The 576,716-nt window shown below is 45.3% G+C and overlaps 2 protein-coding genes across 4 annotated transcripts; one reads left to right on the top strand and one right to left on the bottom strand.

The window, feature by feature from the left end:
• Positions 1-114,208: 114,208 nt before the first annotated feature.
• On the bottom strand, positions 114,209-390,728 carry ATPSCKMT (ATP synthase c subunit lysine N-methyltransferase). 3 transcript variants are annotated; one of them, XM_040431691.1, is made up of 5 exons: positions 390,308-390,728; positions 293,824-294,116; positions 269,824-269,961; positions 119,802-119,852; positions 114,209-115,258 (listed from the first exon to the last, which is right to left on the bottom strand). In XM_040431691.1, the coding sequence occupies exons 2-5, from the start codon at positions 294,103-294,105 to the stop codon at positions 115,067-115,069; spliced, it is 663 nt and encodes a 220-aa protein (XP_040287625.1). In that variant the 5' UTR covers positions 294,106-294,116; positions 390,308-390,728; the 3' UTR covers positions 114,209-115,066. The 3 variants fall into 3 exon arrangements, with proteins under 3 accessions (XP_040287625.1, XP_040287626.1, XP_040287627.1); XM_040431692.1 differs by lacking the exon at positions 119,802-119,852; XM_040431693.1 differs by lacking the exon at positions 269,824-269,961.
• Positions 390,729-390,837: 109 nt separating this feature from the next.
• CCT5 (chaperonin containing TCP1 subunit 5) lies at positions 390,838-538,561 on the top strand. Its single transcript, XM_040431690.1, has 11 exons — positions 390,838-391,026; positions 412,047-412,107; positions 430,209-430,373; positions 434,066-434,264; positions 457,248-457,440; positions 467,714-467,863; positions 486,142-486,261; positions 490,695-490,880; positions 508,182-508,319; positions 519,495-519,675; positions 538,303-538,561. Exons 1-11 carry the CDS (start codon positions 390,922-390,924, stop codon positions 538,428-538,430), a joined length of 1,626 nt encoding a protein of 541 aa, XP_040287624.1. The 5' UTR covers positions 390,838-390,921; the 3' UTR covers positions 538,431-538,561.
• The last annotated feature ends 38,155 nt before the right edge of the window (positions 538,562-576,716 follow it).

Genomic DNA, 576,716 nt, shown 5'->3' with positions numbered 1-576,716 from the left:
ATATATGCACAACTGCATGTGGGTTTGAAGCACCTCCTGCTAATGCCAACCTGTCTTCTTAGTTTGTATATATAGATTTCTGGAGGTGTATAAACTCCTATTTAAATGTGCCTGTTTTCCATCTACAGGCCACATTTAGGTACACCTGTGAGGCCTGGGACATATCAGCAAGTCTTGAGTGGGACTCACAGACTCCTCCCTCCTCCGATTGCAAGCATGGCCACATGCTGGAGGTAACTGGTGAGTTGTTTGTGAGTCGGCCTTATGCTCCTGTAATTTGCCCACTGGCTCCTGGTATCGCCCATACGGCTCAGGTAGGAGAGTGTAGGGTCCCGGGCTACTTGAGAAACCTTGTCGCGGTGTCCGGGCTTAGACATGTTCTACACCGTAGGACATGTTGACTAATCTCTCAATTTTAAAATCAGTTTGAGGATTTAGTATTACTGCAGAGTGCACCTGTGTTTGTTATTGTTTTGTTATATTGTTATATTAATTATTACATCCGCACTTGTTACCTTGTGTAGGATGTCTATTGTGGTACTTGTGGTTCGCCGCGGGCATCCTCCATTGTATGCATTTTGCTGGGGATCGCCATTAGCAACGGGCCACAAGTGCAGGATTTGCTCCCCTATATATATGCACAACTGCATGTGGGTTTGAAGCACCTCCTGCTAATGCCAACCTGTCTTCTTAGTTTGTATAGCACATTCAACTATGTAAAGAACAAAGTATTTCAGAAGAATATTTAATTAATTCAGATCTAGGATGTGTTATTTTTGTGTTCCCTTTATTTTTTTGAGCAGTGTATATCTAGTACAGTATACAGTTCTAAACACAATACTAACAATATAAACATTATATAACTGTTCTAAATACCTTTTTTTGGCCTCTTGTTCCCATAAAACTCAGCTCTCAGTGGAGTGAATGTCTCTTCAGCTCCTGTCTCTGGTGAATACTGATTCTAGCAGCAGGAGCCTGGGGAATTCCCAGACAGGCTGTGTGTGAGGCTGGCTGTGATTGGTGAAAACTTTTGCTGTGTGAGAAGCTGGCTGTGATTGGCCTAGATAATACATTTGCGGCCTTTGTTGCATTTGTGACAGTGAAATACAAACTTTAAATACTGCAATTATTTACTGGGTTGAAAAAACTAAATTTTTTTGCAAGACCCTACATCTGGCGCCTTTGTTGCATTTGTCACAATGAAATAAAAGCTTTAAATACTTCAATTATATTTTGGTTTTTAAAAAATAATAATAATACATTTGCGGCCTTTGCTGCATTTCTGACAGTCCAATTCAAGCGTTAGATACTGCTGTTATATTCTGGTTTTAAAAAAACACCCATTTTGGGCAAGATTTTGGGCAAGATAATACATTTGCGGCCTTTATTGCATTTGTGACAGTCCAATACAAGCGATAGATACTGCTGTTCTATTCTGGCTATAAAAAAAACACAGATTTTGGGCAAGATGATACATTTGCTGCCTTTGTTGCATTCATCACAGTAAAATACAAGCTTTAAATACTGCAATTATATACTGGCTTTTAAAAAAAACACAATATTTTTTGCAAGACCCTACATCTGGGACCTTTGTTGCATTTATCACAGTGAAATATACAAGCTTAAAATACTGCAATTATATACTGGGTTTTAAAAAAACACCAATTTTTTAAAAGACCCTACATCTGGGGCCTTTGCTACATTTGTCACAGTGAAATACAAGCTTTAAATACTGCAATTATATTTTGGTTTTAAAAAAACACTCATTTTGGGCAAAATAATACATTTGCGGCCTTTGCTGGATTTCTGACAGTCCAGTACAAGCGTTAGATACTGCTGTTATATTCTGGTTTTAAAAAAAACACCCATTTTGGGTAAAATAATACATTTTCGGCCTTTGTTGCATTTGTGACAGTGAAATACAAATTTGAAATGCTGCAATTATATACTGGGTGGAAAAAAACACCCATTTTTTGCAAGACCATACATCTGGGGCCTTTGTTGCATTTATCACAGTGAAATACAAGCAAATACTGCAATTTTATACTGGGTTAAAAAAAACACCCTTTATATGACATCCAAAACATGATGTCACTGTAAATAACTCTGCTTTTGTCTCTAAAACATAAACATAGGAACTGTATTAAGGTTATTAGCAGGTTTAGCTATATACACATATAAGCTATATTAGCAACCTAGGACAGGTCTTAGCTGGCCAGCTACAGAGGGGACGATGGGGAAAAAATGAAATATACAAAAAAAAATTATAATATGTAGAACTAAATTAAATTTTATTATACCAACTAAACTGAGACAGACCCTAACTAACACAAGACACAGAAAACCTAAGACTCTAAATTTTTATTTTTAACAGACGCAGACACTAACTAAAACACAGAGACTAAAAGACTTTTTTTTTTTTTTTTTTTTTTTTCAAATAGGCGCAAATAAACTAAACACAGAAAATCTAAGATTAAAACTTTTTTATTTTTTTTAACAGACGCAGACACAGAGACTAAAATACTTTTTTCTGTGTTTTTTTACAAAGAGAACGAGAAAAACTACAGTAAACAGAGAAAACCTAAAAAACCTAAGACTAAAAACCTTTTTTTTTTCTTTTCTAAGCAGACGCAGACACCAACTAAAACAGGACTAAACACCGAAAACCTAAGACTCTAAAGCTTTTTTGTTTTTAACAGACGCAGACACTAACTAAAACACAGACTAAAATCTTTTTTTTTTTTTTTAAGAGAACGAGAAAAACTACAGTAAACACAGAAAAACTAAGACTAAAAACCTTTTTTTGTTTTTGTAGTTTTTTTTTCTAAGCAGACGCAGACACTAACTAAAACACAGAGACTAAAAGACATTTGTTTTCTTTTTGTTTTTTTTTCACAGAGGACTCAAAAAAATTAACTAAACACAGAAAACCTAAGACTCTAAAGCTTTTTTTCTTTTTTCTTTTTTTTTTAACAGACGCAGACACTAACTAAAACACAGAGACTAAAATATATTTTTTCTTTTTTTTTAAGAGAACGAGAAAAACTACAGTAAACACAGAAAACCTAAGACTCTCAAGTTTTTTGTTTTTTTTTAACAGATGCAGACACTAACTAAAACACAGAGACTAAAATATATACAGGGAGTGCAGAATTATTAGGCAAGTTGTATTTTTGAGGATTAATTTTATTATTGAACAACAACCATGTTTTCAATGAACCCAAAAAACTCATTAATATCAAAGCTGAATATTTTTGGAAGTAGTTTTTAGTTTGTTTTTAGTTTTAGCTATTTTAGGGGGATATCTGTGTGTGCAGGTGACTATTACTGTGCATAATTATTAGGCAACTTAACAAAAAACAAATATATACACATTTCAATTATTTATTTTTACCAGTGAAACCAATATAACATCTCAACATTCACAAATATACATTTCTGACATTCAAAAACAAAACAAAAACAAATCAGTGACCAATATAGCCACCTTTCTTTGCAAGGACACTCAAAAGCCTGCCATCCATGGATTCTGTCACTGTTTTGATCTGTTCACCATCAACATTGCGTGCAGCAGCAACCACAGCCTCCCAGACACTGTTCAGAGAGGTGTACTGTTTTCCCTCCTTGTAAATCTCACATTTGATGATGGACCACAGGTTCTCAATGGGGTTCAGATCAGGTGAACAAGGAGGCCATGTCATTAGATTTTCTTCTTTTATACCCTTTTTTGCCAGCCACGCTGTGGAGTACTTGGACGCGTGTGATGGAGCATTGTCCTGCATGAAAATCATGTTTTTCTTGAAGGATGCAGACTTCTTCCTGTACCACTGCTTGAAGAAGGTGTCTTCCAGAAACTGGCAGTAGGACTGGGAGTTGAGCTTGACTCCATCCTCAACCCGAAAAGGCCCCACAAGCTCATCTTTGATGATACCAGCCCAAACCAGTACTCCACCTCCACCTTGCTGGCGTCTGAGTCGGACTGGAGCTCTCTGCCCTTTACCAATCCAGCCACGGGCCCATCCATCTGGCCCATCAAGACTCACTCTCATTTCATCAGTCCATAAAACCTTAGAAAAATCAGTCTTGAGATATTTCTTGGCCCAGTCTTGACGTTTCAGCTTGTGTGTCTTGTTCAGTGGTGGTCGTCTTTCAGCCTTTCTTACCTTGGCCATGTCTCTGAGTATTGCACACCTTGTGCTTTTGGGCACTCCAGTGATGTTGCAGCTCTGAAATATGGCCAAACTGGTGGCAAGTGGCATCTTGGCAGCTGCACGCTTGACTTTTCTCAGTTCATGGGCAGTTATTTTGCGCCTTGGTTTTTCCACACGCTTCTTGCGACCCTGTTGACTATTTTGAATGAAACGCTTGATTGTTCGATGATCACGCTTCAGAAGCTTTGCAATTTTAAGAGTGCTGCATCCCTCTGCAAGATATCTCACTATTTTTGACTTTTCTGAGCCTGTCAAGTCCTTCTTTTGACCCATTTTGCCAAAGGAAAGGAAGTTGCCTAATAATTATGCACACCTAATATAGGGTGTTGATGTCATTAGACCACACCCCTTCTCATTACAGAGATGCACATCACCTAATATGCTTAATTGGTAGTAGGCTTTCGAGCCTATACAGCTTGGAGTAAGACAACATGCATAAAGAGGATGATGTGGTCAAAATACTAATTTGCCTAATAATTCTGCACGCAGTGTATTTTCTTATTTTTTTTCTCAAACAGCTGATCGGCGGGGGTCCCGGGTGTCGGACCCACGCTGGTCAGATGCTGATGATCTATAACTGCAGAACCCCTTTAAGAGAGATCGGGCCACCAAAGTACAACAATTATGGTCTCAAATAGAGGCTTTGGAACTTTCACATAAACAGTCTGGACCCAAGGACCCTTACTGAACTCAGCACGGCTAGGGAACAACTTCAGAGGATTCTCACAGAATCCACACAGAAAAATGCTGAACGATTCCGCAGTTATCTATTCGAAAATTCTAATAAACCTGGGAAAGCCCTAGCAAGATTTATACACCATCGACAGCAAGCGAGGTATATATATACATATACAAATGTACAATGTTTAAGTTTTTGAGATGTTATGTTTCTTAGGCTACTTTCACACCTGCGTTCGGGTGTCCGCTTGTGAGCTCCGTTTGAAGGGGCTCACAAGCGGCCTCGAATGCATCCGTACTGCCCTAATGCATTCTGAGTGGATGCGGATCCGCTCAGAATGCATCAGTCTGGCAGCGTTCAGCCTCCGTTCCACTCAGCAAGCGGACACCTGAACGCTGCTTGCAGCGTTCGGGTGTCCGCCTGGCCGTGCGGAGGCAAGCGGATCCGTCCAGACTTACAATGGAAGTCAATGGGGATGGATCCGTTTGAAGATGGCACCATATGGCTCAATCTTCAAACGGATCCGTCCCCCATTGACTTTCAATGTAAAGTCTGGACGGATCCGTTCAGGCTACTTTCACACTTAGAAAATTTTTTAAACTAAACTTTTGGTAACGTTCAAGTATAAGACCTACACATGTTTCGGCCAAACTCAGCAGGACAGGCAGCAGCAGCAGCTTCTAAATGTGCAGCAGGAATGTGTTCCTAGGAATGTAACCCCAACAGACCTGGGCAACAACAAAACTAAACGAAGACACCTCTAACCGCAGCAGGTTACAAGTTTTCAGCAGAAATGTGTTCCCAGGAATGGACCCCCCACCAGACCCGAGCAATACCAAAATTAGAATAAAACTTGTTACAGTAGTAAGTTCATTGTGTAAAGCAGTAATGTGATAACATGGATAGTGAATGTCAAATTTTTTGTTTAAATGATTTAAGGTAAAGCTATTTTACCTTCTGAAAGCACAATCTAAATGAGTAACAAATAAGAAATTCATTCTGACCACACCCTTCTGCTCTCAGTTTCCTTATCAGGTATATCTAGTCTGTAGCAGAACACTGCGTTAATGCAGCCTGCCTCACCGTGTGCTGATTCCTCTGAGCCAGAGGACGGCAGGAGTGGCAGGGTTTAGCAGCGGCTCTGTCGTCCTCCTCTTGTCTGTGAGGAGGCATGTGTACCGCCGGTCGACCCACCCATACACGATCGTCGCTGCACACACTCTGCACTGAGGACATTGGCACGACCCCGCCGTTTTCACCCGTCAAAGCCCAGAAGCCAGTGAAGAACTTGCTTGCCTTGGGCCGGGTGTAGAAGTGTCCCCTGCTCTGATGCCAGGGTTAGTTCCCATTCCCCTCGGTCATGCCTCTGTCACTGTCCCCATCTACTGGTGGGGTCCTCGGCGGCTGCCTCCAGTACGCAGCCTGGTTCATCTATCGCAGTTCATGCTGCCGAATAAGGCTTTAGCTGTGACGCTTGGCTATACATGGGGGGGTAGTGTCACACAGCCCGGAGCAGACTTCACCAGGGAGGGTCTGACAGGCACAGGGGAGTACCTACACTGTCATACAGCAGACCGTAGTTTGTAGGACTGATGAATGTCAGTCTGTCCACGGAGTCAGTGGACAGACGGGTCCGCTTGTCAGTGACCACCCCACCTGCTGCACTGAATATCCGCTCAGACAGTATGCTGAAGGGGGGGCAAGACAGTAACTCCAGCTCATACTGAGCGAGCTCACGACAGGTGTCCAGCCTAGCAACCCAGTACTCCATGGGGTCGTCAGTGCTCATGCTGTCGGAAGCACCAACTGACCCCATGTAGTCTGTCACCATGCGGGCCAGTCGCTGGTGGTGACTTATGCTGCTGGTACTGGGTCGCGCAGACTGGTAGAACAGCCTCATCTCACCCATAAGGTCACCTGCTCGGCTGGTGCTGCTGGGGCCAGCCACCTGCAGGGTGAAATGGGCGGGGAGAACTGGAGCGTGAGGCCGAGGGTTTGCATGCTCCAGTCGGTTGATCAGACAGGCCCGCAGTTGATCCATCCAGGCCTGTCTCCGGCTGGCTGGGATGAACTGCTCCAGTTTCCCCTTGCAGCGAGGGTATAAAAGGGTGGCCAACCAATTATCATCCCTCCCCTTAATTTTCCTGATCCGGGGGTCCCTGCTGAGGCATCGCAGCATATGGGCAGCCATGGGGAATGGAACAGCCCGCTGTGACTCTTCATGGCTGCCCGTGACCATGACCTCTTCATTCTCCTGCTGCTGCTGCTGCTGCTGCTCCCGGTCCCAGACTCCTGGACGTTGACAATTTCTTCCTCCTCTTCGTCCTGGTGGAGCATTGCTGCCTCTTCTTGCTCCACCAAGGCACTCTCCCCAGCCTCGAGCAGGCGATCTAGTGTCCTGTCCAGCAGGGGGGTGCAGGGGTTATGTGGCTGACACCACCCGCACCAGTTGGAAGGGATTTCACTGGGGTATTTACAGCCTCCTCCTCCTCATCCCCCATCCCTTCCAAAAGGTCCTGCCCAGCCAGAGGACTAAACTGCAATTCCACCTCCTGCATTGCCTCCCCCAAGATGTCCCTCTCAATGTCACTGTCTTCGAACATGAGCGGGGAACATTCTTGGGGGCTGGTCCTACAGGAGGCGGAGTGCTGCTGCTGCTGGGAGCTGGGGCAGAGGACTCCGTGGCACTGGAATCTGCCACGAGAGCCACCACAGCTTCTGCATCTTGCGAAGCAATGGGACGGCTGCTAAGCCCGAAAAAATTCACGGATAAGGTGGACGTCCCTAACACTAGCACCCGCCTGTCCGTGGAGAGAGGAGTGGCCCTGTGCTGGCAGCAGTCCAGCACCGGAACCAATTCCCCTAGTTCCCCTACCACGACCGCGGCTGCCTGCATGGCCCGGTACACTCATGCTGTTTATATTGTTATATAATACCCCCCCCCAAAAAAAAAATATTAATAAAAAGTGATTTTGGTAATACTTTATTGGGGAGGGTGTGGCAGGCGCAGCACTATGGAGTGCCTTTTGCGCTGTGGCATTAGAAGAACTTTGATATCTCTGACTTTTAGTCTAACCAGACTGTCTATTACTCGGTAATTCCTCTAGCGCCGTTCCATGGAAACACCAAATGCATCAAATAACTTCTATATTAACTTCAACTTTTCTTCATATATAACACTGCCGCCTCCGCAGCAGATAGTCCATGTACAAAATACGTGTTGAAAAGATATCACAAAATGGTGGATATATTTCTCTCTTGAGTATTTGTACTCTCACTTTAAGTTATTTAAGCACTTTATGATCTCTTTGAGAGGTATATCTGAGATTTAACTAATAGTTCTACTTGCAGTATGCAGTTAGCAGTGACTATTTGCAGATTGGTTGAGTATGATCTGGTATGGTTGCTATTTGTATGGTTTGTTAAGTAGTTCACAGTTTGCAACTGTAGCTTGCAATTGTGGTTTGCAATTGTAGTTTGATTTGGTGGAACTGTAAGTAAACACATATATACACTGCTCAAAAAAAATAAAGGGAACACTTAAACAACACAATGTAACTCCAAGTCAATCACACTTCTGTGAAATCAAACTTTCCACTTAGGAAGCAACACTGAGTGACAGTCAATTTCACATGCTGTTGTGCAAATGGGATAGACAACAGGTGGAAATTATAGGCAGTTAGCAAGACGCCCCCAATAAAGGAGTGGTTCTGCAGGTGGTAACCACAGACCACTTCTCAGTTCCTATGCTTCCTGGCTGATGTTTTGGTCACTTTTGAATGCTGGCGGTGCTTTCACTCTAGTGGTAGCATGAGACGGAGTCTACAACCCACAAAAGTGGCTCAGGTAGTGCAGCTTATCCAGGATGGCACATCAATGCGAGCTGTGGCAAGAAGGTTTGCTGTGTCTGTCAGCGTAGTGTCCAGAGCATGGAGGCGCTACCAGGAGACAGGCCAGTACATCAGGAGACGTGGCGGAGGCCGTAGGAGGGCAACAACCCAGCAGCAGGACCGCTACCTCCGCCTTTGTGCAAGGAGGAACAGGAGGAGCACTGCCAGAGCCCTGCAAAATGACCTCCAGCAGGCCACAAATGTGCATGTGTCTGCTCAAACGGTCAGAAACAGACTCCATGAGGGTGATATGAGGGCCCGACGTCCACAGGTGGGGGTTGTGCTTACAGCCCAACACCGTGCAGGACGTTTGGCATTTGCCAGAGAACACCAAGATTGGCAAATTCGCCACTGGCGCCCTGTGCTCTTCACAGATGAAAGCAGGTTCACACTGAGCACATGTGACAGACGTGACAGAGTCTGGAGCCGCCGTGGAGAACGTTCTGCTGCCTGCAACATCCTCCAGCATGACCGGTTTGGCATTGGGATCACAGTAGTACCATCATTCTAAAATATAACTTTTATTAATAGCGTATAAGAAGACAAAACACCCTTATAATTAATATTTAAGAAAAATACAAAAGAAAATTAGAATAGTGGACTCTGGGGTCAGATGGAGGTCCCTAGTGCAGGGTATCTGCAGTATGGTAGGTAGATGTTAATGGGACCTAATGGGAAAATATCCCTAGTTCTAACCCTGGTGTTAGTAGAGCCCTGCCTAGATACGGAATAGCCGCCCCGATAGGGGCGATCCCGTTTCTCGTACCTCCTGGTGTCCCTGGTTAACCCCTAGCAGGGAGTGGATACCTATTCCAGGGGTGGGACCCTGAAGAAATGCCAGAGCTAGTCTACACAATAGAAAAAAATAATAAAGTGATTATTGTGAATGCCCAATGTGGATATACAGACAGAACCATACAAATATATGTGAAATATAATAATATCAATTGTCCAATAAGGTCCCTACGCGTTTCGCCTGGTTGGTGTCAGGCTCATCAGGGGACATACATGGCAAAAGAGTGCCTATCACCGAGAATAATCACCTAAATAAAACAAATATTTCTATAGACATCCAGATTGAGTCAGATAGTATTTTTCTCTCTTTAATGATAGTTTGAGAGATATGGGCACATATGGAGAAGAAATACCTATAGTGCACAATGCTAGTCAATCCCTAGATGAAGTCAATGTAGTTACCGTACCAGAGATCATTAACTAAATATAGAATGATCCAAGATGATCCAGAACCATTCATGTGTCTAGTACAGTAAATATCGGCCCGTCTTTTATATACCAATTAATATATTCGAGGTATATCACCAGCACCTAAGAGGATAGTCAGATTCTACCCAATTGGTGTAAAACAAACCACAGGTTAAGCCAATAAAGTATGCTGAAGATAGCACTACCACCCCCCCAATAGTGTGGGTGGTTTAATGTTCATTCGATTAGCCCATATGCACTAGCATCATTTACATGCAGCAACCATGGTCAGTATTAGCTGATAAGATATAGTTAGGGCGATACTTGCGTGCCCGTGCATGGCTAGTTGCGTGGCCCAGTGGTGATATTGCGGGAATAGGGATGCCGAAGTTGATGGCGGCGTCTCGGGCCCCAGATCCTACACATGGCTGTCCAATCGACAGGTGGGCACGTTTAAGTGCGGCAAATGTAAAGCCTGCACTTTTATATCTCCAGGCAAAACCTTTTCTAACAGCCAGGGAGACCACGTCTACCACACCCGTGGTTTCGCCAACTGTAACACTTCTGGAGTGGTATATATGGCTCAATGTGACTGTGGACTGAAATATATTGGTAAAACGAAGAGGGCTTTCAAAAAACGGATCCTTGAACATATTGGCGATATTCGCAATAAAAGGGATAAACCAATTTCAAGACATGTATGGTATAGACATGCTGGATCTGTCAATACCATACACTTCTCTATGATTGAGGCAATTAAAATGTCTAAAAGGGGCGGGGACTTAGACAAACTATTGAAACAAAAGGAATCTAGGTGGATCTTTAGATTGGACACCGCTACACCAGCGGGTCTAAATGAATCCATAGATTTTGCGTGCTTTATTTAAGACGTCCTATTCTATTATGTCTGAGGATCATCATATCCTTTATATCATTATGTTTATCAAATATTGGGGGTAGTCGTTCTGACAATGGACCCCAACTGTATATTTGCCAACCACCCTTATATTGCTTAAATTACCTATCTATTCGGCACTGATTTATTAATTGATTAATGTGGTAGACCAGAATAGTTGCACATTCAACAATCCCAGTGGGTGTTTCATTATAATATCCTATTATATGACCATAGATTTAATGCAATGGGATATGCTTAAATAGTACCTATTAAGTAATCCTACTATCTTTTTCCGGTTCCGTTTTTATCTATTCTTGTTGGGACTTGCCATGTAATCGGATCTACATCATGTTCACATGACCGGCCGGAACTTAGAATCATCCGACCGGGGTCACCCACACAGCGGGAACGTCTGACGTCAGACGCGACACACCATTACCGGCTGGTCACGTGTCCACGTCTCTGGCGTCTGACGTCAGACGCTACTCTGGCATCTACATCAGTCACGGCTCCGGCGTCTGACGTCAGACGCGACCTGGGCATTCACATCAGGTGATCCTATCACGTGACGCCATACCCGGAAATAGCAATGCTTTAAGAGGCAGCAACGCCGGTAAGATTGTGCCGCCTACCTACCGGACACAACTAGGATCTGGGGCCCGAGACGCCGCCATCAACTTCGGCATCCCTATTCCCGCAATATCACCACTGGGCCACGCAACTAGCCATGCACGGGCACGCAAGTATCGCCCTAACTATATCTTATCAGCTAATACTGACCATGGTTGCTGCATGTAAATGATGCTAGTGCATATGGGCTAATCGAATGAACATTAAACCACCCACACTATTGGGGGGGTGGTAGTGCTATCTTCAGCATACTTTATTGGCTTAACCTGTGGTTTGTTTTACACCAATTGGGTAGAATCTGACTATCCTCTTAGGTGCTGGTGATATACCTCGAATATATTAATTGGTATATAAAAGACGGGCCGATATTTACTGTACTAGACACATGAATGGTTCTGGATCATCTTGGATCATTCTATATTTAGTTAATGATCTCTGGTACGGTAACTACATTGACTTCATCTAGGGATTGACTAGCATTGTGCACTATAGGTATTTCTTCTCCATATGTGCCCATATCTCTCAAACTATCATTAAAGAGAGAAAAATACTATCTGACTCAATCTGGATGTCTATAGAAATATTTGTTTTATTTAGGTGATTATTCTCGGTGATAGGCACTCTTTTGCCATGTATGTCCCCTGATGAGCCTGACACCAACCAGGCGAAACGCGTAGGGACCTTATTGGACAATTGATATTATTATATTTCACATATATTTGTATGGTTCTGTCTGTATATCCACATTGGGCATTCACAATAATCACTTTATTATTTTTTTCTATTGTGTAGACTAGCTCTGGCATTTCTTCAGGGTCCCACCCCTGGAATAGGTATCCACTCCCTGCTAGGGGTTAACCAGGGACACCAGGAGGTACGAGAAACGGGATCGCCCCTATCGGGGCGGCTATTCCGTATCTAGGCAGGGCTCTACTAACACCAGGGTTAGAACTAGGGATATTTTCCCATTAGGTCCCATTAACATCTACCTACCATACTGCAGATACCCTGCACTAGGGACCTCCATCTGACCCCAGAGTCCACTATTCTAATTTTCTTTTGTATTTTTCTTAAATATTAATTATAAGGGTGTTTTGTCTTCTTATACGCTATTAATAAAAGTTATATTTTAGAATGATGGTACTACTGTGATCCCTTGTTCTTTTGACCACATTCTACCATACGATTCCTTGAACAGGAATATGTTCTATCTGTGATTAAAAACGGTTTGGCATTGGGTCAGTAATGGTGTGGGGTGGCATTTCTTTGGAGGGCCGCACAGCCCTCCATGTGCTCGCCAGAGGTAGCCTGACTGCCATTAGGTACCAAGATGAGATCCTCAGACCCCTTGTGAGACCATATGCTGGTGCGGTTGGCCCTGGGTTCCTCCTAATGCAAGACAATGATAGACCTCATGTGGCTGGAGTGTGTCAGCAGTTCCTGCAAGATGAAGGCATTGATGCTATGGACTGGCCCGCCCGTTCCCCAGACCTGAATCCAATTGAGCACATCTGGGACATCATGTCTCGCTCTATCCACCAACGTCACGTTGCACCACAGACTGTCCAGGAGTTGGCAGATGCTTTAGTCCAGGTCTGGGAGGAGATCCCTCAGGAGACCGTCCGCCACCTCACCAGGAGCATGCACAGGCGTTGTAGGGAGGTCATACAGGCCCGTGGAGGCCACACACACTACTGAGCCTCATTTTGACTTCTTTTAAGGACATTACATCAAAGTTGGATCAGCCTGTAGTGTGTTTTTCCACTTTAATTTTGAGTGTGACTCCAAATCCAGACCTCCATGGGTTGAAAAATTTGATTTCCATTTTTTAATTTTTGTGTGATTTTGTTGTCAGCACATTCAACTATGTAAAGAACAAAGTATTTCAGAAGAATATTTAATTAATTCAGATCTAGGATGTGTTATTTTTGTGTTCCCTTTATTTTTTTGAGCAGTGTATATCTAGTACAGTATACAGTTCTAAACACAATACTAACAATATGAACATTATATAACTGTTCTAAATACCTTTTTTTGGCCTCTTGTTCCCATAAAACTCAGCTCTCAGTGGAGTGAATGTCTTTTCAGCTCCTGTCTCTGGTGAATACTGATTCTAGCAGCAGGAGCCTGGGGAATTCCCAGACAGGCTGTGTGTGAGGCTGGCTGTGATTAGTGAAAACTTTTGCTGTGTGAGAAGCTGGCTGTGATTGGCCTAGATAATACATTTGCGGCCTTTGTTGCATTTGCGACAGTGAAATACAAACTTTAAATACTGCAATTATTTACTGGGTTGAAAAAACTAAATTTTTTTGCAAGACCCTACATCTGGCGCCTTTGTTGCATTTGTCACAGTGAAATACAAGCTTTAAATACTGCAATTATATACTGGGTTGAAAAAAACACCCATTTTTTGCAAGTCCCTACATCTGGGGACTTTGTTGCATTTGTCACAGTGAAATACAAGCTTTAAATACTGCAATTATATACTGGTTTTTAAAAAAAACAACCATTTGTTGCAAGACCCTACATCTGGGGCCTTTGCTGCATTTGTCACAGTGAAATTCAATCTTTAAATACTGCAATTATATACTGGGTTTAAAAAAAACACCAATTTGTTGCAAGACCCTACATCTGGGGCCTTTGTTGCATTTGTCACAGTGAAATACAAGCTTTAAATACTGCAATTATATACTGGGTTTAAAAAAAAACACAAATTTGTTGCAAGACCCTACATCTGGGGCCTTTGCTGCCTTTGTCACAATGAAATAAAAGCTTTAAATACTTCAATTATATTTTGGTTTTTAAAAAATAATAATAATACATTTGCGGCCTTTGCTGCATTTCTGACAGTCCAATTCAAGCGTTAGATACTGCTGTTATATTCTGGTTTTAAAAAAACACCCATTTTGGGCAAGATTTTGGGCAAGATAATACATTTGCGGCCTTTGTTGCATTTGTGACAGTCCAATACAAGCGATAGATACTGCTGTTCTATTCTGGCTATAAAAAAAAACACCGATCTTTGGCAAGATGATACATTTGCTGCCTTTGTTGCATTAATCACAGTAAAATACAAGCTTTAAATACTGCAATTATATACTGGCTTTTAAAAAAAACACAATATTTTTTGCAAGACCCTACATCTGGGACCTTTGTTGCATTTATCACAGTGAAATATACAAGCTTAAAATACTGCAATTATATACTGGGTTTTAAAAAAACACCAATTTTTTAAACGACCCTACATCTGGGGCCTTTGCTACATTTGTCACAGTGAAATACAAGCTTTAAATACTGCAATTATATTTTGGTTTTAAAAAAACACTCATTTTGGGCAAAATAATACATTTGCGGCCTTTGCTGGATTTCTGACAGTCCAGTACAAGCGTTAGATACTGCTGTTATATTCTGGTTTTAAAAAAACACCCATTTTGGGCAAAATAATACATTTTCGGCCTTTGTTGCATTTGTGACAGTGAAATACAAATTTGAAATGCTGCAATTATATACTGGGTGGAAAAAAAACACCCATTTTTTGCAAGACCATACATCTGGGGCCTTTGTTGCATTTATCACAGTGAAATACAAGCAAATACTGCAATTTTATACTGGGTTAAAAAAAACACCCTTTATATGACATCCAAAACATGATGTCACTGTAAATAACTCTGCTTTTGTCTCTAAAACATAAACATAGGAACTGTATTAAGGTTATTAGCAGGTTTAGCTATATACACATATAAGCTATATTAGCAACCTAGGACAGGTCTTAGCTGGCCAGCTACAGAGGGGACGATGGGGAAAAAATGAAATATACAAAAAAAAATTATAATATGTAGAACTAAATTAAATTTTATTATACCAACTAAACTGAGACAGACCCTAACTAACTAACACAAGACACAGAAAACCTAAGACTCTAAATTTTTATTTTTAACAGACGCAGACACTAACTAAAAAACACAGAGACTAGAAGACGTTTTGTTTTTTTGTTTTGTTTTTTTCAAAGAGGCGCAAATAAACTAAACACAGAAAATCTAAGATTAAAACTTTTTTATTTTTTTTTACCGACGCAGACACAGAGACTAAAATACTTTTTTCTGTGTTTTTTTACAAAGAGAACGAGAAAAACTACAGTAAACAGAGAAAACCTAAAAAACCTAAGACTAAAAACCTTTTTTTTTTCTTTTCTAAGTAGACGCAGACACCAACTAAAACAGGACTAAACACCGAAAACCTAAGACTCTAAAGCTTTTTTTATTTTTTATTTTTTTTTAACAGACGCAGACACTAACTAAAACACAGAGACTAAAATATTTTTTTGCTTTTTATTTAAGAGAACGAGAAAAACTACAGTAAACACAGAAAACCTAAGACTAAAGTTTTTTTTTTTTTTTTAACAGATGCAGACACTAACTAAAACACAGAGACTAAAATATATACAGGGAGTGCAGAATTATTAGGCAAGTTGTATTTTTGAGGATTAATTTTATTATTGAACAACAACCATGTTCTCAATGAACCCAAAAAACTCATTAATATCAAAGCTGAATATTTTTGGAAGTAGTTTTTAGTTTGTATTTTTGGGGGGATATCTGTGTGTGCAGGTGACTATTACTGTGCATAATTATTAGGCAACTTAACAAAAAACAAATATATACCCATTTCAATTATTTATTTTTACCAGTGAAACCAATATAACATCTCATCATTCACAAATCATCAAATCTCACATTTGATGATGGACCACAGGTTCTCAATGGGGTTCAGATCAGGTGAACAAGGAGGCCATGTCATTAGATTTTCTTCTTTTATACCCTTTCTTGCCAGCCACGCTGTGGAGTACTTGGACGCGTGTGATGGAGCATTGTCCTGCATGAAAATCATGTTTTTCTTGAAGGATGCAGACTTCTTCCTGTACCACTGCTTGAAGAAGGTGTCTTCCAGAAACTGGCAGTAGGACTGGGAGTTGAGCTTGACTCCATCCTCAACCCGAAAAGGCCCCACAAGCTCATCTTTGATGATACCAGCCCAAACCAGTACTCCACCTCCACCTTGCTGGCGTCTGAGTCGGACTGGAGCTCTCTGCCCTTTACCAATCCAGCCACGGGCCCATCCATCTGGCCCATCAAGACTCACTCTCATTTCATCAGTCTATAAAACCTTAGAAAAATCAGTCTTGAGATATTTCTTGGCCCAGTCTTGACGTTTCAGCTTGTGTGTCTTGTTCAGTGGTGGTCGTCTTTCAGCCTTTCTTACCTTGGCCATGTCTCTGAGTATTGCACACCTTGTGCTTTTGGGCACTCCAGTGATGTTGCAGCTCTGAAATATGGCCAAACTGGTGGCAAGTGGCATCTTGGCAGCAGCACGCTTGACTTTTCTCAGTTCATGGGCAGTTATTTTGCGCCTTGGTTTTTCCACACGCTTCTTGCGACCCTGTTGACTATTTTGAATGAAACGCTTGATTGTTCAATGATCACGCTTCAGAAGCTTTGCAATTTTAAGAGTGCTGCATCCCTCTGCAAGATATCTCACTATTTTTGACTTTTCTGAGCCTGTCAAGTCCTTCTTTTGACCCATTTTGCCAAAGGAAAGGAAGTTGCCTAATAATTATGCACACCTAATATAGGGTGTTGATGTCATTAGACCACACCCCTTCTCATTACAGAGATGCACATCACCTAATATGCTTAATTGGTAGTAGGCTTTCGAGCCTATACAGCTTGGAGTAAGACAACATGCATAAAGAGGATGATGTGGTCAAAATACTCATTTGCCTAATAATTCTGCACGCAGTGTATTTTCTTATTTTTTTTTCTCAAACAGCTGATCGGCGGGGGTCCCGGGTGTCGGACCCACGCTGGTCAGATGCTGATGATCTATAACTGCAGAACCCCTTTAAGAGAGAACGGGCCACCAAAGTACAACAATTATGGTCTCAAATAGAGGCTTTGGAACTTTCACATAAACAGTCTGGACCCAAGGACCCTTACTGAACTCAGCACGGCTAGGGAACAACTTCAGAGGATTCTCACAGAAACCACACAGAAAAATGCTGAACGATTCTGCAGTTATCTATTCAAAAATTCTAATAAACCTGGGAAAGCCCTAGCAAGATTTATACACCATCGACAGCAAGCGAGGTATATATATACATATACAAATGTACAATGTTTAAGTTTTTGAGATGTTATGTTTCTTAGGCTACTTTCACACCTGCGTTCGGGTGTCCGCTTGTGAGCTCCGTTTGAAGGGGCTCACAAGCGGCCTCGAACGCATCCGTACTGCCCTAATGCATTCTGAATGGATGCGGATCCGCTCAGAATGCATCAGTCTTGCAGCGTTCAGCCTCCGTTCCACTCAGCAAGCGGACACCTAAACGCTGCTTGCAGCGTTCGGGTGTCCGCCTGGCCGTGCGGAGGCAAGCGGATCCGTCCAGACTTACAATGGAAGTCAATGGGGATGGATCCGTTTGAAGATGACACCATATGGCTCAATCTTCAAACGGATCCGTCCCCCATTGACTTTCAATGTAAAGTCTGGACGGATCCATTCAGGCTACTTTCACACTTAGAAATTTTTTTAAACTATAACGCAGACGGATCCGTTCTGAACGGATCCAAACGTCTGCATTATAGGAGCGGATCCGTCTGAGCAGACATCAGACGGACCCGCTCTGAACGGTAGTGTGAAAGTAGCCTACGTTCCTAAAACAGGACTGGAGGTAGAGGGGATGATCCCTCTTTTAAAAGGCAGTTCTGGTTCCTGTTTCCTGTACTGAGGAGGTGGAGGCAGTCTCTCCAGGGATGCTGTCATAGGCTCAAAGAAAAACGATTACCGGTAAGTGTAATCCAATATTTTTGTGCACATGGAAAAAACAGCAGGTCTGCCATAGTTTTTTTTATTTCATATTTTGAAAATAACATAACTTTATTTTGTAGGTCGATTAGATTAAGGTGACACCCAATAGATTGTTTATTACTTCTTTGTGCAATAAAAACACTTGAAAAGTAAATTTTCAGTCACGGTATCCAAGACCCATGACATTTCTATTATTGTTGGTAGAGGCAGTCTTGGGGTACATACAACTTTTTTATCACATTTTATTCCGTTCTTTGGGAGGCGGGTTAAAAAAATTCAATTCTGGCGCCTTTTTTTCTAGGTTTCTTTGCGGCATTTGTTATGTATATGGGATAAATAACATGATAGTTTGCATTATTATGGGTGCAGCACTAACAATTATTATTATTATATTTTATATATTTTCAGTGTTGCCCCAAAATAAAGGTCTTTCTGAGGAAAAATAAATATATTTTTTACTTTATGAAGCACCTGAACTTTTTTTTTTTTCAGTCCTAGTAGGAGACCTTTGCTCACTCTGCAACTGCCATGCCCTCTGCACTTTGATTTATAGGGTCAGGCAGTGAAAATATTATGCCTGGCCATGTCAATTAAAGTACAGAGGGCGAGGAAGTTGCAGAGAAAGTGGAGCCTCTAGGTGTAATGCCCCCATTGCTCCTAGATGCTCTCTTGCATATATTAAAACATGGATGGACGGACCGCCCATAGGTTTGGGGGCGGGTGCTGCCCATCCCATGCCTGCAAATATATTACCAAGTTACGGATATCACTGTTGATATTGGAATAGGGTGTTTTGGTAGGATGCACTCCATATGAGTGTATTTCTGCCCATTACTGATACCAATGGGAATCATTGTAAAATCACATGGGTAGAATTAATTATGAATATGAACTCTTATATATATGAGGCTAATGTATAAATATTGTTATAAATGTGTGTTGGGCTATATATACTGAGATATACAAATGGTACCTGAGACTCATATGGCTCCTTTGCTATTGCACTTATATTCACTATTGCACTTATATTTGGTATTCATTTGTAGATGTATTATTATGTTTTTATATCTAGATTTACCGGTATATATTTATGTATGTATTCATCATTATTTTCGCTATGTATATATGCGATTAACTCGGCTCCATCTCCCGACTTATACCTCTTCCCCCTTTATGCTGCTATTAGCGATGTACTGTAGTATGCATTTGCATGCTGTATGTGCAAGTCTGGATCATTCTAACCCTTCTTTTAGACATTTCAGATGTAGTATTTTCGGAGCTATAGATGTTTCATGTTTTTAGAATATATGTATTGTTTTTGAAGATTAGGGATATACATCATATACATTGTATATATACATTGAATGTGATCATAAGAAACAATTGAGCATACAGGGAGTGCAGGATTATTAGGCAAATGAGTATTTTGACCACATCATCCTCTTTATGCATGTTGTCTTACTCCAAGCTGTATAGGCTCGAAAGCCTACTACCAATTAAGCATATTAGGTGATGCGCATCTCTGTAATGAGAAGGGGTGTGGTCTAATGACATCAACACCCTATATTAGGTGTGCATAATTATTAGGCAACTTCCTTTCCTTTGGCAAAATGGGTCAAAAGAAGGACTTGACAGGCTCAGAAAAGTCAAAAATAGTGAGATATCTTGCAGAGGGATGCAGCACTCTTAAAATTGCAAAGCTTCTGAAGCGTGATCAACGAACAATCAAGCGTTTCATTCAAAATAGTCAACAGGGTCGCAAGAAGCGTGTGGAAGAACCAAGGCGCAAAATAACTGCCCATGAACTGAGAAAAGTCAAGCGTGCAGCTGCCAAGATGCCACTTGCCACCAGTTTGGCCATATTTCAGAGCTGCAACATCACTGGAGTGCCCAAAAGCACAAGGTGTGCAATACTCAGAGACATGGCCAAGGTAAGAAAGGCTGAAAGACGACCACCACTGAACAAGACACACAAGCTGAAACGTCAAGACTGGGCCAAGAAATATCTCAAGGCTGATTTTTCTAAGGTTTTATGGACTGATGAAAGGAGAGTGAGTCTTGATGGGCCCGTGGCTGGATTGGTAAAGGGCAGAGAGCTCCAGTCTGACTCAGATGCCAGCAAGGTGGAGGTGGAGTACTGGTTTGGGCTGGTATCATCAAAGATGAGCTTGTGGGGCCTTTTCGGGTTGAGGATGGAGTCAAGCTCAACTCCCAGTCCTACTGCCAGTTTCTGGAAGACATCTTCTTCAAGCAGTGGTACAGGAAGAAGTCTGCATCCTTCAAGAAAAACATGATTTTCATGCAGGACAATGCTCCATCACATGCATCCAAGTACTCCACAGCGTGGCTGGCAAGAAAGGGTATAAAAGAAGAAAATCTAATGACATGGCCTCCTTGTTCATCTGATCTGAACCCCATTGAGAACCTGTGGTCCATCATCAAATGTGAGATTTACAAGGAGGGAAAACAGTACACCTCTCTGAACAGTGTCTGGGAGGCTGTGGTTGCTGCTGCACGCAATGTTGATGGTGAACAGATCAAAACAGTGACAGAATCCATGGATGGCAGGCTTTTGAGTGTCCTTGCAAAGAAAGGTGGCTATATTGGTCACTGATTTGTTTTTGTTTTGTTTTTGAATGTCAGAAATGTATATTTGTGAATGTTGAGATGTTATATTGGTTTCACTGGTAAAAATAAATAATTGAAATGGGTATATATTTGTTTTTTGTTAAGTTGCCTAATAATTATGCACAGTAATAGTCACCTGCACACACAGATATCCCCCTAAAATAGCTAAAACTAAAAACAAACTAAAAACTACTTCCAAAAATATTCAGCTTTGATATTAATGAGTTTTTTGGGTTCATTGAGAACATGGTTGTTGTTCAATAATAAAATTAATCCTCAAAAATACAACTTGCCTAATAATTCTGCACTCCCTGTATTGGAAATACAGGTACCAAGGCCAATAATACCCAAATATATACCTAGCAACGGTAGTTCCACTCCGGTGCGCATCACGAGGCAGAGGTGGGTGGACTTGCGCCGTTCCGTCATGCGCGTCTCCGGTGACGTCAGACGTTTGCTGCCCTTACTGGAGCTGCACGATCGGAAGGCGGAAGTCCCATTATAACCCTGCCGGCTGGCCATTGCGATGCGCCGTATATGGAGTGAACATGAAGATAGACCATGTGACCAGTAGGTAACTAGCCATTGGCCATTAGATAGTTTAAAAACCTCCAACACAAGAAATTAGCCATTCCTCCTGAAGAAGCAAACGCGAAACGCGCGTAGAAGGACACGTTACATAGCGACAGCTCATTCACTCAGCCTATCAGGGTAAGATAGATCCAGACTTGTTTAGTACGCTCTCTCATGTTATGTTGGGGAATGTTGGCGCACATCTGACTATTGATAGTCGGACCTATGCTAGTCTTTGTTGCACGTCATACTCGCTCCATATACTGTGGACTTCATATTAGATACCTATATCCCCTGCATATAGGGTGCTGAGTTCTAGGTCATTCACTTATATGCTATATGTGATTCTATGAGATTGTATGAGCTGCCGGTACTGGCACTTTATTGGTTTCCACATGTTTGTACATGTGTATTGACGCAACACGAGCACAAAACATGGGTCCAACACAGATGCCTTCAGCTGCCAAGCACACATGCAACAGGTCAGCTAGTTTCTAGCCTCTGCTGACAGATGCCCTTTAACAGTTACAGGACAGACAGCCTATTAGATCCTACCTCTGGAAGGCTTTGTAGATTGCATTCCCAGATAACTGTCACAGCCAGACAGCTGAGAAGCTCTGACAGGAGCCTTTCAGATCCTCCTCCTTGAATTTCTTTGTTTTGGTTGAGTTCCTCATCTCGTTAGTCTATCTCAGCTGTCATGCAGTTGGACTGATTGCTGCCCTTTAAGTTCCTCCCCAGAATGCAGTAGTGTGCGGCTTATACAACTTCCTGGAGTGTGTGTGCATGCTGTTCCTAGTTCACAGTCCCCAGTCGTCTGCAAGATAAGTGCTGTTTATGTATTTATGATTTTCTGTTTTCTGGATCCAGGTGACCCTGACTCCCTCCGTGTCTGTGTAGGGAGCCGGTGGTCGTATCCCCTCACTATTGTAGGGTCTTCAGGTGTAAGATAGTCGAGGTACGTGGATATGCGCCCATCCACCTTTGGGGTGGTCGCATAGGCTGAGCAATAAGGGAGAGCGGCAGGTCTCATGCAGGGGTCTCCCTTTTGTTCCTTAGTTGTGGATCCAGTGAGTCATTGTTTATATTGTATTGTCTTGTTTCCTGTACACCATCCGTGACATTATAAGCCGCCAAAACCGTCTCAAGCATGGATCCGGTTTCACTTTTGGCTGAACGCCTCCAGGGTCTTTCATTGGAGGTAGCTGATCTCCGTAGGATTTTTTCTCAGTTTCAAGTGACGGGTTCAGCTTGCGTTCATGGAGTTTGTGCTGAGCCTAAGATCTCGCTCCCAGATACGTTCTCTGGGGGTAGTGAGAATTTTGTGCGTTTTAAAGAGACTTGCAAACTCCATTTTCGCCTTCTTCCCCATTCCTCTGGTGATGAAGAACGGAGGGTGGGGATCATTGTATCGCTGCTCAGGGGTAACGCTCAGTCTTGGGCCTTTTCGCTACCGGAGGGGGCACGGCCCCTCCGCTCAGTGGATGAATTCTTTTTAGCCCTGGGTCAGATATATGATGATCCGGATCGTATTGCTCTGGCTGAGTCTAAACTACGTCTGTTATGCCAGGGTAAACAATTCGCAGAGATATACTGCTCAGAATTTCGGAGATGGGCAGCTGATACTGGTTGGAATGATGCTGCACTCCGAAGTCAATTTTGCCAGGTTCTTTCAGAGGGATTGAAAGATGCATTTGCCTTTCATGAGAGGCCAATCTCCCTGGACTCTGCTATGTCTCAGGCCGTTCGTATTGACAGGCGTCTTAGTGAGAGAGGAGAGATCTCTCCTTCCTGTCATACTCAGTCCCGGGACAGTGCAGCGGTCTCATTCTGTGCGCAGGGGTCTCAGTCACTGTCAGCCCCTTCTGAGCAGGAACCCATGCAGCTGGGGTTGATTGCCTCAGACAATAGAAGATTCAGCCCGCATGGGAGGGTTTGTTTTTGTTGTGGAGGTATAAATCATTTGGCAAATGTTTGTCCCTCTAGGAGATTCAGGCAGTTTTCTGGGAGTAATAAAGAGACAAAAAGGAAAAAATCTTTAAAAAATGTTCCGTCTGTTACTATTGGCAGGGTTGAGGCGGAAATTGAAGGTTTTCCGTTTGCTTGTAGTTCCCGTTTTGTCCTACCTGCTAGGGTGGCGCTAGAGAGCAAGAGCATTTTTTGTGAGATTTTTGTGGATAGTGGAGCAGCTGTCAATCTCATTGATAATCAATTTGCAATAACTCATGGTTTCCAGGTATGCACTTTGGGAAAGGATATTCCTGTTTTTGCTATTGATTCCGCTCCACTTTCTCAGAAATCATTAAAGGGCATAGTTCACAATATCCGTTTAATTGTGAGTGATGCTCATGTTGAGGATGTGTCATGTTTCGTCCTTAGCGGTTTGCCTACTCCTCTAGTGTTGGGACTACCCTGGCTCACTAAACATAACCCCACCATTGATTGGCAAGCGAGGCAAATAAATGGTTGGAGTGACTTTTGCAGAGAGAATTGCCTCATAACATCTGTTTCTGAGGTTTCTACTAAGACTGTACCACCTTTCCTCTCTGAATTTTCGGATGTCTTCTCTGAGAGTGGAGTTCAGGATTTGCCTCCGCACAGGGAGTATGATTGCCCTATTAATCTCATCCCAGGCGCCAAGCTGCCTAAATCTCGTTTATACAATCTCTCCCAACCTGAGAGGGTCGCTATGCGTGCTTATATCTCTGAGAGTCTGAGAAAAGGACACATACGACCCTCGAAGTCACCTGTTGCCGCTGGCTTTTTCTTTGTTAAGAAAAAAGATGGTTCTTTAAGACCTTGTCTGGATTTCAGGGAGCTGAACAGTATCACTATTCGTGATCCTTATCCGCTTCCTCTGATCCCGGACCTGTTTAACCAGGTTGTTGGGGCTAAAGTCTTTTCCAAATTAGACCTAAGAGGGGCATACAACCTGGTCAGGGTCAGAGAAGGAGACGAATGGAAGACGGCTTTCAATACCCCTGAGGGCCATTTTGAGAATTTGGTTATGCCTTTTGGTTTGATGAATGCCCCAGCCGTTTTTCAGCATTTCGTGAACAGCATTTTTTATCATTTAATGGGAAAATTTGTATTAGTGTATTTGGATGACATTTTGATTTTTTCTCCTGATTTCAAGACTCATAAGGAACACTTACGTCAGGTCTTGCTCATTCTGCGGGAGAATAAATTATACGCAAAACTGGAAAAATGTGTGTTTGCAGTTCCAGAAATTCAATTTCTGGGGTTTCTTCTCTCCGCTTCTGGTTTTCGCATGGACCACGAGAAGGTCCGCGCTGTGCTTGAGTGGGAGCTTCCTGAGAATCAGAAGGCGCTGATGCGTTTTTTGGGCTTTGCCAATTATTACAGGAAATTTATTTTGAATTATTCCTCTGTTGTTAAACCACTCACTGATATGACCAGAAAGGGGGTAGATTTTTCTTCCTGGTCGGTAGAGGCGCGTAAGGCCTTTTCTAATATCAAGGAGAGTTTTGCTTCCGCTCCCATCCTGGTACAACCTGATATTTCCTTACCCTTCATAGTTGAGGTTGATGCTTCTGAGGTAGGGGTGGGTGCGGTCTTGTCTCAGGGTTCCTCTCCTGCCAAATGGCAACCGTGTGCCTTTTTCTCAAAGAAACTCTCCTCCGCAGAGAGAAATTATGATGTGGGAGATAGGGAATTGTTGGCCATCAAGTTGGCTTTTGAGGAATGGCGCCATTGGCTAGAGGGAGCCAGACACCCTATTACCGTGTTTACTGACCATAAAAATCTGGCCTACTTGGAGTCAGCCAAGCGTCTGAACCCGAGACAGGCCAGATGGTCTTTGTTCTTTTCAAGGTTTAATTTTGTTGTCACGTTCCGCCCTGGGGTTAAGAATGTGAAGGCAGATGCCCTGTCACGTTTTCCGGGAGGTGGGAATTTTGAAGACCCGGGTCCCATTTTGGCTGAAGGTGTGGTGGTCTCTGCTCTTTTTCCTGAATTGGAGGCAGAGGTGCAGGCAGAAGCTCCTGATCTTTGTCCTCCTGGGAGGTTGTTTGTGCCTCTCGCTTTGAGACACAAGATTTTTAAAGAACACCACGATACGGTCCTTGCTGGGCACCCGGGGGCAAGAGCCACACTGGATCTCATCGCTCGGAGATTCTGGTGGCCTGCGCTTCGTAAGTCGGTTAAGGGTTTTGTGGCAGCTTGCGAGACCTGCGCTCGTGCCAAAGTCCCTCATTCACGGCCATCAGGTCCTCTCCTCCCTTTGCCCATTCCTTCCCGTCCTTGGACACATCTGTCCATGGACTTCATAACGGACTTGCCTCGTTCCTCGGGGAAGACTGTGATTCTGGTGGTGGTGGACCGTTTTAGCAAAATGGTGCATTTTATCCCTTTTCCTGGTTTGCCCAATGCTAAGACGCTGGCGCAGGCATTTATTGACCACATTGTCAAATTGCATGGTATTCCTTCAGACATAGTCTCTGATAGGGGCACGCAGTTTGTTTCCAGATTCTGGAAGGCTTTCTGTTCTCGCTTGGGGGTTCGGTTGTCATTCTCTTCTGCTTTCCACCCGCAGTCGAATGGCCAGACGGAGCGCGTCAATCAGAATCTGGAGACATATCTGCGCTGTTTTGTGGTGGAGAATCAGGAGGATTGGTGTTCTTTTTTGTCCCTTGCTGAGTTTGCTTTAAATAACCGTCGTCAGGAGTCCTCTGATAAGTCACCATTTTTTGGTGCATATGGGTTTCATCCGCAGTTTGGGACTTTCTCGGGAGAGGGGTCTTCTGGTTTACCTGATGAGGACAGATTCTCCTCGTCTTTGTCATCTATTTGGCAAAAGATTCAGGATAATCTAAAGAGCATGAGTGAGAGATATAAGCGTGTGGCAGATAAGAGACGTGTGCCTGGTCCGGACCTGAATGTTGGTGATCTGGTGTGGTTGTCTACCAAGAATATCAAATTGAAGGTTCCCTCCTGGAAGTTGGGTCCTAGGTTTATTGGGCCTTACAAGATCCTGTCTGTCAACAATCCTGTTGCCTACCGTCTTGATCTTCCTCAGACTTGGAAGATCCATAATGTTTTTCATAAGTCCTTATTGAAACCTTATGTTCAACCTATTGTACCCTCGCCTTTGCCTCCTCCTCCGATTATGGTTGATGGAAATCTTGCATTTCAGGTCTCTAGGATTGTGGATTCTCGTCTTGTCCGCAGTTCCCTCCAGTACCTCGTTCATTGGGAGGGTTATGGTCCTGAGGAGAGGATGTGGGTCCCAGTGAAGGACATTAAGGCCTCTCGTCTCATCAGGGCTTTCCATAGGTCCCATCCTGAGAAGGTGGGCTCTGAGTGTCCAGGAGGGAGGGAGGGGTACTGTCACAGCCAGACAGCTGAGAAGCTCTGACAGGAGCCTTTCAGATCCTCCTCCTTGAATTTCTTTGTTTTGGTTGAGTTCCTCATCTCGTTAGTCTATCTCAGCTGTCATGCAGTTGGAGTGATTGCTGCCCTTTAAGTTCCTCCCCAGAATGCAGTAGTGTGCGGCTTATACAACTTCCTGGAGTGTGTGTGCATGCTGTTCCTAGTTCTCAGTCCACAGTCCCCAGTCGTCTGCAAGATAAGTGCTGTTTATGTATTTATGATTTTCTGTTTTCTGGATCCAGGTGACCCTGACTCCCTCCGTGTCTGTGTAGGGAGCCGGTGGTCGTATCCCCTCACTATTGTAGGGTCTTCAGGTGTAAGATAGTCGAGGCACGTGGATATGCGCCCATCCACCTTTGGGGTGGTCGCATAGGCTGAGCAATAAGGGAGAGCGGCAGGTCTCATGCAGGGGTCTCCCTTTTGTTCCTTAGTTGTGGATCCAGTGAGTCATTGTTTATATTGTATTGTCTTGTTTCCTGTACACCATCCGTGACAATAACATTGTACAGATATCTGTAATAGTGCCAGCCCATGTTCACATGCTGCAGTGCTCCTGGTTTCTGGTGGCTTGGATCTGCCCGCCTCTTTTTTTTCCTTGCCGACAGGTAGCTCTGTTCCTCCACACAGCCTGCTTCCTGCTCGCCAGACAATGTCTGACAACCCTGGGGTACTTAAGACGCTTTCCTCTATGGGAAGGTACCTGAGCAATAGGTTATATTCGGCTTGTGTCCTGAAAAGGTGTGCTGTTCTATGGTCATCTGCCCATGTACTGAATTCTGCATGTGTCCCACATTTGAACCTTTGCTGTTTGACTTCACCTTTGCCTGATCTCATCCCCTGAGCTGTCTGTCCCTGACTACATTTTTGCCTGATCCCTCAGTGCCTGTGGGTCACCAGTGACTTAAACAGAAATAACTCCAAGAGGTAGCGGCCTGGTGGTTCCCCTGCAGAAAAGTCCAGATACCTGTACAGGGGTTAAGGGATAAACACCTAAAGGGGCCACTAAGACAATTCCCTTAGGAGTAGCCCCAAGCAAAATCTATTTAAATGACACAGCAGATCCACATCTGCTTCATAACACTAACAGCAGCCACAGCAGCCCTTGGCACCCTGCGATTGTGCAGCTCTTGGTCAATGGGACTTGTCAATAAAGCAATTCTCAGAGGAGTGATGTTTTTAAAGAAGGATAGTCCAGGGTCCCTAGTGATAAAGATACCTAAATATTTAAAATGATTGACCACTAGAAGCTTATAGTAGATCTCAGACTAGTTAACCTTGTAGAGTGACAGCAAGGCAGATTTGGACCAGTTGATTTGTAACCTGGAAAAGGTAACCTGGACAACCCCTTTGTACCTCATACATCCAATGACATCTCCACTGATGTAGATATTCTCTTTCCTCATTTTCTCCTTTCAGACCAGACAGCCATGGTGTTTAACAAACAGACATCTTAGTTCCCTACTTTTCCATCATCTTCCCCACCTTCTCAAAACCCCATCCTGCCCCCCAATACTATCCTGCAGAAACAATCCCCCTGAAAATACTGGTACCACACAGTGCGCTAGTACAATATAAGCCCCTTATATTTCTTATCAGACCCCCATATAAAACCCCAGATGAGACCCCCCATCTCAGACCAGACCTCCATGTCAGACCCCAGTTTTAGACCTCAGATCAGACCCCCATTAGACCTCCAGACTAGAGATGTCGCGAACATAAAATTTTCCGTTTGCGAACGGGCGAACCGCCATTGACTTCAATAGGCGGGTGAATTTTAAAACCCACAGGGACTCTTTCTAGCCACAGTAGTGATGGAAAAGTTGTTTCAAGGGGACTAACACCTGGACTGTGGCATGCCGGAGGGGGATCCATGGCAAAACTCCCATGGAAAATTACATAGTTGACGCAGAGTTGGATTTTAATCCATAAAGGGCATAAATCATCTAAGAATGCAAAAAATTTTTGAACAACGTGGTTTAAAACATCCAGTGTGTGTATACGATCAGGTATGATGTTGTATCGATCAGGTAGTGTAAGGGTTACGCCCGCTTCACAGACATTGACAGACCAAACTCCCCTTTTAATTCACCGCAAACAACCGCAAACAGTCCATTTGCCCAACCACAAACTCCCCATTTGCACAAGGTTGGATACCAAGCTAGCCATGTCCCGTTGATGTCATTGAAGGTTTCTTCCTCCACCCAGCCATGTACAACACAAAGGGTCCCCGAAAGGTGAATTGAATAGATTTTTCAAACGGGGAGCTGGTTAAAAAAAACACTGGCTCCCTCCCCTTTGATTGAATCCACGGTCACTGCATCTGCGCCGTGCAATTTACTCTTACACCCGATATGAGTGGTATTTTCTGTAGTTCTCTTCTCATCAGTTTAATCCCTGTTACGTCCCCAATCTGGGGTCCATTTATTGAATAGATTTTTCGAACGGGGAGATGGTTAAAAAAACGCTGGCTCCCTCCAATTTGTTTGAATCCACGGTCACTGCGTCTGCACTGTGCAATTTACTGTCACACCCGATATGAGTGGTATTTTCTGTAGTTCTCTTCTCCTCAGTTTAATCCCTGTTACGTCCCCAATCTGGGGTCCATTTATTGAATGGATTTTTTGAATGGGGAGATGGTTAAAAAAACGCTGGCTCCCTCCCCTTTGTTTGAATCCACGGTCACTGCGTCTGCACCGTGCAATTTACTCTCACACCCGATATGAGTGGTATTTTCTGTAGTTCTCTTCTCATCAGTTTAATCCCTGTTACGTCCCCAATCTGGGGTCCATTTATTGAATTGATTTTTCGAACAGGGAGATGGTTAAAAAAAACGCTGGCTCCCTCCCCTTTGTTTGAATCCATGGTCACTGCGTCGTGCAATTTACTGTCACACCCGATATGAGTGGTATTTTCTGTAGTTCTCTTCTCATCAGTTTAATCCCTGTTACGTCCCAAATCTGGGGTCCATTTATTGAATAGATTTTTCAAACGGGGAGATGGTTAAAAAAAACGCTGGCTCCATCCTCTTTGTTTTAATCCACGGTCACTGCGTCTGCGCCGTGCAATTTACTGTCACACCCGATATGAGTGGTATTTTCTGTAGTACTATTCTCATCAGTTAAATCCCTGTTACGTCCCATATCAGGGATTGCCTTTTGTGAAAAAAATTTAGGCCGGGTACCTTCGACTGCCTTCACAGTGACAGACCAATCTCTGATACACCAAACTGAATTGATTTTAGGAACCGGGAGATGGAAAAAGCAGCTTGGTCGGTCCTCTTACTCCCAAGTTGGGGCACTGCGCGTGCACGGAGCAATGTGCTGTGACACCCTATATGAGTGGTGTCTTTACTAGTACTATTCTTATCAGTTTAATCCCTGTTACGTCCCCTATCCGGGGACGTGTGTCGAATTGATTAAGGCCCCTTTCACACGAGCGAGTATTCCGCGCGGATGCGATGCGGGAGGTGAACGCATTGCATCCGCACTGAATACCGACCCATTCATTTCTATGGGGCTGTGCACACGAGCAGTGATTTTCACGCATCACTTTTGCGTTGCGTGAAAATCGCAGCATGCTCCTCTTTGTGCGTTTTTCACGTAACGCAGGCCCCATAGAAATGAATGGGGTTGCGTGAAAATCGCAAGCATCCGCAAGCAAGTGTTGAATTCCAACGTGTCGGGCTGTCGCAAATCAAGCGCCTCACTGGCATGTTGTTTCGGTGCTGAATTTCTGAAAAGTGCGCCATGGCCGTGTAGGAACGCCTGAAATGGCCACACACCTTCCTGGCCTGCTTGATGACGTCCTGTAAGCCTGGGTACTTAGACACAAAGCGTTGTACGATGAGATTCAACACATGTGCCATGCACGGCACATGTGACAACTTGCCCAAATTCAATGCCGCCATCAAATTGCTTCCATTGTCACACACCACTTTGCCGATCTCCAGTTGGTGCGGGGTCAGCCACTGACCCACCTGTGCGTTCAGGGCGGACAGGAGTGCTGGTCCCGTGTGGCTCTCTGATTTCAGGCAAGTCAACCCCAAGACAGCGTGACACTGTCGTATCCGGGATGTGGAATAGCCCCTGGGGAGCTGGGGGGATTCAGTTGATGTGCAGCCAGACGCCGCAGCAGAAGAGGACTCAGCCGAGGAGGTTATCGAAGAGGATGGAGTAGGAGGAGTAGAGGAGGTGGCAGTAGGCCTGCCTGCAAGTCGTGGCGGTGTCACCAACTCCGCTGCAGAGCCACGCATTCCATGCTTGACAGCCGTCAGCAGGTTGACCCAATGCGCAGTGTCCTTTTCAATCACTGAGTAGAGGTACCTTCCACTGTGGTGTCCCAATAGCGACAAATTTTTTCAAGGCCTCAAACTCCACCAGTTGGTATGGTAAAAGCTGGCGGGCTAAGAGTTCTGTCAAGCCAGCTGTCAGATGCCGGGAAAGGGGGTGACTCTGTGACATTGGCTTCTTACGCTCAAACATTTCCTTTACAGACTCCTGACTGTGGGCAGATGAGATGGAACTGCTGAAGGTGAGAGGCGGAGTGGCGGGTAGTTGAGAGGGGACAAGGAGGACAGCAGTGGTTGACGTGGCTAAAGATGCTGGACCAGGAGGAGGATGGTGGCTTTGAGTTTGTGTGCTGCTTGTACTCATGTGTTGATCCCATAGGCATTTGTGATGTGTGATCATGTGCCTTCGCAAAGCAGTTGTACCTAGGTTGGTGTTGGACTTCCCACGACTCAGTTTCTTTTGGCACAGGTTGCAAATGGCATTGCTGTTATCAGAGGCAGACACACAAAAAAAATGCCACACTGCTGAGCTTTGCAATGACGGCATTCTGGTGGTGGCAACAGCATGCGTTGATTGGCGTGCTGTCTGGCTGACCCCGGATGCTGATACATGCTGTCTGACTGTGCCACTAGCTCCTTGCGACGACCTCCCCCTGCTTCCAACTCGTCTCCTCCTTCTCTCTGTCTCCCCTTCTGAACTTTCCCCCTCTTCTTCTTCTCTTCGAGCAGGCACCCACGTGGCATCCACGGACACATCGTCATCATCAACCACTTCACTTGTATCTGACACCTCAGCAAAGGAAGCAGCAGCGGGTACAACATCATCATCACACTGTACGTCCATGTGTGTAATGCTGCCTGACTGAGACATATCCCTGTTATCTACATCCTCTGGCAATAATGGTTGCGCATTACTAATTTCATCCAACTGATGTGTAAATAACTCCTCTGACGGATCAAGTGAAGCGGCTGTGGTGGCTGTGGTGGTGGTGGCGGCGGGCGGGAGAGTGGTAACTTGAGAGCAGGTGACCAAAGCTGAGCTGGAGGAGGATGGTGCGTCAAGGTTCTAACGGAAGCTGTTGAAGATTGGGTGTCCTGTGTAAGCCAGTCAACTATGTTCTCCGAATTTTTCGGGTTCAGGGTACGTGGCCTCTGAACACTGGGCATTATTCCAGGGCCAGTGACAATCACAGCACCACGACCACGACGGCCCCTGTGGGGTGGCCTGCCTCTGCCTGTCATTTTTTTTTTGATAAGTGGTAGGTACTATGCGTGCAAGGTACTGTGCCACCCTATATAAGTGGTGGGCAGTGGGCACAGTACAGTCTGTGTGGGCCTGACACACACTGGCTTGCAACTGCGATTATATCACAGTGAAAAAATAATTTGACTTTTTTTTTATCTGCAAGGTATTGTGACACCCTGTAACGGTATGAGTGGTAGCCTAGCCAGTGGCCACAGTACAGTCTGTGGGCCAGACAGTCACTCACTGGCTTGCAACTGCTATTATATCACAGAGAAATAATAAATTGCATTTTTTTTATCTGCAAGGTATTGTCTGTGACACCCTGTATGAATGGTGTGCACACAGTACTGTCTGTGGGCCAGACAGTCACTCACTGGATTGCAACTGCGATTATATCACAGAGAAATAATAAATAGAATTTTTTTCATCTGCAAGGTATTGTCTGTGACACCCTGTATGAATGGTGTGCACACAGTACTGTCTGTGGGCCAAACAGTCACTCACTGGCTTGCAACTGCTATTATATGACAGAGAAATAATAAATAGAATTTTTTTTATCTGCAAGGTATTGTCTGTGACACCCTGTATGAATGGTGTGCACACAGTACTGTCTGTGGGCCAGACAGTCACTCACTGGCTTGCAACTGCTATTATATCACAGAGAAATAATAAATTGAATTTTTTTTATCTGCAAGGTATTGTCTGTGACACCCTGTAAGAATGGTGTGCACACAGTACTGTCTGTGACTGTGACTGAGCCTGCAGCCTCTCACACACGGGCAGGCAACTGCAATATATATATATATATATATATATATATATATATATATAGCAGACTGATGTACCAGCCCTGAAAAGGGCTTTTTGGGGTGCTGTCAGGACGCTGTCCTTACAGCAGATGAACACTGCCCTAGCTAACGCTTTCCCTATTAAATCATCATCATCAGCAGCACTGTCCCTCCTCTCACTAAGAATGCAGCTTCTGAATGAATCTAAAATGGATGCTGTCCAGGAGGTGGGAGGGTCTGGGAGGGAGTGTCTTCTGCTGATTGGCTGGAATGTGTCTGCAGACTGTGAGGTACAGGGTCAAAGTTTACTCAATGATGATGTATAGGGGGCGGACCGAACATCGCATATGTTCGCCCGCCGCGGCGATCGCGAACAAGCTATGTTCGCCGGGAACTGTTCGCCCGCGAATAGTTCGGGAGATCACTACTCCAGACCCCCAATCAGACCCCAGTTAGATCTCCAGACCCCCATTAGACCTCTCAGATTCCCCATATCAGCAATCAGATCAGACTTCAAGATAAATTATCTTACCTCCCCTGCTCCACCGCCACTCTCCCAGTCTCCCTGGCTCTCTTCTCTTCTCAGGGCCCACACTGCAGTGTCAGGTAAAAGTGCACTCTGTAGGCAGCCAGGACACAGTTGTGAGAGCCCCGGAAAGAGCGAGCACTACCCTTTCTCCTGCATACTAGTGAGCACTTCCATTATGGAAGAGCTCACTAGTATTCCCTTTATAAAATGCACTGCTTCTTATAAAGGGAAATAAACAGTACCACTGGCAAGGGGGGCCCTCTGGCTTAGAGGCCCGGTAGCAATTGCGACCGCTGCGACCCTTTTAGCCATAGTGCTGCCTTACCCGCCCATTAGAGCAGATGATGTCACCAGCCTTACTGCTAGGTGGAAGCCTTCGCCTAGCAGTCCCCATGGAGAGCCCGATACGTCACCAGATCTCCAAAAAATGCCTTTTTCCTGCGTGATTCAGCACAGGGCAAAGGAGAGATTAGGATTAAAGATGAGTGAATCCAAGTTGACAAAGTGGGATTTGGTCCGAATTCCAGGAAAAATTTGATTAGAGATGAGCGAATCGAAGTTGACTAAGTTGAATTCGATCCTAATTTCAGGAAACATTTGATTTGAATTTCCTTTTGCTTCATGGTAACGAATCATATTTTTTCCTAAAATGGCTGCTGCACATGTTATGGCTGCCATTTTCCAGTGTACTTAGTGCAGGGAGAGATGTGACAGGCGCTCGGGACAGTATTTAGGAAAGACTTTATTCAGAAAAAAACAAAAAAAGATTGAGCAGTTCAGAGAAAGATTATTCATGGTGTAGGGAAAGGATAGGGAGTAGTGATGATCGAGCACCAAAGTATTCGGGTGTTCGGCCCGAACACATTGCTATATTCGTGTGCTCGGCAAAGCACCCGAGTAGAATGGAAGTCAATGGGAGACAATCAGGCACCCCCTGCTCTGAAGAGGGGAGGGTGCCTGGTCCATTGGAAAAGGTCAGAAAATGACAGAAACACCACCGAAATTGATCGGGAACACCATGGGGACAATGTCTGGATGCATCTTGGACTCCCAGGTCGATGCTGGGAACCATGCTGTCCGAGTTGTACGCCACTTATACAGACTGACAAAAATACGCACAAAACCCCCCCAAAAAATCTATTTTACAGAAAAAATTGTTTGGAAACATTCTTTCCTGTATATTCAATTATATATAAAGTGCAAATGCTGCAAAAAATTACAAGCAAGAGGCACTCCAAAATATCACATACAGGAGGGCCTCATCCACATTGTGGTACAATTGTTCAGGTAGTGGGACTCCTAGCCTATGCACTAAGTGAAAGGGCTGCCAAAAATTACAAGGAATCGGCACTCCAAAACAACCTTTGTTACACATAAAAGAGGGCATCATACACACCCTTGAAAAATTATGATTGATGACATGCTGGTGACCCTGAAAAACATTTGGAGCAAGGGCCTGCTGGTCTGACCAACTAAAGCCTTAGGGGCGAGGGCCTGCTGCCGCATTGGTGACTCTAGATAACCTCTGGGCAATTGCATGTCTCCGTGACGGCGACGATCCATTTGGATGTCTGTCCTATCAACTTTCGATGTTCTTTTCTGCGCCTATCATGGTGATCACAGGTAACGAGGAATCAGGGTTCGATGCCAGAGAGGGAGCTAGAGAAAGGGATACCACATCCAAGAGAGATCAATGGCTGAGATCTGATTGGCTGTTGTTGCCTTGCCCCTTTTTTTCCTAATTGTGAACCACCCAGAGAGGGTGGGTCAAGTTATTAAAGCAGAAACATCCAAGGAAGGCAGCAGACGCGCGGCAATTACCCACTCCCGACTCGGGGAGGTAGTGACGATAAGTAACAATACAGGACTCTTCAGATGCCCTGTTATTGGAATGAGTAATACAAAATTACAGGGAATGTCACTGCAGTATTTTGGATGAAACGTTATACAGGAGAGGCCCTGCTGCCCCTTTGTTGACTCTAGATAACTTCTGCCTGATTGCACGTCCCCGTGACGTCCACGATCCATTTGGATATCTTTCCTATCAGCTTTCGATGTTCTTTTATGCGCCTAACTTGGTGACCACCGGTAACAGGGAATCATTGTTCGATTTTGGAGAGGGAGCCTGATAAACGGCTATGGCTACTACTTCAAAGCAAGGCAGCATGAGTTGCGGGCCTGCAGGTGAGCTGACCCAGTAAAAGATATGAATTGCGGGCCCGAAGGTGATCTGAACCTGTAAAAGATTTTAGGTTCGGGCCTGCTGGTGAGCTGACCCTGTAAAACATTAAATGCGAGGGCCTGCAGCTGAGCTGACCCTGTAAAAGATTTCAGTCGCGGGCCTGCACGTGAGCTGACCCAGTAAAAAATTTGAGTTGCGGGCCTGCAGGTGAGCTGACCCAGTAAAAGATTTTAGGTGTGGACCTGCTGGTGAGCTGAGGTGGAACCGACAAACCCAACTTGATTTTGATGGCTGCATTAATCTGCAGGTGACCGTGATACAGCTCCACAGATTGCTTAGAAAGATGCAGATGGAAAAAATCTGTGACCTTAGTCTTTTATCCAGACTCAGTCATTGTGCCACTATGCCATCTCCACACCATGTCACCTTGCCACTCATTTTTATCACCAAGCTGCTGCAGCTTAAAAGGGCTTAAAGTGATCACCAGGCCCACAATGTAATTATGGTTTTGTAATCGATAAACCCAACTTGCTTTTGTGGGCTGCATCAGTGGCGTAGCTAGAAATGACTGGGCCGCACAGCAAATTTTTTAATGGGGCTCCATCCCACAGTAATTTGTTAGCGACCCCTTCCTTTCATGCCACCCCCATTCCTGTGGCTAGTAAAAATCGCTCTCTCAGACCAGGGCCGGCAGCTGTTCCATCCATTTTATACACTGTCTACAGTCCCTGACAAAAGTCTTGTCGCTTCTCTATTTTGTAGAAACTCCTGCTATTAACCTGACTTTTAATTAATCAATTGGTGTTAGAAATATCTCATATGAAAAGCTAAAGCCCTCCCAAATGATGTTTAATGCACTGAAATAAATTAGTTTCACTGAAAAAAGTTCATTTAATCAAGACAGAAAGGTCAAATTTTAGCAAGACAAAAGTTTTGTCGCCTATACAGAAATTGAACAACTTTACTGCAAATCCAAAAATATGTCAGCAAATTAAGTAGTGGTCAGCGATGGACTGGCCATCGGGAGTACCGGGAGAATCCCGGTGGGCCGATCGAATTATGGGCCGGCCAGGGCCGCCATCAGGGGGGTAAAGCTCCAGTAACAGCAGGCAGTGTGGGGGCGGCGCTCACTCACTGACGTCACACGCCTGCTCCTCCCACTAGGCGGCGCAGGCGCGTGACGTCAGTGAGTGAGCGCTGCCGCCCGCACTTGTTACTGGAGGCTGGAGGCGGGAGCTGAATGTAAGGTAGTAAAGAGATGAGCGCTGTGTTAAAATTAAAGTTACTGTCTGCAGCCTGCAGGATACCGATTTATTAATGTATACTACTGTGAGTGGCGGGGAGGGGGATCTATGGATGATGGCACTGTTATAGGGAGGGGGATCCGTGGATGGCACTGTTATGGGGGGGGTCTGTCATGTGGATGACACTTATGGGGGGGGGGTCTGTGGATGACACTTATGGGGGGGATCTGTGGATGGCACCATTATGGAGGGGGATCTGTGGATGACACTGTTATGGAGGGGATCTGTGGATGACACTGTTATGGGGGGATCTGTGGATGACACTATTATGGGGGGATCTGTGGATGACTGTTATGGGGGGGATCTGTGGATGGCACTGTTATGGAGGGTATCTGTGAATGGCACTGTTATGGAGGGGTATCTGTGGATGACACATAGCATAAGATGCTATATACGGTATGTGTCATCCACAGATCCCCCTCTATAACAGTGCCATCCACAGATCCACCCATAACAGTGCCATCCACAGATCCCCTCCATAACAGTGCCATCCACAGATCCTCTCCATAACAGTGCCATCCACAGATCCCCTCCATAACAGTGCCATCCACAGATCCCCTTCATAACAGTGCCATCCACAGATCCCCTCCATAAAAGTGCCATTTGTGTTTGGGAAAAATAAAGTGGGCCGGTCTGGCTGAAGTCCAGGGCCACTTTATTGTCCCAGTCCATCTCTGGTAGTGGTGCTGTGAGATCCAAATTTAATATCTTGTATGACTTGCATGAGCTTGAAGGACAGAATCCATGCAGTTTGGCAAGGATTCATACAATGTATTGATGAAGTCATCAGGAATAGCAAAGAAATCTTGCATGCCTCCCATAGTTCATCAATATTCTTTGGTTTCGTCTTCCATGCTTCCTCTTTCATCCTACACCACATATGCTGAAAAGATGTTCATGTCTGGTGACTGGGCTGGCTAATCCTGGAGCATCTTGATCTTCTTCGCCTTAAGGAACTTTGATGTGGTGATGGAAGTATGCGATGGAGCACCATCCTGCTGCAGAATTTGGCCTTTTTTATGGTTGGGAATAGGGCTGCACGATATATCGAAAAAATAATCGAATTGTGATAATCGCCAAATGCGATATGGCGATTTGGCCGACCCGAAAATGCGGCGATTATATATGAAGGGGCCCCGCGCACATAACTGGCTTTGTGTGTAAAGTATTTTACTACTGTCTGAAACAATCTCTCTCCTATTGATAAAATGGCCAGCCTCTGTACTCACTTTCACTATGAATGCACTGCAGCGAGTGGCAGCGAGCGAGCCGGCCGGCGTGTGACTGATGTCACTTAGTCACGCTCCTGCTTCCAGAATTAAGTGGGAGGAGCGTGATAGTGACGTCAGTCACACGCCGGCCAGCCCGCTAGATAGCTACCGTGCATTCATAGTGAAAATGAGTACAGAAGCTGGCCATTTTATCAATAAGAGAGAGATTGTTTCAGACAGTAGTAAAATACTTTACACACAAAGCCAGTTATGTGCGCAGTTTAGGACACATGAGGGGACACATAGGGCCATGAGGGGGACCAGCATAAGATGCTATATGTGTGTCTTATGCTGGCCCCCCTCATGGCCCTATGTGTCATAGCACACATCCCCTATAACAGCGTCATCCACAGATCCTCCATAACACTGTCCTCCACAGATCTCCCATAACAGTGTCCTCCACAGATCCCCCATAACAGTGTCCTCCACAGATCACCCATAACGGTGTCCTCCACAGATCCCCTATAACGGTGTCCTCCACAGATCCCCCATAACGGTGTCCTCCACAGATCCCCCATAACAGTGTCCTCCACAGATCCCCCATAACAGTGTCCTCCACAGATCCCCCACATAACAGCGTCATCCACAGATCCCCCACATAACAGCGTCATCCACAGATCCCCCACATAACAGCGTCATCCACAGATCCCCCACATAACAGCGTCATCCACAGATCTCCCACATAACAGCGTCATTCACAGATCTCCCACATAACAGCGTCATCCACAGATCCCCCACATAACAGCGTCATCCACAGATCCCCCACATAACAGCGTCATCCACAGATCCCCCACATAACAGCGTCATCCACAGATCCCCCACATAACAGCGTCATCCACAGATCCCCCACATAACAGCGTCATCCACAGATCCCCCACATAAAAGCGTCATCCACAGATCCCCCACATAACAGCGTCATCCACAGATCCCCCACATAACAGCGTCATCCACAGATCCCCCACATAACAGCGTCTTCCACAGATCCCCCACATAACAGCGTCCTCCACAGTTCCTCCACATAACAGCGTCCTCCACAGATCCCCCACATAACAGCGCTCTCCACAGATCCCCCACATAACAGCGCCATCCACAGATCTCCAACATAACAGCGCCATCCACAGATCCCCCATAACAGTGCATCATCCACAGATCCCCCATAACAGTGCCATCCACAGATCCCCCATAACTATGTCATACCCAGCCGCGTCAGCGGCTCATATGGGAAAATCCAAGCAAATAGATCGCATATCGTTATCGCAATTTTTAGGGCCCTAATCGCAATCGCACAAAATTCCCATATCGTGCAGCCCTAGTTGGGAATATAAGAGGTAGCTAAGATTTCTTGGTATTTTAGACTATTGATGTTGCCTTCCACCCTGCAGATCCCTTGCACACCCTCATACTGGATGTAACCCCCAGATCATTATTTTGCCTCCACCAAACTTCACTGTTTTCTGGGTAAATCTCGGCTCCATGCGGGTTCCAGTAGGTCTCCTGCAATATTTGCGGTGACTGTGGTGTAATTCAACAGAAGATTCATCTGAAAAATCCACCTTCTGCCACTTTTCCAGCGTCAATTTTTTTAGCAGGCTGTGGCCCTTGGCAAATGCCACACGGTTTTTCAATTGTCTTTTGTTTAGTGCTGGCTTATGGGCACTGATTCGACCATGGAGGCCATTTCGAGACAGAATCTGACAAACTGTTCTGGTTGATAATCAACACTTTAGTCTCCGGGTGAATCTTAGGCAGGGGCGGACTGACCGGTCGGGCACTTCGGACATGGTCCGAGGGCCCGGCCGGGATGGGGGCCCGCCGCAGAATAACATAATGTGTTATGCCCAGCGCCCCGATTCCGAATGTTATGCTGGCCTGGTAATGTTGGTAATGGCAGCGGGGCCCGGTGCACTCACTGTATTCTATCGCACCGTGCCCCGCTCACTGTAATACTAATTTTCATATGTGAACAAGAGAAATCCTCTGCGATCCTCTCCATCTCTGTACTCACAGACTCAGTAGCAGACAGGCCGGGCGGCAGCGTAACTCACTGACGTCACGCGCCTGCTCCGCCTGCTTCATTCATAAAGTGGGAGGAGCAGGCGCGTGACGTCAGTGAGTTGCGCTGCCGCCCGGCCTGCCTGCTACGGGAGTTTGTGAGTACAGAGAGGGAGAGGATCGCAGATGATTTCTCTTGTTTAATGCCTATAGTATTGCCTACATTAATGCCTCAATATTACAGTGAGCGGGCCCGGTGTAATAGAATTCAGTGACTGCACCGGGCCCCGCTGCCATTAAAACACCAGATGCCGGCCCCCAGACCCTGTATTGGGGGTCATTCACTCACAGGGACACTGTTATGAGGAGATCTGTGGATGACACATATATAGCATAAGGTGCTATATATGTGTCACCCACAGTGCCAATCACAGAGCCCCCACAACAGTGCCATCCACAGAGCCCCCACAACAGTGCCATCCACAGAGCCCCCATATTTTTTATTTGGCTATTCCCCACCCCTCTTGTAATTGTTCCGCTACTTGTGGGCTGCGCGGGCATGAGTTCAGTCACTTCGGTGCGCAATCCCGTCCTGCAGCGCGTGATAACTACTGTGAAGGGCCTAGCCGTCTGGGCAACCCCACAGATCATCCCCCCACCCACCTTGTACTTGTTCCACTGATCTGCTACTTGCGGGCCATGTCCGAAGTGCCCGACCGGTCAGTCCGCCCCTGCCTAAGATTCACCCGGAGACTAAAGTGTTGATTATCAAGAGGCTGAAGACCAGATCCACTGCTGATGTGGCAGACACCTTCAATGTGTCTCAGCGTCAAGTTCAGAGGATAAAAAAAAGATTTGAAGAGACTGGAGACGTTTTGGACAAGGCCAGGTCAGGCCGACCCCGCAAGACAACTGCTCCAGAGGACCGTTTGTTGGCTCGAAAATCCAAGGCCAGCTCATTTTCCACTGCAGCAGAGCTCCACGAGACCTGGTCACCTGAAGTCCCTGTGTCAACCAGAACAGTTTGTCGGATTCTGTCTCGAAATGGCCTCCATGGTCGAATCAGTGCCCATAAGCCAGCACTAAACAAAAGACAATTGAAAAACCGTGTGGCATTTGCCAAGGGCCACAGCCTGCTAAAAAAATTGACGCTGGAAAAGTGGCAGAAGGTGGATTTTTCAGATGAATCTTCTGTTGAATTACACCACAGTCACCGCAAATATTGCAGAAGACCTACTGGAACCCGCATGGAGCATGAGTTCAGTCACTTCAGTGCGCAATTCCATCCTGCGGCGCGTGATCCCGTGAGACCAGTGACCTACAGCGGGTGGGGGGATGATCTGTGGGGTTGCCCAGTCAGCTAGGCCCTTCACAGTAGTTATTAACCCCTTTCAGCAGTCCCCCATTTACTGAAGGGGGGACTGCTGAAAGGGATTAATAACTACTGTGAAGGGCCTCCCTCCCCCCTTCACAGTAGTTATGCCCAGATATGTGCCCCCTTCACAGTAGTTATGCCCAGATATGTGCCCCCTTCACAGTAGTTATGCCCAGATATGTGCCCCCTTCACAGTAGTTATGCCCAGATATGTGCTCCCTTCACAGTAGTTATTCTCCCTCCAACCTCCAAATAACCATCATCCACTGTCCAACAGGCCCTTCTACTGTCTTTTATGACTACTTACATAGCTTCTACAATCCCTCTCTGGATTACAGGCCAGCCAGCCAGGCCCAAAGCCTGCCAGCCGCAGCCAGCAAGCCCACAGCCTGCCAGCCAGCAACCGTAATTGAGGTAAGAGGAGCCAACTTGGCCTAGGTATCAGCGAGCTATGTTGTTTTGCTATATTGTGAATAGGAACCAGAGTGTTGGAGAGACCCCCCCTCCAGGTCCCATTAGACTCCATTGTAGTCTCTAATGGGAGGGGATTCTTTCGAACAAACTCTCTAAAGGACACTGAGATAGCCTCTGCTAGAAAGACCCCTCTCCATGGCCCATTAGCCCTCAATTGTAGTCTATACTGGGGCCTGGAGGGGACTGTTTCTAACAGAAGCTCACTAATGGACGCTGAGATTAGATCACCCCATATGAAAGCATTGAATCAATGCTTTCCTATGCGGAAAAATCTCACCCTGGAGGTCATCATGCAGAGTGTGAGGACGTCCAGCGTCAGATACCAGACCAAAGGTCTGTTTTAATCCAGGAAGCCCTCAGGTGGCTGCCAGCCACTAGAGGCTGACTTATTGCTTGAACGTAAACAATGCAGTTTCAATATTGCTGCTCGATTTGCAAAAGGGACACTGTACCCAGACCACTTCAATGAGCTGAAGTGGTCTGGGTGCCTTTTGTGTCACTTTAACTTTGAAATCTTATTAAAGATTGTGTAGGGTGTGGCTGGAGGCGGGGCATGGAGGTGGGACAAGGGTGGGGCTTGCAGCAGAACATGGGTGGGGCCTGTAAGGGGGCCCTTGATTTATTTTGCCCGGGGGCCCTGAGGGTTCTCAGTCCGCCCCTGATCTTAGGCATGTTTGCAGAGGTCTAGTTGCAGTTGATGTGAAGGTCTAGTGTACTGGGGTTCTTTTTATACACACCTGAGACCTAATTGATCCATTATTAGTCACAGGTGAAGCTCATATGACAAGGCGACCACACTTATGTCTTGGCAAAAATTGACTCAATGGGCTTTACCAAGCTGTGAATATTAGAATACTTTTTGTCAGTTTCGTTTTGCACTGAAGCATTATTACAAAAGCTGTTGGGATTAAAATGACCCATTTCTTGTAACAAAATCTTAATTAAAAATATATTTTAGCGGCACTTCAGGTAAATTTTTACACAAGCGACAAGACTTTTGTCAGGGACTGTATACTGTCACTGTATATAATTTCATTGTGTAATACTGTTGAGGGGGCCCTGACAAAATCCTTTAGTCCTCCTCCTGGATGGGCCCCTTCTGGGTCAAGGCCCCAAAGCTGCAGCTTCCCCTATAACTACGGCCCTGGTCTGCATTCATTAATCTGCAGGTGACCGTGATACAGCTCCACATATTGTTTAGAAAGATGCAGATGGAAACAATCTGTGGCCTGTCTTTTATCCAGACTCTGTCATTGTGCCACTATGTGGCCTCGTCATGCTGCCATGCTGCTGCTGATGCAGCTTAAAAGGGCTTAAAGTGATCACATGGCCCACAATCTAATTAAGGTTTTACGCACAAAACCAAAGTAAAAAATCTATTTTATAGGAAAAATTTATTGAAATCATTCTTTCCTGTATATTTACTTGTATATAATGTGCAAGTGCTGCCAAAAAGAGGCACTCCGATACAACCTGTATATCACATAAAAGAGGGCCTCATTCACATTGAGTTGCAGGACTGCAGGTGAGCTGACCCTGTAAAAGATTTTAGGTTTGGGCCTGCAGGTGAGCTGACCCTTTAAAAGATTTGAGTTGCTGGCTTGCAGGTGAGTGGACCTGGTAAAAATTAGATGTGAGGCCCTGCTGGTGAGCGGACCCTGTAAAAAATTAGATGTAAGGGACTGCTGGTGAGCGGACCCTCTAAAAAATTAGATGTGAAGGCCTGCTGGTGAGTGGACCCTCTAAAAAATTGGATGTGAGTGCCTGCTTGTGAGTGGACCCTCTAAAAAATTAGATGTGAGGGCCTGCTGGTGAGTGGACCGTCTAAAAAAATTTGATCTGAGGCCCTGCTGGTGAGAAGACCCTCTAAAAAATTATATTCAAAGGCCATATATGCGAGGGCATTATATGTGACGAATAAGCAATGCATGTTGATATGACATAGGAGGAGGAGGAGGAGGAGAAAAGGAAGATTCAACCATATACCCTTGTTTGTGGTGGAAGGGGTGCATGGAAATACAGTCTATTAACTACATTAAAAATAACACATGTAAAGTGCCTTTATGTTCATCAGCATTCCTCTGGTGGAGTCGAGAAGTCATGGTCAATACATGACTTGTTCATTTTTATATGAGTCAACCTGTCAGCATTTTCAGTTGACAGTCGGATACGCTTATCTGTTATAATGCCACCAGCAGCACTAAATACACGCTCAGACAAAACGCTGGCGGCAGGGTAGGCCAGCACCTCCAAAGTGTAGAGCGCCAGTTCGTGCCACGTGTCCAGCTTGGACACCCAGTAGTTGTAAGGCACTGAGGGATCATTGAGGACGCTGACACGGTCTGCCATGTACTGCTTCACCATAGTAACATAGTATATAAGGCCGAAAAAAGACATTTGTCCATCCAGTTCGGCCTGTTATCCTGCAAGTTGTTCCAGAGAAAGGCAAAAAAAAATCTGTGAGGTAGAAGCCAATTTTCCCCACTTAAGGGGGGAAAATTCCTTCCCAACTCCAATCAGGCAATCAGAATAACTCCCTGGATCAACGACCCCTCTCTAGTAGCTATAGCATGTAATATTATTACACTCCATAAATTCATCCAAGCCCCTCTTTTATTGTACTCACGATCACCACCTCCTCAGGCAGAGAGTTCCATAGTCTCACTGCTCTTACCGTAAAGAATCCTTTTCTATGTTTGTGTACAAACCTTCTTTTCTCCAGACGCAGAGGGTGTCCTCTCATCACAGTCACAGTCCTGGAGATAAATAGATGGGAGAGATCTCTGTACTGTCCCCTGATATATTTATACATAGTAATTAGATGTCCCCTCAGTCGTCTTTTTTGTAAAGTAAATAACCCTAATGTTGATAATCTTTCAGGGTACTGTAGTTGCCCCATTCCAGTTATTACTTTAGTTGCCCTCCTCTGAACCCTCTCCAGCTCTGCTATGTCTGCCTTGTTCATAGGAGCCCAGAACTGTACACAGTACTCCATGTGTGGTCTGACTATTGATGTGGAAAGTGGTAGGACTATGTTCTCATCACAGATATCTATGCCCCTTTTGATGCAACCCATTACAGCCAGGTCCATAAATATTGGGACATCAACACAATTCTAACATTTTTGGCTCTATACACCACCACAATGGATTTGGAATGAAACAAACGTAATGGGACAATTGGCTTCTCGGCTGTTCCATGGCCAGGTGTGTGTTATTCCCTCATTATCTCAATTACAATGAGCAGAAAAAAGGTCCAGAGTTCATTTCAAGTGTGTTATTTGCATTTGGAATGCATTTGGAGTTGCTGTCAACTCTCAAGATGAGATGCAAAGAGCTGTCACTATCAGTGAAGCAAGCCATTATTAGGCTGAAAAAACAAAACAAACAATTCAGAGAGATAGCAAAAACATTAGGTGTGGCCAAAACAACTGTTTGGAACATTCTTAAAAAGAAGGAATGCATCGGTGAGCTCAGCAACACCAAAAGACCCGGAAGACTACGGAAAACAACTGTGGTGGATGACCGAAGAATTCTTTCCCTGGTCAAGAACACTCTCCAGGAGGTAGGTGTATGTGTGTCAAAGTCAACAATCAAGAGAAGACTTCACCAGAGTGAATACAGTGGGTTCACCACAAGATGTAAACCATTGGTGAGCCTCAAAAACAGGAAGGCCAGATTAGAGTTTGCCAAACGACATCTTAAAAAACCTTCACAGTTCTGGAACAACATCCTATGGACAGATGAGACCAAGATCAACCTGTACCAGAGTGATGGGAAGAGAAGAGTATGGAGAAGAAAAGGAACTGCTCATGATACTAAGCATACCACCTCATCAGTGAAGCATGGTGGTGGTAGTGTCATGGTGTTGGCATGTATGGCTGCCAATGGAACTGGTTCTCTTGTATTTATTGATGATGTGACTGCTGACAAAAGCAGCAAGATGAATTCTGAAGTGTTTCGGGCAATATTATTTGCTCATATTCAACCAAATGCTTCAGAACTCATTGGACGGCGCTTCGCAGTGCAGATGGACAATGACTAGAGTTGAGCGAACACCTGGATGTTCGGGTTCGAGAAGTTCGGCCGAACATCCCGTAAATGTTCGGGTTCGGGATCCGAACCCGAACCGAACTTCGTCCCGAACCCGAACCCCATTGAAGTCAATGGGGACCCGAACTTTTGGGCACTAAAAAGGCTGTAAAACAGCCCAGGAAAGAGCTAGAGGGCTGCAAAAGGCAGCAACATGTAGGTAAATCCCCTGCAAACAAATGTGGATAGGGAAATTAATTCAAATAAAAATTTAAAAAATAAAAATGAACCAATATCAATTGGACAGAGGTCCCATAGCAGAGAATCTGGCTTCACGTCAGCAGAGAATCAGTCTCTTCATGCCATAGCAAAGAATCTGGCTTCATGTCAGCACAGAATCAGTCTCTTCATGCCATAGCAGAGAATCTGGCTTCATGTCAGCACAGAATCAGTCTTCATGTCATAGCAGAGAATCAGGCTTCACGTCACCCACCACTGGAACAGGCCACTGTCACACATTTAGGCCCCGGCACCCAGACAGAGGAGAGCGGTCCCGTAACAGAGAATCTGGCCTTATGTCAGCGCAGAATCTGTCTTCATGTCATAGCAGAGAATCAGGCTTCACGTCACCCACCACTGGAACAGGCCACTGTCACACATTTAGGCCTCGGCACCCAGACAGAGGAGAGCGGTCCCGTAACAGAGAATCTGGCCTTATGTCAGCGCAGAATCTGTCTTCATGTCATAGCAGAGAATCAGGCTTCACGTCACCCACCACTGGAACAGGCCACTGTCACACATTTAGGCCCCGGCACCCAGACAGAGGAGAGCGGTCCCGTAACACAGAATCTGGCCTTATGTCAGCGCAGAATCTGTCTTCATGTCATAGCAGAGAATCAGGCTTCACGTCACCCACCACTGGAACAGGCCACTGTCACACATTTAGGCCCCGGCACCCAGGCAGAGGAGAGAGGTCCCGTAACAGAGAATCTGGCCTTATGTCAGCGCAGAATCTGTATTCATGTCATAGCAGAGAATCAGGCTTCACGTCACCCACCACTGGAACAGGCCACTGTCACACATTTAGGCCCCGGCACCCAGACAGAGGAGAGCGGTCCTGTAACAGAGAATCTGGCCTTATGTCAGCGCAGAATCTGTCTTCATGTCATGGCAGAGAATCAGGCTTCACGTCACCCACCACTGGAACAGGCCACTGTCACACATTTAGGCCCAGGCACCCAGGCAGAGGAGAGAGGTCCCGTAACAGAGAATCTGGCCTTATGTCAGCGCAGAATCTGTCTTCATGTCATAGCAGAGAATCAGGCTTCACGTCACCCACCACTGGAACAGGCCACTGTCACACATTTAGGCCCAGGCACCCAGGCAGAGGAGAGAGGTCCCGTAACAGAGAATCTGGCCTTATGTCAGCGCAGAATCTGTATTCATGTCATAGCAGAGAATCAGGCTTCACGTCACCCACCACTGGAACAGGCCACTGTCACACATTTAGGCCCCGGCACCCAGACAGAGGAGAGCGGTCCCGTAACAGAGAATCTGGCCTTATGTCAGCGCAGAATCTGTCTTCATGTCATAGCAGAGAATCAGGCTTCACGTCACCCACCACTGGAACAGGCCACTGTCACACATTTAGGCCCCGGCACCCAGACAGAGGAGAGCGGTCCCGTAACAGAGAATCTGGCCTTATGTCAGCGCAGAATCTGTCTTCATGTCATAGCAGAGAATCAGGCTTCACGTCACCCACCACTGGAACAGGCCACTGTCACACATTTAGGCCCCAGCACCCAGACAGAGGAGAGGTTCATTCAACTTTGGGTTGCCCCGCAATATAATGGTAAAATGAAATTAAAAATAGTATTGAATGAGGAAGTGCCCTGGAGTTGAATAATATATTGTTAAGGGGAGGTAGTTAATATCTAATCTGCACAAAGGATGGACAGGTCCTGTGGGATCCATGCCTGGTTCATTTTTATGAACGTCAGCTTGTCCACATTGGCTGTAGACAGGCGGCTACGTTTGTCTGTAATGACGCCCCCTGCCGTGCTGAATACACGTTCAGACAAAACGCTGGCCGCCGGGCAGGCCAGCACCTCCAAGGCATAAAAGGCTAGCTCTGGCCACGCGGACAATTTGGAGACCCAGAAGTTGAATGGGGCCGAACCATCAGTCAGTACGTGGAGGGGTGTGCACAGGTACTGTTCCACCATGTTAGTGAAATGTTGCCTCCTGCTAACACGTTCCGTATCAGGTGGTGGTGCACTTAGCTGTGGCGTGTTGACAAAACTTTTCCACATCTCTGCCATGCTAACCCTGCCCTCAGAGGAGCTGGGCGTGACACAGCTGCGTTGGCGACCTCTTGCTCCTCCTCTGCCTTCGCCTTGGGCTTCCACTGGTTCCCCTGTGACATTTGGGAATGCTCTCAGTAGCGCGTCTACCAACGTGTGCTTGTACTCGCGCATCTTCCTATCACGCTCCAGTGTAGGAAGTAAGGTGGGCACATTGTCTTTGTACCGGGGATCCAGCAGGGTGGCAACCCAGTAGTCCGCACACGTTAAAATGTGGGCAACTCTGCTGTCGTTGTGCAGGCACTGCAGCATGTAGTCGCTCATGTGTGCCAGGCTGCCCAGAGGTAAGGACAAGCTGTCCTCTGTGGGAGGCGTATCGTCATCGTCCTGTGTTTCCCCCCAGCCACGCACCAGTGATGGGCCCGAGCTGCTTTGGGTGCCACCCCGCTGTGAACATGCTTCATCCTCATCCTCCTCCACCTCCTCCTCATCCTCGTCCTCCTCGTCCTCCAGTAGTGGGCCCTGTCTGGCCACATTTGTACCTGGCCTCTGGTGTTGCAAAAAACCTCCCTCTGAGTCACTTCGAAGAGACTGGCCTGAAAGTGCTAAAAATGACCCCTCTTCCTCCTCTTCCTCCTGGGCCACCTCCTCTTCCATCATCGCCCTAAGTGTTTTCTCAAGGAGACATAGAAGTGGTATTGTAACGCTGATAACGGCGTCATCGCCACTGGCCATGTTGGTGGAGTACTCGAAACAGCGCAACAGGGCACACAGGTCTCGCATGGAGGCCCAGTCATTGGTGGTGAAGTGGGTCTGATCCACAGTTCGACTGACCCGTGCGTGCTGCAGCTGAAACTCCACTATGGCCTGCTGCTGCTCGCACAGTCTGTCCAGCATATGCAAGGTGGAGTTCCACCTGGTGGGCACGTCGCATATGAGGCGGTGAGCGGGAAGGCCGAAGTTACGCTGTAGGGCAGACAGGCGAGCAGCGGCAGGGTGTGAACGCCGGAAGCGCGAACAGACGACCCGCACTTTATGCAGCAGCTCTGACATGTCGGGGTAGTTGCGAATGAACTTCTGCACCACCAAATTCAGCACATGTGCCAGGCAAGGGATGTGCGTCAAACCGGCTAGTCCCAGAGCTGCAACGAGATTTCGCCCATTATCGCACACCACCAGGCAGGGTTTGAGGCTCACCGGCAGCAACCACTCGTCGGTCTGTTGTTCTATACCCCGCCACAACTCCTGTGCGGTGTGGGGCCTGTCCCCCAAACATATGAGTTTCAGAATGGCCTGCTGACGTTTACCCCATGCTGTGCTGAAGTTGGTGGTGAAGGTGTGTGGCTGACTGGATGAGCAGGTGGAAGAAGAGGAGGAGGAAGCTGAGTAGGAGGAAGAGGAGGAGACAGGAGGCAAAGAATGTTGCCCTGCGATCCTTGGCGGCGGAAGGACGTGCGCCAAACAGCTCTCCGCCTGGGGCCCAGCCGCCACTACATTTACCCAGTGTGCAGTTAGGGAGATATAGCGTCCCTGGCCGTGCTTACTGGTCCACGTATCTGTGGTTAGGTGGACCTTGCCACAGATGGCGTTGCGCAGTGCACACTAGATTTTATCGGACACTTGTTTGTGCAGGGAAGGCACGGCTCTCTTGGAGAAGTAGTGGCGGCTGGGAACAACATACTGTGGGACAGCAAGTGACATGAGCTGTTTGAAGCTGTGTGTGTCCACCAGCCTAAATGACAGCATTTCATAGGCCAGTAGTTTAGAAATGCTGGCATTCAGGGCCAGGGATCGAGGGTGGCTAGGTGGGAATTTACGCTTTCTCTCAAATGTTTGTGAGATGGAGAGCTGAACGCTGCCGTGTGACATGGTTGAGATGCTTGGTGACGCAGGTGGTGGTGTTGGTGGTACATCCCATGTTTGCTGGGCGGCAGGTGCCAACGTTCCTCCAGAGGCGGAGGAAGAGGCCGAGGCGGCGGCAGCAGCAGCAGAAGAGGCCGAGGCGGCGGCAGCAGCAGAAGAGGCCGAGGCGGCAGCAGCAGAAGAGGTAGCAGGGGGAGCCTGAGTGACTTCCTTGTTTTTAAGGTGTTTACTCCACTGCAGTTCATGCTTTGCATGCAGGTGCCTGGTCATGCAGGTTGTGCTAAGGTTCAGAACGTTAATGCCTCGCTTCAGGCTCTGATGGCACAGCGTGCAAACCACTCGGGTCTTGTCGTCAGCACATTGTTTGAAGAAGTGCCATGCCAGGGAACTCCTTGAAGCTGCCTTTGGGGTGCTCGGTCCCAGATGGCGGCGGTCAGTAGCAGGCGGAGTCTCTTGGCGGCGGGTGTTCTGATTTTGCCCACTGCTCCCTCTTTTGCTACGCTGTTGGCTCGGTCTCACCACTGCCTCTTCCTCCGAACTGTGAAAGTCAGTGGCACGACCTTCATTCCATGTGGGGTCTAGGACCTCATCGTCCCCTGCATCGTCTTCCACCCAGTCTTGATCCCTGACCTCCTGTTCAGTCTGCACACTGCAGAAAGACGCAGCAGTTGGCACCTGTGTTTCGTCATCATCAGAGACGTGCTGAGGTGGTATTCCCATGTCCTCATCATCAGGAAAAATAAGTGGTTGTGCGTTAGTGCATTCTATCTCTTCCACCCCTGGGGAAGGGCTAGGAGGATGCACTTGGGAAACCCTGGCAGCAGAGTCTTCAAACAGCATAAGAGACTGCTGCATAACTTGAGGCTCAGACAGTTTCCCTGATATGCATGGGGGTGATGTGACAGACCGATGGGCTTGGTTTTCATGCGCCATCTGTGCGCTTTCTGCAGAAGACTGGGTGGGAGATAATGTGAACGTGCTGGATCCAATGTCGGCCACCCAATTGACTAATGCGTGTACCTGCTCAGGCCTTACCATCCTTAGAACGGCATTGGGCCCCACCAAATATCGCTGTAAATTCTGCTGGCTACTGGGACCTGAGGTAGTTGGTTCACTAGGACGTGTGGCTGTGGCAGAACGGCCACGTCCTCTCCCAGCACCAGAGGGTCCACTAACACCACCACGACCATGTCCACGTCCGCGTCCCTTATTAGATGTTTTCCTCATTGTTCCCGTTCACCACAATTTTGAGAATGGCAAATTTGGGAATGCTTTTTCAACCCAGAACAAAAAGTCTGCTTTTACGGTCACTACAAATAACTTGACCAGCTAAAACAGTGCAGATTTGGTTGAATAGAGATGTGAGACCTGTTTTTTTTTTGAGCTGTGTGACAGGTATAGGTTTAATCACAGAATGACACTTCTATCAGCACGCTAGCGTGTGTCTTAGGTTTTTCTGAATGACACTATCAATACCTTCAATGTAAGATTTTCTTTTTGGGATAGATTTCAAGTAGGCCTCAAATACCAGAAACTAGTTATTTTGAGAATGGGAAATTTGGGAATGCTTTTTCAACCCAGAACAAAAAGTCTGCTTTTACGGTCACTACAAATAACTTGACCAGCAAAAACAGTGCAGATTTGGTTGAATAGAGATGTGAGACCTGTTTTTTTTTGCGCTGTGTGACAGGTATAGGTTTAATCACAGAATGACACTTCTATCAGCACGCTAGCGTGTGTCTTAGGTTTTTCTGAATGACACTATCAATACCTTCAATGTAAGATTTTCTTTTTGGGATAGAATTCAAGTAGGCCTCAAATACCAGAAACTAGTTATTTTGAGAATGGGAAATTTGGGAATGCTTTTTCAACCCAGAACAAAAAGTCTGCTTTTACGGTCACTACAAATAACTTGACCAGCAAAAACAGTGCAGATTTGGTTGAATAGAGATGTGAGACCTGTTTTTTTTTGCGCTGTGTGACAGGTATAGGTTTAATCACAGAATGACACTTCTATCAGCACGCTAGCGTGTGTCTTAGGTTTTTCTGAATGACACTATCAATACCTTCAATGTAAGATTTTCTTTTTGGGATAGATTTCAAGTAGGCCTCAAATACCAGAAACTAGTTATTTTGAGAATGGGAAATTTGGGAATGCTTTTTCAACCCAGAACAAAAAGTCTGCTTTTACGGTCACTACAAATAACTTGACCAGCAAAAACAGTGCAGATTTGGTTGAATAGAGATGTGAGACCTGTTTTTTTTTTGCGCTGTGTGACAGGTATAGGTTTAATCACAGAATGACACTTCTATCAGCACGCTAGCGTGTGTCTTAGGTTTTTCTGAATGACACTATCAATACCTTCAATGTAAGATTATCTTTTTGGGATAGATTTCAAGTAGGCCTCAAATACCAGAAACTAGTTATTTTGAGAATGGGAAATTTGGGAATGCTTTTTCAACCCAGAACAAAAAGTCTGCTTTTACGGTCACTACAAATAACTTGACCAGCAAAAACAGTGCAGATTTGGTTGAATAGAGATGTGAGACCTGTTTTTTTTTGCGCTGTGTGACAGGTATAGGTTTAATCACAGAATGACACTTCTATCAGCACGCTAGCGTGTGTCTTAGGTTTTTCTGAATGACACTATCAATACCTTCAATGTAAGATTTTCTTTTTGGGATAGATTTCAAGTAGGCCTCAAATACCAGAAACTAGTTATTTTGAGAATGGGAAATTTGGGAATGCTTTTTCAACCCAGAACAAAAAGTCTGCTTTTACGGTCACTACAAATAACTTGACCAGCAAAAACAGTGCAGATTTGGTTGAATAGAAATGTGAGACCTGTTTTTTTTTTTGCGCTGTGTGACAGGTATAGGTTTAATCACAGAATGACACTTCTATCAGCACGCTAGCGTGTGTCTTAGGTTTTTCTGAATGACACTATCAATACCTTCAATGTAAGATTTTCTTTTTGGGATAGATTTCAAGTAGGCCTCAAATACCAGAAACTAGTTATTTTGAGAATGGGAAATTTGGGAATGCTTTTTCAACCCAGAACAAAAAGTCTGCTTTTACGGTCACTACAAATAACTTGACCAGCTAAAACAGTGCAGATTTGGTTGAATAGAGATGTGAGACCTGTTTTTTTTTTGCGCTGTGTGACAGGTATAGGTTTAATCACAGAATGACACTTCTATCAGCACGCTAGCGTGTGTCTTAGGTTTTTCTGAATGACACTATCAATACCTTCAATGTAAGATTTTCTTTTTGGGATAGATTTCAAGTAGGCCTCAAATACCAGAAACTAGTTATTTTGAGAATGGGAAATTTGGGAATGCTTTTTCAACCCAGAACAAAAAGTCTGCTTTTACGGTCACTACAAATAACTTGACCAGCAAAAACAGTGCAGATTTGGTTGAATAGAGATGTGAGACCTGTTTTTTTTTTGCGCTGTGTGACAGGTATAGGTTTAATCACAGAATGACACTTCTATCAGCACGCTAGCGTGTGTCTTAGGTTTTTCTGAATGACACTATCAATACCTTCAATGTAAGATTTTCTTTTTGGGATAGATTTCAAGTAGGCCTCAAATACCAGAAACTAGTTATTTTGAGAATGGGAAATTTGGGAATGCTTTTTCAACCCAGAACAAAAAGTCTGCTTTTACGGTCACTACAAATAACTTGACCAGCAAAAACAGTGCAGATTTGGTTGAATAGAGATGTGAGACCTGTTTTTTTTTGCGCTGTGTGACAGGTATAGGTTTAATCACAGAATGACACTTCTATCAGCACGCTAGCGTGTGTCTTAGGTTTTTCTGAATGACACTATCAATACCTTCAATGTAAGATTTTCTTTTTGGGATAGATTTCAAGTAGGCCTCAAATACCAGAAACTAGTTATTTTGAGAATGGGAAATTTGGGAATGCTTTTTCAACCCAGAACAAAAAGTCTGCTTTTACGGTCACTACAAATAACTTGACCAGCAAAAACAGTGCAGATTTGGTTGAATAGAAATGTGAGACCTGTTTTTTTTTTTGCGCTGTGTGACAGGTATAGGTTTAATCACAGAATGACACTTCTATCAGCACGCTAGCGTGTGTCTTAGGTTTTTCTGAATGACACTATCAATACCTTCAATGTAAGATTTTCTTTTTGGGATAGATTTCAAGTAGGCCTCAAATACCAGAAACTAGTTATTTTGAGAATGGGAAATTTGGGAATGCTTTTTCAACCCAGAACAAAAAGTCTGCTTTTACGGTCACTACAAATAACTTGACCAGCTAAAACAGTGCAGATTTGGTTGAATAGAGATGTGAGACCTGTTTTTTTTTGCGCTGTGTGACAGGTATAGGTTTAATCACAGAATGACACTTCTATCAGCACGCTAGCGTGTGTCTTAGGTTTTTCTGAATGACACTATCAATACCTTCAATGTAAGATTTTCTTTTTGGGATAGATTTCAAGTAGGCCTCAAATACCAGAAACTAGTTATTTTGAGAATGGGAAATTTGGGAATGCTTTTTCAACCCAGAACAAAAAGTCTGCTTTTACGGTCACTACAAATAACTTGACCAGCAAAAACAGTGCAGATTTGGTTGAATAGAGATGTGAGACCTGTTTTTTTTTGCGCTGTGTGACAGGTATAGGTTTAATCACAGAATGACACTTCTATCAGCACGCTAGCGTGTGTCTTAGGTTTTTCTGAATGACACTATCAATACCTTCAATGTAAGATTTTCTTTTTGGGATAGATTTCAAGTAGGCCTCAAATACCAGAAACTAGTTATTTTGAGAATGGGAAATTTGGGAATGCTTTTTCAACCCAGAACAAAAAGTCTGCTTTTACGGTCACTACAAATAACTTGACCAGCTAAAACAGTGCAGATTTGGTTGAATAGAGATGTGAGACCTGTTTTTTTTTGCGCTGTGTGACAGGTATAGGTTTAATCACAGAATGACACTTCTATCAGCACGCTAGCGTGTGTCTTAGGTTTTTCTGAATGACACTATCAATACCTTCAATGTAAGATTTTCTTTTTGGGATAGATTTCAAGTAGGCCTCAAATACCAGAAACTAGTTATTTTGAGATTGGGAAATTTGGGAATGCTTTTTCAACCCAGAAAAAAAAGTGTGCTTTTACAGTCAATACAAATAACTTGACCACCTAAAACAGTACAGATTTGGTTGAATAGAAATGTCAGGTCTATTTTTTAGGCGCTGGGTGACAGGCTCAACTTGCCCCTGATGTAATATATGGCCAAAAAATAACCACACTGTTCATGGTTAAATGCACTTGGGTGACACAGGCTCAGCCTGCACCAGATGTAGTATATGGCCAAAAAATAATCAGACTGTTGATGGTTAAATGCACTTGGGTGACACAGGCTCAGCCTGCACCAGATGTAGTATATGGCCAAAAAATAATCAGACTGTTGATGGTTAAATGCACTTGGGTGACACAGGCTCAGCCTGCAGCTGATGTAGGATATAGCACAAAATAACCACACTATCGATGGTTAAATACACTTGGGTGACACAGGCTCAGCCTGCAGCTGATGTAGTATATGGCCAAAAATTAATCAGACTGTTGATGGTTAAATGCACTTGGGTGACACAGGCTCAGCCTGCACCAGATGTAGTATATGGCCAAAAAATAATCAGACTGTTGATGGTTAAATGCACTTGGGTGACACAGGCTCAGCCTGCACCAGATGTAGTATATGGCCAAAAAATAATCAGACTGTTGATGGTTAAATGCACTTGGGTGACACAGGCTCAGCCTGCAGCTGATGTAGGATATAGCACAAAATAACCACACTATCGATGGTTAAATACACTTGGGTGACACAGGCTCAGCCTGCAGCTGATGTAGTATATGGCCAAAAATTAATCAGACTGTTGATGGTTAAATGCACTTGGGTGACACAGGCTCAGCCTGCAGCTGATGTAGTATATGGCCAAAAAATAACCAGACTGTTGATGGTTAAATGCACTTTGGTGACACAGGCTCAGCCTGCAGCTGATGTAGGATATAGCACAAAATAACCACACTATCGATGGTTAAATACACTTGGTGATAGCTCGTGCTGGCGCACCACAAGTCACAAAATGGCCGCCGATCACCCCAGAAAAAAAGTGATCTAAAAACGCTCTGGGCAGCCTCAAAAAAGTGAGCAAGTCAATAATAGCACTTCAATGATCCACAGCTGCAGATCGATCACAGAATGAAGTCTTTTGGAGGAGTTAATCTGCCTAATCTCGCCCTAACGTCGCAGCTGCAACCTCTCCCTATACTGATCATAGCAGAGTGACGTGCGGCGCTACGTGACTCCAGCTTAAATAGAGGATGGGTCATATGGTGCACTGGCCAATTACAGCCATGCCAATAGTAGGCATGGCTGTGATGGCCTCTTGGGCCAAGTAGTATGACGCTTGTTGATTGGCTGCTTTGCAGCCTTTCAAAAAGCGCCAAGAAAGCGCCGAACACCGAACCCGAACCCGGACTTTTACGAAAATGTTCGGGTTCGGGTCCGTGTCACGGACACCCCAAAATTCGGTACGAACCCGAACTATACAGTTCGGGTTCGCTCATCCCTAACAATGACCCAAAGAATAATGCAAAAGCATCCAAAGAGTTTTTTAAGGGAAAGAAGTGGAATGTTATGCAATGGCCAAGTCAATCACCTGATCTGAATCCGATTGAGCATGCATTTCACTTGCTAAAGACAAAACTGAAGGGAAAATGCCCCAAGAACAAGCAGGAACTGACAGTTGCAGTAGAGGCCTGGTAGAGCATCAGCAGGGATGAAACCCAGCGTCTGGTGATGTCTATGCGTTCCAGACTTCAGGCTGTAATTGACTGCAAAGGATTTGCAACCAAGTATTAAAAAGTGAAAGTTTGATTTATGATTATTATTATGTCCCATTACTTTTGGTCCCTTAACAAGTGGGATGCACATATTCAAACTGTTGTAATTTCTACACCGTTCAACTGATTTGAATGTATATATGCTCAAATTAAAGATGACAGTCAGCAGTTAAAGCACATATTGTTTGTTTCATTTCAAATCCATTGTGGTGGTGTATAGAGGCCAAAATTTTAGAATTGTGTTGATGTCCCAATATTTATGGACCTGACTGTATACCTGAGTTAGTCTGTCAATGATTGTCAAAAGATCTGTAACTACCTCATAATAACAGCTTTCATTAATGTCCCCTGTCCCTTTCCACTACTCCCTTAAAAGACAGTTGCTATGGCTTGTCTGTCTCTGGCTAAGAAGACCGGAAGATGGAGGGGCGGTCCTTCACACTGCATGCCTGCATTAGGTTTCAGAGTGATGAGACATGTCTCTTAGTAACTCAATCTGATTGGCTGGCATGGAGCTGCTGGCTACAGCAAGAGGGAAAGCAGTTTTGGCCTCAGAGAACTTGCAGAGGAGGTCCTCATATTGTAAATGTTTAAACAGCCATAACTAAGGGAAAAACTCAAGGAAAACAGTGGTATGTGAAGAAACTAAAGATTGCTTTATGCATATTGCTGCTGCAGCAGTAACATATTCTAAAGTAGATTTTTTTAATGAAAACATGACAGTTACACTTTAACAGTCAGCTCCAATACAGACCTAGACTGGCTTATGCTTTGCTGCCATCTACTGACCAAAGTGAGATGTTGCAGGAATTATGCAGTTCACAACATAACAGAATTGCCCCCAACCTTACACCTCTACAGTTGCCTGCAGAAGATATGTAAATCACTACTCTGGGTCTTAAATGTGCATGTGCTCTTTTACTCCTAAACCATGTTGTATACTTAGGAAAAAGATTATTGATACAGACCCATTCAACTTGAATGGGTCCGTGATATGTCCGCACCACAAAAAAATTGAGCATGTTCTATTTTTTTGCGGTGTAGAGGCACAGACCGAAATACCACGGAAGCGCTCCGTACTGCTTCCGTGGCCCTCTGCTCCATATCTTCCGGACCCAAGTGAGTGGGTCCACATCCGTGATACGGTGTGTACACGGCCAGTACCCGTATATTGCGGACTAGGCGTTGGCAGGCTGCAATATGGGCACAGCCGACACAAATTTGTGTGAATCAGCCCTTATAATAAGAGGGCTTGCTTTTTACACTTTCAAATTCAAAAATGAATCATCTGCTATGAATTCTTTTTTTGCAAAACACCTGTTGGGTCAAAATGCTTACTTCTTGGGAATTTCTTTTTTATTTAAAGGGAACCTGTCACCAGGATTTTGTGTATAGAGCTGAGGACATCTAGCACATCCGCAATACCCAGTCCCCATGTGTGCTTTTATTGTATAAAAAAACGATTTGATACATATGCAAATTAACCTGAGATGAGTCCTGTCCCTGACTCATCTCATTGCGGATGTGCTAGCGGCCATCTAACAACCCATGTCCTCAGCTCTATACACAAAATCCTGGAGACATGTTCCCTTTAACCTCAGAGCCTATGCAGTTGTCGACCAGTTCTGTATAAATCACGAAACTAGGCCTCGAGTGCACATGGTGCTTTTTCTCTTCTGAACCCTGCAGTGTGCCCAAATAGCAGTATACAACCACATATAGGGTGTTTCTGTATACAGAAGAAAATGGGTAACAAATTGTAGGGTGAATTTTCTCCTGTTATCCCTTGTGAAAATGAAAAAAAACATCTGAAGTTCTATAAACGGCACTCGCCACAGCCCTCAATACATTTCTTGAAGAGCTTATGTAACGGGGTTCCGAAGGTGCACTCGGTCCCCCATTGCCCGCAGAACTGTTGCTTAGCTTTGGGAATGAGGATCTGTGTTTGACCTCATTCCCAGGGCGGCTTTACTGCTGGGTGGCTCCCTGCTCCTAAGTCTGCCTTGAGCGCCGAGCTGATCACTCGGTGCTCGACTGGTTGGTCTGTCGGTCATGTGACGCTGGCCACGTCACATGACCCTCACTCCCCACTATAAATACAGGCAGCCTGCTAGCCACAGGTTGCCTGTTAATTTCTAGGTTCCTGGCTATTTGTTGGACTACTGAATACTCACCTGATTCCGTTCCATGACGATCCTTTTGCCTACTCCTCCTGTACTGCGCATCCGTCCTGGTATTGTGACCTCGGCTCCCACCTGACTACTCTCTTAGGACTCCTCTTGTACTTCTCTACTCTCCTGGGATTTGACCCCGGCTTCTCCTGACCATTCTTTGCTTAACCCTTTGTACTGCGTAGCTCTCTTGGTTCTGACCCGATCCGTTCATGTTCCGTATTTTGTCTTGTCTGTCTTCCCTGCACGTATCCTAAGTTAGGGACTGTCGTCTAGTTGTCCCCTGTCATCAGGACTCGTGAGGCAAGTAGGCAGGGCCAGGGGTGAGGGTGGAGCGCAGTGGTCACTATCCTTCCCCTTCTGTGTGTGTGGACGTGACCGTTACAGCTTAGTTTCCAAAATGGAGTCCCTTTTTGGGTGTTTCCACTCTAGGGGTTACTTCAAGGTCTCTTCAAATGTGACATACCACCCAAAACCTCTCCAGCAAACTCTGCCCTCCAAAAACCATATGGTGCTTCTCCCTTTCTGAGCCCTGCTGTGTGCACATACAGCAGTTTAGGACCACATATGGGAACATGCAGAATCAGGATAATAAATATTATAGTTTATTTTGCTGTTAACCGTTGCAGTGTTACAGGAAAAATTGGACTGAAATGGAAAATCTGCAAGAAAATAAAAATTTGAAATTTCACCTCCATTTTCCTTTAATTCTTGTGGAACATGCAAAGGGTTAACAAGGTTTGTAAAACCAGTTTTGAACAATTTTAGTTGTGTAGTTTCTATAATTCTGGTTTTCATGCTCCGATGCTCTCCCGTGCCTTGCGCTGTATCGCGCAGTGCAAGGGCTTTTTTGTTTATAGTTTCCCATTGCTAGGCGGAGGCTTCTGCCGTGCAGTGTTCCTGGTGATGTCAGTATAAACAATCTGCATGGAGAGCCCCAACCAAAGAGACATGGTCAAAAATGTGTCTCCTTGTCGGCCACCCGCGATTTGGACGTTCTCCTTAACATTTGCACATTAACATCAGGAGTTTTTACCATCTAGATACAGGAAACCCTTCTTTAAGCAGGCTAAAGTTTAATTTACACACTGCATATATTATGATTGCCAAATTAGCAATATATGATTATTTTCCTTATCAGCCATTACTTTATAATGTGTGGCATGCAAAGTTATTGCTGGTTTTATTATAAAGAAACTTTTATTGACATGTAAAGGGGAAGAGTGGTTGGGTGTTCATGCATGTATCCAATAGGATAAAGTTATTAATGCTACACATCCAATCAGGAAGTGTTAATGCTCCAGGATGGCAGCAAATAAAACTTTAAACGAGTTGTCTCACTTCAGCAACTAATAGACAAAGTAGTAGACAAAGTTAATAAAAGGCAGTTTCTAATGTTAGGGGCCCCCCAGAGTGCATAGCTTGGAGGACACATGGCAGCACCTTTCCTTTGGGCATTCTTTAGTTGTGGCTCATGCCATCCTAGAAGCTGTCTTACATATAGAACTGGCGCTGGATGCGCCGAAGTTATGTAGTGGCCTGCGCCTCTTCATTACTTCGGCTGAACCACCGCAAGCTATGGGCCTTTTGTCTAAAACACCGGTCTTAATAAATGTGCCCCATGAGTTCTATGTGCGGGAATATCTTCTAGGTACAGCTATTCTTCAAAGAGCAAGAACAAAGAGGACAAGGGTAAAACAGACAGTAATTTGTGAGACACCAAAAAAGAGAAATAGGGCTAGCACAAATGGTAGTAAATATAAGCTTTATTATAGTCTCTACACGAGACAGAATACGATAAAATACAGATAAAAGACAATATCGTGGTGGATAGAAAACACACTGGACGACATGGGACACCACTGATAACTCAATATATAAAGGCTGGAAAAATCACGTAGTATATACATAACCCCAAATAGGTATCTAGTACATATGACCAGCCAAAGCTATGAGAACAGAGTACAAATCAGATACAGTACAAAGAAGTATAAAGTGCATAGTGCAAATCTAACAGAGTACATAGGTCTATTATACTAAACTGTCCACTAGAGAGCCATAAAATAAATACCTGAGTGGTGAACCAGAAAAGCCCCTCAGTAATTTGTGGTTGGGGTAGTTTATTGAAAGTTCTGTATTTCTAACCTAAAACACTAAACACTTGATGGCTTGTGCAAGATAATCCAAGAAGAAAAAAAGACTGCCGCACGTCAGGATAAAATCCAATCCATTCTAATAATACTTTACTGGGGCGGTGCTGCTGCATCATGCTATTTTTAATGTTTGTTTTTTTAAATAAAAGAATTGGATTTTTAAACTGACCGAAAGCCATTTTTTCTACTTGAATTATTTTTTAAGGTAGCTATAATTTTGAAATGTATTTATTTTACCTTTATTCCTCCTGTCTTTTGTTCTGAGCTGTGGTCACATGACTATGTCCATGCAGTTCATTCTATGATGTTATGTGCATGGCTATGTCAAAGCAATAACAGGGGCAGTGTCTATGTAACCAACTGTGTGGAAGAGTGCTATAAACTAGCTGGGCAATGCTGGAGCTGTGGCAGAGAAAGAAGTGCATCATGGTTGGATATAGCAACGGAAGTGCTACATACAGGATGTAAAAAGAGTAATTTGTTTAAATGGTGCAAATTGGGCAGGAGAGTCCAACTTGAGAAAAGTATGGGGAGGATGAAAATTAGGTAAGCAACTACCTGAGCATATCTGTTAAAATCCACAGAAAAAAAACATCTACAGTGGATCTGACATCATTTTATGCTACTCTATTGTTGGCTGCCATGTATAAATGCAAATACACAACAGCCCATCAGTATATGGTGAGAGAAAAGATGAGAGCACCACCTTCATTAATACAGTATGGCTCTATTAGCAAGATGTCACAACAATGTTTGTTCTGTTTGGGTTACTATTAGAGGTCTGTTCCCAATAATCAGGGCAGCATACTATGATAACAGATCCTCTTTAACCACCTCCGGAACACCTTATATTTATAAATATAAAACAGACAGTAATTTGTGCTGGTCCTTTTGGTCGGTTGGTTCCAGCAGAGGAGCAGACATCACAGTGAGTACACACCAAACACTTCACTTAGCCCCAGATCACCCCCCATCACCCCAATTAACCCCTTGATCACCCCTGTCAATCACTAGTGAAAGGGAAAAAAGTGATCAGTGTAAACTGTCACTTTTTTTTTTCCACTGGTATTGACTGTTAGGTTTTAGGATAGTTTAGGCCCCTTGGTTAGGTAGTTAGCGATCGTTTAGCGCCCAGCCCACCGCACCACAGTCACTGATTCGCTGATTAGCGTATCGCTAATCAGCATTTGTACTTTTATAGTATCTGTAAGTGATCAAAACTGATCACAGTCAGATCTATAATAGTATTAGTGTCACCTTAGTTCACCCTCCACCCAAAACGCAGTGTTTGCCCGATCAGGCCTGATCGGTCGCCCACACGTGCGTTCACCCACGCCCGCCCCGCCGCAGTGACAAAACATATAATTTTTTTTGATCACTGCACAATCACTTTACAAGCGCTGCGGCGATAAAAAAATCAGTTTTGATATTTTTTATCAATCGCAGCGGACTCCGGTACTTCGCTAGCCTCCCATTTGTAAGACAGGCTTGCTTTTTTTCTTGGGTAGTCTCAGGGAATACTCCTAAATGTAGTAGTCCAAATGTCAAACAGGGGGTATTCTTCTGAAGAGGCCTACAGGCTTCTGACCCAGTCGGATGAGGAATGGGAACCCTCATCTGACGAATCTAGCGGGTCAGAATATGAACCTGTAGAAAGCAGTGGCAGTCTGACCCAAAGTTCGGACGAGGAGGTTGAGGTCCCTGATAGCACCAGGCGTACCCGGCCCCTTGTTGCTAGACCACAGGTTGTGCAGGATCCGCTTCAAGGGCAGCAGAGTGGGGCTGGCGCTGTCGGATTACGTGGTGAGGCATACACCAGCAGCGCAGCCCTCCCTGGACCTAGTACCAGCACTGCCGTACAACATGGTGAAGTGGCGAGCACCAGAAGGGCAGTTGAAGCTGGTACGGTGGCACGTGCAATAGTTACCCCGTCGCAGCCACCGCACAGACAGGCCCGTAGAGCCCCTAGAGTCCCTGAGGTGCTGGCAAACCCTGATTGGCAGTACCCAACTTCAGCCGCACCTGTAGTTCCCCCTTTCACCGCCCAGTCTGGAGTTCGGGTTGAGACAGCTCAGATCGGTTCGGCACTGGGATTTTTTGAGCTGTTCTTGACTGCGGAGCTCTTGGACTTAGTCGTGGCAGAAACAAATCGGTATGCCACTCAATTTATAGCCACCAACCCGGGAAGCTATTATGCCCAGCCTTTCTTGTGGAAACCAGTCCAAGTTTCCAAATTAAAAAAATTTCTGGGCCTTCTCCTCAACATGGGTCTAACCAAAAAGCATGAATTGCGGTCATATTGGTCCACGAACCCAATTCATCACATGCCCATGTTCTCTGCTGCTATGTCCAGGGCACGGTTTGAGGCCATCCTGCGTTTCCTGCACTTTAACGACAACACCACCTCCCGTCCCAGAGGCCACCCAGCTTTTGACCGGCTCCACAAAATTCGGCCCCTCATAGACCACTTCAACAACAAATTTGCAGATTTGTATACCCCTGAGCAAAATATCTGCGTAGACGAGTCCCTTATACATTTTACCGGGCGCCTTGGCTTCAAACAATACATCCCAAGCAATATGGGGTCAAATTGTGTAAGCTCTGTGAAAGGGCCACAGGCTATACCCACAAATTTCGGATCTATGAGGGTAAAGATCAGACCCTGGAGCCGGTCGGTTCCCCTGACTACCTGGGGAGCAGTGGGAAGACAGTCTGGGACTTGGTGTCACCCTTATTTGGCAAGGGGTACCATCTTTATGTGGACAATTTTTACACAAGTGTGCCCCTCTTCAGGCATTTGTTCCTAGAACAGATTGGCTGCTGTGGCACCGTGCGACCTAGTCGCCGGGGCTTCCTCCAACGGCTCGTTACCACCCGTCTTGCAAGGGGGGAGAGGGCTGCCTTGTGTAACGAAGAACTGCTCGCGGTGAAATGGAGAGACAAGCGTGACGTTTACATGCTCTCCTCCATTCACGTAGACACGACAATACAAATTGAACGGGCAACCAATGTCATTGAAAAGCCCCTCTCAGTCCACGACTATAATTCGCTCATGGGAGGGGTGGACTTCAATGACCAGATGTTGGCTCCTTATTTAGTTTCCCGACGCACCAGACGCTGGTATAAGAAGGTGTCTGTATATTTGATTCAATTGGCGATGTACAATAGTTTTGTTCTCTACAGTAAGGCTGGGGGAACAGGATCCTTCCTCAAATTTCAGGAAGAGATCATCGCGAACCTCCTGTATCCAGGAGGTTCCGTGGCCCCAACCACCAGTGTAGTGAGCCGTCTACACGAGCGACATTTCCCCAATGTCGTTGCTGGTACCTCAACCCAACCGTCACCCCGAAAAAGATGTCGTGTCTGTAGCAGGAGTGGAATAAGGCGTGACGCCCGCTATTTCTGTCCTGACTGCCCTGACGACCCTGCCCTATGCTTAGGGGAGTGTTTCCGGAAGTACCACACACAGGTACACTTACCATAGGGATTGCATCTCACAGGACAGGCACACAGGGCTATTAGGGCCCTTTCACTCACAGCTGCTGCAAACCTCTCCTTTCACCTGGGACAAAGTGCATAATGTACTTCGCCACATCTTTGGGCGATTTGCGCTTTGCACATTGTCCCATGGGGAAGGAGAGGTTTGTCCTATAAATGTAAAAAAAAAAAACAACGGTAAGCAAAAAAGTTAACGTTCTGTTCAAAAAGTTAAATAAAGTTTATATGTTCCGTTCAAATGTTATTATAAAGTTAATAAATTTATTGCGTTGCAGCCTGTTTTTTTCTTTTTTTTTACCTTCCAGGTGGACCAACCGATCGACTAGCTGCAGCGCTGATGTGCATTCTGACAGAAGCATTGCGCTGCTGTCAGATTACACAAAAGTCGGTGTATGCGGCGCTGCAAGACGAGATTTCTCCTCTGCAGTAAAAGATACGTTTGCCAAGGCATATGAGCTGAGGGGGCGGCGGTGTTCATATGCTTTGGCAAACACTTTGTATATAAAAAATCCCCGCAATGATTTATTCATCCACATCGATTGATGTGAATGGAGAAATCGGGTTTGCCAGGGCATACGGGCTAAGTGGGTATGGATGTTGGGCGGAGCTCCTATGTCCTGGCAGACGCCTTTCCCCTCCTTTTTTTTTTTTGGCAGAGATTTTTTCATCCACATTGATCGATGCGAATGAAGAAATCTGTGCCGTTCATTTTTTCTTTCAGCCCAGAGGCTGAACGAAAAAAAAATATCTCATTACCCGTATGCTCAATATAAGGAGAATAGCAGAAACTCCTAATGCTGGCCATACATGTAATGATTGTGGAAACCCTCAAATGCCAGGGCAGTGCAAACACCCCACAAATGACCCCATTTTGGAAAGAAGACACCCCAAGGTATTTGCTGAGGGGCATATTGAGTCCATGAAAGATTGAAATTTTTGTCCCAAGTTAGCGGAAAAAGAGAGAAAAATAAAAATAAAAATAAATTTCCGCTAACTTGTCGCAAAAAAAAAAAATTCTATGAACTCGCCATGCCCCTCATTGAATACCTTGGGGTGTCTTCTTTCCAAAATAGGGTCACATGTGGGGTATTTATACTGCCCTGGCATTTTAGGGGCCCTAAAGCGTGAAAAGAAGTCTGGAATCCAAATGTCTAAAAATGCCCTCCTAAAAGGAATGTGGGCCCCTTTGCGCATCTAGGCTGCAAAAAGGTGTCACACATGTGGTATCGCTGTACTCAGGAGAAGTTGGGGAATGTGTTTTGGGGTGTCATTTTACATATACCCATGCTGGGTGAGATAAATATCTTGGTCAAATGCCAACTTTGTATAAAAAAATGGGAAAAGTTGTCTTTTGCCAAGATATTTCTCTCACCCAGCATGGGTATATGTAAAAATACACCCCAAAACACATTGCCCTACTTCTTCTGAGTACTGCGATACCAGATGTGTGACACTTTTTTGCAGCCTAGGTGGGCAAATGGGCCCACATTCCAAAGAGCACCTTTCGGATTTCACAGGGCATTTTTTACACATTTTGATTTCAAACTACTTCTCACACATTAGGGCCCCTAGAATGCAAGGGCAGTATAACTACCCCACAAATGACCCCATTTTGGAAAGAAGACACCCCAAGGTATTCCGTGAGGGGCATGGCGAGTTCCTAGAATTTTTTATTTTTTGTCACAAGTTAGCGGAAAATGATGATTTTTTTTTTATTTTTTTAATTTTTTTCCTTACAAAGTCTCATATTCCACTAACTTGTGACAAAAAATAAAACTTCCATGAACTCACTATGCCCATCAAGAAATACCTTGGGGTGTCTTCTTTCCAAAATGGGGTCACTTGTGGGGTAGTTATACTGCCCTGGCATTCTAGGGGCCCTAATGTGTGAGAAGTAGTTTGAAATAGAAATGTGTAAAAAATGCCCTGTGAAATCCGAAAGGTGCTCTTTGGAATGTGGGCCCAATTGCCCACCTAGGCTGCAAAAAAGTGTCACACATCTGGTATCGCCGTACTCAGGAGAAGTTGGGCAATGTGTTTTGGGGTGTCATTTTACATATACCCATGCTAGGTAAAAGAAATATCTTGGCAAAAGACAACTTTTCCCATTTTTTTATACAAAGTTGGCATTAGACCAAGATATTTCTCTCACCCAGCATGGGTATATGTAAAATGACACCCCAAAACACATTGCCCAACTTCTCCTGAGTACGGTGATACCAGATGTGTGACACTTTTTTGCAGCCTAGGTGGGCAAAAAATCTGTAAATTTCGATTAATAACAAAAAAGTAAAAATGTCAGCAGCAATGAAATACCACCAAATGAAAGCTCTATTAGTGAGAAGAAAAGGAGGTAAAATTCATTTGGGTGGTAAGTTGCATGAGCAATAAACGGTGAAAGTAGTGTAGTGCAGAAGTGTAAAAAGTGGCCTGGTCATTAAGGGTGTTTAAGCTAGGGGAGCTGAGGTGGTTAAGTTGGTCATGGAAATACATACAGTAAAGGTAAAGTATTATTAGAATTATGATTTATTTATTGTGGTATGAGCTTATGTCGTGATTCGACAACAAATAATAGTGTGGTACCATGTTAACCTGAAAAAGCTATATTGTGTCAAATAATTTTGCCTCACAAAAGACAAAAGTATTAGTGGAGAGGCTAACAAAAATATACATTTGCAATGTTTCTGAGCACAGGTAAATTTACAAGTTATGTATGGCTGTGCAGTGAGGAGGAACAGGGGCCTTGGGGCTGGAGCGGTGCCCAGCAGTGGAGCCCCCAGGGATCAGACATTTAACCTCTTCAGGACACATGACGTACCGGTACGTCATGTTGTCCTGGTACTTAAGGACACATGACGTACCTGTACGCTATGTATGGTTCCGATCACCGCCGCGCGGTGATCGGAACCCGGTGCCTGCTCAAATCATTGAGCAGGCACCTTGGGTGGATGCGCTGGGGGGTCCTGTGACCCCCCCCCCCCATGTCTGCGATCGCAGCAAACCACAGGTCAATTCAGACCTGCGGTTTGCTGCGCTTTCTGCAATTTCTGATCCCCTTGGTCCCTGATCGCGGGGATCAGAAACTTTAAAATGCCGAAAATATTAATTTTTCACCCCTGCATGATTATTATACCGGCGGGTGGTGCAGGGGGGGGTTGCAGGCGGTGCGGCAGGCGGGATCGCGATCCCCCGCCTCCTCTTGAATATTCATTGGTGTCCAGTGGTTATACCAGAGTGTCAGCACATTGCTGACACTCTGGTATAAACAGCTGACATCTGTGCTGCGATGTCAGCCGTTTAACCCTTTCCATACCGCGGTCCGTACGGACCATTGTATGGAAAGGGTTAACAGTCAGGGAGCTTCCTCCCTCTCCCATCAGGGGGCTGCTGTGCCTTTGCAGCCCCCAGACAGGATGTGGTGACAGAGGGAGGGAGCTCCCCTCCTTCCCCTTTTGCTCAGCTGTGGCAGACGAGGAAGGTTCCCATGGCAACAGGACGCCTTCTCAGGCATCCTGCTGTCCATGGTGCTGAACAGATCTGTGCTAAAGGCATAGATCTGTTCAGACAAAGTGTAAGTAAAATACAGTACAATACACTATATAGTGTACTGTACTGTATTATACAGACATCAGACCCACTGGATCTTCAAGAACCAAGTGGCTTTGGGTCAAAAAAAAGTAAAGAAAAGTGAAAAAAAAAGTTAAAATCAAAAAACACATTTATCACGGTTTAAAAATGAAAAAAAAAAAAATTCCCTACACATGTTTGATATCACCGCGTCCGTAACGACCTGATCTATAAAACGGTCATGTTACTTTACCCGAATGATGAACGCCATAAAAATAAAAAATAATTTTTTTTTGCCCACCTTACTTCCCAAAAAAGGTAATTAAAGTGATCAAAAAAGTCGTATGTACGCCAAAATAGTACCAATAAAACAGTCACCTCATCCCGCAAAAAATGAGACCCTACTGTCATGGTCTTACCTGCTTGCTGCTCTCCTTCGTTTGACATGTGCTGGCGGCCATCTTGGTTTCTGGGTTTCTTGTAGCCTTCCACCCTGCGGCTCCTCCTTCCCCTGGGAGGAGCTGGATGCCTAGCTCATATATATAGGAGGTCTGTGGCTTCAGTTCCTTGCTTGGTCCTCTTGTGTTCACATGCTTCTAAGACTGCTGCTGCTTCTGGTTCCTGATCCTGGCTTCGTCTGACTACCCTGCTGGTTCCTGATCCTGGCTTCGTCTGACTACCCTGCTGGTTCCTGATCCTGGCTTCGTCTGACTACCCTGCTGGTTCCTGATCCTGGCTTCGTCTGACTACCCTTCTGGTTCCTGACCTCTGGCTTCGCAAAGACTCTGCTCGGTTTCACCATCCGTTTGGACTTTTGCTTTACAGCTTTATTTTCAATAAAGCCTTCTTATTTTCACTTATCTCTTGTTGTACGTCTGGTTCATGGTTCCGTGACATTAGGACCAAGCCATGAATTCTGACGGTACAGGGCCATCCTCGCTACCCACGCTGGTTGCCAGACTTGATCAGCAGGATCACCTGTTGGGTCGGTTCGCTGTGGCGTTGCAAACCCTGCTTGAACGCACGGCTCATTTCGCTCCCGTTGCCGATGGGTCGGTTGTCGCTCCTGGGCTCGCTCCTACTGCCGCTCCGGTTGTTGCGCCAGAGTCTACCCCGACACCTGTTGTTGCGCCTGCGGTGTTTCGGGGTATGACCGGTTCTGCCCCTCTTCCACAGCGCTTTGGGGGAGAGCCAACTCAGTGCCGAGGTTTCCTTAACCAGGTGGGCATTTATTTCGAGTTGCTGCCACATGCCTTTCCTACTGAGAGATCAAAGGTGGGCTTCTTGATCTCGCTGCTCTCGGACAAGGCCTTGGCCTGGGCCAGCCCTTTATGGGAGAACAACAATCCGGTGGTTGCCGAGTTTTCCGGTTTTGTTGCTTCTCTTCGGAAGGTATTCGAGGTGCCGGCTCGTGCTGCCTCTGCTGCGAAGCTCCTTATGTCCATCAGACAGGGTTCACGATCCGTAGCTGAATACGCCATTGAGTTTCGTACCCTGGCAGCAGAGGTGGGCTGGAATAATGAGGCTCTGGTCGCTGCTTTCTCTCATGGTCTCTCGGATGCCTTGAAGGATGAGGTTGCAGCTAAGGACCTACCAGTTGAGCTCGAGTCTCTTATTTCTTTCCTGATTTTGATTGACATAAGACTCAGGGAGAGACCTTCCTTTAAGGAGAACCTGCGGAGGTCTTCTAACAGATTGGTGCCTACGTTTGCTGTCCCACCCGTGCCTCCCTCTCCTCCCACGCCTCCTGGGGATGACTTGTCTGGGGGTGAACCCATGCAGCTGGGGTTTGCTCGCCTGTCCGAGGGGGAGAGGGCACTCCGGAGACGCGAGGGCCGATGCATGTACTGTGGTCTCGGTGGGCATTTTCGGTTGGCATGTCCGAACCGTCCGGGAAACGCTCGTACCCTGAGATCCTGTCGGGGGCAGATCTTGGGTGGAGTCTCCTCGTCCTCGGTTTCCCGTGTTGACAAACCACTGATCACTGTTGTCCTCTCCTGGGTCGGGGGCTCGGTGACGACCCAGGCGTTGGTGGACTCTGGTGCTGGTGGTTTGTTCATTGATAGTGTGTTCGCTGCCGCCAATTCCATTCCTCTGCAGGCTCGAGGTTCCCCACTGGCTCTTGAGGCGATAGACGGCAGACCCCTTCTGCCGCCACACGTGACTCATGAGACCCTTCCAGTGGGGATAGCCATTGGTGCCGTTCACAGAGAGTCGGTCTGCCTCCAGGTTATTTCGTCTCCACACTACTCGGTGGTCTTGGGGTACCCCTGGCTCCAGAAGCATAATCCGACTTTCGATTGGAGATCGGTCGAGATCCTCTCGTGGTCACCGCAGTGTGGGGCTAGTTGCATCCATGGGTCTGTCAAGTTGCTGTGTACTTCCTCGGACTCTCTGTTGCCTCCTGAATACGAGGAGTACCGGGATGTATTCGATAAGGTGCGCGCGGTTGCCCTACCTCCGCACCGCCCATACGATTGTGCCATAGAGTTACAATCTGGTGCCGTTCCTCCTCGTGGCAAAGTCTATCCACTGTCGGTAGCGGAGAATGAGGCCATGGAGGAGTACGTGAGGGAGGCGCTTTCACGCGGACACATTCGCAAATCTTCGTCCCCGGCAGGGGCTGGATTTTTCTTTGTGAAAAAGAAGGGCGGTGAGTTGAGGCCTTGCATCGATTACAGGGGTCTCAATCGCATCACGATCAAGAACGCTTACCCGATACCCTTGATTTCCGAGCTGTTCGATCGCCTTAAAGGGGCCACGGTCTTTACCAAACTCGACCTGAGGGCGGCATATAACCTGGTAAGGATCAAGGCGGGCGATGAGTGGAAGACCGCGTTTAACACCAGGACCGGTCATTACGAATCCTTGGTTATGCCCTTTGGGTTGTGCAATGCGCCCGCAGTCTTTCAGGAATTCATCAACGATGTTTTCCGTGACCTGTTGCAGCAGTGTGTGGTAGTCTATTTGGATGACATCTTGGTATATTCTGAATCCATGGAGGCCCACATTCTGGATGTCAGACGAGTGTTGCAACGGTTACGAGAGAACAAGCTGTTCGGTAAGCTTGAGAAATGCGAATTTCACCGATCCCAGGTAACCTTCTTAGGTTACATAATTTCCGCTGAGGGGTTCTCCATGGATCCTGAGAAGGTTTCGGCTGTCTTACAGTGGCCCCAGCCCAGTGGTCTTCGTTCCCTGCAGCGCTTTTTGGGCTTCGCCAATTATTATCGGAAGTTCATCAGGGACTTTTCCATGCTGGCCAAGCCTCTCACGGATCTGACCAGGAAGGGCAGTAATTCCCAGGTCTGGCCGCTCGAGGCCATCCGAGCTTTTGAGGCCCTAAAGTCCGCCTTTGTGTCGGCTCCGATTCTGTCGCATCCCAACCCTGGGTTGCCCTTTGTCCTCGAGGTGGACGCGTCTGAGACGGGAGTAGGCGCCCTTCTGTCTCAGCGTGGAACACCAGAGGGTCCTCTGCTTCCTTGTGGGTTTTACTCCCGGAAACTGTCTTCCGCGGAGTGCAACTATCAGATTGGTGACAGGGAGTTATTGGCCATCGTGCAGGCCCTTAAAGAATGGAGGCACTTGCTCGAGGGTTCGGTGGTTCCGGTTCTCATCCTGACGGACCACAAGAATCTGACCTACCTTTCTGAGGCCAAGAGATTGACACCACGTCAGGCCAGATGGGCTCTGTTCTTGTCACGTTTTAATTACGTGGTCTCCTACCTACCCGGTTCCAAGAACATCAGGGCGGATGCCTTATCACGGCAGTACTCCGAGCTGTCCAGGGAGGAGTCGATTCCGACTTCGGTCATACCTCCGAATCAGATCCTGGCCGCCATTCGCACCAGCCTGACCTCTCCCCTGGGTGAGCAGATTTTGGCGGCTCAATCTGGTGCTCCCTCTGGGAGACCCAACGGCAGATGTTTTGTGCCTGAGGAGTTGCACACTCGGTTGTTGCGAACCTACCTTAACTCCAATACCGCGGGGCATCCTGGAAAGAATCAGCTGTCCTGGGCTGTTTCACGTCTGTTCTGGTGGCCTTCCCTACGTTCCGACATCGCCGCATATGTAGCGGCATGCTCCGTTTGTGCCCAGAGTAAGTCCCCTCGGCACCTTCCGTTGGGCCTTCTGCAACCCATAGCCACCGGGGAGCGCCCATGGTCACACCTGGGGATGGATTTCATTGTGGACCTCCCTGCATCCCGAGGCCATACGGTCATTCTCATGATTGTGGATCGGTTTTCCAAAATGTGCCACTGTGTTCCTCTCAAGAAGTTACCCTCTGCACAAGAGTTGGCCACGATTTTTGCCAGGGAGGTCTTCCGGTTGCACGGTTTGCCTAAGGAGATTGTGTCGGATCGGGGGAGTCAGTTTGTGTCCAGGTTCTGGCGCGCCTTTTGCTCCCAGTTGGGGATTCATCTCTCCTTCTCCTCGGCCTACCACCCTCAGTCCAATGGGGCCGCAGAACGATCCAATCAGGCCTTGGAGCAATTCCTTCGTTGCTATGTCTCCGATCACCAAGACAATTGGGTTGACCTCCTGCCTTGGGCTGAGTTTGCCAGGAACACGGCGGTGAACTCTTCCTCTGGGACGTCTCCCTTCATGGCCAATTATGGGTTCCAACCTGCCGTATTACCGGAGGTATTCTCTCCCCAGGATATTCCGGCTGTGGAGGATCACCTTTCCGTCCTACGTGCTTCTTGGGTACAGATCCAGAAGTCCCTTGAGGTCTCTGCGCAGCGCCAGAGACTCCAGGCTGATCGCAGACGAGCGCCTGCTCCTTCCTACCAGGTCGGATACCGTGTATGGTTGTCCACCCGCAACCTCAACCTTCGAGTGCCCACTCCCAAGCTGGCGCCTCGCTTTGTTGGTCCCTTCCGAGTGCTTCGCAGGGTAAACCCGGTAGCCTATGCCCTTGCGCTTCCTCCTGACATGCGGATCTCCAACGTGTTTCATGTCTCCCTGTTGAAGCCACTGGTGTGTAATCGTTTCACTTCCTCGGTTCCTCGGCCTCGTCCGGTCCAAGTGGGCAATCGTGAGGAATATGAGGTGAGCAATATCCTGGACTCACGCCTGGTCCGCGGTCGGTTGCAGTTTTTGGTCCATTGGCGTGGTTATGGTCCAGAGGAGCGTTCCTGGGTTCCCTCCGCAGATGTCCATGCTCCTGCCTTGCTCCGAGCCTTCCACGCACGCTTCCCTCAGAAACCGTTTTGTGCTCCGCGGAGGAGGGGCCCTTGAGGGGGAGGTACTGTCATGGTCTTACCTGCTTGCTGCTCTCCTTCGTTTGACATGTGCTGGCGGCCATCTTGGTTTCTGGGTTTCTTGTAGCCTTCCACCCTGCGGCTCCTCCTTCCCCTGGGAGGAGCTGGATGCCTAGCTCATATATATAGGAGGTCTGTGGCTTCAGTTCCTTGCTTGGTCCTCTTGTGTTCACATGCTTCTAAGACTGCTGCTGCTTCTGGTTCCTGATCCTGGCTTCGTCTGACTACCCTGCTGGTTCCTGATCCTGGCTTCGTCTGACTACCCTGCTGGTTCCTGATCCTGGCTTCGTCTGACAACCCTGCTGGTTCCTGATCCTGGCTTCGTCTGACTACCCTTCTGGTTCCTGACCTCTGGCTTCGCAAAGACTCTGCTCGGTTTCACCATCCGTTTGGACTTTTGCTTTACAGCTTTATTTTCAATAAAGCCTTCTTATTTTCACTTATCTCTTGTTGTACGTCTGGTTCATGGTTCCGTGACACCTACCTAAGATAATCGCTCAAAAACTGAAAAAAAGCTTTTTTTTTCTTGCATCACAAAAAGTGTAATAGCAAACGATCAAAAAGTCATACGCACCCCAAAATAGTGCCAATCAAACCGTCATCTCATCCCGCAAAAATCATACCCTATCCAAGATATTTGCCCAAAAAATGAAAAAACTATGGCTCTCAGACTTTTAGTGGAGACACTAAAACATGATTTTATTTGTTTCAAAAATGAAATCATTGTGTAAAACTTACATAAATAGAAAAAGAGTATACATATTAGGTATCGCCGCGTCCGTGACAACCTGCTCTATAAAAATATTACATGATCTAACCTGTCAGATGAATGTTGAAAATAACAAAAAATAAAAACTGTGCCAAAACAGCTATTTCTTGTTACCTTGCCTCACAAAAAGTGTAATATAGAGCAACCAAAAATCATATGAACCCTAAACTAGTACCAACAATACTGCCACCCTATCCCGTAGTTTCTAAAATGGGGTCACTTTTTTGGAGTTTCTACTCTAGGGGTGCATCAGGGGGGCTTCAAATGGGACATGGTGTAAAAAAAAAACAGTCCAGCAAAATCTGCCTTCCAAAAACCATACGGTGCACCTTTCCCTCGACGTCCTACTGTGTGCTCGTACAGTAGTTTACGACCACATATGGGATGTTTCTGCAAACTACAGAATCAGGCAATAAATATAGCATTTTGTTTGGCTGTTAACCATTGCTTTGTTACTGGAAAAAATGGATTAAAATGGAAAATTTGCCAAAAAATCGAAATTCTGAAATTTTATCACCATTTGCCATTAACTCTTGTGGAACACCTAAAGGGTTAACGACGTTTGTAAAATCAGTTTTGAATACCTTAAGGGGTGTAGTTTCTAGAATGGGGTCATTTTCAGGTGATTTCTATTATGTAAGCATCACAAAATGACTTCAGACCTGAACTGGTCCCTAAAAAGTGGGTTTTTGAAAATTTCAGAAAAATTTCAAGATTTGCTTCTAAACTTCTAAGCCTTGTAACATCCCCCAAAAATAAAATATCATTCCCAAATTGATCCAAACATAAAGTAGACATATGGGGAATGTAAAGTAATAACTATTTTTGTAGGTATTACTATGTATTATAGAAGTAGAGAAATTGAAACTTGGAAATTTGCAATTTGTTTTACAAATTTTGGGTAAATTTGGTATTTTTTATAAATAAAAATTATTATTTTTTACTTCATTTTACCAGTGTCATGAAGTACAATATGTGACGAAAAAACAATCTCAGAATGGCCTGGATAAGTCAAAGCGTTTTAAAGTTATCAGCACTTAAAGTGACACTGGTCAGATTTGCAAGAAATGGCCTGGTCCTTAAGGTGAAATATGGCTGTGTCCTAAAGGGGTTAATCACCTATTCTGTGGAAAAGTGATAAACCTCCATTCTGAGACATCCACTTTAGGTAACACTCAGAATCAGGGTTGTCACTATACTAGAATTTAGACTTCGACACCCAGTGTAGTATCACGATTCTGTATACTTTGCCCCAAAAAAACACTGTTTCACCAATAAAACTGTGCTTCCATTAAAAATTTGACTTGCAAATGTGCATGGCCATTAACAATCAGATTGCCATTGACATATACAGTACCCTTTAGGAAACAGCAGCTGGACGTGGTGGGAGTACCTCCAACAGCTTGAGCTTCTTTGAAATGGAAGAACTATCTGTCCTTGGAGGAGACAACCCAGAGTAAGGGAGCTGGAAGTACCACTCTTCTATAGAAGGCAATGTACTCCCCACCCTTCTATAGAAGGCAATGTAGGTATGTATAGTGTACTATATAGGAGATGCAATGGTTACAGCTGGATGTAACATTACTACCACCACCATTCGAGCTGCTCTTAGCAGGAATATCAAATAACCACAGAAGACGAGACTATTTCAATGTCATCTGAGAGTTCCTCCCTTCTATGCAGGGCATATACTCATTATATATAAAATACTTTATAGGAAACAACAACCTGAGCAGCTTTCAGTGGTAGTAACAGTGGTTTTGTGACAATCATTTCAGAGTGAATCACAAAAATGTATTGTATTGATTGTAATTTTTGTGCCATTTTTTGTAATTACAAAAAAATATATACTTCTGCTTTTATCTATAAAAAATAGAACAATTATACAATGTACTGATACATACACTGGCAATCAAAATTATAGAACAATTTATGAACACTTGATTTTTTCAGAAATAATGTCATCTACATTGATCACCATTTGAAGGATTCTTTGTAAGGGGTTCACAATGCCATTAGAACAGTGTTTTCCAAAATAACCAAAGTATATCAACATAAAATCTTTATTTTTCAAAAAACGTGATGATCATAATTAGAGAACAGCAATGACTGTAGCACAGAGAAAGATTCTAACAAAATTTTCTGAAGGTTACAACAGTCACCAATCAGTAGGAAGTGTACAGACCCTTGCTTTGAATGACTTAAAGGGAGTCTGTCACCAGCATTTCACTTTTTTAACCCTTCCCACAGCTCCCTAGCATGCTTACAGTTAATAAAAACGTTACCTCTGGCATTAATCCTGGACTTATAGAACCCTCAAAAACGATCTTTATAAGATATGCAAATGAGGGCTCGCAAGTGCCCAGGGCGGCGTTACTCTCTTAGGTACCCTGCTTGCTCAGCCTTCTCATTGCGTCCCCCCGCCCCTTCCTACCCTCTGCCCGCCCATCCTTTCCCTCTGACCGCCTTTGTAGTAACGTATTATGCTGCCGATATCCCGCGCCGGTGCACTCATTCCTGGCCCGCCGCAAACTAACCCTACTACTTACTAGTACTACTATTTTGTTGCGGTCGGCGGGCGGCCGCCGTCTGACTAACAGCGCTGAGTGAAAGCGCACGCACGGCCTGAAAGAGTGAGGAGGGGGCGGGGCCCGCAGCCTCTCTGAGCTCCGCTGCCTGTCCTGTCTAGACTCTGCAGTGGCTGCTGGAGCGTGCCGCAGGCTCGCAGCTGCCGCACAGGCACGTCTTCACATGACGTTGCCACTGAGCTCCGCCCCCAGAGAGAAGGAGCAACGAGCGAGCACGGCGCATCAAGGGTCAAGGGCCTGCCTGCCTGTCACAGTCACTCCCTGAGCCAAGTTCGGTTCCAACTTCCAAGTTTCCTATTCCAACAGTCACAGAAGTAATGTTATTACAGGTATTTATATTTGGTACAAAGAAAAAGAAAGATAACAACAAGTGGATGGATCATGGTGGATCCCATGTCTGCCACTGGCCCATGAGATGGTCTGGAGTGGGAGAAATGTGCCGGGGGGGAAGATGGGGAGAGATGTGCTGCTGCCAGCCCACTGGCCCATGGATTGGAGTGGGAGAAATGTGCCATGGGCGGGGGGGGGGGGGGGGGGGGCGACAGAAGGAGAGATGTGCTGCTGCCATATGGCACTGGCCCATGGAGGGGAGAAATGTGCCATGGGGCTGGGAAGAGAGATGTGCTGCTGCCAAGTGCCACTGGCCCATGGAGTGGGAGAAATGGGGGGGGGGAGGGGAGAGAGATGTGCTGCTGCCAACAGTGCCAAGTGCACTGCCACTGGCCCATGGAGTGGTAGAAATGTGCTATGTGGGGGGGGGGGGGGGGGAAGAGAGATGTGCTGCTGCCACTGGCCCATGGAGGGGGATAAATGTGCCATTCAGGGGGGGGGGGTGGAGGGGGGGAAGTGTGCTGCCATGATGGAGGGGGGGAGAAATAATGTGACGCGAAGGGGGTGATGTAAAAAGAAGGGGGTGACGTGACATGGAAGGGGAGAAATGTGACATTAAGGCCGGGGCCCGGGGGGGCATCATTGGGGGCACATTATTAGATTGCACTATGGGGTCACTTCTTACTGGCACATTATTGGGGGGGCACTATGGGGCACTTCTTGCCAACACATTATTGGTGGGCACTATAGGGGCATCTACTGAGGACGAGGCTACAAAGAAGTGTTATGTTATATGGAGGGCTCTGTACAGTAGTATTTTATACTGGGACACATTATGGTGGGTACTATGGGGAAGGGGGAGAGGAATACTATGGGGTCATCTACGGGGGGCACTAAGAAGGGGTATTTTATGCTTGTAAATTATGGGGACACTGAGGGCATCTACTGGGGCACTATATATGGGGCATTTTATACTGGTACATTATGGGGGCACTAGGAGGAAGGGGGGAGAGGAGCACTATGCAGCATTTACTGGGGGCACTATATAGGGGTATTTTATACTGGTATTATGGTGGCACTATGGGAACATTAGCTCAACTTGGGGCATTACAAGTGGGTATTTTTTGAACTGTCACATTATAAGGAGAATTCGTTCTACTGGGGGGGCATTATGATGGGCTTTATTACTCCCACATGGTATGACCACCTAGTAGCAGCACCAGCCTCTCCCTGCTCTGCTATCCCTCTGCCCCTTCTCCAAATCCTTATTATGAAATCTTTCTCATTAGGATAAAACCCATCAGCTCCACGAGCCCCCGGCCAAGTGTGGAAGTGGCGTCCGAGATCCCCAAGGGCCAAGTCAAGTAATTGTAAGTTTTCATGTAAAATATATTTATGTTATACACATATAGCCTACACTGTGCCACACAATATGCAGTTTCTTCTGTATGAACGTCCACAAATTAAATCTCCAAACTGATTGATAAACCAGATGTGTGGGCCAGCCACGATTAAATCTATTATTGTTTTTATTGATGAGAGTACTCCCTGAGTGTTAGGTGTGGGGTGACCAGGCGGTATATGAAGGTGCAATACTGGTATTATATGGACAGCAGATATGGCATCCTCTGGGCAGTACTGTCTATGGTCAATTCATCCTTAACAAGCACCCTGACTGCCACCTGCTTGGCTATCAGTGAGTGACAGTCAGTCAGTGTCACAGTGTGACTACTGAGTCACTCCCTGACCCTGAGTGTTAGGTGTGGGGTGAGTCACTGATAGCCAAGCAGCAGGCAGTGAAGTGCCATGAGAGCCAGGCCAAGCAGGTGGCAGTCAGGGTGCTGGTGAAGGATGACCATAGACAGTACTGCCCAGAGGATGCCATCTCTGCTGTCCATATACCAGGCAGTCGGTAATACTGGTGGTAGGCCTGGTATTCTGCAGACCATCTGCTTGTAAGTTACATATGACAAAAGCCTTGAAGCGTTCAGGTACAGAACACAACATTTCATTTGTTGGTGACAAAATGCAAATTAACATATTGCTGAATGCTGAGACTATAACAAAGGGTGCAAAAATAATATAGAATTAATAGACATTCAAGTGAAATAAGAAGAATTCCTATTTTAAAGTTTAGTCCCTGTACACAAACGGGGTTCCGTTCCACCCTCTTATATCTGCAGTTAGGCTTCATACACGTGCCCGTTTCAATGTCAATAAAATTATGCCCCCCCCTGGAAAAATTTCTGCGGACGCCCATGTTTCTTGACCATAACTTTGTCACCAAGGATTTTCCAGAGGTTTTCTATTGGGTTTAGATCAGGATTCTGGGCTGACCATTTCATTGTTTTAATGTTTTCAGTTGCAAGGAACTGCTTTACCCGTTTTGCTGTGTGACAGGGGGCATTGTCCTGCATGAAAATTGCTGGCTGATTGAGTAATGAACGCAAGGAAGGATCCATGTGTTGTTGAAGAAGGTTCTGGTACACACTTGCATTTACTCTGCCATGTAGCTGTATGAGAGGTCCTTCCTCCTCCACCTTTTACTGACTTCTTTACACACTTTGGGTTTAGTCTTACCCCAGTTTGTCAACGAACATAATGTTTCCCATCAGACCCAAATAAGTTAAACTTGCTTTCATCATTAAAATGAACTCTGGACCACTTCTCCTCTGTCCACACAACATGCTCCTCAGCAAAGGTGAGTCTAGCCTTTTGATTCTTTCTGCTAATGAGAGGTTTGGTCACTGCAGAGTGGGCTTTCAGTCCAAATGCTCTTAAACGTGGAGACCCTGTATGACGAGACAGATCCTTACCCTGTTCAGTGCTGAACTAGTGAGCAATTCAAGCTGCAGTGTTGAAACAATTACCCATGGAGATTCTCCGCATTATTCTGCCCTCTCTTGCATTTGTCTTTCGAGGGCGACCAGCCTTCTTGGGGGACTTGAACGAGTTTGTGATGTTGTAAAGATGCAATATGCTAGAAATCACAGATTTGGAACGACCAACTTCTCTTGCTATGGCTGAGATGGTCACCCCTTTGGCCTTCATCTGGACAACCTGCTGCCGGAATGTTTCAGTCACTTTGGAACGGCACACCATTTTGTCAGTCAGTGGAAACTAGAAACTTAGGCTACTTTCACACTCGCGTTTGGTGCGGATCCGTTCAGATAATACAACCGTCTGCATCCGTTCAGAACGGATCCATTTGTAATATCTTTAACATAGCCAAGACGGATCCGTCTTGAACACCATTAAAAGTCAATGGAGGATGGATCCGTTTTCTATTGTGCCAGATTGTGTCATAGAAAACTGATCCGTCCCCATTGACTTACATTGTGTGTCAGAAAGGATCCGTTTGGCTCAGTTTCATCAGACAGACACCAAAACGCTGCAAGCATCGTTTTGGTGTCCGCCACCAAAGTGGAATGAAGATGGAACGGAGGCAAACGGATGCATTTTGAGTTGATGCTTTTCCATTCAGAATGCATTAGGGCAAAACTGATCCACTTTGGACCGCTTGTGAGAGCCCTGAAAGGATCTCACAAATAGAAAGCCAAAATGCCAGTGTGAAAGTAGCCTTAGGCTGCTAGTTAAATAGGGTTTGTCAGATCATTAAGGAAATTAGCACCAGTTGCCAGATTAACACTAGTAATGAGCAGCAGGGGCAATATTCGAATTTGCGATATATCACAAATATTTAGGCGCATATTCGCCAAATATTTGTGATATTATTTTTGATTGTGCTATTATGCGCATACACACGCACTATTAGCTACATAAGTGATGAAAATGGTTGGCAGCAACTTTCGAGATAGTGAGGAAGAACTCGTGATCACGGTAAGTAATTGTACATTACAGCACTGTTTTAGATTAAAATTCCATACATGTCATAACATTAGCTTTATATGCAGATAGAGTTTTTCAAAGTATTCGAGATCGCGCAAATCGCCACTATTGATTCGAATATTTTAGCGCAATACATACAACTTCACCTTTAATCAGGTCTGACAATATAATACTGATTGTTTAACTTAGTATTGTTGGGACATCACAGCACTATTTCTTTAGCATGTATGTATGGACAGCAGAGAAATCTCTCTCACATGCACATTTATTTTACTGCCACACACTATAACCTGTACTATCTAACACTAACTATATGGATTATATATTTCAGCTAACTATCTCTATAACCTACACTACACACTGCACTGGACCCTATCAGCTATTCATCTACACAATTCCCTGATACTAGCTAACACTAACTATCAGGATTATTTATATGCGATTTGGAATGTAATTTGAAATAGCACAGCATTCAAGCTCCTCTCTCTCTCTCACATGAAACTACACAAAATGGCTGCTCGGGAGTGTCTTAATTTATATAGTGAAGGGGTAGGCAACTTTTCTATTGGTTCCTAGGGATGTTGCTAAGCTGTGACAAAGTCTTCTCATTTGTCTACAAGCTAGAAGAAGGGAGGGATGATCACCAGGTTTTCCCGTGTAAAAAAAACAAAAAAAAAACGAATATTCATCATTACGAATATATAGCACTATATTCTAAATATTCATGAATTCTTGAAGTGCCGATATTCACGATAAAAATTCGTAATACGAATATTCGCGCTCAACACTAATTAACACCAATAACTTGCAGGTATTTGAAAGTGTTCTCTAATGCCTCATGCACACTACCGTTGTGTGCATCCGTGGCCGTTGTGCCGTTTTCCGTTTTTTTTCGCGGACCCATTGACTTTCAATGGGTCCGTGGAAAAATCGGAAAATGCACCATTTTGCAGCCGAGACCGTGATCCGTGTATCCTGTCCGTCAGAAAAATATGACCTGTCCTATTTTTTTGAGGGACAACGGTTCACGGACCCATTCAAGTCAATGGGTCCGTGAAAGAACACGGATGCACACAAGATTGGCATCCGTGTCCATGATCCGTGGCCGTAGGTTACTTTAATACAGACGGATCCGAAGATCCGTCTGTATAAAAGCTTTTTCAGAGCTGAGTTTTCACTTCGTGAAAACTCAGATCCGACAGTATATTCTAACACAGAGGCGTTCCCATGGTGATGGGGACGCTTCAGGTTAGAATATACTAAAAGAACTGTGTACATGACTGCCCCCTGCTGCCTGGCAGGTGATGCCAGGCAGCAGGGGGCAGCCCCCCCCTGTAGTTAACACATTGGTGGCCAGTGCGGCCGCCCCCCCCCTCCCCTGTAGTTAACTCATTGGTGGCCAGTGGGCCCCCCTCCCTCCCCTGCAGTTAACTACAGGGGAGGGAGGGGGGGGCCACTGGACAACAAAGAGTTAACTCGTTGGTGGCCAGTGGGCCCCCCTCCCTCCCCTGTAGATAACTCGTTGGTGGCCAGTGGTCCCCCCCTCCCTCCCCTGTAGTTAACTCATTGGTGGCCAGTGGGCCCTCTCCCATCCCTCCCCCTCCTAATTAAAATCTCCCCCCCTGCGATGTCTGCGTCCGGCCGGGAGCTCCTCCTACTGGTAAGTGACAGGTCTGTGCGGCGCATTGCTTAATGACCTGTCACTTACCAGTAGGAGGAGCTCCCAGCCGGACGCAGACATCGCAGCTCGCAGGTAAGTATAATGCTTCTACAAATTGCTAAGTAACCATGGCAACCGGGACTGCAGTAGCGTCCTAGTTGCCATGGTTACCGATCGGAGCCCCAGCGATTAAACTGGGACTCCGATCGGTACTCTCCGCTGCCACCAATGATAGGGGGGGAGATTTTAATTAGGAGGGGGAGGGAGGGGAGAGGGCCTACTGGCCACCAACGAGTTAACTACAGGGGAGGGAGGGGGGCCCACTGGCCACCAATGAGTTAACTACAGGGGAGGGAGGGGGGGCCACTGGACAACAAAGAGTTAACTACAGGGGAGGGAGGGGGGCCCACTGGCCACCAATGAGTTAACTACAGGGGAGGGACGGGGGGCCGGCCGCACTGGCCACCAATGTGTTAACTACAGGGGGGGGCTGCCCCCTGCTGCCTGGCAGCACCTGCCAGGCAGCAGGGGGCAGTCATGTACACAGTTCTTTTAGTATATTCTAACCTGAAGCATCCCCATCACCATGGGAACGCCTCTGTGTTAGAATATACTGTCGGATTTGAGTTTCACGATCTAACTCATATCCGACAGTATATTCTAACATAGAGGCGTTCCCATGGTGATGGGGACGCTTCAAGTTAAAATATACCATCGGATTGGAGAAAACTCCGATCCTATGGTATATTAACTCCTGACTTTACATTGAAAGTCAATAGGGGATGGATCCGTTTGAAATTGCACCATATTGTGTCAACGTCAAACGGATCCGTCCCCATTGACTTGCATTGTAATTCAGGACGGAACCGTTTGGCTCTGCACGGCCAGGCGGACACCAAAACGACTTTTTTTTCATGTCCGGGGATCCTCCAAAAATCAAGGAAGACCCACGGACGAAAAAACGGTCACGGATCACGAAAAAAATGGAACCCGTTTTTGCGGACCGCAAAAAAATACGGTCGTGTGCATGAGGCCTAATTTTGATCAGTGCTCTTTTTCAATTATCTCATTTACATGTTTATTCTGTGCTTTACAATAAATACAATTTATGAAAATCTTGAAATACTGATATTTTACTCATGTTAGGATATATTCACATAAGACTACAGTATGACCTTGACATTTTGGAAATTGTGTGTTGTTCTCTGATTTTGATCACCACTGTATATAGAGCTATAACTGTAGATGTCAGTACAGTTTTATTTTATTTTATTCAGACCTCAGAACAGAACCCAATATGCATAGGATCCCTATTCAGACCTTAGATTAGAAGCCAATGTGCACAAGACCCCTATTCAGATCTCAGATCAGAGCCCAATTTTCATAGGAACCCTATTCAGACCCCCATATGAATTAGATAGCCGTGCAGACAAAAATAAATAAAAAATAACATAAAAAATCAACTTACCTCTCCTGCTCTGCCGCAGCTCCTCACATCCAGCGCTCTTCCAGCCGCGTGCTGTGCTGTGACCCGACATGCATAGCGTGAGGTTATAGAGCACCACTCCTGCTGTGTACAGTTGCAGTACAGTGAGCAACCAATAAAGACCAGGAATTGGTAAGTACAGAACCCGGGGAGCGCTGCATTCACTGCTTCCCCTTCCTCTTTTACTAATTACATAACGGAAATTCAGTAGTATTCGCTCCATAAGACGCAATGAGATTCCCCCCCATTTTGGGGACAAAAAAAATGTGTGTTTTATAGGGCAAAAAATACAAACCGGATTACAAAAAGTTGGGACACTATACAAATCGTGAATAAAAACTGAATGCAATGATGTGGAGGTGCCAACTTCTAATATTTTATTCAGAATAGAACATAAATCACGGAACAAAAGTTTAAACTGAGAAAATGTACCATTTTAAGGGAAAAATATGTTGAATCAGAATTTCATGGTGTCAACAAATCCCCAAAAAGTTGGGACAAGGCCATTTTCACCACTGTGTGGCATCTCCCCTTCTTCTTACAACACTCAACAGACGTCTGGGGACTGAGGAGACCAGTTTCTCAAGTTTAGAAATAGGAATGCTCTCCCATTCTTGTCTAATACAGGCCTCTAACTGTTCAATCGTCTTGGGCCTTCTTTGTTGCATCTTCCTCTTTTTGATGTGCCAAATGTTCTCTATAGATGAAAGATCTGGACTGCAGACTGGCCATTTCAGTACCCGGATCCTTCTCCTACGCAGCCATGATGTTGTGATTGATGCAGAATGTGGTCTGGCATTATCTTGTTGAAAAATGCAGGGTCTTCCCTGAAAGAGATGACGTCTGGATGGGAGCATATGTTGTTCTAGAACCTGAATATATTTTTCTGCATTGATGGTGCCTTTCCAGACGTGCAAGCTGCCCATGCCACACGCACTCATGCAACCCCTTACCATCAGAGATGCAGGCTTCTGAACTGAGCGTTGATAACAACTTGGGTTGTCCTTGTCCTCTTTGGTCTGGATGACATGGTGTCCCAGATTTCCAAAAAGAACTTAGAATCGTGACTCTTCTGACCACAGAACAGTATTCCATTTTGCCAAACTCCATTTTAAATGATCCCTGGCCCAGTGAAAACGCCTGAGCTTGTGGATCTTGCTTAGAAATGGCTTCTTCTTTGCACTGTAGCGTTTCAGCTGGCAACGGCGGATAGCACGGTGGATTGTGTTCACTGACAATGGTTTCTGGAAGTATTGCTGAGCCCATTCTGTGATTTCCTTTACAGTAGCATTCCTGTTTTTGGTGCAGTGTCGTTTAAGAGCCCGGAGATCACGGGCATCCAGTATGGTTTTACGGCCTTGACCCTTACGCACAGAGATTGTTCCAGATTCTCTGAATCTTCGGATGATGTTATGCACAGTTGATGATGATAGATGCAAAGTCTTTGCAATTTTTCGCTGGGTAACACCATTCTGATATTGCTCCACTATCTTTCTGCGCAACATTGTGGGAATTGGTGATCCTCTACCCATCTTGGCTTCTGAGAGACACTGCCACTCTGAGAAGCTCTTTTTATACCCAATCATGTTGCCAATTGACCTAATTAGTGTTAATTGGTCTTCCAGCTCTTCGTTATGCTCAAATTTACTTTTTCCAGCCTCTTATTGCTACTTGTCCCAACTTTTTGGGGATTTGTTGACACCGTGAAAATTGGAATCAACGTATTTTTCCTTTAAAATGATACATTTACTCGGATTAAACGTTTGATCTGTCATCTACGTTCTATTACAAATAAAATATTGACATTTGCCATCTCCACATCATTGCATTCAGTTTTTATTCACAATTTGTTTAGTGTCCCAACTTTTTTGGAATCCGGTTTGTACTGTACATTATGCATGTAAGAGAAATCACGGTATTCAGTAATAGCAAATCCTTCCAATAGCAACAGTGTATCCTGTGGCTCACTGATAGAGTTTCTACCTTCCATACAGCAGGTCTTGGGTTTGAGAGCTGGCAGAGACAATCCAAAAGAAGAGTCAGAATAAAAGTTAAAGGGAACCTGTCATGTTGAACATGGTGTTTGAGCTGTAGGCAGTATTCTCCAATAATGATGAGCCATAATTGTGTGCGAAAAAATACCGTACCTGACAACACCAAACAATCAAACACACACATGTAGTGTAAATTCATAATTTATTAATTTAGTTTAATACAAAAAGACAATAACAGACATGATTAAAAAATTGCAGCAATACCTGAGATGCCATAACAAAGGCATTTACCCCCAGGTTAAAGTTCATCCGTTCACATATGAACAGTAACACATACGGGTAAAAATCATAATACAGTGACTCCAATGATCAATAATAACCAGCACTCACATATACCTGTGTGAAGTTGTCACCCCATGTTCTTAAATTCCAAAAAGAAATACACCATTCGTTTGTGCTGCGTTTGTGCCGCAATAATGAGCGTTTATGCCGGTTCGGTTCCTGAGATATTGCGCGTTAGATTTTTATGAAGCCCCGCCCACTTTCCACCCCATGTTCTTAAATGTCAAAAAGAAATACACCATTCGTTTGTGCTGCGTTTGTGCTGGTTTGTGCTGCAAAAATGAACGTTTGCGCCGCTTTGGTTTCCGAGATATTGCGCGCTTTATTTGCTGAAACCCCGCCCACTTTCCACCCCATGTTTTTAAATTTCAAAAAGAAATACACCATTCGTTTGTGCTGCGTTTATGCTGGTTTGTGCCGCAAAAATGAACGTTTGCGCCACTTTGGTTTCCGAGATATTGCGCGCTTGATTTGCTGAAACCCCGCCCACTTTCCACCCCATGTTTTTAAATTTCAAAAAGAAATACACCATTCGTTTGTGCTGCGTTTATGCTGGTTTGTGCCGCAAAAATGAACGTTTGCGCCACTTTGGTTTCCGAGATATTGCGCGCTTGATTTGCTGAAACCCCGCCCACTTTCCACCTCATGTTTTTAAATTTCAAAAAGAAATACACCATTCGTTTGTGCTTCGTTTGTGCTGCGTTTGTGCTGGTTTGTGCCACAAAAATTAACGTTTGCGCCGCTTTGGTTTCCAAGATATTGCGCGCTTGATTTGCTGAAACCCCGCCCACTTTCCACCCCATGTTTTTAAATTTCTAAAAAAATACACCATTCGTTTGTGCTGCAAAAATTTACGTTTGCGCCGCTTTAGTTTCCGAGATATTGAGCGCTTGATTTGATGAAACCCCTCCCACTTTCCACCCCATGCTCTTAAATTTCAAAAATAAATACACCATTCGTGTAGGTTTAGGATAAGTTTGCGAACACCCGTCCCCCCCCCACACACGCACACCAAATAAAGTTTATCACGCACACACACACTCCCCTATGGCCCACCGGATGTTCTCGGCTGAGGAGGCATAAGCCCAGCTTGCCTCCGAGTCCGAGAGCCCCAGTGAGGACGAGGATGACCCCACTTTCCTTTTGTTATCTGCGTCCTCCTCATCATCTAGCGATGATGATGAGACCCCAAGGCGGCGGAGACACCGCCAGGCGGAGCGAGGGGACCGCCATGCTAGGGACCCTGTGGCCCACACTAGTACGAGAAGCTCTGGGGCTCGTACTAGTTTTTCGGCCCACCAGTTAAGTCCACCGGAGCCCCCTACCAGTGAACTTGTCTGGTACACCCCAGAGCATTTTGAGCCCGTGATTCCTGATTTTGTAGGCCAACCAGGAATCCAGATTTCCACAGTGGGCTTCACTACTTTTTTTCAGTGACCACTTCGTGAATCTGATGTTGGAGCAGACGAACCTGTACGCCCAACAGTTCATTGCTCAACACCCGGGCTCCTTTTTGGCTAGGCCCGGTGGCTGGACTCTGGTCTGTGCAGCCAAGATGAGGACGTTTTGGGGCCTCGTGCTGCATATGGGCATAGTCAAGAAACCTAGTGTCAGGCATTACTGGAGTGGGGACGTCCTCTACTAGACCCCACTTTACAGTACGGCCATGACACGTACCCGGTTTGAGGCCATCTGGAAATGCCTGCATTATGCAGATAATGCAGCATTTCCCCCCCCAAGGTGATCTTGCCCATGACCGCCTGTACAAAAGCTGTACAAACTTTGCGAGAGTACCTCAGGGTACTCTTACAAGTTTTGTGTGTACGAGGGGCGAGATTCCCGTATTCAACCCCCAGAATGTCCCCCCACTCTGGGTGTTAGCGGGAAACTTGATTGGGACCTTATGCACCCACTGCTAGATAAGGGTTACCACCTGTACGTGGTTACCACCTGTACGTGGGATTGTTCCAGTCCCTCGCCACCAGATCCACGTCCGCTTGTGGCACCGTGCGGAAAAATCAACGCAGCCTACCTACCCACCCCCTCCAGGTACCTATCCCCAGGGGTGCGACCCGTGCCCTTACCAGAGGAAACCTGTTGCTGGTCAGATATAAGGAAAAGAGGGATGTCCTTGTATTGTCCACAATTCACAGTAATGGCATCACCCCTGTCCCTGTGCGAGGTACTGTGGCAACGGTCCTCAAGCCCGATTGCATCGTCGACTGCAATCGGTATATGGGAGGAGTTTATCTATCTGATCAAGTCCTCAAGCCATATAACGCCATGCGCAAAACCCGGGCATGGTACAAAAAAGTTGCGGTCTGCTTGGTGCAGGTTGCCTTGTACAACTATTTTGTGCTGTCCCGGAGCGCTGGCAACACAAGGACATTCCTTCAGTTCTATGAGGCAGTCCTCAAGGACCTGATCTTTTCTGACCGGGAAAGAGCAGGCCGGAGTACCTCGGGAACTGGAGGCGCCCGGATCGTCCCTGGCCAACACTTTCCAGGTGTGGTCCCCCATACTGGAAATAAGGGACGGACCCAAAAAAGGTGCAGAGTGTATCACAGGAAGGGGATACGGAAGGACACCACTACTAAGTGTGACACGTGCCCCGATCATCCGGGCCTTGGCATTATTGGTTGCTTCAGGGAGTACCACACTTCCATGGAGTACTAAAATTATGTTCCCCTTCCCCAATTTAGCCATTGCTTGTGCCCCCAAAAAAGTTGTGGGGGGTCTAGGGTCAGGGTTAAAAACATGGGGTGGAAAGTGGGCGGGGTTTCAGCAAATCAAGCATGCAATATCTCGGAAACCAAAGCGGCGCAAACGTTTATTTTTGCGGCACAAACCAGCACAAACGAATGGTATATTTATTTTTGAAATTTTAACCACTTAAGGACCACAGGTTTATACCCCCCTAGTGACCAGGCCCTTTTTTCCAAATCGGCACTCCACAACTTTAGCGGTTTATTGCTCGGTCATGCAACTTACCACCCAAATAAATTTTACCTCCTTTTCTTCTCACTAATAGTGCTTTCATTTGGTGGTATTTCATTGCTGCTGACATTTTTACGTTTTTTTGTTATTAATCGAAATTTAACAAAATTTTTGCAAAAAAAATGATATTTTTTACTTTCAGTTGTAAATTTTTTTTTTTTAAAAGACATATATATATAAATTTTTCTCTTAATTTATTGTTCTACATTTCTCTGATAAAAAAAAAATGTTTGGGGGAAAAAAAATGGTTTGGGTAAAAGTTATAGCGTTTACAAACTATTGTACAAAAATGTGAATCTCCGCTTTTTGTAGCAGCTCTGACTTTCTGAGCACCTGTCATGTTTCCTGAGGTTCTACAATGCCCAGACAGTAGAAAAACCCCACAAATGACCCAATTTCAGAAAGTAGACACCCTAAGGTATTCGCTGATGGGCATAATGAGTTCATAGAACTTTTTATTTTTTGTCACAAGTTAGCGGAAAATTATGATTTATTTTTTTTCTTACAAAGTCTCATATTCCACTAACTTGTGACAAAAAATAAAAACTTCCATGAACTCACTATGCCCATCATGACATACCTTGGGGTGTCTTCTTTCCAAAATGGGGTCACTTGTGGGGTAGTTATACTGCCCTGGCATTTTAGGGGCCCAAATGCGTGCGAAGTAGTTTGAAATCAAAATGTGTAAAAAATGGCCTGTGAAATCCGAAAGGTGCTCTTTGGAATATGGGCCCCTTTGCCCACCTAGGCTGCAAAAAAGTGTCACACATGTGGTTTCGCCGTACTCAGGAAAAGTTGGGGAATGTGTTTTGGGGTGTCATTTTACATATACCCATGCTGGGTGAGATAAATATCTTGGTCAAATGCCAACTTTGTATAAAAAAATGGGAAAAGTTGTCTTTTGCCAAGATATTTTTCTCACCCAGCATGGGTATATGTAAAAAGACACCCCAAAACACATTCCCCAACTTCTCCTAAGTACGGCGATACCACATGTGTGACACTTTTTTGCAGCCTAGGTGGGCAAAGGGGCCCACATTCCAAAGAGCACCTTTCGGATTTCACAGGCCATTTTTTACACATTTTACTTCGCACGCATTTGGGCCCCTAAAATGCCAGGGCAGTATAACTACCCCACAAGTGACCACATTTTGGAAAGAAGACACCCCAAGGTATTTTATGATGGGCATAGTGAGTTCATGGAAGTTTTTATTTTTTGTCACAAGTTAGTGGAATATGAGACTTTGTAAGAAAAAAAAATAAAATCATCATTTTCCGCTAACTTGTGACAAAAAATAAAAAATTCTAGGAACTCGCCATGCCCCTCACGGAATACCTTGGGGTCTCTTCTTTCCAAAATGGGGTCACTTGTGGGGTAGTTATACTGCCCTGGCATTTTAGGGGCCCTAAAGCGTGCAAAGTAGTTTGAAATCAAAATGTGTAAAAAATGCCCTGTGAAATCCGAAAGGTGCTCTTTGGAATGTGGGCCCATTTGCCCACCTTGGCTGCAAAAAAGTGTCACACATGAGGTATTGCCGTACTCAGAAGAAGTTGGGCAATGTGTTTTGGGGTGTCTTTTTACATATACCCATGCTGGGTGAGAGAAATATCTTGGCAAAAGACAACTTTTCCCATTTTTTTATACAAAGTTGGCATTTGACCAAGATATTTATCTCACCCAGCATGGGTATATGTAAAATGACACCCCAAAACACATTCCCCAACTTCTCCTGAGTACGGCGATACCACATGTGTGACACTTTTTTGCAGCCTAGATGCGCAAAGGGGCCCACATTCCTTTTAGGAGGGCATTTTTAGACATTTGGATCCCAGACTTCTTCGCACGCTTTAGGGCCCCTAAAATGCCAGGGCAGTATAAATACCCCACATGTGACCCCATTTTGGAAAGAAGACACCCCAAGGTATTCAATGAGGGGCATGGCGAGTTCATAGAATTTTTTTTATTTTGGCACAAGTTAGCGGAAATTTTTTATTTTTATTTTTTTCTCACAAAGTCTCCCTTTCCGCTAACGGGACAAAAATTTCAATCTTTCATGGACTCAATATGCCCCTCAGCGAATACCTTGGGGTGTCTTCTTTCCAAAATGGGGTCATTTGTGGGGTGTTTGTACTGCCCTGGCATTTGAGGGTCTCCGCAGTCATTACATGTATGGCTAGCATTAGGAGTTTCTGCTATTCTCTTTATATTGAGCATACGGGTAATGAGATTTTTTTTTTTCGTTCAGCCTCTGGGCTGAAAGAAAAAATGAACGGCACAGATTTCTTCATTCGCATCGATCAATGTGGATGAAAAAATCTCTGCCAAAAAAAAAAAAGGAGGGGAAAGGCGTCTGCCAGGACATAGGAGCTCCGCCCAACATCCATACCCACTTAGCTCGTATGCCCTGGCAAACCAGATTTCTCCATTCACATCAATCGTTGTGGATGAATAAATCATTGCCGGGATTTTATTTTTATTTTTTTATATATACAAAGTGTTTGCCAAAGCATATGAACACCGCCGCCTCCTCAGCTCATATGCCTCGGCAAACGTATCTTTTACTGCAGAGGAGAAATCTCGTCTTGCAGCGCCGCATACACCGACTTTTGTGTAATCTGACAGCAGCGCAATGCTTCTGTCAGAATGCACATCAGTGCTGCAGCTGCTTGATCGCTTGGTCCACCTAGAAGGTAAAAAAAAAAAACAGGCCGCAACGCAATAAATTTATTAACATTAACTTTAGAGAACATTAACTTTTATAAACTTTTGAAACATAACAATAACTTTTTTGCTTACCGGTGATTTTTTTTTTTTTTACCTTTATAGGACAAACCTCTCCTTCCCCCTGGGCAAATCGCCCAGAGATGTGGCGAAGTACATTATGCACTTTGTCCCAGGTGAAAGGAGAGGTTTGTGGCAGCTCTGTGTGAAAGGGCCCTAAGACCCCTATGTGCCTGTCCTGTGTACGCAATCCCTATGCTAATAGTGTACCTGAGTGTGGAACTTGTGGAAACACTCCCCTATGCATAGGGCAGGCTGGTCAGGACAGTCAGGACAAAAAAAGGTGGTGTCACGCCTTATTCCACCCCTGCTACAGACACGACATCTTTTTCTTGGGGAACGTTGAGTTGGGGTACCAGGATAGACAGACGGGAAGTGTCTGCCATGTAGCCGGCTCACTACATCAGGGCCTTGGGGCACGGACCCTCCTGGATACAGGATTTCCGAAATTATCTCTTCCTGGAATTTTAGGAAGGATCCTGTTCTCCCAGCCTTACTGTAGAGAACAAAACTATTATACATCGCCAATTGAATTAAATAAACAGACACCTTCTTATACCAGCGTCTGGTGCGTTGGGAAACTAAATAGGGAGCCAGCATCTAGTCATTGAAGTCCACCCCTCCCATGTGAAGGTTATAGTCGTGGACAGAGAGGGGTTTCACAATGACTCCAGTTGCCCTTTCAATTTGTACAGTCGTGTCTGCGTGAATGGTGGACAGAAGGTAAACGTCCCTCTTGTCCCTCCACTTCACCGCGAGCAGTTCTTGGTTACACAAGGCAGCCCTCTCCCCCCATACAAGTCAGGTACTAACGAGCCGTTGGGGGAAGCCCCGGCGACTAGGTCGCGCGGTGCCACAGCATTGAATTCCGACTAGATGTAAGTGCCGAAAGAGGGCCACGCTTGAGTAAAAATTGTAAACGTATAAGTGGTACCCCTTGCGGAGTAAGGGTGACACCAAGTCCCAGACAATCTTGCCACTGCTCCCCAGGTAGTCAGGACATCCGACCGGCTCCAGTTTTGAGTCTTTTCCCTTAGAGACCCTAAAACGATATGTATAGCCTGTGGCCCTTTCACAGAGCTTGCTGGGGATGTACTGTTTTATGCCAAGGTGCCCGGTAAAATGTACTAGGGACTCGTCTATGCAGATGTTTTGATTAGGGGTATACGCATCTGCAAATCTGGATGACAAATGGTCTATGAGGGGCCGAATTTTGTGGAGCCGGTCATAAGCAGGGTGGCCTCTTGGATGACAGGTGCTATTGTCAGCAAAATGCATAAAGCACATGATGACCTCAAAACGTGCCCTAGACATTGCAGCAGAGAACATGGGCATGTAATGTATTGGGTCTTTAGACCCATGCTGAGGATAAGGCCCAAAAAAAAATGTAAACTCGGAAACTGTGACTGGTTTCCACCGGAAAGGCTGGGCATAGTAGCTTTCCGGATTGGCGGTAATAAACTGTGTGGCGTAGCGGTTGGTTTCTGCCACAACTAGGTCATAGAGATCCGCGGTGAAGAACAGCTCAAAAAACTGAAGGGCCGATCCTAAATGAGCCGTCTCCACGCGAACTCCAGACTGGGCGGTGAAAGGGGGCAATACGGGTGCGGCGGAATCAGGGGATTGACAATTAGGATTTGCCAGCACCTCTGGGAGACTAGGGGTTCTACGGGCCTGTGAACGCGGTGGCTACGATGGGGGAGTTATTGCACGTGCCACCGTACCAGCTGGAACTGCCCTTCTGGTGCTCGCCACTTCACCAGGGAATACGGCAGTGCTGGTAGAAGGTCCAGGGTGTGCTGCGCTGCTGGTGTATGCCGCTTCATAAACAAGATCAGCGCTAGCACCACTCTGCTGCAAATGAGGATCATCATGCGGGGTAGGCAGAACACTGACATGGGATCGGGTACGCCTGACCGTAGCAGGGACCTCTATCTCGTCATCTTCGCTAGCGGTTAGAGTGCCACTGCTGTCTACAGGTTCATATTCTGAACCACTGGATTCAGCGGATGAGGCGTCCCCATCGCTTTCATCCATCACGGCCAGAATCCTGTAGGCCTCTTCAGCGGAATACCCCTTGTTTGACATTTTGGGTTCACTAAATTTAGGGGGTATTCCTCTGAGACTACCCGGGAAAAAGAGCAAACCTACCTAGTAAAAAGGAGTGCTTGCGAAGTAAAGCTGCGATCGCTAATAAAGATCCAAAAAGCTCAAAAGTGATCTTTATAGCGGCGCAGCGATTTTACAGTGTTTTTGCAGTGATCAGAAAAAATAAATTCTGTCACTGCGGTGGGGCGGACTGAATGCAAGTGTGCGCACAAGATCAGGCCTGATCAGGCGAACACTGCGTTTTGTAGAGCCTAAGGTGACCCTAATGTACTTATATAGATCTGAATGCGATCAGTCTTGATCACTTACAGATACTATATAGTACTAGTGCTGATTAGCGACAGCGATGACGCTAATCAGCGACTAATCAGTGACTGCGGCGCGGTGGGCTGGGCGCTAAACTACCTAGCAAGTAGCTAACTACCTGGCAGGGATGAGGGACCCTTACAGGGGGGGGGTAATCAATGACAGGGGGGTGGACAAGGGGGTGATCAGGGTGATGAGGGAGTCTAATATGGGTGATCAGGTGCTAAATAAGGGGTTAATAAATGACAGGGTAGTGTGTAATGTGTAGTGTGGTGATTTGGTGCTACTTACAGAGCTGCCTGTGTCCTTTGGTGGTCGATCCACGCAAAAGGGACCACCAGAGGACCAGGTAGCAGTTATATCAGACGCTATTTTCAAAATAGCGTCTGATATACCGATTTCATTGGTCGATTCAAAAATCCACAGCCTGCCAGCCAATGATCGCGGCCGGCAGGCTGTAGATGAACTTGTGCACTACGCGATCCTGTGAACGAGCGCTCCTGTGTGCGCACGTTCACAGGAAATCTCGGCTCACGCGAGATGACGCCAATCGCCGTTAGTGTGACCTGGGAGCGCCGCAGCAATGACGCCTTTCGGCGTTAGTGTGACGGGAGGTGGTTAAAACATGGGGTGGAAAGTGTGCAGGGTTTCAGCAAATCAAGCGCGCGGCGCAAATGTTTATTTTTGCAGCACAAACCAGCACAAATGAATGGTGTATTTCTTTTTGAAATTTAAAAACATGGGGTGGAAAGTGGGCTGGGTTTCAGCAAATCAAGCGCGCAATATCTCGGAAACCAAAGCGGCCCAAACGTTCATTTTTGCGGCACAAACGCAGCACAAATGAATGGTGTATTTCTTTTAGAAATTTAAAAACATGGGGTGGAAAGTGGGCGGGGCTTCATAAAAATCTAACGCGCAATATCTCAGGAACAGAACCGGCACAAACGTTCATTTTTGCAGCACAAACCAGCACAAACGCAGCACAAACGAATGGTATATTTATTTTTGAAATTTTAAAACATGGGGTGGAAAGTGGGCGGGGTTTCAGCAAATCAAGCGTGCAATATCTCGTAAACCAAAGCGGTGCAAACGTTGATTTTTGCGGCACAAACCAGCACAAACGCAGCACAAACGAATGGTGTATTTCTTTTTGAAATTTAAAAACATGGGGTGGAAAGTGGGCGGGGTTTCAGCAAATCAAGCGCGCAATATCTCGGAAACCAAAGCGGCGCAAACGTTCATTTTTGCGGCACAAACGCAGCACAAACGAATGGTGTATTTCTTTTTGAAATGTAAAAACATAGTGTGGAAAGTGGGCGGGGTTTCAGCAAATCAAGCGCGCAATATCTCGGAAACCAAAGCGGCGCAGACGTTTATTTTTGCAGCACAAACCAGCACAAACGCATGGTGTATTTATTTTTGAAATTTAAAAACATGGGGTGGAAAGTGGGCGGGGCTTCATAAAAATCTAACGCGCAATATCTCAGGAACTGAACCGGCACAAACGTTGATTTTTGCAGCACAAACCAGCACAAACGCAGCACAAACGAATGGTGTATTTCTTTTTAAAATTTAAGAACATGGGGTGCCAACTTCACACAGGTGACATAATGAACCATATACTACCATAATCCATCTGAAATTAGAATGAATCCCCCAGTATTCACAGGAGTCCAAAAGACTAGCATTATTAGTTTTACGGCATCCAAGTTTTTAGAGAACAGGACTCAGCACTTCATTATCAAGAACACTTCTGTCTACTGATCATCATCCAGGGCCCAAAATACCTAAGTATAGACTGCAGATGGGTATCTAGAAATAAACATCAAAAATGGTTAAATAGATAGTCACAACCATATTATTCCTGGTAAAAACATTTAAATTGACATAAAAATACTACTGTTACAAATCGCAGGTTCCGACCCAGGCCAGAGGGTCACCACGAAGCACAGAAAGCACTCAATACATATGTACATACTGATTCCTAAAGGAATGGAGCAAAGCTATTATTCTCATTAAGGCCGAACGGTGTCACCGTATTGAGGGTGAAAATCCACTTAGTCTCCTTTTGACCCAATAACTTCTTCCAATTTCTTCCTCTAGAAGAGACAAAAACCCGGTCAATCCCCATAAATCGCAGTAGGGATCCCTCAGACTGGTGTCTCTCCTTAAAATGTCTCGTCAAGGACTGCAGTTGTCTCTGCCCAATAGATTACACCAACCGTGGTGCATGTAATTGGGTACGTGACTCTATATTCTCTGTCACGTGCAGAATTCCAGAAACCATTGGCCCTATCCATATTTGCACAGGCTACGCATTTTCCACATTCTTTGCTGCCCCAGGGGATGCCCTTTGTGCCAAAAAGCCCCTGCTCCTTCCAAGTATAGTGGCTTTGTACTAAACGGTCTCTAAGATTTTTAGCCCTCTGGTATGTAATTGACGGGCGTAAGTGGATTATCTGTTGTAATTCGGGATCCATTCTCAGTATTTCTCAATATTTAGCCAGAGCGGAACATACCTCTTTCCACTTTGTATTAAATCCTGTGATAAACCTTATCTTCTCAGAATCCTGTCTCCTTCTTTCTTTATGCAGGAGATAGCGTCTTTGTGATGTCCTTGCTCTTCAATATGCCCACTCCACACACCGTACTCCATACCCTCTCTGTTGGAATCTATGAAGCAAGTCTTCCGCCTGGATGTGACGATGTTGCATGCAGAAGTGCATTAATGGAAGTTTCTTTTCTGTATAGATCTGTAGCAATATATCCCTCTGAATCCACCCGGCCACATCCAAGAACTCTATATCCATTCGGCCGACCCAGATTCGTGATATACAAGAAGAATTCTGTGGCTTTTATTCCATACTGATGTTTTATGGTAGAATAGAGTGATTCCACATCACACGTGGCTATCAACATGTCAGGTTCCAAATGGATATCTTTTACCTTTTTTAAAACATCCATAGTATCTTTGAGATATGAAGGAAGGTCCTCCACCAGTGGATGTAAATAATGCTCCACATAATTACAGATGACGTCATTCAGGCCATTAACTCCTGAGACTATGGGTCTCCCAGGTGGGTTCAGCAGATCTTTATGCACCTTTTCCTCTTGTTCCTCCAATAATGCCGTAAGTGTGGCCAATGCATCCTGTTCAAATCGAGTGGTAAAATTGGGGTCCAATCTGCTGCTAAAAAGTTTTTAAAAAATGAGTCGTCTGGCAAAAAGATGTAAATATTTAACTGTAGTTGTTGACTACCCTCCTGGCGTCTCTTGCCTACAGGTAGCTGTCCATCACCCATCTTCCATTTATTAAAACGTTTGGGGTATTATCTCCGGAGTCCCTGTCCAGATGTGCTAATTTCCTCACTTGTTGACATGACTGAGGAAATTGACGTGGAGCATGATCTGCCCTCATATGTATAATTCCTTCAACGATATACCTTGCTGTTTTCTTGATACTGTAAATCTCGTTGGAATTTCTAAGGCTACTTTCACACTTGCGTTCGGAGCGGATCCGTCTGATGTTTCATCAGACGGATCCGCTCCGATAATGCAGACGTTCACATCCGTTCAGAACGGATGCGTCTGCATTAAAACTTAGAAAATTTTCTAAGTGTGAAAGTTGTCTGAGCGGATCCGTTCAGACTTTACATTGAAAGTCAATGGGGAACGGATCCGCTTGAAGATTGAGCCATATAGTGTCATCTTCAAGCGGATCCGTCCCCATTGACTTACATTGTAAGTGTGGACGGATCCGCTCGCCTCCGCACGGCCAGGCGGACACCCGAACGCTGCAAGCAGCGTTCAGGTGTCCGCTCACTGAGCGGAGCGGAGGCTGAACGCTGGCAGGCGGATGCATTCTCAGTGGATCCGCCTCCACTGAGAATGCATTGGGGCCAGACGGATGCGTTCGGGGCCGCTCGTGAGCCCCTTCAAACGGTGCGCACGAGCGGACACCCGAACGCTAGTGTGAAAGTAGCCTTACACTTCACGGTTTTAATTTGCCTCTCCCACACCAGGAAGGCATCATCCAACTCCTTTTTGAAGATCTCCAATTCCATGGTTGTGAATTTCTGAGAGAGTTGTTCCTCCAATATAGTGATGTCACCCTCCAACTGAGACATATTTGTTTGTATTTGACTCAATAATAAGATACATAAGGACAACCGAACAAGAACCACAGGCCGCCTCCCATTTTCCACAAAAGTCCTCATCTTCCCTTCAGGACGTATTTTTCTAAAGTGGCTTTATTCCACCATAGTTTCATCCTTCTGTGCAATGTATTTTTAAGTTGTGCCTTCAGCTCACCAGTGCTCCTCGCCTGCCACGGCACCTCCAATAAAAACGAAAAAAGAAAAATTGTAGCTGCACAACGAAAAATGGGGGTAAATACCGTTCCTTATTGTGGTGGTGGCCGTCGTGTCAGAAGTCAGTCTCAGACTTCGCCAACTTCAGATGCACTTGTAAATGAAACCGCAGCACTCTCCAGTCTTGATTCTTTCAAAGGTTTATTCACCAATAGTGATGTCGCGAACATAAAATTTTCAGTTCGCGAACAGCGAACGCGAGCTTCCGCAAATGTTCGCGAACTGGCGAACCGGGCGAACCGCCATAGACTTCAATAGACAGGCGAATTTTAAAACCCACAGGGACTTTTTCTGGCCACAATAGTGATGAGAAAGTTGTTTCAAGGGGTCTAACACCTGGACTGTGGCATGCCGGAGGGGGATCTATGGCAAAACTCCCATGGAAAATTACGTAGTGGACGCAGAGTCGGGTTTTAATCCATAAAGGGCATAAATCAACTAACATTCCTAAATTGTTTGGAATAACGTGCTTTAAAACATCCAGTGTGTGTATACGATCAGGTATGATGTTGGCACTGGCAGTGGGCACACTACAGTCAGTGGAAGAGGGCCTGACACACTGACTGGCAGCAGGCAAGCAACTGAATTTAGACTACTGTCTAAAAATTAAATGCCTTATTTATCGGCAAGCTACTGTGCCACCCGGTATCAGTGGTTGGCACTGGCAGTGGGCACACTACAGTCAGTGGAAGCGGGCCTGACACACACTGGCAGCAGGCAAGCAACTGAAATTACACTAAAGTGTAAAAATTAAATGCCTTATTTATCGGCAAGCTACTGTGCCACCCGGTATGAGTGGTTGGCACTGGCAGTGGGCACACTACAGTCAGTGGAAGCGGGCCTGACACACACTGGCAGCAGGCAAGCAACTGAAATTACACTAAAGTGTAAAAATTAAATGCCTTATTTATCGGCAAGCTACTGTGCCACCCGGTATGAGTGGTTGGCACTGGCAGTGGGCACACTACAGTCAGTGGAAGAGGGCCTGACACACACTGGCAGCAGGCAAGCAACTGAATTTACACTACTGTCTAAAAATTAAATGCCTTATTTATCGGCAAGCTACTGTGCCACCCGGTATCAGTGGTTGGCACTGGCAGTGGGCACACTACAGTCAGTGGAAGCGGGCCTGACACACACTGGCAGCAGGCAAGCAACTGAATTTAGACTACTGTCTAAAAATTAAATGCCTTATTTATCGGCAAGCTACTGTGCCACCCGGTATCAGTGGTTGGCACTGGCAGTGGGCACACTACAGTCAGTTGAAGTCGGCCTGACACACACTAGCAGCAGGCAAGCAGCTGAAATTACACTAAAGTGTAAAAATTAAATGCCTTTTTTATGCAAAGTCCTGTGCCAGCCGGTATGAGTGGTGGGCACTGGCAGTGGGCACACTACAGTCAGTGGAAGTCAGCCTGACACACACTGGCAGGCAACTAACCTTAGATTAAAGTGTAAAAATTAAGTGCCTATTTTTTAAGCAAAGTCCTGTGCCACTCGGGATGACAGGGGTGGGCACTGGCAGTGGGCACACTACAGTCAGTTGAAGTCAGCCTGACACACACTGGCAGGCAACTAACCTTAGATTAAAGTGTAAAAATGAAGTGCCTTTTTTTTAAGCAAAGTCCTGTGCCACACGGGATGACAGGGGTGGGCACTGGCAGTGGGCACACTACAGTCAGTTGAAGTCGGCCTGACACACACTAGCAGCAGGCAAGCAGCTGAAATTACACTAAAGTGTAAAAATTAAATGCCTTTTTTATGCAAAGTCCTGTGCCAGCCGGTATGAGTGGTGGGCACTGGCAGTGGGCACACTACAGTCAGTGGAAGTCAGCCTGACACACACTGGCAGGCAACTAACCTTAGATTAAAGTGTAAAAATTAAGTGCCTATTTTTTAAGCAAAGTCCTGTGCCACTCGGGATGACAGGGGTGGGCACTGGCAGTGGGCACACTACAGTCAGTTGAAGTCAGCCTGACACACACTGGCAGGCAACTAACCTTAGATTAAAGTGTAAAAATGAAGTGCCTTTTTTTTAAGCAAAGTCCTGTGCCACACGGGATGACAGGGGTGGGCACTGGCAGTGGGCACACTACAGTCAGTTGAAGTCAGCCTGACACACACTGGCAGGCAACTAACCTTAGATTAAAGTGTAAAAATGAAGTGCCTTTTTTTTAAGCAAAGTCCTGTGCCACACGGGATGACAGGGGTGGGCACTGGCAGTGGGCACACTACAGTCAGTTGAAGTCGGCCTGACACACACTAGCAGCAGGCAAGCAGCTGAAATTACACTAAAGTGTAAAAATTAAATGCCTTTTTTATGCAAAGTCCTGTGCCAGCCGGTATGAGTGGTGGGCACTGGCAGTGGGCACACTACAGTCAGTGGAAGTCAGCCTGACACACACTGGCAGGCAACTAACCTTAGATTAAAGTGTAAAAATTAAGTGCCTATTTTTTAAGCAAAGTCCTGTGCCACTCGGGATGACAGGGGTGGGCACTGGCAGTGGGCACACTACAGTCAGTTGAAGTCAGCCTGACACACACTGGCAGGCAACTAACCTTAGATTAAAGTGTAAAAATGAAGTGCCTTTTTTTTAAGCAAAGTCCTGTGCCACACGGGATGACAGGGGTGGGCACTGGCAGTGGGCACACTACAGTCAGTTGAAGTCGGCCTGACACACTAGCAGCAGGCAAGCAGCTGAAATTACACTAAAGTGTAAAAATTAAATGCCTTTTTTATGCAAAGTCCTGTGCCAGCCGGTATGAGTGGTGGGCACTGGCAGTGGGCACACTACAGTCAGTGGAAGTCAGCCTGACACACACTGGCAGGCAACTAACCTTAGATTAAAGTGTAAAAATTAAGTGCCTTTTTTTAAGCAAAGTCCTGTGCCACACGGAATGACAGGGGTGAGCACTGGCAGTGGGCACACTACAGTCTGTGGGCCTGCAGCTCCTCACACACAGGCAGGCCAGGCAACTGCAATATGTATATAAAGGAAAAAAAAAAAGCAGACTAATGTTGCAGCCCTAAAAAGGGCTTTTTGGGGTGCTGTCAGGACGCTGTCCTTACAGCAGAGATCAGATGAGTCTTTCAGGACTGGAGTGGACACTGAATTCACTAGCCTAGCTATCGATTTCCCAATTAAATCAGCAGCAGTTACAGTCTCCCTCCTCTCACTAAGACTGCAGCTTCAGAATGAATCTAAAATGGATGCTGTGCAGGAGGTGGGAGGGTCTGGGAGGGAGGGTATGCTGCTGATTGGCTGGAATGTGTCTGCTGACTGTGAGGTACAGGGTCAAAGTTTGCTCAATGATGATGTATAGGGGGCGGACCGAACATCGCATGTGTTCGCCCGGCAGAGGCGAACGCGAACAAGCTATGTTCGCCGGGAACTGTTCGCCGTCGGATAGTTCGGGCCATCTCTATTCACCAACACTTAGCTGCGTTTCAACCTGTGTGGTCTTTATCAAGCAACTAACAATGTGAACAGAGCTGAATACATATACCCTTCCAAGAAGGTCACATGACCCAATCAATTATGCTAATAAAAACTTGCATATTCAAAAAAGTGCACCACCCCTTTCAGTGTTCCCCCTGTTATTGGGATTATACAACTTCTAGTGTCAATCATCTTATTATATAATACATTTAAGAACATACTTACTGCTGTACATAATGTAGACCTGGGGAGGACATCACTCAAGAGACCACACACTATTAGCTTATCTCACTAGGTTTCACGCTCCGTTCTGCATTCCTCTGTATCTAATGCGCTTGCGCGCCCCCATCAATGACGACAACTTCGGGCACCCGCGGAGGACACCCCCCCAGAAGCGTACCATGTAAACCAGACGCTAGGGGTGGGCGATATGGCCTAAAATCTATATTGCGATATAATTTTAAGCATGTGCGATATGCGATATATATTGCGATATATTGTTTTCTATATTTGGGGGGGGCGTGTTTAAACTTTTTTTTACTTTTTATTTAATAACTATTAGTCTCCTTAAGGGCTAGAACGTAGAACCCTTGTCATATTCACCCTAACAGAGCTCTATTAGGGTGAATAGGACTTTACACTCTCCCTGCTGCCCTGTGCTTTGTGCACACAACAGCAGGGAGCTGATCCCCCTCCCCTAAATGGTGCCATCCACAGACCCCCCCCCCCCCCCCCCCCTAAACGGTGCCATCCACAGATCCCCCCCTCCCCTATCTCACTAGGTTTCACGCTCCGTTCTGCATTCCTCTGTATCTAATGCGCTTGCGCGCCCCCATCAATGACGACAACTTCGGGCACCCGCGGAGGACACCCCCCCAGAAGCGTACCATGTAAACCAGACGCTAGGGGTGGGCGATATGGCCTAAAATCTATATTGCGATATAATTTTAAGCATGTGCGATATGCGATATATATTGCGATATATTGTTTTCTATATTTGGGGGGGCGTGTTTAAACTTTTTTTTACTTTTTATTTAATAACTATTAGTCTCCTTAAGGGCTAGAACGTAGAACCCTTGTCATATTCACCCTAACAGAGCTCTATTAGGGTGAATAGGACTTTACACTCTCCCTGCTGCCCTGTGCTTTGTGCACACAACAGCAGGGAGCTGATCCCCCTCCCCTAAATGGTGCCATCCACAGATCCCCCCCCCCCTAAACGGTGCCATCCACAGATCCCCCCCTCCCCTAAACAGTGCCATCCACAGATCCCCCCCTCCCCTAAACAGTGCCATCCACAGATCCCCCCCTCCCCTAAACGGTGCCATCCACAGACACCCCCCCTGCCCTAAACGGTGCCATCCACAGATCCCCCCCCTCCCCTAAACGGTGCCATCCACAGATCCCCCCCCTCCCCTAAACTGTGCCATCCACAGATCCCCCCCCTCCCCTAAACTGTGCCATCCACAGATCCCCCCCCCTCCCCTAAACGGTGCCATCCACAGATCCCCCCCCTCCCCTAAACGGTGCCATCCACAGACACCCCCCCTGCCCTAAACGGTGCCATCCACAGATCCCCCCCCTGCCCTAAACGGTGCCATCCACAGATCCCCCCCCCTCCCCTAAACGGTGCCATCCACAGATCCCCCCCCCCCTCCCCTAAACGGTGCCATCCACAGATCCCACAAATCAAATTGGCTTCTCAGGAGATATATATGTTAAAGGCATCTCATTCAGTAGTACTGCCTATATATGCCTTTAACATATATATCTCCTGAGAAGCCAATTTGATTCTAAAGGGTTAATTTAATTCATCCTGTAATCTAAACTCTGTGTCATCTGTCCCTTCTCTTATCTCTCTGCTCCTTATCACTGCTGCAACAAGAGCCGACAGCCTCAGTGTAACCTGTTCTACAGTCTGACTCACGGCTCTTCTAACTCAATGAATCGAATGAGTCACTAACTGAGTCGGATCTTTAGGTTCTTTTGACTCATTCCATTCATTTAGACTCCCTGACCCTGCACTACTCCGAGGACTCGAGTCAGAGCTGCTACTGTGCTGTGCTGGCCTCGCCCCCTCAGCTCTGGTCGGTGATTGGTTGGTGGGCGGAGAGGGGTGGGGCTGGCAGAAGCCAGCTTCCACTCTAAGATCATATTACTGACTCCTCCCAGTCCCTCCCTCAGGCTCCTGCTGCCAGCGTGAGGTGGTGAGCTGAGCGTCTCTGTCTGCAGTGTCTGTGTGCTGGGACTGAGAGCCGATTCAAACAGATCGGATTATTCAAGTGAATCGACTCCTCCGGTTCACTGAACTGAATCGATTCAAATGAACGATTCGTTCATGAACGGGACATCACTAGTTACCGGAGCTAAGACCTAGTAAGGTATACAGTAAAGAGATCACCAATTAATAAAGTTAAAGTTACTGATTAGTTTTTAAATGTTCTACTGTCAGCGGCGTGGCCCTGTATGTTCTAACCCCCAGGCAAGCGTCCCTGTCACCATGGGAACGCCTGGGGGTTAGAATATACCATCGGATTTGAGTTTTCACACGCTCACTGAGATCGTGAAAACTCAATGATTTACTGTCAGTCCCTCCCCTCCTCCTCTTTTGTCATTGGTGGTCAGCGGCAGCCGCGCACAGTGGGGAGGGAGGGACTCTCTCCTTCTCCACTGTGCCGGCTCAGGATCATATCGCGGTCCGGCGATATAGGCGATATGCTCAAAATCCATATCGTGGCACAAATTTATATCGCATATCGCCTATATCGTCTATATCGCCCACCCCTACCAGACGCCTCACATCCATGCCTCTCCATGCGTACTCTGCGCCTGCGCGCCCGACACACGTTGCTGCAGGATCTGACGTCAGGCCCCTCGCTACTGCGCGGTGTGTCCCCGCCATGGTAACCCTGTAAACAACCCTCTTTAGAGTGTGCCGCTACGGCACTTCTCTCAATATATCATGCACAATCAGGGCTGCACATTCTATTAAGTTCCATATGGAGTCCTCACTCCGCCGCATTTTTTCAAGGTCTGCTCGTATCCATCACCACACCAACAGGAGCAAACATGTCTGTAATCAATAGGATTCATAAGGGTCGATTAAATAAGCTAGGTAGACTAGGTGTCCGCTACTCGTCCATGATTTAAGGATAGAGTGCCTAGTCATATTTGACTGAGATTAGCCTCATGGTTAGTTATTAAGGGCTCATATACTCTTTCTACTGGGAGGGCCCATCCCCAACCTCGATCATGAGGGGTCATCAACCGCCGCTGATCAAGAGTGGGTCATCACCCTCCCTCGCAGATCCACTATGGTGATCCCTCGGGTGGCACGTCTCCCTCCATCATGTTATGGGGTTAATGCGCACATCCTGGGGTACCCAACAAACAATTCAAGGAGGGTGTATCCTCCTTTTAAGAGGAACGCCCCCTCCTCTAATCCAATCACTACATTCCTGTCCTGTCGGGTGGTAAGGTCCCCGGGCTACCCTCCTTAAACCCAACCCAGCTAGGTCATCCCATTCAAATCAACCCCTATTTAGAATATAAACCATATGGGTGCTCAGTTTATAACTGTGCAACTCAAATTGCCAATCGTGGAACAAGCAATGGAAACCATATGGAAAGATCTAATGAAACATAGCCAGATCATATATTTGCTCCCCCTATAGGGCGAATGAACTAACAGACCCAGGAAATTAAATGCTAAAGGTAGCTACCATATTACTTTCTTGTGTCAGGTCTCTCCTCAGTATATGTCCCCAGGTCCCATCAGTAACGCAGATTTCTGTAAAAAAGAGATAAAAAATATAAATATATTAATCTCAGCCTTATAGGTTGGGTACAAACTTAATTAAAATACATCAAATTCATGGGTAAGATACTGTATTCATTAACAAATGAGGTGAGGACTAGAAACCGTACAGTTTAGTAGAGTGGACCAATCTTAAACTGCCTGTTGAGGCCTTTGGGTTCGAGTGTCTGTAATTCGTAGATCCACCTCAACTCCAACCTTTTTAAAAAAAATTCTCTGTCACCCCCTCTCCTTTGGGGAGGGACTCCATCTATCACTCGGAACCGGAGTTGTGAGATGTTATGCTTAAGTTTTAGGAAATGCTCCGGGACCGGTAACTCTGTCCTAGAAGTATCAGTCTCTTTTACACCTGAGAGTAATTTCCGTATGTGATAGCGGTGCTGATTCAATCTATTTCTAAATTCCTGGGTCGTTTTTCCCACATAGAAGAGACCACATGGACATAGAAGCACATAAATCACATATTCTGATCTACACGTGTAATAGTTCCTGATTTGATATTTCTTCCCTGTCCGGGGATGTGTAAAGGAACTCCCCTTTAAAATTCCATTACAATTACAACATCCCAGGCAGGGAAAGAAGCCCTTTTTCTGAATCTTAGGCAGACTAAGCTGTTTAGTATCTGCATGTATTAACCTGTCACCTACATTTCCTGGCCTTCTGTATGACATAAGGGGAGTAGTATGAAATGCCTCAATGTCAGGAAATGACTCTGCAAGTATGTGCCAATTGTTCTTAAGGATATGTGGGATATGTGTTTTTTACTCTTTAATAGTTCTTCTCTTTTTAACTCATTAACCCTCCGTCTATGTCTGTGTACCATAACTCTTGGGTAACCCCGATCATAGAACCTGTTACACATCTCACTTAATCTAATGTCAAGTTTATCCATGTCCGTTACTATCCGTTTCACCGTAAGTAACTGACTATAGGGTAGTGATTCTTTCATGAATTCAGGGTGGTCACTTTTAAATAGTAACATGTTGTTCCTATCCGTGGGTTTTACAAACAAATCTGTCTGCAATTTACCCTCTACACAATGCACTGTCATATCCAAGAACTGCAAACTAGTCTGAGAATACACTGCCATGAACTGTAGTTCTACATGGATTATATTAATGTATCTCTGGAACTCAAGTAGACCTTCAAGAGTTCCCGTCCAGACAAAAAATATGTTGTCTATATACCTCATCCAGCCTTTCACCGAAGTAAAGTGGCTGGATGGGTATATAAAGCACTCCTCAAATCTACTCATGTAGATATTTGCATACGTGGGGGCCACATTGGACCCCATTGCGGTCCCACGCTGCTGTATATAATAAGTATCCTCAAAGAGAAAATAGTTGCAGGTAAGGACGATCTCCAATAGCGAAAGAACAAATCTCGCAATCTCTGGTTTAATCTTATCCCTAGAGAGGGTCCATTCAACTGAATCCAATCCCTTGGTGTGGTCAATACTCGTATAGAGACTGACCACATCAAAGGAAACAAGATACTGTCCTTCTTCAACCTGTAGTGTTTGTAGTTTATTAAGGAAATCCGTTGTATCTTTCACATAAGACCTTGCTGACATGGCATAGTCCCTAAGGTATTTGTTGAGAAAAGTGGCTGCGGGTGAAAGAACAGAGTCAATCCCAGAGACTATGGGACGCCCTGGTGGATCAATCAAGTTTTTGTGTATTTTTGGCAGTATGTACAGTAATGGTGTTACTGGCTTTTCTACTAGTAGGTATTCATGTAGCTTATCATCTATCAAGTCTGAGGCGTAGGCATCATCTGTTAACAGTTTCAGTCTCCTCTTAATAGCGAATTTGGGGTCAGCATCTAATGGTCGATATACTTCTCTGTCACCCAATTGTCGTTGTATCTCCGCTATATACTTAACTGTATCCATTATAACCGTAGCCCCCCCTAAGTATATAGCGGAGATACAACGACAATTGGGTGACAGAGAAGTATATCGACCATTAGATGCTGACCCCAAATTCGCTATTAAGAGGAGACTGAAACTGTTAACAGATGATGCCTACGCATCAGACTTGATTGATGATAAGCTACATGAATACCTACTAGTAGAAAAGCCAGTAACACTATTACTGTACATACTGTCAAAAATACACAAAAGCTTGATTGATCCACCAGGGCGTCCCATAGTCTCTGGGATTGACTCTGTTCTTTCACCCTCAGCCACTTTTCTCGACAAATACCTTAGGGACTATGCCATGTCAGCAAGGTCTTATGTGAAAGATACAACGGATTTCCTTAATAAACTACAAACACTACAGGTTGAAGAAGGACAGTATCTTGTTTCCTTTGATGTGGTCAGTCTCTATACGAGTATTGACCACACCAAGGGATTGGATTCAGTTGAATGGAACCTCTCTAGGGATGAGATTAAACCAGAGATTGTGAGATTTGTTCTTTCCTTATTGGAGATTGTCCTTACCTGCAACTATTTTCTCTTTGAGGATACTTATTATATACAGCAGCGTGGGACCGCAATGGGGTCCAATGTGGCCCCCACGTATGCAAATATCTACATGAGTAGATTTAAGGAGTGCTTTATATACCCATCCAGCCACTTTACTTCGGTGAAAGGCTGGATGAGGTATATAGACAACATATTTTTTGTCTGGACTGGAACTCTTGAAGGTCTACTTGAGTTCCAGAGATACATTAATACAATCCATGTAGAACTACAGTTCACGGCAGTGTATTCTCAGACTAGTTTGCAGTTCTTGGATACGACAGTGCATTGTGTAGAGGGTAAAATGCAGACAGATTTGTTTGTAAAACCCACGGACAGGAACAACATGTTACTATTTGAAAGTGACCACCCTGAATTCATGAAAGAATCACTACCCTATAGTCAGTTACTTACGGTGAAACGGATAGTAACGGACATGGATAAACTTGACATTAGATTAAGTGAGATGTGTAACAGGTTCTATGATCGGGGTTACCCAAGAGCTATGGTACAGAGACATAGACGGAGGGTTAATGAGTTAAAAAGAGAAGAACTATTAAAGAGTAAAAAACAACGCGAGGAGAACCAGAGGGTACCATTTGTGTCAACCTACACAGCATGTAGCAAGCAAATAGCACATATCCTTAAGAACAATTGGCACATACTTGCAGAGTCATTTCCTGACATTGAGGCATTTCATACTACTCCCCTTATGTCATACAGAAGGCCACGAAATGTAGGTGACAGGTTAATACATGCAGATACTAAACAGCTTAGTCTGCCTAAGATTCAGAGAAAGGGCTTCTTTCCCTGCCTGGGATGTTGTAATTGTAATGGAATTTTAAAGGGGAGTTCCTTTACACATCCCCGGAAAGGGAAGAAATATCAAATCAGGGACTATTACACGTGTAGATCAGAATATGTGATTTATGTGCTTCAATGTCCATGTGGTCTCTTCTATGTGGGAGAAACGACCCAAGAATTTAGAAATAGATTGAATCAGCACCGCTATCACATACGGAAATTACTCTCAGGTGTAAAAGAGACTGATACTTCTAGGACAGAGTTACCGGTCCCGGACCATTTCCTAAAACTTAAGCATAACATCTCACAACTCCGGTTCCGAGTGATAGATGGAGTCCCTCCCCAAAGGAGAGGGGGTGACAGAGAAAAATTGTTAAAAAGGTTGGAGTTGAGGTGGATCTACGAATTACAGACACTCGAACCCAAAGGCCTCAACAGGCAGTTTAAGATAGGTCCACTCTACTAAACTGTACGGTTTCTAGTCCTCACCTCATTTGTTAATGAATACAGTATCTTACCCATGAATTGGATGTATTTTAATTAAGTTTGTACCCAACCTATAAGGCTGAGATTAATATATTTATATTTTTTATCTCTTTTTTACAGAAATCTGCGTTACTGATGGGACCTGGGGACATATACTGAGGAGAGACCTGACACAAGAAAGTAATATGGTAGCTACCTTTAGCATTTAGTTTAATTTCCTGGGTCTGTTAGTTCATTCGCCCTATAGGGGGAGCAAATATATGATCTGGCTATGTTTCATTAGATCTTTCCATATGGTTTCCATTGCTTGTTCCACGATTGGGAATTTGAGTTGCACAGTTATAAACTGAGCACCCATATGGTTTATATTCTAAATAGGGGTTGATTTGAATGGGATGACCTGGCTGGGTTGGGTTTAAGGAGGGTAGCCCGGGGACCTTACCACCCGACAGGACAGGAATGTAGTGATTGGATTAGAGGAGGGGCGTTCCTCTTAAAAGGAGGATACGCCCTCCTTGAATTGTTTGTTGGGTACCCCAGGATGTGCGCATCGACCCCATGATGGAGGGAGACGTGCCACCCGAGGGATCACCATAGTGGATCTGCGAGGGAGGGTGATGACTCACTCTTGATCAGCGGCGGTTGATGACCCCTCATGATCGAGGTTGGGGATGCACTCCCTCCCCAGTAGAAAGAGTATATGAGCCCTTAATAACTAACCATGAGGCTAATCTCAGTCAAATATGACTAGGCACTCTATCCTTAAAGGGACACTGACAGGCCCAATAAGCATAATTAGCTATATATATATGCATGCACAGGTCTTCTGTGTATTAAAAACATATAAGTCTAACCCCTGTCCACCTTATGAATACTACAAACTGATGTTTTATAACCTGATGTGATCGCTCGTCTTTCTGCCCAAGGGGCGGTGTTTCAGCTTCACTTCTGCCCAGCCAGCCCCAACCGCCGTTTTGAAAAGCCGCCTAGCTCATCAATATTCACTTCACTGGGCGGCTTTTGCTGTCCCCGATGTCTTTGAGAGCAGCGCTCTGAAGCGCTGCCCAGAAGATTGCCCGGCGCAGGCGCAGAACTGAGAGGCTGAAGCGGCATCAAAGAAGCAGAGGGGACGCAGGCGCGATGTGATCCCGGCGAGTGAGTGTGCCGGGCGCATGCGCAGAATCTGAAAGTGAGTCCGATGCCCATAGCTTTCTATTGGGCGAGCGCTCAAAGACATCGGGGACAGCAGAAGCCGCCCAGCAAAGTGAATATTGATGAGCTGGGCGGCGCTTCAAAGCGGCGGTTGTGGCTGGCTGGGCAGAAGTGAAGCTGAAACGCCGCCCCTTGGGCAGAAAGACGAGCGATCACATCAGATTATAAAACATCAGTTTGCAGTATTCATAAGGTAGACAGGGGTTATACTTATATGTTTTTAATACACATTAGAAGACCTGTGCATGCATGTATACAGCTAATTATGCTTATTGGGCCTGTCAGTGTCCCTTTAAATCATGGACGAGTAGCGGACACCTAGTCTACCTAGCTTATTTAATCGACCCTTATGAATCCTATTGATTACAGACATGTTTGCTCCTGCTGGTGTGGTGATGGATATGAGCAGACCTTGAAAAAATGCGGCGGAGTGAGGACTCCATATGGAACTTAATAGAATGTGCAGCTCTGATTGTGCATGATATATTGAGAGAAGTGCCATGGCGGCACACTCTAAAGAGGGTTGTTTACAGGGTTACCATGGCGCAGGGCGGGGACACACCGCGCAGTAGCGAGGGGCCTGACGTCAGATCCTGCAGCTACGTGTGTCGGGCGCGCAGGCGCAGAGTACGCATGGAGAGGCATGGATGTGAGGCGTCTGGTTTCCATGGTACGCTTCTGGGGGGGGGTGTCCTCCGCGGGCGCCCAAAGTTGTCATCCTAGATGGTGGCGCGCAAGCGCTTTAGATGCAGAGGAACGCCGAACGGAGCGTGGAACCTAGTGAGATAAGCTAATAGTGTGTGGTCTCCTGAGTGATGTCCTCCCCAGGTCTACATTATGTACCGCAGTAAGTATGTTCTTAAATGTATTATATAATAAGATGATTGACACTAGAAGTTGTATAATCCCCATAACAGGGGGAACACTGAAAGGGGTGGTGCACTATTTTGAATATGCAAGTGTTTATTACCATAATTGATTGGGTCATGTGACCTTCTTGGAAGGGTATATGTATTCAGCTCTGTTCACATTGTTAGTTGCTTGATAAAGACCAGACAGGTCGAAACGTCGCTTAAGGCTAGGTTCACACCTGAGCGTTTTACACAGCGTTCCTACGAGCTGTAAAACGCTCAACAGGCATGGCTCTCACCTGAGCGTTTTACAGCGCGTACGAACGCGCTGTAAAACGCCCTACGCCCCAAGAAGTACAGGAGCTTCTTTGGGGCGTATTGTCACGCGTAACACCTCTGTTTTTCATTGTACGCCTCTGTGGTTAATAGCAAGAACGGCGTTTCCAAAATACAAAAACGCCCCAAAATACGCCTCAAAAACCCCCGATAAAAACGCCTGTAAACAGCGCTTATCGAATACACTCAGGTGTGAACCCTAAGTGTTGGTGAATAAACCTTTGAAAGAATCAAGACTGGAGAGTGCTGCGGTTTCATTTACAAGTGCACCTCCAATAAAAACAGCATCCACCTGGGATAACCACGATTGATCAATTAATGAATTAATTGTAAGCTAAGACTTTAGACTGTTCGGATGGGGTATAAATAGGGGTATAAATAAAAAGTGGAAAGGATACCTGGCCACCCCCCCCCCCAAGAAGAAGCGTCAGCGAAACGCACGTCGGGGTTGGTGTTCCCCTCCAGGTCCTCGGTCTGTATGTGATTTTTCCTGCTTATTCTATTGTTGATTAGTGTTACTTTCATGACATTGCATTGTATATGTAGTAGCGACCTCATACCCAATTGGGAGATACTGCATTGATTTCACCTTTTATACTTTAGGTTGCCTCTCTAATACATTTTGCAGTGCCATGGGCAGGACTAGGGTTATATATGTGAGTGCTGGTTATTATTGATCATTGGAGTCACTGTATTATGATTTTTACCCGTATGTGTTACTGTTCATATGTGACCGGGTGAACTTTAACCTGGGGATGGATGCCTTTGTCATGACATCTCAGGTATTGCTGCTAATTTTGAATCATGTCTATTATTGTATTAAACTGCATTAATAAATTATGAATTCATACTATATGTGTGTGTTTTATTGTGTGCTGTAGGCAGTTTGTTATAGAGCAGGTGATGCTGAGCAGATTGATATATCATTTTAATAACCTGTATTTCATTCATTTAAATTCCTGCTCATTCTTTGGAGACAATGAGGTGGTCCTATCAGTGATTGACAGCCAACCCTTTGACTGTGTATACAGAGATAGCAGTCAATCACCGATAGGACCACCTCCTTGACTTCCAAACTCACAATGAGCAGGAATTTAAATGAATAACTTGCATGTTATACTGAATCTTTTCCCATAAAACTATATGCCAATCTGCTCAGTACCTCCTGCTCTATAACATGGTTCCTGTAGCCTACATTACATTTTCATTGTGACAGGTTCCCTTTAAATATAAAAGGTTATCCTCAAGCATTGTCAGAATACTGAAGGGACCCTCCTCCAAGGCATCCCCTTTTATCCCCCAAAAAATGTCACCTATAATTGTTTTCTGCCAGTTAAAGTCAGATAGTGACATATATCCGTTGTTTCTAATCTGTTTGTAATTTTTGATTGTACATTTTTTTATTCTGTTTCCTGAACATGACTATGGGGACCAGCAATGTTGCCTGAGCTGATGTTAACAGCATTTAGAGATATGATTTAAAGCAGCCATACCGGGCCATAGACACAGTGTTCTGACGAGGATCATTGACTGCTATGGTAGAGTTTACTAGGCATACTGTGACCTGTGCAGAGGTCATTGTACAAGGAAAGAGACGATAAACTGGATAAGCTGTGGGCATCACCTATTGTGAATGGTGGATGCTGTGTTATCAATAGATAGGTGATATCTGTCATTGTAATCTTGCCTGTGATAAGGATATGACTACTGAAAAGTGGCATCTATTATTGGGCTTAGTGGCCAGTGCGAAATCTGCAGGATTTTAGGAGTATTTTAAAATATAGATTGCAACATGGAAAAATGAAAAATAACCAAAATTCTTTAAAAATATGTTTAACATAAAAACTTGTTTTAACCAATGGGTCATTTTCTGATGACACATTCCTATTAATTTTGTTAAATTGATGGTGTGTTTAACTGTTCAGGTCCTCTTCAGTTTTTGAATTCACCCAGCAATCCGGTAATACTGCTTTCGTTCAATTTCTTCATGTCATAAACCCACACTGTGTCTATTCCTTGTCCTGAAATATGGTCTGGGATCCAACGTGGAAAAGGAAAACGGCAAGCAATAACTCTTGCAGTGAGAGATAACTCCATTTTAAGTTTTTCTTCCAGCTTTGGCATCTAAAGGCACAGAACAACAAATCAGGATTACAATTTTTCTTCAAATTAAATTAAAAGAATTAGCCAAATGCATAAAAAAAAAAACACCAAATCACTTTTTTTTTATTATCAGCAGTTTAAATAATTTGAAGTGTTTTCCCAAAATACTTATTAAGGCAGCAGAGTTCAGTTTACTTGGTATAGATCACCATTCTTTGGGTCACCTGCATAAATATTTGTAAAAATGTTGTCTTTTGTTGCCACCAATGGAAATAGGTCCATGTCCAGCTGTACTGATCTGAATATAAAAAGCATTTATGTCAATTATGTCTGTAGGAAGTGGGGTTTGAACAATTGTAAGGAGTCTTTACAACTGTATTTAAAAAAAAAATCCAAATACTTTAGATTGCTATTGTCACGGGGCGCAAAGGCGCACTCGGTCTCCCATCAGCCGCAGACCTGCTGCTTAGCTTCGGGAGCGAGGGTCTGTGTTTGGACTCGTTCCCAGGGCGGCTTTGCTAGCTGGGAGGCTCCCTGCTCCTAGGTCTGCCTTGAGCGCCGAGCTGATCACTCGGTGCTCGACTTGTCTGTCTGTCGGTCATGTGATGCTGGCCACGTCACATGACCCTCAGACCCCACTATAAATACAGGCAGCCTGCAGGCCACAGGTTGCCTGTTTATTCTAGATTCCTGGCTATTTGTTGGACTACTGAATACTCACCTGATCCTGTTCCCTGACGATCCTTTGCCTGCTCCTCCTGTACTGCGCGGCCCTCCTGGTATTGGGACCTCGGCTCCCACCTGACTACTCTTTGTGGACTCCTCTGGTACTTCTCTACTCTCCTGGTATTTGACCCTGGCTTCTCCTGACCATTCTTTGCTTAATCCTTTGTACTGCGTAGCTCTCTTGGTTCTGACCCGGTCCGTTCACGTTCCATATTTTGTCTTGTCTGTCTTCCCTGCACGTATCCTAAGTAAGGGACTGTCGTCCAGTTGTCCCCTGTCATCAGGACTCGTGAGGGTGGAGCGCAGTGGTCACTATCCTTCCCCCTGTGTGTGTGTGTGGACGTGACCGTTACAGCTATGGAGTTGTGCAAACAAATAACTGTATGTTTACTTATTATAAAATAAAAAATACTGGGTACTTAAAAATGTCAAGTTTTAAAATATTATTTATTAATGAAAATTTGAAATCATAGCACACAAAAAGAGTTTAAGAGGAAATAGGGGGAACTTGGTAAATACAAGGTTAATGAGGCTGTCAGTTCTACTGACACATCTGTTTTATAAACACCTGCATTCCCCATGAAAAAGACAACTCTAGAGCATCTTTTCTTAGAACTCTACGACTATGTATTTTGCGGTCTGCGGATGATGTCTGTGTGGCATCCGTTTATTTGTGGACCGACTGACTTTAATGGGTCCGACCAGTGTACTGATTTCTACCTGATTCCTAGATTTGACCCATCGATGCCTGACCTGACCTCCATTTGATCTATGTTCTGACCCTTAGCTGCCTGTCCTGACCACAGACTGTTTAATGGATCACACAGACTCTGCCTATCCTGACTTCGGCTAGTTCCCGACTACAGTTTTGCCTGATCCCTCGGTCCTCCACACCGATGTCCTTTGACTTGAACAGAGACTAGTCCAAGAGGTGGTGGCCTAGCGGTTCTCTAGCAGCAGAGTTCAGATCCCTGCACAGGGTAAAGACTAGGGACAGTTATTACTGTCCCGATATATTTTATAACAGCTTCCTCTGCCTCCCTGTATTGCCAGTAGCATGCGCTTACCACTCATACAGGCATAGCTCCTGGCGGCTGGTTCATTACACAGCACGGCAGAAGTAGGGTTCTGCACTTTGTTTTAACTGATGGGGTTCTGCACTTTGTTTTAACTGATGATCTATCCTCTGGATAGATCATCAGCTTCTGATCGGCCGGGGTCCGACACCCGGGACCCCCACCGATCAGCTGTTTGAGAAAGCAGCGGCGCTACAGCAGCGCCGCAACCTTATCACTGTTTACCGCCGGCCCACTGACGTCACGACTAGTATCAACTAGCGTGGGCGGGGCTAAGCTCTGTTGACTTGAATGGAGCTTAGCCACGCCCACGCTAGTTGATACTAGTCGTGACGTCAGTGGGCTGGCGGTAAACAGTGAGAAGGCTGCGGCGCTATGGAGCACCGCTGCCTTCTCAAACAGCTGATCGGCGGTGGTCCCGGGTGTCGGACCCCGGTCGATCAGAAGCTGATGATCTATCCAGAGAATAGATCATCTGTTAAAATAAAGTGCAGAACCCCTTTAATATATATTTCATCTAGTTAGAACTGAGAATTTTGTTTAAATTAGGGAGACCCTGGCAGACTGGAATACTGCAGGCCCTGGAAAGAAATGTTTTTGGTGAGAAATACTCGTAAAGTTTCCCATGAACACACCAGTTCTTAATCAAATTGCTTACTTCCTTAAAGGGGTATTCCGGTTACCACAAATATAACTTATGTTTTAGACTAAGTCATCATCAATAATTACCTAATATAATGTAAATTTCACATATTTACCGTTCAGTTATAAAAGTAGTTTTCTTCCTCTGCTAGCCACTGTGTTTCCTCATAAATTACCATGGCATCGACCTGTAGTTCTGAGCCTTTGTTAGGTTGAGCATGCTCAGTGTGTTGCTATCAATTCTCTAGCTAAATGTCTTGTGAAACAAAGGTTAGTGTGGTGGTGATTACTGAGTAGAGGGGGAGTGACTGGCTGCCTGATATACAGTCCAATCAATAATCATCAACACTCACAGCAGGAAAGCTAGGGATTGTAGTCTTTGAAGTTTTGTGAGGGAAGATCAGGCGCCATGATACCCTCAGTGTGTTACAGGCTCACACAGGAGCTAGACAAATGGATTGCAAGGTAGATTGAAACTCTGGTTATATGTATAGGTATGGATTCTGGTTGGGTCACAGCTTGCAGCCTTAATGCAGTTTTTCAAAAATAATTTTGAGCCATAGTGTAAAGAATATAATCTATTATTTTGATCCATTTGACTGCTATTTGGCATTGACAGTTAAAAAAGGTTTTTCAAGATCAAAAAAACTTGGCCAGTGGGAGGACTTGGCATAAACCAATACTCATCTGTTAAATCTACTGTCATTCTAGTGTTCCCATCTCCCCACGTGAATACTGCAGTCAATCACTAGCATCAGCAGTGTAAGGGTACGGCTACACAGTGATTTTGGGCGTAACACGTGTCCTGCCCATGTCTCGCTAGGGCTGCAACAGAAATGAATGGGGTCGCAAAGCGGCTCTCACATTTGCTGTGACTGTAATACGTGAATTAGAAAGAAAATCAAGCAGTGTTGGATTTTTTGTGATTCGCGTGCCATGGTCGTGGCCGAGTCGTGCTGTAACCCCATTAATTCCTATGGCAGCCATGCTACATTGGCAGCTGTTGCTGCCAAAATTGCCATCTCGCAGAACCCTAAAGCATGAAACATGTCTGGCGCAGTCACATGAGTAAACAGTTATACCATTGCTGCAGATAATTAAACAAAGACGAGCAAAGACACTGATGGCGGTGCTGGAAAAGTTGGGGTGAGTATTGGTTCTTTTGTATTTATGGTAATCAGCCGAGACACTCCTCCAACAGCAGGGAAGAAGGACCCACCCCTGCTTGAGTAATGACAGTCAGCAGAAATGGAACAGGAAGCCAAGGACACTGAACAGCTGATCCCTCCTCTCTCTGTCATTCTCACAAGAAGCTGTCAACCTATGTGGTGGGAACAGATTGGCCAGGAACTGGGGGGAAGGAGCATGGGATGAAACTAGAAGAAGGGGAGGAGCCAGAGTGAAACATGGATAAAGAAGAAAAGACAGCGAAGAAAGGAAAAATAAGCAAAGAATCAAAAAGTTGAAAAAAAGAAGGAAAAATGAGCATAGGGGGACATTAATCAAAGCTCCATGAACTGAAAGCCGACTGGCGGCAGTGGAGGAATGAGCCCAGGAGATTGTGTTAGATGAGTTCCCTTATCCATTTTCCCAACATCAGTGGCCTGAAGGATACAAAATTAATTCCTTTAAGGTGGAGCATGAAGTCTTCAAGCCCAAATCTGCAAGGTAAACTAAGGCTAGTTTCACTCTTGCAATAGTGAGATTGGGCATGCCGTTCAGTGAAACAGTTTTCGTCCGGCTGATTCTCAGCATGTTTGCTGGGTTGCGGCGAGATCTCCGCCAGTCCCTATTATAGGTTAATAGGGCCAGACAGGAATGCAGTGTCCTCTGGAATGCTGGATCCAGAGAGAACAGCCTGCTGGATCTCATAACGCTAGTGTGAATCTAGCCTTAGTACTTACTCCTCCATTGTGCTGCTATCATTGCTGCACTCACACATGTTGCAGGATCTTCCGCTTGGTCCCGACCAGATGTGTGCCCTTCTCTTCCTGGTAGTAAATGCGGCTGAACAGGAAGAGAAGGGCACATATCTAGTCATTCTTCTTCTACAGGATAGAAGACAGACTAGATTTTCTAAACAGCTCTAAGAACCCTTTAAAAAAAAAAAGATTACTTACCATCTCTGGTACTCCAAAGATGACAATATTTGTATACTGTGAAAAACTGACCTACAAAAAATAAAAATAAATAATAATTATAGATAAACAATCTTTATTGAGTAGAATATTAATGAAAGCTTTAAACGGGTTGTGTCACCTCAGACTTTGATGGCATATCACTAGGATATGCCATCAAAAACTCCTGTATTCCTCTGCAATGTCATGGTGAGGCTGCTTCCATATTGCACATGATGTGGGAATGCAGTACCGTTAAGTTGCAATAGTACTGGAAGGAGGTACTTGGTGTTATAAAACAAGCATTTCAAACATCTATTCCTTTAGACGAGGGGTGGGGTACCTTTTTACTGCCGAGGGGCATTTGGATATTTGTAACATCGTTTGTGGGCCATCCAAAATTCTCAACTTAAAATTTTTTGCTATATTTGGTCTAACATATAATTGACTTAAGTTAAATAAACTGCGGTTCAATTAAAAAATCTAGAGCGCTGTATTTTTGCAGCACAAAATAGTGCATGCGCTATATATTACATATAGTACAGGCGCCATTTTGACCACACATAGCAGTCTAATTTTTAAGTTCAGAATGTTATGTGTTTAGTTCTTTATTTGGCATTTTTGGCAGCCAAGCTAAACCCAGGGGGGTACAGAAAGGGGCTCACTCAGTTCTCACTCTCCCTGCCTCTTCCTTCGCAACTGTCCCTGCCTTTGTACCTTTCTCAGCCTCAGAGCTGCACCCCCACCTCCATTAGCCTCCTATCAGATCTCCCAGCCTACATCAGCCTCAGATCACACTCCCATCAGACCTCCCAGTGTCACGCTCTAATGTGGGAGGGAAACCCCACACCGAACATAGGAGGGAAAGGGGAAAGGAAAGAAGATGGACACCTCCTAGTGAGAACCCTAACCAAAGCCCTGACTGACTACCAGTATGAACAGACACCAAAGGTAGTTCATACACAGGAATACCTAAGTCCTTTCTAACCCTAAAGGACCCTGGTACTAATGACAGGAATGAGACAACCTGTTCCTCCAAAAGGAAGGATGAACAGGAGTCTCCAAGAGGCCTAATACAAAACAACAAGCAAATGCAACACACAGAAAAGTCAAAATAAAATACAAAACGGAAAGGTAACACTTAATTTACAAGAAGCTATGGCAGCACCAGGAACTCAGCCGAGATCCAAACACCAGCTATACACAGGTCCAACTGAAGCTATAAACCACACAGAATTGTGGGAGAAACAACTATAAACAGGGAAAGTTAAATGATCACAATAGCAACACCTGGAAGTAAAGGGTAGGCCAGTACCAGAAACAACACAGACGCCTATTGATCCACAAGGTAAACATGTCAAATCAAATCATGTGTTGCCAGTCTCAAAGATCTTCTGTCACTCAATGTCGCGGGGACGTCCGTATGTCTCGGTACGTCCGTGACACCCAGCCTCAGATCAGACCCCCATAAGACGAACCCCAGCCTCAGATCAGACCCCCTTCCTCAGACTCCCAAGCCTCCTATCAGACCTCCCAGCCTACATCAGCCTCAGACAAAACTCCCATCAGACCTCCCAGCCTCAGACCAGACCCCCATAAGATCCTCCTTAGCCTCAGATCAGACACCCATCAGACCCCTCAGCATCAGATCAGGCACCCAGCCTCAGATCAGACCCCTCAGCCTCAGATCAGACTCCCATCAGACCCCCCCAGCCTCAGATCAAACTCCCCATCAGACCCCCAGCCTCAGATCAGACCCCTCATAAGACCCTCCTTAGCCTCAGATCAGCCCCCACGCAAACCCCCCCAGCCTCAGATCAGACACCCATCAGACCCCCCAGCATCAGATCAGACACCCATCAGACCCCCCAGCCTCAGATTAGACTCCCATCAGACCCCCCCAGCCTCACATAAGAACCCGAAGCCTCAGATCAGCCTCAGACAAAACTTCCATCAGACCCCCAAGCCTCAGATCAGACTCCCATCAGACCTCCCAGCCTCAGAGCCCCATAAGACCCTCCTTAGCCTCAGATCAGCCTCCAATCAGACCTCCCAGCCTACATCAGCCTCAGATCAAACTCCCATCAGACCTCCCAACCTCCCCTCCATAAGACCCTCCTTAACCTCCCATCAGACACCCATCAAACCCCAAACACCAGATCAGACCCCCAGCCTCAGATCAGACTCCCATCAGACCCCCCCAGCCTCAGATCAGACTCCCCATCAGACCCCCAGCCTCAGATCAGACCCCCATAAGACCCACTAGCATCAGATCAGACACCCATCAGACCCCCCAGCCTCAGATCAAACTCCCATCAGACCTCCCAGCCTCCGATCATGCCCCCATAAGACCCTCCTTAAACTCAGATCAGCCCCCATTAGATCCCCCAGCCTCAGATCAGACACCCATCAAACCGCCAGCATCTGATCACTCATGAGACCTTCCAGCCTCAGATCAGACTCCCATCAAACCCCCACCCTCATATCAGACCCCCATAGGATCCTTCTTAGCCTCAGATCAGGCCCCCCAGCATCAGATCAGACACCCCAGCCTCAGATCAGACTCCCATCAGACCTCCCTAGAGTCAGATCAGAACCCCATCAGACCCCCAGCCTCAGATCAGACTCCCATCAGACTCTCCAGCCTCAGATCAGACTCCCATCCTACCCTACTCAGCCTTAGATCAAGCCCCCATCAGACACTCCCCAGCCTCAGATCAGGCCCCTATCAGACCCTCCCCACCCATCATTAGCCTCAGATCAGCCCCTATCAGACCTCCAGCATCCAATCAGACGTCAGATCAGATGTTTAAAAACTAAATAAACTTACCTCTCCAGCTCCAGAGGGCGCTGCCACTCGGCAGTTTCACTTACCTTCCCTGGTCTTCTTCCCGCTGCACTGTACTGTGACCTGACAGCGCACAGCGTCAGGTCATAGTGCTAGTGCACGTCTACATTCACTACGTCCTGACACTTTACGTATCAGGACATAGAGTGGGGCAGGAAGAAGACCAGGAAAGATGAGGAATGGAAGCGGTCATTAGCATTTTCATTGTGTTCTGGAAAGGACAGGGGCCACATAAGATGATACCCACATATGGCCCACGAAGGTTCCCCACCCCTGCTTTACACCCAAGAGTGTGCATTCTGTGGAATACTCAGCAGAAGTGGTGTGTGACCAATCTAAATATACAAACCGGATTCCAAAAAAGTTGGGACACTAAACAAATTGTGAATAAAAACTGAATGCAATGATGTGGAGATGGCAAATGTCAATATTTTATTTGTAATAGAACATAGATGACAGATCAAACGTTTAATCCGAGTAAATGAATCATTTTAAAGGAAAAATACGTTGATTCCAATTTTCACGGTGTCAACAAATCCCAAAAAAGTTGGGACAAGTAGCAATAAGAGGCTGGAAAAAGTAAATTTGAGCATAACGAAGATCTGGAAGACCAATTAACACTAATTAGGTCAATTGGCAACATGATTGGGTATAAAAAGAGCTTCTCAGAATGGCAGTGTCTCTCAGAAGCCAAGATGGGTAGAGGATCACCAATTCCCACAATGTTGCGCAGAAAGATAGTGGAGCAATATCAGAAAGGTGTTACCCAGCGAAAAATTGCAAAGACTTTGCATCTATCATCATCAACTGTGCATAACATCATCCGAAGATTCAGAGAATCTGGAACAATCTCTGTGCGTAAGGGTCAAGGCCGTAAAACCATACTGGATGCCCGTGATCTCCGGCCCCTTAAACGACACTGCACCACAAACAGGAATGCTACTGTAAAGGAAATCACAGAATGGGCTCAGGAATACTTCCAGAAACCATTGTCAGTGAACACAATCCACCGTGCCATCCACCGTTGCCAGCTGAAACTCTACAGTGCAAAGAAGAAGCCATTTCTAAGCAAGATCCAAAAGCTCAGGCGTTTTCACTGGGCCAGGGATCATTTAAAATGGAGTGTGGCAAAATGGAAGACTGTTCTGTGGTCAGACGAGTCACGATTCAAAGTTCTTTTTGGAAATCTGGGACGCCATGTCATCTGGACCAAAGAGGACAAGGACAACCCAAGAAGCCTGCATCTCTGATGGTATGGGGTTGCATGAGTGCGTGTGGCATGGGCAGCTTGCATGTCTGGAAAGGCACCATCAATGCAGAAAAATATATTCAGGTTCTAGAACAACATATGCTTCCATCCAGACGTCATCTCTTTCAGGGAAGACCCTGCATTTTTCAACAAGATAATGCCAGATCTGCAGTCCAGATCTTTCACCTATAGAGAACATTTGGCGCATCATAAACAGGAAGGTGCAACAAAGAAGGCCCAAGACGATTGAACAGTTAGAGGCCTGTATTAGACAAGAATGGGAGAGCATTCCTATTTCTAAACTTGAGAAACTGGTCTCCTCGGTCCCCAGACGTCTGTTGAGTGTTGTAAGAAGAAGAGGAGATGCCACACAGTGGTGAAAATGGCCTTGTCCCAACTTTTTGGGGATTTGTTGACACCATGAAATTCTGATTCAACATATTTTTCCCTTAAAATGGTACATTTTCTCAGTTTAAACTTTTGTTCCATGATTTATGTTCTATTCTGAATAAAATATTAGAAGTTGGCACCTCCACATCATTGCATTCAGTTTTTATTCACGATTTGTATAGTGTCCCAACTTTTTTGGAATCCGGTTTGTACAAAGAATGCTGTTCCAGGCTGGTAAACTAATTACTGGCTGGTGGATCCATGCCCTTCCAAATTTGAGGTCTTATGGAGTGCATGGTTGAGGGCAGCAGCACTTCCTTCTCAACAGCTGCTTAGTTCTTGCTTACAATCTTAATATCAGGTAGGCTGCTCTTTGAAGAGTGTAGACATGGATGGGGTGCTATTGGTCTCTAACTAAAACAGGAAGGAAAAGGGTGGTTGATTGCAGTGAATAAACCTGTCTCGCATAAGGGTATTGGCATATTATGAAATTGGGGTATCTCTAGTATGCCACACATTGTTACTTGAATTTCAGCTGAAAAACAAAAGTGGGAGATTTATCATCTCCTTTGCTCCAAAAGTGGCTTTAAAATGTTGCAAGGTGTGTGTGACTTTTTAAATGCAACTTCTTGAAAAAAGTCGAGAGTATCGCTTTTTCTGCCACCCTCGCCACTTTTCCAAAAGGGGGTGCGGCAAGGGTCATGGTCAACAGCAGAGGCAAGTTTATCTTCATTTACGCTAGTTTTCTGGTACAAATGAAGCCAGAAATCTACAGCAGCTCTCGTAGATTCCTGTTTAGGCGCAAGGATTGCTGGAGGATGCGCCTATTTTATGATGAGGCCTTGTCATAAATTTGTTGCATCCTCAAACAGTGGACTTATCAGGACCAGTGTAGAAAGTGACTGTCTTGATAAATCCAACCCTAAGGATTTACCTGTGCTTTTCTTTCCACGGAGGGGGAGTTGTTCTTATGGGATTGGGATTTATATCTGTAGGTTATTTTTCTTTATGTATGTTTTTATCTTTTTAATAAATCTTTAATAAAAATATCTGATAGCTTTGGGTCCCACCTCCAAGACCTGCACCTACCTCCAGAACTGGCCCCCGAAAGTGAAGTAGATCACACCGTGCATGCATGGTGTGCTCTCCATTAATTTCTACAGGAGTTTGGAAAATAGCAGAGTAAGGCTTCATGCACACAACCGTTGCCGTATTGCGGCCTGCATACAGCGGACCTGAATACATGGGCACTGGCCATGTGCCCCCCGCATCACGAATGCGGACCCATTCACTTAAATGGGTCCGCAATCCGGGAGATGCGGTGTGGAACGGAAGCAAGGATCGGAACCCCACGGAAGCATTACAGAGTGCTTCCGTGGTGTTTCTGTCTGTGCCTCTGCACCGCAAAAAAATAGAACATGTTCTATTTTTTTACTGTGCGGATGGATCACGGACCCATTCAAGTTCAATGGGTCCCGATCCATCCTGGCCGCCGCACCGATAATTCCCGTGCATTGGGGATCGCAAATTGCAATTGTGCGGAATGGCCGCACAACGGCCGCGTGCATGAGGCCTAAGAGTACTTGGCTATTTTTGGAAGTCCCATAGAAATTATGGAGAGGGCACTGTGCAGGCACGGCCATCGCTCAATTAACTTCTATAGGACTGCTGCAGATAGCCAAGCCAGCGCTTGGCTATTCTTGGCAGTACCATAACAATGAATAGAGGGCAGCCACGAATAAGCGGCTCCTCTCCACTCACTTTGGGGGTCCCGTTCTGGAGATAGGTGCAGGTCCCAGAGGTGGAGCCCACACCTATCTGACATTGGTGGCATAACCATGAGATATGTCACCAGTGTCTAAGAGGAGACGACCCATTTAACTATACAAGTTAACAAAAGGCAGCTAAAAAAAAAAAGAAAATCCTGTATAGACACAAAAGGATAGCAGTTTATTTAAAGTACTAACATAGGGTTCACACTTAAAATCCTAAACATAATTCTATATTTTGAATAATATATAATAAACCAATAATAAAACATATGGAGGATCAAACCATAAAAGATAAAAACAGAGAAACATATGCTTAGTATTGCCCACTTATCTAAAGTTTAAAAGCCAAAAACTTGGCAGCTTTTATAGCTCCTTATACTCCTCACATTCCTTTTACTTCCTGCCTTCCAGGAGTCTAAACTTTTCTATTTTTCCATGCACATTGCTGTATGAGTGCTTAATTTTTGTAGGACAAGTTGTACTTTCTAATGCCACCATTTTATATTGCACACAATGTAATGGGAGGCTGAAAAAATTCCAAATAGAGTGAAAATTGATGAAAACGCAATTCCGCCAAAGTTTTATGGGTTTCATTTTACGGCGTTTCTTATGCAGTAAGACAAACCTGTAACCTTCATTCTTCATTCTATATCAATACAACATTTATATAGTTTTTCTTGTGTTTTAATACGTTAAAAAAAACATAGTAACATAGTATATAACCTAGTATATAAGACCGAAAAAAGACATTTGTCCATCCAGTTCGGCCTGTTATCCTACAAGTTGATCCAGAGCAAGGCAAAAAAAACTGAGGTAGAAGCCAATTTTCCCCACTTAAAGGGGTTATCCCATCATAATGATCACTGTTAAATCTGTTAATGATTTGACAGTGATCATTTTTGTAAATATACTAGATTAACAAATTCCCACCGTTTAGGATAAAATTCATCCCCACTTACCTTATTGTTGTGACTCTGTCTCCCCTAGTTACGGCCACCGCTCTTCTCCAGAATCCTGATGGCCGCGCTTGCGCAGAAGACTCCTTCTTTTCTCCTGGCCGGGCCGCTCGCTGTCCTGAACGCGCATGCTGCCGTGCATGCGCGACGGTGACTTCTTCCCGGCCAGAATAGTACAGAGCTGCGAACGCGCAGAAATAAGTCACCATGGCGCATGCGCGGCGGCGTGCGCGTTCAGTCCAGCGCGCGGCCCGGCCGGGAGAAGACTTCAATCAAGATGAAGCCCGCCCCCAGCCAGAATCCAGGAAGTGAACGGCGCGGTGGCAGCAGGTAAGTATAAAAAGGCGAAGTGGGATAACCCCTTTAACCACTTCAGCCCCCATAGCTTAAACACCAGGCCACTTTTTACACTTCTGACCTACCCTACTTTCACCGTTTATTGCTCTGTCATGCAACTTACCACCCAAATGAATTTTACCTCCTTTTCTTCTCACTAATAGAGCTTTCATTTGGTGGTATTTCATTGCTGCTGACATTTTTACTTTTTTTGTTATTAATCGAAATTTAAAGATTTTTTTGCAAAAAAATGAAATTTTTCACTTTCAGTTGTAAAATTTTGCAAAAAAAAACGACATCCATATATAAATTTTGCTCTAAATTTATTGTTCTACATGTCTTTGATAAAAAAAAAATGTTTGGGTAAAAAAAAAAAATGGTTTGGGTAAAAGTTATAGCGTTTACAAACTATGGTACAAAAATGTGAATTTCCGCTTTTTGAAGCAGCTCTGACTTTTTGAGCACCTGTCATGTTTCCTGAGGTTCTACAATGCCCAAACAGTACAAACACCCCACAAATGACCCCATTTCGGAAAGTAGACACCCTAAGGTATTCGCTGATGGGCATAGTGAGTTCATAGAACTTTTTATTTTTTGTCACAAGTTAGTGGAAAATTATGATTTTTTTTTTGATTTTTTTTTCTTACAAAGTCTCATATTCCACTAACTTGTGACAAAAAATAAAAACTTCTATGAACTCACTATGCCCATCAGCGAATACCTTGGGGTGTCTTCTTTCCAAAATGGGGTCACTTGTGGGGTAGTTATACTGCCCTGGCATTCTAGGGGCCCAAATGTGTGGTAAGTAGTTTGAAATCAAAATGTGTAAAAAATGACCGGTGAAATCCGAAAGGTGCTCTTTGGAATGTGGGCCCCTTTGCCCACCTAGGCTGCAAAAAAGTGCCACACATGTGGTATCGCCGTACTCAGGAGAAGTTGGGGAATGTGTTTTGGGGTGTCATTTTACATATACCCATGCTGGGTGAGATAAATATCTTGGTCAAATGCCAACTTTGTATAAAAAAATGGGAAAAGTTGTCTTTTGCCAAGATATTTCTCTCACCCAGCATGGGTATATGTAAAATGACACCCCAAAACACATTCCCCAACTTCTCCTGAGTACAGTGATACCACATGTGTGACACTTTTTTGCAGCCTAGGTGCGCAAAGGGGCCCACATTCCAAAGAGCACCTTTCGGATTTCACCGGCCATTTTTTACAGATTTTGATTTCAAACCACTTCTCACGCATTCGGCCCCTAAAATGCCAGGGCAGTATAACTACCCCACAAGTGACCCCATTTTGAAAAGAAGACACCCCAAGGTATTTCGTGATGGGCATAGTGAGTTCATGGAAGTTTTTATTTTTTGTCACAAGTTAGTGGAATATGAGACTTTGTAAGGAAAAAAAAAAAAAAAAAAAAAATCATCATTTTCCCGCCACCTTGTGACAAAAAATATAAAATTCTAGGAACTCGCCATGCCCCTCACGGAATACCTTGGGGTGTCTTCTTTCCAAAATGGGGTCACTTGTGGGGTAGTTATACTGCCCTGGCATTTTCCAGGGGCCCTAATGTGTGGTAAGTAGGTAAATGACCTGTGAAATCCTAAAGGTGCTCTTTGGAATGTGGGCCCCTTTGCCCACCTAGGCTGCAAAAAAGTGTCACACATGTGGTATCGCCGTATTCAGGAGGAGTTGGGCAATGTGTTTTGGGGTGTCTTTTTACATATACTCATGCTGGGTGAGAGAAATATCTCGGCAAAAGACAACTTTTCCCATTTTTTTATACAAAGTTGGCATTTGACCAAGATATTTATCTCACCCAGCATGGGTATATGTAAAATGACACCCCAAAACACATTGCCCAACTTCTCCTGAGTACGGTAATACCAGATGTGTGACACTTTTTTGCAGCCTAGATGCGCAAAGGGGCCCACATTCCTTTTATGAGGGCATTTTTAGACATTTGGATCCCAGACTTCTTCTCACGCTTTAGGGCCCCTAAAATGCCAGGGCAGTATAAATACCCCACATGTGACCCCATTTTGGGAAGAAGACACCCCAAGGTATTCAATGAGGGGCATGGCGAGTTCATAGAATTTATTTTTTTTTTGGCACAAGTTAGCGGAAATTGATTTTATTTATTTTTTTCTCACAAAGTCTCCCTTTCCGCTAACTTGGGACAAAAATTTCAATCTTTCATGGACTCAATATGCCCCTCACGGAATACCTGGGGGTGTCTTCTTTCCGAAATGGGGTCACATGTGGGGTATTTATACTGCCCTGGCATTCTAGGGGCCCTAAAGCGTGAGAAGAAGTCTGGAATATAAATGTCTAAAAATTTTTACGCATTTGTATTCCGTGAGGGGTATGGTGAGTTCATGTGAGATTTAATTTTTTGACACAAGTTAGTGGAATATGAGACTTTGTAAGAAAAAAATAATAATTTCCGCTAACTTGGGCCAAAAAAATGTCTGAATGGAGCCTTACAGGGGGGTGATCATTGACAGGGGGGTGATCAATGACAGGGGGGTGATCAATGACAGGGGGGGGGATCAGGGAGTCTATATGGGGTGATCACCCCCCTGTCATTGATCACCCCCCTATAAGGCTCCATTCAGATGTCCGTATGTGTTTTGCGGATCCGATACATGTATCCGTGGATCCGTAAAAATCATACGGACATCTGAATGCAGCCTGACAGGGGGGGTGATCAATGACAGGGGGGGTGATCAATGACAGGGGGGTGATCAGGGAGTCTATATGGGGTGATCACCCCCCCTGGAAGGCTCCAGGGAGACGCCTGTATGTGTTTTGCGGATCCGATCCATCTATCAGTGGATCCGTAAAAATCATGCGGACATCTGAATGGAGCTTTACAGGGGGGTAATCAATGACAGGGGGGTGATCAGGGAGTCTATATGGGGTGATCACCACAGTCATTGATCACGCCCCTGTAAGGCTCCATTCAGACGTCCGTATGCGTTTTGCGGATCCGATCCATCTATCAGTGGATCCGTAAAAATCATGCGGACGTCTGAATGGAGTTTTACAGGGGGGTGATCAATGACAGGGGGGTAATCAATGACAGGGGGGTGATCAGGGAGTCTATATGGGGTGATCACCACAGTCATTGATCACGCCCCTGTAAGGCTCCATTCAGATGTCCGTATGCGTTTTGCAGATCCGATCCATCTATCAGTGGATCCGTAAAAATCATGCAGACATCTGAATGGAGCTTTACAGGGGGGTGATCAATGACAGGGGGGTAATCAATGACAGGGGGGTGATCAGGGAGTCTATATGGGGTAATCACCACAGTCATTGATCACGCCCCTGTAAGGCTCCATTCAGACGTCCGTATGCGTTTTGCGGATCCGATCCATCTATCAGTGGATCCGTAAAAATCATGCGGACATCTGAATGGAGCTTTACAGGGGGGTGATCAATGACAGGGGGGTAATCAATGACAGGGGGGTGATCAGGGAGTCTATATGGGGTGATCAGGGGCTAATAAGGGGTTAATAAGTGACGGGGGGGTGTAGTGTAGTGGTGTTTGGTGCTACTTTACTGAGCTACCTGTGTCCTCTGGTGGTCGATCCAAACAAAAGGGACCACCAGAGGACCAGGTAGCAGGTATATTAGACGCTGTTATCAAAACAGCGTCTAATATACCTGTTAGGGGTTAAAAAAATTACATCTCCAGCCTGCCAGTGAACGATCGCCGCTGGCAGGCTGGAGATCCACTCGCTTACCTCCCGATCCTGTGAACGCGCGCGCCTGTATTCGCGCGTTCACAGGAAATCTCGCGTCTCGCGAGATGACGCATATATGCGTGACTCTGCGCAGGGCTGCCGCCTCCAGAACGCGATCCTGCGTTAGGCGGTCCGGAGGCGGTTAAGGGGGTGAAAAATTCCTTCCCGACTCCAATCAGGCAACCAAAATATCTCCCTGGATTAACGACCCATCTCTAGTGGCTATAGCATGTAATATTATTACACTCCAGAAATACATCCAGGCCCCTCTTAAATTCTTTTAGTGAACTCATCATCACCACCTCCTCAGGCAGAGAGATCCATAGTCTCACTGCTCTTACCATAAAGAATCCTCTTCTATGTTTGTGTACAAACCTTCTTTCCTCCAGACGCAGAGGGTGTCCCCTAGTCACATTCCTGGGGATAAATAGATGATGGGAGAGATCTCTGTACTGACCCCTGATATATTTATACATAGTTATTAGATAACCCCTCAGTCGTCTTTTTTCTAACGTGAGTAACCCTAATGTTGATAATCTTTCAGGGTACTGTAGTCCTCCCATTCCAGATATTACTTTAGTTGCCCTCCTCTGAACCCTCTCCAGCTCTGCTATGTCTGCCTTGTTCACAAGAGCCCAGACCTGTACACAGTACTCCATGTGTTGTCTGACTAGTGATTTGTAAAGTGGTAGGACTATGTTCTCATCACGGGCATCTATGCCCCTTTTGATGCAACCCATTATCTTATTGTCATTGGCAGCAGCTGCCTGACACTGTTACAGCTTAGTTTGCTGTTCACTAAAATTCCTAGGTCCTTTTCCTTGTCAGTGTTACCCAGTGTTTTACCATTTAGTATGTACGGGTGACTTGCATTATTCCTTCCTATGTGCATAACCTAACATCTGTCAGTGTTAAACCTCATCTGCCACTTCTCTGCCCAAGCCTCTAATCTATCTAGATCCCTCTGTAGTAGTATACTGTCCTCTTCCGTGTTATATACTTTACACAGTTTAGTGTCATCTGCAAAAATTTATATTTTACTGTGCAAGCCTTCTACAAGATCATTAATAAATATATTGAAGAGAATAGGACCCAATACTGACCCCTTAGGTACTCCCCTAGTGACAGTGACCCAATCTGAGTGTGTACCATTAATAACTACTCTCTGTTTTCTATTACTGAGCCAGTTACTTACCACATACAGACATTTTCTCCCAGTCCGAGCATTCTCATTTTATATACTAACCTTTTATGTGGTACAGTGTCAAATGCTTTGGAGAAGTCCAGATATATGACATCCATTGATTCACCACTGTCAAGTCTAGAACTTACCTCCTCATAGAAACTGATTAAATTAGTTTGACATGACTGATCCCTCATGAAGCTATGCTGATATGGCGTTATTTGCTTATTTTCATTGACGTACTCCAAGATAGCATCTCTTAGAAAACCTTCAAACAGTTTACCCACAGCAGATGTTAAACTTACCGGCCTATAGTTTCTGGCCTTTGTTTTTGGACCCTTTTTGAATATTGTCACCACATTTGCTATGCACCAATCCTGTGGAACACTCCCTGTCAGTATAGAGTCTGCAAATATTAGAAATAAGGGTCTGGCAATGACATTACTTAATTCTCTTAGGATACAGGGGTGTATGCCATCCGGTCCTGGTGATTTGTCTATTTTGATCTTTTTAAGACGCTGCTGTACTTCTTTCTGGGTCAGACAGGGCACTTTTAATGGGAATTAACTTTTTCATCCTGCATTTCATCTGACAGTTTTTTTTCATCAGTGAATACAGTGTAGAAAAAAATATTTAATAGTTTTGCTTTCTCCTCATCGCTCTCTGCAACTCCCCCCTCATTACTCTGTAAAGGGCAGACACCTTCAAATTTATACTTTTTACCATTTATAGAATTGAAGAACATTTTAGGGTTAGTTTTGCTCTCTCTTGGTCTCTAGTTTGGCTGCTTTTATTTGTTTTTTACATATTCTATTTTTTTCCTTCCTAGTTTTTCAGTGCTTCCTAGCTACCCTCCTGTTTTAGTGATTTAAATGCCTTTTTTTGTCATTTATTGCTTTCTTTACAGTTCTATTTATCCACATTGGTTTCTTCTTGTTCCTTAACCTTTTATTCCCATTTTTATTCTGTAGAGGGAAGTCAGGTGGGCGTATATGTGATAAGCAAATGTATATTTGCTGTGTTTGTATGAGGGGAGGCGGGGTTTAGCGTTTATAAGGCTGCCTTCCCCCCTCTATCCTCACCAGCGTCAGCTCGTTTGCGGCTGGTGGTGCACGTCTGCGTCACTTCCTGGTATCGGTACATCGTTTCACAAGCAGCAGCAAGTTCGGAGTTCATTGGCTTTTTTCTACCCTACTACTTCTGCTAGATAGCGGTAAGATCGGGGCTGTATGGCCAGCGCACAGGGGAGAGAGAACGGGGGTGTTCAGCATGCGATCATACTAACCTTCTGCTGTTTTCATTGTCGGCGTCTCTCTGCTCTGTTGTGCTGCTCTGCTGGCTAAACTGTACTTGCACGCCATCTACTGGTCAAAGTCAGTAGTGCTACTATACAAATCCTTATAGCATTAGTATTCGTGGTTTACTTAAATTAAATGTGTATTTGTACTGTTAGTTAGGATAATTATTATTAGGCAGTCACATGGGGTCAGGCGTATATGTGTAGGTGTGTCTATATGTATATATATATATATATATATATATATATATATATAAAAAAAAAAAAAAAAGGGGGGATATATTTTAGTACTTATAGCACTACTGTGATTTTCCTAGATATACGGTTTGTTATCTGGCGTATAAGGATTTCTGCGATTAGAAGCAGCTGAGTTTATCTGACGCGCAGGAATCCGGGGCATGTAAGCTACGATTTATCTTAGACTAGGGTAGGTTGAGGTTATAGCCAGTAGTAGCTAACACTCTGTTTATGTATTCGGTCTTATAGCTGTTTTTGGCATCCACAAGCAGACAACTTCAGGTATAGTATTGTGGTAGTCTGCCACAACTCATGCAAAAAAAAAAAAAAAAGACACGTGTATATGTAATGTTTTCAGCATATAGCTTTACATAGGACTTGAATATGTCTGATAGGTCCGCAATTATGTTATAGCCTGTCACAACTACAGGCAACGATTCGATACGTCTGTCACGACTACAGACTCATTAAGTCCTGTCACGACTACAGGCAACGATTCGATACGTCTGTCACGACTACAGACTCGTTAAGTCCTGTCACGACTACAGGCAACGATTCGATACGTCTGTCACGACCATAGACTCATTAAGTCCTGTCACGACTACAGGCAACGATTCGATACGTCTGTCACGACTACAGACTCATTAAGTCCTGTCACGACTACAGGCAACGATTCGATACGTCTGTCACGACTACAGACTCATTAAGTCCTGTCACGACTACAGGCAACGATTCGATACGCCTGTCACGACTACAGACAGGTTCAGGTCCTGTCCTCACTACAGTTACGAATTGCATGCCTCACGTTACTATCTGGGTCAGCCGATACTCGCTGGGTGCTTCACAATAAGTTCTATGGTATCCACATTCAGGTTCGGCCATCGGGTGGTTGTAGGGTGAATTGTGTGCTGGCTACGAGTCACGTGTGTGGATACGAGGGTTCTTAGCACGTCTTGGCTCAGGTGAATTCAGGTGGTGGATTTCTGTTCTACATTAACCATGTCATGTTTTAGTTAAAGATGTCTCAAGAATCTGTGGTGGGCGACACGTCATCTTCCCATGCAAGCGTGGCATCAGATTCAGCGAGAGACTCCAGGCAGTCGTTAAGATCATGGACAGTGCCCAAGTTGATGGCAGAGCTGACCAAAAGAGGCATCCCATTCCCAGCCTCCGCAAGGAAGGTGGAACTTTTTCGATTGCTGTCTTCGGATCCGGCGGGCCAGAGTCAGGAGACGGTTTCCATGGCTACGATCCAGACCTCGCTCACCCAGTTGCACGCGGTCATCAACTCTATGGCATCATCTATGTCGGACTTTCAAAGTAGATTAGAGTCGGTCGAAGCTGGCAATACAGCTACTCGGTTGATGGCACAGAGTGCGGCGGGGTCTTCTAATTCCCGCAATAGTATAACTGGTGGGTCAGGTCTAACACCCTCTATAGCACCTTCCCATTTTATTCCTGCTAACATTAGGCAGGATATAATTGATGGCAAGGATGTTAATTTAGCATCCTTGCTAATAGCAGCACATGAGGCACCGGACAACAAAACCATAGTCTGTGGTGAGGTTTCGGTTGTGCTCAGGTCCAAAGATGTGCGGTTGAGCAGGAAACTCAGCATCCCAGAGTTTGTTTTAGCTTTCAGCTTATATAGGGATGTTGTTTGTTCAACTAATCCTGAGCGCAGGGAGGAGTTAGACCTGTATATGTACAAGGTGGTGGATTTTGCTTATAAGTATGGTGGGTCAGCCTTTTACGACTATCACCGTTCCTTCTCAGCAAAAGCTGCAGCGGCGTTGGCTCAATTCCAACATACGGTAGATTGGTCTAATATTGATACGGAATTATTCTGTAGACACTTTGCCGGTCTCAAAGCCTCAGCCTGCTCCAAATGCAATTCATACTCGCATATGACGGACTGGTGCTCAGTCGGTGATAACCCAGCTCTGTCACAGGCGAGTAGTACTCCTGGTCCGTCAGTCAGTAAGGCTACTTCGGGGGTAGACAAGTTGGGGCGACCCATCAAGTATTTGGGCAGATCCCAAATCTGTAATAATTTCAATTTCGCTGTCTGTCATTTCAACCAATGTAGGCTATTGCATTTATGTGCCATATGTTTTAGAGCCCATCCCCGGGCATCTTGCCCACAAAGAAACCAGGAACCGGCATGACTAGGCATGGTGAATGTCAGCCTCCTTCAGTCCTTGTTAGGTTCGCATCCAGATACCAACTGGGTGCGTTTCATCATTAAGGGTTTGTCAGCAGGTTTCCATACAGGTTTACTGGCTCTTCCTCAGACCAGCTATGAATGTAGGAACCTACTGTCAGCCTCGAAGGATCCCGAAGCAGTTTCTCAGCTCATTCAGGCCGAGCTCAATAAGGGGTATCTCATTGGGCCATTTGATCAACCTCCCTTTGATTGTTGGAGGATTAATCCAGTTGGTGTAGTGACTGGCAAATTTAGCAATAAAAAGAGACTAATCTATGACCTGTCAGCTCCACATTCTGTACCGGTACCTAGCCTTAACTCATTTCAGAGGAATTTTCTATGAAATATGCATCCATTGATGAAGCTATCCAGGTTATTCTCAGTCTGGGTAGGGGAGCTTGGCTATCTAAGGCCGACATTACTGATGCCTTTAAGTTGCTCCCTGTCCAACCAGAGTTGTGGCAATGGTATGGGATTAAGTGGTCAAATAAGTACTACTTCGCTAACAAATTGACCTTTGGTTCTAAATCTAGCCCCTGGATTTTTAACCAGTTTGCCATAGCCCTGCATTGGATACTCCAAGATTTGTTCTGGGTCAATCACGTAATTCACTATCTGGATGACTTTCTGTTAATAGAATCCCCGAACCATGCTCCTCAGGACCTGCAGGTGCTGCAAGCGATGTTTGCAGATCTCAGGGTCCCCGTTGCCCCACACAAGGTGGAAGGTCCTGATACTACCATCACCTTTCTCGGCATTTGCCTAAACACCGTTAATATGGAAGCTAGTCTCCCGCAGGACAAATTGATTAGAGTTAAGGAAGCAGTTCATAGGTTAGCACGCGTCAGGACTGTCACCAAAGCAGATCTCCAGTCACTGCTTGGTATGCTTAACTTCGCTACACGCATTATTCCACAAGGCAGATCATTTATCGCTAGACTGTTGAAGCTCTTGAAACATGCTCACGATCAAGATAGCCTGGTAGTCATAGATCAGAATGCGATGGCAGATTTAGTTATGTGGGATGAGTTCCTGTCACAGTGGAATGGCATATCGTTATTTGTTCCGTCAGTTTCAAGTGAATCTCCAGTAGTTCATACGGATGCCTCATCCTTAGTAGGCTTTGCAGCTATTTTGGGTCATAGGTGGATGGCAGATCAATGGCCAGCGGAGGTGGTCAGGTTGGAGGGCTTCACCAGGTGTTCCTCATTATTCGAGATATACCCGCTGGTGGCGGCAGCTCGGGTGTGGGGTCCACTATGGAGGAATCAGTCAGTGCTCTTCCTGACAGATAATGAGGCCTTAGTAGAGATACTCACTAAGGGTAGATCAGCCTCTGCTCAGATTATGTCATTTGTGAGGAGACTCGTTTGGTTATCACTTCATTATAATTTCCATATTATATGTGATCACATTAAGGGGCAAGCTAACGTAGCGGCGGATGCTTTATCTAGGGGTAACCTGTCGCTCTTCTTTCAGGTCTCTCCACAGGCAGACCACACACCGGCAACCATTCCCGAGTTCAACCAATTGGTGATGGACTAGCGGCTCACCTTGCCACTGCTAGGTCTCTTATGACTAGATCACTGTCCGATAACACCCTGAGGATGTATAAGAAAGCTTGGGCGTCATTCTGTAACTTTAAGAGAACGCACTCGTCAGGTGGAGCAGGATATATATCTTATCTACTGGCATTTGGTGCATTTTGCCACTCACACCTGAAGCTGTCTTACAGTACTATTAAGTCATATCTGGCCGGTATACAACATCATTTGTATTTGAAGCATCCTCATCTACCATCATTGTTTTCTGCGCATCCTATCAGAATGTTACTGAGGGGTATACAGAAAGGCTCTGCTGTCACCCGTCCTTCCCGGCAGCCATTTACGGGGAAGATGTTCAGGTCCTTATCTGATATGTTGCAAGGATATCCTTTTGGTGTATATACTAGCTTACTGATAAAGACAACCATGTATCTGGCTTTCTATGGTTTCCTCAGACCAGGCGAATTCACCTGCGCCGCGAGCTGTAAAAATTATCTGAGGAAGAGTCAGCTCTCTTGGGACGGGTCTTGTTACATTCTTACGCTAACCTCTACAAAGACGACACGCCCAGGACAGCTGACTAAAGTTAAATACTTTCCTACTGGTAATAAATGGTGTCCTGTGAAAGCCATTCGAGAGTGGTTACAGTTTATTAAAGAAACCCCGGTTGAGGCACCTCTCCTTAGGTTAGGTTCTGCTCCTTTGAGTTGCACAAATTTCCTCAAGTTTATCCGTATTTTGTTGAGGAACATTGGTGTCGACCCCAGCTCGATTACGGGGCATTCTATGCGCATCGGGGCGGCCTCCGCTGCATCTAAGCACAATGTCCCGGTACATGTAATTAAGAAGCTAGGCAGGTGGAAGTCGGCTTGTTATGCCCGGTATATACCAAACCCGTAGGTTGAAATGTCTAGTGCCTTCAGTAATCTAGTTTTGTAATTATAAATAAATATATGACATTTAACCTATGTTTGTGATTTTTGGCCCCTTTAGCCTACCCTCCGTACAGCAGTCTCGGCACACCTCTACTGCTTTAGAAGTAGGTAGGTAGGTCTCACACGCATAGACGACCCGAATACAAGTGATAAGCAAATGTATATTTGCTGTGTTTGTATCAGGGGAGGCGGGGTTTAGCGTTTATAAGGCTGCCTTCCCCCCTCTATCCTCACCAGCGTCAGCTCGTTTGCCCCACCCTCCCAATCCCATTATTACAACAACTCTATGGGGGTGGGCCCCTTTAGCCTACCCTCCGTACAGCAGTCTCGGCACACCTCTACTGCTTTAGAAGTAGGTAGGTAGGTCTCACACGCATAGACGACCCGAATACAAATATAAGTATCTGCCCCTTCATTGATATGTGTATGTATGTATACTGTATATATGGGCCCCTTTATATGTCCAATAGGGATATATATTCCCTGTATGGCCATGTATATGTTGGCCCTGTATGGCAAGTGGGGACATATGTATGTCCCATGTATGTAATGCCCCAGTATATGTGAGGATGTATATATAGATATGTGTGTATGCCCCTGTATTTGCACACATGTCTATATATACACTTGTATGTGGACTGCTCATTCATAGGTTTTATATGTAGGTATATGTATATGTGTGTGTATATATATATATATATATATATATATATTATTTTTTTTTATAGATGTGACCCAAACATCTATGGATATATATATATGTTTATAATGCGGCCAGTATTCCCCCCCAATCGTGGTACCCCCCCGCCCCCCAGCTGAGGAGAGACCGACAACTGGACAATTATGTCCAGTTTCGGTCACTTCAAAGGACAGAGGATCAATAAAGATCCTCTGCCCTTTGAAAACATCTCCGGCAGTGCCGGAGATGTTATGCATGACAGGGACAGGAGAACAAAGAGCTTCCCTGGCCCTGTATGCCGTTTTCCTCCGGCGCTGTAATTACAGCACCAGCGGTATGCGATATCTCCACAGGCGGGAGGATCAAAGGATTCCCCCACCTGGAAACGCACACTAGGACGCGCTGGCTGGCGCGGTGACGTCATATCGCCGCACCAGCCCACGTGGACCTGGCTGCAGGCGCAGGAAAACAGGAGCGAGCGCCGCAGTGTTTAAATACCCCAGCGGCACTGCGCTCAAGCAGTTACACCCACCTCCCAGAAGACCCCCAGAAGAGAGCGCAAGAGCGATGCGCTGCGCTAGAGGGTCCCGACCGGCACCTGTCTCCAGCAAGCTGCGCTGAGCCAGAAGTGAAAGCGCAGCCAGGGCTCAGGAAGATTCACCCAGACCAGAGGATTTGAACCCTGAGCAGCCCAGAGGAGGAGAGCAGGAGGACGGAGCAGCCAGAGGGATGGAGCAGGAGGAAGTTGAACCTGCAGATAATCCCCAGGATGACGAGCAACCCCTGGAGATGGCTGAGTAACCTCCCCTGTATCCCTCCATAGCAGTCCCCTGCTCACCCTTTATTAACCCTTGCCCTGCAGTCAAGTGTTAACCCCTTCTTGGGTTAACTCCTGCTGCCCTGCCCCCAGTCCCCTGCTCCTTACCCTGCATTATGCCTGCCCTGCAGAGCATTCCCTGCCCTGCAGAGAATTAACCGCTGCAATTCTTGCACCCCAGTTCCCTGTTTGCAGCCCCAGCATTAACCCCTGCTGCCCTGAACCCCAGCATTCAGGACACCATTAACCCCTGAACCCTTGCTTGGCTGATCACCTCCCTTGCTGGGCTGTATTTACCCCTATTTAACCCCTGCAGCAGTAACCCCTTCAATGCTGCTGCCTTGTACCCCTACAGCAGTGTGTTAACCCCTTCACTGATGCTCCATCCAGAAGCCCTTGCATTGTTAACCCTTTCCTGGGTTACCCCTGCCGAGTTAACCCTTGCACTAACCTGTAACCCACGGCTACATCCCTGTCTATATCCCTAGCCTGCAAGTATTAAACCTTGCAGTGCCACTATTTGTGTTTTACCCCTTGTACCCCGTAGGGACAGTGAGTATTTTTAGTTATACTAGGATTGTGTTTATTATAGTGCTATTACTGTACTGTGGTGTGTGCATCTATATGTGTATATACACTCACCTAAAGAATTATTAGGAACACCTGTTCTATTTCTCATTAATGCAATTATCTAGTCAACCAATCACATGGCAGTTGCTTCATTGCATTTAGGGGTGTGGTCCTGGTCAAGACAATCTCCTGAACTCCAAACTGAATGTCAGAATGGGAAAGAAAGGTGATTTAAGCAATTTTGAGCGTGGCATGGTTGTTGGTGCCAGACGGGCCGGTCTGAGTATTTCACAATCTGCTCAGTTACTGGGATTTTCACGCACAACCATTTCTAGGGTTTACAAAGAATGGTGTGAAAAGGGAAAAACATCCAGTATGCGGCAGTCCTGTGGGCAAAAATGCCTTGTGGATGCTAGAGGTCAGAGGCGAATGGGCCGACTGATTCAAGCTGATAGAAAAGCAACGTTGACTGACATAACCACTCGTTACAACCGAGGTATGCAGCAAAGCATTTGTGAAGCCACAACACGCACAACCTTGAGGCGGATGGGCTACAACAGCAGAAGACCCCACCGGGTACCACTCATCTCCACTACAAATAGGAAAAAGAGGCTACAATTTGCACGAGCTCACCAAAATTGGACTGTTGAAGACTGGAAAAATGTTGCCTGGTCTGATGAGTCTTGATTTCTGTTGAGACATTCAAATGGTAGAGTCCGAATTTGGCGTAAACAGAATGAGAACATGTATCCATCCTCTGATGGCTACTTCCAGCAGGATAATGCACCATGTCACAATGCTCGAATAATTTCAAATTGGTTTCTTGAACATGACAATGAGTTCACTGTACTAAAATGGCCCCCACAGTCACCAGATCTTAACCCAATAGAGCATCTTTGGGATGTGGAGGAACGGGAGCATCGTGCCCTGGATGTCCATCCCTCAAATCTCCATCAACTGCAAGATGCTATCCTATCAATATGGGCCAACATTTCTAAAGAATGCTATCAGCACCTTGTTGAATCAATGCCACGTAGAATTAAGGCAGTTCTGAAGGCAAAAGGGGGTCCAACACCGTATTAGTATGGTGTTCCTAATAATTCTTTAGGTGAGTGTATGTTTATAAACCATTGATATATAAATATAGATATAGTTGTAATAGACTGTATTTGTATTGTGTAATAAATATTTCTTTGTTCATAACATACAGTGTATAGTGTTTTTAGTGACCGCCGTAGTATAGTAGTAGTAAGTCGCACGTAGTTCAGTGTAGTGCAAAGGCAACAGAGGTAGCTAGTTAGCTAGACAATTAGCTAATTAACAGAGTTAGTTATATTTAAGGTATAAATAGGCGGAGTCATCAATAGACGACTCATGCCTATTTATGAATATTAATTATTGAGATTACCCTAAATTTCAATAATTAATATCTCCCTTAACACTCTCACAATTAGATTTTAGGATGCTTTTAAAAATATCCTATTTTGTGGCTGTATTTTTTATTTTTGAGGACTTTGTCCCAGTTAGTTAGGCCTATGGCCTCTCTTAGTTGGCTAAATTTAGCTTTTTTGAAGTTTGCTATTTTTGTTCTTCCCTGAAGAAACACTATTTTGAATGATAATTGGAAGGTTATTACTTTATGGTCAATATTTCCCATGTGCCCCCCAACCTGCACATCTGTTGTTCTGTCAGGTCTATTGGTTATTACAAAGTCCAGTATAGCTGTCCCTCTAGTCGGGCCCTGAACCAGTTGGAAAAGGTAATTGTCTTTGGTTATTGCCAAGAACCTGTTTCCTTTATGAGATATACAAGTTTCAGTTTCCCAGTCTATATCTGGGTAGTTGAAGTCCCCCATAATAACCATCTCATTATGATTTGCTGCCTCGTCTATCTCGTTTAGTATTAGGTTTTCTGTGGACTCTGGTATATTAGGTGGTTTATAATAAACTCCTATTAGTAATTTATTATTGTTTTTGCCTCCATGTATTTCAACCCACAGAGACTCCACATGTTCATGTCCCTCATTTATATCTTCTCGGACTGTGGGCTTTAGACAGGACTTTACTTAAAGGCAGACCCCTCCCCCTCTCTGGTTTTGGCGATCCTTTCTAAACAGACAGTAATTCTGTACATTAACTGCCCAGCCATAGCTATCTTCCAGCCATGTCTCAGTTATTCCCACTATGTCATAGTCCTCCTCACACATCACTAATTCCAGTTCACCAGGTTTATTATTCAGGCTTCTAGCATTAGTATACATACTGTAGGGATCAGCTCAAACAGTGACTTCAGGTGTCATTTAGGTGTCATTTAAACAATAGTCTTTTATTTTGTTCAACACAGACTTAACAAATGCTCGCTTATTTCAGCGGGTAAACACAAAGATACACAGTCCATATGAAATGGTACAACTCACAGTCCTCTGTAGTTCCAGAGTTCCACCACCCGCTTGAGAGGGGGGAAAAGAGTAGGCATCGGCAGGCTTATCCACAGAAACACACCACACAGCTTTACTCCCAGTCTGTTACACTTCCAGACTAGGAACCACACCCCCAGCTCTCCTGGGATTCCTGGCTTTAATAGGCCAGCCAACACCTGGCCTGGTTACGTGGGAGTAGTCATCCCACCCTGCTCTTTGACTACTCCAATGAAACCCGGCCCGGATCAGCTGCAGCTAGCTGCTAAACTACTTCTAGCAACTCTCAGTAACCTAGGGTTACTGACAAAACATTACCGGTTCATTTCACTGAGGCCAGGCACCTCGGTGACGCGTATCTATCATCTATTATGGCACCTTGTGCTTTCTCACATATCCCCCCCCTCTGTCCAAAGCCGGGGGATTGGACATCTTTAGCCCCCAGCCTGTGTACCCTTGACAGGGCGTCAGCATTCCCTTGCATCTTGCCTGGCCTGTGTTCTACTGAGAAGGAGAAATCTTGAAGTGCAAGGAACCAGCAGGTAACTCTGGCATTATTCCCCCTCTTCTCTCGCATCCACCTTAGGGGAGCATGGTCTGACACTAACCTAAACCTCCTAGTAAATAGTACCTAAGGGAGTCTATTGCCCATTTTATGGCCAGACACTCTTTCTCAACGATGGCATAATTCCTTTCTGCTGGGGACAGTTTTTTACTCAGGTACATCACTGGGTGCTCTTCTCCATTCACTACCTGAGACATGACTGCACCCAGACCCACATTGGAGGCATCGGTCTGGACCACAAACTCACAGAAGAAATCTGGGGCTATCAACACTGGTTGCTTACACAAGGCCTATTTAAGCTCTTGAAAGGCCCTTTCCGCTTCTGGGGACCACCTCACCATAGCAGACTTTGTGCCCTTTGTCAGGTCAGTCAGGGGAACCGCTATTTCTGCGAACCTGGGGACAAACCGCCTATAGTAGCCCACAATACCCAGAAATGCCTTGATCTGCTTCTTAGTTAGTGGACGGGGCCAATTCTAAATGGCTTCTACCTTGTTAAGCTGGGGTTTAATCTCCCCTCTCCCCACTACGTAGCCCAGGTATCTCCCTACTCTCCTGCTGCCTTTCTTGTGTGGCAGATGGTACCGGTAGCATTTCGGAAAATACTACCTTTGAGGTCCTTGCCCTAAGCTTTTGACCTAAATCCCTAAAATCATTTTTAAGGACGCTCCACCTGCCTCTAACTTTGTCATTGGTTCCGATATGGCACATTTGGCTGGGTTTATTGTAAACCCTGCCTTCCTTAGAGCATCAAGGACGACCTGAACTTTTCTGAGTTGGCTTTCCCAATCGCGACTAAAAATGACAATGTAATCTAAGTACGCCGCGGCATACTCCTTATGGGGCCGTAGTACTTGGTCCATAGCCCTCTGGAAGGTGGCAGGGGCCCCCTGCAAGCCAAACGGCATTCTTACATACTGAAAAGACCCCTCAGGTATAGAGAACGCAGTCTTCTCCTTAACCTCTTGCGACAGTAGGATCTGCCAGTATCCTTTAGTGAGATCTAAGGTGCTAATATACCTTGCGGGGCCTAGCCGTTCGACCAGCTCATCTACCCTGGGCATAGGGTAAGTATCAACCGTGGACACTTCATTAAGCATGCGGTAGTCATTGCAGAATCTCCACTCCCCATTTGGTTTTGGCACTAACACTATGGGACTGACCAGCCACTTTTAGACCTTTCAATCACCCCTAACTCCATCATCCTCCTAACCTCTTTGGAAATCACGTCCCGGCGGGCTTCAGGGATCCTATAGGGTTTTAAGTTCACCCTCACTTGGGAATCTGTGAGGATCTCATGTACTATCACATTGGTACAGCCAGGGGTTTCTGTGAAGTGATCCGTATTCCTCTGCAGCAGTTCCCTAGACTGTTGTTTTTGGGAGGGGGATAGGGTCTCGCCATCCTCTCTTGCATCTGTGCTACATGCTCTACTACACTTTTGTAGGGAGTGGCCTCACTTTCCCACGTTTCCTTTGCCACATCCAAGAGACCTCTGGGGTGTCTGCCATATAGTAATTCAAAGGGTGAAAAACCTGTGGAGGACTGGGGCACTTCTCTAATAGAGAACAGTAGGTATGGTAACAGACAATCCCAGTCCCGCCCTTCCTTCTCTACCACCTTCCTCAGCATGGCCTTTAGGGTCTGAGGATGGTATATGGAGGTTCGCAGCTGAGTGACTCTTAAAACTTTCCACAGTTTCCTCATCACTTTTGACAAACGGGGTCCCCTGATCTGTAAGAATCTCTTTGGGAATACCCGTTCGGGAGAAGACATGGAACAGCTCCCGGGCAATATTTTTGGATGTGGGGTTCCGTAGGGGAACAGCCTCGGGGTACCTGGTAGCGTAATCAGTGATTACGAGGATGTACTGATGCCCCCTAGCAGACTTCACCAATGGGCCTACCAGGTCCATTGCTATCATTTCAAAGGGGACCTCAATGATTGGTAAGGGGACGAGAGGGCTACGGAAGTGTGCTAGCGGGGAAGTGACCTGACAAACTGGACACGATTGACAGAATTCCCTAATCTCTCGGTAACACCCCGGCCAATAAAATCGTTGTAGGACCCTCTCAAGTGTTTTATCTGCACCCAGGTGACCACCTAACACATGGGAATGGGCCATGTCCATAACCATACATTGATATGGTCCTGGGACTAGTAGCTGCTCTATCACTTCGTCCCGTATCTTGGTCACCCGGTATAATAGGTCCTGATTCAGGGCTAAGTGTGGAAACCGTTGGTCGGCCCCGGGCTCTTGCGGAACCCCATTAAGGACCTCTACATTCTCTAGTGTCCCTTTTAAGGTCAAATCTCGAAGTTGGGCCGTACCAAACTTTCTCTGGGATACCTCCAAGTCAAGGACATTTTCCTCTGTGGTATCCTCTTCCTCATTGTCTCCTAGCAGGGCAGTCAGAGGAAACTCCTGGGTATGGGTTCGGGCATCCCCCTGGCCTTGACACGACCCTCTCGAGTAGGCTTGGCTCCTAGTCTCTGACTAACGGAGTCCTTCCGGGCCCCCCAATATGTTGATTTCAGGTTCCCTGGACCGCCCAGGGACTTCTCCATGACATGAAATATCTCCACTAGTCCCACCAGGTCATCTGCTGTCTGGGGGTCACCCTGTGTAACCCAGCACTGAATGGGGTGAGGAAGGGAGTGCATGTACCGGTCCATGACTACACACTCCACCATTTCAGCAGGGGAGCAAACCTCTGGCTGCAACCACTTTTGAACCAGATGTAGTAAGTCAAATAGCTGGGACCTCGGAGGTTTGTCCAGGCTATAGGTCCAGTACTGTACCCTTTGGGCTCGCACTGCCAAAGTAACACCCAGCCGTGCCAGGATCTCGGCTTTTAATGTGGGGTACTCTTTAGCGTCCTGCAGGGCAAGATCATAATAGGCCTTTTGGGACTCCCCAGTTAAATACGGGGCCAGGACTTCAGCCCACTGATCCGGTAGTAGCTTTTCCCGGTCAGCCACCCGCTCGAACACCGTGAGGAAAGCCTCGACGTCATCCTCCAGGGTCATCTTTTGTAAAGCTTCCCTTACAGTCCCCCTGACACAATGACCATCATTCGGAGTCGGAGGAGTTGAACTCTCCCGGGTGCGAATGGCGTCGGTCAGAACGGCCATCTACTGGATGAGCAGCTTGTTGGTCTCTTGCTGGGCTTGCATGGTGTCCGTATGTGCTTTCTGTTGCTGCAAGTTTGCCTGCACCAGGTGCTTAATCACTTCCTCTATGGCAGCTGGTGTGGGTTGGCTCTGTGTTGCAGCTTTGACCCAGGACATGTAATTCGACCGCAGGTTTATGCCCGCATCCGACACCACTTGTGGGGATCAGCTCAAACAGTGACTTCAGGTGTCATTTAAACAATAGTCTTTTATTTTGTTCAACACAGACTTAACAAATGCTCGCTTACTTCAGCGGGTAAACACAAAGAAACATAGTCCATATGAAATGGTACAACTCACAGTCCTCTTTAGTTCCAGAGTTCCACCACCCGCTGGAGAGGGGGGAAAAGAGTAGGCAACAGCAGGCTTATCCACAGAAACACACCACACAGCTTTACTCCCAGTCTGTTACACTTCCAGACTAGGAACCACACCCCCAGCTCACCTGGGATTCCTGTCTTTAATAGGCCAGCCAACACCTGGCCTGGGTACGTGGGAGTAGTCATCCCACCCTGCTCTTTGACTACTCCAATGAAACCCGGCCCGGATCAGCTGCAGCTAGCAACTGTCAGTAACCTAGGGTTACTGACAAAACATTACCGGTTCATTTCACTGAGGCCAGGCACCGCGGTGACACGTATCTATCATCTACTATGGCACCTTGTGCCTTCTCATAATACATTTAAGAGGTGTATGTATATTTTTTACCCTACACCTTTCCTTCTGAACTGTTCTAGTCCCTCCATCCATCCCTCCCCCAATCCCATTACCTTGCCCCTGGTCTCTATCTGCACTATCTTTCCATCCTATAATGCAATTACCCATCCCCCAGTCCTTAGTTTAAACACTCCTCCAACCTTCTAGCCATCTTCTCCCCCAACACAGCTGCCCCTTCCCCATTGTGGTGCAGCCCATCCCTACGATAGAGCCTGTAACCAAGAGAGAAGTTGGCCCAGTTCTCCAGGAACCCAAACCCCTCCTTCCTACCCCAGTTCTTGAGCCACTTGTTAACCTCCCTACTCTCCTGCTGCCTTTCTTGTGTGGCACATGGTACCGGTAGTATTTCGGAAAATACTACCTTTGAGGTCCTTGCCCTAAGCTTTTGACCTAAATCCCTAAAATCATTTTTAAGGACGCTCCACCTGCCTCTAACTTTGTCATTGGTTCCGGTATGGACCATGACTGCTGGATCTTCTCCAGCCCCTCTTAGAAATCTTTCAACCCGATCCGCGATGTGTCGCACTTAAGCGCCAGGAAGACAACACACCATTCGACGATCCTGGTCCTTGTGACAGATTGCCCTATTTTTGCATTTTTCATTTTCTTTTCCGTTACGGGATAAATAGGTTTATATTTCAACAGTACAGTAGTTTTTGGATGTAGCGGTGCAAATGATCTTTATTTTTTATTACTTTTTTTCCCACTCATTTTAAGTCCCCTTAGGGGACGTGAACATGCGGTCATGAGATCACTTTTTCCATAGACTGCAATAAATTACCATTGTAGCCTATGGATCATTCAATATGTCATAGGCAGGACTCCGTAGCAACTATTGGTGGTGGAGTGGACGCTATTTTTAAAAAACAGACTTCTACCGTACATGTACGGCAGATATCCCTAAGGTATTAAAACTGTGTAGCAAGCTTAGTGAGTCCTGCAGTTTAATTTAGAGCACCTGAGACAATTAAGCCCTCCCCTTAATAAGGTGCACAACAAAAGAAAAAAGTGGTGTCATTTACGATCAGAAATACGCCTATATTAGGCGTAGTTTTGCTGCAGATTGCAGTGCAAAGGCTATTTGTGGCGCAATCTGTGACTATTTGTGCCACAATCTGTGACCCTATGACGGATCTTAATACCGGAAAATATGAACACTAGTGTGAAAGTAGCCTTAGATGTAGAAAATAGTCAAAATGTAAGCCAGCAGGTAAGATGGCTTACATTTAGACTGGCGCTGGATACGCCAAAGTAATGTAGAGGCGTATCCACCGCCAGTGCAGGGGCTTATTAGAAATGGCGTCTAAAACGCAGGTCTTAATAAATGACCCCAAATTTTTTAAATTGTGTAAGAAGTTCTACTCAGAATCTGCACAAAATAAAAGAACCTTGCTATATCCTAAAAACAACCACACAACCAGTCCACATAAGCACTCTCAGCACCAACAACACTGCTTTTTTAATACCACTTATTCAGCAGCCACTTAGTCCAGTCCTCTTCTTATAACTGTCTTATAAACATTCATTCCTTGCAGTCTACTATCTCGGGAAGACAGGGATATTGGACTGCATAGTACTGTACGCTCTCCGATACTTGCAACTGAGCTAACTAGATAATCAACTGGTATTGCTACCTCTCAATACATTAACGGTACCTGCCACTAGAAGTTTGCTATGAAACCATGCTCGTGATGGCACAACAATTTGATTTCCTATTGAAACTATAAAAAAAAGTGTAAAAAATAATATTTTTAAAAATCTAAAAAAATCTAAAAATTCAAATCACTCCCTTTCCCCAAAATGCAAATAGAAATATGTAAACAATAAAATAAAATAAAAAATTTATCATCATTGGCAAAATATTTTTCCCATACGGCAAACAGTGAAACGGAAAAAAAAAGTCAAAATGGCCAATTTGCTGTTTTTTAGCCGCTTCACCTTCCACAAAGAAATGTAATAAAAAGTGATCAAAAAAATCACACACCCCAAAATGGTATCACTGAAAATTACAGATCGCTCCGCAAAAAAATAGCCCTCACACAGCTCCGTACACATAACTAAAAAAAAGTTAGTCAGGTCACAATTTGGCGATGAAAATAAAAAATATATTTTCCAAAGTTTTTTTTTTTTTTTTCCAGTAAGAAAAACGATACATATGTGGTAGCACCGTAATTATACTAACCTGGAGAATAAAAGTAACAGGTCAGTTTTACTGCATAGGAAATGGTGTAAAAAAAAAAAAATACAGTACAGTCAGGTCCATAAATATTGGGACATTGACACAATTCTAAAAATTTTGGCTCTATACACCACCACAATGGATTTGAAATGAAACGAACAAGATGTGCTTTAACTGCAGACTGTCAGCTTTAATTTGAGGATATTTACATCCAAATCAGGTGAACGGTGTAGAAATTACAACCGTTTGCATACGCGCCTCTAACTTGTTAAGGGACCAAAAGTAATGGGACATAATCATAAATCTAACTTTTTAATACTTGGTTGCAAATCCTTTGCATTTAATTACAGCCTAAAGTCTGGAACGCATAGACATCACTAAACGTTGGTTTTCATCCCTGGTGATGCTCTGCCAGGCCTCTACTGCAACTGTCTTCAGTTCTTGCTTGTTCATGGGGCATTTTCCCTTCAGTTTTGTCTTCAGCAAGTGAAATGCATGCTCAATCGGATTCAGGTCAGGTGATTGATTGGCCATTGCATAACATTCCACTTCTTCCCCTTAAAAAACTCTTTGGTTGCTTTTGCAGTATATGCTTTGGATCATTGTCCATCTGCACTGTGAAGCTCCGTCCAATGAGTTCTGAAGCATTTGGCTGAATATGAGCAGATAATATTGCCCGAAACACTTCAGAATTCATCCTGCTGCTTTTGTCAGCAGTCACATCATCAATAAATATAAGAGAACCAGTTCCATTGGCAGCCATACATGCCCACGCCATGACACTACCACCACCATGCTTCACTGATGAGGTGGTATGCTTAGGATCATGAGCAGTTCGTTTCCTCCTCCATACTCTTCTCTTCCCATCACTCTGGTACAAGTTGATCTTGGTCTCATCTGTCCATAGGATTTTATTCCAGAACTGTGAAGGCTTTTTTAGATGTCGTTTGGCAAACTCTAATCTGGCCTTCCCGTTTTTGAGGCTCACCAATGGTTTACATCTTGTGGTAAACCCTCTGTATTCACTCTGGTGAAGTCTTCTCTTAATTGTTGACTTTGACACACATACACCTACCTCCTGTTGAGTGTTCTTAATCTGGCCAACTGTTGTGAAGGGTGTTTTCTTCACCAGGGAAAGAATTCTTCGGTCATCCACCACAGTTGTTTTCTGTGGTCTTCCGTGTCTTTTGGTGTTGCTGAGCTCACCGGTGCATTCCTTCTTTTTAAGAATGTTCCAAACAGTTGTTTTGGCCACACCTAATGTTTTTGCTCTCTCTCTGATGAGTTTGTTTTGTTTTTTCAGCCTAATGAAGGCTTGCTTCACTGATAGTGACAGCTCTTTGGATCTCATCTTGAGAGTTGACAGCAAAAGATTGCAAATGCAAATAGCACACTTGAAAAGAACTCTGGACCTTTTATCTGCTCATTGTAATTGGGATAATGAGGGAATAACACACCTGGCCATGGAACATCTGAGAAGCCAATATTCCCATTACTTTTGGTCCCTTAACAAGTGGGAGGCACATATGCATACTGTTGTAATTCCTACACCGTTCACCTGATCTGGATGTAAATACCCTCAAATTTAAAGCTGACAGTCTGCAGTTAAAGCACATCTTGTTCGTTTCATTTCAAATCCCTTGTGGTGGTGTATAGAGCCAAAAATGTTAGAATTGTGTCGATGTCCCAATATTTATGGACCTGACTTTATATGGTTCCATTAGAAAGTCCCACAAAAAACAAGCCTTCATACGGCTATGTGGATAAAAACATAAAAAAGTTATGGCTTTGAGAGAGCTGGAAGTAAAAAACGAAAAAATTAGAGAATTTCCTGGTCATTAAAGGGTTAATATAGCAAATAATAGAAGCTAACATGAAAATTGATGCAGTATTATAAATTAGGTTGTATACTAGTGGGAAAGTCACAGCAGTATCCTTGGTCATCCCAATAAGGAATGCAAAGTATATCTACTAATAACAAAAAGAGCATTACAAGTGTAGTAGTTAGCACTAAGAAACCTACGTGATCTAACTAGTACAGGCCTTACAGTAGTTTGCTTAAATGTATGGCATAAAGATGGTGGTGGCATGTATCTGTGAGAGCACCAAACATTCTGTAGGAAGGTATCACTGCCTACACAGACGGTTACAAGGAAGTACTATTGGTTGCTGAACAGGAATTTAAGTGGTGGCCATTTTCTGCATTTGGCAGGGATGTTCTGAGTCTCTCTTGGATTTTCATTATTATATCAATTCATGTATTGATACTATTGGGGTCATTTATCAAACTGGTGTAAATTAGAACTGGCTTAGTTGCCCATAGCAAAAAATCTGATTCCATCTTTCATTTTTGACAGCCTATTTGGAAAATGAAAGGTGAAATTTAAGCCAGTTCTACTTTACACCAGTTTGATAAATTACCCCATATTTCTTTTTCTTTAGAATATAGCCATGACAGTATTGCCTTCAACACTCTTACCTTTCATATCTTTTGAAAACCGACAGACAGCAACAGTTTATTGAGGTATGACAGTGCACATCCACCCTCCCTTTTCATTTCACTAACATGCTCACTACCCATCCGAGTTAAAAGAATAGTTTCTGATCCATACACATGTAAACAGAGACTCTAAGTAATGGCCAAGTTCATATTATGAGGCTTTTCCTGAACCACTCCTACACGATCATGAGATAGCTTACTGACACATACTCCTAAAAATATATCCACTAACTGCACGGTTTGCAAGAAATTTACATCTTGAATCATGAGCATCCTGAGCTCTTCAGTGTCAAACCTATGATGGTCTATTGGAGGTCGATAAATCTGAGAGATTACCTAGTCAGGCCGAGATTGGTCCACTAAAACATACAACACAGGCTACCACAATCAACAACCCCAAATATGGCACATTTCCCTGTCTTAATTGTGCTCAGTGTGGAAATGTTACAAAAGGCCCCACCTTCAATCTTCCCACCACAGGCAAAAAAAATCTACATTAGAGGCCACTTTTCCTGCCATAGTCATTATGTCATCTATTTGATCAAATGCTTATGTGGTATGGGATATGTAGGTGAAACCACCCAGAAAATTAAAGACTTCATCTCACAGCACAAATCAAATATCTTGACCAAATAGAAAGATGCGCCCCTGGTCAAATATTTCACTACAGTCAACTTCGTGGAGAAGACTGCATTCAAATACTACACAGCAAGGAAATGGGATGGAGTAAAATACTCTACACACTATAGGCCAGAACAAAGAATATTGCTACAGTTGAAATTAGACAACTGCATTGATTGTCACCCGTTATTATTGGTGTTCTATTTGATTGGGCAACTATTTATCTTCTCCTTCTTCATCACAACAGGACCATATTGGCCTAGTACCGGGAGCATCAATCTCCCGAGAAGCAGTAAGAGTTATTATGGTGTGTTTTCTCTGTGTATATTATACTTCTGTCATACTGTACATGTAGAGTGCAACTAATTTGTATTATGTTTGCATATAATTAAACTAACTGGCACAGTAACAATCTGCAGCTAATGCATCAAAAAAGCCATAGGTGCACGTGATGAGAACATAGCCCTGCCACTTTACAAATCACTAGTCAGACCACACATGGAGTACTGTGTACAATTCTGGGCTCCTGTGAACAAGGCAGACATAACAGCAGAGCTGGAGAGGGTTCAGATAAGGACAATTAAAGTAATAACTGGAATTAGTGGACTACAGTACCCAGAAAGATTATCAAAATCAGGGTTATTCACTTTAGAAAGAAGATGACTAAGGGGCGATCTAATAACCATGTATTAATATATCAGGGGTCAGTACCAGTGGCGTAGGGATCGCCATAGCAACCATAGCAGTGGCTATGGGGCCCTACGCCACTGGGGGCCCGTCCGGACCACATTCAGTTTTTTTTTTTTTATTAACACACACAGACACTACACACAGGCGGCCAGGCAGTGGCGTAACTACCGGGGAAGCAGCTGCTTCGGGGCCCGGCGCCCCGGCAGCGTGTGTGACAGTTTATTTTCAAGTTAGTTAAATATCAATTCTTGTCTTAATGTTCAGGGCCCCTTCACAGCAGCGGCTGACCAGGCCCCCTCGCTAATGTGATCTAATCTTACTGTATCCTAAGGTCTCCTGATGTGTCTGGGATTCAAACCCACAACCTCCAATGTATCAGTGTATCAGAGGCAAAGCATTTACCCACACAGCCATAAAGGAGGCATTGCAACTGATTGAAAAAATATGAGACTTCTACTGTTATAGCTGGCTAAGTGTACATCTATACACATGACAGCTGCCCCAACACACCCAGCACTGCTATATCTCTATATGACAGCTGTCCCAGCACACTCAGCTCTGCTATATCTCTATATATGAGCAGCTGTCATGTGTATAGATGTACACTTAGCCAGCTATAACAGTAGAAGTCTCATATTTTTTCAGTCAGCAGCAAGGCAGCTCTTATGGTCTTGTGGTTAGGTGCTTTGCCTCTGATACAGAAGGTCGTGGGTTCGAATCCCAGCAGAAACTTTTCTGAAATACAAGCACTGACTCCATATATGGACATACAGGGCGGGACACAGGAAGAGGCTGCATCGCATCGCTGACATGGAGGTAAGTAGAAGTGTTTATTATTATTTTTTTAATACCCGACTGTTACTGCCATGGGGGGAGCGGGGGGCACTTGATACTGGCACATGGGGGGAGGGGGGTTGGCACCTGATACTGGCACCTGATACTGGCACATGGGTGGGGGAGAGGCACCTGATACTGGCACATGGGTGGGGGAGAGGCACCTGATACTGGCACATGGGGGGGAGAGGGGTTGGCACCTGATACTGGCACCTGGGGGGGTTGGCACCTGATACTGGCACATGGGGGGGAGAGGGGTTGGCACCTGATACTGGCACCTGGGGGGGTTGGCACCTGATACTGGCACATGGGGGGGGGTTTGGCACCTGATACTGGCACATGGGGGGGGGAGAGAGGCACCTGATACTGGCACATGGGGGGGAGGGAGAGAGGCACTTGATACTGGCACTTTTTTTGTGGGGGGGAGATGGCACTATGATACTGGGACATGGGGGGGTGGGGAGGAGAGAGGCACTTGATACTGACACCTGGGGGGAGTTGGCACCTGATACTGGCACATGGGGGGGGGGAGAGAGGCACCTGATACTGGCACCTGGGGGGGAGGGGGGTTGGCACCTGATACTGGCACCTGGGGGGGGGGGGAGAGAGGCACCTGATACTGGCACATGGGGGGGGGAGAGGGGTTGGCACCTGATACTGGCATATGGGGGGGGGGGGGGAGGGGGAGAGGCACTTGATACTGGCACTTTTTTTTGTGGGGGGGAGATGGCACTATGATACTGGGACATGGGGGGGAGGAGAGAGGCACTTGATACTGGCATGTGGGGGGGGGTTGGCACTTGGTACTGGCACATGGGTGGGTTTGGCACTATGATACTGGCACATGGGGGGGAGAGAGGCACTTGATACTGGCACTTTTTTTTGGGGGGGAGATGGCACTATAATACTGGGACATGGGGGGAAGAGAGAGGCACTTGATACTGGCACATGGGGGGGTTTGGCACTATGATACTGGCACATGGGGGGTGGGAAGTAGAGGGGCACTTGATACTGGCACATTGGGGGGGGGAGATGGCACTATGATACTGGGACATGTGGGGGGGAGGAGATAGGCACTTGATAATGGCACATGATGGGGGGGCATCTATGGGGACACTTACTGGCACTATATTGGGGGGCATTATGGGGGACACTAGGCCGGCAGCCTATCAGAGGCCGGACACTGAGGGGCATCTACTGGGGCACTATATATGGGGCATTTTATACTGGTACATTATGGGGGCACTAGCAGGAAGGGGGGAGAGGAGCACTATGGGGGAATTTACAGACCCCCCTCCCTCCCCAGTTTTAATTTCATTGGTGGCCAGTGCGGTCCGGGGGCCCCCCCTCCCTCTATTGTAATATCATTGGTGGCCAGTGTGCGGCCTCCCCCTCCCTCCCTTTATTGTATTATCATTGGTGGCCAGTGTGTGGCCCCCTCGGCCCCCCTCCCTCTATTGTATTATCATTGGTGGCCAGTGTGCGCCCCCCCCCGCCCCCCCCTCTATTGTATTAATATCATTGGTGGCCAGTGTGCGGCCTCCCCTCTCCCCCCCCCCCCATCATTGGTGGCAGCGGAGAGTTCCGATCGGAGTCCCAGTTTAATCGCTCTGGGGCTCCGATCGGTAACCATGGCAACCAGGACGCTACTGCAGGCCTGGTTGCCATGGTTACTTAGCAATATTACAATATTAGAAGCATCTTACTTACCTGCTGCGCTGTCTGTGACCGGCCGGGAGCTCCTCCTACTGGTAAGTGACAGATCATTAAGCAATGACCGCCGCACAGACCTGTCACTTACCAGTAGGAGGAGCTCCTGGCCGGTCACAGACAGCGCAGCAGGTAAGTATGATGCTTCTAATATTGTAATATTGCTAAGTAACCATGGCAACCAGGCCTGCAGTAGCGTCCTGGTTGCCATGGTTACCAATCGGAGCCCCAGCGATTAAACTGGGACTCCGATCGGAACTCTCCGCTGCCACCAAAGATCGGGGGGGGGGGGGGGGGGGCGCAACTGGCCACCAATGATAATACAATAAAGGGGAGGGGGGGGCGGGGGAGGCCGCACACTGGCCACCAATGATATTACAATAGAGGGAGGGAGGGGGGGGTGGGGGGGCCACACACTGGCCACCAATGATAATACAATAAAGGGAGGGAGGGGGGGCCGGGGGTGGGGCCGCACACTGGCCACCAATGATATTCAAACTGGGGAGGGAGGGGGGTCTGCCCCCTGCTGCCTGGCAGCCCCTGATCTCTTACAGGGGGCTATGATATGCACAATTAACCCCTCAGGTGCAGCACCTGAGGGGTTAATTGTGCGGATCACAGCCCCCTGTAAGAGATCGGGTGCTGCCAGGCAGCATGGGGTAGTCATGTACACAGTTCGTAGTATATTCTAACTAGAAGCGTCCCCATCACTATGGGAACGCCTCTGTGTTAGAATATACTGTCGGATATGAGTTTCACGATCTAACTCATATCCGACAGTATATTCTAACATAGAGGCGTTCCCATGGTGATGGGGACGCTTCAAGTTAAAATATACCATCGGATTGGAGAAAACTCTGATCCGATGGTATAATAGGGACTCCTGACTTTACATTGAAAGTCAACGGGGGACGGATCCGTTTGAAATTGCACCATATTGTGTCAACGTCAAACGGATCCGTCCCCATTGACTTGCATTGTAATTCAGGACGGATCCGTTTGGCTTCGCACGGCCAGGCGGACACCAAAATGACTTTTTTTTCATGTCCGTGGATCCTCCAAAAATCAAGGAAGACCCACGGACGAAAAAACGGTCACGAATGGTAACACTGACATGGAAAAGGATCTAGGAATTTTAATAAACAGCAAACTAAGCAGCAAAAACCAGTGTCAGGCAGCTGCTGCCAAGGCCAACAAGATAATGGGTTGCATCAGAAGGGGCATAGATTCCCGTGATATGAACATAGTCCTACCACTTTACAAATCGCTAGTCAGACCACACATGGAGTACTGTGTACAGTTCTGGGCTCCTGTAAACAAGGCAGACATAGCAGAGCTGGAGAGGGTTCAGAGGAGGGCAACTAAAGTAATAACTGGAATGGGGCAACTACAGTACCCTGAAAGATTATCAAAATTAGGGTTATTCACTTTAGAAAAAAGACGACTGAGGGGAGATCTAATTAATATGTATAAATATATCAGGGGTCAGTACAGAGATCTATCCCATCAGCTATTTATCCCCAGGACTGTGACTGTGACGAGGGGACATCCTCTGCGTCTGGAGGAAAGAAGGTTTGTACACAAACATAGAAGAGGATTCTTTACGGTAAGAGCAGTGAGACTATGGAACTCTCTGCCTGAGGAGGTGGTGATGGTGAGTACAATAAAGGAATTCAAGAGGGGCCTGGACGTATTTCTGGAGCTTAATAATATTACAGGCTATAGCTACTAGAGAGGGGTCGTTGATCCAGGGAGTTATTCTGATTGCATGATTAGAGTCGGGAAGGAATTTTTTATTCCCCTAAAGTGGAGAAAATTGGCTTCTACCTCACAGGGTTTTTTGCCTTCCTCTGGATCAACTTGCAGGATAACAGGCCGAACTGGATGGACAAATGTCTTTTTTCAGCCTTATGTACTATGTTACTATGAATCACGGAACAACGGAACCCCGTTTTGCGGACCGTGAAAAAATATGGTTGTGTGCATGAGGCCTAAAGCACAACATCAGCTCCGCCGAGCCCCCGGCCAAGTATTGAAGTGGTGTCCGAGATCCCCAAGGGTCAAGTAACTGTAAGTTTTCATATGAAATATGTTTATGTTATACACATATAGCATCCACTGTGCCACACAATATATAGTATACCGCTACACTGTGCCAAAGGAGTGGGGTTTACACAGGAGGAGGGAGGTGCGAAGCGCGCTGGAGGGGCCCTTACAAATATTTGCTGTGGGGCCCAGTCACTTCTAGTTACGCCCCTGGTCAGTACAGAGATCTCTCCCATCATTTATTTATTCCCAGGACTGTGACGAAGGGACATCCTCTGCGTCTGGAGGAAAGAAGGTTTCTACACAAACATAGAAGAGAATTCTTTGTGGTAAGAGCAGTGAGACTATGGAACTCTCTGCCAGAAAAGTTGGTGATGGTGAATTCACTAAAAGAGTTCAAGAGGGGCCTTATAGTTATAGTTATTAGATTTCTGGAGAAGCTCCTTTACGGTGTCAGTAAATGCAACACAATATATTTCAGCAGTTTCCAATGTACTGCAACTTTGCTTTCAAGCCTTACTAGGAACCCTAAACCCATTCCAAATTGTTGATTCCCACGAGACTCCTTAAAGGGAGTCTGTCAGCTACTTTAAGCATTTTAGACTGCTTATATCATGACATAGCACAGTTGACCAACATAAAAATAGTACCTGTAGTGTTTCTTTCACTTGTCCACAAATGGAAAATAAACACTTTATAACAATATGCAAATTAGGGCCTGCAAGTGCCCAGATAACCGCTCCCCTTGGATTCCTTTGGCATGCCCTGCTCTCCTTATTCATCCTCCTCCTCTGGTTCAGATCTCACGTGAGCCATGGTCACCACCGGGCCTGAGCAAGCACACTGTTAACATCAGTGCCTCTTCCCATAGTGGGCAGATCTAAACCAGAGGAGGATGAATAAGGAGAGGACGGCGGGCCAGACGAATCCAAGGGGAGTGGTTGTCTGGGCAAATCAGAGAGAGTCTTGGGCACTTGCAGCCAGTGTCGAACTGGGGGGCCTAGGACCCACCAGTGGAATTGATTTTGGGGGCCCACCCTAAAGCTGGAGATATTACTTGTTAATTTTTCAGTCTCACGTACATGAATGTATGCATTTTAGCACACAATACAGTATGCTAAAAAGAACAGTATTGTGCACTGCACTATATCAAATTGTTTCTCATTAAGCAACTCATATAGTTCACAACTGTGTCTGTTATTTACAGTCAGTAGTTTGGACAGCAGCCACACGTGGACATTCCATGTCCTAGATGAACCACCCAATCCCCCAGCCAGCCTAAACAATATCCAAAGTGAAGGAAATGTTTCCTGCATATTCAAAAGGATAAGTTTATTGAAGTGATCGCAGTAGTGCCACGGCTCCCTCACAGCTCACCAAATACAGCGCCGTACATTGTATGTGAGCCGCGCCTAGGCCACTTGATCAATGAACTTGATGTCACATGGCCTAGGAAAAGCACAGAGAAGGGTACAGCTCTCACAGGAGCACCTGTGCTTTCTCAAACAGCTGATCGGCAGTGGTCCTGGGTGTCAGACCCCCACCGATCAGATACTGATGACCTATCCACAGGATATGCCATCAGTTATAATATCTCAAAAAAACTCTTCAAATATACGGTACATTGTGAGTTGGATATTTAAAGATGGCGCCCACTCGCAAGCGCAGCAGGTGCTATAGCCACTAAGTGCTTGCTGTTTTACACAGCAGACATCGAGGGCTAATGTATGCAATTGACAATAACGTCAGTCACACACTTTCAACTCCTAAGATGCCATAATCAAATGTGACTACAACATCTGGGAGCTCAAAAACCTAGTGGGAATCGGGGTACCCAGATAGTGCCTGGTCCCTAGGCCACTCCTCCGGTGAGCCCTGCTGGACCGTGACCCGGCACAGCCATTCTTGGTCCCAGATCACCTACTCGAGGTCTGAGTCCGAGGGAGGCAGTGCCACTTGCTCCCTGAGAGCGTTCAGGCTGGCATCAGCCACTAACATCACCTGAAACCCCTGACCGCACGTGGCCAGAATAGACGAGACTGCCACATCCTCTGTCAGGTCCCCGGGACCTGTCTCCGGGCCTCCATCTGACAGGGCAGCCACTTGGTCGGAAGGGGGAAAGCCAAGTCGCCAGTCCAGATGGACTAAGCTGGCCCTCTGACATCCCGGTTGTGGAGGAATCCTGCACTGAAGCTTTACCTGGGAGCCCTATCTCTCCTGGGACAGCCCTGACATAATTTTCATCCTCCTCCATCGTCTACCCCCTGCTTGTCCCCTCAATAGCCACACCTGAGGACAACAGGTCCCATCATGCTTGCTGGCCACATCCTGGGGCCTGAGCACAGCTGGCGTGAATGACCCCCTCCCCGTTGAGGGGAGAGGCACACATTACATTCCCCCAATGACCCCCATATCCCCATCAACAGGCATGTTATGAACAATAACAGTATCAACAGGGGTGGACATGACATCACATTCTGGGGGATCGGACCTCAGGATGTCAGCGGCCACATACTTAGACACAAGCTGCCCCAGGTCCGTCCGCAGATAAAAAACTGGCAGGGATATTTGCGGATACCCCCACCTCCCTTACTCCTCGATCAACCCCCCTGTCCAAATAGACCTTAGCGACGGGCAGCACCGGTTCTACTCCATCCGATCCCGGAGACAGTAAGGGATCTCCCGGGCAATAAATCATGGGGTGCCACCAGTTCAGGCTGTACCAGTGTCATCTCAGCGCCGGTGTGTCTAAGTCCCATGGTCACGGCCTGGCCCACGGTGACCGGTTGAACATTGTCAAGGGACCTCCCACAACCCCCACCCACACCCACACACACACAACACAGTGGACGGTTTCTGGGTTGATGACTGGGACGGGTCCCTCAGGCGCTGTGGAGACGTGGCCTTGAAGTGTCCTGGCTGTTTACACAAGTGGCAAAGTCGGTGTTCCCCCACCGACGTGGAAAGTGAAGCTGGGGCGGGTGCCCACTTGGGCCTTAGGGAAGAGTGTGTCTTACACCCTCTCCAGCCGACAGGTTTCCGGGCCTCTGAAGTTCTGTTGTTGGTGTATTCATCAGCCAGGGTTGCTGTTGCGGAGGCCCCCTTTCGCTTCCGGTCACGGAGGTACTGCTGGAGATCCTCCAGGCAATTCCACAAGAACTGTTCTGTGGCAACAAGCTCCTTCAGCTGCTGGACGGTGGTGAGCTCCAATCCTGTGGTTTCCAAGGCCCGCATGTGATCGGCCCAGCTCTGGGTAGAACCCCGCTGCAAATTCCTGGGCTTTTTCTAGTACGACTCAGGGGTTAAGTTATACTGCCTGACCAGAGCCTGTTTGGTGTCCTCATAGCTCAGAATGGTCTCGCTGGGCAGGTACCCAAAGATTTCAAGAGCTTTGCTTTTCTCCTGAGCCGTGGCGAGATGAATATGACCAACTGGTCCTCTGGCAGCTGGTACTGATGGCAGGCTGTCTCAAATGCCAACAAAAAGGTGTCCAGGTCCCCATCCTTGTCCAGTAGAGGAAAGTCCTCTGCCCGCAGTTTGGGAATCCGGACCTCTGGAGACTGGCATCGGGCTGGAGAGGGCTGCTGGAATTTGAGCTTCAGCTGGAGCATTTGTAGCTGGTGCTCACACCTGCAGCTCAGAGGCTGCCTGGTCTCCGGCCTGGAGACGGTCCAGGGCAGCGTGTAGGAGAGCAGCTGAGCCTGCCAGGCTGGGAGGATGGGCAGGTGGAGTGAGGACCACCGCGGACCTCACCTCCGGCAACTGGCTCCTTGGGGAACTTTGGCTGTGCTCCCCATTACCTTGAATAAAGTTGCCTTCTACCTCCTCTCGGCCCCCTATCTGGACCGCGTCCTCCCCGCCATCATTCATAGCCTAGGCCATCTCCTTAACCTTGCTTCATGTGTAACTGCCCATCATTGCCACGGATGGTCACTGACACAGACTGCCACCTGATGCACACACACCTTACTGTATTTGCACTCAGACTGTCTAGTGTTGAGCTGATCTTAAGACTCCAGCGGCAAAAGCTACCACTGGTCGTCTTTAGTGTCTGGGAGTATGGGACTCACACACACTAGTATCTCAATCCCACTTTGCTGCCACCAATATGTGACGAATACCACGCCTCGAATACCAGATTAACCACATGCGCCATGCAGGGCGCATGGCTCAGCACTCCTTGACGCAGCGCCTACACCATGTTCTTCCCGTTGTCGGTGACCATGAGTCCGAACTTAAGTTGCCGAGGAGACAGCCAGGATTCAATTTCTTGATGGAGGACGCAAAGCAGTTCCTCCCCTGTGTAACTGTTCGTCCAGGCAAACTAGGTGCAGAACAGTGTGACACCGCTGTGCCCTGCACATGTGATATGCTGGAGGACCACTCCAAATTGTGCTTGCAATGGAGGCTGAGGACGAGGTGGAGGATGAGGAGGCAGTGGAGGACATTGGCGCAGGACCCACAGTTGAGACCATGGAGGCGGCAGTGCCATCACCTGGCCAAGTTGCTGGTGTGGCTGGGCAGGAACCACATTTACACAGTGGGTCGTAAAGGACATGCAAAAGGACGTAAAAGATATTGCAAGGGGAAAAATTTCGTTCAGTAGAATTTGATAAAACGCTATTTTTATAATATGTAAATTACCTTGCTACCAGCAAGTAGGGCGGCTACTTGCTGGTAGCAGCCGCATCCTCCGATCCTAATGACGCCCCCTCCGCATTGTGATTGACAGGGCCAGGGAACGGAATCGTTCTCTGCTGGCCCTGCCTGTTTTCATTCAATATCTGGCGCCTGCGCCGCGGCCGTACCTATCTTCAATCTGCGCAGGCGCACTGAGAGGCGGCCACTCACTCGGCCGCTCCATCCTCAATGCGCCTGCGCTGATGACGTCACATCTACACCCGGCGCAGGCGCATTGAGGAGCGAGCGGCCGAGTGAGTGGCCGCCTCTCAGTGCGCCTGCGCAGATTGAAGATAGGTACGGCCGCGGCGCAGGCGCCAGATATTGAATGAAAACAGGCAGGGCCAGCAGAGAACGATTCCGTTCCCTGGCCCTGTCAATCACAATGCGGAGGGGGCGTCATTAGGATCGGAGGATGCGGCTGCTACCAGCAAGTAGCCGCCCTACTTGCTGGTAGCAAGGTAATTTACATATTATAAAAATAGCGTTTTATCAAATTCTACTGAACAAAAATTATTATTTTACTTATGTATGCAGAGATCGCAGTGTAGGGATTATTATTAAACAAAAAAATAAAAAACGGTTTAGTGGGCTGACAGAAGCCCTTTAACTATGACCTTCACAGCAGCCTGCCTTTTAACAGTGACCTCCACAGCAATCCCCCTTTTTTAGTGACCTCCACAGTACCCTGTCTCGTTAACAGTGATTTGCACAATAACCCGCCCCCTTAACAGTGACCTCCACAGAGCTCTGTTCCCTTAAAATGTGACCTCCACAACACCCCCTCCCTTAACAATGACCTCTACAGCACCCTGCCCCTTAACACTGACCTCCATGGTAGGTCGTCCACTTAACATTGACCTCCACCGTTCCGTGACCCCTTAACAGTGACCTCCACAGCAGCCCGCCCCTTTAGCAGTGACCTCCACAGCAGCCCGCCCCTTTAACAGTGACCTCCACAGCGGCTGCCCCTTTATTCCGTGACCTCCACAGTACCCCATCTTCTTATCAGTGATTTCCACAACACCCTGCCCCCTTAACAGTGGCCTCTACAGCAATCTGCCCCTTAACACTGACCACCATAGCGGACCGTTCCCCTTAACTGTGACCTCCATAGCAGCCTGCCTCTAGGGTGGCCAGAGGTCCGGTTTTTGGCTGGACAGTCCAGCTTTTATACTCCCTGTCCTCCTCCTGGCGCAGGGCCTGGACGGACACAGGGATGTACTTTGAACAGCTCACTCTCAGACAGCAGCACTGTGCTGTCTGAGCGTGAGCTGCAGGGAGAAATGTCACCCACCCTCCTGACAGAAGTTGATTTTTACCTTTGATTTTTCAATCTCCCTCAGAGTGGGAGGGGGCATGGCCTAACCTGACCGGGGGGGTGGCTTAACTGAACTGGGGGCGTGGTTTTTAAATCCATCTTTTGAGGGTGGCCTGAATGGCCACCCTACCTGCCCTCTTAACTGAGACCTCCACAGCATTCTGCTCCCTTAACAGTGTCATCCACAGCATCCTGCCCCTTTAAAGCTGACCTACAGCAGTGAAGAAAAATGGCTGGGTTGTTATGGAAACAAGGTGTAAAACTGTGTGCATGTGGAGACTAAGGGCCTGCGAGCTTCTATTGGCTGATAAGGGACATGTGACCGTGTGTATAGCAGTTGGAATATGAAGAGAAAGACCTGCAGGCTTCTATTGGCTAATGCATTTTTGGGGAATATCTCAGAAATGGTACTTCCTAGAGAGCTGAGACCCGGTCTAAAACCTTCCCAGATACCTGATGTAGGGTTGGGCAATAAACTGGTATTAACAATATACCGCGGTATTAAGAAACAGCGATATGGCGATATTGCCATTTCTTAATTACCGCTGTATTTTAGTGATGTCATAGGGGCAGTCGCACGTCACAGTGCTGAATGCCTCTAAAACGTCCGGCACACATTACAGCCGGCACAGTGGAGAAGGAGAGAGTCCCTCCCCACTGTGATCCGACTGCCGCTGTGCCACCAATGAGAAGGTAATAGTGAGGAGGAGGGGAGGGGCTGTGGCCGCTGCGCCACCAATGAGAATTACACTCAATTCAAATATAGACTGTGGCGCCGGCCGTATCACATACCCAGCACTCGGTCTCAATGACAGGAAGCAGCGATCCCGTTAACCCAAGGTAATTTACCCCTCAAATGCGGCACCTGAGGGGTTAATTGGCATGGTTCGGTGGGATCCCTGTCATTGAGGCCGAGTGCCGGCTGTGTGATATGGCTGGCACCCGCAGTTTGTATTATTAGGTTAATTAAATTCATTGGTGGCGCAGTGCGTCCCCCCCATACCGCCATATTATAAATTATAATCATTGGTAGCGCAGTGCACCCAAGCCCCCCAGTATTATAATCATTGGTGGCAGTGGCCACAGGGTCCCCTCCCCTCTTCATTGGTGGTGCAGTGGCAGCTTCTGATCGGAGCCCCAGCAGTGAAATCTCAGGGCTCCAATCGGTTATCATGGCAGCCAGGATGCTACTGAAGCCATCCATGGCTGCCATGGTAATCTCCGTGCTGCCGTGTGCACAAAGCACAGGGCAGCAGGGACAGTGTGAGACCCTATGCACCCTAATAGATCTCTATTAGGGTGAATAGGACAAGGGATGAAAAGATCCCAGGTTTTAGCCCCTAAGGGGGCTAATAGTTATTAAATAAAAAAAGTTAAAAAAAAGTAAAAAAATTAAATTAAATTACAATTTTAAATCACCCCCTTTCCAAATTTACATAAAAAATATAAACAATTAAAGAAAAACTAATTAGGTATCGCCACGTCCGAAAAAGTCCAAACTATTACAGTATTGAGAAATATCTCCTATGTGGTGAAAGCCGTAACAGAAAAAAAATGTAAAAAACCACACTATTCTCCATTTTTTTAGTCTCCCTCTCCCCTAAAAAATAGGATAGGACTGTTCTATTATGGGCCGCACGTTCCATAAATTGCAGAATGCGCACTTTTTTTTGGCATTGAATTTTTCGTTTGCGTGGTATCGAGTATTGCATTACTTTTTTATGGGACCAATATTGAATCAAAATGTTGGTATTGTGACAACCCTAGTCACGGGGGTATAAGTCCTTTAGGTCACAAAGAAATGGCATCTATTGGCTGTAAACCCCCAGAGCCAGGAGACTGGCGCTGGATAAGTCGCTGCACTCTGGGGACTGCTGCACAGAGAGACCGGCGCTGGATAACAGTCGCTGCACTCTGGTGGCTGCTGCACAGACAGGCCGGGGCTGAGAACAGTCACTGCGCTCTGGGGGCTGCGGTAATATGGCTGCAGTGTGTAGGGACTAAGAACCATATGGGAAGCGCCAGTCTTTAGTAAATGACCCCCAATGTTTTATTTGACTGAAAGGAAGGTGACCTTCCTGACAATGTGCACACTCTAAACTACCCACTTATCAGAGTTTTCCGCTAGGATGTCCCATTTTCTATTAGAGCGATGAAGATGGCTGATCACTGCTATCTCCAGCACTCCCATAGAGAACGAATGGAGCAGCAGGGGGCCCGGCCGCTCCATCAGATTTGGGGGGGGGGGGGGGGCGGTGACCCCGTTCTTGGTGGGCAACTAAGAGATATTACTGCATGGGGGCATCAAGGAGCAAGGAGACATTATAATGTATGGGGGCAACAAGGAAACACGAGTACATGTTTTGAGTGTTTTTTTTTCTCTAAATGGGCATTTATCGCGATAATTTTCTATATATCGTTATCGTGGGAATATTTTTGATATCGCCCAACCGTATCCTGATGTACCTGTGTGCCAAATTTCGTGATTGTAAATGCGACGGTTCAGATTCCTTTAGCGGACACACACACATACACTCAGCTTTATATATTAGACTAGTAGAAGGACCCGGCTTCGCACGGGTATATTTCACCTATTTCATTTAATATTTGTAATGTGTCGTTAAAAGATAGACAGTATCCCCCATAACAGTGACCTCCACAGCCCCCACCCCTTAACACTGACCCCCCAAAGTGCCCCACCTCCCTAAAATGGGACCTTCACAGCAGCCCACCCCCTTAACTTTGACCTTCACAGCAGCCTGCCCCTTTAACAGTGAGTTCCGCAGCACTCCACCCCCTTGACAGTGACCTCCACAGGGACCCGCCCCCTTAACAGTAACATCTACAGCACCCGTCCCTTAACACTGACCATAGGTTACAGTCCCCTTAACTGTGACCTCCACCATTCCCGGACCCCTTAACAGAGACCTTCACAGCGGCTGCTCCTTTAACAGTGACTGCCACAGTACCCCGCTCCCTTAACAGTGACCTCCACTGTACCCTAGGACCTAAGCGTGGCTTCTATGCACCTAAAATGGGACCTTCACAGTATATTCTAACACAGAGGCGTTCCCATAGTGATGGGGACGCTTCAAGTTAGAATATACTAAGAACTGTGTACATGACTGCCCCCTGCTGCCTGGCAGCACCTGATCTCTTACAGGGGGCTATGATACGCACAATTAACCCCTCAGGTGCGGCACCTGAGGGGTTAATTGTGCGGGTCACAGCCCCATGTAAGAGATCAGGTGCTGCCAGGCAGCAGGGGGCAGTCATGTACACAGTTCTTAGTATATTCTAACTTGAAGCGTCCCCATCACTATGGGAACGCCTCTGTGTTAGAATATACTGTCGGATCTGAGTTTTCACGAAGTGAAAATTCAGATCTGAAAAAGCTTTTATGCAGACGGATCTGCGATCTGTCTGTGTGAAAGTAGCCTACGGACACGGACGCGGATGACAATCTTGTGTGCATCCGTGTTTTTTCACGGACCCATTGACTTGAATGGGTCCGTGAACCGTTGTCCGTCAAAAAAATAGAACAGGTCATATTTTTTTGACGGACAGGAAACACGGATCACGGACGCGGATGAACAACGATGCATTTTCCGAGTTTTCAACGGACCCATTGAAAGTCCATGGGTCCGCAGAAAATCACGGAAAACGGAACAACGGACACGGATGCACACAACGGTCGTGTGCATGAGGCCTAAGAAAAAAATAAAAACTTTAAAAAAAATCTACATTTTCTTTGCATTGCCATATTCTGACAGCCATAATTTTTTTATATTTCAGTCTACAGAGCTGTATAAGGCTTGTTTTTTGTGTAACGAACTATATTTTTTAATTAGTCAATGGCAGATCTTACACTATAGGCAGGGTGTTGAAGGGTGCACTTATCTGTTTGGGAAGCCAAACCCAAACACTCAAAGTTTAGGTAATATAAATGAATAAATAGGATAGGCACTCCTCCTTCTGGTACACATGCAAGATATACAAATTTTATTAAGAGAATTTTTTTTTTTTAATTAAAAACACAATGATATTAAAAAAATAAAAAAACATAATTCATTTTTAGATAATCAACCCCACAATTAGATACAATACAATATACCAATTGACATACACTCACCTAAATAATTATTAGGAACACCATACTAATACGGTGTTGGACCCCCTTTTGCCTTCAGAACTGCCTTAATTCTACGTGGCATTGATTCAACAAGGTGCTGATAGCATTCTTTAGAAATGTTGGCCCATATTGATAGGATAGCATCTTGCAGTTGATGGAGATTTGAGGGATGCACATCCAGGGCACGAAGCTCCCGTTCCACCACATCCCAAAGATGCTCTATTGGGTTGAGATCTGGTGACTGTGGGGGCCATTTTAGTACAGTGAACTCATTGTCATGTTCAAGAAACCAATTTGAAATGATTCGAGCTTTGTGACATGGTGCATTATTCTGCTGGAAGTAGCCATCAGAGGATGGATACATGTTCTCATTCTGTTTACGCCAAATTCGGACTCTACCATTTGAATGTCTCAACAGAAATCGAGACTCATCAGACCAGGCAACATTTTTCCAGTCTTCAACAGTCCAATTTTGGTGAGCTCGTGCAAATTGTAGCCTCTTTTTCCTATTTGTAGTGGAGATGAGTGGTACCCGGTGGGGTCTTCTGCTGTTGTAGCCCATCCGCCTCAAGGTTGTGCGTGTTGTGGCTTCACAAATGCTTTGCTGCATACCTCGGTTGTAACGAGTGATTATTTCAGTCAACGTTGCTCTTCTATCAGCTTGAATCAGTCGGCCCTTTCTCCTCTGACCTCTAGCATCCACAAAGCATTTTTTGCCCACAGGACTGCCGCATACTGGATGTTTTTCCCTTTTCACACCATTCTTTGTAAACCCTAGAAATGGTTGTGCGTGAAAATCCCAGTAACGGAGCAGATTGTGAAATACTCAGACCGGCCCGTCTGGCACCAACAACCATGCCACGCTCAAAATTGCTTAAATCACCTTTCTTTCCCATTCTGACATTCAGTTTGGAGTTCAGGAGATTGTCTTGACCAGGACCACCCCCCTAAATGCATTGAAGCAACTGCCATGTGATTGGTTGACTAGATAATTGCATTAATGAGAAATAGAACAGGTGTTCCTAATAATTCTTTAGGTGAGTGCATATAGCCCAAAGAAACAAATCACAATAGTATACACATGATCAGTGGTGATGTAGTTAATAATCAGACTCCATGATTGTCTGTTCCACACTCCATATATAGAAATAGATAAATAAAAGTCCTGAGAAGAGCGCTTAATGTATAGAGTTAATAAATGTCTTGGGAAAAGGTCTCAATGTCTTGAGGCTGAAGCGATACAAGAAAAGTAATAAATGTTGAGCTCCACTATCTTAGTTCATCATTGGTAATAAATGTTGAGCTCCATTACCTCAGTTCATCATTGATAAGCAACAGAGTGATGAACGCTATTGGTAAATTGTAGACAAAGCAGTACTGCTTGTTATAGCAACTAACTACAGTATAGGAGGCTTGTGGGGCTGTGCACTCACCCCTGCCTTTGTGTATCGTCTTTGAATGTGGTTGCAAGCGATATCAATGGTGTTCAATGTTCAGCTCTCAGCGTTCTGCTGTGTAGACACGTGTCAGACCACGTGTTTCTTTCTTGTCAAGTAGATACTTTGTTTCAAAGGTGAATACTGCGGCGCTCCAGAAGCCAATTGCTTGAAAGGAAAAATAACTTTCTTTAGATGAATGTCGACATTCCAGCAACCTCTATATTCATGTGACATATAGCGCCAGACGCGTTTCGGAGCTACGGCTCCTTCTTCAGTGGCTGTATGTCACATCAAACACTTGGCTTATTTATACAGTTTTTTCATTTACAAAATCAGAACTGGAATCATTAATCCAATCAACACACCTAAAACACGTACATGGATCAAAAGACTATTCCAAACTTCCATACTCTTTCTCTGTGTATTGTATTTTCCTATAGCATTCATATAAAACATTATGTAGATCCAAATCATGCATCAAAATGTTATTTTTTATACTTTTTTCATATCTGCGGAATTAATGAGTTTTTTTCAGCGATTTCTAACTTATATGTGTGTTTTTTTAGGGACATATTCCTTTCATTGCTGCCATTATATTGGGTTGAAAATAATTTAAAAAAAAGGGTAAAAAAGTTTAAAAAAGGGGGAGCAAGGAAAAGAAGTGAGAAAAAACATAGAAATCTGTATAAAGCATATTTTATTCATAGCATATTTAGTTCAATCCTTTAACACCCGTATACAGAGTCACATTAATAATTCCTAATGTACCCTCAACATAATCAGCCTTTTTATATATTAATTTTTATGTCTGCATTTTCATGTATTTATTCTCTTACATACGAGTATGAGTCTTTAGGGTTATTTTTCTATTTCTTTACATTACTCAATGATATACTTGAACCATTTATATAGCTACATGTACTTTGTCCACTGATCCCCGCTATTTATATAGCTACGCGTACTTTGTCCACTGATCCCCTCTATTTATATAGCTACACGTACTTTGTCCACTGATCCCCTCTATTTTTATATATGTAAAGCTACATTGAGAAAATGGCACTCAACTCAATAAAATACATTAATATATATGTAAATAGACATTCTCAACATCCTAACGATGAAAGAGGTAGGAGCCTAGACCCAAGGGGAGATTGGGGTGCTGGTAAATGTGACAGCCGGACCCCAATGTCCCATCGGACCCGGGCCCAAACCCCCTCATTCCAAAAAAAACTAAAAGCTCCATATCAGCAATAAGTCCTTTTGGGATTAATATTTCAAAATCAAAAATCCTCCTAGATTCAGCCTGTAACATACTCGCAATGTGGTTGCCACCTCTCCAATTCCGTTGAACACTCTCTATAGACATAAACCAAAGACCTCTAGGGTGTTTATTATTTTTTGGTAACAAGGTCCCTATTGTTTTATCTTTAAACTATGTATTTGCTGGTTTATTAGAGCTAGGCATGTTTACCTGAGTTAGTCTGTCTAAGATGGTCAAAACATCTGTAATTACCTTATAATAACAGCTTTCATTAATGTCCTCTGTCCATTTCCACTGCTCCCTTAAAAGACAGTTGCTATGGCTTGCCTGTCTCTGGCTAAGAAGACAGGAAGACGGAGGGGCAGTCCTTCACAATGCATGCCTGCATTAGGCTTCAGGCTGGGTTCACACCTGAGCGTATCCGATAAGCGCTGTTTACAGGCGTTTTTATCGGGCGTCTTTGAGGCGTATTTTGGGGCGCGCTATTGACCACAGAGGCGTACAATGAAAAACACAGAGGTGTTACGCGTGACAATACGCCACAAAGAAGCTTCTTGGGGCGTAGGGCGTTTTAAAGCGCGTTTGTAAGCGCTGTAAAACGCTCAGGTGAGAACCATGTTCATAGGGAAACTGGTTTTTGCCTGTTGAGCGTTTTACAGCGTGTAGGAACACGCTGTAAAACGCTCAGGTGTGAACCTAGCCTGAGAGTGAGGAGGCGTGTCTCTCAGTAATCCAATCTGATTGGCTGGCAGAAAGCTGCTGGCTACAGCAAGTGTGTATAGGAAGTGAGGGAAAGAAGTTTTGACCTCAGAGAACTGGCAGAGGAGCCATCTTCAGAAGGACCTCATATTGTAAATGTCTAAACAGCCGTAACTAAGGGAAATCCTCAAAGAAAACAGTGGTATGTGAAGAAACTAAAGACTGCTTTATGCATAATGCTGCTGCAGCAGTAACATATGCTAAAAAATATTTTTTGGATGAAAACCCTTTAAGTAGATAGTGCCAATGTTTTTTTTATTATTTTCTCCAGTACTTTATATTGGGAATTAAATGGAAGAATAACCCTCATTTTTTCGTCTGTTCATTTTTTTTTGGAACAAAAAATTAAACTCCATTTTCCTAACCCTTTCTAAGGACGTATGTATTACATTCTGTTATTAATCATTATTTACAAATTCACTAGTCATGTATTTTGCTTCTTCCTCAAATTGCGTATCCAAACTACAGGGTTTTTATTTTATTTTTCCTGTTACGGCGCTCACCACATAGGAAATTTTTTTGATATTTTAATAGTTTGGACTTTTCAGACGTTGCAATATGTAATATGTTTATTTATTTATTTATTGTTTATATATTTTATATGAAAATTGGGAAAGGGGGTGATTTATAGTTAATAGTTAGGTGTTTTTTTTTTTTTTTACTTTTTATTTAATAAATATTTCCCCCCTTAGGGGCTAGAACCTGGGATCTTTTCATCCCTTGTCCTATTCACCCTGATAGAGCTCTATTAGGGTGAATAGGACTTCACACTCTCCCTGCTGTCCTGTGCATAGTACACACAGCAGCAGGGAGCTTACCATGGCAGCCAGGGCTTCTGTAGCATCCTGGCAACCGATCGGAGCCCCAGGATTACACTGCTGGGGCTCCGATCAGAAGCTGCCACTGCCACCAATGAGGAGGAGGGAAGAGGGGACCCTGTGGCCACTGCCACCAATGATTTTAATACTGGAGGGTGCACTGCACCACCAATGATAATTAACCTTTAATACAGATAGCCGACACCCGACCTCTGACAGAGAGCTGCGATCAGCGCAAGTTAACCCCTCAGATGCCGCACCCACCTCCTGTATCTGTAAGAGGACCTTTCATGGGTCCATACTTTATTAACTAAGTAGCAGGACATGTAGAGCGGCGCCCAGGGATCTCCCTGCACTTACTATTATATCTGGGTGCCACTCCGTTCGCCCCCGCTGTGGCCTCCATTACCGTCTCCCACACTGTATGCTAATTACTACTATCGGAACACCAGGGAGGAGACATCTCCCTGGGCGTTGCTTCTCCCTGGCTGTAGTGCTGTCCAATCGCAACGCAGAGCATCACAGCCAGGGAGAAGGAATGCCCAGGGAGAGAAGCTGATGTCTCCTCCCTGGTGTTCCGATAGTAGTTTAAAGAATATCATAATAAAGACCCTATGGGTCTTTCGTTTATGGATATAGAGAGTGTTCAACGGAATTGGAGAGGTGGCAACCATATTGCGAGTATGTCACGGGCTGAATCTAGAAGGGTTTTTGATTTTGAAACATTAATCCCACAAGGACTTAATGCTGATATGGAGCTTTTTGTTTTTTTGGAATGACGGGGTTTGGGCTCAGGTCCAATGGGACATTGGGGTCCAGCTGTCACATTTACCAGCACCCCAATCTCCCCTTGGGTCTGGGCTCCTACCCCTTTCATCGTTAGGATGTTGAGAATATCTATTTACATATATATTAATGTATTTTATTGAGTTGATTGCCAATTTTCTCAATGTAGCTTTACAGATATAGAGGGGATCAGTGGACAAAGTACATGTAGCTATATAAATGGATCGAGTATATCATTGAGATTTTTTTTTTTAAACCTAATATAATAAGTGAAAGTCATGTAAACAAAAATGAAAAATAACCCTAAAAACTCATATGTAAGAGAATAAATAGATGAAAATGCAGACTAGTCACAGGTGCATATCCATCAAGCAAATATTTCTCAGATCTATTGTTTGCATGTGAAATGTTTGCAGCCATTTTTTTTATCAACCATGTTTGCTTGATAGATACGCATGCACTTGTGACTATGAATATGCTAGTCTAAATTTTCTTGCAGTATACATTGAGGGTAGCGCCTCTTTTAGACAGAGCATAAATGTATAAATGTAGCTGGTTCCTACACTGCCCTGAAAATTGTAGGCTTAGGTAAATCCAAGAGAGGCGGTATATTAGTCTTAGGTATCCATCTGAGGAAGGCACCTTGATGCCTGGTAGATCGGCCTGACACAAATTTGATAAAAAAATGTGCGCAAAGAGATTCTATTTTTACATTTATAGTAGGTATGATACCACTTTAATTTAGAATGATCCCCATTTCTCTATTGTTTGTATGTGAAATGTTGTGCAGCCATTTTTTTTTATCAACCATGTTTGCTTGGTGGATATGCACATGTGAATATGGATATAAATGTGCTAGTCTAAATTTTCTTGTAGTATATATTGAGGGTAGCGTCTCTTTTAGACTGAGCAACGCCCATCTGCCTGGGGCTTCTGAGCAGAGTATACATGTAGCTGGTATCTACACTGCCCTGGAAATTGTAGGCTTAGAGAGGCGGTATATTGTAGTCCAAGAGAGGCAGTATATTAGTCTTAGGTACCCATCTGCAGAAGCCACCTTGACGCCTGGTAGATGAGCCCGACACATGTTTGATCAAAAATGTGCGCAAAGAGCTTCTATTTTTCAATTTATAGTAGGTATAATACCACTTTAATTTAGAATGATCCCTATTTATCAGCTCTATTGTTTGTATGTGAAATGTTATGTTGAAGGTACATTAGGAATTATTAATGTGGCTCTGTATACGAGTGTTAAAGGATTGAACTAAATATGCTATGAATAGAATATGCTTTATACAGATTTTTATGTTTTTTCCCACTTCTTTTCCTTGCTCCCCCGCCCCCTTTTTAAAACTTTTTTAACAATTTTTGGGTATATAATATAATGGGTATTTTTATATGTGACTATATACAATGGTGGGCAGCAATAAAAGGAATATGTCCCTAAAAAAATGCATGTATAAGTTAGAAAACACAGAAAAAACGCATCAATACCGCAGTATAGAAATAACATTTTGATGCATGATTTGGATCTACATGTTTTATATGAATGATATAGAAAAATACAATACACAGAGAAAGAGTATGGAAATGTGGACTAGAGTCTTTTGATCCATGTAGGTGTGTTGATTGGATTAATGATTCCGGTCCTGATTTTGTAAATGAAAAAACGGTATAAATAAGCCAAGTATTTGATGTGACATACAGCCACTGAAGAAGGAGCTGGAGCTCCGAAACATGTATGGCGTTCTATGTCACATGAATACAGAGGTTGCTGGAATGTCGACATTCATCTAAGGAAAGTTATTTTTCCTTTGAAGCAATTGGCTTCTGAAGGGCCGCAGTATTCACCTTTGAAAGTGAGTATCTACTTGACGAGCGGCAGGAGAAAGAAACACATGGCCTGACAGAACGCTGAGAGCCGAACACTGAGCACCATTGATATAGCTTGCAACCACATTCAAATACGATACACAAAGGCAGGGGTGAGTGCACAGCCCCACAAGCCTCCTATAGTTGGTTGCTATAACAAGCAGTACTGCTTTATCTACAATTTACAAATAGCATTCGTTACTCTGTTGCTTATCAATGATGAACTGAGTTAATGGAGCTCAACATTTATTGCCAATGAGGAACTGAGGTAGTGGAGCTCAACATTTATTAGCTTTCTTGTATCGCTTAAGCCTCAAGATATTGAGCGCTTTTCCCAAGACATTTATTTATCTCTATACATTGAGCGCTCTTCTCAGGACTTTTATTTATCTATTTCTATATATGGAGTGTGGAACAGACAACCATGGAGTCTGATTATTAACTAGATCGCCACCGATCATGTGTATACTATTGTAATTTGTTTATTTGGGCTATACATGTCAAGCGTTAATTGTATTGTATTTAATTGTGGGCTTGATTATCTAAAAATGAATTACGGTATGTTTTGTAATCTTTTTAATATCATTGTGTTTTTAATTTAATTTTTTTATTTGTCTGAATAAAATTTGTAAATCTTGCATACGTACTAGAAGGAGGAGTGCCTATCTTATTTATTCATTTATATTACCAGAACTGTATTTTTTTATTGGTATAATAATTGGTATTTTTGTGGTATGTACATCTTTTTGATCACTGTTATAAAAATTTTTGGGGGGAAGAAGATTTTTTCAGACGTGCCGCTACCTAATATGTTTATTTTTTACATATTTTTATATGTAAAAGTGGGAAAGGGGGTTGGTTATTTAAACTTTTAATATATATATATATATATATATATATATATATTTTTTTTTTTTTTACTTTTTTTTTCTTAAACTATTAGACCCCTTAGGGGCCTAGTACATGGGATCTTTTGATCCCCTCTCCTATTCACCCTAACAGATCTCTATTAGGGTGAATAGCATTTCTTCACTTTCCATTCTGAGCTATGCCTCGGGCAGCTCAGTATAGAGATTGCCATGGCAGGCCAGGATCGCTTCAGCAGCGTCCAGGCTGTCATGGAAAGCGGTCAGAGCCCCGCAATTTCACTGCGGAGAACTGACAAAGCATCTTATGGGTGGACAGAAGGACTGTTTCTCTATGTATTTTTATGTGGAGCCTCAATGTCAGTCTCATAGGAATGAATAGAGAAGTAACTTACTTAGTGTCCTGTGTCAGTTGGAGAGGCAAAATGCTATGGATCAGTAGGGAGGTCATAACTTACAAATACAATCACCGATAAGAAGATTACTTTCACTACTGTTTACATCATGTCAGTAACGTCATACTGTCAGTTTACATTATAAGTGAGTAAAATAAAATAAATACATTTTAAACAATCGTTCACTTTTTGATGACACATTTCCTTTTCTTTTTGAGGAAGGGATTAATTGTCGCAGGTGCTACAAATTAAACTGCATGACTCTATAAGCTTGCTGGTCTAATTATCTTCTTGCATGAAGTGGGAGATAAAATTCCTAAGTACCTTACTTTACTTTCCCATTATTGACTGTTGTAACTGGGATAATGACAAGCAGGAATGGAGGTTTTCTTTAGTGCACGCATGTATACACAACCAGACCAGAAGATCTCCAGTGATTACTGTGTGACAAATGTGAGCATGTTGCCCATCTGGAAACTTGCATTAGACATCTGGAAGAGCAAAATAAAACATTGAGGGTGATTGACAATCTTGGGAGGAGCATGCTGCTCCCTGAGCAAGCATTTAGTGGGGTAGCAACGTAAGCTGGAGATAAGGGTCAGGAGGAGCATGTAAGTAGATGGGTTAATGTAGTTAAGGGGAGTAGAAAGGGGTCCAATAAAAGTATTACTTCTCCTTTTATTGAGCTCCGAAGCAAAACTTCAAAGTTGAATAATGATGCCAGAGTGTCAGTCTCAGTCGGGACAAGAGTGCAGCTAGTAGTTAGGCGGATGGTAGTGCTGGTAGGGCTAGATAGATAGTAGTTATAGAGGATTCTCTAATCAAGAAGATGGATAGAATAATCAGTCTCCAAGACGGCCTCAACCAAATGGTTTGCTGTCTCCCTGATGCCAGGTTCAGCATGTTATGGATTGAATGGATAAAGTACTCAGATGGGCTGGTGATGACCCAGTTGATGTGGTCCATGTTGGAACCAATGACAGGATACATAGTAGGTGATAGGTCCTTAGAAATCATTGTAAAGCACTAGGTTCAAGGCTTAATGAGCAACTAAACCTTTAATGAAAGACCAAAGGGGCAGATGCGCTGCTTAGAGCATTCTGCCCTTCAGCTTTCTTTGGTTTTTGGAGCGTAAGCAGTATGGATCCACAAATCCATACACAATGTAGTTGTGCAAAATTTTGCAACTTTTAGGGGGCTTTTAGGCACCACTTGCCACCTTTCAAAGTAGAAAGTGGTGTTGGACTGGCATAGGTGATGCATAAGTATAAAAAGACGAAGGATAGGTTGGGAGCAGCAGGCTTGTAGTGACAGCTTACTGAAACCAACTATCTCTGTTGTCCTAATATTAGAGCCAATACACTGTTACTTCGCTGTTTTTTTATATGCTGTTTTTTCAAATATAGTAATAATACAGCTGATGGGATTCAAGGTTTAAGTCCCAAATATTATTAACAACACCCTGTGCATAAAGTACATGAGACGGAGCATAAAAGGTGCCCAGGGAAGACCAAAGTATATGCACCGGATAGAGATAACAGTTCAAAGGTCATCCAAATGAATTCATGTACCGTAGATATAAAAACAAAAATTGATATAAGTATCTTGACCACATTTACTCACTTCACGAGGGGGTGGTTAACTGGATAAGCTCAAGACACCAGTAAACCTTGATAAGCCCCCCAGCCAGGATCGCCTATCAGATGTGCAGAAGGATGAAGGCAGCCAGCATCAGTCAGGGCATCTATTCAAACTTCTTTTATTTGAAATTCAATAATCCGGCTCAACGCATTTCAGGACCATAGGGTCCCTTCATCAGGAGAAGCTTTACATAAAAACATATAGACATAAAAACATATGCACAGACAGTATGTGTATATATATATATATATATATATATATATATGTATATAAAACAAGGAATGTGGGCAGCACCACTATCTGTGTAGTTCAGTCGGAGTACCAGCAGCTGAGTAGGCGATCCACCTCCAAACAATGTAAAATAAATGAAATCCGCAGCACGTCCAAGTAGTGAAGAAGTAAAGAAGCTTTAATCACCAAGCATGCGACGTCAATCCTCTCAATGGGATTTTTCCCATTGAGAAAAATCTGCTTGAGAAAAATCCCATTGAGAGGATTGAAACGTTGCATGCTTGGTGATTAAAGCTTCTTTACTTCTTCACTACTTGGACGTGCTGCGGATTTCATTTATTTTATATATATATATATATATATATATATATATATATATATACACACTGCTCAAAAAAATAAAGGGAACACAAAAATAACACATCCTAGATCTGAATTAATTAAATATTCTTCTGAAATACTTTGTTCTTTACATAGTTGAATGTGCTGACAACAAAATCACACAAAAATTAAAAAATGGAAATCAAATTTTTCAACCCATGGAGGTCTGGATTTGGAGTCACACTCAAAATTAAAGTGGAAAAACACACTACAGGCTGATCCAACTTTGATGTAATGTCCTTAAAACAAGTCAAAATGAGGCTCAGTAGTGTGTGTGGCCTCCACGGGCCTGTATGACCTCCCTACAACGCCTGTGCATGCTCCTGGTGAGGTGGCGGACGGTCTCCTGAGGGATCTCCTCCCAGACCTGGACTAAAGCATCTGCCAACTCCTGGACAGTCTGTGGTGCAACGTGACGTTGGTGGATAGAGCGAGACATGATGTCCCAGATGTGCTCAATTGGATTCAGGTCTGGGGAACGGGCGGGCCAGTCCATAGCATCAATGCCTTCATCTTGCAGGAACTGCTGACACACTCCAGCCACATGAGGTCTAGCATTGTCTTGCATTAGGAGGAACCCAGGGCCAACCGCACCAGCATATGGTCTCACAAGGGGTCTGAGGATCTCATCTTGGTACCTAATGGCAGTCAGGCTACCTCTGGCGAGCACATGGAGGGCTGTGCGGCCCTCCAAAGAAATGCCACCCCACACCATTACTGACCCAATGCCAAACCGGTCATGCTGGAGGATGTTGCAGGCAGCAGAACGTTCTCCACGGCGGCTCCAGACTCTGTCACGTGCTCAGTGTGAACCTGCTTTCATCTGTGAAGAGCACAGGGCGCCAGTGGTGAATTTGCCAATCTTGGTGTTCTCTGGCAAATGCCAAACGTCCTGCACGGTGTTGGGCTGTAAGCACAACCCCACCTGTGGACGTCGGGCCCTCATATCACCCTTTGAGCAGACACATGCACATTTGTGGCCTGCTGGAGGTCATTTTGCAGGGCTCTGGCAGTGCTCCTCCTGTTCCTCCTTGCACAAAGGCGGAGGTAGCGGTCCTGCTGCTGGGTTGTTGCCCTCCTACGGCCTCCTCCATGTCTCCTGATGTACTGGCCTGTCTCCTGGTAGTGCCTCCATGCTCTGGACACTACGCTGACAGACACAGCAAACCTTCTTGCCACAGCTCGCATTGATGTGCCATCCTGGATAAGCTGCACTACCTGAGCCACTTGTGTGGGTTGTAGACTCCGTCTCATGCTACCACTAGAGGGAAAGCACCGCCAGCATTCAAAAGTGACCAAAACATCAGCCAGGAAGCATAGGAACTGAGAAGTGGTCTGTGCTCACCACCTGCAGAACCACTTCTTTATTGGGGGTGTCTTGCTAATTGCCTATAATTTCCACCTGTTGTCTATTCTATTTGCACAACAGCATGTGAAATTGATTGTCACTCAGTGTTGCTTCCTAAGTGGACAGTTTGATTTCACAGAAGTGTGTTTGACTTGGAGTTACATTGTGTTGTTTAAGTGTTCCCTTTATTTTTTTGAGCAGTGTATAATAAACGTATTAATCTGTTCACAACAATCTTATAAATGTATTACCTCATATTCTCTGTTTAGACCCCTTGGATGCAGCGTATCTAAGGTGTGTATCCAAAAGGCCTCTCTTCTAAGGAGAAGTCTTTTGATATCACCTCCTCTTCTAGGTCTCTTTATTTGTTCCAACACTTGAAACCGCAATTGTGCGACTGTGTGTTTAAATTTTTCAAAATGATATGGGACCGGTAACATACGTTTTTTTGTCCTTATGTCGGATTTATGCTTACTAATACGATCCCTCACTGCCTGCATTGTCTCGCCCACATACAAAAGGCCACAAGGACATTTAATAAGGTATATTACGTTTGCTGAGTCACAGGTAAAAAAAACTTTTACTCCAAAGCTTTTCCCAGTATGTGGATGGTGAGATGAAGGGCCTTTGATTATATGAGAGCACTGTAGACAATGCAGGCAGGGGGAAGTACCCATCCGTGGCGTGGATATCCGTTGCTGTTTCAATATGGCTTTAGTACTACCTAAATCTGCTTTCACTATTTTGTCACGATAACTAGGATTCTTTTTATTACAAATAAGAGTTTTTTTTTTTAATTCCTCAACCTGCGGATATGATTTATTCAACAAATGCCAATGTTTCCTGACAATATTGTCAATGCCCACATTAAATGGATGGTGTTTATGTATCAAAGCTATTCTAGACATATTGGCCCCATCTTTTGGTGTCATATCAACTTGTATCCCTTCCCTAGCTTCATTCAGAACAGTCAGCGGATAACCACGTTCCATGAATCTTTCTGTCATTTCTGCTATTCTTATATTTTGCGTAATAGGGTCTGAGACTATTCGTTTTACCCTTTGATATTGCGATCTAGGGATCGCTTTTTTTAGGGACACAGGGTGGGCACTCTTAAAATGGAGAATACTATTTCTATCAGTATCCATGCGATAAATATCAGTGGACAAATGACCACCAGGGTCCTTAACGACCATAGTGTCTAGGAAACTCACCATATTGGTGTCAGTGGTAACTGTAAACTGCAAACCGTCAATAGCAGAATTGAGATATTCCATGAAACTGGATAGGGTCTCACGCGGCCCCGCCCATATGCAAAAAATGTCATCGACAAATCTTTTCCAAATAATATTTTTTTTTTGAAATAATTCATTATTGTATACATTATTTTCTTCAAATGTCGACATAAATATATTTGCATAGGGCGGAGCCATGTTCGACCCCATCGCGGTACCACGCCTCTGTAGGTAAAATGTATCCATGAATAAGAAATAATTTTCATACAGGACAAGATGTAATAAATCAAGAAAAATTTCTTATTCTAATGTCGTATAATTGGTCCCATTCAATATGGTTGAAACAGCTTGTATACCCTCCTGATGACTAATGGAGGTATACAAACTGACAACCATCAATGGTCACCAGGAGGCTATCAGGGGGAACTGGACCTATTTCAGCGATATTTTTGAGAAAGAGTGGTGTATTTTTTGCATATGGGCGGGGCCGCGTGAGACCCTATCCAGTTTCATGGAATATCTCAATTCTGCTGTTGATGGTTTGCAGTTTACAGTTACCACTGACACCAATATGGTGAGTTTCCTAGACACTATGGTCGTTAAGGACCCTGGTGGTCATTTGTCCACTGATATTTATCGCAAGGATACTGATAGAAATAGTATTCTCCATTTTAAGAGTGCCCACCCTGTGTCCCTAAAAAAAGCGATCCCTAGATCGCAATATCAAAGGGTAAAACGAATAGTCTCAGACCCTATTACGCAAAATATAAGAATAGCAGAAATGACAGATTCTTGGAACGTGGTTATCCACTGACTGTTCTGAATGAAGCTAGGGAAGGGATACAAGTTGATATGACACCAAAAGATGGGGCCAATATGTCTAGAATAGCTTTGATACATAAACACCATCCATTTAATGTGGGCATTGACAATATTGTCAGGAAACATTGGCATTTGTTGAATAAATCATATCCGCAGGTTGAGGAATAAAAAAAAAAAACCCTCTTATTTGTAATAAAAAGAATCCTAGTTATCGTGACAAAATAGTACAAGCAGATTTAGGTAGTACTAAAGCCATATTGAAACAGCAACGGATATCCACGCCACGGATGGGTACTTCCCCCTGCCTGCATTGTCTACAGTGCTCTCATATAATCAAAGGCCCTTCATTTCACCATCCACATACTGGGAAAAGCTTTGGAGTAAAAGTTTTTTTTACCTGTGACTCAGCAAACGTAATATACCTTATTAAATGTCCTTGTGGCCTTTTGTATGTGGGCGAGACAATGCAGGCAGTGAGGGATCGTATTAGTAAGCATAAATCCGACATAAGGACAAAAAAACGTATGTTACCGGTCCCATATCATTTTGAAAAATTTAAACACACAGTCGCACAATTGCGGTTTCAAGTGTTGGAACAAATAAAGAGACCTAGAAGAGGAGGTGATATCAAAAGACTTCTCCTTAGAAGAGAGGCCTTTTGGATACACACCTTAGATACGCTACATCCAAGGGGTCTAAACAGAGACTATGAGGTCATACATTTATAAGATTGTTGTGAACAGATTAATACGTTTATTATAGATGATTGATATACACTTTCATGCACTTTTCTCTAGACCTCAGCCTTATGATGGAAATATGAATAAATATGAACATTTAGATTCTTCAATAAGGTAGAATATAAATTTCAGTTATATGTTACTTTGTCTCACCTTGTTTAATCAGTTTGATTGATCATTAATTGAATACCACACATTAGAATGGGTGGAGACGTCCCTAGATGGGCGGTACTATATGTTATATATAGCTTGATTTTTCTGTTTTGGATGTATCTGTTGAGAAAGGCTTGTATGCCGAAACCGGTCCTGGTTGTAGGACATTCTACTTTGAGAAAATAAAAAGAGGCTTATTCACAAAGACACAGCAGCTGGGATTCCTTTATCTTTGCGTTGTTTGTTAGACGCAGGTCTGAGGAAGGGCGGGAGGCGCGCTCACAGGCGAGAACCTCGGTGTGCGTGCCATGCTGGAACGCACAAAACCGTCAGAGGGCATATCCGGAAGTAAGGCGCTCCAGCCCGAGACGCACGAATCGCCTGCGCGCATGCCCGGAAGCCTCGGTCAGGGAGGCCTTCATTCTAGATTAGTGCATAAATCCAGAAGTGGGGTTATGTGGACCGCAACCCGGGTGATGGGCCTAGGCTGTCAGATATCTCACAAGATCCCTTCTTGAAGAATTCAGGATATGTCCACCTGGGGCCCTGAAAAAATGTGTATTAATATATATATATATATAAAAATAATTAAACATTAATGTGTGCCAAAAGATGTTAACTGGTGTTTAAGACCAGTAAGAAACATTTGTAAACAGAATAATATAATAGTATAAGTTTGTAGAGGGTAACATCTAAAGTGAACAAGAAAATATATACAGTTGCAAGAAAAAGTATGTGAACCCTTTGGAATGATATGGATTTCTGCACAAATTGGTCATAAAATGTGATCTGATCTTCATTTAAGTCACAACAAAAGACAATCACAGTCTGCTTAAACTAATAACACACAAAGAATTAAATGTTACCATGTTTTTATTGAACACACCATGTAAACATTCACAGTGCAGGTGTAAAAAGTATGTGAACCCTTGGATTTAATAACTGGTTGAACCTCCTTTGGCAGCAATAACTTCAACCAAACGTTTTCTGTAGTTGCAGATCAGACATGCACAACGGTCAGGAGTAATTCTTGACCATTCCTTTTTACAGAACTGTTTCAGTTCAGCAATATTCTTGGGATGTCTGGTGTGATTCGCTTAATTGAGGTCATGCCACAGCATCTCAATCGGGTTGAGGTCAGGACTCTGACTGGGCCACTCCAGAAGGCGTATTTTCTTCTGTTTAAGCCATTCTGTTGTTGATTTACTTTTATGCTTTGGGTCGTTGTCTTGTTGCAACACCCATCTTCTTATGAGCTTCAGCTGGTGGACAGATGGCCTTAAGTTCTTTTGCAAAATGTCTTGATAAACTTGGGAATTCATTTTTCCTTCGATAATAGCAATCCGTCCGGGCCCTGACGGGATCAGATCACATCACATTTTATGACCAATTTGTGCAGAAATCCATATCATTCCAAAGGGTTCACATACTTTTTCTTGCAACTGTATATATGAGGAAAAAACCCCCCAAAAAAACATATATATATATATATATTTACATACACACTCACCTAAAGAATTATTAGGAACACCTGTGTTATTTCTCATTAATGCAATTATCTAGTCAACCAATCACATGGCAGTTGCTTCAATGCATTTAGGGGTGTGGTCCTGGTCAAGACAATCTCCTGAACTCCAAACTGAATTTCAGAATGGGAAAGAAAGGTGATTTAAGCAATTTTGAGAGTGGCATGGTTGTTGGTGCCAGACGGGCCGGTCTGAGTATTTCACAATCTGCTCAGTTACTGGGATTTTCACGCACAATCATTTCTAGGGTTTGCAAAGAATGGTGTGAAAAGGGAAAAACATCCAGTATGCGGCAGTCCTGTGGGCAAAAATGCCTTGTGGATGCTAGAGGTCAGAGGAGAATGGGCCGACTGATTCAAGCTGATAGAAGAGAAATGTTGACTGAAATAACCACTCGTTACAACCGAGGTATGCAGCAAAGCATTTGTGAAGCCACAACACGCACAACCTTGAGGCAGATGGGCTACAACAGCAGAAGACCCCACCGGGTACCACTCATCTCCACTACAAATAGGAAAAAGAGGCTACAATTTGCACGAGCTCACCAAAATTGGACTGTTGAAGACTGAAAAAATGTTGCCTGGTCTGATGAGTCTCGATTTCTGTTGAGACATTCAAATGGTAGAGTCCGAATTTGGCGTAAACAGAATGAGAACATGTATCCATCCTCTGATGGCTACTTCCAGCAGGATAATGCACCATGTCACAAAGCTCGAATCATTTCAAATTGGTTTCTTGAACATGACAATGAGTTCACTGTACTAAAATGGCCCCCACAGTCACCAGATCTCAACCCAATAGAGCATCTTTGGGATGTGGTGGAACGGGAGCTTCGTGCCCTGGATGTGCATCCCTCAAATCTCCATCAAATGCAAGATGCTATCCTATCAATATGGGCCAACATTTCTAAAGAATGCTATCAGCACCTTGTTGAATCAATGCCACGTAGAATTAAGGCAGTTCTGAAGGCAAAAGGGGGTCCAACACCGTATTAGTATGGTGTTCCTAATAATTCTTTAGGTGAGTGTATATATATATATATAGAAGAAAAATGGCGGCATTGGCTATTGATAAGTAAAATAGGGTGCACGTTCCTAGGGAATAGACTTCTTACCCCGCAATAAAATCCAGAAAATGGACGGCACTCCAATTAGATGAAAAAAAATTGATTTCTTTATTCACCGGATGGTTGAATAAAGGAATCACATTTTTTTCATCTAATTGGAGTGCCGTCCATTTTCTGGATTATATATATATATATATATATATATATATATATATATATATATTTGTGGTCAGGGCGACGGCCCCTGGACGTATGAACTAGAGCTAACCTCTTGCTGGTTAATGCCGGGAGCCCGTAACGAGGATAGGCCTAAAAGGGGGCCTTACCCTTAAGGAAGAGCTAAGAAAAGGGGAGGGAGGGGTACCTGGCTGCACGTCCCGTCCCTTGAACTTCGTGGGGTTTACATAGCCAAGGGGCGTGGCCTCTGCCCCTCCCACAAATACAGGCTGCACGGCAGCCTTACCTACTTGTGGTCAGGTCGACGGCCCCTGGACGTAGGAACTAGAGCTAACCTCTGGCTGGTTAATGCCGGGAGCCCGTAACGAGGATAGGCCTAAAAGGGGCCAAAAAGGAGACACAACCATACTGTCAAACACCTTATTGCACCATTACAGGGCAAGTGAACCGAAAGCAGTACGGATCTCCGATTGAGGATTTGGAACATATCTGGAAAGAAACACGACGACCTCCAACGCCCCATGCACCTGATAACATGAGGAGGTATCTGGTGCCTAGACGCCGCAGAGGCCGCCCCAATACGAAAGGAGTGGCCTGAGATGGCCTTCGGGTTCTGACCTAACCCCGCCACTAAAGAGCGCACGTGTGACATGAACTGGGGTGTGGACAACGGCCCTCCCTTGAAGTGAAGTAGAGGACTAACAGCTGCCGCCGCCTGCAGCCCCACAGACGATTGTTGCAGCACCTTGAACGGCACCACTCGTGCGAGGGGTAAAACGTCACCAGGGTTGGAGGCCCTGTTTGAGCGGTCTTGGTAGACGGAATGCTCAGTACGAAAAGGTCGCGATGCCAGGTCAAATGCTGCTTCTGGAGATGACGGCCGTTCCGGACGGAAGAGGTGAATTCCCCCGCCGAAGGACCCGTAAAACCCTAGGTAAAGGATGGCTTTAATGATGGTGCTAACCAAGGGCCAAAAAGGATCACCATCCAGAGCCAAGGACAATTGCCTAAACACGGAGCCGGACATGGGTTGACGGACCACCGGCCCACTTGCACCGGCTTTCTCAATGCCCCGAAGCGTGGCCTTGATGGCCTGCGATGTAAATGATCGGACGTGTGACAAGATTGACGAGTAAGACCCCTTGGACGTACTTAAACAGGACACCATGCCACCGGGGCGGCAGACGTGACAAAGCCTGAACACTTCAAGCAGACGTGCAACAAGAGAGACGAGTATGACAACCTGGACGTTCCAGGCAGGACCACGTGCCACTGGGGTGGCTGACGTGACACCGCCCGAACGCTACAAGCATACGTGCAACAAGAGAGACGAGTATGACAACCTGGACGTTCCAGGCAGGACCACGTGCCACCGGGGTGGCTGACGTAACACTGCCCGCACGTTTCAAGCAGACGTGCAACAAGAGAGACGAATAAGACAACCTGGACGTTCCAGGCAGGACCACGTGCCACCGGCGTGGCGGACATAATATTGCCTGAACGCTTCAAGCAGACGTGCCACAAGAGAGACGAGTATGACAACCTGGACGTTCCAGGCAGGACCACGTGCCACCGGAGTGGCTGACATAACATTGCCTGAACGTTTCAAGCAGACGTGCAACAAGAGAGACGAGTATGACAACCTGGACGTTCCAGGCAGGACCACGTGCCACCGGAGTGGCTGACATAACATTGCCTGAACGTTTCAAGCAGACGTGCAACAAGAGAGACGAGTATGACAACCTGGACGTTCCAGGCAGGACCACGTGCCACCGGCGTGGTGGACATAATATCGCCTGAACGCTTCAAGCAGACATGCCACAAGAGAGACGAGTATGACAACCTGGACGTTCCAGGCAGGACCACGTGCCACCGGAGTGGCTGACATAACATTGCCTGACCGCTTCAAGCAGACGTACAACAATAGACAAAAAAATGACAACCTGGACGTTCCAGGCAGAATCACGTGTCACTGGGGCGGCTGACAGAATATTGCCTGAACGCTTCAAGCAGACGAGCAACAACAGAGACGAGTATGACAACCTGGACGTTCCAGGCGGGACAACATGCCACTGGAGCGGCGGACGTAACATGACTTGAAAGCACCAAGCCGACGTATAACAACATTGTTGAGTATGCCACCGAAAAAACCCCGGCTGGACAACCTCCCCCGTGGGTGGTAGACGTGAGAACGTGCCTGAGTGATACCGGCCCCATACGTAGCGACCTGGACATACAAACCCTGTGGGGACCAGGCCTGCCACCCTGCCACTGACAGCAGACGCGATGGTGAATCTCACCTGGTTATGGAATTTGATGAAAATGGAACAGATACCGTACCGGAGGCCCGTACCACTGACCGAGGTGGAGGCCTTGTTTATGGAAGGCCGAAGGCACTGAGACCCCCAACGTGCTGCCGTATAAACAAAGAACAATGTATGAAAATCTTAATGCACTGGGAATATTACCGACCTGGTTGTATCAGGCCGTGAAGCCTGCCCCTAAGGGTAAAAGACAACATGGCCTACATGCGTAAGGGCACACAATGATGAGGACTGACGAGCCAACAAACCAGGATGACATGCCCCCCCCGGGGGTGCTGCTAGGTCATGCATGCTGCTATGGGCGGATGTGTGCCAAGACTGGTGAAAAAGACCCCTTGGACATACTTAGACAGGACACCATGCCCCCGGGGCGGCAGACGCGACATTGCCTGAACGCTTCAGACAGACGTGCAACAAGAAAGACGAGTAAGACAACCTGGATGTACCAGGCAGGACCACGTGCCACCGGGGTGGCTGACATACTTTTGCCTGAACGCTTCAAGCAGACATGCCACAAGAGAAGAGTATGACAACCTGGACGTTCCAGGCAGGACCACGTGTCACCGGAGTGACAAACATAATAACGCCTGAACGCTTCAAGCGGACGTACCACATGAGATGAACAAATGACACCCTGGATGTTCCAGGCAGGACCACGTGCCACTGGCGTGGCAGACGTAACATTGCCTGAACGCTTCAAGCAGACGTGCAACAGGAGACGAATATGACAACCTGGACATTCCAGGCAGGACCACGTGCCACCGGCGTGGCAGACATACTTTTGCCTGAACGCTTCAAGCAGACATGCCACAAGAGACGAGAATGACACCCTGGACGTTCCATGCAGGACCACGTGCCACAGTGTGGCGGACGTAACATTGCCTGAACGCTTCAAGCAGACGTACCACAATAGACAAAGTGACAACCTGGAGTTCCAGGCAGGACCAAGTGCCACCGGAGTGGCGGACGCAACATTGCCTGAACGCTTCAAGCAGATGTACCACAATAGACAAAGTGACAACCTGGACGTTCCAGGCAGAATCATGTGCCACCGGGGTGGCTGACAGAACACCGCCTGAACGCTTCAAGCAGATGAGCAACGAGAGGGACGAGTATGACAACCTGGACGTGCCAAATGGGACAACATGCCACCAGTGCGGCGGACATGACATATGGGAGACGTGTGAACGCGCCTGCGGCCAAACCCACCGTGACACATAACATACCCGTATGCAAATCAGAACGTACCACCTACTGTAAGTAAAGGAATCCTTGGAATGGCGTGAAGCGTCAGATAACCGACCAGAAGCAGCCACTGAAATATGATGATGCATAACAACAATGTAAAGGTATGGAGAATCCGACAAATAATTTTTAATTTTTTTTTAACAGGGCCAGCCCAGCTTTCCCGCCGGAGCCACAGGCCTGCCACAGAACGCAGGCAACTGCTGCTCCAGCACGGAGAGCCCAACAAGTCACCAACACCGGCTGACTAATGGCATTAAATGCTAGAACCCACCGGATACCTGTTGGATCCAGTTAAAAGCATTCAAATGGGACCACAAGGCAACTCCGGTAATGTGCTCCTCCGCCCAACAGACCACCGGAGTTGTGCAGGCGATAAGGACATGGCCTCAGGTACAACTATGTAGGCATGATGTAACTGTCACATATTTAGCCACCAATCTGATGTGTGTATCTGGGACAGAGTGAGAAATGGAGGACAACAGAATGCTCCCCAATGAAAACCAGCAACGTGCCTGATGATGTGCACGTGCTGGTGACCATGTGCCTCTGATAACATGCCCGCAGATCCCCCCGGCTGCAGGCGGGGTTCCCATGTACGGCGCGAGCGCTACCAGGGGCGGAGCCGCCAAGCGTGCCTAGCAACCGACACACGCGGCCGCCCCCGGAACACACGCCCGCACGCGATCGGCCTGCGCCGCCCGGCCTGCCTCGTGGAAGCGAGCAGGGCCACGGCACTCCCCCCAACGTGCCTGCGCCGCCCCCGTACCGAGGTAAGGACCTGATCAGCCGTGCGCCGCCCCCCGCACCGGGGTAAGGACCCGACCCGTCGTGCGGCCACCACCGCTACCGATGACCGGCATCGGATTCCCTGCTTACCTGGACGAAACGAGACGAGCCGAAATGCCGACCAAATACTTACCCAGACCGAGGCCTAAAGGAGCAGGAACCAGACGTTAACCGGAAGTACCAGGTACCTGGCTGCACGTCCCGTCCCTTGAACTTCGTGGGGTTTACATAGCCAAGGGGCGTGGCCTCTGCCCCTCCCACAAATACAGGCTGCACGGCAGCCTTGTCTACATATATAGGCGAGAAAAATTCCACAGCACCTCCAAGGCGTAAAATAGTATTAAACTTTATTCACCAGATCCGCAACGTTTCGATCCGCTTCCTGGGATCTTTCTCAAGCAGTGACAACATTTGCTAGTGCAACGTGCATATTTATACAGCTTCACAACATTAATCAATCAAAATGCTGATTACATCAATCAAAGGAATATCACAAAATGTACATCAAAATACATCATATATCTATATATATAGTGACCAAAGTGTTAATATGAATAACAATAGACGTGCTATGGGCATCATTGCCAAATAAAGAAATCATAAGTACATATACAAATGTATAATCATCCTAATTGTAAATTCACACATCTGTGGATAACTTCCTAATCACATATTTGGTACAGGTGTACCTTAAAAACAAACACGATAAGGAAGGTCCTAGAGCGGGCGATGGAGGTGGTCCACATGGATTTCGGCGTGCAGGTCAATCAACTGCGCATGTCGCAGGACCTTTTGAAACCTTCCAATCACGTGATCGTGTGTCCGATCTTGTGATGGTGGCTCCTATGTTTATTATGCGGACACCTGTGTGGTCCGACGTCATGTACGCATTCATGCTAGTAAACAAAGTCAGATGTCATGCACTCCAAAGACTTGTGGAGCGCACGCATCACCATGGCAATCCGACGTCCAATCACATGAGAGCAACTGCCCGAGCATACATCATGACTCCAAGTCCAAGCTGCACACAGTAAAATGTATGACCTCTTGCGGAGCAGGCAATAATGCGCATCGGGATCAAATCTGAGCTTGAGAGGTACATGGTGATGTCATAAAATATAGTGAGTGTCACTAGCGGCTGTAACGCCTCTTGCCTAACGTATAGATCTGTTGGGAATCTGAATCCACAGTTATCAATGTCCCTACAGAGTACAACTGACATCTTCATGATCACTGTACTATCGGCTGATCATAGTAAAAAGAGTATATAGTAGAAATCTTATTAATGATTCCCCTAGTCATACGAGGAGTCCAACTAGTATATCATGTGCTGGTTACACACGATCCTAAGTCAGAGCACCATCCCTGTCAGGAGACCGCCATTCCTAGATGTCAAACCTGATCAGTAGGAGGTACCATCCTCTAGATTACGGGGAAAATCACCCTAGTATATTAAATGGAATTAATTGTATCACCAACCTATCATCTCAGAATCGATCACCGATGTCACAGAATAAACCATGTATCCAACAGTGGCCATATAAGTCAGAAGACTCTCATAATGCTGCGTGCCCGACGGGAGCCACCATGCTGCCACAAACAGTCACCCCCATGTAAGTGATGTATAACAAAACAGACCATTGTCATGGCCCACAGGCAAAAAATAGATATATAAAGAAAGTAAAAATAAAACATAGTAATCAACAAAAACAATAAAATATTCTGCTGTTACAGATGTATACTGTTTATGTTATTGTTCCAACGCCATATCAATCCCGTAGACCCACATTCCACCGCTCTCTCTTCACAAGCGGGCCATTTCCTCATCGCGTGACTGCAAAAAATGAGAATAAATGTTAAAATCACCCTGTTGTTCAACAGGGGGCACTAACAAAAGCACCCAACAACCAAAAATCTGACGTCGGATTGCCATGGTGATGCGTGCGCTCCACAAGTCTTTGGAGCGCATGACATCTGACTTTGTTTACTACCGTGAATGCGTACATGGACGCGTGCATTCCACGTGACGGTGGAGCGCATGACGTCGGACCACACAGGTGTCCGCATAATTAACATAGGAGCCACCATCACGTGATCGGACACACGATCACGTAATTGGAAGGTTTAAAAAGGTCCTGCGACATGCGCAGTTGATTAACCTGCACGCCGAAATCCATGTGGACCACCTCCATCGCCCGCTCTAGGACCTCCCTCATCGTGTTTGTTTTTATGGTACACCTGCACCAAATATGTGATTAGGAAGTTATCCACAGATGTGTGAATTTACAATTAGGATGATTATACATTCGTATATGTACTTATGATTTCTTTATTTGGCAATGATGCCCATAGCACGTCTATTGTTATTCATATTAACACTTTAGTCACGATATATATAGATATATGATGTATTTTGATGTACATTTTTGTGATATTCCTTTGATTGATGTAATCAGCATTTTGATTGATTAATGTTGTGAAGCTGTATAAATATGCACATTGCACTAGCAAATGTTGTCACTGCTTGAGAAAGATCCCAGGAAGCGGATCGAAACGTTGCGGGTCTGGTGAATAAAGTTTGATACTATTTTACGCCTTGGAGGTGCCGTGGAATTTTTCTCGCCTAGTATCTGAAGGGGGATCGCCTTCACAGCCGCTGGCACTCCGCCTGTACTTGATATACAGCTGTGCTGCCCAACCTTTATAATATATATATATATATATACACACACACTCACCTAAAGAATTATTAGGAACACCATACTAATACGGTGTTGGACCCCCTTTTGCCTTCAGAACTGCCTTAATTCTACGTGGCATTGATTCAACAAGGTGCTGATAGCATTCTTTAGAAATGTTGGCCCATATTGATAGGATAGCATCTTGCAGTTGAAGCACGAAGCTCCCGTTCCACCACATCCCAAAGATGATCTATTGGGTTGAGATCTGGTGACTGTGGGGGCCATTTTAGTACAGTGAACTCATTGTCATGTTCAAGAAACCAATTTGAAATGATTCAAGCTTTGTGACATGGTGCATTATCCTGCTGGAAGTAGCCATCAGAGGATGGATACATGTTCTCATTCTGTTTATGCCAAATTTGGACTCTACCATTTGAATGTCTCAACAGAAATCGAAACTCATCAGACCAGGCAACGGTGAGCTCGTGCAAATTGTAGCCTCTTTTTCCTATTTGTAGTGGAGATGAGTGGTACCCGGTGGGGTCTTCTGCTGTTGTAGCCCATCCGCCTCAAGGTTGTGCGTGTTGTGGCTTCACAAATGCTTTGCTGCATACCTCGGTTGTAACGAGTGGTTATTTCAGTCAACGTTGCTCTTCTATCAGCTTGAATCAGTCGGCCCATTCTCCTCTGACCTCTAGCATCCACAAGGCATTTTTGCCCACAGGACTGCCGCATACTGGATGTTTTTTTCCTTTTCACACCATTCTTTGTAAACCCTAGAAATGGTTGTGCGTGAAAATCACAGTAACTGAGCAGATTGTGAAATACTCAGACCGGCCCGTCTGGCACCAACAACCATGCCACGCTCAAAATTGCTTAAATCACCTTTCTTTCCCATTCTGACATTCAGTTTGGAGTTCAGGAGATTGTCTTGACCAGGACCACCCCCCTAAATGCATTGAAGCAACTGCCATGTGATTGATTGACTAGATAATTGCATTAATGAGAAATAGAACAGGTGTTCCTAATAATTCTTTAGGTGAGTGTATGTGTGTATTTAAAATTATAGTCATAAGCTAGATAAAATTCTAAAGATAGATATAATAATAATTGGTGGATAAAAACCTGAAAAGAGTACTAATAGGGATGACCTAGAGTATAAATGTACATACCGTACAATATAATCACGGCTATAAAAATTTTATAAAAAAATAAAAAATAATTTTTTTTTTTTAAATAGTATAAAAAAAAAAGGGAGAAGTGAGCAAGAGAGTAGAGCGAAATGCATATATATATATATATATATATATATATATATATATATATATATATATTCGGGTCCTACACGGCCAGTTCTTGTGCTCATATGTTGTAACGAGTTGTAAAAAGGCGGTGTATTGACCTGGGTTTAAAGTTAGCCTGGATGTTAATATGTCAGAGCGCACTGTATGACAAAAATGTTTACATAAAGTATAGTAATGTATAAATATATACATACATATGTACATAAATAAATAAATATATAAATATACAGATGCATATAAATAGATGCATATAACCTATAAAGTAAAAATGCATCTTTAAAAGAGTATGTTTTTTTTAAAATGAAAAATGGATTAAAAGTTCTCCATTCTTCAGTAATTTGAATGTTCTCCGGCTCAGGAATGGTGTATGGGCAGTAGATGATCATTTCATACTTTGATATTTTAACTACCACGAAGGAGTATCGGAGCTGCTAGGGAATATAACAATATATAGAATATTCAATAATTAACATATTCCAACATTTCGTCAGGCTGTAGGGTGTAAGAGTATTCATGGTAAATCCAAAACATCTCCTTCCGACATAGTTGTTGGAAGGAGGATAGAATTTGTTCGAGCGGAATTACTTTGAGGTCTTGGGGGTTTCCCTCATATCTTAGTGAAAAATAACGAGATACGCTGTGGGTCATGATCTTTCTATTGATGTTGGACCGATGCTCGATCATCCGTTCCCTGAGAGCCTGTGTAGCGCGTCCCACTTGATAAAGGTTGCAGGGACATTGTAATAAGTATATTACATTTTTGTTTCCTCATGTCATATGTTGTTGAAATTGTATTCTTCCTATGGCGTGTGGTAGTTGAACTTCTCCCTGAGCTGTGGTGATCATCTGACAGCATTTACATTTCCATGTACCACATTTGAAGGAGCCCTTTGCCTCTAATGTGCTTTTGGGGTTATGTTCTGATTTCAAGGCATTTTTGGGGGCCAAAATGTTTTTAAGTGTGACAGCTCTACAAAAAGTTAATTTCAGCTGTCTTGGTAAGTCCTTGCCCAAAATGGGATCTTTTAGTAGTATTGACCAATGTTTAGATAGGATGTGTCTGATTGTTTTATGGTTGCGATTGTATCTTGTGATGAGGCCTGGTTTAAAAGTGTCCTGCGTAGTTTTTTTTAGATTTTGGTTGGAGACTCTGTTTTTGGTTTATTTGTAAAATTCTATTTTTTGATTCGTTAATGAGCTGCGTGGGGTATCCTTTGTCTGAGAACCTTGTGCCGAGGATGTCCATTTGTTTTTTCATGATGTCATTATTCGTGCAGTTACGTCTGATTCTTTTCATCTGGCTAAATGATATCTTTGTTTTCCATCTATGATAGTGGCAGCTCCTAAAATCTAGAAAACTGTTCGCATCAACATTTTTTAAATGAGTGCTAGAAGAAATCATATTATGGGTGCTATCTAGGTGGAGATCTAAAAAAACTGCTTCTTTCGGGTTAGACTCTATGGTAAAATGTAGGTTCCAATCGTTGCTGTTTAATGAATTTATATATGTTCCTAAATGATCTCTATTCCCCTGCCAAATGAAGATGATATCATCAATATATCTTTTATAGAAAGGAATATGGGGGTGGGTGAGCAGGCCCATATGGCTTTCAAAGGAACCCATTACTAGGTTTGCGTATGCCGGCGCAAACTTGGTTCCCATGACCGTCTCCTTTAATTGAATGTAGAATGTATCATTATAGGAGAAGTAATTATGGCGTAAGATGAAATCGATAGATTTAAGGATAAAATCTTTCTGTGTCAGGGGTATAGTTGTATCCATATCTAGGAATTCTTTAGTGACTTTCAGCCCTATTGTATGCACTATGTTGCTATATAGTGACGTTACATCTAGAGTGGCCCAGATATAATCATCTTGCCAGACTACACTTTCTAGATTTTGGATCAGATGTGCTGAATCTCTTAGATAGGAAGGTAATGTGGTTAGCTATCTCTGGAGAATGCCATCAATGTATTCCGAAAAGTTGAAGGTCAAGGAATCTATGCCGGAGATTATAGGTCTTCCGGGTGGGTTTATTAAAGACTTATGGATTTTGGGCAAAAAATAAAACCATGCGGTAGCGGGATGTGGTATTTTCAGATAGTTTCTTTCTTTTTTTTTTTTATCAAGGACCCCTGAATGGAATCCCTGATCTATTAGTTCATTGAGTTGGTTTTTGAACTCTTTGGTGGGGTTAGTTGGCAAGGGGTTTATAATATTCTGTATCTGAGAGAATTCTCAGAGCTTCTTTCTCATAATAGCTAGTATCCAGGATCACTATCCCACCGCCTTTGTCTGTGTTTTTTATCACTATATTCTTGTTTTGTTTAAGGTTTTTTAAAGCTTTTTTTAGGGCAGGATTGAGGTTATCAGATTCAGGTTCAAATAATATTGATTTCCTCTTTTTACTGGGGAGAGGGTTTTCTTGATCTACGGTAGAGAATGTTTATTTAAAGTCTTCTAAAACCATGTTATAATAACTCTCTGTCAGGGCCCCTACTTTCTAAAGGATAGAAGGACGACTTATTTTTTATTGGGGGTTTTATGATACTTATTGTATCTGAGATTTTTTGAGATTCGTCACATTGTGTAAGTGAAGTGAGGGATTCAGAGCTTTCTGTTGTAATGTTGTCTGGATGTGGGTTATTGGTATCCAAAGAATTTTTAGCCAGAGAGTTTTTCATGCTAAAGTGACGCTGGAGTGTTAGTCTCTTCATGAACTGGTTCAAATGCACAAATAGCTCAAAAAGGTCTGGTTTGTTGGTTGGGCAAAACGACAGGCCCCTACTCAACAATTTTATCTCATTATCTTTTAATATATAACTTGATAGATTAAATATGCCTTTTATCTTTCAGTTTGTTCATATCTGATTCTTGTGGGGGGGGGGGGAGATCTTTGATTTGTGTTTTTTGTTTGTGGGTGTTCCCTTTGCGACCCCCTTTACATCCTCTGTAGTGGGGTTTGGTCTTTTTCTTGGGTTTGGAATTGGGCTGTAAAAGTTGGTTATTTTCAATGGCTCTAGGGGTTTTGGGGAAATCCGTAGAGACGGCCCTGGTGTGGAAATCAGTGTGTGCAGAATCTGTATGCTTGATAAGTTGGACCGAGGTGGAGGTGGTGTGGCTAAGGGTGAGTGCCCCTGATGTCCTAACTTGCTGAACGAAGTGATATGTTCTAGAAGTGGACTCTCTGAAGGGGGGGGGGGGGTTAATTCTAAAAAATGATGATCCAGGCTCGGACAGGATGATGTAACAGAGTGGGTGGTGATGTTTAGTAAAGAGGTATCTTGGTCTTGTGTGGGTTGGGGTGAATGGGTAGTGATATTTGATAAAGATCTGACTTCTGGTGAGCCTTCTTTGATACTTAATTCAAGAAGACTAGTGATACTGATGTTTTCTGAAATAGATTGAAATGGTAAATTGATCATATTTGGAGCTATTGGTTTAGTGGGGATTGGTGGTCTTGGTTTGTCTGGAGTTGTCAAGGGTCTAGTTCTATTTGTTGACGCAGGTATAGTGTAAATGGAAATGTCCGTGTCAGTTAAAGTTTTCTTCTGATCAGGGTAGATTTGGCACATTGGTAGTGCAGGGCTCTGTGATTTGGGGCACTCTGATACATGGGATGGTTTTGTTGGCAGGCACGGATCACCCAAAGTGTTGCTAGGTGTCTTTCTAGTGATGGTTGGGATTATATTTACTATTGTAGATAGTTCTATCTTTCCTACTGTTGGTAATTTTTTGGGGAGTTTTTTTGGGGGGTGCCTTGACGGCTTGAGCGTAGGTGGTTAGTTTATTCGTACTAGGTTTGAATTGTCTTCCCACTAGTGAGGGTGAGGGACTAGATCTTCTTGTAATAATGAAGGTGGAAGTGGGATCCCTCCTATGTGGAAGAACCTGAGAATTATTGTTTTTTGGTTTATTTTCTCAGAAGGTATGTTTTTTTCCCCAGGCTCTAATTAAGTCTCTTAGTAGCTTACTGAAGTTCGATCTGACTTGGTTGTATTTGAATCTTCTAAAGTGGTCCCTCTGGTTGACCAATATTGGACCTTTTTCGGAGAGAGTGATGTTGGTCTTTGAAAGTAGTTTGATTTTGCCCTCCAGAAGTAGACCTGTTTTTTTTTTTTACGTTTTTCTATGAGCGTTTTCATAAACAATTTAAAGCAGTTGTCACTGATGTGTAACCACTCATTATAAAAAATAGTCTCAGACCTTTTGGAATGAGGTCTAATACTAGATAAATATTAAGAAATAAACAGTCTACTTCATTGTGAATATGGTCTTTGATATCGTTAGTGATGTTACTTTTAATAGGATTGTCAAGATTTTCCATGGGAGTGTCTTTTGTGTTCACCCAAGTATTCGGTTTGGTGGGGAAGCAAAACAGGCTGGTTTTGAGAGCTCCATTGATATAATCAGGAATATAACACGAGTTTGCGTGTCGCGTGTTTGATTTAAGTGTGTGTTTGTATAAGTGTGCGACTTTAGATTAAGTGACTTCAGATTCATGGACTTCAGTGGGGGACTGCAGTAAATCAGTTTCTTATTACTGCACTATATTGTATTTTTCGCTTTCTTGCATAATCCCCATCTAGTATGTGTTCCAAAATTGATAGCGCATACCAGTGCACATCTTGTCTGATGTATGCAGTCCTCTAACAGCCATTTGAGTGTGCATATATTTGTTCAAAATGTGAGCAAATTACCGTTTGGAATCACAAATTGAGTATCTAAACGGGCGAGTTTCAATACTGAGAGGCGTTGACAATTTGGAAAAGAGTTTGCTGCTTACTGAGCAAGCACTCTATGGGGTAGATGAGGGGTAGGGTGAAAGCAAGGAGGCTGAGGAAAGTGAGGTAGCTAGCTGGGTAACAGTTAGAAAGCTAAGTTTGCACGGTTGGCAGATGAGGGGGATGTCGGTTCAAGGGCAGCACTGCTGCAGCCGGACACTTCCTCTGCCAGTCAGGGGAATGGCAGCTCCAGTAAGCAGGGGACCAGGAGAGCAGGGCAGGCCAGACAGGTACTGGTAGTGGGAGACTCTATTATTAGGGGTACAGAAAAGGCAATCTGTCACAAACACTGTGATCGCCGAACAGTGTGTTGTCTTCCTGGCGCTAGAGTTCGACATATCGTGGATCGGGTTGACAGATTACTGGGAGGTGCTGGAGAAGATCCAGCGGTCATGGTCAATATCAGAGAGAAATTCTATGGCACACCAATTTTGACTGATATTACAGTGTAGTTTTATTCATTTTTTTTAACACTTTGTGTCACATTACATCCAATATTATTTTAAGGCATAGCATGCGATTATGTACAGTGGTCCCGACGTTTCGGTCAATAATTACCGTTATAAGGGGATCTGCAATCCATGCGCCTAGGAGAGAAGGGATGTGTACATGGATTGCAGATCCCCTGATAACGGTAATTAGTGACCAAAATGTCGGGACCACTGTACATAATCGCATGATATGCCTTGAAATAATATTGGATGTAATGTGACACAAAGTGTTCAAAAAAAGAATGAATAAAACTGCACTGTAATATCAGTCAAAATTGGTGTGCCATAGAATTTCTCTCAGATATCCACTTATCCCTCTGTGAGCACCCACCCTCAAAAAAGGTGTGCAGATCTCAATAACCAAAGAATGGTCAATATCGGAACCAATGACAAAGTTAGAGGAAGGTGGAGAGTCCTTAAAATTTAGGTCAAAAGCTTACCACACCACAAATGTAGTGTTTTCTGAAATACTGCCTGTACCACGAGCCACACAAAAAAGGCAGCGGGAGCTTAGGGAGGTTAACAAGTGGCTCAAGAACTGGTGTAGGAAGGAGGGGTTTGGGTTCCTGGAGAACTGGGCCGACTTATCTCTCGGCTAAAGGATCTATCACAGGGATGGCCTGCACCTCAATGGGGAAGGGGCAGCTGTGATGGGAGAGAAGATGGCTAGAAGGTTTGGAGGAGTGTTTAAACTAGGGACTGGGCGGGGGGGGGTAATTACGTTATAGGATGGGAAGATAGTGCAGATAGAGACCGGGGGCAAGGTAGTGAGACTGGGGGAGGAATGGAAGGAGGGACTAGAACAGTTCAGAAGGAAAGGTGTAGGGTAAAAAATATACATAAACCTCTTAATTGTATGTATACTAATGCCAGAAGCCTGACTAATAAAATTAGTGAACTGGAATTAGTGATGTGTGAGGAGGACTATGACATAGTTGGTATAACTGAGACATGGCTGGATGATAACTATGACTGGGCAGTCAATGTACAAGGTTACAGTCTGTTTAGAAAGGATCGTCAAAACCGGAGAGGGGTCTGCCTTTATCTAAAGTCCTGTCTAAAGCCCACAGTCCGAGAAGATATAAGTGAGGGACATGAACAAGTGGAGTCACTGTGGGTTGAAATACATGTAGGCAAAAATAATAATAAATTACTAATAGGAGTTTATTATAAACCACCTAATATACCAGAGTCCACAGAAAATCTATTACTAAACGAGATAGACGAGGCAGCAAATCATAATGAGGTGGTTATTATGGGGGACTTCAACTACCCAGATATAGACTGGGAAACTGAAAGCTGTACATCTCATAAAGGAAACAGGTTCTTGGCAATAACCAAAGACAATTACCTTACCCAACTGGTTCAGGACCCGACTAGAGGGACGGCCATACTGGACTTATGGTTAGTATTAACCAATAGACCTGACAGAACAACAGATGTGCAGGTCGTGGGACACCTGGGAAATAGTGACCATAAAGTAATAACCTTTCAATTATCCTTCAAACGAGCATTTCTACCAGGGAGGAAAAAAAATACCAAACTTCAAAAAAGCTAAATTTAGCCAACTAAGAGAGACCATAGGCCTAACTAATTGGGACAAAGTCCTCAAAAATAAAGATACCGCCACAAAATGGGATATTTTTAAAAGCATCCTGAAATCTAATTGTGAGAGGTACAAACCGGATTCCAAAAAAGTTGGGACACTATACAAATCGTGAATAAAAACTGAATGCAATGATGTGGAGGTGCCAACTTCTAATATTTTATTTAGAATAGAACATAAATCACGGAACAAAAGTTTAAACTGAGAAAATGTACCATTTTAAGGGAAAAATATGTTGAATCAGAATTTCATGGTGTCAACAAATCCCCAAAAAGTTGGGACAAGGCCATTTTCACCACTGTGTGGCATCTCCCCTTCTTCTTACAACACTCAAAAGACGTCTGGGGACCGAGGAGACCAGTTTCTCAAGTTTAGAAATAGGAATGCTCTCCCATTCTTGTCTAATACAGGCCTCTAACTGTTCAATCGTCTTGGGCCTTCTTTGTTGCACCTTGCTCTTTATGATGCGCCAAATGTTCTCTATAGGTGAAAGATCTGGACTGCAGACTGGCCATTTCAGTACCCGCATCCTTCTCCTACGCAGCCATGATTTTGTGATTGATGCAGAATGTGGTCTGGCATTATCTTGTTGAAAAATGCAGGGTCTTCTCTGAAAGAGATGACGTCTGGATGGGAGCATATGTTGTTCTAGAACCTGAATATATTTTTCTGCATTGATGGTGCCTTTCCAGACATGCAAGCTGCCCATGCCGCACGCACTCATGCAACCCCATACCATCAGAGATGCAGGCTTCTGAACTGAGCGTTGATAACAACTTGGGTTGTCCTTGTCCTCTTTGGTCCAGATGACATGGCGTCCCAGATTTCCAAAAAGAACTTCGAATCGTGACTCGTCTGACCACAGAACAGTCTTCCATTTTGCCACACTCCATTTTAAATGATCCCTGGCCCAGTGAAAACGCCTGAGCTTGTGGATCTTGCTTAGAAATGGCTTCTTCTTTGCACTGTAGAATTTCAGCTGGCAACCGCGGATGGCACGGTGGATTGTGTTCACTGACAATGGTTTCTGGAAGTATTCCTGAGCCCATTCTGTGATTTCCTTTACAGTAGCATTCCTGTTTGTGGTGCAGTGTCGTTTAAGGCCCGGAGATCACGGGCATCCAGTATGGTTTTACGGCCTTGACCCTTACGCACAGAGATTGTTCCAGATTCTCTGAATCTTCGGATGATGTTATGCACAGTTGATGATGATAGATGCAAAGTCTTTGCAATTTTTCGCTGGGTAACACCTTTCTATTGCTCCACTATCTTTCTGCGCAACATTGTGGGAATTGGTGATCCTCTACCCATCTTGGCTTCTGAGAGACACTGCCACTCTGAGAAGCTCTTTTTATACCCAATCATGTTGCCAATTGACCTAATTAGTGTTAATTGGTCTTCCAGCTCTTCGTTATGCTCAAATTTACTTTTTCCAGCCTCTTATTGCTACTTGTCCCAACTTTTTTGGGATTTGTTGACACCGTGAAATTTTGAATCAACGTATTTTTCCTTTAAAATTATACATTTACTCGGATTAAACGTTTGATCTGTCATCTACGTTCTATTACAAATAAAATATTGACATTTGCCATCTCCACATCATTGCATTCTGTTTTTATTCACAATTTGTTTAGTGTCCCAACTTTTTTGGAATCCGGTTTGTACATACCTTATAGGAATAAAGGGTTAAGAAACAAGAAGAAACCAATGTGGATAAATATAACTGTAAAGAAAGCAATAAATGACAAAAAGAAAGCATTTAAATCACTAAAACAGGAGGGTAGTGAGGAAGCACTGAAAAACTATAAAGGAAAAAAAATGAATATGTAAAAAACAAATAAAAGCCGCCAAACTAGAGACCGAGAGATTAATTGCCAAAGAGAGCAAAACTAACCCTAAAATGTTTTTCAATTAAGGTGTCGGCCCCCTACAGAGCAATGAGGGGTAAGTTGCAGAGAGCGACGAAGAGAAAGCAAAGCTATTGAATATTTTTTTCTCCACTGTATTCACTGAGGAAAATAAACTGTCAGATGAAATGCAGAATGTAAAAGTAAATTCCCAATTAAAAGTGACCTAGGAAGAAGTACAACAGCGACTTAAAAATATTAAAATAGACAAATCGCCAGGACCAGATGGCATACACCCCCGTATCCTAAGAGAATTAAGTAATGTCATAGCCAGACCTTTATTTCAGAAATTTACAGACTCTATACTGACAGGGAGTGTTCCACGGGATTGGCACATAGCAAATGTGGTGCCAATATTCAAAAATGGTGCAAAAACTGACCCCGGAAATTATAGGTTTAACATCTGTTGTGGGAAAACTGTTTGAAGGTTTTCTAAGAGATGCTATCTTGGAGGATCTCAATGAAAACAAGCAAATAACATCATATCAGCATGGCTTCATGATGGATCGGTCATGTCAAACTAATTTAATCAGTTTTTTATGAGGAGGTAAGTTCTAGACTTGACAGTGGTGAATCAATAGTATTTGACACTGTACCACATAAAAGGTTAGTATATAAAGTGAGAATGCTCAGACTGGGAGAAAATGTCTGTATGTGGGTAAGTAACTGGCTCAATGATAGAAAACAGAGGGTGGTTATTAATGGTACACACTCAGATTGGGTCACTGTCACTAGTGGAGTACCTCAGGGGTCAGTATTGGGCCCTATTCCATCAATATATTTATTAATGATCTTGAAGTGACTGAAGAGATGATGCCCAGAGAGTTGAGGTCCATAACTCCTATTCTAAATGGTCCGCGATGGGTGGTGTACCCCAAGGTTCTGTGCTGCACCCACTATTATTTAACTTATTTATGTGTTTATTTTTATGTTTCTATTTTTGCAGATGGCACCAAGTTGCACTGTACTAATTAACTGGTTTGACTTTGGGTTACTCCTGATGTGAAATTGTCACAATGCCCCTAGACCAAGTGAAAAAGGCTTGCCAGCTCCACACTTCAGTGGCTGCTCTCTCCCACTGAATCTTCCGATAATGGAGACCAGAACAAAGATTCCAGGTAGAGAAAAAAAAGGGGATAACAGTGAGCTACTAGCAGGGAAAGAATTTATTAATCCGTTCCCGACACATGACGTAATAGTATGTCATGGCGGCAGGTGACTTGTCGTATTTTGGCGTACTAATACGTCATGGTGATCAGGCAGGTACCGGAGTGGTGTTCACCCGATCACTGCAGGGGCCAGGCAGTCCCCGATAGATGGGCCCCTGCTTAATCCGTCGGGATTGCTGTAAAGGCCGATGCTGGCGGATTAACCTGCTGTGGCAGGGACCCAATGGGTGAGAAGGCAGCCCGATGCCTTGCAGAGGCTGCCCAATGCCTTGCAAGGCATTGGGACCTACCATCTGCGGGGCCGATGAGATTTAGTCCCAGGCTGGGTCTCCAAGGCAACCTGTTAGTGCATTACAGATGTATTGTAATGCATTGCAGAGGGGATCAGACTCCCAAAAGTTGAGGTCCCAGAATGGGACAGAAATAGAGTTTAAAAATAAAAGTCAAAAAATAAAGTTTCTAGTAAAAAAAGAAAATAATGCCCCTTTCCTCTGATTTTATAATAAAAAAAAAACATAAAAAAAGAAAAAACACACATATTAGGTATCGCCGCATCCGTAACGACCCGATCTATAAATATATCACATGATACACCCCGTCCGATAAACACAGTTTCATCACCTTACATCACAAAAAGTGCAACACCAAGCGATTAAAAAGGCGTATGCCCCTAAAATGGTACCAATGAAACAGTCACCTCATTCCGCAAAAAATGAGGCCCTACATAAGATAATCACCCAAAAAATATAAATAAATATAGCTCCCAGAATATGGGGACACTAAAACATCTTTTTTTTTTTGTTTCAAAAATGCTATTGTGTTATAAGTGTGTGAAATAAAAAAATAAATGAGACATATTAGGTATCGCCGCATCCATAACAACAAGCTCTATAAAAATATCACTTGACCTAACCCCTCAGATGAACACCGTAAAAAAAACTGCCAAAAAAGCAATTTTTTGTCACCTAACATCACAAAAAGTGCAACACCAAGCGATCAAAAAGGCGTATGCCCCCCAAAATAGTACCAACCAAACCGTCACCTCATTCCCACAAAAGATAAGATCCTACCTAAGACAATCGGCCAAAAAATAAAAAAGCTACGGCTCTCAGACTATGGAGACACTAAAACATCATTTTTTTGGTTTAAAAAATGCTATTATTGTGCAAAACTAAAAAAATAAATAAGAAAAAGTATACATATTAGGTATTGCCACATCCTTGATGACCTGCTCTATAAAAATATCACATGACCTAACCCCTTAGGTAAAAGCTGTAAAAATAAATAAATAAAAACTGCCAAAACAACCAATTTTTTTGTCACCTTGCCCCATAAAGTGTAATAATGAATGATCAAAAAATTGTGACCAAAATTGGTGCGAATAAAAACTCTTTCTGCAAAAAACAAGCCCCTACACAAGACGATCGCCAGAAAAATAAAAAAATATTGTGTTCAGAAAATGAAGACACAAAAACATACCGTATTTTTCGTTTTATAAGATGCACTTTTCCCCCCTCCAAAATTATAAAATGAATGTGACGCAAATTAGGTGGCTCAGGAGCTCTCACTAACAGCTCCTGAGCCTGCCATTAAAGTATTGGGCGGGCTGGTCGCCTCACTGAAGGCTTCTGCCGCCAGCCCGCGCTTCCTTAGCAAGACCGCCCGATGCGCACCTGGGACCAGAGCCCGCAGCTACAGTAAGTGAAAACGTTTCCCCCCCGACTCCTCCTCCAGCCGCCAGCCTGCGCGTCCGGTGCGCACACGGGACCCGCAGCTCCAGTAACTGAAAACGTATTCCCCCTGTCCCCTCCCTCCAGCTCACGCGTTCCATGCGCACCTGGGACCGGAGCCCGCAGCTTTAGTAAGTATACACTTCTTCCTCTGTCCCCTCCTCCAGCTGCTGTTGGGGGACCCCTGGGGCACCCCAGCACTGACCTGAGCTCCAGGATCCGGGGTGCACTTCTCGGCCATGTGCTGGATGCCTGTCATACTGTGCGCTCCAGCTCCTCTGTTATTGTGCCTGCCAGCCCTGCTGCTCTCTGCTTATAAACCACCCATGTACTGCAGTGTACGAGTGGATTCCTATGGATGAGGGGGGTTATAGTCATATTTAATATAAACACTGTCCAGGGACTGTTCTGTAATTGTGATGTGTTTATATTAAATATGACTATAACCCCCCTCATCCATAGGAATCCTCCCATGTACTGCAGTATATGAGTGGATTCCTATGGATGAGGAGGGTTAGGCCTCATGCACACGACCGTTTTTTTTTTTAGGTCCGCAAAAACGGGTTCCGTATTTCCGTGATCCGTGTCCGTTTTTTCTTCCGTGGGTCTTTCTTGATTTTTGGAGGATCCACGGACATGAAGGAAAAAGTCGTTTTGGTGTCCGCCTGGCCGTGCGGAGCCAAACGGATCAGTCCTGACTTACAATGCAAGTCAATGGGGGCGGATCCGTTTGACGTTGACACAATATGGTGCAATTGCAAACGGATCCGTCCCCCATTGACTTTCAATGTAAAGTCAGGAGTCCCTATTATACCATCGGATCTGAGTTTTCTCCAATCCGATGGTATATTTTAACTTGAAGCGTCCCCATCACCATGGGAACGCCTCTATGTTAGAATATACCATCGGATTTGAGTTAGATCGTGAAAACTCATATCCGACAGTATATTCTAAGACAGAGGCGTTCCCATAGTGATGGGGACGCTTCAAGTTAGAATATACTAAGAACTTTGTACATGACTGCCCCCTGCTGCCTGGCAGCACCCGATCTCTTACAGGGCGCTGTGATCCGCACAATTAACCCCTCAGGTGCCGCACCTGAGGGGTTAATTGTGCGTATCATAGCCCCCTGTAAGAGATCAGGTGCTGCCAGGCAGGAGGGGGCACACCCTCCTCCCTCCCCAGTTTTAAATTCATTAGTGGCCAGTCCGGCCCCCCCTCCCTCCCCTGTATTACTGTACATTCATTGGTGGCCAGTGTGCCCCCCCTCCCTCCCCTGTATTACTGTACATTCATTGGTGGCCAGTGTGCCCCCCTCCCTCCCCCTCCTAATTAAAATCCCCCCCCCATCATTGGTGGCAGCGGAGAGTTCCGATCAGAGTCTCAGTTTAATCGCTGGGGCTCCGATCGGTAACCATGGCAACCAGGACGCTACTGCAGTCCTGGTTGCCATGGTTACTTAGCAATTTTAGAAGCATTATACTTACCTTCGCTGTCTGTGAGCGGCCGGGCGCTCCTCCTACTGGTAAGTGAAAGGTCTGTGCGGCGCATTGCTTATAGCACAGACCTGTCACTTACCAGTAGGAGGAGCGCCCAGCCGGTCACAGACATCGCAGGTAAGTATAATGCTTCTAAAAATTGCAGTAGCGTCCTGGTTGCCATGGTTACCGATCGGAGCCCCAGCGATTAAACTGGGACTCCGATCGGAACTCTCCGCTGCCACCAATGATTGGGGGGGGGGTTTAATTAGGAGGGGGAGGAAGGGGGGGCACACTGGCCACCAATGAATGTACAGTAATACAGGGAGGGAGGGGGGGCACACTGGCCACCAATGAATGTACAGTAATACAGGGGAGGGAGGGGGAGCCGCACTGGCCACCAATGAATGTACAGTAATACAGGGGAGGGAGGGGAGGCACACTGGCCACCAATGAATTTAAAACTGGGGAGGGAGGGGGGTGTGCCCCCTCCTGCCTGGCAGCACCTGATCTCTTACAGGGGTCTATGATACGCACAATTAACCCCTCAGGTGCGGCACCTGAGGGGTTAATTGTGCGGATCACAGCCCCCTGTAAGAGATCGGGTGCTGCCAGGCAGCAGTCATGTACACAGTTCTTAGTATATTCTAACTTGAAGCATCCCCATCACTATGGGAAAGCCTCTGTGTTAGAATATACTGTCAGATCTGAGTTTTCACGAAGTGAAAACTCAGCTCTGAAAAAGCTTTTATGCGATCCGTCTGTGTGAAAGTAGCCTATTGCTACGGATCACGGACACGGATGCCAATCTTGTGTGCATCCGTGTTTTTTCACGGACCCATTGACTTGAATGGGTCTGCGAACCGTTGTCCGTCAAAAAAATAGGACAGGGCATATTTTTTTGACGGACAGGAAACACGGATTACGGCCGCGGATGAACAACGGTGCATTTTCCGAGTTTTCAACTGACCCATTGAAAGTCAATGGGTCTGCAGAAAATCACGGAAAACTGAACAACGGCCACGGATGCACACACTAGGCCTAATAGTCATATTTTATATAAACACATGCCAATTACAGAACAGTTCCTGGATAGTGTTTATATTTAATCTGACTATAACTCCCCTCATCTCTGAGAATACACCAATGTACAGTACCTACAGTACATCAGTGTATTCTTTAGGATGATGGGTGTTATAATCACATAAGTGTCATCCACAGATCCCTCATAACAGTGCATCATCCACAGGTCCCCCATGACAGTGGCATCCACAGATCCCCATAATAGTGTCATCCACAGATCCCTCATGACAGTGGCATCCAGATCTCCATAATAGTGGCATCCATAGATCTCCATAATAGTGTCATCCACAGATCTCCTCCATAACAGTGTCATCCACAGATTCCCCATAATAGTGTCATCCACAGATCCCCATAATAGTGTCATCCACAGATCCCCATAAGTGTGTCATCCACAGATCCCCCATAAGTGTGTCATCCACAGATCCCCCATAAGTGTGTCATCCACAGATCCCCCATAATAGTGTCATCCACAGATCTCCCATAAGTATGTCATCCACAGATCCTACATAAGTGTATTATCCACAGATCTCCCCCATAACAAAACCTAGGTGCGTCTTATCATCAGGTGCGTCTTATAAAGTGAAAAATACGTTAATTTCCCCCCAAAAATGCTTTGTTATATAAAACCGAAACAAAAAAATAGACCTATTTGATATCATCGCGTTAGTAACAACCTGCTCTATAAAAATAGTACATGATCTAACCTGTCAGATGAATTTTGTAAAAAAAAAAAAAAAAAAAAAACGGTGCCAAAACATTTTTGGGTTACCTTGCCTCACAAAAAACTTAATATAGAGCGATTAAAAATCCTATGTACCCCCAGATAGTACCAATAAAACTGTCACCTTATCCCGTAGTTTCCAAAATGGGGTCACTTTTTGGGAGCTTCTACTGTAGGGAGGCTTCAAATGGGACATGGTGTCTAAAAACCAGTCCAGCAAAACCTGCCTTCCAAAAACTATACGGCGCTCCTTTCCTTCTGTGCCCTGTCATGTGCCCTTACATCAGTTTACAACCACATATGGGGTGTTTCTGTAAACCGCAGAATCAGGGTAATAAATATTGAGATTTGTTTGGCTGTTCAATGGGAGTAATGACTGGGATATAACAATACCAGGGTTCTCTCTATACAGGGAAGACAGAGAAGGCAAGAAGGGGGGGGAGGGGTGGCCCTGTATGTGAAAGATAGCATGAAATCTAATTTGATAGAAGTTAGCGAGACCAATTTAGAGTCCGTTTAGGTTACCTTGCAGCTTGATAATCATAAGGTAACTCGTGTAGGTGTGATATATAGACCACCTAGCCAAGTCAAAGAATTAGAGGATCTAATAGTTGAGGAAATAGCTAAAATGACATTGAAGGGAGAAGTTATCATTATGGGAGACTTTAATCTTCCTGATGTAAACTGGAAAACCAAAATAGCTAGTTCTGCCAGTAGTACAGATATTCTAAATTCCCTACTGGGATTATCTCTACAGCAAGTAGCTGAGGAGCCAACCCGGAAGGGGGCCATTTTAGATTTAGTATTCACAAATGGGAATTTGGTATCTGATATTACTGTAGGGGAAAGCTTGGGATCTAGTGATCACCAGTCAGTGTGGTTTACTATAAGTACAGTGACTGAGTAACACCACACAAAAAAAAAAGTTTTAGATTTTAGAAAAACAGACTTTTCTAAAATTAGATTAGTGGTATACGAGTCCCTATCAGATTGGAACAGTTTCAATGGAGTCCAGCAGAAATGGGACTACTTAAATGTGGCACTATTGAAGGCAACAGCAAATTGCATTAGGCTTGCCAGTAAAAGTAAAAAAAAAGGAAGAGACCACTGTGGTACTCAGCAGAAGTGGCCAAAATCATTTAAAACAAAAAGATAGCATTTAGTAATTATAAAAAAAAAAGAACGAGGATGACAGGCAAATTAATAAGATTAGGCAGAGAGAGGCCAAACAAGTTATAAGAGCTTCTAAAGCACAGGCAGAAGAGAAATTAGCTCAGTCAGTGAGAAAAGGCGATAAGACATTCTTCAGATACATAAATGAAAAAAGGAAACTAAAACAAGGAATTACCAAATTAAAAACAAAAGAAGGAAGGTATATGGAAGAAGATAAAGAACTAGCTGACTGCCTCAATGAATACTTTTGTTCAGTTTTTACAAAGGAAAATGAAGGAAAAGGACCTCAGTTAGGAAAGAAGACTAATGAATCTTTTGATGCATGTGTCTTAACAGAGGAAGAGGTTCTAAGTCAGCTGTCTAAAATTAATACAAATAAGTCACAGGGGCCTGATGGGATACACCCAAAGCTATTAAAAGAGCTCAACGGCGAACTAGCAAAACCATTAACAGATTTATTTAACCAATCACTGGTAACAGGAGTCGTCTCAGAAGATTTGAAATTGGCAAATGTTGTGCCCATTCACAAGGAAGGTAGTAGGCAGGAATTGGGCAACTATAGGCCAGTAAGCCTGACATCAATAGTGGGGAAATTAATGGAAACCATACTTAAGGAGAGGATTGTGGAACATCTAAAATCCCATAGATTGAAAAATGAAAAACAGCATGGGTTTACTTCAGGGAGATCATGTCAAACTAATCTTATTGATTTTTTTGATTGGGTGACTAAAAGAATAGATGGCGGAGGTGCAGTAGACATTGCATATCTGGACTTTAGTAAGGCTTTTGATACTGTCCCACATATAAGGCTTATCAATAAATTGCAGTCTTTGGGCTTGGACTCCCATATTGTTGAATGGATTAGGCAGTGGCTGAGGGACAGACAACAGAGGGTTGGAGTCAATGGAGTATATTCAGACCATGGTGTTGTTACCAGTGGTGTACCTCAGGGATCTGTTCTGGGACCCATATTGTTTAATATCTTTATCAGCGAAATTGCAGAAGGCCTCGATGGTAAGGTGTGTCTTTTTGCTGATGACACAAAGATTTGTAACAGGGTTGATGTTCCTGGAGGGATACACCAAATGGAAAAGTATTTAGGAAAACTAGAGGAATGGTCAAAAATCTGGCAACTAAAATTTAATGTTGATAAGTGCAAGATAATGCACCTGGGGCGTAAAAACCCAAGAGCAGAATATAAAATCAGTGATACAGTCCTAACCTCAGTATCTGAGGAAAGAGATTTAGGGGTCATTGTTTCAGAAGACTTAAAGGTAGGCAGACAATGTCATAGAGCAGCAGGAAATGCTAGCAGAATGCTTGGGTGTATAGGGAGAGGCATTACCAGTAGAAAGAGGGAGGTGCTCATGCCGCTCTACAGAGTACTAGTAAGACCTCATTTGGAGTATTGTGCGCAGTACTGGAGACCATATCTCCAGAAGGATATTGATACTTTGGAGAGAGTTCAGAGAAGAGCTACTAAACTAGTACATGAATTGCAGGATAAAACTTACCAGGAAAGATTAAAGGACCTTAACATGTATAGCTTGGAAGAAAGACGAGACAGAGGGGATATGATAGAAACTTTTAAATACATAAAGGGAATCAACAAGGTAAAAGAGGAGGGAATATTTAAAAGAAGAAAAACTGCTACAAGAGAACATAGTTTTAAATTAGAGGGGCAAAGGTTTAAAAGTAATATCAGGAAGTATTACTTTACTTAGAGAGTAGTGGATGCATGGAATACCCTTCCTGCAGAAGTGGTAGCTGCAACTACAGTGAAGGAGTTTAAGCATGCATGGGATAGGCAGAAGGCCATCCTTCATATAAGATAGGGCCAAGGGCTATTCATAGTATTCAGTATATTGGGCAGACTATATGGGCCAAATTGTTCTTATCTGCCGACACATTCTATGTTTATATGTTTCTATGTTAACCCTTGATGTGCTAAAGAAAAAATTTGATTAAAATGGAAAATCTGCCAAAAAAGTGAAATTTAGAAATTTCATCTCTATTTCCTTTAATTCTTGTGGAATAGATATAGATAAAGGGTTAACAAAGTTTGTAAAATCTGTTTTGAATAACTTGAGGGGTGTAGTTTCTACAATGGGGTCATTTATGGGGTGTTTCTACTATGTAAGTCCCACAGAGTGACTTAAGACCTGAACTGGTCCTTAAAAAGTGGGTTATGGAAATTCTCTTAAAAATTTTAAGAATTGCTCCTAAAATTCTAAGCCTTCTAACGTCCTAAAAAAATAAAATGACATTTACAAAATGATGCCAACATAAAGTAGGCATATGGGAAATGTTAAGTAATAAATATTTTATGAGGTATCACTTTCTGTTTTAAAAGCAGAGAAATAAAAATTTTGAAAATTGCGAATTTCTTAAAATTTTGGGTAAATTTGGGATTTTTTCATAAATAAAGGTGAAATATATTGACTCAAATTTATGACTGTCATGAAGTACAATGTGTCATGAGAAAATCTCAGAATGACTTGAATAAGTAAAAGTGTTCCAAAGTTATTACCACATAAAGTGGCACGTCAGATTTGCAAAAAATGGCCTGGGCAGGAAGGTGAAAACTGGCCCGGGGTAGAAGGGGTTAAAAGTCAATAAAAAAAGGTAAAACGTTTTAAAGGGGGCCCCCCTTCTTTATCAGACCTATGGACAGGGCACACAGGGTGTATTAGGGTACTTTCACACTAGTGTTTTTGTTTTCCGGTATTGAGTTCCGTCACAGGAGCTCAATAACGGAAAAAAACTCAGTTTTATCCTAATGCATTCTGAAAGGAGAGTAATCCGTTCAGTATGCATCAGGATGTCTTCAGTTAAGTCACTGTACGGTGTTTGGACGGAGAAAATACTGCAGCATGCTGCAGTTTTTTCTCCGTCCAAAATTCCAGAACACTTGCCGGAATGCCGGATCTGGCATTAGTTTCCATTGATATGTATTAATGCTGGATCTGTTAAAAAGTGTTCTGGAAATTGCCGCATTGACGGATCCAGATTTCCAGTCTGCGCCTGCGCCGGGATATAGGAGGAACTGGTGGTGCAGCTTCCTGTTTGTCTCTTTGCTCCAGCCTGCGAGGGAGAAGTCAGCACGCCATTGAAGGTGAGTACAAAGTTTTTTTTGTTTCAACAATAGAAAAATAAAGTAGAAGCAGCTTCAGATGAGCTGTATGTTATTAGTATATAGTGGATGCTAGGAGTAGTAGTCCTAGGTACTGCTACTTCTAGGATCCACTATGTACTTAGACTACCTGCAGTCCCTGTGTACTTTTGCATAGGGACTGCAGTTGGTATCAGTACATTTTGGATGATGAGTAGTATATATCGTGGATGCTAGGAGTAGTAGTCCATGGTACTACTACTCCTAGCATCCACTATGTACTTATAGTACCTGCAGTCACTGTGTACTTTTGCATAGGGACCGCAAGTAGTATAAGTAGATGCTAGGAGTAGTAGTCCTAGGTTCTGCTACTCCTAGCATCCACTATGTACTTATACCACCCTGCAGTCCCTATGCAAAAGTACACAGGGACTGCTGGTAGTATAAGTACATAGTGGATGACAGGAGTATAGTCTTGGGTACAAGATTATGTCTACCTTTTAGTCCAAAAATGACAAATAAGTAATATTTTCGTGGGTCTGTTGTCTTCTGTAAAGAGCAAATATTAATTAGTTTTTTTCTATAGGCACATCTTCTTCAAGTGAGGCCGGGAGCTCTCCTCCTCAACGACGTCGCTGACATGATACGGTATGTCAAGTTGGGTAGCATTCCCAACTGTAATTTTGTGTAATTATTCTAATTTATTTTTTTATACATTTTATTCTGAGTCATCATCTCTGGAGGAGGTGTGGAGGACAGCAAATGGTAGGTGCTTAATTTTTTATTAAATAATTGTAAAAAAAAAATTTACAGCCTCTCAGAGAGGTTGTAGAGCCAGAGGACGTCGTGGAGAACGCGGCGGTCGGGGTCATGTGAGTATTATAATTTTAAAAGTTAAAACATTGTTAATTTCATTTTATTTTTCTAGGGTCTCCACCAGAACGGAGGAGGAGGACGTCAGCGTTTTTTTTAATTGACAATGACCTCCTCATCCATATGGTGGAAGAAGGAACACCGTTGAGGGACCACACCGACCGCCGCCATGCAGACCATCATGCCACCCGGCTCCTCTGGCACGAGATCTGTGAGGCCATTGTGCCAAATTGGGACGACCTCGGAGATAGTCAACGGGACGAGTGCCATAAGTATACAGTATTTCATTTGTAGATAGCATACACGTATGTTTTATTGCGCAAAAGTGGTTTACCGTCTATTTGATGTGGGTCAATGCCACCGATAGTTTAACACCATTTTTTTTTTTTATGGTTGTTGTGGCAGGTGCAATTATATAGTAAACCATTTTTGATGTCAACAAATTATGTATTCGAAAGACTAATCAATTTTTATGCTTTACTTTTTTATTTTTCATTTTGTTCCAGGGTCAACAATTATTGTTCGGTGGCGGTCAATCAGGGACCGCTACAATAAGGACTTCAACAAGGAAGTTCGGGGCCCGAGTGGTTCTGGAGGAACCTGCAGGCAGCCATATCGCTATGCTGCCGCCTTGAGGTTCTTATACAGATTATGAATTATGTTCTCCAATGTATGTATGTGTATGGCCCTGGCAGACTGTCATTTGGCACTCTGTCTGGGACATCCACATAGTATTTTGTGGAGTAGAGATGAGCAAAGCGTGCTTCAGATTATACATCTGAAGTTGCTTTCCAAAAAAATATCATACTGTACATAGACACTTCTCTGTACACTCATAGAATGTATGGGCTCTATCTATGTACAGTATTTGTATGACATTTTTTTGTAATGCAAGTTCCTATGTAGCATCCCAAGTCGCTTTGCTCAACTCTATCCATTTGATCCCCACCAAAATAGAATTGCTAATTTTATAAATTTTTTCTTTGCTTTTAAAGAACAGCAAGCAGTAGTCGGGCGCCCGAAGTTCCCCAAGAGGCGGTCCCTGAAGAGTCGTCCACCGCGGGTCCCTCTCGTCAAGCTCAAGCAACTGGTCAGGACCTCAATGTTCCACTACCTGTGCCTCTGGCGAGGCAACGATGGCCACTTTAGCACCACTCTTTGAGGCCCTCATCCGTCGGCATATGTCAGGTATGATCCGTCAGGCGGAATAGATCTCACAAGGCTCGTTTACGAGTTCTTGATGGGATTCACAAATAGAGTTGCCGCTTTTGAGAATATTTTGTGACGTCTGCAGGTGGGGGCAGTGTTGACATCGCAAATGAGTCCGGTGCATCACTATTTGAGATCGTTGCTCCCCGTGATGGAACAGTTCACGCCCGACCAGCTGTTTGAGGCCAGAAGACAAGTGGACTGCGTCTTGTGGCAAGTGCAACACCAATGCGTCTTGTGGCAAGTATTTTTCGCTCTTCCAGCGTGGGGAGATTTCTGTGGACAATGAGTAGTGTGTAGAGGAGAGGCCTGACACAATCTCCCACCAGTGCTGGTGGAGCGACACAAGTATTTGTCACACCTCCAGCATGGGGAGATTCGGTGGACATGGAGTAGTGTGCAGAGGAGACGACTGACACAATCTCCCAGCTCTGGTGAATCAATAGATGCAACAAGATTCAATGTATGCTTTTCAAAAAAGTTTAATAAACAAATTTCAAGATCAATAAACCCGACTATACCCACCCACATAACCACGCAACTAAACAGCATCAATACTATATTAAAATTAGATTAATAAAAAAAAATCATAAAAAAAAAAATCTGTTAAATTATTCGGTCCTGCCAGTCCACTCTTCATGCATCGGAGCAGAAATACTCAGGAAAGGACTCTCTTATCATTGAAACTGCTACACTTGTCCGCGGTCCAAAGATTTGAATACTGGCCATCTCGCTGTCCTCAGGTATCTGCTCGACATTTTGGGGTTCTTTAACCACTTCAGCCCACCTACCTTAAACACCCTTAATGACCAGGCCACTTTTTACACTTCTGCACTACACTACTTTCACCGTTTATTGCTCGGTCATGCAACTTACCACCCAAATGAATTTTACCTCCTTTTCTTCTCACTAATAGAGCTTTCATTTGGTGGTATTTCATTGCTGCTGACATTTTTACTTTTTTTGTTATTAATCGAAATTTAACGATTTTTTTGCAAAAAAATGACATTTTTCACTTTCAGTTGTAAAATTTTGCAAAAAAAAACGACATCCATATATAAATTTTTCTCTAAATTTATTGTTCTACATGTCTTTGATAAAAAAAAAATGTTTGGGAGAAAAAAAAATGGTTTGGGTAAAAGTTATAGCGTTTACAAACTATGGTACAAAAATGTGAATTTCCGCTTTTTGAAGCAGCTCTGACTTTTTGAGCACCTGTCATGTTTCCTGAGGTTCTACAATGTCCAGACAGTGCAAACACACCACAAATGACCCCATTTCGGAAAGTAGACACCTTAAGGTATTCGCTGATGGGCATAGTGAGTTCATAGAACTTTTTATTTTTTGTCACAAGTTAGCAGAAAATGATGATTTTTTTTTTCTTACAAAGTCTCATATTCCACTAACTTGTGACAAAAAATAAAAACTTCCATGAACTCACTATGCCCATCACGAAATACCTTGGGGTGTCTTCTTTCCAAAATGGGGTCACTTGTGGGGTAGTTATACTGCCCTGGCATTTTAGGGGCCCAAATGCGTGCAAAGTAGTTTGAAATCAAAATCTGTAAAAAATGGCCGGTGAAATCCGAAAGGTGCTCTTTGGAATGTGGGCCCCTTTGCCCACCTAGGCTGCAAAAAAGTGTCACACATGTGGTATTGCCGTACTCAGGAGAAGTTGGGCAATGTTTTTTGGGGTGTCATTTTACATATACCCATGCTGGGTGAGAGAAATATCTTGGCAAAAGACAACTTTTCCCATTTTTTTATACAAAGTTGGCATTTGACCAAGATATTTATCTCACCCAGCATGGGTATATGTAAAATGACACCCCAAAACACATTGCCCATCTTCTCCTGAGTAAGGGGATACCAGATGTGTGACACTTTTTTGCAGCCTAGGAGGGCAAAGGGGCCCACATTCCAAAGAGCACCTTTAGGATTCCACAGGTCATTTTTTACACATTTTGATTTCAAACTACTTACCACACATTAGGGCCCCTAGAATGCCAGGGCAGTATAACTACCCCACAAGTGACCCCATTTTAAAAAGAAGACACCCCAAGGTATTCCGTGAGGGGCATGGCGAGTTCCTAGAATTTTTTATTTTTTATCACAAGTTAGCGGAAAATGATGATTTATTTTTTATTTTTTCTTACAAAGTCTCATATTCCACTAACTTGTGACAAAAAATAAAAACTTCCATGAACTCACTATGCCCATCACGAAATACCTGGGGGTGTCTTCTTTCCAAAATGGGGTCACTTGTGGGGTAGTTATACTGCCCTGGCATTTTAGGGGCCCAAATGCGTGAGAAGTAGTTTGAAATCAAAATCTGTAAAAAATGGCCGGTGAAATCCGAAAGGTGCTCTTTGGAATGTGGGCCCCTTTGCCCACCTAGGCTGCAAAAAAGTGTCACACATCTGGTATCCCCGTACTCAGGAGAAGTTGGGCAATCAAATTAGAGGGGCAAAGGTTTAAAAGTAATATAAGGAAGTATTACTTTACTGAGAGAGTAGTGGATGCATGGAATAGCCTTCCTGCAGAAGTGGTAGCTGCAAATACAGTGAAGGGGTTTAAGCATGCATGGGATAGGCATAAGGCCATACTTCATATAAGATAGGGCCGGGGGCTATCCATAGTATTCAGTATATTGGGCAGACTAGATGGGCCAAATGGTTCTTATCTGCCGACACATTCTATGTTTCTATGTTAATGTGTTTTGGGGTGTCATTTTACATATACCCATGCTGGGTGAGAGAAATATCTCGGTCAAATGCCAACTTTGTATAAAAAAATGGGAAAAGTTGTCTTTTGCCAAGATATTTCTCTCACCCAGCATGGGTATATGTAAAATGACACCCCAAAACACATTGCCCAACTTCTCCTGAGTACGGGGATACCAGATGTGTGACACTTTTTTGCAGCCTAGGTGGGCAAAGGGGCCCACATTCCAAAGAGCACCTTTCGGATTTCACCGGCCATTTTTTACAGATTTTGATTTCAAACCACTTCTCACGCATTCGGCCCCTAAAATGCCAGGGCAGTATAACTACCCCACAAGTGACCCCATTTCGGAAAGAAGACACCCCAAGGTATTTCGTGATGGCCATAGTGAGTTCATGGAAGTTTTTATTTTTTGTCACAAGTTAGTGGAATATGAGACTTTGTAAGAAAAAAAAAAAATCATCATTATCCGCTAACTTGTGACAAAAAAAAAAAAATTCTAGGAACTCGCCATGCCCCTCACGGAATACCTTGGGGTGTCTTCTTTCCAAAATGGGGTCACTTGTGGGGTAGTTATACTGCCCTGGCATTTTAGGGGCCCTAATGTGTGGTAAGTAGGTAAATGACCTGTGAAATCCGAAAGGTGCTCTTTGGAATGTGGGCCCCTTTGCCCACCTAGGCTGCAAAAAAGTGTCACACATGTGGTATCACCGTATTCACGAGAAGTTGGGCAATGTGTTTTGGGGTGTCTTTTTACATATACTCATGCTGGGTGAGAGAAATATCTCGGCAAAAGACAACTTTTCCCATTTTTTTTATACAAAGTTGGCATTTGACGAAGATATTTATCTCACCCAGCATGGGTATATGTAAAATGACACCCCAAAACACATTGCCCAACTTCTCCTGAGTACGGCGATACGGAGTACGGAGATGTGTGACACTTTTTTGCAGCCTAGATGCGCAAAGGGGCCCACATTCCTTTTATGAGGGCATTTTTAGACATTTGGATCCCAGACTTCTTCTCACGCTTTAGGGCCCCTAAAATGCCAGGGCAGTATAAATACCCCACATGTGACCCCATTTTGGAAAGAAGACACCCCAAGGTATTCAATGAGGGGCATGGCGAATTCATAGAATTTTTTAATTTTTTGGCACAAGTTAGCGGAAATTGATATATATATTTTTTTTCTCACAAAGTCTCCCTTTCCGCTAACTTGGGACAAAAATTTCAATCTTTCATGGACTCAATATGCCCCTCAGCGAATACCTTGGGGTGTCTTCTCTCCGAAATGGGGTCACATGTGGGGTATTTATACTGCCCTGGCATTCTAGGGGCCCTAAAGCGTGAGAAGAAGTCTGGAATATAAATGTCTAAAAATTTTTACGCATTTGGATTCCGTGAGGGGTATGGTGAGTTCATGTGAGATTTTATTTTTTGACACAAGTTAGTGGAATATGAGACTTTGTAAGAAAAAAAAAATAATTTCCGCTAACTTGGGCCCAAAAAATGTCTGAATGGAGCCTTACAGGGGGGTGATCAATGACAGGGGGGTGATCAATGACAGGGGGGTGATCAGGGAGTCTATATGGGATGATCACCCCCCTGTCATTGATCACCCCCCTATAAGGCTCCATTCAGATGTCCATATGTGTTTTGCGGATCCGATCCATGTATCAGTGGATCCGTAAAAAACATACGGACATCTGAATGCAGCCTTACAGGGGGGTGATCAATGACAGGGGGGTGATCAATGACAGGGGAGTGATTAGGGAGTCTATATGGGGTGATCACCCCCCTGTCATTGATCACCCCCCTGTAAGGCTCCATTCAGACGTCCGTATGTGTTTTGCGGATCCGATCCATGTATCAGTGGATCCGTAAAAATCATACGGACGTCTGAATGGAGCCTTACAAGGGGGTGATCAATGACAGGGGAGTGATCAATGACAGGGGGGTGATCAGGGAGTCTATATGGGGTGATCACCCCCTGTCATTGATCACCCCCTATAAGGCTCCATTCAGATGTCCGTATGTGTTTTGCGGATCCGATCCATGTATCCGTGGATCCGTAAAAAACATACGGACATCTGAATGCAGCCTTACAGGGGGGTGATCAATGGCAGGGGGGTGATCAATGACAGGGGGGTGATCAGGGAGTCTATATGGGGTGATCACCCCCCTGTCATTGATCACCCCCCTGTAAGGCTCCATTCAGACGTCCGTATGTGTTTTGCGGATCCGATCCATGTATCAGTGGATCCGTAAAAATCATACGGACGTCTGAATGGAGCCTTACAAGGGGGTGATCAATGACAGGGGGGTGATCAATGACAGGGGGGTGATCAGGGAGTCTATATGGGGTGATCACCCCCGTCATTGATCACCTCCCTATAAGGCTCCATTCAGATGTCCGTATGTGATTTGCGGATCCGATCCATGTATCCGTAAAAAAAATATACGGACATCTGAATGCAGCCTTACAGGGGGGTGATCAATGACAGGGGGGTGATCAATGACAGGGGGGTGATCAGGGAGTCTATATGGGTCGGATCCGCAAAACACATACAAACATCTGAATGGAGCCTTACAGGGGGGTGATCACCCCATATAGACTCCCTGATCACCCCCCTGTCATTGATCACCCCCTTGTAAGGCTCCATTCAGACGTCCGTATGTGTTTTGCAGATCCGATCCATGTATCAGTGGATCCGTAAAAATCATACGGACGTCTGAATGGAGCCTTACAAGGGGGTGATCAATGACAGGGGGGTGATCAATGACAGGGGGGTGATCAGGGAGTCTATATGGGGTGATCACCCCCGTCATTGATCACCCCCCTATAAGGCTCCATTCAGATGTCCGTATGTGATTTGCGGATCCGATCCATGTATCCGTAAAAAAAATATACGGACATCTGAATGCAGCCTTACAGGGGGGTGATTAATGACAGGGGGGTGATCAGGGAGTCTATATGGGTCGGATCCGCAAAACACATACAGACGTCTGAATGGAGCCTTACAGGGGGGTGATCACCCCATATAGACTCCCTGATCACCCCCCTGTCATTGATCACCCCCCTGTAAGGCTCCATTCAGACGTCCGTATGTGTTTTGCGGATCCGATCCATGTATCAGTGGATCCGTAAAAATCATACGGACGTCTGAATGGAGCCTTACAAGGGGGTGATCAATGACAGGGGGGTGATCAGGGAGTCTATATGGGGTGATCACCCCCCTGTAAGGCTCCATTCAGACGTCTGTATGTGTTTTGCGGATCCGATCCATGTATCCGTGGATCCGTAAAAAACATACGGACATCTGAATGCAGCATTACAGGGGGGTGATCAATGACAGGGGGGTGATCAGGGAGTCTATATGGGGTGATTATCCCCGTCATTGATCACCCCCCTGTAAGGCTCCATTCAGACGTCCGTATGTGTTTTGCGGATCCGATCCATGTATCAGTGGATCCGTAAAAATCATACGGACGTCTGAATGGAGCTTTACAGGGGGGTGATCAATGACAGGGGGGTGATCAGGGAGTCTATATGGGGTTATCAGGGGTTAATAAGGGGTTAATAAGTGACAGGGGAAGGGTGTAGTGTAGTGTGGTGCTACTTATTACTGAGCTACCTGTGTCCTCTGGTGGTCGATCCAAACAAAAGGGACCACCAGAGGACCAGGTAGCAGGTATATAAGACGCTGTTATCAAAACAGCGTCTAATATACCTGTTAGGGGTTAAAAAAATCGCATCTCCAGCCTGCCAGCGAACGATCGCCGCTGGCAGGCTGGAGATCCACTCGCTTACCTTCCGTTCCTGTGAACGCGCGCGCCTGTGTGCGCGCGTTCACAGGAAATCTCGCCTCTCGCGAGATGACGCATATATGCGTGACTCTGCGCAGGGCTGCCGCCTCCGGAACGCGATCCTGCGTTAGGCGGTCCGGAGGCGGTTAAAGAGGACCTTTCACTACAATAAAAAATCTAAACTAGGCATACAGACATGGAGAGCGGCGCCCAGGGATCTCCCTGCACTTACTATTATCCCTGGGCGCCGCTCCGTTCTCCCGGTATAGGCTCCGGTATCTTCATATGTTCAGCTCAACTGGGTGGAGCCTGCCGGCGCCTCCTTCTCCCAGGCTGGAGTGCTGGCCAATCGCAGCGCCCAGCTCATAGCCTGAGAGAAAAAAAAACCTCTCAGGCTATTTTCTAAATTTCAATTTCTCTGCTTTTAAAACAGAAAGTGATACCTCATAAAATATTTATTACTTAACATTCCCCATATGTCTACTTTATGTTGGCATCATTTTGGAAATGTCATTTTATAGGACGTTAGAAGGCTTAGAAAGTTAGAAGCAATTCTTCAAATTTTTAAGAAAATTGCCAAAAACCACTTTTTAAGGACAAGTTCAGGTCTAAAGTCACTTTGTGGGGCCTACATAGTGGATACCCCCTAAATGACCCCATTGTAGAAACTACACCCCTCAAGATACTTAAAACCGATTTTACAAACTTTGTTAACCCTTTAGGTGTTCCACAAGAATTAAAGGAAAATGGAGATAACATTTTTAAATTTCACTTTTTGGGCAGATTTTCCATTTGAATCCAATTTTTTCTTTAACACATCGATGGTTAACAGCCAAACAAAACTCAATATTTATTACCCAGATTCTGCGGTTTACAGAAACACCCCCCAAATGTGGTCATAAACTGCTGTATGGGCACACGGCAGGGCGCAGAAGAAAAGGAACTCCACATGGTTTTTAAATGCCATGTCCCATTTGAAGCCCCCCTGATGCACCCTTACAGTAGAAACTCCCAAGAAGTGATCCCATTTTGGAAACTAGGGGATAAGGTGCCAGTTTTATTGGTACTATTTTTGGGTACATATGATTTTTTGATCATTCATTACAACACTTTATGGGGCAAGGTGACCAAAAAATTGGTTGTTTTAGCACAGTTTTTATTTATATATTTTTACAGCGTTCACCTGAGGGGGTCGGTCAAGTGACATTTTTATAGAGCAGATTGTTACGGATGTGGCGATACCTAATATGTATACTTTTTCTTATTTATTAAAGTTTTACACAATAATAGCATTTTTGAAACAAAAAAATTATGTTTTAATGTGTCCATGTTCTGAGAGCTATAGTTTTTTTATTTTTTGAGAGATTTTCTTATGTAGGGGCTCATTTTTTGCGGGATGAGGTGACTGTTTTATTGGTACCATTTTGTGGGACATACGCCTTTTTGATCACTTGGTGTTGCACTTTTTGGGATGTAAGGTGCCAAAAATTGCTTGTTTTGACAGTTTTTTTTGTTTGTTTGTTTTTTACGGTATTCACCCGAGGGGTTAGGTCATGTGATATTTTTATAGAGCTGGTTTTTACGGACGCGGCAATACCTAATATGTATACTTTTTTTTTTTTATTTCACTTTAACACAATAATAGCATTTTTAAAACCAAAAAAATTATGTTTTAGTTTCTCCATGTTCTAAGAGCTATAGTTTTTTGAGAGATTTTCTTATGTAGGGGTTCATTTTTTGCGGGATGAGGTGACGGTTTTATTGGTACCATTTTGTGGGACATACGCCTCTTTGATCACTTGGTGTTGCACTTTTTGTGATGTAAGGTGACAAAAATGGCTTTTTTTGACAGTTTTTTTTTTTTATGGTGTTTATTGCAGTGGGTCGATTATGTGATATATTTATAGAGCCGACCATCACGGACGCGGCAATACCAAATATGTCTATTTTATTTTATTTTTTCTATTTTTAACATTTTTTTTTTTACATGTGAAACCTTTTTTTAATTTTATTTTTTTTAACACTTTATTTTTTTATTTTACACTTTTCGTCCCCCATAAGGTCATACAAGACCTCTGGGGGACATTTACGTCACTTTTTCTTTTTTTTTTTTCACTGTTGATTTCTCCAGTAACTGGGCCTGACATAGTAGCCCCAGTTACAGGAGAAATGCACCCCCTAGAGAGGCTGTACAGCGCAATACAGCGCTGTACAGCCGCAGTGCAGGGCTGATCGATGTCTGTGAAAGACCTCACACAGCTCCTGCACTCTCCGGTCCCGGCGGTCACATAACCGCCAGGCTGGAACAGGAAGCGCATAGCGCTTCCTGCTCTGCATACACAGCGCTCGGTGAGCGCTGTGTATGCAGTGATCCAGAAGGCAGGGACACCTGGGCACTGTCCCTGCCTTCCCTCTGGGTTGCCCTGCTGTCACTGACAGCGGACAACCCGATCAGCAGCAGCACGATTAGCGTGCAGCTGCAGTTTCTGAACGGACGTTCTGGAATGTCCATTCAGAAATAGAGAACCACCTCCCGGATGTTTATAGTCTATGGGCGGACGGGAGGTGGTTAAATATGCGTTTCGTTTGATTTAATCTGCAGCTGGAATACGGTTTAATAAGATTGCCACTCATTTGAAAGGCCTTATCAGCAACCAACACAAATGGCATGGGTGGAGCATCTGTACCTGGTAGTGGTTGAGGTGGTGGGAAATCAAATTGTCTATTATACAGCCTTTGCCCCATGTAAGAATTTTTAAATACCATGGAATCATTTGTTCTTCCATAAGGCCAGACATCGATGGCCACAAAACGGTATTGAGCATCAGCAATGGCCATTAGTATGATTAAGAAATATTTTTTGTAGTTAAAATACTCAGAACCAGTGCCTTGGGGCTTGATAATACGCATATGTTTCCCGTCTTCTGCCCCAATACAGTTGGGAAACTGGCACACCTCCCAATATTTTTAAGCAATTTCAGTCCACTTTTGCCTACTTGGATGTGGGATAAATTCAGCATGCAACTGCACACACAAAACACGGCACGTATCCTTAACAATAATGGAAACGGTGGATATTCCAAGGTGAAACTGGTAATGGAGGGACGTAAAACTATCTGCTGTAGCCAGAAATCTATCAGAAGAAAAAAAAAAAAGGAAAATAAAACTTATCAATTATGTAAAAAACATTACCAAAAAAAAAAAGGAAGCTAGATAAATTGGACGGACTTGTTTGGGACATTAAACTGGACATACCACTGTTAAATGGTTTCATTTGTTCTGTTGTCATTTTCACAGCGCAAAATAAATTTTTTAGGAATCTAGTGATGTAACGGGCTCTACATGGAAAACGATAGATGCTTCTGACTAGAATTGCTCACAGTGCTGTCAACGTCTCTAATGGTCGAGCTATAGTTAAAATCGTGACCATTGAAGCCGTTGAAGTCAAAGTGAACAATACTAATGCAGAGCCTACATAGCCCTTGTCCTGCGCAATCAAGAGCTGCGCTCAATAGAGTACTGTTTAAAAAAGGAAATTTTCCTAACATGGGGTTGGGAAATATATTTCACCTTTGACCAGAAAAAGCAACTTGAAATAATTATACAAAAATAAAATAGCAATATATTAAATTTATTAAAAAATTTACCTTATGGTAAGCATTAGTCGTTCTGCTGGGGAAACACTGCAACGGAAAGTGGTGTCCTGTCTTTCGATGTGATGTGACACCCTTTGTAACAGATTGTCAAAACTTTCTACGCTCATCCGTAAGTAGTTCTGAAACTTGTCCGAATAATTCCACACTTCTGGAAACAGAACTTTAACCCCTTAGTGACCACCCATACGTGTTTTTACGGCGGTCACTAAGGGGCCTTAGGCTGGGCCGCCGCGTTTTTACGGTGGCCCAGTCTAAGCGCTGCACGGCTCCCCCGTGCAGCGGGGAGCGCTGACCTGGCTCTCACATGAGAGCCGGGTCCCTGCTCTAACAGCCCGGACTGGCAGGCGTGCCGATCCGGGCTGTTTAACCCTTTACATGCCGGGCGCAATGGCGCCCGCTGCATGTAAAGTGGTGACAGAGGGAGCGGTCTCCCTCTGTCTCCCATCAGCACCCAAAAAATGCGATCGCGGGGTGCTGATGTGTTGGGAAGCTTACCTTGCTTCCGATCAGGGCCCCGAGCCTGTCTTCCGTTACCTCCAGCAGGCTGTGCCTCTCTGGCGCAGCCTGCTGGTCAATGTTTGAATAGCATTGCTATTGAAATGCAATGCATTATAGAGATAATGCATTACATTTTAAAAGCAATCAAAATACTGTATATTATAGTCCCCTTGTGGTCTTGTGAAGTGGCAATGCAAAATCATTTTTTTGGTAATAAAAGGGGTTTTATCGCAAAAAAAGTAGTAAAACGTAAACACAATTATAAGTATTTAGTATCATTGTAATCGTACTGACCCAGAGAAAAAAGATATTATGTTATTTGTACCCAAAAATGAACGCCATAAAATTTATAATGTAAAAACGCAGTGGCAGTATTGCTATTTTTCCCCATCTCCTTCCCAGAAAGAGTTAATAAAAGTTAATCAGAAAGTTATGTGTACCCCAAAATGGCGCCATTAAAAACTACAATTTGTCCCGTAAAAAACAAGCCCTCATAAAGCTATATAGACGAAAAAATACAAAAGTTATAGCTCTTGGAACGAGACCATGAAAAAAGGAAGAAAAACGCTTGGTCATAAAGGCCCAAACAGGCTTGGTCACTAAGGGGTTAAAAGCTTCCCATCTTATTCTTGCAGATGTAATCGGATGCACCAAATAGCGACGGCGCCATCTGGCTCTAAGACGTCTTCTCCAGCGGGAAACAAGGATTAGAGCCTGAAATCCGAAGCGAATGTGGACCGGCGTCATCTTTGCTAGCTTCTGAGGGAGCATCTGTGGGTTAAGCGACCTTCGGTTGTCTTTTATAGCCACTGTAAAATTTGCATACTAAATTGTTTGTTTTTGATCATTGAAAATTTTTATATTTGAAAACGGATGAAACGAATCCGTGATGTCAACGGATCCGTTAGACGGATCCGACAAAAAATGATCTACGTTTACATCTGGTTTGCCAGATCCGGCATCAGACTAACGGATCCGGGGGATGAAAAACGATACGTTTGTATGCGGTTTGAAGGATCCGGCAGGCATTTCCGGCAACGGAACTGCCTGTCGGAATCCTCTGCCGCAAGTGTGAAAGTACCCTAAGTTATACATATGATACAGAAAGTAAAAATAATACAGGAAATAAAAACAAATCAAGTATCTTATACTTCAGTGGCGCAAAAACATAATTCATTTGTACATAACTGTCATAGTGACCAAAAACGGACTGCAATGTATATGAATATACTAAAAAATTTAAGACAAATATCCAAAAATGTACAAACTATATGATATATGGATAATTGAAACATTAAAAGGGTTTTGCAGTTTTTTTAAACTGATGATCTATCCTCTGGATAGATCATCAGCATCTGATCGGAGGGGGTCCGACACCCGGGCCCCCTGCCAATCAGCTGTTTGAGAAAGCAGCGGCGCTGGCAGTAGCGCCGCGGCCTTCTCGCTGTTTACCGCAGGCCCAGTGACGTCACGACTAGTATCAATGGCCTAGGCGGGGCTAAGCTCTGTTCCCTTGAATGGAGCTTAGCCCCGCCCAGGCCATTGATACTAGTCGTGACATCACTGGGCCTGCAGTAAACGGCAAGAAGGCCGCGGCACTACTGCTAGCGCCACTGCCTTCTCAAACAGCTGATTGGCAGGGTTCCCGGTTGTCGGACCTCCGCTGATCAGCTGCTGATGATCTATCCTCTGGATAGATCATCAGTTTAAAAAAACTGCAGAACCCATTTAAGTGATATAATAGTGCATGCAACAAGGGACACCTAGGTTATCAATAGGAGTTAAAAACAAGAAAAGAAAAAAGAAAAGAAAGAACCTGTCACAGCCTATGGTGTGTTTAGTGACACTTTCCTTCACTTGTGGTTGCCCGTGGCAACGTGTGGTGTTGTGTGCATGTGGTGGCAGTGTCTCGGCCTTCTGGCTGATCCCCAGGACATGGTTGCCACGCATGCCGTTGCCGGCGGTAACAGGTGGAGTGTGTGCTTGTTTGTGCTTTTCCCCTTTATGTAGCTTCCATCCCTTGCCTGGTATTGGAAGGGTTAATTCTCTTCCTAGTGTGTGAACACTGGGTGTGTCTCTGTGTGGGTGTGGCTACTTGGGGCTATTTAGCTCCTGCTGGATGCCAGTAGCTGAGGGGTACTCCAGCCATGGTGTTTGCTGGAGTCATCCTCCTGGTATTATACCATCTATTCAGTGAGGGCCACCCTTGTGGTCATAAGTTATGTTAGACATTATTGTCATTGTATTGTTATATGTCTAGTGGTGTCTTTATCTTTATTGCAGCTTATGGTCCTGGGTTCCTGTGTGATGTGTGGTGTGGGCTGTGTCCGTTTGTGTTCTTGTGGACAGCAGCACTCGTGCATGGGTTCCAGGCTGTGTGTCTGTGGCAGGTACGTGTGATACTAGTTTACTTACCTGCCATTGCCATATGCTGTACATGTGCCCCTTTCCTTGCAGCTTGGCCAGTGAGACTCCTGTTCGTCCGTGATGTGGAGGAACAGGTCGTCTTACTCTGCTCCTAGTCCAGGGCCACCCTGAGGGCTAGTAGCGATATTAGGTTCCCGAGTATGAGCCCTCCTACCATCAGGGTTGGATCATACGGCTAGGAGACAGGGTCAGAATTAGGGATGTGACCTGCTCCCTGATTCCTGTTCTGGCCTAGCAGCTATCTTTCATATTGACATCCCACGGATTAGAGTTACCCCCACTCTGATCCGTGACAGAAACATAAGAGAACAAAAAACATTTTTGGCTCTATACACCACCACAATGGATTTGAAATGAAACAAACAAGATGTGCTTTAACTGCAGACTGTCAGCTTTAATTTGAGGGTATTTACATCCAAATCACGTGAACGGTGTAGGAATTACAACAGTTTGCATATGTGCCTCCCACTTGCTAAAGAGGACCTTTCACTTGTAAAAACTATGTGAACTAAGTATGCTGCCATGTAGAGCGGCGCCCGGGAATCTCACTGCACTTACTATTATCCCCGGGTGCCGCTCCGTTTTCCCGTTATGCCCTCCGGTACCTTTGCTCCTTAAGTTATAGTAGGCGGGTCTTCCCTTGTCCTGTGGGCGTCTCCTTCTCCTAGGCTGCAGCGCTGGCCAATCGCAGCGCACAGCTCACAGCCTGGGAGTTTTTTTTCTCCCAGGCTGTGAGCTGTGCGCTGCGATTTGCCAGCGCTACAGCCTAGGAGAAGGAGACGCCCACAGGACAAGGGAAGACCCGCCTACTATAACTTAAGGAGCAAAGGTATCGGAGGGCATAACGGGAGAACGGAGCGGCGCCCGGGGATAATAGTAAGTGCAGTGAGATCCCCGGGCGCCGCTCTACATGGCAGCATACTTAATTCACATAGTTTTTACAAGTGAAAGGTCCTCTTTAAGGGACCAAAAGTAATGGGACATAATAAAAATTATAAATCAAACTTTCACTTTTTAATACTTGGTTGCAAATCCTTTGCCTTCAATTACAGCCTGAAGTCTGGAACGCATAGACATCACCAGGCGCTCTGCCAGGCCTCTACTGCAACTGTCTTCAGTTCCTGCTTGTTCTTGGGGCATTTTCCCCTCAGTTTTGTCTTCAGCGAGTGAAATGCATGCTCAATCGGATTCAGGTCAGGTGATTAACTTGGCCATTGCATAACATTCCACTTCTTTCCCTTAAACTCTTTGGTTGCTTTTGCAGTATGCTTTGGGTCATTGTCCATCTGCACTGTGAAGTGCCGCCCAATGAGTTCTGAAGCATTTGGCTGAATATGAGCAGATAATACTGCCCGAAACACTTCAGAATTCATCCTGCTGCTTTTGTCAGCAGTCACATCATCAATAAATACAAGAGAACCAGTTCCATTGGCAGCCATACATGCCCACGCCATGACACTACCACCACCATGCTTCACTGATGAGGTGGTATGCTTAGGATCATGAGCAGTTCCTTTCCTTCTCCATACTCTTTTCTTCCCATCACTCTGGTATAAGTTGATCTTGGTCTCATCTGTCCATAGGATGTTGTTCCAGAACTGTGAAGGCTTTGTAAGATGTCGTTTGGCAAACTCTAATCTGGCCTTCCTGTTTTTGAGGCTCACCAATGGTTTACATCTTGTGGTGAACCCTCTGTATTCACTCTAGTGAAGTCTTCTCTTGATTGTTGACTTTGAAACACATACACCTACCTCCTGGAGAGTGTTCCTGATCTGGCCAACTGTTGTGAAGGGTGTTTTCTTCAACAGGTAAATAATTCTTCGTCATCCACCACAGTTGTTTTCCGTGGTCTATGGGTCTTTTGGTGTTGCTGAGCTCACCGATGCGTTCCTTCTTTTTAAGAATGTTACAAACAGTTGTTTTGGCCACGCCTAATGTTTTTGCCATCTCTTTGATGGGTTTGTTTTGTTTTTTCAGCCTAATGATGGCTTGCTTCACTGATAGTGACAGCTCTTTGGATCTCATCTTGAGAGTTGATAGCAACAGATTCCAATGCAAATGAAATCTGGACCCTTTATCTGCTCATTGTAATTGGGATAATGAGGGAATAACACACACCTAGCTATGGACCAGCTGAGAAGCCAATTGTACCATTACTTTTGGTCATTTATCAAGTGGGAGGCACATATGCAAACTGTTGTAATTCTTACACCGTTCACCTGATTTGAATGTAAATACCCTCAAATTAAAGCTGACAGTCTGCAGTTAAAGCACATCTTGTTCACTTCATTTCAAATCAATTGTTGTGGTGTATAGAGCCAAAAATGTTAGAATTGCGTTGATGTCCCAATACTTATGGACCTGACTGTATATACACAGACACATTATACAATAATAACAACTAGTTCCTTTTAACATTATTATTAGAGATGAGAGAATTGAAGCTGGCGAATTGATTTGCACCGAAGCCAAATTTCCTCACGCTTCATGGTAACAAATCAAATTTTTTCCTAAAATGGCTGCTGCACGTGTTAAGACATGGAGCAAAGATCTCTGGGAACGAGGGATAACCCACAATACCATGCATGCAGCCAATCAGCAGCCAGCCAGCCCTATAAATAGCCTCAGCCATCTTGGATTCTGCCATTTTCCAGTGTGCTTAGTGCAAGGAATGACGTCAGCAGGCGCTAGGGACAGTACTAGGAAAGACTTCATTGTGCTGAAAAAATTATTTACAAGTTCAGGGAAAGATTATTCAAGGTGTAGGGAAAGGATGGGGAGGCATCATCCACGCTATAAAAGGATAACAGGGTGCAATAGGAGAGTGTATAGTCTGGGTAATAGGAGCGATTACTCTTACACCTTGCTGCACTAATTGAGAATCCTAATTGCAGTTATACTGCTGCTTTTAGGTTGTTTGCACTATATGATACATCACTAATTCCAGCAAACCTTGCTTGTGATTGGGGTGCAAGTTCATTTTCAAGTACTTTTTTTTGGGGGGTGTATTAATAGAAAAAAAAAAAAGGAAAAAATATATGTCATAATTGCGGTTCAGCTGTGAAGTTATAAAAAGGAAATATGTGTATAAAAAGGAAATATACTAAGTCCCATTAGCCGTTCTGCAGTGAATTGTGATTGTTATGTTTCTTTTTTTTGTGGTGTAGTAATAGGAAAAAGAATATGTCTTAATTGTCGTTCTACGGTGAATTGTGATAATTAACTTAAATTATTTATTTTTCATTAATCTGAAAAAATATATACTGTATGTCTTAATTGCCGTTCAGCATTGAAGTTACATTGTACTACAGCCTTTTTTTGGGGGGTATTATTTTAATTTAATTATTTTATTATACAGTATGTTAGACAGACAGGTGACAGGAGAGGACGGCAACAGCAGTGGCCAAAATGTTTCTGTTGCAGGCAACAGAAGAAGGAGGGGGGGGGGGTGGCAGCAGCAGTCGCAGCGAAAGGCCTGATCTCCTGGTGTCATCTAGCGGTTGTGTCTTGACCAGTGGTGATTGAATGGTTGACTCGGTCGCAAGTGACATCAGACACCCCCAGCCAAGAGTTAGTGAGTTCCTCTGACCCAACGCTTAATTGGCATGGCTCGGGAGCAGACCCTGTGCCCCTACCTGTCCTGAACCTTTCTATGTCATTTTCAGTTCCTTCAGCACGAGAAGAATTATATACCGAAGGCTCGGCTCCACTTTTTAGCGAGGACGAGCTACTAGAGGAGAGTCAGCAGCTACTGCCCAGCCAAGATCTGGAGGAGACATCCGCCGCTTTCTCTAGTAGGCGGGCAAGTAGTGATGATGTGTGTGCTGTCCGCATTTTTTGCGGACCCATTGAAATGAATGGGTCCGCATCTTATCCACAAAAAAAAAAACATGTGCATGTAGCCTTACAGGTCAATGTTAGCGTCAAGAAGAAGCCCACTCCTTTTACACTGTTGTCAGCTTATTCCACACAGATGTCAACAGAACCTGTTCTATTAAACGCCTATACAAGTAGAGCCCCCCGTCAGAGTGGAGAGGGTGTCAGCAGTAAGTTTGTGTTGATGTCACTGATTATTTTGCCCTTCTTCTGATCCGACAGAACAATAACCCCCAAAAAACAGATCCTGTCTGTGGAGAAAACGAGATGCAGAACAGCGTGACACCGCCGTGCCCTGCACATGTGGTATGCTGGAGGGGCACTGTGAATTGTCTCTGCAGTGAAGGCTGAGGACACGGTGGAGGATGAGGAGGCAGAGGCGGATATTGTCGCAGGACCAATGGCGTGACAACGTGGAGGTGGAAGTGGCGTCACCTGGCCAAGTTGCTGGTGTGGCTGTGCAGGAACAACATTTACCCAGTGGGCCGTAAAGGACATGTATTGTCCCTGACCGTAGTGACAGCTCCACACGTCGGCGCTGCTGTGCACTTTGGCAGACACCATACGTGTGCTGGTACTACCTTTTTGGCAAAGAAATGACGGATTGGGACTCTCCACCTCGGCTTGGCACAAGCCAACAGTTCTCTGAAAGGTGCAGAGTCCACCACTTGGAAAGGGAGGGACTGCAGCATCAGCAACTTGAACAGGAGCACATTCAGCTTCTGCGCCGTTGGATGAGTGCACAGATACTGTTGTCTCTTGGCAATCGCTTCGGTGATCGACGGAATGAGTGACGAGGAGTAGGAGGACGAGGAGCAGGAGCATCAGATGATGGGAAAGACAGACAGCTCCCTTCGGCTGAGGTGGTGGAGCCTTGACTGCCGGAAATCGGCTGCGTGGCACTGGGTGATGCAGCGGTTGCTGCGGCAGGCTGGACCACCACATCGGAGCCACGGTTCTCCCAGGCCACTTTATGGTGATGCTGCATATGTTGATGCAGAGCCGTGGTGCCAACATTGGCACCCTGGCCATGCTTCACCTTCTGCCAACAGATTCTAAGTATGGCCATGTTCACCACCTCCGGCGGCTTAACAAAAAACTGCCACACCGCCGAGTAGGTAATTTTACCCCAACACTACGCACTGACTGACTGCTACCACCGCTGCCTCCCTGAACCCGTGCACCGCAGAGTAGGTGATTTTACCCCCAACACTATACACTGACTGACTGCTACCAGCGCTGCCTCTGTGAACCCGTGCACCACTACTTCCAGGGCAGGCAGGCGGGTGGTCTACCCCGGGCACGCTTGGCTACCGAACTCCCACTGCTGCCACCCTGCTGACTCCTGGCCATGCTAGTGACTTGCTGGCTCCGCCGCTGCTTCGTCAAAGGGGGTCAAAATGTGATGACGTAGGTTTGCTACGTCACTCCTCCCTCCGACCGTTCTATCCCTCCGCACTATGCAAGACACAAGCCTCTATCTGAACCGCAAGATGCCCCCACCTCTTGGCCCTTTGCGCTCTGCTGGACCGGACTCTCGGCGGATGCCCTGCGTTTATCCGCCTTGTCTGGCGGTGTCTGCTCGCTCGCATACGGCGCGGTCGCCCTCCTTCTGATGTTTCTGTCTCTGCTGCTTCCTTCCGGCCCCCTCCTTGGATCTTCGGTGTCGGCTGGGACCTGGTTTTGAAGTTTATAGTATTGTAACGGGGTTCCGAAGGTGCACTTGGTCCCCCATTTCCCGCAGACCTGTTGCTTAGCTTTGGGAATGAGGATCTGTGCTTGACCTCATTCCCAGTGCAGCTTTGCAGGCTGGGTGGCTCCCTGCTCCTAGTCTGCCTTGAGCGCCGAGCTGATCACTCGGTGCTCGACTGGTTGGTCTGTCGGTCATGTGACGCTGGCCACGTCACATGACCCTCACTCCCCACTATAAATACAGGCAGCCTGCTGGTCACAGGTTGCCTGGTAATTTCTAGGTTCCTGGCTATTTGTTGGACTACTGAATACTTACCTGATCCTGTTCCCTGACGATCCTCTTCCTGCTCCTCCTGTACTGCGCATCCATCCTGGTATTGTGACCTCGGCTCCCACCTGACTACTCTCTTAGGACTCCTCTTGTACTTCGCTACTCTCCTGGTATTTGACCCCGGCTTCTCCTGACCATTCTTTGCTTAATCCGTTGTACTGCGTAGCTCTCTTGGTTCTGACCCGGTCCGTTCATGTTCCGTATTTTGTCTTGTCTGTCTTCCCTGCACATATCCTAAGTTAGGGACTGCCGTCCAGTTGTCCCCTGTCATCAGGACTCGTGAGGCAAGTAGGCAGGGCCAGGGGTGAGGGTGGAGCGCAGTGGTCACTACCCTTCCCCCTGTGTGTGTGTGGACGTGACCGTTACAAGTATCGAATATATGTTGCTTCGTGTCTGTCACTACCAGAGCTTTGGGACGTTCTCACAGCTCTGTTTCTCCACCCCTGTGATGATGTCACTACTAGAGCTTGGAGGAGTTCTCACTGCTCTGTTTCTCCGCCCCTGTGATGAAGTCTTTACTTTCTGTTTCCTTCCTCCCAGCTGTTCCTCCTGCGTTTGATTTCCCTGCCTATAAATCACCCCTCCTCCTATTGTAGGGCGTGGATTATATTTCTCATTTCAGTTGTAGCTCTTGCTTGAGTATCTTCACTTGTAGCTATCAGTTCCCTGAACCTGTGTTCTGCTGCAGCAAGCACTCCGGATATTGCCAGCTGTCCTTGGATCCGTCTTCTCTGCGGCTGCAGCTCCTTCAGCTAAGTGTGCAGACATTGTTGTGTACCTGGTTATTTTCTGACTGGATCTGAGGTGGCCACGGTTCCCTCCATATACTGAGCAGGGCACCGGTGGCCGTGCCCCTTCCACTATTGTAGGGGTTACAGTGGTCATCAGTCTTAGGTACGCGGGCATGCCTCGTTCCGCCATTTGGATCCGGGCATGTGCTTTAGCAGCATAGGGAGAGCTTTGAGGGTCTGACAGGGGTCACCCTTTATCCTCCCTCGTTTGGGTCCGGTCAGTAGCTCTTTTTACTGTGCATACTCTTGTTGCTCACATACAGCCGTGACATTATAATCCACCAAAACCGTCCTTTTTTGACATGGATCCGCTTTCTGGCCTGGTTGACCGCATGCAGGGTCTTTCTTTGGAAGTAGCGGATCTCCGTCAATCTATGTCTCAGCTTCAAGCATTGGGCTCTGCTCCGGCTCATGGAGTCTGTTGCGAGCCAAAGGTCTCACTTCCAGAAACGTTCTCCGGGGGCAGTGAGAATTTTGTTCGCTTCAGAGAGGCATGCAAACTCCATTTTTGCTTGTGTCCCCACTCCTCTGGTAAGGAGGAGCAGAGGGTGAGGATTGTCATCTCCCTGCACAGGGGTAATGCTCAGACTTGGGCTTTTTCGCTGCCATCAGGGGATCCCTCCCTTCGATCCGTGGAAAGATTTTTTGTGGCCCTGGGGCAGATATATGATGACCCGGATCGTGTTGCTCTGGCCGAATCTAACTTACGTGTTTTATGCCAGAACAAACTGTCTGCGGAGCTTTATTGTTCTGAATTTTGGAGATGGGCAGCTGATTCAGGTTGGAATGATGCTGCACTCCGGAGTCAGTTCTATCATGGTCTCTCAGAGAGATTGAAAGATGCGTTTGCTTTCCATGAGAGACCAACGTCCTTAGAGTCTGCCATGTTATTGGCGGTATGCCTTGACAGGCGTCTAAGAGAAAGAAACAAGACCTCTCTGTCCAGCCATTGTCAGTCTAGGGGCAATGGTGCGGACTCATTCAGTGTGCAGGGGCCTCATCCTGTCTCGCTCCCCTCTGAGGAGGAGCCCATGCAGCTAGGTCGACTTGCCCCTGATAAAAGAGGATTTAGTCCTCAGAGTATGGTGTGTTTTTGTTGTGGGGGCATAGGTCATTTGGCAAATGTTTGTCCGTCTAGGAGATTCTTGAACTGTACTAAGAGCGATAATAAGAGAAAAACCTCAAAAGGTAAATCATCAAATTCTGCTTCATCTGCTACTTTGGGCAAAGTTGATGTAGGAATTGATGCTTTTCCTCTGACCTGCAGTTCCCGTTTTCTCCTGTCTGCCAGGGTGGCGCTAGAGAGCAAAGTCATTTCTTGTGAGATTTTTGTCGATAGTGGAGCGGCCGTCAATCTTATTGACACTCAATTTGTAGCCATGCATGGTTTTCAGGTTTGCACATTAGAAAAGGATATACCTGTTTTTGCTATTGACTCCGCTCCACTCTCACAGAGATCTCTGAAGGGCATTGTTCGCAATATCCGGCTAGCTGTAGGTGACACTCATGTGGAGGATATATCTTGTTTTGTCCTTAACGGATTGCCTTCTCCTCTAGTTTTGGGGTTACCCTGGCTCACTAGACATAACCCCACTATTGATTGGCAAGGAAGGCAAATAAATGAGTGGAGTGACTTTTGTAGAGAGAATTGTCTCATAGCGACTTTTTCAGAGGTGTCTACTAAAACTGTGCTATCATTTCTCTCTGATTTCTCGGACGTGTTTTCCGAGAGTGGTGTTCAGGAGCTACCTCCTCACCGGGAGTTTGACTGTCCCATTAACCTCATTCCCGGCGCCAAGCTGCCAAAAGCACGCCTCTACAATCTCTCACAACCGGAAAGAATCGCAATGCGAACTTATATCTCCGAGAGTCTCGATAAGGGGCATATTCGTCCCTCAAAGTCACCTGTGGCCGCGGGTTTTTTTTTTGTTAAAAAAAAAGATGGCTCTCTGAGACCTTGCCTAGATTTTAGGGAGCTGAACCGTATCACGATTCGCGATCCCTATCCCCTTCCTCTGATCCCGAACCTCTTTAACCAAATTGTTGGGGCCAAGGTGTTTTCCAAATTGGATTTGAGAGGCGCGTACAACCTGGTCAGGGTCAGAGAGGGGGATGAATGGAAAACGGCCTTTAATACCCCTAACGGGCATTTCGAGAATCTCGTTATGCCTTTCGGCCTGATGAATGCTCCGGCCGTCTTTCAGCATTTTGTTAATAGTATTTTCTACCATTTAATGGGGAAATTTGTATTGGTGTATCTTGATGATATTTTGATTGTTTCCCCTGATGTTCAGACCCATCAGGATCATCTTTTTCAGGTTCTGCAGATTCTGCAGGAAAATAAATTGTACGCCAAGCTGGAGAAATGTCTTTTTATGGTATCGGAGATTAAATTTCTGGGTTTTCTCCTCTCTGCTTCTGGTTTTCGCATGGATCCGGAGAAGGTCCGTGCTGTACTTGAGTGGGAGCTTCCTGAGAATCAGAAGGCATTGATGCGCTTTCTGGGTTTTGCGAACTATTACAGAAAGTTCATTTTGAATTATTCCTCTGTTGTCAAACCCCTTACTGACATGACAAAAAAGGGGGTGGATTTTTCCTCTTGGTCGGAGGAGGCGCTTGCAGCCTTTTCTAAGATTAAAGAGAGTTTTGCGTCTGCTCCCGTCTTGGTGCATCCCGATGTTTCCTTACCTTTTATTGTTGAGGTGGATGCTTCCGAGGTGGGTGTGGGTGCAGTTTTGTCCCAGGGCCCTTCTCCTGCCAAATGGCGACCCTGTGCCTTTTTCTCTAAAAAACTCTCCCCGGCAGAGAGAAACTATGATGTGGGAGATAGGGAGTTGTTGGCCATCAAGTTGGTTTTCGAGGAATGGCGCCATTGGTTGGAGGGGGCCAGGCACCCTATCACCGTTTTTACCGACCATAAGAATCTGGCATACTTGGAGTCGGCCAGGCGTATGAATCCGAGACAGGCCAGATGGTCTCTGTTCTTCTCCAGATTCAATTTTGTCGTTACATTCCGACCTGGGATCAAAAATGTGAAGGCTGATGCTCTCTCTCGCTGTTTTCCGGGAGGAGGAAACTCCGAGGACCCGGGTCCCATTTTGGCAGAGGGGGTAGTTGTTTCTGCTCTATATTCCGATTTGGAGGCCGAGGTCCAGGCTGCCCAGACTGAGGCACCTGCCCGTTGTCCTTCTGGGAAGTTGTTCGTGCCTCCTGAGCTACGTCACAAACTCTTCAAGGAGCATCATGATACGGTTCTTGCTGGTCACCCCGGGAGTAGAGCCACGGTAGATCTCATTGCTCAGAGATTTTGGTGGCCGGCTCTTCGTAAGTCGGTGGAGGGTTTTGTGGCTGCTTGTGAGACGTGCGCTCGCGCTAAGGTCCCTCGTTCACGGCCTTCAGGTTCCCTTCTCCCGTTACCCATACCTTCCCGTCCTTGGACACACCTGTCCATGGACTTTATCACGGATCTTCCTCGTTCCTCGGGGAAGTCGGTGATCCTGGTGGTGGTGGACCGTTTTAGCAAGATGGCTCATTTCGTACCTTTCCCTGGTTTACCCAATGCTAAAACGTTGGCGCAAGCTTTTGTCGACCATATTGTTAAATTGCACGGCATTCCCTCTGATATTGTTTCCGATAGAGGCACGCAGTTTGTGTCCAGGTTCTGGAAGGCTTTCTGTTCTCGCCTGGGGGTTCGGCTGTCCTTCTCTTCTGCTTTTCACCCGCAGTCGAATGGTCAGACTGAGCGCCTCAATCAGAATCTGGAGACATATTTGCGCTGTTTTGTGGCAGAGAACCAGGAGGATTGGTGTTCATTTCTCCCTCTTGCTGAGTTTGCTCTGAACAACCGTCGTCAGGAATCTTCTGATAAGTCACCATTCTTTGGTGCATATGGGTTCCATCCGCAGTTTGGGACATTCTCGGGAGGGGCTCTTTCTGGTTTACCTGAGGAGGAGAGATTTTCCTCGTCTTTGTCTACCATTTGGCAAAAGATTCAGAGTAATCTTAAAAAGATGAGTGAGAAGTATAAGCGTGTGGCTGATAAGAGACGTGTGCCTGGTCCGGACCTGAATGTGGGTGATCTGGTGTGGTTGTCTACAAGAAATATTAAACTGAAGGTTCCCTCCTGGAAATTGGGTCCCAAGTTTATTGGGCCTTATAAAATCTTGTCAGTCATCAATCCTGTTGCCTTCCGTCTTGATCTTCCACGGGTTTGGAAGATACATAATGTATTTCACAGATCTCTCTTAAAACCATATGTCCAGCCCACGGTACCCTCCTCTTTGCCTCCTCCTCCGATTTTGGTTGATGGCAATCTGGAGTTTGAGGTTTCCAGAATTGTGGACTCTCGCATTGTCCGCGGTTCTCTTCAGTACCTCGTTCATTGGAAGGGTTATGGTCCTGAGGAGAGGATGTGGGTTCCGGTGTCGGACATTAAAGCCACTCGCCTCATCAGGGCATTTCATAGGGCTCATCCTGAGAAGGTGGGTCCTGGGTGTCCGGAGTCCACCCGTAGAGGGGGGGGTACTGTCACTACCAGAGCTTTGGGACGTTCTCACAGCTCTGTTTCTCCACCCCTGTGATGATGTCACTACTAGAGCTTGGAGGAGTTCTCACTGCTCTGTTTCTCCGCCCCTGTGATGAAGTCTTTACTTTCTGTTTCCTTCCTCCCAGCTGTTCCTCCTGCGTTTGATTTCCCTGCCTTTAAATCACCCCTCCTCCTATTGTAGGGCGTGGATTATATTTCTCATTTCAGTTGTAGCTCTTGCTTGAGTATCTTCACTTGTAGCTATCAGTTCACTGAACCTGTGTTCTGCTGCAGCAAGCACTCCGGATATTGCCAGCTGTCCTTGGATCCGTCTTCTCTGCGGCTGCAGCTCCTTCAGCTAAGTGTGCAGACATTGTTGTGTACCTGGTTATTCTCTGACTGGATCTGAGGTGGCCACGGTTCCCTCCATATACTGAGCAGGGCACCGGTGGCCGTGCCCCCTCCACTATTGTAGGGGTTACAGTGGTCATCAGTCTTAGGTACGCGGGCATGCCTCGTTCCGCCATTTGGATCCGGGCATGTGCTTTAGCAGCATAGGGAGAGCTTTGAGGGTCTGACAGGGGTCACCCTTTATCCTCCCTAGTTTGGGTCCGGTCAGTAGCTCTTTTTACTGTGCATACTCTTGTTGCTCACATACAGCCGTGACAGTGTCCTCCTCTGCCTCCATGTTTGACCCCTCCTCCCCCATGCCTTGTGTAATCGTTTTCTCGATCTCTCCGCTTCGTCTACTCATTTATAGGGAATATGGGACAGAAGGTTAAAATTTCTCAACTTTATAAAGTGCTGCTTAAAACACGATTTAATAATACACGTTCTCTGGGACAAAAGGCTAGGCAAATTGATTGTCTGGGAATTTCCCTCGAAGATTCGGATAATATATTGGCGAATTTAAGTTTAGTTTCTTATTATTTTAATCACATTTTGGTTCAATTTAATATTTTGCACCGGATCGCTATCACACCTTTATGGCTTAATAAATGTGGTTTAAGGGATACTTCTAATTGTCCATAGGGTAATTTTTCTGGGGCAGGTCACTTGCATATGTTTTGGTCATGTATTGAGTTGAAACAATATTGGGGGGCAATTTATAATTTTATTATCCGGGAATTGAAAGTTGAGATTCCATTTACGGTGGAATGTTGGGTACTGAGTGATTCTTTTGATTAAAATAATGTTCTTGGCAAGACTTTTGATTGCTAGGGTTTGGTTTTATCGAAATACTTCAAATATTACTTCATGGGTTAACCTGGTTAACGAAATTAAGAGATATGAAAACATTCTATATAAGCAGAGAAATACTGAGGAAAAATGGACTAAAATTTGGGGAGAATGGAAGTTTTAAGGTTTTCCTGCCTACACTCCCTCATTATCCCCCTTTTTTCGCTTATTGATGTGGGGGGGGGGGGGGGAGAGACGCATCACAAGGGAGAGGGTTGTGTCACGGGCCGGAGACCAGTGCAAGCCCCTGGGACGTCAGCCATGACCAAAATACTGCAAAAAAAGAGCCCAATGTACTGCATCGCGCAGCGGGTCCGAACACACTGCGCCACTGACTAGAAATACTCTGAAGGACATAACTAAGCAACTACCCAGATTTGACTAAAGCCTCAGATGGTGAGGATAGGCTTGACCATTGGTAGTTGCCAAGGGCGACTCCAGAGCATAAACCAGTCAGTGGCAGCAGAAACCGGCAACCAGAAGTTAACTAAAAGGTACCAGCAGTACATTGCGCAACAGGCAAGGCATAGCATGGCAAGGGAAGACCGGAGGCGATGGTGGACATAGACATAATGGACAGGTGACAGGCATAAACGGGCTTAGGACATAAGGCAAAATACAGAAACATTAATGCAGTACAAGGAAATACCAAACAGACCTATGGACAGACAGGAACATGGATCAGACGCAGATACACTCTGCTAGGCGCAGGACAGATACAGGTACAGAAACATGCATGAAGGACCCCAAGGGTCAGTAGCAAAGGGTACAGAACAGAAACAGGCAGGGCAAAACAAGGCAGGGCAGAGCATGACATAGCAAAAATACCAAGGAAGACTGACCACGAGGCTCCACGCTCACAGGCTGAAAAAGCCAGCTAACGAGCGCACCTGCCAGGAACACTCCCACAGAGCATCACAGGGGAATTAACTCTCATAGGTTCAAACAGGAGGTTCACAGGCAGGTCAGGGGTAAATAGAAACTGCAGCAACGAAAGCTGCAGTACAGGATGTTGCGACTAGCAACCATCCTTCAATACCTGCAGGGAGCCCTATCTGTCAAAGGCATACACGCAACCACAGGCAGGAACACCAAAGATACCGCCACCAGCACCCAGCCCCTAGCAACCAGCCTGCACGGAGACACCCGCAGCCAGTACGCCAAGGGACGTGCAGCCAGCCTAAACGGCAAACCACGTCATGGTGAACCGCTGTGTGACAGGTTGGTCGGGTTTATTAGGGGAAAAAGAATATAATAATGTTTTGTTTTTGGTGAATTGTATTATTTAAATTTCTAAAAAAATAAAAAATAAAAAGATGATTAGCATATCACACAGAGTGAAAAGAGCAGGATTCCTCAGCAGTGAAGAGTATTTCAGGAGAGGAGTGTGCTGATCTTGTTGAAGAGTTACAAGGTGGAAAGAGCAGGGTCCCCAGCAGCACAGAGTATTTCAGGACTGTGCCAGTTGTGTTGGAAAGGAGAGACAGGATTAATGGTTTTTAAAAAGCTTAAAATCAACGTTGAAAAATATATGGCATCAGAGGTGTCCGAAGACGCCATCAAGATAGGACGGGTACGCCATCCAGGGCAGATTGTATATGTGGGCGACATACAGAATATAACCAGGAAACAGACTGAAGAATGGGGACAATTCAATCTCATAATTGGCGGCAGTCCTTATAATGACTTATCTGTGGTTAACCCGCATCGGAAAGGCCTTTATGGGGGCAACGGTCAACAGTTTTTGGGCTTTCCACGATTACTCAATAAAGTGTTGCCTAAGACAGGAGAGAATCGGCCAGTCTTCTGGTTATTCAAGAACATGGTTGCGATGGAGAAAGCATTCCAAAAAACAATTTCTCTCCACCTGGAGACGAATCCTGTCAAGATTGATGCAAGTGCGGTATCAGCTGCTCATCGAGCCAGATACTTCTGGGGGAACCTGGCTGGCATGAACAGGCCTCTAGTAGCTACAGACAATGAGAAGTCAAAGCTTCAAGAATGCTTGGAGCCCGGAAAAGTCGCGAAGTTCATCAAGATTCAAACCATAACTACCAGTCCCTGGTCTCTTCGTCAGGGAAAACATCACGAGTTCCCAGTCATCATGGATGGGAAGGAGGACATCCTGTGGTGCAAGGAGATGGAGAGGGTCTTCGGATTCCCCCTGCACTATATGGACGTCTCAGAAATGAACCTGTCATGATACTAGTGGAATACTGCTGGAATCTAATGGCAGGGACAAGGCCTGTACACAGGAAGCACCAGAGTCTTGAACAGGAGGTTGCATAGAAACATAGAATGTGTCGGCAGATAAGAACCATTTGGCCCATCTAGTCTGCCCAATATACTGAATACTATGGATAGCCCCCGGCCCTATCTTATATGAAGGATGGCCTTATGCCTATCCCATGCATGCTTAAACCCCTTCACTGTATTTGCAGCTACCACTTCTGCAGGAAGGCTATTCCATGCATCCACTACTCTCTCAGTAAAGTAATACTTCCTTATATTACTTTTAAACCTTTGCCCCTCTAATTTAAAACTGTGTCCTCTTGTGGTAGTTTTTCTTCTTTTAAATATGCTCTCTTCCTTTACCGAGTTGATTCCCTTTATGTATTTAAAAGTTTCTATCATTTTAAAAGTTTCTATCATATTTAAAAGTTTCTATCAGTTTCTATCAGTTTCTATCTTGCAGGACTAAAGGATGAAGCAGAGCCAGGCAGGCAGAGCCGTTACCAGTAGCAATGGTGCAGAATCAAAGGAAGCAGCAGAGCCAGACAGGCGGAGCGGTTACCGGTAGCAACGGTGCAGGACTGAAGGCAGGGCAGAGAACTATCGTCTCCTGTGCCCCGCCGCTGTGTTCAACTGCAGAGCTGCGGCGGCGGGTCTAGTCGCAAATAGCAACAAGACTAAAAAGTCTTGTCGCCATTTGTAAATTCTAAGTCACATTGGCGACCATTTTGGTCGCCATCTGGAGCCCTGAGCAGGAAATATATTTTTTCTTTTTCCACTAATACACACCACAAAGCTTTAGAACAGATAAATAATTGCTGAGCGGCAAATATATATTTTCTTTTTCCGCTAATACATGCCACAAAAGGCTTTACAACAGATACCGTATTTGTTGCCCTATAAGACACACCAGCCCATAAGACGCACCTAGGTTTTTGAGGAGGAAAATAAGAAAAAAAATATTTTGAACCAAAAGGTGTGCTTTTGGTGGGCTTTGAACTAATGGTAGCCTGTAAATGACACTATTATGGGGGTCTGGGGCTGACACTGTTATGAGCATCTGTGGATGGCACTGTTATAGGGGGTCTGTGGATGGCACTGTTATGGGGGTCTGTGGATGGCACTGTTATGAGCGTCTGTGGATGGCACTGTTATGGGGGTCTGTGGCTGACACTTTTATGAGCGTCTGTAGATGGCACTGTTATGGGGGTCTGTGGCTGACACTGTTATGGGGGTCTGTGGCTGACACTGTTATGGGGCGTCTGTGAATGGCATTGTTATGGGGACGTCTATGAATGGCATTGTTATGGGGGTATCTGTGGATGGCATGACACTGCTATGGGGGGGGGGGGGGATCTGTGGATGACAGATAAATAGCATCTTATGCTATTTGACATCCACAGATCCCCCCATAACAGTGTCAGCTACTGTGAATACAGGGGGTGGGGGCTGGCATCTACACTAGTTTTTAAATGGCAGCGGGGGCCCAGTGCAGTCATTCTATTGCACCGGGCCCCGCTCACTGTACTAATCGTATCTACTGTAACTGCAGGCAGACAATGTTTAACTATAGATATGTTCGATCCAGCAGCCTGTACTTCGATCATAGCAGGCTGGAGGCTGGGCGGGCGGGCACTAGCAGCGTAACTCACTACGTCACGTGCCTGCGCCACCTTCTTCATTCATAAAGTAGGCGGAGCAGGCAAGTGACATAGGAAGTTACGCAGCCAGTGCCCGCCCGCCCAGCCTTCTGCCTCCAGCCTGCTATGATCGTAAGTACAGGCTGCTGGATCGAACATATCTATAGTTAAACATTGCCTGCCTGCAGATACAGTAGATACGATTAGTACAGTGAGCGGGGCCCGATGCAATAGAATACAGTGACTGCACCGGGCCCCACTGCCATTACAAAACTAGAGGCCGGGCCCCAGCCCCTCCTCCCTCCTCGCTGATACACACGCCGGCTGGTCTGTGCAGCATGCGGTCGGCGGTGTATAAGTGTAAAAACGGCAGCATTTGCCCCATAAGACGCACTGCCATTTTCCTCCCACTTTTGGGGGGAAAAGGTGCGTCTTATAGGGCGAAAAATAAGGTAATTGCACTGCTGAGCGGCAAATATATTTTTTATTTTTCCACTAATACATGCCACAAAAGGCTTTACAACAGATAACTGCACCGCTGAGCGGCAAATATATTTTTTCTTTTTCCACTAATACACGCCACAAAAGGCTTTACAACAGATAACTGCACCGCTGAGCGGCAAATATATTTTTTCTTTTTCCACTAATACATGGAAAAAAAGGGCTTTAGAACAGATATCTGCACCGCTGAGCGGAAAATATATATTTTCTTTTTCCACTAATACATGCCACAAAAGGTTTTAGAACAGATAACTGCAACGCTGAGCGGCAAATATATTTTACTTTTGCCACTAATACACAACACAAAGGGCTGTAATTTTAGCACTTCACCACACAGCGGCTAATAAGTCCTTTTTTCCCCACTAATACAAGCCGAAAAATGCTTTAGAACATATAACTGCACCGCACAAGGGCAAATAAGACATATAAATATTTTCTTGTAAAAAACCCTGCTAATGCCTGTATCAAACAGCACTTGCACCCTAATAAGAATGGTTTGCTGGAATTACAGAGCTGTATAATGGCAATTTGGATCCCCATTCAGTGCAGCAAGGTGTAATCGGATTGTTCCTTTTACCCAGACTGTAACCTCCCCTACTGAACCTTGTTCAACATAAATGTTGCGGAATGATTCCTCCGTATTGTTTCCCTACACCTTGAATAATCTTTCCCTGCACTTGTAAATGTTTTTTTTTCTAACACTGTCCCTAGCGCCTGCAGAAATCTCTCCCTGCACCAAGAACACTGGTAAATGGCAGAATCTAAGATGGCTGCCACTATTTTTAGGGCTGTGACATCACAGGGCTGGCTGGCTGCTTATTGGATGCATGCATGGTATTATGAGTGATCTCTCCTTCCCAGAGTTCCTTGCTCGATGTTCTCACACGTGCAGCAGCCATTTTAGGAAAAAATGCAATTCGTTACTACGAAGTGTGAGGAAATTCGGCTTCTTTGGGAATCGAATTTTTGATGAAATTCGCATTGAATTCCAGCTTCGATTTGCTCATCTCTAGTCAGCAGGGTGGCGGCAGTGGGAGGTCGGGAGCCAAACGTGCCTGGGCTAGACCACCCGTTTCGCAGGAGTCTACTTGCCTGGAATGTAGCGAGGCAGCGGTAGAAGGCAGTCAGCGCGGAGTGTTGGGAGGAAAATGTCATACTCGGTGGTGTGGCATTTTTTTTTTAGGCCACCGGAGAAGGTTACATAGTTCATACAGTTAAAAAAAGACATAAGTCCATCAAGTTCAACCAAGAGATAGGTGGGGATGCGAATCCCAGAAGGAAATTAAACTAAGGGTACTTTCAAACTTGCGGCAGAGGATTCCGGCAGGCAGATCCGGCAATCCAGACACAAACCGTCTCTCCAGTGTCATCTGGAAAAACTGATCTGGTATAAATGTTTTTTGCATTTTTAAAGGTCTGCGCATGCGGTTCCGTTTTGCCGAAACACTTAATGCCGGATCCGGCACTAATACACTTCAATGTAAATTAATGCCGGATCCGGCATTCCGGCAAGTGTTCAGTATTTTTGGCCGGACATAAAACTGCAGCATGCTGTGGCATTTTCTCCGTCCAAAAAACGTAAGAGGGATTTAACTGATGCATCCTGAATGGAATACTCTCCATTCAGAATGCATTAGGATAAAACTGATGAGTTTTTTTCCGGTATTGAGCTCATGTGACGGAACTCAATATCGGAAAACAAAAACATTAGTGTGAAAGTACCCTAAGATTTCTACATATTTTCATAAGCATTAATGTTGTTTACGAAATGAGGTAATTCAGTGGCTCACTGACTGTGCAATGTGGATAGAGGTGCTCATACACCGGTACACCTAGAAACCGTGTAGACAATAAATTGGAAAAAAGTACAAACCGGATTCCAAAAAAGTTGGGACACTAAACAAATTGTGAATAAAAACTGAATGCAATGATGTGGAGATGGCAAATGTCAATATTTTATTTGTAATAGAACGTAGATGACAGATCAAACGTTTAATCCGAGTAAATGTATCATTTTAAAGGAAAAATACGTTGATTCCAATTTTCACGGTGTCAACAAATCCCCAAAAAGTTGGGACAAGTAGCAATAAGAGGCTGGAAAAAGTAAATTTGAGCATAACAAAGAGCTGGAAGACCAATTAACACTAATTAGGTCAATTGGCAACATGATTGGGTATAAAAAGAGCTTCTCAGAGTGGCAGTGTCTCTCAGAAGCCAAGATGGGTAGAGGATCACCAATTCCCACAATGTTACGCAGAAAGATAGTGGAGCAATATCACAAAGGTGTTACCCAGCGAAAAATTGCAAAGACTTTGCATCTATCCTCATCAACTGTGCATAACATCATCCGAAGATTCAGAGAATCTGTAACAATCTCTGTGCGTAAGGGTCAAGGCCGTAAAACCATACTGGATGCCCGTGATCTCCCTTAAACGACACTGCACCACAAACAGGAATGCTACTGTAAAGGAAATCACAGAATGGGCTCAGGAATACTTCCAGAAACCATTGTCAGTGAACACAATCCACCGTGCCATCCACCGTTGCCAGCTAAAACTGTACAGTGCAAAGAAGAAGCCATTTCTAAGCAAGATCCACAAGCTCAGGCGTTTTCACTGGGCCAGGGATCATTTAAAATGGAGTGTGGCAAAATGGAAGACTGTTCTGTGGTCAGACGAGTCACGATTCAAAGTTCTTTTTGGAAATCTGGGACGCCATGTCATCCGGACCAAAGAGGACAAGGACAACCCAAGTTGTTATCAACGCTCAGTTCAGAAGCCTGCATCTCTGATGGTATGGGGTTGCATGAGTGCGTGTGGCATGGGCAGCTTGCATGTCTGGAAAGGCACCATCAATGCAGAAAAATATATTCAGGTTCTAGAACAACATATGCTCCCATCCAGACGTCATCTCTTTCAGGGAAGACCCTGCATTTTTCAACAAGATAAAGCCAGACCGCATTCTGCATCAATCACAACATCATGGCTGCGTAGGAGAAGGATCCGGGTACTGAAATGACCAGTCTGCAGTCCAGATCTTTCACCTATAGAGAACATTTGGCGCATCATAAAGAGGAAGGCGCAACAAAGAAGGCCCAAGACGATTGAACAGTTAGAGGCCTGTATTAGACAAGAATGGGAGAGCATTCCTATTTCTAAACTTGAGAAACTGGTCTCCTCGGTCCCCAGACGTCTGTTGAGTGTTGTAAGAAGGGGAAATGCCACACAGTGGTGAAAATGGCCTTGAAGAAGTTTCTCTCTTTTAAGGAGAATTGCAAACTTTACTTCCGTTTGCGCCCCGTGTCCTCTGGCCCCGAGAGTCAACGCGTGGGCATTATCATTTCCCGACTACAGGGTGATCCCCAGGACTGGGCGTTCTCTTTACCTGCTGGCGCCAGTTGTTTATCTTCTGTGGAGGGGTTCTTTCAGGCCCTAGGTACCCTCTATGATGAACCAGACAGGGCTCTAGTAGCCGAGACGGCTCTAAAGGCACTGGTTCAGGTCAATCTACCTGCGGATTTGTTGACACCATGAAATTCTGATTCAACATATTTTTCCCTTAAAATGGTACATTTTCTCAGTTTAAACTTTTGTTCCGTGATTTATGTTCTATTCTGAATAAAATATTAGAAGTTGGCACCTCCACATCATTGCATTTAGTTTTTATTCACGATTTGTATAGTGTCCCAACTTTTTTGGAATCCGGTTTGTAGTTGTGATGGCACTCTCTCATTTGGTATAAACTGAAATAGGTTGTTATGTTTGAAAACGTATTTATTTATACTTTTGGTATAAAAACAATTTGATAGACTGGTTGAATGATTTTATAGTTGATATCCAGGTGTTATGAGCAGGCTGGATATATATATTACTGTAGCTGGGTAAATATAATGGCTGAGTACACAAGGATATAAAGAATACAGTCGTGTATATCCGGTTTGGAGAACTGTCTTGGTATAGATACCAAGAACTAAAGTGCTGTATGCAGGCTGAATACATTAAAGTGCTATATGAACTGGATGTACAAAAGTGCTAGATGTGGGCTGGGTACAATAAATGCTGGGTCAGCTATAATGTAAAAGTGCTGTGTGCAAGCTGGATACACTAAAGTGCTAGTGCAAGCTGGATACACTAAAGTGCTAGTTGTAGGCTGAATACACTAAAGTGCTAGTGCAAGCTGGATACACTTAAGTGCTGGTGCACGATGGATACACTAAAGTGCTAGTGCGAGCTGAATACACTAAAGTGCTAGTGCGAGCTGTATACACTAAAGTGCTAGTTGTAGGCTGGATACACTAAAGTGCTATATATAAACTGTATGTATTAGAATGCTAGATGCAAGCTAAATACACTTGGGTGCTGCAAATAAGTAAATGTGATAAGTGCTAAATGCAGGCTGGGTACATGGCTATAAATATGCTGAATATAATCAGTGCTGTGGGCAAATAAGATATATAAGGTGTTCAGTGTACGCTGAATACATGTAAAGGCTACTTTCACACTAGCGTCGGGGCTCCGCTTGTGAGCTCCGTTTAGAAGGGTCTCACAAGCGGCCCCGAACGCATCCGTACTGCCCTAATGCATTCTGAGTGGATGCGGATCCGCTCAGAATGCATCAGTCTGGCAGCGTTCAGCCTCCACTCCGCTCAGCAAGCGGACACCTGAACGCTGCTTGCTGCGTTCGGGTGTCCGCCTGGCCGTGCGGAGGCAAACGGATCCGTCCAGACTTACAATGTAAGTCAATGGGACGGATCCGTTTGAATTTGACACTATATGGCTCAATTTTCAAACGGATCCGTCCCCCATTGACTTTCAATGTAAAGTCTGGACGGATCCGTCTGAAGCTACTTTCACACTTAGAATTTTTTTTTCAATATAATGCAGACGGATCCGTTCTGAATGGATCCAAACGTCTGCATTATAGGAGAGGATCCGTCTGGGCAGACCCCAGACGGATCCGCTCTGAACGCTAGTGTGAAAGTAGCCTAATATAGTAAAGCTGGATATAAAAGTAAACAATAATATCTAAAAATATACAATACCATATATACTATACCATACATGCTTAAACTCCTTCACTGTATTTGCAGCTACCACTTCTGCAGGAAGGCTATTCCATGCATCCACTACTCTCTCAGTAAAGTAATACTTCCTGATATTACTTTTAAACCTTTGCCCCTCTAATTTAAAACTATGTCCTCTTGTAGCAGTTTTTCTTCTTTTAAATATTCTCTCCTCTTTTACCTTGTTGATTCCCTTTATGTCTTTAAAAATTTCTATCATATCCCCTCTGTCTCGTCTTTCTTCCAAGAGATACATGTTAAGGTCCTTTAATGTTTCCTGGTAAGTTTTATCCTGCAATCCATGTACTAGTTTAGTAGCTCTTCTCTGAACTCTCTCCAAAGTATATATATCCTTCTGGAGATATGGTCTCCAGTACTGAGCACAATACTCCAAATGAGGTCTCACTAGTGCTCTGTAGAGCGGCATGAGCACCTCCCTCTTTCTACTGGTAATACCTCTCCCTATACACCCAAGCGTTCTGCTAGCATTTCCTGCTGCTCTATGACATTGTCTGCCTACCTTTAAGTCTTCTGTAATAATGACAGAAAAAAAAAAATATATATATATAATTATATTTTCATCCGCACAATGCTCTGTTTTGTGTAGGATGCCTTTGTGGTGCATGTGGACCACGCCGGCATCCTCCATTGTATGCATTTTTTGCTGGGGATGGTCGTTTGCTGCGGTTCACATGCGGTGGGACTGCTCCCCCAATGAGAAACACGATACAGTGTTTGGGGTTTGAGCAGTTCCCCCATATTTGCCACTGTATTTCTGTAATTTGGTTTTCTATGTATTGAATGTGCCTTTACCTGGCATTTAACCATTCTTTTGCACCTGGTAACCTCCGTTCACACGGTCTGATATGGGTGTGGCTTACAGTCTTGCTTTATACACATTGCATTAGTTGTCCTGCTATGCGGTTGTGTGGAAGCTTGGCTGTGAGCTGGATTTCATCACCTTCAGACCGTGTTCACACCATAGTTAGCGTAGTGGTAGGACCCTTGCCATGCTGAGAGACCGTGATGTGGTGCATGATGGGCTCCGATATGTTCCTGACAGGAATATATTGGCAAAAGTCTCAGCTTTTAATATCTGCTTGTATGACTAGCTAGTATAGTCAGTGGCATATCCGTTTGGTGCATTTTTTTCTGTGATTTATATAATTATATTTTCATCCGCACAATGCTCCGTTTTGTGTAGGATGCCTTTGTGATGCATGTGGACCGCGCCGGCATCCTCCATTGTACGCATTTTTTGCTGGGGATGGTCGTTTGCTGTGGCCACATGCAGTGGGACTGCTCCCCCAATGAGAAACACGCTACAGTGTTTGGGATTTGAGCAGTTCCCCCATATTTGGCACTATATTTCTGTGATTTTGTTCTGTAATAATGACCTTTAAATCCCTTTCCTCAGATACTGAGGTTAGGACTGTATCACTGATTTTATATTCTGCTCTTGGGTTTTTACGCCCATTGGGTTTTTAAGTCGCAGCCAAACCCCAAATTTTTAACCTCAATTTGGTCAACAATGGGATCAAGTTAAGCTGTAAAAAAATCTTCAATCTAGGGGGATATAATCCAACCCAGATATTGAAAGAAATCAGAGACATTTAACTTACTCAGGAGTCCCTCATTGGAGGATACAAAAGTATCCACTGGCATAAGAGTTTTTGACCAATTTATAGCTAGGCCTGAGACCTTACCAAAGGAGTTAACTATTTGGATGAGTCTTCGAATAGTTGTATTGGTATGATCTATAAAAAACAGAACATCATCCGCATATAGAGATATACGATCCTCTATCCCTAAAGTTACAAACCTTTTTATTTTAGTATCTTGTCTAACCGCCAAGGCTAAGGGCTCAATATAAATATTAAATAACAATGGGGATAATAGTGTCCCTATTCAAAGTAAAATTAGATGTCAAACTCCCATTAATGTTCAGTCTCTCCAAAGGAGATCTATATAACAGTTTAATCATATCTATAAACTCATCTCCAAATCCCATCCTGCCCAAAACCTTCCAGAGGAATCTCCACTCCACCCTGTCGAAGGCCTTAGAGGCATCCAGAGACAGGATGGAGCGAGAAATCCCCCCAGGCGACTGAATATTTGTAAATAGGCGATGTAAGTTATGATGGGTACCCTTATTTGGAATAAACCCATTCTGTTCAGGGTGTATAATTGAAGGGATAAACTTAGAGAGCCTTGTAGCCAGAATCCTTGAGAGAAGCTTCACATCCGTGTTCAATAACGATATAGGGTCAACATGACCCCAAATCTAGGGGGTCCTTATCTTTTTTCAGAATTAAAATTATTACAGCTTCTGTCATTGACTCCGGTAGACTTCCATCCTCCAATGACTCATCAGAAAACCTTCCACAGCCTAGGAAGAATAACTTCCCTATATTTACGGTAAAATTCATATGGAAACCCATCTAATCCAGGGGAGGAGTTACCAGAGCATGCTTTAATTGCCGCTTCCAGTTCCTGTATAGAAAAATCCACCTCAAGCGAATCCCCAGTAATGGCTGGAAAAGAGAGAGCGTCCAAATAGGAATCCATCATTTCATCCGTAATAATACTATCTGCTTTATATAGGTCTGCACAGGGTTAAAAAAAATACCCTTTATAAGGTCCAGATCATTAACTATTTTACCCTCTGGTAAACGGATGTTGCCTATCTGTTTTTTATTATCCTGTTTAGAAATCACGCTCGAAAGCAATTTTCCCAGACGCCCTGATTCAATAAAATATTTTTGACAATACAATAACTTCTGTTGGGCCTTCTCCAGCAAAAAATCTGAATAAGCTTGACTAGCCTTCTGCATGTTTTTCTATTTTCCTTTGACTTATTCCTAGAAAAGGAATGTGTAGCTGATAACACTGCTTCTTTTAAAGTCTTCTCATTAAAGGGTTTCTGTCATGGGAAAAATCGTTATGTAGCTGACTGACATTAGCGATGTGCTAATGTCAGCAGTACATACCGGTATGTGTGTTAACTTCCTGCCTGCGGCCGTTATATTAAAAAACAGACTTTTATAATATGCTAATGAAGCCTCTAGGTGCTATGAGGGCGATGCTGCAGCACCTAGAGGCTCGGTCTACTTACCTTTTGGAACGCCCGGGTCAACTTCTCCGCATCGTCCTCATAATCTCGCGCCGGCGCAGTGAGTGAAGGACGCTCGGCTGCTGCCAGCTTCCTGGCAGCAGCCGAGCATCCTTCACTCACTGCGCCGAATACTAAACGGGACGGCGCAGGCGCAGGATTTTAAGGATGATGCGGAGAAGAAGGACATCAATCAAGTGGACCTGGGCGTGCCAAAAGGTATGTAGACAGAGCCTCTAGGTGCTGCAGCAACGCCCTCATAGCACCTAGAGGCTTCATTAGCATATTATAAAAATCCGTTTTTTTAATAGAACGGCGGCAGGCAGGGAGTTAACACACATACCGTTATGTACTGCTGACATTAGCACATTGCTAATGTCAGTCAGCTACATAACGATTTTTCCCATGACAGAAACCCTTTAATATCATATCCTTTCCTTAGGTTAACAATATTGCTTGCAAAAATCCCCCTCATGAATGCCTTAAACGCATCCCAAACTACCTGGATTTTAGCTGAATTATAGTTAGTATCCCAAAAAAACACAATCTCCTGTTGTATTAGTTCATGATTCTCCATTAGGGACAACCAGTGGGGGTTTAGTCTAAATAGGGGTTTCACCCTATCTTCATCATGGGCCATACATAGCTCAAGAGACAGAGGTACATGGTCCGACAGAGCCCTTGCCTTATATCTCATCTGTTTAACATATCTCATATATTTTTCATTTATTAAGGTCAGATCTATCCTAGACATAGAATTTCCAGATTTGCTTATACATGAGTAGGCTCTTCTCCCCTGTCCTAACCATCACCAAAACCAAATTGCTGGCAAAAACGTGCCAAGGGAGACCCTTGAGAATTTGTATGGCCACCTCCCCATAGAGATCCTGTCTGTAATAGAATTAATAACGCAGTAAAAATCCCCAATAACTAATGTGGGGCATTTAGGCCATTGTTCCATAAAAGTTAACAAGGAGTTAAGCACATTTAACCCCTTCAGGACCCAGCCATTTTTCACCATAAGGACCAGGCCATTTGTCACTTTATGGTGTCACTTTATGGTGATAACTTTAAAACGCTTTTTACTAATCCAGGCCATTCTGAGATTGTTTTCTCGTCACATATTGTACTTCATGACACTGATAAAATTGAGTAAAAAATAAATAATTATTATTTATAAAAAAAAAGCCACATTTACCAAAAATTAGCAAATTTGCAAATTTCAATTTCTCTACTTTTATAATAGATAGTAATACCTCTAAAAATGGTTATTACTTTACATTCCCCATATGTCTACTTCATGTATGGATCATTTTGTGAATGCCAACGTTAGAAGGCTTAGAAGTTTAGAAGCAAATCTTGAAATTTTTCAGAAAATTTCCAAAACCCACTTTTTAAAGGACCAGTTCAGGTCTGAAGTCACTTTGTGAGGCTTACATAATAGAAACCACCCAAAAATGACCCCATTTTAGAAAATACACCCCTCAAGGTATTCAAAACGGATTTTACAAACTTTGTTAACCCTTTAGGTGTTACACAAGAATTTCACTTTTTTGGCAGATTTTCCATTTTAATCCATTTTGTTCAGTTACAAAGCAAGGGTTAACAGCCAAACAAAACTCAATATTTATGGCCCTGATTCTGTAGTTACAGAAACACCTCCTACATAAACTGCTATACGGCCACACGGTATTGCACAGAAGGAAAGGAACGCCATACGGTTTTTGGAAGGCAGATTTTGCTGGACTGGTTTTTTGACACCATGTCCCATTTGAAGACCCCTTGATGCACCCCTAGAGTAGAAACTCCAAAAAAGTGACCTCATTTTGGAAACTACGGGATAAGGTGGCAGTTTTGTTAGGGTACATATGATTTTTGGTGGCTCTATATTACACTTTTTGTGAGACAAGGTAACAAGAAATAGCTGTTTTGGCACAGTTTTTATTTTTTGTTATTTACAACATTCATTTGACAGATTAGATCATGTGGTATGTTTATAGAGCAGGTTGTTACGGACGCGACAATACCAAATATGACTACTTTCTTTGGTTGTTTGTTTCAGTTTTACATAATAAAGCATTTAAAAAAAAAAAAAAAAAGATTTTTTTAGTGTCTCCACATTCTGAAAGCCGTAGTTTTATTTATTCTTTGGGTGACTGTCTTGTATAGGGGCTCATTTTTTTCGGGCATGAGATGACGGTTTGATTGGTACTATTATAGGGTGTGTATGACTTTTTGATCGCTTGCTATTACACTTTTTGTGATGTAAGGCTACAAAAAAACTACCTTTTTTTTACACCGTTTTTATTTTATTTATTTTTTACGGTATTCACATGTGATATTTTTATAAGGCAGGTTATTACGGACGTGGCGATACCTAATATGTCTACTTTTTTTTATTTATGTAAGTTTTACACAATGATTTCATTTTTGAAACAAAAAAAAAAATCATGTTTTAGTGTCTCCATAGTCTGAGAGCCATAGTTTTTTCAGTTTTTGGGCGATTATCTTAAGTAGGGTATGATTTTTGCGGGATGAGATGATGGTTTGATTGGCACTATTTTGGGGTGCATATGACTTTTTGATCGCTTGCTATTACACTTTTTGTGATGTAAGGTGACAAAAAATGGCTTTTTTTACACCGTTTTTTTTACGATGATCACCTCAGGGATTAGGTCATGTGATATTTTTATAGAGCAGGTTCTTACGGACGTGGCAAAACCTAATATGTATACTTTTTTTATTTACTTAAGTTTTACACAAAACCAGCATTTAAAAAAAAACTGAATGTTTTAGTGTCTCCATATTCTGAGCCATAGTTTTTTTTATTTTTTGGGTGATTGTCTTAGGTAGGGGATCTGTGGATGACGGACACTTATGGGGGGATCTGTGGATGACGGACACTTATGGGGGGATCTGTGGATGACGGACACATATGGGGGGATCTGTGGATGACGGACACTTATGGGGGGATCTGTGGATGACGGACACTTATGGGGGGGGATCTGTGGCTGGCACTGTTATATATGTGCCATCCACAGACCCCCCACCCCATAACAGTGCCATCCACAGTGCCCCCCCAGCCCATAACAGTGCCATCCACAGACCCCCACCCCTTAACTGTGCCATCCACAGATTCCGTGTGCCCGCCGCCGCCGTTTAAAGTTATTAAACATGCCCCCCTCACTCCTAATAGTACCGTATATCCGAATTTCTTCTGTATAAAGCTGGCAGGCGGGCCGGGCGGCCGGCGCGTCCCTCAGTGACCACACTTGCCTGCGCCGCCTGCTTCATTCATAAAGCAGGCGGCGCAGGCACGTGACATCACTGAGGGACGCGCCGGCCGCCCGGCCTGCCTGCCGGCATTATACAGAAGAAATTCGCACACCCCAAAGGCCGGCCCTGAACGAGCCCCCCTTTACGGAGCCTGGCGCCCCCCACTATTTGAGAAGCACTGGTACCGGTATACGGACGTGGCGATACCTAATATGTCTACTTTTCTTTTTTTTTCCTATTTTTACTCTATTTGGGGAAAATGACATTTAGTTTTTTTTACTTGAAACTTAAAATTTTTGAGGGGAGAAAACTTTATTTTTTCAACTTTGTTTTCACTTTATTTTTTGTCCCACTTTGGGACTTCAACTTTTGGGAGTCTGCTCTCCTTTACAATGCATTCCAATACTTCTGTATTGGAATGCATTGGATGTATGTGTAATACAGTGTGTATTACACATACAGCTTCTTGCCTATGAGATCCAGGTGGCTGGATCTCACAGGCTCTCCACCGGAAAGCAGCCCTGATGCCTAAGGAAGGCATCGGGCTGCTTTCCATGCCATTGGGTCCCTGTCACAGAGCTTGGGGACCCGATGGCAGCTCCGAGTCCCGTGAGGACATCGCATGTGCTGTGGTCAGCGCTGACCGCGGCACATCAAAAGTTAATGCGCCGGCATCAGTGATTTCACCGATGCCGGCGCATGCAGCAGGGGTCTGGTTATCAGTGACTGCCGAACCCCTGCCGCAGATCGGATGGGCGCAGCTCATGCGCCCGCACTATCACAGTGCCGTACATGTACTGCGCTGGTCATTAAGTCACGGATATCTGCGCCGTACTATGGGTTAAGGAAAAAGGAGGTGGAATGTAAACAAAGGCTAAAATACATAGTTTCCCAGCAAGTTTCCAATAGAGAAAAACTAATCTTCCTTGCTTGTCAACAGAGGATGCCTCGCAGACAAAATCAATCGCCCTTTGAATAAAAACTGTCACTCCTCTAGAATAACTAGTAAAGGTGGAATGATACGTCTGCACAGCCCATCCCCTGCCGAACCGCGAGGGAGGTCTCCTCAGTAAAATGAGTTTCAAACAAACAATTGCTGCTAAATGTCTCTGCACATGATCAAACACCACTTGTCTCTTTAACCCCTTAAGGACTTAGGACGTATCGGTACGGCATGGTTCCCGAGTCCTTAACCACCTCAGCCCCCAGTGCTTAAACACCCTGAAAGACCAGGCCACTTTTTACACTTCTGACCTACACTACTTTCACCGTTTATTGCTCGGTCATGCAACTTACCACCCAAATGAATTTTACCTCCTTTTCTTCTCACTAATAGAGCTTTCATTTGGTGGTATTTCATTGCTGCTGACATTTTTACTTTTTTTGTTATTAATCGAAATTTAACGATTTTTTTGCAAAAAAATGACATTTTTCACTTTCAGTTGTAAAATTTTGCAAAAAAAACGAGATCCATATATAAATTTTGCTCTCAATTTATTGTTCTACATGTCTTTGATAAAAAAAAAATGGTTTGGGTAAAAGTTATAGCGTTTACAAACTATGGTACAAAAATGTGAATTTCCGCTTTTTGAAGCAGCTCTGACTTTCTGAGCACCTGTCATGTTTCCTGAGGTTCTACAATGCCCAGACAGTACAAACACCCCACAAATGACCCCATTTCGGAAAGTACACACCCTAAGGTATTCGCTGATGGGCATAGTGAGTTCATAGAACTTTTTATTTTTTGTCACAAGTTAGCGGAAAATGATGATTTTTTTTTTTTTCTTACAAAGTCTCATATTCCACTAACTTGTGACAAAAAATAAAAAGTTCTATGAACTCACTATGCCCATCACGAAATACCTTGGGGTCTCTTCTTGCAAAATGGGGTCACTTGTGGGGTAGTTATACTGCCCTGGCATTCTAGGGGCCCAAATGTGTGGTAAGGAGTTTGAAATCAAATTCTGTAAAAAATGACCAGTGAAATCCGAAAGGTGCTCTTTGGAATATGGGCCCCTTTGCCCACCTAGGCTGCAAAAAAGTGTCACACATCTGGTATCTCTGTATTCAGGAGAAGTTGAGGAATGTGTTTTGGGGTGTCTTTTTACATATACCCATGCTGGGTGAGATAAATATCTTGGTCAAATGCCAACTTTGTATAAAAAAATGGGAAAAGTTGTCTTTTGCCAAGATATTTCTCTCACCCAGCATGGGTATATGTAAAATGACACCCCAAAACACATTCCCCAACTTCTCCTGAGTACGGAGATACCAGATGTGTGACACTTTTTTGCAGCCTAGGTGGGCAAAGGGGCCCATATTCCAAAGAGCACCTTTCGGATTTCACTGGTCATTTTTTACAGAATTTGATTTCAAACTCCTTACCACACATTTGGGCCCCTAGAATGCCAGGGCAGTATAACTACCCCACAAGTGACCCCATTTTGGAAAGAAGAGACCCCAAGGTATTTGCTGATGGGCATAGTGAGTTCATAGAACTTTTTATTTTTTGTCACAAGTTAGTGGAATATGAGACTTTGTATGAAAAAAAAAAAAAAAAATCATCATTTTTCACTAACTTGTGACAAAAAATAAAAAATTCTAGGAACTCGCCATGCCCCTCACGGAATACCTTGGGGTGTCTTCTTTCCAAAATGGGGTCACTTGTGGGGTAGTTATACTGCCCTGGCATTTTCCAGGGGCCCTAATGTGTGGTAAGTAGGTAAATGACCTGTGAAATCCTAAAGGTGCTCTTTGGAATATGGGCCCCTTTGCCCACCTAGGCTGCAAAAAAGTGTCACACATGTGGTATCGCCGTATTCAGGAGAAGTTGGGGAATGTGTTTTGGGGTGTCATTTTACATATACCCATGCTGGGTGAGAGAAATATCTTGGCAAAAGACAACTTTTCCCATTTTTTTATACAAAGTTGGCATTTGACCAAGATATTTCTCTCACCCAGCATGGGTATATGTAAAATGACACCCCAAAACACATTCCCCAACTTCTCCTGAGTACAGCGATACCAGATGTGTGACACTTTTTTGCAGCCTAGATGCGCAAAGGTGCCCAAATTCCTTTTAGGAGGGCATTTTTAGACATTTGGATACCAGACTTCTTCTCACGCTTTGGGGCCCCTAGAATGCCAGGGCAGTATAAATACCCAACATGTGACCCCATTTTGGAAAGAAGACACCCCAAGGTATTCAATGAGGGGCATGGCGAGTTCATAGAAATTTTTTTTTTTTGGCACAAGTTAGCGGAAATTGATATTTTTTATTATTTTCTCACAAAGTCTCCCGTTCCGCTAACTTGGGACAAAAATTTCAATCTTTCATGCACTCAATATGCCCCTCACAAGATACCTGGGGGTGTCTTCTTTCCGAAATGGGGTCACATGTGGGGTATTTATACTGCCCTGGCATTCTAGGGGCCCTAAAGCGTGAGAAGAAGTCTGGAATATAAATGTCTAAAAACTTTTACACATTTGGATTACGTGAGGGGTATGGTGAGTTCATGTGAGATTTTATTTTTTGACACAAGTTAGTGGAATATGAGACTTTGCAAGAAAAAAAAAAAATAATTCCGCTAACTTGGGCCAAAAAAATGTCTGAATGGAGCCTTACAGAGGGGGATCAATGACAGGGGGGTGATCAATGACAGGGGGAGTGATCAATGACAGGGGTGGTGATCAATGACAGGGGGGTGATCAGAGAGTCTATATGGGGTGATCACCCCCCTGTCATTGATCACCCCCCTGTAAGGCTCCATTCAGATGTCCGTATGTGTTTTGCGGATCCGATCCATGTATCCGTAAAAATCATACGGACATCTGAATGCAGCATGACAGGGGGGGGTGATCAATGACAGGGGGGGTGATCAATGACAGGGGGGTGATCAGGGAGTCTATATGGGGTGATAACCACAGTCATTGATCACGCCCCTGTAAGGCTTCATTCAGACGTCCGTATGCGTTTTGCGGATCCGATCCATCTATCAGTGGATCCGTAAAAATCATGCGGACATCTGAATGGAGCTTTACAGGGGGTTGATCAATGACAGGGGTGTAATCAATGACAGGGGGGTGATCAGGGAGTCTATATGGGGTGATAACCACAGTCATTGATCACGCCCCTGTAAGGCTTAATTCAGACGTCCGTATGCGTTTTGCGGATCCGATCCATCTATCAGTGGATCCGTAAAAATCATGCGGGCATCTGAATGGAGCTTTACAGGGGGTTGATCAATGACAGGGGTGTAATCAATGACAGGGGGGTGATCAGGGAGTCTATATGGGGTGATCACCACAGTCATTGATCACGCCCCTGTAAGGCTTCATTCAGACGTCCGTATACGTTTTTGCGGATCCGATCCATCTATCAGTGGATCCGTAAAAATCATGCGGACATCTGAATCGAGCTTTACAGGGGGTTGATCAATGACAGGGGTGTAATCAATGACAGGGGGGTGATCAGGGAGTCTATATGGGGTGATCACCACAGTCATTGATCACGCCCCTGTAAGGCTTCATTCAGACGTCCGTATACGTTTTTGCGGATCCGATCCATCTATCAGTGGATCCGTAAAAATCATGCGGACATCTGAATCGAGCTTTACAGGGGGTTGATCAATGACAGGGGTGTAATCAATGACAGGGGGGTGATCAGGGAGTCTATATGGGGTGATAACCACAGTCATTGATCACGCCCCTGTAAGGCTTCATTCAGACGTCCGTATGCGTTTTGCGGATCCGATCCATCTATCAGTGGATCCGTAAAAATCATGCGGACATCTGAATGGAGCTTTACAGGGGGTTGATCAATGACAGGGGTGTAATCAATGACAGGGGGGTGATCAGGGAGTCTATATGGGGTGATAACCACAGTCATTGATCACGCCCCTATAAGGCTTCATTCAGACGTCCGTATGCGTTTTGCGGATCCGATCCATCTATCAGTGGATCCGTAAAAATCATGCGGACATCTGAATGGAGCTTTACAGGGGGTTGATCAATGACAGGGGTGTAATCAATGACAGGGGGGTGATCAGGAAGTCTATATGGGGTGATCAGGGGCTAATAAGGGGTTAATAAGTGACGGGGGGGGGGGGTGTAGTGTAGTGTAGTGGTGCTTGGTGCTACTTTACTGAGCTACCTGTGTCCTCTGGTGGTCGATCCAAACAAAGGGGACCACCAGAGGACCAGGTAGCAGGTATATTAGACGCTGTTATCAAAACAGCGTCTAATATACCTGTTAGGGGTTAAAAAAAACACATCTCCAGCCTGCCAGCGAACGATCGCCGCTGGCAGGCTGGAGATCAACTCTCTTACCTTCCGTTCCTGTGAGCGCGCGCGCCTGTGTGCGCGCGTTCACAGGAAGTCTCGGCTCACGCGAGATGACGCGTATATGCGTGACTCTGCGCAGGGCTGCCACCTCCGGAACGCGAATCTGCGTTAGGCGGTCCGGAGGGGGTTAAGGACCCATGACGTACCGGTACGTCATGTGTATTTCCGATCACTGCCACCCGGATTAGACCCCCAAAGGATTAGACCCCCAAAAGTTCAAGTCCCAAAGTAGGACAAAAAATAAAGTGAAAAAAAAGTTGAAAAAAGAAAGTTTTCCCCCTAAAAAATTTAAAGTTTCAAATAAAGTAAAAAAAAAAGGTAAACAATAGGAAAAAAAAAAGTATACATATTAGGTATCGCCGCGTCAGTATCGACTGGCTCTATAAACATATCACATGACCTAACCCCTCAGATGAACACCGTAAAAAATAAAAACTGTGCTAAATAAACCATTTTTTTGTCACCTTACATCACAAAAAGTACAACACCAAGCGATCAAAAAGGCGTTTGCCCACCAAAATATTACCAATCTAACCATCACCTCATCCCGCAGAAAATGAGCCCCTACCTAAGATAATCGCCCAAAAACTGAAAAAACTATGGCTCTCAGAATATGAAGACACTAAAACATGATATTTTTTTTGTTTCAAAAATGATATTATTGTGTAAAACTTACATAAATAAAAAAAAAAGTATACATATTCGGTATCGCTGCGTCCGTATCGACCGGCTCTATAAAAATATAACATGACCTAACCCCTCAGATGAACACCGTAAAAAATTTAAAATAAAAACTGTGCTAAATAAACCATTTTTTGTCACCTTACATCACAAAAAATGTAATAGCAAGCGATCAAAAAGTCACACGCATCCCAAAATAGTGCCAATAAAACAGTCATCTCATCACGCAAAAATCATACCCTACCCAAGGTAATCGCCCAAAAACTGAAAAAATTATGGCTCTCAGACTATGGAAACACTAAAACATGATTTTATTTGCTTCAAAAAAGAAATCATTGTGTAAAACTTACATAAATAAAAAAAGTATACATATTAGGTATCGCCGCATCCGTATCAACCTGGTCTATAAAAATATCACATGATCTAACCTGTCAGATAAATGTTGTAAATAACTAAAAATAAAAACGGTGCTATTTCTTGTTATCTTGCCTCACAAAAAGTGTAATATAGAGCAACCAAAAATCATATGTAACCTAAACTAGAACCAACAATACTGCCACCCTATCCCGTAGTTTTCTAAAATGGGGCCACTTTTTTGGAGTTTCTACTATAGGAGTGCATCAGGGGGGCTTGAAATGGGACATGGTGTCAAAAAAAACAGTCCAGCAAAATTTGCTTTCCAAAAACCGTATGGCATTCTTTTCCTTCTGTTAACCCTTGCTTTGTTACTGGGAAAAATGGATTAAAATGGAAAATCTGCCAAAAAAGTGAAATTTTGAAATGGTATCTCTATTTTCCATTAATTCTTGTGGAACACCTAAAGGGTTAACAAAGTTTGTAAAATCAATTTTGAATACCTTGAGGGGTGTCGTTTTTTAGATGGGGTCACTTTTATGGAGTTTCTACTCTAGGGGTGCATCAGGGGGCTTCAAATGGGACATGGTGTAAAAAAAAACAGTCCAGCAAAACCTGCCTTCCAAAAACCGTATGGCATTCCTTTCCTTCTGCGCCCTGCCGTGTGCCCGTACAGTGGTTTACGACCACATATGGGGTGTTTCTGTAAACTACTGAATCTGGGCCATAAATATTGAGTTTGGTTTGGCTGTTAACCCTTGCTTTGTAACAAAAAAAAAAATTATTAAAATGGAAAATCTGCCAAAAAAGTGCAATTTTGAAATTGTATCTCTATTTTCCATTAATTCTTGTGGAACACCTAAAGGGTTAACAAAGTTAGTAAAATCAGTTTTGAATACTTTGAAGGGTGTAGTTTATAGAATGGGGTCATTTTTGGCTGGTTTCTATTATGTAAGCCTCGCAAAGTGACTTCAGACTGGTCCCTAAAAATTGGGTTTTTGAAAATTTCTGAAAAATTTCAAGATTTGCTTCTAAACTTCTAAGCCTTGTAACATCCCAAAAAATAAAATATCATTCCCAAAATGATCCAAAGATGAAGTAGACATATGGGGAATGTAAAGTAATAACTATTTTTGTAGGTATTACTATGTATTATAGAAGTAGAGAAATTGAAACTTTTTTAATTTTTGGGTAAATTTGGTATTTTTTTATAAATAAAAAAGATTTTTTTTTACTTAATTTTACTAGTGTCATGAAGTACAATATGTGATGAAAAAACAATCTCAGAATGGCCTGGATAAGTCAAAGCGTTTTAAAGTTATCACCACTTAAAGTGAAACTGGTCAGATTTGCAAAAAATGGCCGGGTCTTTAAGGCAAAATAGGGTCCTTAAGGGGTTAATTTGTCCCCCATACCCCGAACATTCCAGGTTAAAATTCTAACTGACATGGGGTCTATTAATAAAACTCCCTAACTAAGGAGATTTTCAATAATAGTGTCCCCAACCCCCCATCCTATGAGATGCATCGCAACCCTCCCCAATAAACAAATCCCCCCCCCCCAATCCACTTGATCCAGCACATTCTGCCACAAATCTCTCAACCAAGACCATCCCTCCCCCTCTCACTACCACATAACCCGGCTATTACTAGCAATCAGAAAAGGAAAATGAAGCTAATCAGATATTATTCCGGTCAAGCAAGTTCATGGCGAGATCCGGAATATATAAAAAAAAATGAGTCCCATCCTTAAAAATGTTCCCATCCGAAGTTTCGCTGGATAAACAAATCAGTACTTAATATCCTTTTCCTGTAAACGTTTTTTAACCGCAGCGAAAGTATGTCTCTTCTTGAATCTCCTTGGAAAAATCAGGAAAAAAAGCCAATTTATTCCCCATTGTATAGAATAAAAGAGCACTCCCTTGCCCTTCTCAATAACATATCTCTGTCTCAAGAGACTAATATCTTCACCAGAAGGATCCGTGACTGCCTTCCAGGAATTGGTTTACCTCCAGAGACCCGGTGTGCCCTTTCCACTAAAACAATGGAGAAAAATGCTCTCCTCCAAACCGGGATTCTCACGTTACATCTCCTTGACCTGTCCTCCAGGTCTACAACTTTTTTCCTAGGAATGTTAAGATCCGCCTTTAAAGTGGTGATTTAAATTTTTGATGTTTTAAGTTCATTCTGTAAAGCGCTAATGGACTTTTCTACGGCACTGACTCTATCCTAATTCTTCGGTACATCATCCCTTATCAGGGCTACATCAGACTGCATAGACCCAAGCTGCGTTGACATATCAAATATTAGATCCATTTATTTATTTTTAACTGCCAGCAATATTTATTTTAGAGGGGAAGATTCAACATTAGTTCCTCCACACTCTCCATCCCCTCAACTTGGGGGTATTCATTCAATGTTTCCTCCATTGTAGTTGCAGAATTATTATTTCTTTTAAAGTTAGTATCCTGCAGCCCTTTTTGTCCTGGTCTTGTATTAATCTTTGGAGAATTCAAAAACGGATCAATTTTTGCTGATTCCACTGATTTTTTGGCTGTCTTCACCCCAGAAAAGTCCGCTGAGCACCTATTTTGCTTAGGGCCCATTTTGGATTTTTTATTCCTTTTCCTTTTGTTTTCCTCCTCCTTCTTATGTATTTTTATTTCTTGCTTTCCTCTCCCACCCTTCTTGCTCTTTTTCCCCCCCTTCTTTCTTCCTTAACTTTATTTCTTCCTTTCTTCTCCCTCTTTTCTTGGTGTTTTTTTTATTTTTTCCTTTCTTTCTTTCTCTCCTGCCTCCTCTCCCCCCCCCCTTTTCTTCACTATTCGATTTTTCCTTGTTTCCTAGTTCATTGGCTTATGCTTATTCCATTATAAAAAATGCCTACAGCACAGAAGCACCACAGAAACCTAAACCAAAAAAGAAAAGGTCTTACCAGCCTCCTTGTAATCGGTCAGCAAGAGGCGGAAGCTCGCGAAGACGCAGCAGACAGAGCAGGGAGAAGAAGCCGGCAGAGGAAATCCACGTGGAAGTCAAGCAGGATTAAAAGAGTCACAATCGGAATGCAGGCAGTAGTATAATATATAAAGTCCGGGGGATATAATTAGGTAGAGGGTGGGAGGCCAAAGGAAGCCTTGGGGCTAATAAAGTAAGGAGGAATTCTACAGACTCCAAGTTCAATTAGGGTAAGTCAGGTCGGGAGGAAACTTCTCACCGAGATAGCAGTGAGGAGTAGGGAAGCTTTTTTAGGCTCACCGACCGTCTGGGGTTCTACAGTACCAGCAAAGTGAATATTTCAAAATATTTTGTGCTATGGAAAAAATGTGCAACAGAATTGACTTGAACTGTGACCTTGTGCAGGCCGGCATGGTGACGTCATACGTCACCAAGAAATATTTGAGATCTGCACACCCTAGATGGTGGGTGCTCGTAGAGGACAGACGTCGGTAGATTCACTTGAAAAATCCACGGCACACCAAATACGTTTCATCAATTATTCATTTTTAATTCATAGTAGGTTTTTACATCAATTCAATGTTCCATCTGCTCTGGAGGTGGCAGAGCAGACCCTGCACATCCAAGCCACAGATCCCTTGATAAAGGTCGACACCGACCGAAACGTTGGGGTTGTACTGCTTAACTAAAAATAGTGCTTATATAATTGCTCTGGATGGAACATTGAATTGATGTAAAAACCTACTATGAATTAAAAATGAATAATTGATGAAACGTATTTGGTGTGCCGTGGATTTTTCAAGTGGGTCATACGTCACCAAGCATGGGATTTCGGCCGAGATCTTCAATCAAGATGGAGGCTGGAGGCCTGTTGCGAGCAAATGGAGGCGGTAAGTATGATTTTTTAATTTTTTTACACTATTTCAGGTTAAATCGATTCACTGACACGAAGCACGAGGAAATTCAGCTTTGAGGAGAATCAAATTTATCTAGAAATTCGGATCTAATTCCTCTTCGTGGGATTCGATACGCTCATCTCTAGCTACTATGCTTCAACTTTAGAAATAACAATATAATGAATGGGGGATGACGTTTTGTTTTGGTTACTGTCGGAGGAATGAATGTTGGGGGATGGTTGCTCTCTAAAGGAAACACTAATATTTTGTCAACTTTTCTTCCAATATCTGCATGGAGTTACTGAATGATTCTAGAAATAATTAAAGTGTGGAGGCAGACTCAATATGGGCCAAATTTAAATTATCAGTTCAGTTGTAAAGACATCGTACATTTTAGCCATATTTTTCCAGATTATCCTTTTCAGGGATGGTTTAACCAAGGCATTAAATCACTAGCCGTTGTGTTCACTAATGTTTATACTCCTATGGGGAGTTAAAATCTAAGTTTAATCAAAAAATGTTCAAATTTTCTAGTGTATTTTCAGATTGGAAGTGATATCTGTAGGTTCAACATCTGTGATAAATATTAATAATTACTAATACAGGTTAGTAAACAGGTTCTTTCTACTATTTGTGGTAAGTTGATTTCCAACATGGCTAATTCTATAAATGAGGAAATGGGAACAGGATTTGAACCACAAGTATACTTTATAGGACTGGCAAAGAGCCATAATGTGGTCTGTCTAAACATCTACTGTATTAACCACATTGAAACTTAGAGGAAAATCTTCCAGCTGGAAAGGTATTTTTAATCTTTAATAAATATATATTTTTTAATCCCCTTATGTTTCAATAACTTATACTATTGACCGGAATACTACTATATATAGTGTATGGTGCTTTTACCAGCGTCCTATTACAACCTACCAGAGGCAGGGTGTAATAAGAGTTTTAACATAGTAGACCTAGAGGCCTTCACAAGGAGCCCCCTTCCTTTGTCTAACCACTAAGATGCCCCAAACACAAGTGACTGCAACATCTGATGTGTTAAAGGGCCAGGATTGCATATGACACCAGCAGTATAACAGACACGCAACATTTATTGAGCCTGAGTCTATAAACTCCTCGCACATTGGTGAAGTACAATCACATAAAGGTTGCTAACCAGTTAAAAATCTGTACCAATGTTTCAACAAATTTTGCATAAATCAATAGTTCAGGTGAAAATAAGAAAATCTGTAATATACTGGATCAGTCACTTCTCCCAGTTTTCTCATAAACAAACATTCACCCTGAATTCTCCTCTAAATCCGCCTTGAGAGACCAAGACTGCCAAACCACTAAGGGTATAATCACAAGTGGCATATATGCTGCAGATTTTCTGTTAACAATTTGTGTTCTACAGTACCAGCAAAGTGAATATTTCAAAATATTTTGTGCTATGGAAAAAATGTGCAACAGAATTGACTTGAACTGTGACCTTGTGCAGGATTTAAAGTCACAGCATGCCTCAGTAACCATGTGCTATGCCAGGATTAGCTGAGCGGAGCGGGCTTCTGCCTGTGCCCGCTTCGCTAAACTAAAAGTCCTGCATATAAACCTGCTCTGCTAATCCTGGCATAGCACATGGTTACAAGGTACCCATGTTCTATGCCAGCATTTAGTAAACCTTGGTGTTGGGGTGGGAACAGGCAGGAGCAGCCATGTCTGCTCCTGTCTGTACTGCGTTCTCTGTGGCCCCATTCATGAGAAGTCAGCGGTATGGAGAAAAGAGAATTTAAAGCGCAGAGGGGAAGGTGCACTTTAGGGAGGGAGAACTCTATAAAAAATGAAAAATCCATTAATAAAGTATATTACAAAAAGTATTATTAGGGCATTTGGGACATTTTACAAAAACCTTAATTAAAAGTTTAGTTACTTTTTACGTCTCATGGACTCCAATGGTAATGCATTGGAATGTCTAAGAGAAGCAATCTGATGATTGCTTGTTCAAGTTCCCCAGGAGAACTATAAAAAAGTATAAAAAAAAATAATGTTTTAAGATTATACATTTTTTTTATAAATATTTTAAAAAAATTGCCCCCCAAATCAAAATAACAATAGAAAAACAATAAAATAAATAAACATCATGGGAATCGCCCCTTGCAATTAAAATACAAAAATATTGATCATAAAGTCATACACATAACACAACCCAAAATGGTATGAGTGAGCCCTAAAACAGCTCCGTACACATAACTACAAAATAAAGTTATAGGGGTCAGAATATGGCAATAAGAAGAAAATATATTTTTCAAGGTTTTTATTTTTTTCAGTAAGGAGAACTATATTGTAGAAGAACACTGTAAAAACAAAACTCATAAATTCTAACACTCCTTTTGGAATTTTCTTCTAGCTCCCCATTACATTGTATGCAATATTATATGGTGCCATTAGAAAGTATCATTTGTCCAGCAAAAAACAAGCCCTCTTAGAGCTATGTGGTCAGAAAAATAAAAAAAGTTATGGCCCCGGAAAGGCACAAATGCTCCCTAAATAATCCTGTCCCGAAATCTATGCTGCTTGCAATGGGATTCCATGTTGCCGTTAATACAGCAAACAAATCCATTTAAACAAGTGACATGGGGCTAATTTGAGGCAGTTCAAACTGCAGATCCACAGCTAAAGTCTGTGGTTCTGCCTTGGACCCCTGTCACAAATTCCACATCAGATTTTTTTTATGTGACTTAATTGTTGTGTGAACCTTTCCCCATTCTGCAATTGGAGGGTCAAATAACTGCACATTCTATTTGCAAGATACGTTAAGATATGCAAACAGTATTTAAAACAAAAAATTTTTTTTTTTTTAATACCTTCCATAAATCAGATATATGAAATTTAGCATTTTGATGTACACCTTCTCTCCATGCTCTGTATCTTGAATACCACACAAGCCAAGGATTTAGTTCATAGCCAACAGCCTGGAACCCTGTCTTTGCAGCAGATATTACCTTAAAAATATATCGTTATATTGTAAGTTACGTTACATGAAAAGGTAAATGAAAAAACACATATCTGTTTCTAGACATATTAGGCTGCTCTCACATTAGCGCTAATGACTTCTCTCATTCTGCTCCATTATAGAAGTACAGTCGTGGCCAAAAGTTTTGAGAATGACACAAATATTAGTTTTCACTAAGTTTGCTGCTAAACTGATTTTAGATCTTTGTTTCAGTTGTTTTTGTGATGTAGTGAAATATAATTACACACACTTCATACGTTTCAAAGGCTTTTATCGACAATTACATGACATTTATGCAAGAGTCAGTATTTGCAGTGTTGGCCCTTCTTTTTCAGGACCTCTGCAATTCGACTGGGCATGCTCTCAATCAACTTCTGGGCCAATTCCTGACTGATAGCAACCCATTCTTTCATGATCACTTCTTGGAGTTTGTCAGAATTAGTGGGTTTTTGTTTGTCCACCCGCCTCTTGAGGATTGACCACAAGTTCTCAATGGGATTAAGATCTGGGGAGTTTCCAGGCCATGGACCCAAAATGTCAACGTTTTGGTCCCCGAGCCACCTAGTTATCACATTTGCCTTAAGGCACAGTGCTCCATCGTGCTGGAAAATGCATTGTTCTTCACCAAACTGTTGTTAGATTGTTGGAAGAAGTTGCTGTTGGAGGGTGTTTTGGTACCATTCTTTATTCATGGCTGTGTTTTTGGGCAAAATTGTGAGTGAGCCCACTCCCTTGGATGAGAAGCAACCCCACACATGAATGGTCTCAGGATGCTTTACTGTTGGCATGACACAGGACTGATGGTAGCGCTCACCTTTTCTTCTCTGGACAATCCTTTTTCCAGATGCCCCAAACAATTGGAAAGAGGCTTCATCGGAGAATATGACTTTGCCCCAGTCCTCAGCAGTCCATTTACCAAACTTTCTGCAGAAGATCAATCTGTCCCTGATGGTTTTTTTTTGAGAGAAGTGGCTTCTTTGCTGCCCTTCTTGACACCATAGCCATCTTCCAAAAGTCTTCGCCTCACTGTGTGTGCAGATGCGCTCACACCTGCCTGCTGCCATTCCTGAGCAAGCTCTGCACTGGTGGCACTCCGATCCCGCAGCTGAATCCTCTTTAGGAGACGATTGCTGGACTTTCTTGAACGCCCTGAAGCCTTCTTAACAAGAATTGAACCTCTTTCCTTGAAGTTCTTGATGATCCTATAAATTGTTGATTGAGGTGCAATCTTAGTAGCCACAATATCCTTGCCTGTGAAGCCATTTTTATGCAACGCAATGATGGCTGCACACGTTTCTTTGCAGGTCACCATGATTAACAATGGGAGAACAATGATTTCAAGCATCACCCTCCTTTTAACATGTCAAGTCTGCCATTTTAACCCAATCAGCCTGACATAATGATCTCCAGCCTTGTGCTTGTCAACATTCTCACCTGAGTTAACAAGACGATTACTGAAATGATCTCAGCAGGTCCTTTAATGACAGCAATGAAATGCAGTGGAAAGGTTTTTTTGGGATTAAGTTAATTTTCATGGCAAAGAAGGACTATGCAATTCATCTGATCACTCTTCATAACATTCTGGAGTATATGCAAATTGCTATTATAAAAACTTAAGCAGCAACTTTTCCAATTTCCAATATTTATGTAATTCTCAACTTTTGGCCACGACTGTAGAATGAAAATAAACAGAGTGCTGGATCCAGCACATACCATAGCTGAAACTAACAGTGCAAGACAAACCCTATGGACATTAATATGGTTCATCAGGTTTCTGTTTGCGAGTCATTTTATCAAACAAAATAGTCCTTTATGCCCAGAACTATTTTATCCAATATTTTTTATTAAATCTGCCAAATCTCTCAAAACCATATTCCAACACTGCAGAAAATAAAATGTGCACATTTAAATGGAATGTTCTACCAAAATGTTTTCAGCCAGTTAAAAACAGATAGTGACATCTTTTTTTCTAATCTGTTCTTATTTTCTGATTAAAGACTTAAAAAAAAAAAAAATCTATTTCCTAAACATGATTATGAGGGCTGCTATCTTGCCTAAGCTGCTGTTTACAGCATTTAGAGATATGCTTTGCAGCAGTCATGGTAGGCCATAGACACAATGGACAGGAGGGGACCACAATGACTTTTAAGCATGCTCTGTGACCTGTGCAGGGGTTAGGAGGGAGTAGATAAACTGTCAGACTCACCTATTGTGTATGGTGGATCCTGTCTTATCTATGTATATATCTATCTAAACTGGCAAGCAAAAATGTGGGCACCCCTGGTCAAAATGACTGTTACAGTGAACAGTTAAGCAAGTTGAAGATGAAGTGATCTCCAAAAGGCATAAAGTTAAAGATGATACATTCCCTTTGCATTTTAAGCAAAAAACATTTTTTATCTTCACCTTTTACATTTTCAAAATAACAATAAAGGAAAAGGGCCCAAGCCAAAGTTTGGGCACCCTGCACGGTTTGTACTTAGTAGCAACCCATTTGGCAAGTATCACAGCTTGTAAAAGTTTTTTGTAGCCAGCCAAGAATCTTTCACTTCTTGATTTGAAGAATTTTTTTCCATTCTTCCTTGCAACAGTCTTCCAGTTCTGTGAGATTCCTAGGCCATCTTGCATGCACTGCTATTTTGAGATCTATCCATGAGACACAGCTCAGCAAGCAGAGTGTTGGAATCCTATTCACCTAAATAGATCTCTATTAGGGTGATTAGGACAAGGGATCAAATGATCCTAGGTTATATCCTCTTAAGGGGGCTAATAGTTATTAAACAAAAAGTTAAGAAAGAAGTTAAAAAAATAAAAATTAAAGTTTAAATGTGAACAAGGCTCCTGGTCCAGATGGATTACACCCAAGAGTGCTTAAAGAGCTCAGTTCAGTCATTGCTGTGCCCCTGTTTATAATTTTTAAAGATTCTCTAGGTACTGGTACAGTGCCAAGTAATTGGCACAAGGCAAACGTGGTGCCCATATTCAAAAAAGGATCAAGGTCCTTCACAGGTAATTATAGACCAGTTCAACTTCTGTTGTGTGAAAAATGTTTGAAGGACTCTTAAGGGACTATATACAGGAGTATATGACTGTAAATAATATTCTAAGTGATAACCAGCATGGGTTTACCAAGGACAGAAGTTGTCAGACTAACCTGATTAGTTTTTATGAGGAGGTCAGTAGTAGCCTGGACAGAGGGGCGTCTGTGGATGTAGTGTTTCTGGAATTTGCAAAGGCTTTTGATACTGTCCCTCATAGACGCTTAACCACCTCCCAACCGCCTAACGCACGGATGCGTCCTGAAGGCGGTCGATTCATTCCTCCTGGACGCATCCGTGCGTCATCTCGCGAGACGCGAGATTTCGGTCAGAGCCGGCCTGCGCATGCGCATCGCGGGCCGGCAAAAGTTAAAGAAGTATTTCGTCAGCAACCTGCCAGCCAATGATAGTCACTGGCAGGTTGCTGATTTTTAAAAAATCGAATCAGAAGCCATCTAATACCTTATATTGATAAATAAAAGGTGTTAAATGGCTTGTCTGCTCCTCTGCTGGTCCTTTTCGTCGGTTGGTTCCAGCAGAGGAGCAGACATCACTGTGAGTACCCACCAAACACTGCACTTAGCCCCAGATCACCCTCCATCACCCCCATCATCCCAATTAACCCCTTGATCGCCCCCTGTCAATCACCTAGTGAAAGGGAAAAAAGTGATCAGTGTAAACTGTCACTTTTTTTTCCCACTGGTATTGACTGATAGGTTTTAGGTTAGTTTAGGCCCCTTGGTTAGGTAGTTAGCGTCAGTTAGCGCCCAGCCCACCGCACCGCAGTCACTGATTCGCTGATTAGCGTATCGCTAATCAGCATTTGTACTTTTATAGCATCTGTAAGTGATCAAAACTGATCACAGTCAGATCTATAATTGTATTAGTGTCACCTTAGCTCGCCCTCCACCCAAAACGCAGTGTTTGCCCGATCAGACCTGATCGGTCGCCCACACGTGCGTTCACCCACGCCCGCCCCACAACTAAGTCCACAACTTTGTCACCGCAGTGACAAAAAAAAATTTTTTTTTGATCACTGCACAATCACTTTCCAAGCTCTGCGGCGATAAAAAAATCTGTTTTGATATTTTTTATCAATCGCAGCGGCCTCCAGTACTTCGCTAGCCTTTCATTTGTAAGACAGGCTTGCTTTTTTTCTTGGGTAGTCTCAGGGAATACCCCTAAATTTAGTAGTCCAAATGTCAAACAGGGGGTAATCTTCTGAAGAGGCCTACAGGATTCTGACCCAGTCGGATGAGTAATGGGAACCCTCATCTGATGAATCTAGCGGGTCAGAATATGAACCTGTAGAAAGCAGTGGCAGTCTGACCCAAAGTTCGGACGAGGAGGTTGAGGTCCCTGATAGCAGCAGGCGTACCCGGCCCCGTGTCGCTAGACCACAGGTTGTGCAGGATCCGTTTCAAGGGCAGCAGAGTGGGGCTGGCGCTGTCGGATTACGTGGTGAGGCATACCCCAGCAGCGCAGCCCATCCTGGACCTAGTACCAGCACTGCCGTACAACATGGTGAAGTGGCGAGCACCAGAAGGGCAGTTGAAGCTGGTACGGTGGCACGTGCAATAGTTCCCCCGTCGCAGCCACCGCAAAGACAGGCCCGTAGAGCCCCTAGAGTCCCTGAGGTGCTGGCAAACCCTGATTGGCAGTCACCAACTTCAGCCGCACCTGTAGTTCCCCCTTTCACCGCCCAGTCTGGAGTTCGGGTTGAGACAGCTCAGATCGGTTCGGCCTGGGATTTTTTGAGCTGTTCTTGACTGCGGAGCTCTTGGACTTAGTAACAAATCTAACAAATTAGAAACAAATCGGTATGCCACTCAATTTATAGCCGCCAACCCGGGAAGCCAACCCGGGAAGCTTTTATGCCCAGCCTTTCCGGTGGAAACCAGTGGAAACCAGTCCAAGTTTCCGAAATTCAAATTTTTCTGGGCCTTCTCCTGTTCAGGAGAAGGCCCAGAAAAATTTTAATTTCGGAAACTTGGACTGGTTTCCTAACTAAAAAAGCATGAATTGCGGTCATATTGGTCCACGAACCCGATTCATCACATGCCCATGTTCTCTGCTGCTATGTCCAGGACACGTTTTGAGACCATCCTGCGTTTCCTGCACTTTAGCGACAACAGCACCTCTCGTCCCAGAGGCCACCCAGCTTTTGACCGGCTCCACAAAATTCGGCCCCTCATAGACCACTTCAACAACAAATTTGCAGATTTGTATACCCCTGAGCAAAACATCTGCATAGACGAGTCCCATTTTACCGGGCGCCTTGGCTTCAAACAATACATCCCAAGCAAGCGCGCCCGGTATGGGGTCAAATTGTATAAGCTCTGTGAAAGGGCCACAGGCTATACCCACAAATTTCGGATCTATGAGGGAAAAGATCAGACCCTGGAGCCGGTCGGTTGCCCTGACTACCTGGGGAGCAGTGGGAAGACAGTCTGGGACTTGGTGTCACCCTTATTTGGCAAGGAGTACCATCTTTATGTGGACAATTTCTACACAAGTGTGCCCCTCTTCAGGCATTTGTTCCTAGAACAGATTGGCTGCTGTGGCACCATGCGACCTAGTCGCCGAAGCTTCCCCCAAACGGCTCGTTACCACCCGTCTTGCAAGGGGGGAGAGGGCTGCCTTGTGTAACCAAGAACTGCTCGCGGTGAAATGGAGAGACAAGCGTGACGTTTACATGCTCTCCTCCATTCACGCAGACACGACAATACAAATAGAACGGGCAACCCGTGTCATTGAAAAGCCCCTCTCAGTCCACGACTATAATGCGCTCATGGGAGGGGTGGAATTCAATGACCAGAAGTTGGCTCCTTATTTAGTTTCCCGACGCATCAGACGCTGGTATAAGAAGGTGTCTGTATATTTGATTCAATTGGCTGCCTATAATAGTTTTGTTCTCTACAGTAAGGCTGGGAGAACAGGATCCTTCCTCAAATTTCAGGAAGAGATCATCGAGAACCTCCTGTATCCAGATGGTTCCGTGGCCCCATCCACCAGTGTAGTGAGCCGTCTACACGAGCGACATTTCCCCAATGTCGTTGCTGGTACCTCAACCCAACCGTCACCCCGAAAAAGATGTTGTGTCTGTAGCAGGAGTGGAATAAGGCGTGACACCCGCTATTTCTGTCCTGACTGCCCTGACCACCCTGCCCTATACTTAGGGGAGTGTTTCCGGAAGTACCACACACAGGTTCACTTAGCATAGGGATTGCATCTCATAGGACAGGCACACAGGGCTATTAGGGCCCTTTTACTCACAGCTGCTGCAAACCTCTCCTTTCACATGGGATAAAGTGCATAATGTACTTTGCCACATCTTTGGGCGATTTGCGCTTTGCACATTGTCCCATGGGGAAGGAGAGGTTTGTTCTATAAAGGTAAAAAAAAAAAAAATTACCGGTAAGCAAAAAAGTTAACGTTCAGTTGAAAAAGTTAAAGTTTATATGTTCCGTTCAAATTTTATTATAAAGTTAATAAATTTATTGCGTTGCAGCCTGGTTTTTTCTTTTTTGTTTTGATTTTTTTACCTTCCAGGTGGACCAACCGATCGACTAGCTGCAGCACTGATGTGCATTCTGACAGAAGCATTGCGCTGCTGTCAGATTACACAAAAGTCAGTGTATGCGGCGCTGCAAGACGAGATTTCTCCTCTGCAGTAAAAGATACGTTTGCCGAGGCATATGAGCTGAGGAGGTGGCGGTGTTCATATACTTTGGCAAACACTTTGTATATATAAAAAAAAAAATCCCAGCAATGATTTATTCATCCACATCGATTGATGTGAATGGAGAAATCTGGTTTGCCAGGGCATACGAGCTAAGTGGGTATGGATGTTGGGTGAAGCTCCTATGTCCTGGCAGACGCCTTTCCCCTCCATTTTTTTTTTTGGCAGAGATTTTTTCATCCACATTGATCGATGCGAATGAAGAAAACTGTGCCGTTCATTTTTTCTTTCAGCCCAGAGGCTGAACGAAAAAAAAAAATCTCATTACCCGTATGCTCAATATAAGGAGAATAGCAGAAATTCCTAATGCTGGCCATACATGTAATGATTGCGGAGACCCTCAAATGCCAGGGCAGTACAAACACCCCACAAATGACCCCATTTCGGAAAGAAGACACCCCAAGGTATTTGCTGAGGGGCATATTGAGTCCATGAAAGATTGAAATTTTTGTCCCAAGTCAGCGGAAAGGGAGACTTTGTGAGAAAAAACAAAAAAAAAATCAATTTCCGCTAACTTGTGGCAAAAAAAAAAAAATTCTATGAACTCGCCATGCCCCTCATTGAATACCTTAGGGTGTCTTCTTTCCAAAATGGGGTCACATGTGGGGTATTTATACTGCCCTGGAATTTTAGGGGCCCTAAAGCGTGAGAAGAAGTCTGGGATCCAAATGTCTAAAAATGCCCTCCTAAAAGGAATTTGGGCCCCTTTGCGCATCTAGGCTGCAAAAAAGTGTCACACATCTGGTATCGCCGTACTCAGGAGAAGTTGGGGAATGTGTTTTGGGGTGTCATTTTACATATACCCATGCTGGGTGAGATAAATATCTTGGTCAAATGCCAACTTTGTATAAAAAAATGGGAAAAGTTGTCTTTTGCCAAGATATTTCTCTCACCCAGCATGGGTATATGTAAAATGACACCCCAAAACACATTGCCCAACTTCTCCTGAGTATGGAGATACCACATGTGTGACACTTTTTTGCAGTCTAGGTGGGCAAAGGGGCCCACATTCCAAAGAGCACCTTTCGGATTTCATTGCTTTTTGAAGCAGCTCTGACTTTCTGAGCACCTGTCATGTTTCCTGAGGTTCTACAATGCCCAGACAGTAGAAAACCCCCACAAATGACCCCATTTCGGAAAATAGACACCCTAAGGTATTCGCTGATGGGCATAGTGAGTTCATAGAACTTTTTATTTTTTGGCACAAGTTAGCGGAAAACGATGTTTTTTATTTTTTTTCCTTACAAAGTCTCATATTCCACTAACTTGTGACAAAAAATAAAAACTTTCATGAACTCACTATGCCCATCACGAAATACCTTGGGGTGTCTTCTTTCCAAAATGGGGTCACTTGTGGGGTAGTTATACTGCCCTGGCATTTTAGGGGCCCTAATGGGTGAGAACTAGTTTGAAATCAAAATGTGTAAAAAATGCCCTGTGAAATCCTAAAGGTGCTCTTTGGAATGTGGGCCCCTTTGCCCACCTAGGCTGCAAAAAAGTGTCACACATGTGGTATCGCCGTACTCAGGAGAAGTTGGGCAATGTGTTTTGGGGTGTCTTTTTACATATACCCATGATGGGTGAGATAAATATATCGGTCAAATGCCAACTTTGTATAAAAAAATCTGAAAAGTTGTCTTTTAGAGAGATATTTCTCTCACCCAGCATGGGTATATGTAAAAAGACACCCCAAAACACATTGCCCAACTTCTCCTGAGTACGGCGATACCACATGTGTGACACTTTTTTGCAGCTTAGGTGGGCAAAGGGGCCCACATTCCAAAGAGCACCTTTAGGGCTCATTCAGACGGCTGTATGCTATCCGCAAAAACGCGGATCCGTTTTTTTGCGGATTAGATGCTGACCCATTCACTTCTATGGGGCCCTTTTCTATTCCACGGTTCCGCAAAACAAATGAAACATGTCCTATACTTGTCCGTGAAAATCAGGACATGGCCCCATTGAAGTCTATGGGTCTGCAAAAATACTAAATGCTATCCGTTTTTTTGCGGATCCGTTATTTTGCGGATAGCATTCAGTATTTTTGCGGACAGCATACGGCCGTCTGAATGAGCCCTTAGGATTTCACAGGGCATTTTTTACACATTTTGATTTCAAACTACTTCTCACGCATTAGGGCCCCTAAAATGCCAAGGCAGTATAACTACCCCACAAGTGACCCCATTTTGGAAATAAGACACTCCAAGGTATTTTGTGATGGGCATCGTGAGTTTATGGAATTTTTTATTTTTTGTCACAAGTTAGTGGAATATGAGACTTTGTAAGAAAAAAAAAAATCATTATTTTCCGCTAACTTGTGACAAAAAATAAAAAATTTAAGGAAATCGCCATGCTCCTCACGGAATACCTTGGGGTGTCTTCTTTCCAAAATGGGGTCACATGTGAGGTAGTTATACTGCCCTGGCATTTTAGGGGCCCTAATGCGTGAGAAGTAGTTTGAAATCAAAATGTGTAAAAAATGCCCTGTGAAATTACTTCTCAAGCATTAGGGCCCCTAAAATGCCAGGGCAGTATAACTACCTCACAAGTGACCCCATCTTCGAAAGAAGACACACCAAGGTATTCCGTGAGGAGCATGGCGAGTTCCTAGAATTTTTTATTTTTTGTCACAAGTTAGCGGAAAATAATGATTTTTTTTTTTCTTACAAAGTCTCATATTCCACTAACTTGTGACAAAAAATAAAAAATTCCATGAACTCACTATGCCCATCACGAAAAAATGCCCTGTGAAATCCTAAAGGTGCTCTTTGGAATGTGGGCCCCTTTGCCCACATAGGCTGCAAAAAAGTGTCACACATGTGGTATCGCTGTACTCAGGAGAAGTTGGGGAATGTGTTTTGGGGTGACTTTCTACATATACCCATGCTGGGTGAGAGAAATATCTCTCTAAAAGACAACTTTTCAGATTTTTTTATACAAATTTGGCATTTGACCGATATATTTATCTCACCCAGCATGGGTATATGTAAAAAGACACCCCAAAACACATTGCCCAAATTCTCCTGAGTACGGCGATACCACATGTGTGACACTTTTTTGCAGCCTAGGTGCACAAAGGGGCCCAAATTCCTTTTAGGAGGGCATTTTTAGACATTTGGATTCCAGACTTCTTCTCACGCTTTAGGGCCCCTAAAATGCCAGGGCAGTATAAATACCCCACATGTGACCACATTTTGGAAAGAAGACACCCCAAGGTATTCCGTGAGGGGCATGGCGAGTTCATAGAAGATTTTTTTTTTGGCACAAGTTAGCGGAAATTTTATTTTATTTTTTCTCACAAAGTCTCCCTTTCCGCTAACTTGTGACAAAAAGTTCAATCTTTCATGGACTCAATATGCCCCTCAGCAAATACCTTGGGGTGTCTTCTTTTCGAAATGGGGTCATTTGTGGGGTGTGTTTACTGTTCTGGCATTTTGGGCAAGGCTAAATTGTGAGCAACCCTGTAAAGCCTAAAGGTACTCGTCGGACTTTCGGCCCCTTTATGCACCTAGGCTGCAAAAAAGTGTCACACATGTGGTATCGCCGTACTCAGGAGAAGTAGGGCAATGTGTTTTGGGGTGTATTTTTACATATACCCATGCTGGGTGAGAGAAATATCTCTATAAATGACAACTTTTAATTTTTTTTATACAAAGTTGTCAATTTACAGAGAAATTCCTCTCACCCAGCATGGGTATATGTACAAATACACCCCAAAACACATTGCCCTACTTCTCCTGAGTACGGCGATACCACATGTGTGACACTTTTTTGCAGCCTAGGTGCGCAAAGGGGCCCAAATTCCAATGAGAATCTTTACGATTTCACAGGGCATTTTTTACACATTTGGATTCCAAACTACTTCTCACGCTTTAGGTCCCCTAAAATAGCAGGGCAGTATAAATACTCCACAAGTGACCCCATTTTGGAAAGAAGACACCCCAAGGTATTCCGTGAGGGGCATGGCGCGTTCCTAGAATATATTTTTTTGGCACAAGTTAGCGGAAAATTATATATTTTTTTCCTCTTACAAAGTCTTCCTTTCCGCTAACTTGTGACAAAAAGTTCAATCTTTCATGGACTCAATATGCCCCTCACGAAATACCTTGGGGTGTCTTCTTTCCGAAATGGGGTCACTTGTGGGGTAGTTATACTGCCCTGTCCTTTTAGGGGCCCTAATGCGTGAGAAGTAGTTTGAAATCAAAATGTGTAAAAAATGCCCTGTGAAATTACTTCTCAAGCATTAGGGCCCCTAAAATGCCAGGGCAGTATAACTACCTCACAAGTGACCCCATCTTCGAAAGAAGACACACCAAGGTATTCCGTGAGGAGCATGGCGAGTTCCTAGAATTTTTTATTTTTTGTCACAAGTTAGCGGAAAATAATGATTTTTTTTTTTCTTACAAAGTCTCATATTCCACTAACTTGTGACAAAAAAAAAAAAATCTTCTATGAACTCGCCATGCCCCTCAAAAGTGATCTTTTTATAGCGCCGCAGCGATTTTACGGTGTTTTTGCAGTTATCAGAAAAAAAAATATTCTGTCACTGCGGTGGGGCGGACTGAACGCAAGTGTGCGCACAAGATCAGGCCTGATCGGGCGAACACAGCGTTTTTTGTAGAGCCTATAGAACATGTCCTATTCTTGTCCGCAATTGCGGACAAGAAAAGGCATTTTCTATATAGTTCTGGCAATGTGCGGATCCGCAAAATGCGGAAAGCACATTGCCGGTGTCCGTGTTTTGCGGATCCGCGGTGTCCGTGTTTTGCGGATCCGTGGATCCGCAAAACACATACGGACGTCTGAATGGAGCCTTACAGGGGGGTGATCAGGGAGTCTAATATGGGGTGATCACCCCCCTGTCATTGATCACCCCCCTATCAGGCTCCATTCAGACGTCCGTATGTGTTTGGTGAATCCGTGGATCCGCAAAACACATACGGACGTCTGAATGGAGCCTTACAGGGGGGTGATCAATGACAGGGGGGTGATCAGGGAGTCTATATGGGGTGATCAGGGGTTAATAAGTGACAGGGCTGCCTGAGTCCTCTGGTGGTCGATCCAAGCAAAAGGGACCACCAGAGGACCAGGTAGCAGGTATATTAGACGCTGTTATCAAAACAGCGTCTAATATACCTTTAAGGGGTTAAAAAAATCGGATCTCCAGCCTGCCAGCGAATGATCGCCGCTGGCAGGCTGCAGATCCACTCGATTACCTGCAGTTCCTGTGAACGCGCGCGCCTGCGTGCGTTCACAGGAAATCTCGTGTCTCGCGAGATGACGCGCCGGCGCGTCCATTCGGAATAACAGGGCCGCCGCAAAGACGCAATCCTGTGTATGGCGGTCCTGTAGTGGTTAATAGGTAAAGTAAGGTCTATAGGATTGGAAAGTATAGTTTGTAATTGGATTAAAACTGGCTGAAGGACCGTGTCCAGAGAGTTGTGGTGAATGATTCCTATTCAGAATGGGCCCAGAATATAAGTGGTGTACCCCAAAGTTCATTGCTGGGCCCTTTATTATTTAATTTATTTATTAATGATATTGAGGAGGGGATTAATAGCACCATATCTACAGTGGGATGCTAAAGTTTGGGCAACCTTGTTAATCGTCATGATTTTCCTGTATAAATCGTTGGTTGTTACGATAAAAAATGTCAGTTAAATATATCATATAGGAGACACACACAGTGATATTTGACAAGTGAAATGAAATTTATTGGATTTACAGAAAGTGTGCTAAAATTGTTTAAACAAAATTAGGCAGGTGCATAAATTTGGGCACTATTGTCATTTTATTGATTCCAAAACCTTTAGAACTAATTATTGGAACTCAAATTGGCTTGGTAAGCTCAGTGACCCCTTACCAGGGCCTGGCCGACACAGATGCTGGGGAGGCTCCAGCCTCAGGGCGCAGCCTGGGGTGGGCGGAAAAACAAACCTCTTTTTTTTTTTTTTTATCACTTACTTGCTGCCGGGCGCCCTCCCCTCCCCTCCCCTCCCCAGCCAGTGTTCACTCTAAGCTGCGCTTGTAGATAGGAGCAGGAGGCTGCTGATTGGCCAGTATCAGCTAGCTGCCCTGCCATTGGTCCATCCTTTCACACCCCCTTCTCTCTGGTGCTGAACACAGCAGGAGGGTGTGAACTTTGAAGACAGGAAGCCTGCGTTCTCACAGTGGATCATGTGACCATGAAGGAGCATGTGACCAGTGACGTCACAGACCTCCTTCTAACAAATTCATTCTAGCATCTACCCAGCATGTATGGCAGGACTCTGCTGAGCAAAGACCATGTGCCCAGGTGAGGTGACCACAGAAGTGCCCTGGCATCTGTCTGCTGCTGGAAGCTCAATGTGGAGCTTTATGAATGTAAAAACTAATACCCAAGAGGCTAAACAAAACCCTGCTTGTCTGCTTCTGACCCTAATTTTAACACATAACGTTCATTTGATTGCAATTTACTCTAACACCTAAAGGGATTTTTTTTAAAGCCTGCTCTTTCTCTAGAAGATGACCTTATGCTGATAGTAGTGTTAATAGAGTCTCAAAGGTCTGTAAAAATAGGGTAACTGCTTTTATAGACCCTTGAGACTCTATTAACACTACTATAAACATAAGGTCACCTAGAAAAAGAGCAAGTTTTTTAAATTACCTTTTTCCTTTAGGTGTTAAAACATAACTTATTTGATTGCTTGAACACCTAAAGGAAATCAAATTAAAAACCTGCTGTTTCTCAAGATGACCTTATGTTGATAGCAGTGGTAATAGAGTCTGAAAGGTCTATAGAAGCAGTTACCCTATTTTTACAGACCTTTGAGGCTCTATTAACACTACTATCAGCATAAGGTCATCTTCTAGAGAAACAGCAGGCTTTAAAAAAAAATCCCTTTAGGTGTTAGAGTAAATTGCAATCAAATATATATATTTCTTTAGGTGTTAGAGCAATCAAATGGAGGGGGAGAAATGTGACATGGGTGAGGATGGGGTTACATGATGGGCCGGAGACAATGACTGTAGTCTGTCTGTGCCATGGACGGGGAGAAATATGACATGGAGGGCTGATGGCTGACATGGGGGTCTGATCTGAGGCATTGGGGCTGTGCTTGTGAGCTGGGGTCTGATGGCTGGTCTGACCTGAGGTGGAATGAAAAGTATTGTTTCCTATTATCCTCCTTTAAAACCTAGGTGCGTCTTATGGGACGAACCTACATTTTGGCGCACCCCCCCCCCCCCTTCCCCCAGGTGAGCTGAAGGGGGAGGGGGGGTCGGGGGCGCCAAAATGTAGGTTTGCTTGTGTTGGTAAAAAACCTTGCACCGGCCCTGGGCGCAGGCAAGGGGGGGGGGGGGGGGGGGGGGGGGCGCACTTGGGCAGCTCAGCCTCTGTTGGTGGTGGACCTTGTCCCAGCCCTGCCCCTGACCTACATACACAGGTGAATCCAATTATGAGAAAGAGTATTTAAGGGGGTCAATTGTAAGTTTCCTTCCTCTTTTAATTTTCTCTGAAGAGTAGCAACATGGGGTCTCAAAACAACTCTCAAATGACCTGAAGACAAAGATTGTTCACCATCATGGTTTAGGGGAAGGATACAGAAAGCTGTCCCAGAGATTTCAGCTGTCTGTTTCCACAGTTAGGAACATATTGAGGAAATGGAAGACCACAGGCTCAGTTCAAGTTAAGGCTCGAAGTGGCAGACCAAGAAAAATCTCGGATAGACAGACGCGACGAATGGTGAGAACAGTCAGAGTCAACCCACAGACTAGCACCAAAGACCTACAACATCATCTTGCTGCAGATGGAGTCACTGTGCATCGTTCAACCATTCGGCGCACTTTACACAAGGAGATGCTGTATGCGAGAGTGATGCAGAGGAAGCCTTTTCACCGCCCACAGCACAAAAAGTGCCGCTTGAGGTGGGCTAAAGCACATTTGGACAAGCCAGCTTCATTTTGGAATAAGATGCTGTGGACTGATGAAACTAAAATTTAGTTATTTGGCCATAACAAGGGGCGTTATGCATGGAGGAAAAAGAACACAGCATTCCAAGAAAAACACCTGCTACCTACAGTAAAATATGGTGGTGGTTCCATCATGCTGTGGGGCTGTGTGGCCAGTACAGGGACTGGGATTCTTGTCAAAGTTGAGGGACGCATGGATTCCACTCAGTATCAGCAGATTCTGGAGACCAATGTCCAGGAATCAGTGACAAAGCTGAAGCTGCGCCGGGGCTGGATCTTTCAACAAGACAACGACCCTAAACACTGTTCAAAATCCACTAAGGCATTTATGCAGAGGAACAAGTACAACGTTCTGGAATGGCCATCTCAGTGCCCAGACCTGAATATAATTGAAAATCTGTGGTGTGACTTAAAGAGAGCTGTTCATGCTCGGAAGCCATCAAACCTGAATGAACTAAAGATGTTTTGTAAAGAGGAATGGTCCAAAATACCTTCAACCAGAATCCAGACTCTCATTGGAACCTACAGGAAGCGTTTAGAGGCTGTAATTTCTGCAAAAGGAGGATCTACTAAATATTGATTTCATTTCTTTTTTGTGGTGCCCAAATTTATGCACCTGCCTAATTTTGTTTAAACAATTATAGCACACTTTCTGTAAATCCAATAAACTTCATTTCACTTCTCAAATATCACTGTGTGTCTCCTATATGATATACAGTACAGACCAAAAGTTTGGACACACCTTCTCATTCAAAGAGTTTTCTTTATTTTCATGACTATGAAGGCATCAAAACTATGAATTAACACATGTGGAATTATATACATAACAAACAAGTGTGAAACAACTGAAAATATGTCATATTCTAGGTTCTTCAAAGTAGCCACCTTTTACTTTGATTACTGCTTTGCACACTCTTGGCATTCTCTTGATGAGCTTCAAGAGATAGTCACCTGAAATGGTCTTCCAACAGTCTTGAAGGAGTTCCCAGAGATGCTTAGCACTTGTTGGCCCTTTTGCCTTCACTCTGCGGTCCAGCTCACCCCAAACCATCTCGATTGGGTTCAGGTCCGGTGACTGTGGAGGCCAGGTCATCTGGCGCAGCACCCCATCACTCTCCTTCATGGTCAAATAGCCCTTACTTTCAAAGTTTTCCCAATTTTTCGGCTGACTGACTGACCTTCATTTCTTAAAGTAATGATGGCCACTCGTTTTTCTTTACTTAGCTGCTTTTTTCTTGCCTATAATACAAATTCTAACAGTCTATTCAGTAGGACTATCAGCTGTGTATCCACCTGACTTCTCCTCAATGCAACTGATGGTCCCAACCCCATTTATAAGGCAAGAAATCCCACTTATTAAACCTGACAGGGCACACCTGTGAAGTGAAAACCATTTCAGGTGACTACCTCTTGAAGCTCATCAAGAGAATGCCAAGAGTGTGCAAAGCAGTAATCAAAGCAAAAGGTGGCTACTTTGAAGAACCTAGAATATGACATATTTTCAGTTGTTTCACACTTGTTTGTTATGTATATAATTCCACATGTGTTAATTCATAGTTTTGATGCCTTCAGTGTGAATCTACAATTTTCAGTCATGAAAATAAAGAAAACTCTTTGAATGAGAAGGTGTGTCCAAATTTTGGTCTGTACTGTATTTAACTGACATTTTTTATCGTAACAACCAACGATTTATACAGGAAAATCATGACGATTAACAAGGTTGCCCAAACTTTCGCATCCCACTGTATTTTTGCAGATGACACTAAGCTGTGTAGAACTGTGCAGTCTATGGAAGATGTCCATAAACTACAAGCTGACTTTAACACTCTGAGTGATTGGGCATCAACTTGGCAAATGAGGTTCAATGTGGACAAATGTAAAGTTATGCATCTTTGTAGTAATAATCTTTTTGCTTCATATGTCCTAGGTGATGTAGCACTGGGAGAGTCACTTATAGAGAAGGATTTGGGTGTCCTTGTGGATGGTAGATTAAATTACAGCACACAATGTCAATCAGCTGCTTCTAAGGCCACCAGGATATTGTCATGCATTAAACGAGGCATGGACTCACGGGGCAGGGATGTAATAGTACCACTTTACAAAGCGTTGGTGTGGCCTCATCTGGAATATGCAGTCCAGTTCTGGGCACCAGTCCATAAAAAGGACGCTCTGCAGCTGGAAAAAGTACAGAGGAGAGCGACTAAACTGATAAGTCTACTTTCACACTCGCGTTTTAGCTTTCCGTTTGTGAGATCCGTTCAGGGCTCTCACAAGCGGTCCAAAACGGATAAGTTTGCATTCGAATGCATTCTGAATGGAAAAGGATCCGCTCAGAATGCATCAGTTTGCATCAGTTCAGTCTCCATTCCGCTTTGGAGACAGACACCAAAACGCTGCTTGCAGACGGATCCGTCCTGGCACACAATGTAAGTCAATGGGGATGGATCCGTTTTCACTGATACAATCTGGCACAATAGAAAACGGATCCGTCCTCCATTGACTTTCAATGGTGTTCAAGACGGATCCGTCTTTGCTATGTTAAAGATACTACAAACGGATACGTTCTGAACGGATGCAGACGTTGTATTATCTGAACGGATACGTCCATGACAGATCCGTACAAAATGCGAGGGTGAAAGTAGCCTTAGTTATGAATAAAGATTAAAAGAATTGAATTTATTTAGTCTTGAGAAGAGATGTCTAAGGGGGGACATGATTAACCTATACAAATATATAAATGGGCCATTCAAAAAATACGGTGAAAAGCTGTTCCATGTAAAATGCCCTCAAAAGACAAGCGGACACTGCCTCCGATTGGAGAGGAAAAAGTTCAGTCTCCGGAAGCGTCAAAGCTTCTTTACTCTAAGAACTGCGAAGCTGTGGAATAGACTTCCTCAGGACGTGGTCACAGCAGGAACAGTAGACAGTTTCAAAAAGGGTTTAGACGAATTCTTAAAAGTAAAAAACATTAATGCTTATGAAAACATGTAGAAATCTGAGTCTCAATTCCTTTTGGGATTCGCATCCCCACCTATCCCTTGGTTGAACTTGATGGACGTATGTCTTTTTTCAACCGTATTAGGGTACTTTCACACTAGCGTTTTTCCTTTGCGGCATAGAGTTCAGTCACAGGGGCTCTATACCAGAACTGAACTGATCAGTTTTATCCCCATGCATTCTGAATGGAGAGTAAGGGCTCTTTCACACCTGCGTTCTTTTCTTCCGGCATAGAGTTCCGTCGTCGGGGCTCTATGCCGGAAGAATCCTGATCAGGATTATCCCCATGCATTCTGAAAGGAGTGAAATCCATTCAGGTTGCATCAGGATGTCTTCAGTTCCGGAACGGAACGTTTTTTGGCCGGAGAAAATACCGCAGCATGCTGCGCTTTTTGCTCCGGCCAAAAATCCGGAACACTTGCCGCAAGGCCGGATCCGGAATTAATGCCCATTGAAAGGCATTGATCCGGCCTTAAGCTAAACGTCGTTTCGGCGCATTACCGGAGCCGACATTTAGCTTTTTCTGAATGGTTACCATGGCTGCCGGGACGCTAAAGTCCTGGCAGCCATGGTAAAGTGTAGCGGGGAGTGGGGGAGCAGCATACTCACCGTCCGTGCGGCTCCCGGGGCGCTCCAGAGTGACGTCAGGGCGCCCCAAGCGCATGGATCACGTGATCGCATTGGACACGTCATTCATGCGCATGGGGCGTTCTGACGTCATTCTGGAGCGCCCCGGGAGCCGCACGGACTGTAAGTATACTGCTCCCCCGCTCCCCGCTCCTACTATGGCAACCAGTATTTTAATAGCGTCCTGGCTGCCATAGTAACACTGAAAGCATTTTGAAGACGGTTCCGTCTTCAAATGCTTTCAGTACACTTGCGTTTTTCCGGATCCGGAGTGTAATTCCGGCAAGTGGAGTACATGCCAGATCCGGACAATGCAAGTGTGAAAGAGGCCTAATCCGTTCAGGATGCATCAGGATGTCTTCAGTTCAGTCGTTTTGACTGATCAGGCAAAAGATAAAACCATAGCATGCTACGGTTTTATCTCCGGCGGAAAAAAAATGAAGACTTGCTTGAATGCCGGCATTTTTCCCCGTAGGAATGTATTAGTGCCGGATCTGGCATTCAAAATACCGGAATGCCGGATCCATCCTTTCGGCCTGCGCATGCGCAGAAAGGTAAAAATGTGAAAAAAAAATACAAGACGGATCCGTCTGTCTGCATGACAAGCGGAGAGACGGATCAGTTCTAGCAATGCATTTGTGAAAGTATCCTTAAAGAGGACCTTTCACCAGAGGAAAGCCTCTAAACTAACTATACAGAAGTGTAGAGCGGCGCCCAGGGATCCCGCTGCACTTACTTTTATCCCCGGGCGCCGCTCCGTTCGCCCGGTATAGCCTCCGGTATTTAAGTAGTTAGGCTCCACCCAGTTTAGCCTGCCGTGGTCTCCTTCTCCTATGCTGTAGCGCTGCCATTGGCCAGCGCTACAGCATAGGAGAAGAAGACGCCGGCAGGATCAAGTGGGTGGAGCCTAACTACTTACATACCGGAGGCTATACCGGGCGAACGGAGCGGCGCCCGGGGATAAAAGTAAGTGCAGCGGGATCCCTGGGCGCCGCTCTACACTTCTGTGTTGTTAGTTTAGAGGCTTTCCTCTGGTGAAAGGTCCTCTTTAACTATGTAACTCACCCCCTTTCCCAAATGTATATATAAACAATAACAAAAAAAAAACATATTAGGTATCGTCACATCCAAAAATGTCAGAACTATTAAAATATTTTTAAAAAATTTCCTGTGCAGTGAATAAAAATTAAAAACATGCAATTCGCCACTTTTTTTTGCCCCCCCCAAAATATATAATAACAGTGATCAAAAAGTGGTACATACCACACAAATGGTACCAATAAAAACTACAGTTCGTTCTGCAAAAAACAAGTTCTCATACAGCTCTGTAGACTGAAATATAAAAAAGTTATGGCAGATTTTTTTTCAAAGTTTTTTTTAAAGTAATTAAAATAAAAACTATACAATTGGTATTGTCGTAATTGTAGTGAGCTGCAGAATAATGATGTCATGTGATTTTTTTTTAGCGCACAGTGAACTCCATGATGTCAAAACCCCAAAAACATTTTACCCCACAAATCATTTTTTCACCATTTTCCAATACAAAACATCGTAAATTTAATGGTGGCATTATAAAAAGCATCTTCTCCCGCAAAAAATTTGCCTTAGGCCACTTTCACACGACCGTTTTTTTTTTTCCGTTTTGCGGGCCGTTTTTTGCGTTCCGTATACGGTCCGTATACGGAACCATTCATTTCAATGGTTCCGCAAAAAAAACCGGAATGTACTCCGTATGCATTCCGTTTCCATATTTCCGTTCCGTTAAAAGATAGAACATGTCCTATTATTGCCCGCAAATCACGTTCCGTGGCTCCAGTCAAGTCAATGGGTCCGCAAAAAAAACTGAACACATACGGAAATGCATCAGTATGTCTTCCGTATCCGTTCCGTTTTTTGCGGAGCCATCTATTGAAAATGTTATGCCCAGCCCAATTTTTTCTATGAAATTACTGTATACTGTATATGCCATACGGAAAAACGGAACGGAAACAAAAAACGGAACAACGGATCCGTTTAAAACGGACTGCAAAACACTGAAAAAGCCATACGGTCGTGTGAAAGAGGCCTTAATATGGCTATGTGAATGAAAAAATAAAGTTATGGCTATTGGAACGTGGGGAGGAAATATAAAAAATAGTCCCGGTCTTTAAGAGGTTAAAATCTAAAGGGAATGTGTCATCCCTAACTTTATGCCTTTTGGAGATCACTTCAACTTGACTTGACTTGTACAATACTACAGACCAAGAAGTGGTGCATATTATTAGGCCTAGTGGCCAGTGTGAAAACTTTTAGGATTTTTTTTTTTTCTTAATATAGTGATATGGAAAATGAAAAATATTGGCAACAACAATTTTTAACCCCTTAATAACCAGCCTGTTTTGGGCTTTAGTGACCAAGCAATTTTTTTCATCATCGCCTTTTTCATTTTTTTTAAACTGTCAATGTTCCATTGAAAAGCGCTTTTTCATTGTAAAAAAGAATATTTTTATTGGACTTTTTAAATATTTTTTTACCATTTAATAGTTTCAAAAGGGGACTATTATAGGAGACCTTTTATTGCTTCTAAAGTACAATACACTATTTCTATAGTGTATTGTATATTAAAATAGTGCTATACTGACATTGACTAAACAAGCGCAGCCTGCTGGAAAACACTGGAAACAGATCTGAGGCCTACACTAGGTCTTGTCCTGCCTTCACTAGCATTGGCACCTTGTGACCTCACTTGTGGGGTGCTGATGGTATACAGAGCGAGTCCGCTCCCTGTTACCGTTCACATGCGGCGAACGCCATTGTCCTCGCCATGTAAGGGGTTAAACAGCCTGGATCGGCACTCATGCGGGTCTGGCTGTTAGATCACGAGCGAGGCTCTAATGTGAGAGCTGATTCCCCGCTCTCCACTGTACGGGAGACCCATGTAGTGCTTAGACTGGTCTGTCATGAAAAGGCTTATTGGTGGTCACTAAGGGTTAAAACATGTTTAATATAAAAACTTGAAATAAATAGGTCATTTTCCGATTACACATTCCCTTTAAAGGCTGCAGATTTTCAAGGAAATGGTAGTGGATTTTAGTGGTGGGTGAAATACAAAGGCAAATCTGAAAATCTATATGTGTGTAGTGCAGATTTAGGCCTCATGCACACGACCGTATTTTTTTGCGGTCCGCAAAAACGGGTTCCGTTTTTCCGTGATCCGTGACCGTTTTTTCGTCCGTGGGTCTTCATTGATTTTTGGAGGATCCACGTGCGGAGCCAAACGGATCCGTCCTGAATTACAATGCAAGTCAATGAGGACTGATCCGTTTGACGTTGACACAATATGGTGCAATTTCAAACGGATTCGTCCCCCATTGACTTTCAATGTAAAGTCAGGAGTTAATATACCATAGGATCAGAGTTTTCTCCAATCCGATGGTATATTGTAACTTGAAGCGTCCCCATCACCATGGGAACGCCTCTATGTTAGAATATACTGTCGGATATGAGTTAGATCGTGAAACTCAAATCCGACAGTATATTCTAACACAGAGGCGTTCCCATGGTGATGGAGACGCTTCAGGTTAGAATAAACTAAAAGAACTGTGTACATGACTACCCCCTGCTGAACCCCCCCCCCTGTTTTTAACTCATTGGTGGCCAGTGCGACCGCCCCCCCCCCCTCCCTCCCCTGTAGTTAACTCATTGGTGGCCAGTGAGCCCCCCTCCCTCCCCTGTAGTTAACTCTTTGTTGTCCAGTGCGGCCGGCCCCCCCTCCCTCCCCTGTAGTTAACTCGTTGGTGGCCAGTGGGCCCTCCCCCCTCCCTCCGCCTCCTAATTAAAATCTCCCCCCTATCATTGGTGGCAGTGGAGAGTACCAATCGAAGTCCCAGTTTAATCGCTGGGGCTCCGATCGGTAACCATGGCAACCAGGACGCTACTGCAGTCCCGTTTGCCATGGTTACTTAGCAATTTGTAGAAGCATTATACTTACCTGCGAGCTGCGATGTCTGTGTCCGGCCGGGAGCTCCTCCTACTGGTAAGTGACAGGTCTGTGCGGCGCATTGCTTAATGACCTGTCACTTACCAGTAGGAGGAGCTCCCGGCCGGACAAGACATCGCAGCTCGCAGGTAAGTCTAATGCTTCTACAAATTGCTAAGTAACCATGGCAACCGGGACTGCAGTAGCGTCCTGGTTGCCATGGTTACCGATCGGAGCCCCAGCGATTAAACTGGGACTCCGATCGGTACTCTCCGCTGCCACCAATGATAGGGGGGGAGATTTTAATTAGGAGGGGGAGGGAGGGGGGAGGGCCCACTGGCCACCAACGAGTTAACTACAGGGGAGGGAGGGGGGGCCGGCCGCACTGGACAACAAAGAGTTAACTACAGGGGAGGGAGGGGGGCCCACTGGCCACCAACGAGTTAACTACAGGGGAGGGAGGGGGGCCGGCCGCACTGGACAACAAAGAGTTAACTACAGGGGAAGGAGGGGGGCCCACTGGCCACCAATGAGTTAACTACAGGGGAGGGAGGGGGGCCAGCCGCACTGGACAACAAAGAGTTAACTACAGGGGAGGGAGGGGGGCCCACTGGCCACCAATGTGTTAACTACAGGGGGGGGGCTGCCCCCTGCTGCCTGGCAGCACCTGCCAGGCAGCAGGGGGCAGTCATGTACACAGTTCTTTTAGTATATTCTAACCTGAAGCGTCCCCATCACCATGGGAACGCCTCTGTGTTAGAATATACTGTCGGATCTGAGTTTTCACGAAGTAAAAACTCAGCTCTGAAAAAGCTTTTATGCAGACGGATCTTCGGATCCGTCTGTATGAAAGTAACCTATGGCCACGGATCACGGACACGGATGCCAATCTTGTGTGCATCCGTGTTCTTTCACGGACCCATTGACGTGAATGGGTCCGTGAACCGTTGTCCGTCAAAAAAATAGGACAGGTCATATTTTTTTGACGGACAGGATACACGGATCACGGTCTCGGCTGCAAAACGGTGCATTTACCGATTTTTCCACGGACCCATTGAAAGTCAATGGGTCCGCAAAAAAAAAACTGAAAACGGCACAACGGCCACGGATGCACACAACGGTCGTGTGCATGAGGCCTTAACAGCAGATTACCTGTGGATTTCTCTGCGGCAACTCTGACTAAAAAGACAGAAATAAGTATACCAAAATATATTTAGCCCCTCTAGCATAACTTATTAACTTAACAAATGAGCTCTATGAGAAACTCAGCTTTTAAATAACATTTAACATATTTTTCATAAGTATTCTATATTAAAAAATAAATAAAAAAAGATGATTGCGGTCATTTATCAAACTGGTAAAAGATACAACTGGCTTAGTTGCCCATAGCAACCAGATTTCACCTTTCATTTTGACAGCTCCTTTGGAAAATGAAAGGTGGAATCTGATTGGTTGCTATGGGCAACAAAGCCACTTCTACTTTATACCAGTTTGATAAATGACCCCAGATGTTTACACTTTCACAAAAGTTGAACTTACAATACGTCCATCACCGCTCCCAATGTCAACGACAGTTCCGCTTCTAAACTGAAGCATTTTCAAGACATTTTCCACCTGAGTTTCTGATGCAGGCACATAAGGAAGACAAATTTTTCTCAAAGCAGGTAACACAAATGGGGTAGCCACAGCATATAAAGTCAATAATGTGCCTCCCACAAAACCAGTTGCAACCAGTCCCCATCTTTTAGGTTTTTGATTTTCGCTATTGGAATTCAAACTGAGCTCTTCTGAAATACTACCACTTGAAATGAAATGAGGCATCACTGGAAAATCTATAAAATGAGACAATAAACAACTGTTAATGACAATACAGTTATACTGAATGCCTCAGTTCTCAACTAATCATAGTTGTTAAAAATAAAATCAGTTTTTTGTAAGGCTACTTTCACACTTGCGGGAGCAGGGCCCGGCAGGCTGTTCCTGCAGGGGAACAGCCTGCCGGATCCGTGCTAACGCTAGCCCAACATGCCGTCGGAAGTCGGCTCCGGCCCCATTCACTATAATGGCCGAGAGCGGCCGGACAAAAACTACAGTACGCTGTGGTTTTCGTCCGGCCTCCTCTTGGCTTGTTTGCTGTGCTGCAGCTGGACCTCCGGCCTGCCCCTATTATAGTGAATGTCCTCACATGCCCATGTGAATAAAATAAGTAAAAAGTTAACTGCACCTCAACAGCGATGTCTTCAATACACCATAAACAAGTGTGCTCTCATTTTAGAACGTTAAAATATTTAATTTATACAGTGGTGCTTTTTCTTTTCAGATGTGTGTAGATCAAACATAGGGGCACATTTATCAAGACCGGTGGCAATTCAGCTGCCACTCTGCACCCCAAAACTCAATCACCTGAGGGCCAACCTTCAAGATGAGTGGGATGCCTTGCCTCAGCAGGCAATAAGTCGACTTGTCAACAGCATGAGACGTTGTTGTCAAGCTGTAATTGATGCTCAAAGCCACATGACAAGTTATTGACACATTGACATTTTTGTGGGGGTATACAAAATTGTTTGAGATGAGGAAATCACAATTGTATGCTTCTACTTAACCACCTCCGGACCGCTGTACGCACAGACGCGTCCTGGAGGTGGTTGATTCATTCCGAGTGGACGCGCCGGCGCGTCCTCTCGCGAGACGCGAGATTTCCTGTGAACGCGCGCACACAGGCGCGCGCGTTCGCAGGATCGGAAGGTAAGCGAGTGGATCTCCAGCCTGCCAGCGGCGATCGTTCGCTGGCAGGCTGGAGATGTGATTTTTTTAACCCCTAACAGGTATATTAGACGCTGTTTTGATAACAGCGTCTAATATACCTGCTACCTGGTCCTCTGGTGGTCCCCTTTGTTTGGATCGACCACCAGAGGACACAGGTAGCTCAGTAATATGTTGCACCAAGCACCACTACACTACACCCCCCCCCCCTGTCACTTATTAACCCCTTATTCACCCTTGATCACCCCTGATCACCCCATATAGACTCCCTGATCACCCCCCTGTCATTGATTACCCCCCTGTCATTGATTACCCCCCTGTAAAGCTCTATTCAGACGTCCGCATGATTTTTACGGATCCACTGATAGATGGATCGGATCCGCAAAACGCATACGGACGTCTGAATGGAGCATTACAGGGGCGTGATCAATGACTGGGGTGATCACCCCATATAGACTCCCTGATCACCCCCCTGTCATTGATTACCCCCCTGTCATTGATTACCCCCCTGTAAAGCTCCATTCAGATGTCCGCATGATTTTTACGGATCCACTGATAGATGGATCGGATCCGCAAAACGCATACGGACGTCTGAATGGAGCCTTACAGGGGCGTGATCAATGACTGTGGTGATCACCCCATATAGACTCCCTGATCACCCCCCTGTCATTGATTACCCCCCTGTAAAGCTCCATTCAGACGTCCGCATGATTTTTACGGATCCACTGATAGATGGATCAGATCCGCAAAACGCATACGGACGTCTGAATGGAGCCTTACAGGGGCGTGATCAATGACTGTGGTGATCACCCCATATAGACTCCCTGATCACCCCCCTGTCATTGATTACTCCCTGTCATTGATCACCCCCCTGTAAAGCTCCATTCAGACGTCCGCATGATTTTTACGGATCCACTGATAGATGGATCGGATCCGCAAAACGCATATGGACGTCTGAATGGAGCCTTACAGGGGCGTGATCAATGACTGTGGTGATCACCCCATATAGACTCCCTGATCACCCCCCTGTCATTGATTACCCCCCTGTAAAGCTCCATTCAGACGTCCGCATGATTTTTACGGATCCACTGATCGATGGATCGGATCCGCAAAACGCATACGGACGTCTGAATGGAGCCTTACAGGGGCGTGATCAATGACTGTGGTGATCACCCCATATAGACTCCCTGATCACCCCCCTGTCATTGATTACCCCCTGTCATTGATCACCCCCCTGTAAAGCTCCATTCAGACGTCCGCATGATTTTTACGGATCCACTGATAGATGGATCGGATCCGCAAAACGCATATGGACGTCTGAATGGAGCCTTACAGGGGCGTGATCAATGACTGTGGTGATCACCCCATATAGACTCCCTGATCACCCCCCTGTCATTGATTACCCCCCTGTCATTGATCACCCCTCTGTAAAGCTCCATTCAGATGTCCGCATGATTTTTACGGATCCACTGATAGATGGATCGGATCCGCAAAACGCATACGGACGTCTGAATGGAGCCTTACAGGGGCGTGATCAATGACTGTGGTGATCACCCCATATAGACTCCCTGATCACCCCCCTGTCATTGATTACCCCCCTGTCATTGATTACCCCCCTGTAAAGCTCCATTCAGACGTCCGCATGATTTTTACGGATCCACTGATAGATGGATCGGATCCGCAAAACGCATACGGACGTCTGAATGGAGCCTTACAGGGGCGTGATCAATGACTGTGGTGATCACCCCATATAGACTCCCTGATCACCCCCCCTGTCATTGATTACCCCCCTGTCATTGATCACCCCCCTGTAAAGCTCCATTCAGACGTCCGCATGATTTTTACGGATCCACTGATAGATGGATCGGATCCGCAAAACACATACAGGCGTCTCCCTGGAGCCTTCCAGGGGGGTGATCACCCCATATAGACTCCCTGATCACCCCCCTGTCATTGATCACCCCCCCTGTCATTGATCACCCCCCCTGTCATTGATCACCCCCCCTGTCAGGCTGCATTCAGATGTCCGTATGATTTTTACGGATCCACGGATACATGGATCGGATCCGCAAAACACATACGGACATCTGAATGGAGCCTTATAGGGGGGTGATCAATGACAGGGGGGTGATCACCCCATATAGACTCCCTGATCACCCCCCTGTCATTGATCACCCCCCTGTAAGGCTCCATTCAGACATTTTTTTGGCCCAAGTTAGCGGAAATTATTTTTTTTTTCTTACAAAGTCTCATATTCCACTAACTTGTGTCAAAAAATAAAATCTCACATGAACTCACCATACCCCTCACGGAATCCCATTTTTTTATACAAAGTTGGCATTTGACCAAGATATTTATCTCACCCAGCATGGGTATATGTAAAATGACACCCCAAAACACATTCCCCAACTTCTCCTGAGTACGGCGATACCACATGTGTGGCACTTTTTTGCAGCCTAGGTGAGCAAAGGGGCCCATATTCCAAAGAGCACCTTTCGGATTTCACTGGTCATTTTTTACAGAATTTGATTTCAAACTCCTTACCACACATTTGGGCCCCTAGAATGCCAGGGCAGTATAACTACCCCACAAGTGACCCCATTTTGGAAAGAAGACACCCCAAGGTATTCGCTGATGGGCATAGTGAGTTCATGGAAGTTTTCATTTTTTGTCACAAGTTAGTGAAATATGAGACTTTGTAAGAAAAAAAAAAAAAAAAAATCATCATTTTCCACTAACTTGTGACAAAAAATAAAAAATTCTAGGAACTCGCCATGCCCCTCACGGAATACCTTGGGGTGTCTTCTTTCCAAAATGGGGTCACTTGTGGGGTAGTTTTACTGCCCTGGCATTCTAGGGGCCCAAATGTGTGGTAAGGAGTTTGAAATCAAATTCTGTAAAAAATGACCTGTGAAATCCGAAAGGTGCTCTTTGGAATGTGAGCCCCTTTGCCCACCTAAGCTGCAAAAAAGTGTCACACATCTGGTATCTCCGTATCCAGGAGAAGTTGGGGAATGTGTTTTGGGGTGTCATTTTACATATACCCATGCTGGGTGAGAGAAATATCTTGGCAAAAGACAACTTTTCCCATTTTTTTATACAAAGTTGTCTTTTGCCAAGATATTTCTCTCACCCAGCATGGGTATATGTAAAATGACACCCCAAAACACATTCCCCAACTTCTCCTGAGTACGGAGATACCACATGTGTGACACTTTTTTGCAGCCTAGGTGGGCAAAGGGGCCCACATTCCAAAGAGCACCTTTCGGATTTCACAGGGCATTTTTTACAGAATTTGATTTCAAACTCCTTACCACACATTTGGGCCCCTAGAATGCCAGGGCAGTATAACTACCCCACAAGTGACCCCATTTTGGAAAGAAGACACCCCAAGGTATTCGTTGATGGGCATAGTGAGTTCATGGAAGTTTTTATTTTTTGTCACAAGTTAGTGGAATATGAGACTTTGTAAGAAAAAAAAAAAAAAAAATCATCATTTTCCGCTAACTTGTGACAAAAAATAAAAAGTTCTATGAACTCACTATGCCCATCAGCGAATACCTTAGGGTGTCTACTTTCCGAAATGGGGTCATTTGTGGGGTGTTTGTACTGTCTGGGCATTGTAGAACCTCAGGAAACATGACAGGTGCTCAGAAAGTCAGAGCTGCTTCAAAAAGCGGAAATTCACATTTTTGTACCATAGTTTTTAAACGCTATAACTTTTACCCAAACCATTTTTTTTTTTTACCCAAACATTTTTTTTTTATCAAAGACATGTAGAACAATAAATTTAGAGCAAAATTTATATATGGATGTTGTTATTTTTGCAAAATTTTACAACTGAAAGTAAAAAATGTCATTTTTTTGCAAAAAAATCGTTAAATTTCGATTAATAACAAAAAAAGTAAAAATGTCAGCAGCAATGAAATACCACCAAATGAAAGCTCTATTAGTGAGAAGAAAAGGAGGTAAAATTCATTTGGGTGGTAAGTTGCATGACCGAGCAATAAACGGTGAAAGTAGTGCAGGTCAGAAGTGTAAAAAGTGGCCTGGTCTTTCAGGGTGTTTAAGCCATAGGGGCTGAGGTGGTTAAAGGCTATGTACACCTACGGAGTAATTTTTTTTAATGATTGCATTTAACTTATTTTTGGCTAAAAATCTCATTTTTAATTGGCCTTTATTAAAAATATTGAGCGGTTCAGTCACAAAGGGTTAACTGTTTTTCTAACTGTGTGACTGGTACTTTCACTGTCACTCTGTGCCATCTAATAAACCTTATTTCTAAACTACTAAGAGGTTATAAACACTTATTTAAGCCACATTCTTATCCATAAGATCAGGGGCGTAGCTAGAAATGACTGGGCCCCATAGCAAAAAAAATTTATGGGCCCCCCCTCCCGGAACTCCCAACCTCACATACCTCTCGGACCTCGCCGCCACATACACAGTTCCTCATGCACTTGCGACGGTTACACGTAGGACTGAGCACAGACAGTTAGTCACTGGCAACACATTTGTGCCAGTGTAGGAAATGTATGAATCTAAATGTCTGTGTATTAAAGAAGATTGTCAAATTGTACAGGGGTCTGTAACTCAAGAAGGTGAAAGTACATATCGTGGGGTGTGTATGTGTATTAGACAGAAGGTAGGGATATATATCTAGTGTAGTTTGGGTATTAGGGAGAGTAAGGGGTATATATCTAGGGCTGATACACGTGTAGGTGAAGAGCGGCTCTGTATCAGCGCTAGATATATACCCCTTACTCTCCCTAATACCCAAACTACACAAGATAAATATCCCTACATTCTGTCTAATACACATACACACCCCACGATATGTACTTTCACCTTCTTGTGCTACAGACCCCTCAGATAGGATTAGGTGGCTGTGTCTTCACCAAAATGCCATTAACCATTACCACACCACACTATTAAATAATGCAGCTGCGCCTGCCAGGCTTTATCAGGTATATGTGTGAATAGGGATTAGGGAAGATGCTGAGATTCGGCTGTACCTCACACACACAGATGAAATAACTTTTACTCCAGTCTCCACTTGTCCACTACACTAGTCTCCAGTACTCCCCTGACTGACGCTGCCGCTTCGGTCGGACACACACCTCTACAGACTACAGTGACAGGCTCAGTCCCACTCCCCAGCCAGACCAGAGCCAGCCCTGAGCCCTCACCTCAGCCACTTGAACCGACCGACTCCAGCAGCTCGCCTCGCAGCTTTGCCTTTGTTGTACGTCCCGCTCTGAGTCCGCGACTCCGCCTCCTCCACTTCCGGCCAGGACTACTTATATGAACCGCCGCCCAGACTGCCTCTCTGCCTCCGGCTCCGGCTGCCCCCTATCACAGCGCCATGCCCGGCCCACTCCACCAAATAATTGTATATATATTTTTTTAAACCTCAGTCGGTGGCGGGCCCCCAGTGGCGTAGGGCCCCATAGCCATTGCTATGGCTGCTATGGCGATCCCTACGCCACTGCATAAGATAAGGATTGAGCTTTAATGAGTTTTTATAATGTGAGAGAGCACAGATAAGAAGTTGTCTGCTCCTCAGACTAAAAAGACAGAAAATCCACAAGCAGCTGGTAGAGCATGTGAGCTCTGTACACAGATGAGGTCGTTATTATGGGGGAATTCAACTACCCAGATAAAGACTGGGAAACTGAAAGCTGTAGATCTCATAAGGGAAACAGGTTCTTGGCGATAACCTTTCCCAACTGGTTCAGGACCTGAATAGAGGGACGACCATACTGGACTTGGTACTAACCAACAGACCTAACAAAACAACAGATGTGCAGCTTGGGGGACACCTGGGAAATAGTGACCATAAAATAATAATTTTCCAATTGTCATTCAAAAGAGTGTTTCTTTAGGGAGACACAAAAATACCGAACTTCAAAACAGAAAAAAATTACAAAAATTTGGCCTAACTGGGACAATGTCCTCAAAAATAAAAATGCAGCCACAAAATGGGATATTTTTAAAAGCATCCTAAACTCTACTTGTGAAAAGTGCATATCTTATGGGAATACATGAGAAAACAAGAAAAAACTATGTGGATAAACAGAAATGTAAAGGAAGCCATAAAGGACAAAATGAAAGCATTTAAATCACTAAAACAGGAAAGTAGCAAGGAAGCAAAATATGTAAAAAATAAATAAAAGCAGCCAAACTTGAGACAGAGAAATTCATTGCCAAAGAGTGTAAAACTAACCCTAAAATGTACTTCAATTATATAAGTGGTAAAAAGTATAAATGATGAGGGGAGAGTTGCAGAGACCGATGATGAAAAAACAAAGCTATTACTGAGGAAAATAAACTGTTAGATGAAATGCTTAATGTAAAAGTAAATTTCCGATTAAAATTGGCCTATCTGACCCGGGAAGAAGTGCAGCAGTGTCTTAAAAAGATTAAAATAGACAAATCGCCGGAAACAGATGGCATACACCCCCCCGAATCCTAAGAGAATTAGGTAATGTCAAAGGCAGTAGGGCTGCACTGTACCCAATCGATACTTTTACACCGGGATCGATCCGATACCGGGATTAACTGTTTTACGATACTAGGAAAACCTAGTATCTGTTAGAGAACATGGCACGCCCCGCTCTCAGCGCGCACCATGTTCTCATTAGCTGGCACAGTGGTGAAGGAGGCAGACCCTCCCTGCCCACTGTGACGCGGCTGTCGCTGGCAAACAATGACAATTTAATACTGAGGAGGAGGGGAGGGGCTCTGGCCAATTAATATAATGAACCAGTTAATACAAATATAGGCTGCGGGTGTCAGCTGTATCATGGCACCCAGCCTCAATGACAGGGAACTTGATACCGCAAACCCCGTCAATTAACCACTCAGGTGCCGCACCTGAGGGGTTAAATGAGGGGTTCGATGGATCGCCGCGCCCTGTCACTGAGTGCCATGATACAGTCGGCAACCGCAGCCTACATTTGTATTAACGGGTTAATTATATTCATTGGTGGGGCGTGGCCAGCAGCAGTGCGGTGGTCTTTCTTCTGCGCTCCTGTGCTCCAGCCTAAATTCTGCTGAATTCGGTCCACATCGACCCATCGGAATCCCAGGCTGCACCTGGGATACATCCCGGACCCGTCTACTACCATCTGACTAGGTTCCGAGGCATACAGGTTAAAGCGCCACTTACAGTACCTGTGGCCTAGCAGGCGAACAGAGGCCTCGATTTTGCCTGGAAGCGCAGCTGCAGCTCACAGAGCCACCCTGTGCTGCGGGATCGCCATCTGAAAAGACTGCACTGGCTGGCGTAAAGGCCCTGTCGCTTTCTTTCATGCGGCAATCCCAGTTTAGCCCGCCGTTTGGACCACCATTTGGATTACCTGAAGAAGCGCCATCTTACCTTCTTCAGAGGTGCCATACATGGCCCTTCTCCTGGCCACATACAACCCTTCATTGGCGGGTAAACAGATCTGGTCCCACTGAGTAACTGAGACGTTCCCCCCAGTGTGCTCTTGAACATCTCGGGCACCTCCTCACCTCATGGTAGGAGGTTTGTGACCGGATACCAACCTGATCTCCTCTTCACACCCTGCATTACAATTTGAGGTCATTGGCCTAATTTTTTCATGTTGGCGTCATCCTCTGTTGGAGGTGGAAGCTATTCCTGACTAGATAGACGGAACAGCTTAACATCGTGATATTCAGCTGCTCCTGAGGTAGTGGAGCACATTTATGGCTGAGTGAGATACCTGCTGCAAGGCTCCCCACTGTCCCCTCATCTGTATTCTCTTGCAAGAGACGCTCCAGATACGGAGCTCATGATGGTCAGAAAAGGGAGAACCTCATCTACACCAGCACCTATGGAACGGGGCATGGGATCCTTCTCCCGATTCTTTGCTCCTGCTAACAAACAAGTGGGCTCTGCTACAGATAACACTGACTATGTGAAATCAAAAGAGACTGCCATGGCGCATAGTCCGATGCATCTACAGCTTGCTGGTAATCAACCAAGAGTTCAGGGTAATGCGACCCCTCCAAGCTCATATGCGGAAGCGGCGGCCAGCCCTTTGTCAGCGGCAAATTTATTACCTGATTTATCTATATTTGCCTCTAAGTCCCCTGGCTCTTCCTCCAACCACAGAGAGCAGCGGACGCCGATCCCTAACTCATCTATGGGGATCCCTTCTAGACATAGTGACGTTGATTGGGACTGGAAAACCCACTTGAAAGCGCTACCAACGAAAGTGGAAGTAGATGGGCTCTTCACCAGAATGGAGACCTCTCACAAACAAGATATAGCAGCTTTCCAACAAGATCTCAAACATGTAGGCCATAGAGTGGTGGAAATAGAAGAATCCCAAGAACAAGTTGTTTCAGCTCTGGAAGCTCATCGCCAGATCATACAAGCGCACTCCGACCAGATTCAAGACATCATAAATCACCTCGATGATATCGAAAATAGAAATCGTCGGAACAACCTGCGCATTAGAGGGCTTTCCGAGTCTATCCTCCCACAAGACCTAGACCAATGGGCACAAGATTTCTTCAGTAAATTACTAAACAGAGGTCCAGCTCCGCTGATTGAAATTGATAGAATTCATCGTGCGCTTGGTCCTAAAACGAGTGATCCCTCACGTCCAAGAGATGTTATCTGTAGGATCCATTTCTACAAAGAGAAAGAAGCTATTCTCAAAGCAGCAAGAAATATGAACTCACAAACATCTGATGTCCCTGATGTTCAGATACTACCAGATCTTGTAAGACAGACCTTACCGTTACGGAAAGCGTTAAAACCCCTTCTCACTCTACTGAGGGACAATTATATAATATACAGATGGGGATATCCCTTTCAATTGTTTGCCAGGAAAAATGGGAAATCCGCTACATTCAAAACCCTGGCTGACCTGCCGAACCTCCTCGACACCTTTGGCCTCCCATCAGGGTCTTTCTCCCTATGTCCAGCTTCTGTGAAATGTTTTGATACATGAAATTCTTTCTTTTTTTGTCGGATAGTGTACCTGTGTTTGTTCAAATGTGTCTTTAAATCAAGAGTAGTCTCACCTACATAAAGTAGGTCACATGGACACTGAAGTAAATAAATTACAAAGGAGCTGTCACATGTTAAATAGTGACGAATGTCATGTATTGTCTGTCGAGTCGGGTGTGTAAATTTATCCCTTTTAAGCATGTAACTGCAATTCACACAATTCAGGCATGGAAAGCAACCTTTCCTTTTTGTGCCTATATAGGATTGTCTTAGTCCCTTGGATATCATGTCTGTTTTGACAAGCTTATCCCGCAAATTAGATTACCTCCTATACAACATGAGAGGAGGAGCCTGGAATTCTTTGACAGAGTGTAAATTGCTGCGCAAAATGGACCAATGTTTTTTAATGACCGCCGCTATTAGATGACTTCGTCCCGTGAATGTGGAAGTAAAGGGTATACGAGGTCCTGCCTTTTTGTTTTTCACAACTGGAATATCTAGTCCCAACCTGTCCAGATGTGTCTGGACCAACTGTCTAGGGTACCCCCTGTGTATAAATTTATGAGCCATGCCCTGTAATCTCTGGTCCCGCGTGACGGGGTCCTTGACTATCCGCTGTACGCGTAGAAATTGACTTCTCGGAAGGGATGACAACTGTCAAACCGCAGCATGGTATTATAGTCCGTCGGTTTAGTGAAAAGATCCGTGGTCAGAGATCCATCTTGGACACTGACCATCGTGTCCAGGAACTGGACCTGCTGTGTAGAATGAGTCAAAGTAAACTTGATCTCCGGGTCAATGGTGTTGAGGAAGCAATGGAAGTCCAACTACTCGTCCTTTCTGCCGTCCCAGATGACAAACACATCATCTATGTATCTCCACCACCCCAGCACATGGCTGAAGTGGTGGGACACATAGACATGGTCTGCCTCCAGGTACGATGGTTTCTTTATTTTCAGCTAAGAAATTTCATATGGTCCTTGACACCTGGGTCCCAGTCTAATGTACGACTGACCCCATTTGAGAACCTATGTGTCTCTGAGTCAGCTCCAGGTCATGCAGTTTCCTTGATTTACAGTATGATTAATGATGGAGAGATTGAGGACAAAAACCCTGGGATACAATCCCAGGGATTAAAATTGGTTAGGACTTGGGAGGAAGAGTTGAGAGTTACTATTTCCCCAGATCAATGGAAAAGATCTTTATTATTCACACTTCCTCCATTTCAATCGGCCTTCAAGAGCTTAATTACAAAATCTGGACCAGGTGGCATAGGACTCCGGTAAAACTACATAAATTCTATCCATCGGTTACAGATGTCTGCTAGCGTTGCAAAACGGATACTGGTACAATGGCTCATATTTGGTGGGATTGCCCTGGAGTAGTCACATTGTGGAAAGATGTTTTCGCTCTATATAACCATCTTTACCGGACTACTATACTGTATTGCCGTCTCCTCTGATAGCACTGCTCTCTATTTTTCCAGGACGAATAAAGCATGTTAAGAAAGGTATCTTAAGATTTTTTGTACTTGCCATGAGGCAGATTATTCCCCATAGGTCTATACAGTAACAGTACAGTAAATTGGGAGTGCTGGCTCCAATTCCGCCCCGCGCTTCTCGGTTTGGTTGAGTAATGGCTCTCTTTCCTGACCTTTAAGTTCTTTTGACGCTATCAGTCTAGTAATAGTATGTCTTGTCTCCATGTATTCTCCCGTTATTTGTGTTCCTTACCTAATGCTTCTGTCTTGTCTTCCCTTCTATCCTTCTTCATGTTTCCTTACCTCTATGTGACAAACCACCCGCCAATCCCGTCCTACTATGCCACAGTTGCCATACAGGTCTCATCCACTAGAGACTTCTGGAGGCGAATTCACTGTGAGCACAGTAGACGTTTAAGATTGGTTGGTATGCCCATACATGATACAATCAAAAAAAGAAAATGATCAATTTCACGCTGGAAATCTGATTAATTTGCTGCCACCACTCTTCGTATTGAATCAGGGCGAAGAGACCCCAGCTAGCTAATCCTAAAGGGAAGAAACGGTTATTTGCAACCTAGCTAACCAATTAACAATTTAGAAAAATAAGACAATGCGGTAGTATGTCTCCTCTGAGGACAGAGTTCTTAGCATAAACCAGATAATCAAGGAACAAGGGCAAAACTGGAACGATGCAATCGTTATTTTTTTTTTCTAAAAACTATACACAAAAAATATATACTGTACATTAAAACTGACAGATAAATATACCTGCCAGTCGAACAGATTGGTTGGATAGAAATAGGTAAGAGGTGGAAGGGAATAGAATGTCTGTAAGCTCAGAATTACCGTGGTATAGTCCAGTAAAACATAAAGTCTTTATAAGGAATAATCCAAGATGGCGGGGTGCCCGTGTCCAGCGGGCAGTCGTGATGTTAGTCGATGTCAGATGGTAGATGAAAGACCTCTGCCCTCCACCACCAACCCCCTCTACTTCACCCAGGCCTATGTATAGTCAATTGTAATTTTTTTTTAATTTATTTTATGTTATTTATTTATTTATACTTTCAATAAAGTTTATTCTGAATAATGCTATTTTTTTAATAAATGTAATTTTTTTTTTTTAAAAAGGCTTCTTTTGGAAAACACATAATTTCACGGCACTGGCAGAGCAACAGAAGTATTTGTCGCTCCACCAGTGTGGGGAGATTTTGTGGCCAAGCAAAAGTATGTAGCATACTCAGTGTCGGACTGGGGTGCCTAGGGCCCACCAGTGGAATTGATTTTGGGGGCCCACCCTAGAGCTGGAGATATAACTTGTTAATTTTTCAGTCTCGCACACATGAATGTATGCATTTTAGCACACAATACAGTAACAGTATGCTAAACAGAACAGTATTGTGCACTGCACTATATCAAATAGTTTCTCTTTAAAGGGAGTCTGTCATCACAGTTTCACCTTTTTAACCCTTCCCATAGCTTTCTAGCAGCATTACAGTTGATAAAAACGTTACCTTTATAAGCAATCAAGGACTTATAAAACTGGCAAAAATCATCTTAGTAGGATATGCAAATGAGGGCTCGCAAGTGCCCAGGGGCGGCGTCAACCTCGTAGGTGCCCAGGCAGCTCTGCCTTATCGTCGCTTCCCCCCGCCCAGTCTTTCCCTCTGTCCGTTAGCCGGCGCATGCGCATTAATTACTGTGATGCCGTACCAGGAATAGACATCGCAGTGCGCATGCGCCGGCCGACGGACTCAGCGCGCAGGCGCGGAATCTCGGCGAGAGAAGTAAGAAGATTGGCGGGCAGAGGGAAAGGATGGGCGGGCAGAGGGAAAGACTGGGCGGGGGAAGCGACGATAAGGCAGAGCTGCCTGGGCACCTACGAGGTTGACGCCGCCCCTGGGCATTTGCGAGCCCTTATTTGCATATCCCACTAAGATGATTTTTGCCAGTTTTATAAGTCCACGATTGCTTATAAAGGTAACGTTTTTATCAACTGTAATGCTGCTCGAAAGCTATGGGAAGGGTTAAAAAGATGAAACTGTGATAACAGACTCCCTTTAAGCAACTCATTTAGTTGATAACTGTATCTGTTATTTACAGTCAGTAGTTTGGACAGCAGTCACACGTGGACATTCCATGTCCTAGATAAACCACCCAGTCCCCCAGCCAGCCTAAACAATATCCAAAGTGAAGGAAATGTTTCCTGCATATTCAAAAGGATAAGTTTATTGAAGTGATCGCAGTAGTGCCCCGGCCTCCTCACAGCTCACCAAGCTCAGCACCGTACATTGTATAGCGGCTGTGCTTGGTATCGCGCTCAGCCTCTTTCACTTCTATGGGGCTGAGCTGCTCCTAGGCCACTTGATCAATAAACGTGACGTCACATGACCCAGAAAAATCACAGAGAAGGGCACAGGGCTCACAGGAGCCCCGGTGCCTTCTCAAACAGCTGATCGGCAGTGGTCCCAGGTAGGGATCGACCGATTATCGGATTTACTGATATTATTGTCACGAGGGTATCGAGAACCACGCCTGACTCCGTTATACCCGGGGTCAGGAAGTCGCAGCGGTTGGCTGCACGCTCTATTTAAGATAGGGCTGTTTTCCTTATGGTAGCTTTCTGGGTTTGCTTTGCAAACCCTTTTGGCTCACTCAGGGATCCGTAGCTCCTTCTCCTCAGCTGTTCCTTGTCCAGCACTCCCAAACCTCCTTATATTCCTCTCTCACACTTCTCTGGTTGCCAGAGATAGAACTTCCTGCCTGGACATCTATTCTGACCTTCTGGAGCTGTGTTGCTGCGTTTTCTGGTAGTTGGTCCAGAACGCTACCCTCCGGATCCCTGTTGGACCTTTGTGGTCTATTGTGATCGCCCACCTGGGTGTATGTGTTTGTCTGTTTTGTCTGTCCTCTCCCTGGTGTTTCCCTCTTAGTGATAGTGGTGTGGACTAGCGATCCCACCGGCCCATTCACTATCTAGGGCTCATTTTAGGGAAAGCCAGGGTTTAGGCACGTGATCGCCGCACGGGTGAGCAACCCGTCTAGGGACGTCAGGGCAGTCAGGTGCCAGCCGCAAGGTGAGTTAGGGGTCACCACCTTTCCCTCTCCCTTGGGCAGGGCTTTCCCTTTTATCCTCCCTGTGCGTGACGCCGGTCATTACAATTATCGGCCGATATTCAGGATTTTCAAAGTTATCGGTATCAGCATCTAACCTTGCCGATATGCCGATAACGAATTGCGAACATGGATCGCGCTGCTATCAACGCGATCAATGTTCCCTCAGCAGCACAGGGGAGAAGGAAGCAGTCCCTCCCCCCTGTGCCGCTGCCACCAGTGAGACGCAAGGGGGGAGGAGGAGGGGAGGGGCTGTGGCCATTGCGCCACCAATGATGTTAACTCAGTTATTAATTCAAATATAGGAGGCGGGTGAATCATATAGCTGCACCTGAGGGGTTAACTGTCGCGGATCGCAGCTACCTCTCATAGAGGTCAGGTGTCGCTATATTTGAATTAATGGGCAAGTTATCTTCATTGGTGGCAGTGGCAGCTTCTGATCAGAGCCCAAGCAGTGTAATTGCGGGGCTCTGATCGGTTACCATGGCAACCAGGACGCTACTGACGCCCTGGGTGCCATAGTCAGCTCCCTGCTGCTGTGTGTACTATGCACAGGGGAGCAGGGAGAGTGTGAAGTCCTATTCACCCTGATAGAGCTCTATTAGGGTGGATAGGACAAGGGATCCAGGTTCTAGCCCCTAAGGGGGAAATAGTTATTAAATAAAAAAAATATATATATATATTAAGTATAAATATTTAATCTTAGATATATAATGGCATCTCTTCGTTTAACAACAGATTTGTGTATGAATTTTATTTATTTTTTTAAAATGAAAATGCACAAAATATTGATATAAATTATCGGCTATCGGCCTGAAAGTTCACAGGTTATCAGCTCTAAAAAGATCAATATCGGTCGATCCCTAGTCCTGGGTGTCAGACCCCCACCAATCAGATACTGATGACCTATCCACAGTCATATGTGACTGATATCAGCCGCTCCTCTTATAACGCTCCAGCACTGATATAACCTCCAGAGACATTACATCACATGTGACTGATATCAGTCGCTCCTCTTATAACGCTCTAGTGCTGATAAACCGTATTTTTCGCCCTATAAGACGCACCGGCCCATAAGACGCACCTAGGTTTTTGGGGAGGAAAATAAGAAAAAAAATATTTTTAACCAAAAGGTGTGCTTTTGGTGGGTTTGGAACTAATGGTGGTCTGTGGATGGCACTATTACTGGGCATCTGTGAAGGACACTGTTATGGGGGGATCTGGGGATGGCACTGTTATGGGGGGATCTGGGGATTGCACTGTTATGGGGGATCTGTGGATGACGCACTGTTATGGGGGATCTGTGGATGACGCACTGTTAGGCCTCATGCACACGACCGGGTGAAAACATATACGGTTACATGCGGTTTGACGGATTCGGCGGGCAGTTCGGGCAACGGAACAGCTTGCCGGATCCCTCTGCCGCAAGTGTGAAAGTACACTTAAATGTAGTGGGAAGCGGTAAAAAAAATTCCAAATGGGGTGGAATTGGAAAAAAATGCAATTCCTCCAACGTTTTACGGGTACGATTACAACGATACCCCATATGTAAGGTTTTTTTATGTCTAAATAGTGTAAAGATAAATTTAAAATTTTATAAAAAATTTTTTTTTTTTACATCACCATATTCTGACCCCGATATCTTTTTTATACTTGTGTCTACTGAGCTGTTTAGGGGCTAATTTTTTGCGGGACAATCTGTAATTTTTATTGATACCATTTTGGAGTGTGCATGACTTTTTGATCACATTTTATTAACATTTTTTGGGTAAGAGAAACAATGAAAAACTGGCAAATCAGCCATTTGCCATATTGGAATTTTTTTCAAATATTTTAACAGTATGGGCGTTTTAGGTTGCGATGATACCCATGATATTTATATTTATTGTTATTTAGGTAATTTTTTTTTATTATACGGAAAGGGGGGGTGATTTAAACTTATATTTATTTATTTTTTACAGTTAAAAAAAAAAAATTGTGATGATGCATTTTTTAAATGAGATTTACACTAGAAATTGCTGATTTCTTATCCTGGCCTGCCATCTGGTGGCCAAAATAAGAATTGCAGCATAAACACTAAGCCTCGTCAGCGAGGCTTACAGTGTTCAGCACAACTACTAATGCCCACATTGGCCGCACAGGGCATCAGTAGGAAGCCAGGAAGCGCAAGCTTTTGGGTATTTTTGCATTTAGATGCCGTAATCTCACTTGATCACTGCATCTAAAGCCTTTGATTACCGTGATCGGCATTATTGCCGATCACGGTAATTAGCCGCAAGTTGGCCATGGTGTCCGCTGCACATGTGAGCAGGCGACATGTTTACACATCGCTGTAGCACCTCAGCGAACGGGTCAAAAAATCTCTCCTATGAGGTGAATGCCGTAACAGAAAAAAAAAAAAAAAAGCAATTCCCGCCCAAAAAACAGGACAGGACGATTATGGGCCGGACGTTCTATAAAAATGCAGAATGCAGCAGCTTTTTTGGTGTTTTATTTTTTTCACGTGGTATCAAATGGTATCGAGTATCGCAATACATTTTTATGTATTGGGTATTGTGACAACCCTAGCAGCCAGACCCTTATTTCTGATATTTAAAGACTCTATATTGAAAAGGAATGTTCCACAGGATTGGTGCTTAGCAAATGTGTTGTCAATATTCAAAAAATGGTAAAAAAATTAATAAAAATGAGCCTGGAAACTATAGGCCGGTAAGTTTAACATCTGTTGTGGGTAAACTGAAAGTTTTCTAAGAGATGTTATCTTGGAGTACCTCAATGAAAATAAGCGAATAACACCATATCAGCATGGCTTCATGAGAGATCAGTTATGAAACTAATTTACCGTATTTTTCGCCCTATAAGGCACACTTTTTCCCCCCAAAAGTGGGAGGAAAATGGCAGTGCGTCTTATGGGGCGAATGTTGCAGTTTTTACACTGATACACCGCCAACCGCATGCTGCACAGCGCAGCCGGCATGTGTATCAGCGAGGAGGGGCTGGGGGCCGGCCTCTAGTTTTGTAATGGCAGCGGGGCCCGGTGCAGTCACTGTATTCTATTGCACCGGGCCCCGCTCACTGTACTAATCGTATCTACTGTAACTGCAGGCAGGCAATGTTTAACTATAGATATGTTCGATCCAGCAGCCTGTACTTACGATCATAGCAGGCTGGAGGCAGGAGGCTGGGCGGGCAGGTGGGCACTGGTAGCGTAACTTCCTACGTCACGTGCCTGCTCCGTCCACTTTATGAATGAAGCAGGCGGCGCAGGCACGTGACGTAGTGAGTTAAGCTGCCAATGCCCGCCCAGCCTCCTGCCTCCAGCCTGCTAAGTTCGTAAGTACAGGCTGCTGGATCGAACATATCTATAGTTAAACATTGCCTGCCTGCAGTTACAGTAAATACGATTAGTACAGTGAGCGGGGCCCGGTGCAATAGAATACAACGACTGCACTTGGCCCCCGCTGCCATTTAAAAACAAGTGTAGATGCCAGCCCCCACCCCCTGTATTGGGGGTCATTCACAGTGGCTGACACTGTTATGGGGAGGATCTGTGGATGTCAAATAGCATAAGATGCTATTTATCTGTCATCCACAGATCCCCCCCCATAGCAGTGTCATGCCATCCACAGATACCCCCATAACAGTGCCATCCACAGACGCCCCCAAAACAGTGATAGCCACAGAACCCCATAACAGTGTCAGCCACAGACCTCCATAACAGTGCCATCCACAGACCCCCATAACAATGCCATCCACAGACGCTCATAACAGTGTCATCCACAGACCCCCATAACAGTGCCATCCACAGACGCTCATAACAGTGTCAGCCACAGACCCCCATAACAGTGCCATCCACAGACCCCCATAATAGTGTCATTTACAGGCTACCATTAGTTCAAACCACACCAAAAGCACACCTTTTGGTTAAAAAAATTTTTTTTTCTTATTTTCCTCCTCAAAAACCTTCTTATGGACCGGTGCGTCTTATAGGGCGAAAAATACGGTAATCAGTTTCTATGAGGAGGTAAGTTCTTGACTTGAATGCAGTGAGTCAATGGATGTCGTATATCTCGACTTATCCAAAGCATTTGATATTGTGCCATATAAAAGGTTAGTATATAAAATGAGAAGACTTGGACAGGGAGAAAATGTTTTTATGTGGGTAAGTAACTGGCTCAGTGATAGAGGGTGGTTATTAATGGCACACACTTAGATTGGGTCACTGTCACTAGTGGAGTACCTCAGGGGTCAGCATTGGGCCCTATTCTCTTCAATATATTTATTAATGATCTTGTAAAAGCCTTACACAGTAAAATATATATTTTTTTGCAGACGATTCTTAACTGTGTAAAGTAATTAACACGGAAGTGGACAGAGGGATCTGGCTAAATTGGACGCTTGGGCAGATGAGGTTTAACGCTAACAAATGGAAGGTCATGCACAAGGAAAGGAAAAATACATGTCACCAGTACATACTAAATGGTAAAACACTGGGTAACACTGACATGGAAAATGATTTGGGAATTTTAATGAACAGCAAACTAAGCTGTAGAAAGCAGTGTAAGGCAGCTGCTGCCAAGGCCAATAAGATAGTGGGTTGCAGCAAAAGCAGCATAGATGCCCGTGATGAGAACATAGATGTCTTTTTTCAGCCTTTCAAACGATGTTACTATGAGGACAATAGTATTTTGTACTGCTCTCTGATATTTAAAAGAGAACAGGAGTCGAGGCTCACCTGGTCATGGTCTGAGATGATCGCCAGGAACTCAGCGATAATGAAATGTAGGAAAAAAGAGAAAATCCAGCTTCCAAACGACCAATTGAATGCTTTAATTCAAAAACGTGCTAAAATCTGGACATGTACACCAGGTCTACGCATTTCAGATCAACAAATTCAGATCCTTACTCATGACAACATCATAGTGTAAGACACTGGCCTTAAATAAGAGGCAGGTTCAGCATGCCAGGTAGAGACAATCAACACATAGCTCCACCTCAAACACTTAAAAACATATGCTAAACATGAGAAGAGAAAAGGGGAAAAGCTGCACGCCATGCACGGAATTGCTCTAGTGACACGGACCTCAGGGAGGAGCTCAACCTAGCTGCTGAGCGCCTTGTTGGCCGTGGTTACAGCAATAGCAGTCTGACACAGGCTGCGGCTCAGGTCAAGTCCAAATCACGCATGGATTTATTGTTTCCTCAGAACAGGGTTGGTACCGGCTCAAATTCTAATAGTGTAAATTCTAAGAATAGAGCCCCAATTTTTTCCACGAGCTACAGTGCAGAATTCAACCAGATTCGTCAGATTGTCAGAAAAAATCTGTCTCTGCTCCGTATGGATGAGCAGTGGTCTGATGTTCTCAGCTGTAATATCAAATGTGTTGCTCGTCGAGCCCCCACCCTGGGCCAACGGATCAGCCCCAGTTTGTTCATGGATGGTTTACAGACACAGCAGAGTTGGCTACGTTTTAAAGGCAACTATAAGTGCGGACATCGCATCTGCACTTGCTGCAAGCATCTTTCTATAGGCCAATCTGTTGTCTCTGTATCTAACCCAAAAACTTTTTCTGTGAATCAATATATCAATTGCAACACCAGCTTTGTGGTATATTGCATCACCTGCATGACATGCCGCTTACAATACATAGGCTGTACTTCCAAAAGCCTCAAAACCAGAATTTGCCTACATATTTCTGACATTCCACATGCACTGACCCGAAATGTTTCTGCGGTCAGTTCACACTATGCGGCTTGTCATGCAGGTGATACCAGTAGCCTTGTGGTGCAAGGAGTGGAAAGGGTTAACATCCCCAAACGTGGAGGTGATCACAGGAGAGTTCTTTTAAAGAGGACCTTTCACTAAAATAAAACATCTAAACTAACTATACAGACATGGAGAGCGGCGCCCAGGGATCCCCCTGCACTTACTATTATCCATGGGCGCCGCTCTGTTCGCCCGGTATAGCCTCCGGTATCTTCATAGTTAGGCTCCACCCAAGGGAACCTGCCGGCGTCTCTTTCTCCCATGCTGTAGCGCTGGCCAATCGCAGTGCTCAGCTCATAGCCTGAGAGAAAAAAAAGCCTCTCAGGCTATGAGCTGAGCGCTGCGATTGGCCAGCGCTACAGCATGGGAGAATGAGATGCCGGTAGGTTCCCCTGGGTGGAGCCTAACTATGAAGATAACGGAGGCTATAACGGGAGAACGGAGCGGCGCCCAGGTATAACAGTAAGTGCAGGGGGATCCCTGGGTGCCGCTCTCCATGTCTGTATAGTTAGTTTAGATGTTTTATTCTAGTGAAAGGTCCTCTTTAAATAGAGAATCATACTGGATTTTTACTATGGGTACCTGTGTACCAACAGGTCTAAATCGCAGACATGATCTTATATTACATTATTGACCTTGGTACATTTTTTCTGTATTTTTTGCAGCTTTTCCATGTTTAGCATATGTTTTTAAAGAGGACCTTTCACCGATTCTTACCCTATGAACTAAGTATACATACATGTGGAGCGGCGCCCGGGGATCTCTCTGCACTTACTATTATCCCTGGGCGCCGCTCCGTTCTCCTGCTATGCCCTCCGGTATCTCCGCTCACTAAGTTATAGTAGGCGGAGATACCAGTCCCTAAGTTATGGTAGGCGGAGTCTGCCCTAGCGCTGGCCAATCGCATTGCAGAGCTCACAGCCTGGGAGAAAATAACCTCCGAGGCTGTGAGCTCTGCGCTGCGATTGGCCAGACTCCGCCTACCATAACTTAGGGACTGGTATCTCCGCCTACTATAACTTAGTGAGCGGAGATACCGGAGGGCATAACGGGAGAACGGAGCGGCGCCCGTGGATAATAGTAAGTGCAGAGAGATCCCCGGGAGCCGCTCTACATGTCTGTATAGTTAGTTCATAGGGTAAGAATCGGTGAAAGGTCCTCTTTAAGTGTTTGAGGTGGAGCTATGTGTTGATTGTGTCTACCTGGCATGCTGAACCTGCCTCTTATTTAAGGCCAGTGTCTTACACTATGATGTTGTCATGAGTAAGGATCTGAATTTGTTGATCTGAAACGCGTAGACCTGGTGTACATGTCCGGATTTTAGCACGTTTTTACATTAAAGCATTCAATTGGTCGTTTGGAAGCTGGATTTTCTCTTTTTTGCTATAGCTCTTTGATAGCACAAAATGTAAAATTTAAAAATAGAATGTATAGGCTCATATATTAGCTTCAAAATCATCACAATTTTTATTTTTTTAAAGTTAAAAAAATATATAAAAAATAAAAAAACATAAAAGTTTAACTCCCCCCCCCTTTTCGTATAATAAAGAGATAAACAACTAAATATTAAATATAAACATCATGGGTATCAGCGCGACCGAAAACACCCGTACTATTAAAATATATTTAAAAAATTCTAATACGGCGAATGGCATAATGGAAAAAAGTGTCTAAATGGCTGCTTTGCCATTTTTTCATTGCTTCTCTTACCCAAAAACATGTCCCGCAAAAAATGAGCCCCTATATAGCTCAATATACATAAGTATACAAAAGTAATTTTTTTTTTTTTCAAAGTTAAAATTTGTTTTTACACTACTAAGGCCTCTTTCACACGAATGCAAGGGCTCCGTGTCCGTTGCGCATACGTCACCAGTTGTGTGCATTTCGCACCACGGATGAGGACCCATTCACTTGAATGGGTCCACGAATCTGGAGATGCAGTGTGGAACAGAAGCATGGAACCCCACGGAAGCACTACAGAGTGCTTCTGTGGTGTTCCAGTCCGTGCTTCCATTACGCAAAAAGATATAACTTGTTCTATCTTTTTGGGGAACGGACGGATCGCGGACCCCATTCAAGTCAATGGGTCTGCGATACGCATGCGGCTGCCCCACGGTCGGTGCCCGTGCATTGCGGACCACAATTTGCGGTCCGCAGCATGGGCATGGAGCCCTTATGTTCGTGTGAAAGAGGCCTTAGACATAAAAAACCTATACATTTGGGGTATCGTTGTAATTGTACTGACCCAGAGAATTTTATATCAAGACACGGAGGCTCATATTTGCTTAACTCTTTCTTTACTGAAAATATAGCAGCAAAGACAATTGAAGAAAAAACCATAAGTGTAACCATGGTAACAACTCCACCCCCCTAGCCCCTATATAAGGAGCATCACTGGTCGGACACCTCCTCTTTCTTTGCTGCTTCAACACAGATAAGTAGCTTTGATTTTACTGTGATTACTTATACTTATACCTATATTTACGTATATTTTATTTCTTAAGGGTTATTTTATCGGTATCGATTTATTTTGATTCTATTCTATTCCTCAACTCCTTCTTTTGTGAGGAGTTTTTCATTTTTATTTCTATTTGGTTTTATTCCGATACCCTCGTTTTTTCTTCTTGCGCTTTTTTCTGTCCACTTTACGTTATCCTTATCCTCATCTGCCCCTCGAGAGTCGTTTGCTTCTGATGGCCTCCGGCCATTTTCCCTTCCTTCCCCCCCCCCTCCCATCTTCCTTACCTTCTTCACCTTCCTCCCGCTTCGTTTCGCGGGCTTTTCGCGTCTGTAGTCTCGCGGGGAGCGGGATTCACAGACGCCAGCTTAGATTCTTTTTTCTTGGCGCCGAGATCTCGCGTTATCTCGCGTTATCTTGCAGGATCTTCCTTTGGCATCGCCTTCTTGCTGCGGTCTCATTGGCAGTAACTGCGGGGAGGAGGAGGCTCCCTTCTAACCACACCTCCTCTCTCCCCGTTTTTTCTTCAGTGCCATATTACCATCGCTACACGCCGCTTCGGTTCTTTTAGTGTACCTTCTCTCAGCACAGTTTTTTCTGCATTCTGTTGGGGTGACTTACTCCTCCAGATAATTTTATATCATGTCCAACGTTCCAGTTTCTCCTGCTGGTTCTGTCCAGGTGAGACACTCAGATCATACAGGTTCCTCCTCTCCTCACAGGGTTATTGATACCCCTACCCCTGTGGTGCAAGCTGCGATTCTGCAGCAGTCCATTTCTGAAGCTATTGTTTCTGAAATGGGATCTATGTCAGCTACCCTGACACAATCGATCTCCCAAGCCCTTAGGGCTCATTCTTCTGCTGATATACCCCCTCCTGCCTCCAGAACACATATGAATGATTGCCCTGGTCCATCCGATGACAGCGCGAATAAGTCGCGTAAAAGAGCTAACCCGCGCCCGGCAGAAAGGGCACGATTATGGAAAACCGCTCGGTCACTACCGGATCCGGTATCTGATTCAGACGCAGAGTCTGTTGAGGAGGCTATTGATGATTGGTCCAACCATTCAGGGGATGATTTAATAGATACTGCAGTTGACCCTGCTATTGAGGGCCCGTCTCAGTTAACGGGTGCCAGGTTGGAGCCACAGAAAGACATCAAAGATGCAATCTTAGATCCCATGGGGGACCCTCTTTTCAACCCTGACCAGTTACATCATCCGAGGTCCTCGGAATGGCTCCCCGCCACTCACGTGGCTCAATATTTAGAGGAGAGGATCCGTACACCTCTCTCCAAAGAGGCTCGCAGTAAGATGCGGTCAGAATGTCCTCGTCCCCTTATTCCGAATAAAATATGTGAAACTCCAAGCGTGGACCCTAAGGTGGTTCAATTCCTGGCAAAATCAGGTTTCAACCCACGCAAGGGCCTAGACTCTGCATTAAAGGCTTGTCAAGATAAGCTTCTTGACATGACCGGCCCTCTAGCAAAAATCTTTGACTTAGCGGAAGCCGCTAGAGTGACAGGTACGCAGGTTGATCCTGAAGATCTCAGAGGTTGGGCCCAAAGGGCCATCTGTATGGTGGGCAATGTTAACACGTCAATTGCCATCGAAAGAAGGAAAGCTATCTTGATGAAAATAGAGCCCAAATTAGCCAATTTATCCGTATCTGAATCTGGCAAGGAGGCGCAAGGCCTCCTTTTCGGAGATCCTTTCATTAAAGAGGTAGGAAAATATGTTGGTGCTTTTACGGCCCTTGATAAGGCACAAAGCTCCATGCGCCGTGTCTTTCAGTCACGTTTTTCCTCCAGGGCCGGCAGTCTCAGGGGCCGACTGTCCGGCCGCTCCACTTTTCAGCCCAGAGGCACGGGCCGAGGCTCCTTTAATTATCGCCAGTCACTGCAGGACCCCAGGCACCAACCAACCTTCTTCCCATCTCGCAGAGGTTCTTCACGCTACAGAGGATTCCGAGGCGCTCCTGGATCAAGACGCCCATATGGTAAGTCATCTCTGTGTGTCATATCCGACTTCTCAGCAGGTTGGGGGAAGACTCCATCTCTTTTCCCATGCGTGGTTAAGGATCACCTCAGACCAATGGGTCCTCTCCACAGTCCAAGGTTTCACCATAGAATTGGTTTCCACCCCAAGGAACCTTCCTCTCATTCCACGGGTCTCTTCCTCAAACCACACTCAAACACTCCTGAATTTGGAGCTTACATCCCTCCTATCAAAAAAGGCGATAGAGTTATCTCCCGACCCTCACACGGGTGTACTGAGCACTATTTTCCTGGTGCAGAAAAAAGGTGGCCAGTTCCGCCCGGTCATAAATCTCAAGCACTTAAACGTTTTCGTTCGTTACAGACATTTCAAGATGGAGGGCATCCATCTTTTAAGAGATATGCTCCTTCCAGGGGACTGGTTCGTCAAATTAGATTTGAAGGACGCATACCTCACGGTCCCTGTGGCCTCTTCGTCCCGAAATCTGCTCCAGTTTTTATGGAGGAGCCACACCTGGCGTTTTACCTGCCTCCCGTTTGGCCTCTCTTCCGCCCCATGGTGTTTTACAAAACTCATGAAACCGGTGGTGGCCTGGCTCAGAGCGAGGGGAGTTCGTCTAATCATTTATTTAGACGACATCCTGATCATGGCCCAGGATCCGCCCCTTCTGCTTCGTCAACTGGAGATGGCCAAATCTCTTCTTCAGGGGTTAGGTTTTATTCTCAACATAGAGAAGTCTTGCCTCACACCGGCCACTACCATAGAATTTTTAGGTTTTACCATAAACTCCTTAGATCAGACTCTCAGCCTACCCTTAACCAAGGTCAGGGCGATACGCAAGGAGATTCGTCATTAACTCTCTCTTCCACAAGTATCACTCCGTCAACTTGCTCGCCTTATCGGTCTTCTCACTTCGTCCATCCAGGCGATATTTCCAGTCCCCCTTCATTATCGAGCCCTACAGAGGCTCAAAATTGCTCACCTGAGAGCCGGAGCTGCTTACTCCGACACTCTTACCTTAGATATGGAGACCAGGCACTAACTGGTGTGGTGGATCCACAATTTTTCGGTGTGGAACGGCCGAGCTATATTCGGTCCACAGCCAGACCTGGTTATAGAATCAGATGGCAGCCTGTTGGGGTGGGGAGCCCATTGTCAGGGAGTTTCCACGGAAGGAGCGTGGTCCCCGGAGGAAACACGTCTTCACATAAATGCTCTCGAGCTCTTAGCAGGATCGTTTGCGATCCGCAGCTTCGCTCAAGGTTCAGTTCGAGCTCGTATTCGCCTACGTATGGACAATGTTTCTGCTGTCCGTTACGTGAATTGTATGGGAGGGACTCGATCCAAGGTTCTGTCTTATTTAGCCAAAGAGTTTTGGGACTTTTGTCTATCCAGGGGAATATCTGTTGTGCCGGAATATCTCCCAGGTCTCCACAACACTTTGGCCGACTGGAGTTCTCGTTGCATTTCGGATTACAGCGACTGGCGGTTGAATTCGACGGTCTTCCGCAATATTCTATCTCAGTGGGGTCCGTTATCCATCGATCTATTCGCATCGCGTCTGAACGCACAACTCCCCAGATACTTCAGTTGGCGTCCGGATCCGGATGCAGAGGCAGTAGACGCTTTTCTCCAGCACTGGGGCGGCTCCCTCAACTATGCTTTCCCTCCCTTCGCACTCATTCCTCGGGTGCTCGCTCAGGTTCGTTACCAACAGGCGCAGGTGGTACTAGTAGTTCCCTACTGGAAAACACAGTCTTGGTTTCCCCAGTTACTGAGCCTTCTGGCGGAGGAACCCCGGCTTTTGCCGTCTTTCCCACACCTTCTACTTGATCCTTACAGTCACCTACACCCTCTGCTTCTAGACGGGTCGCTTCAGCTTCTCGCATGCCGAGTTTCAGGGGTCCCTGGGATTCCTCGGAATTTTCGGCAACAACTAGACAGCTATTGGAATCTGCATGGGCTCCAGGCACTTGGCGAACCTATCGAGCTGCATGGGACGTCTGGGCTCGTTGGTGCGATTCTCGGGACGTGGATCCCTTACAGGCCTCTGTAACAGCCATCCTTCAGTTCCTCACATCGCTTTTTGAGGCAGGTAGGGCTTACCGTACTCTTAACGTTTACCGTTCAGCTATCTCTTCCAGACATTCGGGTTTTGACGGTTGTCCCGCCGGCCAGCATCCTTTAGTATGCAGGTTGTTAAGTGGCTCTCGCTTGGCACGCCCTCCAAGACCTCGTTTCTCTTCCACCTGGGATGTCGCGGTAGTTCTTAGATTTCTGGAAGGTTGGCCTTCCAACTCTATGTTGTCTCTTCGACAACTCTCGGCCATGTTAGTAACCCTCCTTTGCTTAATTTCTTGCAAGCGCCCGGGCCCTGGATATTGACGCACGTTATTTTACACCAGAGGGTGTTATGTTCAATATATCTCGACACACTAAGACTGGCATTAAGTCAGTATCTTATCCGTCTTCCCTTCAGTTATGCCCTGTGGCTTGCTTAAGAGAGTATGAGTCTCGCACACAGTCCTTCCTCTCTGGGTCTTCCCCTCAGCTGTTCATTTCTTTCCGTCGCCCTTTCTCACCAGTTGCTAGCGTTACCCTATCCCGTTGGGTTAAGTGGATCTTATCTCTCTCGGGTATTGACACTTCTATCTTCACCGCACATTCGGTGCGGGGTGCATCAGCTACCTCTATGTCTGTGGCCGGTGCCCGCTTGGAAGATGTCTTGAAATTGGCGGATTGGTCCCGGGTTTCTACCTTTCGGGAGTTCTATTTCAGACCCGTTCCTCACGCCTTTACCCCTGTGATGGCTCAGCTTTAAACTTGCAAATATGAGCCTCCGTGTCTTGATATAAAATTCAGGATTTTCCTAATTTATGACGTAAAGTCATGATTTTATGAAAGACACGGAGGCGAGTATTTCCCACCCGTGGCGTTATTTGCCCACCCTTTTGGTTCTGTGAGTTGTCTCTTGTTTTTCGCTTGTGCACTAATGTATGGTGTTATTTATCTTATTTTCAATACACATGAAAGTTTATATTTGTATATATGTCGGGGTAAAAGTTTCATAGTTTACTACCATGATGTGTCATTTTTTCCTTCTAGGTTGATCGGCTTCTGTCAGTTACCACCGGATACTCGTCTAGCTTCAGTTCCGCCTTGTTGTTCCGCAGCCGACGTTCAGGCTGCTGTTGACCGTTCCAGGTTTCCAGGTTCTCGCCGTTCGAAGTCTACAAAGAAAGAGGAGGTGTCCGACCAGTGATGCTCCTTATATAGGGGCTAGGGGGGTGGAGTTGTTACCATGGTTACACTTATGTTTTTTTCTTCAATTGTCTTTGCTGCTATATTTTCAGTAAAGAAAGAGTTAAGCAAATACTCGCCTCCGTGTCTTTCATAAAATCATGACTTTACGTCATAAATTAGGAAAATCCAGAATTTTATGCCATAATTAATGGCATTCGAAAGTACAACTTGTCCTGCCAAAAATAAGTCCTCATACAGCTATGTGAATGGAAATTTAAAAAAAAGTTGTGGCTCAAGGAAGATAGGGAAGAAAATGAAAACGCAAAAATGAAAAAACCTCCGGTAGTGAAAGGGTTTAGTTTCCCGTCTGCCCCCGAGTAGTATAAAATAAATGCAGGGTAAGGGTACTTTCACACTTGCAGCAGATCCGGCAAGCAGTTCAGTTGCATGCAAACGGACAGCATTTGTAGACGGATCCGTCTCACAAATGCATTGCAAGAACGGATCCTTCTGTCCGTTTGTCATACGCAAAAACGGATCCGTTTTTATTTCTTTTCACATTTTTAAAGGTCTGCGCATAGCAGTATTTTTAATGCCGGAATGGCACTAATACTATCCTATGGGAAAAAAATCCAGCATTCAGGCAAGTGTTCAGTTTTTTTGGCCAGAGATAAATCCACAGCATGGATCGGTATTATCTCCGTCCTGAACAGTCAAAAAGACTGAACTGAAGACATCCTGATGCATCCTGAATGAATTGCTCTCCATTCAGAATGCATGGGGATAAAACTGTTCAGTTCTTTTCCGGTATCGAGCCCCTAGGACGGAACTCTATGCCGGAAAAGAAAAACGCTAGTGTGAAAGTACCCTAACAGGCTGAACTGGATGGACAGATGTGTTTTCAGCCTTACAAACTATGTTACTTTGTAAGCTGGGCAATATGTGAAGGTATGCAGGAGACCAAACTACATACAGTGGGGGAAATAATTATTTGACCCCTCACTGATTTTGTAAGTTTGTCCAATGACAAAGAAATGAAAAGTCTCAGAACAGTATCATTTCAATGGTAGGTTTATTGTAACAGTGGCAGATAGCACATCAAAAGGAAAATCGAAAAAATAACTTTAAATAAAAGATAGCAACTGATTTGCATTTCATTGAGTGAAATAAGTATTTGAACCCCTACCAACCATTAAGAGTTCTGGCTCCCACAGAGTGGTTAGACACTTCTACTCAATTAGTCACCCTCATTAAGGACACCTGTCTTAACTAGTCACCTGTATAAAAGACACCTGTCCACAGAATCAATCAATCAAGCAGACTCCAAACTCTCCAACATGGGAAAGACCAAAGAGCTGTCCAAGGATGTCAGAGACAAAATTGTAGACCTGCACAAGGCTGGAATGGGCTACAAAACCATTAGCAAGAAGCTGGGAGAGAAGGTGACAACTGTTGGTGCGATTGTTCGAAAATGGAAGGAGCACAAAATAAACATCAATCGACCTCGCTCTGGGGCTCCACGCAAGATCTCACCTCGTGGGGTGTCAATGGTTCTGAGAAAGGTGAAAAAGCATCCTAGAACTACACGGGAGGAGTTAGTTAATGACCTCAAATTAGCAGGGACCACAGTCACCAAGAAAACCATTGGAAACACATTACACCGCAATGGATTAAAATCCTGCAGGGCTCGCAAGGTCCCCCTGCTCAGGAAGGCACATGTGCAGGCCCGTCTGAAGTTTGCCAATGAACACCTGAATGATTCAGAGAGTGACTGGGAGAAGGTGCTGTGGTCTGATGAGACCAAAATAGAGCTCTTTGGCATTAACTCAACTCGCTGTGTTTGGAGGAAGAAAAATGCTGCCTATGACCCCCAAAACACCGTCCCCACCGTCAAGCATGGGGGTGGAAACATTTTGCTTTGGGGGTGTTTTTCTGCTAAGGGCACAGGACAACTTATTCGCATAAACGGGAAAATGGACGGAGCCATGTATCGTGAAATCCTGAGCGACAACCTCCTATCCTCTGCCAGGAAACTGAAAATGGGTCGTGGATGGGTGTTCCAGCACGACAATGACCCAAAACATACAGCAAAGGCAACAAAGGAGTGGCTCAAGAAGAAGCACATTAAGGTCATGGAGTGGCCTAGTCAGTCTCCGGACCTTAATCCAATCGAAAACCTATGGAGGGAGCTCAAGCTCAGAGTTGCACAGAGACAGCCTCGAAACCTTAGGGATTTAGAGATGATCTGCAAAGAGGAGTGGACCAACATTCCTCCTAAAATGTGCGCAAACTTGGTCATCAATTACAAGAAACGTTTGACCTCTGTGCTTGCAAACAAGGGTTTTTCCACCAAGTATTAAGTCTTTTTTTGTTAGAGGGTTCAAATACTTATTTCACTCAATGAAATGCAAATCAGTTGCTATCTTTTATTTAAAGTTATTTTTTCGATTTTCCTTTTGATGTGCTATCTGCCACTGTTACAATAAACCTACCATTGAAATGATACTGTTCTGAGACTTTTCATTTCTTTGTCATTGGACAAACTTACAAAATCAGTGAGGGGTCAAATAATTATTTCCCCCACTGTATATAGTATATACTCTGTATGGCCTATATGATATGGAATTGGGTTAGAAAGAGATTTGGGAGATTTTTTAAAAAATATGGTTGTATTCCAATCTGTTCGTCCCTCAAAGTAGCTCTATCACCAGGATCAACCCTATTAAACCAGAGATACTGGCTGGTAGGGCTCATCATGCTGATTAAGGCTGGGTTCACACCTGAGCATTTTACAGCGCGTTCCTACGCGCTGTAAAACGCACTACAAGGAGAAACCAATGCTCCCCTATCGGCATGGTTCTCACCTGGGCGTTTTACAGCGCGTACGATCGCGCTGTAAAACGCCCGACGCCCCAAGAAGTTCAGGAGCTTCTTTGGGTGGCGTCTTGTCGCGCGTTCCCGTACATAGACTTCCGGGAATGCGCAACAATGGGCGTTCGCTTGTTCGGGAGCCGCGATTGTAAACGCCCGTACAATCGCGCATACAGAGCGTATGTTCAGTACGCTCTGGTGTGAACCCAGCGTAAAACTATACCTCTCTTGTGTCTGTATGCTAAACAGCTGCAGAAATATCTGTGTTTTTTATTTATATGCAAACGAGAAATTTCAGCACTGCTCTATAACACCCCTTGTGCTCTGCTTGATTGACAGGGCAAGACATGCTGAGGGCAGAGCTTTGTCCTAGCATCTACATATCATATACACAATGCACTATAGCTTCACCGCACTGAGATCTGCTCAGAAAGATAATCTATATATCACTGCTTTATTCACAGGCACAATATATGATTGTAAAGACACCAGTAATGTGTGTTAGCTTAAAGGGGTTGTCCAGGTTCAGCTCTTATAATACCTCCATTTCCACCCTGGCAGCCCCCCTGACATGAGCATCGGAGCAGTTCATGCTTCGATGCTCTCCTTTGCCCTGCGCTAAAACGCGCAGGGCAAAGGCATTTTTTGGAGATCCGGTGATGTACCGGGGCTCTCCATGGGGCTGCCAGGAACCCCGGTGACATCACTGGCACTGAAGGGCAGGATTTAGCGCTGCCCTGGCCAGTAAAAACGGCTAGGGCAGCGCTAAAGCCCGCCCATCAGAGCCGGTGACGTCACCGAACACACTGCCGGGCGGATGTCACCGAAAACAAAAGAGCCTGTGCCCTGCGCGATTTAGCGCAGGGCAAGGGAGCGCATCGGAGCATGAGATGCTCAGATGCTAGCCTCCGACGGGCTGACTGGGTGAAAATAAGGGTATGTCCGGGTTCAGCTCTGAACTCGGACAACCACTTTAAGCATAGAAAAAGCATGCATCGCTGTGGTAATCCTATAGCTTGGTGACGGGTGCTTTGTTTTTCATGTAGAGATCCCAGGTTTGAATCCTGGGAGACTTCAAAAATAACAGAAAAATAAAATTTAAGTAAGTCTCTCCCAGGATTCAAACCTGGGATCTCTATATGCAAAACCATGCACTTACCACAAAGCTATAGCATTAAAACATGGAAATGCATGTTTTTTTTATATGGTTATAAGCGAACACATATTACTGGTGTCTTTATAATCATATATTGTGCTTGTGTATATTAGCTTTCTGAGATCTCAGTGTGGTAAAGCTATAATACATAGATTATATGACACAGCTCTGCCCTCAGCATGTCTAGCCCTATCAATCAAGGGGAGGGTGGAGTGTGCAACGCACAGGGGGTGTTACAAAGCAGTGCTCAAAGGATTCAGCCCCGCCTCCTTCTGCTCCTTCTCATCTGCAATTTCTGTATATGAAAAAAAAAACTCAGATATCTAGGCAGCTGTTTAGCATACAGACAAAAGAAATGTATTGTTGTAATCAGCATGATGAGCCCTACCAGCCAGTATGTCTGGTTTAATAGGGTTGATCCTGATGACAGAGCAACTTTAGAAGGAAATGGTATAAGGATGGACTCTCTCTCTACCTGAAGTCATCAGCTAAATTTTTGCCAAATAATTATCATAGAAATACCCACTTTAAGATTTTACATAGGCATTATTTAACTCCTAAGCGGTTGAAAGTAATGAATTTGAAGGCAGAGTTTTAAGAGGGTTTATTTATTATGGATGTAAAGGTACATGAATTGCAGTATTTTCATAGACATCATTTTTTATATTTATTGTTATCTTTGGGAAAAAGAAAAAATATATAGTAAATACTGTTGTCCTAATACTATATTTATGGATATCTTGTGTACAGAATGTATGTATCAAGAGTGGCCTCCATTAGATCTCTGCATAGATTGTTACCCAGCTTTCCCAGATTCCAAATTTTCGTAGTTATGTAGTGATAAATCCCTTCATATAGATAGACCAGCTTGCATTTCAGAGTCCGAGAAAAGATTGGTGAGAAAACTGTGCAACTGCATTCGTGAAAACAGATTATGTTGCTCTGGCACCATATGATAAGATTCACAGAAGCTAGGTAACAATAATTAGGGACTGCTAAATACTAAGGTGGTCATTTATTAAACAGAATTACGTCTAAATTAGGCATATTTCTGGCACAGATTGCAGCGCAAAGGTCCTTTGCGCCACACTCTGCTACTTCTCCCCACTCACGCCAGGTCTAAAAGTGGGCGTGAGCGGGGAAGGGCTGGCAGGCCCATCTGAGTTACCATTTTCTACGCCTGTTTTAGGTGTAGAAAATGGTCTAAATGTAAGACAGCTCGGAAGCAGAGGGACCAATCGCAGCGCATCGGGGCAGGTTAGGGGGGGTTGGGGAGGGACTATGTGCTTTTCCTTCTCTGATCGTCCCAATTCCTGTCAGGGAAGCGATCAGAGAAGGAGAGAGTGTCAAACACTGCGTACTTAGTATTACCCGAGCAAATTAACCCCTTCTGTGCCGAAAAGCTGCTTCTGTGTCCCAATCAGTGACACAGATCAGTTCTGTGCCTCATCAACAGCCTGTCGTCTGTCATCAGTTCTGTGCCTCATCCCCTGCCTCATACATAAGTAACCCCTAATTAACCCCTTCAGTACCGATTTGCCACTCTTCTGTGCCTGATTTGCCCCAGTCAGTGACAGATTAGTACTGTCCAGTCCTGTCATCATGACCTCATCCAGACACCTGTCACTACTGTCCGTCCGTTAAGACAACTGTCTGTCCGTCAAGACACCTGTCACTCCAGCCTGTCCGTCCATCAAGACACCTGTCCGTCCGTTAAGACACCTGTCACTCCAGCCTGTCCGTCCATCAAGACACCTGTCAGTCCAGCCTGTTCGTCCGTCAAGACACCTGTCATTCCAGTCTGTCCGTCCATCAAGACACCTGTCTGTCCAGTTTGTCCGTTCAATAAAGACACCTGTCAGTCCAGCCTGTTCATCCGTCAAGACACCTGTCAGTCCAGCCTGTCCGTCCATCAAGACACCTATGACTCCAGTCTGTCCGTCAATCAAGACACCTGTGACTCCAGTTTGTCCGTACAATAAAGACACCTGTCACTCCAGTCTGTCCGTCCATCAAGACACCTGTCACTCCAGTCTGTCCGTCCATCAAGACACCTGTCACTCCAGTCTGTCCGTCCATCAAGACACCTGTCCGTCCATCAAGACACCTATCAGTCCAGTCTGTCCGTTCAATAAAGACACCTGTCACTCCAGTCTGTTCGTCCGTCAAGACACCTGTCAGTCCAGCCTGTCCGTCCATCAAGACACCTGTGACTCCAGTCTGTCCGTCAATCAAGACACCTGTGACTCCAGTTTGTCCGTTCAATAAAGACACCTGTCACTCCAGTCTGTCCGTCCATCAAGACACCTGTGACTCCAGTCTGTCCGTCCATCAAGACACCTGTGACTCCAGTCTGTCCGTCCATCAAGACACCTGTCACTCCAGTCTGTCCGTCCATCAAGACACCTGTCACTCCAGTCTGTCCGTCCATCAAGACACCTGTCACTCCAGTCTGTCCGTCCATCAAGACACCTGTCACTCCAGTCTGTCCGTCCATCAAGACACCTGTCACTCCAGTCTGTCCGTCCATCAAGACACCTGTCCGTCCATCAAGACACCTATCAGTCCAGTCTGTCTGTTCAATAAAGACACCTGTCACTCCAGCCTGTCTGTCCATCAAGACACCTGGCACTCCAGTCTGTCTGTCTATTAAGGAAAAGGGGTTCAGCGGCACTCCTTGTTGAAGGTTGGGAGGTGCTCAGTGGTAAGGGTACATTCAAATTTCATCAAAAGACCACGGCACTCTGTAATTATTTTTAGTTGCTTGTTTTATTTCATTTCATATCTTTTTTGTATATATATTTATTTTTCCATCCCAAAAAATAGCCACTGGCCAACGTTTCGGTCTAGTCTTAGACCTTGTTCACGGCCTATTATATAAATAAGTACATATTTACATTAATATATATAATGATAGAACAAAAAGTTATTACATAAATAACATGTTATCGAATAGACAATGCATTTCGAGATGTAACATTGCTTGGGGAGAAAACACGTCTGACATACACGAGAATACATAATGGACCAGACGCATCCATGTTTTCCACATCCAGATATTCGGCTTCTAACATATAAATGGATAAACAGCCTAATATAAAAAGTGACAGCAGCATCAACTAGAACGTTCAGACAATGGGATAGTGATCTCCAGGTAGAGATGCCAGGGTATAGGTGCAATATCTGTGAAATCCAAATAGTATACTATTAGATAGAGGGTAATGTGGATAGTCGTTACATAGGTATTATTGATCAAATATAGCCATGCTAAAGTTAGCATAGTTAGGGACAATAGTGACACGAGTACAGTTAGCATAGGAAATGTTTAAATGGTCCACTTAGCATTAATATTAGTATAGTTGTGGGTTGGCTACACAGATTACTTTGTGCGGACGTTGCCTATGCATAACTGACATAACAGACATAACATGACTAGCATAATCACGGCTCCATTGGTCTCAGTGGCTATACATACCTTAGTCTGTGTAGTAGGGAGAATGGTGGATGGTGTGGGTGTGCTATGCGCCTGTTTGGTTTAAAAAGACAACAGCAGGGATAAAGAGAAGCGGCGCGTCTCGCGCCAGAATGACAAAGCTAGTAATCAGTGTCGGGAGCGCGGTCATGGGCGGGCGCATGCGCAGAGGCAAGCTGGGGTCTAGAAAGGAAACTGGCAAGCTGTAATTATGTATAGGGGAACGGACGCTTGCGCAATGGCAATGGGGAGTCTGGTAGAGGTACTGGCATGTAGTTAGAGGCGTTGATGGTCCCATTATCATATGTATCTTGGAAACAAAGTAGTATATAATATATTGTATATTTTATATTTATCAGAACCAGGCAACATCGATCTAAAGTATAGTAGAATAGTAAATAAGATGATTAGTAAGATGATTAATAGGATGATTAGTGAATATAACTCTACATCAATTTATATATCTATACCTCTATCAATATATCATTATACTATATTCTAGCAATGGCATCATATTACCTGGTTCTGATAAATATAAAATATACAATATATTATATACTACTTTGTTTCCAAGATACATATGATAATAGGACCATCGACGCCTCTAACTACATGCCAGTACCTCTACCAGACTCCCCATTGCCATTGCGCAAGCGTCCGTTCCCCTATACATAATTACAGCTTGCCAGTTCCCTTTCTAGACCCCAGCTTGCCTCTGTGCATGTGCCCGCCCATGACCGCGCTCCCGACACCGATTACTTGCTTTGCGCATGCGCACCACGTCATCATTCCGGCGCGAGACGCGCCGGTTCTCGTCATCCCCGCTGTCTTTTTAAACCAAACAGGCGCATAGCACACCCACACCATTCTCCCTACTACACAGACTAAGGTATGTATAGCCACTGAGACCAATGGAGCCGTGATTATGCTAGTCATGTTATGTCTGTTATGTCAGTTATGCATAGGCAACGTCCGCACAAAGTAATCTGTGTAGCCAACCCACAACTATACTAATATTAATGCTAAGTGGACCATTTAAACATTTCCTATGCTAACTGTACTCGTGTCACTATTGTCCCTAACTATGCTCACTTTAGCATGGCTATATTTGATCAATAATACCTATGTAACGACTATCCACATTACCCTCTATCTAATAGTATACTATTTGGATTTCACAGATATTGCACCTATACCCTGGCATCTCTACCTGGAGATCACTATCCTATTGTCTGAACGTTCTAGTTGATGCTGCTGTCACTTTTTATATTAGGCTGTTTATCCATTTATATGTTAGAAGCCGAATATCTGGATGTGGAAAACATGGATGCGTCTGGTCCATTATGTATTCTCGTGTATGTCAGACGTGTTTTCTCCCCAAGCAATGTTACATCTCGAGATGCATTGTCTATTCGATAACATGTTATTTATGTAATAACTTTTTGTTTTATCATTATATATATTAATGTAATTATGTACTTATTTATATAATAGGCCGTGAATAAGGTCTAAGACTAGACCGAAACGTTGGCCAGTGGCTATTTTTTTGGATGGATATACAAAAGAAATATATAAACAAAAAAGATATGAAATGGAATAAAACAAGCAACTAAAAATAATTACAGAGTGCCGTGGTCTTTTGATGAAATTTGTCTGTCTATTAAGACACCTGCGACTCCAGTTTGTCCGTTCAATAAAGACACCTGTCACTCCAGTCTGTCCGTCAATCAAGACACCTGTGACTCCAGTTTGTTCAATAAAGACACCTGTCACTCCAGTCTGTCCATTCAATAAAGACACCTGTCACTCCAGCCTGTCTGTCCATCAAGACACCTGTGACTCCAGTCTGTCTGTCTATCAAAACACCTGTGACTCCAGTTTGTCCGTTCAATAAAGACACCTGTCACTCCAGTCTGTCCGTCCATCAAGACACCTGTCACTCCAGTTTGTCCGTTCAATAAAGACACCTGTCACTCCAGCCTGTCCGTCCATCAAGACTCCTGTGACTCCAGTTTGTTCAATAAAGACACCTGTCACTCCAGCCTGTCCGTCCATCAAGACTCCTGTGACTCCAGTCTGTCTGTCTATCAAGACACCTGTGACTCCAGTTTGTCCGTTCAATAAAGACACCTGTCACTCCAGTCTATCCGTCAATCAAAACACCTGTGACTCCAGTCTGTCTGTCTATCAAGACACCTGTCACTCCAGTTTGTCTGTTCAATAAAGACACCTGTCACTCCAGCCTGTCCGTCAATCAAGACACCTGCGACTCCAGTTTGTCCGTTCAATAAAGACACCTGTCACTCCAGTCTGTCCGTCCATCCAGACACCTGTCACTCCAGTTTGTACGTACAATAAAGACACCTGTCACTCCAGTTTGTACGTACAATAAAGACACCTGTCACTCCAGTTTGTCCGTTTAATAAAGACACCTGTCACTCCAGCCTGTCTGTCCATCAAGACACCTGTCCGTCCATCAAGACACCTGTCAGTCTAGTCTGGCCGTTCAATAAAGACACCTGCCACTCCAGCCTGTCCGCCCATCAAGACACCTGTCAGTCCAGTCTGTCCGTCCATCAAGACACCTGTGACTCCAGTTTGTCCGTTCAATAAAGACACCTGTCACACTAGCCTGTCTGTCCGTCAAGTCACCTGTCACACACTCCCAAGTTACATAAAAAAATTAATAAAATAAAAGTAACAGTCAATAGGTGTGCCATCCTCCTGTGTGTATATACTCGTGTCCTGTGCTTGAGTGGCACCATTCTGTAAAATATAAGTCTCTTATGCCCCATGTGGATTTAAACCACCCATAACTGTAAAATAATACATTAATTAATCCCTTTTCTGCCCCAGTAAGGATATTGGCACTACTCTGTGCTCCATACTAGACCCCTGGCTCATCACCAGCCATCTGTGCTACCTGTGACACCTGTCAATAACTGCCAAGTGACTTGGGGAGTTTTTATCCTATCCTAAAGGATATACAGTATTTTAGTCTGCTGTTCTATTTAAAAAAAAAAAAAAAAAATCTACGTTAGTTTACAGTTTAAAATGACTAAACGGCTTTTCACTGCCGAAAAGGCATATGCTATGCTTTTTGAGTAAACTGACTCCAACAGTGGAGATGAAGTGACATTTTTTGTTTCATCTTCCTCAGATGATTCATCTAATGATGAACCCCCTCGTAGGCATCCTAGGGGTAGTGCGCAGTCGCAGCCCTGTACAAGTGACTCTTCATGGATCCCCGCAGATAACTATGTTCCCCAGGTGCCTGAATTTACAGCTACTCCAGGCATCAATGTAGATACCACAGGTTTCAGTGAAATACATTTTTTCCAATTATTCTTCACTGATGACCTAATTAACTTGATGATGGAACAAACAAATATATATGCAGAGCAATTTATTGCCTCCCATCCAGACAGTTATCTGTCAAGGCCCCGCATGTGGACCCCTACTAACATGACTGAAATGCAAAGGTTTTGGGGACTTCTCCTAAGCATGGGCATTATAAAAAAAATAAATAAAAATACGTTCGTATTGGAACAAAGATATTCTATATCACACCCCTCTTCACTGTCTTGCCATGCCCCGGGCCAGTTTCGAAGCTCTTCTAAGATTTCTACACTTCAGCAATAATAATGAATGCCCACCCCCAAGCGACCCCAGTTATGACAGATTCTTTAAAATTAGGCCAGTGGTTGACCACAACAATTCCAAATTTGGTCAAGTATATACCCCCCCAAAAATGCTTCTCCGTGGATGAATCATTGGTCCACTTCAAAAGCCGATTACATTTCCGCCAATACCTGCCCAATAAAAGGGCTAGGTATGGCGTGAAGTTGTATAAGGCCTGTGAAAGTGTATCCGGGTATACATTGCGCTTTCGCATTTACGAGGGAAAAGATTCCAAAATTGAGCCACCCGATTGTCCCCCGGTTCTGGGTATAAGTGGAAAGATAGTATGGGATTCAGTCCACCCCCTGCTCTGCTGGACCACGGATACCATTTGCATTTGGACAACTTTTACAATAGTGTCCCTCTTCTGAAGTGCCTTGCTGCTCGAGGCATAGGCACATGTGGCACAATTAGAAGAAATCAAAAAGGGCTCCCTAAATCCTTTATAGATCAGACAGTGTGTCGTGGGGAAAGCAGGGCTGTTTGCTCAGAAAATTTGATGCTGCTAAAATACAAGGACAAACGGGATGTTCTTGTGTTAACTACCATCCATGCAGATCAGTCCACCCTAGTCCCAGTCCGAGGAACCACAGAGCAGAACATCAAGCCTGTGTGTATCCAGGATTACAACAAGTTCATGGGTGGAGTGGATCTTTTAGACCAGCTACTACAGCCCTACAGTGCCTTAATAAAATCTAAGGTGTGGAACAAAAAATCAGCTCTGTACCTAACCCAAGTGTCACTATATAATGTCATTCACAGAACAGCTGGCCATGGGGAGACCTTCTTGGAATTTCAGGAAAAAAAATTAAAAATTGATTTTCAGCGTTCAGGAAGGAGGGCAGTTTTACAGCCGGCAGTGCTTCTGGTGTCTCAAGAATAATACATGGGCAGCATTTCCCTGGAGTACTTCATCCCCACAGAAAAAAAAAGGTGACCCCAAAAAAGTCGAGTTTGCTCGGTTAAAGGAATTCGGAAAGACACAACTCACTACTGTCAGACCTGTCCCTCTAAACCGGGCCTCTGCATTGGAGAGTGCCATCCATGGGAAGACATTTTCAGTTGAGCATTTTTTCATTTGGCAATCCAATAATAGCTCCCACCAAAAAAATAAAAAAATAAAAAATTCCCATTATACCCCTAGATGAATACATTGAAAGGTGTAATTTTATTAAATTAGGCAATTCTTCAATTTCTTTATGTTCTGGCACCCCTAGAGCCTCGTTTTTGCGGTTTTCACTGTTAGGGTGCCTCAGGGTGTCTTCAAATGCAACATGGTGCCTGAAAATTATTCCAGCGAAATCTTCCTTCCAAAAGTCACACGGTGTTACTCCCATTCTGAGCCCCGTTGTGTGCTCATACAGCACTTTACAACCACATATGGGGTGTTGACATATTCAGGAGAAAATAGGTAACAGATTATGGGGTGCATTTCTCCTGAAACCCCTTGTTAAAATTAAAAGATTTGGGCCTAAAGCGAGATATTCTTGTAAAATATGAAATTTTTCATTTTCACTGCCAAGTCTTTCTAAATTCTATGAAACAGCTATTAGGCTAAAGTGCTCAGTGCACCCCTTGAAAAATTCCTTGGGGGGTGTATTTTTCATAATGGGGTCACTTTTTTCACGGGTTTGTTCACTGTTAGGGGTGCCTCAGGGTGTCTTCAAATGCGACATGGTGCCTGAAAATTATTCCAGCGAAATCTGCCTTCCAAAAGCCACATGGTGTTCCTCCCATTCTGAGCCCCGCTGTGCCCCCCATATAGCACTTTATGACCCCATATGGGGTGTTTCTGTAAACTTAAGAATCAGGGTAACAAATATTGAGGTTTATTTTGCTATTAACCCATGCTGGCTTTCAGGAGAAATGGATCTAAATGGAAAAATCTGCAAAAAAAGTGAAATTTTACAAATTCACCTCCATTTTCCATTAATTCTGGTGGAACAATTAAGGGCTGTTTCACACGAGCGGTTGCCGTGCGTGACATCCGCTCTGTGAATAACAGCCAAGACCCGATGCACACTGCAGAAGCACGGCGCATTAACATGATTGATAATGCTCCGTGCCTCTCTGTGATCTCTTTACTACGAAATCACAGTGAGATAAAGTTGTCACTGTGATTTCGTAGTAAAGAGATCACAGAGAGGCACGGAGCATTATCAATCATGTTAATGCTCCGTGCTTCTGCAGTCTGCACCGGGTCTTGGCTGTCATTCACGGAGCGGATGTCACGCACAGCATCCGCTCGTGTGAAACAGCCCTAAAGGGTTAAAAACATTAGAAAAATCAGTTTTGAATACCTTGAGGAGTGGTTTATATTATATAAGCACCACTAAGTGACTTCAGACCTGAACTGGTCCTTAAAAAGTGGGTTTTTGGAAATGTTCTGAAAAATTATGCAAACATGAAGTAGACATATGGTAGATGTAAAGTAATAACTAATTTGTGAGGTACCACTATCTGTCAGAGAACCAGAGAAATAAAAATTTAGAAAATTGCGAATTTTTCCCAAATTTCTGTAAATTTTTTATTTTTTTTTATAAATAAAGGTAACACATATACACTCAAATTTATCACTAACATGAAGTACAATGTGTCACGAAAAAAAAAACTATCTCAGAATGGCTTGGATAAGTAAAAGTTACTTCCACAAAGTGAAACATGTCAGACTTGGTCCTAAAGGTAAAAACTGGCTTGGTCTTGAAGGGGTTAAGGCATAAGTAATATAACTTTGTTCTCTGGGTCAGCGCTGTAACAGCGATACCAAATATATATATCGTACTGTATATTCAAAGTTTTACTATTCTTTTACTATTCTTTTACACACACAAAAAACGTAATATTTTGGAAAAATATATACTCATAACTTTTTCATTTTTCTTTAGACAGCAATGTGAGAGCTTAATTTAGCAGGATGACTTGTAGTTTTTGGAGTTCACGGGACATTTTGATTGCATTTTATTCCATTTTTTGAATTGGTGGCATTTTTTTTATTTTACTGCTTTCACTGTGTGGGATAATAAGCATTATAACTTTATTCTCTGGGTCAGTACCATTACGATACTATATATATACAGTGGATATAAAAAAAAGTCTACACACCCCTGTTAAAATGTCAGGTTTCTGTGACGTAAAAAAATGAGACAAACATAAATCATTTCAGAACTTTTTCCACCTTTAGGCCTCATGCACACGACCGTATTTTTTTGCGGTCCGCAAAACGGGGTTCCGTTTTCCCGTGATCCGTGACCGTTTTTTCGTCCGTGGATCTTCCTTGATTTTTGGAGGATCCACGGACATGAAAAAAAAGTCGTTTTGGTGTCCGCCTGGCCGTGCGGAGCCAAACGGATCCGTCCTGAATTACAATGCAAGTCAATGGGGACGGATCCGTTTGACGTTAACACAATATGGTGCCATTTCAAACGGATCCGTCCCCATTGACTTTCAATGTAAAGTCAGGAGTTAATATACCATAGGATGGGAGTTTTCTCCAATCCGATGGTATATTTTAACTTGAAGCGTCCCCATCACCATGGGAACGCCTCTATGTTAGAATATACTGTCGGATATGAGTTAGATCGTGAAACCTCATTTCCGACAGTATATTCTAACACAGAGGCGTTCCCATGGTGATGGGGACGCTTCTAGTTAGAATATACTACAAACTGTGTACATGACTGCCCCCTGCTGCCTAGCAGCATCCGATCTCTTACAGGGGGCCGTGATCAGCACAATTAACCCCTCAAGTGCCGCACCTGAAGGGGTTAATTGTACTATCATATCCCCCTGTAAGAGATCAGGGCTGCCAGGCAGCAGGGGGCAGACCCCCCCCCTGCCCAGTTTGAATATCATTGGTGGCCAGTGCGGACCCCCCCCCTTACTCCCTCTATTGTAATAAATCGTTGGTGGCACAGTGTGCGCCCCCCCGCCCCCCCCTTCCTCCCACTATTGTAATAAATCGTTGGTGGCACAGTGTGCGCCCCCCCCCCCTTCCTCCCTCTATTATAATAATTCGTTGGTGGCACAGTGTGCGCCCCCCCCTTCCTCCCTCTATTGTAATAAATCGTTGGTGGCACAGTGTGCGCCCCCCATCGGCCCCCCCTCCCTCTATAGCATTAACAACATTGGTGGCCAGTGTGCGGCCTCCCATCTCCCCCCCCCCCCGATCATTGGTGGCAGCGGGTTACTAGCAATAGTACAATAGTTAAAGATTCATACTTACCTGGGAGCTGCGATGTTCGTGTCCGGCCGGGAGCTCCTCCTACTGGTAAGTGACAGTTCATTTAGCAATGCGCCGCACAGACCTGAGGCTGTCACTTACCAGTAGGTGGAGCTCCCGGCCGGACACGAACATCGCAGCAGCAGGTAAGTATGAATCTTCTACTATTGTACTATTGCTAAGTAACCATGGCAACCAGGACTGTAGTAGCGTCCCGGTTGCCATGGTTACCGATCGGAGCCCCAGCGATTAAACTGGGACTCCGATCGGAACTCCGCTGCCACCAATGATGGGGGGAGATGGGAGGCCGCACACTGGCCACCAATGTTGTTAATGCTATAGAGGGAGGGGGGGCCGATGGGGGGCGCACACTGTGCCACCAACGAATTATTACAATAGAGGGAGGGAGGGGGGGGGCGCACACTGTGCCACCAACGAATTATTACAATAGAGGGAGGGAGGGGGGGGGGGCGCACACTGTGCCACCAACGAATTATTACAATAGAGGGGGGGGGGGGGGAGGCCGCACTGGCCATCAATGATATTCAAACTGGGGAGGGGGGGGGGAAGTCTGCCCCCTGCTGCCTGGCAGCCCTGATCTCTTACAGGGGGATATGATAGTACAATTAACCCTTTCAGGTGCCGCACCTGAAGGGGTTAATTGTGCTGATCACGGCCCCCTGTAAGAGATCGGGTGCTGCCAGGCAGCAGGGGGCAGTCTTGTACACAGTTTGTAGTGTATTCTAACTAGAAGCGTCCCCATCACCATGGGAACGCTTCTGTGTTAGAATATACTGTCGGAAATGAGGTTTCACGAAGTGAAAACTCAGCTTTGAAAAAGCTTTTATGCAGACGGATCTTCGGATCCGTCTGTATAAAAACTAACCTACGGCCACGGATCACGGACACGGATGCCAATCTTGTGTGCATCCGTGTTCTTTCACTGACCCATTGACTTGAATGGGTCCGTGAACCGTTGGCCGTGAAAAAAATAGGACAGGTCATATTTTTTTCACGGCCAGGAAACACGGCTCACGGATGCGGCTGCCAAACGGTGCATTTTCCGATTTTTCCACGGACCCATTGAAAGTCAATGGGTCCGCGAAAAAAACGGAAAACGGCACAACGGCCACGGGTGCACACAACGGTCGTGTGCATGAGGCCTTAATGTGACCTATAAACTGTACAACTCAATTGAAAAACAAACTGAAATCTTTTAGATAAAGGGAGGAAAAAAAATAAAAAATTATGTGGCTGCATAAGTGTGCACACCCTTAAACAAATACTTTGTTGAAGCACCTTTTGATTTTATTACAGCACTCAGTTATTTTGGGTATGAGTCTATCAGCATGGCACATTTTGACTTGGCAAGATTTGCCAACTCTTCTTTGCAAAAACACTCCAAATCTGTCAGATTGCGAGGGCATCTCCTGTGCACAGCCCTCTTCAGATCACCCCACAGATTTTCAATCGGATTCAGGTCTGGGCTCTGGCTGGGCCATTCCAAAACTTTAATCTTCTTCTGGTGAAACCATTCCTTTGTTAATTTGGATGTATGCTTTGGGTCGTTGTCATGCTGAAAGATGAAGTTCCTCTTCATGTTCAGCTTTCTAGCAGAAGCCTGAAGGTTTTGTGCCAATATTGACTGGTATTTGGAACTGTTAATAATTCCCTCTAGCTTAACTAAGGCCCCATTTCCAGCTAAAGAAAAACAGCCCCAAAGCATTATGCTGCCACCACCATGCTTCACTGTGGGTATGGTGTTCATTTGGTGATGTGCAGTGTTGTTTTTGTGCCAAACATATCTTTTGGAATTATGGCCAAAAAGTTCAACCTTGGTTTCTTCAGACCATAACACCTTTTCCAACAGGCATTTGGGAGACTTTAGATGTGTTTTTACAAAATGTAGCCAGGCTTGGATGTTAACAATGAGATCCCTCTGAGGCTTTGGAGCTCTCTGTGGACTATGGCTTTTGCTGTGGGATGCGACTAAGAAAATAAGGAAAGACCAACTAGAGCAGCTGAACTTTATTTGGGGTTAATCAGAGGCACTTTAAATGATGGCAGGTGTATGCTGACTCCTATTTATCATAATTTGAATGTGATTGCTTAATTCTAAACACAGCTACATCCCCATGCACACTTATGCAACCACATTATTTATTTTTTGTTTTCTTCCTTCCACCTAAAAGATTTCAGTTTGTTTTTCATTGGGTGGAACAGTTTATAGGTCACATTAAAAGGTGGAAAAAGTTCTGAAATGATTTATCTTTGGCAAAAAAATTTACAGCACAGAAACCTGACATTTTAACAGGGGTGTGTAGACTTTTTATATTCACTGTATTATATATATATATATATATATATATATATATATATATATATATATACACACACACACACACACTCACCTAAAGAATTATTAGGAACACCTGTTCTATTTCTCATTAATGCGATTATCTAGTCAACCAATCACATGGCAGTTGCTTCAATGCATGTAGGGTTGTGGTCCTGGTCAAGACAATCTCCTGAACTCCAAACTGAATGTCAGAATGGGAAAGAAAGGCGATTTAAGCAATTTTGAGCGTGGCATATTTGTTGGTGCCAGACGGGACAGTCTGAGTATTTCACAACCTGCTCAGTTACTGGGATTTTCACGCACAACCATTTCTAGGGTTTACAAAGAATGGTGTGAAAAGGGAAAAACATCCAGTATGCGGCAGTCCTGTGGGCGAAAATGCCTTGTTGATGCTAGAGGTCAGAGGAGAATGGGCCGACTGATTCAAGCTGATAGAATAGCAACGTTGACTGACATAACCACTAGTTACAACCGAGGTATGCAGCAAAGCATTTGTGAAGCCACAACACGCACAACCTTGAGGCGGATGGGCTACAACAGCAGAAGACCCCACCGGGTACCACTCATCTCCACTACAAATAGGAAAAAGAGGCTACAATTTGCACGAGCTCACCAAAATTGGACTGTTGAAGACTGCAAAAATGGTTTCTTGAACATGACAATGAGTTCACTATACTAAAATCGCCCCCACAGTCACCAGATCTCAACCCAATAGAGTATCTTTGGGATGTGGTGAAACGGGAGCTTCGTGCCCTGGATGTGCATCCTTCAAATCTCCATTTGAGATTGCAAGATGCTATCCTATCAATATGGGCCAACATTTCTAAAGAATGCTATCAGCACCTTGTTGAATCAATGCCACGTAGAATTAAGGCAGTTCTGAAGGCAAAAGGGGGTCCAACACCGTATTAGTATGGTGTTCCTAATAATTCTTTAGGTGAGTGTATATATATACACTGTGACACAGTGAAAGGTCTGTTGGTTGATGGGAGGTATTTTCCTCCCAGCATATGCTGCAAACACTGATTGCAGCAAGGTGAGGTCAAGCAGGAGGTTAAACGAACCAGCACCAACAGGAGGCTAATCAGCGACAGCAAGAAATGAACCAGCTGCTATTGCAACCCATGATGGCCTTACAGAAGACAGGAGAATCGCGGGGGGTTCATGATGTCCAGAAAGCAGTCAGCACAGCGATCCCCAAAGTGGCTCCAACGGATTACGTCGAGACCTACCTGGCGGCGCTCGAGAAGGTGGCCGAGAGGGAGGGTCTACCCCGAGACACCAGGTTTTTGCTCCGATTCCTGACATCCAGACCCCAACAGGTCTACAGTCGTGGCCAAAAGTTTAGAGAATTACATAAATATTGGAAATTGGAAAAGTTGCTGCTTAAGTTTTTATAATAGCAATTTGCATATACTCCAGAATGTTATGAAGAGTGATCAGATGAATTGCATAGTCCTTCTTTGCCATGAAAATTTACTTAATCCCAAAAAAAATTTCCACTGCATTTCATTGCTGTCATTAAAGGACCTGCTGAGATCATTTCAGTAATTGTCTTGTTAACTCAGGTGAGAATGTTGATGAGCACAAAGCTGGAGATCATTATGTCAGGCTGATTGGGTTAAAATGGCAGACTTGACATGTTAAAAGGAGGGTGATGCTTGAAATCATTGTTCTTCCATTGTTAACCATGGTGACCTGCAAAGAAACGCGTGCAGCCATCATTGCGTTGCATAAAAATGGCAAGGATATTGTGGCTACTAAGTTTGAACCTCAATCAACAATTTATAGGATCATCAAGAACTTCAAGGAAAGAGGTTCAATTCTTGTTAAGAAGGCTTCAGGGCATCCAAGAAAGTCCAGCAAGCACCAGGATCGTCTCCTAAAGAGGATTCAGCTACGGGATCAGAGTGCCACTAGTGCAGAGCTTGCTCAGGAATGGCAGCAGGCAGGTGTGAGCGCATCTGCACGCACAGTGAGGCAAAGACTTTTGGAAGATGGCCTGGTGTCAAGAAGGGCAGCAAAGAAGCCACTTCTCTCCAAAAAAAACATCAGGGACAGATTGATCTTCTGCAGAAAGTTTGGTGAATGGACTGCTGAGGACTGGGGCAAATCAAACTTTGTGAAAACTAATATTTGTGTCATTCTCAAAACTTTTGGCCACGACTGTACTTTTATTTATCGGCCGAGAAAGCGGCGGACTACAACAAAGTCAAGGGTGAGATCCTGGCTTGACTGGGGGGGAGAATGTGTAGGTTCGGGCCCAGCAGGTGCATCAGTGGGAGTTTGACCCGGCCAAGCAAGCAAGGTTACAGTATTATGACTAGGTTCATCTATTGCAGAAATGGCTACAGCCCGAGGTACTGAATCCTACTGTCATGCTGGACTGTGTTGTGGCTGACAGGTTCTGGAGGGCTTTGCCACAACCCCTCCAGCGCTGGGTTGGCCAGGCATCCCCTGCTAGTGCCCTGGAGATGGTGAACCTGGTAGAGCGGTATGGGGCTACCGAGGAACTCCAGGGGGACTCCAGGGAAGGGGACAATAAAACCCAGAAAATCCCAGCCCCAGAACCGGCAGCCTGAGCTGAGAAAGACCGCTCAGCAAGTGCCCTTTGAGGATCAGCAAGTGCCCTTTGAGGATCTTTACCCGATAATCTGCCGGCAATGTCATGAGCCCGGCCATATAAGGGCCGGCTGTCCCCACCTGGTTGACCCCATGGACACAAACTTTGGGTACCGACAGTCACTGTATGCCAGAAGGGTCTGTGCTCTTGGTAACCACGGGCGAATCTAGAGTTCCCCCTCGGTCAGGAGAGGAACGTAGAGATAAAAGAAAAGGTGTGGGGGGCGCACAATAGGGTAGTATGTTCAGTACAAACTTAATTGTTTAGTAAGTAGAGGTGCTCACCTTTTGAGGTTGTGCAATGATAGACACAACTCTATTGTAGGTATGCAGGTATATAAAGACCTTTCGGATCCGTGAATGCAGCCGCAAAAGAGGTATCTTTGGGATCGGAGGCCCAATCCCCCAAAGGATGCTTGTAGTAAAAAGGTTTCTGATCAGGCGCAAAATCACAGGCTCCAATACGTCTCTTATAGGTGAATCTTCTTTAATTACATAAAAAGTAAAGATGTGTAGAACTGTATATTAGCTATTGTGACTACTGTTAACCTGATGAAGGGGACAATTTGAGCCCCGAAACGCGTTGTTCTACACATCTTTACTTTTTATGTAATTAAAGAAGATTCACCTATAAGAGACGTATTGGAGCCTGTGATTTTGCGCCTGATCAGAAACCTTTTTACTAGAAGGGTCTGTGCGTCAGACACTCCAGAAACTCTCGATTATAAACATTTGTGTCAGGTGGATGTAGGGGTCACTCCTGCTGTGGCTCTGCTGGACTCAGGGAGTGTGGTGACCCCTGTGAGGGCTACTCTGGTGCGACCCACTGAGTTTACTGGCTGGAAAGTCCGCATATTCAGCATACATGGAGATTTAAAAGACTACCCCACAGCTCTGGTGTTCCTAACCACGTATGCTGACCTGCGGATCCATGAGGTGGCAGTGGCCACGAAACTGCACTATGAGTTGATAGTAGGAAGAGACTTTCCGTTGTTCCCAGCCCTATGGCCAGCCGTTATACCTACTGATCCCTGAGAGATAGGGAAAGCTCCAGTAGAGAGACCTAGCTCAGTCGAGATGCTAGAACACAGGGAACCCAAGGCAGAGGGGCCCACAGTAGGGGATGACAGCCACTCCGGTGGATGAGGAGGAGACAACCCCACAGAATGGGATAGGTAAGGAGCATAGGAAGGCAGCTCAGCGAGCCCAGAGTCGGGTCTATGATCAAGGTGCTCGGGTCCGGAACTTTACCCTGGATATCGGGTCCTGGTTCTTGTACCGACCTTGGACAGTAAGTTCCTCGCTAGGTGGCAGGGGGCCTACGAGATACTAAAAAAAGTAAGCAACGTAAATTACAAGGTGTGCAAGCCAGGTCGCGGAAGCCGGAGCAGGTCTACCATGCCAATTTACTGAAGCTTTGGAAGGATAGGGATACCTGTACTAAGAACAACCCGCGGCCTGTATGTCTAGGAGAAGATATTACAGCATCTCTGTCTGTTGCAGGTGAAGCGGCTGCCACAGTGAGTATTGCCGACAGCCTTTTCTCTAAGCAGGCTCAAGAAGCCAGGGAGTTCATAAGTCGGGATAAAGATGAGTTCTCGGACCTCCCTGGACGTACTTCTGTAATCTGAAGCGGTATTGTCACAGAGCCAAAGGTGAAAGTCCAGTTAAAGCCATACCGGGTGCCCGTGGCTTGCTGACAAACCATCTTGGAGGAGGCACGATACTTCAGGTATGTCATTGGATGCGGAGTCATCAAACCCTAGATGAATAAGATAGAGGCGATACGGGGTTGGCCACAGCCTGTCACCACCAGGCCAAAGAGGGGAAGGCCTGGGTCACCAGAAGGTTCTTGTTTCTACAGAACTTCCAAGTTCACGGTGGAACATAGAGCAAATGCAAGTAATGCAAATTAAAAGGAATTGTATTAATGCAGCTTAAAATTTGAATTTTGTGAAAAGGTTCAATATTCTAGGCTCAAAGTGTCACACTCTAGTCAGCTAATTAATCCATATACCCTGAGCAAAGGTTACCTCAAAATTGTGACTTTGGGGTTTCATAAGCTATAAACCATAATCATCCAAAATATAACAAATAAAAGCTTGAAATATCTCGCTTTGCATGTAATGAGTCTATCTCATATGTTAGTTTCACCTTTTAAGTTGCATTACTGAAATAAATTAACTTTGCACTATTCTAATTTTTCAAGTTTCACCTGTACATATAAGCGGTTCAACAGGGAAGGTGCTAAGATTTAATTTAGTGTCTTGATAAACGATTTTAACCCCTTAAGGACCTAAAGAATGCTAGTCCTAAATGGCTGGTGATTTGTGCCCCAGGACGAGAAACCTTGTCCTGCGGTCCTTCCTCCTCCACATGTGCGGTGCCGCGATCAGCTGAACCCGTGTTGCATCGACCAGCATCTGTGATAACGCATATGCCAGTGGATTAACCCCTCATATGCCGCGTCATATGGGAGGTTTGCGCTCCCTCTCCTGAGCCATCTGGTCCCCGCGCCTTTAAAAGGCCTTGGGGCCGGGGCGGAGCTAGCGCCTGAAGCTGATGGTTGCCTGAGGCTGCAGCTCCGTACTAAACATCACCCTTACAGCTCTTATAATTAGCCCCCAGGCACAAAAATGGTCAAAATTGGCGGCTCAAAGGCTGGAGAATCCTCGGATTCGAGCAGACAGGCGGTAAATAAGGGCGACATGGATAAATTTGTCAAGAAAGCCGCCGCCGCATTTGTGGCCCGAGACAACAAAATGGCGCCGGTTTCACCACGCACTGCCGGCTACACACAGAGAGACAAGGAATCACTGCAGGAGGTAGAAGACCCAGCAGACAACCTCCCGATATTCAGATCCTACCTCAAAGAAGCACTGTCGGCGACCCTGGCGTCTGCGCTTGAACCCCTGAGCACAGACCTCGCTGCCATAAAGCAGGATGTCCGACATATCGGAAGGAGAGTGGAGGTTCTAGAGGAGTCGCATGCTGTATTGACGAATCACCAGATCCAAGTGGTTAGCCGCCTATCCTCTGTACAAAGTAATCTCAATGCTTTATACAGTGCAGTGGAGGATCAAGAAAATCTCGGAAGACGCAACAACTTGCGTTTCCGCGGTATCCCAGAATCGGTCACCACAAGCGATATCTCGCAGACAATCGTCCAAGTTTGCCTTTCCTTACTGGGCCCGGATTCTGCACACGAGGTAATCCTGGAAAGGGCACATAGAGCCCTCCGCCCTAAGCCAGCACCAACGCCCCCCCCCAGGGATATCATATGCAAATTTCTAAGTTTCCAGGTTAAGGAAGCCATCCTCTCCAAAGCGCGAGCCACCAGAGATCTAGCTTGGGACGGTTTTGAAATCGCTATCTTTCAGGACCTGGCCCAGTCCACTCTGAGAAAGAGAAGAATCCTGAAGCCTTTGACGGACTGGCTCAGGTCCCACAATATTCAATATAGATGGTCCTTCCCCTTCGGTCTGTCCTTTTTTCATGAAGGTCGCAGGATGAATATCACCTCATACACAGATTTGGACCAAGCCTATGTTCAGCTTAACATAGCCCCCTTAGGAATCCAAAACTGGGACGTTATCCAGGACCTTGCACTCCTCCCGGATCTGCCGGCCCCCATCCCGTGGGAGAAACAACGTACCCCCAAGAACGCCAGAGCCAGAAGAGATCCTTCTTTCTCCACTCCGAGGAGGCTTACCATGGAAGACTGAGAATAACACTTGCCTGTCCTAGCACTTATAGTGGTAATATAACATCCACCTGATTAGCGGTAAATGTAAGACACATGCTAATTTTTCCTATTCTTCTCTTACCCATCCCCTTACCCATCTATCTCCATATATTTCTCCGCTGTCCTTTGATACATGTGCTCTCTTACACCTACTTCTCTTATTAGGTCTGACCATCTCTGTTATACTCACACGTGAAATTTTCAGGTCTGGCCATACATCCTGGCATAGGGTGATGTCTATAGTTACTAAATTTCCCCCCTTACATCTATACACTGGAATCTAAAGTGTTATTACTGTTCTACATTATTATGTGGTTTTCCTTTTTCTCATACTTTATGAGATTTGTTTTACTTTCTCGTTATGTGGATGTCTCCTTACATTTATTATGTTTATTTACCTGCCAAAATGCTACATACATACATCTAAACTGTTTTACAGCGGAAGTACAATTTACTGAGCCTTGTTGGTTTACATACCATATATGGATCCAGGGTCCTCAGTGGCCCCACGTTCAAACTGGTGCGAAATGGCTGATCTAACAATTGCATCCTTTAATGTTAAAGGATTTAATGCCCCCTCCAAGAGGTGTCAAATCTTCTCATTACTTAAAAAGAAAGACACCGCTATACTATTTTTCCATTTTAAATTTAACCGATACCCTGATCTTTCCCGCTCCAGCTTCCCAACGTGGTTCCATTGTGGCTCAGGCTCCTCCTCTTCCAAGGGAGTCAGTATTGGTTTCAGCAAGAATACTGTTTTCCAATACTCCTCACACATTCAAGACGCTGAGGGAAGATATATAATGTTAAAAGGCTCTATAGCTAACCGTATTTACACACTAATCAACATCTATGCCCCCAATGTCGACCAGGCATCTTGGTTCGACTCTATTTGTCCTATCATAGAGTCTTTCCAGGAAGGCATTGTTGTCATGGGAGGCGACTTTAACGTGGCCTTGAACCCATCCCTAGACTCCTCATCTAAAAAGTCTGCCCTCTCCCAAAAGAAACTTAACTCCATAAATAAAATTATTTTTGATCTGAGCCTGGTGGACACATGGAGAACCTTTAACCCCTTTGAAAGAGATTTTACTTTCTTCTCTAATGTCCACGGTTCATACCAGAGACTAGATTATTTATTTATTTATAAATCTCACCTCCAACCTTGCTCCAACGCCATTCACCACGCTACCAAGCTATCTCACCCATTAGTCCTTCTCAGCACCGACGCCGAAAAAGCGTTTGATAGGATTAGCTGGGATTTTCTACGCCTTACGCTGTCCAAATTTGGTTTTCCAACACCTTTTATAGAAGCAGTCTTCTCTATGTATTCCAACGCCTCGGCGTCGGTGCTGGTGAATGAAACAACCTCCCCCCCTTTCTCCATTAGAAACGGCACGCGCCAAGGGTGTCCACTTTCCCCTCTGGTTTTCGTACTTTCTATGGAACCACTTCTTCAAGTTTTCCGTCAGAGTGAAGAAATTAGAGGCATTAAGCTTGGAGACCATGAACACAAAGTCGCAGCATTTGCGGACGACCTGTTGCTCCTTACATCCAATCCTAAAACATCCCTCCCCGTAATTTATGATATCTTTGAAAAAATTAGTCCCCTCTCGAACCTTAAAATAAATATGAAAAAATCTCATATTTTAAGTTTAGGCCTAAACTCCCGCAATAAAGCTGACTTAGCAGCTCACTCCCCGTTCAATTGGGATACTCCCCACATCACTTACTTAGGCATTAAAATTAGCACTGACCTTTCCAAATTATTTCATCTCAACTTCCTCCCTTTATTAAAATCCATGCAAGAGCAATTAAATACCCTCCACCCACAAACTTTATCCTGGTTTGGCCGGAAGAACATATTTACCTCCCTAGTCCTCCCTAAACTTAACTATTTACAACAAGTCCTCCCTCTTCCAATACCTAAATCCTTTTTTCAAGCCTTAAACAAAGAAATCAGGTCGTTCATATGGAGCCGTAAGAAAGCTCGCATCAGTTTCGCTACCCTACAGAACCCCAAATTCTCCGGGGGTATCAACCTCCCAAACCCCTCACTTTATAATTCAGCAATATTATTAACCAGAGTGGTGGATTGGCTCAGAGATCCTATCTATAAGTTTTGGCCCAGGATGGAGGCGGCAATGGCTAAGATCTCTTTCAGAACCCTCCTCATACTGCCCCAACAGGACCGATCCAAGTTTAAAACCTTCAGCCCTACTATTACTGCCACTCTTGAAGCCTGGAACAAATTCCAAAACTCGGCTCATGGGATCCCTTTGCCCTCGCCCTTAACTCAATTTAGAGACTTAATAGATTTAGCCACACCTGAATTGAAACAAAGTCTCCCCATACAGATCCGTAAATCGGTAACCCCTGTGCTCTCCCTCTTTGAGGAATATGGGAATGTGATTCACAAAACCCACTTTGACTCACTCTTCCCAGAAGCTAAACCCTTTCCCTCTCTATATTCATACATATCTGCCAACCTAACAAAATGGGTCCCCTATCAGGCATTATTAAGACCTCTTACATGGTTCGAAAGTCTGATTGATTCTAAACATCCCCCAAGTAGGTTGATCTCCCAGCTATACAGAAGACTGAATAGCCCTATATGCCCCCCTAAATTATCTTTCATTGGAGCCTGGGAAAAAGACCTGAATATCTCACTCTCTACTGATGATCAACTGAAGCTTTTTAAAGAACCCCATAAATCCTCTAGATGCGTTAGGATTCAGGAAAATGGGTACAAAATTCTGTCCAGGTGGTATAAAACACCTGATATCACCTGTAGGTATAGCTCTACTGGATCTGATGCTTGCTGGAGGTGTGGCGGGGGGGTAGGGAAATTTTTCCATATTTGGTGGTCTTGCCCACTACTGCAAAAGTGGTGGTCTATGATCTTCAAACAATGTAACTCAGTTTGCAAAACTGCAATTCCGCCCTCGCCTCAATTAGCCTTATTAGGCCTTCCCTTCCCCCACACTACCACAGTCATCACTCCACTGTTTAAAAAACTGCTTTCAGCAGCTCGCCTCCTAATCCCCAGATTTTGGCTATTGCCAGATCTCCCTCCACTGGATTTCTGGATAAACAAAGTGGACTCCATCTACAGGTTCGAAGATATGTCCGCCTGGGAAAATCACTCCCATAATAAGTTTGAAGCCCTTTGGAAACCATGGGCGCAATTCAGAAACTTCAAAGAGGCTTATTAAAAGTAATTGTAAAGGGAAAATAAACACAAATGTACAACCACACTTAAGAATATAATGGCGGTTTTAGACTTTATCATAGACATGATGCGAATGCTAAATAATTTGAAATGTATGTGAACTGACATCCACAATGTTAACTGTGTTAACTGTGTTAACCTTTTGTAGTTATTCTATTGATGACTAAACAGTACTTCACAATGTACCTATTGATGAGAAATTTCTGTACTGTAATTTTACATCTTTAATAAAGCTTTTGAAAAAAAAAAAAAAAAAAAAAAAAAAAAAGGCCTTGGGGCCCGGCAGCTATGAAGGCCTATGAGGCTGGGTCTCATAGGCAAACTATCAGTAGAGGTGCACTGGGTATCAAAGTTTTCAATACCCAATCGATACTTTTAGACCCGGATCGATACGATACCGGGTCTTACTATTTAACAGATACTAGGCAGCAGCGCAGCCTAGTATCTGTTAGAGAACATGGCAGCCGCTGCTCTCAGTGCATGCCATGTTCTCCTAAGCAGCACAGCGGAGAAGGAGGCAGTCCCTCCCCCCTGTGCCGCTGCCACCAACGGGAGTTTAGTACTGCAGAGGAGGGGAGGGACTGTGTTCACTGTGCCACCAATGAATATAATTAACACATTCATTTAAGTGTAGGCAGTGGGTGTCGGCGGCGGTATCACATACCCGGCACCCGCCCTCTATGACAGGGAGCTGTGATCCCCAGGCAATTGACCCCTCAGGTGCCGCACCTGAGGGGTTAATTGCCTCCGTGCCCCCCCCAGTATTATAACTATTATAATCATTGGTGGCGCAGTGGCCACAGGCGGCATCCCCCCTCTTATTGTTATATTCATTGACAGTGTCCACAGGGTCCGCTCCCCTCCTCTTCATTGGTGGTGCAGTGGCAGTTCTGATGGAAGCCCCAGCAGTGCAATCACGGGGCCTTGATCGGTTACCATGGTAGCCAGGACGCTACTGAAGCCCAGGCTGCCATGGTAAGCTCCCTGCTGCTGTGTGCACAAAGCACAGGGCAGCAGGGACAGTGTGAAGTCCTATTCACCCTATTAGGGTGAATAGGACAAGGGATTAAAAGATCCCAGGGTCTATCCCCTAAGGGGGCTAATAAATAGTAAGTAAAAAAAAAAAACACCAAACTACTAAAAGTTTAAATTGCCCCCTTTCCCAATTTTACATATAAAATATATAAACAATAAAAAAAAAAAATATTACATATCGCCCGAAAAAGTGCGAACTATTAAAATATAGAAAAAATTTCTCTTATGCGGTGAACACCGTAACAGAAAAAAATTAAAACCGCACGATTCACCATTTTTTTGTCACCTTGTCCCCCCAAAAAATAGGATAGGACTTTTCTATCATGGGCCGTTTCATAAAATGCAGAATGCACGCGTTTTTTTGTGGGTTTTTTTTCCACGTGGTATCAAATGGTATTGATTATCGCAATACTTTTTATGGTATCGAAATTGAATCAATCGATCATTTTGGTATCGTGACAACCCTAACTATCAGTATACTACACTGTGTAATACACTGCTAGTCACTGCAGTATGTGAGAGATAGGTTTTATTTCTCACTATATAATGCAACCATTCTGTAGTACAGAATATGAGAGCCTCATGTGCATTCCTTTGTCTTAAGGACACTAAGGGAGGGGGAATTAGGTTGCCATTTTCAGATCTACCTATGAACTCAGAGTTGAAGTTGCTAGAACAACTTCCTTCAAGTTAATGAGCCAATAGACTTTTCTTAAGGAATACCCCTTTTGTGATGTCATGTCTGCTATTTAAGTGAATGTAACCTGAATAAAGCTCTCTTGTTCTGGCTCAGGGGAATGAGAAGATGCTTTCATGAAACCAACTTGTGTGCCTGGTCTCATTATGAATTTATATGCCAGCAGCGCCGGATAGTGGTCTGATATTTTTATGATTTTCTGCATACTTACTTTCCTGGAACTACCGAGACAGGAAGAGGCCCAGGCAGCATTCCCTGATGCTGGTGAGGATAGATACCAGCTAAGGCATATACAGCTGTTGTGACTCCTCACAACAGAATCCGGTAAGTGAAATACGTACCACAATACTATATTATCTATAAGGTGGTACCACACATGAGGCGCTGTGTTTTTTGTCTTTTTTCTTGTCCCTCATTATGAAAGCAGTATGGAGCGCTCATACTTATACTTCTAATTGATTTGGCACCACACAAAGAAGATGAGAATCGCATGAATTACGATAACAATTTGGCGTCCCTGGGTGGGCAGACAGCTTGCGTAACTTCCGATTCAAACGACACGAGAGCGACTTAAATGGAACCATCAGACCAGTTCACACGCTAGTGAAGTAAGAAAGCTTTATTTCTTAAAAGTCTCCTTTGAAACTTTTGATTTTGTGGGTTCTCAAGAGTTGAATTGGTGTAATAGCGATAGAAGGGTTCAAATTATAGCTGATCTGTCCTTTAGAACAAAAGACCCCATTTGAATATTCCTTCTTTGTGTGGTAGGATTTGCTGGAACTAAGAGGGAATTGATAGCTGAGTCGGATATCCGTGACATAGAATTGGACCTAAGCCAAGCTCTGACAAGAGTTTTGGGGATTCATGAGTAGTGACCAAGGGTCCTCATGATGGGAATTGAGTAGGATTAATGCCGATTACGGGCATGACTAGGATTAACACCAATTGCATAATAGTGTGTGTACCCTAATTAGGTTAGATAGCAGCTGAATATCTTTAAAACTGTGTGTTCCGTAGGATAAGATATTGCTTGAATATGCTCAAGACTGTATGAGTCCCGAAGGGTTGATAACGGCTGCATATCTTTAGGACTGTGTGTCACTTTTAGGAAGAAAAATAAGCAATTGGCAGTTACAAAGATTTTGTATCCCTACGGAGGTGAATAGGACCAAGGATCTTCACCAAAGGGATTGTGGGTTCGGTAGTGATTAGATATAGTAATCAGAGACCGTTTGATCTGTGTGTAACCACAAAATGGGGCAATTCTAATGTTACAGGATATAATGAGATGTTAACAGCGGCTCAGCAAATGCAAGAAAGAGAGGAAAACCTTTCAGTTAGAAAGTTGAAAGCATTTTTTTTTGTGATACTGTGTAACAGAGATATCCGGTATTATCTGGAAATACACAGTATTGTGTAAGAGTTCCCCTAGAGGCTGCAAGTGCAGTAGGAGATAGATTAAATTAAAGTTTGTGGATAAGTGTATTGAAGTAAAAGGAAAGTTGATTAAAGGGTAATAGGCTGGTGCAAACTGAGTTATGGTGAAAATGGTCTATGAAAGTGATTGATAGAAGTTGAAGTTGGAGAAATGAAATGAGCAGCATTTATATTGCAAGATGGAGGATTCCCATAGAGAACTAAGAAAAAACCATGTGGCATCCCATCCCCCTTTCTCAAAATCTGCTGAAACCCACATTGGTTAATCTGTGTCTTGTAGTTCCACAAAAAGTCCTATTGTTCCTTCTGTCAGCCCCTCCTCTGCACTCTGCTTTGGAATGTGCTACTTTCCAACAGGAACACCTACTACCGTGCTTTCTGCTCCTTCTATTCCTTCCTTTCCATCCTCCTATTGTGCTCTAGTAAAGTCTCCCCCTCAGGAATTTAACCCACCTTATGGTGGGGGCTGGTAATTGGTAATGCATCTGCAGACTGTGAAGATACTAACGTGTGTTTTCTATAGCTCTTCCAGACAGGGCTCCATTCATGTTATGGGTCCCACTATTGGATTAGATTCGATGATATCTGCAAATAACCTTTCCCAATTGTATGTTCCACTAGTTTAAAATATACCTGCAGAGATTATTCCTATGATGCCAACTGGAAGTATCTCTGACCAATCCAGTCAATCTAAGGTTGCACCCATTCTAAGTCCTTATTCAGATATGAGTGATATTCAGTCACAGGAAAATGTGAGATTTCTAGCACCATTTTATTATCTATGAAATCTGCTGCACCCAGTATCCCCAGTAGTAACATTAATTTTACTTACCTATGCTGTTTTATAGAGAATAAGTTAAAATATGGAGTTTTCTCATGTTGTTAGGGAGATTTAGAAGGTTTAGTCTATTGTTGAGCTGGAGATTCATCCTCTCAAGATTGTAGCTTTAAGAGGACCTTTAAATAGAATAAAACATCTAAACTAACTATACAGACATGTAGAGCGGCGCCCAGGGATCCCCCTGCATTTACTATTACACCTGGGCGCTGCTCCGTTCTCCCGTTATAGCCTCCGGTATCTTCATAGTTAGGCTCCACCCAGGGAAATCTGCCGGCATCTCATTCTCCCATGCTGTAGCGCTGGCCAATCGCAGCGCTCAGCTCATAGCCTGAGAGGCTTTTTTTTTCTCTCAGGCTATGAGCTGAGCGCTGCAATTGGCCAGCGCTACAGCATGGGAGAAAGAGACGCCGGCAAGTTCCCCTGGGTGGAGCCTAACTATGAAGATACCGGAGGCTATACCGGGAGAACGGAGCGGCGCCCAGGTATAATAGTAAGTGCAGGGGGATCCCTGGGCGCCGCTCTCCATGTCTGTATAGTTAGTTTAGATGTTTTATTCTAGTGAAAGGTCCTCTTTAAGTGGTGGAGAAATCTGTTACATTGTCTGAATATGCATCAGGACAGGGCAAAGAGTGTGGAGAAAGTTTTCACTAGACTCCAGAAAAGTTGGGTGGATTTGGGCTTTGAACATACCTTAGATATGCATGAGAAAATCTTAAGTGTTGCCTTTGTGGATGGTCTTAAAGGGTTTCTGTCATGAGATATTACGTTATGTTGCTGACTGACATTAGCGATGTACTAATGTCAGCAGTAAATAACAGCATGCTTAAAGGGGTATTCCCACTTCATTAAATAGGGTTACATTAAATCATTGCCCTCCACTGAACATTTCTTATAATACATGTAATAAAAAAAAAACATACCATTCAGCCTAAAAATGCTCCTTTCACTCCCCTGTGTTTGTGCTGGTATCCCATGGATACGGCCACATCTCGCCGGTCGCATCCATGCCGCACTTGCGCACTGGTTTCTATTGTGATCCTCTCATTCACACTGTGAGCGCACACGAGTGAAACAGCTCAGTCAGATTAGCATAGAGGCAGCAGCAGGCAGTGTAATAGTAGCCGACAGTGGAAGCTAGCCCCGCCCCTGCCCGCCTTCCAACCAATCAGAGGCAACCAGCAGTCCAGCACTGACTCACAGCACAGGTGGAGTCGCAGGTACTCAGAGAATCGTCTGAGTTTATTAGGGCTCTTTCACACTTGCGTTGTCCGGATCCGGCGTGTACTCCATTTGCCGGAATTACACGCCGGATCCGGAAAAACGCAAGTGAACTGAAAGCATTTGAAGACGGATCCGTCTTCAAAATGCGTTCAGTGTTACTATGGCACCCAGGACGCTATTAAAGTCCTGGCTGCCATAGTAGTAGTGGGGAGCGGGGGAGCAGTATACTTACAGTCCGTGCGGCTCTCGGGGCGCTCCAGAATGACGTCAGAGCGCCCCATGCGCATGGATGACGTGTCCATGTGATCACGTCATCCATGAGCGTGGGGCGCCCTGACGTCACTCTGGAGCGCCCGGGGAGCCGCGCGGACGGTAAGTATACTGCTCCCCCGCTCCCCACTACACTTTACCATGGCTGCCAGGACTTTAGCGTCCTGGTAGCCATGGTAACCATTCAGAAAAAGCTAAAGGTCAAATCCGGCAATGCACCGAAATGACGTTTAGCTTAAGGCCGGATCCGGATTAATGCCTTTCAATGGGCATTAATTCCGGATCCGGCCTTGCGGCAAGTGTTCAGGATTTTTGGCCGGAGCAAAAAGCGCAGCATGCTGCGGTATTTTCTCCGGCCAAAAAACGTTCCGGTCCGGAACTGAAGACATCCTGATGCATCCTGAACGGATTTCTCTCCATTCAGAATGCATTAGGATAAAACTGATCAGGATTCTTCCGGCATAGAGCCCCGACGACGGAACTCTATGCCGGAAGAAAAGAACGCAAGTGTGATAGAGCCCTTAGTTAAAAGAATCGAATGAGTCAGAGACGTGTCACTGTCCGAGTCCCTGCCAGGCTTCCTGGGGGGTGGTTGTATAGTATTGCATGTAGCAGTGCTGTGTGTGTATAGGGTGCTATAGGGGGGGTATAATATTGCATGTAGCAGAGCTGTGTGTGTATAGGGTGCTATAGGGGGTATAGTATTGCATGTAGCAGAGCTGTGTGTGTATAGGGTGCTATAGGGGGTATAGTATTGCATGTGGCAGAGCTGTGTGTGTATAGGGTGCTATAGGGGGGTATAGTATTGCATGTAGCAGAGCTGTGTGTGTATAGGGTGCTATAGGGGGTATAGTATTGCATGTAGCAGAGCTGTGTGTGTATAGGGTGCTATAGGGGGGTATAGTATTGCATGTAGCAGAGCTGTGTGTGTATAGGGTGCTATAGGGGGTATAGTATTGCATGTAGCAGAGCTGTGTGTGTATAGGGTGCTATAGGGGGGTATAGAAATTGCATGTAGCAGAGCTGTGTGTGTATAGGGTGCTATGGGGGGTATAGTATTGCATGTAGCAGAGCTGTGTGTGTATAGGGTGCTATAGGGGGGGTATAGTATTACATGTAGCAGAGCTGTGTGTGTATAGGGTGCTATAGGGGGTATAATATTGCATGTAGCAGAGCTGTGTGTGTATAGGGTGCTATAGGGGGGTATAGTATTGTATGTAGCAGAGCTGTGTGTGTATAGGGTGCAATAGGGGGTATAATATTGCATGTAGCAGAGCTGTGTGTGTATAGGGTGCTATAGGGGGGTATAGTATTGCATGTAGCAGAGCTGTGTGTGTATAGGGTGCTATGGGGGGTATAGTATTGCATGTAGCAGAGCTGTGTTTGTGTATAGGGTGCTATAGGGGGGTATAGTATTGCATGTAGCAGAGCTGTGTGTGTATAGGGTGCTATGGGGGGGTATAATATTACATGTAGCAGAGCTGTGTGTGTATAGGGTGCTATAGGGGGGTATAGTATTGCATGTAGCAGAGCTGTGTGTGTATAAGGTGCTATAGGGAGGTATAGTATTGCATGTAGCAGAGCTGTGTGTGTATAGGGTGCTATAGGGGGGGTATAGTATTGCATGTAGCAGAGCTGTGTGTGTATAGGGTGCTATGGTGGGTATAGTATTGCATGTAGCAGAGCTGTGTGTGTATAGGGTGCTATAGGGGGGGTATAGTATTACATGTAGCAGAGCTGTGTGTGTATAGGGTGCTATAGGGGGTATAATATTGCATGTAGCAGAGCTCTGTGTATAGGGTGCTATAGGGGGGTATAGTATTGCATGTAGCAGAGCTGTGTGTGTATAGGGTGCTATAGGGGGGGTATAATATTGCATGTAGCAGAGCTGTGTGTGTATAGGGTGCTATAGGGGGGTATAGTATTGCATGTAGCAGAGCTGTGTGTGTATAGGGTGCTATGGGGGGTATAGTATTGCATGTAGCAGAGCTGTGTTTGTGTATAGGGTGCTATAGGGGGGTATAGTATTGCATGTAGCAGAGCTGTGTGTGTATAGGGTGCTATGGGGGTATAGTATTGCATGTAGCAGTGCTGTGTGTGTGTGTATAGGGTGCTATAGGGGGACATAATATTGCATGTAGCAGTGCTGTGTGTGTATAGGGTGCTATAGGAGGGTATTGTATTGCATGTAGCAGAGCTGTGTGTGTATAGGGTGCTATAGGGGGGTATAGTATTGCATGTAGCAGAGCTGTGTGTGTATAGGGTGCTATAGGGGGTATAGTATTGCATGTAGCAGAGCTGTGTGTGTATAGGGTGCTTGCAGCAATGTAGCAGAGTAGGAAGCCTGGCAGGGACTCGGTGACAGGATTCTTTTAACTAATAAACTCTTAGACAATTATCTAAATACCTGCAATAACTATACAGTGTAATTACATCCCAGTCTGCTCCACTGCATTCACTGCAGCAGAGCTGTGTTTGCCAGGAGCAAGACCCTCCTGACCTTCGGTTCACTTGAGAGCCGACTCAGCAAGTGAACCGAAGATCCGATTCATGAATCTGTTCTTTTGAATGAACTGATTCAAATGAATCGATTCATGAAAAAGATCCGAACTTCCCATCTCCCAGAATGATGACTCATCCACATGAACAGCAGGCAAGGACTGAACTCTCAGGGTGAGTCATGAGGAGGTGTGGCCGGCCTTCACTCAACTGCCTGAGCCAAACCAGGAAGTTATCAGGACATCTACTGCTGGTAAGATTGAAAGAGCAAGATGGGAATACCCCTTTAATAACTCCCTGCCTGCCGCCGTTCTCTTAAAATAAAGACTTTTAAAATATGCTAATAAGCCTCTAGGTGCTATTAGGGTGTTGCTTCAGCACCTAGAGGTTCGGTCTACGCACACTTTGGCACACCCAGGTCCAGTTGATTGACTTTCAAGTTCTCCTCAGTGTCCCGTAAGCCCTCCATTTTGTCCCTCTATTTTGTTGAAGATGAACTGAACAAAGGCCTAAGGCAGGCGTGGCTGCCTATCAGTCCTCCCCATAAGAAGGGGGAAGGAAGACTTTGTATGTACTTGCCCACTTCCTCGCCCATGGGAGGAGCTACAAATGTTCAGCTCTTCAAGTGCAACGCCCATAGGGAATTAACAATCCAGAATCAAATGTAGGATCCCTATTATCTATACAATCCTTATCTTATTTCATTGCCTCATAGCAAACAAGTTCCATGATCTCTCATGGCTAAGTGTAGTATCACATGTGTAGGAGTAGATAGTAATGCAGTTCCTACTCCTCTCACCAACTGTTCACCGCCTTAAAGGTGCACAAATTTAGATCAGACTACTCTGCTGCCCCTGGAGGGGGGAGGGAGTAGTAGTGCCTTCGGGAGTAATAGTGCCTTCCCACCTCTAAAAATGGGAGTAGTAGTGCCTTCCCACCTCTAAAAATAATAATACAAATTCTAACTCACATGACTGTCTCCAATTAATAACCAAATTTTTGAGTTTCTGGTAGATAATTTCAGGCTCTTGGAAGATGGATCATCTCGGACAGGATAAGCTAAGCGAAGGGGCAGGGAAGTGGGCGTGGTTCCAGTGACTTGAAGCAAGGAGGCCGCTGCCTCTGTGACTTCAAGCCTGACTAGAGATGCGCGTCGGCAGGGGATTAAAGAACGTTTTTACAGCTTTTGCTTCATCTGCCTGCAGGAAGAAAATGATTGTTACAAACATGCTGCTGGCTACTCTAAGGTACTGCTGTCAGCTTGGGATGTTTGTTGGAGGTGACAGGTTCCATTTAATCTGATGTTGTCAAGAAAGAACCACTCTCTCCAGCAATGTTAGTGCAGGAGACAGAGCTGAAGACACTCGCTAAGGTTTGTAAGATGGCTGAGGGTAAGACTGCTAACATCAATATTAATCCAGGTATGCCTTCGGTATCACTCATTATTATGGTCTAATCTGGTGAAGCAGAGATTTTGTTTAATCCATGGGTATGCCCATCAATAATGAATGCTGAGTGTATGAAAGATGTTTGGTGCCCTAATGCTGCCTGAGAAGGTAAAGGCCAAGCTATTACCTGAAGTCTACACTAAGTGAAAATCTGTGTGATATGGGATGGCTTAGGACCAGTAGCCAAAGGTTTGTCTTTTTCAGATACGGGCTACAAAGGCTGAAAGGAAACATCAAAGGATAAAGGTAGAAGTGATGATTGAGAATGGACTCTGGAGGGTTGGTAAGAAACTCTTCTTTCAGAGGGCACTCTACCTAAAGAGGATGGATTTAGAACATGAGCAAATCAAGAGAGAGAAAATGTGATTGGGTTCTGTGGCAGATGGCTCCTGGGTTAAACAATGTTGCCACTAGGTTAGTTGAAGGTGAATGTTGTAATAATGATGGGAGAACTATGGGAGTTCCGGGAAGGCATATGCCAAGGTCATCTTACCCATTTCAGAGACTGCGGATTGACTACATTCAGAACAAAGGTGGAACAGTGTGAATATGTCTGTGTCTGTATTGATCTCTTTCCAGGATATTCAGAGATTTGGCCTGTAGCAAAGGCTACAGCTAAAAGACACTGACTGAGGTAAGAGTACCTACCCCTGGGGCTTTTCTCCATCTGGTACACACCTAACCGGAAGATAGGCCTAAGTCCTTATGAAGTACTCTTTGGGAATGCCCCTAGATTAGGTCTCTATTTTCCCCAACAGCTCCAGAGATGCAGCATAGTAGTTTTCAAATTATGTTGTCTGTTGCACAAATTGATTGTCTAACGTGTATTTCCAATTTTTTGTTGTTTTTTAGAATCCAGACTGTATAGAAGCAATTCATTCTTTACAATCAGGAGATTGGGTAGTGGTGAAACGAGAGACATGCGGAAAGTCCTAGAGCTACGGTTTGAAGATCTACATCAAGTCCTGATAACTACTGCTGTCGAATTGGAAGGAGAGCCTGATTGGATCTATGTCTCATATTGCAATCAAGTGCCAGGACGATAAGAGCCATAATGTTTTTGCATGTCGTATTGTTTGTTTCATATTGTACAAGGGGGAAATCACAGTCAAATCCAATTCCAACGGTGTTATATTATCAAGATGAGTCAGGAACAACTAAGTTGACTTTTGCAGTATAGTGGTCTGTAAGACAGATGACAGGTAGGACACTTGGTTTTGGTCTGATAAGTACATTTGTGTGACTGGAACTGACCCAGTCTATGGTAATTGTGTTTAGATATGACCACAAGTGTTGGGAATGTAAACCAGTGGAAACTACCTCTAGAGTCAGTAAAGGTGAAGGTTTGTCGCAAAGGTTGACTGTCCTAAAGGGAACACCACCAAACAGTTGTAAACATAATGAGTGTAATCCTCTGTTCATGTCCATTAGAAATCCTATCCAACAGGTTTCGGGGATATATGTTTTAGGAACTTGTGTAAGTGACAGATCCCGCTAGGCGAATTTAGAATGCTGGTAAGGGAAAAACCTCAAAGTTCAGTTGCATCTGTGGCTCCTACATCCTTACCTATAATTGGCATTAAATATTTGGACAATTTAAAAATATGAAGATAAACTGGCCTTAGAGACAGGATTTTATGCAGGAAAGCCCTTTGGTGTTTTCCCTCCAGGATATTGTTCTTACATAATTCAGCTGAATAAGACAAGAAGTGACTCTGATAGTTCCTGACAGTTGGTTTATCAACCAAAATTATGAAAACGCAGATATCTGGTGATTGTGTAGAGATTTGAAACTCCGACCCAAGATGCAGGTACAATGAAGTGGCCAATGTACCCTGATCAAGTACTGATGCCATTTGTTCTATTCTTAGGCTACTTTCACACTTGCGGCAGTGTGATCCGGCGGGCAGTTCCGTCGTCGGATGCGGATCCGTCTCACAAATGCATTGCAAGGACGGATCCGTCTCTCCGCTTGTCATGTGGACAGACGGATCCGTCTTGTAAATTTTTTCACATTTTTACCGGTCTGCGCATGCGCAAGCCGGAAGGACGGATCCGGCATTCCGGTATTTAGAATGCCGGATCCGGCGCTAATACATTTCTATGGGAAAAAATGCCAGATCCGGCATTCAGGCAAGTCTTCAGTTTTTTTCGCCGGAGAGAAAACCGTAGTATGCTGCGGTTTTCTCTTTTGCCTGATCAGTCAAAACGACTGAACTGAAGACATCCTGATACAAACTGAACGGATTAGGGCTCTTTCACACCTGCGTTATTGTCTTCCGGCATAGAGTTCCGTCGTCGGGGCTCTATGCCGGAAGAATCCTGATCAGGATTATCCTAATGCATTCTGAATGGAGAGTAATCCGTTCAGGATGCATCAGGATGTCTTCAGTTCCGGTACGGAACGTTTGTTGGCCGGAGAAAATACCGCAGCATGCTGCGCTTTTTGCTCCGGCCAAAAATCCGGAACACTTGCCGCAAGGCCGGATCCGGAATTAATGCCCATTGGAAGGCATTGATCCGGATCCGGCCTTAAGCTAAACGTCGTTTCGGCGCATTGCCGGAGCCGACATTTAGCTTTTTCAGAGTGGTTACCATGGCTCCCGGGACGCTAAAGTCCTGACAGCCATGGTAAGTGTAGCGGGGAGCGGGGGAGCAGTGTACTTACCGTCCGTGCGGCTCCCCGGGCGCTCCAGAGTGACGTCAGGGCGCCCCAAGCGCATGGATCACGTGATCGCATGGATCACGTCATCCATGCGCATGGGGCGCTCTGACGTCATTCTGGAGCGCCCCGGGAGCCGCACGGACTGTAAGTATACCGCTCCCCCGCTCCCCGCTCCTACTATGGCAACCAGGACTTTAATAGCGTCCTGGCTGTCATAGTAACACTGAAAGCATTTGGAAGACGGTTCCGTCTTCAAATGCTTTCAGTACACTTGCGTTTTTCCGGATCCGGAGTGTAATTCCGGCAAGTGGAGTACACGCCGGATCCGGACAACGCAAGTGTGAAAGAGGCCTTACTCTCCATTCAGAATGCATGGGGATAAAACTGATCATATAAAGCCCCTGTGACGGAACTCTATGCCGGAAAAGAAAAACACAAGTGTGAAAGTACCCTTAGAAATTTAAAAGCAAAACACTTTTTGAGGACCAGTTCAGGTCTGAAGTCACTTTGTGAGGCTTACATAATAGAAACCACCCAAAAATGACCCAATTTTAGAAACTACACCCTCAAGGTATTCAAAACTGATTTTAAAAACTATGTTAACCCTTTAGGTGTTCCACAAGAATTAATGGAAAATGGAGATGAAATTTCAGAATTGCACTTTTTGGGCAGATTTTCCATTTTAATAATGTTTTTTCCACTAACAAAGCAAGGGTTAACAGGCAAACAAAACTCAATATTTATTGCCCTGATTCTGTAGTTTACAGAAACACTACTCCTACAACAACTGAACAAATATCTCCTATTAATAATGAAAAGTACTCGCATTTATTATCAGGCAAAAATCTTTATTAATGGTAAAATATATGAGACACGATGAAAACAAAAAGGAGGTGGTGGCCACAAGACCGCCTCACCCCCAACACCTGGTAGTAGAGACCACACTAGAGAAGCTCAGGTCATGAGTCAACAAGGATAATGGTATAATATCCACAGGTAATAGTTGTGCCTGCAGCCCAAATGACACACAGTAGGAACTGGTGCACCAGTACAGATTACAATCACAAACATGTGCTGCATACATACAATGTATAGGGGTCAGATGGCCCCAAAGAAAGGTCCGGTCACCAGTAACACAAATGTGATGGTGGATCCGTACCCCAGAGTATGTATAAGCTGCATAGCATTATAACATGTAACTTAAAATGACCAGAATCATTTACCCATAGTGGACTGTTTGACCAAGGTTCTCAGTACAGAAGTACTATTCTTAAACTGCTGTACGGGCACACGGCATTGCACAGAAGGAAAGAAACGCAATATGATTTTTGGAAAGCAGATTTTATTGGGATAATTTTAAGCTGCCATGTCACATTTGAAGACCCCCTGATGCACCCCTAGAGTAGAAATTACCCTATTTTGGAAACTACGGGATAAGGTGGAAATTTTGTTGGTACTATTTTAGGGTACATATGATTTTTGGTTGCTCGATATTACACATATCAAAAAATAGCTGTTTTGGCACCGGTTATATTTTTTGTTATTTACAATGTTCATCTGACAGGTTAGATTATGTGGTATCATGTGGTTTTGTTACGGACGCTTCGATACCTAATATGTATACTTTTTATTTATTTATTTATTTATTTATTTATGTGTTACACAATAACAGCATTTTTGAATAAAAAAAAAATCATGTTTCAGTGTCTCTATATTCTGAGAGGGTAGGGTCTCATTTTTTGAGGGATGAGATGACGGTTTAATTGGTACTATTTTAGGGTGGGTATAACTTTTTGATGGCTTGGTATTACACTTTTTGTGATGTAAGATGACAAAAAATGGCTTTTTTGACAGTTTTTTTTTTTTTTTTAAAGGTGTTCATCTGAGGGGTTAGGTCATGTGATATTTATATAGAGCAGGTCATTACAAACGTGGCAAAACCTAATATGTCTACATTTTTTATTTAAAAAGTTCTGCACAATGATATCATTTTTGAAACAAAAAAAATCATGTTTTAGTGGCTCCATAGTCTAAGAGCCATAGTTTTAAAATTTTTGGGCGATTGTCTTAGGTAGGGGCTCATTTTTTGCGGGATGATGTGAGGATTAGATTGGTATTATTGTGGGGCATATGCCTTTTTGATCGCTTGGTGTTGCACTTTTAGTGATGTAAGGTGACCAAAAAATTTTTTTTTAGCACAGTTTTTTTTTTTTTTTAAGGTGTTCATCTGAGGGTTTAGGCCATGTGATATATTTGTAGAGCTGGTGCATACGGACGCGGCGATACCTAATATGTCCTATTTTTATTTTAAAACAATTTTTGACTTTATTTTGGCAAAAAGGCGCTTTTTTTACTTGAAACTTAAAATTTTTGTTTTAAAAAGGAGATTTTTTTGTGAAACTCAGCTGTAAAATCTTTTTCTCATCTTTTCCATTGGGGGACACAGACAATGGGTATAGCTCAAGCCACGACTAGGAGGAGACACTATGCAAATAAGAAAAAACAGCTCCTCCTCCACTGGCTATACCCCTATGCTCCAACAGGAGGACATCAGTGCGTGCAAAAGCAGTAGGAGAAGGAGACAAAAAACAAATATTAATAAAGAAAACAGAACCGAGGAATACAGCCATCAGGCCATAAACCATAAGGTCCCAATAGAATAGAACCAACCCCTCCTGTAACAGACAAGAATGGGTGGGAGCTGTGTCCCCCAATGGAAAAGATGAGAAAAAGATTTTACAGGTGAGTTTCATAAAAAATCTCCTTTTCTCGCCCATTCCATTGGGGGACACAGACCATGGGACGTCCTAGAGCAGTCCATGGGATGGGAAGACCAACACCTCCAGAGGGAAATGTCCAACGGTTAAACAGGAACCACAGCCTGCAATACCTTGCGCCCTAGGGCAGCATCAGCCGATGCCAGAGAGTGCAGCTGGTAGAACTTGGTAAAAGGTATGTAAGGACGACCAGGTGGCCGCCTTACAAAGTTGTGATGTAGAGGCTCGATTGCGCCTAGCCCAGGAGGCCCCACCGCCCTGGTGGAGTGTGCGGTAACCCCCGCTAGGGGAAACCCTACCCTGGGACCAATAGGCCATGGCAATAGTCGACCAAATCCACTGAGCCACAGTGACCTTGGAGGTCGCCAGACCCTCACGAGGCCCCTCGAGAACCACAAAAAGGGAGTCTGAGCGGCGAAATGGGGCAGTAACCGACAGGTACACCCGCAAAACACGGACAACATCCAGAGAATGGAGAGCGCGCTCCTTGGGGTTCGCCGGAGCGGGGCAAAAAAAGAAGGGACTGGGCGCAGTACCACCTTATCCTTGTGGAAGACCAAAAAGGGGCTCCTTGGAGGAAAGGGCGTCAAGCTCCGATACCCTCCAGAAAGAGGTGATGGCCACCAAAAGACCACCTTCCAGGTGAGAAGACTCAGGGAAATGTCCCTCAGGGGCTCAAAGGAGCCGTCTGCAGAGAAGACAGAACCAGGTTCAGATCCAAGGGGGGGGGCAGGGGAGGGACATACGGAGGGACCGAATGGCCACCCCCTGTAGGAAGGTCCTCACCGGACCGAGCAGAGCCAGAGACCGCTGAAAAAAAATGGCCAGAACAGAGACCTGACCCTTCAGAGAGCTCAGGGATATTCCCATCTCAAGACCCAACTGGAGAAAAGAGAGGATCACCGGAACGGAGAAACGAAGGGGAAAAACACCTAACTTCTCGCAAAAAGGCAAGAAGGGCCTTCCAGGTACGATAGTATATCCGGGAGGAAGAAGGTTTCCTGGCTCTTATCATGGTCTTCACGACAGAGTCTGAGAAGCCCCTCTTCTTCAAGATGGAGGTCTCAACAGCCACGCCGTTAAACGAAGTGGCTGTAAAATCCGGTGGAAGAGCGGTCCTTGAGACAGCAGGTCCTCCCTGAGAGGAAGAGGCCAAGGAATGTCTGCCAGCATCCGAGTGACTTCCGAGAACCAGGTGCAGCGAGGCCAATCGGGGGCGATGAGTATGGTCGGGATCCCTTCCGCCGCAACCCTGAGAAGGGAGTGAGGCAGTGGTGGGAAGACATAGACAAGCGCGAAGTCTTGCCACGGAGACACCAGAGCGTCCACCCCGTACGCCTCCGGATCCCGAGCTCGGGCCAGGAACGTGGGAACCTTGTTGTTGAGCCTGGACGCCATCAGGTCCACGTCCGGGCGGCCCCAACCGCGACAGACGTCCTCGAATACGTCCGTATGCAGAGACCACTCTCCCGGATCCACCCTATTGCGGCCGAGAAAGTCTGCCGTCCAGTTTTCGACACCTGGGATGTACACTGCAGACAATATTGGAACATGAGCTTCCGCCCACTGGAGGATCCTTTTCACCTCTTGCATCACCGTCCTGAAGATTGATGTAGGCCACAACTGGGGCATTGTCCGACTGGACCCTTACCGGGAGACCCGCTAGGAGGGGGGGTCCAATGAGACAGAGAGAGGAAAATAGCTCTGAGCTCCAGTATGTTAATCGGAAGGTGGGCTCCCAGCTCTGACCACACCCCTGAACCGTCCGAGCCCGGAGAACGCCACCCCAACCCAGGAGACTGGCATCGGTGGTGACGACTGTCCAGGAGATTGGGAGGAAGGATCTCCCTGAAGCCAGATTCTGAGGGGAGAGCCACCACGGGAGTTCCATGCGAACCCGAGGAGGTAGGCGGATCTGAGAGTCCAGATCCCTTGATGTACTGTCCCAGAAGGACAGGATCGCCTGTTGCAGAGGCCGAGTATGAAACTGCGCAAAGGGAACAGCCTCGAAGAAGGCCACCATAAGCCCCAGAACCTGCATGCACTCCCTGATGGAGATACACAGAGAATGCAGAAGGCGAGATACCGACTCCCGTATCCGTGAGAGCTTGTAATCTGGAAGGAATACCCGGGCTGCAGTGGTGTCCAGAATCATCCCCTGGAAGGAGAGAGGACTTCGGGAAGTTGATCAGACAGCCGAACTGCTGCAGAGTCTGAAAACTGACCCTGATGCTGTCTTTGGCCTGGGGACGAGAGGGAGCCTTTACCAGTATGTCGTCCAGGTAGGGCAACAGAGATAATGACGGCCTCCAGAGGAACTGGGGCAACTACTCCCCGGACCAGAAGGGAAGAGACCGCTTGTAAAAGGGCCGAGGTTCGGGCCAGATCCCCCGGAACCCGAGAAGGGAAGAAACGTTCCGGAGGTCTGGAAGCGAATTCTATCTTGTAACCAGAAGTTAAAATTTTCAGGGTCCAGGTGTCTCGAACGTGAGCTCTCCAGACCTGCTGAAAGGAGAGCAGACGCCCCTTCAGGCGGAGAACTGCTTTGGAGCCGCGGGGCGGGCAGAACTCCCCTGGAATTGTGCCCGCGGACGCCAGGAAGGCTGAGGCTTAAAGGAAGGCTTCTTGCGGGAGTCCTGAGAGCCGCCGGAGAAGGGGGCTGTCTTGAAAGGACTGGTTTCTAGAGCCAAAGGGGCGAGTTCTGAAGGCACGCTTGGATCTAGATTGGGGAAGGTGTGTGCTCTTGCCCCCCGTAGCGTCAGAGATAATCTCGTTCAGCTTAGCACCGAAGAGCCTGGAGCCCGCAAAAGGGAGGTTAGTGAGGGAGTGCTTGGAGGAAGCGTCGGCATCTCAGACCTTCAACCAGACCGCGCTGCGTGACCGAGAGGGCCGAAATCCGCGCAAAGAGAGTGCTGAAGTCCAATGAGGCCTCACAGAGGAATGTTGTCGCTTGGGACATCTGGAGGGCGAAGTTCAGGGTGTCCGGCAGAGGTATCCGATGTCCTGATGATGGTGCTGCCACCACACCGAAAGCGCCCTGGCTACCCAGGCCGAGGTGAATGTGGGCCGCAGACCTGTGCCTGCCAGAGTGAAGATGGCTTTGGAAAGAGAGTCCAAATGCCTATCAACGGAGTCCTGTAGGGGAACCCGTCCAGGACTGGTATTGCCGAATTCTTAGCCAATCTGGCCACCGGCGGGTCGACCATAGGAGGAGAAGACCACTGCTGCACGTTATCTGCCGGGAAAAGATACAGAGTATCCATGCGCCTTGTGGCAGAAAAAACGGTGATTAGGGCACTCCGAGCCTTAGAAAGGATCTTGGCGACTCGCCATGAATGGGGAATGTGACTGCCTCTGGTGCGTCACCCCTTCTGGAGTGGAAAAGGGGGAATTCATGGCTACTAGTAGAAGGAGGTTCCCCCTGGATGTCAAAGGTGTCACGGAGCGCCGTAACCAAGTCTGCCACCATGGTGGAGAGCTTAGGTCGAGGGTTCCGGCTCCGTGTACTCGTCCGAGCCGGACCTTTCCCCTTCAGACCTGTAACCCCTGCGAGGGGGAGAGGCTGAACACGACTCCAGGCGAGGGGGGAAAGCAGAGTCATCCGAGGAGGGATGCTGCTGCGTACGCTGCCTGTTAACGGTCGAGCGTCCTCTGTGGGGGGCACCGCGAGGTGGAGTGGTGCTAACCACAGGCACCGCAGGCGATGGATCCATGGCCGCCCTGCGTTCCATAAAGGCCGTGGCCACGCGCAAGACTTGGGCCAAGTCCCCGGCCACCATAGCTATGGCAGAGGCCCAGGGGGGCTCCGAAGGGGCGGAGGAGGGACTGGGCTGGTTTGATGGAGGGGGAGGAGAAGGTGGATGATCCTATCCCGAGGCAGGGCAAGAGTCACAGGAGCCTGTAAACGATAGTGGCAAGCAGCAGACCTTACAGGATCCCATTGGGACCTGAGGTGTCGCTTTATATTTTTGGAGGGCCCCCGGACTTGGCATGACGGCGGCAATCCGTCATGCCAAACTTATATTGCGATATATGAAAATATAATTGTGTTACTTACATTGATCCAGCAGTTTATTCAAAAAACAAAGTTTTATCATATGCAAATTTGGTCTCTACCAGCAAGTAGGGCGGCTACTTGCTGGTAGCTGCTGCAGAAATCAGCCCCCTCGTCGTGTTGATTGACAGGGCCAACCAGGATCTCCTCCTCCGGCCAGCCCTGTCGGCATTTCAAAAATCGCGCGCCTGTGTTGATTCGGCGCAGGCGCTCTGAGATGAGGAGGCTCGTCTCCTCAGAACTCCCTCAGTGCGCCTGCGCCGATGACATCACCGAAATAGAAGACGTCATCGGCGCAGGCGCACTGAGGGAGTTCTGAGGAGGCGAGCCTCCTCATCTCAGAGCGCCTGCGCCGAATCAACACAGGCGCGCGATTTTTGAAATGCCGACAGGGCTGGCCGGAGGAGGAGATCCCGGCTGGCCGTGTCAATCAACAAGAGGAGGAGGCGGATTTCTGCAGCAGCTACCAGCAAGTAGCCGCCCTACTTGCTGGTAGAGACCGAATTTGCATATGATAAAACTTTGTTTTTTGAATAAACTGCTGGATCAATGTAAGTAACACAATTATATTTTCATATATCGCTATATAACTAATTTAACTAGCCCCAAAAAAAAAAAATCACTTTAGTGAGGTGACAGAAGCCCTTTAAGGTGAAATAAGGCTGTGTCCCTAAGGGGTTAAAGGGGTTATCCGAGTTATTTTTTTGTTCTATGTTCCTAACTAAGCAAATGTAACAGCTTTCCAATTAACTCACTTTATCTCCAGTGGCTGGTTTCTCAGATTTCACTGAGGGTCACATGACCTGTGATGTCAGCTTCTCTCCCTGCTCTGATAAAGGTCGTTTACAAGCCTGTAAACGAGACGTCACTGGCCACGCCCCCCTTCACTGCCGTCTGCTCTCTCTCTCCTCTAAGATTCTTAACCCTTTCAGCTGCACATACTGGGTAGCTAGCTGTAGCAGTGACAATTCTGGGCACAGGATCTGACAGACTAGAGAGAGCATTGCACAAGAAGGTAGCGGGAAGATCCTGTGTGTATTAGCAGTGTCATTATACATTGATTCTCCCAGCACTCAGGGCAGCTCTTGTATCCACTCTCTTAGCAGTGTCATTATACAGCTGGGACTTGTAGTCCTACACATACAACATGCTGCAGAGTCTCCCAGCAGGCAGACATGTCACTCAGGGCAGCTCTTGTATTCACTCCCTTAGCAGTGCAGGGGGAGGGGCAGAGATTGTTGTTATTGCAAGTAAACAAAGGGCCAGAAATGAACCAGGGAAATATATATATTTTTTTTGCATAAAACTTGCTTAGCTCAGTTATATATCAGATTTTCATTGCTATATTATTTTTTTTCATAACTTGGACAACCCTTTTAAGTAACGGGCAGATATGAGGGGTTAAAAACAGGCTTTGTCAATATACTTTCTTTTTTTTTTTTTTTACCCCCAAAAAAGCGAGCTTGATAAATGTGCCCCATTGTTGTATTGAACTTATATTTCTCATCCCTGTTTGTTTGCTCTTTGATTAATTCAGCTGATTCCAGGTGTGTCTTTTTAACCTTATACCCTTTAAGACAACCTCATTCATTTCTATGGCTGCACTGCTATACTGTGATCTTTGGTCATATGACTCCTGTCATATCCAAGATTGGTGTGTTGCCTTAGCCTAGCAGCCATACTCCTATCACCCACAACATCACCATGACAAAAATGTACATCATGGTAAGAGAACTAGTACCTGACGTGTCAAATTTTTTCTCATAGGTCGGGAAAGGGTTAAAAGGATATCTGGGAAATTGATATCAGTGGCCTATCCTCAGTGTCAGATCAGAGGGGGTCCGACTCCCAGCATACCCACCGATCAGCTGTTTGAAGAGGCTGCAGCATTCACGGCCTCTTCCTACAATGCTGTACAATATATAGCAGCTGTGCTTGGTATTGCAGCTCTGCCCCATTCGCCACGGCCTCTTTATACAGCTGATTGGTGGGGGTGTCGGAAATCACACCCCTGCTGATCTGAAATTAATAACCTATCTTTAGGATTCCAATTATAGCTTAAGCTGTATTTTGACAGCTGAATTACGCTTTTTCCTCCCCCACATTGATTGTTAAAACTTCACCTTTATTATTTATCATTAATATCTAAAACTACTATATCAATGATAATCTATGGTTAAAACTTTCAGGGTGAGCAATAGTCTCGCTGAGATTCCATACAATCTTCAATAGCCTCTGTGGCTGCGCACTAACACAGACGCTTCTATTAGTTAGCCCTATTAGCTGTATTCATTCCTATTACTCTCACTACCTGAGCTAAAACTGTAACTTAAAATCTGATCCCCAACATGTTTCGCCGAGTACCGGCGTCTTCAGGGGCTGGGCAGTCTATGACCCCAAGTATTGAGGACTCGATCTTTTAATACCTCTGTTTATGACATCATTCCTAGTAAGCCAATGATCATCACTATATCTTAGCCGTTCTCTCTTTGTCTATCTATTCTTTCCCCCTATTGGTTGATCCTTAGTGATGCCTGATTCACGTTCTCTCCCGCAAGACCTCGCGCATGCACCAGAACTTAATGTATTCCTCATACTCCACTCCATTCAGCGCATGTTTGCAGAATCGTCTTTCTTTAATTCTGCGCCTTCGCCGGGTCTTGGAACATTTTCTGCTTCCCTTTGCCCGTTGTGCATGCATGAGGGTTCGGTCTCTCTGCTTCTAAGATCGCTTACCACTGCGCATGTTCTTGCACTTAGTGCAATGAAGTGATTACTTGTTCCTACTGCGGTTGCGCTTGGACTTAACTTTTTGCAAACTCATCTCTTCAACTACTGGTGCTCATGTATTAGAACTTAGTATAATTATGATTAATTATCACTAATACGCTTGCGTTCTTTCCTTTGCGCTAGGTCTTAGAAGATTTGGCTTCACTTGCTTATTGCGCATGTATTGAGACTTAGATTCTCTTCCTATAGAGCCAACTTCTAATACATATGTTCTTGGACTTAATACAATAGTATGGTTGCTTATTCCTACTGCGCTTGCACTTGAACCTATCTTAGAACGCGATATAATAATCCCATCACTATTGCCATACGATAGAACTGGGGACAAAATCTTACTCCTATTTTTTAAGATAATTCTTAGTAGGAGCCCACTAGTTATGGGATGATGTTATTTACTTGGTTCACCATATGGGCAACCTATTTCGATCCTTAACATAGTGTGAGTCCTCTTTTTATTTCTCATTTGATATATACATCTGTAATATTTATCAGTTTCCACCAGATTATCTCTTTCCACTGTATTCATTTAATTTAGTTGTCTGTCATATACATATTGGGCATTAGGGATCTTTTAAATGAATGAAGAGTAAGTGAACCCTTCATTGAGGCCTTTGGGGCCTAGACTTTGCAAGCGGTAGATCCAGCGAGTTTCTTCTTGTAGGAGTCTTCTATCAATGTCTCCTTGTCTGGTTCCTTTTTTGATTTTCTGAATCCCCCAGACTTTAAGTTTGGTCACATGGCCTTGATGTTGTTCTATCATATGTCAGGAGAGTGGTGTATCTGCACACTATTAGAGGACCAAAAAACATATAGACTCCTCAAGTAAAATCCTACTGTAAAGTTTACCGAGAAACTAAAAAAGGTTCTAATGTAAGCTAAGGATGCCAATCTTATTACTAAGGAGGAATATAAGGTGCTGTTTAATCGACGTCCAACTGTTGCCACCTTCTATGCCATTCCAAAAGTCCACAAAAAGATCCAACCAATCCCAGGCAGACCCATAGTCTCAGGGAATCAAAGCCTATGTGAAAAGATCAGTGACTATGTCAAGCAAGTCATCTCTCCCTATGTGTCTACCCTGCCATCCTACATTAGGGACACCAAAGATGCTGTCGTCAGGCTCCAGGATATCCATGTCAGTCCCCAGACATATATAGCGAGCCTAGATGTGGAGGCTCTTTACACAAGTATCAGACACGATTTAGGGGTTAAAGCAGTTGAATACTATTTAAAAACTAGGGGTAAACAATATCAATGTCACAATAAGTTTGTTTTAGCACTACTTGATTTTTTGTTAAAACACAATTATTTCATTTTTGATGGTAAATATTTACAGATCACTGGTACTGCGATGGGGACGATTTGTGCACCTAATTTTGCAAATTTATTTCTTGGGTGGTGGGAAGACAGAATTGTCTCACAGAAACACAACACAAATACACAGAGTACATTTTATTTTGGGGTCGTTACATCGACGACATTCTAATTTTTTGGGAAGGCACAGAATAGGAATTTGTTGAATTCACTCACACATTAAATAATAATGAACTGGCCTGAAATTTACGGCAGAAATTCAGAAAGAAATTATTTTTTTTCTGGACCTGACAATTACCCTGGGTGCTGACGGCAGTGTACAGACAGAAGTCTATAGGAAGCCCACCTCGACTAACAGCTTCCTTCATTGAGAAAGCTTCCACCCACCGGCCCTGAAGAGAGGGATTCCGGTGGGACAATATCTGCGAGCTAAAAGGAACTGCTCAGATGAGGAGGCTTTTGAGAAAGAAAGTGCCCTTCTTTTTCGGAGGTTCCTGGCTAGGGGATATCCGAAAAAAAGCCTTTTTAAGGCATATAACAGAGCAAAGAAAGTAGATAGGAATACCCTAATTAGCAGTAGGATGAACCAGGAATAAAAATCGACCATACGCTGTATTGGCACTTTTGATCTTCAACATGAACGAGTATATAGAATTTTTAAGCGGTATTGGGATATTCTGAAAACAGATGAAGATCTAAGAGAAGTAATCCCCCTTAATCCGGCAATAACGTATAGACGAGGGAAAAACCTGAAAGACATGCTAGTACATAGCAATTTCAAGCAAGAGAAGACATCAATTACCACTTGGCTGAGTACTAAGGGGTTGTATCCCTGTGGAGAATGTGTTTACTTTAAGTACATGACACCCCTAAAGGAATTTGTCAACCCAGTAGATGGTAAACGTTACCAGATAAGGGAGTACAGTACAGACCAAAAGTTTGGACACACCTTCTCATTCAAAGAGTTTTCTTTATTTTCATGACTATGAAAATTGTAGATTCACACGGAAGGCATCAAAACTATGAATTAACACATGTGGAATTATATACATAACAAACAAGTGTGAAACAACTGAAAATATGTCATATTCTAGGTTCTTCAAAGTAGCCACCTTTTGCTTTGATTACTGCTTTGCACACTCTTGGCATTCTCTTGATGAGCTTCAAGAGGTAGTCCCCTGAAATGGTTTTCACTTCACAGGTGTGCCCTGTCAGGTTTAATAAGTGGGATTACTTGCCTTATAAATGGGGTTGGGACCATCAGTGGCGTTGAGGATAAGTCAGGTGGATACACAGCTGATAGTCCTACTGAATAGACTGTTAGAATTTGTATTATGGCAAGAAAAAAGCAGCTAAGTAAAGAAAAACGAGTGGCCATCATTACTTTAAGAAGTCAGCCGAAAAATTGGGAAAACTTTGAAAGTAAGGGCTATTTGACCATGAAGGAGAGTGATGGGGTGCTGCACCAGATGACCTGGCCTCCACAGTCACCGGACCTGAACCCAATCGAGATGGTTTGGGGTGAGCTGGACCGCAGAGTGAAAGCAAAAGGGCCAACAAGTGCTAAGCATCTCTGGGAACTCCTTCAAGACTGTTGGAAGACCATTTCAGGGAACTACCTCTTGAAGCTCATCAAGAGAATGCCAAGAGTGTGCAAAGCAGTAATCAAAGCAAAAGGTGGCTACTTTGAAGAACCTAGAATATGACCTATTTTCAGTTGTTTCACACTTGTTTGTTATGTATATTATTTCACATGTGTTAATTCATAGTTTTAATGCCTTCATAGTCATGAAAATAAAGAAAACTCTTTGAATGAGAAGGTGTGTCCAAACTTTTGGTCTGTACTGTATATCAACTGCAAGACCACAGGTGTGGTATATGCAATAGTGTGACTGCCCTAAAATTTATGTCGGCAAGACCACCCAAGAATTGAGAAGGAGGCTTTCCGGACATTTCAGTAAAATTAATACAGTGGCAGATACACCACTCTCCAGACATATGATAGAACAACATCAAGGCAATGTGACCAGAAGAAGTCTGGGAGATTAAGAAAATCAAAAAAGGACCCAGACAAGGAGACATTGATAGAAGCGAAGAAAATAGTCAGCGGCACTCACCAGTGTACTTTATCAAATCGATGCTTTATTCACCTGACATGGCATGGGGCAGACAGACAACTGCACACACCAAACAGCGGCGGCCGTTTCGCGCTACATGCGCTTCATCTGGCTGTGTGTCAGTGCCGGCAGTAGTATTGCCATTTTTCAGCATCAGGTGATGCGGGATGTTCGGGCTGTCCTATATTCCAAGGTACAGCCCAACATCGATCGCGAGGAGCAGAAAGCATTGCAATGGCTGTGCTCAAGAAATTATGTGATAGTAAAGCCGGCGGACAAGGGGGGCAACGTAGTACTCATGTCTAGGGAATATTACGTGAGAGAATCCCTCAGACAGTTAGGGGATACACTCATCTATGAAAAGGAAAGCTCAGATGCCTGGTTTCAAAATATGTGGAACTGGGTTTCCTTGCAAAAAATCTGATGGATAAATTGGTACCTTCATTTGGTACACAAATCGCTGAGCCAACCCCCAGGACGTCTCATCGTGTCGGGGATTGGCTCGGTGATTGAGCCTCTGTCAAAATATGTTGACTGGCTTTTGAGACCGGCTTTGGTAAGTACCCCTGCATACCTCAGGGACACCAATGAATTTTTACTGGCTCTTAAAGAGATACACTGGCAAAGGGGGTACCAATTGGTGTCCCTCGATGTGGAAAGCCTCTACACCCGCATCCCTCATGGTGCGGGTGTGGAGGCGGTCCTTGACATCGTAACTAACTTAGGAAAGAGCAGCATGTTTTGCGAGTTCATTGGTGAAGCACTGGATTTTATTTTAACCAATAATGTGTTCAGATTTGGAAATGAGTGGTTCAGGCAAAAGTTGGGTACAGGCCGGCTATGGGGACCACCGTCTCCTGTACCTTAGCAAACATGTATCTAGCTAGATTGGAGGACAGATTTGTTTTTTTAATCTAAAATCCTTTTTTATCCCATCTGAAAACGTTTTTACGGTTTGTGGATGAAGTGTTTATAGTGTGGGAAGGTACAGAGATTGAGTGTAAAAGATTTGTGGAATACTTGAATACGAATGATATGGGAATGACATTCACCCTTAATTTTAGGGGAACGCGTTTGGAGTTTTTGGATGTGGCTGTAGTGGCTGGGAGCGACGGATTGGTCACGGAGGGCTTTCGGAAACCCACGGCGACCAATTTCTTGCTCCACCACGACAGCTTACTTCCACGAAGTGTTAGAAAAGCTATACCGTACGGCCAATTCATCAGACTCAGAAGAATAAATAGTAAGGATGAGGGCTATCATAAACAAGCATTGGAATTGAAACAACGCCTAATGGAAAGAGGTTATGCAGAGGAATCACTAGATAAAGATATGAAGAAAGTTGAAGAGACTTTTTCTCAAAGTGCTCTACTCCATAAAAGTGACGTTAGGAATAAACAGGTACAGGACAGGGATGCGAGTTCCAGGTTGGCATTCTCCTTTAAAGATAGTCCTATGGCTGAACGTATTCGTTCTGTAATATTCAAAAATTGGGATATTTTGAGGAGAGATGCGACCCTGAATGAACTCACTGAACACAAACCACTTATATCCTTTAGGAAAAGCCACACAATTAAGGATAAGCTTGTAAGGAGCAGGTTTGCCCCTGTTAGAAGCAATAATTGGCGAAGCTACCAAAGGGGAACTTTAAATGTGGGTGCTGTTCACTGTGTAAATATAACTCCCTAAAAAAGTGTATCTATCAACATAGAATCTGCAGCTTTATAAACTGCAGGAGCACGTATGTGGTATACTTGTTGCTCTGCAATTGAGGCAGATTCTATGTTGGGAAGACAATTAGGTGTATGTTTGAACGAGTGAGGGAACACTTTAATTCTGTAAAGACAGGAAAAGGTTGCCCCAGGTTCATAGATCATGCAGGTAACTTAGATTGCATCTCTTTTGCAGGTTTGGAGACCGTGCCCACCCCTCCACAGGGAGGAGACAGACACCGCCTCCTCCTGCAGAGAGAAGCGAAGTGGATTCTGCGTACCCAGGCATTAGGTGAACGTGGCTTAAATGATAGGAATGATTTAAGTGTATTCCTCTGATTGGATGTGAGATTGCCGCCCTGATTGGATCACAATTATGTTCTGCAGTGGTCTCTATATGTTATGAAATGTTTTTACTGACCCTTTAGGTAGGCTCATTGTTGTTGCCCGTTGTTATGGCAACGCGCAGCGCCAATACCTTTAACCTCTTCAGGACACATGACATACCGGTACGGCATGTTGTCCTGGTACTTAAGGACACATGACGTACCGGCACGTCATGTATAGTTCCGATCACCGCCGCCCGGCGGACGGTGATCGGAACCCGGTGCCTGCTCAAATCATTGAGCAGGCACCTTGGCTAAATGCGCCGGGGGGTCCTGTGACCCCCCCATGTCGGCGATCGCAGAAAATCGCAGGTCAATTCAGACCTGCAGTTTGCTGAGTTTCCAGGTTTTTCGGGTCTCTGGGGACCCGATAACCCGGAACAGGATGGTGATCGGTGGTGTGATAATAAACCACCAATCACCATCCTGCAATCCTGAGAGGTGATAGTGACATCACCTCTCAGAATCGCCTCTGATTGGTAGGTGGGCGGGCAGCGGGAGGTTCAAATCCTAGCAGCGCTCCTCTCCTCCTCCTTTTGTGTCCGGGAGCCGAGGAGAGAGGAGCGCTGCCTGCACGTGTCGGATCTCAGCCAGCATCACCCCATCTGTTCCCAGCACCCGATCTGTGCCCCAGCACCCAGAATCTGTTCAGGTACTTAGGGAAAGGTTGGGTTAGGCAGGGATAATAAAGGGAAAGTTAGTGGAAGTAAAAAAAAAAAAAAAAAAGGTTTCTGATTGCATTACCCTAAATCGGGTGTCTGGGGTCACGCCAATAAAACCGTCCTCTCATCCCGCAAAAAATGAGCCCCTACATAAGATAATCGGCTAAAAACTTTTTAAAAAATGACTCTTAGACTATGGAGATACAAAAAAAAAAAAATTCTTTCTAAAAAGATAATATAGTGTAAAACATAAATAAATAAAAAGTAGACATATTAGGTATCGCCGCGTCCGTAAGAGTCTGCTCTATAAAAATACCCCCCCAACCCCTCAGATGAACACGGTAAAAAATTAAAAATTAAAACGGTGCCAAAAAAGCAATTTTTTGGCAAATTTTCCATGTTAATCCGTTTTTTTCCACTAACAAAGCAAGGGTTAACAGCCAAACAAAACTTAATATTTATTACCCTCAGTTACCCCTTTATTAAAGAGGACCTTTCACCGATTATTACATTATGAACTAACTATACAGACGCCTTGGGATCTCACTGCACTTACTATTATCCCTGGGCGCCGCTCCGTTCTCCTGCTATGCCCTCCGGTATCTCCGTTCCCTAAGTTATGGTAGGCGGAGTCTGCCCTTGTTCTTCTGTAGCGCTGGCCAATCGCATTGCAGAGCTCACAGCCTGGGATAAAATAACCTCCCAGGCTGTGAGCTCTGCGCTGCGATTGGCCAGCGCTTCAGCAGAACAAGGGCAGACTCCGCCTGCCATAACTTAGTGACTGGAATCTCCGCCTACTATAACTTAGTGAGCGGAGATACCGGAGGGCATAGCAGGAGAACGGAGCGGCGCCCGGGGATAATAGTAAGTGCAGTGAGATCCCAGGGCGCCGCTCTACATGTCTGTATAGTTAGTTCATAGTGTAATAATTGGTGAAAGGTCCTCTTTAAAATCAGTATTGAATACCTTGAGGGGTGTAGTTTCTTAGATGGGGTCACGTTTATGGAGTTTCTACTCTAGGGGTGCATCAGGGGGGCTTCAAATGGTACATGGTGTAAATAAGCCAGTCCAGCAAAATCTGCCTTCCAAAAAACACACGGAGCTCCTTTTCCTATACGCCCTGCCGTGTGCCCGTACAGTAGTTTATGACCACATATGGGGTGTTTCTGCAAACTTCAGAATCAGGGCAATAAATATTGAGTTTTGTTTGGCTGTTAACCCTTGCTTTGTTACTGGAAAAAATTGATTAAAATAGAAAATTTGCCCGAAAATCTCCATTTGCCATTAACTCTTGTGGAACATCTAAAGGGTTAACGACGTTTGTAAAATCAGTTTTGAATAGATTGAGGGGTGTAGTTTATAGAATGGGGTCATTTTTGGGTGGTTTCTATTATGTAAGCCTCACAAAGTGACTTCAGACCTGAATTGGTCCCTAAAAATTGGGTTTTTGAAAATTTCTGAAAAATTTCAAGATTAGCTTCTAAATTTCTAAGCCTTGTAACATCCCCAAAATATAAAATATCATTCCCAAAATGATCCAAACATGAAGTAGACATATGGGGAATGTAAAGTAATAACTATTTTTGGAGGTATTACTATGTATTATAGAAGTAGAGAAATTGAAACTTGGAAATTTGCATTTTTTTTAACTTCATTTTACCAGTGTCATGAAGTACAATATGTGACGAAAAAACAATCTCAGAATAGCCTGGATAAGTCAAAGCGTTTTAAAGTTATCACTACTTAAAGTGACACTGGTCAGATTTGCAAAAAATGGCCTGGTCCTAAAGGTGAAATAAGGCTGTGTGCTAAAGGGGTTAAAGGGACGGCGCAAATGGACGCGCTGACACACAGCCAGATGAAGCACATGTAGCGCGAACCGGCCGCCGCTGTTTGGTGTGTGCATTTGTCTGTCTGCCCCATGCCATGTCTTTGGTGAATAAAGCATCGATTTGATACAGTACACTGGTGAGTCCCGCTGACTATTTTCTTCGCTGTCATTGATTATACACTCACCTAAAGAATTATTAGGAACACCTGTTCTATTTCTCATTAATGCAATTATCTAGTCAACCAATCACATGGCAGTTGCTTCAATGCATTTAGGGGTGTGGTCCTGGTCAAGACAATCTCCTGAACTCCAAACTGAATGTCAGAATGGGAAAGAAAGGTGATTTAAGCAATTTTGAGCGTGGCATGGTTGTTGGTGCCAGACGGGCCGGTCTGAGTATTTCACAATCTGCTCAGTTACTGGGATTTTCACGCACAACCATTTCTAGGGTTTACAAAGAATGGTGTGAAAAGGGAAAAACATCCAGTATGTGGCAGTCCTGTGGGCAAAAATGCCTTGTGGATGCTAGAGGTCAGAGGAGAATGGGCCGACTGATTCAAGCTGATAGAAGAGCAACGTTGACTGAAATAACCACTCGTTACAACCGAGGCATGCAGCAAAGCATTTGTGAAGCCACAACACGCACAACCTTGAGGCGGATGGGCTACAACAGCAGAAGACCCCACCGGGTACCTGTCACGACTGTGACTGATCCAGACAGGTCTGGGAGGAGAAGGTCGCAGCGACTTGCTACTCGCGATAGCTTGTGAGTTTGCTCCGTGGTTCAGGGTATGTCATCTGGGTTTTGCCTTGTGAACCTTTTTGTCCTGACTGGGAGTTTGTAGGCATCCTTCTCAGGTGAGTCCTGTCTGCCACTCCCAGCTACTATATTAGTTTCACTTTCACTTGCAGTCATTGCCAGATATAGTCCTTACTTCCAGTTCTATTCTGACCTTTGAAGGAGATCGTTTGATGGTGTTGCTGTGGAGCTCTTGTCCGGCGTGGACTGTCGTGATTGGGATCGCCTTCTCTGCTCGTGACTGGATAAGTCTATCTCTAATATAGTTTGTTTGTTGCTGTCTTCCCCTGCTGTTCTCCTAGACATGAGTGATGGTGACTAGGTGCTCCCATCGGCCTTTCCCCACTCTAGGCTTTAGGGTGACTGAGGGTTTAGGCATCCTGCTCGCCGCACGGGTTCACACCCCGTCTAGGGTATCAGGGCAGACAGGTGCCAGCTTAGGGTTAGTCAGGGGTGGCCATACTATTCCCATCCGTAGATAAGGGTCCCCCTTCCCCTCCGTCTGGTGCGACACGACTGCTGCTGGGGTAGCGGTCGTGACAGTATATCTGGCCTTTTAAAAAAAAATAAAAAAATAAATGACATTTCTTTTTTTTTTTTTTTTTGCTTGCTGTTTTGCTTTGTATTTTTCTGTTCCACTATGGATCCGGTTACGGTTTTGGCGAAACAATTTCAGGGATTATCCCTTGAAGTGGCAGGATTAAAAGCAACAGTGCTGCAGCAGCAGCAGCCATCCTTGGGTTCCACCGTTGCTACGGGAAACCAAGGTACTCCTGAGCCAAAAGTGGCTTTACCTGATAGGTTCTCAGGAGGGAGAGACCAATTTGTAACCTTCAGAGAAGCTTGCAAATTGTTCTTCAGGTTACGCCCTAGATCCTCCGGCGGTGAGGAACAACGGGTGGGTATTGTAATTTCTCTCCTGCAAGGAGATCCGCAGGCTTGGGCTTTCTCCCTACCATCAGACTCTCTGGCCTTACGATCAGTGGAGGAGTTTTTTGAAGCCCTGGGTCTCGTATATGATGACCCGGACAGGGTCTCACTGGCTGAGTCTAAGCTACCTAGACTTCGGCAAGAGAACCGGTCTGCTGAACTATATTGTTCCGAATTCCGTAGGAGGGCTACTGATACGTTATGGAACGACTCGGCCCTTAGGAGTCAGTTCTGCCAGGGGTTGTCTGAAAAATTAAAAGACGCGCTGGCGGTATACGAGGTCCCTGGGTCTCTGGAGGCTGCTATGTCTCTGTCCATAAGAATCGACAGACGACTCAGGGAGAGACTATTAAATTTTACGGAGGCCTCTATAGGGCAGGGATCGGTTTGTTATGATCCAGTCGAACCAATGCAAATAGGGGGCGCCACTAGACGGGTGAATCCTCCTAAGTTCCGCTGTAGGTCAGAGGTTTGTTTTCGTTGTGGGGGGAGGGGTCATTTTGTAAAGGTTTGTCCCTCAGAACCCAAGAGACCACAAACAAAGGAGCCGCCGGGAAAACTAGAGTCCCCAGATTGTGCGGAGGATAACAGTCTGGGCGTATTTGTTTCCTCCATACGCATGTCTCAGTTTTTGTTGTCCGCTACCGTTGAGGCGGGCAATAAGACTGAGATCTGTTCCGTCTTTTTGGACAGTGGGGCGGGGGTCAACTTGGTGGATTCACGGTTTGCTCAGGCTCTGGGTTTTACTCCAGAACCGATACGCAGAACTATTCCTGTTTTTGCCATCGACTCCTCCCCTCTTACTCAGAAAGAGTTAACTCAGATCATTCATAATATCCATCTGCAGGTAGGGGACCTCCATAAAGAGCATATCTCGTGTTATGTCCTGGACGGTCTTCCGGCTCCTATGGTATTGGGGCTTCCCTGGCTGGTGACTCACAATCCAGTGGTGGATTGGCAGGCCGGGGAGATTGTGGAGTGGAGTGAACATTGTAAGGACAACTGCTTGAGTAGTAGGTGCTCTACACTCTCTGTAACATCTTTACCTGCCTTTCTGTCAGATTTTATGGATGTGTTCTCTGAGAAGGGTTGTCAGGGGTTACCACCTCATCGTCCATATGATTGCCCGATTAATCTACTACCTGGGGCCAAACTACCTAAAACCCGGTTATACAATCTTTCCGGCCCGGAGAGGAAGGCTATGAAAGATTATATTTCGGAGAGTTTGGCTAAGGGACACATCAGACCCTCTTCTTCACCTGTGGCTGCAGGGTTCTATTTCGTTAAAAAGAAAGATGGGGGCCTACGTCCTTGCCTGGATTTCCGGGAATTAAACCGGATAACTATCCGAGATCCCTATCTTCTTCCTCTCATTCCCGACCTCTTTAATCAGGTTGCTGGTGCTAAATGGTTCTCCAAAATGGATCTCAGAGGAGCCTATAACCTGGTTCGCATCAAAGAGGGGGATGAGTGGAAGACGGCTTTTAATACTCCGGAAGGGCATTATGAAAATCTGGTCATGCCATTTGGTCTTACTAATGCGCCTGCGGTATTCCAACATTTTGTCAACGATATTTTTAGTCACCTTATCGGGAGATTTGTTGTGATATATCTTGATGACATCCTGTTCTATTCCCCGGATCTGGATACACATAAGATCCATGTGAGACAAGTGCTGCAGATATTAAGGGCCAACAAATTGTTTGCTAAGTTAGAAAAATGTGTGTTCGCCGTAAAAGAACTGCCATTTCTGGGGTATGTGTTGTCAGATTCAGGTTTCCGCATGGATCCAGAGAAAGTCCGGGCGATTATAGACTGGGATCTGCCTGAGAACCTGAAGGCATTGCAACGCTTCCTGGGGTTTGCCAATTTTTATAGAAAGTTTATAAAGAACTATTCCTTGGTGGTCAAACCACTGACGGACATGACCCGAAAGGGATCCGATTTCTCCAAATGGTCACATGCAGCCAAAACTGCCTTTGCATCTCTGAAGGAGAGATTCACCTCGGCCCCTATTCTCGTACAGCCAGATGTCTCGCTTCCTTTTATTGTAGAGGTTGACGCATCAGAGGTGGGGGTGGGAGCGGTACTATCTCAGGGCCCGTCCCCTGGTGAATGGCGTCCGTGTGCTTTCTTTTCGAAGAAATTGTCTACTGCAGAAAGGAACTATGATATTGGCAACAGGGAACTTTTGGCTATTAAGTTGGCTTTTGAGGAGTGACGTCATTTTTTGGAGGGGGCGGTTCATCCAGTCACGGTGATTACTGATCACAAAAACTTATTATATCTGGAGTCTGCTAAACGTCTCACCCCTAGACAGGCTCGGTGGTCGTTATTTTTTACTAGGTTTAATTTTGTAATAACCTATCGCCCGGGGGCAAAAAATACTAAGGCGGATGCATTGTCTCAAAGTTTTCCTGGAGGGGGTGATGTTGAGGTACCAGAGCCCATTTGGTAAAAGGGGGTGGTGGTCTCTGCACTACACTCAGGTTTGGAGGGGAGGGTGTTGGAAGCTCAGGGGGACGCCCCGGCCTCCTGCCCCTCGGGTAAACTGTTTGTGCCAGAAAATTTACGACTGGAGATACTAAAAGAACACCATAACTCCACACTGGCAGGACACCCAGGTAGTAGGGCAACCTCTGAGTTAGTGTCTCGTCGGTTCTGGTGGCCTAAATGGCGCCAGGAGGTGTTGAATTTTGTGTCTGCATGTGCTACTTGTGCTTGTTCTAAGGTAGATCATACTCGTCCGGCAGGGCGTCTTTTACCTCTGGCCATCCCCAACAGGCCTTGGACGCACCTGTCAATGGATTTCATTACGGATCTACCAGTATCAGCGGGGAAGACTGTTAATCTTGTAGTTGTTGACAGATTCAGTAAAATGGTGCACTTTATTGCTCTTGCCGCATTGCCTAATGCTAAGAAACTGGCTCAGGTTTTTATTGACCACATCGTGAAGCTTCACGGGGTCCCTTCCGATATTGTTTCGGATCGTGGTACCCAATTCGTTTTTTAATTTTGGAAAGCTTTTTGTTCTCGTTTAGGGGTTCATCTGTCGTTTTCTTCATCTTTCCATCCACAGTCCAACGGTCAGACTGAACGTACCAATCAAAACCTAGAGACATATTTGAGATGCTTTGTTTCCGAAAATCAGGAGGAATGGTCATCTTATTTACCGTTAGCCGAGTTTGCCATTAATAATCGTCGTCAAGAATCCACCGATAAGTCACCATTTTTTGGTGTGTATGGTTTCCATCCTCAGTTTTGTACGTTTAGTGAGGGGGGGCCGTCTGGGATTCCCGAGGAGGAACGATTTGCGTCTTCACTTTCTTCAGTGTGGCAAAGTGTGCAAGAAAGTTTGAAGAGAATTGGTGGTAGATACAAACGTGCGGCTGATAGGAAGCGCTCTGAAGGTCCGGACCTTGGGGTGAATGACTTGGTGTGGTTGTCTACCAGAAATATCAAGTTGAAGGTTCCCTCGTGGAAATTAGGTCTGAGATTTATTGGTCCTTATAGGGTAATTAAGATCATTAACCCGGTGGCTTTTTGTCTGGAGCTACCTCAGACTCTAAGGATCCATAATGTCTTCCACAGATCTCTGCTTAAGAGATATGTAGAACCTCCTGAACCATTGCCACTACCGCCTCCTCCGGTGGTTGTTGATGGCAGTCTTGAGTTTCAGGTAGAAAAGATTGTTAATTCACGATATGTTCGCCGCTCTCTTCAGTACCTGGTGCACTGGAAAGGTTATGGTTCCGAAGAGAGAATGTGGGTTCCAGCATCAGAGATAAAAGCGGACAGACTCATTCGGGCTTTTCACAGCTCCCATCCGGAGAGGCCTGGTCTTGAGGGTCCAGGGGCCCCTCGTAGAAAGGGGGGTACTGTCACAACTGTGACTGATCCAGACAGGTCTGGGAGGAGAAGGTCGCAGCGACTTGCTACTCGCGATAGCTTGTGAGTTTGCTCCGTGGTTCAGGGTATGTCATCTGGGTTTTGCCTTGTGCACCTTTTTGTCCTGACTGGGAGTTTGTAGGCATCCTTCTCAGGTGAGTCCTGTCTGCCACTCCCAGCTACTATATTAGTTTCACTTTCACTTGCAGTCATTGCCAGATATAGTCCTTACTTCCAGTTCTATTCTGACCTTTGAAGGAGATCGTTTGATGGTGTTGCTGTGGAGCTCTTGTCCGGCGTGGACTGTCGTGATTGGGATCGCCTTCTCTGCTCGTGACTGGATAAGTCTATCTCTAATATAGTTTGTTTGTTGCTGTCTTCCCCTGCAGTTCACCTAGACATGAGTGATGGTGACTAGTGCTCCCATCGGCCTTTCCCCACTCTAGGCTTTAGGGTGACTGAGGGTTTAGGCATCCTGCTCGCCGCACGGGTTCACACCCCGTCTAGGGTATCAGGGCAGACAGGTGCCAGCTTAGGGTTAGTCAGGGGTGGCCATACTATTCCCATCCGTAGATAAGGGTCCCCCTTCCCCTCCGTCTGGTGCGACACGACTGCTGCTGGGGTAGCGGTCGTGACAGTACCACTCATCTCCACTACAAATAGAAAAAAGAGGCTACAATTTGCACGAGCTCACCAAAATTGGACTGTTGAAGACTGGAAAAATGTTGCCTGGTCTGATGAGTCTCAATTTCTGTTGAGACATTCAAATGGTAGAGTCCGAATTTGGCGTAAACAGAATGAGAACATGTATCCATCCTCTGATGGCTACTTCCAGCAGGATAATGCACCATGTCACAAAGCTCGAATCATTTCAAATTGGTTTCTTGAACATGACAATGAGTTCACTGTACTAAAATGGCCCCCACAGTCACCAGATCTCAACCCAATAGAGCATCTTTGGGATGTGGTGGAACGGGAGCTTCTTGCCCTGGATCTGCATCCCTCAAATCTCCATCAACTGCAAGATGCTATCCTATCAATATGTGCCAACATTTCTAAAGAATGCTATCAGCACCTTGTTGAATCAATGCCACGTAGAATTTAGGCAGTTCTGAAGGCAAAAGGGGGTACAACACCGTATTAGTATGGTGTTCCTAATAATTCTTTAGGTGAGTGTATACATCTATCTTCTCAGCTGTGCACCACCGTCAGTGTACATGAACAGGAGAACCAGTGGATTTTTGCTATACTCTGCTTGTTGTTTGAAAGGGTCTGAGTTCGTGCAGCTGTTTCTCTACACTTGTTTCATCAGACATTGATAGAAGACTCCTACAAGAAGAAACTCGCTGGATCTACCGCTTGCAAAGTCTAGGCCCCAAAGGCCTCAATGAAGGGTTCACTTACTCTTCATTCATTTAAAAGATCCCTAATGCCCAATATGTATATGACAGACAACTAAATTAAATGAATACAGTGGAAAGAGATAATCTGGTGGAAACTGATAAATATTACAGATGTATATATCAAATGAGAAATAAAAAGAGGACTCACACTATGTTAAGGATCGAAATAGGTTGCCCATATGGTGAACCAAGTAAATAACATCATCCCATAACTAGTGGGCTCCTACTAAGAATTATCTTAAGAAATAGGAGTAAGATTTTGTCCCCAGTTCTATCGTATGGCAATAGTGATGGGATTATTATATCGCGTTCTAAGATAGGTTCAAGTGCAAGCGCAGTAGGAATAAGCAACCATACTATTGTATTAAGTCCAAGAACATATGTATTAGAAGTTGGCTCTATAGGAAGAGAATCTAAGTCTCAATACATGCGCCGCAATAAGCAAGTGCAAAGGAAAGAACTAAAGCGCATTAGTGATAATTAATCATAATTATACTAAGTTCTAATACATGCGCACCAGTAGTTGAAGAGATGAGTTCGCAAAAAGTTAAGTCCAAGCACAACCGCAGTAGGAACAAGTAATCACTTCATTGCACTAAGTGCAAGAACATGCGCAGTGGTAAGCGATCTTAGAAGCAGAGAGACCGAACCCTCACGCATGCGCAACGGGCAAAGGGAAGCAGAAAATGTTCCAAGACCCGGCGCAGGCGCAGAATTAAAGAAAGACGATTCTGCAAACATGCGCAGAATGGAGTGGAGTATGAGGAATACCTTAAGTTCTGGCGCATGCGCGAGATCTTGCGGGGGAGAACGTGAATCAGGCATCACTAAGGATCAACCAATAGGGGAAAAGAATAGATAGACAAAGGGTGAACGGCTAAGATATAGTGATGATCATTGGCTTACTAACAATGATGTCATAAACAGAGGTATTAAAAGATCGAGTCCTCGATACTTGGAGTCATAGACTGCCCAGCCCCTGAAGACGTCGGTACTCGGCGAAACATGTCGGGGGGCAGATTCTAAGTTACAGTTTTAGCTCAGGTAGTGAGTGTAATAGGAATGAATAGTGTTGAGCGAACTTGTGTTTTAAGTTCGGCGTCTAAAGTTCGAGTTCAGGTTATCTTAGTATCCCGTTATGGATTCTAAATTCCGTTATGGTCTGTGGTAGCGGAATCCATAACGGGATACTTCGATAACCCAAACCCGAACTTAAAACACAAGTTCGCTCAACACTAGGAATGAATACAGCTACTTTCACACTGGCGTTTCTGGTTCCGCTTGTGAGATCAGTTTAAGGGCTCTCACAAGCGGCCCAAAACGGATCAGTTTAGCCCCAATGCATTCTGAATGGATAAGGATCTGTTCAGAATGCATCCGTTTGCCTCCATTCAGCCTCCATTACGCTCTGGAGGCGGACACCAAAACACTGCCTGCAGCGGTTTGATGTCCGCCTGACGATGCGGAGCCAAACAGATCCGTCCTGACTTACAATGTAAGTCAATGGGGACGGATCCGTTTTCACTGACACAATATGGTGCATTTAAAAACGGATCCGCCTCCCATTGACTTTCAGTGTAAGGGCTCTTTCACACTTGCGTTGTTCTGTTCCGGCATAGAGTTCCGTCGTCGGTGCTCTATGCCGGAAGAATCCTGATCAGGATTATCCCCATGCATTCTGAATGGAGAGAAATCCGTTCAGGATGCATTAGGATGTCTTCAGTTCCAGAACGGAACGTTTTTTTGGCCAGAGAAAATACCGCAGCATGCTGCGCTTTTTGCTCCGGTCAAAAATCCTGAACACTTGCCGCAAGGCCGGATCCGGAATTAATGCCCATTGAAAGGCATTAATCCGGATCCGGCCTTAAGCTAAACGTCGTTTCGGCGCATTACTGGATCCGACATTTAGCTTTTTCTGAATGGTTACCATGGCTGCCAGGACACTAAGGTCCTGTTTGCCATGGTAAAGTGTAGTGGGGAGCGGGGGAGCAGTATACTTACCGTCCGTGCGGCTCCCGGGGCGCTTCAGAGTGACATCAGGGCGCCCCACGCGCATGGATAACGTGATCGCATGGATCACGTCATCCATGCGCATGGGGCGCCCTGACGTCATTCTGGAGCGCCCCGGGAGCCGCACGGACGGTAAGTATACTGCTCCCCCGCTCCCCACTACTACTATGGCAACCAGGACTTTAATAGCGTCTTGGGTGCCATAGTAACACTGAACGCATTTTGAAGACGGATCCATCTTCAAATGCTTTCAGTTCACTTGCGGTGTTACGGATCTGGCGGGCACTTCCGGCAAATGGAGTACACGACGGATCCGGACAACGCAAGTGTGAAAGAGGCCTAAGTCAAAACGGATCCGTTTTGACTTAGACTTTTTTTTTTTATGAATAATGCAAATGCCGATGCCTTCTCAATTGGCGGGGGTCCAAGGCAGAAGCGGATTGGCCATAGACCCTACAGGGAAGTTTCCTGGTGGGCCAATCCCTAGGAGGGCCACCAAGCCCTCCTCAAGGCCGCCAGCCAAGTACATTATGATCTGATTCTCTCCTATGCACCTAGCCAGCAGGTGTCCTCCTCAATTCAACTGTATCTACATCCTCAGAACAGCTATACAGTTGAATACTCTAAAGCAGTTAGTATTTAGTGCTTTAGTATTTGTGTCAGCTGGGGCAGTATATTGCTCTGCACTAGGGTATTGCTGGCCCTGCCTAATTATGCTGCCCCACCTTCTGTCAGTTTGGACCTACCTACAACATGGGCCCACTTTTAGTTCCCAATCCGCCCCTGGTCCCAGGTGTCAGACCCCCACAGATCAGATACTGATGACCTACCTAGTACCTAGAGAATACAGGGATCTCAAGTCTCCCGGACGTTCAGAGAGCCTCCCACTATTAGATAGCGCTCCCTGACACCCGCATGTGAAACAATATATCCTACTGATAGCAGAGCAGAGAGATAAGAGAAGTGACAGGACAGAGAGTTTAGATAACAGGTTGAATTAACCCTTTAGGGTCAAATTGGCTTCTCAAGGAGATATATATGTTAAAGGCATCCCTTCTTCTGTCTCATTCAGTAGCTATATAACTATTAAGAGAGATGTATTTTTTTAAAATACATTTACACATTTAACCCTCCATTTTAATTATATTATTTACCCCAGTGTTAAATTCACACCCCCTGGATGCTTGTTTTTTTCCTACAGTGGGGTAGATAATTACACACAGGGTTTTAAAGAATAAACTTCCTGACTCAGACCAAGAGCCAACTCAGCGAGTCAGCAAGTGAATTTAAGCATCCGCGCATGCGCATTGCGCAACCTAAGCTTCGGTTCACTTGCTTCTTGTCAGCTCAGCGAATGAACCGATTCATGTGAAAGATCCGAACTTCCCATCTCTAGTTTACTCGCAGTAAACCTTTCCGGCAACCCGTAGCAGTGTCCCCTTCTCGGCACGTGCGCACAGTGCAAGAAGAAGCCGATGCCAGCAGTCCGCAACGGCGCATCAGGCTGAGCCTGTGCGCATGCGCAGGATCTCAAAGCGGGAGGAGGGGGAGAGAGGGAGAGGCGGCACTGAGGAGTAGAAGGCGGCGCTGGGCACAAACGGCAATGCGTGTGGCCGGGCACCATGCATCCACAGACCTCCCCTGCTTGGGCACCTTAATTCAATGATTGATAGGTTAGTAAAACCTGTTTTTCCGCAAAATAAAGCCACAAATAGCTTTTATAAGGCCACCTTAGAAATCAGAATGCTACCCTGGACATGAGCATATGTTTAGCTCACAGGGCTTATAGGTGGTGACAGAATCCCTTTAATCATATACATAAATATGATAATTTGGGGCAGGGTAATGAGCCCAGTCCTCCACACCATAGAGCAAAGTGTGCAGATACTGCATATGTTTGGAAAAGGTCATAAAAAGTTTGTGAAAGAAAAAAAAAGAAAACCTCCCTGAAATGAGTTTTTGCAGGTTGGGATGTCTGAAAATAGGTCATCAGCATAAAAGTCTCAGAAGCAATGTTTACGGTATGGTATAACTAAAAGCTGTGAACAAATGAAAGAATAGCCAATATAAAAATAACATGGTCACTGACCTTTACCAGCTCTGAAAGCCAGGGTGTATGATCTCCCGGAGGTTTAGGTTTTTGGTGGTGGGAACACGTGACGCTGAGACGGGTTTGTGGGGGTGAAAAGCACAGTGTATTTTTTTTTAGATTTGTGTGTGGTCTATTAGGTCATTTGGTGTTATTGGGGACTGTACTACCGGTAGTAACACCATGCGTCGCAAGGACCTTGTGATGTCACAGTCAAGTGCAGTCGCAGGGTAATAGCTATATCCCATGAGCTGTGGTAAGAAAGCTTAGTAATATAATATAGAAACTGTAACTATCCCTAATGATGGTCGTATGGTGAGTTTGGGGATCAAGGCTTTCAATGTCACGTGGCCCTGTGACGCCACACAAGGTCGCATGGGATTTAGAATTTAGGACCTGTGGAAGAGGAGGAGACAGAGGGCGAACACATGGTGCGCCTGACCCGCCTCTACATCTCCACCCCAACAGCATGCTCTAGGGTAGACGTTTCCAGAATCTGCCGTAAAGCGCACACTTGTCGTTATTGCACATGCGCAAATTTCTTTCCCTGATTGTATTAGGAAGGCAGTTGAGCGTTATTGGGTCCTTTCAGTCCGTTGCTCAGCATTGCCGCCATGTCTGCTCTAGGCACCCTCGCCTTTGATGAATATGGACGTCCATTTATTATCATCAAAGATCAAGATCGCAAATCTCGTCTGTCCGGATTGGATGCTCTTAAGGTAGGGATTAGATGCTGGCTTCCTGTGTATGGTATGTGTGTTGAGAGCCTGCTGCCACTTACGGGCCTGTGACATGTGTTACCTCGGGTTCCGGTGGGGTGGGAATGGTGTTTATCATCTACCGCGGCTAATCTGTAGTCATAGACTCACGTCCATGTCTTCTGGAGTCTAATACATGGCAATTTACTTGTGTTCTGCTCCTCTGCAGTCGCTTTCTGCAGTTAGCGGTTAATCAAATACTAAATTAATTAAAGGGCTTGTGCTAAATTTGCTATCCTGTGGCTAGGGTCTAACTGATCAGTCACTGGGGTCTGACTGCTGTAAAGAATGAATGGAGCAGCAGGGTGCATGCTGGATAGGTTGGGGGGAAGCGGACCCCTGTTGTCAGGATGGGTGGGGGTCCTAGTTGGCACAGCCCCTTTAATCTGTGAGTGCTAATTCTAAAGGGAATCCTGTCACCTAGAAAATGCATATTAAACCGCCAGCAGTACCTGATTGCAGCTTGTAGCATGATTATAAAGGTGTCTGTGTCTTTTCTGTACAATGCTGGAAAAGTCAGAAAAAATACTTTTATTAAACTGGCCACGCTATATAAACTATAGTCTTGAAGTCAAGGGGGCAGCGGTTTTCTCGCCTGAAGTCAAGCGTGCCCTGCCCCCTTTCCGTCGCCTTAGCATTTGATAGGAATTCCAATTCCTTCACCACTGTATGCTCAAACGTAGTCTTGCGCGTGCGCTGTGTCCCTGCAGTGCTGGCGCCTGCACACTGTTCTACTCCGCTGTGAGGTAGGCTCAATGATAAGGCACTAGCACATGAGAGCATGCATGAGACTACGCTCAAGCGCCCAGCAGTGAAGGAATTGGACATCCTATCAAATACTAAGGCGGCGGGGCACGCTTGACTTCAGGCGAGAAAGCCGCTGCCCCCTTGACTTCAAGACTATCGTTTTATATAGCGTTGCCAGTTGAATAAAAGCATTTTTTCAGACTTTTGGCGCATTGTACAGAAAAGACACAGACACCTTTTATAATCAGGCTGCAATAAGGTATGTTGCTGTGTATTGTATGATTTTGTTTGCACATAAACCCCCTGATTCTAAAGCTCTGCAGAATTTGTTGGAGCTATATTTTAGTATTATTGCCTGCTATAAAGGGGTTCTCAGTACTTGCCCTTCTGTCATGCCACTGATTCAGCAAGCTCTGCTGTGATCACATGACCAACCGTCTGGCTGTGGTCTCCTCCTCTGAGGTCCTGACTGAACGTGCTCCTTTGTCTCCTCTGTTCCAGCTGCACATACGTTATGCATTTGTACAGAGAGTTACAGGAGTGCATCTGGTGGAAGAGCCCACAGTCGCATGATCAGCCGGGATTGTGGAATTGGCACGACAGGGGTGTTGGAGGACCTGTCACCACTCCTGACATGTCTGTTTTAATAGCTACATGCATTCCCCATGTAATAACAACTGTGGAGTATCTATTCTTATGGCTCTATGTTGTATTATTCCTGCTAGAAGTTATGAATGAATTGCTAGCAGTCTGCAGAAGGGATACAGAGTGGTGGTAGCCAGTTGAGGGTGTGTCCCTCTATAGTCTGACAATGGCATCACTGACTGGATAGAGTGAGACTACAGGTTCACACCCTATGTACCCTTACTGAAGGCTAATAGCAATTCATTGTTAACTTCTAGTAGAAATTAATAAAGGGATGACAAAAAATAGAGCCATAAGAATAGATGCTCCAGAATTATTTTTACATGGGGAATGCATGAAGCTATTAAAACAGGCATTTTAAAAGAGGTGAAAGGTCCTCTTTAACCACCTCAGCCCCCCTAGCTTAAAGGGACACTGACAGGCCAAATCAGCATATATAGTTAGATATATGACATTACAGGTCTTATAGAGTCTTTTAAAAGCATATAAGTATCCCCCCTGTCCACCTTATAAAGAGCGAAATATAAAGTTTTATAACCTGCTTGTCCGGTCACTAATCTGCCCAAGGGGCGGCGTTTCATGTGAAAATGCGCCCAGCCAGCCTTCCCAACTGCCGTTCTGAAGCCCCGCCCAGCTCATCAATATTCACTTCGCTGGGCGGCGGCTAGAACTCTCCCCAGTCCCGATCCTGCGCATGGGCAATTCAATTGTCCGGGCATCGTTCATGCCCAATCTTCTGCGCCCCGCCGTGGTTAGATCGCGCCTGCGTACACACACAGCCTGCCTGCGTCTTCGAGGCAGCTGCAGCCTCAGCCATGCACTGTTCAGAGCAGCGCTTCAGAGCGCTGCTCACTCACATCGTCAAAGGGGTTAATTATAGACAATTGAATTGCCCATGCGCAGGATCGGGACTGGGGAGAGTTCTAGCCGCCGCCCAGTGAAGTGAATATTGATGAGCTGGGCGGGGCTTCAGAACGGCAGTTGGGAAGGCTGGCTGGGCGCATTTTCACATGAAACGCTGCCCCTTGGGCAGATTGGTGACCGGACAAGCAGGTTATAAAACTTTATATTTCGCTCTTTATAAGGTGGACAGGGGGGATACTTATATGCTTTTAAAAGACTCTATAAGACCTGTAATGTCATATATCTAACTATATATGCTGATTTGGCCTGTCAGTGTCCCTTTAAACCCCCTTAATGACCAGGCCACTTTTTACAATTCTGCACTATACTACTTTCACCGTTTGTTGCTCGGTCATACAACTTACCACCCAAATGAATTTTACCTCCTTTTCTTCTCACAAATAGAGCTTTCATTTGGTGGTATTTCATTGCTGCTGACATTTTTACTTTTTTTGTTATTAATCGAAATTTAACGAAATTTTTGCCAAAAAAACGACATTTTTCACTTTCAGTTGTATTTTTTTTTTTTTTTTTTTTTAAAACGACATCCATATATAAATTTTTCTCAAAATTTATTGTTCTACATGTCTTTGATAAAAAAAAATGTTTGGGTAAAAGTTATAGGGCCAGATTTATCATTACTCTGACAGCTCACTCCACTTTAACATATGGCTAAAGTCAGTTTTAGCCAAGTCAGATTTATGATCGGCCCTTTAAGACTGTAATAAATGTGGTTTGACGGTAGCAGTTTATCCGTCAGTAAGCAGCTTTACAAAAGTCGCACATCTTTACGAAAAAGTCGCACGTTTTTATGAAAAAGTCGCATGTTCTATTAAAAAGTCTCATAAGATAAGCATGGTCCTCACTGGAGTGAAATTGGGACTTTTTTGCGACTTTTTTGCGACTTTTTTAAATAGTCCCAATAGTAAATCTGTCTAGAGATTCATTTACATAAGAAGACACGCCCACTTTCAGAAAACTGGCGAGCATAGTGCAGAGCAGAAAAAAGTCGCAAATTTGTGCGCAGTTTTAGCGTTTGGGACTTTTTTGGGACTTTTTCACTCCATTATTCTGACCTGAGCTAATGATAAATCTGGCCCATAGCGTTTACAAACTATGGTACAAAAATGTGAATTTCCGCTTTTTGAAGCAGCTCTGACTTTCTGAGCACCTGTCATGTTTCCTGAGGTTCTACAATGCCCAGACAGTAAAAACACCACAAATGACCCCATTTCGGAAAGTAGACACCCTAAGGTATTCGCTGATGGGCGTAGTGAGTTCATAGAACTTTTTATTTTTTGTGACAAGTTAGCGGAAAATGATGATTTTTTTTTTTGTTTTTGTTTTTTCCTTACAAAGTCTCATATTCCACTAACTTGTGACAAAAAATAAAAACTTCCATGACCTCACTATGCCCATCACGAAATACCTGGGGGTGTCTTCTTTCCAAAATGGGGTCACTTGTGGGGTAGTTATACCTAGGCTGCAAAAAAGTGTCACACATGTGGTATTGCCGTACTCAGGAGAAGTTGGGCAATGTGTTTTGGGGTGTCTTTTTACATATACCCATGCTGGGTGAGAGAAATATCTCGGCAAAAGACAACTTTTCCCTTTTTGTTAAAAAAAAAAAAGTTGGCATTTGACCAAGATATTTATCTCACCCAGCATGGGTATATGTAAAAAGACACCCCAAAACACATTGCCCAAATTCTCCTGAGTACGGCGATACCACATGTGACATTTTTTGCAGCCTAGATGCGCAAAGGGGCCCAAATACCTTTTATGAGGGCATTTTTAGACATTTGGATCCCAGACTTCTTCTCACGCTTTAGGGCCCCTAAAATGCCAGGGCAGTATAAATACCCCACATGTGACCCCATTTTGGAAAGACACCCCAAGGTATTCAATGAGGGGCATGGCGAGTTCATAGAAATTATTTTTTTTGGCACAAGTTAGTGGAAATAGATTTTTTTTGTTTTTTCTCACAAAGTCTCCCTTTCCGCTAACTTGGGACAAAAATTTCAATCTTTCATGGACTCAATATGCCCCTCATGGAATACCTTGGGGTGTCTTCTTTCTGAAATGGGGTCACATGTGGGGTATTTATACTGCCCTGGCATTCTAGGGGCCCTAAAGCGTGAGAAGAAGTCTGGAATATAAATGTCAAAAAATTTTTACGCATTTGGATTCCGTGAGGGGTATGGTGAGTTCATGTGAGATTTTATTTTTTGACACAAGTTAGTGGAATATGAGACTTTGTAAGAAAAAAAACAAATTCCGCTAACTTGGGCCAAAAAAATGTCTGAAGGGAGCCTTACAGGGGGGTGATCAATGACAGGGGGGTGATCAGGGAGTGTATATGGGGTTATCACCCCCCTGTCAGGCTCCATTCAGACGTCCGTATGTGTTTTGCGGATCCGATCCATGTATCCGTGGATCCGTAAAAAACATACGGACGTCTGAATGGAGCCTTACAGGGGGGTGATCAGGGGTTAATAAGTGACGGGGGGGGTGTAGTGGTGTTTGGTGCTACTTATTACTGAGCTGCCTGTGTCCTCTGGTGGTCGATCCAAGCAAAAGGGACCACCAGAGGACCAGGTAGCAGGTATATTAGACGCTGTTATCAAAACAGCGTCTAATATACCTGTTAGGGGTTAAAAAAATCGCATCTACAGCCTGCCAGCGAACGATCGCCGCTGGCAGGCTGGAGAACCACTCGCTTACCTTCCGATCCTGTGAACGCGCGCGCCTGTGTGCGCGCGTTCACAGGAAATCTCGCGAGATGACTCGTAGATGCGTGACTCTGCCTGGAGCTGCCGCCTCCGGAACGCGATCCTGCGTTAGGCGGTCCGGAGGCGGTTAAAGGATAACTGTCACACTTAGATCCTAATTTCAATTTTCATATATGTAGTTACTAATAACATGATATTCCAGAATCAGTTACTATTAGACTGTCTTACCCCATATTTAATAAGATTCAGCCCTTAGCAACCAGTCTGCATAAAACTGCAATTTCACTAATCAGTTAAGATGGCCGCCACTGCCCTCCCCTGAGTCTAATCCCGCCTGCCCTCACTAGCCAGTAACAATAGCCCCCCAAAAGTGTCAGTAACCAGTGCCCTCCCCCTCTAAAGGGGTTAATCTCCTGCAGCACAAAGGGGTCCTCTTACCACATGTTGCTTTCATTTATACACTGAGCAGACGGCAGATCTCTCTTCCCTGGTCTGCGCTGCTTCCACTCTACTTCTCCAGCTCTGCTGAGTGAGGGAGCGTCTGCCAAGTGCAGGGGCAGGGAGAAGTGCACACAGCCCAGGCACTGTTATCAGCTTCTGGGGAGGACCTGGCTTTAATAATTTACTATAATAAAATCAACAGCAGCCTTGATTATCGATGCTAGGGTACATTTATTGATGGTACATTTTCATATGCGACAGTATTGATAACGTTTCGGCAAAAATGCCTTCGTCAGATACTATGCCGCAGTCAGAGAGAAGAGAACAAGATAAAAGGACGCAGGTGAGGTGTGCATGGACTGTGCATGCTAAGCCGGAAAACAGACGCCGTTTTCCGGCTTAGCATGCACAGTCCATGCACACCTCACCTGCGTCCTTTTATCTTGTTCTCTTCTCTCTGACTGCGGCATAGTATCTGACGAAGGCATTTTTGCCGAAACGTTATCAATACTGTCGCATATATAAATGTACCCTAGCATCGATACTTACAGGATTTTCCTAAAATATGACGGAAAGTCATGATTTTATTAAAGACACGGAGGCGAGTATTGCTTTACCTTTCTTTACTGAATCTACCATAGCAGCAAAGAAAAAATGGTACAACAAATGGAAACCATGGTAACAAAACTCCTCCCCCTTATCCCAGTATATCAGTCCTTGTCTGTCTGGGATCCTCCTCTTTCTTTGCGCCTCAACCAGCGCTGACCAAACCGGAACTACTGACGCTGAATAACCAGATAACGACAACATCTCTTGAAAACCTGTTGGCTTGGACCGCGGTGAACAAACGGACATCCGACTAATCAGGAACTGCATAACTCGAGTGATGGAAGCCTTAGCCTCTCAACCTAGGAAGGGAAGAGAAAGACAACATTCTAAAACCATGATCCAGTGTATCAAGCAGAGGAAACAACCTGCAGAGAAATATCAAATAACTCAACATCTTGACCATAGAATAAAGTCATTACATTCTCACCCAAGGTCTACATTAGGGTGGGTCCAGGGAGGGCAATACTCGCCTCCGTGTCTTTAATAAAATCATGACTTTCCGTCATATTTTAGGAAAATCCTGTAATTTTATCACAAGACACGGAGGCTCATATTGCTAGTTTAAAGCTGAGCCATTACCGAGTCAAAAGCGTGTGTTGCCGGTCTAAAATAGAACTCACGAAAGGTGGAAGTCCTGGACCAGTCCGCCAATCTCATAACGTCCTCTAAGCGAGCTCCCGATGTCGTCATTGAAGTAGCCGCAGCACTGTGAACAGAGTGTGCCGTGAAAATGGTCGTATCAATCCCGGAAAGGGAGAGAATCCACTTAACCCAGCGAGATAAGGTAACGCTGGTGACCGGAGTAAAAGGACTACGAAAAGAAATGAATAAGTGGGGAAAAGAAGGCGACCGAACGGACCGGGTTCTCTCCTCATATTCAAGTAGACAAGCCACAGGACATAGTTGTGGTGACGCCGGAAAACGGGGGTAGAAAACTGACCGAATATTGGTCTTAGTGCGACGAGAAATGTTAAAGTGAACTCCCTCAGGGGTGAAGGATCTAGCGTCACAATCCAAGGCACGCACATCTGACACTCTTACAAGAGATAAGACAGAATAAAGTGACCAATTTGGCCGATAATTGACATAAGGATAATAGGGTATTAGAGGGCCAGTCGCTCAAAAAGTTTAAGACCCCAGAAACATCCCAAGTTGAAGCAAGAGGCGGTCGGGCCAAGCGTGAACCTTTGAGCAAACGACATACCAAGGGGTGTTGCCCCGCTGGACACCCTTCGAATCCGGCATGTCTGGAGGAAATAGCTGACCTAAAAACATTGATGGTACGGTAAGCCTTCCCTGCCTCAAACAGAGGACAAAAAGGCCAAAATGGAATTTACAGGTGCTGTAGCGGGATCCAGAGTCCGCTGGACGCACCAGCGAGACCAAGAGTCCCAGGCGGCTCCATAAGCTCGTCTTGTTCCGGGTGCCCAAGCGCTGTCCAGTAAGAATCTAGTCGTTCCTGAAAAGCCAGCGTCTCCTCCTGAACTCCCGAGATCTTACAGGCCAGGAGACGTAACGATCCGTTCTGGAGGAGTGGATGAAGTTCTCCTGACGGACCTTGAAGCAGGGACAACTGATCGGGAAGAAGAAGCGGAAAATCCACTAGAAGTTCCAAGATCTGAGGGAACCAGGACTGTGTCTTCCAGAAAGGCACAATCAGAGTCAGGTTCGCCAGCTGCTGACGGACTTGAAGAACCCTCGGGATGAGCGCGAAAGGAGGGAACGCATACATTAGCGCGCCTCCCCAGTGTTGTAACAGAGCGTTCACCGCTTCCGCCAAAGAATCTGGCCTCCAGCTGAAGAACCTGGGGAGCTGGGTATTCAACCGGGAGGCGAACAAGTCGACTGAAAAAGGACCCCAAAGAGAAGAGAGAGCAGAGAATACCGTGACGTCTAATCTCCAGTCGCTGGAGTCCGAGATGTAGCGCGAATTCCAGTCCGCCAGGGTATTGTGAAGACCCGGAAGATACTCCGCTACCACTGAAATGTTCAGATCGAGACAGAACTCCCAAAAATCTTTCGCCAAGTGGGAAAGAACCACCGAACGTGTTCCTCCCATACAGTTGACATATCGGACAGCCAAAATATTGTCCATGCGCAGTCTGATGGCTGTGCTGATCACCCCGTTGTCAAAACTGCGAATGGCAAACGACCCTGCAAGCAGCTCCAGGGCGTTGATATGCAGTCGGGATTCTTCCTGTGACCATGGACCCCCCATGGATACTCCGCTGCAATGCGCTCCCCATCCGTGCAGACTCTCATCGGATTCTATGATCAGATCCGGTTGGGGACCCATGATAGCTCTGCCATTCCAGGCCGAAAGGTTGTGGATCCACCACCTCAATTCGTCTCTTGTTTCTGCATCCAACGTGACAAAATCGGCATAAGAGGCTCCCGTCCGCAAATGGGGGACGATTTTGAGGCGTTGCAACGCCCGATAATGGAGGGGGGCTGGAAAAATGGCTTGGATTGAGGCAGCCAGAAGGCCGATTACTCTCGCCAAATGCCGCAAGGACATCTGGGGCAGGCGAAGAGCATGCCGCAGTTCTTTGCGAATGGCCTTGACCTTGGAGAGAGGGAGGCTGAGGGATAATTCCACCGAATCTACCTGAAACCCTAGGAATTCCATTGACCTGGCGAGGGTCAGACAAGACTTCTCCTGGTTGACGATAAAACCCAAATTGGAAATGAGGGATACTGACATGTGTAGATGTTTCAGTAGGAGAGAGTGTGATTGGGCCATGATCAGTATACCGTCTAAGTAGACGATCAGACGGACTCCTCTGCTGCTGAGCCACGCCACCACTGGGCGCATGATCTTGGTGAAGCACCAGGGGGCGGAGGAGAGGCCAAACGGGAGGCAAGTGAAACGCCAAGTTTGATCGTTCCATAGAAACCGAAGTAGGTCCCTCGAGGAAGGAGACACTGGAACCGTGAGGTAAGCGTCTTTGAGATCTATTTTGGCCATCCAATCGCCTGGAAGAAGCAGATCCCTCAAAAGATGGATTCCCTCCATCTTGAAATGCCGGTACTGTACAAAAGAGTTTAAGGCTTTCAAATTGATGACGGGACGCATCTGGCCCCCTTTTCTTTTGCACCAGGAAAATATTGCTGACCACTCCCCTTAGATTCTCGGGTGCACGTTCTATCGCGCCTTTGTGTAGTAGATCTGACAGCTCTTTCTGAAAGAGGGATTGTGTCGATATGGACAGCGGTATTGGCGGGGGAGCCGGGATGGAACTTGGGTCGGCAATCAAATCTATCGTGAACCCCTGAACAGTAGAAAGAACCCAGTGGTCGGAGGTCACGCCTGACCACACATGAGTAAAGAACCGGAGTCTGCCTCCGACACAGTGGTCTAAAAAAGGTAACTGATGAAGAATAGGACTTACCAAAAGGCCTTCGGGCACTCGGATTTCCTCTGAAGCCACGGGAACGATACGGGGCGCCTCGCGATAGAAAAAAGGCCGGCTGGTGTCTCTGATCCTGGAGGGATGCTCGATAGGTAAAGGAGTCTCTGCCGGAGCCCCGGGCATGAAATTCAGACCGGCCGGACAGACGGCCCCTAGAACTGCCGGCCCTGTTGGAAAAACGACTCTGAAAGACCCTACGCATTGAAGTTTGGGCCTTATCAAGAGCCGTGAAGGCTCCTACATACTTGCCCAACTCTTTAATAAAAGAGTCGCCAAAGAGCAAACCTTGGGCCTCTTTGCCCGCTTCCGTCAGAGCCAAGTTAGATAATTTCGGCTCGATTTTCATGAGTATCGCCTTACGCCTTTCAATGGCGAGCGAGGCATTTACATTGCCAGCCACGCAAATGGCTCTTTGGACCCAACCCCTCAGTTCTTCAGGGTCTACTTGGCTACCTGCCGCTTTTGCGGATTCAGCCATGTCAAACATTTTAGCTAAGGGACCTGTAATGTCCAGCAACTTATCTTGGACAGCCCTTAAGGCAGCGTCCAGACCTTTGCGGGGATTAAACCCCGTTTTCGCCAAAAATTGGACCATCTTCGGATCCACTGAGGGGGTATCACACACCTTGTGTGGTATCAATGGACGTGGACATTCGGCCCGCAATTTATTTTGCGCCTCCTTGCTAAGAGGATTGCGAATGCGAGCTTCCAAATACTGCGCCACATGTGTGGCGGGCATCCATTCCGCAGAGCGGGGATGGTGCAGCTCGTCAGGGTTAAATAATGGCTCTCCGGAAGGATCCTTTAAGAGATCCACTGACTACCCCTAATTTTGTAAGGGTTCCGGGCAAATATTAATAGCTGGGTCAACGACTACATCCGCCAAATCATCCTCCTCATCATAAATCAGATCATCCTCCTTATCATGCACCTCCTCCTCTATCAGAGTCTGATACTGGCTCGGGTAATGACCTGGCAGTCTTCCATGCCTGCGTGGATTCTGTCTGGCGGGTGCAGGCTCTTTTACCCGAATGATGCGCGTTATCATGGGATGGGGAAGGCCCATCAATCTGAGGCGTTCTGGAGGTAGACTGTAGTGACCCTGGAGGTGGGGCCGGGCCTGAATAGTGGTATTAGGGAGGGCTATGAGGGCCTGCGAGAGAGTGGGTTAATGCAGAGGACATTGAACCCATGGCGGCGATGATAGTATTTGATATAGATTGCTGCAGCGCCAAATTGTGATCATCCGGGTGCAGCACCTCGGGCCTCCTATCCTCAGCAGGGGAGACCTGTCCTACAGGGGAAGGATCAATAGGGGCTACAGAGGCAATGGAGTTTTTCCTAGTGGACATGATAGTATAAGGAACGGCAGGAGTTTGTCACCCCAGCCAGAGAGCAGCAGAAAAAAAGGGACCTAGAAAAGAGAAAGTATAGATATAGCTCCAGCCCGCAAACAGTAATGTCAGTAAGTGGGGAATAAGGCACTTAAAATTGAAAATACAAGCAACCGCAACAATCAGGCGATAGCGGTGATTGTCCGGTGCGCTCAAACCAGCAAATCCCAGAATATGCCGAAGTCTTGCGAGATCGCGGAGCCTGCGAAAGGCCGGATGGAGCTAAAGAGAAAAAAGGCGCCCGAAATCTCGTCTCGCGAGATCTCGGGCGGAGAAGAGCAACATTCGGAGCGCGCGAAATGGCGACCGAAGGTAAATAGAGTGGATTACAAGAGGGGGAAACCTGGAGGTAGCGCGCCCCACGCCAGGAGGGCAGAGGGGCCGCGAGGAACACCAAGGGAAGGAAAAAAGTCAGAGGAAGTGATGGAAACCTGTAGGGAAAAATCGCATAAATATATAGATATTGAAGACCAGGAAACCCCAGAAGAATAATAATAAATTATAAGGAGAGAGAAAACACAGAATCTTGTGAAGAGCAAAAACCCTGAAAGAATAAAGGGTTAAATCACAACTAATTAAAACGATATACCAGACCCTGAGCCAAAAGTTCAGAGCTGGAAGGTACTTGTCTGCCTGGGATCCTCCTCTTTCTTTGCTGCTACCGGGCAGATAAGGACTGATATACTGGGATAAGGGGAGGAGTTTTGTTACCATGGTTTCCATTTGTTGTACCATTTTTTTTCTTTGCTGCTATGGTAGATTCAGTAAAGAAAGGTAAAGCAATATGAGCCTCTGTGTCTTGTGATAAAATCAAGGCTGCTGTTGATTTTATTATATCTATTGGGGTGGAACCCTACAGTCAGCCTCTATACAGAAGTGCGCTGAATACAGATTTAACATTTAATAATTTACTTACAGTCTCTGGCTGTCAGTAATGTGAGCCTGCACGCAGCCTGCTTCTGTGTGCTCTGACCATGCCTAGCAACCCTATTTTAAAGGGAACCTGTCACCAGGATTTTGTGCATAGAGCTGGGGACATGGGCTGCTAGATGGCCGCTAGCACATCTGCAATACCCAGTCCCCATAGCTCTGTGCTTTTTATTGTGTTAAAAAACGTTTTGCTCCATATGCAAATGAACCTGATATGAGTCCTGTGTCCAGAGAGGAGTCCAATTTTCTGAGCGCAGCACTGCCCCGCGTCCTCCGAATCTCCTCCTTGCTGGCTGACGTCACAGAGCTGGAGCGCCGAAATCTCTCGATGCACGAGCTAGCGCATGCGTAGTTCGTTCCCTGTGCTGATGCCAGCACAGGGAATGAACATGATGCCGACACTGCGCATGCGCTAGCTCACGCATCGCGAGATTTCGGCGCTCCAGCTCTGTGACGCCAGCAAGGAGGAGATTCGGAGGACGCGGGGCGGTGCTGCGCTCAGAAAATTGGACTCCTCTCTGGACACAGGACTCTCATCAGGTTCATTTGCATATGGAGCAAAACGTTTTTTTAACACAATAAAAGCACACAGAGCTATGGGGACTGGGTATTGCAGATGTGCTAGCGGCCATCTAGCAGCCCATGTCCCCAGCTCTATGCACAAAATCCTGGTGACAGGTTCCCTTTAAGCACAGGTAAAAGTAGGCAGTACAGGGAACAAAACTGTGGAATTAAGGGGTAATTGAATACACAGTGAAAAGTTGAAATAGGGCCACCAAAGATATTAATCACCACAATCCAATACTCCAAAAAAAAAAAAATATACATGACCGTTATACTTGGTACTGCTAAAATTCCACAGGTTAGGTGAAAGATGTTTAGGTAAAGCCTTGGAAAGGGCCAAAGGTCCCCTAGTGGGTTGTAGGTAATCACTTTTTCAAAAGCTACATAAAGGGGTCAGTTTTATGTGGACTAGGGCTGGGTGATATGGCCTAAAATCTATATTGCGATATATCGCTATAAATTATTTTCTTCTGTATGTATACAAATTACATGGCCATCATCATCCGTGTCCCCCAGCCAGCGCCATCAACCACATGCCATTGTAGGGTTGGGCGATATACCGTGGTATTGGGAAACGGCGATATTGCTGTTTCCTAATAACCGCAGTATTTTGTGACGTCATGTGCGCTGACCGCTTCAAAATCCGCGGCTGCCTGCCCCTTAATGTTTGCATACCACCAGTACAATTACTGCCTGCAGCGGCCACCCCCGGCGGCTCCTCGCTCCCATAATGAAGTCTCTTCCTACCGACGTCGGAATCAGATGATGAGCAAGGCCGCCGAGCAGTGTAGGACAGGAGCAAGTGGCAGGAAAGTCTCAAGTTACTCCGAGACAGAATATGATCCCCACAGAGTTCACAACTTCGCCTGCAATTGGAAAAAGACCTTAATATATATTTTACAGCCGGCCCTAACACAAGTGAATAAAGGTGAGATGTCTGTCTATGGCGGTGACCATGGGTGTCTTCTACTGCGGCCCTGTCTCTGGCCTACTCCTTCCTGCCTGCCTGCAAGCTGTACCGGACTACTGCACACTGAAATATCAGGCATTAGAGAATGAGTCCCTCCCCTGTACATGACATAGAAACATAGAATGTGTCGGCAGATAAGAACCATTTGGCCCATCTAGTCTGCCCAATATACTGAATACTATGGATAGCCCCCGGCCCTATCTTATATGGAGGATGGCCTTATGCCTATCCCATGCATGCTTAAACCCCTTCACTGTATTTGCAGCTACCACTTCTGCAGGAAGGCTATTCCATGCATCCACTACTCTCTCAGTAAAGTAATACTTCCTTATATTACTTTTAAACCTTTGCCCCTCTAATTTAAAACTGTGTCCTCTTGTGGTAGTTTTTCTTCTTTTAAATATGCTCTCTTCCTTTACCGAGTTGATTCCCTTTATGTATTTAAAAGTTTCTATCATATCCCTTCTGTCTCTTCTTTCTTCCAAGCTATACATATTAAGGTCCTTTTAATCTTTCCTGGTAAGTTTTATCCTGCAATCCATGTACTAGTTTAGTAGCTCTTCTCTGAACTCTCTCTAGAGTATCTATATCCTTCTGGAGATATGGCCTCCAGTACTGCGCACAATACTCCAAGTGAGGTCTCACCAGTGTTCTGTACAGCGGCATAAGCACTTCACTCTTTCTACTGCTTATACCTCTCCCTATACATCCAAGCATTCTGCTGGCATTTCGTGCTGCTCTATTACATTGTCTTCCCACCTTTAAGTCTTCTGAAATAATTACTCCTAAATCCCTTTCCTCAGATACTGAGGTCAGGACTGTGTCAAATATTCTATATTCTGCCCTTGGGTTTTTACGCCCCAGGTGCATTATCTTGCACTTATCCACATTAAATTTCAGTTTCCAGAGTTCTGACCATTCTTCTAGTTTTCCTAAATCCTTTTCCATTTGGCGTTTCCCTCCAGGAACATCAACCCTGTTACATATCTTTGTGTCATCAGCAAAAAGACAAACCTTACCAGCGAGGCCTTTTGCAATATCACTTATGAAGATATTAAACAAAATCGGTCCCAGTACAGATCCCTGTGGAACCCCACTGGTAACATTACCTTGTTTTGAATGTTCTCCATTGACTACAACCCTCTGTTGTCTGTCACTCAGCCACTGCCTAATCCACTCAACAATATGGGAGTCTATGCTCAATGACTGCAGTTTGATAAGTCTTCTATGTGGGACAGTGTCAAAAGCCTTACTAAAATCTATGACCAACAAGAAGACATTACTGTATGGTGGCACAAAACATGGTTTTATTGGGGGCCACCATATGTCAGTATAACGTGTCCTTGTGGCTGCCCCATACAGTGTAATGACTCCTTGTGGCCCAAAGTGTTTTTTTTCTTTTTGTTTTTTTTAAATGGGTTTTTATTGCGATATATATCATTATCACAATACATTTCTTAATATCGTTATTGTGGGAATATTTTTGATATCGCCCAACCCTATGCCATTGCTACCATCATCATGTCCTTCAGCCAGCGCCATCAGCCCCATGCCATAGCCATCCACCCTCCAGTAGATTTGGGCCCCTGCTACTTAAAGGGGTTGTCTGGGTTCGGAGCTGAACCCGGACATACCCTTATTTTCACCCAGACAGCCCCCCTGAGGCTAGCATCGGAGCATCTCATGCTCCTATGCGCTCCCTTGCCCTGCGCTAAATCGCGCAGGGCACGGGCTCTTTTGTTTTCAATAACACACTGCCGGGCGGTAACTTCTGCCCGGCAGTGTGTTCTGTGACGTCACCGGCTCTGAGGGGCGGGCTTTAGCTCTGCCCTCGCCGTTTTACTGGAGAGCCCCAGCTCTGAACCCGGACAACCTCTTTAACTTTCCTGCACAGCTGGCTGATGGAGTTCGCAGGAGACAGGCTGCTTCTTCTTCCCAGCATGCACTGGGAGGGATCTGACGTCACACACAGCTTCAGCTAGCATGCCCACCACTAATGTGGACCACCAAAATTCTGCTACTATATTTATAGAGTTATGGTTGGAAAAAGCCATATATCCATCAAGTTTAAAGGGTTTGGCCACTTTCTGGTTACTGTTGACCAATGTTATAGTAAGTGCCATATAATCATCTTACAAATATAGTCTTTGTTGAAATTCTGTGCCATTTTCTATATTTCATAATGCATGCCCTAGGGTTTCACCAGGTATCAAACTATCAATACCCAATCGATACTTTTAGACCCGGATCGATTCGATACTGGGATTTGCTATTTACTGATACTACACTGCGCAGCCTAGTACCTTTTAGAGTGACAAGTGCAGTGAGGAGGATTGTAGGGGCTGTGGCTACTGCCCCACTAATGAACATAATTTACCCCTAAATACAAATATAGGCTACAGGTGCCGGCCGTTTCACATACCCGGCATCAATAACGCCCATTTCTCTCTCTCCCCAGTATTGTACATTGTACTCTTTGGTGGCCACAGGGTCCCCACCCCTCCTCATTCCTCCTATTCATTGGTGATGCAGTGGCAGCCTCCGATCGATTACAATGGCAGTCAGAAAACTACTGAAGCCCTGGCTGTCATAGTAATTTCCCTGCTGCTTTGTGCACCAGGCAGCAGGGACAGTGTAAAATCCAATTCACCCTAAGGCCTCTTTCACACAGGCGTTCTGGATTTGCTCCACATGCAGTGCGAGAAAACCGCGTGAGTAGGCACGCAATTGCAGTCAGTTTTGACTGCGATTGTGTTCTGATGTTCAGTTTTTTTGTTTTGTTTTTTCACGCGAGTGCAATACATTTTGCATGTGCGTGAGAAAAAACTGAATGTGGTACCCAAACCTGGACTTCTTCACTGAAGTTTGGGTTAGGTGTTCATTTTCCCTTATAACATGGTTATAAAGGAAAATAATAGCATTCTTAATACAGAATGCCTAATAAAATGTTGCTTGAGGGGTTAAAAAATATATATTTACTCGCCCCATCCACTTGTTCGCGCAGCCAGCATAGTCGTCTTTCTTCATCTTTCAGGACCTGCAAAAGGACCCTAGTATACCCTCCTTGTTTACAATGTGTTTTGTGCTGTACACATCTAGGTCCTGTCCATAAAATGGCTGCTGATGGAGGGTCATGTGATGTGTCATCTAATCAAGTACACGGCACCTGCCATCTCTACTTGTTCTAGTGGGAGTTTAGTGCAGGTACAGTGTTTGAATAGGACACACTCAACTGGAGGTGATTTGCCTGGTCACATGACCCTCCATCAGCGGCCATTTTATGGACAGGACCTCTGTGTGGACTGCACAGTAGATTTGCATAGCAAGGGGACATGGCTTCTCACATATAGCAAAAGGCACAGAATATCCACAAAGGGTCAAATGTATTAAGACCAGCGTTTTAGATGCTTGTCTTAATAAACCCCTAAGCTGGCGGTGGTCCCGCCAAAGTTATAAACCACCGCGGCTTCTAAATGTAAGACAGCTTCTTATCTGTCTTGGTGCTTCCGTGGTGTTTCTCTCCATGCCTCCGCACTGCCAAAAAATAGAACATGTTCTATTTTGCGGTGCGGACAGATCACGGACCCAAATTGCGGTCCCCAATGCACGGAACGGCTGTGTGCATGAGGCCTCACATTTAGACCTTTTTCTACACTTGAAACAGGCTTAGAAAATAGTGAGTAAGATGGTCCTGTCTTCTTCTCCGCCCACTTTTATTAGAGCTGGAGTGAGCAGGGAGAAGTCGCAGATTGCTATCTGCATCTGAAATATGCCTAATATAGGCATATTTCAGCTTCATAAATGACCCCCAAAGTCTATATTGGCTAGTGCCGTTTAGTCATCTTACATACTCGCTAATCACAAGTAGCCAGAAAGTGCCCAATCCCTTTAACAAAGGAATGGGAGGGAAGGAGAGTGAGAAGCCAGAATTCTATACATATTCATTAGCTTTAAAGGGAATCTGACACCAGCAACTTCTCTATCAAACTATTTGCATAGAAACATAGCTGTGGTTCTCCTGATTAATGTGCTGTTTTTGTTTTGTTGATCTGAGGCTTCATTCCCGAGTTAAACTTTTTTCCTATTATGCAAATTACTCATTTGGTGCAATAAGGGCCTCACTATTGCTCCCGTTTCACCGGAGCTTCTTTGCCATTATCTGGCCCTGTTAATGAAATCAGCAAGGGAGGGCTTGGCCACAAATTCTTTGTCTATCCTATAAGGCCTTTGCAGTTGACTACGTTTGTTTGGTTTTTCAGTCCACAAACAATGGATCTGCAAAATACAGATACCTTCCATATGACCGCTGCATTTTTCTTACACTTAGCTTTTTTCTTTAAAAAATAAAAATAAAAATCCTTGTCCTGACCAGAGTAGGACATGATCTATAATTTGCGGAATGGCCACATGGGTTTGCCATAAATTACACATGTGTGCATGGCACCATAGAAAAGAATGGTTCATTGTGTGATCTTCACAAAATGCATATAGCAAACAGATGAAAAATATGGTCGTGCACAGGCCCTAACTAGGCCCTCTGCCCCTTGTTTCAGTTTCCTCCTTTTTTTTCTTGTGTGGACCGTATGCGGAACCATTCATTTCAATGGATCCGCAAAATAAATGGAAGTTAGGCCTCATGCACACGAACGTTGTGTGCACCCGTGGCCGTTGTGCCGTGTTCCGTTTTTTTTTCGCGGACCCATTGACTTTCAATGGGTCCGTGGAAAAATCGTAAAATGCACAGTTTTGCAGCCGCATCAGTGTTTCCTGGCCGTGAAAAAAATATGACCTGTCCTATTTTTTTTCACGGCCAACGGTTCACGGACCCATTCAAGTCAATGGGTCCGTGAAAGAACACTGATGCACACAAGATTGGCATCCGTGGCCGTAGGTTAGTTTTTATACAGACGGATCCGAAGATCCGTCTGCATAAAAGCTTTTTCAAAGCTGAGTTTTCACTTCGTGAAAACTCAGAACCGACAGTATATTCTAACACAGAGGCGTTCCCATGGTGATGGGGACGCTTCTAGTTAGAATATACTAAAAGAACTGTGTACATGACTGCCCCCTGCTGCCTGGGAAGTGCTGCCAGGCAGCAGGGGGCAGCCCCCCCCCCCCCCCCCCCCCCCCCCCTGTAGTTAACACATTGGTGGCCAGTGCGGCCGGCCCCCCCCTCCCCTGTAGTTAACTCATTGGTGGCCAGTGGGCCCCCCCCCCCTCCCCTGTAGTTAACTCGTTGGTGGCCAGTGGGCCTTCTCCCCTCCCTCCCCCTCCTAATTAAAATCTCCCCCCTATCATTGGTGGAAGCGGTGTGTACCGATCGGAGTCCCAGTTTAATCGCTGGGGCTCCGATCGGTAACCATGGCAACCAGGACGCTACTGCAGTCCCGGTTGCCATGGTTACTTAGCAATTTGTAGAACCATTATACTTACCTGCGAGCTGCGATGGTCTGCGTCCGGTCGGGAGCTCCTCCTACTGGTAAGTGACATAACCTGTCACTTACCAGTAGGAGGAGCTCCCGGCCGGACCTGTCACTTACCAGTTTGAGGAGCTCCCGACCGGACGCAGACCATCGCAGCTCGCAGGTAAGTATAATGGTTCTACAAATTGCTGAGTAACCATGGCAACCGGGACTGCAGTAGCGTCCTGGTTGCCATGGTTACCGATCGGAGCCCCAGCAATTAAACTGGGACTCCGATCGGTACACTCCGCTGCCACCAATGATAGGGGGGAGATTTTAATTAGGAGGGGGAGGGAGGGGAGAAGGCCCACTGGCCACCAACTAATTAACTACAGGGGAGGGAGGGGGGCCGGCCGCACTGGCCACCAATGTGTTAACTACAGGGGGGGGGCTGCCCCCTGCTGCCTGGCAGCACCTGCCAGACAGCAGGGGGCAGTCATGTACACAGTTCTTTTAGTATATTCTAACCTGAAGCGTCCCCATCACCATGGGAACGCCTCTGTGTTAGAATATACTGTCGGATTTGAGTTTCACGATGTAACTCAAATCCGACAGTATATTCTAACATAGAGGCGTTCCCATGGTGATGGGGACGCTTCAAGTTAAAATATACCATCGGATTGGAGAAAACTCCGATCCGATGGTATATTAACTCCTGACTTTACATTGAAAGTCAATGGGGGACGGATCCGTTTGAAATTGCACCATATTGTGTCAACGTCAAACGGATCCGTCCCCATTGACTTGCATTGTAATTCAGGACGGATCCGTTTGGCTCCGCACGGCCTGGCGGACACCAAAACGACTTTTTTTTTTTTTTCATGTCCGTGGATCCTCCAAAAATCAAGGAAGACCCACGGACGAAAAAACGGTCACGGATCACGGCAAAATGGGACCCGTTTTTGCGGACCGCCAAAAAATACGGTCGTGTGCATGAGGCCTTACTGTGTGCATTCCATGTCCGTTCCACCAAAAAAATAGAACGTCCTATTGTCTGCATTATGGACAAGGATAGTACTGTTCTATTAGGGGCCAGCTGTTCCGTTCCTCAAAATACAGAGTGCACGCGGATGTAATCTGTATTTTTTGCAGATGTGTTTTTTGCAAACTGCAAAATACATTTGGTCGTGTGCAGGAGCTCTTATTCAGAGTTAGCTGTTAGTCACTAATAAGATGACCCCTGTTTACAGCTGAACTCAAAGAGCATTGGGGTTGTCAAGTTTCAGGGGGAAAAACTGGCCAGATCCTGGGACATGCCTGGGGGGGGGGGGGGGAAAAAACTATTACTGACCTAACAGAATCTGCAATGCAGTACTGGTTTTCCCAGCTGGGCTCTGTCAACCATGCCACAGCAGTGATGTCACGTCTACAACACATGACCTCTTCAGCCAATCATGGACCTCAAGCAGTGCACTACTGAGGCTGGTAATTTGCTGCAGTGGTCATGTGTGGTCAACGTGACATCACCACTGCAGTCTGGTCAATAGAGCCCAGTTGGGAAAACCTGAGCGGGACCTGCTAGGTAAATACAGTAGTAATATGTATTTTTGTTTTATTTCAGGCATGCCCCACCAGAAAAAGAAACCAGACACCCCTTTAAAAAAAAAAAAGCAAAAAAAAAACATTTTTGCTTATTCTTTTCCCGCAAAATTATATCAATCTGCAGTTTGCTTGAATATGCTATCCTGGCCATAACACGTCGTTCACCTAGTGCAGTGATGGCGAACCTATGGCAGAGGCGGCACTCAGAGCCCTCTCTGTGGGCACCCGCACTCTGGAAAAAGTCTATGGTGTACAATATGCCTTAGTATTTTCCTGCCATTCATCAGCGCAGGCGCACTATGAACAGCACTGACTGTGCACTGAATGTAGGCAGGCTATTATAGCTAAATAATAAAGTACATAGAGGATATACTATATTGGACTATAGTATTCAGGTTAAATTGCTTTGTTGGCACTTTGCAATAAATAAGTGGGATTTGGGTTGCAGTTTGGGCACTCTGCCTTTAAAAGGTTCGCCATCACTGACCTAGTGTAACTGTGCCCTAAATGCCATGTGAACATGCAGAGGTTATGATTTGCTAGCTTGATCATATCTGCATATGCCATGTTTTTAAAGGATGTCATATCTGTCCTAATTGCGTGTTGAATGATTTCCTTTTATATTTCAGTCTCACATTATGGCTGCTAAAGCTGTCGCGAACACTCTTAGGACTTCGTTAGGACCGAATGGTAAGAAAATAGTTTTGCTTCTCCTGTCATATGCTAAAACTAACAATACTGTAGAGAGTTTAGGTGACCAGGAAAACTAATTCAAGGGGTTTCTAAATGTTGGGACCTCCGCTGATTACGAGAGCAGGGGTCCTGTTAACACAAATGTGCATGTTGACATTCACTCTGAGATTGCTGGGGAGCGAATAGCACACATGCTCGACCTGCTTTTCTATTTGTGTTGATCCCTGTTATTGTGATTGGTCGGGGTACCAGCAGTTGGACTTCCACCAATCCAATTTTTATGCCTTATTCTGTGGATATGGAATAAGTTTGTATTGCAGGAAGTCTTCTTTAACCCTTTTGCTGTCAAGGGTGCTTGGACATTTTGCACATCTTATAGCCAGGACAGTTTTTACGTGTCCAAATAATACCCATACCTGGTACATTGTCAAAATGCCACTTAGCACTTAATACACACAGTCGTCTTCGTGCAACTTTGTGTCAGTGTAGTTTTTCATAGAAATTGCAAAATCATACACAACCTTGGGTCCAGGGGAATAGCTTACCCAAAGAACTTGTAGGAAAATGAAGTATGTGTCTCCAACATCTACAAAATTTGGGACTTCGGTATAATTTTACATGGCAATCTGCTTTAGGTGCCCTGAATTTAGGACATAGATCTGGATCCCTTTTTCCTATCTTAGGGTACTTTCACACTTGCATTAGAGGATTCCGGCAGGCAGTTCGGTTGCCTGCCGGATCCGGAAACCCATATGCAAACGGATAGTATTTGTTTGCGGATCCGGCTGACAAATGCATTGGAGTACCGGATCCGTCTCTCCGGTGTCATCCGGAAAAACTGATCCAGTATTTATTTTTTCCGTACGCCTCCCACAACGGCACTTCAGCAGGAGGGTACCCTGCCCCCAGGGACAGGAAACAACGTAGAAAGCAGAAGTTTAAATGCCTCCTCCCCATTACCTTCTCCAGTCGTTTCCTGTCCCTTGGGATGAGTGGAAAGCGTGCAGGCTCCCTCCTGCCAAAGTTCCATGCGCCCAGCCTGCGGTGAGTATTCTCTGCTTTGCAGGAGGGCTGTGGCAGAGCGGCGGACGCTGGGGGCGAGATACGGCTCCCACTGCGTGTTTGTGCCGTAAGTCCTGACTTCAGGCAGCCCCCGGACGGTGCGCGGGATCTCGCAAGATCCTGTCACGTGACGCGCCGGCAGGTCATGTGACCAGGAAATGATTCAAATTTGGCAGCGGGAAGCTGAAAAACGCCGCAGAGTGTCTCCAGCAGAGCAACAGTGAATTCCTCATCATGTCTCTGCAGCAGGAGAAGCCTTCTGATGCCCCTAAGGCCCCCAGTCCGGTAAGCCTCCTCCTCTGGAGTAGTTTTATTTTATGCTATCACCTGTGGGATTTTGTTTTCTTGTTTATCCTGGTGACGGTTACCCCACTCCTTCCCCCTACACTAAAGAGCCCCTGCTCTCTTTTTGTACTTTCAGAATAAAGAAACCGGAAGGAGTGGGGAATCTGCACAGAAGAAAAAATGTGCTATTTGCAAAAAGCATCTGGCAGCACTTAGCAAAAAACCTATCTGCCAAAAATTTATGGACAAAATAATGGCTGAAGATTCCCCTTTTCTAGTGGAAAATTTACGATCCATTATAAGAGAAGAAGTGAGTTCAGCAGTGGAAGCAAAAATGTTGTCCTTTTCCCAAAAACCTTCTACTTCTAAAATGGTCACGGAGCCCCAGATAGAATGGGATATGGAGGACGACTATTTTAATGATTCGTCTGACTCAGGATCCTCCTGATGAGGAGGTCAGCGGTCTGTTATGCTCAGTAGAAGACACTGACGGTCTCTTGAAAGCGATAAGATTAACTCTGAATATTGAGGAATCTAGACAGTCAGTCGGTTCAGGATCAGATCTTCAAAGGGCTGGCTGATAGGAAGAGGAGAGTGTTCCCCATCCATGACAGAATCCGAAAGCTTATACGGGACGAGTGGAAGGACCCAGAAAAAAGGGCCGGTACTTCAAAAATCTTTAAAAGGAAATATCCCTTTTAGCGAGGAAGATTCGGCTCTTTGGGATAAAACACCAAAGGTTGACGCCCCTGTTGCGCAAATTTCTAAAAAGGCAGCCTTGCCTTTTGAAGATGTTGGCTTATTAAAAGATGCTATGGATAAAAAGTGTGAATTCGTACTTAAAAAAACTTGGGAATACAATACTGCTATGTTGAGACCTAGCATAGCTGCCACCTATACGGCTAGCTCTGGCTCTCTCAGCTGGAGGAGCACCTGGTCTCTGACACCCCCAGACAGGATATTCTGGCCTCCTTGCCGGTTTTGAAACTGGCCTCTAACTTCCTGGCAGATGCGTCTGCCAATCTTGTAAAGTTATCAGCTAGGTCAGCGGCTCTTTCAAATATGGCAAGGCGGTCAGTCTGGTTACGCTCTTTGTCAGGCGATACCGCTTCAAAAAATAAACTCTGCAGTATCCCTTGTGAAGGAGATCGTCTTTTCGGTTCAGTCCTAGACTACGTTCTGGAAAAGGGCTCTGATTGAAAAAAGGGGTTTCCGCCAGAGTCCAGGTTCTTCCAACAGCATCGTTCCTTTTGCCCCCAAAGAAAGGGTAGACAGGACTGTAGAAAAAAGGATCCCTCTTGTTCTTGGCACTCCTCAAAGGGGAGAGGTAGGAATTTCCTCTTCCTCTCAGGATAAGTCTGCAAAACAGTCCTCCCAATGACGCCATGAGCCCGGTGATGCGGAGATTGAAAGAGTTTGTCCCTTCCTGGGAAAAGATCTCAAACTCAGCCTGGGTCCTAGACGTAATCCGTCAGGGATACCAGCTGGAATTTTGCACTCTCCCTCCAGACAGATTTGTATTAAACAAAAGATTGAAGTCGGATCACAATCTCCTAGAGTCTCAGATTTCTCTTTTGTTAGAAAAAAAGAGCGGTGGTTCCAGTTCCAGCAGACCAGGAAGGAAGGATTCTACTCCCCAATTTTTCTCGTAAAAAAACCCAATGGCTCCTTCAGAGCAATAATCAATCTAAGGCTCCTCAACAAGTATATAAAATACAAAAGGTTCAAAATGGAGATGGTAAGATCTACAGTGAAACTTTTAACACAGGACTGCTCCATGGTAACACTCGACCTGGCGGACGCATATTACCATGTTCCGATCCATCAGAAACATCAAAAATACCTACGTTTCACCATTTTCAAGGGAGAGCGTCTTCTCCAGTTTCAGGTGTTACCTTTTGGCCTGGCCTCAGCACCCAGAGTGTTCACAAAGATTATTGCAGAAATCTCAGCTTTTTTCCACCAGGAGGGGATAAACTTCATACCTGATTTGGACGATTTTCTCATTACAGCAGCCTCCCAGACTCAGTTGCAGTTACAGGTGAAGTTCGTCCTGGAGACCTTAAGATCCCTAGGTTGGAAACTAAATCTAGAAAAATCGCATCACCCAGCCGAAAGATGATCTTTCTAGGTATTCTTCTGGATTCCAGCCAAATGACCTATTTTCTTCCAGAACAAAAGATCCGGGACATCAAGTCCAAAGATTTCTGTCTTTTCACGCCAGAGAAAGGTCACGTTCCGAAGGATTATGAAAATTCTGGGACTCATGACTTTGACGATTCCTGCGGTGAGATGGGCCCAGGCTCACGGGAGACCACTTCAAGAATTCATGCTAAAACAGTGGAACAAAAGCATCTTCTCCCTGGAAAAGGCAGTTACCTTACCTCCAGGGGTCAAACTCTCCTTGCGGTGGTGGCTGAACGAAAGCAACTTAGTCAAGGGGGTCCCTTGGATGCTCTCCAATCAGATAGTGGTAACAACGGGGAGCCCATTGTCCGGGTCAGTTGTTACAGGGGTCCTGGGATGCAGAGACCCTTCCCCTTTCTTCAAACGCCAAAGAGCTTCTGACCGTGTTTTTGGCCCTAAAAGCCCTGGCTCTAGTCATCCGAGGACAAAACTTAAAAATCCTCTCCGACAACTCCACCACGGTGGTATATCAAGCAGGGGGGCACAAGAAGCAGTTCCCTTTGTCAGATAGCATCTCAGATCTTTTCTTGGGCAGAGTCAAACATCCAGTCCATAACCGTGGTCAAACATCCAGTCCATAACCGCGGGTAAAGGGGGGCGAGAACACACTGGCAGACTTCCTGGGCAGGAAGAGAATTTGGCCAGGGGAGTGGAGCCTCAAAAAAGCGGTGTTCCAGAACATTTGCAGCAGATGGGGAGTCCCAAGAATAGACCTCTTTGCTTCCCAAAAGAACAAACAGGTGGACCTTTACTATTCTCTCTTGGCGAAGGACCTCCTGGTGAGAGTGGAGGCCTTAGCGGGTCCATGGCCATTGGGTCTGCTCTATGCGTTTCCTCCTTTCTAGGTCATACCAAAGGTTCTGGCAAAAATAATAGAGGAACGAGCCCATGTCATCTTAGTGGCACCATACTGGCCCAAAAGGCCTTGGTTCTCCCTCCTGAACCTCTCCAAGGGGGACTTCTGGACCCTTCCTCAGTCTCCGGACCTCCTCCATCAGGGCCCAGCCTGGCATCCGGCAATCAGCCAACTAAAATTGACAGCATGGAATTTGAGCGCTCCATTTTGAAGTCCAAGGGCTTCTCGGATGCAGTTATCTCCACCCTGCTCTCTAGCAGAAAGCAAGTAACTTCCGATATCTACTGGAGAACTTGGAAAACCTTCCTTTCATTTGCCAAGGAATCCTGGAATCCCACTCTTCCCCCAGATATGACGGTAATTCTAGACTTCCTTCAGAAGGGGCTAGATAGAGGTCTTCGTGTCAGTACAATAAAGGTCCAGATTTCAGCCCTTAGTGCCTTCCTGGATATGAGATTGGCAGATTTGTGGTCAAAAGGTTCATAAAGGGAGCCAGCAGACTTCATCCAGTTATTAGATCTACGGTTCCGCCTTGGGACCTTTAATTTGGTCCTTTCCGTCCTTATGGACCATCCCTTTGAACCTCCTGGAGTCAATCCCCCTCAGGTTGCTGTCCTTTAAATCCGCTTTTATTATAGCTATCACCTCAGCCAGGAGAGTGGGGGAGATCCACGCTCTTTCATGCAGACCTCCATACCTAACCATCCTTGACGACAGAATTATATTGAGACATGAACCCTCCTTCTTACCAAAGGTTTTCTCCAAATTCCACTGCCAACAGGAGATTTCCTTACCCACCTTCTGCGCAGGGGCAAAATCTTCAAAAGAAAGACGTTTCCACCATCTGGATGTACTCAGATGTATACTTGGCTATCTGGAAGCCACAAAAGGACTGCGAAAATCCGACAGTCTTCTGGTCCAGTATGCAGGCCAAAATAGGGGGCAGGCAGCATCAAAAATTACTATAGCCCGCTGGATAAGAATGACCATTGCAATGGCCTATACAGTTAAGGGTCTTACTCCTCCAGAGGGTTTAAAAGCCCATTCAACCAGAGCGATTTCCACCTCCTGGGCAGAATCTGCCTCCGCCTCCTTGTCTCAGATCTGCCAGGCTGCTACATGGTCAAATCCTTCCACCTTTTTCAACCACTATAGGTTGGACATTCAGTCCAATTCGGATTTGTCATTCAGACGAAAAGTCCTTTCAACGGCAGTCTCTCTCCCTCCCCCCCCCACGCACAGCATGTCTGCTCCCCTGGAAGCTCCTGAGTCCCGGAAGCCTGTGGATCCTGCTGCCCAGAGTCTTTCCCGTACATAATAATATTAAAATGTTGGTTAATGAGGGAGGCGCATGCGCGCGGCTTGCAGAAAGGTCATGCTTCCGTGAGCTCCGCTCATTGACTTCACCCTGATCTTAGCGCCTTTTATCGGGCTCCATCACGCCTCAAACTCGATGCAGGGAACCCCGAAGATGACCCGCACTAAGGGAAGGTCGAGAATTCCGGGTACTCCCGTCCCATCGCAGACTTTGCCGTAGATCTTCCGACAGACCAGACCAACTGTCATGGCGGACGCAACGCCGGCTCCCGCCAGCCCTGAATCCTCGGATGGAGGTGAGCCCTCTCCAGACAGAGTTGTCCACGGCTCAGGTCAGGAAGATCTATACAAGAACATAGCTGCTTTGTTTAAGGTGGAATTGTCACAAGCCGTCTCTGAATTTTCCCGCCAAATACAAGACTTGGGTAACAGAGTCTCTGATTTAGAGATGAGAGCGGATGACATGTCCGACGCCTTGGGCCGTGACAAGGAGGACATTAACAGTCATTCAACCCAGCTTTCAGAGCTGGAACTTAAAATAGAGGACCTCGAGAACAGGTCCAGGAGGGGGTAACCTACGGGTCAGAGGCCTCCCTGAAACGTACAATGATTTGCAATCCACCCTCACCACCTTGTTTGCAGCTCTATTACCGCAAGCGGACTCCAATCTCCTAAAGATGGATAGAGTGCATAGGGCACTGGGGAAGCCACGTTCTGCGGATCTCCCGAGGGACATTATCCTTAAATTTCATCACCCGGAGATGAGAGATAAAATGTTGGCTTCTGCAAGGGAAATAACTACCTTACCTGGTCTGCCGGAGTCGGTCCACCTCTACGCGGACCTTGCACCATCTACTCTTCGCAGACGCCGCGAGATGAGGCCAGTCACACAGGCCTTGCAAAAGGCGCAAATCCGGTACCGATGGGGATTTCCCTTCAACCTGTCGTTTCAATTGAACTCACGCCTGCACACGGTCCACTCGCCGGTTGAAGGTCTGGATGCATTACAACGGGCAGGGATCCCATGCGAATACCAAGCTCCACCTTCTTCCTCGCCGAAACCGCAGAGACCAGCGAGAGTCTGGACCAAGGTTCCTCCCGCCTCTGGAGGCCCGAGCGGAGCGAGGATCTCTTGAACTCGCCATCTTACCTGGTTTAATGTCGGTAATGGCCAGACTTTCTTTGGCGTGTCGCTTCGGGGACTCTTGTTAATTAACCTCAAAATTGTATGAGGCCAGTTTCATTAATGCAGGGTCTCGATGATACGGTTTATCATGCTGTCCCTGATCTTGGGGTTCTGTGAGATAGTAAGACTAGCCTATGTGAGGCTATCCTTCTACTCGCATATCCCTTCTACTATTGCCCTTTGTTCTCTCTCTCTCTCTCTCTGTCTGTCTCTGTCTCTGTCTCTGTCTCTGTCTCTGTCTCTGTCTCTGTCTCTGTCTCTGTCTCTGTCTCTCTCTCCCCAAATTCAATTAAGCTTTATTGGCAGGACCAGATACATGTTAGCATTGCCAAAGCAGTTGAGTTTGCATGGGGAAGGGGGTAATATATAGGGGAATGGACAAAGGTCTGTGGAAGTGCTCAGTTTCTCATGTCCCTCTCAGTCTGTGACACGCTGTCACATATTGGGCAGCTCTCTTCACCATTGGCTCCTCTTCTCCCAGTAGAATTTGGAGTTTCCTCTTCTCTTCTGTAGAATTGAAGTCCGGGATGAGAGCGGAGAGTCTCTGGAAGTGAGTGTCCCTCACTGATGAGTACTTGGGGCAATGTAGCAGGAAGTGTTCCTCATCCTCCGGGACCCCCTGGTCACATTGCTGGCACAGTCTCCTCTCCCTGGGCTTGTAGGTTTGTCTGTGCCGCCCTAATTCCATTTCCAGGCTGTGGGCGCTCAGTCTGTACAAGCTCATTGTCTGTCTGTCTTTGGGGTCTTGTAGCACCTCCAGGTACGGGGCCAGTTTGTAGTCTCTCTGCAGTGACTGGTAAATCAATAGTTTTTTGGAGTTTGTTATTTCGTATCTCCATTCTCCAACATGTTTTACTTTGTAGTTATAAATTATGATTTTTATTTGAGATTTTGTCAGGCCGCATTGTTGAGAGTTTAAGTTGTTGCAGGCCACACGGCTTGGACTGGTTCTTACTGTCCAGTAAGGCTTTATGGTGGTAGGAGTTGGGACTGCTGTTTTGTAGGTGGTCCCAGTATGATAGCGCCCTCTTCTGTACTGCGAGAAGTAAGGGAAATCTGCCCAACTCGGACCGGCAAGCACTGTTGGAGGTGCTCCGATGGACTTGGAGGAGGTGCTTGCAAAATTCCAGATGGAATGTTTCTGTTGGGCTGGGGTCCCATTTGGATTGGTCTGGGTAGGTGACAGGACCCCAAACTTCACTGCCATAAAGAAGAATTGGGGCGATGACGCTGTCAAATATTCTGAGCCAGACTCTCACGGGTGGTTTTAGGTGGTACAGCCGCCTCCTGATGGCATAGTAGGCTCTGCATGCCTTGTCTTTTAGTGCCTCTATGGCTGGCTTGAAGCTTCCTGATTGGGTAATGTCTAGGCCGAGGTATGTGTAGCTGTTAGTTTCATCCACAGTGCAGTTGTTTATTGTGAAGGAAGGGCTTTTTGTTTGTTTTGTATTTTTCTTTTGGAACACCATGGTTTTTGTTTTGCTCGAGTTGATTGGTAGTGCCCATGTGGCGCTGTATTTCTCCAGAACTTCCAGGCTGTCTTGTAGGCCTTTCTCTGTTGGTGACAGAAGTAGGAGGTCATCCGCATACAGCAGGAACTTCACCTCGGTGTCATGTAGGGTCAGTCCTGGTGCTGGGGAGGATTCTAGAGCTGCCGCCAGTCCATTGATGTAGATGTTGAAGAGGGTTGGACTTAGGCTGCAGCCCTGTCTGACTCCTCGGGCCTGCCGGAAGGGTTCAGTTCTTTTCCCATTCACCTTTACGCTGCAGCTGTTCTCAGTGTATGAACTCTTGATGACGTTGTATGTTTTCCCTCCTATTCCGCTCTCCAATAGTTTGAGGAACAGGCCTGGGTGCCACACTGAGTCAAATGCCTTCTTAAAGTCCACAAAGCAGGCGAATATCTTCCCATGTTTTGTATGGTGGACATGGTTCTTGATGAGGCTGTGCAGGGTGTATATGTGGTCTGTAGTGCGATGGTTTGGCATGAACCCCGCCTGACTTTTGCTGAGGACATTGTGTTGTGTCAGGAAGTTGAGGATCCGTTTGTTGAGGATACTGTTGAATAGCTTCCCTAGTGTGCTGCTGACACATATCCCCCTGTAGTTGGATGGATCATACTGGTCTCCACTCTTATGGATGGGTGTTATGAGGCCTTGGTTCCATACTGTAGGGTAGTAACCAGCACTCAGGACCAGATTGAACAGTTTACACATTGCAGCGTGTACCTCTGGGGAGCCGTGTTTAATCATCTCCGGCAGGATTCCATCCATCCCACTGCATTTTTTGGTTTGCAGGTTTTGGATTTTCTCCCCAATTTCTTGTGGTGTAATCGGTACATCTAGGGGCTTCTGGAAGTCCTTAATTTTTTCCTCCATGTCATTTAGTCTTTTGATTCTCTCTCTCTCTCTCTCTCTCTCTCTCTCTCTCTCTCTCTCTCTCTCTCTCTCTCTCTCTCTCTCTCTCTCTCTCTCTCTCTCTTTCTTTCTCTCTCTCTCTCTCTCTCTCTCTCTCTGTCTGTCTGTCTCTCTCTCTCTCTCTCTCTCTCTCTGTGTCTCTGTCTGTCTCTGTCTCTCTCTCTCTCTCTCTCTCTCTCTCTGTGTCTCTGTCTGTCTCTGTCTGTCTCTCTCTCTGTGTCTCTGTCTGTCTCTCTCTCTGTGTCTCTGTCTGTCTCTGTCTGTCTCTCTCTCTGTGTCTCTGTCTGTCTCTCTCTCTGTGTCTCTGTCTGTCTCTCTCTCTGTCTCTCTCTCTGTGTCTCTCTCTGTGTCTCTCTCTGTGTCTCTCTTTTTTTCCCCCCCCCCCCCCCCATGGGGGGTTTAATTTTAGCCGTTTAAGGCCTCTTTCACACTTGCGTTGTCCGGATCCGTCGTGTACTCCATTTGCCCGGAAGTGCCCGCCGGATCCGTAACACCGCAAGTGAACTGAAAGCATTTGAAGACTGATCTGTCTTCAAAATGCGTTCGGTGTTACTATGGCACCCAGGACGCTATTAAAGTCCTGGTTGCCATAGTAGTAGTGGGGAGCAGTATACTTACCGTGCGTGCAGCTCCCGGGGCGCTCCAGAATGACGTCAGGGCTCCCCATGCGCATGGATGACGTGATCCATGCGATCACGTCATCCATGCGCGTGGGGCGCCCTGACGTCACTCTGAAGCGCCCCGGGAGCCGCACGGATGGTAAGTATACTGCTCCCTCTCCCCACTACACTTTACCATGGCAAACAGGACTTTAGTGTCCTGGCAGCCATGGTAACCATTCAGAAAAAGCTAAACGTCTGATCCGGCAATGCGCCGAAACGCCGTTTAGCTTAAGACCGGATCCGGATTAATGCCTTTCAATGGCCATTAATTCCGGATCCGGCCTTGCGGCAAGTGTTCAGGATTTTTGGCCGGAGCAAAGCGCAGCATGCTGCGGTATTTTCTCCGGCCAAAAAACGTCCCGTTCCGGAACTGAAGACATCCTGATGCATCCTGAACGGATTTCTCTCCATTCAGAATGCATGGGGATAATCCTGATCAGGATTCTTCCGGCATAGAGCCCCGACGACGGAACTCTATGCCGGAACAGAACAACGCAAGTGTGAAAAAGCCCTAATCTTGTTGCACTAAAAAATGTATCCCTTTTAGGTAATTACTCAATTAGTTCTATTTGTCATCTGTGTATAATTCTGCCCAGTTTTCTCCCTACTTTCCTCACTAACCCCAGCCCTCACTAAATCCCCACTGTCCCCTCTTATATCCCACTCTCTATCTACACCCTTATTAGTATAACTCCCCCACCCACCCGTCTAACCATTTTTTCCCCCAGGGCAGTTGTACCCTCCCCATTAAGGTGCATCCAATCTCTACTGTAGAGCCTGTAACCGACAGAAGTCGGTCTAGTTTTCCATGAACCCAAACCCTTGCTTCATGCACCAGCTTCTGAGCCACTTATTTAACTCCATAAGCTGCCGTTGTCTCTCTGGTGACGCTCGTGGCACTGGTAGTATTTCTGAAAACACTACTTTGGAGGTCCTGAACTTGAGCTTCTCTCCTAGTTCCCTAAAAATCAATTTTAAGGACCTTCCATTAGTGCCAATGTGTACCATGACCGCCGGGTCTTCCCCAGCCCCACCCAACAATCTGTCAATCCAATCCACAATATGACGAACCCAAGCACCCGGAAGGCAACACACTGTTCGGTAATCACTGTCTCGGCGACAGATGACCCTGTCTGTCCTCCTAATAATAGAGTCCCCTACCACCAGCATCTGTCTAACCTTTGCTGCACACCTTTTCCCATCCTTCTTGCAGGGGGCATCCTCCTGGTTGCTAGGAGAAACACCCTGCTGCAGTGGTGCTGGCCCGGGGCTTTCATCAGTAATATCAGCCAAACAGGCATATTTACTAGGGCGTTCCAGCTCAGGACTAGCCTCCCTGGCACTTTTCCTTCTGCCCCTTCTTCGTATATTAACCCAACTCCTGACCTGATAGTCCTGATCTTGCCCTCCTCCTCCTACCTCCATTTCACTGACCCCAGTCAGTGCCTGCACAGTGAGGTCTAAGCCTATCTCCAGGTCTGCAATGCTCCTAAGTATTTCAAGCTGCTTATTTAGATCCAAGATCTGGACTTCCAAATATGCAACATGATTGCATCAGGTGCATATGTACTCACCCTCGAAAGGCTCTTCCAGGCACGCATACATTGCACAGGACACACACTTAGGGTCCATTCACACGTCCGTTGTTTCTTTCCTGATCTGTTCCGTTTTTTTGCGGACCAGATCTGGACCCATACATTTTCAATGGGTCCTGAAAAAAATCGGACAGCTCAATGTCTGATTTTTTTTTTTTTTCAGGACCCATTGAAAATGAATAGGTCCAGATCTGTTCCGCAAAAAACAGAACCGATCAGGAAAGAAACAACGGACGTGTGAATGGACCCTTAGGGTGCATTCACACGTCAGTATTTTTACCTTTCCAGATAAACCTTCCTGTTTTTTGCAGATCCGAAAATCTGGATGACATGAGGATGCTTTTAGCATGTCTTGTGCATTTTTTACGGATCTATTGACTAGAATGGGATGACGGAACGCAAAATCGGACAAATAGTAGGACGGGGTATATTTTTTTCCAGGAGCCGAATAACGGAACCCACGGTACGGAATCGAATCACGGAATCGGAGAGCACCATGAGTGCTATCCGAATATTTGCGGATTCCATTGAAAATGAATGGATCCGCATAACGTTCCGTTTTTTTAATCGGAACGGATGTGTGAATTGACCCTTAGTATCATTATCCATTGAGCACATGTTTAAATGGGGATGAACAGTAAAGAAGAAAAAACAGTAAATGAGTTAGAATTAAACCCTGTCTGCTTTAGTTGGAGGAGTAGCTAGAATCAAGCCAACAAATACACAAGGAAAATCTATCAAACGTTAGTTTCTTGCTCCTTGTCTTAAACTCTGGTTCTTTAAACTCCACTTATTCACAAGCCCACTTAATACAGCAAGGCAAGGTAGAGCGAGAGAGCCACGGAAAGGGCAAGCTATGCTATTTCTGAGATGGGGAAACGGCATAGCTTGCTGTGCTACGCTGTTTCCGTAGCTCTCGTCCACAGCAATGTCCACTGTCATGTTTCCTGAGGTTCTACAATGCCCAGACAGTAGAAAAACCCCACAAATGACCCCATTTCGGAAAGTAGACACCCTAAGGTATTCGCTGATAAGCATATTGAGTTCATAGAACTTTTTATTTTTTGTCACAAGTTAGCGGAAAATGATTTTATATTTATTTTTTCTTACAAAGTCTCATATTCCACTAACTTGTGACAAAAAATAAAAAGTTCCATGAACTCACTATGCCCATCACGAAATACCTGGGGGTGTCTTCTTTCCAAAATGGGGTCACTTGTGGGGTAGTTATACTGCCCTGGTATTTTAGGGGCCCGAATGTGTGAGAAGTAGTTTGAAATCAAAATCTGTAAAAAATGGCCGTTGAAATCCGAAAGGTGCTCTTTGGAATGTGGGCCCCTTTGCCCACCTAGGCTGCAAAAAAGTGTCACACATGTGGTATTGCCGTACTCAGGAGAAGTTGGGGAATGTGTTTTGGGGTGTCATTTTACATATACCCATGCTGGGTGAGATAAATATCTCGGCAAAAGACAACTTTTCCCTTTTTTTTTTTTTTTTTTTTTTTTTTTTTTTTTTTTACAAAGTTGCCATTTGACCAAGATATTTCTCTCACCCAGCATGGGTATATGTAAAATGACACCCCAAAACACATTCCCCAACTTCTCCTGAGTACGGCGATACCACATGTGTGACACTTTTTTGCAGCCTAGATGCGCAAAGGGGCCCAAATTCCTTTTAGGAGGGTATTTTTAGACATTTGGATCCCAGACTTCTCACGCTTTAGGGCCCCTAAAAAGCCAGGGCAGTATAAATACCTGACATGTGACCCCATTTTGGAAAGACGACACCCCAAGGTATTCAATAAGGGGCATGCCGAGTTCATAGAAAATGTCTCCCAGTCTCCCTTTCCACTAACTTGAGACAAAAATTTCAATCTTTCATGGACTCAATATGCCCCTCAGCGAATACCTTGGGGTGTCTTCTTTCCAAAATGGTGTTATTTGTGGGGTGTTTGTACTGCCCTGGCATTTGGCATTTGAGGGTATCCGCAATCATTACATGTATGGCCAGCATTAGGAGTTTCTGCTATTCTCCTTATATTGAGCATACGGGTAATGAGATTTTTTATTTATTTTTCCGTTCAGCCTCTGGGCTGAAAGAAAAAATGAACGGCATAGATTTCTTCATTCGCATCGATCAATGTGGATGAAAAAATCTCTGCCAAAAAAAAGAGGGGAAAGGCGTCTGCCAGGACATAGGAGCTTTGCCCAACATCCATACCCACTTAGCCCGTATGCCCTGGCAAACCCGATGTCTCCATTCACATCAATCAATGTGGATGAATAAATCATTGCCGGGATTTTTTATTAATTTTTTTATATATACAAAGTGTTTGCCAAAGCATATGAACATCGCCGCCTCCTCAGCTCAAATGCCTCGGCAAACGTATCTTTTACTGCTGAGGAGAAATCTCGTCTTGCAGCGCCGCATACACCGACTTTTGTGTAATCTGACAGCAGCGCAATGCTTCTGTCAGAATGCACATCAGTGCTGTAGCTAGTCGATCGGTTGGTCCAACTGGAAGGTAAAAAAAAAAGAAAAAAACAGGCCGCAACGCAATAAATTTATTAACTTTATAATAACTTTTGAACAGAACATATAAACTTTATTTAACTTTTTGAACTGAACGTTAACTTTTTTGCTTACTGGTGTTTTTTTTTTTTTACCTTTTATAGGACAAACCTCTCCTTCCCCATGGGACAATGTGAAAAGCGCAAATCGCCCAAAGATGTGGCGAAGTACATTATGCACTTTATCCCAGGTGAAAGGAGAGGTTTGCCTCAGCTGTGAGTGAAAGGGCCCTAATAGCCCTGTGTACCTGTCCTGTGAGATGCAATCCCTATGCTAAGTGTACCTGTGTGTGGTACTTCCGGAAACACTCTCCAAAGCATAGGGCATGGTGGTCAGGGCAGTCAGGACAGAAATAGCGGGTGTCACGCCTAATCCACTCCTGCTACAGACACGACATCTTTTTTCGGGGTGAAGGTTGGGTTGAGGTACCGGCAACGACACTGGGGAAATGTCGCTCGTGTAGACGGCTAACTACACTGGTGGATGGGGCCAAGGAACCTCCTGGATACAGGAGGTTCTCGATGATCTCTTCCTGAAATTTGAGGAAGGATCCTGTTCTCCCAGCCTTACTGTAGAGAACAAAACTATTATATGCAGCCAATTGAATTAAATTTACAGACACCTTCTTATACCAGCGTCTGGTGCGTCAGGAAACTAAATACGGAGACAACATCTGGTCATTGAAGTCCACCCCTCCCATGAGCAAATTATAGTCGTGGACACAGAGGGGCTTTTCAATGACACTGGTTCCTCGCTCAATTTGTATTGTCGTGTCTGCGTGAATGGAGGAGAGCATGTAAACGTCACGCTTGTCTCTCCATTTCACCACGAGCAGTTCTTCGTTACACAAGGCAGCCCTCTCTCCCCTTGCAAGACAGGTGGTAACGAGCCATTGGGGGAAGCCCGCGCGACTAGTTCGCGCGGTGCCACAGCAGCCAATCTGTTCTAGGAACAAATGCCTGTAGAGGGCCACACTTGTGTAGAAACTGTCCACATAAAGATGGTACCCCTTGCCAAATAAGGGTGACACCAAGTCCCAGACTGTCTTCCCACTGCTCCCCAGGTAGTCAGGGCAATCGACCGGCTCCAGGGTCTGATCTTTTCCCTCATAAATCCGAAATTTGTGGGTATAGCCTGTGGCCCTTTTACAGAGCTTATACAATTTGACCCCATACCGGGCGCGCTTGCTTGGGATGTATTGTTTGAAGCCAAGGCGCCCGGTAAAATGTATTATGGACTCGTCTACGCAGATGTTTTGCTCAGGGGTATACAAATCTGCAAATTTATGGTTGAAGTGGTCTATGAGGGGCCGAATTTTGTGGAGCCGGTCAAAAGCTGGGTGGCCTCTGGGACGGGAGGTGGTGTTGTCGCTAAAGTGCAGGAAACGCAGGATGGCCTCAAATCGTGCCCTGGACATAGCAGCAGAGAACATGGGCATGTGATGAATCGGGTTCGTAGACCAATATGACCGCAATTCATGCTTTTTGGTTAGAACCAAGTTGAGGAGAAGGCCCAGAAAAATTTTAATTTCGGAAACTTGGACTGGTTTCCACCGGAAAGGCTGGGCATAAAAGCTTCCCGGGTTGGCGGATATAAATTGAGTGGCATACCGATTAGTTTCTGCCACGACTAAGTCCAAGAGCTCCGCAGTCAAGAACAGCTCAAAAAATCGCAGGGCCAAACCGATCTGAGCTGTCTCAACCCGAACTCCAGACTGGGCGGTGAAAGGGGGAAGTAATGGTGCAGCTGAAGTTGGGGACTGCCAATCAGGATTTGCCAGCACCTCAGGGACTCTAGGGGGTCTACGGGCCTGTCTGTGCGGTGGCTGCGACGGGGTAACTATTGCACGTGCCACCGTACCAGCTTCAACTGCCCTTCTGGTGCTCGCCACTTCACCATGTTGTACGGCAGTGCTGGTACTAGGTCCAGGGAGGGCTGCGCTGCTGGTGTATGCCTCACCACGTGATCCGACAGCGCCAGCCCCACTGTACTGCCCTTGAAGCGGATCCTGCGCAACCTGTGGTCTAGCGACACGGGGCGGGTACGCCTGGTGCTATCAGGGACCTCAACCTCCTCGTCCGAACTTTGGGTCAGACTGCCACTGCTTTCTACAGGTTCATATTCTGACTCGTCAGATGAGGGTTCCTATTCCTCATCCGACTGGGTCAGAAGCCTGTAGACCTCTTCAGAAGAATACCCCCTGTTTGACATTTGGACTACTAAATTTAGGAGTATTCCCTGAGACTACCCAAGAAAAAAAGCAAGCCTGTCTTACAAATGGGAGGCTAGCGAAGTACCGGAGGCCGCTGCGATTGATGATAAAAATATCAAAACTGATTTTTTTTTTTATCGCCGCAGCGCTTGGAAAGTGATTGTGCAGTGATCAAAAAAATATATATTTTTTGTCACTGCGGCGGGGCGGGCGTGGGTGAACGCACGTGTGGGCGACCGATCAGGCCCGTTTTGGGTGGAGGGCGAACTAAGGTGACACTATTACTATTATAGATCTGACGGTGATCAGTTTTGATCGCTTACAGATACTATAAAAGTACCAATGCTGATTAGCGATACGCTAATCAGCGACTGCGGTGGGCTGGGCTCTAACTGACGCTAACTACCTAACCAAGGGGCCTAAACTATCCTAAAACCTAACAGTCAATACTAGTGAAAAAAGTGACAGTTTACACTGATCACTTTTTTTCCTTTCATTGACAGGGGTGATCAAGGGGTTAATTGGGGTGATGGGGGGTGATCTGGGGCTAAGTGTAGTGTTGGTGGGTACTCACAGTGATGTCTGCTCCTCTGCTGGAACCAACCGACGAAAAGGACCAGCAGAGGAGCAGAGAAGCCATTTAACACATCATATTTACAAATATAATGTGTTAACTGGCTTCTGATTCGTTTTTTTTAAAAATCACCAGCTTGCCAGCCACGATCATTGGCTGGCAAGCTGATGACATGACCCCCCTCTAACTTTTGCCGGCCCGCGATGCGCATGCGCGGCCGTCTAAGCGCGTCGTCTCTCGAGATGACGCAAATATGTGTGACTGTGCCTGCAGCTGCCGCCTCCGGAACGCGATCCTGCGTTAGATGGTCCGGAGGCGGTTAAAGAGGACCTTTCGATCCAAACATTGTGAACTAAGTATCATGACACATACAGCGGCGCCCAGGGATCTCACTGCACTTACCATTATCCCTGGGCGCCGCTCGGTTCTCATGTTATGTCCTCCGGTATGTTCGGGGACTTGGTTATAGTAGAAGGAGACTGCCCTTGTTCTCCTGGGCATCTCCTTCTCCTAGGCTGTAGCGCTGGCCAATCGCAGTGCAGAGCTCACAGCCTGGGTGAAAAAACCTCCCAGGCTGGTGAGCTCTGCGCTGTGATTGGCCAGCGCTACAGCCTAGGAGAAGGAGACGCCCAGCAGAACAAGGGCAGTCTCCTCCTACTATAACCAAGTCCCCGAACATACCGGAGGACATAACATGAGAACGGAGCGGCGCCCAGGGATAATGGTAAGTGCAGTGAGATCCCCGGGCGCCGCTCTCCATGTCTGTATCCTTAGTTCACATTGTCATAATCGGTGAAAGGTCCTCTTTAAACATCACAGGAGCTTCCTGCTTTTTTGTAAGTGTGATTTATCCCCTTCCCATAGTGGGAAGTAAGGTCAATGCATACAGTACTGGCAGAAATGCATCTAGCTAACATTTTTGAAAACTCAGGTAATCTTTTAAGGGGTGATACTGAAATTGGTGTACAGCATGTCATATTTGTCAGGGAAGATGTAGGAGCTTGAATGTACCCTAAGAAGTTTCATGGAACATTGCTGAGAGTCAAATATGATACATAATTCAACAAAATATAAGGCATACACTCAATCAGTCCTGTTTTTGTATTTCCCTTCCACACATGAATGGAATTTTATAAAACAATATTTTCATTAAATAATTTTGCTATTATTCCAGGACTTGATAAGATGATGGTTGATCAGGATGGTCAAGTCACCATAACAAATGATGGGGCAACTATCCTTGGTATGATGGATGTTGATCATCAGATTGCAAAATTGATGGTTGAGTTGTCAAAGTCTCAAGATGATGAGATTGGTGATGGGACAACAGGAGTGGTTGGTAAGTTGATTCATTCACATAATTTATTGTGTAACGGTAACTTGTTGGCTTCCCTGATTGACCATTTTTGTTCCCTTTTGTGCTTGGGTGGGATTTAGGAGCAGAAACAGCATGGATATCATGGAACTCATCTCTGGCACTGCTAGATGTGCACCATTCAGTTCTGTTACACAAGTGACGGACAGCTGAATTCAGCTGGTCTGCCCCTACGGCATATGAGTGTATTTATTTTATGCACTCATATAGCGCTGATCTATTCTGCAGCGCTTTACAGACATTAGCATCAAGCTGTCCCCAATGGGGCTCACAATCTAAGTTCCCTATCAGTATCCAAAAATAAGAGTAAATCTGGATCTCACATCATCCTACTTTGCTTTGATCTAATAACTGCTTCTCAGCATAATTAACATCGCTTCTCAGCGCAATAGATAGTATACTGCCCCCTATGTTGCATGCTATACATGAGGCATTAGTATACATTTTGATCAAAAAGCATATGATAAGGTGAGCTTTGACAACTGTTCACATGGTGCGGTGCTGCATGTTGGCCATTGTTGCTGTGGTGTTGTGATCAAAAATGTATACTAATGCCTCATGTATAGCATGCAACATAGGGGACGGTATACTATCTATCGCACTGAGAAGCAATGTTAATTATGCTGAGAAGCAGTTTAGATCAAAGCATAGTATGAGGATGTGCGATCCAGATTCGCTCTTATTTTTGGATATTCCTTTGTCTTTGGAATGTGGGAGGAGACCCACGCAAACACTGGGTCCTAGGTTCGAATCCTTGGTCGGATTCAAACCTAGGACCCCAGGGCTGCCAGGCACCAGTGCTAACCACTGAGCCACCGCGGAGTTAAAGTGTTCCCTTTAAGTATGACTACACAGATCCTGTTAAAACATAAATATGAGATGGCATAAAAATGAGAATTATTTCTATGCTTATTGTCTAGGGGAATCCATAGCCAGGTTTAACCAACGGTAGCCATGGGTAGTACGGTAACAAGATAAATTGTTGGAAACAGTAAAAAAACAAAACAAAAACAAAGCGATCATGGTTTACTGCTGTATATAGAAGCATATGAGATTGTGAGAAATTAGTGCTATGTCTGCTTTTCTGTCATATTTACTTATCCATTTTTTGTCAGTGTCCTTATCTTATACCCTTTGTAAATCTTTATCTTATACCCTGTTGATATACAGTCTGGATTAGCTGGCAAGGCACTCTTGGCATGGGAAGTAAAGAAAGGGCTTTTTCACACAAGTGGATGCAGTGCGTGTCATCCGCAGTGTGAAAGACAGCCAAGTCGCGCTCTGATGCTCCGTGCCTCTGTCCTCTACAAAATCAGAGTGGGATAAAGTTGTCACTGGTTTTGTAGTAAAAAGGTCAGAGGCACGGAGCATTATCAATCATGTTAATGCTCTGTCTCTGCTGTCCAGTGCGGGGCTTGGCTGTCTTTCATGCTGCGGATGACACGCACGGCATCCGCTCGTGTGAAACAGCCCAAACTCTGCTCTTGGTAATGTGACAATATTCTAGTGGCTGCATATATATATCTAACCCTTCTCTGCCGAGATATGTAGAGATTATATGATCTGGGAGCACTGATCATATGAGTTTTAATATAGTGGATCTTTTAAAGAGGACCTGTCACCTCTCCAGACATTGCTGTTGTAAGAAGACTTGCATTCCCCATATAATAACAATTCTGGCGCATCTATTCTGATAACTAAGTTGTGCCATTCCTTTATTATTTCTACTAGAAGTTTTGAATGAATTGCCAGATGCTTGCATTAAAGCTACAGATGGGTGTTACCACTTAGGTGGTGTCCCTTGTACATTCTGACTCTGGCAGCACGGGACAGTTAGACACACCCGCTACTGGTAACACCCAGCAGTACCTTTATTGCACAGTGCTGGCAATTTAGTCTACTTTCACGCTCTCGTTTTGGCTTTCCATTTGTGAGATCCGTTCAGGGCTCTCACAAGCGGTCCAAAAAGGATCAGTTTGCATTCTAATGCATTCTGAGCAGATCCTTTTCCATTCATAATGCATCAGTTTACGTCCGTTCAGTCTCCATTCCACTTTGGAGATGGACACTAAAACGCTGCTTGCAGTCCGATCGGATGAAACTGAGCCAAACGGATCCGTCTTGGCACACAATGTAAGTCAGTAGGGACGGATCCGTTTTCACTGGCACAATAGAAAACTGAACCTACCTCTATTGAATTTCAATGGTGTTCAAGACTGATCCGTCTTGGCTGTTAAATATAATACAAATGGATCCGTTCTGAACGGATGCAGACGGTTGTATTGGGCTACTTTCGCACTTGCGGCAGAGTGATCCAGCAAGCCGGAACTGCTTGCCGGATCAGTTTGTCATACGGACAAACGGATCAGTTTCTATAATTTCTTTTTTCCACATTTTTAAAGGTCTGCGGCTTTGCTGTATTTTTAATGCCAGATCCGACACTAATACATTTCAATGTAAATTAATGCCGGATCCGGCATTCTGGCAAGTGTTCCGGACTTTTGGACGGAGATAATACCGCAGCATGCTGAGGTATTATTTCCGTCCTGAAAAGTCAAAAAGACTGAACTGAAGACATCCTAATGCATCCTGAACGGATTGCTCTCCATTCAGAATGCATGGGGATGAAACTGATCAGTTCTTTTCCGGTATCGAGCCCCTGTGATGGAACTCTATGCCGGAAAAGAATAACGCTAGTGTGAAAGTACCCTTATCTGAATGGATCCGTCCATGACTGATCCGCACAAAATGTGAGTGTGAAAGTAGCCTTATTTGTAAACTTCTAGCAGGAATAATACAGGAATGGCACAACATAGTCATACAAATAGATGCTCCAGAATAGTTGTTGCATAAGTACTTGCAATACTCACTAAAACTGGCATATCAAGAAATGTGACTGCTCCTCTTTACAGCTGTTTTTGTATGCCCACCAATGGTTTCATCTGGATGTCCCTATATTTTTGTGACTATGCTTTGTTTACCCTCAATCCTCATCTTGGCTCACACATTTTATTGGGATATTTTTGTTATATTGATTTTAAAAAATATCACTTATTTTAATTAGGTCTTTGTGTTCTGCCTATGGTGATCCTCTTGGCACAATTTCTGACAGATATATAAATCTAGAATTGCCTGCTAGCCAAGTGGAACAATTTGCACAATTAAAATGGTTGTTATAGTAAAAAAAAAATGTAATATGTCACTCCCATTAATGGTCCTCAATAAGATTCTGCTTTGTGTATTGTTAGGATTTCCAATAAAGTTTAGCCTATGCATAAACAAGAGCAGGATACGATTTGTTTTATAACTTATAAAAAATGGAGCATATTAAAGGGTTTTATCACTTCAGCATCTGACATTTATCATGTAGAGAAAGTAGTTAATACAAGCCAGTTACTAACATCTTATTGCATATATTTCTTCCTTTGGCAGGATTCATTTTTCCATCACATTATACACTGCTTTCCTTCGTTACGACCACCCTGCAATCCATCAGTGGTGGCTGCCTTTGCACACTATAGGAAAAAGCACCAGCCTCTCTGGCGGCCGGGACTGTGGGAGCTCACATAGGCTGGTGCTTTTTTCTATAATGTGCAAGCACGGCCACCGCTGATGGATTGCAATAATCACATATTTTCCTACATTTGTCTTTTTAGTTCTTGCTGGAGCATTGTTGGAACAAGCTGAACAGTTGTTAGATCGTGGTATCCATCCTATCAGAATTGCAGATGGCTACGAACAAGCTGCCAGAATAGCTATTGAGAACCTGAATAAAATCAGTGATGATTTTCCAGTCGATCCTGAAAATGTGGAACCACTTATCCAAACGGCTATGACAACACTTGGATCAAAAGTGTAAGATATAAATTTATATATAATATAATATATTTTAGTGGTTTTGTTTAAAAAAAAATAATCCAATGTTTAGGCAGAATGTGTTTAAAAAAAAAAAAAAAAAAAAAAATTAATCCAAATAAGGCTACATGCACACGTCCGTATGGACGGACAAGAATAGTACATATTTTATCTTTTTTGCGGGGCTACGGAACGGACATACTGATGGCACACAGTGTGCTGTCCGCATGTTTTGCAGACTCGTTGAAATTAATGGGTCCGCATCCTATCCGCAAATGGAAAAGGAACAGGCACAGAAAACAAAATACCTCTTTGTGTGCATGAGACCGAAGTCTGAGAAAATGCCTTAAAGCGGACCTTTCATGTTTTTTTTTTTAATATTTTTTATTATTCTAGATAAATACCGTTTTTTGTTTTCTTGTAGGGTACACTTGGGCTAGAATTAAATTAGATGGCAATTCGTGCATGAACCACTGCCCTTTAACGCCACAAAGTAATCCAATGGCATCCAAAGCCAGACTCGCATGGATTATGTGTTTGTTTGTGCACTACCCAAAAAATTATAGCCCACACTAGGGTTGTCACGATACAAATTTTTTTTTATTCGAGTTCAATACCATAAAAAAGTATTGCGATACTCAATACCACGCGGGGAAAAAAATGCCAAAAAAGCCATGTGCATTCCGTATTTTATGGAACGTCTAGTCCATAATAGAACAGTCCTATCCTACTTTTTGGGGGGACAAGGTGACTAAAAATAGCGAATCGCGCGGTTTAGATTTTTATTTTATTTTTTCTCTTCTAGTGTTCACCGCATAGGAAATATACTTTAATAGTTCGCACTTTTTCAGGCATGGCAATATGTAATATGTTTTATATTTTTATTTGTAAATTTTAAATGTAAAATTGGGAAAAGGGGCGATTAAGGTTACTTTCACACTAGTTTTTTTTTCTGCCTGCCTTTTGGCGTGTTTGCCATGCTGCCGCCGGAAATCTGGCCCACCCCCCATTATAGTTAATGGGGTCGGAGCGGACCTCCGGCGGCACGCGTGCAGTAGCACGGATCCGGTAGGCTGTTCACCCGCCGAAACAGCCTGACGGAGAAGGCTGCCGCTAGTGTGAAAGTAGCCTTAAACTTTTAGTATTTTGGTGTGTGTTTTTTACTTTTTTATTTATTAGATATTAGTTCCCTTAAAGGGATAGAACCCTTGTCCCATTTACCCTAATAGAGCTCTATTAGGGTGAATAGGACTTTACACTCTCCCTGCTACTCTGTGCTTTGTGCACACAGCAGAAGGAGGGAGCTTACCATGGTAGCCAGGGCTTCAGTAGTGTCCTGGCTGCCATGGTAACCGATCAGAGCCCCACAATTACACTGCTGGGGCTCCGATTGGAACTGCCACTGCCACCAATGAAGAGGAGGGGAGAGGACCTTGTGGCCACTGCCACCAATAAATATAACAATGGAGGGGGGCGCCTGTGGCCACTGCGCCACCAATGATACTAATATTGGGGGAGGGCAGGCGCACTGAGCCATCAATGGTTATAATTTCTAATACTGGGGGGGGGGGGCGCACTGCGCCACCAATTAATGTAATTAACACATTAATTAAAGTACAGGAGGCAGCGTGTGCCGGCAATTAACTCCTCAGGAGGGGAGGGAGGGGCTGTGTGAAACTGCCACCAGTGCATATAATTAATATTTATATACTACTGATGGAGGAGGGCACTGCACCACCAATGCATACAATTAAACGTTAAATGCAAATGTAGGCTGCGGGTGCTGGCGGTATCACATACCCGGCCTCTGACGGGGTGCAGCGATCCTCCTCAATTAACCCCTCAGGTGCTGTACCCTGTCAAAGAGGCTGGGTATGTGATACCGCCAGCACCCACAGCCTACATTTGTATTTAAGGGTTAATCGTATGCATTGGTGGCGCAGTGGCCTCCCATGTCAGTATTCTAATCATGTTAATTATATGCATTGGTGGTGCAGTGCGCCCAGTATTATAATTATTAATTAAACTTGGATGAAATAGGACACTTAAAATGTAACTTTTAATATTGATAAAGCTAAAAATGTTCCCCTAAAAATTGGTGACAGATAATAACAAACCATGGGCAGGCGGATGCAGCCCATTTATTACTGCATATATAACATCCACCACAAATTGAGTAACAAATGTAAATATATTACATCAAGAGGAGGAAAGAGGATCGTTGACCAGGTGTTGAGGTATAATTGAAATGCTACCAAGGGAATTTTTCCCTAGTCAGATCCTGGACTATCCTCAGCCCAGGGACCACCCCTAATGGTGTGGTTTCCCTGTCCTCGTACCTCCCCTAGAAAGCCCTATATGGATCTAAAAATGATGAAAAATTGTGAATTAACAATGATAATACGCCAGAATATAAAAGCTGGTGTATTAGGTTGGTGAGAAAGTACCCCAATGCGTTTCAACCTCGCGGGCTCCTCAGGGGGTCAATACAAAAATGGTTAGAACAACTCTGACAATAAGAAAAATTGATGTTTCCCTAATAAGTGACCAAATTAAAAAATAAATAGAAGGAAACCACTCGCACTGTGGCGGGCAGTTTGCTCTACTACGTATGCAGTGACCAAGTGGGTTCCATCAAATACATTACATCGTTATGGATAAGTTGGTGTCTGGATGATACTATGAACATCATGGAAAAGACACAATTAGACAGACCTTAAAGCCCTTTTTACACGAGCTAGTTTTCCACGCGGGTGCAATGCGTGATGTGAACGCGTAGCACCCGCACTGAATCCTGACCCATTCATTTCAATGGGTCTGTGTACATGAGCGTTGGTTTTTCACGCATCAGGTCTGCGTTGCGTAAAAATCGCAGCATGTTCTATATTCTTCGTTTATCACGCAGCCCTGGCCCCATAGAAGTGAATGAGACTGCATGAAAAACGCATTGCATCCGCAAGCAAGTGCGGGTTTGATGCGTTTTTCACTGATGGCTGCGCACGCCACAGGCACTTCCGGTCCGTGGAACGCACGCCGCATCATCGCTTCTGATTTGCTGGAACGCATGCGTCACTTCCAGTATTCATAGCGCTTGCATACTGGCCTGCAGTGATACAGACCGGAGGAGGGAGTAAGTATGCAAAGCTACCTCACACTAGGAAGCTGCCGCGCTTGGCAAGTTAGCCCCCTGCATGCCTTGCAACTTAAGAGGGGGTGAAAAGTATATTTTGCAATAATAAATACAAATTAGACCTACAAAATAAATGCATGGGATCAGGGTAAAGAACAGTAAGGTAAGGCTGGCCCAGATGACGTCACCCTGACATTAAATTTGAATGCTTCCTGCATTCATGACCAGTTAGGACTGTACTAATTGACGGAAATAAAGAGATGCCAAAGTTCACAAAAGTGGGGGGGACCCCCAGACAAATCAATTAATTGAGGAGACAGAATGAAAAGGAGAAAAATATATTATTATTTTCCCAAAAGACTAGATGAAGCAAGTGAAGGATAATCTCTCATTTAGGCCGACAGGTGATTGCAACCTACATCTATAAATCCATTCTGCCTCCTTTTTGGAGGATTTCTTTTTGTTGCAATCTCCCTTTCTGGGGGACATAGGGACTAATTCTAAGGCCGAAAATTTAAGGACTTTAGAGTTCCCTGCATGGTGTTCATTGACGTAACACGCGACTGGTGTGATTTTTCTTCACTACATTATTAAGATGTTCACAAATTTTTTCTCTTAGCTCCCTAAAGGTCTTCCCGATGCAGTCTTTGAGGCAGGTGCTCTGACAGATGTAAATCACCCCTTTCATTCTACAATTAATGAAATCACGTATAGTGAAAATCCTACCAGTCGCTGAGCACGTGACTGTTTTGGATACAGAGATGGACGAGCATGCCTTGCATGCCCCACATCTGAACACCCCCAGGGGTCGGCGATCCAGCCAAGTACCAGGTGGTGCCAGGGGTACATAGTGGCTACATACCAGCCTATCTCTGAGACTCTTACCTCTGCGATAGGTGACGCTTGGGTAGGACGAGATGTTGCTAGCTACATTTGGATCCATACGGAGGATGGGCCAGTATCTATTTAGAATGTCTCTCACCTCATCATTAGCAATGTCGTAAGTAGAGATGAAACGGGTCTGATCCTGTCCACTTACTAATTGTTGTTTTGGAGTAAGTAAAGTCTCCCTATTAGTAGCTAGGGTGTGTTGGAATGCCTTCCTCAGAGTGTCCTTGGGGTATCCTCTATCTAACAGGCTTTTTTATTTTATTTTTTCTTTTGCATGGTATCACAATACTTTTTTATGGTGTTAAAATTTTAGTGTAATGACAACCCTACCCGGAAGTGCAAATCAGTTCGCTCATCTCTACTCATCAGTTCTGCAAAATAATCTCCTACTCCCTCTAAGCAATGCCTCCTCCTGGAGATTTGCTTTGAAACCTGCTTGGCCAAAGTTTTTCTTCTGCCAGACATGCTCTCCAACCATCAGCAGAATGCTTTTACATTTTTACGACCCCTCCCAATTCCATTCCGTCAGTGCATGAGACCTGAGACTTAGTCTCTGGTATTAAAGCAGTCTTTACACTCAATTCCTCACCCATCCCTCAAACCAGGGTGGATAAAAATCAATGATTTTTTTATTTATTTATTTTTTAAATCGGATTTTTTTAAATTTTAAAATCTGTTTTTTTTTTATTTTATATAAAATGCTTTTTGAGGAAAATATATTACCATCCAAAGGTTATTCCATCATGAAATAAAGATTCGTTTTTTAATTATGTAGAATAAGGCTGTGTATGTTTACATTATTTGGGTAAATAAATTCCATTAATCCATTCACAATGTCATGCTCTTCCAGAGGTTTTTGTAGGATTATTGGGCAGTTTCTCTGCCTACAAGATATTATCACAGATGCTTGGTTTACTTTTGCAGTTCTCAAAACTGAATTTGACTCAGCAGAGATCACATGCCTCTTCTTCACAGCAAAAATGTTATAACATGAACAGAGTTGAGAAAAATACCTTAATCCTAACTTCTACAAACCTATGAATGCAGAATCAAACTAATATGAAAAGTTGTTTAAATCTTCATCTACTTGCATATTATAAGTTATACCAGAAAGAATTAGTCTTTATGTAGAAAACTATGATTTAAATCAAGCCTTATTGACTAGGGATTTAAATCAAATCCACCCTGCCTCAAACTATCCATTCTGGCCCAGTTAGGGAAAATTTCCAGTGTTCCTGGCTTGTACGCTTTGGTTCATTTTTTTTATTTTTTTATTTTTATGGTGGTGGATGTAATCTGCCATGTTGACGATTGGTTGCTCCATCATTCCCCCTCCTTTGGATAGTCATCATAATGGATGCAAGTCTCTGCAGGTGGGGAGGATTTGTCTAGAACCTGAGAGTCCAAGGGCTTTAGTTCCACAAGGGATTTTCTTCGGATCAACACCCTAAAATTTAGGGACATGCTTCTTCCTTTGTTATTGGACCAGTGTTCAAGTGGGTCACCCTGTCTTGATTCAAATGAAAAATTCCACAGCAGTGGCCTACCTTAATTGCCAGGGCGGAACCCAGAGTCTGGAGGGTATGGCAGAGACTACTCTTACTCGTGTGGGCAGAGCTGCATGCTTTGGCATCGGTAGCCATTCACTTCCTCAGCATGGGCAATTGGACCTCCTATTTCCTCAGCAGGGATCTCGCAGATCTCAGTGAGTGGGTTCTTTAATCACCAATTTTTTTCAGGAGATTGCAAGCAATGGGGTCACCCAGACTTAGACCTAATTGCTTCTCAACTCAACAGGAAACTCAAGTCCTTTTTTCGCTTGCTCTCGAGTTATGCCAGCTGTTGCAGTGGATGCACTATTTGTTCCATTGAGTCGGTTTAACTTCCCTTCACTACCTCTACTACTCAGGAAGATTAGGGCCGAAGGTCCTCATCGAGTATGATCTGCATCACTGGGCACTCTTCTTGCCAGTGATCCCAAACGGCTTCTACTCAGGGAGGATCTTTCTCAGGGCCCCTCTTTTTCACCAGATTTACATTCTCTGTGTAGCTGTTGAAGCTGCTGTTCTAAGAGCTTATGGTTTTTCAGTGCTTGCGATTCTGACCACGGTTAACACAAGTAAACCCTCCCTTTGCCAGGATTTATAACAGGACTTGAAAGTCCTTTTGTCGTTGGTATGATGACAGTTTGAGTAAGCAGTTTTTTCTTAAGACTGTCTTTTCTCCATTATGGCCTGATTCTGAGCCTTTGTCTTAGTTTCTTAAGGGGAAAGGCTCTCTGTTGGCTTTGAGCACTGCACTTTCTTTCAGAGGGTTGCCCATTCAGCCATCAGCCCTGCCTTTACCTTCATCCATCATCACTAGGCTTCTGGCATCCAAGTAATGTAAGGCTGCTGCCTAGTTCTCTGCACACTACTTTTGATTTTACAGGATGCACACACCTTCTTCCGCTGATGGGGCACAGAGTGCTGCAGGCAGTTTTGTTCGTCTCTACATGATCAGGAAGCTGCTTGCTCCTATGACCGCTCCGGACAGTCACATTTTTATGTTTAACATATTTTTAAAGAATATTTTACGTTAATTTTCCATATAAGTAGCTATATTTCAACAAAAAACATAAAATCCTGCATTTTTTGCACTGGCCTCTAATCTTGTTAATAGGCGTCACTTCTTGGTTTGCACAGATCACTTTACTGCAGTTACCGGTTTGTCATTCTAATCTTGCCTGTAGTATAACTTCTGTGTATAGATAGGACAAGATCCACCATTCACAATAGGTGATTGCCAAAGCTCATCTGTTCTTTCTTTGTACAATAACCTTTGCTCAGGTCACAGAACATGCCTAGAAAACTCCCATAGTCAATAGGGTCAGCTCCAGACTGTTGTCTGTGGCCCACTTGGCTGCCATGAAGCAATTTTCTTGATGCAGTCTGTATGCTATTGAGAACAGCTCGAGCAAGATGGCAGCCCCTATAATTATGTTCAGAAAATAGAATAAATCTGCAATCAGAAAATATTTGCAGATTGGAAAACAGGATATGTGTTGCTATCTGGTTTTAACTGGCAGATAAAATTCTTGGTCACACATTCCCCTTAGGGCTCATGCACACGACTAATGGACTAATTTATTTCAATGGGGCCGCAAAACATGCTGGCAGTGCATTGTGTGCTGTCCTTTCTGAGGCCCCGCAAAAAAAATAAAAAATTTAATTGAACCACTTCACATCTGGGCCATTTGCCCCCTTCCTGACCAGGCCTAATTTTGCAAATCTGACATATCTCACTTTATGTGGTAATAACTTTGGAACGCTTTTACTTATCCAAGCCATTCAGAGATTGTTTTCTCGTGACACATTGTACTTTATGCTAGTCATAAATTTGAGTCAATATATTTCACCTTTTATTTATGAAAAAATCCCAAATTTACCAAAATTTAGAAAAATTTGCAATTTTCTAAATTTCAATTTCTCTGCTTTTAAAACAGAAAGTGATGCCTCATTTATTACTTAACATTCCCCATATGTCTACTTTATGTTGGCATCATTTTGGGAATGTCATTTTTATTTTTTTAGGACGTTAGAAGGCTTAGAAGTTTAGAAGCAATTCTTCAAATTTGTAAGAAAATTGCCAAAACCCACTTTTTAAAGACCAGTTCAGGTCTGAAGTCACTTTGTGGGGCCTACATAGTGGATACCCCCATAAATGACCCCATTGTAGAAACTACACCTCTCAAGTTACTTAAAACCGATTTTACAAACTTTGTTAACCCTTTAGGCGTTCCACAAGAATTTGAAGAAAACAGATCAAATTTTTTAATTTCACTTTTTTAGGCAGATTTTCCATTTTAATCCAATTTCTTCTTTAACACATCAATGGTTAACAGCCAAACAAAATTCAATATTTATTACCCATATTCTGCGGTTTACAGAAACACCCCACATGTGGTCATAAACTGCTGTATGGGCACACGGCAGGGCGCAGAAGAAAAGGAGTGCCACATGGTTTTTAGATGCCATGTCCCATTTGAAGCCCCCCGATGCACCCTTACAGTAGAAACTCCCAAGAAGTGACCCCATTTTGGAAACTTGGGGATAAGGTGCCAGTTTTATTTGTACTATTTTTGAATAGATATGATTTTTTTTGATCATTCATTATAACACTTTATGGGGCAAGGTGACCAAAAAATTGGTTGTTTTAGCACAATTTTTTTACAGCGTTCAACTGAAAGGTTCGGTTAAGTGACATTTTTATAGAGCAGATCGTTACGGACGTGGCGATACCTAATATGTATATACTTTTTCTTATTTATTTAAGTTTTACACTATCATTTTTGAAACTAACTTTTTTTTTTTTGTTTGTTATTTTATATATTTTACACTTTGCGTCCCCCATAAGGTCATACAAAACCTCTGGGGGACATTTAACCAACTTTTTTTTTTTTTTTTCCCCCACTGTTGATTTCTCCTGTAACTGGGGCTGACATGGTAGCCCCAGTTACAGGAGAAATGCACCCCCCAGAGAGGCTGTACAGCCTCAGTGCAGAGGTGATCGAGGTCTCTGAAAGACCTCACAGCTCCTGCACTCATCCTTCTCCGGCGAGCACATGCCCTGGAGACCATGCTGATTGGTCTCCAGGTGAAACCAGCTACTGGGGGATTGCGGGGTCATCCACAGATCTCCCCCCACCCCCCCATAACAGTGTCCCTGTGTAGTGATTGTGAATGACCCTCAATACAGGGGTGGGGGCTGGTATTTCGGTTTTGTAATAGCAGCGGGGCCCGGTGCAGTCACTGTATTCTATTACACCGGGCCCCGCTCACCTAATCATATCTATCAAGTAGGGGATGTTAAACTACTTATAGTGCAAAATCACTCCAGACCCTAACTTGCTAGTATTAAACTATGGCAGGAGGCCGGGCAGTTGGACGGGCGGCGGCAGCAGCGTAACTCCCTACGTCATGCGCCTTCATTCATAAAGTGGGAGGAGCAGGCGCGTGACGTCGTGACTTGCGCTGCCGCCGCCCGGCCTTCTGCTTGCTACGAAGTGTACTAGTAAGTTTTACACGCGCCCGCCTAGCAACAATTGGCCAATTATTCGATAACTGGAGGCAGTACAAGCATTTCTGAACGCTGTAACTGGAAATTACAGCGCTCACATGCTCTGGAGACTCTGCTGATCGGTCTCCAGTGAAAAGAGCTACTAGGGGATCGCTGGTGGAGTGTAAAGGTACCTATTCCCTCTCCTGCCAGCGCTAGTGAGAGGGAGGCGGTAAAAGCATTTCTGAGCGCTGTAACTGGAAATTACAGCGCTCACATGCCCTGGAGACCATGCTGATCGGTCTCCAGGGCTTACAGTTTAGCATTGCGATCGCGATGCCTAGTTTAAATACTGATCTCCCTCTCTGACCGGCAGTAATGAGAGGGAGATGGTACATGCATTTGTGATCGCTCTGACTGCTTGTCAGAGCAATCAAAAGCCCGGAGACCAGGAAAAAAGGTCTCTGGGTAAAGCTTTGTATTCTTGGCTGTCAGGATGGAGCTCAGTCACGGAGCTTCTATGTACAGGGGCTGAGCACAGGGTGGAAAGCTGCAGGACGTTTTACAACGTGCTTTCAGAAATAGAGATCCACCTCCCGGACGTTTATAGTCAATGGGCAGACGGGAGGTGGTTAACATGTCCTATTGTCTGTTTTGCAGACAAGAATAGACATCTCTAACAGACTGCAGGACATTAAAGGGGTTGTCTCACTTCAGTAAGTTGGATTTATCATGTAGAGAACGTTAATACAAGGCACGTACTTATGTATTGTGATTGTCCATATTGCCTCCTTTGCTAGCTGGATTTTTGTGCAAGCACGACCACCACTGATGGATTGCAGGGTGGTCTGTAACCATGGAAACAAACAGTGTAAAATTGATTAACTTTCTCTGCATGATCTATTTCAGTTCTGACTAGTCCACCGTCAGAAGGTCAGATTCGTATAGTGGAATAAAGAAAGTATCACAAAAAAAAACACTAAAACCTAACTTTTATTATAAATTTTAATCTAAAATCACTTTATCACCTCCTATCAATATGTTATATAGGAGAGAGAGAAAAAAATGTCCCTAATCCTTTCCCTATTTCTATTTATTCCCTGCCTAGGAACTGAATGGGCGATCCTGTGTTATTAACCTCCTAGTCGCCCTAAAAGGTCCCTAACGCAGAAAAGAGTCCCATCACCATAGCAACAACCAATTGATGTCCAGTAGTCAAGTCAAGGAAATTAGTTATTCACACCTTACTAAAGTACAAAAATAAAACAATAACAAAAATAATGATGGGTAGTGTATAATAGCATATACTTTAAGTCCCATTAATTCTGAACACGTTTCACTGTGCCAATGGGCACAAGCTCATCAGGGGACGACAAAAAGATGGAATAATATCCATATCAATACTTATATAATAAGGTGTACTAATAAATCAGGTATATGTGGTAACCTGGCCTTCATTTATGTGCCACTCTGGAATAAAAAAAATAGCCCCCTCAAAAATAGCAGTTAGGCACTAAGAATACAAATCAGTACATCTTGTATTTGGCCACTAGCATCCGATACTTGCACTTATGCAGCATACCTGTAGATAAATAGTGATTCTGTGCCTGGGGGGTTCCAGTGGCAGCCAGGGATCTTGTGCTGTAGGTAATAAAAGCGCCGGTTCTCGATATGGCGTCTACTGAAAAAACACGCTTTTTAAAGCGGAACTGGGGAGAAGCATCGCAAGATTAACGTCAGGACGCCATCGCAATGGCGCTGACGTCACTATGTTCAGCGATGCGTTCCACCGCTCAGCTGTATGTAAGATAACTTTATTTACTCTGACAATAATGATCGAACTTTAAATTGGATACCCTAATCATCAAATTCCATTTCTAAGGGGCAAAGCTATGCGCACCATTTATATCATTGTAATCAAATCAAGATGGGGCATGCAAAAGACAACTGTATCCTCCCACGAGCAAATTTGCATAGGTTGGCGCACAAGGGCTCCCCATCGCGGTGCCCCTGAGCTGGTGGTAGAATTTACATCCAGAAAGAAAAAAATTGTGTAAGTATATAGCCGAGAAGACGCAACACAAAATTGTGATCTCTCAACTCATTACTCCTGGAATCAAGGTAATACTTAACAGCAGCCAAGCGGGGTATAGATGTTTTACAGAGCTTCCAACATCTATTGATGCTAGAAAAGTATTAGGCTACTTTCACAGCCGTGTTTTGGATTTCCGCTTGTGAGATCCGTCATGGGCTCTCACAAGCGGTCCAAAACGGATCAGTTTTGCCCTAATGCGTTCTGAATTGGAAAGGATCCGCTCAGAATGCATCAGTTTGCCTCCGATCATTCTCCATTCTGCTCTGGAGGCGGACACCAAAATGCTGCCTGCAGTGCCGCTTGATGAAACTGAGCCAAATGGATCCATCCTGGCGCACAATGTAAGTCAATGTGGACAGATCCGTTTTCTCTGGCACAATAGAAAACTTATCCGTCTCCTATTGACTTTCAATGGAGATTATGACGGATCCGTCTTGGCTATGTTACAGATAATACAAACTGATCTGTTCTTGACAGATGCATGCGGTTGTATTATTGTAACTGATCCGTTTTTGCAGATCCATGACGGATCCGCTCGAAACTCAAGTGTGAAAGTAGCCTAAGCCTCAATGTTGATCCCCTCCAGTCTTTTCAAAAAATCTGTTGTATCAGGGAGATATGAAGGTAATGTAAAAAGAAAAGGGCTCAATAAATGATCAACATATGTTCCTACGTGTAGCGTGAGATTACCAATTCCCGAAACAATGGGACGACAAATAGATAGTGAATCACATGTATCAGAACGGCCTCCCATAAAGAGACTCCCCTTCGCCCAGAAACCCCAGCATCCCACTTGTTACCCCGAACTACGGTCTCCTATATTTCTGAAAAATAACGCTCAGAAGCCTGCGTGATATCAGTGCGTTGTCATACAGAAATCCTACTCCAATGCAACCACACCCTCCAGCTCAATCCTCAATGTTATAATACTGTTTCCACCTGCCCCAAATCTTTTCAAACTTTTTAAGGTTATTCCTCTTTTGATATACAAAGCTCTCCATTTGCAGCAGGGTATGAACCTTGTTAACGAGCTCTTGAACCTTAGGAGGGTCATGATCCACCCAATGATACGCGATCACCTTTCTTGCCTGATATAGTATACGAATAATCGCCAATTTATGTTCAGAACATATTGAATAACTGTCAACACAGCCAAGTACACACACCCTGGCGTTAACCCCAATTTGAGTTTCATACACTTTTTGTATTATATCCACCACCTCCCTCCAGTACCTTCTCAGCCTAGGACAGTTCCACATAAGGTGCATCAACGTAGCATTGGGTGCACCACATCTGGGACATAAGTCCTCCGATCTGTACCCCATTTTCCTTAATAGAGCAGGTGTCCTATAGACCCTATGTAGTAATAACAGTTGCGACATTCTTTGTGCTTCACCCACCGCTATATCCGTGAATCCTTCTAGCACTTTGTTCCACTGATCTTCCGTTAATTCAGTAATATCATCCCGCCATTTCTCATACAATCGGAGAGGCTGCTTTTTAAAATGTGTTTTTCGTGCTTTTTTCCATTGGGGGACACAGACCATGGGTATAGCTTGAGGTATTAGGAGGGACACTATGCAAATGAAAGAGCTCCTCCTCCTCGGGCTATACCCCCCGACTCCACCAGGAGGAACTCAGTCTTTGCTTAGTGTCCGGTGAAGGAGGTTGACACGATCACTATCTCTACTCCTTTTTGTTATTTTCTTTCTAGATGGGGACACAGGTCGGCATGGCGCCTTCCTGGTCCCCCGTGGAGTGCCCGCCGCCGTCCTTGGACGCTGCCTGGCTGCCTCCATTGCCCCCAAAGAAGACAAGTGGATCCGGGCTCGACCTGCAGCTCCGGTTTCCCACCAGCCACTGGGTCACCTGCTGCCACCCTCCACCAGAGCACTGCACTCCTGGGCAAGGAGTCAGAAGCCTGAAGAGGTGCATCCCTGCTGGTCCTGGAGTCGAGGGAGAAGATCTGCAGGAGCAGATAAGTATACCTGCATCCCTGCCTTACCCATGCCTTTGATGTGACAGATCCTCCCCCCTCCACCATTCTCATTCCCCTGAAGCTGCCTGGGTGAAGCAGAGATAGGAATTCTTCTGGGGGCACTTTGGGCTCTTTATTAGGGGCACATATTGCCTGCCTTTAAGACAGGCTCAAAGGCATCTGGCAGGCTATGCGCGGCACTTGCCGGCATCGCTCTTCTTTTCTCCTGAGCAGGGACGCACCACAGAGTTCGGCGGTGGTCCTCACCGCGGCTGCGCCGGCTCTTCCCTTCTTAACCCAGGGACATTAGCCCCCGATACATGTAAAGAGGCCCGGGTAACGATGGGTCCATTTTTTCATACGGCGCGCGCGTTCTTTTCGCGCCATTATGACGCGACCGGGGGGCGGAGCCTCTGTTCTGCTCTGGCACTTCCTCTTGCTGTGTTCGGCTGTGCAGTCCGAACTCTCGCGCGACTTCCCTGCTCCTCTCAAATCAGGAGAATGGCTTAAAAAGCCGCCGGTGGTCCTCTTCTGCTGCCCATTAATACAGCTTTCTGCTGTATGAGTAAATGCCATGCCTTTGATGTGACAGATACAAATGGGCGTTATCAGACCTGGCTGCTAAGCTAAAGCAGGTGTGGGGATAAGTCTTCCCCTTGGTTTGCCATAACTTTTTTCTCAGCCCCACTGGGGTCCTGTCAGATGTGCCATTCAACCTTTTTTTCGTCGCCTGTCTCTTGTGCTCTGCCCCTGGACAGGATATCCTCCATCTCTTGCTCAGCCCAGTCCTCCCTCCGCATGACGCTATCCTGCCTCTCTGCGGAGACGGCGGTACTACAGCTCATAGCTGTGTGAGTTAAGGTCTTGACCTCTGATGTTTTAAAAAAAAAAAAAAATATTAAATTATAAATAAATAAATAAAAATTAAATTAAATTAAAAAATTTCCCATCTGGGTTTACAAAGACCTCCGTCCCTGGGAACCTGCGGTCCCCGCTTGGGCATCTGCCATGTCCAGCGCGGCCGCTGAACTGGTCTTAGTCGACAAGGCAGCCATGGCCTTTAATCCTGTGGCGCTAACCTCTCCATCTTTCTCAGTGGTCCCCACAGTGGGTGCCTGGCTACGTAGAGGCAGCGTGAGCGGCAGCATACCACCTCGGATGTCTCCGTCTCCCCCCTCGCCTGTGGCGCTTTCGGACTGCTCTTCCCCCTCCCTAGGGAGAGCAATCCGAAGGGGAATTATCCGGCTCAGACGAGCCAGGTCCTTTTTTGGACTATAGGGCATTTTCAAATCCTGTGACACCAACCACCTCTCTGTGGGTTTCCACAGAAGACGCCCGACTACTAACAGGGAGCGTGAGCGGCAGCATCCATCCTCGAATGGCTCCGTCTCTCCCCCCTCGCCTAGAGGCGCGTTCGGACGACTCTCCCCTCCTCCCTTAGGGAGCGCAAGTCTGAAGGGGAATGTCTGGCTCTGACCAGGTCATGGAGCGTGACCCCTCGCCTAAGCTCTCCACCGTGGTGGCTGACTTAGTGGCGACTGTCTGAGACACCTTTATTCTCCAAGGGGATTCTCCTCCTTCCACTGGTCAGGAGTTCCCCCCCTTTTTTCTGTCCAGGGAGTTGGAGACTACCATGTTCCCGGTCCATGAGGGATTTTTTCCGCGGTCATATCCAGGGCCTGGGGTCGTCTTAATAAGGTTCTCGACCACCCAGCGCGTGAATATACTTTATCCTTTCCCTGCTGATGGCGAGGAGAGGTGTCTCCTCCCCCTAGGGTGGATCCTTGGTGGCTGGATTAGCCAATTATATGGCTCTCCCTGTCTTAGACAGTTCCTCTTTGTAGGATGCTGTAGACAGACGCATAGACTCTCTTTCCAGGTCCTTTTCTTCACTGGCAGGCGCGTCCCTGCGACCTACCTTTCACTCAGCAGGGGTAGCCAGTGCTCTCTCGGTGTGGTTACAGCGCCACCACCAGGAACTGGCGGAGCAAGTTGCATCTACTGACACACTGGAGTTGGTTCTCCAGATGTCTCGGGCTTCTAAGATTCTTTGCGAAGCTTCTAGGGACATTGTTCCCCTCTTTGCCCGCATGTTGGCCATCTCTGTCACTCAGTGCGAAGAGATCAGATTAAAGGTGTGGGACGCCGATGCCTCCACCAAGCGTTCCCTCGCTAATCTCCCCTTTGGGGTTTCCAGACCTTATGGGGATCAGCTAGACAAGTTCATCTCTGCATGCCTTTTGCCGTTTTCTCATGTGGTAGGCTGTCGCCTGCTTCCCCCGCTGGGGGTCTCAGGTCGTCCGCAAAAAGGCCTTCCTTTAAACCAGCCTTCCCGGCACTAGAGGGCCCAGTCAGCTCGCCCTGCTGCGCCCAAGCCTATCTGCATGTCACGATTGCGGATTCCCACCAACGATTCCTGCGCTTCGCCATTAGGGGTCGACACTGTCAGTTTGTCGCCCTTCCTTCTATTGGCGACCACCCCTTGGGTCCTTACCAAGGTCCTGGACCGCTCATGGCGCTTTTTTCGTACCAGGGGCATTCCTTTGCTGCCCTATCGGGACGATATCCGGATAGAGGCCCCCTCTCTACCGCAGGCCGAGGATAGCGTCCGGATCACTGTTCAGACTGGAGCAGTTCGGCTGGCTGATAACTTTCCCAAACTCCTGTCTCTTCCCGTCCCAGAAGCTCTCCTTCTGGGGGATGTTATTGGATACCTCGGCCGCCAGAGTATTCTGCCTGCCTTCAAGTCCTCCCAGATCCAGGGCGCAGTGCCACATCTGCTGCGCTACCCGTGCCTATCCATACGGGAGTACATGCAGGTCCTGAGTCTTATGGTAGCCTCTTTCGAGGCCGTTCCATATGCCCAGTTTCACACTCGCCTGGTGCAACAGAAGATCCTTTACCTCTGGGACAAGACCTCTCGGGGTCTGGATGATAGCGTCTGCTTGTCTCAGTGGGTTCGGGCAGCTCTTCCTTGGTGGCTGTCCCCGATGAACCTGAGGTCGGGGAGATCTTTTTTCCCATTTTCTGGACGATCATCACTACCGATGCCAGCCTCCTGGGTTGGGGCTGCATTCTCCAGTCTCGCACGGTTCAACGGATTGGGTCGGCGGCAGAGTCTCGCCTTCCAATCAACATTCTGGAACGGAGGGCGATTTTTCCGCTCTCTCTTTCTCCCATTGGACCCCTCTCCTTGCGGGCCTCCCAGTGAGGATTCAATTGGGCAATGCCACGGCCGTGGCCTACATCAACCATCAGGGCGGGACCCGCAGCCGGATGGTGATGCAGGAGGTGACGAGAATTCTGAGGTGGGCGGGGACGCGCGTTCCGGTGTTGTCAGCAGTTTACATTCCAGGAGTGGACAACTGGACAGCGGTTTTGTCTAAGCCGCAACTAGGGGAATCCAGACGAGTGGTCTCTGCATCCAGAAGTGTTCGAAGAAATCTGCCACAGATGTGGTCGTCCGGATGTGGACCTACTGGCGTCCAGGTTCAACAACAAGCTCCCAGTGTTCCTGGCTCGCGCCCGAGATCTGAGGGCGTATGGATGGACGTGCAGGTGTCTCCGTGGCAGGACTTCAGCCTCCTCTGTTTTCCTCTGTTTTCCTCTCCTACCAAAGGTTCTACGCAAGATCGAGACAGAAGGGATCCCGACCGTTCTCATCGCCCCAGAGTGGCCTCGCCGTGCGTGGTTTTCGGACGTGGCTCGGATGCTGGCGGACGCCCCATGGCCTCTTCCCGACAGACAGGGCCTACTGTCTCAGGGCCCGCTTTTCCACCAGAATTTCCGGTCTCTTCGTTTAACGGAGTGGCTGTTGAAAGCCGCCATCCCGAAGAAGAGGGGGTTCTCGGATTCAGTGATTAGGGCCATGATCAGAGCGAGGAAGTGTTCTTCCTCTCGGATTTACTATCGTACCTGGAAGCCTTTCCTGTCTTTTTGTGAGAGTTCGGGGTTCCCTCCCCTTTGCTTTTCCATCATGATGGTACTGTCTTTTCTTCAGTCTGAGCTTGAGCAGGGACTGTCGCCTAGTTCCCTGTAAGGTCAGGTTTCGGCGCTGGCCGTCTTTTTTTCAGTGGTCCCTTGCTCTTATGGGTCCGGTGAAGACCTTTCTTAAGGGGGTGGCACATTCGGTTCCCCCGCATGTTCCCCCTTTTGTCTCCCCTTTTGTCTCCTTGGGATCTCAATTTGGTCCTGCGCGCTCTGCAGTCGGCCCCCTTTGAGGGACGTCTCTCTGACTGTTTTCACCTGGAAAGTGGTCTTCCTTGGGGCCATAAATTCTAATGCAGCTACATAGCGTAGTGATTAAAGTTCTGGGCGATTATGCAGAAGCTGTGAGTTCAAATCCCATCTCAAGTTTTTAAATCGGACTGGTGTCGGAGCTGGCCGCTCTTTCCTATCAGGAGCCTTTTCTGGTTTTCCAACAGGATAAGGTTGTGCTCCGTCCGGTCCCCTCCTTTTTGCCCCAGGTGGTCTCTCCCTTCCACCTTAATGAGGATCTGGTCCTGCCTTCCTTTTGCCCTTCTCCGGCTCTCCCCAAGGAACGCACTCTGCAATTCCCTGGATGTCGTACGGGCCCTGAAGGTGTATCTCGCGGTTATTGCTTCCGTCCGCCGTTTTCGGCGCTCTGGATCTGCTCGGCTATTTCCACGGCTTATCGCGCTTGTGGTAGAGTTCCCCCTGCTAGGATTACCGCTCACTCCGCTAGGGCAGTGGGGGCTTCCTGGGCAAGACGCAATCATGCCTCTGCGTCTCAGCTGTGTAAGGCGGCCACCTGGTCGTCCTTACATACCTTTACAAATTTTTATCAGTTGCATTCACTGGCTTCGGCTGATGCGGTCTTTGGCCGCAGGGTTTTGCAGGCTGTGGTTCCTGTTTGACCGTTGGACGTTCCTCCTGGCGGTGCGGAGATTTTTTCCCACCCCATGGACTGCTTTAGGACGTCCCATGGTCTGTGTCCCCCAATGGAAAAAAGCACGAGAAAAGGAGATTTTTGTGAAACTCACCTGTAAAATCTTTTTCTCGTCTTTTCCATTGGGGGACACAGCTCCCACCCATTCTGTCTATTGCAGGAGGGGGCTTCAATTCAGTTTTCTGCTTATGGTTGGACCTTATGGCTTGGTCCGATGGTTTCCTTAAGTTTTTTTCTTGCTCCTTCTCCTACTGCTTGTGCAACGCCTGAGTTCCTCCTGGTGGAGTCGGGGGGTATAGCCCGAGGAGGAGGAGCTCTTTCATTTGCATAGTGTCCCTCCTACTAATACCTCAAGCTATACCCATGGTCTGTGTCCCCCAATGGAAAAGACGAGAAAAAGATTTTACAGGTGAGTTTCACAAAAATCTCCTTTTCCATAAGACCAGTGGTACCCTTAGAACTTGCCAAATCTATGATCGTATGTTTAGAGGCCGGTTTAATCCTCTCCACTTTACCTTGTGAGTGCATGGCATGCCTAAGCTGTAAATACATGTAGAATTGGGAATGCGGGAAGCTGAAACTCACGTTGTAATTGAGCATATTCTTTTAAAGTCTCCCCGTCAAAAAGTTGATGCATGTGGGAAAGTCCGTATCGCCCCCACGTCTGAATAGCAGGTATTTTATGGAGTTCTGCATACATGAAATTGGGCCATATTACAGTAAACTTTGTGTACCCTTTTATCTCTGCTACTTTCCTCGCCTTCCACCAGACTTTGTGGATTACCCGAAGTATCGGAATGTCATTCCCCGCTTTATCTAGGGATCCATCCTCTAACGCAGTCAGTAAGTTCTCCCCCCCCCCCCACTAGAATCTGCGCAATTCGCCCCGACTTATTAATGTCTTCCTCCATCCCCCACCCGCGCAAATGCTGTAGTTGGGCAGCTAAGTAATAAATCCACGGGTCTGGAGCCCCAAGTCCCCCATCAGTTTTTGGTCGACAAAGCATAGCCAGTTTTATACGTGGAACCCCTCTCTTCCAGATTAAATATCTGAATATGGCATTAACCGTGACGAAAAATCGGGCAGGAACCCATATAGGTGCATTTTGCAACAAGTAAAGGAGTTGTGGCATCAGTATCATTTTTATAAGATTAACCCTCCCTATTACCGAGAGTGGTAATTTGGTCCAAACCTGTACCTTCTGTCGGAATCTCTGCAGCAGCGGAGTCAAATTCAGTCTCTCATAATCTCTCACATCAACAGTAACCTGGACGCCCAGATATTTGAAAGAAGTGACTAGTTGCAGGCCCTCCATCTGGCAGCGACTGTCCCCTTTATCTTCTGACAACAACATCAGCACAGACTTGGACCAGTTAATGTTCAACCCTGAGAGGCCACTAAATCCATTAATGATATTCATGGCCGCTGGAAGAGAGGAGCTCCATTCATCTAGGAACAAGAGCATGTCATCAGCAGAAAGAGCTACTTTTTCAACCAGCCCATTATACCTAAAGCCCTGAACTGCCTGCGCTTCCCTGAGTGCCATTGCCAGGGGCTCAATTGCTATTGCAAAGAGTAAAGGGGACAAAGGGCACTCCTGCCTCGTCCCTCTGTGCAGATGGAAAGATCTGGAGAGAGCCCCATTCACCCTAATTTTAGCTGTAGGAGTGCTATATAATAGTTGGACCCACTGAACAAAGGTTGCTCCGAAGCCCATTTTCCTAAGCACCGCCCATAGGTATTTCCATTCCACGCTGTCGAATGCTTTGGCCGCGTCAAGAGACGCGACCGCCGCATTCAAACCGCGATACCTTCCTGCCTGTATATTTAAGAATAGACGTCTGATGTTAAAGGGGTATTATCATCTTAATGATCACTGTTAAATCTGTTTAATGATTTAACAGTGATCATTTTTCTAAATATATTTAATTAACAAATTCCCACCCCTTAAACGAAAAAATAAACCTATACTTACCTGACTGTTGTCTTCAGTCTCCCCTGGTTACGGCCACCGCTCTTTTCAGGAATCGTGGTGGCCGCGCGTGCGCAGACTTCTTATCGCCGGCCGCGCGCTGTACTGAACGCGCACGCCGAGACCGCGCATGCGCTATGGTGATTTCTTCCTGGCCAGTATAGTATACTTGCCAGGAAGAAGTCACCAGGGCGCATGCGCGGTCTCAGCGTGCGCGTTCAGTACAGCGCCCGGCCGGGAGAAGACATCCATCAAGATGGAGCCCGCCCCCTGCCGAGTGCCGAAACCAGGAAGTGGACAGCGTGCCGGGAGCAGGTAAGTATTAAACGGCGTGTTGAGAATACCCCTTTTAACTGCAGTCGACATATTTGAAACCTGCCTGGTCTGAACGTATAAGCGACGTTATTACTGTATTAAGCCTATTCGCCAAGACTTTTGGTAATAACTTCACGTCTGCCTGGAGAAGAGATATAGGTCTATACGATTCTGCCATTAGGGGATCTTTGCCCTGCTTGGGAATGACAACTATGATCGCCTCAGTCATACTAAGCGGTAACTTATTCTGACGCTGTGCCTCCTTAAGCACTTCCAGCAACTGAGGAAGTAAGATAGGGGCAAATGTTTTATAAACTTCGGCAGGCAGGCCATCACTCCCAGGGGCCTTAGTATTAGACATATCGCTCAGGGCCGTTTCTAATTCCTTGATTGTTATGGGACCATCCAGAATTGACACTTGATCAGAGCCCAATGAAGGGAGCTGGAGCACTTCCAATAAGTGTGCAATCTCAGGATCTTCTGCAGTAATTTTGGATTCATATAAGGATGAATAGAACATAAGCATAATATCTAACAATTTGTCTGGAGCTGTGAGCTGCGATATACGCAGTGGGCTGCTGCGCTCTGGAGAGCAAAGCCAGTAATCTACCCGTCTTCTCCCCCTCCTCAAAATACGATTGTTTCTGGAAAAACTGTTTGTTTTTTGCTTTGAGAAGAAGTTTATCATTCAGTTTACGTTGTGCTTCCTGCCATTGGGCTCTGTACCCTTCCGTGGGCTGTAAGACATAGTGGGCCAGATTTATCATTACTCTGACAGCTCACTCCACTTTCACATATGGCTAAAGTCAGTTTTAGCCAAGTCAGATTTATGATTGGCCCTTTAAGACTGTAATAAATGTGGTTTGACGGTAGCAGTTTATCCGTCAGTAAGCAGCTTTACAAAATTCGCACATCTTTATGAAAAAGTTGCAAGTTTTTATGAAAAAGTCGCATGTTCTATTAAGTCTCATAAGATAAGCATGGTCCTCACTGGAGTGAAATTGCGACTTTTTAGCGACTTTTTAAATAGTCCCAATAGTAAATCTGTCTAGAGATTCATTTACATAAGAAAACACGCCCACTTTCAGAAAACTGGCAAGCATAGTGCAGAGCAGAAAAAAGTTGCAAATTTGTGCGCAGTTTTAGCGTTTGGGACTTTTTTTGGGACTTTATCACTCCATTATTCTGACATGAGCTAATGATAAATCTGGCCCATTGTGTTTCTGCCTCAATCATCTGTCGTCCTAGTGTTTTTACCGTCACTCTGGATTCGTTACGCTTTTTATTAACCTCCGCGATAAGTATTCCCCTCAAAAGGCTTTTATGGTATCCCAGACTAACAGCGACGAAGCTCCTGGGAGATTAAGGGCAAAAAACTCTTAACATGTTACTAATATTTGAGACTGTGGGAATAACAGACAGCCAAAATGGGTTGAATTTCCATAATGGTCTCTCTCCGGTTCTGGGGGGTAGAAAGTTAGCAGACACTAATATGGGAGAGTGATCCGATAATTGCCTAGTTAAATATCGGACATCGCAGATACGGCAACCCTTTGCCTCATTCCCACGAGCCAGATCTGTTCTGGACAATGTTTGGTACGTGCTAGAGCAGCAAGAGTACTGACGTACCCGCGGGTTGTGCAGCCTCCAGAAATCCATCAGGGATGCCTCTTCCAGAAGTCTCCCAAAGGGGGTAAGCAGCCCCTCCGATTAATGATTAATGCTTGGGGGGGCGAACTGCGCCACCAATGATAACTTACTCATTTATTCATATACAGGAGGCGGGAGCTGGCTGCAGAATCACATAGCCGGCTCCGGACCTCTATGAGTGGCAGCTGCGATCCGCGGCACCTAAGGGGTTAACTACCGCAGATCGCAGCTACCGCTCATAGAGGCCGGGAGCCGGCTATGTGTTTCTGCAGCCAGCTCCCGCCTCCTGTATATGAATTAATGAGAGACTTATCTTCATTGGTGGAGCGGTGGCCACAGCCCCTCCCCTTCTTTTGTCCTCTCTCCTCTAATTGGCGGCAGCAGCAGAAGCACAGGGGGATGGAGACACTGCTTCCTTCTCCCCTGTGCTGCTGAGGGAACACGGAGAGCGCTGAGAGCAGCGCGTTCTGTGTTCCCAATACGTTATCGGTATATCGGCAAAATAGATGCCGATACCGATAACGTTCAAAATCCTGAATATCGGCCGATAATATCGGTAAAACCGATAATCAGTCGATCCCTAGTGCCGATTACCTGATGAACGAGCGAAACGCTTGTTCATTGGGGGATCTGGTTGTTCCTGCAGACATCTAACTTATTGTTTACAGGCTGCAGATGGTGCTGTCTAAATAATACAGCTGTATGAGGACAAACTATCGCAATAGTGATCCCTCATCTTCATACTGTGGAGGGGATTACTGCATGTAAATGCAGAGCTTCAACTCCACTTAACGAGCAGCCAACTGTCTGGAAGGAACGCTTCCTTTCCAACCATTGGCTGCTCCTCGGCGCATGTAATAGCACCATAAGTTTAGTCCATTTATAGAATTAATACATCTGGGTCATTGTGCGGCTGTATTGTATACAAGTGAAAAAAAACTACCTTCCTGTGATGAAATCAAGCTTTACATAGATATTTATTTTATTTATTTATTTTTTATGTAGAATTAACCGTTGTCACAGGCAGATGGCAGAAATTGCAGTGAATGCTGTTCTAACCGTTGCCGACATGGAACGCAAAGATGTGGATTTTGAATTGATTAAAGTTGAGGGTAAAGTTGGAGGCAAACTTGAAGACACAAAATTGATTAAAGGTGTTATTGTAGACAAAGATTTCAGCCACCCACAAATGCCAAAGGTAAGACTACTTAGAAACAAAGGCTGCATTCTCTCCTGTGATTAGATCTTTATTGCCAAAAAAAAACAAACACTTGAACTGATCCTATTAAAGGGGTATTCCCAACACAATGATCACTGTTTAATCTGTTAATGATGTGCCAGTGATCATTTTTGTAAATATATTGTATTGGCAAATTCCCACCCATCTTGATAAAATTCTTTCCCTCCTACCTCATTGTCATATGGTATCTCATAGATATGGCCACCGCTCGCTTCCCGAATTCATGGGCCGCGCTTGCACAAAAGACACTTTATTCTCACCCAGCCAGCTGCTCAGTGCAGTCCTGCACACGAAAGGCTTATTTCTTCAGTGCCACGTCTCATACAGAGCCGCGCATGCCCTGTTTGCAGCGCGGCTCTGTATGAGACACGGCACTAAAGAAATAAGCTTTAAGCATGCGCGGCAGCGTCAGCTCTCGGGACTGCAATTACGGCCGGCTAGATGAAAAGTCTCCTGCGCAAGCGCGGCCCAGGGGTTCGGGAGAGAAGCGGTGGCCATAGACACATGAACGAGCACGCAAGGCGTGTGATTTGAAAAATAGGCTGGGCGGGCTTAGGCAGTTTGAGTGAAGCCCTGCGACGCCTATGTGTCTAGTCAAACGTCCGTATGTGTTTTGCGGATGCGCAAAACACGAACGACACCAATGTGCGTTACGCATTTTGCAGACCACACATCGCCAGCACTCTCATAGAAAATGCCTTTTCTTGTCCTTAATTGCGGACAAGAATAGGACATGTTCTGTTTTTTTTTGCGGAACGGAAGTGCGGCTGCGGACAGCACATTCCGGCCTTATTGAAAATGAATGGGTCTGCACCTGTTCTGCAAAATTGTGGAACAGATGCAGACGTGTGAATGGACCTTTTAGAAGCATGAATGCAGGAAGTGAACAGCAGAGCTGGCTGCAGGTGAGGACGAATTAGCAAGATGGGAAAACCCCTTTAATATAAGGTAGGAAAGAGGAAGAGAATTCATTTACTGAAAGGAGCATTGTTGTCTTTCTACTTTCACACTTGCGGCAGTGTGATCCAGCGGGCAGAGCACCTTTAGGATTTCACAGGTCATTTACCTACTTACCACACATTAGGGCCCCTGGAAAATGCCAGGGCAGTATAACTACCCCACAAGTGACCCCATTTTGGAAAGAAGACACCCCAAGGTATTCCGTGAGGGGCATGGCAAGTTCCTAGAATTTTATATTTTTTGTCACAAGTTAGCGGAAAATGATGATTTTTTTATATATTTTTTTCCCTTACAAAGTCTCATATTCCACTAACTTGTGACAAAAAATAAAAACTTCCATGAACTCACTATGCCCATCACGAAATACCTTGGGGTGTCTTCTTTCCAAAATGGGGTCACTTGTGGGGTAGTTATACTGCCCTGGCATTCTAGGGGCCCAAATGTGTGGTAAGTAGTTTGAAATCAAAATGTGTAAAAAATGACCGGTGAAATCCGAAAGGTGCTCTTTGGAATATGGGCCCCTTTGCCCACCTAGGCTGCAAAAAAGTGTCACACATGTGGTATCTCCGTATTCAGGAGAAGTTGGGGAATGTGTTTTGGGGTGTCATTTTACATATACCCATTTACATATACCCATGCTGGGTGAGAGAAATATCTTGGCAAAAGACAACTTTTCCCTTTTTTTTTTTTTTTTATACAAAGTTGGCATTTGACCAAGATATTTCTCACCCAGCATGGGTATATGTAAAATGACACCCCAAAACACATTCCCCAACTTCTCCTGAGTACGGTGATGCCACATGTGTGACACTTTTTTGCAGCCTAGGTGGGCAAAGGGGCCCACATTCCAAAGAGCACCTTTCGGATTTCACCGGTCATTTTTTACACATTTTGATTTCAAACTACTTACCACACATTTGGGCCCCTAGAATGCCAGGGCAGTATAACTACCCCACAAGTGACCCCATTTTGGAAAGAAGACACCCCAAGGTATTCGCTGATGGGCATAGTGAGTTCATAGAAATTTTTATTTTTTGTCACAAGTTAGTGGAATATGAGACTTTGTAAGAAAAAAAAATCCACTAACTTGTGACAAAAAAGAAAAATTTCTATGAACTCACTATGCCCATCAGCGAATACATTAGGGTGTCTACTTTCCGAAATGGGGTCATTTGTGGGGTGTTTGTACTGTCTGGGCATTGTAGAACCTCAGGAAACATGACAGGTGCTCAGAAAGTCAGAGCTGCTTCAAAAAGCGGAAATTCACATTTTTGTACCATAGTTTGTAAACGCTATAACTTTTACCCAAACCATTTTTTTTTTTTTTTTACCCAAACATTTTTTTTTTATCAAAGACATGTAGAACAATAAATTTAGAGCAAAATTTATATATGGATGTCGTTTTTTTTGCAAAATTTTACAACTGAAAGTGAAAAATGTCATTTTTTTGCAAAAAAATCGTTAAATTTCGATTAATAACAAAAAAAGTAAAAATGTCAGCAGTAATGAAATACCACCAAATGAAAGCTCTATTAGTGAGAAGAAAAGGAGGTAAAATTCATTTGGGTGGTAAAATGCATGACCGAGCAATAAACCGCTAAAGTTGTGGAGTGCCGATTTGTAAAAAAGGGCCTGGTCTTTAGGGGGGGTATAAACCTGTGGTCCTTAAGTGGTTAATCATTCATTACATGTACTCAAAATGGTGTCTTATAAACTATAAACTTGTCCTGCAAAAAATAAGACATCATACAAGTGCATTGATGAAAAAACTAAAAAGTAATAGCTCTTGGAATGCGCTTTTAAAATAGTGTGCGGGGCTCTAAGGGGTTAAATGCTTTTTGAAGGGGGCCGCAGCACTTGTGAGCACTGCAGCCTTTTCATTGATTACACCAGTCCATCTACCTGCATGCTGTGTACTTGGTAGCAGCAATTAATGTGATTAAAACTTCATCCCATTCACTTGAATAGGGGCTATCCTATGAGTAGGTGATGTCAGTTTTATACTTGCATTCCCTACAGTATAACCTAGTGCGTCTTTTTTTTAAAGGGATTTTCCCAGATTTTCATACTGATGACCTATCCTCAGGCTAGGTCATCAGTATCTGATCGGTGGGGGTTTGACACACTGGACCCCACCGATTAGCTGTTTAAGAAGGCAGCGACGCTCCTGCGAACACTGCGGCCTTCTGTCAGCTTTTCCCTAGGCCGAGTGACGTCACATTCATCGGTTTCATGGCCTTGGAGCAGCTTGGCCCTGTTCAAGTGAATGAGGCTGAGCTGCGATGCCAAGTACAGCCGCTTTCCGTCGGGTGAACAGCCTGTCTGATTCGACCTGCCGCTAGTTACCATGTGCCCCCGGACTGCTGCTCCGTCCCCATTGACTATAATGGGTGCGGTGGCACGGCGAGAGGCTGCCGGAATAAATGTCCGACATGTCGTAGTTTTATTCCGGCAGCCTCTCGCCATGCATCTGCCGGAACTCCGCCCTCGCCCCTATTATAGTCAATGAGGATGGAGCTGCAGTCCGGGGGCACACGGTCACTAGCAACAGGACGGATCCAACAGGCTGTTCACCCGATGGAACAGCCTGCCAGAGGTCCATGCCGCTAGTGTGAAAGTAGTCTTATTTGTTCCCTAAGTTGCCCTTAAAAGTAAGTGCCCCTAAGCAACACCTGTTTACCAGAAGAAAAGGTAAAAATACCTCCCAAACCTCCATTGCAACCAGTGCAGGTTACAGTTTTTTTAATTCCAGACTGTAGCCTGAGTGGTGTTCAGATGCGCGTTGACATCACTGCATTCCTATGCTCTTGTGGCCACTATTCCTAAAGTAATCTTTGGTTTGGAAAAGTGAACTGCGGGGCATAGAACCAATGGCTCCTGAACTCCACTGCAGTTTTCAGCTTCATTTACACCCTAAGAATGTGAATAAACTATCCACAGGATAGATGATGTTGGATCGCATGGCGGTCCACAGCAAGTCAGACCCCAAAAGATCAGGTGTATATCATCAGAAGAACAAAGGGTCCCAGAGTCAAGTTTCTGAATAGAGCAGCAGTATGCATGTTAATCCACGACTACATTTACATCTATGGCACTAACAGAGGCTGTCACCAATGATAGCACTGCATGGCTGAGTAGGCATTTCCTGTTGTCGAACTAGGACCAGTAAGCGACTTCAGCTGCAGTTGGCAAGGGAAAATGTGACTATTTTTAAGCCACTATAAATCATATATTACCCATTATGTAATATTATTTTCCTGTATGCAGCACAGCTGGCAGGTGAACTACAGAGAATGGGAAATATCAGCTTTTTTTTTTTTTTTCTTTTGAAGACATAAATTTCTCGCCCATATTCCTTGGGGGACACAGGAAACCATGGGTATAGCTCTGCTCCCTAGGAGGCGTGACACTAAGTGAAAGCTGTAAGCCCCTCCTCCATCAGCTATACCCTTCAGCCTGGAGAAGAGACTGCCAGTATTTGCTTAGTGTCCAAGGAGGCAAGACACCCCCTGCTTATGCAGGGTTGTTTTCCTATAATTTTTAATTTTGCGTTTTTGGTTTTAATTCGATTTTTTTTCTACTTACAGGGACAACAGAGGCGCATTAGACCCCTCTGTTTCTCCCGGGGTTGAGTTGCGCCAGTGCCGGTAATTCCGCACTGCCGCCTCCCCCACAGAAGACAAGGTGGACCAGGGCAGCCTCGCTCCCCTGCGTCCCGCCAGCTCAAGGGTCGCCCGCACGCCAAGTCCCTCCCCCGGCTTCCTGCCACTGCGGTGCCAGTAGCTGAAGGGGCGACCCTGCTGGATGGATTGAGGGCGAAGACAGCGTATGGTGAGTGGCTGCTCCAGCCTCCCCTTCCTCCCTCCCACCGCTGCTACCCCCCACCACTGCTACACCTCCCCCCCCCTACATGGGCATATCAGGACCGTTACCGGGCATCATTTGGGGGGGACTTTGTCTTGGGCAAGTCCTTGGCACGGACGCTGCCTTCAGGGGACGACTGCAGGCAAGGAGGCCGTCTGCCACATCCAGGCGCGGCGGGGGCCGCTTACTTGGCGCGAACGGCGCCATTTCATCTTGGCCGGCACTTCATCACCTTGGGGGTTAAAATCATTTTGTCGCGCGCGGCTCGGCTTCTCCTTCAGCGCGGCAGAGGGGGGCGGAGCTTCAACATGCGCGCCGCTACTTCCGGTTTCGTCGGGCTCCACTTCTCATAGTGCTGCGTGGAATCCTCTCTGCCGTCCGATCCTGAAGCCATTCATCTCCGTGCTGCTGCCTCTCCTCCACAGCCTCCTCAGTCTGTTCCCCTTGCTGCTGCCGCTTGCATCATCCGGGTCTGGTAGGACTGTTAACCCCCTCCGTGCCACCAGTACTGTTGCTTGGGTGTAATCCCCGTTCAGCTTTCTCTGGGGTCTCCCACTTTAAGTGCAACATCTTTTTTCCACCATGTCAGACCCTTCTGCAGCCGCCAAGCCTTGGTACCATGCCTGCACTGCTTGTAGGGAACCCTTTCCCCGGGGGCAGTCTGATCCGCACTGTACTGCATGCCGAGCTCCACCGCAGCCTCAGTCGCCCGCTGTGTCGCTCCCTGCTGCCTCTGACCCGCCTGACTGGGCTAGATCCCTGTCCCAGGCCGTGGAAAGCCTCACTCATGTCGTGGGCCGCCTAATAGACAGGCCGCCTACCCCGCAGGACGCCACTCTTACTGTCGCGCCCTCCGGGTCCACTGCTTCTGCCGCTGCAGCGGGTTCACTCTCTCTTAGTGACCCCTCCAGAGCTAGGCACTCTCAGAAGCGTCTTAGAGTAGAGCGAGCCTCCTCCTCAGAGGCCTCCCTCTCCCCGCCACGCGTGCGCACCCAGACGGGCCTCTCCTCTCCAAAGGATTCGCTCTCTGAAGGTGAATTGGCGGTTTCAGATTTGGAAATGGACTCGGCCCTGCCGTCCAAGCTAGCCTCAGCAATGGATCAACTCATCTCTGATATTCGTGACACCTTTAAGGTGCAAGATGACCCCCCTAGCTCTGACGCGGCTAGCGTCTCCTTTATCAGACCCAGGCAGGCCTCAAAAGTCTTTCCAATCCACTCTGATTTCTCCTCCGTGGTGTCTAAGGCTTGGGCTCGCCCGAACGCCCGTTTTGTCAACCCCAAGAAGCTGGACATTTGCTATCCTTTTCCAGCCGATGTCGTGGCCACCTGGTCGTCCCCACCCAAGGTGGACCCCCCTGTGGCCCGGCTGTCAAAGAACACGGCCATCCCTGTTCCCGACGGGTCCTCTCTTCAGTCAGCGGAGGACCGTCGCATGGAGACCCTTTCCAAGGGCATTTTTGCTGCCTCCGGTTCTGCTCTCAGACCGGTTTTTGCCTCTGCTTGGGCAGGTAAAGCAATCTCTGCTTGGGGCGCGCAGCTGGAACAGGAGTTGGACTCGGACGTCCCCATCCAGGACCTACGTTCCTTGGCCCAGCTTATTATTCGGGCCGGGAATTTTGTTTGAGGCCTCCCTTGATGCGGGAGCCCTTATTGCACGCTCCTCCGCCCTGGCAGTTTCCGTCAGGAGGGAGCTCTGGCTGAAGGTTTGGAAAGCGGACGCTGCCTCCAAACGTTCCTTGGCGGGGCTACCGTTTGCGGGTTCCCGCCTTTTCGGGGTTCGCCTAGACGAGCTTATTTCGGAGGCCACGGGTGGTAAAAGCACCCATCTTCCTCAACCCCAAGCCAGGGGCGCCCCCCGCAGACGCCCTGGTGCATCTCGTTTTCGGTCCTCCCGCAGGGCCTCTGGGGCTCCCCCCACAGCTGCCGCTTCGGCTCCTCCCCAGGATAAGCGCAGGAAGCCGTTTTTTCGGGCGCAGCCCTCCTGGCGCAGGCCACAGGCTGCCCGCACACCCGCAGCAAAGCAGTCCTCTGCCTGAAGGCGCGCCCCCACCCACCCGGGTGGGGGGCCGGCTCCTCCTTTTCAGGGACGTCTGGATGGCTCACGTCTCCGACGCCTGGGCTCTCGAAATTGTGTCCTCCGGATACAAAATCGAATTTGCATCCTTCCCTCCAGATCGGTTCTTTCGCTCCCGCCCGCCGCGGGACCCGAAAAGCGCGGCTGCGTTCTCCGCGGCTGTTCAAGCCTTACTGGACAGGGGGGTGATTACCCCCGTTCCTCTAGAGGAAAGGTTCCAAGGGTTCTACTCGAACCTCTTTGTAGTTCCCAAGAAGGAAGGTTCGGTGCGGCCCATTTTGGACCTCAAAAAGCTCAACCGTTTTCTCCTCCTTCGACGGTTTCGGATGGAGTCCCTCCGTTCCGCGGTGGCTTCCCTGGAGCAGGGAGATTTCATGTCTTCCATCGATATACAGGATGCCTACCTCCATGTTCCGGTAGCCCGGTGTCACCATCGCTTCCTGCGATTCGCCGTGGGGGACCTCCACTTCCAATTTGTCGCCCTTCCCTTTGGGCTGGCAACAGCCCCCCGGGTGTTCACCAAGGTCCTGGCCCCGGTTTTGGCCTTACTCCGTTCCAGGGGTGTTTTTCTGCTACCGTACTTGGACGATATCCTCATCAAGGCTCCGTCCCTTTCTCAAGCGGTTGCCAGCGTGGATCTCACTCTAGAGACTCTGGCGAGGTTCGGTTGGGTCATCAACTTCCCCAAGTCCTCCCTTTCCCCCTCCAGACAACTGGTCTTCCTGGGAATGCTTTTAGACACGGGAGCGGCGGAGGTACGTCTTCCCTCGGAAAAACGACTGATCCTCCGTCGGGCGGTTCGGGGTCTCCTTCTCCACCGTCGACCGTCCTTCCGCTTCTGCATGCGGGTCTTGGGGCAGATGGTTGCCTGCTTCGAGGCGATCCCATTTGCGCAGTTTCACTCCCGCCCTCTCCAACGGGCGATCCTCTCCTCCTGGGACAAATCGCCGGAGTCTCTGGATCATCCCTTCCATCTATCGCCTCCGGTGCGGTAATCTCTCCGCTGGTGGTTACAGTCCCCTCTTCTGGGCAGGTCCTTTCTGCCACTCAACTGGTTGGTGGTTACAACCGATGCCAGTCTCTTGGGCTGGGGAGGCGTGTTTCCTCCCCGATCCGTCCAGGGCATTTGGTCTCCATCGGAGTCCAAACTCTCGATCAATGTCCTGGAGCTGAGAGCGGCCCTTCTGTCTCTGCGACACTGGACTCATCTGCTGAAGGGTCATCCAGTTCGTGTGCAATCGGACAACGCCACGGCCGTGGCGTACATAAACCACCAGGGGGGCACTCGCAGCGCTGCAGCAATGCGGGAGGTCACCAGCATTCTCCGTTGGGCGGAAGCCCACGTCCCGGCCCTATCTGCAATTTTTATTCCAGGGGTGGACAATTGGGCGGCGGACTTCCTCAGTCGCACCACCGTCGACCCCGGCGAGTGGTCTCTTCACCCGGAGGTGTTCGAGGCCATTTGCTTTCGTTGGGGCATACCGGACGTGGACCTCATGGCCTCCAAATTCAATCACAAGGTCCCCGCCTATCTGTCCAGGGCCAGGGATCCGGGAGCCTGCGGAGCCGACGCCCTCGTTCTTCCTTGGCGAGGCTTCGCGCGTCCATACATATTCCCTCCCATCCCACTCCTGCCCAAGGTCCTTCGGAAGATCGCGGCGGAAGGCGTCTCGGTGATTCTGGTCGCTCCGGACTGGCCCCGCCGGTCTTGGTATGCCGACCTCATGCTGCTCCTGGCAGACGCGCCCTGGCCGCTGCCCGCCAGGGAAGATCTTCTCTCTCAGGGACCAATCTTCCACCCTTGTTTAAGGTCCCTACGTTTGACGGCGTGGTTGTTGAGACCACCGTCCTGACACGTTGGGGTTTTTCTGCGGACTTCGTCCGCACCATGATCCGCGCCCGTAAGCCGTCCTCTTCTAGGATCTATTATAGGACCTGGAGAACCTATTTGGGGTTCTGTGCCGATCTGGGGATTCCTCCGCTCCTCTTTTCTCTCCCCACCGTTTTGTCCTTCCTGCAGAGCGGACTTGCCCAAGGTCTGGGCCTTAGTTCTTTGAAGGGTCAGGTGTCTGCGCTGTCCATTTTGTTTCAGCGCCCACTGGCCCCCCTTGGTCCTGTCAAGACCTTCCTTCAGGGCGTGGCTCACACGGTTCCCCCGTACCGCCCTCCGGTACCGCCCTGGGACCTGAACCTGGTTCTCTCAGCGCTCCAGGCTTCTCCTTTCGAGCCTCTGCGGACGGTTTCCTTGCGACTTCTGTCCTGCAAGGTTATTTTCCTTGTAGCCGTCACCTCTCTTCGGAGGGTGTCCGAATTGGCTGCACTCTATCTGGAACCTTTTCCTAGTGTTCCACCAGGACAAGGTGGTTCTTCGTCCGATCCCTTCCTTCCTAAGGTGGTCTCCGCCTTTCATCTGAACGAGGACATCGTTCTCCCCTCTTTGTGTCCTTCCCACCCGCGGGAGAGGAAGCTTCATCGCCTGGACGTTGTCAGGGCACTCAAGGTTTACCTGGAGGTAACCAGCTCTTTCAGGCGTACTGACTCGCTCTTTGTGGTTCCGGAGGGGTCGCGCAGAGGGATGGCGGCATCCAAAGTTGCTATCGCCCGTTTTGTCAAGATGGCTGTTACTGAGGCTTATCTCGCCAAGGGCAAGGTTCCGCCCCTCGGTGTTACCGCTCACTCCACTAGAGCGGTCGGGGCTTCCTGGGCTCAGAGGAATCGGGCTTCTACGGAGCAGATTTGCAAGGCGGCCACTTGGTCCTCCTTGCACACCTTCACCAAGTTCTACAGGGTGCATACTCATGCGTCGGCTGACGCTGCTTTAGGCCGTCTGGTGTTGCAGGCGGCAGTTGATTGATGCCTCTGGTGTTGGTCTAGTTTGTTCTGGTCCCTCCCTTCTGGGACTGCTCTGGAACGTCCCATGGTTTCCTGTGTCCCCCAAGGAATATGGGCGAGAAAAGGAGACTTTTGTATTACTTACCAGTAAAGTCTCTTTCTCGCTCTTCCTTGGGGGACACAGCACCCGCCCTTCATTTGGGTTACAGTTGTGGTTCCGGCTTGGTTGCCCCCGTTGGGGCTCGACAGTTCTTTTTTCCGGTTGGTGGTTATCTTTCACTACTTGGACACGCAACTGGCAGTCTCTTCTCCAGGCTGAAGGGTATAGCTGATGGAGGAGGGGCTTACAGCTTTCACTTAGTGTCACGCCTCCTAGGGAGCAGAGCTATACCCATGGTTTCCTGTGTCCCCCAAGGAAGAGCGAGAAAGAGACTTTACTGGTAAGTAATACAAAAGTCTCCTTTTTAAAAAATTAATTGCATTGTTTTTTTTATTTCAGGAAGTGAAAGATGCTAAAATTGCTATTCTTACATGTCCATTTGAACCCCCTAAACCCAAGACAAAACATAAGCTTGATGTCACATCAGTCGACGACTACAAAGCACTTCAAAAATATGAAAGAGAAAAATTCCTTGAGATGGTTAAACAGGTTTGTATGAGCTTTTTTGGGTTTCCTCTTAAAATGTAGGCTTTTTTATATTGTATTATCACAGTTTGATAACTTTTTCAAGAGGTGCACAACACTACTTGTGTTGGCCCACCTGTGTTAGATTTTGAGTTAAAGGTTTTGTCCCATCTTGCTATTTCTCTGGCGAAGTGGGACTAGGTGCTGGCCCTAGGTAGCCAGGCTTACAGAAACAGGCAAGCATGGCAGCAATATGCTGTTTCCGTAGCTCCCATTGCAGTGAAGAGACAGCAAAACGTCCCCTCATCCTGCAAAAAATTAGCCCCCACATTTAAAATTATTATTTTTTCTTATCATAAAAATGCTTTGTGTGAAAGTGGTGAAACGTAAAAAAAAATATATGTAAACTTTGGGGGCGGGGGTCATTTATTGAGACTGGCGTTTCAGACGCCGGTCTTAATAAACCCTGCACTGGCTGGCGTAGATTTAGAATATTTTCTACGCCTAAAACTGGCATAGAAAATAAATATCATGGGCTTTTTTAGTACTTATGATGTATCCTTTAAAGGGAATCTGTCACTAGCAATTTACCCAATTTTTTTTTTTCAGGAATCCATGTTTAACAGAGTACCTTTTTTCCATCGGTCTTGTTCTTTTGATTGTCCGTCTTGTCATTTCTTCAAAAAATCGATTCTTATGATGTGTAAATGACGCTGTAAGGAGCCCAGAGGGGCGTTCTTCTTTCTCCACGGTGCCCAGGAACGCCCCTCTGAAGTGCCGTGCCCGCCTAAATTTGAAATCTAATAACGCCTCCAAGTTCATCTAAACAAACACCCCGATCCTCCTCTCGCCGGCATCCCAAATCCCGCGCAGGCGCAGTGCCGACAGTCATCTTATCATAGCCCAGGAAATCGCCGGCACTGCGCCTGCGCGGGGATTGGGATGCCGGCGAGAGGAGGATCGGGGTGTTTGCCGCAGAGCGCGGCGCTGAGGAGGGGGCGTTGTTGAGCACTTAGCCGCGCCTCTGGGAGGGGATTTAGATGAACTTGGAGGCGTTATTAGATTTCAAATTTAGGCGGGCACGGCACTTCAGAGGGGCGTTCCTGGGCACCGTGGAGAAAGAAGAACGCCCCTCTGGGCTCCTTACAGCGTCATTTACACATCATAAGAATCTATTTTTTTGAAGAAATGACAAGACGGACAATCAAAAGAACAAGACCGATGGAAAAAAGGTACTCTGTTAAACATGGATTCATGAAAAAAAAATTGGGGTAAATTGCTAGTGACAGATTCCCTTTAAATAGGAAGGAAAAAGTAGCGTCATGGCCTACTTGCTGTTTCCGGCAGGCCAGTGATGTTAAAACTATGTTTGTGACCTGGAGCTGGCTCTGCTCCATTCATTTCAAAGGGCTTGAGCCGCACTCAAACTACATAATTAGTCGTGATGTCACTGGCCAGCGGAAAACTGCTAGATGGCCATGGCACTACTGAAAGTGCTGCTGCCTTCTCAAACAGCTTTTCAGCAGGTGTCCTAGGTTTCAAACCCTTGCCTATCAGATGCTGATCTTTCCAAAGGATAGATAATCCGTAGTAAAAAGGTAAAGAACCCTTTGAATTTGCAGTTTTCTGACCCGTTTCACAACTCGCTCTTACTTACATTCACTGCCCAGATAGTTTGTAGCTGCTACCATCCAGCTATTTACATACATTCCCTATCATTGCCTCTATTGCTGCTTTGACACGCAAATGAACATAACATCACAGAAAAGAAGTGCTGCATGGACATGTGACCACAGCCCTGAAAAATAAATGAATAAGATCAAAATAATAAATATATATTCCGTCTGTCTTTATGCGCGCCCAAACGACTGGACCGATCTTCACCAAATTTGTCACATAGGTATTTCCTGAGAGATTCCCAAAAAAATGACCTGTATTTGCCAATAGAAGCCTGCAAGTCTTTCACTCATATCCCAACGGCCATACACGCAGTCACATTATCTTTCCCTTATCAGCCAATAGAAGCTCGCAGGCCCTTAGTCTCTACATACATGCAGTTTTACTCCAGGTTTCCATAACAACCCAGCCATTTTTCTTCACTGCTGTAGGTCAGATTTAGGCTAGGGCTACATGACGACAATAAGTCGCACGAAACATAGGACACAACTACACTGCTACATGCATCTATTTTGGATGGATTTTTTGCGACTGTCGTGTCACAGCGCGACACCATAGCCTATCATTATAATGTGCGACATTAGTACGACAAAATGTCGTCATGTAGCCCTAGCCTTATAGGGTCAGGGTGCTGTGGAGGTCACTGTTAAGGCTGCAAGGTACTGTGAGGTCACTGTTAAAGGGATTCTGTCACCTCTCATAACCCAAATTCGGATTTTAAACCAGTCATGCTCCACAGCCTACCTTGAATCGGCTGTGCTGTTCTATATTGTAATCCGTCCAGTAGTTTTGCAGAAAAACGACTTTTTTATAATTATGCAAATTAACCCTGAAGGTGCCCAGAGGGGCGTTATGTTCCCCTTTGTGTGCCCAGTAACGCCCCTCTTACAGTGCCCAAAACGCCTTCCTCCAGAATCCCCACAGCGTCTCATCCCTCTCCTCCCCCTCCTTGACGGCCGAGCGAAGTCTCGCGCAGACGCAGTACCCACTGAGGGCTGCGCCAGTGCGATTTGCTGGAGACTGAGGGAAGAGCGAGCATCAGACGTCACTGGGCTCGGCGCATGAGCCCAACTATGAAGATACCGGAGGCTATAACGGGAGAACATGTCTGTATAGTTAGTTTAGATGTTTTATTCTGGTGAAAGGTCCTCTTTTAAGGTCAAATTTATTTAGACTTAAAGGTGATGTCTTTGTTTGCTAGTGGTCTGTATCTTGGGTTTAGATATAAAAAAAAAATATATATATATAATACACGCTGTGGTATTTGTGTTGTGATTTCACTGCGTTATTGGTGCGTTTTGTGTTTCCTTATTTATAACGATATAGCTGATTCGTTTAGATACTGTTACTTCTTTTCAGGGTAATGTATTTTGTTATTTTAGGATGACGTGCTTCATCTGTTGTTGATATTGTCATCCTAAAATAACAAAATACTGTTACTTCTTTTCAGGGTAATGTATCTAAACGAATAACCTATACAATAACACACCGAAATCACAACATAAATACCACAGCGTTGTTTTTTTTATATATATATATATATATATTTATTTATTTATTTTCACCTAAAGAATTATTAGGAACACCTGTTCTATTTCTCATTAATGCAAGTATCTAGTCAACCAATCACATGGCAGTTGCTTCAATGCATTTAGGGCGGTGGACCTGGTCAAGACAATCTCCTGAACTCCAAACTGAATGTCAGAATGGGAAAGAAAGGTGATTTAAGCAATTCTGAGCGTGGCATGGTTGTTGGTGCCAGACGGGCCGGTCTGAGTATTTCACAATCTGCTCAGTTACTGGGATTTTCACGCACAACCATTTCTAGGGTTTACAAAGAATGGTGTGAAAAGGGAAAAACATCCAGTATGCAGCAGTCCTGTGGGCAAAAATGCCTTGTGGATGCTAGAGGTCAGAGGAGAATGAGCCGACTGATTCAAGCTGATAGAAGAGCAACGTTGACTGAAATAACCACTCGTTACAACCGAGGTATGCAGCAAAGCATTTGTGAAGCCACAACACGCACAACCTTGAGGCGGATGGGCTACAACAGCAGAAGACCCCACCGGGTACCACTCATCTCCACTACAAATACGAAAAAGAGGCTACAATTTGCACGAGCTCACCAAAATTGGACTGTTGAAGACTGGAAAAATGTTGCCTGGTCTGAGTCTCAATTTCTGTTGAGACATTCAAACGGTAGAGTCCAAATTTGGCGTAAACAGACTGAGAACATGTATCCATCATGCCTTGTTACCATTGTGCAGGCTGGTGGTGGTGGTGTAATGGTGTGGGGGATGTATTCTGGGCACACTTTAGGCCCCTTAGTGCCAATTTGGCATCGTTTAAATGCCACGGCCTACCTGAGCATTGTTTCTGACCATGTCCATCCCTTCATGACCACCATGTACACATCCTCTGATGGCTACTTCCAGCAGGATAATGCACCATGTCACAAAGCTCGAATAATTTCAAATTGGTTTCTTGAACATGACAATGAGTTCACTATACTAAAATGGCCCCCACAGTCACCAGATCTCAACCCAATAGAGCATCTTTGGGATGTGGTGGAACGGGAGCTTCGTGCCCTGGATGTGCATCCCTCAAATCTCCAACTGCATGATGCTATCCTATCAATATGGGCCAACATTTCTAAAGAATGCTATCAGCACCTTGTTGAATCAATGCCACGTAGAATTAAGGCAGTTCTGAAGGCAGAAGGGGGTCCAACACTGTATTAGTATGGTGTTCCTAATAATTCTTTGTGTGTGTGTGTGTGTGTGTGTGTGTGTGTGTGTGTGTGTATATACATATATATGTGTATATACACAGTACAGATTAAAAGTTTGGACACATCTCATTCAAAGAGTTTTTTTTCTTTTTATTTTCATGACTATGAAAATTGTAGATTCACACTGAAGGCATCAAAACTATGACTTAACACACGTGGAATTATATACATAACAAACAAGTGTGAAACAACTAAAAATATGTCATGTTCTAGGTTCTTCAACGTAGCCACCTTTTGCTTTGATTACTGCTTTGCACACTCTTGGCATTCTCTTGATGAGCTTCAAGAGGTAGTCCCCTGAAATGGTTTTCACTTCACAGGTGTGCCCTGTCGGGTTTAATAAGTGGGATTTCTTGCCTTATAAATAAAGTTGGGACCACCAGTTGCGTTGAGGAGAAGTCAGGTGAATACACAGCTGATAGTCCTACTGAATAGACTGTTAGAATTTGTATTATGGCAAGAAAAAAGCAGCTAAGTAAAGAAAAACGAGTGGCCATCATTACTTTAAGAAATGAAGGTCAGTCAGTCAGCCGAAAAATTGGGAAAACTACATCTGTAATATTTATCAGTTTCCACCAGATTATATCTTTCCACTCTATTCATTTAATTTAGTTGTCTGTCATATACATATTGGGCATTAGGGATCTTTTAAATGAATGAAGAGTAAGTGAACCCTTCATCGAGGCCTTTGGGGCCTAGACTTTGCAAGCGGTAGATCCAGCGAATTTCTTCTTGTAGGAGTCTTCTATCAATGTCTGATGAAACAAATGTAGAGACGGGCGGCACAGCTGCACGAACTCAGACCCTTTCAAACAACAAGCAGAGTATAGCAAAAATCCACTGGTTCTCCTGTTCATGTACACTGACTGTGGTGCACAGCTGAGAAGATAGATGTATACACTCACCTAAAGAATTATTAGGAACACCATACGAATACGGTGTTGGACCCCCTTTTGCCTTCAGAACTGCCTAAATTCTACGTGGCGTTGATTCAACAAGGTGCTGATGGCATTCTTTAGAAATGTTGGCCCATATTGATAGGATAGCATCTTGCAGTTGATGGAGATTTGAGGGATGCACATCCAGGGCAAGAAGCTCCCGTTCCACCACATCCCAAAGATGCTCTATTGGGTTGAGATCTGGTGACTGGGGGCCATTTTAGTACAGTGAACTCATTGTCATGTTCAAGAAACCAATTTGAAATGATTCGAGCTTTGTGACATGGTGCATTATCCTCCTGGAAGTAGCCATCAGAGGATGGATACATGTTCTCATTCTGTTTACGCCAAATTCGGACTCTACCATTTGAATGTCTCAACAGAAATCGAGACTCATCAGACCAGGCAACATTTTTCCAGTCCAATTTTGGTGAGCTCGTGCAAATTGTAGCCTCTTTTTTTTCCTATTTGTAGTGGAGATAAGTGGTACCCGGTGGGGTCTTCTGCTGTTGTAGCCCATCCGCCTTAAGGTTGTGCGTGTTGTGGCTTCACAAATGCTTTGCTGCATACCTCGGTTGTAACGAGTGGTTATTTTAGTCAACGTTGCTCTTCTATCAGCTTGAATCAGTCGGCCCATTCTCCTCTGACCTCGCATCCACAAGGCATTTTTGCCCACAGGACTGCCGCATACTGGATGTTTTTCCCTTTTCACACCATTCTTTGTAAACCCTAGAAATGGTTGTGCGTGAAAATCCTAGTAACTGAGCAGATTGTGAAATACTCAGACCGGCCCGTCTGGCACCAACAACCATGCCATGCTCAGAATTGCTTAAATCACCTTTCTTTCCCATTCTGACATTTAGTTCGGAGTTCAGGAGGTTGTCTTGACCAGGACCACCCCCCTAAATGCATTGAAGCAACTGCCATGTGATTGGTTGACTAGATAATTGCATTAATGAGAAATAGAACAGGTGTTCCTAATAATTCTTTAGGTGAGTGTATATCTCTATATATCTCTAAACCCAAGATACAGACAAAGACATCACCTTTAAAGGGAATCTGTCACTAGCAAATTACCCAAATTTTTTTTTCATGAATCCATGTTTAACAGAGTACCTTTTTTCCATCGGTCTTGTTCTCTTGATTGTCAGTCTTGTCATTTCTTAAAAAAATCGATTCTTGTTATATGTAAATGACGCTGTAAGGAGCCCAGAGGGGCGTTCTTTTTTCTCCATGGTGCCCAGGAACGCCCCTCTGGAGTGCCGTGCCTGGCAAAATTAGAAAATTAATAACGCCTCCAAGTTCATCTAAATCGCCTCCCAGAGGCGCGGCTAAGTGCTCAACACCCCCCCCAGCGCCGCACCGAAACACCCCGATCCTCCTCTTGCCGGCATCCCAAATCCCGCGCAGGCGCAGTGCCGGCGATTGCCTGCGCTATGATGACTGTCGGCACTGCGCCTGCGCGGGATTTGGGATGCCGTCGAGAGGAGGATCGGGGTGTTTGCCGCAGAGCGCGGAGCTGAGGGGACGTGGGTGGGGGGGCGTTGTTTAGCACTTAGCCGCGCCTCTGGGAGGCGATTTAGATGAACTTGGAGGCGTTATTAGTTTTCAAATTTTTAGCCGGGCACGGCACTTCAGAGGGGCGTTCCTGGGCACCGTGGAGAAAGAAGAACGCCCCTCTGGGCTCCTTACAGCGTCATTTACATATCATTAGAATCGATTTTTTTGAAGAAATTACAAGACTGACAATCAAAAGAACAAGACCGATGGGGAAAAAAGGTACTCTGTTAAACATGGATTCATGAAAAAAAAAAATTGGTAAATTGCTAGTGACAGATTCCCTTTAAGGCTTCGTTCACATCGCCGTTCAGCCTTTCCGTTCTCCTGCTCCGTTTAGGAGCAGGAGAACGGAAAGGACAGAAAAGGCACATAACTGACGCCGAACTGAGTCAAACAGAGCCATTAGGACCCAATAGACTATAATGGGGTCCGTTATGTTTCCGCTCAGAAGATGATTTTTAAGCGGAGACAAAAGTTGTGCATGCAGGACTTTTGTCTCCGCTTCAAAATCATCTTCTGAGCGGAAACATAACGGACCCCATTATAGTCTATGGGGTCCTAAGGGCTCCGTTTGGCGTCAGTTATGTGCCCTTTCCGTTCTCCTGCTCCTAAACGAAGCAGGACAACGGAAAGACTGAACGGTGATGTGAACGAAGCCTAAGTCGAAATAAATTTGACCTTAAATATCTATACACCAGATTTAGTTACCACAAATAAACACACAAAACACAAATTAATAGACAAATACACAACCTTAAACAATGCCCAAATGAATCACTCGGACACAAGCAGGGATACAAAACGCACCTCCATTTTTTAAAACGTCTAATGCAAATAGACCTATATGACAGAAGTGGACTACCAATAGAATGAGCAAACCCTCCCCAAACTAAAATTTATAGTAGAATGAACTTTATACCCAAACAAACCTAGCTGTTTCCATCAAAATATACATGATACACAATATATCCATTGTTTTTTTTATTTTATTATTAATTATTATTATTATAAAGAGCCTATTGCTTTCTTCACCAATACTATCACTAATGTGAGTGATGCCCAAGGACCGATTCAATATGGAAATCCGGTCCACTTTTTAGCCAACCCCAATCAGCAACATGGCCACACTCCCAAAGTGGATATAAAGACGCATACACCAGGGATAATGCTATGCCACTGATGAAGAAGCAGCCAACTTCGAAACGCGTCTGGCTTACTGCATTATCCCTAAGAGAAACCGCATTATACCATACGAATTTGAGGGTGAGCTTTATCGACCAACAGCACGCTAAAAAGATTTAAATTCCGGTCACATGGGACGCCACGTGACCAGTCGGCAGACACGTGACTCACTACCCGGAAGCAAGCCGCAGTCTACAGGACTTACTCCAGGCCGGGACAGAGTACGCCACCCCAGCACACTGACCCACAGGGGGAGAAAGACGCCGGGGACACAGTAAATTATCTGATACTACGAGACCAGGTGAAATACCTGTTTTACACACTTAAAGGCTCCCCCAAACCACTAAAGATCCGAACAAGTGCAGTGGATTACATGGGATATACCTTGTGTAAACACCCAAAAAGTGGAACCCACCCAGCCTCCTACAGTTGGTAACTGTACACGGGAGCTCTACTGGGGTACTATATACGAATGAACTACACCTACAGGACTATATATACCCTTTCAATTTGGACAATTTTTATTTTTATTTTTTCCTATTCTCAATTTTTTTTTCACTTTTTTAACCTACTTTAAGGGTAATTTCACACTAGAGTTTTTTCTTTTCCGGCATAGAGTTCCGTCAAAAGGGCTCAATGCCGGAAAAAAATCTGATCGGTTTTATCCCCATGCATTCTGAATGGAGAGTAATCCGTTTAGGATGTCTTCAGTTCAGTCATTTTGACTGATCAGGCAAAAGAGAAAACCGCAGCATGCTACGGTTTTATCTCCGGCGAAAAAAAATGAAGTCTTGCCTAAATGCTGGATCTTTTTTTTTTTTTTTTTTCCCATAGGGATGTATTTTCCATAGGCATTCAAAATACCGGACTATATGTCCTATTAACTAAATATATTTTATCATATATGGTCTCAGTGCACACTATATTTAAACACTGTATTTATATAACATCAACATCCACTTATAGAAACACCTCTCCGTAGCTTCAGGTGATAGTGCCTGTACCATTCCAAATACTTTCACAATTGCGGCAGAGTGGTCCGGCAAGCAGTTCCGTCAACGTATGCCAACCGATGGCATTTGTATGACTGATCAGTCTTAAAAATGCCTGATCAGTCAGAAAGATGCATTGCAGCATGCTACGGTTTTATCTCCAGCCAAAAAAAAAAGACTTGCCTGAATGCCGGATTCTGCATTTTTTCCCATAGGAATGTATTAGTGCCGGATCAGGCATTCAAAATGCTGGATAACACTGGAAAGACGGATCCGGCATTTCAATGCATTTTTCTGACTGATCAGGATTCTGATCAGTCTTACAAATGCCATCAGTTGGCATATGTAACATCCTGAAGTATGTCACTAAACTTCTTTTCCCCTGCCTCCTAATGTTAGGTATATGCATAATGTCATCTGGTATAAGTTAGCATCATTTCCCCTACAATGTGCATTTTCCAGGCCTGTTGCATTGTATTTATGCTGTAATATCTATGTACACCAGCAGGTTGCAGCAGTATGTAGCAGAACCAAGCTAGTTAATAGCTCTAGACTGGAATAGACCATTCCAGGCTAGCTTCTCCCTATCTGAGGAGGAGTGGACTGTTCCCACATCCTACTTCAGGAGGAGGATAGAAAGTTCTAGAGAGTGTACCAGCCACCCCCTGTTGGGGTAGGCGGTGTGAATAGGAGCTCCCAGAAACAGGGACCCCAACCAGGGATCCAAGCCTCTGCTGAGGCCCAAGATCAACTTTCCCAGCCTGAGTCCCCTTCAGCTGGATGACCAAGGAAGCAGCCAACTTCAGAACTATCAGATCTCCAGGAAGAAACCACCATACCCTGCGAGCAGTCCTGTAAGTAAAGATTCCAAATACAAGGAGAAGATAAGTACCTCCATAGCTAGTCAGGCCCATATCAAGCAGACCATAGAGCAGAAGACAGATACCTGCCAGATTCTTAAAGGCGTATGTATTAGATGCAGAATATATATATAAATCCTGCCACATATTGGCAACACCTGCTGGGATCAAAGACTAAAGCTGTAACATTGTATGGATCAAGAGCTGCATATATAATAACATCGAGTAAAGACAAGTTGGACCCTATTTTCTGTGTGGAATCCCATCATTCCTCCATTACTCCTATTTACAGCACTCAATTTTGTTGCATATGGGCCACGATACAGGAGTCCAGCCGTACTACAGGTAGGAGACACCGTTGACACAAAACAGAGACAATATCCTCCTCTGGCATTCCTAACCTAGTACATGAGCTATACCATCTTAAAGGGCTCTTCTACAGTACCTGCGCAAGCTGCAACTGGCGTCACGAACTTATTTACATCTAAATCTGACCCACTGCATAGCAGCCCCAACTGACCCAATGTCCTGCTCATTGCATCAAGTGGCGTCACGAACAGGATCGGATTGTATTGTGTGTCCATCCCTAGCAACAGAACTGCATCTAATTGTGCGCAAAAACGGACTTAAAATCACATGTTTCACAGTATTGCAAGCGCTACCGCTTGTGCCAAGATCGCTAGAAAAGTGACTTGCTTACTTGTGTTGCTGTGCCAAGAGAGCGCTGCACGTGCGCTGCTGCATGCAAGGAGTTAATTCGATATTGTGGAGATTCGCTATATTCGTTTCAAGATGGCGTTGCATCTTCATGCCAAAGAACAAACAAGCCAAGAAACGCCCTCTCAGGAACGCGAAAATGCTGTCTACGCCCCCCAGAAGCGGGAAAATATAGCGACACCCCTTAAAGAAAGGCGCGAAGATGTCGACTACGCCCCTTCAGGAGCTGGAAAAATAGAGAACGCCCTCCATGGACTTGTCACTGATCTGGCCAGAGGTGATAAAAGCTCCACCCTCTGCGGCCCTCCTTTAGTATTAGCGATCAGTGTGTGCAGAGGAGCAGCAAGAATGGCGGACCGGCGTCCAAAGTGGAACCAGATGGCCATCGATGGAGAGGATGTCTATCCTGAGCAGCCGCTGGAGATCCGAGTCTCCCAACTTATGCAGAGATGCGGCCCAACAACTTTGGATGCCAGACCGGAGGCAGTGGATACCTCCGCGCACAAGAGCCCTGCAGCATCTACCCCATCTAACATGCCGGAGATACCAGAAAGGATGGCTGATGAAGTCCCGATTCCAGCTATCGGTGTTCCGGATCTGGTGATCAAGTTCGAGGAGGCTGCGGATCCCTCCGCCTCGTACGGTGCACCAGCGGAAGGCGACGTACCTACCCGGATGGAGGTGGATGAAGTACCTGCTCCCGCAGAGGATGCCGTTGACGTCACCGCACCAACTGAGAAGAAGCCTGCGATCCAGATGGCGCTTGAATCCGGAGAGGACCAGCAGAGGACACCGGAACCGGACGCGACAGCCACGTCCAGAGACCCCATCACCGGTCATCAACCTGAGGCCTACCAAGCCACAGCCACCTACTGGTGCGGTGGAGGCGGCTGGAGATTCCACTCCACCGCCCAGCTACAGCCAGCTCAGTAGCCTCAACCCAGAAGTACCCCACGAGATAACCGCTTTTGCCCAGACGGCTTGGGAATACAAGTCGGCTGTAGAGGAGTGGGTCAAGCAAGTTATTGACAGCCCTTAGTCCGGGGACCCCGTCCTGACCCGGAACCGTCCTATGGTTTTCTGTGGAGCGCGGTGTGGGATTCCTCTAGGACAACCACTCTGGCACTGAGGTATTTGTAGGCCGCAGTTCGGTAAAACGCCACTACTTGCCCCAGGAGAGGCATAACTTGTACATTGGGGATCAAGTCGAATACACCCCCATGCGGTCAATGCAAGGACTGTTTGCTGCGGGAGTCACCCTACTCCAGAAACCGCTCTCCCCTGCCATTACCCCAGAGACCTGGCAGGAGGATCCAGGCTCTGCAGCTAGGACCAGATGCCTGCAGGAAACCCTAGACGGTCGGCTGGTTTTAAAAAAAAAAAAAAAAGCGCAACCAGCCCCTGCACCTCTCATTCCTGACCTATCACCGTCACCAACCCTGAGGGTAGGACAGATCAATAATAGCGTCCTGACCTTTAATCCCAAGGTCCAGCCATGCTTCATGCCCCCCTACATGCTGCCCTGTAAGCAGCCTCAACAAGCTGTTCCAGCTCTCCCTGCACCAATGCAGCCAGAAGTTCTGCCCCTTCCTGCACCAGCTGTGGATCCCGGTCTGCAGCAAGCAACAGCTACGTTCTCCAGGTTGGCTGTACAGCCAATACCTACTGTAATCGGTAGAGGGCGCTGGCGCACCACCACCCTCAGCTACCAGCAGAGGCAGGAATTACCTCTGATGCACTTCAGTAGCTCCAGTAGTGATGAAGTGCTGGATACCTATCTGTAAGGTGTCCCCTATAAAGAAAATAATTAATCAGTGACTTTTGGGAGCCACGCCATGGACTGATTACCTGACGGGTGAGGACCTGTTGGCATTGTTTGTGTGATTTTAACCATTTTGTTACAGGTTGCCATTGTTTGTCCTCATCCAGATGGTCATGTCAGTAAGGACTCTCCCCATCAGCACTTAACCCCTTACGTCCAAGTTGAAAGTTTTATTCCCTTTCCCAGGTTACTTGATAGCCTGTTGCTGCTATTTTATGACATTTTAACCCTTTGGAAAAAAATTTACTTTTGCCCGGTGGATTGCAAAGGACTTTTTATCAGTTTCCAGAGGATTCTACAAACTACAAGCACTTCCAGGAATAAGGACTCAAGTTATTGTTGAGCCTATCCTTGCACTTATAAAATTTGCACTACTTTTATAAAATGTTTGCAACATAAAAGCTTGCACTCAATCCTCATGCTAATTAATATTTTGCACCATTGTACCTGTTTACTGTTATGTAACGTTTAAGTAACATGCCCATTGTGTGTAGTATCCATCCTGATGCCACAATGTGAAATTATGCACTGTTTAACATGATTGCACTTAACCAAAATGTTGCAACTTACTTAGTGTGCCCTTTTCACAGCTCTTGTTCTCTTCCCCCTTATACGGACTGTCATCAGAGGGACGTTGTACACCAATGGCCTACACCCGGTGATATATACCCATAGGTACCCAGGGTAGGACCAAATGGTAAGTCCTGACAGGTCTAATTATACAGGTACCCCTGCTGCTTCAGGAATCGTTAGAAGCCCTAGGCTGCTCCTTCCCGCTTGTTAAATGTTCCGGATTGTTCCCATCCGGAGGTGTGTCATTTCCAGGAGCGCATGGGATTAAAGACCCTCCTCCTGTGACATTGCCAGAAGACCTGGAGACGATAAATACCTCCCCTTCTGAGCTTTTGCCTAAGGTATGGTACCTCCAAGCCTTAGAGCCTTATATTTTGCTTCCTCATAGACATCATAGTGATCGTGCTATAAGCCAAATTTCTTCAGGCTATGATGCAGGGAAGGGAATACAGGATAAAGCCACCCTTCTATTTGCGGGCTTTGCATTACACAATGGTGGGATTATGGAGTAAAGACACCCCCATGCTTTCTTTGATATTGGTGGACAATATACGAAGTCAGTCAGTAATGTTTGCTTTGTGCAGTTATAGGTTACCTGGTTATACCAAGATAAGGAAACTGTGTTGGACACCTTATGCTAGCGGGCAGGAACCTTGAGGAAACCGTTAAATGTTATGTCTTTGTACGTCATTTTATGTGTAATTCATGCAGCACTTTGTATTAATTGGGTACCCAGAGCTTCTTCCTCTTATTATAGCATACGCCGAGGACGGCTTCACTTAAAGTAACGGGGTATGTAACATCCTGAAGTATGTCAGTAAACTTCTGTTCCCCTACCTCATAATGTTAGGTTTATTTATAATGTCATCTGGTATAAGTTTGCATCATTTCCTCTACAATGTGCATTTTCCAGGCCTGTTGCATTGTATTTATGCTGAAATATATCTGTGTACACCAGCAGTATGTAGCAGAACCAAGCTAGTTTATAGCTCTAGACTGGAATAGACCATTCCACGCTAGCTTCCCCCTATCTGAGGAGGAGTGGACTGTTCCCACATCCTACTTCAGGAGGAGGATAGAAAGTTCTAGAGTGTACCAGCCACCCCCTGTTGGGGTAGGCTGTGTGAATAGGAGCTCCCAGAAACGGGGACCCCAACCAGGGATCCAAGCCTCTGCTGAGGCCCAAGATCAACTTTCCCAGCCTGAGTCCTTTACCTCAGCTGGATGACCAAGGAAGCAGCCAACTTCAGAACTATCAGATCTCCAGGAAGAAACCACCATACCCTGCGAGCAGTCCTGTAAGTAAAGATTCAAAATACAAGGAGAAGATAAGTACCTCCATAGCTAGTCAGGCCCATATCAAGCAGACCATAGACAGAGCAGAAGACGGGTACCTGCCAGATTCTTAAAGGCGTATGTATTAGATGCAGAATATATATATAATTCCTGCCACATATTGCCAACACCTGCTGGGATCAAAGACTAAAGCTGTAACATTGTATGGATCAAGAGCTGCATATATAATAACATCGAGTAAAGACAAGTTGGACCCTATTTTCTGTGTGGAATCCCATCATTCATCCATTACTCCTATTTACAGCACTCAATTTTGTTGCATGTGAGCCAGGATACAGGAGTCCAGCCGTACTACAGGTAGGAGACACCGTTGACACAAAACAGAGACAATATCCCCCTCTGGCATTCCTAACCTAGTACATGAGCTATACCATCTTAATGGGCCCTTCTACAGTACCTGCGCAAGCTGCAACTGGCATCACAAACTTATTTACATCTAAATCTGACCCACTGCATAGCAGCCCCAACTGACCCAATGTCCTGCTCATTGCACATACGTTTTGCCGGATCCGGCAGGCAGTTCCGGTGACGGAACTGCTTGCCGGATCAGTCTGCCACAAGTGTGAAAGTAGCCTTTAAATTTACTTGAGAAACTAAAAACAAATGGAATAAAATGTTGGGAAAACAGTGAGAAAGCTTTAGGCTTCTTTTAAACAAACTCTGCTAGCAGTTTTGACCATGCAATACTGTTGACAGCAATAATTGGGGACTGGAGATCTGAGCTGTCGTTAGGACTAGTGTGACCATGAAGTTTTATTTTGCTATATTCTGCCCTCTTGGAATGCCTAGGATGAGGTTTTACTGACGTTTCTGTGCATTCTGCTGCTACATCTGTAATTTAGAGCAGAGGGGAGGCCCGCCGTGGGCACTTGAGGGATCAGAATTTTGCAGAATAAAAATTCATATTCACAATTACCTGATGAGATCAGCTGCACAAAATGTTTGTACTGTTATCTCCAATATCTAGATCAGCATTTTAGCATGGTCAAAAGTGCTGACTAAGGGTCCATTCACACGTCCGTATGTGTTTTGCATTTTGCGGACCGCACATCGCCGGCACTCTCATAGAAATTGTGGACAAGAATAGGACATGTTCTATTTTTTTTGGAAGAAAGGAAGTGGGGATCCGCAAATGCGGACAGCACATTCCGGCCCCATTGAAAATGAATGGGTCTGCACCTGTTCCGCAAAATTGCAGAACGGATGCGGACCCATTTTGTGGACGTGTGAATAGACCCTAAGGGTACTTTCACACTTGCGGCAGAGGACTGCCTACTGGATCCGTCTCTCCATTGTCATCCAGAAAAACGGATCCAGTTATTTTTTTCACAGATTTAAAGGTCCGCGCATGCACGGACCGGCGGAACGGATCCGTCAATGCGGCAATTTTAATGCCTGATCCATCAATGCGGTAATTTTAATGCTGAATCCGGCACTGATACATTTCAATGGAAGTTAATGCCGGATCCGCATGCTGCGGTATTTTCTCCAGCCAAAAAACGTAAGAGGGACTGAACTGATGCATACTGAACGGAATGCCCTCCATTCAGAATTCACTCCGTTTTTTTTCCGGTTTTGAGCCCCTGTGATGGAACTCAATACCGGAAAAGAAAAATGCTAGGGTGCCTTCCCACGCGGCAGATTTTGTGGCAGAAAATTCTACGACTGAAAATCCGTTTCATTCATTTAAATTGAGCAGCAAGCACATGGGTTTCTGCAAGCTCCATACATACTGCATATTGCAGTATTGCGCTGAACGGGTCTTTAGAAATGGTGCCTGCATAGCTGCAGGGTGCCTGCTGTTTCATACAGCAAACACCCATGGCTCATGTGCGCGATCGGCGATAATGCCAGCCGTGGACATTTAACACTTAAGATGCCGTGGTCTGTCCTGAGCACGGCGGCAGTCTGAGGAGCCAGCCAGAGCTTGTATGCAGCAGCCCCTGTCATGACGGGGAATAACAGGAGGCTGCTGCATAGTGTTTCCTATGGAGCCGTTGTCCACAGGAAACTAGTAGGTTTCTCATAGATTCCAATGCTAATAAAGCCCCCTTTTTCCCAAAATAAAACAAAAAAATATATACACATCATGGGTATCGCCACTCAAAATGGCTAAATCGCTGTTTTTTGGTCGCTTCATTTCCCACAAAAAATTTATTAAATGATCAAAAAGTCCTTCACACGCCAGAATGCTATCAATAAAAAGTACAGATCGCCATGCAAAAAATGAACGCTCACATAGCTCCGTACACATAAATGCACCAAAAGTTATAGGGGCCATAATAAGGTGACAAAAAAAAGAAACAGATTTTTATTTTATTTATTTTTTTTCCAAGGTTTTTATTTTCTCAGTATCAAAATGCAAGAAAAACTATACATGTATACAGGTTTTGCCAAATTCGCACTGACCTGTAGAATGAATATAGTTGGTCAGTTTTAGCAAACATTGTATGTTAAAAAAACAAAACCTGTAAAACTGGCAGAATTGCTTTTATTTATTTTTTCCCAATTCCACCTCATTTAAAGTTTTCTGCCACATAATCTGCTGCGTGTGCAGCACCTTAAGGCCCCTTTCAGGCAAGTGTCACGCTCCGGACTCGCAGTGTGAGTATGCAACAGCTCCCGTCCTGAACTCCCAGCACTGCCGGGGTCGCTTAGTATTATATTGATTTATGATACTATGTAACACTTAGAATTCTGGAATGTATTGGATAACAGTGACATAATGCTGCCAGTGTTATTCAATGCATTCCAGAACTGTAAGGGTTACATAGCATCATAAATCAATATAATGCTATGCGACCCCGGCAGTACTGGAAGTTCAGGACGGGTGCCTTCCCTGACATGGGGCTCCCGGAGCGGCATACATCGTACGCACGGGAGCGCACAGCATCATAGGTTACTACTATGATGCTGTGCACATCAGGCTGCCCGCAGGACTATTGTCCTGCACTCATATGATATTATGATTGCGGGACAATAGGCCCGTGGGGGCCCGATTTGCACAGTATCATGGTAACCTATGATGCTGTGCACTTCCGTGCGCATGATTTATGCCACTTCGGGACATATTGCTTGCTCACGGACCGTATGTCTTGGGTCTCGAAGGGCATATGGTCGTGTGCATGAGCCCATATGCTGCAAGTCCGATTCGTGGGACTCACTTGTGTGAAAGGAACCTTAGGGCTTCCTTTTAAAGAGAAGGTGCTGCCAGTAAATTATTAATCCTTCCAGGCTTATTTTCATTTTTTTCATTTTTTTTTAATTTTCTCCCCACCTTTCAAGAGCTATGTCGGTGCTGCTCAGCAAGCTCTTAGGCCATGTGATGCCATGTTCACCAGTCACAGCTCAGTCCCATTCAAGTGACTAGGGCTAAGCTGCAATATCTAGCACAGCCACTATCCACTGGACTGCTCTGTGCTTGTTAGACTGTAAAGACGCTTCACCACTGTGGCCTGGTAAGTGGGTGCCTGGAGTCTGACCCCCTCGTTTTTAAATATTCTTCATTGGTATAAAAATCTCAGGCAAACAAATTTAATTTTCCGTGCAGTCAGTCATATGAAGGTTAATTTTTGTGGTTTGTATTGTTTTTTTTTTTGTTGTTTTGTTTTGTTTACAGCATTCACTGTGCGCTAAAAATGAAATGAGAGAGCCTTCTTCTGTGGGACCGAACAATTATGGCAATACCAAATTTATATAGCTTGTTATGTTTTACTACTTTTTCTTTGCATGACCATAATCTGTTTAATTTTTTTTTTTACTGTACTTTTGTCTCATGCAACAGAATTGCAAGTTCTGGATTTTTAGGCCATTTGTCTTATTTTTGGTTTGCAGATTAAAGATACTGGTGCCAACCTTGCAATTTGTCAATGGGGCTTTGATGATGAAGCAAATCATCTCTTGCTTCAAAATGAGCTGCCTGCTGTCCGTTGGGTCGGAGGGCCAGAAATAGAGGTGAGGTATCGAATAGCTGTATAACGTAAGAGTAATTTATCCACAAATGCCTTTTTTTTTGCTTTTGCACTGGGTATACGGGTCTCACAGTTTTCAGCTGTATATCCACAAGAACACTTGTCTGTCACTGTTACATTTGGGCAGAGAAAACAGAAGAAACTTTTTTTTTTTTTTGCTCCTTTAAATAGCACCACAGTCCCTCGGATGGAGATATATATTCTGTAGATCCACTGGTTGGAACGTAACAATCCGTAGATTGAAGTCTCCAAAGTATTTCTGTGTGTGTGTATGTGTGTGTGTATATATATATATATATATATATATATATATATATATATATATATATATATATATATATAATATACACAAACTTATAGCAATCACATTTAGAAATTCATTTAGAGATCAATGTCATAGTGTAGATTAAAAGAGAAAACAAATTTAACTCACTTCACCCAGGGTCGCCTATAAGATCTCATGGAATGACAGCAGTCCAATCGTACTTCTTGCCAATCGTCTTTATTGAACCACAGGGTAGGGGTGACTGTATCTGCTCAACGCGTTTGGGGGTATAGGAGAGACCCCTTCATCAGGAGCATATGCTCCACGCGGTCCCATGCGGATGACGTAGTGCGATCGGGACATGCGCTTAGGTAACCTCCGGACGCGCTGAACGCGATTGTATACGTGGGCCATATCACTCTTCCAGGTAGTAATTAATTTGTCTCCTCCTCCCACATATGTTCACAATTATAGGCTATGCACTAATTATGTATGGATGTGATACAGTTGTGTCCAATTATGTATTTTTTTAGATATTGAATGTAATTTATAAAATTATGTACTTGATTCACTTTGAGCACTTGTAACTTTATCTTCTATGTTGATCATGGATTCTTTTTTATATATTTGGATTTATTTTTACACATGTTTTTTCTAATTATTAATTATGTCGATGTATTGATTGTCTTGATTGACACACCTTTTAGATGTATGTTGTTCACTTTTTACCAATGCTTGAGAAAGGCTCATGTATGAGCCGAAACGTCGCTTTTTGCCATCCTATGGGTGAATAAAAACACACTTTCATTGAAGATTCATCTGGAGTGCAGTCCGATTTTTATTCTATATCAGTGGGTAAGCACCTTTTGCCATACTTGGACCTTGCACCCGCCGTTTTCCATTTACCTTGTTTTGGGTGGTGTTGCCTGTTTTTTTTTTTTCAAATAAATATATATATATATATAATATATATATATATATATATATATATACATATACACACACACTGCTCAAAAAAATAAAGGGAACACAAAAATAACACATCCTAGATCTGAGTTAATTAAATATTCTTCTGAAATACTTTGTTCTTTACATAGTTGAATGTGCTGACAACAAAATCGCCCAAAAATAAAAAAATGGAAATCAAATTTTTCAACAAGTCAAAATGAGGCTCAGTAGTGTGTGTGGCCTCCACGTGCCTGTATGACCTCCCTACAACGCCTGTGCATGCTCCTGATGAGGTGGTGGACGGTCTCCTGAGGGATCTCCTCCCAGACCTGGACTAAAGCATCTGCCAACTCCTGGACAGTGTGTGGTGCAACGTGACGTTGGTGGATAGAGCGAGACATGATGTCCCAGATGTGCTCAATTGGATTCAGGTCTGGGGAACGGGTGGGCCAGTCCATAGCATCAATGCCTTCGTCTTGCAGGAACTGCTGACACACTCCAGCCACATGAGGTCTAGCATTGTCTTGCATTAGGAGGAACCCAGGGCCAACCGCACCGGCATATGGTCTCACAAGGGGTCTGAGGATCTCATATCGGTACCTAATGGCAGTCAGGCTACTTCTGGCGAGCACATGGAGGGCTGTTCTGCCCTCCAAAGAAATGCCACCCCACACCATTACTGACCCAATGCAAACTGGTCATGCTGGAGGATGTTGCAGGCAGCAGAACGTTCTCCACGGCGTCTCCAGACTCCGTCACGTTCTCACATGTGCTCAGTGTGAACCTGCTTTCATCTGTGAAGAGCACAGGGCGCCAGTGGCGAATTTGCCAATCTTGGTGTTCTCTGGCAAATGCCAAACGTCCTGCACGGTGTTGGGCTGTAAGCACAACCCCCACCTGTGGACGTCGGGCCCTCATATCACCCTCATGGAGTCTGTTTCTGACCGTTTGAGCAGACACATGCACATTTGTGGCCTGCTGGAGGTCATTTTGCAGGGCTCTGGCAGTGCTCCTCCTGTTCCTCCTTGCACAAAGGCGGAGGTAGTGGTCCTGCTGCTGGGTTGTTGCCCTCCTACGGCCTCCTCCACATCTCCTGATGTACTGGCCTGTCTCCTCGTAGCGCCTCCATGCTCTGGACACTACGCTGACAGACACAACAAACCTTCTTGCCACAGCTCGCATTGATGTGCCATCCTGGATAAGCTGCACTACCTGAGCCACTTGTGTGGGTTGTAGACTCCATCTCATGCTACCACTAGAGTGAAAGCACCGCCAGCATTCAAAAGTGACCAAAACATCAGCCAGGAAGCATAGGAACTGAGAAGTGGACTGTGGTCACCACCTGCAGAACCACTCCTTTATTGGGGGTGTCTTGCTAATTGCCTATAATTTCCACCTGTTGTCTATCCCATTTGCACAACAGCATGTGAAATTGATTGTCACTCAGTGTTGCTTCCTAAGTGGACAGTTTGATTTCACAGAAGTGTGATTGACTTGGAGTTACATTGTGTTGTTTAAGTGTTCCCTTTATTTTTTTTTTAACAGTGTCTATGTATGTGTGTATGTATATGTGTGTGTATATATATATATATATATATATATATCTATCTAAAAAAATTTATTAGCAGAAAAAAACACCGGCAGCACCACCCAAAACGAGGTAAACGGAAAAAGGTGGGTGCAAGGTCCAAGTATGGCAAAAGGTGCTTACCCACTGATATAGAATAAAAATCGGACTGCACTCCAGATGAATCTTCAATGAAAGTGTGTTTTTATTCACCCATAGGATGGCAAAAAGCGAAGTTTCGGCTCATACATGAGCCTTTCTCAAGCATTGGTAAAAAGTGAACAACATACATCTAAAGGTGTGTCAATCAAGACAATCAATACATAGACCTAATTAATAATTAGAAAAAACATGTGTAAAAATATATCCAAAAAAGAATCCATGATCAACATAGAAGATAAAGTTACAAGTGCTCAAAGTGAATCAAGTACATAATTTTATAAATTACATTCAATATCTAAAAAAATACATAATTGGACACAACTATCACATCCATACATAATTAGTGCCTAGCCTATAATTGTGAACATGTGGGAGGAGGAGACAAATTAGTTACTACCTGGAAGAGTGATATGGCCCACGTATACAATCGCGCTGTTCAGCGCGTCCGGAGGTTACCTAAGCGCATGTCCCGATCGCACTACGTCATCCGCATGGGACCGCGTGGCGCATATGCTCCTGATGAAGGGGTCTCTCCTATACCCCGAAACGCGTTGAACAGATACCTTCACCCCTACCCTGTGGTTCAATAAAGACGATTGGCAAGAAGTACGATTGGACTGCTGTCATTCCGTGAGATCTTATAGGCTACCGTGGCGCCATTTAAAGGGGCAAAAAAAAAATTCTTCTGTTTTCTCTGCCTTGACTTCACCCATTAAGGAACCTCCTTGATGGTCGCTTCCCTCTGGCAGCCTAATATCCCTCTCATACAAAATTAAACTCAATCAATTACCCCCATTACTACTTTCACAGGTCTTCCCTTTGGCGCCCTGCTAGGTACTCTCGAATTTCTTCCCTTGAAGAATAGAGATTAATCCCCCTTCCTTTTTTATTTCCTCTACCACACACTTACATTTGGTCAGCCCAGCATCCTATTTATTGATCTAGCAGTAAGTAGACTTTGCTATGCTTCTATCTGCAGGATCCATTCATAGTCTGTCAGGTTTAGTACAAAAAAATAGAGGTTTGTTTAGCGCTGTCAAATGATAAACATTACAGAATTCGAGAGAGACCCTTATAAGCCCCTGTGCACCATCTGGTGAAGTTTAATTTCTACAATGGATCCATCACTGTGTTGTGGTTTGTAACTAGTAACCACAAATCAGATGTTGAATGGGGATTTACTACCTTGATCAAAAGTTAAATAAAACTTCCTCTACTTTCTACTTATATAACCCACAAAAGTTTATTATTTGTACTGTAAGCTGCTCAGTTTTGCCAATCACCCTCCTGTGAATGGGAGATTTTAATCATGTTATGAACCTGACTCAAGTAGTTCTACTCCTTCACTATGTCACCTAGTTGATAGTGGGTAGGATCTCACACACTCTAATATACATGTTAATCAGTGGGTGGGAATTATTTTTCTAGAATTGATTTTTATCTTCAGTTTCCCAAAATATTGCTACTTTTACAGTTAATTGCGATTGCCACTGGAGGCCGCATTGTACCTCGCTTCTGTGAGCTCACTCCTGAGAAACTTGGTTCTGCTGGCATAGTTCGTGAAATTTCTTTTGGAACAACAAAGGATCGAATGCTTATTATAGAGCAATGTAAAAACTCAAGAGCTGTAACGATATTCATCAGAGGTGGGAATAAGATGGTAAGTAGCTATAGCAATAAGCATACATTTTACCGCTGCTAAAGGAAATGGACGTTCATAAAACTAGTTGCTTCAGTCAAGTTTTTATTGGAACTGTTTTTATTCATAAGGTTTCTCTAATTTAGTCTAATTTTTAATTCTGCATGAACAGTTTTCAGTCGAATTTGTTTTTACACTTCACAGTTAGGATGGTAAATTAGTCCTGTTACCCTAATGTCACAAATGTAGTATATAATTGGTACCATTCATTACAGAGCTTCTCAACATATTTCTGCTGAGTACTTACAGCTAGGACTTGATAACATTAGTTAAAGGAAACCTGTCACTTCAAACTTGGTGCTTTAGCTGAAAGCATCATGTTATAGAGCAGGAAGAGCTGAGCAGATTGGCCTATAGTTTTATGGGAAAAGACTCAGTAATTTATTCATTTAAATTCCTGCTCATTCTGGGCTTAGACGTCGAGGAGGCGGTCCTATCAGTGATTGAACAGATAGCTGTGAATCTCTGTTAGTACAGCCTCCTTGACTTCAAAACACAAAATGAGCAGAAATTCAAAAGAATAAATCACAAGTTAATCCTCCATGCACACGACCGTTGTGTGTTTTGCGGTCCGCAAAACACGGATGCCATCCGTGTGCTTTCCGCAATTTGCGCAACGGCGTGTACAGCCATTAATATAACTGCCTACTCTTGTCCGCAAAACGGACAAGAATAGGATAGGTATACTTTTATTTTATTTTTGGCGCACCATCTAACGGATGCGGACAGCACACAGAGTGCTGTCCGCATCTTTTGCGGCCCCATTGAAGTGAATGGGTCCGCATCCAAGCCGCAAATACTGCGGCTCGGATGCGGACCACAACAACGGTCGTGTGCATAAGGCCTTAATATTTTCCCATAAGCCTATATATCAATCTGCTCAGTACCCCCTGCTGTATAACATACTGCCTGTAGCTTACATTGCCTTTTCATGGTGATAGGTTCCCTTTAACCCCTCCCCGACCGCCCTACGTAAATTTATGTTTCTGGTCAGGCATTTAAAAATAGTTTTAAACAGCAGGCACCCTGGACTACTGGATGCAATCGACAATAAGATCACATACATTTAACCCCTCAAATTAAGTCAGGAGGAGCCGGAATGTAGTGTGTGGCAGCCTCTGTACTCAGGAGTGGTACAGCGCTGCCGCACATTAGTTCCTATGAAATTACTACCTATGGCAGGGCTCCATAGGAACATAGTGTAATTCTCATAAACTCCAGTACTAATGCATTGGTGTCTGAGAAAAGCAATCTAATGATTGCTTGCTATAGTTCCCCCAGGAACTAATAAAAAGTGTTCAATTATTTTTTTATTTACATCATGGGCATCGCTGCGTGTGAAAACGCCCGTACTATTAAAATATAAAAAAAATATTTATCCCATAAGGCTAATGGCGAAAAGGAAAAAAATAAATTCAATGGTTGATTCGCTGTTTTTTGTGTTGCTCTACAAAAATTAACCCACGGTCAGCTCTGTAAACATAAAAATAAAGAAGTTACGGTTGTCAGAATATGGCAATGCAAAAAAGTTTTTCCCCCAAAGTTTCAATTTTTTTATTTTATTTTGCATTAAAATGGAAGAAAAACTATACATATGTAATATCGTTGTAATTGTACTAACCCGGAAGAATAACATTAACAGATCAACTTTACCTCATAGGAAACTGAAAAAAAATCCATTGAACAAAAATGGTAATATATATAGAAAGGCCTCATTGAGCAGGCCGAAACGTCGCTTTAATAAATTTGGGGTCCTCACCCGTTTACGCTATACTGGAAGTGCTGCCTCTTCATTCATCTGATAGAGATTTTATATATATATATATATATATATATATATATATTTATTATCCAACCCATTAGTAAATAACACCACTAGAAAGTAAATCTTGCAAAAAACAAGCCCTCGTGCAGCTGAATTAATAAAAAAAAATAATTGAATTATTGTTTTGGGAAGAAAAAAAAGAAAATAATAAATTCTTGAAAGGGTCAAAGTCCACACCAAAATATAAAAAAAAGTACTCCTTTAAGCCTCATGCAAACTTCTGTGGAACACGGTCCGTGAGATACCGGACTGGCATTGCAGTAGCGCACGGCGTCATTGGTTGCTATGACGCCATACGCTTTGTGCCGCCACCGCAGTACAGTAATACACTCCTATGGATCTATAAGAGTATTACTGTATAGCAGCGGTGGCACGAAGCCTACGGCGTCATAGCAACCAATGACACCATGCGCTCCTGCAATGCCAGTCCGGTATCTCACCGACCGTGTTCAACGGACGTCTGCATGAGGCTTTATTCTGAAGCCCATACAACATGTAAAAATAAAGCACAAAGCGAGTCAGTTAAGTTTCTAAATGAGATGTGATATCAGTACAGCAAGAGAGGCCTATACCTTTTTTTATTTTTTATGATTGGTTCTGTCAAAATTGACTCCCTAGCTATGCTTCACCAACAATTTGGGGGCCCCTTACCAGTGAGGAGTGGCAGTTTGAAAAGCAGTGATCTATGACTGTTCAGATAAATACCAACAAAATAAACAATGTAGATGGAGAAAATCAGCCCTTTGCTGGCGCTGTCTTTGAAGAGTGGAATTTTATTATTCCAATGTGTTTAAAGGGTTTGACCACCTTCTGGTTACTGTTGACCAATGTGTTTGTAAGATGATTATATGGCACTTACTAATATAGTCTTTAACATTCGGCACCATTTCCTATATTTCATAAGATATGCCCCCTTGTTTACAATGTCTTTTGTGCTGTCTACACAGAGGTCCTGTCCGTAAAATGGCTGCTGGTGTAGGGTCATGTGATGTCTCCTCTAATCATATACAGTGCACCTGCTTGTTCTGTTGGTAGTTTAGAGCAGGTACAGTCTGTTTTCAATAGGAGCGACATCACGTGGAGGTGATTTGCCTAGTCACATGACCCTTCATCAGCAGCCATCTTATGGACAGGACCTCTGTGTGGGCAAAAGATTTGCCGAACAAGGTGGCATAACTTCTCACATCTAGAAAACAACACAGAATATCAACAGTCTATATTAGCAAGTGCCATATAGTCATCTTACATACACACTAGTCACAAGTAGCCAGAAAGTGGCCACCCCCTTTACGTAAAGATCTTTTATTGTTGCGACTCAAATTTGTTTCAGTGCTGAACCGATCCTCATCTCAAGTGAACAACTTGAGCCTCATTGACACGTCAGTGCTCAAATCCGTGAGAAGGTGGTCAGTGATGCATCTGTGAAGCTGTCCGTGATTGATCCATGTGTGGTCTGTGTCCGTTTTTTGCTGTCCCTGTGCCATCTGTGTTTTACTGACCCCGCAAAGCTGAAAAAGAATTTTCAAGACCGCTCTTCATAATGATCCGTGAAACACGGATGGCATCAGTGGCTTTTATGGACCAATAGTCTATATAATGGGCATGATGGATCCGTGAACACTCACTGTTCTAAAATACTGATGTCTGAATACACACATTAAAATGAATGGGAACGTGTGCTGTCTGTGGATTACACGTACAGCACATGTCCATGGAACACTGTGTGAATGAGGCTTTATACAGACCATACTATAGACCTGTGATGGCTAACTTCCGGCACTCCAGCTGTGTTAAAACTACGACTCCCAAGATGTACACTTGCTTGGTTGTTCTCAGAACTTCATAGAAATTAATGGAGCATGCTGGGAGTCATAGTTTCACCACAGCTGGAGTGCCGGACATTAGCCATCACTGTTTTAGACCTTAAAAGGCAGTTGGTGGTTAATAAACGGTAAAAACAAAGGTAAAGGTACTTTCACACTATCGTTTTTCTTTTCCAGTATTGAGTTCCGCCACAGGGGCTCAATACCGGGAAAAAACTGATCAGTTTTATCCTCATGCATTCTGAATGGAGAGCATGCAGTTCAGGATGCATCAGTTCAGTCCCTTTTAAGTTTTTTGGCCGGAGAGAATACCGCAGCATGCTGCAGTTTTCCCTCAGGCCAAAAATCCTGAACACTTGCCGGAATGCCGGATCCGGCATTCATTTCCATTGAAATGCTTTAATGCTGGATCCGGCCCCAAGTGTTCCCGGCAAAACGGATCCAATTTTGCATTCTGCCATGACAACCAGAAAGACGGATGCATTTGTGAGACTGATCCGGATCCGTCTCAAAAATGCATCAGTTTGCGTCTGGATTGCCTGCCGGAATCCTCTGCCGCAAGTGTGAAAGTACCCTAACATAAAGTTTACACAATGAGAGAGAATATAAAATACTGTATTTTCAGAATTAAGTTTTTACCAAAGTTGTAGCAGAGATGGTCTTGTACCACACTTTTAGGAACTTTATCAGTTGTTTTACATGGCATTAAAAAAAAGTCGCAAATTATAGTGCATGGCATATTTGCAGCATAATCTGCGAGATTTCATTTTTTGCCTCCAGTCTTAGAGGACCTTTCATTATGATAAAAAATCTAAATGAAGTATGCTGACTTGGAGAGCGGCGCCCAGGGATCTCCCTGCACTTTCTATTATCCCTGGGCGCCGCTCCATTCTCCCGGTATATGCTCTGGTATCTTCAGGTTTTTGGCACAACCGGGAGGAGCCTGCTCTTGTTCTCCCAGGCTGTAGCCAATCGCAGCGCTCAGCTCATAGCCTCAGACACCTCTGCAGGGGGTACCGTCCACATCATTAACCCCCCGCTACGCCGCGGTCGGCGCTGGGGGCTGTTTTTACATCTAGCAGGCAGTGGAGCACGCGCTTTTTTCGCGCCTCTGACGCGTCCTGGGGGCGGAGCCTAGAGCTTCGCTCCGGCTCCTTCCTCCGCCTGCGGAGAAGCTCCTCACGCCGGGGGGCTGCTCCCTGCTCCTTCTCTGGTGTTGTTCTTGGTGCCGTTGCCTGGGTGGTAGGATTTTTCAGCTTCTGCTGCAACTGGTATTTCTCTTTTTTGTGGTTGCCATCATGCCAAAACCTAAGTCTGTTAAGACCTCTTCTCAGACCCCCAATGGGGTCCTGTATGGAGTGTCTTTTACCACTTTCTGTTACTGGTACCTGTGTCTCCTGCCCTGCTCCTAGACAGGATCGCCTTTCTCCCCCTGTTCTTGCCCAGACCCTCCCCTGTCCCTGCAGAGTCTGCGGTTCCCGCTTGGGCATCCGCCATGTCCAGTGTGGCCACTGATTTGGCCTTATTCGCCAAGGCAGCCATGTCTTTTATGGAACGTGTGGCAGTTCCCAATCCTGTGGCGCCCACCACTCCGTCTCCCCGCAGTGGTTCCCGCAGAAGACGCCTGACTACCAAGAGGCAGCGTGAGCGGCAGCATCCCTCCTCGGATGACTCCGCTTCCCCCCCCCCCCTCGCCTTGAGGCGTGTTCGGACGACACTCTCTCTCCTCTCCCCCCCCCCAGGGAGCGCAGGTCTGAAGGAGAATTGTCCGGCTCGGACGAGGTAATGGAGCAGGACCCTCCGCCTAAGCTCTCCACCATGGCGGCTGACTTAGTAGCGGCTGTCCGTGACACCTTTAATCTCCAACGGGATTCTCCTCCTTCCACTAGGAGGGAGTTCGCCCTTTTTCCTCCCAAAAAACCGGAGGCTGCTGCCTTTCCGGTCCATGAGGAATTTTCCGCGGTCATATCCAGGGCCTGGGACCGTCCTAATCAAATGTTTTCTGCCACCAAACGCATGGATACTCTTTATCCTTTTCCGGCGGACAGTGTGGAGAAGTGGTCTTCTCCCCCTAAGGTGGATCCCCCGGTAGCTAGGTTAGCCAAAAACACGGCCCTCCCTGTCCTGGACGGCTCCTCTCTGCAGGACGCTGTGGACAGGCGCCTAGATTCTCTGTCCAAATCAATTTTTTTTACTGGCGCGCTCGTCCCTGCCAGATGTCTCAGGCTTCCAAATTCCTCTGCGAGGCTTCCATGGACATTGGTTCCCTCTTTGCCCGCATTTCGGCCCTCTCGGTCATTCAGCGCATGGAGGTCTGGTTGAAGGTATGGGACGCTGACGCTTCCTCCAAGCGTTCCCTTGCTAACCTCCCCTTTTGAGGGTTCCAGACTTTTTGGGGCTCAACTGGATAAGTTCATCTCTGCCGCTACAGGGGGCAAGAGCACTCCTCTTCCCCAGCCTAGGTCTAAGCGCCCCTTTCGGGCTAGGACTTCCGGTTCTCAGTACCAGTCTTTTCGCCGCTTCTCTTCTAACAGGACATCGCCTGCTTCCTCTGCAGGGGGGGTCACAGGACTACCGCAAGAAGCCCTCCAAGTCCCAGCCTTCCTGGCGCCCGAGAGCACAGTCGGCCCGCCCTGCTGCTCCCAAGCAGTCTTCCGCATGAAGGGGCGCCCCCACCCCTCGTGGTGGGGGGCCGCCTGCTCTCATCAGCGGGTTTGGAGGGCTCATGTTCAGGACTCATGGGCTCTAGAGATTGTAACATCTGGTTACAAGATAGAGTTCGCGCCCAGACCGCTGTAACGTTTTTTTTCCCTTCACGCGTTCCGGGGGATCCGGCCCGAGCCTCGGACCTCTTAATGGCAGTATCCTCCCTTCTGGACCGGGGGGTTATTACCCCAGTTCCCCCAGAGGAACAGGGCACAGGTTTCTATTCAAACCTGTTCGTGGTCCCAAAGAAGGAAGGGTCGGTGCGTCCGATCCTGGATCTAAAACTGCTCAACAAGTTTCTGCGGGTGCGGAGGTTTCGAACAGAATCCCTCCGCTCAGTTATTGTTTCTCTTCTTTCAGGGGAGTTCCTCGCGTCCGTGGACTTCAAGGACGCCTATCTGCATGTTCCGATCGCAGAATCTCACCAACGATTCCTGCGCTTCGCCATTGGTGGTCGACACTATCAGTTTGTCTCCCTTCCTTTCAGGTTAGCAACCGCCCCTCAGGTCTTTACCAAGATCCTGGCACCGCTCATGGCGCTTCTTCGGACCAGGGGCATTCCTTTGCTGCCCTATCTGGACGATATCCTGATAAAGGCCCCCTCGCTTCTGCAGGCCGAGGACAGAGTCCGGATCACTTTTCAGACTCTGGAACAGTTTGGCTGGCTGATCAATTTCCCAAAGTCCTCTCCTCCCGTCCCAGAAGCTCTCCTTCCTGGGTATGATTTTGGACACCTCGACCGCCAGAGTATTCCTGCCGGCCCCCAAGTCATCCCAGATCCAGGGGGCAGTGTCGCATCTGCTGCACTCCCCGTGCCTCTCTATACGGGAATGCATGCGGGTCCTGGGTCTTATGGTAGCCTCTTTCGAGGCCGTTCCATATGCTCAGTTTCACACCCGCTTGTTGCAACAGGAGATCCTTTCCCTCTGGGACAAGACCTCTCGGGGTCTGGACGATCGCATCTGCTTGTCTCAGCGGGTTCGGGCAGCTCTCCCTTGGTGGCTGTCCCCGATGAACCTGAGGTCGGGGAGATCCTTTCTCCCATTCTCCTGGACGATCGTCACCACTGATGCCAGTCTCCTGGTTTGGGGCGGCGTTCTCCAGTCTCGCACGGTTCAGGGGGTTTGGTCGGCGGCGGAATCTCGCTTCCGATCAATATTCTGGAGCTGAGGGCGATTTTCCACTCCCTCTCCCATTGGGCTCCTCTCCTTGCGGGCCTCCCGGTGAGGATTCAATTGGACAATGCCACGGCTGTGGCCTACATTAACCATCAGGGCGGGACCCTCAGCCGGATGGTGATGCAGGAGGTGACGAGAATTCTGACGTGGGCGGAGTCGCACGTTCCGGTGTTGTCAGCAGTTTACATTCCAGGAGTAGACAACTGGACAACGGCCTTTCTAAGCCGCAACAAGGTGGATCCAGGCGAGTGGTCTCTGCATCCAGATGTGTTCGAAGAAATCTGCCACAGGTGGGGCCGTCCGGATGTGGACTTGATGGCGTCCAGGCTCAACAACAAGCTCCCGGTGTTCCTGGCTCGTGCCCGGGATCCGAAGGCGTACGGGGTGGACGCGTTGGTGTCTCCATGGCAGGACTTCAGCCTTCTCTATTTTTCTTTCCTCCGCTTCCTCTACTGCCAAAGGTTCTACGCAAGATCGAGGCGGAAGGGATTCCGACCGTTCTCATCGCCCCCAGAGTGGCCTCCCCGCGCGTGGTTTCAGACGTGGATCGGATGCTGGCGGACGCCCCATGGCCTCTTCCCAACAGAAAGGACCTACTGTCTCAGGGCCCGCTCTTCCACCTGAATTTACGGTCTCTTCGTTTAACGGCGTGGTTGTTGAAACCGCCATCCTGAAGAAGAGGGGGTTCTCGGATTCCGTGATTAGAACCATGATCAGTGCGAGGAAGCCGGCTTCCTCCCGGATTTACTATCGTACCTGGAAGGCCTTCCTGACTTTTTGTGAGAACTCGGGGTTCCATCCCGATGGTGCTGTCGTTTCTTCAGTCCGGGCTTGAGATGGGACTGTCGCAGAGTTCCCTGAAAGGTCAGGTTTCGGCTCTGGCCGTCTTTTTTTCAGAAGTCCCTTGCTCTTATGGGTCCTGTGAAGACTTTTCTTCAGGGGGTGGCACATTGTATGTTCCCCCTTTGCCTCCTTGGGATCTCAATTTGGTCCTGCGCGCTCTGCAGACGGCCCCCTTTGAACCTTTTGAGAGAGGTCTCCCTGACTTTTCTCACCTGGAAAGTGGTCTTCCTTGTGGCCATAACTTCCATCAGACGGCTGTCGGAGCTCGCCGCTCTTTCCTGCCAGGAGCCTTTTCTGGTTTTTCACCAGGATAAGGTTGTGCTCCGTCCGGTTCCCTCCTTTTTGCCTAAGGTGGTCTCTCCTTTCCACCTTAACGAGGATCTTGTCCTGCCCTCCTTTTGCCCTTCTTCGGCAAACCCCAAGGAACGCGCTCTACATTCCCTGGATGTCGTCCGGGCCTTGAAAGTGTATCTCACGGCTACCGCTTCCGTCCGCCGTTCAGATTCCCTCTTTGTGATTCCCGAGGGACCTCGTAGGGGTCTGGCGGCCTCCAAGGTCACTGTAGCGCGATGGATCCGTTCGGCTATTTCCGCGGCTTATCGCGCTCATGGTAGGGTTCCCCCGGCTTGGATTATCGCTCACTCCACTAGGGCGGTGGGGGCTTCCTGGGCAAGGCGCAATTGTGCCTCTGCGTCTCAGCTGTGTAAGGCGGCCACCTGGTCGTCCTTTACATACCTTTACGAAGTTTTATCAGTTGCATTCTCTGGCTTCGGCTGATGCTGTCTTTGGCCGCAGGGTTTTACAGGCTGTGATTCCTGTTTGACCGTTGGATGTTCCTCCTGGTGGTGCTGATATTTTTCCCACCCCATGGACTGCTTTAGGACGTCCCATGGTCTGTGTCCCCCAATGGAAAAAAGTATGAGAAAAGGAGATTTTTTTTTTGTGAAACTCACCTGTAAAATCTTTTTCTCTACTTTTCCATTGGGGGATACAGCTCCCACCCATTCTGCCTGTTGCAGGAGGGGTTTTCAGTTCAGTTTCTGTTTGTGGTTGGACCTCATGGGCTTTTGTCCAATGGCTTCCATTATTTTTTTCTTGTCTCCTTCTCCTACTGCTTTTGCAACGCCTGAGTTTCTCCTGGTGGAGTCGGGGGGTATAGCCCGAGGAGGAGGAGCTCTTTTGTATTTGCATAGTGTCCCTCCTACTAATACCTCTAGGCTATACCCATGGTCATGGTCTGTGTCCCCCAATGGAAAAGTTGAGAAAAAGATTTTACAGGTGAGTTTCACAAAAAATCTTCTTTTTTATTTTATTTTCCTTTCCCTCCATTTGTCTAGTCCCAAAACTGGTGAGGAATACGCAAGAAGACAGGTTGACTGTTATCCTTGGGCCTCTTGCACACGAACGTGTGCACCCTGCAATGCACGAACACCCACCATGTGGCAGCGGATCATGGACCCATTCACTTTCATGGGTCCGCGATCCGGCCGTTCTGCAAAAAGATAGCACATGTTCTATTTTTTGCAGAACAGAAGTACGGGACGAAACCCCAAGGAAGCACTCCGTAGTGCTTCCATAGGGTTATATTCTGCGTCTCCGGATTTGTGGACCCATTGAAGTGAATAGGTCCGCATCTGTGATGCAGAATGCACAAGGAACGGTGCCTATGTGTTCGTGTGCAATAAGCCTAATTTGCCCCATTCTGGCTTGATATGTCAATAGATCAACCCTGTATTCTTCCAGACAGAACAGATCTCCTCTCTCAGGGCCTGGTGCTACACCCTCTTGTTCACATGTTTTGTCTGACAAAGTTTTCTCACCTTTGGAGTGTAACAGTACAGCAAAATGTGGTTGTTGGTGTAGATGCTGATGTTATTGTATTTTGCGGAAGCAAAAATGGGTACAGTTTAGTACTTATGAAATCACAGGATCAATAAACAAAAATAAAAACAAAATATCTTGATTTATTCAGTTTCAGTCTGAGTGGCACATGCAGAAAATCACACACACTTGCATGCCTTCGTCATGCTGTCAATAAGGTTGTTAATGATTGTGTGGGGAATGTTCTGCCATGCTGAATGCACTTGGGCATGCAAATCATCACAATTCGCTGTTGACAGCTCCCTTTGCTATTGCCAATCAGTGATGTCCCAGATGTGCTCAATGGGAGAGAAGTCTGGGGATACTGCAGGCCATGGTGTAGCACATTTAGGACATTTAAGCAACGTGGGATCGGATGTACCCTGTTGAAAAGCTCTCCTTGGAACGCTCTGGAGAAATGACCGTATCACTGGTTCCATGTCCAAATCAATGTAACACTGAGCTGTTAGTGTGCCAGAAATGAAGACTAGAGGGATCCAGCTACTTTACATTATGCCACCCCACAATCCCGGGAGTAGGACTAGTGTGACATTCCCTTGTGAAGGCCTCTTTATGGTGTTGACCTCATGGACTCCACACCAGTCTCTGGCTATCATTGCGCCCACAACAAAAGTGGAACTTATCGCAGAAGAGGATGGACCACTTTCTCGTACATTCCATTGGGGGACACGGACCATGGGTATAGCTTAAAAGTATTACTAGGAGGGACACTATGCAAATATAAAAGAGAGCTCCTCCTCCTCGGGCTATACCCCCAAGCTCCATCAGGAGGAAGTCAGTTCTTTTGCCATCTTGCTATTCACTAAAATAGCCTTTGAGAGCAGTGGCGTGAGGTCAGTGGAACACCTGTAGCTGGACATCAGGCTCGTAGCCCAATCTTGTGCAAATGCCTTCTGATGGTTAGTGTAGACACTGTTTTCACCCTAGGCATTGGATTTGACATCCAATTTCTCTTGCATTACAGAATGGTTCACCATGCGCCATTGTTCAAGTCAGATCTGTTCATGTCAAGATTCAACTCTGTGCAGCTCTTGCGGTCATTCCAGTTCCTCATTGTTTTTCCAACTACCGTACCAAAGCAACTTTTAGGCTAGGGCTACACGACGACATTTGTCGCGCCACACATAGGGCACAACTACACTGCAACATGTGTTGCACGACTTTGATGTCGCACAACAATTTTTATAATTCTAGTCTATGGTGTCGCACTGCAACGTGACAGTTGCAGAAAAATTCATCTTAACAGCCTTAACAGTACAGACAACTTGGCCTAGTTGTGTAGCGATCTGCCAGGGTGATAAACAAGAGACTTACAAGTGGCTTACATAATAGAAACCATGCATAAATGACACCAATTTAGAAACTACACCTCTCAAGTTATTTAAAGCTGATGTTACAAACTTTGTTAACCCTTTAGGTGTTCCACAAGAATTAGAGGGAAAATGAAGGTGAAATAAAAAAAAACAGCAAGGGTTAACAGCAAAATATACGTTACTCTGATTCTGCAGTTTACAGAAATACTCCATATGTGGTGGTAAACTGCTCTATGGGCACGTGGCAGTGGTCAGAAGGAAAGGAGCGTCATATTGATTTTTGAGGCAGATTTTGCTAGAATGGTTTTTAGGCACCATTTTGTATTTGAAGAGACCCTGACATACCCCTACAGTGGAAACCCTCAAAGTGACCCCATTTTGGAAACTACACCCCCTTAAAGAATATATTAAGGGGGATACTGAGCACTGACCCCCTAAGCGTGTTACGGAATTCAGAAACACTTGGTCGTGAAAATGAAGTTTTATTTCTTCGAATAAAGTGTTGCTTTAGCCCTAAGTTTTTCATTTTCACAAGGAGTAATAGGAGAAAAAGCACCTCATAATTTGTTACCCATTTTCTCCTGAATACAGCAACACCCCATATGTAGTGGTAAACTGCTGTGGGGGCACATGGCAGCGCTCAGAACGGAAGGAACGCCATATGGCTTTTGCTGCGCAGATTTTGATTGGTTTACGGGTGCCATTGGTTTTTATTTTTTGAGTGATTCTCGTGTGTGTGGGGGGGGGGGGGTTAGTTTTTTGTGGGATGAGGGGACTTTTTCATTGGTACCATTTTGGGGTGCATAAGACTTTTTGATTGCTTGGTATTACACTTTTTGTGAGGCAATGTGACAAAAAATGGCTGTTTTGGCTTGGCTTAGTTTAAAAAAACATAAATAAAAAATTTGCAGCATTCACCTGATGGGGCTCATAATGTGATATTTATATAGACCAGGTTGTTACAAATGCGGTGATACTTATTATGTCTATCATTTTTACTTTTATGTTTTATACATTGAAAGCCTTTTTAAACAGAATAAAATCTGTTTTTTGTGTTTCCATTTTCTGAAAGTCATATTTTTTTTTTTTTTTGGCGATTGTCTTAGGTAGGGGCGCATTTTTTGCGGGATGAGATGAGTTTGATTGGGACCACTTTGGGGTACTTAAGACTTTTTGATCGCATTGTATTCCACTTTTTGTGAGGCAAGGTGACCAGAAAATGGCTGTTTTGGCACTGTATTTATTTTATTACGGCGTTCACCTGACTGGGTGGATCATGTGATATTTTTATAGAGCAGGTGGATATGATGCCCACTCCAGGTGGGTTTCTCAATTTGTACTGCAAAAAAGCTCCTTACTCCCCATTAAGCCATTAACTATCGAAAAAAAAATAGCAAAAGAAAAACAGACCTATTTATGTATCTCCGTGTACTAGCTCAATAAAAATATCACATGATCTACCCAGTCAGGTGAACACCATAAAAAAACATAATATGAAGTGATCCAAAAAAATCTTATGTACCCAGTGGTACCAATGAAAACGCCAACTCATCCTGCAAAAAGACCATTGCAGGTTCTCAGAAAGTGCAGACACAAATATCTTTTTTTAATAAATGTTTTAATTGTTTAAAAGTAGCAAAACTTAAAAGCTATATGAAATTGGTATCTCTGTAATAATACTGTCCTGCTTCCCAAAAAGTGTTCAGAAAGTTGCATGTACCCTAAAACTGTACCAATGGCAACTCGCCCCACAAAAAGTAAGCCCTCACACCTCTCCAAAACAGTCTACGCCAATGTTTATGGCATTTCTGTCCCTAATAGAACCCGTCCAATAACTTAAAACCATGGTGTATCTCAGATGACAGAAGCTGAACACAGGTATTGGAGACTGAAATGCATTATCTGTGGAAAACTTGCAAGCTTCCCTTTGCACAGGCACCTGCTCATTAATTTCTGAAAAACATTGGTGGTGTCAAAATGCTCACTCTACCCTTTGATAAATAACTTGAGTGGTGTAGTTTCTAAAATGGTCACTTATTGGCAGTATTACTGTCCAGGTACCTAAGGGTCTCTGCAAATGTGATGGCACCCAAAAACCACTGCAGCAAAATAATTCCAAAAACCAAAAGGGGCTCATTCTCTTCTGAGGTCTGACTTGTTCACAAACAGCAGTTTACGACCACTTTTTCATTTTCACAAGGGGTAATAGGATAAAAAAAATATATATAATTTGGGACTAAAGCAACATTTTATTGGATGAAATGTATTTTCACATCCAAGCGTCTCTAAATTCTTTGAAACGTCTGTGTCAAAACGCTTACTAGATCCCTCAAATTCTGCGCTGTTCCCTGCTCCATTTGACCACTGCATTTGAGGAGTTAAAGAGGACCTTTCACCATAATAAAACCTCTAAACTAACTATACAGACGCGTAGAGCGGCACCCAGGGATCCCCCTGCACTCACTGTTATACCTGGGCGCCGCTCCGATCTCCGGTTATAGCCTCCGGTATCTTCATAGTTAGGCTCCACCCAGGGGAACCTGCCGGCGTCTTTCTTCCATGCTGTAGCGCTGGCCAATCGCAGCGCTCAGCTCATATACTGAGAGAAAAAAAAACCTCTCAGGCTATGAGCTGAGCGCTGCGATTGGCCAGCGCTACAGCATAGGAGAAAGAGACGGTGTCAGGTTCCCCTGGGTGGAGCCTAACTATGAAGATACCGGAGGCTATACCGGGAGAACGGAGCAGCGCCCAGGTATAACAGTAAGTGCAGGGAGATCCCTGGGCGCCGCTCTCCATGTCTGTATAGTTAGTTTAGAGGTTTTATTATGGTGAAAGGTCCTCTTTAAATGTCTGTGATTGGTATTCTCTCCTTGCGAACATTAGCCCCAGATGTCTGCTGTGTGAAGAAGCAGCCATAGCATTCGCTCCGATTATCCAAAACGAATGATTGTGTAAAGGTGCCTCAGATCATCTAATGAGCAAGCAAAACTCTCGTTCATTATGTGAAATGATCTTTCGTGCAGACAACTCTGTCATAGTTTCTGGGTAGCAGATTGTGCTGTGTAAAGTAACCAGTACTCTGCTGCCAAGAAACAATGAATATTGTAGTGTAGGTGATCGCTGCATGTAAATGCAGCTCTTAGGCCTCATGCACACGACAGTATTTTTTCACAGTCCGCAAAACGTTGTTCCGTGATCAGTGTCTGTTTTTTTCTTCCGTGTGTCTTCCGTGATTTTTGGAGGATCACCAGACATGAAGGAAAGTTTAAAAAAAAAAGTTGTTTTGGTGTCCGCCTGGCTGCGCGGAGCCAAACTGATCCGTCCTGACTTACAATGCAAGTCAATGGAGACGGATCTGTTTGACGTTGACACAATATGGTGCAATTGCAAACGGATCCGTCCCCCATTGACTTTCAGGAGTCCCTATCGGAGTTTTCTCCAATCCGATGGTATATTTTAACTTGAAGCATCACCATCACCATGGGAACGCCTCTGTTAGAATATACCATCGGATTTGAGTTAGATCGTGAAAACTCAGATCCGACAGTATATTCTAACACAGAGGCATTCCCATAGTGATGGGGACGCTTCAAGTTAGAATATACTAAGAACTGTGTACATGATTGCCCCCTGCTGCCTGGCAGCACCCGATCTCTTACAGGGGGCTGTGATCCGCACAATTAACCCCTCAGGTGCCGCACCTGAGGGGTTAATTGTGCGGATCATAGCCCCCTGAAAGAAATCAGGTGCTGCCAGGCAGCAGGGGGCAGACCCCCCTTCCTCCCCAGTATTAAATTAATCGGTGGCCAGTGCGGCCCCCCCTCCCTCCCCTGTATTAAATTCATTGGTGGCCAGTGCGGCCTCCCCTCTCCCCCCCCCCTCCCCTTCCTAATTAAAATCACACCCCCCCCCCCCCCCCCCATCATTGGTGGCAGCGGAGTGTTACGATCGGTTACCATGGCAGCCAGAACGCTACTGCAATTTTAGAAGCATTATACTTACCTGTGCTGTCTGTGACCGGCCGGGCACTCCTCCTCCTACTGGTAAGTGAAAGGTCTGTGTGGCGCATTGCTTATAGCACAGACCTGTCACTTACCAATAGGAGGAGCGCCCGGCCGGTCACAGACAGTGCAGGGGCGGGGGGAGGATTTTAATTAAGGGGAGAGGAGGCCGCACTGGCCACCAATGAATTTAATACAGGGGAGGGAGGGGGGGCCGCACTGGCCACCAATGAATTTAAAACTAGGGAGGGGGGGCGCGCACTGGCCACCAGTGAATTTAATACAGGGGAGGGAGGGGGGGGCCGCACTGGCCACCAATGAATTTAAAACTGGGAAGGGAGGGGGAAACTGGTCCCTGAGGGGTTAATTGTGCGGATCACAGCCCCCTGTAAGAGATCGGGTGCTGCCAGGCAGCAGGGGGCAGTTATGTACACAGTTCTTAGTATATTCTAACTTGAAGCGTCCCCATCACCATGGGAACACCTCTGTGTTAGAATATACTGTCGGATCTGAGTTTTCACGATGTTAAAACTCAGATCTGAAAAGCTGTTATGCAGACGAATCTGCGGATCCGTCTGTGCGAAAGTAGCCTGCGGATGAGAATCTTGTGTGCCTCCGTGTTTTTTCACGGACCCATTGACTTGAATGGGTCCGCGAACAGTTGTCCGTCGAAAAAATAGGACAGGTCCTATTTTTTGGACGGACAGGAAACACGGATCACGGACGCGGATGACAAACGATGCATTTTCCGAGTTTTCAACGGACCCATTGAAAGTCAATGGGTCCGCAGAAAATCACTGAAAACAGACACGGATGCACACAACGGTCGTGTGCATGAGGCCTTAAACTCTGTTGATGATCAGGCAGTTATTGTGAAGGAACTCTTGCTTCCCAATAATTGTGCCTTAAAGGAAATCTGTCACCTAGTTTTACCCTATAGAACTTCGGACATGCACAGATAGATCTCCGCTAGCATGTCCGCAAAATACCTGTCCCATAGCTCTGTGTGGTTTTATTTCGTTAAAAAAAAGATTTTATAGATATGTAAATTAGCTAAGTAAGGTGCCCAAGGCGTGGTTACTTACGGTTAAGGAGCCAAGCCATGCCTGCATCCAGGAATCTCCTCCTCGCTCACAAAGTTACAGTGCCGTAATCTCGTGATGCGCGAGCTAGCGCATGCGCAGTTCGTTCACTAAGGCTGATGCCGGCAAAGGGAACGAACACTGTGCATGCGCTAGCTCTCGCATAGCGAGATTACGGCACTGTAACTTTGTGAGCAATGAGGAGATTCCTGGATGCAGGCGTGGCTGGGCTCCTTAACCGTAAGTAACCACGCCTTGGGCACCTTAGCTAATTTACATATCTATCAAATCATTTTTTAAACTAAATAAAACGAGACAGAGCTATATTGCAGAGATCTATCCGTGCATGTCCGCAGCTTTATAAGGTAAAACTAGGTGATAGGTTCCCTTTAAGGAGACAACGCCTGATTAGCAGTTGTGCCTTTCTGCACAACACATAAAGGTAAGTGCAAGTACTTGCATGTTGTCACCATCTTTATTTGAAATCTTGTACTTGTCTGGCTGAGTAGATAGATGCCTACAGCCACTAGCCTTTTGACTGCTTTATTTACTTTTGTGGGTTACTAGCATGAATTAAATCATTAGAAAAATGTTTCATCATTATTTTTAGATTATTGAAGAAGCCAAGCGTTCACTTCATGATGCACTGTGTGTCATTCGCAATTTGGTACGTGACAGTCGCATTGTTTATGGTGGCGGAGCTGCAGAGATATCCTGTGCATTAGCTGTAAGCCAGGCTGCTGACAAGGTAATTATTTATTATTATTCTTTACTTGTCTTGACTTGGCCTGTGATATTTAACCCCTTCTACCCCGGGCCAGTTTTCACCCTCCTGTCCAGGCCATTTTTTGCAAATCTGACACTTTATGTGGTAATAACTTTGGAACACTTTTACTTATCAAAGCCATGCTGAGTTTTTCTTGTGACACATTGTACTTCATGACAGTCATAAATTTGAGTCAATATATTTCACCTTTATTTATGAAAAAAATCCATAATTTACCAATTTTCAAAATGTCAGTTTCTCTGCTTTTAAAATAGTGATACCTCATAAAATATGTATTACTTTACATTCCCCATATGTCTACTTTATTTTGGCATCATACTGAAAATGTCATTTATTTTTTTGGGACGTTAGAAGGCTTAGGGTACTTTTACACTTGCATTGTGAGGATCCGGCAGGCAGTCGCCAGAAATCCGTATGCAAACAGATATAATTTGTAGACTGATCCTGATGCGGATCCGTCTGACAAATGCATTGCAATACCGGATCCGTCTCTCCGGTGTCATCTGGAAAAACGCATCCGGTATTTATTATTTAGTATTTTCACATTTTTAAAGGACTGTGCATGCGCAGACCGGAAGACTTGATCCGTCAATGCAGCAATTTTAATGCTGGATCCGGCACTAATACATTTCAATGGAAATTAATGCCGGATCCGGCACTAATACATTTCAATGGAAATTAATGCCGGATCCGGCAATTGTTCCGGAATTACTGCGGTATATTCTCCGGCCAAATACCGTAAGAGGGACTGAACTGATGCATACTGAACGGAATGCTCTCCATTCAGAATGCATTAGGGCTGTTTCACACGAGCGGATGCCGTGCGTGGCATCCGCTCCGTGAAAGAGTGCCAAGACCCGATGCAGACTGCAGAGGCACGGAGCATTAACATGACTGATAATGCTCCGTGCCTCTCTGTGATCTCTTTACTACGAAAATTTCATAGTAAAGAGATCACAGAGAGGCACGGAGCATTAACAGTCATGTTAATGCTCCGTGCCTCTGCAGTCTGCATCGGGTCTTGGCACTCTTTCACGGAGCGGATGCCACGCACGGCATCCGCTCGTGTGAAACAGCCCTTAGGATTAAACTGATCAGTTTTTTTTGTCCGGTATTGAGCCCCTAGGACTGAACTCGGTACCGGAAAAGAATAACGCTAGTGTGAAAGTACCCTTAGAATTTTAGAAGCAATTCTTTAATTTTTTAAGAATTTCCAAAACCCACTTTGTGGCTTATATAGTGGAAACCACCCATAAATGACCCCATTTGAAAAACTACACCCTCAAGTTATTCAAAACAGATTTTACAAACTTTGTTAACCCTATAGGTATTCCACCAGAATTAAAGGAAATTGGAGATATTTCAAATTTTCCATTTTTTTCTGTAACACATCAACCGTTAACAGCCAAACAAAACTCAAAATCTATTACCCTGATTCTGCAGTTTACAGAACCCACATGTGGTGGTAAACTGATGTAAGGGCACACGGCAGGGTGCAGAAGAAAAGTAGTGCCACATGGTTTTGGGAAGGCAGATTTTACTGGACTATTTTTAGACACCATGTCCCACTTGAAGCCACCATGATGCACCCCTACAGTAGAAACTCCCAAAAGGTGACCCCATTTTGGAAACTACGGGATTAGGTGACAGTTTAACCACCTCCGGACCGCCTAACGCAGGATCGCGTTCCGGAGGTGGCAGCCCTGCGCACAGTCACGCATATACGCGTCATCTCGCGAGACGCGAGACTTCCTGTGAACGCGCGCACACAGGCGCGCGCGCTCACAGGAACGGAAGGTAAGAGAGTTGATCTCCAGCCTGCCAGCGGCGATCGTTCGCTGGCAGGCTGGAGATGTGTTTTTTTTAACCCCTAACAGGTATATTAGACGCTGTTTTGATAACAGCGTCTAATATACCTGCTACCTGGTCCTCTGGTGGTCCCCTTTGTTTGGATCGACCACCAGAGGACACAGGTAGCTCAGTAAAGTAGCACCAAGCACCACTACACTACACTACACCCCCCCCCCCCCGTCACTTATTAACCCCTTATTAGCCCCTGATCACCCCTAATCACCCCTGATCACCCCATATAGACTCCCTGATCACCCCCCTGTCATTGATTACCCCCCTGTCATTGATCAACCCCCTGTAAAGCTCCATTCAGACGTCCGCATGATTTTTACGGATCCACTGATAGATGGATCGGATCCGCAAAACGCATCCGGACGTCTGAATGAAGCCTTACAGGGGCGTGATCAATGACTGTGGTGATCACCCCATATAGACTCCCTGATCACCCCCCTGTCATTGATTACCCCCCTGTCATTGATTACCCCCCTGTAAAGCTCCATTCAGACGTCCGCATGATTTTTACGGATCCACTGATAGATGGATCGGATCCGCAAAACGCATCCGGACGTCTGAATGAAGCCTTACAGGGGCATGATCAATGACTGTGGTGATCACCCCATATAGACTCCCTGATCACCCCCCTGTCATTGATTACCCCCCTGTCATTGATTACCCCCCTGTAAAGCTCCATTCAGATGTCCGCATGATTTTTACGGATGCACTGATAGATGGATCGGATCCGCAAAACGCATCCGGACGTCTGAATGAAGCCTTACACGGGCGTGATCAATGACTGTGGTTATCACCCCATATAGACTCCCTGATCACCCCCCTGTCATTGATCACCCCCCTGTCATTGATCACCCCCCTGTCATTGATCAACCCCCCTGTCATTGATCACCCCTCTGTAAGGCTCCATTCAGATATTTTTTTGGCCCAAGTTAGCGGAATTTTTTTTTTTTTTCTTACAAAGTCTCATATTCCACTAACTTGTGTCAAAAAATAAAATCTCACATGAACTCACCATACCCCTCACGGAATCCAAATGCGTAAAATTTTTTAGACATTTATATTCCAGACTTCTTCTCACGCTTTAGGGCCCCTAGAATGCCAGGGCAGTATAAATACCCCACATGTGACCCCATTTCGGAAAGAAGACACCCCCAGGTATTCCGTGAGGGGCATATTGAGTCCATGAAAGATTGAAATTTTTGTCCCAAGTTAGCGGAACGGGAGACTTTGTGAGAAAAAAATAAAAAATATCAATTTCCGCTAACTTGTGCCAAAAAAAAAAAATTTCTATGAACTCGCCATGCCCCTCATTGAATACCTTGGGGTGTCTTCTTTCCAAAATGGGGTCACATGTGGGGTATTTATACTGCCCTGGCATTCTAGGGGCCCCAAAGCGTGAGAAGAAGTCTGGTATCCAAATGTCTAAAAATGCCCTCCTAAAAGGAATTTGGGCACCTTTGCGCATCTAGGCTGCAAAAAAGTGTCACACATCTGGTATCGCCGTACTCAGGAGAAGTTGGGGAATGTGTTTTGGGGTGTCATTTTACATATACCCATGCTGGGTGAGAGAAATATCTTGGTCAAATGCCAACTTTGTATAAAAAAATGGGAAAAGTTGTCTTTTGCCAAGATATTTCTCTCACCCAGCATGGGTATATGTAAAATGACACCCCAAAACACATTCCCCAACGTCTCCTGAATACGGGGATACCACATGTGTGACACTTTTTTGCAGCCTAGGTGGGCAAAGGGGCCCATATTCCAAAGAGCACCTTTAGGATTTCACAGGTCATTTACCTACTTACCACACATTAGGGCCCCTGGAAAATGCCAGGGCAGTATAACTACCCCACAAGTGACCCCATTTTGGAAAGAAGACACCCCAAGGTATTCCGTGAGGGGCATGGCGAGTTCCTAGAATTTTCTATTTTTTGTCACAAGTTAGTGGAAAATGCTTATTTTTTTTTTTTTTTTTTTTTTTCATACAAAGTCTCATATTCCACTAACTTGTGACAAAAAATAAAAAGTTCCATGAACTCACTATGCCCATCAGCGAATACCTTGGGGTCTCTTCTTTCCAAAATGGGGTCACTTGTGGGGTAGTTATACTGCCCTGGCATTCTAGGGGCCCAAATGTGTGGTAAGGAGTTTGAAATCAAATTCTGTAAAAAATGACCTTTGAAATCCGAAAGGTGCTCTTTTGAATATGGGCCCCTTTGCCCACCTAGGCTGCAAAAAAGTGTCACACATCTGGTATCTCCGTAATCGGGAGAAGTTGGGGAATGTGTTTTGGGGTGTCATTTTACATATACCCATGCTGGGTGAGAGAAATATCTTGGCAAAAGACAACTTTTCCCATTTTTTTATACAAAGTTGGCATTTGACCAAGATATTTATCTCACCCAGCATGGGTATATGTAAAAAGACACCCCAAAACACATTCCTCAACTTCTCCTGAGTACGGAGATACCAGATGTGTGACACTTTTTTGCAGCCTAGGGGGGCAAAGGGGCCCACATTCCAAAGAGCACCTTTCGGATTTCACAGGTCATTTACCTACTTACCACACATTTGGGCCCCTAGAATGCCAGGGCAGTATAACTACCCCACAAGTGACCCCATTTTGGAAAGAAGAGACCCCAAGGTATTCGCTGATGGGCATAGTGAGTTCATAGAACTTTTTATTTTTTGTCACAAGTTAGTGGAATATGAGACTTTGTAAGAAAAAAAAAATAAAATCATCATTTTCCGCTAACTTGTGACAAAAAATAAAAAGTTCTATGAACTCACTATGCCCATCAGCGAATACCTTAGGGTGTGTACTTTCAGAAATGGGGTCATTTGTGGGGTGTTTGTACTGTCTGGGCATTGTAGAACCTCAGGAAACATGACAGGTGCTCAGAAAGTCAGAGCGGCTTCAAAAAGCGGAAATTCACATTTTTGTACCATAGTTTGTAAACGCTATAACTTTTACCCAAACCATTTTTTTTTTACCCAAACATTTTTTTTTTATCAAAGACATGTAGAACTATAAATTTAGAGCAAAATTTCTATATGGATCTCGTTTTTTTTGCAAAATTTTACAACTGAAAGTGAAAAATGTCATTTTTTTGCAAAAAAATCGTTAAATTTCGATTAATAACAAAAAAAGTAAAAATGTCAGCAGCAATGAAATACCACCAAATGAAAGCTCTATTAGTGAGAAGAAAAGGAGGTAAAATTCATTTGGGTGGTAAGTTGCATGACCGAGCAATAAACGGTGAAAGTAGTGTAGGTCAGAAGTGTAAAAAGTGGCCTGGTCTTTCAGGGTGTTTAAGCACTGGGGGCTGAGGGGGTTAATTGATATTTTGGGGTACATTTGATTGCTGTATATTACGCAATAGAATAGAAGTCTATGGGCTGCAAATGGATCCGTCCCGTTTCAGTTATGCAGGGGAGTCCTCTCCTGCATAACTGAAGCGGGACAGATCCGTTATGCTGGCCATAGAATTCTATTATGACGGAATGAATAACGGAATGCCTCCAAAGGCATTCAGTTATGCATTCCGTCATAGAATTGCGTTATGATCCGTGGTAACGGAATCCATAGCGCAATTCTGTTTTTACCACCAAACAAAGCATGAACGAATTTCAGAACATGAAATTCACTTATCTCTAAAGGTAACCCAAAAATTGTGGTTCTGTCAGTTATTTTTTGTTTTTTTACAATGTTCATGTGAAAGGTTAGATCATGTGCTATTTTTATAGAGCAGGTTGTTACAGACATGACGATATCAAACGTGTGTTTTTGTTTTTTTCGGGGTTTTTTTGTGACTGTCTTATGTAGAGGCTCATTTTTTGCAGGATGAGGTGACTGTTTCATTGGTACTATTGGGATGCATATGACTTTTGATCACTTGGTATTACACTTTTTTGGCAGTTTTTATTTATTTTTTTACGGTGTTCATCTGAGGGGTTAGGTCAATTGATATTTTTATAGAGCTGTATGTTAGACATGGAGATACCCAATGTGTGGTTTTGTTTAGTATTTTTTATGATAAACTCAGGGGAAAGGGACTTTTTTTTTTACCTCTGTCCCACTCTGGGACTTCAACTTTTGGGGGTTTGATCCCCTCTGCAGTACATTACAATACATCTTCCTGTTAGTGTATTACATTGTGTAATACACTAACAGTTGCCTAGAAGACCTAGCCTGGGGCTGAATCTCCTAGGCATTCCGTAGAAGGCAGCCTTCTCACCCATCGGGTCTCCGTCAACTGATGGAGATCCTCACTCGCCGCAAATGCTTTCTATGTCGTGGTCAGCGCTGACCGTGGCATAGAAAGGGTTAATCCGCCGTCGGATACAGCAGGGGCCCAGCTATCAGTGACTGCCGGACCCCTGCACTAATCGGACAGGCACTGGAGCCGTGCCCGCCCTATCAGCATGATGTAATAGTATGTCAAAATGTGGGAAGTCACCTCCTGCTATGACATACTATGTCATATGTCTGGAACGGGTTGAAGAGTAGCTTTTTTTATTTATTTATTTATTTATTTTTTCCCCCCATAAATGAATAGTACAAGTAAATATGAGACTTTGTAATATATAATCCAAAAAAGATTATAAGACTCCCCTCCTGCTCCCCCTCTTTTTCAACAGATCTCAATTCACAGCTCAAATCCAAGATGAGCTGCCTGTTTACTGAAGGATTCAAAAATATAGCTGTTTATGGAAGGGGGAGAAGGACAAGAGAGCGGCTGCTGGAGATAGGCAGATGGAAACAGACTATTGAGGAGAGACTGTGTCTCTATATATGTAATCTGCTACTCCCTGTCTTTCCTCCTCAATAGCTAGCCAGTGCTGACTGCACGATCTGCAATAAATGCCTTGAGCTGTAATTTCCAAAATGGGGTCAGTTTTTGGGGGATTCTACTGTAGGGGTACCTAAGTGTGCATTCAAATGTAACATGGTGCCAAAAACGATTCCAGCAAAATCTGCTGTCCAAAAACCATTCCTTCTGAGCCCTGCTATGCCCATAGAGCAGTTTATGACCACACGTGGGCTGTTTCTGTAATCTGCAGAATCGGGGTAATATAAAGGTTTGTTTGGCTGTTAACCCTTTCTGCCTTCCAAAAAATGATTTAATGAAAAATTTTGAAATTTTGCGTTCATATGCGTTTAATTTTTGTGAAACATATTAATGGTTAACATTTGTAAAATCGATTTTGAATAGCTTGAAGTGTGTAGTTTCTAAAACTGGGTCATTTATGGGTGGTTTCTACTACGTAAGCTCCACAAAGTGACTTCAAAACTCAATTGGTCCTTAAAGTAGGAAGTAGGCCTCATGCACACGACAGTTTTTTGCATCCGCAAATTGTGCGTCCGCAAAAAAAAAACCCGGATGCGGCATCTGTTTTTTTGGAGGATCCGTTTTTTCCACAGATCCCTTGTAATAAATGCCTATCCTTGTCTGCAAATGTGAAAAAAGTAGGACATGAAAGGAAACGCAGACAACGGACGCGGAACACAAACGGATGAACCATCAGCATTTTTTTGCTGACCCATTGAAATGAATGGGTCCCCATCCTATCCGCAAAAAAACGGTACGAAGGCTGAGAAAAACTGTCGTGTGCATGTGGCCAAATTCAAATAAAAAGATTTTTTTTTAAAATGTATAAATAAAGGTAAAACATATTGACTCAAATTTACTTTTAACATAAAGTACATCATGTCACGATAAGTGTCAGAATCTCTTGGACAAGTAAGTGTTCCAAAGTTATTACCACATATAGTGACACGTCAGATTACCAAAAATAGGCTGTCAGGAAGGGGTTAAAGTTTGTCTGACACCAGCAACCTCCCCCTATCAAACTGTTCTGCATAGACACATAGGTAGCTTTGGTTCTCCTGATTTCAAATGCTGTTTTTCTTTTGTTAATCTCCCTTCACAAGTTCATTTTATTTCCCCTTGATATGCAAATTAGGCCTTTGTTGCAATGAGGGTGTGACCATTGCTCTTGTTGCACTGAAGCTACTGCCTGGTCCTGTCAGTCAAAACAGCAACGGAGTGTCTGGGCACAGAAATGAGTAGTGTCATAACTCTGGAATAGATCAATAATCGAAAAACAGCTTTTTAATCCTTTCTACCCCAGAGTAGGGCTGCACGATATGGGAATTTTGTGCGATTTCGATTAGGGCCCTAAAAATTGCGATAACGATATGCGATGCGATATTTTAAGGGAATTGTGCTAGAGGTCTATTTGCTTGGATTTTCCCATATGAGCCGCTGACGCGGCTGGGTATGACAGTTATGGGGGATCTGTGGATGATGCACTGTTATGGGGGATCTGTGGATGATGCACTGTTATGGGGGATCTGTGGATGATGCACTGTTATGGGGGATCTGTGGATGATGCACTGTTATGGGGGATCTGTGGATGGCACTGTTGTGGGGGATCTGTGGATGGCGCTGTGTTGTGGGGGGATCTGTGGATGGCGCTGTGTTGTGGGGGGATCTGTGGATGGCGCTGTGTTGTGGGGGATCTGTGGAGGACGCTGTGTTGTGGGGGATCTGTGGAGGACGCTGTGTTGTGGGGGATCTGTGGAGGACGCTGTGTTGTGGGGTGGATCTGTGGAGGACGCTGTGTTGTGGGGTGGATCTGTGGAGGACGCTGTTGTGGGGTGGATCTGTGGAGGACGCTGTTATGGGGTGGATCTGTGGAGGACGCTGTTATGGGGTGGATCTGTGGAGGACGCTGTTATGGGGTGGATCTGTGGAGGACGCTGTTATGGGGTGGATCTGTGGAGGACGCTGTTATGGGGTGGATCTGTGGAGGACGCTGTTATGGGGTGGATCTGTGGAGGACGCTGTTATGGGGTGGTTATGACACATAGGGCCATGAGGGGGGGCAGCATAAGACATATAGCATCTTATGCTGGTCCCCCTCATGGCCCTATGTGTCCTAAACTGTGCATATAACTGGCTTTGTGTGTAAAGTATTTTACTAGTGTGTAAAACAAGCTCTCTCCTATTGATAACATGGCCAGCCTCTGTACTCACTGTCACTATGAATGCGGGAGCGAGCTGGCTGGTGTGTGACTGACGTCACTTAGTAACGCTCCTCCCACTTCAGGAAGCAGGAGCGTTACTAAGTGACGTCAGTCACGCGCCGGCCGGCCCGCTCGCTGCCGTTCACTGCAGTGCATTCATCGTGAAAGTGAGTACAGAGGCTTGACCTGTTATCAATAGGAGAGAGATTGTTTTACACACTAGTAAAATACTTTACACACAAAGCCAGTTATGTGCGCGGGGCCCCTTCATATATAATCGCGGCATTTTAGGGTCGGCCAAATCGCCATATCGCATTTGCCGATTATCGCAATTCAATTATTTTTTCGATTTATCGTGCAGCCCTACCCTAGAGGGTGTTTTTTTTTGTTTTTGTTTTTTTTGTTTTTTTTTTTTACTATTTTTTACTATTTTTAACTTTGCGTTTTTGTTTTTCGCTCCCTGCCTTCAGAGCCGTAACTCTTCTTTTTATTTTTCTGTTCACATAGTCGTAGGAGGGCTTATCTTTTGCAAGACAAGTTGTACTCTCAAACGCCACTATTTAATATTGCATAGAATGTAGTGGAGGGGGGGGGGGGTAATCCAAAGGTAGTGGAATTGGGGGAGAAAATGCAATTTTGACACTCTTTTGTAGTTATGTATGTGGAGCTGTATGAGGGCTCATATTTTGCAGGGAGGTGTGTACATTTCATTGATATTCTGAGGTGTGTACGCCCCCCCACCTGTAAGGGATTAATACTTTTCTATTTTGATACAAACTGCAAAGAAAAAAAGGGGGTCAGTCAGCACATCCTAATGCGCAGCTACACGTTGCTATGGCTGAAAAAACCTAAAACAAAACCTACAATGCAACAGCTCTCTGCAAACCAAATAAAGTACAAAAATGCATTATAATTGCTAATGCTCTACTTAGAAATTAGAGATGCTTGGCAAATACATTTTGTACAAAATTATTTGAGCCCGTCTGCCACACGTCAAGGCGATCTCTGTAAGACGGGAACCTAACACTAAATTCTACCTGTTATGTGTCATGGCGGCTACCATACAATTCAGGGAGTGTAGGTTCCACATGCATGCTGTTGCACTGTATGTTTTGTTCTTTATATTTTGATAGTACTGGCATTTACACACGGCGATACCCATGATGTGTATTTGTTTAATAAAAATAAAAAAAATTCTCATTTTGGGGAAAGGGGGGATGTTATGAACTTTTTTATTTGTAAACTTTTTTTCTACACTTTTTTATAGTTCTCATAGGGAACTATAACAATCAATCATCTGTTATCATAGACTCCAATGCACTTGCATTGGCGTCTATGATGATTTTACTACTTTCCTATGGAGCCCTATTACAGGCAAGGGCTCCATAGGAAATGCCATGCAGAAGCATCCTGTCATTCACAAGGAAAGGGGCTGCTGCACACAAGCTCTGGCTCCTCCAATCACCACACGGGAGAGCATAACCGGAAGCACGTGCTACTGGTTTTCAGCGCTCTCAGATGCCGTGGTCAGGTTTGACCACGGCATCTTAGGGGTTAAATGTCCGCGATTAGCATTACCGCCAGTGCCTGCTGTAGGAGCAGGCGCCATCTTTAAAGACCCAACATGTGACGTAATAGTCGGGAGGGGGTTAACAGGTGAACCACAGCTATGTGTCTATGCAAACAGTTTGATAGGGAGGTCACTGGTGACAGATTCACTTTAAATACATGAACAAACTTATCAGAATGGCTTATAGCTGCATTAAGTTTAAAGGGGGCGTTCACACAGCAGTTTTGTTGGAGAAAATTTTCTGCAGCTAAATCCGTTCTATTCACGTGCGTGTGCATGCTGCCAAAAAAAAAGAATAGAACTGACATTTTCTGCAATAAAATCTGTTGCATGTAAAGGCACCTTCGGGGTACTTCCGCAGAGCCATGCAAGCCAGGGCGGTATTCTTATTGTTTCTCTGTTCATTGTTAATGGCTGCGCAGTTTTGTTTCCACGTCCCCATGAACAATGAACTGTGAATAAATAGTTCTGTTGTAATGAGTTAATAGAATCCTGCTGCAGCCTGCATATGACCGCAAGGTTCACAGCCATCACTGCCACACTGTGTGGCCATACCCTACCGCTTCTGCCAGTTAGGTATTAGTTTTATGTTGTACATCTGTATCTAGTGAGCCTTTTACGAAGATGCCACTCATTGAATTCTTATGTTCCACTTCCATTTGGTGTTTAGTGTCCATCTTTGGAGCAGTATGCAATGCGAGCTTTTGCTGATGCTTTGGAAACCATCCCAATGTCACTTGCTGAGAATAGTGGTATGAACCCCATTCAAACTATGACTGAAATACGAGCAAAACAGCTGAAAGACAGCAACCCTGCACTTGGCATTGACTGTCTGCACAAGGGCACTAATGGTGAGCTTTAAGTTATCGTAATTTCCAGTTTTGATGTAGTTTATGCTATTTAAAAATAAAATGGTGGTGGTGTTGGAAACTAGTTGCAAAGGATAAATCAAAGGCTTTTACACATGTGCTGGTTGCTGCACATTTCAATCCCTAATCTACACCAAGAATCATTACAGTGACTGTTAATGAGATTCTACAAAACCCCATTAACTCACTGCAGAAACAAAAATCTGTACTTCTAGAATTGTGAATGTAGTGAAAGTCTCCTTTAAGCCTGTGTAATGGTGTAAGCCTGTATAGCAAACCAAAATATATGGTAAGTTTTATATGCCAGTATGTTGACTGCAAGACTGCATGTTGCTATGTGCGAGTGTTGCCTAAACACTTTCTCTCCCACACAGATTTTTTTTTTTTTGTGACTGGGTCTTTAAATTGGTTATAAATATACAGAAGAGTCGACACCTTTTACCACCGGGATTTCTTATGCTCTCTCAAACGCACAAAAAGTAATCCATTTGATATTTCCAGAAAAGTTGCACCAAAACTGCAACCATTTACGTGCGACTGTTCAATTTAAACGCCATAGAAAACAATATAATGATGACTTGCATCACATATCCAAGATTAGTCCATAAAGTACATAATGTCCATAAGTGTTTTTTGAGTCCCAAGTGGGGAAGTTTAGAGACGCTGCATCTGGAGGGCACACAGCATGGAGCAATGTTAACCCCTTACTGACGACCCATATGTGTTTTTACGGTGGTCACTAAGGCGCCTTAGGCTGGGCCACCGTTTTTTTTTACGGCGGCTCAGTTTAAGCGCTGCACGGGTCCCCCGTGCAGCGGGGAGCAAGGACCAGGTTTTCACATGAGAGCCGCGGTTCTGCTCTAACAGCCTGTACCGGTCAGGAGTGCCGATCAAGGCTGTCTAACACTTTACATGCCGCGGACAATGGCGCCCGCCACATGTAAAGTTCTGATAGATGGAGTGGACTCCCTCTGTCTCCCATCAGCACCCTGCAAATGTGATCCCGGGGTGCCGCTGTGTGTGAAGGCTGCCTGGGGTCTGATGTAGGCCCCAGACCAACCTTCAGTAATTTCCAGCAGGCTGTGCCTCTCTGGCGCAGCCTACCGGTCAATGTTAGAATAGCATTGCCATTAAAATGCAATGCACTATAGGGATAGTGCATTGCATTTTAACCACCTCCGGACCGCCTAACGCAGGATCGCGTTCCGGAGGTGGCAGCGCTGCGCACAGTCACGCATATATGCGTCATCTCGCGAGACGCGAGACTTCCTGTGAACGCGCGCACACAGGAACGGAAGGTAAGAGAGTTGATCTCCAGCCTGCCAGCGGCGATCGTTCGCTGGCAGGCTGGAGATGTGTTTTTTTTAACCCCTAACAGGTATATTAGACGCTGTTTTGATAACAGCGTCTAATATACCTGCTACCTGGTCCTCTGGTGGTCCCCTTTGTTTGGATCGAGCACCAGAGGACACAGGTAGCTCAGTAAAGTAGCACCAAGCACCACTACACTACACTACACCCCCCCCCCCCCCCCCCCCCCGTCACTTATTAACCCCTTATTAGCCCCTGATCACCCCATATAGACTCCCTGATCACCCCCCTGTCATTGATTACCCCCTGTCATTGATCAACCCCCTGTAAAGCTCCATTCAGACGTCCGCATGATTTTTACGGATCCACTGATAGATGGATCGGATCCGCAAAACGCATCCGGACGTCTGAATGAAGCCTTACAGGGGCGTGATCAATGACTGTGGTGATCACCCCATATAGACTCCCTGATCACCCCCCTGTCATTGATTACCCCCCTGTCATTGATTACCCCCCTGTAAAGCACCATTCAGACGTCCGCATGATTTTTACGGATCCACTGATAGATGGATCGGATCCGCAAAACGCATCCGGACGTCTGAATGAAGCCTTACAGGGGCGTGATCAATGACTGTGGTGATCACCCCATATAGACTCTCTGATCACCCCCCCTGTCATTGATCACCCCCCCTGTCATTGATCACCCCCCCTGTCATTGATCACCCCCCCTGTCATTGATCACCCCCCCTGTCATTGATCACCCCTCTGTAAGGCTCCATTCAGACATTTTTTTGGCCCAAGTTAGCGGAATTATTTTTTTTTTTTCTTACAAAGTCTCATATTCCACTAACTTGTGTCAAAAAATAAAATCTCACATGAACTCACCATACCCCTCACGGAATCCAAATGCGTAAAATTTTTTAGACATTTATATTCCAGACTTCTTCTCACGCTTTAGGGCCCCTAGAATGCCAGGGCAGTATAAATACCCCACATGTGACCCCATTTCGGAAAGAAGACACCCCCAGGTATTCCGTGAGGGGCATATTGAGTCCATGAAAGATTGAAATTTTTGTCCCAAGTTAGCGGAAAGGGAGACTTTGTGAGAAAAAAATAAATAATATCAATTTCCGCTAACTTGTGCCAAAAAAAAAATATTTCTATGAACTCGCCATGCCCCTCATTGAATACCTTGGGGTGTCTTCTTTCCAAAATGGGGTCACATGTGGGGTATTTTTACTGCCCTGGCATTCTAGGGGCCCCAAAGCGTGAGAAGAAGTCTGGTATCCAAATGTCTAAAAATGCCCTCCTAAAAGGAATTTGGGCACCTTTGCGCATCTAGGCTGCAAAAAAGTGTCACATCTGGTATCGCCGTACTCAGGAGAAGTTGGGGAATGTGTTTTGGGGTGTCATTTTACATATACCCATGCTGGGTGAGAGAAATATCTTGGTCAAATGCCAACTTTGTATAAAAAAATGGGAAAAGTTGTCTTTTGCCAAGATATTTCTCTCACCCAGCAAGGGTATATGTACAATGACACCCCAAAACACATTCCCCACCTTCTCCTGAATACGGCGATACCACATGTGTGACACTTTTTTGCATCCTAGGTGGGCAAAGGGGCCCATATTCCAAAGAGCACCTTTAGGATTTTACAGGTCATTTACCTACTTACCACACATTAGGGCCCCTGGAAAATGCCAGGGCAGTATAACTACCCCACAAGTGACCCCATTTTGGAAAGACCACCCAAGGTATTCAGTGAGGGGCATGGCGAGTTCCTAGAATTTTTTATTTTTTGTCACAAGTTAGTGGAAAATGCTGATTTTGTATGAAAAAAATAAAAATAAAAAATCTGCATTTTCCACTAACTTGTGACAAAAAATAAAAAATTCTAGGAACTCGCCATGCCCCTCACAGAATACCTTGGGGTGTCTTCTTTCCAAAATGGGGTCACTTGTGGGGTAGTTAGACTGCCCTGGCATTTTCCAGGGGCCCTAATGTGTGGTAAGTAGGTAAATGACCTGTGAAATCCTAAAGGTGCTCTTTGGAATATGGGCCCCTTTGCCCACCTAGGATGCAAAAAAGTGTCACACATGTGGTATCGCCGTATTCAGGAGAAGTTGGGGAATGTGTTTTGGGGTGTCATTTTACATATACCCATGCTGGGTGAGATAAATATCTTGGTCAAATGCCAACTTTGTATAAAAAAATGGGAAAAGGTGTCTCTTGCCAAGATATTTCTCTCACCCAGCATGGGTATATGTAAAATGACACCCCAAAACACATTCCTCAACTTCTCCTGAATACAGAGATACCAGATGTGTGACACTTTTTTGCAGCCTAGGTGGGCAAAGGGGCCCATATTCCAAAGAGCACCTTTCGGATTTCACAGGTCATTTTTTACAGAATTTGATTTCAAACTCCTTACCACACATTTGGGCCCCTAGAATGCCAGGGCAGTATAACTACCCCACAAGTGACCCCATTTTGGAAAGAAGAGACCCCAAGGTATTTCGTGATGGGCATAGTGAGTTCATAGAAGTTTTTTTATGTTTTGTCACAAGTTAGTGGAATATGAGACTTTGTAAGAAAAGAAAAAAAAATCATCATTTTCCGCTAACTTGTGACAAAAAATAAAAAGTTCTATGAACTCACTATGCCCATCAGCGAATACCTTAGGGTGTGTACTTTCCGAAATGGGGTCATTTGTGGGGTGTTTGTACTGTCTGGCCATTGTAGAACCTCAGGAAACATGACAGGTGCTCAGAAAGTCAGAGCTGCTTCAAAAAGCGGAAATTCACATTTTTGTACCATAGTTTGTAAACGCTATAACTTTTACCCAAACCATTTTTTTTTTACCCAAACATTTTTTTTTTATCAAAGACATGTAGAACAATAAATTTAGAGCAAAATTTCTATATGAAACATGGCACTGTTGTGGGGGCGTCTGGGGATGAAACATGGCACTGTTGTGGGGGCGTCTGGGGATGAAACATGGCATTTTATGCTATGTGTCATCCACAGATCCCCCCCCCCCCCCCTTAACAGTGTCCCTGTGTAGTGAATTACCCCCAGTAAGGGGGTGGGGGCGGGCATCTTGCTTTGTAATGGCAGCCGGTGCAGTCACTGTATTCTACTACACCAGGCCCCGCTCACTGTAGTAATCATATAGGCAATGTTAAACTATAAATTCATTCATCCAGGCTGCAGTACGGTACTTGCTACTCACTTCCATAGGAGGCGGCAGCGTAACTCACTACGTCACGCGCCTGCGCCGCCTGCTTCATTCATAAAGTGTGTAGAGCAGGCGTGTGACGTAGTGAGTTACGCTGCCGGCTCCCGCCCTGCCTCCTGGAAGTTAGTAGTAAGTACCGTACTACAGCCTGGAGGAATGAATTTACAGTTTAAAGGGATTCTGTCACCAGGTTTGACCCCTGTCAGCTAAACATATGCTGATGTTCAGGGCGTCTTCACGATTCCTAATGTGGGCTTATAAATGTCATCTGTGGGCTTATTTAGCTAAAAAAACAGCTTTTACTAACCTGTCAGTCAAACAAATAAGGTGCCCAAGGGGATGTTAATGGGTGCAAGATGCCCGCCACACCCACCACCGTTCGTGCCCAGCGCCGCCTTTCCGGACTTCTGCGCCGCCTCCTAATCCTCTGTGCGGCCTCTCGCTGTCCCACCCTCCCCCCTCCTTCTGCTGTAAGATCTCGCGCTTGTGCACAGGGCTCTGCCTGATGCGCCCGTGCGGACTTCTCCATTTGGCTTCTTACAGCGAAGTGCGCATGCGCCGGCACTTCGCTCAACCCCTGTATGCGCGAAATCGTACAGCAGAAGGAGGGGGGAGGGAGAGCGAGAGGCTGCACAGAGGATTAGGAGGCGGCGCAGAAGTCCGGAAAGGCGGCGCTGGGCTCGAACGGTGGTGGGTGCGGCGGGCATCTTGCACCCATTAATATCCCCTTGGGCACCTTATTTGTTTGACTGACAGGTTAGTAAAAGCTGTTTTTTAGCTAAATAAGCCCACAGGTGACATTTATAAGCCCACATTAGGAATCGTAAAGACGCCCTGAACATCAGCATATGTTTAGCTGACAGGGGTCAAACCTGGTGACAGAATCCCTTTAACATTGCCTACATGATTACTACAGTGAGCGGGGCCCGGTGTAGTAGAATACAGTGACTGCATTGGGCCCCGCTGCCATTACAAAGCAAGATGCATATTTGCCCCATAAGACGCAGTGCTATTTCTCCCCCCCCCCCCCCCCCCCCCCCCCCACATTTTTTTTTGGGGGGGGGGGTGAGGAAGTGCATCTTATAGCGCGAAAAATATGGTAAGCTTTTTTTTTTTTTTTCATTGAAAATATGCATTTCAATGAAGGAAAATAGCAAAAAAAAAAATATCTTCCCCATATGTTTGGTATTGCAGCGTCCGTAACGACCCGGACTATATAAATATTATGTACATTATCCCCTACGGTGAACTCTGTAAAAAAAAATAAAAATAAAATGATTTAAAAAAAGACAGACAGAATTGCAAATTTATTCTTAGGCCTCTTTCACACTTGGGTTGTCCGGATCCGTCGTGTACTCCATTTGCCGGAAGTGCCCGCCGGATCCGTAACACCGCAAGTGAACTGAAAGCATTTGAAGACTGATCCGTCTTCAAAATGCGTTCAGTGTTACTATGGCACCCAGGACGCTATTAAAGTCCTGGTTGCCATAGTAGTAGTGGGGAGCGGGGGAGCAGTATACTTATCGTCCGTGCGGCTCCCAGGGCGCTCCAGAATGACGTCAGGGCGCCCCATGCGCATGGATGAGGTGATCCATGCGATCACGTCATCCATGTGCGTGGGGCGCCCTGACGTCACTCTGAAGCGCCCCGGGAGCCGCACGGACAGTAAGTATACTGCTCCCCCGCTCCCCACTACACTTTACCATGGCAAACAGGACTTTAGTGTCCTGGCAGCCATGGTAACCATTCAGAAAAAGCTAAACGTCGGATCCGGTAATGCGCCGAAACGACGTTTAGCTTAAGGCCGGATCTGGATTAATGCCTTTCAATGGGCATTGATTCCGGATGCGGCCTTGCGGCAAGTGTTCAGGATTTTTGACCGGAGCAAAAAGCGCAGCATGCTGCGGTATTTTCTCCGGCCAAAAAACGTTCTGTTACGGAACTGAAGACATCCTGAACGGATTTCTCTCCATTCAGAATGCATGGGGATAATCCTGATCAGGATTCTTCCGGCATAGAGCCCCGACGACGGAACTCTATGCCGGAACAGAACAACGCAAGTGTGAAAGAGCCCTTAGTTGCTCCCGATAAAAATGTAATAACAAGCTATCGAAAAGCTCCATTTACTCCAAAATGATACCAATGAAAAAAAATCGTCCTGCAAAAATTAAGCCTTCACACAACTCCATAGAAAGAAAAATAAAAAAGTTATGGGTCTTGGGAATCCACAATGCAAAAACTTTTTTTTTATTTTTTTTTGTCAAGGGGTTTTATTGCAAAAAGTAGTAAAATGTTAAAATAAACTATATGTATTTGGTATCACTGTAATCGTACTGACCCAGAGAATAAAGATATTCTGATATTTGTACCGAACAATGAACTCCGTAAAATTTATAACGTAAAAACGCAGTTGCAGTATTGCTGTTTTTCCCATCTCCCTCCCAGAAAGAGTTAATAAAAGTTATTCAGAAAGTTGTGTACTCCAAAATGGCGCCATTAAAAACTACAACCTGTCCCGCAAAAAACAATCCCTCATAAAGCTATATAGACGGAAAAATAAAAAAGTTATAGCTCTTGGAACATGACTATGAAAAAAGGAAGAAAAACGCTTGGTCAGTAAGGTCCAAAACAGGCTGCTTACTAAGGTGTTAAAGCTTATAATCCTGGACTGGATATCTGATGTAAGGCATCATTATATTGTTTTCTATGAAGTAAGCACTCACAAGTAAATGGTTAATACAGTTGAAAAAAGACATAAGTCCATCAAGTTCAACTAAGGGATAGGTGGGGACGCGAATTCCAGAAGGAAATGAGACTCAGATTTCTACACATTTTCATAAGCATTAAAGAGGCTCCGTCACCTGTTTCAAGTATACCATGCTAGATATATAGTGAAGTAGGGCTCCAAACGCTGATCACGAACATACCTTTTATTTCCCATGTTTCAGGTCCGATCACACTGTAAAATCCACTTTTTAAAATATGCTAATGAGCAAACGGAGCACTCGGAGGCATGCTTATTGCTTCTGAGCAGCGCATCTCCGATGCCCTCCTGCCTTTTAGTGCCGCCCTGTATGTAATAAAAACTCCCCCATTCGTTTAATTGACAGCACTAGACTCACTGGTCTAGCGCTAAGATCCCACACGTGCGCACTCCAACGTATGACTGCATGTGCACACTACACTTGCACCGTCAATCTCGATCAGTCCAATCCCTCTAGTGCGCACGCACCTTCATACGTTGAGTGCGCACGTGCGGGATCTTAGCGCTAGACCAGTGAGTCTAGTGCTGTCAATTAAACGAATGGGGGTGTTTTTATTACATTCGTTTAATTGACAGCACTAGACTCACTGGTCTAGCGCTAAGATCCCGCACGTGCGCACTCAACGTATGAAGGCGCGTGCGCACTAGAGGGATTGGACTGATCGAGGTTGACGGTGCAAGTGTAGTGTGCACATGCAGTCATACGTTGGAGTGCGCACGCGTGAGACCTCAGCGCTAGACCAGTGAGTCTTGCGCTGTCAATCAAATGAATGTGGGGCGTTTTTATTACATAAAGGGCAGCACTAACAGGCAGGAGGATGTCAGAGATGCGGTGCTCAGAAGCAATAGGCATGCCTCCGAGTGCTCTGTTTGCTTATTGGCATATTTCTAAAAGTTTATTTTACAGTGTGATCGGACCTGAAATAAGGGAAATAAAGGTATGTTTGTTATCAGCGTTTGGAGCCATACCTCACTATATTATTTAGCATGGTATACTTGAAACAGGTGACAGAGCCTCTTTAATGTCATTTGCTTTTAAGAAATCATCTAAACCCTTTTTAAAACCGTTCACTGTTCCTGCTGTGACCACGTCCTGAGGAAGTCTATTCCACAGATTCACAGTTCTTACAGTAAAGAAGCTATGATGCTTCTGGAGACTGAACTTTTTCTTCTCAGTCAGAGGCAGTGCCCCCTTGTCTTTTGAGGGCATGTTACATGGAACAGTTTTTAATCGTATTTTTTGTATGGCCCATTTATATATTTGTATAGGTTAATCATACAAACACGAAAAAAGGGGGGGTGTCAGCACATCCCAATGCGTAGGTGCACGTCGCAATGTGGCTGCAAATATACATTTGACAAACACATAGGACAACAGCACTCTACAAACCAAAAGTAGAGTACAAAAGTATATTACATTGTAACTGCTATGCTAATAACTTAGAGATGCTTAGCAAATACATTTTGTACAAAATCATTTGAGCCCGTCTGCCGCACGCCATCATGGATGGCCTTCATGGAATCCAGGGACTATAAATACCAGCATGCATGCTGAGCAGACTACATACTCATGCTAATTAAAATCAGCCTGTGAGGCAGAAGAGGCTAGAGAGTGCACGACCCTGTCTACAGGAGTCAGCCACTACTCCCATGTAATACTAGAACAAAAAGGAAAAATGGAGCTCAAAAAGCCAAATAATAAATGTAATAGATATTTCTCGCCCATATTCCTTGGGGGACACAGGAAACCATGGGTATAGCTCTGCTCCCTAGGAGGCGTGACACTAAGTGAAAGCTGTAAGCCCCTCCTCCATCAGCTATACCCTTCAGCCTGGAGAAGAGACTGCCAGTTTTTGCTTAGTGTCCAAGGAGGCAAGACACCCCCTGCTTATGCAGGGTTGTTTTCCTATGATTTTTTTTATTTTTGCGTTATTTGTTTTTAATTCGATTTTTTTTCTACCTACAGGGACAACAGAGGCGCATTAGACCCCTCTGTTTCTCCCGGGGTTGAGTTGCGCCAGTGCCGGTAATTCCGCACTGCCGCCTCCCCCACAGAAGACAAGATGGACCAGGGCAGCCTCGCTCCCCTGCGTCCCGCCAGCTCAGGGTCGCCCGCACGCCAAGTCCCTCCCCCGGCTTCCTGCCACTGCGGTGACAGGAGCTGAAGGGGCGACCCCCGCTGGATGGACTGAGGGCGAAGACAGCGTATGGTGAGAGTGGCTGCTCCAGCCTCCCCTTCCTCCCTCCCACCGCTGCTACATCCCCCATGGCCGCTGCTACATCCCCCATGGCCACTGCTACATCCCCCATGGCCACTGCTACATGGCCACTGCTACATCGACCGCCCAAGCACCCCCCCGGGCATATCGGGACCGTTACCGGGCAGGGGAGTTTATCTGGGCAAGTCCTTGGCAGGGACGCTGCCTTCAGGGGACGGCTGCAGGCAAAAGCAAGCCGTCTGCCACATCCAGGCGCGGCGGGGGCCGCTTACTTGGCGTGAACGGCGCCATTTCATCTTGGCCGGCACTTCATCACCTTGGGGGTTAAAATCATTTTGCCGTGCGCGCGGGGCTCTGCTTCTTCTTCAGCGCGGCAGAGGGGGGGGCGGAGCTTCCTACATGCGCTCCGCTACTTCCGGTTTCATCGGGCTCCACTTCTCAGTGCTGCGTGGAATCCTCTCTGCCGTGCGATCCTGAAGCCATTCATCTCCGTGCTGCTGCCTCTCCTCCACAGCCTCCTCAGTCTGTTCCCCTTACCGCTGCCGCTTGCATCATCCGGGTCTGGTAGGACTGTTAACCCCCTCCGTGCCACCACTTTTCTTTGGGGTCTCCCACTTTAAGTGCAACATCTTTTTTCCACCATGTCAGACCCTTCTGCAGCCGCCAAGCCTTGGTACCATGCCTGTACTGCTTGTAGGGAACCCTTTCCCCGGGGGCAGTCTGATCCGCACTGTACTGCATGCCGAGCTCCACCGCAGCCTCAGTCGCCCGCTGTGTCGCTCCCTGCTTCCTCTGACCCGCCTGACTGGGCTAGATCCCTGTCCCAGGCCGTGGAAAGCCTCACTCATGTCGTGGGCCGCCTAATAGACAGGCCACCTACCCCGCAGGACGCCTCTCTGACTGTCGCGCCCTCCGGGTCCACTGCTTCTGCCGCTGCAGCGGGTTCACTCTCTTAGTGACCCCTCCCGAGCTAGGCACTCTCAGAAGCGTATTAGAGTAGAGCGAGCCTCCTCCTCTGAGGCCTCACTCTCCCCGCCACGCGTGCGCACCCAGACGAGCCTCTCCTCTCCAAAGGATTCGCTCTCTGAAGGTGAATTGGCGGTTTCAGATTTGGAAATGGACTCGGCCCTGCCGTCCAAGCTAGCCTCAGCGATGGGTCAACTCATCTCTGATATTCGTGACACCTTTAAGGTGCAGGATGATCCCCCTAGCTCTGACGCAGCTAGCGTCTCCTTTATCAGACCCAGGCAGGCCTCAAAAGTCTTTCCAATCCACTCTGATTTCTCCTCTGTGGTGTCTAAGGCTTGGGCTCGCCCGGACGCCCGTTTTGTCAACCCCAAGAAGCTGGACATTTGCTATCCTTTTCCAGCCGATGTCGTGGCCACATGGTCTTCCCCACCCAAGGTGGACCCCCCTGTGGCCCGGCTGTCAAAGAACACGGCCATCCCTGTTCCCGACGGCTCCTCTCTTCAGTCAGCGGAGGACCGTCGCATGGAGACCCTTTCCAAGGGCATTTTTGCTGCCTCCGGTTCTGCTCTCAGACCGGTTTTTTGCCTCTGCTTGGGCAGGGAAAGCAATCTCTGCTTGGGGTGCGCAGCTGGAACACGAGTTGGACTCGGACGTCCCCATCCAGGACCTACGTTCCTTGGCCCAGCTTATTATTCGGGCCGGGAATTTTGTTTGTGAGGCCTCCCTTGATGCGGGAGCCCTTATTGCACGCTCCTCCGCCCTGGCAGTTTCCGTCAGGAGGGAGCTCTGGCTGAAGGTTTGGAAAGCGGACGCTGCCTCCAAACGTTCCTTGGCGGGGCTACCGTTTGCGGGTTCCCGCCTTTTCGGGGTCCGCCTAGACGAACTTATTTCGGAGGCCACGGGTGGTAAAAGCACCCATCTTCCTCAACCCCAAGCCAGGGGCGCCCCCCGCGGACGCCCTGGTGCATCTCGTTTTCGGTCCTCCCGCAGGGCCTCTGGGGCTCCCACCACAGTTGCCGCTTCGGCTCCTCCCCAGGACAAGCGTAGGAAGCCGTTTTTTCGGGCGCAGCCCTCCTGGCGCAAGCCGCAGGCTGCCCGCACACCCGCAGCAAAGCAGTCCTCTGCCTGAAGGCGCGCCCCCACCCACCCGGGTGGGGGGCCGGCTCCTCCTTTTCAGGGACGTCTGGATGGCTCACGTCTCCGACGCCTGGGCCCTCGAAATTGTGTCCTCCGGATACAAAATCGAATTTGCATCCTTCCCTCCAGATCGGTTCTTTCGCTCCCGCCCGCCGCGGGACCCGAAAAGCGCGGCTGCGTTCTCCGCGGCCGTTCAAGCCTTACTGGACAGGGGGGTGATTACCCCCGTTCCTCTAGAGGAAAGGTTCCAAGAGTTCTACTCGAACCTCTTTGTAGTTCCCAAGAAGGGAGGTTCGGTGCGGCCCATTTTGGACCTCAAAAAGCTCAACCGTTTTCTCCTCCTTCGACGGTTTCGGATGGAGTCCCTCCGTTCCGCGGTGGCTTCCCTGGAGCAGGGAGATTTCATGTCTTCCATCGATATACAGGATGCCTACCTCCATGTTCCGGTAGCCCGGTGTCACCATCGCTTCCTCCGATTCGCCGTGGGGGACCTCCACTTCCAGTTTGTCGCCCTTCCCTTTGGGCTGGCAACAGCCCCCCGGGTGTTCACCAAGGTCCTGGCCCCGGTTTTGGCCTTACTCCGTTCCAGGGGTATTTTTCTGCTACCGTACTTGGACGATATCCTCATCAAGGCTCCGTCCCTTTCTCAAGCGGTTGCCAGCGTGGATCTCACTCTAGAGACTCTGGCGAGGTTCGGTTGGGTCATCAACTTCCCCAAGTCCTCCCTTCCCCCCTCCAGACAACTAGTCTTCCTGGGAATGCTTTTAGACACAGGAGCGGCGGAGGTACGTCTTCCCTCGGAAAAACGTCTGATCCTCCGTGGGGCGGTTCGGGGTCTCCTTCTCCACCGTCGACCGTCCTTCCGCTTCTGCATGCGGGTCTTGGGGCAGATGGTTGCCTGCTTCGAGGCGATCCCATTTGCGCAGTTTCACTCCCGCCCTCTCCAACGGGCGATCATCTCCTCCTGGGACAAATCGCCGGAGTCTCTGGATCATCCCTTCCATCTATCGCCTCCGGTGCGGTCATCTCTCCGCTGGTGGTTACAGTCCCCTCTTCTGGGCAGGTCTTTTCTGCCACTCAACTGGTTGGTGGTTACAACCGATGCCAGTCTCTTGGGCTGGGGAGGCGTGTTTCCTCCCCGATCCGTCCAGGGCATTTGGTCTCCATCGGAGTCCAAACTCTCGATCAATGTCCTGGAGCTGAGAGCGGCCCTTCTGTCTCTACGACACTGGACTCATCTGCTGAAGGGTCATCCTGTTCGTGTACAATCGGACAACGCCACGGCTGTGGCGTACATAAACCACCAGGGGGGCACTCGCAGCGCTGCAGCAATGCGGGAGGTCACCAGCATTCTCCGTTGGGCGGAAGCCCACGTCCCGGCCCTATCTGCAATTTTTATTCCAGGGGTGGACAATTGGGCGGCCGACTTCCTCAGTCGCACCACCGTCGACCCCGGCGAGTGGTCTCTTCACCCGGAGGTATTCGAGGCCATTTGCCTTCGTTAGGGCATACCGGACGTGGACCTCATGGCCTCAAAATTCAATCACAAGGTCCCCGCCTATCTGTCCAGGGCCAGGGATCCGGGAGCTTGCGGAGCCGACGCCCTCGTTCTTCCTTGGCGAGGCTTCGCGCGCCCATACATATTCCCTCCCATCCCTCTCCTGCCCAAGGTCCTTCGGAAGATCGCGGCGGAAGGCGTCTCGGTGATTCTGGTCGCTCCGGACTGGCCCCGCCGGTCTTGGTATGCCGACCTCATGCGGCTCCTGGCAGACGCACCCTGGCCGCTGCCCGCCAGGGAAGATCTTCTCTCTCAGGGACCGATCTTCCACCCGCGTTTAGGGTCCCTACGTTTGACGGCGTGGTTGTTGAGACCACCGTCCTGACACGTAGGGGTTTTTCTGCGGACGTCGTCCGCACCATGATCCGCGCCCGTAAGCCGTCCTCTTCTAGGATGTATTATAGGACCTGGAGGACCTTTTTGGGGTTCTGTGCCGATCTGGGGATTCCTCCGCTTTTCTCTCCCCACCGTTTTGTCCTTCCTGCAGAGCGGACTGGCCCAAGGTCTGGGCCTTAGTTCTTTGAAGGGTCAGGTGTCTGCGCTGTCCATTTTGTTTCAGCGCCCACTGGCCCCCCTTGGTCCTGTCAAGACCTTCCTTCAGGGCGTAGCTCACGCGGTTCCCCCGTACCGTCCTCCGGTACCGCCCTGGGACCTGAACCTGGTTCTCTCAGCGCTCCAGGCTTCCCCTTTCGAGCCTCTGCGGACGGTTTCCTTGCGACTTCTGTCCTGCAAGGTTATTTTCCTTGTAGCCGTCACCTCTCTTCGGAGGGTGTCCGAATTGGCTGCACTCTCCTGTCTGGAACCTTTCCTAGTGTTCCACCAGGACAAGGTGGTTCTTCGTCCGGTCCCTTCCTTCCTTCCTAAGGTGGTCTCCGCCTTTCATCTGAACGAGGACATCGTTCTCCCCTCTTTGTGTCCTTCCCCTTCCCACCCGCGGGAGAGGAAGCTTCATCGCCTGGACATTGTCAGGGCGCTCAAGATTTACCTGGAAGTAACCAGCTCTTTCAGGCATACTGACTCGCTCTTTGTGGTCCCGGAGGGGTCACGCAGAGGGATGGCGGCATCCAAAGTTGCTATCGCCCGTTTTGTCAAGATGGCTGTTACTGAGGCTTATCTCGCCAAGGGCAAGGTTCCGCCCCTTGGTGTTACCGCTCACTCCACTAGAGCGGTCGGGGCTTCCTGGGCTCAGAGGAATCGGGCTTCTACGGAGCAGATTTGCAAGGCGGCCACTTGGTCCTCCTTGCACACCTTCACCAAGTTCTACAGGGTGCATACTCATGCGTCGGCTGACGCTGCTTTAGGCCGTCTGGTGTTGCAGGCGGCAGTTGATTGATGCCTCTGGTGTTGGTTGAGTTTGTTCTGGTCCCTCCCTTCTGGGACTGCTCTGGAACGTCCCATGGTTTCCTGTGTCCCCCAAGGAATATGGGCGAGAAAAGGAGACTTTTGTATTACTTACCAGTAAAGTCTCTTTCTCGCTCTTCCTTGGGGGACACAGCACCCGCCCTTCATTTGGGTTACAGTTGTGGTTCCGGCTTGGTTGCCCCCGTTGGGGCTCGACAGTTCTTTTTCCGGGTAGTGGTTATCTTTCACTACTTGGACACGCAACTGGCAGTCTCTTCTCCAGGCTGAAGGGTATAGCTGATGGAGGAGGGGCTTACAGCTTTCACTTAGTGTCACGCCTCCTAGGGAGCAGAGCTATACCCATGGTTTCCTGTGTCCCCCAAGGAAGAGCGAGAAAGAGACTTTACTGGTAAGTAATACAAAAGTCTCCTTTTTATTGAGACATAAACAAACATCAAAGATACATACAAAAAATGCAGTGGGACAGGGAACAGAAAAGGAGCAGGGGAAGGAGAAAACTGCACCACCCTGGAAGGGACACTCCGGTCAGAAGTGATAGTGTGTACAATCAGCAGGATAAATACATAATAAAAAAATATAGTTCAACTGCGGATACACAATGGATGTAATAGGAGCGGTGAGTCCAAAAAGGTACAGAGCTCACAACCCATGAGCATATATACCCAGCCTGCAGGTGAATACCTGGCAATGAGTAGAGAACCAAATAAGGGAAGGCACGCCGAAACGCGCGTTGGGGTAGCGCCATCCTGGTTGGTCTCCTCCTGGTCTGATTTTCCGGTGAGTCTTGTCCTAATTTTCCCTATCCCGGCCTTCCCTTATTTGGTTCTCTACTCATTGCCAGGTATTCACCTGCAGGCTGGGTATATATGCTCATGGGTTGTGAGCTCTGTACCTTTTTGGACTCACCGCTCCTATTACATCCATTGTGTATCCGCAGTTGAACTATATTTTTTTTATTATGTATTTATCCTGCTGATTGTACACACTATCACTTCTGACCGGAGTGTCCCTTCCAGGGTGGTGCCGTTTTCTCCTTCCCCTGCTCCTTTTCTGTTCCCTGTCCCACTGCATTTTTTGTATGTATCTTTGATGTTTGTTTATGTCTCAATAAAATATCTATTACATTTATTATTTGGCTTTTTGAGCTCCATTTTTCCTTTTTGTTCTGATATTGTGCTCGGGAGCTTTAGCAGAGTTATTTCTATAGGGGTGTCATTGTGGGTGTATTGAGTGAGCACTGGCTCCTCTCTTAATATTATTATTATTATTCCCGTTTTTGGCGCTCCTGGGGTCATCCCCCTCTTCTTCTTCCCATGTAATACTAGAAACACAAAAAAAGGGGGGGTCAGCACATCCCAATGCTAATACTAATTAGCATGAGTATGTAGTCTGCTCAGCATGCATGCTGGTATTTATAGTCCCTGGATTCCATGAAGGCCATTTTGGCTCCACACAGATATGGATCAACAGGGGCCCAGCATGCATGTGGGACCTGCACTTCCTGCATTTCATGGTCGCTGTTATGGCACCCAATAGGTGAGCTTTAGCTTGGCGTGCGGCAGACGGGCTCAAATGATTTTGTACAAAATGTATTTTCTAAGCATCTCTAAGTTATTATCATAGCAGTTACAATGTAATATACTTTTGTACTCTACTTTTGGTTTGAAGAGTGCTGTTGCCCTATGTGTTTGTCAAATGTATAGGTTAATTATGTCCTCCCTTAGACGTGTCTTCTCCAGACTAAATAATTAATTTAATTCTTTTACTCTTTCTTCATAAGGGGCACGGAGGGTCTTGGTTATCAGTTTGGTCGCTCTCCTCTGTACTTTTTCAAGCTGCAGAGCATCCTTTTTATGGACTGGTGCCCAGAACTGAACTGCATATTCCAGATGATGCCGCACCAACACTTTGTAAAGTTACCACTTTACACTTTAATACTACCGTATTACATCCCTGCCTCGCTAGTCCATGCCTCCTTTAATGCATGACAATATCCTGGTAGCCTTAGAAGCAGCTGATTGGCATTGTATGCTGTTATTTAATGTACCATCTACAAGGACACCCAAATCCTTCTCTATACACTCACCTAAAGAATTATTAGGAACACCTGTTCTATTTCTCATTAATGCAATTATCTAGTCAACCAATCACATGGCAGTTGCTTCAATGCATTTAGGGGGGTGGTCCTGGTCAAGACAATCTCCTGAACTCCAAACTGAATGTCAGAATGGGAAAGAAAGGTGATTTAAGCAATTTTGAGCGTGGCATGGTTGTTGGTGCCAGACGGGCCGGTCTGAGTATTTCACAATCTGCTCAGTTACTGGGATTTTCACGCACAACCATTTCTAGGGTTTACAAAGAAATGGTGTGAAAAGGGAAAAACATCCAGTATGCGGCAGTCCTGTGGGCAAAAATGCCCTGTGGATGCTAGAGGTCAGAGGAGAATGGGCCGACTGACTCAAGCTGATAGAGCAACGTTGACTGAAATAACCACTCGTTACAACCGAGGTATGCAGCAAAGCATTTGTGAAGCCACAACACGCACAACCTTGAGGCGGATGGGCTACAACAGCAGAAGACCCCACCGGGTACCACTCATCTCCACTACAAATAGGAAAAAGAGGCTACAATTTGCACGAGCTCACCAAAATTGGACTGTTGAAGACTGGAAAAATGTTGCCTGGTCTGATTAGTCTCGATTTCTGTTGAGACATTCAAATGGTAGAGTCCGAATTTGGCGTAAACAGAATGAGAACATGTATCCATCCTCTGGCTACTTCCAGCAGGATAATGCACCATGTCACAAAGCTCGAATCATTTCAAATTGGTTTCTTGAACATGCCAATGAGTTCACTGTACTAAAATGGCCCCCACAGTCACCAGATCTCAACCCAATAGATCATCTTTGGGATGTGGTGGAATGGGAGCTTCGTGCCCTGGATGTGCATCCCTCAAATCTCCATCAACTGCAAGATGCTATCCTATCAATATGGGCCAACATTTCTAAAGAATGCTATCAGCACCTTGTTGAATCAATGCCACATAGAATTAAGGCAGTTCTGAAGGCAAAAGGGGTCCAACACCGTATTAGTATGGTGTTCCTAATAATTCTTTAGGTGAGTGTATATGGATTAATAAAATTTTTGAAATATTTCAGAGGCTTGGATCAAATGATGTAGGGATTTGCCATTTCCTCTGCTATCCCTTTTGTAATTTGATTTCTATACAAATGCTATATTTTCACTATTGTATTCACACTTTAGCATCAATTAAAACTTGAGACAGCCATACTAAGAATTTTTCCAGAAGTTGGTAATCGTTTACAGGGTGCTGAGATGTGTACCACAGATGGTTTTTATCTGCATCTGGGGTTCCTAAAATGTAATTTGAGCCTATAACTTGACTATAGTTGTAAATTGCAACTGCAAATACTTCACATGTAGTGTGTGTGCAGCAGAGGTTCACAGCAAACTTGGCTCCTGCTGTAAAAAAAAAAAAAAAAAAAAGTGCAATGGGTTTTTCACTTCTTTAATCCTTTGCATTGCAAAGCCTGAAAACCCCAATTAAGTTCAATGTAAATTGACATCTTGTGGATTAAAAACCTACAATTTAAGTCTGTTTACGCTGCAGTATTTTATAACAATGTGTAGATACAAGTTAACAAATCTTATCCACTTTGCTGGTTCTAGATGGGCTGACTCATGCTTTGTTTTAGAAACATGGACCTTGTGTCTGCTCCTCTGACCCAAACTGACTGCATGATAGTTATTTATGGTACAATAGAGCCCCGATCAGAGGGGAAGTGACCATATTATAATTTACTAGAATGCAGTCTGGGAAATGTGGCCAACAGATGGCACATGTCTACTGGACCAAGTGCGGTTGTGTGAATCGGCCCTAAATGCACAGAATTTCTACAATTCCATTGCAGAGAACCCACAGCCTTTAAGCCATGTGTGGCCATTTCCTTCTAGTTCTGATGTTAAGACTTGGATTTTAAATTTTATTTCAATTTTTTTTATTTATATTTTCTTTTTTTTTTTCTGTCAGACATGAAACAGCAGCATGTCATAGAAACTCTGATTGGCAAAAAACAGCAGCTGTCCTTGGCAACACAAGTTGTTAAAATGATTTTGAAGATTGATGACATACGCAGACCTGGTGAAACAGAGGAGTAAAAATGCTTCTGAATTAAGCGACTATAAGCAAATTCCACTTGGCAGTTTCCAAAAGTTATTTATTGTGTAACACTTTTTCACATACTGTGTGTCTACTTCTATATTAAAAAATACATTTGTCATCCTTGCTATGGTTTTGTTGTTTACTTGCTGCAACTACTATAATTGATGTATTTGATATTGGTGTCTCAATCTGTAGGTAATACATGTATAATAAGATTTTTTTGGTGACAATAATAACTAGTAAATAAATGAAATTTGCCATTGATCAGTTAAAAGTGTGTACCATTGTAATAACTTTATATAAAGATGGAGTTGGAGGTGCAAAAGTGACATATCTTATCAATCCTCTGCTACTGATTGATTGCTGCTCCAGTCCCTGCTCTTCTTGTTCTCAACATTCTGGAAACAGCTTGGACTGCCTGCTCAGCCAATCTCTGCCCACAGTGGTGACCCACCTGACTTAATTTTTATTTAAAATGATCACAACGGTGTCCGGTATTAGTATCGGGGGACTTTAATTGCGTCCTGGACCCCGAAATGGACAGAGTATCCAATGTTGTAAAAATATAAAGGGAATCAGTTAAAACACGTATCGCTCCAGGGGTTTTGTCAGGAAACGGGGCTAATAGATATTTGGCGGAAGCTATATGGCAATAGGCAGGTGTTTTCATGCTTTAGTAAGACCTATAATGCCATGTCTAGAATTGATATTTCATTGGCCAACAGTGATATGATCACCTTAATTTTGAAAATGAAATATGAGACCCATGGAATAGGGATCGACCGATTATCAGTTTGGCCGATATTATCGGCCGATATTCAGGATTTTGAACGTTATCGGTATCTGCATCTATTTTGCCGATATTCCGATAACGTATTGGGAACACAGAACGCGCTGCTCTCAGCGATCTCTGTGTTCCCTCCGCAGCACAGGGGAGAAGGACGCAGTGTCTCCCTCCCTCTGTGCTGCTGCTGTCGCTGCCGCCAATGAGAGGAGAGAAGATAAGAGGAGGGGAGCGCAGTGCGCCCCCCCAAGCCCCCCAGTATTAATCATTGGTGGCGCAGTGCGCCCCCCCATCCCAATCACAATAGTAAAAACATTGGTGGCGCAGTGCGCCCCCCCCCCCCCCCCCCCCCCCAGTATTAATCATTGGTGGCAGTGGCCACAGGATCCCCTCTCCCCTGCTCCTCCGATCGGAGCCCCAGCAGTGTAATCCTGGGGCTCTGATCGGTTACCATGGCAGCCAGGACGCTATTGAAGCCCTGGCTGCCATGTTCAGCTCCATGCTGCTGTGTGCACAAAGCACAGAGCAGCAGGGACAGTTTGAGATCCTATTCACCCTGATAGAGATCTATCAGGGTGAATAGGACAAGGGTTCTAGTCCCTAAGGGGGCTAAAAAGTAGTAAAAAAAAAAAAAACCACATATATTAAGTATAAATGAAAAAGATTATTGTTAATGTGTATTATTATTTTTTTTTAACATATTAATTTTCAGCAGATTTGTGTAGTAAATTTTTTTTTTTTCTCTCAAAAATTAAAATTCCCAGAATATCGGTATAAATTATCGGCTATCGGCCCTAAAAAATCAATATCTGTCGATCCCTACCATGGAATCTCGGACCACTCGCAGATCATGATAGCTATTAAGATAGGGGGACACATATGTGTTAGACCTTTTAGATTGAACTCCCACTGGTTATCTATCATAAAAGATCAAGACAGGATAAATAAGGAACGCGCCCAATTTTGGATGCAAAATATGGGATCAACACATATTCACTTTGTGTGGGATGCGATGAAAGCGAATCTTCGCGGCCTGTACTATAGTATAATTAAAGTAAAAAGGGCAGAGTTTCTTAAAGAGAGGTCTGGAGGAGAATTTAAAATATCTGAAAGCAACCCTTACAAAAAATAACGATGAGAGTACTCGGGCCCAGCTTAAAATAGCCAAAGATAAATATACAAATTACATGACACATAAGACACAGAACAGTTTTTTTCAAGGCTATGATCATTTTAGTGAGGCGGAAAAGCCAAGTAAACTACTAGTCTCCATAATATCCAACCAAAGAGGATGTAATAAAATTAGGCAGATCCAAACAAGTGATGGCCAGATTACGAACAAGGCAGAGGAAATTGAGGGGGAATTTCACACAGGCGCGCGCGCTCACAGGAACGGAAGGTAAGAGAGTTGATCTCCAGCCTGCCAGCGGCAATCGTTCGCTGGCAGGCTGGAGATGTGTTTTTTCCCATATCATCACCATGACGGCCACAAGGAGATTGACCCATGACCTCTGTGGGGGCAGGAAACAGAGAAGAGGTTAAATTGCCCCCTCCCACCACCACACCTCAGTGTTCCTGTCCCCACTGTGGCCAGGGTCAGAGAAGAGTCTCCCTGCGGACGGCAGGGAGATGAAGATAGGAAATAGTCTCCTTTTTTATTTTTCTTTGTCTCCAGGAGGGTCCGAGGACGGTCTCCTGGTTACCTGAAGCTCATCGGAGCTCCCCCAGTCCGCCGGCGGCCGCGTGCTTATGCTGGGCTGGGGGATATCGGGAGGTCTCGCTCCGGCTGGTCTGGAGCCTGCTCCCGGGCCGCAATCTCCTCCTCCCCTGTGGGTCGGGCTGGTGCGGCCGGCGTGTGCGCACGCCGACGTCAGTGACGTCACTTCCGGGTTCGGTCATGTGACGCAACCCGGAAGTAAAGCGCAGGAGGCTGAGCAGTTTGAAAAAAAGGCGGGACGGCCATGGGAACGCCGATCTGAGGTCTGTGAGTACTGCAATTGCTTTGCTTGGAATATGTCAGGTCCTGAGATACAAACTGTTATGGAGCTTGATGCCCCCTCTCTGCCTCCTGTAAGTATCCCTCTGGGGGTCCGCTTTTCTTATAGCACTGTATTTTTACTAGGCCTATTTCTGATGCCTCTATTCCATATCTATTTCAGGCTAAAGAGGCGCAAAAAAAGTTTAATAAACCTCCTCGCTGCATCTCTTGTGCTAAAAGACTGCCTGAAGGATATGGAAAGAAGCTGTGTAAAGCATGTATTTCTGATGTGGTCCAGCAGGAACAGTCGTCCCTTATGGAGAATATCAGATCTGTGGTTCAGGAAGAAATTAGGGCCGCTAGAGTTGCTCAGTCTGATCCCCAGGACGAGCCCTCTCGCAAGCGTCCGCGTTCTAGGATCATTACCTCTGGATCCGAGGATGCCGACGATAAAGCCTCCACTTCCATGCAGTGGGAGGATGATCTCTCTCTCTCTGAAGGAGAAATATACGAAAATAATAAGAAATTTTATTTTTCCTCTGAAGAGATGAGTGACTTATTAAAGGCAGTCAGAACAACAATGGGGATTGAGGAAACCCCTAGGTCCTTATCCATTCAGGACGAAATGTTCGGGGGACTCAAGGTGAAAAAATCCAGGGTCTTCCCCATAAACGAACACATTAGACAAATGATTCTGGAGGAATGGTCAGAACCAGAAAAACGTTTGGGGATTTCCAAAGAATTTAAAAATCGACTGTTGTTCGACCCCTCTCAGTCTAAGTTGTTCGACGAGACCCCTAAAATAGATGTGCAGGTGGCGAAGGTTAATAAAAAAAACTGCCCTGCCGTTTGAGGATGCCGCCCAATTGAAAGACGCTATGAAGCGGAAGGCAGATGCCCTTTTAAGGAAAGCTTGGGAGGCCTCCATGTTTAACATCAAGACCAACATCGCAGCAACGTCTGTCGCCAGGTCTATGTACTTATGGTTAGGAGAGCTTGAGAACCACCTAAGCAGTAAGACCTCCAGGGAAGAAATCTTGCAGTCCATCCCGCTACTTAAATCAGCTACGGGGTTCCTGGCAGATGCATCGGCTGAGTCTATTAGATTCTGCGCTAAGGAGGCAGGGCTTTCCAATGCAGCTCGTCGGGCTTTGTGGATGAAGTCTTGGTCGGGCGATAGTTTCTAAACAGAAGTTAATATCTATCCCCTTTTCAGGAGAATATGTATTCGGGCCGGTCCTAGACGAAATTCTTGAGAAAGCGGCCGACAAAAAGAAGGGATTCCCTGAGGAAAGGTCCTTTAGAAAGAACCAGTCCTTTCGGTCTTACGGTGGACAAAACAAGTCTGTTAGAGGGAAAGGCAAGTCAGGCTGCTGGTCTTATCCCAAAGGAGGGAGAGGCTTCCTTCTCAAGCCCCAATCCAAATTCAAGGACAAACAATGACGCCATTGTAGGGGGGAGACTGAAGGATTTCCTGGGTCCATGGTCTCTAACATCAAGAAATCCCTGGGCCTTGGATATCATTCGGCAAGGTTACAGGATCGAGTTCACCTCTCTCCCCCCTCCAAGATTTGTCGTCACAAAGATGCCTACCAGATTCTCCAACCTAAATATTTTTCAAGGAGTCCAGGACTTGGTGAAGAAGGGTGCAGTAATCCCAGTTCCTGCATCTCAAAGAGGTCAAGGGTACTATTCAACCCTATTCTTAGTAAGGAAAAAGGAAGGAGACTTCCGGACCATCATAAACTTGAAACATCTGAACAAGTTTATTCTTTACAGGAAGTTCAAGATGGAGTCTCTCAGATCCATAGTACCATTGATAAAGCTAGGGGCATTTATGTGCTCGGTCGACCTGAAGGACGCCTATCTGCACGTCCCCATTCACCCAGATCACCAGAGGTTTCTAAGATTTGCTATCCTAGATCCTTCCAATCGGATTCGTCATTTCCAATTTATAGCACTACCCTTCGGGATTTCAGCCGCTCCAAGGCTTTTCACCAAATTAGTGATAGAGATGATAGCCCCACTCAGACAGGAAGGGTTAAATATAGTGCCATATCTGGACGACTTTCTAATTATAGCAGACTCAAAAGAACTCCTGCTATCGGACTTGGAAATATTTCTGTCCCGCCTGTCTCCAACTAGGATGGATAGTGAACGAATCCAAGTCAATGTTGGTTCCATCCGAGAAGGTGAGGTTCCTGGGAGTTACTCTGGACTCCGTAACTCAGTCAACCTTCCTTCCACAGAGCAAGGTCCAGTCCCTGATAAACAAGGTGAGGCACTTCCAACGCCGGAAAGGATGTTCAGTGAGGGAAGCAATGAGCCTACTCGGCCTCCTAACCTCCTGTATACCTTCTGTCGAGTGGGCACAGGCTCACTGCCGAGTGATACAGAACTGGCTATTGTCCCACTGGAACAAGAAGGGCTCTCTGGACTCCAAACTTCCAATTCCAGGATCAGTAAAGAGCTCTCTCTCATGGTGGATGAAGGAGAAGAATCTTTTCCAGGGAGTCCCATGGATCAAATCGCCCTCAATTACCATCTTCACGGATGCCAGCCAATCCGGTTGGGGAGCGAAAATCGACAAAGCCTATTTCCAGGGGACGTGGAAGCCTCTGATATCTGCCCAATCCTCAAATTTCAGGGAGCTGTATGCGGTAAGAGAAGCTCTACTCTCCGCCAGACAGTTGATAAGAAATCAGCATGTGAAAGTCCTATCGGACAATGTGACCGTGGTCTCCTACTTGAAACACCAGGGAGGTACTCGATCAAGGAAACTCCAGAGTATCTCAGAGGAAATTTTCTTCTTTGCAGAGAAAGAACTAAAATCCATCTCAGCAATGCACCTGAAGGGGTCCCAGAATCTAGAAGCGGACTTTTTGAGCAGACAAGTGGTAGATCATACAGAGTGGGCACTGAATCCAGAGGTCTTCAATATGCTAACCCAGAGATGGGGGCTTCCTATAATAGACCTGTTCGCATCAAGGAGAAATACGAAAGTTCAAACATTCTGCTCCCTAAATGCAGGAGATCATCCCTGGAAGATAGATGCCTTCTCCCTAAAATGGTGCTGGGATCTAGGGTACGCATTCCCTCCGTTGCCTCTCATCCCAAGGGTCATTCAGAAGATTCAGGAGGGGAGAACCACAGTAATATTGATCGCCCCGTTCTGGCCGAAGAGAAGTTGGTTCGCTCCTCTATTGAAACTAGCAATAGACGAACCAGTGAGACTCCCACTCAGAGGGGACATCCTATACCAGGGTCCTTTGCTGCATCCTCATCCGGAGTTTCTGAAGCTCACGGCTTGGATCCTGAGGTCTCCTGGTCTAGTATTCACACATTTGTGAAACATTACCGTTTGGATTTATCTGGAACCTCTGGCCTCTCCTTTGGTCGGAAGGTTCTCCAAGCGGTTGCCCCCACCCTTAAAAAATAATTTTATAACTCTCCTTGTGGCCGTCATGGTGATGATATGGGAAAACCGGAATTAGACTTACCGGTAATTCAGTTTCCATGAAATCACCATGACGGCCCATATATTCCCTCCCTTTCTTTTAAGTTCTTTTCACCGGTATTTTCTGGTATGATGTAATACTGGGAAATACTAAGACACTTCTGGCACTTGATATCTTTGGAACACTGAGGTGTGGTGGTGGGAGGGGGCAATTTAACCTCTTCTCTGTTTCCTGCCCCCACAGAGGTCATGGGTCAATCTCCTTGTGGCCGTCATGGTGATTTCATGGAAACTGAATTACCGGTAAGTCTAATTCCGGTTTTTTAACCCCTAACAGGTATATTAGACGCTGTTTTGATAACAGCGTCTAATATACCTGCTACCTGGTCCTCTGGTGGTCCCCTTTGTTTGGATCGACCACCAGAGGACACAGGTAGCTCAGTAAAGTAGCACCAAGCACCACTACACTACACTACACCCCCCCCGTCACTTATTAGCCCCTGATCACCCCATATAGACTTTCTGATCACACCCCTGTCATTGATCAACCCCCTGTAAAGCTCCATTCAGATGTCCGCATGATTTTTACGGATCCACTGATAGATGGATCGGATCCGCAAAACGCATACGGACGTCTGAATGAAGCCTTACAGGGGCTTGATCAATGACTGTGGTTATCACCCCATATAGACTCCCTGATCACCCCCCTGTCATTGATTACACCCCTGTCATTGATCAACCCTCTGTAAGGCTCCATTCAGACATTTTTTTGGCCCAAGTTAGCGGAATTATTTTTTTTTTTCTTACTAAGTCTCATATTCCACTAACTTGTGTCAAAAAATAAAATCTCACATGAACTCACCATACCCCTCACGGAATCCAAATGCGTAAAATTTTTTAGACATTTATATTCCAGACTTCTTCTCACGCTTTAGGGCCCCTAGAATGCCAGGGCAGTATAAATACCCCACATGTGACTCCATTTCGGAAAGAAGACCCCCCCCCAGGTATTCCGTGAGGGGCATATTGAGTCCATGAAAGATTGAAATTTTTGTCCCAAGTTAGCAGAACGGGAGACTTTGTGAGAAAAAAATATAAATTTCCGCTAACTTGTGCCAAAAAAAAAAAATTTCTATGAACTCGCCATGCCCCTCATTGAATACCTTGGGGTGTCTTCTTTCCAAAATGGGGTCACATGTGGGGTATATATACTGCCCTGGCATTCTAGGGGCCCCAAAGCGTGAGAAGAAGTCTGGTATCCAAATGTCTAAAAATGCCCTCCTAAAAGGAATTTGGGCACCTTTGCGCATCTAGGCTGCAAAAAAGTGTCACACATCTGGTATCGCCGTATTCAGGAGAAATTGGGGAATGTGTTTTGGGGTGTCATTTTACATATACCCATGCTGGGTGAGATAAATATCTTGGTCAAATGCCAACTTTGTATAAAAAAAAATGGGAAAAGTTGTCTTTTGCCAAGATATTTCTCTCACCCAGCATGGGTATATGTAAAATGACACCCCAAAACACATTCCCCAACTTCTCCTGAGTACGGAGATACCAGATGTGTGACACTTTTTTGCAGCCTAGGTGGGCAAAGGGGCCCATATTCCAAAGAGCACCTTTCGGATTTCACAGGTCATTTTTTACAGAATTTGATTTCAAACTCCTTACCACACATTTGGGCCCCTAGAATGTCAGGGCAGTATAACTACCCCACAAGTGACCCCATTTTGGAAAGAAGACACCCCAAGGTATTTCGTGATGGGCATAGTGAGTTCATAGAACTTTTTATTTTTTGTCACAAGTTAGTGGAATATAAGACTTTGTATGAAAAAAAAAAATCATCTTTTTCCTCTAACTTGTGACAAAAAATAAAGTTCTATGAACTCACTATGCCCATCAGCGAATACCTTAGGGTGTGTACTTTCCGAAATGGGGTCATTTGTGGGGTGTTTGTACTGTCTGGGCATTGTAGAACCTCAGGAAACATGACAGGTGCTCAGAAAGTCAGAGCTGCTTCAAAAAGCGGAAATTCACATTTTTGTACCATAGTTTGTAAACGCTATAACTTTTACCCAAACCATTTTTTTTTACCCAAACATTTTTTTTTTATCAAAGACATGTAGAACAATAAATTTAGAGCAAAATTTATATATGGATGTCGTTTTTTTTGCAAAATTTTACAACTGAAAGTGAAAATGTCATTTTTTTTGCAAAAAAAATCGTTAAATTTCGATTAATAACAAAAAAAGTAAAAATGTCAGCAGCAATGAAATACCACCAAATGAAAGCTCTATTAGTGAGAAGAAAAGGAGGTAAAATTCATTTGGGTGGTAAGTTGCATGACCGAGCAATAAACTGTGAAAGTAGTGTAGGTCAGAAGTGTAAAAAGTGGCCTGGTCATTCAGGGTGTTTAAGCACTGGGGGCTGAGGTGGTTAATACCTCTCGTTCTGAGACAAATGATAAAGTGGCATTTATAGAAGATTATTTTCAGAAATCCAATATTCCAGCATGTGCAGAGCAGGACTCTGTATCCCTGAACTCCCCAATCCTTTTGAGCGAGCTGCAGGAGGTTGTATCTGGGATTCGGGGATCTCCATCGCCCGGGTTGGATGGCCTCCCGTTTGGCATATCCAAGTGCCATGGGGAGGTCCTCCTGCCAGGGTTATTGCAGGTATTAAATGAATCCCGCTCTGAGAGGAAATTGCCTACATCATTAATGGAGGCAATCATCACATTTAATTTTGAAGAGAGAGAAAGATGGAAACAAAGTGGAGTCATACCGACTCATATCATTACTCAACTCAGACTACAAGATAGTCGCCAAAGTCCTTGCAAATCGATTAAAAAAAAGTAATAATGGGGTTAGTACATGTAGATCAGACGGGGTTCATCCCTGGGCGACAGATTCAGACGAATATACGCAGAACCTTTTTGAATATACAGATAGGAGGGGGGGGGTGACCGCTCCATCCTGTCCTTGGACGCCGCTAAGGCCTTCGACAGGGTGGAGTGGTCGTTCCTATGGCAGTCTATGCAGAGGATGAATCTGGGGAAGAGTTTCATTGATTGGGTCCGAATGATGTACTGTGGTCCAACGGTGAGAGTCAACATCAATAGGGTGATTTTCCCCAGCTATTCTCCTGCAGCGCGGTACCAGACAGGGCTGCCTGCTTTCTCCATTACTTTTTGCAATCTTAATTGAACCCCTCGCTTGCAGAATTAGAGCGGATGATGAAATTGTGGGATTTGGAGGAAATGGGGTAAGGGACGAGATCAGTTTATATGCGGATGATATATTGCTGTATTTACATGATGGTTGGAGAAGTGTCCCTCGTGTTATGCAGACAATTGATGAGTTTGGTCTGGTTGCAGGCTAGGAGATAAACTGTTATGTCAATGAGCACACACTTAATCCAGCTCACCTCCCTGGTCGGAAAATGCAGTCCCGGTTCCAGGAGCCTTCGGGTGTGACCCCGCCGCAATCAGCACAATATTGAAAGAAATGGCTCTGGATTCTCATAGAGGTCCTCTAAAAACTTCTTCTTTATTCAGACATAATAGTTAACAGCAGACACATCCACCTGGTACACAAAAGCTGTTGACGCGTTTCGGAACTGTGTCCTTAGTCGACTAAGGACTCGGTTCCGAAACGCGTCAACAGCTTTTGTGTACCGGGTGGATGTGTCTGCTGTTAACTATTATGTCTGAATAAAGAAGAAGTTTTTAGAGAACCTCTATGAGAATCCGGAGCCATTTCTTTCAATATTAGGAGATAAACTGGTCTAAATCTGCTCTCCTTCCTCTGAATCGATCTCTCCCACAAAGCAACATTAAAGTAAAGGTGATATCGCCATTGGACCACATTGAGTACTTGGGGATAAGAATCGGCGGGTCGTTATGTGATTAGAACAGATTAAACATTACTCCCACGATAAATAAAATAAAGGAGAAGGTTAGGGTTTGGCAGAAACTCCCCCTCTCACAGGTTAATAGAATCGCATTGGTTAAAATGATTCTGCTGCCACTGATATTGTATGTGATTGGTCCCTGCCCCATCAGGATTGAAGACAATTTCTTCAACTTGATGGAGAGACTGATCAACGATCTGATTTGGGGCAGGAAAAGGGTCCGTATCAAACAGATATCTGTGGCTAGCTGAAATCGATGGTGGCCTCGCATATTTTCAGGGATACTATTTGTGCTCACAATTGCAATGGTGTATCAATGACGGGGATAGCTCTCTGTTATCGTACCTCATTGAACAACATAAGTGCCCCATACAGAATATATTTAGCACATTGGATGCCGGCTGTTTTGGTGGCAGGGAAAACACCTGCCCCATAAGCATAATGCTGCAGAAAGTATGGAATAAGATAAAGTCCATTTTGAAGGTTACATACAGTCAGGGCCATAAATATTGGGACATCAACACAATTCTAACATTTTTGGCTCTATACACCACCACAATTGATTTGAAATGAAACTAACAAGATGTGCTTTAACTGCCGACTGTCATCTTTAATTTGAGGGTATTTACATCCAAATCAGGTGAACGGTGTTGGAATTACAACTGTTTGCATATGTGCCTCCCACTTGTTAAGGGCCAGAAGTAATGGGACAAAATAATCCTAAATCAAACTTTCACTTTTTAATACTTGCTTGCAAATACTTTGCAGTCAATTACAGCCTGAAGTCTGCAACGCATAGACATCAGCAGACGCTGGGTTTCATCCCTGGTGATGCTCTGCCAGGCCTCTACTGCAACTGTCATCAGTTCCTGCTTGTTCTTGGGGCATTTTCCCTTCAGTTTTGTCTTCAGCAAGTGAAATGCATGCTCAATCAGGTTCAGGTCAGGTGATTGACTTGGCCATTGCATAACATTCCACTTCTTTCCCTTAAACTCTTTGGTTGCTTTTGCAGTATGCTTTGGGTCATTGTCCATCTGCACTGTAAAGCGCCGTCCAAAGAGTTCTGAAGCATTTGGCTGAATATGAGCAGATAATATTGCCCGAAACACTTCAGAATTCATCCTGCTGCTTTTGTCAGCAGTCACATCATCAATAAATACAAGAGAACCAGTTCCATTGGCAGCCATACATGCCCACGCCATGACACTACCACCACCATGCTTCACTGATTAGGTGGTATGCTTAGGATCATGAAAAGTTCCTTTCCTTCTCCATACTCTTCTCTTCCCATCATTCTGGTACAAGTTGATCTTGGTCTCATCTGTCCATAGGATTTTGTTCCAGAACTGTAAAGGCTTTTTTAGATGTCGTTTGGCAAACTCTAATCTGGCCTTCCTGTTTTTGAGGATCACAAATGGTTTACATCTTGTGGTGAACCCTCTGTATTCACTCTGGTGAAGTCTTCTCTTGATTGTTGACTTTAACACACATACACCTACCTCGTGGAGAGTGTTCTTGATCTGGCCAACTGTTGTGAAGGGTGTTTTCTTCACCAGGGAAAGAATTCTTCGGTCATCCACGACAGTTTTCCGTGGTCTTCCGGGTCTTTTGGTGTTGCTGAGCTCATCAGTGCGTTCCTTCTTTTTAAGAATGTTCCAAACAGTTGTTTTGGCCACCCCTAAGGTTTTTGCTATCTCTGATGGGTTTGTTTTGTTTTTTCAGTCTAATGATGGCTTGCTTCACTGATAGTGACAGCTCTTTGGATCTCATCTTGAGAGTTGACAGCAACAGATTCCAAATGCAAATAGCACACTTGAAATGAACTCTGGACCTTTTATCTGCTCATTGTAATTGGGATAATGAGGGAATAACTCACACCTGGCCATGGAACAGCTGAGTAGCCAATTGTCCCATTACTTTTGGTTCCATAACAAGTGGGAGGCACATATGCAAACTGTTGTAATTCCTACACCGTTCAACTGATTTGGATGTAAATACCCTCAAATTAAAGATGACAGTCTGCAGTTAAAGCACATCTTGTTTGTTTCATTTCAAATCCATTGTGGTGGTGTATAGAGCCAAAAATGTTAGAATTGTGTCGATGTCCCAATATTTATGTACCTGACTGTATGCCTTATTTTTTACCCCGCTCTGGGATAATATCTTTTTAAATGAGTTTCTGGCCCTAAATGAAAATAATTACTGGAGTCTGAGAGGGATCACGATGGTGTCACACATTTGCACATTAGGTAAACTAAAACCCATATCGGAAATGTTTCACGAGGCACCAATTACGGTTTTAAATAGTTATAGATATGCTCAACTTATGCACGCATTTGCACACGCGGAACAAAATTTCTCAAAAAACATCCACGCACTTACTTTTAGTTTTTTGTTACACGTCATATGGTAAAAAAATGAAGGTCTCACAAATATATGCTAGATTACAAAAGTATTTAGTTACGGTTAGGGATGAGCGAACCCGAACTGTATAGTTCGGGTTCGTACCGAATTTTGGGGTGTCCGTGACACGGACCCGAACCCGAACATATTCGTAAAAGTTCGGGTTCGGTGTTCGGCGCTTTCTTGGCGCTTTTTGAAAGGCTGCAAAGCAGCCAATCAACAAGCGTCATACTACTTGGCCCAAGAGGCCATCACAGCCATGCCTACTATTGGCATGGCTGTGATTGGCCAGTGCACCATGTGACCCAGCCTCTATTTAAGCTGGAGTCACGTAGCGCCGCACGTCACTCTGCTATGATCAGTATAGGGAGAGGTTGCAGCTGCGACGTTAGGGCGAGATTAGGCAGATTAACTCCTCCAAAAGACTTCATTCTGTGATCGATCTGCAGCTGTGGATCATTGAAGTGCTATTATTGACTTGCTCACTTTTTTAAGGCTGCCCAGAGCGTTTTTAGATCACTTTTTTTCTGGGGTGATTGGCGGCCATTTTGTGACTTGTGGTGCGCCAGCACGAGCTATCACCAAGTGTATTTAACCATCGATAGTGTGGTTATTTTGTGCTATATCCTACATTAGCTGCAGGCTGAGCCTGTGTCACCGAAGTGCATTTAACCATCAACAGTCTGGTTATTTTTTGGCCATATACTACATCAGCTGCAGGCTGAGCCTGTGTCACCCAAGTGCATTTAACCATCAACAGTGTGGTTATTTTTTGGCCATATATTACATCAGGGGCAAGTTGAGCCTGTCACCCAGCGCCTAAAAAAAATAGACCTGACATTTCTATTCAACCAAATCTGCACAGTTTTAGCTGGTCAAGTTATTTGTAGTGACCGTAAAAGCAGACTTTTTGTTCTGGGTTGAAAAAGCATTCCCAAATTTGCCATTCTCAAAATTGTGGTGAACGGGAACAATGAGGAAAACATCTAATAAGGGACGCGGGCGTGGACATGGTCGTGGTGGTGTTAGTGGACCCTATGGTGCTGGGAGAGGATGTGGCCGTTCTGCCACAGCCACACGTCCTAGTGAATCAACTACCTCAGGTCCCAGTAGCCAGCAGAATTTACAGCGATATTTGGTGGGGGCCCAATGCCGTTCTAAGGATGGTAAGGCCTGAGCAGGTACAGGCATTAGTCAATTGGGTGGCCGACAGTGGATCCAGCACGTTCACATTATCTCCCACCCAGTCTTCTGCAGAAAGTGCACAGATGGCGCATGAAAACCAAGCCCATCGGTCTGTCACATCACCCCAATGCATATCAGGGAAACTGTCTGAGCCTCAAGTTATGCAGCAGTCTCTTATGCTGTTTGAAGACTCTGCTGCCAGGGTTTCCCAAGGGCATCCACCTAGCCCTTCCCCAGGGGTGGAAGAGATAGAATGCACTAACGCACAACCACTTATTTTTCCTGATGATGAGGACATGGGAATACCACCTCAGCACGTCTCTGATGATGACGAAACACAGGTGCCAACTGCTGCGTCTTTCTGCAGTGTGCAGACTGAACAGGAGGTCAGGGATCAAGACTGGGTGGAAGACGATGCAGGGGACGATGAGGTCCTAGACCCCACATGGAATGAAGGTCGTGCCACTGACTTTCACAGTTCGGAGGAAGAGGCAGTGGTGAGACTGAGCCAACAGCGTAGCAAAAGAGGGAGCAGTGGGCAAAATCAGAACACCCGCCGCCAAGAGACTCCGCCTGCTACTGACCGCCGCCATCTGGGACCGAGCACCCCAAAGGCAGCTTCAAGGAGTTCCCTGGCATGGCACTTCTTCAAACAATGTGCTGACGACAAGACCCGAGTGGTTTGCACGCTGTGCCATCAGAGCCTGAAGCGAGGCATTAACGTTCTGAACCTTAGCACAACCTGCATGACCAGGCACCTGCATGCAAAGCATGAACTGCAGTGGAGTAAACACCTTAAAAACAAGGAAGTCACTCAGGCTCCCCCTGCTACCTCTTCTGCTGCCGCCGCCTCGGCCTCTTCCTCCGCCTCTGGAGGAACGTTGGCACCTGCCGCCCAGCAAACATGGGATGTACCACCAACACCACCACCTGCGTCACCAAGCATCTCAACCATGTCACACGGCAGCGTTCAGCTCTCCATCTCACAAACATTTGAGAGAAAGCGTAAATTCTCACCTAACTAACTACTGGCCTATGAAATGCTGTCACTTAGGCTGGTGGACACACACAGCTTCAAACAGCTCATGTCACTTGCTGTCCCACAGTATGTTGTTCCCAGCCGCCACTACTTCTCCAAGAGAGCCGTGCCTTCCCTGCACAAACAAGTGTCCGATAAAATCAAGTGTGCACTGCGCAACGCCATCTGTGGCAAGGTCCACCTAACCACAGATACGTGGACCAGTAAGCACGGCCAGGGACGCTATATCTCCCTAACTGCACACTGGGTAAATGTAGTGGCGGCTGGGCCCCAGGCGGAGAGCTATTTGGCGCACGTCCTTCCACCGCCAAGGATCGCAGGGCAACATTCTTTGCCTCCTGTCTCCTCCTCCTCAGCTTCCTCCTCCTCTTCTTCCACCTGCTCATCCAGTCAGCCACACACCTTCACCACCAACTTCAGCACAGCACGGGGTAAACGTCAGCAGGCCATTCTGAAACTCATATGTTTGGGGGACAGGCCCCACACCGCACAGGAGTTGTGGCGGGGTATAGAACAACAGACCGACGAGTGGTTGCTGCCGGTGAGCCTCAAGCCCGGCCTGGTGGTGTGCGATAATGGGCGAAATCTCGTTGCAGCTCTGGGACTAGCCGGTTTGACGCACATCCCTTGCCTGGCGAATGTGCTGAATTTGGTGGTGCAGAAGTTCATTCGCAACTACCCCAACATGTCAGAGCTGCTGCATAAAGTGCGGGCCGTCTGTTCGCGCTTCCGGCGTTCACACCCTGCCGCTGCTCGCCTGTCTGCGCTACAGCGTAACTTCGGCCTTCCCGCTCACCGCCTCATATGCGACGTGCCCACCAGGTGGAACTCCACCTTGCATATGCTGGACAGACTGTGCGAGCAGCAGCAGGCCATAGTGGAGTTTCAGCTGCAGCACGCACGGGTCAGTCGCACTGCGGATCAGACCCACTTCACCACCAATGACTGGGCCTCCATGCGAGATCTGTGTGCCCTGTTGCGCTGTTTCGAGTACTCCACCAACATGGCCAGTGGCGATGACGCCGTTATCAGCGTTACAATACCACTTCTATGTCTCCTTGAGAAAACACTTAGTGCGATGATGGAAGAGGAGGTGGCCCAGGAGGAAGAGGGGTCATTTTTAGCACTTTCAGGCCAGTCTCTTCGAAGTGACTCAGAGGGAGGTTTTTTGCAACACCAGAGGCCAGGTACAAATGTGGCCAGACAGGGCCCACTACTGGATGACGTGGAGGAGGATGAGGATGAAGCATGTTTACAGCGGGGTGGCACCCAAAGCAGCTCGGGCCCATCACTGGTGCGTGGCTGGGGGGAAACACAGGACGATGACGATACGCCTCCCACAGAGGACAGCTTGTCCTTACCTCTGGGCAGCCTGGCACACATGAGCGACTACATGCTGCAGTGCCTGCGCAACGACAGCAGAGTTGCCCACATTTTAACGTGTGCGGACTACTGGGTTGCCACCCTGCTGGATCCCCGGTACAAAGACAATGTGCCCACCTTACTTCCTACACTGGAGCGTGATAGGAAGATGCGCGAGTACAGGCGCACGTTGGTAGACGCGCTACTGAGAGCATTCCCAAATGTCACAGGGGAACCAGTGGAAGCCCAAGGCGAAGGCAGAGGAGGAGCAAGAGGTCGCCAACGCAGCTGTGTCACGCCCAGCTCCTCTGAGGGCAGGGTTAGCATGGCAGAGATGTGGAAAAGTTTTGTCAACACGCCACAGCTAAGTGCACCACCACCTGATACGGAACGTGTTAGCAGGAGGCAACATTTCACTAACATGGTGGAACAGTACCTGTGCACACCCCTCCACGTACTGACTGATGGTTCGGCCCCATTCAACTTCTGGGTCTCCAAATTGTCCACGTGGCCAGAGCTAGCCTTTTATGCCTTGGAGGTGCTGGCCTGCCCGGCGGCCAGCGTTTTTTCTGAACGTGTATTCAGCACGGCAGGGGGCGTCATTACAGACAAACGCAGCCGCCTGTCTACAGCCAATGTGGACAAGCTGACGTTCATAAAAATGAACCAGGCATGGATCCCACAGGACCTGTCCATCCCTTGTGCAGATTAGATATTAACTACCTCCCCTTAACAATATATTATTCTACTCCAGGGCACTTCCTCATTCAATACTATTTTTAATTTCATTTTACCATTATATTGCGGGGCAACCCAAAGTTGAATGAACCTCTCCTCTGTCTGGGTGCCGGGGCCTAAATGTGTGACAGTGGCCTGTTCCAGTGGTGGCTGACGTGAAGCCTGATTCTCTGCTATGACATGAAGACAGATTCTGCGCTGACATAAGGCCAGATTCTCTGTTACGGGACCGCTCTCCTCTGTCTGGGTGCCGGGGCCTAAATGTGTGACAGTGGCCTGTTCCAGTGGTGGGTGACGTGAAGCCTGATTCTCTGCTATGACATGAATACAGATTCTGCGCTGACATAAGGCCAGATTCTCTGTTACGGGACCGCTCTCCTCTGTCTGGGTGTCGGGGCCTAAATGTGTGACAGTGGCCTGTTCCAGTGGTGGGTGACGTGAAGCCTGATTCTCTGCTATGACATGAAGACTGATTCTGCGCTGACATGAAGCCAGATTCTCTGCTATGGCATTAAGAGACTGATTCTCTGCTGACATGAAGCCAGATTCTTTGCTATGGCATGAAGAGACTGATTCTCTGCTGACGTGAAGCCAGATTCTCTGCTATGGGACCTCTGTCCAATTGATATTGGTTCATTTTTTTATTTTTTATTTTAATTTTAATTCATTTCCCTATCCACATTTGTTTGCAGGGGATTTACCTACATGTTGCTGCCTTTTGCAGCCCTCTAGCTCTTTCCTGGGCTGTTTTACAGCCTTTTTAGTGCCCAAAAGTTCGGGTCCCCATTGACTTCAATTCGGGTTCGGGACGAAGTTCGGTTCGGGTTCGGATCCCGAACCCGAACATTTACGGGATGTTCGGCCGAACTTCTCGAACCCGAACATCCAGGTGTTCGCTCAACTCTAGTTACGGTCACTAAATTTAAAAGCGTTGGAAAATGGTAAGCGGATTTAGGGATATGCAACTCATTTCAGTGGCGTGAAGTATATCAAAATATTAAAAAGGCCTCCCTCTCTAGTCAACATCGGCTGATACAGTTTAAAATTGTACATCGGCTATATTTTACTCCGGAACTTCTCTCTAAAATGTACAAGAATAAAGAGAGAGAATTTTGCTGTCTGAAATGTCTTTATCCGGAGGCTGGATATATTCATATGTTATGGAGTTATCCGGCTATCAACAACTTCTGGCAAAGTATATTTCAGGCAATAAGGTCAAGAGCCACTACAAAATTTTTACCCAAGATGAAACTTGCCATATTTGGCATATTTACCCCAGAGAGCGCTAACAAGCTTTCAAAAGGTGAACATCTTTGGTGGTTGAAGGGGCTTTTATTGGCCAAGGTTTTAATCCTCAGGAATTGGGCGTCGGACAAGGCCCCAGCCCTGCTAGAATGGGAGAGATACATGTGCAGAACAAAGGAATTTGAGCGTATCAAACTTAAAGGGGGAAAACGACGGATTCTATGGGAGGGGACCTGGCTGGAGTGGGATTGATAAGGGTGGGTCGGAATGAATTGATGAATTGCCCCCGTACATATGGTAGGAAAGGTATGAACTGTATGACTGCATACGAATTGAGGGAGTATTCCAGAAAGTTGGTGGGAGTCGCCTACTGCCCTTGTGACAACCGCGGCAGGCATCGTGTGTGGGGGGGGGGGTGATATGGGAGGGGGGATACCAGCATTATTATTCCTTTTTCTGTCTTGTTTTTTTTTGGTCTACCATGTTATTTGACATTTTAATGTTGTAGTTTTATGTATCTCTCTGCGGTGGTAGAATCCGCAAGTTTATTAATCCTTCTGAGAAAACAATAAAGAAATATTTAAAAAAAATAAAATGATCACAACGGAATGCACCTTCAAAGGCTAAAGACACCTTCAGGCCAATTTATTGTGACTGCACTTTACTCATTTTGGGCTACAAATAATTTTTAATCAGTCTCTATTGAAAATGTTTAGCCGTTTCTGAGATACAAGGGTTAGGTATCAGTCTACAAGCTGTCGCTTTGTTTCGATTCCCGTCATGAGGGTTTATGTGTAGCTCTTTTCTCTGATCTCTTAAAACAATATAGATCAATTCTTAAGAATTTAATAAGACTATTGCTTCACCCCTTCCTGACATATGACGTAGTAGTACGTTACATGTCGGGTCTTTAAAGATGTTGCCTGCTCTGGAACGGAGTGGGTGCCATAGCAACTAGGTGCCTGCTGTTTCATACAGCAGGCACCCACAGCTAATGTCCGCGACTAGCGGTATTGACCTCTCAGATGCCGTGGTCAAACCTGAATGAAATACCGGAAGTGCGCACTTCCAGGTTTGTTCTGGCTTCCCCATGTGGTAATCGGCGGAGCCGGAGCGTGTAGGCGGCAGCCCCTGTCATTCAGAATGACAAGAGGCTGCTGCACAGTAGTTTCTATGGAGACCCTGCCTATGGCAGGGCTCTATAGACACACAGTAAGATCTTAGTAGCCTCCAATGCTAATGCATTGGAGTCTATGAGAGAAGCAATCCAACGATGGCTTGTTAGTTGTAAAAAAAAATATATATATAATTTTAATAAAATATATATTTTTTTTAAATATAAAATTTCTAATCACCCCCCCCCCTTCTCCAAACTGAAAACATAAAATGAATAGATACCATGGGTATCACCGCAGTTGAAACGATAAACAAGTGTCAAAATTAGTGTTGAGAGGATCGAAGTGGAATTTGATCTGAATTTATGGAAAAATTTGATTTGCCACTATAATAGAAATATTTGTAGTATAAATTCGCTTTCATCAGACTTTGTGTAAGGAAAGGTAAATATCTTCATCAAGACTCAAAGGTGTTTTCATGTTGAGTTCTCCTGAGCACTGGCCCCTTTTCTGCCCAGTCTGTTTCACTTTTATTTCTTAGTCACAGAAGGGTGTAACCAATAGAAAGTGGCCAGCCCATCACCTGACCCCTCCTTCATGTAACAAGGATACAGGAAGTGATGACATAGGAAGATGATAAACCACCATCATTTAAAATAACATAGCCAGCTAACAAACACATGTATACAATAATCTCCCATTACCACTGGAGTGAACTTTATTCAGCCTTGCTCAGTGATCAATGCCAAATAAAGTTACTATGATCCTCATGCATGTTTATTTACAGGACAACATCATTATCTCCAGCGGCTGATCAGGCGCACTAGAGACAACAAACGCATGTTTTCATATAATGTTCTCTTAACAAATGCATCCACGCCAATAAATCCGCGTCTTGCGCAGGGTCTCTAGCCGGCGTCCATACATTCGCCAAGAAAACACTGCTCCGCAAAAACACCTCAATCTTCCCTGGCCCACAGCAAAGTGCATACCTTATTGGACCATTCGCCGACGGAGATCTCTGCGCCCGGCAGCTGTGTCTCCAAAAAAACACAGGAAGATATCCACTCCAATGGTTTACCCTGACACTGAGAGACCTGATGACAATACACAATATATTAAAAACACATCCTAATAAAATTTCCACAACACCACAAATCCGAATTTTCTCGTGCTTTGTGGTAACAAATTTCTAAAATGGCTGTTGCACATGTTACAAAGTAAGGCTACTTTCACACTAGTGTTTTTGCTGGATCTGGCAGAGTTCAGCAGAAATGCTTCCGTTACTGATAATACAACCATCTGCATTCGTTATGAATGGATCAGGTTCTATCATCTGTAACATAGCCAAGACGGATCCGTCATGAACTCCATTGAAAGTCAATGGGGGACGGATCAGTTTTCTATTGTGTCTGAGAAAACTGATCCGTCCCCATTGACTTGCATTGTGGGTCATGACTGATTCGTTTTGCTATGCATCCCAGGACGGAAAGCAAACCACAGCATGCTGCAGTTTGCTCTCCAAAATGCATTTTGGAGCATTCCGCTCTGTTCAGTTACGTTTTGTCCCCATTGACAATGAATGGGGACTAAATGGAAGCGTTTTTTTTTTCCGGTATTGAGACCTTATGGTGGATCTCCATACTGGAAATTATAAACGCTAGTGTGAAAGTAGCCTTAAAGTAATCATCCATAATGCCTTGCAGCCAACCCCTGTGATGTCACAGCCCTATAAAACCCTCATCCTGCCCGGTCTCCGCCATTTTACCGTGAACTTGGTGCAAGGAGAGATGTGACAGGCTCTAGGAACCGTGATTTAAAAAATCTGTTTAATTGTAAAATATTGGATAGGAAGAGTTCAGGGACCGTGTAGGTTGATCATAGGTAGACTGTATACACACTATAGGGAGAGTGCAGGGACTAATTGAACAATGTCCCCCTTGGTTAATAGATACGCAATTCTATTACACCTTGATGCACTAATTGGGTCGAAAAAGCTGTCTAATACAACTGCTATTGTGTCCACATTGTTTTATACATAATTCTATAACGCCTTGATTCTCTAATTGGGGTTATAAAGTAGTCTAATACTACTGCTCTAGGGGTGTCCATATTGTGTTATAGATATCTATAATGCCTTTATTCTGCAATTGGTCTCAAAAAGCAAAAAAACTTTTTTTTTTTCCCCCATTAGGCCTTGATTCTGTATTTAGGGCAAAAAAAGCAGTCTAATACTACTGCTATTGGGGTGTCTACATTGTTTATACATAAGTAATTCTAGAAAGCCTTGATTCTGTAATTGGGGTAAAATAGCACTCTAGTTTTAGTTTTGTTTTACACCTTGTTTTATAGATTAAGTAATTCCATTAGCTCTTGATTCTGTAATTGGAATGAAAAAACTGTCTAATACTACTACGATTTTACACTTACCGTTATTACAGTATGTCCGCCAGGGCCTTTCAAGGGAATGGGCAGTGGCAAAAATGATTCTGGAGCTAGTAGAAGTAGCACCAGAAGGAGGGGGTGTCAGCAGCGGGAACAGGTGTTGCAAGCGGTCAGGGACACAGCCATGAGACGTGAGGTTGACATCAGTGACGTGCAGACACTAGTGGATGATGATGTAGCTGATCCCACTTGGGAGCCAGGTGAAGAGGGGGGCTTCGTCATCAGGAGGTGAGAGTGGCAGCTTACACGTGAGGCAGCAGTGTGAGATCTGGAGCCAAACATGCCCAGGGTAGACTGTCTGCTACGCAGGAGCCTACCTGTCTGGAAACAACTAGTAGTGCATGGGTTTGTAGAGGCAGCAGCAGGAGTTCAGCACGCAGTGGTGGGGGGATAAAATGCCATACTCGCCAGTGTGGGAATTTTTCATCAAGTCGCTGGAGGACGTCAGCGTGGCCTTGTGTAGAATCTGTGGGCAGAAGGTGAAGCGTGGTCAAGATGCCAATGTTGGCACCATGGCCCTGCGTGAACACATGGAGTATCAACAAAATGTGGCCTGGGAAATCCGTGGCACAAATGTTGTGGTACAGCCTGAGACATCTCCGAGTGGCCTGCAACCCTTTTCCATCAGCCAGTGCTCTACCAGGGGAGCTATGTTTCCTTCACATCTACTGCTCCTGATCACTCATTTCACCAGCAATCAATCACCGAGGCGATTGCATAAAGACAACAGTATTCGTGCACTCATCCAATGGCGCAGCAGCTGAACGTGTTCCTAGCAAAGTTGCTGGTACTACAGTCCCTCCCTTTCCATGTGGTTGACTCTGCACCTTTCACAGAACTGATAGCTAGAAGGTGGGACAGTCCTTGAGTCTGTTGGTGTCTAGGACAGTACACGGAAGCACTAACGTGTAGAGCTGTAACTATGGTCAAGGATGATATCTGTCCTTTACGGCCCACTTGGTAAAAGTGGTTCCTGCCCAGCCACACCAGCAACTTGGCCAGGTGACGGCACTTCCGCCTCCGCGTTCTCAAGCTGTGATTCCTGCCCCAATGTCCTCAGCCTCCACTGTAGGCACAATCCGGAGTAGTCATCCAGCATACCACCTTTTCAGAGGACTGTGGTGTCACACTGTTCTGGACCTGGCCTGCCTGAGCGAGCGGAGTAACACTGGGGAGGAACTGCTCCACTTCCTTCAAGAAGAAATCTTGGCTATCTCCTCGCCAACTAAAGATCGTAACCATGGTCACCGATAACTGGAAGAACATTGTGTCGACACTGCGTCGGGCCTGACCCATGCGTCCTGCATGGCGAATGTCTTTAATCTGATTATAAAGCAGTTCCTGAAGCCTTCACCCAACTGCAAGACATCTTGAAAATGGCCAGGAAACTGTGCATGAACCACAGCCACTCTTACATTACAAAACATGTCCTCCTTGAGCTGCAATGGCAGAATAGCGTTCCCCAACATTGCCTCATATGCAAAGTTTCCACACTTTGGAACTTCACCCTCCATATTTTAGACCAACTATATGAGCAGAGGAAGGCCAGGAATGATTTCTTGATGAGGCAGGCAGACAGGAGTACTCCCCTGTGTAGCTTCGACGTTAGCCAATGGCAGCTTATGCATGCCAACTGCCGTTTGCTAAGGCCCTTTGAGGAAGCCACTTTCAGTCATTCTACTCCTTCATGACCTGGAGCAGATGCTGATAAATCTTGCTGGCCAGGGAACAGAAGACGTGGCACCTACATCTCCAGGCCACCGGTGCCATGTGGGGGCTGAACTGGTGGGGGAGGACATTCACGAACACGCAATGTATACAGAAATGGGTGGTTTATCTGCACAGGTGATAGAAGAGGAGATGGAGGATTATGAGAAAGACCAGGCAGATGACCCCAACAGTATGCAATGGAGATGGAGGCACGGAGTCCCTTGTGCAAATTGCCATGCATGCTCAGTTGCTTGCATAGTGACCGCCGTCTTATCCCCATTTGGCATAGGGATGACTACTGACTCTCCACCATGTTAGACCCTCGCTACCACTCCAAAATGGGGGGCCTTTTTTCTAAATTCTGAGAGGGAGGATAAACTCAACTACTATAGAGACATCCTATGTAGTCAGTTGGTCGCTGCCTATGTGCACCATCGCCCATCCTCCCGAAGGTCTGACTGGGGGTGCCCTCTGCACTCATGCTCCACTGCCATGACTGCTTGGGGGGGTTAGGAGCTCCATCAGCAGCAACTCAAATCTTGAGTCTCTAATGAGCACTTTTCTTCACCCGCCTACTAAAGAAATCACCCAGCAGAACCTGAACCAGTAGGGTGTGGCAAACTTGGAGTGCACCCTGCCACCCCAGATCCAAGATCCCCTGGACTACTGGGTAGCCAAACTTGATTTGTGGCCGCAACTGGCCGAGTTTGCCCTGGACAAGCATTACTGTCCAGACAGTAGTGTGGCATCGAATCAGTGTTTAGTGTGGCAGGGTGCATAGTTACCCCAAATGTTGAGAGACTAACCTTTGTAAAGATGAATCAGGCGTGGATCTGCCAGGATTTCTACCCGCCAGTGTCTGATGCACACCAATACATTGAGAAAAATGTCCCGTTACTTCTAGCCACGTGCTTCAGCAACTACTCTCATGCTGCCACCTGCCTGATGCCACACACCTGCTGCCATCTTTTCCTACTGCCACTATTTTGTGCAGTTACTGCCATTGATGTTGCCCCCTACCTCCACACTCTGTGACTGGGCCACTATGTTGACTCTGTATGCTGTTGCTACCCTCCCCACTCTGTGACCGGGCGACTATGTTGATGCTTTATGCTATTGCCACCGTCACCACTCTGTGATGGGGCCACTAGTGTCCCTGTTTGGCCTTGTTGAGATTACCGTTTATTTTACCCTTCTCATCTGTCAGAAGAACTGAAAAATGAAAAACACAACGGATCTTATCTTTGGAGCATCCATAAGGCCTCTATCACACGGTCACCCAATATATATATTGTTGACATGTGCCCAACGCTGGGCATGGCATCAGCCAAGCTAAGCAAGGAGAATGAAACAACCGCCCAAAGAAGAGTGTTCTCCATTAAGCCTCCAATCAAATAATGATGTATACAACAAGCAGCTCTGCTTGCTTTTATACAATCATATTTTTTTTCAAACAGAAGGTTGTTTAAAGGGGTTATCCCGGAAAATATAATGATTTATCTTCAGGATAGGTCATAATTATCAAATAAGAGAAGGTCCAAGTCCTGACATCCCCACCAATCAGCTGTTTCAGGGAGCTGCTGCGCTTACCGGTGCTCTTGTGAGCAATGCAGGCTCCCACCAGCTTTCCAAGGACAGCACCGTACATCACATGATGGTATTGCAGTTCACCCCATTGACTTGAATGGGGCTGAGCTGCAACTAGGTCATGTGACCAATGTACAGTTATGTCACTGGCCTAAGAAGAGGCTGCTCTAATCAAGGCCTCTTCTAACAGCTGACGAGTGGGGGTCCCTGGTGTCCTACCCCTGCAGATCTATTACTGATGACCTATCCTGAGGTTAAGTCATAAATATATTTTCCTGGATAGCCCCATTAAGAGCCATTGCGCAAGAGAGGACCAATAATAACCATAAAGGCATAAGGTAATATTCTAGAATGCAGGGTAGGTAATAATGACAAACTGCTGTTGACAGTGCCAGGAAAGAAGAGCTGATGTTATCAGCTGTTGTGGTCTCTGGCATTGTTGACATTTGGCATTATATCCCATGCCATGATGACAACTCCATGGAGGGGAAAAAAAAAGCTAAAGATTGCCCCAGAACTACATGGTATGATAGATCAAAAGATCCATCCATCGATGAAACAAGTATGGTATGTGGTTATTCAGACCTTCAGGGTGCATCAATCAAATCCTGTAGGTACTTTTGCACTCTTTTTGGAGTACATGGCCTACAAGGTAAAAAGAACGCTGGATCTGCACAATATTGTATGCGGCGATTCACCCTAGTGAGTCACTTCTGTGAAAGGTTCTGGATGGGTGCAGTGGAGAAATGGATCTCCTGGCACCCCGACTGAGTACCTCCGTTGATGGATGCTCCTGGTGCTTCCCAAGGGCTCCAAGCACTCCACTTGACACCAATGAAATAGCAGAGGATGAATAGACAGCGGCACTCACCAGTGTGATGAAATTCAGGTGGATACTTTATTCCAACAGGCAGGAAGCAGACAATTCTATACACGCATGTAAAGAGCAGCGACGGACGTTTCACTCTAAGGCTACTTTCACACCTGCGGCAGACTGATCCGTCAAACAGTTCCGCCGCCGGAATTGCCCGCCGGATCCGACAAAACGCACACCACCGCACATTTTTAATGTAACGGATCCGTCGTTCCGTCGAGGATCATAAAAGCCGGATCCGTCGTTCAGTTTCATTCAGTCGTCAATTTTCGCCGGATCCGTCCGCCGGATCCGTCATAAAAGCGGATCCGTCTATTCCGTTTTCTTCCGTTTTTAGACGGAAAGACGGATCCGGCGTTTAAATTTAGAGATAAAAAGATGCTATCTTTTAAGCAAATACTACAACTGGCTATAAAAGATAACAGAAGGTCACAAAAAGATGCAATCTGTTAAAGCAAATACTACAACTGGCTATAAAAGACCACCGAAGGTCACTTACCACTCAGAAGTTCCTTCAGCAGAGTGCAAAGATGATGCCGGACCATATTCGTTTTGGATTTCAGGCTTTAATTCTGGTTTCACGCTGGAGAAGACGTCTTCAAGCCAGACGGCGTAGAACGCGTCGCTATTGGGTGCATCCAATAACCTCTGCAATAGTAAGAAGGGGAGTTTTTGAAACTCTGTTTCCTGAATTGAGGGATTATCCTGAAAAATTCTTTAACTACTTACGGTTGACGGTAGAAAGTTTTGATGATCTTTTACAACGTGTGTCACCTCACATTCAAAGACAAGACACCACTTTCCGTCGCTGTGTTTCCCCAGCAGAACGCCTATTGTTGACGATAAGGTAAAGTATATACTTTATTGCATATTGTACCAATATTTGGTCTAAATTTTTAAAAGCTGCTGTTTGGTAGTGTGAAGCCCTAAATTTTTTAATCCAAATTTTCTTACTTTTTCTGGGATCACTGTACTTTCTGGGATCACTGTACAAAGTGTCTAATTTTGGCCCCAATTGATGCTCATCATTTTTTTTTTTTAATTGTACATCTTGTTTTGAAAAGTTTGAATCAATATACTCGTCATTGAAGATGTAGAATGAACTGTGATGAATATTGTTCGCCATGGAGAACAAACATTTATCGTTGAATTTTATTAAAAATTATATTGGCCACAGAAAAAATCTTGACCAAACTAATATATGTAGGGGTGCAATAAAATTGCATCAGATTGATATACCTTGTATATTATGTTGTTTTGCAAAAAAATTTATACACTTTTTTTTTCTTTTAAAATTTAGGTTTTTGGCAAGTGGAGAAAGTTTCAGCTTACTCCATTTTCAATTTCGCCTTGGGATATCAACTGTCTCAATAATTGTCAAGGAGACATGCCGTGTTTTGTGGGAACAACTGCATGATGAATTCCTCCCACATCCAACTCGACAGCATTAGACAGAAATATCTGAAAGATTTTGGGATGTTTGTCAGTTTCCCAACTGCATAGGTGCGGTAGACGGGAAACATATTCGTATTATCAAGCCCCACGGAACCGGATCCGAGTTTTTCAATTATAAGAAATATTTTTCAATAATACTAATGGCCATCGCAGATGCTCAATATCGTTTTGTTGCAGTGGACGTAGGGGCCTATGGACGCGCCAACGATTCCATGGTATTTAAAAATTCAAATATGGACCGTAGTCTATATAACGAACAATTCGATTTTCCTCTCCCTCAACCACTGCCAGGTACTGATGGCCCACCCATGCCGTTTGTATTGGTTGGTGATGAGGCATTCCAAATGTGTGGAAATCTAATTAAACCATATTCCAGCCGCGGATTAGATTTAAAAAAACGCACAAACAACTACCGCTTGACCAGGGCTCGAAGAATGGTTGAATGCACATTTGGAATTTTGGTCGCAAAATGGAGGATTTTCACTAAACCAATTCAGATGAAGGTTGAATCGGTAGACGAGGTTGTAAAGTGTGCTGTGGTGTTACACAACTACCTCCTTCATAAAGAACCACTCAATTTGGAACAGGTACCGGAGGACAGCGAGATCGCAAGCATTCAAAGTTGTCGACATCGGTCAACTGTAGCGGTTGCACGGATGAGAGACTCGTTTGCAGATTATTTTTGCTCTGAAGCAGGAAGGGTGGACTGGCAGGATCGATTTTTATAAACAATTTGGGATTAATTTTCAAATAACCGTTAATTTATGTTTGTTGTCCCGTTGGTTGATGGTTACAGTGTGTTGTATTTGATTTCAATTGCATTTTGGGTTCAATAAATATTGTTTTTACGTAATTGAGATTTTATTTTAATATATTGATGTGCCCACACTGGAGGAGCGACACATACTTGTGTCGCTCCACTGGCGCTGGTAGATTTAATCAGGCCTGTTATGGAGACTGAGGTTAAATCTGCCCACACTGGAGGAGCGACAATTAGTTGTGTCGCTCCGCCAGTGCTGGGAGATTATGTCTGGCCTATTAGACACCTAGCTTTCTCACAATCTACCAACGCTGGAGGAGCTACAATTAGTTGTGTCGCTCCGCCAGTGCTGGGAGATTATGTCTGGCCTATTAGACACCTAGCTTTCTCACAATCTACCAACGCTGGAGGAGCGACAATTAGTTGTGTCGCTCCGCCAGTGCTGGGAGATTATGTCTGGCCTATTAGACACCTAGCTTTCTCACAATCTACCAACGCTGGAGGAGCAACAATTAGTTGTGTCGCTCCGCCAGTGCTGGGAGATTGTCTGGCCTATTAGACACCTAGCTTTCTCACAATCTACCAACGCTGGAGGAGTGACAATTAGTGTGTCGCTCCGCCAGTGCTGGGAGATTATGTCTGGCCTATTAGACACCTAGCTGTCTCACAATCTACCAACGCTGGAGGAGCGACAATCTGTTGTGTCGCTCCGCCAGTGCAGGGAGATTTTAATTTTATAAAAATTTTAAATATCTATCTTTATTTTAAAAAAATTAAACAGTCCTTGGATTTTTTAACCAAAAAAATAAGATTTATTATAAATAACAATAAAATAAATAATTACAAATTAAGGAAATGGTGGGGGGTGGAGGGAAGTGATTGGTTTGGGTCCACTCTGTCCTGTTATTCGTCTGTTATTGTGGACAACAAAGTGCGTGTTGATGCAAGTGGCACAGAGGGAGTATGAAGAGTGGATTGGGCAGGAGAAGGAGTTTCCCGAGCAACAGTAGAGGGAGTGGTGAAAGAGGTAGGAGCATAGTAAGAAGGAGGAGAAGAAAAGTTTTGAGAAAAGAGCTCGGAGGATGGGGGTGGGTTGTGGGAAGGGGGAGGGTGGGAATGCTGAGCCTGTTGCGGCTGTAAACTTGGATAGGTGTGGGATGGGGTATAGGTGAAGGATGGGGGATAGGTGTAGGATGGGGGATAGGGCAGGGGTGGGGGAATGGTTGTGGGACGGTGTGCCAGTTGCCACAAAACGCTGTCCATCTGTCTTCTGGCCTCATACTGCTGGTCGGGTGATAAGCGTTCCAGCTCAGGTAACAACGACACAATATAGTGATGTATCGGACTCATTTGTGTCGTCAACACCGCCCCCTCCTGAAGACGACGCAAATGATCCTCCACAGATGCAACCCTATTTGTGATCCCCGCCAAGGACTCATACATGAGCCTTGTGAGGTCTTCGTAGTTAGCCTGGCGGCTCCTACCTGACCTCTGGCGACGCATGAGGGCCTCAAAAAGTGGTGCCATCGTTGCCATAGTTACCTCGCCAGAGGGCACAAGTAGGGGAACATGGTGTTCCTGACCAGCAGTAGGAGCAGGGCGAGAGGGACCCGCGGCGGCTTGCTCTTCAGGGACCGCCTCCTGAGGAACTTTGAAGCAAAGAAAAAAAAAAATTTTGCATTTTTTATGGATGGCAGAAACAGTGGGATAGAGGTGAGCAAAGAGACTTCAGAAGCGACATAGGAGGTTACATTCCAAAAAATAGAGAAACATACTGTACATAGATAGAGACCATGAATTAAATGAATTTTCAAGGAAGTGTCTATGTACAGTGGCAACTTGGAGAGAGAAGTGAAAAACAAAGTTGCGGCACTCACCGAAGTGTATCAAAAAGTATCCTTTATTGTAGCTTCCTCAACAGGTAGCAGTGGGGATCCAGGGCGGACACATAGTTGCGAGCAGCGACGGCCGTTTCGCGCGCCCAGACGCGCTTCCTCAGGCCACTGATTACGTCATTGCGCATACGTGCGCTTTATACATAGCGGATGAGGGGACGGCCGACGCCGTCAGCAAGTATCTCACTCCCACGGATGTGACGTGTTAAAATTACATGCAAAACAACGGGTGAGATTACAATCATATGGTTAATTGAGCCAGAATTAGAACAAATAAAGAGAGCATATACATAGAGAGGACGAATGTTGCAAAATACATATTAGAGCATGTAAGAGATTAGGAAATGAGATAACTGGTCTAAGCTACGATAATGGATCAGAATGCTTTAATACAGAACTTTTTGCTGCAAGGGATGAAAAGGGAGGGTCTGCTTCTACATGGGAAAGACAAATCGCCACAAAATCCCTCCATATATGGGCGCCTGGAATGTCACAAGAATACAGACATGTCATTTCTGTCATTCATTCCTACCGCATGCATGGCTTCCGTACGCATAATCCACCTTGCCTCCCTCTGCAGGAGTAGGCGATGCCGGTCACCACCCCGAGGGATAGGGCGGACATGCTCTACGCCCGCAAAGGAGAGACAACGCGGATACGCGTCGTGGGCCGTGCGGATATGTTCAATGAGGCGAGGACTGCCTCTGCCTGATCGAATGGAACCAACATGTTCGCGAATGCGCTCAAAAAGGGGGCGAATTGTCTTTCCAATGTAGAAGCGTCTGCAGGGACAGAAAACTACACATACCACGTAAGACGTACGGCAGTTAATGAAGTCCCGTACTGTATGTGATACACTGCCTATTTGTAGATTCCTGGAACAGACATTGAGTGTGCAAAAGGAACAATGGCCACATCTAAAATTGCCCATCGGTTTCTTTAACCAAATTTCATCTCTTGGTGAAGAGAAAACACTTCTGACTAATTTGTCTTTGATTGTGGGGCATCTTTTAAATGTGACCAATGGTCTATTTTCAGTGAAGCTATTAAGAGTGGGGTCTCCCTTAAGAAGGTCCCAGTTTCGATTGGTACTCTGCCGGACCATTTCGGCAACCGGACTATATTGGAATGCAAAAGCAAAGCGTGAAGGTTTGGTACTGTTGCTCCGTTCAGTGAGCAAGGAATTACGTTCAAGTGTGGACGCTTTTAATAAAGCTGAGGAGACTTCTCGCGGCGGATAACCCCTACCAATGAGCCTAGCCCTAAGTTCCTCAGCTTGGCGAAGGAAACCTTCGTCCGTGTCATTGATTCTTCGCAGACGGACAAACTGCCCGTAAGGGACTGCGCGTGTGACGGATGCTGGATGGAAACTGGTCTGGTGGAGGAGCGAGTTAGTCGCTGTCGGCTTACGATAACCACAAGTGTGTATCGCTCCATCTTTAACCATAACATGTACATCTAGAAAATCCAGAACTTCACCACCAAAATTGATGGTAAACTTCATGTTCATGTGGTTACATACGTTAAGATGGTCGACAAATGCACGACAAGACTCCTCGCTCCCCGACCAGACCAGAAAAATGTCGTCCACATATCTCAGAAATAGGCTAATGTGTCTCACATAGGGGTTATCCACCGCGAAAATGTAGGTCTCCTCAAATACCGCCAGGTACAGGTTGGCGAATGTGCACGAAACAGGCGTGCCCATTGCCGTACCTAGTACCTGGCGGTACCACTGTCCATCAAATTGAAAGACGTTGTTTGACAAAACAAGGTCCAATGCCCTGTGGACAAATTCAATGAAAACCGCACTCTTGTTGCTTCTGCTCAGGACTGTGTCAACAGCCCTCAAACCAAGGTCATGGGGTATTCTGGTGTAGAGGCTCTCGACATCTAAGGACACGAGACTGAATTCCTCCCGCCACTCCAAGGCACGGAGTGCCCGGAGGAAGTCTCCCGTGTCCTTAAGATATGTCGGAGTGCTCCTTAGTAAAGGTCTAAGGAGCCAATCAATATAGCCGGATAGAGGTTCCAGCACTGAACCGATGCCCGCCACAATGGGGCGTCCCGGGGGCCGGGTGGGGGACTTGTGAATTTTTGGTACAAAGTACCAGGTGGGGATTTTTGGAAAGGCTGGCACGAGTTTATCCCTGAAATTTTTAGGTAAAAACCCATTATATATGTGCTGGTCAATAAACCGATAAAGTTTGGAAGATATTTCTGGTATCGGGTTCCCCCTAAGCTTCTTATAAACCGTACTATCTCCCAGCTGTCTATTGGCCTCCTCCATATAATACTCCCTCGACATCAGGACCACATTCCCTCCCTTGTCGGCCGGCTTAATCACCATATTTTTCTGCTTCCCTAACCACAATAAAGCGTCAGACTCTTCCACCGAAAGGTTGGAAGGTGCTGCTGGGTACACCAGCGCACGTATTTCTTTCAAAACTTGTTTGTGGAAAAGGTCGATAGGTGAGCCGGCCGGCATGGGAGGAAGGAAGGTGGACCTGATGCCTCCTGTGTATTTATTAGAATATTCTACTCCCTCTGTGGGTTCATCTGGTTCAGTGCTAGAAAGGAAATGGATGCAGGAAATTTCTTCATCACTGAATTTACCGGACAAATGAAAATCAGTAATAGACATTGTGGCAGGAACCTCCCCCTGTAAGGGGTTGAGGACCTGGGAGGTAGTTTCGGAGAACAATCTCTTAAGATATAACTTGCGTATAGACAAGAACAGGTCTATCTCGAAATCAACCAGGTTGAACTGTCCAGGTAGGCTGTATCCCAGCCCCCGATTGAGGAGTGGGATACAGCCCTGGGGCAGTTCAGAGCCTGTGAGATTAAGAACCACATTTTCAGGAGGTGTTTGTATGAAGAGTTCGTCAGGAACTACTGTCGCCAGGAGACCTGACGTCTTCGTCTTGTCGATTTTCTGATTCCTCTTACTTGCTGTTCCACGTCTGCCACGCCCCCTTCTCGTGCCTTTTCTAAAGGGGTGTTTAAATCTTCAGTTGAGTTGATTTCATTTCCCTCGGAGGCACTTGATTCCGAATCAGTGGCCCAAAAATTGTGGCGGCCTCTCCGTGGGGTTCGTTTAGGGCGATTGCGCTTTTTCCCCCAATCAAAAACACGATCAGCCTCATAATCATTTTTGTCTCTGATGAATTTATCCCTCTTACGGTCTTTAATGTCCGCCTGTGTGGCAAGTAATTTTTTATTTAATCTCTTCTCAAATCCATGAAATTGCGACTCCATGAGTCGTTTTTGTAGTTCTTCTTTTGCTTTGGTCAATTGCTCTGTAACATATGTGTACTCTTGCTGATCTCGTGCCAATACCAATTCCATAATCTCTAAAGAGAATCTCTGATGTGCTGCTTTCCATTCCCCTGTAAATAGGGGATCATCCTCGTACTGCACGATCTCTTTAAAGAGGCGTAAGCCTCTAGGAACACGTCCACTTTCCTTGTAGGACTTCAATGACTCAATGGTCCAAAATAATCTGACTTCTTTGTCAGCTAGTTGGAATATTTTTACTTCCAAACTTTTAGTGCTGGAAGTCTGTACATAGTCCTGTTGATTGCAGGTAGCAAAAAATGTGTCCGCCCCTTGGCGACCCTGGATTAAACTGCATGTGGTATCAGGTGCGGTTTCTATTTCAGAAGTAATGGCTTCAGTGCTTAATACGGCGTGCTCTGCCATCATGATACAGTTAGTATAGAAAGGAGGGAGACGTGAACCGTGAACAGGCGGCACTGCATACACTGAATACGCCTTGCAAAAACCGAGCCAGATGCAGTCAGGAACACTTCTAAACGTGGTGCTCAGCAAAATAGTATATAGTATACAAATGGCAACTTGGAGAGAGAAGTGAAAAACAAAGTTGCGGCACTCACCGAAGTGTATCAAAAAGTATCCTTTATTGTAGCTTCCTCAACAGGTAGCAGTGGGGATCCAGGGCGGACACATAGTTGCGAGCAGCGACGGCCGTTTCGCGCGCCCAGACGCGCTTCCTCAGGCCACTGATTACGTCATTGCGCATACGTGCGCTTTATACATAGCGGATGAGGGGACGGCCGACGCCGTCAGCAAGTATCTCACTCCCACGGATGTGACGTGTTAAAATTACATGCAAAACAACGGGTGAGATTACAATCATATGGTTAATTGAGCCAGAATTAGAACAAATAAAGAGAGCATATACATAGAGAGGACGAATGTTGCAAAATACATATTAGAGCATGTAAGAGATTAGGAAATGAGATAACTGGTCTAAGCTACGATAATGGATCAGAATGCTTTAAGGCCTGATAGAACAGCTACAAAGCTTTTGCTGCAAGGGATGAAAAGGGAGGGTCTGCTTCTACATGGGAAAGACAAATCGCCACAAAATCCCTCCATATATGGGCGCCTGGAATGTCACAAGAATACAGACATGTCATTTCTGTCATTCATTCCTACCGCATGCATGGCTTCCGTACGCATAATCCACCTTGCCTCCCTCTGCAGGAGTAGGCGATGCCGGTCACCACCCCGAGGGATAGGGCGGACATGCTCTACGCCCGCAAAGGAGAGACAACGCGGATACGCGTCGTGGGCCGTGCGGATATGTTCAATGAGGCGAGGACTGCCTCTGCCTGATCGAATGGAACCAACATGTTCGCGAATGCGCTCAAAAAGGGGGCGAATTGTCTTTCCAATGTAGAAGCGTCTGCAGGGACAGAAAACTACATATACCACGTAAGACGTACGGCAGTTAATGAAGTCCCGTACTGTATGTGATACACTGCCTATTTGTAGATTCCTGGAACAGACATTGAGTGTGCAAAAGGAACAATGGCCACATCTAAAATTGCCCATCGGTTTCTTTAACCAAATTTCATCTCTTGGTGAAGAGAAAACACTTCTGACTAATTTGTCTTTGATTGTGGGGCATCTTTTAAATGTGACCAATGGTCTATTTTCAGTGAAGCTATTAAGAGTGGGGTCTCCCTTAAGGAGGTCCCAGTTTCGATTGATACTCTGCCGGACCATTTCGGCAACCGGACTATATTGGAATGTAAAAGCGAAGCGTGAAGGTTTGGTACTGTTGCTCCGTTCAGTGAGCAACGAATTACGTTTAAGTGTGGATGCTTTTAATAAAGCTGAGGAGACTTCTCGCGGCGGATAACCCCTATCAATGAGCCTAGCCCTGAGTTCCTCAGCTTGGCGAAGGAAACCTTCGTCCGTGTCATTGATTCTACGCAGACGGACAAACTGCCCGTATGGGACTGCGCGTGTGACGGATGCTGGATGGAAACTGGTCTGGTGGAGGAGCGAGTTAGTCGCTGTCGGCTTGCGATAACCACAGGTGTGTATCGCTCCATCTTTAACCATAACATGTACATCTAGAAAATCCAGAACTTCACCACCAAAATTGATGGTGAACTTCATGTTCATGTGGTTACATACGTTAAGATGGTCGACAAATGCACGACAGGACTCCTCGCTCCCCGACCAGACCAGAAAAATGTCGTCCACATATCTCAGAAATAGGTTAATGTGTCTCACATAGGGGTTATCCACCGCGAAAATATAGGTCTCCTCAAATACCGCCAGGTACAGGTTGGCGAATGTGCACGAAACAGGCGTGCCCATTGCCGTACCTGGCGGTATTTGAGGAGACCTATATTTTCGCGGTGGATAACCCCTATGTGAGACACATTAACCTATTTCTGAGATATGTGGACGACATTTTTACATGTTATGGTTAAAGATGGAGCGATACACACCTGTGGTTATCGCAAGCCGACAGCGACTAACTCGCTCCTCCACCAGACCAGTTTCCATCCAGCATCCGTCACACGCGCAGTCCCATACGGGCAGTTTGTCCGTCTGCGTAGAATCAATGACACGGACGAAGGTTTCCTTCGCCAAGCTGAGGAACTCAGGGCTAGGCTCATTGATAGGGGTTATCCGCCGCGAGAAGTCTCCTCAGCTTTATTAAAAGCATCCACACTTAAACGTAATTCGTTGCTCACTGAACGGAGCAACAGTACCAAACCTTCACGCTTCGCTTTTACATTCCAATATAGTCCGGTTGCCGAAATGGTCCGGCAGAGTATCAATCGAAACTGGGACCTCCTTAAGGGAGACCCCACTCTTAATAGCTTCACTGAAAATAGACCATTGGTCACATTTAAAAGATGCCCCACAATCAAAGACAAATTAGTCAGAAGTGTTTTCTCTTCACCAAGAGATGAAATTTGGTTAAAGAAACCGATGGGCAATTTTAGATGTGGCCATTGTTCCTTTTGCACACTTAATGTCTGTTCCAGGAATCTACAAATAGGCAGTGTATCACATACAGTACGGGACTTTATTAACTGCCGTACGTCATACGTGGTATATGTAGTTTTCTGTCCCTGCAGACGCTTCTACATTGGAAAGACAATTCGCCCCCTTTTTGAGCGCATTCGCGAACATGTTGGTTCCATTCGATCAGGCAAAGGCAGCCCTCGCCTCATTGAACATATCCGCACAGCCCACGACGCGTATCCGCGTTGTCTCTCCTTTGCGGGCGTAGAGCATGTCCGCCCTATCCCTCGGGGTGGTGACCGGCATCGCCTACTCCTGCAGAGGGAGGCAAGGTGGATTATGCGTACGGAAGCCATGCATGCGGTAGGAATGAATGACAGAAATGACATGTCTGTATTCTTGTGACATTCCAGGCGCCCATATATGGAGGGATTTTGTGGCGATTTGTCTTTCCCATGTAGAAGCAGATCCTCCCTTTTCATCCCTTGCAGCAAAAAGCTTTGTAGCTGTTCTATCAGGCCTTATACACGTACCGCGGACTTTGGTCCATGTTAAAGCATTCTGATCCATTACCGTAGCTTAGACCAGTTATCTCATTTCCGAATCTCTTACATGCTCTAATATGTATTTTGCAACATTCGTCCTCTCTATGTATATGCTCCCTTTATTTGTCCTAATTCTGGCCCAATTAACCATATGATTGTAATCTCACCTGTCGTTTTGCATGTAATTTTAACACGTCATATCCGTGGGAGTGAGATACTTGCTGACGGCGTCGGCCGTCCCCTCATCCACTTTGTATAAAGCGCACGTATGCGCAATGACGTAATCAGTGGCCTGAGGAAGCGCGTCTGAGCGCGCGAAACGGCCGTCGCTGCTCGCAACTATGTGTCCGCCCTGGATCCCCACAGCTACCTGTTGAGGAAGCTACAATAAAGGATACTTTTTGATACACTTCGGTGAGTGCCGCAACTTTGTTTTTCACTTCTCTCTCCAAGTTGCCATTTGTATACTATACACTATTTTGCTGAGCACCACGTTTAGAAGTGTTCCTGACTGCATCTGGCTCGGTTTTTGCAAGGCGTATTCAGTGCATGCAGTGCCGCCTGTTCACGGTTCACGTCTCCCTCCTCTCCAGTGTCTATGTACAGTATAGCCTTTTTTTTGGAAAACAACTTCAAATGAAAAATCGGAAGCACACATCGCTCCTCTCTACTCCACTAAATACAATGTGGATGTCCAAGACAAAGTGCCAAATGACAGTCTGTCTGGGCCATACACCTAGTTTGAAAATTATTTTTTTTAGAGACACCTTATACCTTACCTTCGCATCTCAAGGGTCCTTCGTAGGAACCCCAAGGCGGCAGAATAGCAGTATTCACGCCTTGAGGTTCCTCCCGACCCACTCGGGTGCCGAAGTTCCTCATTAAAGGCCTTCTTGTAGTGGTCCCTGATTGAGCGCCACCGAACCATGATCGTATCTCCTAGAAAGAAAGAAATCAAATTAGGATGTATATTTAAAATAAGTGGTTTAATCAAAGTTGGTTTACAATTTACTTGAAACAGCCACAATAAGAAAAAAAGAAATAAAAAAAAAACTTAAGTGGCGGTTATAAAAAAATTAGACTGTAAACCACTTTTGATTAATATTTTTTTTACATGTCTGCTCTCTACAAATAATTTATACTTACGGCATTGGCCCTGTTGCCTTTCTCGGAGGTCATCCCAGTTGGGCAGTATGGCCGCACAGATCTCGTTCCAGAGGAGCCGTGTTAGATGATGGTCTGCATGGCGGCGGTCGGTGTGGTCCCGCAACGGTGTATGCTCCTCCACCATATGGATGAGGAGGTCATTGTTGATATAAAATCGTTCAACGTCCTCCTCATGCCTTCTGGTGGAGGTTTGGGAGCCCTAAAAGAAGAAAAAAATATAGAATAAAAATTAAGTTTAATATTCGATAATTTTTTTAAAAATAAAAAACATAACTTTACAATACTCACACGACCACGACCGCCGCGTGCTCCACGGCGTCCTCTGGAAG

This window comes from Bufo bufo, chromosome 5 (genome assembly GCF_905171765.1).
Source record: "Bufo bufo chromosome 5, aBufBuf1.1, whole genome shotgun sequence".
Taxonomy (NCBI): Eukaryota; Metazoa; Chordata; class Amphibia; order Anura; family Bufonidae; genus Bufo; species Bufo bufo.
Note: the sequence above shows the minus strand (reverse complement) of the source record. Positions and strands in the feature narration are given on the sequence as shown.

Bases quoted from the DNA above. Each gene is read 5' to 3' on its own strand.
- ATPSCKMT (XM_040431691.1), bottom strand. From the start codon at position 294,105: ATGCCTCATTTCATTTCAAGTGGTAGTATTTCAGAAGAGCTCAGTTTG. The intron at 269,962-293,823 runs GTAAGTTCAACT...TATATTTTTAAG, and splicing joins GGAGCGGTGATGGACGTATT to GTAATATCTGCTGCAAAGAC. The intron at 119,853-269,823 runs GTATTAAAAAAA...TATTTTTTGTAG, and splicing joins ATATATCTGATTTATGGAAG to GTCAGTTTTTCACAGTATAC.
- CCT5 (XM_040431690.1), top strand. From the start codon at position 390,922: ATGTCTGCTCTAGGCACCCTCGCCTTTGATGAATATGGACGTCCATTT. The intron at 467,864-486,141 runs GTTTGTATGAGC...TTTGGTTTGCAG, and splicing joins TCCTTGAGATGGTTAAACAG to ATTAAAGATACTGGTGCCAA. The intron at 490,881-508,181 runs GTAAGTAGCTAT...CATTATTTTTAG, and splicing joins TCAGAGGTGGGAATAAGATG to ATTATTGAAGAAGCCAAGCG.